This window comes from Megascapheus bottae, chromosome 25, assembly GCF_031878675.1.
Source record: "Megascapheus bottae isolate mThoBot1 chromosome 25, mThoBot2.hap1, whole genome shotgun sequence".
NCBI classification, from domain to species: Eukaryota; Metazoa; Chordata; class Mammalia; order Rodentia; family Geomyidae; genus Megascapheus; species Megascapheus bottae.
In genome coordinates, this window is record NC_143533.1 from 3,571,812 (window position 1) to 4,128,218 (window position 556,407).

At 51.0% G+C, this 556,407-nt stretch overlaps 14 protein-coding genes across 23 annotated transcripts; 6 read left to right on the forward strand and 8 right to left on the reverse strand.

Moving 5' to 3' along the window:
• The first annotated feature begins 22,041 nt into the window (after window positions 1-22,041).
• On the forward strand, window positions 22,042-27,990 carry C25H16orf82 (chromosome 25 C16orf82 homolog). The gene is made up of 3 exons (XM_090318673.1): window positions 22,042-22,240; window positions 26,078-26,153; window positions 26,271-27,990. Exons 1-3 carry the CDS (start codon window positions 22,042-22,044, stop codon window positions 26,836-26,838), a joined length of 843 nt encoding a protein of 280 aa, XP_090174799.1. The 3' UTR covers window positions 26,839-27,990.
• A 21,457-nt stretch (window positions 27,991-49,447) lies between these two features.
• On the forward strand, window positions 49,448-54,800 carry Kdm8 (lysine demethylase 8 (putative)). The gene is made up of 8 exons (XM_090357874.1): window positions 49,448-49,575; window positions 50,729-51,244; window positions 51,668-51,828; window positions 52,471-52,603; window positions 53,415-53,459; window positions 53,880-54,029; window positions 54,230-54,322; window positions 54,410-54,800. Exons 2-8 carry the CDS (start codon window positions 50,741-50,743, stop codon window positions 54,572-54,574), a joined length of 1,251 nt encoding a protein of 416 aa, XP_090214000.1. The 5' UTR covers window positions 49,448-49,575; window positions 50,729-50,740; the 3' UTR covers window positions 54,575-54,800.
• A 1,095-nt stretch (window positions 54,801-55,895) lies between these two features.
• On the reverse strand, window positions 55,896-67,719 carry Nsmce1 (NSE1 component of SMC5/6 complex). 2 transcript variants are annotated; one of them, XM_090357876.1, is made up of 10 exons: window positions 67,652-67,719; window positions 65,148-65,222; window positions 64,503-64,548; window positions 64,190-64,360; window positions 58,450-58,571; window positions 58,228-58,305; window positions 57,989-58,135; window positions 56,796-56,912; window positions 56,058-56,178; window positions 55,896-55,980 (listed from the first exon to the last, which is right to left on the reverse strand). In XM_090357876.1, exons 2-10 carry the CDS (start codon window positions 65,217-65,219, stop codon window positions 55,901-55,903), a joined length of 954 nt encoding a protein of 317 aa, XP_090214002.1. In that variant the 5' UTR covers window positions 65,220-65,222; window positions 67,652-67,719; the 3' UTR covers window positions 55,896-55,900. The 2 variants fall into 2 exon arrangements, with proteins under 2 accessions (XP_090214002.1, XP_090214001.1); XM_090357875.1 differs by having other exon boundaries at window positions 58,414-58,571.
• A 14,879-nt stretch (window positions 67,720-82,598) lies between these two features.
• Il4r (interleukin 4 receptor) lies at window positions 82,599-95,048 on the forward strand. The gene is made up of 11 exons (XM_090357877.1): window positions 82,599-82,688; window positions 86,878-87,233; window positions 87,830-87,905; window positions 88,092-88,230; window positions 88,463-88,614; window positions 89,349-89,497; window positions 90,025-90,181; window positions 91,717-91,816; window positions 92,142-92,220; window positions 92,950-92,999; window positions 93,398-95,048. The coding sequence occupies exons 3-11, from the start codon at window positions 87,848-87,850 to the stop codon at window positions 94,629-94,631; spliced, it is 2,118 nt and encodes a 705-aa protein (XP_090214003.1). The 5' UTR covers window positions 82,599-82,688; window positions 86,878-87,233; window positions 87,830-87,847; the 3' UTR covers window positions 94,632-95,048.
• A 7,577-nt stretch (window positions 95,049-102,625) lies between these two features.
• On the forward strand, window positions 102,626-117,921 carry Il21r (interleukin 21 receptor). 2 transcript variants are annotated; one of them, XM_090357879.1, is made up of 9 exons: window positions 102,626-103,042; window positions 107,386-107,447; window positions 110,072-110,174; window positions 111,632-111,834; window positions 112,200-112,360; window positions 113,108-113,282; window positions 113,818-113,914; window positions 114,864-114,948; window positions 115,776-117,921. In XM_090357879.1, the coding sequence occupies exons 2-9, from the start codon at window positions 107,399-107,401 to the stop codon at window positions 116,424-116,426; spliced, it is 1,524 nt and encodes a 507-aa protein (XP_090214005.1). In that variant the 5' UTR covers window positions 102,626-103,042; window positions 107,386-107,398; the 3' UTR covers window positions 116,427-117,921. The 2 variants fall into 2 exon arrangements, with proteins under 2 accessions (XP_090214005.1, XP_090214004.1); XM_090357878.1 differs by lacking the exons at window positions 102,626-103,042; window positions 107,386-107,447 and having other exon boundaries at window positions 109,930-110,174.
• Window positions 117,922-120,023: 2,102 nt separating this feature from the next.
• Window positions 120,024-163,836, reverse strand: Gtf3c1 (general transcription factor IIIC subunit 1). Its single transcript, XM_090357880.1, has 37 exons — window positions 163,536-163,836; window positions 158,973-159,182; window positions 154,928-155,104; window positions 154,536-154,679; window positions 153,437-153,533; window positions 150,670-150,793; window positions 143,879-144,040; window positions 141,699-141,814; window positions 141,012-141,315; window positions 140,553-140,740; window positions 139,358-139,494; window positions 138,899-139,052; window positions 137,063-137,166; window positions 136,281-136,465; window positions 135,124-135,381; window positions 134,822-134,967; window positions 134,113-134,210; window positions 133,702-133,798; window positions 133,419-133,596; window positions 132,969-133,107; window positions 131,828-131,963; window positions 131,611-131,692; window positions 131,325-131,513; window positions 130,458-130,615; window positions 129,837-129,979; window positions 128,855-128,936; window positions 127,802-127,914; window positions 126,164-126,226; window positions 125,661-125,754; window positions 124,655-124,827; window positions 123,743-124,030; window positions 123,159-123,418; window positions 122,105-122,385; window positions 121,312-121,738; window positions 120,923-120,974; window positions 120,556-120,748; window positions 120,024-120,479 (listed from the first exon to the last, which is right to left on the reverse strand). The coding sequence occupies exons 1-37, from the start codon at window positions 163,829-163,831 to the stop codon at window positions 120,276-120,278; spliced, it is 6,252 nt and encodes a 2,083-aa protein (XP_090214006.1). The 5' UTR covers window positions 163,832-163,836; the 3' UTR covers window positions 120,024-120,275.
• A 139-nt stretch (window positions 163,837-163,975) lies between these two features.
• On the forward strand, window positions 163,976-263,214 carry Katnip (katanin interacting protein). Its single transcript, XM_090357881.1, has 27 exons — window positions 163,976-164,042; window positions 185,323-185,378; window positions 201,548-201,624; window positions 207,961-208,130; window positions 210,547-210,644; window positions 214,175-214,306; window positions 223,487-223,754; window positions 225,269-225,400; window positions 231,036-231,208; window positions 231,841-231,947; window positions 233,158-233,260; window positions 236,730-236,945; window positions 238,258-238,392; window positions 243,267-244,116; window positions 248,863-249,597; window positions 249,990-250,201; window positions 251,150-251,228; window positions 253,266-253,443; window positions 256,927-257,092; window positions 257,973-258,130; window positions 258,406-258,470; window positions 259,266-259,376; window positions 259,894-260,033; window positions 261,117-261,218; window positions 261,740-261,897; window positions 261,991-262,079; window positions 262,164-263,214. The coding sequence occupies exons 1-27, from the start codon at window positions 164,036-164,038 to the stop codon at window positions 262,220-262,222; spliced, it is 4,776 nt and encodes a 1,591-aa protein (XP_090214007.1). The 5' UTR covers window positions 163,976-164,035; the 3' UTR covers window positions 262,223-263,214.
• Window positions 263,215-267,289: 4,075 nt separating this feature from the next.
• Window positions 267,290-344,547, reverse strand: Gsg1l (GSG1 like). The gene is made up of 8 exons (XM_090357704.1): window positions 344,114-344,547; window positions 309,580-309,627; window positions 296,774-296,926; window positions 281,399-281,510; window positions 276,102-276,269; window positions 273,676-273,765; window positions 271,820-271,890; window positions 267,290-267,731 (listed from the first exon to the last, which is right to left on the reverse strand). Exons 1-8 carry the CDS (start codon window positions 344,439-344,441, stop codon window positions 267,631-267,633), a joined length of 1,071 nt encoding a protein of 356 aa, XP_090213830.1. The 5' UTR covers window positions 344,442-344,547; the 3' UTR covers window positions 267,290-267,630.
• Window positions 344,548-356,657: 12,110 nt separating this feature from the next.
• Window positions 356,658-431,451, reverse strand: Xpo6 (exportin 6). Of its 2 annotated transcripts, none has more exons than XM_090357883.1 (24): window positions 431,402-431,451; window positions 409,478-409,568; window positions 407,045-407,157; window positions 405,913-406,110; window positions 403,994-404,153; window positions 401,601-401,678; window positions 395,099-395,552; window positions 390,409-390,535; window positions 388,602-388,711; window positions 382,053-382,161; window positions 381,110-381,199; window positions 379,202-379,271; window positions 375,028-375,187; window positions 372,977-373,069; window positions 372,026-372,170; window positions 369,422-369,568; window positions 368,468-368,657; window positions 364,648-364,803; window positions 363,550-363,664; window positions 363,214-363,385; window positions 361,313-361,474; window positions 359,850-359,948; window positions 359,446-359,676; window positions 356,658-357,293 (listed from the first exon to the last, which is right to left on the reverse strand). In XM_090357883.1, exons 1-24 carry the CDS (start codon window positions 431,402-431,404, stop codon window positions 357,192-357,194), a joined length of 3,375 nt encoding a protein of 1,124 aa, XP_090214009.1. In that variant the 5' UTR covers window positions 431,405-431,451; the 3' UTR covers window positions 356,658-357,191. The 2 variants fall into 2 exon arrangements, with proteins under 2 accessions (XP_090214009.1, XP_090214008.1); XM_090357882.1 differs by having other exon boundaries at window positions 381,110-381,202.
• A 22,338-nt stretch (window positions 431,452-453,789) lies between these two features.
• Window positions 453,790-488,212, forward strand: Sbk1 (SH3 domain binding kinase 1). Of its 2 annotated transcripts, none has more exons than XM_090357884.1 (4): window positions 453,790-454,432; window positions 485,464-485,696; window positions 486,466-486,668; window positions 487,187-488,212. In XM_090357884.1, exons 2-4 carry the CDS (start codon window positions 485,471-485,473, stop codon window positions 488,003-488,005), a joined length of 1,248 nt encoding a protein of 415 aa, XP_090214010.1. In that variant the 5' UTR covers window positions 453,790-454,432; window positions 485,464-485,470; the 3' UTR covers window positions 488,006-488,212. The 2 variants fall into 2 exon arrangements, with proteins under 2 accessions (XP_090214010.1, XP_090214011.1); XM_090357885.1 differs by lacking the exon at window positions 453,790-454,432 and adding an exon at window positions 471,466-472,036.
• A 17,073-nt stretch (window positions 488,213-505,285) lies between these two features.
• Lat (linker for activation of T cells) lies at window positions 505,286-510,688 on the reverse strand. 4 transcript variants are annotated; one of them, XM_090357707.1, is made up of 10 exons: window positions 510,329-510,688; window positions 510,210-510,237; window positions 510,085-510,119; window positions 509,761-509,848; window positions 509,606-509,670; window positions 509,491-509,508; window positions 509,343-509,406; window positions 509,174-509,268; window positions 505,971-506,033; window positions 505,286-505,857 (listed from the first exon to the last, which is right to left on the reverse strand). In XM_090357707.1, exons 1-10 carry the CDS (start codon window positions 510,429-510,431, stop codon window positions 505,643-505,645), a joined length of 774 nt encoding a protein of 257 aa, XP_090213833.1. In that variant the 5' UTR covers window positions 510,432-510,688; the 3' UTR covers window positions 505,286-505,642. The 4 variants fall into 4 exon arrangements, with proteins under 4 accessions (XP_090213833.1, XP_090213834.1, XP_090213831.1 ...); XM_090357708.1 differs by having other exon boundaries at window positions 505,286-505,700; window positions 505,795-505,857; window positions 509,343-509,508; XM_090357705.1 differs by having other exon boundaries at window positions 509,343-509,508.
• Window positions 510,689-511,145: 457 nt separating this feature from the next.
• On the reverse strand, window positions 511,146-519,099 carry Spns1 (SPNS lysolipid transporter 1, lysophospholipid). The gene is made up of 12 exons (XM_090357886.1): window positions 518,532-519,099; window positions 518,367-518,432; window positions 516,086-516,222; window positions 514,866-515,017; window positions 514,701-514,767; window positions 513,901-514,046; window positions 513,532-513,687; window positions 513,101-513,290; window positions 512,414-512,479; window positions 512,084-512,182; window positions 511,692-511,863; window positions 511,146-511,485 (listed from the first exon to the last, which is right to left on the reverse strand). Exons 1-12 carry the CDS (start codon window positions 518,770-518,772, stop codon window positions 511,391-511,393), a joined length of 1,587 nt encoding a protein of 528 aa, XP_090214012.1. The 5' UTR covers window positions 518,773-519,099; the 3' UTR covers window positions 511,146-511,390.
• Window positions 519,100-523,196: 4,097 nt separating this feature from the next.
• Window positions 523,197-537,045, reverse strand: Nfatc2ip (nuclear factor of activated T cells 2 interacting protein). The gene is made up of 8 exons (XM_090357887.1): window positions 536,650-537,045; window positions 534,735-534,807; window positions 527,982-528,102; window positions 527,187-527,267; window positions 526,922-527,108; window positions 525,276-525,420; window positions 525,025-525,134; window positions 523,197-524,834 (listed from the first exon to the last, which is right to left on the reverse strand). The coding sequence occupies exons 1-8, from the start codon at window positions 537,016-537,018 to the stop codon at window positions 524,676-524,678; spliced, it is 1,245 nt and encodes a 414-aa protein (XP_090214013.1). The 5' UTR covers window positions 537,019-537,045; the 3' UTR covers window positions 523,197-524,675.
• An 11,787-nt stretch (window positions 537,046-548,832) lies between these two features.
• Cd19 (CD19 molecule) lies at window positions 548,833-554,188 on the reverse strand. 3 transcript variants are annotated; one of them, XM_090357711.1, is made up of 15 exons: window positions 554,087-554,188; window positions 553,598-553,864; window positions 553,140-553,331; window positions 552,733-553,011; window positions 552,193-552,303; window positions 551,891-551,939; window positions 551,521-551,609; window positions 551,107-551,202; window positions 550,903-551,001; window positions 550,721-550,789; window positions 550,556-550,609; window positions 550,424-550,480; window positions 549,382-549,471; window positions 549,167-549,281; window positions 548,833-549,009 (listed from the first exon to the last, which is right to left on the reverse strand). In XM_090357711.1, the coding sequence occupies exons 1-14, from the start codon at window positions 554,172-554,174 to the stop codon at window positions 549,187-549,189; spliced, it is 1,635 nt and encodes a 544-aa protein (XP_090213837.1). In that variant the 5' UTR covers window positions 554,175-554,188; the 3' UTR covers window positions 548,833-549,009; window positions 549,167-549,186. The 3 variants fall into 3 exon arrangements, with proteins under 3 accessions (XP_090213837.1, XP_090213836.1, XP_090213835.1); XM_090357710.1 differs by having other exon boundaries at window positions 549,382-549,468; window positions 550,556-550,612; XM_090357709.1 differs by having other exon boundaries at window positions 550,556-550,612.
• Window positions 554,189-556,407: the final 2,219 nt, after the last annotated feature.

Here is a 556,407-nt window from a genome sequence, read left to right on the forward strand (position 1 = left end):
GCAGATGGGAAGGAGAAGACGGGGAAAGGCGTGGAACCCCACATGCAGGGAAAACAGATAGGTGACTCAGTGGTCTTGCCCGTCCCTTGCCCATTCTTCCCACGGGGAGTGGCTCACAGCCATTCTTCTCCGCTTGTACAAGCTGCCACTGGGCCCTCGACAGATAATTCAACCACAGACTCCACTCACTGCCAATCGCTGCTCACAGGAAATACGCAGCGAGTGTTAATGGGGTTAGAGAAAGATTAATAGAGCTTTCAGGACATTCAGGCTGGGAGTTCTCCTACAGAAAAGCCTGGCAACCCAGGGAAATGGAATGATGACACGTAACCCATTAGGACAACCACCACACAACTTCCTCCCACCTCACCATCTTCAGCTTTATCAAAAGCTTAGTCAGGTGATGGGCAGAGCCTATTCAGAAACATTTCCTATCGCCTGGGTTGTTCCTGCCATCCCAGCACTGCAGAGGCAAAGGTAAAGGCCTGGGCTACATTATTTCAAAAAAGGAAGGGAGGAAGGAAGGAAGGAAGGAAGGGAGGAAGGAAGGAAGGAAGGAAGGAAGGAAGGAAGGAAGGAAGGAAGGAAGGAAGGAAGGAAGGAAGGAAGAAGGGAAGGGAAGGGAAGGGAAGGGAAGGGAAGGTGGCATGAGCCTCGCCATATGTGAAAGAGAATCCTTCAGACAGGAATGACAGAGCTGGATGCTGGGGACTCACTCCTCTGATCCTGTGACTGAGATCAGAGGGAAATGGAGAAAAGCCCATGAGACCAATGGTCTCCAATTAATCAGCCAAGAACTGGAGGTGGAGCTGTGGCTCAAGTGGTAGAACACCAGCCTTGAAGGAAAAAAAAAAAAAACCCAAGGAAGAGCACGGATCCCTCGGTTCAAACACCAGCGCCAGCACCAAAAAAATAAATAAATAAACAAAAGGACAGGAAGGCAAAACCAGACGCTGCTGCGGGAGTGTGGAAGGGCGAAAGAAGAAAGGGGAACGTGAAAATGATGAAAACATGGCCTTCCTGTGTGTGAAACATGGAGAGTGTGATTTCAGTACATCCCATGACAAGGGTAGAAATACCCGTGTGTGCTCAGGGTATGGCTGGGGGAAGTACAAGATGGCCCTGCATGGCCCAGGGGTGGGCACGGGGGATGGGGGACGGCAGGGGGAGGGGAGGATGGCTGAGCCCCGCAATCTCTGTAAGAGTCCCCAGTCACACCTCCCCAGGACACATTTCTTGTGCCACCCTCCGTCTCCCCTCTCTGAGTTGCTGCACTTGCTCCTCAGAGGCCTGAGGAAAAGACCGGTGGCCCATCTGGAAAATTCATTGCTCTCTAAGAAACTGGTATGGCCCTATTTATCCTCCAGTCCAGAATCACCCTGTGGGCAGCTATGTAAACTCCAAGGGAAATGAGTTTATCGATTTGCAATCTCTGACAGAGAGAGAGAGAGAGAGAGAGAGAGAGAGAGAGAGAGAGAGAGAGAGAGAGAGAGAGAGAGAGAGAGAGAGAGAGAGAGAGCCTCCTTCCCACCACTACTTTCCAACATCTTTGTCACCAATTCTTTCCTTTCTCCCTCTGATCCTCAGGCCCTTGGGCGTCAATCGTGGTCACTTAAAGAGGATCCCAGGCCCATAGAAAGTAGGGCTTGAGACAAGACTCCAATCAGCATAGTCCCCTACCCACCCCCGAAAGTGAGAAACCCAAACACTGCCACAGAAGGCCAGCGGATGGTTTGGATGGGTTGGTTGGTTTTTCATAGAAGGCAATCCACACACACCCACTCAAGGTGAATTGCTGGAATCAAAGCTGAATGAAAAAGAAATTACCCTTGCAACCCAACGCCAGTGGGTCACATGCCTCCCATCCTACTTATACCAGGAGGCTGAGATCTGAGGATGGTGATTTGAAATCAGCCTGGGTGGAGAAATCTGTGAGACTTCACCACCAGAAAAACCAGAAGTGGAGCTGTGACTCAACGTGGTAGAACTGACTGCCTTGAGCTGAATCGCTCAGGGACCGTGCCCACACCCCTGATTTAAAAAGAGAGGAGAGGTCTACTATTATTGAGTCTAGCTGGAATGTTGTGACCAGCCAGATCCCTAAGACTTAGCACCATCTGTGTTCCATAAAAGCAAGTGTTTTAAGACATACTGGCCACTGGACTTTTAACTAAACCAGAGTCACTAAGAAAACAGAAAGATAAATAGCTTTCTAACTCCTGCACTTCCGAGTTCTTGGGTCTGTGCATCATTCTGGCTACAGAACCTCCCATACTTCTGCAAGCAGTAAAATAGATAAGAATGCCCTTTGATTTGCGGGGCCCCCATCCAGCCCACAGCCCCCAGCTCCTGCAGACAGAGGGTAGCTCCAATTCCCCACTCACTCACCCTTCCTGTCTCTTGCATCACACAGCCAGTCTGTCAGCAAGTTCTTCCAGCTCGAGCTTCCACACACACCCAGTTGCTGTATGTGATGTCTGAGGATGGTTGAACATGGATTATGCCCTGGGGAAATCCACTCAGGGGCTGAGAGAGAAAACCACCCAGAATGGGGCTGGAAGTTGTCGATTCCACAAGGGAAGCAATCCATCGTGGGGTTAGATTTGGGGGGTTCTGAGGAGATGAATGTCTAGCTGGTGTTACTGCACAGATGCGTGCCCACATTCCTTGTGAGAAGAAGAAAAAAAAAAAAGAGTTTTTCTGACACCATCAGGCGCCTGTGAGCGCATGCTTGAGTCAGGACCCTGGCAGGGAACTGTTCGCCTGTGAGTGCTGAAATTACCCTGCCCCAGGGAGGGGGTGGGAGCATGGGCAAGAAAGAAGCATTCCCATCATGGCCTATCCCGGGGCTGCAGGCTGGCTGGCTGACACACAGCTCTGGTGACTATACCCCAAACTCCAGCCCTAACTTCCTGCTTTTCTCCTCACCCCCTACATTTCCACCATGACTCCATTGTTTTGTTTGTTTGTTTGGTCCAGTTCTGGGGCTTGAACTCAGTTGGACTCAAGGGCCTGGGGGCTGTCGTTGAGCTTTATTTTTCTAGTTGGTCCTGGGGCTTGAACTCACTTTGAGTTCAAACCACAGTTTTGTTTTTTTTTTTCCTGGCCACTCCTTCCCAATCTCCAACAAGTCTTCCTTTCCCATCCTTGGACCCCAGGTTCACAGCCCCCACTCTCTGAAACCCAGTGTTTACTGACTGTTGAAGTGTTTGCAATCTGTCTACCCCCCTCCCATAGAAAAAAGGAGGGATGGCCTCGCAGGTTTCACTGTCCTTGTCCCTGAGTTTCTTTTGCTCAGGCTAGGGCTCTGCTGCTCCACGCCTGGCTTTTTCTGAGTAGTTTATTGGAGATTAAGAGTCTCCTGGACTTTTAAACCACAATCCTCAGACCTCAGCCTCCTGAGTAGCTGGGATTGCAGGTGTGAGCCACACACACCAGGCTTCATCCAGCAGTCTTATTCCCAGCCCTGCCAGGGCACCTTTGCTGGCACACCTACTCCTCTCTGCCTCCCACATGAACTCATCAATACCACCCCCAGGGGAACCGTTTCTCCTACTGATGCTGTTGAAATTCCTTCCCTGAGAGGAGAACATAAAGATTAACTAGGTGAGGAAATTTTCACCCCCCTGGCTCAAAAGCTTGGGCCATTTGTCTAAGCCAACCCATATTCTCTGTGAGACAGGCTAAATTAAAATACTAATGGACTGCTGTATTTAAAATATATTTACCAATGATTAACAGCTCGGTAGGTAATGTATGTTTCAATCATTTATTCCAACGTGAGGAAAGCTCGATAAATATTCTCACGGTAATTAGCGCGTGTTTATTTAACATTTGGCTGTGTTTTCCTATACGCCCTGAAGGGTGTCAGAAGCACAACTTGGGTTTCCATCGTGTGCAGGGAGGGACCCAGTCCCCAACCCTGCAGCCCACATCACAGCAGAAATGAGAGCCCGGCGCTTCTGCAGATGTTTAAGCTTCTGCATTGCTGGCATTTAAAGCAGGAGATTGCACCTGAAGTTTAGACTTGCAGCCAGTCAGTAATTCACACCTTAATCCCAGCTACTCAGGAGGCTAAACTATGAAGATCATGGTTCAAAGCCCAGCCCTGGGAGCAAAGCCCATGAGACTCTTATCACCCATGAGCCACAAAAATCCAGAAGTAGGCCTGTGGTTCAAGTGATAGAAGGCCAACATTAAGGGCAGTGGGGAAAACTCAAGGACAGTGCTTAGGCCCGAAGTTCAAGCCCCAGGACTGACTGACTGAGGGAAAAAAAAGGGACTTGCAGCTTTTCTTGACAGTCTGAAAGTCTAGAATTATCACATTTCTTTGGTACCCCTAGACTAGGACAAGGGTACACAGGCCTCTTGTCCGCCTGTTATTAAACCTTCAACATTATCTCTACTTAAAGATAATAACTATATAATTCTTTAAAAAAAAAAAAACAGGCTGAAGGCATAGCTCAGGTGGAGAGTGCTTCCCTAGCAAATGTGAGACCCTGAGTTCAAACTTCAGTGCTGCTATCAAAAAAGAAAAAGCTAGGTGCCAGCGGCTTACACCTGTAATCCTAGTTACTCGGGAGGCTCAGATCTGCAGGTTGTGGTTCAAAGCCACCTAAGACAGGAAAACCCACGAGACTCTAGTCTCCAATTCACTTCCAAAAAGCTGGAAGTGGAGCTGTGGCTCAAGTAGTAAAGAGCACTAGACTTGAACAAAAAAGAAAGAAAGAAAGAAAGAAAGAAAGAAAGAAAGAAAGAAAGAAAGAAAGAAAGAAAGAGAGAGAGAAAAGAAAAGAAAAGAAAGTTCAAGGACAATGCCATAGGCCAAGTTCAATCCTCAGAACTGGTAGGAAAGAGGAAAAGGAAGATAGGAGAAAAAAGAAAACAAGGATGAAAGAAAGAAAGAAAGAAAGAAAGAAAGAAAGAAAGAAAGAAAGAAAGAAAGAAAGAAAGAAAGAAAGAAAGAAAGGAGGGAAGGAAGGAAGGAAGGAAGGAAGGAAGGAAGGAAGGAAGGAAGGAAGGAAGGAGACAGGAAGGGAAAGAGAAAGGGAGGGGAGAGAGGGAAGGAGGGAGGAAGAAGGAAAGAGGGAAGAGAAGGAAGGAGGGAAGGAAAGAGAGTGACAGAGTCATTGGTTGCATGTTGGGGGTGTTGACTTGTGGTGACAATTGGGGCAACAGTGCTAGGATAATGTGACATTTTGTCCACAGTAATGGTTCTCCTCCCCAAGGTTTCCTGGGCTACAGCGTGACTAAGGGGCTGCAGGTGCCATGTCTAGTCAGGAAATTGGGGAAGATGGAAAAGCACAGGGGGAGGCAGGGGAGGAGCCCTCATTTTGTCAAGCAATTACTTTGCCTTGTGGGAGGATTGAGAGTTCATGGCCCTGCATGCTGTGTGTGTGTGTGTGTGTGTGTGTGTGTGTGTGTGTGTGTGTGTGTGTGTGTGCACGCACAACATGCATGAGATTGGGGACCCAGCAGTGGCCCCAACTTCCTCACCCCATCCTCCTCCAAACCCCACAGGAAACTTAAGCCCCTACCATGCTTTGAATTTCCTGACATATTACAAAACTAACAATCACGCAAGAGTCACGGCGTGCCCACACATCTCAAGTGAACAGGTTAACGTTTTAACACCTTGAAGGGGAAAAGGCAAAGCAATATGATTATGCTTCTCATAAGATAATGGTGGGAATTCTAAAGTATTATCAATTTCGTGTTCCCTGTGGGCAGCGAGGCGGAGGAACGGGACATAAATTTAAAGTTTTTAGAACAAATGGCTTCTTTCAAACCGACCAGTGGATCTCTGGACATGCTGATGTGTAAATCTTAGTTGGAGTCAGTGTCAAAAGTCTAAATTACGTTTCTCCAATGAGAAGATGTATGTGTAACCGGATGCCAGTGTGTCTCATGCCTGATAATCTCCCGCCACTCTAAAGGCAGACATAAAGAGGATCGTGGGGCTGGGAAAGTAGCTTAGTGGTAGAGTCCTTGCCTAGAATCCATGAAGCCCTGGGTTCGATTCCTCAGTACATGAACACAGAAAAAACCTGGAAGTGCGGCTGTGCCCACGCCGAGTTCAAGCCTTGGGACTGGCAAAGTAAAATAAAATGGAATAAAAGTAAGCCTCCGAGTCTTGCAAGTCTAAAAGTCTTCTGCTTCCCTTCCCACCCCCTACCCCCCCTGCTTATACCCCGAAGGTGGAGGAGAGAGGGGGTGCTAAGCCCTCTGTGCCCTTCAGCAGACTCAGAGCATGGAGGATGGCCTCATAATGTATGACATTCCCAGAGAATGTGGTGTATCAACGTGGCAGACAGCAGCTCCTCCGCCATGACACACACCGAGGGTTTTATGTTTCCCAGCCCAGAAGAAGATGAAGACAGTTCCCACGTCGCCTGGGGCCAGCATAAAGCTGCGACCTGCAGAGGTTACATTTCTCTCTAGAGAGAGCCAGCCACAGCCTTCTCCTATCCAGCATGGACCACCAGTGCCACACAAGGACACAGACTCTCCAGCGCCCCCCTTCCAGGCCCCCCCAGACCTAACTCCTTCCAATGACTTCCCTAGAGGTGACAGCCTCTTAATAGTGGGAGGGACCCCTGGGAGATTAAGATTGGGTGGTCTCTGGTCTTTTGCTAATAGATCTTACCCTAGGCCTTTCTTTCTTCATGTACCAAAGTTCACTGAGCTCCAGCTCAGCCCTGAATGCCAACACTAGACAGTGTCTGATCCCCCAGACACCACCCCATCCCTTAGAGAATATTCCAGAGACAAGGGGCCCAGCACAAGATTTTTTGTATCATTTTCAGAATAGGAAATTTAAGAGTAGCTGGGGTCCCCTGGTGGCTCACGCCTGTAATCCTAGCTAATCAGAAGGCTGCGATTTAGAGATGGAGGTTCAAAACCAACCTGGGCAGAAACATCTGTGAGATTCTTCACTTCTCATTAACGAGAAAAAAAAAAAGTCAGAAGTGATGATATGGTTCCAGTAGTGGAGTGCTAGCCTTGAGCAAAAAAGGCTCAGGGAGTGACCAGAGCCTGAGTATCAGTACCCGAAGGGGGAAAAGAATTAGTAGCGGTGCAAAGAAAAGAGGAGAAAGAAGAAGAAGAACAAGAGGAAGAAGAGGAGAAGGAGAAGGAGGAGGGGGGAGGAGGGGGAGGAAGAATGCTCAGTTTGCATGACAGAAAATGTCTTTTAAAAAATAAATCTCGGGCTGGGAATTTGGCCTAGTGGTAAAGTGCTTGCCTAGCATGCACGAAGACTCAGGTTCAATTCCTCGGTACCACATACATAGAAAAAAGGTGGAAGTGGTGCTGAGGCTCAAGTGGTAGAGTTCTGGCCTTGAGAAAGTCCAAGGACAGTGCTTCAGGCCCTGAGCTCAAGCCCAGGACTGGCAAAAATAAAATAAAATAAAAATAAATCTTAGGTATGAGGGGACAGAATACACAGGAAGGAGAAACTGGAGCTTAATTTGAGTCTTGGTGCTGGGGAAATATTTATGGAGAGAAGGTCTGGCAGGAGGAGGCAGAGAAGGGGGAGGAAGGCTGAATTTCCAAGGTCATCTCGCTCCTCTGCTGAAAGAGACTGGGAGGCTGGCAGCTTTGTTGTTCAAACGTTTCCTATGGATTTTGAATAAAAATAAATAAATTGGATTCAGTTAAAAGAAAAAAAAAACAATCCTGAAAGCCAATGAGCCAACAGTGAATCCAGCAAGGCCACCTGGCTACCTTTCCTGGCTGTGGGGACTGCTCATAGGAGCCAACCAGGGCTTGGAGGAGCCCCAGAAAGGGTCCAGATGGGCGTCCAGGCACCAGGAGACCTAGGTCTGGCTTTATCAACCTAGGGAAAGGCAAGGCTGCTCTAGGAGACTGCATCGGCCCCAAGAAACAGCGGGGACTAGAAAGGGACAATCCAGAAATCAGCCTGGGTTCTTCCACTAGGGAAAGAAACCCAACTCCAAAGTGATTTAATCCCCTTCAGGGGGGGAAATGATTGGCATATGTAACTTGCTAGCTAGTTTTGTATATGACAAAACCAAAAACTTGTGTCCGCAACCTGAGTCTCCAAGTGGCTCTTTCCCCATTCGATATGACAGGCAGCATCTTTAGACCCTCTACCTGTTCCACCACCTCCCAGGGAAAGAGGGTCTCCTCTCCAGCAGGCCCAGCTGATGTCTCAGTGCTCATTCTCATTGGATCTCATGCCCATCTCTGAACCAATCACTGTACATGGGATGGGGGGACGTGTCTAATTGGTCTAGCAAAGGCCAGTCTTCACCTCTGCAGAGTAGCTGGTACTGACAGCCTTGGTGAGGCAGGAAGATTGAAGTAAGAGAAGAGATTCCTGGAAGGAACAGACAAATTCTCCTCCAAAGACAATAAGATGGTGGCTGGGCATCAGAGAGGAGTTAGCCCAGCCCTGTGTCACCCACTGCCAAATCCTGATGGGAAGGATCCAAGTATTCCCAGCCATTTCCCAACCCAGAGGTGGAAATAGGAATGTGGACCATCTTTCCTTCCCACGTCCCCTCCCACAATCCCTCATAGCTGGCGGGGGAGGTATAAATTTCATTCAGTGGATGTTGTCCCTCCCCTCGTACTTATCATATGGGGTGCTCCAATTGCCTCCCTGCTCAAGTCTGGAATTATATTTCTCTGAAGGATTTGCATCTTTGACTGCTTCTGATTCCTGCTTATTCTTGGGCTTGGTATTCCCTGAATCATCTCACACTCTGGCACTAAGCCACTCTATGACACACGTGTGTGTGTGTGTGTGTGTGTGTGTGTGTGTGTGTGTGTGTGTATTGTGTCCCCATCCTGGAACCTGGCCATTGACCCTGCGCTTTTTATGCTTGAGGCTGCTACTCTATCCCCTGAGCCACAGTTCCACTTTCCAGCTTTTTGCTGGTTGACTGGAGATAAGAGTTTCCTGGACTTTCCTGCCAGGGGCTGGCTTTGAACCATGATCCTCAGCTCTCAGCCTCCTGAGTAGCTGGGATTACAGGCGTGAGCTATTAGTATCCAATCCATCCAGGCATCACTAGGTTCTACCCTAGCTTTAGGGTATCCACTTGACATGTCCCCAGAAGTAAATAAATAAACAAGCCCTAAGCCGGGAGTTTGGCCTAGTGGTAGAGTGCTTGCCTAGCATGCATGAAGACCCAGGTTCGATTCCTCGGTACCACCTACATAGCAAAAAGCCAGAAATGGTGCTGTGGCTCAAGTGGTAGAGCCCTAGCCTTGAGAAAATCCAGGGACAGTGCTCAGGCCCTGAGCCCAAGCCCAGGACTGGCAAAATAAAAAAATAAATAAACGAATGAACAAGCCCTACCTCTTTACACTAGTGTTAGAGTTTTTGTTCACTACTGGACGAGACTGTAATTTATAAATGGTAAAACTGGGCAGTAGCCACTCTCTTGCCAAGATGGCAATCCAGAGTGAACACCCCAGGAACTGGGATAGGCCAGGCCATGTCTGAGCTGTGTAGGGCACCAAAGAATTGTTTCCTGTGCTTTCCCTTCCTCGTGTACCTTCCCCACCCCTCCTAGCCCATCCAAGAGCATGCTGCCATTGCCGGACCCAGGAGTTGACAGAAGGCAGGACCTTCCCCGGGGATATTCCTCTCTGAGCCCTCAGTTCCTTCAAGTTCATTTCCAGAAAGCCACTTCGCTTCTCCTTTGCTCATTGAAACTCAGTCACGTCAACGCAGCCCACAGGATCTGAATGCAATTTTCTCCCTGAATTATGCTAAATCCTTCAGGGAAGAAGGAGAAATTATTTAAAACCTATAAAAACTAAAGCAACATTTCTGGCTCTATATTTTAACTTTTCTGATCATTATTTAGAGTTAACCTTTTCTGCCGCTAAATCACAAACTCATTTTGCTGTATTTCAGGCAGCATGGGCCATAAGGCAAGAAGAGAAAACACATCTCAGAAAAGAGAGACCTGAGGATTGGTCCTTAGACTCAGGCAGATAATAGAAATCGAGGTGGCATTTTTGCTCTTGGAGATAAAAAAAAATAAAATAAAAATAAAAACCTCTCAGGAGGTGATTCATTGAGGCAGAAAATAAAATAAATTAGTTGTAGCTGCATTGTTATAAATATTAGAGGGATAGATAAAACAAGGGCTCTCTCTCAGGCTCTCTCTCTCTGGCTCTCTCTCTCTCTCTCTCTCTCTCTCTCTCTCTCTCTCTCTCTCTCTCTCTCTCTCTCTCTGTCTCTCCTTCTCCCTCCCTCCTCCCTCCCTCTCCCTCTCCCTCTCCCTCTCCCTCTCCCTCTCCCTCTCCCTCTCTCTTAAGCCCAGCGCTTCTCTCTTAAGCCCAGCGCTTGGTTGAATAAAAATTCATGGCACATGACAGGGACCAGCAACCCACACCTGTCACCTAGCTACTCAGGAGGCTGAGATCTGAGGATTGAGGTTCAAAGTCATCCCAGGCAGGAAAATACAGGAGATTCTCACTGCCAATTAAGCACCAAAAGCGCTGGAGTGAAGTTGTGGCTCAAAAGGTAGAGTGGTAGTCTTGGGCACAAAAACTCAGGGGCAGCTCTCAGACCTTGAGTTCAAACCCTAGAGCCAGCACACACACAGATACACACACGCACGCACGCACACGCACGCACGCCCAACTAAAAGCAAAGCACACCAGATGTTTGGGGAAAATTATTTGTTTCCTCCGAGATACCATTTCACCATACATAAAATAGGGGGAAAATTTTGTTTAAGTCATTCAATTAGAAGGTACAGGTGATCCTCACTTTGGAACTAAAGAAAAGAGGAGAAATTCTGGAGAAGGAGAAGGAGAAATTTGGAACTGAAGAAGAAATTCTGTAAGCCAGGCCTGCAATCAGAAGTGAGGAAAATCCATTTCTGGTCCGTGGCCTGTAACCTCAGATACAGGGCTGCCCTCACATAAATCAGTAAGCTAAGAAAGTGAAGGGTTTCCCACAGTGGTTGGCATACAGCAGGTGCAGAAACTGTCCCTCGTTTGCAGGTCCCCAGGGTATGTAGCTCAGTCTCAAGCAATAACTTTTCTCTCAGGATGTCACTTAGATAAAGTTCGGTGAGATGTGGTGAGTGATAAATGACTTTCTCCTCCTATTCCACACAGAGGGACCAGCTGTCACCTCCAATCACCCCCATGTGATTTAAGATTTGTAGGCAGGCACTGGTGGCTCACACCTGTAATCCTAGCTACTCGGGAGGCTGAGTTCTGAAGATTGTGGTTCAAAGCCAGCCTTTAAGACTGTGATCTCCAATTAACTACCCCCACACACACACACAAAAGCTGGAAATGGAGCTGTGATTCAGGTGGTAGACCACTGGCCTTGAGTACAATAGCTCAGGGACAGAGTCCAGGCCCTGAGTTCAGGCCTGACACACACAAAAAAAGAGTTTATCCTGAAGTAAGGTCTGGCAGCCTGCTGTCACCAATTTTTGCTTGTTTGTCATGTGGTAGTGAGATGGGCTCTCCCATTCCTACCCAGTCAGGGTGTGAGCTGTAGAAAGTTTCTTTTCTTCTATGTGGCTTCTCTGTCTGTATGGTTGTTTTCAAATGTTCTGTCACCTCCTCTTCCTCTCTGTCTCTCTTTGCAGTGTCATCTCTCCTTTATTACCCTTTCTTCTTCCCATTCATGGACACACAAAGAATGAGTTCTCAGCATGCCATCCTTTTCCTTTTCTTTTTTATCTTCTTTATTTGGTAGAACTGGGACCTCCACTTTGTTCTCTGTCCCTTCCACCACACTTCTGCTTGTTGTTGTTGTTGTTGTTGCTTGTTATTTTGGAGAGGGAGTCGCACAGATTTTCCCTCCTGCCCAGACTGGCTTCAAACTACAATCCTCCAACTCTTGAGTAGTTAAGATGACAAGTAGGCACACCAGGCACAACTCTGCCCGCTTCCTCTGGCCTGCTAGGAAAGGTTAGGTTTAAAGGGTAGAGGAGATATAATCAGAAAGGACCTAAAAGGCAGGTGACTGAGGGATAAGGACATAAAAGAGCAGGACAAAACAGAACCATCGTTCCTCTCCACATTGATGGACAAATACCAAATCTGAGACACAGCTCACCATCGGAGAATGTTGAAATGCTGGTGAGCTAGAAGTTACTAGAAATGTCTAGAAATGACTGCAACAATAGAGTTTCTGGAGACCAAAGAGCAGCCATGGAACAGAAGCCACCATCTTTCAAGCTTGAATCCCAATAACAAAAGGGCTGGCCTTGGCAATATAAATTGAATTGGTTGAGGGAAAAATCCCAGACTGAAGTCAAGCTATGTGCCTTCAATGAAAGGACGTTTCCATTCAAGAAAGAGATTAAACTATCAAAACCATGTAGTAGATAGATTTTGTCCTTGGGAAGACATAGTAGACAACCTCTGGCACCCACCCACCCACTCTATTACATCAGATCTATGCAGACTACTTGACTCAGGCAGGACAATCCATCTGTGCCTGGCCATCCAGGCCGTTGTGGGCCTAATGGAAAGTCCCCACCTCCCCCAGCCTTACCCATAACCTTTAATAGCCTTTCCCATCCGTCATGGACAAAACAAAAGCATTAAGAGATGCCTGATCTCTCTAGCCAATAGACCAGAATCAGAGCAGCCACGCAAGACCGAAGGCACATGGTTAATGTTCATACTATTACGGCCAAATACAACAGGTTACATGAGCATGGCCCCAGCGCTACCCACATAGGCAAATAAGAGGAGGAGAGGCCACAAATGTGTATTTGAGCCTCTGAGGACGATCACAAAGGGTGTTCGAGTTTCCACTCACCACCATACCATCCTTACTCATCTCCTCCTGCAGTTAGCTGCTACTGAGCAATCCAGATGTTTCCAGCAGGATCTGGGCCATCTCCAGAGCTGTCAGTTGACAGCTAGTAGATGACAGAGCTCCATTCCCACACGGAGAGGGTGTCAGTAAAGGCTAGGCTATCTGGTGAGGGCCATCTCCTTGCCTGAACCACATTCTAAAGCTGAGTAAGACTTAAGGAAAAGCCAACGTCACTCACAGCTTAATACAAACATCCAGGATTCAACAGAAAACCATTCATCATCCCAAGAGCCAGGATAAATCTCTGACCGCATGGAGAGAAGACGATCGATAGACGCCAACACGAAGAAGATGAAAATGAAAGAACTCTCTGACAAGGATGAAGGCATAATAAAAAAAAAAATGTCTCCGTGAGCAATCACACATGCAAAGAACAGATGAAAAGTTAGAAAGTGACACAAAGAAACAGGAGCTTTTGAGGGGATTAAATGGAATTTCTTCTGAATTGTTCTGGGGTATGGGGGGGAGGGTTTGAAACAGGATCTCATTATGTAGTCCATACTGGCCTTGAACTTACTGACCAGACCCATCTGACCTGGAATTCATGATTCAGTGCCTCGGTGGATGTACAAGTAGTGTATGTGACGCATGGTGTGTCACGCCATGCAAGTGAGTGCAGTGGGTGTGAATACGTGCCGCCATTTCCCAAGTGCTAAGATATACAGCTCTGTTCCACCGTTCCTGGCCTTGGATGTATTTTTTTGTCACTCAGCCTTCTTACTCATGGCTGGGGCCCTACCAGTTAAGCCATACCTCCAAGTCCAGCTTCTTATTGGTGGTTAATTGAAAATAGTCTCAGGAACTTGTCTACCTGAGCTGGCTTTGAACTGTGATCCTGTGGGTCTCACAGCTACAGTTCCAGGTGTGAGCCAGTGCCTGGCTGAAATTGAATTCTTGAACTGAAAAAAATGAAAGGCCCATCATTAAAAATGTACTCGATATACTCAATCGCAAATTAGAAAGGATGAGGAAAGAACGGATGAACTAGATGACTGAAGAACAGAGCTTACCAACCCATCCAATGAAGAGAAAATGGCTCACAAGGCCTTGAGAGATGACTCCAAAAGGCCTCATGCTGACATCAGAGCCCAAAGGAGACCAAGATTGGAGGTGGGAGAAAACAAACTACATGAAGGCATAAAGACTGAAAACTTAGCAAAATTGCCCAGAAGGAAAAAAAAATGGTAAAGTTACATATTCAAGAATCTGGGTGAAAGCCAGGTACTGGTGGCTCACACCTGTAGTCCCAGCTACTCAGAAGGCTGAGATCTGAGAGGCTCATGGTTCAAAGTGAGCCCAGGCAGAAAAGTCCACTCGTCTCTTGTTTCCATTTAACTACCAGAAAAGCCAGAAGTGGCACAGTGGCTCAAAATGGTAGACTGCCAGCCTTGAACAACAACAAAAAAAAAAAAACTCAGAGACAGTGCCCAGGCCCTACGTTCAAGCCCCAGGACTGGAATAAAAGGAAGAAGGAAGGAAGAAATGGAGGGAGGGAGGGAAGAAGGAAGGGAGGGAGGGAAATGAGAAGGAGGAAGAGAAGGAGGAGGAGGAGAAAAAGAAGAGGGAGAAGAAGAAGGAGAAGGGGTTTTGGATAAACCCCCAAATTTTTGTGAAGGTACAACAAAATTAAGCTTCTAAAAATCTAAAACAGAAAAACAGACTCGACGCAGAAGGAGAAGAACATCTCACCAAATAGAGGACAGGAGATTTCTCCTGAAAAGAGCTGAAAAAAAGGAAAGGAACGACCGCTGTGAATCCCATACCCAGAGAAAACATATGCAAGAATGAAGAAAAGACCTTTTGTCGATGAGAAAAGAAGAATGTGTTCATAGCAGACACACCTGCACTGAATGGCTAGAGAGGAAGAGATGGCAGAAAGCTCTGCCACGAGGGAACATCCATCAACCATTCTCCATAGCTCACCCTGACTTTTCCCAGACACGGACACCCCCCTCCAGCTTCCTTGCAAAACACCAATGAGGAAAAGTCATCCAGTGTTAATTAGAGCCTTTGAATAGCCCTCCATCTATTAAGGAAGCTGAAGTCATAATTTTAACTTCCCCTCAGAAAGACATCTCTAGGTCCACATGGCCACACTGACAAATTCTGTCAAATATTTAAAAGAAAATGAATATCAATTCTGTACCATCAGTCCCCAGAATTCAGAAAGAAGCTAATATTATCTTGAAATCAAAGCTAGACAAAGACAGGACCAAAAAAAAAGTTCAAGATAATATCATGGCTATAGACAGAAAAATATTCCACAAAATATTATGAGATAGAAATCAGCAATAAATGTATTATGTGTATGTGTATCTATAATGCAAATTATGCATCTATACATTATATATGTATGGAGATATATTTATATTAAAGACAATATATATTATATGGTATGTCTATATTATACATATGCATTATATATGGAAATATGTAACATATTTTAGAAACCTGAGTACATGCGTGTATATGCAAGATGAACAGCAAAGTTTTGGAAACAATGACATTTATAATCAGTTAAAAAGAAACATTGGGCTGGGAGTTTGGCCTAGTGGTAGAGTGCTTGCCTTGCATGTACAAAGACCCAGGTTCGATTCCTCAGTACCATATACATAGAAAGAAGCCGGAAGTGGTGCTGTGGCTCAAGTGGTAGAGCTCTAACCTTGAGAAAGTCCAAGGACAGTGCTCAGGCCCTGAACCCAAGCCAAAGACTGGCAAAAAAAAAAAAGGAAGAAACATTTAGGTGTCAATTTAACAAAATGTGTACAGGAACAGGTGCTGGAAACAGCATAACACAAAAGAAAGAAGGCAAAGAAAATCTAAACGTAGGTAAGATAAAGCATGAAGAGCTAAGCTGTGTTTTATTTACTAACTGGAAGACTGACATCCAAAAAGCTTATCCGCCAGGAAATCTTCCAGAACCCTTTACACCCAAACCACACAACCACAGACAACTAAAAGCTGCTTTTGCTGGGGCCTGTGAACTTACTAAAAGCTCCCCCCATCCCTGAGTTTGGACCTCTACCATTGATCCAAGCTATTCTTTGCCAAGGTCAACTCTGCAATCGCCATGAGCTCCACAGAGGACCGGATTCTCAGAAAACCATCCTGTGACGTGGCATTGTGTGAATACTGCAGACCTTTCTCACCCTGCCCCCCAAAGTCTCCTCATGGAACCTGAAGCCAATCCCTGCACCCCTAAACATGGCTGAGGATGTGCTGAGATCCCATCTTCACACCACTGCCATGGAATCCATCTCCTTTCTCCGCCCTTCACCGTGTCTCTTGATTTGACATGGGAGTGTGAGTAACTGGACCTAACCTGGGATTCCTGAACTTTGGGCCTGGGGTTTAAAAAGCTGATTTCATTAATATCTGGTATTTGTGTTTGTGTTAAAACAGCAATCATTGAAGCAAACGTCATCCCCCTGGTGGCTGAAAGACGCAAAGACAGTCCTGCAGAGAGGGAGGGAAATGGCCCAGGGGCCAGGTGGGCACTGTTGAGTGACACACAGAGTGGCTCAGGGGAAGGTGAGGTGGGCCCAGAGCCATCTCCCTGAGGATGGAAGCCATGGAGAAAGCCGAGCTCAACGATGACAACCCATGGAAGTTTGCTATGGCAGGAGATCCGGTGCAAGTCAAGGCTAAAGTGACTTCTTGTCTTTTCTGTTACTCGTGCTGACAAACCCCCTGGTCGTCTAAGCCACTGTGGCCCATTCTGTCATTTGCTGCCAAGAGAGTGCTAAGAATAGGGTTCCTGCCACTGTAGGGGGTACGTGACCAGAGATGAGGGCTTCTGAGAAACAGAGGGGAGGGGAGGCCGGGGGAGGGAAGGAGGAGGGAACTGCACCAGGAGGTGGCTGGCTGGCCCTGGAAAGGAAGCTGGACATCAGATCTCCGCTAAACTGTGATCTTGCCACTTGAAATAACCCTTCCAAGAACTTCCCTGTGCAGTTTTAGGGCTACTCAGCTGCGTGGTTAGGGGAAGAGAATCCAAATGTCAGGAAGGATAAACCAAGCCCACAATGACTTGCCGGGCAGATTAAGATCCCGTGGCTCACATCCTAGTGACTCAGGAGGTGGAGATCTGAGGATCGCTGTTCAAAGCCAGCCTGGGAAGGAAAGTCCACGAGACTCTTACCTCCAATGAGCCTGAAAAAGGAAAAAAAAAAAAAAGCCCGACGTGGAACTGTAGCTCAAGTGGAAGAGCATTGCCTTGACTACAAAAACTCAGGGAAAACACCCAGGCCCTGAGTTCAAGACCCGGGACTGGCACCTCCCCAGATAGATAGATAGATAGATAGATAGATAGATAGATAGATAGATAGATAGATAGACAGACAGACAGAGATGCTATGTGATGTCCTGCCTATGGCTTTCCAGTTCCCATCCAACCTTTCACAGCTCATCTCTCTACCCTCTCCCACTCATGTCCTCTTCTCTACCTCTAGAGTCAGGGGCTGCTCTGTGCTCATTCATTAACTCCACTGATTCCCCAGGGTCCTGCGAGGTGGGTGTCATAGCTATGCTGATATTCAGAAGAGACAACCGAGGTAGGAGGAGACTTGCCCGGGTCTCAGGAGTGGCTCAGGAGTCTGTGGCTGCTCAGTCTTTGTCCTTTAGCCTCCAATCATAGAGCTCAGCCCACAGCCTACAGCTCAGCCGTCCCCTCTATTCCAAACCTTTGATCTCTCGTCGGGAAAGGGGGATAAAGGTAGGCTAACAGAACTTGTCCTCTATCTTTTCTCTGTGGTTCCAAAAGGTCAGAGTCATTCAAGGATGCAAGGGCATGACCTTGAGCTGGCCGAGTGGGTTCGGTGGGCTGGTCCTTCATGGGGTACTGGCTGGTGAGAACCCAGATCCTGGGGATAAAAACAGACAAGCCAGGTACGGTGGCTCACACTAGTCATCCTAGCTACTCAGGAGGCTGAGATCTGAGGATCATGGTTCAAAGCCAGCCCAGGTCCTAACGACCATGAGACTCTCAGTCTTTAACTACTCCTAACACCCAGCACCCAGCCTTCTTTGCAAGGTACCCGCAGAATGCTAGAAGCTTCTTTGCTTGTGCATATGAAAACCAGATGTGATCAGACAGCCACATGGCACCTTCAAATCCCCCGGCACATTTTTCTCAACATTGGGGACACACCATGAGATGGGTCACCCACCCCAGCTGCTCCTGGACTCCCCTGGGAGACAGTCCAGGTGTGGTTCTCTGTGAAAACTGGGCTGACCTCATCCCCCTTCTCAATCGGTTCCCCTTTCTCTTCTCTGGCTCCTACCATCCGTCCTCTATCGATTTTCCCTGGGAATGTCCTCTAATAAAAATAAAAATAAAAATAAATCCTCCATACAACATTTCACCTGAGGGACTGATTGAGCATGAGATGTTAAGAGAAGTTGACCGGGCCATGCAGGCTAAGTCCCGCCCCCTTCCCACCCCAGTTTGTCCACGTCCTTTGCTAAACTCACTCTGTGATTTCAAGACATGTAGGCCAAGGACATTTAGGGTCCATCCCAGGCCATAAAAATGCATCCACCGACCCCTTGTAGATCTGTCACTTTTTCCACATTCTCTCTCTCTCTCTCTCTCTCTCTCTCTCTCTCTCTCTCTCTCTCTCTCTCTCTCTCTCTCTCTCTCTCTCTCTCTCTGTTTAAACTTGGACAACAGTGTTCAAGGACTCCCTGGGATGCGTCTTGGACTGACATGTTTATGGGGCCATCTCCGCTGCTGATTCGTGCATCCCCAGCTAGGGAAGTCTTTCTATACTGTGTGTGTGTGTGTCCCCATAAAAATGATTGGTTTTAAGTTGTTATTCTAATATTGCTGTGATTGTAACATTGGAGCCGACAGTCTCCCACTGGAGATGGGGAGGGAAGGGTGATGGATAGAAGTGGGGAGGCTCTGTGGGGGCAGGAAGGGAAGTCTGGGAGCCCCTGTTCGCTGCTGGGTTCACGGCTCAAAGCTCACTGTCATTATATTGTTAGGTCATTATGTTATAATAAACATAAAGGTTGCTGGAGGCTCCCATCCACTTCAGGGGGCTGAGACCCAAGGATGGAGGTTCAAAACCAGTCCAGATAGAAAAGTCTATGAAACTCTTATCTCCCATTAAGTACCCAAAAAAAAACTAGACATGGAGCTGTGGCTCACATGGTAAAGTACCAGCCTCGAGCAAAAATCTCAGGGACAGCATTCAGGCCCTGAGTTCAAGCCCCAGGACTCACAAACACATACAAAAAGAATGTGATTGAGCCCAGGATACCTGCCACTGCCACTGTTTTCCAAAGCCTTTCTGGGTGTGATCCAGTGTAGACAGAACCACCAGGGTGGATGGACGGGACGCACGCACGCACGCACGCACACACACACACACACACACAGCTCATCTCTGCTCAGAATCCACTCCACATATGTGGTTTAAATATCAGGGGTTCCCAGCGGGGTACAGAGCACCGAGCCAGCTCATTTATTCATTAATTTGCTTTTTCCATATTTCCAAACAGAAAGCAGCCGTTCCGGGTGAGGCGAATCAATATTGCGCTGGATGATTCATCTTGGTGGGGCCTCATTTCTGCCCAGTCCTCTCTGCCCTGCCCAGCCTCCTCTGAATGCATTTCCCTGTGCTGACCAATCCACTTCTCCCCATGGGCCACGCCACCTTAGCAGATTAAATCAGTCATCGCTGCCTGGCTCCTTCGGCTGAGCCTTCCCCTCCCCTGACCTCCGATCCCCACCACACACACACTTAGTGGTACAGGATGGACAAGACGGGGGGCCCAGCTGCCACTTCTCAAAGGCAATGGGCTTCCAGAGCCCAGATATTGATCTCGAACTTGCATTTGTTAAAATCATGTGTATTGCCCCGGGCTGCAGGAATGATGGGTTCAGGGGATGAATTCCAACGAGCTGCTTGCATCTCCTCCATTGCCCTGGGGATTTCTTGTCTCTTTAAGAACGTGGACTCATCTTCCAGTCGGGGGTTTCAGATTGATCGCTTCCCAAGGGCACCTGTGTTCTCTCCTATGTGAAAGTGGAGGTCTAAATTATAAACGTATATGAAGCCATGTTCAGAGGCCATGTGTCTATCCACACAAGCGTAGTAACAAAAGTATGGTATGGGCACAGGCGGATTCCAGGGGTGTAACTCTTTAAAACAACTCACTTACAGCTGAACTAATGAATATCAGACAGTGAGGGGGGGTGCCAAGGATAAGGGGGTTAACAAAGTGAATATCAAGAAGCTGGAACACGTGGGGGTAGGGAAGGCAGACAAGTTGTAGAGAGGGAGGGAGGGCAAGTGTCATCATCTATTCAATGACCACGTGTGGAAATAGAGCCAGGGAACTGGAGGGTGGGTCTGGGAGAGATGGGGGAGAATGATGGAAGGGGGGAGATATGAGTTGAGATGCCCTGAGCCCACAAACTGAGCTGTTGAACTGAAACCCCTCTGAACAACTACTTAAAAAAAAAGAAGAAGAAATACTAGGCATGCTCACCTAGCATTCATGAAGCCCTGGGTTCGATTCCCTGGAACCACCTACACAGAAAAAGCCAGAAGTGGTGCTGTGGCTCAAGTGGCAGAGTGCTGGCTTTGAGCAAAAATACTATATTAGAAACAATAAAATTAAGTAAACTCCAGGAAATAAAAACAAGGGCTTTCTTTCTTTTTCTTTCTGCAGAGCTCACAGGATGGAGTTATGACTCAAGCAACAGAGTGACTTCTCCGCAGATGAAAAGCACTGAGTTCAAACCCCAGTATTGCCAATAAAACTTCTGCCCCTATTGTGTGAATGAATGAATGAATGAATGACCTTCATTCCTCTTTGGCCATAATCACAGGCACTTCATCTTTTCCCTTCCCAACCCACCTCCATGGAGTTGATGGCAGTGCATGTACTAGGTGCTCAATAAATGCTCGGGGATGCATGAATGTACACCAGACCCAAAGATCCTCATTACAGGGAGCTCTGGGGAGCAGAGACAAATCAAACTGAACTTCCCACCGTTTTACTAAAATGGAATTTGCCAAAGACGTCCTTAAAAAAAATGGATTTAATTAGCCCCATTAATAGGGGAAGTCGTTGGTGGCGGAGATTTAGAGTTGAGGTGGCAGGGAAAGGTATCGATAATTTTCCCCGTTCTAAATTATACAGCAGGTTATTTCTCACTCTTGCCTTAATTATAAGAATGCATCTTGGGGAAACTTGGGTAGTGGAAGGAAATAAGTAGAGGTAGACAAGGCGGGGGGGAGCAGGGGGGGAGAGGAATACGCAGGTTTTCTTGCAATGGACTGTGGGAAGGCCTGGCCCAGTTGTAAGTCCCTGGAGATCCAGATGTGGCATTACTACAGGGTCAGGGTCTCCTTATCACCGCCACTCCCAGGGCTCTCCATTGTCAAGAGGCAGACAGAAGGCAATTCATTCCACCAGGTTCTGGACCTCCTCTGCTCTCCCACTAGGCAGCTCTGAAGACTGGAGTTCTAACCCAGAAAGGGGCCCACCTTCCTTCTTTTAGTTCACCAACGCTCAGCTGCCAGCCCCCCAACATCATGCAAGTAAAATCAGCTCAGTGAGGGCTTCTCACTTCCTCCAGAGATAAGAAGCCTTACTCTCCCCACCCACCACCAGGGAGTCAGTCCCTCTACTCGGGGACCCTGGAGGGGAGGTTTTTCTTTTTTTCTTTTGCCAGTCCTGGGGTTTGAACTCAGGACCTGGGCACTGTCCAGGAAGGAAGGAAGGAAGGAAGGAAGGAAGGAAGGAAGGAAGGAAGGAAGGAAGGAAGGAAGGGAGAGGTGGAGTGGAGTGTTACAGAGATGAATCCTCAGGGAAGGAAGCATGCACACCTCTCTCCTTCATTTCCCCAGCCAGGAACTTCTCACTGGTATGGAGAAGACACTGGACCTTCAGGGCCAGCCCTAGACAAAGCCCAGTTCCATGCCCACTTGTGTGATAGGTTGGTTCAAACCCTTTGCTCTCCTGACTTTGTGTGCCTACACTGTGGGATTCAACCAACATAAAATAATAACCCAGAACAGACACCCACACCCAATCCCAGAAGCCCCGGGCCCACGTCATAGCCTTGGCAATCCATTGAGCTGGGCGCTGCTGCCATAGCAGAAAGCTGAGGCGAGATTACACAGCCTCCCCCACCTTCTCATACCAGGATATGGGGAAGGGAGAGCCACAGCTTCCTAGCCGCAATGTTCCACGCCTGCCCCTACATGACCTTGACCGTGACCTTGAGCCCATCTCTGCATCTCCCCTATGCCTTCCTGATGCCACCAGAAACCTGTGCCCTGCTCCCTCTGTCCCTAGCCAGGGACCCTCAGTGCCAACCTCCAACAGTGACAGTGGCTGCTGTTTTCCCAACAGTCCATACCACGGACCCCAGAGACAAGAGTGCGGCTCTCACTCCATGGGAGAAAGAATGAATTCATTTTCGTTCTTTAATACCTAATAGCACCTTATTCTCTGCTATATTTCTGCAGCCCTTCTCTGGAACTTTCCATGGAAGAGGGCAGAGAGAGAAAACAATGTGCCATCGTGACAGAAGACCCTGCCTGGACCCAAAGCACTGGAAACCTGGCGGTGGCCAGGCCAGTAATAAGTCCAAATGAAAGATATCATGTCACCTCATTTGAATTAAACAGATGAACCGTAGTCTTGGGCTATTTTATAAACGAGCCAGTCTCTTGGCATCTTTCCAAACATTCCCTTCCTGACACCTCCAAAGGAAAAAAAAAAAAAAAAAGGTGCCAGGCAGGGGTTTTATAGCCTCATTTAGTGCCAATAATTCCTCCTCTCCACAAATGTGGAAAGATAATTTGATGAAAAGGCCACTCGTGGGGGTGGGGGAGGGGACCTACCAGGGCCAGCCCAGCCCAGAGCCATAGAGCTGGTAGCCAGAGGGCCTGGGGAAAACTGAGCAGCAAAGCTTCTCTGCACCCAGCGTTACCTCTGGGTCCCTCATGTAGCCCCTTCCCATCCCCCACTGCCCGTCTCCCTGTGAGCCCCCAGTTTCTGACATGATTCAAGTAGTCTCTTCTGCAAACTCTGCCACCCAAAACTGCTTGGGGCTCCACTACTACCTGGTTCCAGCCTGGGACCCAGGAAGGAAATAAAGTAAGAACAAAGGAAGAAAGGACAGAAGGAAGGAAGGAAGGAAGGAAGGAAGGAAGGAAGGAAGGAAGGACCAAGTAGAGTGTTATGGAGGTCCTGCCACTGCCTCAGGGTGTGCACACAAAGACAGGGTCCTGACATGTGGCATTTACTCCCGCAAGGCCTTACTTCAACCACCGCTGCTGCCATGTATAGAAGACCCTGCTGAAGCCTCAAGTGCAGACAGTCGAGACCTAATTCCGTTCATGGCTTCTCCCTCACCATTCCCTGAGCCTCACCCAAGCAGGCCTGGGAGAAACAGGAAGTGATGTAGAAATGAGCAGGAGATCCATGAGGAGTTGGAAGTACCAGCAACACCGGAAGCTCTGGAGACCTCAGCAGGGCTGGAGATGGGGGAGTGCTGGATAAGGCAAAAGCACAGGAAGCGAGGGAGACCCCAGAAGTGAGGCAAGACCAGAATTGCAAAGGTCTCAATAGCTGTAGAAGCCAGGATTCAAGTGTCTAAGCCTCTGAGTTAAGGGCCTGCTCACTCTATCAGAGGCCCTGGGGCTGAACTCTGGGACTGGGGGTACCGTCCTGCCTCTCTTTCCTTCCCATCTCACTGCTCAGGGCCATCTGGGGATCTTGAGAATCATCTGTCACATGAACGACTAGTGCCAACTCTGCCTCCAGTTCTTATGGAGGGAAGGAAGCAGGGGCTAGGGCAAGGGAGGGGTGGCACTGAGGATCGAACCCACGGCCTCAGATGTGCTTCTAAGCTCAGCACCACTTATGGCCACACACCCCTCCACTTTCTGTCTGCAGGTTTGGTCACTGAGCTAGTCGGCTCAGTAACAGGGGCCGGGTTCACCAGGCACATGCAAAGTCTTCCTTGCCTCCTGAGTAGCTGGGATTATAGGCGTGCACAATTACCTTCTGGTTCTGCTTCAGATTTGGGGGTTATTGTTTTTTTGAGAGAACCCAAACTGAGACAGAAAGGTCAGGAAACACCCAGGATCCACATTGATAGCAGGGGCGGGGGTGGGGACAGGATCCATGACCTTATAACATTTGGAAAAGGCAGACTGGCATGGAGTGAGATGAGTACCCTGTGTATCTTTGGCTCCAGCCTTATGGGCTGGGAGGCACTGTGCCAGAGGCATCTGGGAGGATATGGGAGTGGTGCCTGGATCGGCAGCTGGGGCCTTCTACACAGCACAGACCACTGAGGCAGGGCCAAGGCGAGGATAGCATAGCCTCTCAGATAACAGGTGGAAAGGAAGAGGCGGGAACATCCAAACCGGAATTGACGTGCAGCCACTTCCTGAGACTGCCAGAGTAACCAGAAGGGTGAGACCGGGGAGTTCCGCTCAGCCCTGGCAACTCCTGTGACAAGAACTCATCTCCACAGACCTCCATCTGGCAGTCCACCACCTCTGCCACATGTTCTGGACCAGCCCCGGGTGTTGAGTCTCCAGGCTCAGAAGGCAGTAGCCTGGGGTCGGTGGAGGAGGGGAAGGGACACATGTCCTCAGTCCCCAGCCTGGAGGCCTCTGCCCTGCTGTGTACACATTGAGGCTTTTCCTTCGCCTCAACTTCCTATCTGGTTCCCCCCAAATCTCCCCGGCATCTTTTGGATCAGTTCCACAAAGGCTCTCGTCGTGTTGGGTATCATGTCATTCCTGACTTTGGACGTCACCACTGAGCCATGGGTGTCTCTCAGAAGCCAATTGGGCAATAGAGATTAGATGTCAGGTGGCCGTGAAACACCCTTCCTCACCACACCCCACACCCTTCTGGATAAAACGGGAGGCCTCTCAGTACAGGGGGCTTGGCCCCCTGGCCGTGGGAAAGGAATTTGCAAAAGAAATGACATGGGGAGATGGGCACTAGTGCCTGTCATCGTGGCTTCTCAGAAGGCTGAGATCTGAGGACGGTGATTCAAAACCAGCCTGGCCATGACAGTCCAGGAGACATCTCCAGTGAAGCACCAGATAACCAGAAATGGAGCAGTGGTTCAAACAGTAGAGTACTAACCTTGAACATAAAAGCCAAGAGCCAGCACCCGGGTCCTGAATTCAAGCCCCAGGATGGGGAGACACACACACACACACACACACACACACACACACACACACACACACACGGATTCTGTAGGAGAGAGGCTTGCTGTAGCAACCCCTAAAGGTCAAAATGTAGCCAGCCTGGGGTCAGGCAGTGTTAAGAATTGTTGCTGCTCTGCCGCCAGCATTTTCCCTAGGGGACTGTGGTGAAGCCAGAAGCCCTGGCCACGGCTAACTGCTACTGTAACTTGTATGGGTATGCCAGTCCTGTGGCTTGAATTCACTGTCTGGGTGGTATCTCTGAGCTTTTCTGCTCAAGACGAACACTCTACCACTTGAGCCATAGGTTTTTGGGGTGGTTCGTTGGAGAGAAGGCTTAGGCTGGCTTTGAACCATGATCCTCAGGTCTCAGTCTCCTGAGTAGCTAGAGTGACAGGTGTGAGCCACCAGCTCACTTATATATACACACATACACACACACACACACACACACACACACACACATATACATATATACTAATGTGTGTATACATATATATATATGTATATATATATTTGGTGGCGCTGGGGCTTGAACTCAGGGCTTCATGCTGCCACTTTGATTTGTTCCTTACAGCTGGCACTCAATCACCCGGGTCACACCTCTGGCATGAGCTCAGCTTTTGGCTGCTTAATTGGAGATGATGTCTCATGAACTTCTCCGGCTGTCTGGCTGTGAACCGTGATCTTACCCTCCTGCTTAGCTAGGATGGCAGCCACTAGTGTCACATCCTCCCATATCGTCACCTCTTCTGCAAATTCCTTTCCCAAGGCCTACGACTAGCTAGCCCCCCTCCTCTCTCTTCCCTCCCTCCTCTCCCCCTCCCTCCCTCCCTCTCCTTCCCGCTCTCTCCCCCTTCATCTCCCCCTCTCCCCCTCCCTCTGCCTTCCCTTCCCCCTCCCCCTCCCCCTCCTTCCTGGCCACCATGAGGGGAGCAGCTCTTCTCTGCCACACCTTTCCTCCATTCCATGACAGACTGAAATGGTGGAAACCACAGCCCCAAATAAACAGACCCGCCCCTTGGATCACCCCCAGCACACTCGCACTGTGAGCCCTCTCTCCCACCCAGCCCCTCCCACAAGGCCTCTGATGTCACTAACTGCACTATTAGGTAATTAGTACCAGAACTAGCCAGCATTGTCTGGCTTCCTCCCTCCCTCCCCCACCTCACAGCCCCCCCAATCACCATGGGAACCAAACCAACCAATCAGAACCTTCTGTGAAGAAGGAAAAAAAAAAAAGCCCTAGAAACTGTATCACTTCTCCCTTCCCCACCCCACCCCCAACTAAGGCAGCACCCTTCAGAGGCCTCCCAGGACCCCTTCCTGGAGAAATCAATCCCTCTGTCCCCCGCTTGCCTAGAGGCAGGAAAGGGGGTTCTCTCCATCCAGGACGCGCAGAGGCAAGAACCAAGCCTGTTGGGACTCAGTTTACAGCTCCAGCCTCACCTCCGGCCACGCCATGGCGCAGCCCCCGAGGAGGCCGTGAGCTCTTCTCAAAGCACCCTGGGACCCCCTCAGAGCAGCAGGAGCCTGGGGCCCAGCTCAGAGCACCCCACGCCCAAGGAATGCAGTAACACCAGCCTGCTGAGCAGCGGCTACTCAGGCGATGAGGAGAGCAGCCAGGAGGGCTTGAGGAGCAGAGGTCGAGTACGCCTCCCCCTCACTCGGAGGCTCAGAGCCCAGGTGAGCAGAGACCGGAGCAGCCAGGTGGGCGTCCCCAGCTCCCCTCCATCCAGGAGACGCCAGCTGCATGGCCAAGACCACGGCCTCAGGCAGGCTGGAGAACCAAAGTGAACCCAGCCTGTCCCCCAGCAATGTCACCAGCCTGAGCAGCACGGGCTTCCTGAGCCCCGGCAGCAGTTTCCTGACCTATCAGGTAAGCAGCGGGCTGCTCGGCTCCACCAACAGCCCCTGCCCCAGCCAGACCAACAGCAGCCAGAGCATCCACCCCAAGAGCAAAGAGCCCACCATGCCCAACAGCAACACCAACCTTCAGCCAGACAAGAAGGGGGACAAGATGAAAAGCAGCAGCCAGGTCACCCAGGGGGAGCCGCCTGCCAATGTGCATGTGCCTTGATGAGAAGAGACGCCAGCTTCTACACACACACCGTGAGCCCATCGCACGCCCATCAAGAAGCCAGCGAAGACCCATCCACCTAGATCCAGACCCCCCCCCCAATCAAGCATCACCTCCACCCTCACCCGAACCCACGTACTGTGACCCTGGAGGTAAGCCATCTCTAACGTGCTATGGAGACCATCTGTAGACTAAACTTACTCAAGCTCATCCATTAGGGGTGCCATCCCTTAGGAACGACTTCAGTCTTAAGAACTGTCGGAAATTGGAACCTTCCCTACCCACCACTACAGAGGACACCGCTCAGAGCAAAAGCAATTTGTGGGGGGGAGGCTCCCCCAGCACCCCCAGGATGGCACAGCCAGAAGGGCCACCCACTCAGAGAGTGGCACTGGAGAGGAGCATTTCTGAGGACCCAGCCACGGGACTCCATCATTCCCAGAGGTTCTCGCCTTATTATTGCCAGCACTTGCTGAGAAGCTGCAGCTCAGAATCTATCCCAGAAGCAAAGGCCACCTGATGCCCCATGTAGATGACAGAAAGACAGCGACAAGAGGCCTGGGGCCATCTTGAAGTTCTATGGTTGGAGCACAGCTTCCTGACCCCCCCAGGACAAAGCACCATGAGAAACGATTCTCAGAGACAGTGGCATAAACCTGCCCAGCCCAGCCAGGAATGGTGGAGTTGGAGGATACAGGCCTGGGGTGGGGGAGGGGGGCCGGGGAGGAGGGATGACCTCACAGGCCCAGAAAGACAAGGGGTGGACAAGGGGACCTGGCTGAGTCATAAAGTCCACCACTGGAGCAGAGGGAAAGGAGAAGGGGCACCAGAGATAATAAACAGTGTCTGGAGAGGCCGCCTGCATGGGGCTCTGTGTGTGTGTGCGCGTGTGTGAGTGTGTGTGTGCGCGTGTGTGAGTGTGTGTGTGCGCGCACGTGTGTGTGTGTGTGTGCGTGTGCGCGCGCGCAGCGTCACTAAGAAGAACTCCCAAATTCACTCCAGAAGCATCGCTGTGAAGCCAGTCACCCCTGGGGGTAACAGACAAAACTCAGAGCAGAGCCTCTACTTTTCTGTATAATGGGCACAGTGCCCTGCCTTTGCCTGCTATAAAATGGGCACAGTGGTTTCACCTGGTGAGGAGGAGGAGAAGGACTTTGACCATCTTCACCAACCACAACAACCAACCCTCTATGCCCCCCCCAAAAAAAAATACCAAGATGGGGCCTTAGCACCTGCTGAGAGAAATGTCAGCAGGGAGAAGGCTCCACCTGTGTGACTCAGGTGAGGTTTCATGAATTCAAATGCCTCTTGGTTATGGCAACCATCTCAATCTCTCTCTTTCTCTCTCTCTCTCTCTCTCTCTCTCTCTCTCTCTCTCTCTCTCTCTCTCTCTCTCATATGTCACAGGCAGTTGAATGTCAGACTCTGAGAACTCCTCAGCCCTCCCCCTTTATCTGGGATCACTTCCGGCCTCTTCCTCAGGCTCACCAGGGCCACAGGCCACACCCATGTGTGACACGTGACTGCCACCCTGCAGGGAGGGCCAGCGTGACCCCTCTCTAGTCTCCATGCCCATTCCATGGTTGCCTCTACAGCATCTGTTATCCATGCATGCAAGAATGAATGAATGAATGAATGATGCCTGACCAAACCCAAAAATAAGCATCCACTGTCCCAAAGCAAATGTGTCTCATGATCCAAAATTCAACTAGTACTCCACGCTCACCACGCCCCTGCCCCACTCCACATCCTCGGACTCCTCCTTCCCCACTGGCGGAGGGGGCCCCAAGCCCAGCCCTCCCCCACCTCAGCTCCAGAGACCCAGTGAGCAGATGAAAGGAGGTCTGTTTGCTCAGGAGGCTGGGTGATTTTTTTTTTCCCCTTCCTGCCCACGAGCCAGGCATTCGGCAGGTTGGAATGATGGCTGGGCTGCAAGCATCGGCTGCTGAATTATTCACTGGCTTGAAGAGAGAGCTGCTTACGACTGCCGTCTGACCAGCCCACCGGGATTTCAAATGGGCCTGGAGTAAGAAGGCAGGGAGGCAGGAAGACCTGCTCTCAGGAGAGGGGCCCCCAGAGGTGCTTCCCGAGGAGCTGTGAGTCTGACTTCCTGAAGGCCAGGAAGTGAAGAGGACACCCCGGCTCAGGTGGGGAGACAGAAAGCATGAGAAGAAGAGCAGCGAGGGGTACTGAGTGAGGAAGGGAGGGATGGGATGAGGGACAAATGGAGTAACGATATGACCTGCTCCTGCCTTCCAGGAGCTCTGCATTCTTGTGCCTTGTACAGCTGCTCTCAACTTCAGCAGCATTGTAGTGAACACAGTGGGATCCAGAATCCAGCTCCTTCCAGCTCTTTCTGGCTCCTTCCAGCTCTTTCTGGTTCCTTCCAGCTCCTTCTGGAACTTTCCAGCTCCTTCCAGCTCCTCCCAGCTTTCCAGGACTTTGTTACACACATGGGACCCTTTGACTAAGCCCCGCCTCTCCCACGCATGTCTAGACGAAGGCCTGTGTGTAGTTTGCTCGTGTGTGTGCCCCCAAGACTACCAGCCATGCCTGCAATTATCACCTGCCCACCAACCAGTGGGTGCATCCAGTTGGGTGCCCAGTGAACATTCTGGAAGGAAGGAGCTGAACTTGATTGTCGTGCGGGTCACCCCTGAATTCTCATTAAGCTGCTGCCATTGTCATAGCACTACGGAAAATTCAGACTGGAACGGCTGTGTCCCTAGTTCTTACCAATTCCGCAGATGGCCCTATCCCTATCCAAGGGTCAGGACAAAGGGGACAGGACCAGTGATGGCACAAGAAAGACCAGGCCCCTTCAGCGTCTGCTCTTCTAGGTCTCGTGAATTATTCATCAGAGAATTGGGCTACAGGAGGTGTCTTAGTCTTAATTTTCAATTCCCCGAATGCTGGCCAGTTCTCTGCTGAGAAAACTTCTCAATTATTCATGCTGTTAAACCAGTATTTGTTTTCTCAGCATCTCCCACCCAACCCACACTGCTTTCCCGGCTGTCGATCTTGCCCTGGGATTGGCAAAGAGAAGCCAGGCTTGTGGAGAAGGAGGTTTTGCACTGGTCAGGGTAAGAGAGGCTCAGGGTTAAACCCACACGTGGATAAGGGACTTTGGGGTCCCCCACTGCCCAGTGCACCCCCGGGAGGGTGAAAGAAGCAATCGTCTTAGCAAAGCAAAGACCTCAGCCTGGACTGTCAGGTGTCAAGCAGGAGGCTAAAGACTTCATATTCACTGGTTTACCGCTTACAAAAACTTCTCTGGGTACAGCTTCTCAGCTCCACTTTCCAACTGGCCAAAGTGAGATTCAGAGACACATGATCACTGGTCAGAGCTCCCCAGAGCGTCAGGGACAGACTGTGAGGAACCCACAATCGGGGGCAGCCCAATGTCCACTACCGCTGGCCAGATCTAGCTGGGATTTTGGTTATCTCCCCAGAGACAGGAAGTTGAAACTGTATAGAACTTTCTAGAAGCATTTTTTAACTGCTCTCAATATCTTGAGCCAGGCATCAGTGGCTCACGCCTGTCATCCTAGCAGAGAGCTGAGGATCAGGGTTCAAGGCCCTAAAACTATCACCAATTAATCACCAAAAAGCCCAAAGTGGAGCTGTGGCTCAAGTAGTAGAGTTGTAGCCTTGGGAAAATAAGCTCAAGGCCAGCAGCTAGGTCCTGAGTTCCAGCCCCAGGACTGCCACAAAACAAAGAACTCTGGAAGCAAGGCAGAGCAGGAAGGGAAAGGTCACTGACACAGGACTCTGGACATAGACGGTGGAGTCCAGCACCAGGGCAGGGCTGTCTAATCCCTAAGGCCTCCCAGTCCCCCTGCCAGTCCTCCCTGCAAGTGACTCTCGCTCTGTCGGTGGTCAAGACCCACTGCAGGCTCACAGGTTTTCAAGTCCTTAGCCAAGTGCTCTACAATGTAAATAGCCACATTCTGAAGTCTTATTGGCTCAGCCTGCTGTCAGGAACAGATCTCTTAGCCAATCAAACGAAGCTACAGGTGAGTCACTGAGTAGAAACATGGTGGCCAGGTTTACACCAGGAGAAAGGTACTACCCACTTCAGCTCCACCGACCCACCACAGTCTCCTTTGCTTCCTGAGGGTCCCTCCTGTCCTCTGGGACCCTCTTCCCCCTGGAATGTAGGCTGGGCCGAAGGACAGACTCCAAGCAACAGAACATAGGCTAAGTACGGGTGGCTCACCCCTGTACTCCTAGCTACTCAGGAGGCTGAGATCTGAGAATGACAGTTCAAAGCCAGCCTGGGCAGGAAAGTCTGTGAGACTCCTCTCTCCAACAAACTAGAAAAAAGCCAGGAGTGGAGCTGTGGCTCAAGTGGTAGAGTGTGAACCTTGAGCAAACAAAGCTCAAGAATAACACAGAGGCCTCGAGTTCAAGCCCCAGGATGGATAGACACACACACACACACACACACACACACACACACACACACACACACACACACACACACACACGCAGCCTGTCTAGTCCTCTTCCCTCTTCTGGCCTCATCTGACAGACACCAGCTTCTTTGTTTGAGCATCCTGTGACAGGCCCTTGGGCTTCCCGGTCACAGGGTTATGTTGGCATGTTGAGGGGGCCTTGGGGAAGTTTAGATCTCATCATACCCAGAGGAAGATGCCCCCACACTGTTGTCTTCTGCCTCCCAAAACAGCTTTGAATACTGTCCCTAGACCTCAACCAACACAGCAGCTAAGGCCACAGCCCTGGGGCCAGTGAATAACCGCTTGAAATCCCCAGCCAGGGGATTTCAAAAGCCACAGGAAACAGGCCCAAGAGACAGAGGAGGAAACCAGACATGAACCTCATACATCACACTTAGGGGACTGCAAGGAGCTCAAAATCATGATACACATTTTAATGCAGGGTTGGTGTTCTTTGGGGTTTTTTTTTTAACAATATAAAATTAATTCAAAAAAAGACCACACTGAATAAAATGAACACATTTCACATAGTGACAGGATCGGGACCAGGTTTGGAACAAGACACTCAGGAACACTAGAGGTTGGGAGATGGGAAAAGAAATCAATCAAACTGGCCCTGCCTTTGATTTAAATATGCATATTGTGTTCACCTCTGGGTTTCTTCCTTTTTTTTACATTCCTTTGATTTAAAACAAATAGTACATTAAAATGTTTATCGATTTGTGTTCCAGGAAGATGAAGTAGATTTTTCCTTCTCACAAAGACCAACTGAAATCCTTGGGCCATTATGGATATGATAGTCCCAGAAGCCAGAACCAGTGACTCACACCTGTTATCCCAGGAAGCTGAGATCTAAGGATCCCAGTTCAAAGCCAACCCCAGAAACGTAAGTCCATGAGACTCTTATCTCCAGAAAACCGTAGTGGCACTGTGGCTCAAAGTGGTAGAGTGCTTGCCTTAGCAAAAGAATCTCAGAGACAGCACCCAGGCCCTCAGTTCAAGCCCCATGACTGACAGAAAATGTAAATAGCCTATGTTTATCAATTAAATACAGAGATGGTGACCTCTAGCTGGACTCTGCAAGAAATTCCCATCGAAGATAACAACACAGGTAGGTAGAAAGCCAAAGGATGGAAAGAGAAGATATAATCCTGTGAGCATTATGAACCCAAGAAAGCAAGCTGTAGCAATCAAACGAGGTAGACCTTTAAAGCCAATGTAATTAACAAGAGACAGAGCCAGAAACTAGTAATATAGAAGCAGAAATAGGCAGTTATACAACCAGAGTTAAAAGGGGAAACACACACACACATACACACACAAACAACTCGGCAGCTTGAGACACTTAGACAGAAAACTAGGGAAGGTGCATAATAACCCTACAGCACTGTCGAATGACAGGATGTCCACCAGAGATAGTCTTCAGGCTTGCATAAAACACTTATCCAAAAGGACCATTTCCTGAATCATAAAATCAACCCCACTACAAAGAAAACAAACAAAAAACATGTAGACTGTGTTCAAAGACTACAGTCAAAGAAACCTAGAAATCAATGAGGCACCAGGAAATTTCCCATATATTTGGAGAGGAAATCACACACTTGTAAAAAAAAAAAAAAAAAGAAAGAAAGAAAGAAAAAAAAATCCATGAGTCAAAGAGCAAGACTCAAGGGAAATTTTAAAATTCAGTGAGCTGAATGAAAATGCAAATACAATATGACAAAATTTGCAGACACAGCTACTGCGATGAAAGATAGTTACAGCTAAAACCAGAGACTAAATGTTTATGCAAATAAGTAATAAAAGGATCCCCTAATAAGCTGAGCTATCATCTTGAGAACCTAGAAGGAAAAAAATAAATAAATAAACCCTAAGGAAAATAAGGAGTCAATAACATTGTAAAATAGTAAAATAATAGAGGAAACAGGTTAAATTGGCTCATACCTGTAGTCCTAGCTACTCAGGAGACTGAGATCTGAGGTTCAAACCTGTTCCTGGTTCAAACCCAGGCTGGGCAAGAAAGTCTATGAGAAAGTCTTCCCTCCAATGATCAGTCTCCAGTTCAATCCCCATGACTGCCCAAAAAAAAAAAGGAAGAAAACACTTATTCTTCAATAGGATGAGTAAACATACAAACATTTGAGAGAATCACAAGACCTAAAAGAGAAAAGGCACAAACTGCCAACCTCAGGAATGAAACCAAGGCATCACTACAGATCCTGCAGTCATCAAAAGCAGTAGGAGATACAGCTACTTCAAGATAATGAAAATATGGTTCTAATTTTTCAAAGCATTAGAAGCCAGAAAACAACAGCACACATCTCCACATACAAATTTGACAGAGTAACACATTCTATAACAAGTGGAAGCTACCCAAACTGGCATAATCTGAGGTAGATCATTTGAATGTCCCCTATAACTTCTTACAAAATTGAATTTATAATTTTTTATGCCAGTACAAGGGCTTGAACTCAGGAATCAGGTGTTCTCCCTAGCTTTTTCACTTAAGACTAGCGCTCTACCACCTGAGCCACAGCTCCTCTTCTGGCTTTTTTGATGGTTACTTGGAGACAAGAGAATCATAGATATTTCTATCATGACGGGCTTCCTGAGTAGCTAGGATTACAGGCATGAGCCACTAGTGCCGGTTGAATTTGCATTTCTTTGTAGAACTCTCTCCAAAACTCTTCAGGCCCCAAGGGTTTCAATGTAAAATGCTATAAAACATACAAAGAAGAATTAATAAACAAGTGTACATAATTTCTTCCAAAGAACAGAAGCAGAAGGGACTTTCAAATTCATTTTATGAAGCCAGTGTATTGCTAAGGCTAATATCAGACAGAAAAAAAAAGTCAAAGAAAAAGAAAAGCACAGCTCATTGTCTCTCATGAATATAGATGCAGACATTCGCAAGGAGACAGAAGCAAGTAAAATCCAGCATCATGCAGAAAACAATATGCCATGACCAGATGGAGTTTATTCCAAGGATTTATAGTAATCATATTCAAAAGTCAATCAATGCCATCTACCCTTTTATAGGGTAAAAGAGAAGCATCATATGTCATATCAGTTGATAATGAAAAGACATTGCAGGGGCCGGGAGTTTGGCCTAGTGGTTAAAGTGCTTGCCTAGCATGCATGAAGACCCGGGTTCGATTCCTTGGTACCACATACATAGAAAAAAGTTGGAAGTGGTGCTGAGGCTCAAGTGGTAGAGCTCTAGCCTTGAGGAAATCCCAAGGACAGTGCTCAGGCCCCGAGTTCAGTCCCCAGGAATGGCAAAAAAAAAAAAAATAAGAGCTCAAGGACAGGGCTCAGGCCCTGCCATCAAGACCTATGACCACCACCCCCCTCCAAAAAGAAAATGAAAAGAAAACAACAACTACTCAGGTATTGTCCCTTGGGCCTCACCAGAGCTGTGATTGACAGACCTCAGGCTCTCATGTTTTCTGCAGAAAAGGGGTCAGAAGAGCCTCTGGGGAGGGGAAGAAAATCCCCCCCCTACTCTTCTAGATCAACCCAAGGCTTGCTCGTAAACCGCAAGCTGGTTGCTGGTGTACGAGAAGTGTGTGAAGAGTTATGGGTGCGTTTGGCACTTTTCATTGCTATTTCATCTGAACACATTACAAGCAGTCTCTCTTCCAGAAAAGCAAGGCAAGATCCCCAACTAAAGCAGGTGAGTGGAGATACATTCTCACTGCTGACGGTCCCCTCTCCGGGGGCCTGCACCCTGACACATTATCATTTCTTTCTGATAGCTAAACGTTCTCTGCTGTTATTCAAGCTGACTCCTTTGAAACCACTGCCAATGACCCAATTAAACTGTTAGCGAAACCTATTAACCATGCGTTGCTGTACATTCAGCCCTAATGAAGGTTACAAGAAATGCTTTGCCCAGGCCACAAAAAAAAAAAAAAAAAGATTCTGAAGGTACAAATTGCTGGTGGTTCAGCCCAACTTGGCCACAGTTGCTGGAAAAGAGCCAGCAGCTAAAATGGGGATGCCAGAACTCCAAGGGCCACGCAGTTGAAAACTGCCTCAATTTCCCCCAAGTAGAACAAATCAGCCTCAGACTGCCCTGATCGGTTGGCTGAAACAACAGGGTTTATTTTCTAAACTGTAAGGGAGGCTCGGAGTTCAAGATCTAGAAGTCAAAAGAATCCCATTGAAAGTTTTCTTTGGATTCCTGGGTTTCAAGATTTTCCATCTATGGCTTGGCACCATGATGGCTGGTGCCTGTAAACCTAGCTACTCAGAAAGCAGAGATCTGAGAACTGCAGTTCGGAGCCAGCTTGGACAGCAAAGTCCATGAGACTCTAACCACCAAAAAGCTGGAAGTGGAGTGCAAACAGTTGCAGCGGGGGCAAAGCCTAGCAATGAAGGTTGCAAAGGTAGGTCTTGAAAAGGGGGTACAGCTAGGGACAGCCACACAATTATTGTGAGATCAGAGAGGGAGATTTGTTCAGGAATATTCTGTTTCTTCACTTTTTGAGTTATGTAGTTGCACATAGGGGTGTGTGTGTGTGTGTGTGTGTGTGTGTGTGTGTGTGTGTGTGTGTGTGTGTCCTGCAGCTGGAACTCAGGGCCTGGTTTGCTGTCTCTTAGCTTCTTTGCTCAAGTCTGGTGCTCTGCCACCTGAGCCACAGCTCCAATTCCAGTTCTTCGTTAGTTTATTGGAGTCTCACGAACTTTTCCTGCCCTGGCTGGCTTCAAACTTGCAGTCCTCACATCTCAGCTTCCTGGGTAGTAAGGATGGCAGGCATAACCCTCCATCCAGCCCCCAGCTTACATTTTCTTTTACATTGGTTGTGGCACATGACTTGGGCTCTGGTTGGGATAGGCAAGCAACAATAGCATGAATCATTTCTAAGTGGGGAAAAATGTGCCCAGCTGGCATGAGCCCCATCCACTGAGGTCCTTGAATGAGGAAGAACTGGATGGGACCCACACCAAAGCAGTGAGCAACAGGAAGCTTGGGTGAGAAGGGAATACATGGCATTCAGAGGCCATAGTTTGTTACTGCAGCATGACAAAGTCTTCCCCTGACTAATAGAGTCAGGAATGGAGGTGAGAGACAGAGGCGTGCAAAGGCCCTGGGCTCTATCCCAGCACTGGCAATAATTAATAATAATCACAACAACAACACTTCAAATCTTCTTCTCTTTCAATTCTACCTGCACCTGTAGTCAGCAAATCCCTGATGCTAAGAAAGACAGACAGGAAAAAGACGGCTGCCGTCTTCATCTTCATTCGAGACATTTCCCTTGATTTCCCTGCAAGGGACCAGGGGAGCTCTCTCCCTCTTTTCTCTTTATTACATCTAGAGGATTCCTCATTCTCTCTGTGGAAACTGCATTTATCCTGAGCAGTGTCAGCTGAACAGTCATAAAGCAGAAGCTGTTGGGAGAGAATTTGTGCAGAGGGAAAAAGTCAAGGTGCCTGAGTACAGGAAAGATGGGGCCTGGGGGAGCAGAGCTCTGGGATGGGGCCAGTGCCTCACTCAGCCATTGCTTCCCCAGAGGAGGGGACCCCACGCCCCAGCTGAAAGTAATGGGTGCTGGCAAAATCCCACCGGGGTCGTTCAGAAAATGTAAGATGCAGTGGATCGCAAGGTGTCTCTTTATGAACCACTAAGGGAAAAAAAAAACACTGCCAATTAAACCAACATAATGCTTTATTGATGCCTGGTAATTTTATTTTATATATCTATATTGGCAAGACTTTCTTAGAGTGGCTTGGAGTTGAATTTTTGTTGTACTTCAGTGCTGTGCATATTTTTTAAAAAAATGGAGACTGCCAGGCACCAGTGGCTCATGTCTTATAATCCGAACTACTCCGGAGGCTGAGATTGGAGGATCGCAGTTCAAAGTCAGCCTAGATAGAAAAGTCCATGAGGCTTCCATTAATGACCAAGAAAGGCCAGGCATGGAGCTGTGGCTCAAGGGGTAGAGGACTTAACTAGCCTTGGGCTAAAAGAAGCTCAAGGTCTGCAGCCAGGCCCTGAGCTCAAAACCCACAACTAACTGGCCTGGCTTGGTTTGTTCAAAAGCAAATCTCCAGCCTGGTGCCAGTGGCTGTAATCCTAGCTATTCAGAGGCTGAGGAGGAGGGAAGGAGGGAAGGAAGGAGGGAGGGAGGGGGTGTTGAAGTAATGAAGGACCTGTGCATTAATGATGTCAGGGCTCTGGAAGCGGGATGCAGAGAGGAGGAGGCTCCCGCTGCTGCTATGGACCAGCCTCAAGGAGGGCGACCTCCTCCCTGCACCTGGATCTTGGCTGCAGTGGAGACTGGGGCGACCCGGGGGCCATCGCATCCCTAAGCCTGCGGGACTCCGCCCGCATCCGCGGAGCCCTGCTGCCCCCTGGCGGCGATGCGCGGTCCTGCGCTGGCGCTGCTGGTCCTTCCCCGGGCCAAGGGAGCATCACCTGGTTCCCTAGCAACCCGCCCTAGCAACCGGCCCTAGCAACCGCGTCTGGGCCTATGATGCTAACTTTCCAGAGGCCTGGAGTTCGCTGGAGTGGAGCCAGGAGGAGGGGATGGGGAAGAAGGGGAGGCGGGAGAAAAGCTTTCTGTGGCTTTTTTCCCCCCCTGAAAAGTTCTCTTCCCTCCTCCGTTTAAAAAGGATAAGTCGATGGGGGTAGGGAAGAAAATGGTTTTAATTTAAATTGTGTCCTCTGCAGGCAACAATCCAAGAAAGTATTTTTTTCTCTTTTTTTTTTAACAGAGTCGCCTTGGAAGCATGGAAGAAAAGGTCTGTGCTGCGGCCCAGTGGCCACTCAGAGTCTGGCAAAACCAGAGAAGTCCCAAGAGGTGTCACACCGACAACGTTGACCCTCTTCTCCCACAGATCCAGACGCGGGGTGGGGGGGCCAGAGATGCGTGTTTCAGGCCCCTCGGGTTGACTTTGGAACGCGCTTCCAGGGGTTTCAGTCAGCCCTTGGTTGCTGGCCATGGTCACTTCTGAAAGAAGAGAAAGCATGTGCCAGGCAGTCCCTTATGTCTGCCCCGTGTGCAAACTGAGCTGTGTCTTCACCTTCCCCTCAACCTCTGGCTTTTGGGTGAGTTTGACCAATAGGAGGGAGATGCTTGTGGAGACCAGGAGGTAGAAAATGGGCAGGACATTCTTCCTGGCTGCCCACCTACTTGGCCCTGAGTGGCAGAAGCCCCTCCCTAGCCTGAGGCCACACCCTCAGAGTGACAGGAACCCTGATTTGAGGTTTTCCCCAGGCAGAAAGCTATTCAGTTTCAGTTATGAACTGAATGAATAAAGACGAATTCTTCCTGCCTCGTTGGTTCATTGCCAGGGCCTCCTCCAGGCAGGGACCAGGCCCTCTGCAGAGCTGGCCAAGGAGGGCAAGCAGTGCTGCAGGAGTCTGGGGGAGGAGAAGGAATGGAATGCCAGCAGCCACGAGAATGAATCACCCGCCGTGTAGTTCAGTGGTAGAGCACTGATTTACCACTGGGATGAGTTTGAGTCCCAGCATGAGGGAGGAGAAAGAGGAGGAAGAGGAGGAGGAGGAGGAGGAGGAGGAGGAGGAGGAGGAGGAGGAGGAGGAGGAGGAGGAGGAGAAAGAAATAAAGAAAGAAAGAGAATGAATAGGAAAAACAGGAGGAAAGGAGGGGCAAGAGAAAGAAGGTGAAAGAAGGGGAGAAAGAGAAGAGAAAATGAGAGGAAGAAAAAGAAAAGAAAGATGAAAGAGAAGAAAAGAGAGATTAAGGAATGGAGGGAGGGAAAGCTCCTAGATGGAACTGTCCAGAGAGGGACTCGAACATTTAGAGGAGCGAGTTCCCTGTCCCTGAGGCTGAAGAACTGACTTCTGCCTGAGGAGTTGACCTGACTGGAACAAAGTCTTTAGTGGAATAAGAGATTCCAGGTCCTCAAGTAAACACGCATCCCCACCCAGTGATGGTGGGTATGCAAAGTCAGGACTGTGAGGAAGAGTCAGGTGCAGGAATGGGAGAGGAGGTGAGGCCATTGGGATTTGGCTTACGGGAGACACTGAGATTTCTCCCCCTCCCTCCCTGCCTCCCTCTCCCTCTCTCCCTCTGTATCCTGGTCACCACCCTGAGTGGATAACTTCCTAGACTTCTGCTATACCTCACTCCACGGATATCAAAGCCACAGAGCCAACCCCCCATGGACAGAAGCCTCTAGAACAGTGCCCCCGGCCTCCTCTTCTTATGTATATAATGCCAGATGTCTTCTCAGCACAGTTGGAAGCTGGCTGGCTGCCACTCCTGGTACATGGATGCAGTCGCCAGTGTTGAAAGGGAGATGCTCCACCTTGGGGCGTTCTGATCTAAGGGAATCTTCAAAGCAGCATGTGTAATTGAGGTGTGTGTTCAGCTCTTTGGCCACAAGAACCTCACTCTCTTTTCTGCCCAGACTGGTTTCGAACCACGATCCTCAGATCTCAGCCTCCCGAGAAGCTGGGATTATAGGTGGGAGCCACCAGCTCCTAGCTTGTTTATTATTTTACTGACCAAAAAAAAACACAAAAAATGTGTATTCAACTTATAAAATGTGATGTGTGATGATACGAATTATATAGATTTCATTGCCGTGGCAAATACCTGAGAGAGATGGCTGGATATAGGGAAGGCTTCTTTTGCTTCTGATTCTCAGTACAGGGCAGGGCCAGGGACAAGATGGTGACAGCAGCCATCCCCAAGGGAATAAACTCAAGCCTGGTACCAGGAGCTCACACCTATCATCTGAGCTACTCAGGAGGCTGAGATCTGAGGATCACCATTCGAAGCCAGCCTGGACAGGAAAGACCCTGAGCCTCTTATCTCCAATGAACCACCAGAAACCAGAAGTAGTACCATGGCTCAAAGTGGTAGAACGCTAGCCTTGAGCTGAAGAGCTCAGGGACAGCATCCAGGCCCCAAGTTCAAGCCCCAGGACTGGTACCAGAGAGAAAGAGAGAGAGAGAGAGAGAGAGAGAGAGAGAGAGAGAGAGAGAGAGAGAGAGAGAGAGAGAGAGAGAGAGAGAGAGAGAGGGCCTGGCTCTTACTCCTACAACCAAGCCCATTTGTCCCTAATGCCCAAGCAAGATGTAATTCCCCAAGAATTCAAATGTAATTGAAAGTTATTTTCCAATATCTAATTTGCCTTTTATTTATTTAGGGTAATATTTCAAGCAGAAGCCTCTCAGCCAACGTGTCAAGGTTTGTTTACAATGCCAGGCCCAGCCTCAGCGGGGAACTGCCCACCCCAGACACAGACATTACCGATTAAAAAAGTAATTATAGCACTGAACGCGGCCTTAAATTACAGCCAAAATGCAGCCGATGGGAGGAAAAGCAAAAATATAAATTGAGAACAATGGTGGGGGGGGTTTTCCCCAGACACTTTATAATATTTGCAGTCTGCTGGTACAGGCACACCCTTGAATGATTAGAAAAGCCAAGAGCCGGGCAAAGAGGAATGAGTGGTCTTATTATAGGCTTTTCTGCTCGTACTGGAGGCTCACACCTGTAATCCCAGCTACTCAGGAGGCTGGGATCTGAGGAGCATAGTTCAAAGCCAGCCTGGGCACAAAGTCCATGAGACTCTTATCTCCAGTAAACCACTAGAAAACTGGACATGGTGCTGTGACTCTAGTGGTAGAGTGCTAGCCTTGAGCTGAAGAGCTAGGGACAGCACCCAGGCCCAGAGTTCAAGCCCCCACGAGCTCATTTGTCCCTGAGACATGACAGAACCATTGAGGAGCCTTCCCTGTGGAAGCGGGATTTGACTTGACATCTGTGGCTTGTCCTGGGGGTGGCTGGCAGTGTGTCACCATGGGTCATCTGGGATGAGGCTGGGGGCCCGTAGGGTGGGGTGGGGCCAGTGAAGTGGGAATGGGGGTTGGTTGTCCACCACCAGGCAGCAGAGACACCCTCTTCTCGGGGTGTCTTCACATTGGTTCTTCCCACGGAGAAGAACCCCAGCACCAACACAACACCGCTGCTCAGCTGCTGGGGTGGGAAGGACCCCCAGCACTGCTCTGCCCTTCTGGGGGAGGGGGGCCTGTGAGGCTCAGGGCAGAGCGGGGAGGACAGGAAGGGGACACTTAAGTCAGCAGGAGTGGGTGGTAGATTCCAGGCAGAGGGGAAGGGAGGTGGGAGGGAGAGGAAAGAGAGGAGGGAGGGGAAGGAGAGGAGGGAGAAAAGGGAGGGGAAGAAGAAGAGGAAGAGGAAGGAGAGAAGGAGGGAAGGGAGGGGAGATGCTAGAAGCCCAGCTGGCTCTCCAGGGGAAAGAGCATAACCTGCCCAGGGTAGAAAAAGAGAATGGGGTTGAGATGGTGTGATTGTGGCCATGGCTGCCAGCATGCCAGAGCTGAAGGTGGGAGCGGTGATAATGCTGGTGTTGATGATGATAATGATGATGATGGTGATGGTGATGGTGATGATGGTGATGATGATGATGATGATGGTGATGGTGATGATGATGATGGTGATGGTGGTGATGGTGGTAGTGGTAGCCATGGATATCATGGGTACAGCAAAGGCACAGTGGTCATTAAACCAGATGATGTACTAATAAAGATGGCGGTGGTGGCAGTCGTGACGACTGGTGGAACAGAGTGATCACATGGCAGCTTCACCAGGAGGCCTGGTGCAGAGGATCATGGCACCACAGTGTCCCAGACAGCCACGGGGAGAGCCTGTGATGGGAAGTCCTTCTGCCCCCTCACCACTCCACCAGCCTGGCCTCCCAGATCCCCCTGACTGAGAAACACCGAAGCCAGCGGGTTCCCCCTCCCAGCCAGGAACACCCATTATGTACCCATAAAACTATTTTAAAGGTTATTAACATGTAAACTGTGATTCATTAAATCCACCAAATACTGTTTCCAATGCATGAAAATGAGCCGGTTCCTGCTGGGCGAGAAGGCATTCCCTCCTTCCTGGGGAAAAGTTGCTCCAAAACTTAGGGGAGGGGCATGGATACAGAACACTCAGATTATATTCTTCCACATGGCAAGATAAAGCTCAAACCAGGCATGGTGGCAGACACCTGTAATCCCCGCACTCAAGAGGCTGAGACAAGAGGATCAGGCATTTGAGGCCAGCCTGGATTCTTCCACATTCAACCTTCTAGGCAAATACTTCCAATAGCATCTGGAAGATGGTTTCCCTGCTTGGAAGTATAATAGCCTCCTGAACCCCAAGGGGTCCTGAACTTCCTGAGGGGGTGGAGGGGAGAAAAATGAGGCATCTTTTCCTTTCCTCTGACCTTAGTAGGTCTTGGCCTCAGTAGGCCAAGAAGGAGCCAGAACTCACCCCAGAACTTACACCAGGTCCTTCCCAGGTCTCTCGGGAGTGTCACCTTAACTTTTCACAGGGATAAGAAAGAAGGACCAAAAAAATAAGGAATGTGGATTGCACAACCACAAGAAGCTGACCCCAAATATGTGGCCAGAAGAAAGGAGCAAAGGAGGACTGGGAGTTTGGCCTAGTGGTAGAGTGCTTGCCTAGCACGCACAAAGACCCAGGTTCAATTCCTCCGTACCACATACATAGAAAAAAGCCAGAAATGGTGCTTAGGCTCAAGTGGTAGAGCTCTAGCCTTGAGAAAACCCAAGGACCGTGCTCATTCCCTGAGCTCAACAATAATAATAGGCCAGGAGTGTGGCTTAGTGGTAGAATACTTGCCTGGCATGCAAGTTCGATTTCTCGGTACCACACACACAGAAAAAAAGAACCTGGAAGTGGAGCTGTGAGTCAAGTGGTAGAGCTCTAGGCTTGAGCAAAAGAAGCTCAGGGATAGTGCCCAGGCTCTGAGTTCAAGCCCCAGGATTAGAAAATTAAAAAAAGAAAAAGGAAAGGATGGTGACCACAGGTGCCCACACGGGTGGTGATCAATGGGTCTAGGATGGAACCCCAACCATGAAGTCTCTGCTTGCCTAACCAGGCTGATTGAAAAGGGATTTCCACTCCTGTCTAGAGAAGATAAAGATGAATAAAGCCATTTCCCATGCAGCCCTCCACCCTGCAGCCCTTACAGCATTAAAGCTCTGTCTGAAATCCATACATCTACTGCATCATCAAATTCCTGCCCCCAGGCCTGGAGAGACCATTGATCAGGGTCAGCACACACACTCCTGTCACCAGTCCCACACCCACTGCAGACATTATTAATCAATCATGGCATGTTCTCCCCCGGAGCCTGGAGGAGAATCTCAATGCAGGGCCCCAGGCAGACATCACCAATCAATCACGGAGAGTGCATAATGTTAAACCTATTTGCCAATCCAAACTTCCTTGATTTTTTTTTTCTCCTTGCTATTAAAATTTTTTTTAAAGTCCAGTTCCTTTGGAGTTTATTTAAACTAGGAGCAAAAGGTCATAATATTTTAACACATTGGACACTTGAGCCTAAATAAAAGTAAGACGAGTGGAAAAAAAAAAGAATTAATTTAAAAGAGAAGTCTTGCACTTTTGGTCCACGCACAGCACCAACATCGGGGGTTGTGCCTCCCTTTCCAAATTATCCTAGCAGCCGCTTTATAAAAGCATGCTTTTTTTTTTAAAGTGGACTTAGGAATGCAGTTTAGGAAAGAAAGCAGTTAAACCGGAAACCACTAAGTTTCCTTAAAACTCACTGAGCAATGGGGTCAGGAGTTTGGCCTAGTGGTTAAAGTGCTTGCCTAGCATTCACGAAGACCCAGGTTCAATTCCTTGGTGCCACATACATAGAAAAAAGCTGGAAGTGGTGCTGAGGCTCAAGTGGTAGAGCTCTAGCCTTGAGAAAGTCCAAGGACAGTGCTCAGGCCCTGAGCTCAAGCCCAGGACTGGCAAAAAAAAAAAAGAAAGAGTAAAAAAAAACTCACTGAGCAAGAAATGCCACGCTAAGCCTCAGCACTGATTTGACACCACTTCTACACTGCTCTGTGACACCAACCCTACAGCAAAAGTCATCACTCTTCTATTTAGGGTCAACAACTATGCGCTAAACACACAACTTTTTCCCTTTTACCAAAGAGTGGTTTTCTTTTTTAACCATCTTCTTATAAAAGAAGGCAAAGCACTCTGCCTCATGCTGAGATGTCAGCTACCTGGGAGGTATAGATAAAAGGATCGTGGTCTGAAGCCAGCCTTAGCCTCCTTCCTTCCCCCCCCCCCAAAAAAGTCAGGTCATATCTGAAAGATTACTAAAGCAAAAAACAAAGTTGGGGGCATGGCTCCAGTGGTAGAGAACCTAGCCAAGCAGGGAAGGGGAAGGGGAAAAGGAGAGGGGAGAGAAGAGGCAAGAGGAGAGAGAACCCATCTCAAGTATGGGGGGACACTCTGTACATCGCTGCCTCCCCTTAACCCAGCACTATCCCCTAATGAAGCTGAAAGGTGAGATTTGGGGGACAAGCCCAAGCCCAGACCCAGACAGGTCTCTGAGCTCAGTGGAACCCAGATCTTGGCAAGTTCTGTTTCCATGGCCAGGGAGGGAATAGGGGTGCCAGCTGACACCTGTACCCCAGCATCCAGGGTGCCTGTGCCATCCCAAGCTCCTGCCACCATCGGGCGGCGTGACACATGGTGCCAGGCGAAGTATAATTGTGCTGGTGAGATTACTTACAGCCATTACATTAAGTTTTTAAATGTTCCCTTCAAATTGAACAATGTTTTTTTTTTCAAAGTCAACAGCTGGTTCACAGCTTGAATGCAAGCATAGAGGATAAATTAAATAAAAAGGGTAATAAAATCACAGCCCAAATTTAATTTCTGAAGAGTGCATAGGCTCCAAAAACGAAAGAGAGAGAGAGAGAGAGAGAGAGAGAACAAGACATTTAAAAATGCTTTTAAAAGCATTAAAGTTTGGCTTGCCTAGCATTCACAATGTCCTGGATTTGTTTGATTCCCTGGTACCACATACACAGAAAAAGCCAGAATGGTGCTATGGCTCAAGTGGTAGAGTGCTAGTCTTGAGAAAGCCCAAGGACAGTGTCCAAGACCTGAATTCAAACCTCAGGACTGGAGGTGGCGGGGGGAGGGGGTAAGACAACCAGAAAAAAAAAAAGCAGAAACTCATTTCATGATTATGTCAGCTAATGGAGATAATCACCCAGTTTACCACATAATCACCCTGGTGGAGGCAAAGGCCTGGGCTTGCTGCCCCAGGAGATGTATCTTCATGTCTCAGATCCTGTTTCAGGACAGGGACTGCTGGACAGACAGCAAACAGGCTGGGGAAAAGACCCCTGTCCCACAAACCACAATGACACGGGAGGTGACCCAGGCTGATGGCTCCCCCATAAGACTGTCCCATGTCTCCCTTGGGAAGGGAGGCGGTGTGGCAGAGGCCATGAGGCCTCTCGTGTGGGCCACAACCCTCTACTCCTGAAACCAGGCGCTGATGGCTCATATCTGTCATCCCAGCAACTCAGGAAGCTGGAGATGGAGCTTGAGGATCGAGCTCCAGTGCTCTACACAAACACACACACACACACACACACACACACACACACACACACACACACACACACACTGATCAACCCTCACTACCTCTGGTTCCCATTTCAAATTTGGAGAACCACAACCAGAACCCTGGATTTTTTTTTCAGTCTTGTCTGGAACCCCCAAAAAACATACCTTCTTTTTAATATGAATTTGCATTACGTGAATCGGACGATGTCAAAGTATTTTTAAAAAGCCTCGCTGTATGCTCAGATTTGAAACAATACAGATCCTTGCTTTACATTTATCCCTCTGGAATATTTTGTCTTGAATTATGCATAGCTCCAGGAATGAATCCTTTGCGTCAAACTGGTCAGCATCGATCGGCTCAGTGGGGAGGGAGGCAGGGGCTCGGTTAACACTGTCTTCCCCACTGAGGCCTAGGTCTCTCACGGGAACCTGGATATGGTGTAGGGTCTGTGGTTGTTTGGTTGTTTGGTTTTGTGTCAGTATTGAGACTTGAACTCGGGACCTCACACTCCGCCTTCGCTCCTCTACACTTCCAATCCTCCATAGAGACGGGGTGTCTGACACCCCTAGAAGCACAGCCATAGCACCTAGCACCTCTCAGTACGGACCTGGACTTTTACCCTGTGTGACCCTGGCAGATCGCACCCTGGCCTCCCTCTCTAGAACAGCTGTCTCCCGCTCGCTCGGCTCCTCCACGCCTGTCACAAGGGAAGCATTAGACATACATGTGCACGGCAAACAGATGCTGTCCTTTAACACATGGATTCATTCAAGAAAAAAAAAGCCCCACTCAGGACTCAAGTGCCACGCATGCATCTTTGTGGTGTCTGTAATGGAATCAGGCAAAAGACAGCTGTGAGGTCTCATGGCAGAGAGCAGATAAGCGGCGAGGCTTCTACCTTGTAGCTGCCATACTGGGGTCCCCCCCCTTCATCCTCCTGTATCTGCCCTATCTGTCTTCTGATGTCAGACCCCCTCTGTTCCTTCTTTGTTTCAGGAGCAGCGGAGGCAGTGTTATCTGCGGGTTCTAGAAGCTTCCATTCAGGATGAGGAGCTCTGTGCTGTAGGACAGAGGGTAGGACTTGTGCAGAAGAACAGCCCAGGACAATGCCCAGGCTCAGGGGTAGGTAGGGCAGCAGCCTTTAGCTGAAGAGCTCAGGGACAGCGCCCAGAGTTCAAACCCTATGACTGACAAAAAAAAAAAAGGAGTCTCATTGATTTTAATGCCTGGACTGGCTTTGAACCCCGATCTTCAGATCTCAGCCTCCTGAGCAGCTAGGATTACAGGCCTGAGCCATCAGTACTGGGCTAATAATTCTTATTCATTTTCCTTCATTTGTCTTAATCCCCTTATTCTGCATTCATTGATTCTTTATTTCTTCTTCATCCGTTCACTCCATTCATTCTCTGTTATTCTTACTCATTCTTCACTCGTGTGCATTCATTTCTTACTTCCTGATTCATTTTTTCCCTTCATCCATTCATTATTTTTTTTTGCCAGTCCTGGGCTTGAGCTCAGGGCCTGAGCACTGTCCTGGACTTTCTCAAGGCTAGAGCTCTACCACTTGAGCCTCAGCACCACTTCTGGCTTTTTTCTATGTATGTCGTACCAAGGAATCAAACCCGGGTCTTCGTGCATACGAGGCAAGCACTCAACCACTAGGCCAAACTCCTGGCCCCTCATTATTCTTTTCCATTCTTTTATGGAGTTTTTTTTTCTTGTTTGTTTCTTAAGTCTGAGATCTGAACTCAGACTCAGTATCGGACACTTGCACTTATCGGCTGGTACTCTACCCACTGAGCCACGCATCCATCCCCTTCTTCATTCTGTATTCATTTCTTTCACTCATGTTTCTATGTTATTCTCTCAAGCATTCTCTAGTCTCCACACTCACAATAAAAGCCGCATCCAATCGTCTCCTTCAGATAGTGCAGCAGCCTGAAGAAGAGAGCGGGGTGGAGTCCATTCTTCAGATGGAAAAACTAAGGTTCCAAACCATGAGTTGGCCTGCTGGAAGGCTGTTTGCCGACCCCAGCTTCCACTTGCTGTGTACCTCAAGTCACTTGAGGCACTTGGTGTCACCACACCTCACAAAGCTCAATAGCGTGGTCCTTCCTCTTTACAGATGAGGAAGGCCTGGGAAGATCCCCCTCACCCCTCCCTCCCTGCTCCCAAGAGGGAAGACGGGAAGTGGAGGACAGGAAGAATGGGGCTTTGAATAAATGCAAGAGATAAGAGTTGGAGCTAGGAAATAAGTATTACCTCTCCTTCCTGTCTCAGCAAAAAGCCCCTATGGATAAACATCAATGATCCAGATAGCTTTCAACCTCAAAATGGCAGCTCACTGTAAATCAAGTGAAAGATCACACACACACACACACACACACACACACACACACACACACACACACTCCATAAAGGTTAAATCCATTATCTGAAAATAAAACATATGGACACCCGAATCTGCATTCATTACGTGTAATTGGAAGTGACAATCAAGTACATGCCAAGATCCGATTGTTGCCCTGGGGAGGGAGGAAGGAGAGGGAAGGCCCATGATCAGTTTTGGTGAGGGTCTGGTATACTGGGTTGGAAAGACCTGGCTCTCCCTCCTCTCGGGGGTTGCAATGTTGGGGTGACCTCTCTCCTGGAAGCATCTCATTTGCTGCTGCCGGTAAAGGGCATCTCATAAACAGGGAGGTGTGGAAAGCACTTCTAACCAGGCTGTTGCCATTGACTGGGGTCTGGGGAAACAACAGGCAAACGACGGGATCTCAAATGAAATAGAAAATCACAGGGTATTTTCACCCGAAAGATTCCACCAAAAGAACTCTGATAAACACACCTGGCAACACAGCGGGATGGACAATCGACTCCCTCCCCCTGCAAATCAATGCTTTTCTATAAACTGACAGTGGGCAGGCTGAAGAAGAAATTGGAAAAAAAACAATTCCATTCACAATAGCTTTGGAAAAACAATAACAGACTCCGTTGTACACTTAACCAAGGAAAGATTGACATCAGTGAAAACTATAAAAACCCTGAAGAAAAAACAAGAACAAGCAAACAGAAGCCAGCCTGGGCAGGAAAGTCCATGAGACTAATCTCCACTTAAACTCCATAACAAGCCAGAAGCAGAGCTATGGCTGTGGTCCAGGGCTAGCCTTGAGCAAAAATCAAAATTAAAGCTCAGCCCTGAGTTCAAATCCCAGGACCAATACATACACACACACACACTTCTCAGTACGTGGTTTTCTGCATTTATTTCACCCTCCTCCATTGCAGTTGCAGAGACTGGAGAAAAAGGTGTACCTAAGATTGCTTTAATGTACAGACTGAAACCAGGAGCAACAGCCCAGCCCTGATTGGCCCGTCCTCCTGCCTATTAAAGGAGGGCGGGGCCACGGCATCGATCGAGCGATCGGCGCTCTCCTAGGCAAATCCGACATGACCAGACGATCTGCGAGTGATCCATTCTCCTTCCGCATTGACCTCCGCAGGGGAGAAACTCGGAGTGTTCAGACCCAGCCGAACCAGCCTGCGCCAGCTCCGGGGTGAATCCACACCGTCCACACGGAAGAGAAGGTTTGAGAAACTCAGGAGCGTGCGTGGAGCTCGGACTCCTTACAAAACGGTAGCGCAATGAAGGGACATGGGCGCATGTGCGCCGTAAGCCTCGGTCTCGCGCGTGCGCGGGGTGGTGGCGTTGAGTGGAGATCCGAGCATGCGCTGTAGCTCGCGGCGCTCGGGCTCAGCGCCCCTGCGTTAGGCAGTGCATCCTGCGCGTGCGTGAAGCCAGTCCTGCGGGGTGGGGGGGGGAGCGGGGCCGCTGAGCCGTCGTGCGCGTGCGCAGTGCTCGGCGCCGGCTCCGTGGGCCTCCAGCGCGCCTGCGCGAGCCGTCTGCTAGCTTTTCGGCCCGGGTGCCACGCTCCCTGGAGGTAGAGCCACGGGACACACGTGCTGCATTGGCCCCGAGACGGGATCCACGAGTCCGGGAGTCCGAGCTCGCTGGGGAGGGGGCGTGCGTGCAGGAGATCTCAGCAAGTGACATGGCTGCCCTACACTGAGGAAACTTCCAGCCCTGGAGGCCCTGGGGACAGAGCCCAGCAGAGCCTGTCAGGGGTGGCAGTGAGGATTAGCGCCGGCCTGGCCTCCCTGCTGCACCCGGCAGCACCAGCCAGGAAGGCCTTCCAGCTGAGATGATCCTGCCTTTCCAGGCCCCTTCTGTGCTAGTGGTTTTCCATTACTGTAACAGATACCTGAGGCGGATCCAGTTGCAAAGAAGAAGTGTTTTTTTTTTTGGGGGGGGGGAGGAACTCATGATTTGCCAAGATTGCAGGCTTGGCAGAAGGTCCCAATATCCACTTCTGGGGCTTGGCAGAAGGTCATGACCCCCTGGCCTCACTCCCACCTCCTGTAATTGCCACAGGCCCTTGATCGAGTCTTCTTTAACCCAGGGCCTTTGGGGGTGACATGTCCTGAGAAGCTGAGACGGGAGTGGGGGCCACTGCTTCAGCCACTAGGGAAACAGAGGCCTTACCTGGAGGAGCTCCAAGTCTCACCCTGGAGAAGAGATAGATATGTGGGTGCATATTTGGTCTGTGGGAACACAGAACCCTGTTGGGAATGACCTGGCAGTGTCCACAGCGGGGACATCTTTTCTGATGGGCCTGGGCGGATGAGTAGGAGTTGACCAGGCAGAGGACAGCGTGCTGACTCCTGTCTCCCCCTTGGGCAGCGGCGTGACCACATGGCAGAGAAGGACGGTGAGGGTCCTGCAGACCCCCCGGCCTGCACCGATGCTCTCTGGGGAGCCCTCAGGGCCCTGCTGCCCCACACTAAGGAAGAGCTGAGCTTGGAGCTGGGCACGCAGGTGGACGGGAGCGTGGCAGCGCTTCTGCGGCAAGCGGTGGGGCTGTTCTACGAGGGCCGGCGGGACGAGTGCCTGCAGGCCTGCGAGGCCGTCCTGGACTACACCTGGGAAAAGCTCAACACTGGACCCTGGCAGGATGTGGAGAAGGCCTGGCGGCAGCTCTACTCCCTCAGCTGCCTCTTCAAGGCCCTGTGCCTGTGCCAGGAGCCCCGGGAGGCAACCGCCGTGGCCGAGGCCCTGCGCGTGTGTGACATGGGCCTGCTGATGGGTGCCGCCGTCCTTGGGGACATTCTAATCAAAGTGGTGGCCGTCCTCCAGGCTCACCTGCCGTCCAGAAAACGGTCCGCTCACAGCCTCCGCCAGGACCAGCTCCGCACAAAGGTACAGCAAGGGGACGCAGCCCCGAGGGAGGGGCTCTCCAGAGGGCAAATAGGAGGATCGGGGTCTGAGGCTGAAATCAGCCGAACAGGGAGCGAGGCCTCATCTCAACTGAGACCCAATTGGTGGCAGTAGCAGAAACCAAAGGAAATATTATCTCTTGCCAGGCAGGGCAGCATCTGCCTGTAATCCCGGCCCTGGAGAGGCTGGGGCTGGAGGCCCTCAGGTCTGAGGTCAGCCGAGGGTGGGAGGGGAAGGCCCCACGGCAACCAGCGTTAGAGCTACTCGTCTAGCAGGAGGAAGTTCCTGAGTTCAATCCCCAGCACTGCAGAAGGAGCGAGGACAGTGCCCTGTCCCCGCCCCTCCATGGCCTCCAGCTTTGTCCTTCCTGGGCAGTGCCGTTCTGCTCTGTTCCACTGTCCACAGAAAGCCAGGGGCAGTCCAGTTCCCACGGTGCCCTCGGAGACGGCCGTGCCCCGCCTCCACCGCCCGACCCTGCAGCACTTCCGCACTCACTTTCTGCTGCCCAGGAGACCGGTGGTCCTGGAGGGAGTGGCCGACCACTGGCCCTGCATGAAGAAGTGGAGGTGGGTCCCACAGAGCCGGGCTGGCCTCACCCCTCCCAGGCATCCCCACCAAGGGCCAACTTAACAAGTAAGCACCTTACACAAACAAAAAAACAGGATGCCCTCAGGATCCGGCCATCTGTCAGGCATTTTTGCCTTAGGAGTCTTAGGAATTCATCAGCATAGCTGGGTGCCCAGTGGTTCACACCTGACATCCTGGCTACTCAGGAGGATCTCGGCTCCAAGCCAGCGCGGGCAGGAAAGTCTGTGAGACTCCAATGAACTTCTAGAAAACCACAAGTGGCGCTGTGGCTCAAAATGGTAGAGTGCTATCCTCGTGCAAAAACAAAAACAGGGACGGTGCCCAGGCCCAGAGTTCAAGCCCTGTGACCAATCCCTTTCCTCTCCTCCCTCTCCCCACCCCCAACAAAAAGCAATTCCTCATTCGGCCTTCTCAGGGCCTGAGGCTGCGTTGGAACTAGCCCAGGGTCTCTCAGTAAAGATGCTGTGCTTAGGTTTGGGGGACCCTGCCCTCCCTGTCCACAGTCCCGGCCAACAACAAAAGAATTAGAGGCTTGCCACCAGGGGACAGTGCTGGGCTCAGCCCCTGCCCTATCGGTGGCCGGGCTGTGACAGCTGTGCCCATGCCTGGGTATTGGACAGTCTGCAGTACATCCGGGAGGTGGCTGGCGGCCGCACTGTGCCAGTGGAGCTGGGCTCGCGGTACACAGACGAGGACTGGTCACAGACCCTCATGACAGTGGACGACTTCATCACCACGTACGTGGAGAGTGAGGTATGCCAGGCCCCTCGGGCAGCAGGTGGTCAGAGCCAGGAAGGACTTGGTCCAGCACCTTTCCCTCTCTCTTGACTGGATACAATTCAGTGGGCTTTAGTATGCTCGTAAGATCGTACAGTCATCATCATGACCTAATTCTAGAATGTTCTCCTCGCCCCTCGCTTTAAAGAGTCGCACTTCTTGGTGTGGACAATGCCGCCTGAACCCCCCACTTCTGTGTGTGGGGTTGCGGGTCTGGGGGTGGGCTGGCGGTTGGCTCAGGCATAAGCCTTTGCCTTACCCCGTGTTTTTGTTTTTCATTGAAGAAAATAAGACACCATCTGAGCCCAGAGATGGGGGGTTGAAGGGGGGCTGGTAAAGGCTAATGCAGTGCTGCTGGGGGCCGGGGTGGCAGCTTCAAGTTTGGAATATGGGAAACTGGCAGGACAGTGCTCTGGCTGAAAGTTCTTTATGCCACTGAACTTGAAAGGATTGTTAGAAAGGTAGGTTTTTCAGGTGACAGTGGCTCACGCCTGTCATCCCAGCTACTCTGGAGGCTGAGATCTGAGGGTCAATGTGAAGCCAGCAGGAAAGTCCAGGAGATTGCTCTTCCGTTGATCACCAGAAAGCTGGTGCTATGGCTCAGGGCCCAGTCCTGAGCCCCTGGCCTTCCAGCCCCAGACCAGGCACAGCAGCTCAGTAGCACAGCGTGGAGCGCAACATGGTGGCGGAGGGGCTGGGACTAGGACACAGACCCACCAGATGACAGCTAGTGGGGGGCCTTGACCACCAGCCGGCTTCCTGACACCCGCTTTTCTCTCCGGGTCAGACAGAGAACATCGGCTACCTGGCTCAGCACCAGCTCTTCGAGCAGGTGAGTGGCTCAGATTCCTTCACCTCTGCCCTCCCTCCAACCCCTCTCCACACAGCCTCTGGCCTCAGCCCGGCAACAGCAGGATCACACCATGTCACTCAGCCAGTGTGTAGGTTCTCAAGGAGAACTATTGTGGAACAGGCCAGCTGTGAAACCTCAGGCTTCGTGAATCTGTGTCCCAGGGTTTCCTGGGTTCTCTGCCCACAGGAAACTCAAGTTCCCTCCACACTGAGACCCAAGAACCTGTCGGTGATTGTCCCTGAGCCTAGGTCCTGTGGAGCACTGGCCTGAAGCACAAAAGCTTAAGAGACTGCACCCAGGCCCTGAGTTCAAGTCCCCAGTGTCCACACACACGCACAAAAGCAAAGCCTGATACAGGAATGTAGGCTAGGGCCCTCCCCGTTGCTCTGACGCCCGCAGGTCCCCGAGCTGAAGCAGGACATCGGCATTCCAGATTACTGCTGCCTGGGCGACAGGGACGAGGAGGAGATCACCATCAATGCCTGGTTTGGCCCCCCGGGAACCGTGTCGCCCCTGCACCAGGACCCCCAGCAGAACTTCCTCACACAGGTGGGGGTGCCGCTGGAGCACTGCTCTCCACCTGCCTGGCCAGAGGCCTGCCACACGGTCCACCTCCCAACGCCAAGGGCCTTCAACCCCAGACTGTGATCCCAGGCTCCCCCGCCGGGCCTGTCTCCCTTTGTCCATTGGGGGGTGAAGATGTGGCCGGGTAAAACGGCACCAGGCCCCTGACGAAGCGCCCCCTGCAGGTGATGGGGAGGAAGTACATCCGGCTGTATTCCCCCCAGCAGTCGGAGGCGCTGTACCCCCACGAGACACACCTTCTTCACAACACCAGCCAGGTGGGTATGGCACCGGGTGACACACCTCCCAGGGTGACACACGCCCCGGGTGCTGGCCAGACAGGTAACTCCCCATGCATTCCACAGGTGGACGTGGAAAACCCAGACCTGGAGAGGTTCCCCAAGTTCGCCGAGGCCCCCTTCCTGTCCTGCATCCTGTCTCCTGGGGAGACCCTCTTCATCCCCGAAAAGCACTGGCACTACGTGCGTGCGCTAGATTTGAGCTTCTCGGTCAGCTTCTGGTGGTCCTAGCCACACAAGCCAGCAGCTGGACCGGCAGGAGGGAGCCTGCGCCCTAGGGGAGCCCCAGCTCTAGGCACCAGGGTTGCACAACCGGCTCACTTGGGCATGGGCAGCCGAGGCCTGGCATAGCTGGCAACAGCCTGTACGTGCAGGGCCCTGCCGCTGGACTCTAACACAACCCGTGGCTGAACACTAGAGTCCAGGAGGTGTGGCTGCAGGGTACCCTGAGGGAAGCCTAGATGTATCTCTTTGCCTCCTACTTCTTGTCTATTTGTTGAATCTCAATAATGTAAAAGTAAACAGAAAGGATGCGATTTAAAACTTGTTTCACCATCCGGACAGATGCCACTTAAGAGCCAGGGCCAGGCTTGGGAACCAGAGGAGGCCAACGAGAGTGTGGGCAGGCCTGAAGGCTGCCACCTGCACTGTAGGCTGGGAAGCTGGCAGGATGAGCCAGGCGTCCCCTGCACACAGCCAGGAGCTGAGGCTTCCAGGGAGGGAGGGAGGGAGCTGCTGCTTTCATGAACTATCTAAGCTGCAGTTCATGCCTTGCCCAGCAGGGGGCACACCCGGCCCTTTCCCGGCTGAAGGAAATGCAGCAGGCCCAGAGCCTGCTGAGGTGCCCAAAGCCTGCTCCACACCATCACCCCGTGCTGGCCACCGGGCAGGACACCAAGTCAAGTGGCAAGACAGGAGATGGCACTGGATGGGTTGGTGGAGACAAAGCCCTAGAGGCTACCACAGGAGACGGGTGGGGACAGGAAGGGGTAGCCTGGTCTCATGTGCCTAGGATCCCCACGGGGGCCCAGGTAAGCCAGGAGGGCAGTGGATGAGGAGGCACTGGCTGGGACGGGTGCCAGGCTGGAGCTAGCACTGTGCAGATGCCCTTGGGTCACATTGGCAGGAAGACCGGGAGTTGGCATAGGTCTGGCACCTGCATGGAACTTCCTGGTGGCAGCTGTGGTGGTGAGTGGCAGGCAGGCTGGGTGGGGCTGAGGGGTGGGGTACCATGAGTGACAACAGGCAGAACAGGCATGGGCAGTGGCAGCCAGTGAACATGCTTCCACATGGAGGGGACAAAATGGGTCTGGGGGAAGAACAGGCCAGGTCAGGGCCTTTTTCTTTTTTGGAAAATAATGTGGGATTTGAACTCGGGGCCTTGAGTTCAAGGCCTCGCCTCCAGCCCCCAGCCTGGCCAGGTGGAGACAGGCAGTCTGCAGGCTTCACCCAGCCCATCCCGGGCGAGGCCTCCACAGTGGCAGCGCAGGGCGGCTTTATTCCAAACAGGTCAACAGGACACAAGGGAGGAAGGGGGAGTGTGCGGGGCGGGGAGGCCTAGTGCTGCCGGGCCCGCAGGGACTTTCTGCTCTGCCTGGGCACGCCAGCGTCCCTCTCCTTCTCCGGGTCGAAGACTTCTGCAAGGGAAGAAGGGCGCGGTGTGAGGCCCGGGCTCGGCGTGTCTCCCGGCCCCGCCCGACGCCCGGCCGCGCACCTGGTATCTCGTGGGGCCAGTAGTCGTTGCAGTGCGGGCAGCGCGGCTCGGCCGCTGACCGGAAGTACTTGGCCACGCACGGCAGGTGCATCCGGATGCCGCACGTCTCGCAGCTTTGGCCCTGAAACGAGAGGCCGACGCGGGCCGTCACCACCAGGAAGGGCTGACTGTAAATGCGATGCCCAGCCCCAGCTCGATGCCTGTGATGCCCTCAAAGCATGGCAGGGCGAAGGGACAGCAAAACCAGAGGACCCCCGAGGGCAGCAGGACCAGGCCCCGCCCGTGCTCTGCCTCCCGCAGGCAGGAGGAGGAGGCCCGCCCGCTCTCCCACCTGGATGAGGAGGCCCCGCCCCCTCCCCACCCCACCTGGATGAGGAGGCCCCGCCCCCTCCCCACCCCACCTGGATGAGGAGGCCCCTCCCCCCACACACACACAGCTGGATGAGGAGGCCCCGCCCCCTCCACACACACCTGGATGAGGCCCCGCCCCCTCCCCCCCACACACACCTGGATGAGGAGGTCCCGCCCCCCCCACACACACCTGGATGAGGAGGCCCCGCCCCCTCCTCCCCACACACACACCTGGATGAGGAGGCCCCGCCCCCTCCACACACACAGCTGGATGAGGAGGCCCCGCCCCCTCCCCCACACACACACCTGGATGAGGCCCCACCCCCTCCTCCCCACACACACCTGGATGAGGAGGCCCCGCCCCCTCCTCCCCACACACACACACACCTGGATGAGGAGGCCCCGGCAGATGTTGCAGGTCTTCACGGCGTCCGGGTGCGTCTCGCGGATGTACTGCTCCATCTCCAGGATGGCGCGGCTGTGCAGGGTGAACTCGCCTTCCTTCTGCGGGCGCAGAGCCGGCCATGCCCGGCGCTCAGCCAGCGCCACGCTTCCGCTCGTCCCCAGCCCCGAGCTCAAAGCGCGAGGGTGCGCGTTCCACCACAGCCCCAGACAACGGCCCTCATGGCAGCGCCTCCCACCAGGGAAACTGAGGAGGAGACGTAGAAGACAGCACCCCCACCCCCATCCCCGCCCGCGCCCTCTGTTGTGGAGTTCCGTGTGCACGCAAGGAGGGGAGGAGCCCCACGACAAGCTCTGGGCCCAGGCCTGCTGCCAGCACCCAGCGCGCTCAGAAAGCCGCCTGGAGCTGCGAAAGACCCACCCAGGCCGGTGGAGAAGAGGCCACAAGGAGGGGGGACAGGCCGCGATGTGGGGCCTCCTGACTCCCACCTCTGGCCAGTCCCCACGGCATGGCCTGAGGGCGCTGGCCAAGGCAGGGCTGTGTGGTCAGCTTTTCAGCTGAGCAGCAGGGACACCTGGCAGGCCCGGCTCTGGCGCTGGGTAGGCTCTGCAAATCCTTTGGCCTCAGTTGGTCTGATCCCATCCAGAGTCAGGGGTGGTGGCAATACACACTAACTGGGTCAGCATGCGGGAGCAGAGGCCAGGAAAAAAGAAGCCTGTCCCACTGCCCAGGCACTCCCTCCACTTAGGGGAGGTAGGCTGTGCCTCCATCTTGCAAGCAGGAATTTGTTTTCAGTGCTGGGAAAGGACCAAAAGCCTCTTCCATCCTGGGCAGGGGCTCTCCCCCCAGCCAGGCCCCTCCCTCCCACCCAGTGGCCCTTATGCCACCACCACGGGAGCTGGAGATTGCAGGCTCTGTTCCAAAGTAGAAGCCAGTCCTGGCCCGGGGCTGGGAGACCCCAGGAGCTGGAGCCTCTCTTCTCCCCCTCCTCCCTCTCACCTCCTGGCATGTGGCCAGTAAAGTGTGGCTCACAGGAGAGCTGCCAGCTGAGCCACCACAACCCAAGGCCCCCTCGCGGGGCCCCTGAGGGCATCCCAGTGGGCATGGGGCCAGCTCCCAGACATGAGCAGATAACCGGGGAGAGGGTTGTGAATGAGCCAGGCTCGAGGACACGCACCTCAATCAGCCACTTGTTCTGCACGAACTTCTGCAGCACCTGCTCCGCCTCCTTCTTCCTCATCTTCTTACCCTTCAGTTGATCCACCAGGTTCAAAATGTTGGTGGAAGAAGCAAAGCCACTTTCGGAGTCAATGATCAACTCCAACTGGAAGATGCGTGGCAGGGGCGTGGATTAAGGCACAGGGCCGCCACACACCTCCGCACCCCGCAGTGGGTAAGGGGGGCTCTTCCACTTACAGCCTTCCTGAAGAGATCCAGCTCATTCTCAGCAAAATCGGTGGCCATTTTGGAAATGGAAGATGTAGCGAGATTGACCTAAAAGTGAAGTGGTCACAGTGCTCAGGGTGGGCCTCCCTCACACCCTGGAGGGGAGGGTCAGGCCAGAAGCACAAGCAGCAGCATCCAGGAGATGAGCTGTGGCGCCTGAGCACACCACTGGAGGGCGCTGCCTCCCATTACCAGGGCATAAATGGGTCTCCCGTCATCTTCCGTGACTCCTTTCTTGATCTCTATGTACAAGGACTCCAGGACACTGTTGATGGTGTGGATGAAGTCCTCCAGCTTCTCCACGGGAGCACTGCCTGGAAATAAACAGGCACAGGGGTGGGCCTCAGCACCAAGGCCAGGCTGCCTCCTGCCATCCATCCCATGGCTGCCCAGCCACAAGGGCCCTGGGCCACCCTGCTGGGCAGTCAGAAACAAGCTGAGGCCTGCCAAGGGTGGAGGGCGCAGAAAGCCCAGGGGACCCCTGAACGGGTCCAGGACCAGGGAGGTTTTCACGTGGGCCAGGGACCAACCACCTGTGGCAACTCCATCACCAGGCCTCGGCTCCACACCACACTCCCCCAGGAGAGCCCCCATCCGCATCCTCCTCCACGTCCACTGGGAATGACTCTTCCCTGCCCCGCTGGCTTCCCAACAGTGGCCACAGGGCTCTAGGCAAGGCTGCCCTCACCTGGGTGACCTTGGATGAAGTCCCCCCTTCTCGAGAGCCACCCAGCCTGCTCACCTCCAGCCTATCGTGTCCCAGCCTCCTGTCCACACTGCTCCAGCCCCACCCCCTCATGCACAAAGACCACAGCTGTGCTCCTGGGGGACGATTCCAGTCCTGGAAACCCCAGAGAGGCCACGCCAGCCCTGCTCCCCTCTCAGCAGCCCCAGCCAGCTGAGAAAGGCAAGCTTCGACCAAAACAGCCCAGCTGTTGCAGGCAGGGCTGGATCAGAGCAATTTCTTGCAGCCAGCAAAGGGAGTCCAACCATAGGGAGAGCCAGGTCCTGACCCCCAGCCCTGCACGCTGGGGGAGCAGGGTGCCCTCACCAGGACGGTCGGCGCCTGTCTAGCCTGCGCTGGTGACGTCGATGGTGTGCGTGGGCGCCGTGCTGGCCTGGTAACAGGGCGTCTGTCCTCACGGGCCATGGGTGGGCAAGGGCGGCTGTGGCTCCCCACTCACTGGCTGGCTGCACTCCATCATGACAACGTCCTCCGCAAGTTGAGTTATTACCGTCCTCTCTATACACAACAGGCGCAGGGAGATTAAATAACTTGCTTGGAGTTTCCCTAACTTGGACACAAAGCTTGGGCCTGCCTGACTCCAGATCCCCAGTCCCAGGCCGGAGGGCCAGCAGGCATGGAGCCACACGTTGTCCTGCAGAGCAAACCTGATCTCATCCCAGACACCAGATCCCAGTACCACCACCCCTGCACCTGGCCTGCAGCCTGACGCCAGCAAGCACTGCCAGAAGCAGGGGGCAGTAGACACGCTGCTACCCGGGAGCGCTCAGACCTTCAGGCCAGGGAGCCAGCGCCTGGCCTGGACCTGCACCACGGGACCTGGCCCCTGTGGAGTGGATCAGCTCCCAAGGAACCCCATGGGGAAGCATGCAAGGGATGGGCGGATGGACAGATGGGGAGTTCATGGCGGGCCTCAGCCAGGACTCTCCTCCAGTTCACTTCAACAAACGGGTTTTTCTGCTGAGGGTGGAGTTTCTCATTTTCTCTTAAATAATACTTAATCTTGCCACACCAGAGGCCCCTACACCCTGACGCTGCCCAGAGCCCGGCTCACTGCACACAGGAGCAGCTGGCATTCAATCAGGAAGTCTGCTACCTGGGTGCTGCCCAACAAACAGTTTTGTTCTAAAGTGCTCACCAAAGATGGAAAGTACTGTTTTCAGGCACAAAATGAGAGCAAAAATAAGCCCCAGGGGCCCACTGCCATAGGCTAACGGGGAAGAGGACGCTGAGGTGGGGAGAGGAAGGACGTGCTCAAGATCACAGGACTGCTGAGGGACAGAGTCCTGGCCAGGAGCTGGCATGTGACCCTGAGCTGGGAGCAGTGATACTGAGGCCTCCCGAGGACACGCCGCATGTTTGAGAAGTGGGCAGGGTGGCGTGGTGAGGGGGCGCCCACAGCAGCACTGGCAAGGATCCCCTCGACCATCTTCTCTCTTCTAGACAGTGACTGGCCAGCTGGACCAGCGGGAGGTGGGGGACAGGGAGGAGGGAAGGGAGCACCAAAAGTGGGCTCAGGCAGGGAGGACAAGCCTCTCCACAGATGCACTTGGAGCAGCACTGCTGGAGAGGAGGGGGGGTCATAGGAACCCAGAGGGTGCTGCCCCGGCCCGAGGCCTGTGGTCCAGCCTCGCCCATCACCGTCCTGCTGACACTGGCTCCAGAATCCTAGATCCCTGAACCACCACTCCCAGCAGAAATCGGCTGCTGGCTCAGCTGCTCCGCACTGCCCTTTGATTGGGTCCACACCCCAACCTCTCGAGGGGCTCTGTGACCCCCAACCACCCCTCCTGGAGCTAACGAGGGCTGTGCAAGGGAGAGCAAGGCAGCTGGCACTTTGAGTGAGCAAAGTCTCCTGGACAGAACACAGGTACTGCCCGCCGCAGCTATGGGACCCCTGCCTGGCACCGCTCGGTGGAAACCTTGCTGCCCATCAAAGGCCTGGCCACGTCCATAGGGCTCCACAGGGGGTTGTAAAGCAACCTCTCTTAGTGCTCTGTTTATTCCGGCAATAATTAATTTGTAGCAATAGGAACCACTATAGGACAAAGTGGGCTTGGCAGTGTGGAGCAATCCCAGTGCTGGGGCAGCCAGAGGGCAGAGAGGCTGTCTGGCCCCCTGATCACCACACGGGCTGCCGTGGGCCTCTCAGGCCAGACACAGAGCAGCTGAAAGCGGATGACCACGCTCATCCTGCCGAGACTGAGCCCAGGGACACATGGAGTCCAGTTAGTACGTACACAAAACGAACCTCAACCCAATCTACAGCCGTCGGCCCCATCACCAGCAAGGCTCCCGCAGCGCCACAGCCAGAGAGGCTGGCTTCCTACCCCAGACCACAACGAAGGCTGCCCGCAGCCCTAGCAAACTCAGCCCAGATACCATCAGCCAGCCTCTCCTGTGATGACGCTCGCAAACAGCGGCAGGCAGGCTGCCCTGCTGTCATTTGGGGCTTCACAGAGGTAGCACAACCCCCTCCACCCAGTGCCAGGGGTGCTGACTCCTAACCCAGCCTGCACTTCTGCCCAGACACTAGGGCAAGGCTGGTGCCCAGTCCTATGCCCCTCTCCTGTCAGAGTTCAGTCCAGCTGACCACACCTGACTGCCAGTGGCCCCAGTTCTCTTCTGAACCCACACCACCTTGCACGCTAAGTGTGAGCTGGACTGCCAGGCTCTGGGCCCATCCCACCCCTCCACTTCCCTGCTCATTTGCCTTGCCTTAACACTGGGAAGATTCTCACTGCTTGTGTGCAACCTGCAAAACTTGCTGGAATTACCTCTTCAAATCTCCTGCCTTTTTTTTTAAATCAGGTTGTATGTTTTCTTACTGTTATGTGTTAAGGGTTCTCTGTGTTTGGATATTCATCATTTTATCAGGGACAAGATTTACAAATACTTCCCCCAGCATCTTGCCTCCTCCTTTTCATTTTTAAGTGTTTTCTTGGTGTTGTTGTTGTTGTTGATTTGTATGTGTGTGCTTGCTTGTTATGGGGCTTGAATTCAGGGCCTCTAACTCTTGTGGGGTTTTGTTTGTTTGTTTGCTCAAGGATGGTGCTTTACTACTACTTGAGCCACAGCTCCACTTCCAGCTTTTTGCTAGTTAACTGGAGGTAGTCTCACAGACTTCCAATCTAGGTTGATTTGGAGCTTTGACCCTCAGCTCAGCCTTGTGAGTATCCAGGACAACAGTCTTGAGCCTGTAATTTCCTTTCTTTAAAAGAGAAAGGATCGGGGCTGGGAGTTTGGCCTAGTGGTAGATTGCTTGCCTAGCATGCATGAAAACCCAGGTTCCATTCTTCGGTACCACATACATAAAAAAAAGCTGGAAGTGGTGCTGAGGTTCAAGTGGTAGAACTCTAACCTTGAGAAAGTCCAAGGACAGTGCTCAGGCCCTGAGCTGAAGCCCAGGACTGGCAAAAATAAATAAATAAATAAGAAAGGATCTTGGCTGGACACTGGTGGCTCACACCAATAATCCTAGATACTCAGGAGGCTGAGATCTGAGGTTCACACTTCAAAGCCAGCCTGGGCAGGAAAGTCTGTGAGATTCTTGTCTCCAATGAACCATCAGAAAATAAAGTGGAGCTGTGTCTCAAAGTAATGAGTGCTAGCTTTGAGCAAAAGAGCTCAGGGACAGCGCCTAGGCCCTGAATTCAAGACCCACAACTGAACAAAGAGGGGGGGGAAAAGGATCTTGCTAGGTTGTTCAGGCTGGCCCTAGGCTCAAACAGTTTGCTTCAGCCTGCAGGCACATAGCCAGAACTCCAGGCACGCAGCAGCACCACTTCTGGTTTATAACAGCTTCTGGCGTGTATCACTGTGCTTCCCAGAGTTTAACATGTCTTAATTCAATGTGTGAGACTCCGCTGTGTCTGGCTATGGGTTCCCATGATCCATCAGTGAGTGGCAGTGCATTGCAGCCCCACTCGAGTCCAGGAGCACACACTCCCCACACATCTGTCACCACCTGGCATCACTGGCAGGTGGGTACAGCAGCCTCAGGAAGACACAGTGGCTACTGGGACCAGGGGCTATCTGGAATTGCTGGTCCTCACGGCAGCCTCGAACCATCCCAGCAAGGAATGCTCCTGCAACACAGTTCCTAGACACAGTCCACAGGACTTTCCTAAACAAGATCATAACAGCTTCAAAGGTCAAAGAGAGGCGAAAACACTTTCATTCTGACTCTTGGCATGAACCGTAAAACTTCCCCATCAACCATGGAAGCCCAAGTTCAGAATTTACAAGAAGACGAACTAAAAGGAAGGTGGTGATCCCACTGTGCAGATAACCCAGAACCTAGATAAGAGTCTCGCCCCACAGCAGGAGGCCACAGAGGGGCTCTTGAAGGGCAAGAGAAGCAAGGTGGACAGGAGTCATGCTCCCACTCAGAACAAAGATGCCTGGCCTCCACAGCTCAGTTGTCTACAGCCAGCCACAGCTCTGCCAGGCCACATCAATTACATCACATCCTGTGTTCAAATCTCAGCAGCCTACGCAGTGTGTGGACAGGGCTCCCCTCTCCCCCAGTCGTCACCGCAGGAAGGTCCAGACACGTACAGCAGGGCCCACGGCCTCCTTGCCTCAGGACACGTGAACCCCTGACCTGGTCCTGACCATGGCGTACACACAGGACTTCCATGGGTCTGAGTGCACAGTGCACTTGGACCCTTGGTCATCATCAAGGAACTTCCACCTCTGGCTCCAGACAGCCCTCCCTCTCACTCGCCTCGGCCCTCAGCCCTCCTCTGCTTCACCTCCTGTCCTGCATACTCCCTAGACTCCAAGACCACCTTCCTCACGACTGTCCAGAAAGTACAAGGAGAAACAACTACAAAACAAGAACCGACCACTTCTGCTGCCCTGAATCAGAAGTAGCAAAGATGACCCTTACAAGGCCATGCTTGCATGTGGACACCCCCACGCCACTCTGAGAGCAGGCTCGGGGCGGCCCGTCTTCCAGGCCCTTTCCTGCTCCCACTCCCAGGTGTGATTAGAGCAGGGCAAGTCGCCCGGACCTAACACGAGGGCCTCTCACCAGAGGAACACCAACTTCCGGTTGCATTCACAAGCCCGCCCACAGACCCGCGGCCCTGACCAATCAGTGGCGGCCCCGCCCCCCGCCGGTTCCCAGGGTCTGGTCCGCGGAGTCGGGGTCGGGGCCGGGGCGGGGTGGGCGTCACTCACGGTCGTGGACCTGGTAGCAGTGCCTCTGCAGGCGCTGCACGTCCCACTCCTCCAGCACGCCGTGGGTCATCAGCAGCTGCAGGAAGCGCCGGTGGACGTCCGTCATGACGCTGTCGCCCTCGATGCCGGCCAGGCCCGCGCGCCGCGCGCCGCCCTGCATGGCCGGAGGAGCTGAAAGACAGGGGCAGCCTCACCATCTCCACAGGGCCGGGGTTGGGGGCTCCCCGCACCCAGGTCCCCCGCGGAGACACAAGTGCGTGGGGGGAGGGGGTGGACGCACGCTGCCACCGCTGGAGTCCCCTCCCTCACTTACCCGGGCTGTGGCCTTGGGCGAACTGTGCTGGGGCCTCGTGTCCTCCCTATAAAATCACAATAGCACTCGGTGCTTAGCACACACTGAATGTCGCCTTTCTTCTCCCCCAAAGCGCTAATAAATCACAGGAAGACGGTGAACTTGTTCGTTATAGTGTCTGCTCTCTAATAAAACATTATCTCTCCGCAGACCACAGAGATCGGGGCTGATAAAGTGCAGGGCAAGCTCTGATCCAAACACCTGGCCCTCCACAGAAAGTGCCTGCGGGGTGAAGCTACCAGCCACGTGGTGCTGCCAGACCGGGGACTTGCCAAACCTGCCTGCTCTTAGTGGTTACCTAAGGGGCACGTTAAAAACAGGGATCCAGGTGCCCTTGACTCATGCCCGCACCCCAGCTACACAGGAGGCTGAGATGTGAGGATCAAGTTCAAAACCGGCCAGGGTAGGGAAGTCTGTGAGACTCTTATCTCCAATTAACCACCAAAAAATAATTTAAAAAAATAAATAAAAAGTGAAGCCGGAAGTGGAGCTGTGGCTCAAGTGGTACTAGGAAGTTCAGAGATAGTAGTCCCCAAGCCCTGAGTTCAAACCCTAGGCACCAAAAAAAAAAAAAAAAAAAAAAGGATCCCTAGGCCCCCCCAGCACCTTTGGAGGAGCTTCTGGCTGCAGTGGGGCGGGGGAGGCTGAGGTGCTAAGCTTCACTTCAGGAGACTCCATGATCTGAAAGGCAATTTGTTAGTGACCTGAAGCATAGTACAGGAAGACAGAGCAGGAAGCTCAGAGGAGAGAGCTGAAGTGGAGACAAGGATAACGGCTTGCCAGGCCCCAGCAGGTGCATCAGACACAGGAAAGTGCCCACCTCTGCCCCCCCATGCCCACCCCCTACAAGTGGTGATCACCTCTGCCCCCCCAATGCCCACTATACAGTTCCAGGACAAAAATACAAACCCTGGGTGAGACTCGCCCTCTCCTCCCAGCACCCTTCACCCTCCTGCCTCCACTTCTCTTTGTGGCCCGCAGTGCGGTCCTGGCCACAGTCACTGAACCACACCGGTGCAGCACATCAAGCCTTCTCCTCCTCCTCCTCCTCCTCCCCAAGTGCAGCAACACAGCAGTGGGATCCTGTCAAATGGTCAAGGCCCTGGCTGTACTGTGCACCCATTATACCCGGCACTGGACATGGCACAGCACATGCCTGAGGTCTGACCACAGGCAAATTGAGAACCATGGCAGTCATGGTTCCCTTCAGGTCTCAAGCAGGAGAAACTTAAAGCTATCCATCAAGGTCATGGAAAAGGACAGAGCCCCAAAGACAACCAGCACAAAGAGATGGGGCCACTTTCACAGGAAACAGCTAGCACTGGGCACTGGCTGGTTGTCCTAGCTACTCAGGAGGCTGAGATCTGAGGATGGTGGTTGGAAGCCAGCCCAGGCAGGATACTCCAGGTAACTATCTCCAGCTAACCACTGAAGAATTACAGTTCAAGTGGTAGAGCACTATCTTTGAGCAAAAATGTTCAGGGACAGTGCCCAGGCCCTGAGTTTATTAAGCCCCAGGACTAGCACCAAAAAATTAACTTAAAAATAATAAGGATGGAGAGTTTGGCCCAAGTTTGGCCTTGCCTAGCATGCACAAAGACCCGAGTTCCATTCCTCAGCACCATATATACAGAAAAAGCCAGAAGTGGTGCTGTGGCTCAAGTGGTAAGAGCTCTAACCTTGAGAAAGTCCAAGAACAGTGCTCAGGCCCTGGGCTTAAGCCCTAGGACTGGCAAAAATAATAATCATAAAATAAAAGTAATGATAATAATGTGACAGAATGTGATGGTGGCTCATACTTGTAATCCCAGCTACTCCAGAAGCTGGGATTGTGAGTTCTAGACCACCCTGGACAAAATGTTCATAAGATCTCTAGCTCCACAGATGAAAAGCTAGGCATGGAAGCACACAAGCCTGTCATCCTATCTACAGAGGAAGTGCAAATACGAGGTTCAAATTCCAGTCAGCTGAGAGAAAACAAACCAAACAAACAAAAATAAACAGATTCTACTTGAAAAATAAAAGAAGGGCTAGAGGCATGATTCAAGTAGTAGAGTTCTTACCTAGTAAACAGAAAGCCCTGATTTCAAACCCCACTATCACCTAAGTAAGTAAACACGAGATAAAGATGGAAAGAGGTGAAAACAGTCAGCTAGCACAAATGTTAGGGGGTGGAGAATGTAGACGGGTTGCAGTGTAGCGCTTTCGGTGGGAAGCAAGAGAGAGAAAGCAAGAGTGCACAAATCTAGAGAAGTCTCCTGAAGACAGTGACTGCCAAGAGGGTCCCCCACAGGTATCTTTTACCTACTCAACTAACTCAGCCGCACTCCTCACACATGCCTGTGCCTATGCTTGCAGAGCCAGTCACCTCACTGAACGTGACAAGGAAGGATACACGGACCTCATTTTACAAAGGGAGGTGGAGGGTGGGGGGGGGAGGGAATCTGAGGGCCCAAAGGGTGGAGTGTGGGCACAGAGTCAATGATGGAGCATGCCGAGGTCACACGGTGCCACCAACCCGGGGACAGCAGGAAGAAAAAAAAAAAAAGAAAGAAAAACCAAAGAGCGATCACCCCCTCGCCTCCCACCGCAGACACCGCCCTCCACGAGGGCAGAAATCCACAAGTAAAGTGTCCACTTGGAAGCCTGGCCTGAGCTTTGGAGATCCAGGTGGGAAACTTGGGGCTCTATTTTTTTTCTGGGGTGGGGGGGGACACATGTATTTCACGGTGACCGTGGGCGGTGGTGGCCCCAGGAAGAGGCGGGAGGGGACCCCGAGCCCCGCGCGTGTTCCCAGGACTGGGGGAAGAGGTCTGTGGGGTTCCAGACCAGCCAGGACCCCCACGAGGAGACCCTGACTCCAAAACCACGACCACGCGGGCGCCGAGGTCCAGGCCGCGGCCTCCGGGAGGGGGGGAGGGGGGACTCAGTTTCCCCACCAGCGTGGAGAAGCCCCGACAATCCGCAGGCTCCACAGGACACCACAGCCGTCGGGGCGACCGCCAAGGCCGGTCTCGCCCACCCCGTTGTCCTCTCCGGTGGACTCGTTCCGTCCCCGCCCACCGCATCCCCCCCTCATCCCCCCCGGCCCCCGAACCGGCGCCCGTTACCCTCCACGGAGCCGGGAAGCCCCCGGACAAGCGCAGGCGGTTGTGACCGGAAGTCGCCCTTGGCCCCTCCTTCGAGGCGGGGCGAATGTACACACGGGGCATCGAATTGGTCAACGTTAGGCAGAGGTTCCCCCGCCCCCTGCATGACGCAGTTCCGTTTCCCACCCGCCCGCGCCGTTGTCGTGGCGACGCGGGGGCGGAGCCGCCCGGAGCGCCGTTTCCCGCGCGTTTCGCCCGGGATGGGAAACCGGGGAACCAGAGTCGTCCCCGGGCCCGTGAGGGGGGTGAGGCTGGGGGCCCGGGAACGGGAGGCCCCCAGGGATGCGGTCCGGGCCCCCTGCGCTCGGAGCGCTCACGGGAGCCTTGTCCCCGGGTGCCGGGCCGCGCGCTGACCGCCCCCAGGTCTGTGCGCCCAGACGGGGGCGGTGCGGACCAGGGAGGCCCAGCCCTGCTCGGCTGCAGGGCCCCGAGGGCAGAGAGGGGGGGAAGCTCCACCATGACAGCCGTCTTGATCACGCGTTCTCGGAGGAACCAGCGGAACGGAGGGGCTTCGAAGGAAGCGCAGACCACATTCGTGAACCACCGTGAAAAAGAAGAAAAAACAACCAACAACCCCAACACCTGAGACCCTGAAGGGCTGCCGGGACACACCTGCAGTGACAATCCGCCCTGCGGCTGGGGGACAGCGCCGGAAGGGCGCAGCTTCCTGCCTCGTTGATTTTAACACCTATGTGAAAAAGTTAATAAAACCCAAACCGACAGGAGAAATCCACGAGGAGAGGCTGAGCCAGAGGCTGCGCGAGACATTTGAAGACCTAAAGAAATAACCTTTCTGTAGTTGGAAATTTAAAAACGAAAAGAAAAGCTGCATGCAGGTGACTCACGCCTATCACCCTAGCTACTCAAGAGGATGAGACCTGAGGATGGTGGTTCAAAGCTAGTGTGGGCAGAATAATCTGTGAGACTCTTATCTCCAAAGAGCCAGCCCCCCCCACCCCCCCCCCCAAAAAAAAAAGCCAGAGGAAGAGCTGTGGCTCAAGTGGTACAATACTAATCTGGAACATAGAAGCTCGAGGACAACACCCAGTGACGGAGTTCAAGCCCCAGAGCCATTAAAAAAAAAAAAAAATAGAGGAAGTATCAACCAACCCTCCACCCCCCCCCCCAAAAAAAAAGAAATTATTGCTGTAAGGTGAGAAAAGTTCCACATTCTGATGTGTGTGTGTGTGTGTGTTGTAGCCACCCTGATGGATGAGCTGATGTTTCTGAACTTGAGACATCCCATGTAGCAATTTCATTTCTAGGAATCTATCTGGAGGAAGTCTCTCTTGTATGTCAGAGACGTTCTGCAATCATGCCAGTCTCTGAAGGGGAGGGGGAAAAAAAAGACAGCCAACTTGTAGTTTTAAATTAAAACCACAAAATCACATTGCATGTGATATTTGTGTAAATTTGTGTGTGTGTGTGTGCGTGTGTGTGTGTGTGTGCTGATTCTAGGCCTGAGCACTGTCCCTTAGGGGCTTTTGGGGTTTTTGGGGGGTTTTTTTCTCAAGGCTAACACTCTACCACTTCTGGCCTTTTTGGTGATTCACTGGAGATAAGAGCCTCATGGATTTTCCTATCTGGGCTGACTTTAAATATCTATTCTCTAGATATCAGCTTCCTGAGAGGCTAGGATTACAGATAGGAGTTGCCAGGCTCATACAATGAAACACACAGAGCTGAACTGAACCTATTGGTGAGTGTTGACAAAATACCTTCACCCATGCAAAGCAAATCCTATCAAAATATAGAACACTGACCCCCCTTTCCCTCACAGGGACCCCTCATGGGTGTTTTGTTTTTCTGGGTGTGGATTTATTTTTAGCAAATGCATGTGTCCATGTAACCATGGCCCAAATCAAGACACAGAATATTTCCATCCCCTAAATAGTTTTCTTTCAGTTCTTTTTTTTCATATATTTTTAATTGTAATTAATAGAAGGGTTACATTATATTCGCCAGATAGAAGGTGCATTAATTCACATACATTGATACCCTTTCTCATGTCTTGGTCCCCATTTCCCTCCCCCCTCTTTCAGTTCTTTTTTATTATTTTCCAGTCCTGGGCTTGAACTCAAGGCCTGAGCACTGTCCTTGGACTTTCTCAAGGCTAGAGTGCTACCACTTGAGCCACAGCACCACTTCCAGTTTTTTCTATGTATGTGGTACTGAGGATTCGAACCCAGTCTTCATGCATGCTAGGCAAGCACTCTACCGCTAGGCCAAACTCCCAGCCCCATTACAATTTTTTATGCTGGTCTTGGGGCTTAGGCCTGGGCACTGTCGCTGAACCTTTTTTTTTTTTCTCAAGGCTGGCTGGCACTCTACCATTTGAGCCACAGCACACTTCTGGTTTTGTTTGTTTGTTTCTACTGGTTCATTGGTGATAAGAGTTTCCCAATTTTCCTGTCTTCAGGGCCAACTTCAAACATCTATGCTGTAGGTCTCAGCCTCCTGAGAAGCTAGGATTACAGGTAGAAGTCACCAGGCTCTTTCTTATATTTCTTCACTTTCCTTCAAGATCAGAAGAAATTATGACAATGATGATTCAAGATATAAGAAAATGGATCTCTATATATTATATAATATATAATGCATATACATGCACACACAAGCTGGATGCTATCCTAGCTACTCAGAAGGCTGAGATCTGAGGATCACAGTTTGAAGCTAGCCTGGGCATGAGACTCTTTTTGTTTTCTTTGCCAGTCCTGGGGCTTGAACTCAGGGCCTGGGCTCTATCCTGAGCCTCTTTGTGTTCAAGGTTAGCACTCTACCGCTTGAGTCACAGCACCAGTTCTAGCAGTCAAAAGTGGAACCGTGGCTCAAGTAGTACAGCCTTGAGTATAGAAACTCAAGGACAGCACTCAGGCCCTGAGTTCAAGCCCTAGAACCAACACACACACACACACACACACACACACACACACACACACACACACACACACGGGTCAGGCGCTGGTGGCTCACTCTTGTAACCCTAGCTACTCAGAAGGCTGAAATCTTGGAATGGTGGTTCAAAGCCAGCCCCAGGCACTAAAGTCTGTGAGATTTATCTCCAATTAACCACCATAAGTGGCACTGTGGCTCAAGTGGTAGAGCATTAACCTTGAGCTGAAGAGCTCAGAAACAACACCAGAGTTCAAGCCCCACAACCAACCAAAAGAAAAAAGAAAAGAAAAGTGACTGGAGAGGTAAGAAAAGGCAAAGGCGTCAGGATTAAATAGGTGTGTGCATGTGTGCATGCACAGGCATGCATACGCATGTAGTAGGACTTGAACTCAAGACCTGAGTACTGTTTTTTTTTGTTGTTTTTTTTGTTTTGTTTTTTGTTTGTTTTTTTTTCTTTTTCTTTTTTTTTTTTTTTTTCCAGTCCTGGGCTTAAGCTCAGGGCCTGAGCACTGTCCTTGGCTTTTTTTCTCAAGGCTAGAGCTCTACCACTTGAGCCTCAGCACCACTTCTGGCTTTTTTCTAAGTATGTGGTACCAAGGAATCGAACCCGGGTCTTCATGCATGCTAGGCAAGCACTCTTCCACTAGGCCAAACTCCCGGCCCTGTCCCTTAACTTTTTCGCTCAGTCCTGGTGGTGTACCTCGTGAACCACAGCCCCACTTCTGGTTTTCCAGTGATTAATTGGAGCTACACGCATGTCAGAGACTTTTCTGCCCGTGCTAGCTGTGAGCTGCAATTCCCACATTTCAGCCTCCTGAGTAGCTAGGATGACAGGAGTGAGCCAAAGCAACACACCCCTCCCTTTTTAGCTCATTTTGACCCCCAGACCTGAAAGTACAAAGCACTGCATGAAGGTACAGAGGGACCATGCCAGGTACTCCGGAGACCGGTGGTTATCGTGGTTAAAACTACACCACACAATGGTCTTTCCCACGAAATGTTTTGTAGCCCACAGAATTAACCAGAAACAGGAGACGCAAAGCCCATCCTCCATCTCTTTTCTCAGTAGCACACAGAGCTAGTGTCTCCAGCACAAGACAGCTCATCAAAACCAGGTGAGCAATGCTGATGAATAACTGGCTAGGAATAGGGTTTCCTCTGCCAGCTGATAGCAGACCAGAACCAAAGAGGTCACGTTACCCTGTTACCCACAGGTGCCCAGGAGTTAATGAGCCAGGCTATGGGGACAGACTGAATGAAAAGAGCCTGAGAATTGCAGGCTCTTCATTTCTGTCTCTTTCCTCTGCCTTTTGTACATTTTGGGTTTTTATAGCAATGTTTGCAACTGCTGGATAGGAAACGCAAGGCCTCACATCCCCTAGGATAGCATTCTCCCACTGAGTTACACCTCCAGCCTGGTGCTTGCTTGCTCTTCTTTCTTTCTTCCTTTTCTCCTTCTTTCCTTCCTTCCCTCCTTCCTTCCATTCTCCCTTCCTTACTGTCCTCCCGCCCTCCCTCCTTTCCTTCTTTCCTGTTTGTTTGCTCACTTGAACTCCAGGCCTTGTCGCTGTCCCTGTGCTCTTCTGCTCAAGGCTAGCACTCTACTACTTTGAACCACAGCTCCGCTTCTGTGTTTTCTGGTAATTAACTGGAGATAAGAGTCTCATGGACTTTCCTGCCTGTGCTGGCTTTGAACTGCAATCCTCAGATCTCAGCCTCCTGAGTAGCTAGGTTGACAGTCATGAGCCACCAGCATTCAGCTCTGGGGCTTTCTTTTACCAGTGTTTACCTTCTTTTCTATCAGTCAACAGCAGTATTTTCCCAGGCCAAGGTGTGTTGCCATCTTTGGCCTCGTGGACAGCCAGCTGACCTGCTAATGCAGTCTGGATGGAAAGTAGAAACTGGGAGGCAAACAGGGTTCACTGAGAGCCCTCTTACCTGGCTATCTGGACCTCAAGAGACTAAGATTCTATCTCGGCCCTATTGCTTTCTACAGTTTCTGACTGAAGGTTTTCACAATATTCTACACCGGTGAATACTTACAGTGCTGAAACCAGAATATTCCATTAAATATTAAATATCTTATTAAACATTAAGTTAATAATCATTAAATATTCCCTACAGCCTTCACAGGAGCCAGTGGCTCATGCCTATAATCCCAGCTACTCAGGAGGCTGAGACCTGGGAATCATGAGGCTATCCTTGGCAAGAGTCTGAGAGACTCCATCTTCCAATACAGGCAGCCAAGAAACAGGGCTGGATGTGTGGCTCACATGGTAGAGCATTAGCCATAAGCAGACAAGCGGAACAAGTTGTTAGGCCTTGAGTTTATGACTCCGCGTGCACACACACACACACACACACACACACAGTCTTCATCATCCAAATCACTCCATGTCTAATTTAACACCTTGTTCCCAGATAAGGGACTCCAGGGAGGGTCAGGGCAGAACCTGAACAACAATGTCACAAAGGCCCCTCTCCAGCTTTCTTTAGGCTGAATTCCAACTGCAAGGCGGGTGCCACAGCTCCAAGTCTCCTCCTTTCCTGACTGTGTCCAACACCTCTCTTTCTATTGCTCCTTCTAGGCGAGAGGAAAATCTTTCCCAGAAGTTTCCTGTACCCTCCTTTCCAAGATCCCATTCACCCAAGACTAGGTCACACTGCCAGGCTTTCTCTCCAAAGAAGGCTGAGAAGGGGCGCCATCTCGCCATTGTGTTCCCCGCAGGAGCTGAGACAGCTGCACAAACCACCTGACAGACACCAAATGGAGAAAATGGGGAGAGCTGGGCTGCGTTGGGTGTCTGCGTGTGTGTGTGTGTGCACACGGGCTGGCCAGACGCAGTCGCTGGACGGTGGAGGGGCGCTTTGTGCGCGCGCGCATGCGTGCTGCTTTTTTTTTTTTTTTGGCACAGGCGCTTCGTGGTGCGCATGTGCAAAGTTGAGGGGGTGCGAGCTGTGCGCGCATGCGCAGTGCTGGCTTTCGGGGGGCGCATGCACTGCGTGCGCGTGGTGCACATGCGCAGTGTGGTGTGAACGTGTGGTCTGCGCGCTCTGGCTCCGTGCAGTGCTTGTGCGCGTGTCTGCGTACACAACGATGCCATTGTTCTCCAGGAGCAGGTTCTCATCTTGTAGGCCAGGAAACCGAGGCACAGACAAGTGCCCTTGACACACACCCCCCACACTTAGAAAGGGCCCAGACTTGGGTGGTGGTGTGGAGGTCAAGGTCCACGAAGCCAGCGCTCCTTGACCTCAAAGGACCGGGAGTTCAGAGGAAAGCCCAGGGGGGAGATGAGGCAACCAGGCCAGTGAGGTAAGCGCTAATCCCCCAGCAGCAGGGTGTGGGCCACAGGCCTCCCCCCCACCCCCCCGGACCCTGCCCAGGGCCAATCAAACTGCTGGGAAAAGCAACCTGGCGAGGAGCCACTCAAAACAGCGTCTGGAAGAGGCATCCCGAGGGGAGGGTCTCTCTCTCCCCCACAAAGTGAGAGGATGCCTACTGGACCAGAGAACATCCCCCACCACCCCCATCAACCGCTCAGGCTGACCCCCCTGGAAGCCCCAGGCAGCCAGGTTCCAGGGAACCACTGCCTTGCAGGCGTGTGTTCCACTCTGGGACAGTTGTAAATTGCTTGGCCTCAGACTTCACTTGATAATGAGATGAGAAATTCTTACCACACGTGGTGCATTTCTGGAGAAATCCAGCCCTCCTTTATGGTTGCAGGTGCAGGTTGGGGGAACTGCAGAGAATGGAACGACTGTCTGTGTCCCCCCCAAAGAAGAAATTCAGGAAAGGCTCCCATAAGGGCAAGGGGGTCCTCAGAAAAGGACAATGAAGGATGAATAGAGTTCACCTGGCAAAGAATGATGCCGGCCAGCTTTTCTCCTTTCCTTGGAGCTGAATTTAGAGCATGAGGGAGTTAGCTCAGAGGTTCTGGGAAAGGAAAGGATAGCTTCAACCTGGGGTAAGGAAGACCACAGTTTTGCAAAGAAGAACCCCGGACTTCCATGGTCAGTAAGCCTAGCTATGCAGGAGGCTATGATCCGGCTATGATCGTGGTTCAAAGCCAGGCCTGGGAAGGAAAGTCTATGAGACTAATCTTTAACCACCAGTAAACTAGAAGTAGAGCCGTGGCTTAAAATGGTAGAGTGCAATCCTTGACAGTGCCCAGGCCCTGAGTTCAAGCCCCACAATCAACAAATAAAAATGAAAATAAAATAGCAATAGTATCCCCAACCAATTTCCTTTTTCTCTTTGCAATACTTCCTTCACTGTATTATTATTTAACATTGATCACGTGTGTGTGTGTGTACACTAGGGCTTAAACTCAAGGCCAGGACACTGTCCATGAGCTTTTGTGCTTAAGGCTAGTGCTCACTGCTTGAGCTGGCTGTTTTGTTGGTTAACTGGAGAAAAGTCTCATGGATTTTCCTCCCCAGACTGACTCTGAATCATGATCCTCAGATCGCAGCCTCCTAAGTAGCTAGGATTAAAGTCATGAGCCACCAGCTCCTAGAAACTTATTTATCAGCCACTCAACATCTTTTTATTATTTCCCCCCAACAGCTGATCATAAACTTCTTCCAACATACCAAAAAACTGGAAGAATTAGATGACAAATATCATTGCTTTTCTTCTCTTTTTCTTTATTTTTTTGTCAGTCATGGGGCTTGAACTCTGGGCCTGGACACTGTCCCTGAGCTCTTCTGCTCAAGGCTACCACCCTACCCCTTGAGCTACAGCCCCACTTCCCATTTTCTAGTGGTTAATTGGAGATAAGAATCTCATGGTCTTTAGGGCCCGCTGGCTTTGAACCACCATCCTCAGATCTCAGTCTTGTGGTTTTGGAGGTGCTGGGGATGAAAGCTAGGGCTTTTTCCACTCTAGGTAAGCAACACCCCAGCTGTTAGTCTTCAGTTCTAGGGCAGGAATAGGGTGCTAGCACGCAACGTTAAGTAGCCAGTACACCCAGCAATACAGAATATTCAGTCCCAAACTTCTCCCATGCCCTTTGCCACAGACCTTTCTTCTCACCCTTAACCTTTGGCAACCACTGGTGTATTTCCCTATACTTCGTCATATAAATAGATTTATATTACTTTGCATTTGGAGCCTGGCTCATTCTATCATGAATAATGCTGAAAGCATTTCAGACACAGGCGTGATGCATCTAGGCTATGAGAGTCTTCCCTCCAATGCTGAGGAGCCTTCCCTTGTAAGGATACATCATGTGTTGCTAGCCAACAGACCTCAGCAATGTTTCCATCTGTTTGGGATTATGAAGAAGAAAATTGAACCTATTTGCAGAAAGATGTAGGGCTGTGAATATAATTTTTCACTTCTCTAGGATTAATACACTTCTGAGTAGGAAGAGTGCATATTTGACTACATATATATATATATCATGCATACATGCATATACATATATGTATAGACTTAGAGTAACTGGGCACAATAGATAGGAAAGAGACTTGACAAATGAGATTACATCCAAATTAAAAGTTTCTTAGGGCTGGGAATGTAGCTTAGTGGTAGAGTGCTTGCCTAGCATCTGCACAGAAAAAGTCAGAAATGGCACTGTGGCTCAAGTGGTAGATCACTACCCTTGAACAAAAAGCTCAGGGACAGTGCCCAGACCCTGAGTTCAAGCCCCAAGACTGGCAAAAACAAAAATGTTTCTGCACAGCAAAGGACATAGCTTCTAAACTAGACTAGGAGAAGCTCTTTACCAGCAATACATTCAACAAAAGCCTAATATTCAAACTGTACAAGGAGCTCAAGAAATGAACTGCCTCTCAAAGCTAATCAACCAGTTAGTAAATGGCCAAAAGAGCTGAGGAGAAACTTCTCAGAAGAAGAGGTAAAAATGGCAGAGAAACTTCTGAGGAAATATTCATCCTCTCTGACCATCAAGGAAATGCAAATCAAAACTACTCTGAGGGGAGCCGAAAGTTTGGCCTAGTGGTAGAGTGCTTGCCTAGCATGCACGAAGACCAAGGTTCGAGTCCTCAGTACCACATACATAGAAAAAAGCCGGAAGTGGTGCTGAGGCTCAAGCGGTAGAGCTCTAGCCTTGAGAAAGTCCAAGGACAGTGCTCAGGCCCTGAGCTTAAGCCCAGGACTGGCAAAAAAAAAAAAAAAAAAAAAAAAAACCTCTGAGATTCTATCTCACCCCAGTTAGATTGACCACCACCATTGTGAATTCAAACAACAATACATATTGGTGAGAATGTGGGGGTGGGGGAGGAATCCTACTGCACGGTTGGTGGGAAAGTAGAATGTACAATCACTCTGGACAGCTGTGCTGAGGGATGGAGGACCGGAAGAAAAGAAGGAAGAGAAAAAAAAAATCCACATTTACCAGACAGCTATGTCATTTTGCATTCCTGGAAATGGCGTGCAGGAATCCCAGTTATTCTAGACTTAGTCATTACCTGCTTTTGTCTGTAGCTTTAAAAGAAATTTTTTTTTTTTTTTGCCAGTCCTTGGTTTTAAACTCAGGCCTGAGCACTGGCTTCATCCCTGAGCTTCTTTTGCTCAAAGCTAGCACTCTATCACTTGAGCCACAGCGCCACGTCTAGCCTTTTCTGTGTATGTGGTACTGAGGAATGGGACCCAGGGCTTGATGCATGCTAGGCAAGCACTCTACCACTAAGCCACCTTCCCAGCTCCTGTTAGTAGTTTTTCATTGCAGTCATACTAACTATGTCATTGGCTTTTGGTCTGCTTTTGTTTTGTTTGTTTGTTTATTTTTGCAGGTCCTGGGCTTGAATTCTCTGAGGTTTTTGTTCCGGGCAAACACTCTACTAGTTGACTGAAGTGAAGGCTCTCAAAGACTTTCCTAACCTGTTTTGGCTTCAAACTGCCATCCTCATATCTCAGCCTCCTGAATAGCTAGGATTATAGGCAAGAGCTGTTATACCCGAATTTCTAGAACCCCAGAAAGACCACCAGAGACCACAGCCAAAGCTAAAAAGCAGGGGTTCGTTTATTTTCGAGTCCGGACTCGGGCCTCTGCATACCAACAGCCAGCAACGCTGAAAGGCCCTGAGCAAGAACTTTACACCGCTTTTAAAAGAGAATCACAATTAACCACTGGTCGAATTAGAACTCAGATGTCTAACCGCTGAGTACCAAGCTGTTACCACCTGGGGTTCAAGTACATGGGCCTTAAACAAGGGGGAGGGGGTCATTCCCAGAAGTTGAAACAATCTTGGCACAACAGAGCCATTGTGCCCAGGTTTTCTTTTTCTTTTCATAGAAAAATTTACATACAATGAGACACACAGATCCGAACTGTACCTTTTGATGAGTGTTGACAAAAATCCCTTCACCTGTGCAATGCAAATTCAATCAAGATATAGAACACCAACAACCCCCCCCAAAGGACCCCCCCCAAAGGGCATTTATTTTGGTGCATTTATTTTTGACAAATGCATGTGCCCATGTAACCACGGCCCAAATCAAGATACAGAACATTTCCTCTCCTAAAGTTTTCTTTCCGTGTGTGTGTGTGTGTGTGTGTGTGTGTGTGTGTGTGTGTGTGTGTGTGAACTCAGGGCCTGGGCACTGTCCCTGATCACCTTTAGTGCAAGGCTAGCCTTCTACCACTTCTGGCTTCTTGGTGGATCACTGGAGGTAAGAGTCTCACCAGCGTTTCTGCTTGGGCTGGCTGTGAACCTTCGTCCTCACATCTCAGCCTCCCAAGTAGCTAGGGTTATGAACGGAAGCCACCAGCGCCCAGCTGTTCTTCTAGTTCCCGAAGCCAGCATTTGTCAGTCCTGTCCACACCCAGCAGGCTCCCTTCCTTTCCTGTCAGTGCGTTTTGCCCATTGTGGAGTTTTATATAAATGAAATCATGTGACATTGCACAATTTCCTGACCAGCCTGTTCCACGTCTGGCCAGCACTTTTTGGATAGAAAAGAGCAGAATCATATACATGAGCAGCCTAATTAATGCAGACTGAATGATTGCCTTGAAGATGTTAGTCTCTGGTATGCAAGTGTGAGATGATGATGATGATGATGATGATGATGTGTACACCGGTGCCAAACAGAGAGGATGATGACCTGTGCCAAAATGTGAATATAAAGTGTATTTTTTTCCAGTCCCAGGGCTTGAACTCAGGGCTTGGGCACTGTCCTTGTAGTAATCAACCACTTGAGCCATAGCACTATTTCTGGCTGTTTCTGTGTATGTGGTACTAAGGAATCGAACCCAGGGCTTCCTGCATGCTAGGTAAGCACTCTATCACTAGGCCAAACTCCCAGCCATAAAGTGTATTTCTTTTTATGTGTGTGTACTGGAACTCAAAGCTTCATGCTCTTGCGTGGCTTTTTCTGCTCAAGGCCAATGCTCTACCACTTGAGCCACAGCTCTACTTCTGACATTTTGTCAGTTCACTAGAAATAAGAGTCTCTCAGATTTCTCTAACTAGACTGGCTTTTGCTTGTTTGTTGGTCAGTCCTGAGCCTTGAGCTCAGGGCCTGGACACTGTGCTCAAGGATAGTGCTGAATCTCTTGAGCCACAGCACTTCTGGGATTTTGTTTCTGTTTTTTCTTTTTTGAGTGGTTAACTGGAGAAAGAAGTCTCACAGGGACTTTTCTGCCCAGGCTGGCTTTGGACCCCAATCTCAGCTTCCTGAATAGCTAAGATTACAGGCGTGAGCTTCCAGCAAGGTGGGGACCTGGTTTTTAACAACATATGAATTTTTCTGAAATAAATTTGTGATAAAACAGCTCTCTCTGTGGGGTGGAGAAGCAGATAGTTTTTGAAGGGACAGACATAGAAGCAAGAGAAGGGTAGAATAAGAGGGCTTAGATATATCAGGGCTCTGATCTGCATTTCAACTATGTGGATCCTCAGTGTTTTTCTTCAGGAGTTAAACAAGCACATTCATTTCCAATATCCATCTCTGTGCTGTTTAGGATGAGAAAAAAAAAAAAAGAGGGGAAAGAACCTCAGTACCGGGAAGAGGTTGTTGAAACACCCATTGTGTTAGTCAACTACTTCAACAGAAATGCCAGAGACAAGCATCTTATAGACAAAACTAGGCAGGGTGCCAATGACTCATACCTGTCATCTTACCTACTCAGGAGGATGAGATCTGAGGAGCACAGTAGGAAGGTCCATGAGACTCTTATCTCCAATAAACTACTCAGGAAAAGCAGAAGTGGCATTGTGGCGCAAGTAGTAGAGCACCAGCCTTGAGCCAAGACAAAAAAATAAGCTAAGGGACAGCATCCAGGCTGTGGGTTCAAGTCCTAGGACCAGTATATAAGCAGGGGCTTTTTTTCTCCCTCCTATGATGTGAGAGCTACACCTTCTCACCTCTCCATCAGCTGCTCAGAGACATGTGGGCTTTGGTTTCTAGAAAGTTCTATCCCCATGACAAGAGTTCTAGGTCTGCCGGGTGTGGTGGTTTATGCCTGTAATCCTAGCTACTCAGGAGACTGAGATCTAAGGATCTCGGTTCAAAGCCAGCCCAGGCACTACAAAACTGAGAGACTCTCATCTCCAATTAATCATTAGAAAACGGCAAGTGGGATTATGGCCCAAGGGTAAGGTGGTAGTCTTGAGCTGAAGAGCTCAGGGACAGCGCCCAGGCCCAGAGTTCAAGCCCTGGACCCACAAAAAAAAAAAAAAAAAGGAGTTCTAGATCCTTGTTTCCAGTTGTGTCACTTTGACAGAGCTGGGTCCCCAGCCATCCTTGTCACTTGGGAGCCTGAGATCTCTGGGATGGGGTTGTCATGACTGTCTCAAGTGTTGCCAAGGAAGACTATGGGTATGAATATTATGGGTATTCTAGTCATTCAACACACAGCACACATGTAACACACACACACACACACCCCAAACACGATGCTATTGATATTGCTGGTGGATGGAGCCGGCTTGTCTGTAATCCTGTCTCTACTCTAGATGGCGCCTGGAGGCGGAGGGGGGGGTAGTGGGGAGAGCAACAGGGCCAGGGCCATTCATTTTGCTGATCATTTGGCAATGTGGCCAGAGTTTAATGGGCTCCATCCATCTTCATGCCCTAGGCTGTCAACACCGGTGACCGGGAGCTGAGGGCCAGAGCCACCCAAAAGCGCCCTGTGCCTGGGCCTACTGTTCTCCCCAACAACTGGGGCTCAGCCATCCCTCCCTCTCTCCCTCCCCTTCCACTGAATAGAAGCAATCTCCTTTCCAACTCAGCCCTAGAAGCTAAGCCATGATTTTTTTTTCCTGCCATATTCTGTTCTTTAGAAGAGAAGTCCCTTGAGGTTTGCCATGGCTGCAGACCCAGATGTGAAAGAGTGCAGAATGGAGAAAACTGGCTGTGAAGGATCTCTCTCTCTCTTTCCTCAAATCGTCACTCTTCCTCTTCCCTCTTCCCTCCTCTCTTCTCCCACCAAAAAGCCAGAAACAGAGTGAAAAAGCTCAAGCAAGAGGGCAAGGCCCAGCCGTGCCTTGTGTAATCCCAGCTAGTCAGGAAGCTGAGATCTGAGGATCAAAATTCGAAACCAGCCTGGGCAGGAAAGTCTGTGAGACTCCTATCTCCAGTAAACCAAGAAAAAACCAGAAATGGAACTGTGGCTCAAAGTGGAAGAGCACTAGCTTTGGAGAGAAAAGCTCTGGGACAACCCCCAGGTCCTGAGTCTAAGCCCCACAACTGACAAAAACAAAACAAAACAGCAACAACAACAAAAAAAAATCCTGCAAGGCCCTGGGTTCAGCATACACCAAAAGCAAAAGAAAAAAAAGTTCTGGGGTTTCACATCCAACCCATTACACTTCCTTATGCTCAGCTTGTCTATTAAGCTGGGGCTATTCCCAAAGCCCCAGTCTTTTTTTTTTGCGTACTCAAGAGACTGAGATCTGAGGATCATGGTTCAAAGCCATCCCAGGAAGAAACATCCCTGTAAGATTCCTATCTTCAATTGACCACCAGATAACTGGAAGTGGTGTTGTGGCTCAAATGGTAGAGCACTAGCCTTGAGCAGAAAATGCTCAGGGACAACACCCAGGCCGCATCACTGCCACGGCCACCACCACCACCACCACCAAAAACCAAGGCTGTGCTTTAATGTGGCTGAGCTTATCATATATTGACCCCTGGATAAAAGATAGAGATTTGGGGACCTCTTGCAACGGCTGGCGGAGTTCACCACCAATGAGGGCTGGCCCACTGAGCAATACACTTCCAGTACCTCGCCTGTTGTGGGACCACAGGCCCTGTGTGCTCTCCCGTCGATTCTGACCTAACCTCAGACTTACAGGAATGTTACACAAAGCACACTAAGAATTCCTGTAACTCCTGCCTGCCCTCCTTCCCACCCTTCCCAGATCCTGTCCTGTCACTGCTGAACTCATCCTGCTTTCACAACCAAGCAAACGGGGTTCAGATTTTCATCCCCTTTCACTTGGCTAACATTTCAGGGTTGAACTGTTCAGATCTCCACGGTGTGTTTCTTCCAAAACTCTTCCCTGGTGTCTATGGAGCCTCGGTTCCGACCTCAGCTCCGTCCCTTATACCTGATGCATGATTCTGAGCGCCTGCCTCAGTTTCCCCACGTGTAACTCTCCGCAAGGCCAAGGGGCGCCCTGGGAACCCCAAGGCTGTGAGCAATGGCGTTTTGAGCGTGTGGGGAAGAGGGCCGGATGGCTGGGACCCCCTCTGTGAAAGTGGTGTGTGTGTGTGTGTGTGTGCGCGTGAGTCACCCTGGACGAAGACCATTTCTCCATCACTCAGATCACAGCTGAGCCAGCTCAGCGCCAGGTGGTCGGGAGGGGCGGAGGGATGCATGCAAATGAGGGGGCGGGGCCTCGAGCTCGACCGTGGAGACGAGGGCGGGGTATGCAAATCAAAGCCACCAGGGCGGGGCCTGTGGGAAAAGGGAAAGAGATAGCGCATGCAAAGAGGCTGGCGCCCGCGTGGCTCGAGGAAGTGAGCGGGCGGGGGAGGAGGGGGGGCGGGGCCCGCGGCGGTGGGCGGGGCCCGCGGCGGTGGGCGGGGCCCGCGGCGGTGGGCGGGGCCCCGAGGCAGGAAAGCCCCGGCACGGTCGGCGGCCGGGTCCCCTCCGGGTCCGTCGCCGGCGGATGGGGCCGGATCCCGCAGGTAGGGTCCGCGGGCCGGGTCGGGTCGTGGTGGGCTCGTCGTCCTGGATGGTGGCTGGAGGCGGGCGGGGGTCCGGGGTCCGCAGGCCGAGGGCGGGGTCACGGGCAGCGCCGGGCCCCGTGCGGGCCGCGGGGCTCCGGATCCGGGTTTTCGGGGTGCGGGGGTCCGGCCGAGGCTGTGTCCCCGCGGCCGCGGAGGGCGGTGCGGCGGGGTTGGGGGGGCGGATCGAGGCCGGGGCGGCGCAGGGGCTGCGCCCGGGACCCCCGGTGTCCGGTCCGGCTCGGCCTGTGCGCCCCGGGAGCGTGGCCGCCCCCCTCGTGTTCGCGGGGGCCGCCCGGACCCCCGAGTTCTCCCCGGGAATTTCCGAAAATGGAGCCGCCCAGGCTCCTTCCCGGCGTTCACAGGCGGGGAAACCAGGAACCCTGCATTCCGATTCGAAAAACAAAATCAACCCCCGCGTCCAGGAGAGCCGGGCCGGCCGGGGGGCCCCGCCGTCCTGCCGGGGTTCAGCCCGGGCCCCCGACGGGCCCCCCGCCCCGCCCCTCCTCCGGGAACCCCAGAATTCCTGGGCTCACCCCTCCCCATCCTACATTCTCACGGGGAAACGGAGGCTGGGGCTTACGTCCAGCCACGGTGGCCCACAGAGGAAGGAGATTCTAGAGCCTTCCCAAGGCCTTGGGGACTTGGGCACAAGATCTGGAAACTGAGGCACGGACGGGAAGCGGCAGCTTGGGCTGAGAAGCCAGGATGGGTTCTGGGGAGCCTTTCTGGACGGTGTCACCCCAAAACTCCCCGCCCCGCTGCTGCCCCCAGCCATGGGGACCCAAGGCCACACTTGCCCTCCCAGTCCACGCCCGGTGGAGGAGGGAGGAAGGGAGGAAAGCCCCCACCGGAGGCCCAGTGCCACACCAGTCCTCAGGAGGACGCAGTGACAGTGACTCACTGACCGGCAGGTCTTGAGCGCTGCTCTTCCTGGGCTGCGGCATCTGCAGTGTCCACAGGGGCCCCTGGCACCGTCCCCTCGCTGGCCTTGCCTGCTTCCAGAAGACAGAGCCCCAGAGGCCTCCGTGGCTTGCATTTCCAAAATGGAATGTGGAATAATTTTTTCTTTTTTAAGTTAGTCATCGGTCGGTTTGTTGTGACAGTCAGTGGTGAACTCAGAACCTCACACTTGCTAGACAGATGCCCTGGCCCTGGAGCCACACCTTTAGGCCGCACTCTGCTTTCCTTCTTTTTCAGTTAGTGCCTCCTGACCGTTGTCCAAGCTGGCCTTGCGTTGTGATTGTCCTGTCTCTGCCTTCCACCCGGCGGGGAGGTAAGACTCGCTGCACCCAGCCGGGTTGGTTGGTTGAGAGGGAGTCACTTTTCTTTTTGTAAATAAAGGTCAATCTCCTGCCTTCTCAGTTTGCCCCTGGCTCAGGGTAAGGAGCCTGAGGCCTTCTCCTTCATGGGCAGCCCCGATTGCATCCAAGGGGGTTCACAGCTCTGAGCCGTGGCCTCTGGTCCTGCAATGCTTGTTTGGGTATCTGTAGCCCAAGGATCTTTCTGCTAGCTTCATGATAGTTGTCTCCCTCTCACCCCAGGCAGGTTAGGGGGTGGCCCAAGGGGAAACTGAGGCTGAGGGGTGGTGGAGATTGGAGAGACTCCTTTCTGTCCAGGGCTGTGAATCTTGTACATTCACTAGTTCCGAGCTCTTGGCTTGGGGAGGAAAGCTTACCAAAACGGTAACCTCTTGATTGGAGAACTTGAGGTGGCCTGAGGTTTTCCTGGAGTCACCAGGATGTGCATATGTGTATGTGCATGTGTGTGTGTGCGCGCGTGTGCACACACATACACACACACGCGTGTATCCTGCCTCTTTCAGAAGAGGAAATGAAACTTCTCTGGGGAGAAAAGACAGTGGGGTGCTGGGCTGGGCACTCTTTCAGTGATCCAAGTGTAGGCCTCCACTTCCTCCCATATGGCTTCCTGGGGCAGCTCCAGAAGTGTCCAGAAGCTGCTCTGGCTCCGCTGAACACCTCTAGGGAGGATGAACGTCCCCGAGGTTGAGCTGAAATAGCATTCCTGAACTTCTGTTTTCTGTCTCTTGGAGGGAGCGGCCATCTCTCTCCACCTCTCTCAAAGGTTTCCCAACTCTGTTCATACAGTTATACTTGGGGGTGGGGGCGGGTGGCAATGTTCGTATTTCTGTTCATACAGTCAGACTGTGTCAGCAAAATCATGAAACAGAAGCAAACTGCAGGTGTGGGGAGCGGCAGGAAAGAGAGGGCCTTCCGTGCTGAGATTTCTGATTCTAGGCTCACACATGTTTCAGTCTTGTTTGTTTTGCAATACACGGACTTAGGGGAAAATGGCTGTGATTTTTCCTTTTGGATACTGCTTTGGCTCCTACCCCATGGGGAAGAGTTGCAATCATTCACTGCCAGATAAATCATTTGTAATTTTCCGTTGGTTTCTCAAGAGTTGTTGAAAGAGTGTTGGGGTGTTATATAAACATTTCACAGTGAATATAACTTATTAAGGTGATGAAGTCTTTTTTTGTCGTGTGCGAGCTGCTCCGTTGGTCTTAGGAACCAAAAGCTTGGTGCAAATCCAAATAAAAGTAACAAATCTAATAGTGTTCTCTATAATATCCCTAGGGTTTGAACTCAGAGGCTGAACACTGTCCTTTAGCTTTTTTTTTTTTTTTTTTTTCCCCTCAATGCTGGCTCTCTGTCAGTTATGGATGTTGAACTCGGGGGCTGGGAGTTGTCCCTGAGCTCTCTTCTACTCACTTTGCTACCACTTTGAGCCACAGTAGCACCACTTCCAGTTTTCTGGTGGTCAAGTGGAGCTAAAGATCCTGCAGACTTTGCTGCCCCAGCTGGCTTTGAACCTTCATCCTCACATCTCAGCCACCTGAGTAGCTAGGATGACAGGCGTGATCCACCAGTTTTCCTGAGGAGACTGGGGTGACTGCCACCTCCCCTCAGGTCTAGGGAAGGAGGGGACCTCGGGACTGGAAGGACTTCTGGCACCTTCTGTGGCTCGGCAGCTTGGGGGCAGGTGGTGAGGGCCTGCCTTCTGTTCTTCTCATCACCATGGCAACCAGGGTGGGTCAGCATGCTGTGAGCGGGACAACAGGAGTGGCCGAGGTCACCTGTCAGGGGTGGGCCAGAGGCTGCCCCCATCCTCCTGTGAGAGAGAGCCCCCGGGGTTCTGAGTGGACTCCAGCTGGCTCGCAGGGGTGGGGGGGGGCTCCCAGCTGGAGCCCTCCTCCCCCAGCTATCTCCCCACCCCCTGCAGACAGGGCAGGGTCTGGCACTTTAACTTTGCCCGCTCACTCCCTCACTCGCTCACCGGCCTGCTGCTGGCTCTGGTGCCAGGGGCCAAAGTCCAAGGCAGGCAGCCACAGAGCTGGCTTCCTGCTCCCCCTGTGCTAGCTTTGGGGCCAACGGCCCCAGCCAGAGACCTGAGTTTGAATTCCCACCATGTCCATGCCTGGCTGTACACCCGCAGGCAGCTTTCTGAACCTCTCTGGACCTCGGTGTCGCCATCCCTGAAACGAGGGTGATGCAGGCTGTGTCTATGAGATTCCCCTCCCCCAAAAAGCTCCACACACCCTGGGTAAACGGAGGCCAGGGGGCCACACAAGGGCCACAGGAGATTTTGGCCACAGGGAGCCACTGTGATTAGAACCCAGATCTAATCAGTGACCAGGCTTGGTCCCAGCCAGGACCTGGATCCAGGCCAGTGTTTCCCCAGTGGCAGGTGGTAGAACATTCCAGGCGGAGGCCTGAGTGCCCCCCCACCAATCTCAGCCTTCCTCAGGCATCCACACACAGCAGGCCAGCTGTAACTCCCCCGGGGGACCCCACTGCACGCTGGCCACAGGGATAGGGCAGGGAGTCCAGCTGGGATTCTGGACAATAAATAGATGTCATCTGGCTCTAGAATCTTCTAGAGATGGGTTCTGCTTCTGGGGTCCTGGAGGAGCTGGTCAAATGGCTCTTCCAGACCTTGGTGCTAACCCCCATACCCGTTCCTCGGCCTTAAACAGCCTTCCTTCCAGCCCTGCGGTGAGCCCCAGGGCTGGCCAGCATCCTGCAGTAGCCTTTTCTGTGTCTGGTGATACTAGGATTTGAACTCAGGGCCTTGTGGTTGCCAGTCAGGGGTGCTCTAAGCCCTTTCTGCTTTCATTCTTTTTCAGAGAGGCCCCACCTCGGCCTGAGGTCCTCCTGCCTCCTGAGCAGCTGGGGTCACCAGCCGGGTTGGTCAGGGGTGAGCAGACAAGACTGGGTTTCTAGCTGGCTACACCAAGCAGCCATTTCTGGGAAACGCAACTGGGAGCAGTGTTTTTCTGGACTCCTGCCAGCCCAGTCTAGCTGTCCTGTAGGAGTGCAAGAGGAAGAGCAGTACATTATGAAGACTGGACAGATGCTATGTAGCCTGGCACAGCTCTAAACCCGAGCCTTCGCTACCCTGCAGCTTTCAAATTCTCCATTCACCTCCCGCCCCCTGGAAGAAACCAGGGAAAGACACGATCCTATCTGGATGTGACCGAGGGTGAATGGCCTTCCTCTGTAAAGAGAGCCTACAGAGCAGTGACACCGTAATGCAGTTGCCTGCTTCCATCACTCCCTCTCTCTAGCCTTCTGTTTACCTCTATCCAATGAAGCCATAATCCTCACATCCCACTCCATCCCAGGAGCTCAGTCTGCATTTGCTCCTCCTCCTCCTCCTCCTCCTCCTCCTCCTCCTCCTCCTGCTCCTCCTCCTCCTCCTCCTCTCCACTTCCAGCTTCTTGGTGGTTCACTGGAGATAAGAGTCTCCCAGACCTTGCTACCCGGGCTGGCTTTGAATCCTCACATCAGAGTAGCTGGGATTACACGTGTGAGCCACCGGCCCAGGTGTCTCTGCCCTTGGATGTGGAGAAGTTGGAAAGGTGTGTGCCTTCAGGACTTTCTGTCTTTGCTGTCTGTACCCCAGGGTCAAGTTGACCCACTGATGCTCCAGCTTACTTGCTGATGTTGGAGACAAGAGAAGCAACCTACAGAATTGATCCCCAAGATTCGAACCCCAGGCACTCTGAGGGGATGCATAACCTAGCTGCAGCTAGCAAGAGCCAGGGTGGACTTGAACCTGCCCCTTTCTCTCTACAGGCACCTTCCAGTCTCCCCATGGGGCAGCCGCTGCTCTTAGTGAGCTGCCTTGTTCTGATGTGGGCCGCGGGCACTGGTAAGTCACCACCTGCCAGTCACTCGGTTACTGACCACCGATGCCATGCCAGGATCCTGGGGGTGATCGGTGAATCAAACCGAAGTCCTCAGCATGGCTGCTGCTCCCCTCTAGGCTGGCTTGCCCGGGTGGGTGCTTGCCCGGGCTGTCCAGGCCACAGCTCAGGCCTCACGCTGTTCCCCACAGGGTGCATCCAGGTCCTGGGCCCGCCCGCCTGCTTCTCCGATTACCTGAGCGTCTCCACCTGCGAGTGGAGGCTGGCTCGTCCTCTCAACTGCAGTGCCCAGCTACGCCTGGACTACTGGCTCCCCTTCGAGTTTTTTGAGTAAGTGTGCCCACGGATCTCCCTGGCACGCCTGGACCCCGTGGCACACTGCCCGTGGCTCGCGCGTGGCTTGCAAGCCACATGGGGTATGGGCAGGGTGCGGTGATAATGGGCTCTGAGGCTCAGGGAGCCACACTGGATGAACACAGATAGGAGTGTGCAAAAAGAACAAGCACATCAGAGCAAATCGGGGAGCAGCAGAGCCCCTCCTCACACCCCCCTGTGTCTGCAGGAACCAGACCTGTATCCCCGAAAACGTGGCCGACGCCGTGTGCTCATGCCATATGCACACAGACCAGCCGTTGTTCGGTGATACCTTCCGGCTGGACCTGTGGGCTGGACAGCAGCTGCTGTGGGCTGGCTCCTTTACCCCCAGCGACTACGGTGAGTTCCAGGCCGGGCAGGCCCACCAGCTAACGTTTACTCATCATTGTTCTTGGCAGTTGTGGGAGTTGAACCCAGGACCTGGTGCTGGCTGGGGCGGGGGCTGCACCCTTGGAACCAGACCCCCAACTTACCTGGGGTGGTCCGAGTGGTAGTGCAAGGCCGACCACTGAGCCCAGAGATGGCTGGCAACCGGCCTTAGGTCACACAGCAATAGAGCCCCAGAGACAGAGAGGAAGGGAAGAAGGTTAAAAAAAAAAAAAAAAAAGACTTCCCTTTGCGCACTGATTTTTAACAGACTTGCTATGCTGACATTTCCCAAAATGTAGACAAGTCTAGCCATGCACCTGTGGCTCGAACCTATCATCCCAGCTACTCAGGAGGCTGAGAGCTGAGAGGATCACAGTTCAAAGCCAGCCCAGGCACTAAAATCTGTGAGACTCTTTATCTCTAATTGAGAATCAAAAAGTGGCAGTGTGGCTCAAGTGGTTGAGCACTGGCCTTGAGCCCCGAGTTTAAACCCCAGGACACACACACACACACACACACACACACACACACACACACACACACACACACACGGTCCCCTCCCAGCACAGGGTGGTGGTATTCTGTCGTGGCTCTGGGCCTTTATGTTTCATGGAGATCACACAGAACATTCTGGAAGGCCTGTAGATCTCAGGCAGGGCCGGATGCGGGGTCCACTCCACTGGGGTGACAGCTCCTCCCCACAGTGAAACCCAGGGCTCCAGAGGACGTCACGGTTCACGCCAATGTCTCCCACACATGGGTGGTGAAATGGAGAAATCCCTACCCTCCTGAAAACTTACTGCAGAATCTCTTCTACCTGGTCAATGTCTCTGAATTGGACGACCCAGCGCAGGTAAGCAGGGCAGGGATTCGGGCTGCCCAGGAACTGGGGAATGGAGACCTATCCCGGGGAAGTCCCGCTTGTCCGTGGCTGTGACAGAATGCCTGGCACTAACAGTGTGGGGGAAGAGATTTATGCTGGCTCCCTGCCCTGGAAGGTTGTTTATCTCACGTTAGAGACCCCATCTCACCCCACCAGCTAGGCCTGTGCCTGACATTCCAGCTGAACAGGATACCTAGACACGAGCAGGTCCCTCTGTGGCCAAACCTTAAAGACCCTCTCCACACACATCTAAAGCAAAACAACCAAGGAGCTGGGTGCAGGGGTAAAGTGTCTGCTTGGCAAGTGTGAGGCTCTGAGTTCAAGCTCCGGTGCCACCAGAAAAATAAGGAAGAGAGAGAAAGAGAGGAGAGAGAGTGCAGGCCAGGCAGTCCCACCCCGCTGTGAAAGACCCCATTGGTTATCTAGGGGCAGTGGTCTGCAGAGCCTGGGCCTGGCTCCCTGAGACTGGCATACGGACACCCCCTGTCTCCCACCAGTTTGCAATCTACAATGTGACCTACACGAATCTCGAGCTTCGCCTGTCAGCCAGCAATCTGAAGCCCGAGCTGTCCTACAGGGCACGGGTGAGATCCCTGTCCACCAGCTTACAGGGCACCTGGAGTGAGTGGAGCCCCAGTGTCACGTGGAAAAGTAGTAAGTACTGGAGCCGGGGCGGGGGGGACTCCACACCCCCGCAGTCTCTGCACCCCACTCTTCCTGTATAGCCAGAAGCTACCCCTGGCCGCATCTCTGAGTTTTTACCTCCCTCTCAGGTGAGTGGGAGAATTCCCCGTGGACCTGGCGTGGTAGCACATACTTGTAATCCCTGCACTTCTGGAGCGCAGTGACAGACAGACACAGGGTCAGGCTTGACCAGATGTGACATGCCAGGCGCCCCATGGTTGCTTGGATGAGTGTTTTGAGTGGCTCTAATGTGACTGGCACTTTGCGGGAGCTGGACACTGGGGAGCCAGTGGTGAGGAGAGCTGATGTTCTGAATGACAGAGATGGAAGCGGGGAAGGAATCGGGTAGATTCCGATCGGGAGGAGGAAATAAAATGGGAGGGGGAGGGGGGAGAGAATGATGGTACACGCCTGTAATCTCAACCCACCTTGGGAGGCATAAGAGGATCGAAGTCTCTGAGGGAAAAATAGAGAACCCTGTCCTAAAAAAGGGGGGACCGGGGATGTGGCTCAAGTGGTAGAGTCTGCCTTGCAAGTCTGAGGCCCTGAGCTCAAACCCCTATACCACAAAGAGTAAAAGTGAAAACGTTAGCTGGGCGCTGGAGGCTTTCACGCCTGTCACCCTGGCTACTCAGGAGACTGAGATCCGAGGATCGCAGCTGGAATGCAGCCAGGCACGAAAGGCCATGAGACTCTCATCTCCAATAAACAGCCAGAAAACCAGAAAGTGATGCTGTGGCACAAAGTGGTAGAGTGCTATCCTTGAGCTGAAGAGCTCAGGGACAGCGCCCAGGCCCTGAGTTCAAGACCCAGGATCTCCCCCCACCCACCCCCACCAGACAGAACTAGAGGCATGTCCCATGTCCCAAATGGTAGAGCCCCAGCCTTGGGTGTGACCTCTAAGAGTGTTGACCAGGCTGTGAGCTCAAGTTCCAGAGTAATAACCTGTCATGATATATTTAACTGAGGCACAGATACAGTCTCCCAGATATATATATCTATATAATCTCCCAGCTCCCCCAGCACCCAGACATCTGCATAGGGTGAGGCCTTTTCCCCTCCTCTATATGGTTTTTTTTTCCCTCTATTTTCCCTGTGATTCTTGCTTACCTTCCCCATTTTACTGGATTGTTCCGTCAGGCCCCGCCCCCAGCGGTGACATAATCAAGAGGCAAGATTTTTCCAATTCCTTTGGTTATCACACCAGGGGTGGCATGCAAGGGGTAGAGGGGACAGGATGGCGTCGTGGCAGAGGGGACGCCATGGTGCACAGTCTGTGGGTAAGGTCACGCGACCCATGCCCGCCCGGGAGACACAGCATTCACAGCCCCAAGACACAGCTGAGGTCTCCGGGCTTGTCTTGGGTGGCTCGGCTGGGCAGGCTGTCTCACCCTTGACCTCTGAGCTCCAGCCGTGCTGTGAGGTGGGCTTCATGGAGAGGGGGAGACCTGGCCGGCGGGTTGTGGGCACCCAGGGGTCGCTGAGGCTTCTCCTTTCCCTTGCAGAGTCCCTGTTGTCCCTGGAGCAGCAGCTGTCCCGGGGTGTGGGCATAGCCTGCCTTCTCATCCTGCTCATAGCCCTGGTCGGCTACCTCAGTGTCGTCCGGTGAGAATCCTGGCTGGGCCCCTGAACCTCAATGTGCATTAACTGAGCAGCCACTACACACCAGCATGGTCTGGGCCTGGGGGGAAATAGGACCCCATGCGGGGCCCCCGGGTCACTGGAATGCTTGGAGGTGGGGATTCAGGCTCAGTACCCTGGTGCAGGGTGCTGTGCTGAGTACCCCCCCCCAGTGCAGGGGACCAATGTTTCAAGGCACTGCAGTTGCCCCTCATTGGGCACTGGCTGTGGCTGTGCTTACAGCAGCGAGCAGGGCTCTGGCCTGCCCTGGCCTCCTCTGGCTGATGCAGCCCCTTTTCTGACCGTGCAGGATTAAGAATCTGTGGTGGGACCAGATCCCCAACCCCGCCCACAGCAACCTTCTGGCTGTCATCATCCAGGATTCTCAGGTAGGCTCCCTCGGCTGTGCAGGGCCACCGACAGGTGCATTCCAGCTGTCCCGGCTGGGAGAAGGCCTCCTAGCTCCTGCCAAGTTCCCTCCAGCACTGGGTCACCCCTGGGTGGCTCTCAACTCCGCCATGTCCATGTCACCCCTGGGGTGGGGGTGGCCAATGCGTTGTGCTAATGTCTCCCCATTGTTTTGCACTTATGTATCAGTTAGCTGTTGCTGTGTAACAAATAGGCGGGGTTCAAGTACCCATCATTCCTGAGGCCTGGCGGTGGGAGGGGCCAGGGGAGGGGCCTCACTCACCCAAGGATCCAGCCCTGGGCCAGCTCCCTGGGACCAGGGAAGTGACAGAGCCCAGCCCGGCCCAGTCCATGACCCCTAGCCAGCCCCAAAGCTGAGTTAGGTTAAGACTGGGAGAAAAGTCAGACACTGGGGGCTCACACCTATCATCCTAGCTCCTCAGGAGGCTGAGATCTGAGGATCACAGTTCAAAGCCAGCCTGGACAGGAAAGTCTGTGGGACTCTTCTCTCCATTTAACTGCCAGAAAACCAGGAGAGCTGCGGCTCCACATGGTAGAGTGCTAGCCTGGAGCTGAAGAGCTCAGGGACAGTGCCCAGGCTCTGAGTTCAAGACCCACGACCAACAATAACAACAAAAAGGAGCAGGAGGAGCTCAGAGTCCTGAGCCGCTGTGCTGGCGCCCATAAGTCTCTCCACTGTCTCTGTTTAGGTGTCGCTGTGGGAGAAGCCGAGGACAGCCCAGGAAAGACCCGAGGGCCCGTAAGTATCCAGGCCCCAGGGGGGCTCCCCACCCTGACAGGTTGCGGGGAGGGACATGCTGGGCAGGTCTGGATACAGCCCAGAGACAGTGCCCAGACCCCTGAGTTCAAGCCCCAAGCCCAGCAAAACAACAACAACCCCCCCCCACTATCCCGAGAAGGGCGCCCTGTGTAGTGAAGTAGATCTGTACTGTTTGTGGGGACCTAGCTCCAAGAACCCCAAAGATAGAGGTTCTGCGCCCCCCCATGGGGCTTCCCAGTCGCAAACAGCCTTCCTGATTACCAGTTATAAATACGGAAGGTGGATCTGCCATGTGGAGCCATCAGTGCAGGGTGATTCCAAGCTGGGTTCTGAAGAATGAGTAGGAGTCTGATTCTTCACTGATGTTGCTTTCGCAGCCGCTGGAAGACTTGTCTGGCCAAGCTCCTGCCGTGCCTGCTGCTGGAGCATGGCGTGGAGAAGAATCAGAATCTCCCCAAGGCTTCCAGACATGAGCCCTGCCCTGGCCCCACCAGGCTGACCTGGTACCCCACGGAGGTGCATAAGATAGTTCTGAAGCATCAGCGCGAAAGCATCAGCGAGGTGCAGTGCGTGGAGCTGTGCCAGGCCCCAGCGGTGGCCGAGAGAGAAGGGGAGGAAGAAGAGGAGGAAGAAGAAGAGGAGGCAAGGGACGAGTGCGTGCCAGCCAAGGAGGACATCGAGGGAGTCTTCCAGCAGGACGTCGTGGACCGGCTGGCTGAGAGTCTGTTCCTGAACCTCCTGGAGGCTCCAGACAGCATGGCCACTCCAGGCCCAGAGGGGCCTCCTGCTTCCCGGGCCAGCCAGGCCTTCAACCCAGGGCCCGCGGTGGTGGCAGACAACCCCGCCTACCGCAGCTTTAGTGACTGTTGCCTGCAATCGGGGGTGCAGGAGGCCCCGGGCCTGGAGCCAAGGGACCCTGCTGTCCCCCAGGCCGAGCTGGAGAGCTGGGAGCAGATTCTCCGGCAGCAAGTTCTGCAGATCGGGGCCATCCCGGCCAGCGGCTACCGGGACTTCTCACAGGCAGTGGAGCAGGGGGTGCAGGCCCCAGCCGGGTACAAGGCCCTCTCGGGGGTCCCAACCAGCAATGTCTCCTGGATGCCTGGGTTCCACAGCGGGGGCGGGGACTACAAGCCCTGCCCCAGCCCAAGGCCTGGCTGTGCCTTGGAACCCCTGCTCACCTTCGAGTCCCCTCAGGCCACCCAGGATGAAAGTGACCCCCATGACTTCCCAGCCTGCCTTGGCCTGGAACCTGGGGGCCAGAGAGAGGACGGGCAGAAGCCCCACGCGGCGCCTGAGTCCCCCCTGGACGACCTGGCCAGCGGCATCGTGTACTCAGCCCTCACCTGCCACCAGTGTGGCCGCCTGAAGCAGCGCCACAGCCTGGCAGAGCGTGGTCAGGGCCCTGGGGTGGCCAAGCCCTGCTGTGACTGCTGCTCTGGGGCTGGGGTGTCACCTCCGGGGAGCCCCTCCCCAGTCCCCTTGGGCGTGTCTCAGGAGGGGAAGGCTTCTCTGGCCTGCCGGCCTGCCCCTAACAGTACCCTGAGTTCAGGTGAGCCCCCCCGGGTGGCAGGCCTGGCCTGTGGGGGCACGCCATGCGTGGAGGTGGCCTAGCCCCCAGTCCATGGTGCTCAGGCCAGGACGGGCCTTTGCCAGGCCCTGAGGGTCCAGAGGTTGCACCCCTTCCCCAGCCTTGCCTGGCACAACAAGTCCAAGGAAAGGGGGGTCCTGATTGCCCTTTGATCAATGGCCTTCCCCAGAGGAAAAGGCAGAGGCAGGAGCTGGGCTGGCCCACTGCCCCCCGGGGCAGCACAGGAAGCCAGGGAAATGAGTGAGGTCAGTAGGGCCAGCTGTCCTGGATGAGGGTGGCAGGCAGGCAGCAGATGGCAGACACCACCGCTGGAGCCAGGGCCTGGTGGAACAAGGTCTGTGTGTGGCCGTCTCCACCAAGCTGTTGGTGTCTGTTTTCTGGGGAGGGTGGAGGCAGGACTGGGCAGAAGTCTATATCAATAAATGTTCTTTATCAATTTCCCCTTCTGATTACACAAGTCACCAAAGCTCCCCTAAAGAGGAGCCAGGACACAGGGGCGCTGTCTGCCAGCTGTGGTCTCACCAGTGAACATTCAAGGACAGGTGCCAGTAGCTCACGCCTGTCATCCTAGTTACAGAGGACACGGAGATCCAGAGGGTCGCAGTTTAAAGCCAACCCTGGGCACAGTAGTCTGTGAAAGTCCATCCTCGATGAACCAGGAGAACTTGGGTTGACAGGATGGCTGACGTTGGTAGAGCATAGCCCAGCAAGCCATTCGAGTAAGGAGAGGCCCTGGTACTGCCAGAGGAAGCAGACTGAAGGAAGCAGACTGAGCGCAGACGGGAAGCCTTTGCTAATGTTTAATGTCTGTCACCACACATTTCCTGTTTGGCAACTTCAAGCCAGATCCTGCCAAGGGGAGGAACTGGGCATCTGTCTCCTGTGACTCTCTCCAGGGTGTCAGCCCCGCCCAGGCTTCTGGGGAGAATGGCATTCAGGCTGTGGTTGGGGTGTCGGGGTGGGGGTGGGGGCTACTGGACATTGAGGCACACAAGACGGCCTGCCACATCTTACTGGGGTCCAGGATAGAGTAATGCAGACAGTGGATTTGATCAGCGTGCATTTATATGTTTGCACGCAAACAGTATCATGAGATCCCCGCTGAATGATTCATTTTAGGCTAATAAAGTTAAAAACAATTTAGTAGCTTGCCCAACAATCCACACACATCCCAGTAAGGCCAGCCGCAGCCCCTCACGTGAGGCCAGAAGCCGCTGAGTTTGTACAATGTTGGGGTCAGAACCGGTTTAGACGTCTTATCAGCTGTCTCAGCTGAGAGGGGGAGGAAAAAATACCTGGGGAGTGAGAAGGAGAGAGGAGCTCATGGGAGCTGGCTTGCCCTCCCCAGGAGGGGGGGGGGAGAGCGGCGGGCACGTGGCCTCGGCCGGCCCCGCCCCCGGGGACCACGACGCCGGGAGATGCTGCGGGTGGGAGTTTCCCAGCAGCCCCCGCGGTGGCGCTGGACCACACAAGCCCACAGCAGGATGGGGGCCGGGAGCCTCCAGCGAGCCTCGGCTCGGGCGTCCTCGGGAAGGGCCCGGGGCTGTGGGGGGCGCTGCAGGGGGGGCTCTGGGCCCCCCTCCAGCGTTGACTCTGAGGTTCCTCTCCCCCCAAAGCCCTAGGCCTCTCAGGGCGGGTTGGGGGTGGGGGGAGCGGTGGATGCTCGCCTTGCTTCAACTTTCCGGGTACCCACGTGTGCCGCCGCGCGGGGGTGCAGCAGGAGCTGGGGAGGGGCCGGGGAGGAAATCGAGCCTGCTCTTTCCCGGAACTCTTCCCCCACTCCTCCTCCCCCGCGCCCGGAGCCCTTCGTGGGCGGTTCCCGAGCGGGTTCCTCCGTGCACATCCGCCTGCAGAGCCCTTCGGACGGCCGTTCCCACGAAAGCTGTTCATTCAGAGCGCCAGGGAGCAAAACAACCCCCGCCCGCGGGGTGCAGTCCGCCCCGGGCCCCTAACCCAGCCGCCCGCGATCGGAGCGCAGCCCAGGCCCGTTCCCCGGCGCCCGCCGCCCCCCTGGTGGCCCCTGCCGGCCTCACGCCGGCCTCTTCCCCGGGGGCTCCAGGTCCAGCCCAGAACCCTGGGCCAGGACCCCCCTCCCCCACCCGCCACGCCCACTCTCCATCACCCCTGCTCTCTCACAGACCCCCAGCCACAGGCGTCGGCATTGCTCTGGGTCTGGCTGTGTGGTGTCTGGCCAGCCCGCTACCTCCCTGTGCTGGGCAGCTGTGAAGCTGAGGGGAGAATCAAGGGTGAATGCACTGGGCGTCTACTAACCTCCTTCTTCATGGATCCCGGCCTGGTGTCTGGACCAGGGGCTTAGGGAGGGGATAAATCCTGCCTCAACAAACAAATGGCATCCCCAAGTGGACAGCTGGTTGTGTTGTTCAAAGGACAGATCTGGGGCCGGGAGTTTGGCCTGCGGGTAGAGTGCTGGCCTAGCATGCACGAAGACCTGGATTCCATTGCTCAGTACCACATCTACAGAAAAAAATAAAAGAAGTGGTGCCGTGGCTCAAGTGGTAGAGCGCTAGTCTTGAGAAAGTCCAAGGACAGTGCTCAGGCCCCGAGCTCAAGCCACAGGACTGGCAAAAAAAGAAAAAAAGAAATGCAAGACAGAAAGTCTCCCAGTGGCCTCATCCAACATTTTCTTCTGCATAGTTACATGCAAAATATTTGCTAATTTTTTTTCACTACTAGGGCTAGATCCCGGGACCTTTGCACATGCCAGGTGAGTGGGCTACCACTGTGCTGCACCCCTGGTTCCCCTACAGCTCTCATCACTCCTAGTTGATCGTCAGCCTCTGAGAGCTCCCACACCTCAACAGGTAATCAGAACCACAAATATTCAAGTCCCTTCTATAGCCCACTATATTTGCAAAGAACTTGGTTCTGTGGAAGCAAACCATCTCCAACGACTTAGGATGCCCAATACAATGAAAAGCAGGGTCATGCAGAATGACAAGAAAGAATACGCTTAAGGGTTCAATACTACAGATGCAATGGTGTGTGTGTGTGTGTGTCTTGAACTCAGAGCCTGGGCACTGACTCTCAGCTTCATTTTTTTTGCTTCATCCTACAACACCAGCTACAGCTCTACTTCTGACTCCTCTGGCTGGCTGATTGGATGAGAGTCTCATAAACTCTTCTACCCGCGTCAAAGCACAAGCTCAGCTTCCTGGGTAGCTAGGATTACAGGCTGTGAACCACCAGTGCCTACGGATATAATGCTGTTGTTGGTTTAATGTCCTTTGATCAGCAGTCAGTGGTGCGTGTGGAACCCACAGACCCTGAGCACACGCATTCACACGTGTCAGTGCTCACTGCCATGCCCCTTTCTCATCTCCCTTGAGACTCCTGTCCAGTAGGGCTTAGCTCCCCATACACCCCATCCGTCAAGCTGAGCTTGGGTGCCACGTCCAGGCCTATCTCCCGGAAGCTGGTTCCCCTTTGGGTCTGCAGGTCAGTGGTGGGTGGACTGTGGCCGGCCAATGACCATTGGTTTTGGTTTCACTGGGTGCTTTCAGGTTCCCTCTCAGTTATGGTAAAGGACACTTGGCTTTTCAGTTGTGATGGGGACAGCCTTGCCTTCGAAAACAATTATAGTTAAATAAAATTATAATTAAATAATAGAGCTAGGGAGGCAGGAGTGGCAGCACCACCATGTCCATGGGAAATGCCAGCTGTGCATTAGGAGACAGCTGTCCCCAGACACCACGACCCGGGGCCTCCCCTGGACACCAGGACCTGCCCCCTTTCCCAGGGCTATCCTGCTTGCTCCCCCACTTCTCCAGGCTTCCCGTCCTCCCCACAGGGCCCTCTCCCCTCCCCTCCTCCTGAGGACAGCTCCTTTGTCCCTAGGGATCATGGGGTGGGATGGGGAGGGACAGGGCACCTGGCTTTGGTTGAAGGGATCTCATTCTCAGTTCTCCAGGGCATTGGACTCAGGCTCAGCCAATCAGAGCGCACCTTCCCCAGCCTGCCCACTGATTGGTTCAAAGGTGGTTGTGAGACTAAAACTGACCAATAACAGCTCTTCATTGTACCATTGTGGGATCCTTGGAATGAGCTTGAGGCTCGCCCTGCCTACTGGAAACCAACCTAGAAGCCTGCAGACCTCAAAAGTGGAGCCTTTCCACCTGAAGGAACCATGTGGCATCTTGTTTTGTTCATGCCTAAAACTTCCTAATTAAAAAATAAAAAAGACACTGGTGAGTCACACCTGTAATCCTAGCTGCTCTTTGGAAGCTGACGTCTGAAGATCACCCTTCGAGCCATCCCGGAGCAGGGAAATCTGGGAGAATCTTACCTGGAATAAACTTGCAGAAAGTTAGAAGTGATGCTGTGGTTCAAGGGGTAGAGCACTCATCTTGAGCAAAATGCTCAGGCCCTGGGTGCTGTGTCTGAGAGAATTTTTCACTCCAGGCTAAAGCTGGAGCCACAACTCCACCTCTCGGTTTTGTTATTTTTAACAAGGGAGCGTTTTCAAAGCCACAGGAAATCACTACGAGGGTGTATCTACTACAACTAGACTTTGCTGAAGTTGGGACTGAGGTTTCTCCTTCCTTCTTGTCCAAACCAAATGTTCAATAGGACAAAAACCAAACAGAAAGTAGGCAAGGGCTCCCTCCAGCCTCTCAACCCTGGGCCCCATCAAGACAGCAAGATCCTGACTTGCTTGTGTACTGACTGCCTCACGCCCACGGTGGATAGTCCTGACCAGGTGTGAAAGGCCACGGAGGGGTGGTGAAGGAGGGGGTAGCCGCTCCCATAGGCTGACATTTCATCCAACCCATAGCTAAGCCCACGTGTGCACGTCATAGATGGCTACCGCTTGAATTTCCCCTTAGTGGTAGTGTGGACCGGAGGGGATTGGGGGGAGGGGGCATCTGGCCCTCAGTTGGCCTCTTTGTGGGGTGGGGGCCTGATGAGTGTGTATAGGAGATGATCGTAGTTCCTCGGGGGAGAAGAAGAGGAGGAGGAGGAGGAGGAGGAGGAGGAGGAGGAGGAGGAGGAGGAGGAGGAGGAAGAAGAAGAAAAAGAAGAAGAAGAAGAAGAAGAAGAAGAAGAAGAAGAAGAAGAAGAAGAAGAAGAGGAAAAGAAGAAGAAGAAGAAGAAGAAGAAGAAGAGGAAAAGAAGAAGAAGAAGAAGAAGAAGAAGAAGAAGAAGAAGAAGAAGAAGAAGAAGAAGAAGAAGAAGAAGAAGAAGAAGAGGAGAAGAAGAAGAGGAAAAGAAGAAGAAGAAAAGAAGAAGAAGAAGAAGAAGAAGAAGAAGAAGAAGAAGAAGAAGAAGAAGAAGAAGAAGAAGAAGAAGAAGAAGAAGAGGAAGAGGAGGAGGAGGAGGAGAAGGAGGGAGGAGGAGGAGGAGGAGGAGGAGGAGGAGGAGGAGGAGGAGGAGGAGAAGAAGAAGAAGAAGAAGAAGAAGAAGAAGAGAAGAAGAAGAAGAAGAAGAAGAAGAAGAAGAAGAAGAAGGAGGAGGAGGAGGAGGAGGAGGAGGAGGAGGAGGAGGAGGAGGAGGAGGAGGAGGAGGAGGAGGAGGACGAGGAGGAGGAGGAGGAGGAGGAGGGAGGAATGACTCAGGCAGGGGAAGGGAGGAGGGGGGAAGGAAGGGAAAAAAAGAAAGAAACCTGCCTGGAGGGCTCACCAGGGTGAAGCCAGCCTGTGGGCTATGCCATTTCCTAAGAAGCTCCATCCTGGCGTTCTAGCACTGATGGCACCCCCTCCTGAGATCCTCTGCCCCTGGGTTACTGCCTCTCTGTGGGGTCCCCTCTTAGGCGTGACATTTTGTGGAACACAGCCTGGCTGGTAGCTCCCTCTCCCACAGTGTGAACTGTCGGTAAATGCCTGATGATTGCGTGCGCGCACGCGTGCGTGTGTGTGTGTGTGTGTGTGTGTGTGTAAATATTTTGCTGAGAATTTGACCTTTCTGAATACGGAGAAACCCCAGCAGCCTTGGCTGACTCTTTGAGGAAGAGAGTCTTGGCGGGGACGTTCAGCTGCCAGGAAGCCAGGTCCTTGTGGCTAGCTCTCCTCAGTGTGCCACCATGAGTGCAAGAGGAGGATGTAGGCAGAGGGAAAGGAGGGGGCTGGAAGACCCAGGGATGGGGATTGGGGAGCAAGGAGGTCCTGCAGGCAGCAGGCAGGCTTCACATTCCAGCTCCAGGAGCACCCATGGGTGGGACCACCTGTCCAGAAATGCACATGGGAGCTATCCCTTGTATGGTGATCTCAGGGGACCAACAGCAGCCCAGGGTCCTCAGTCTCAGCGTGGCGGGGTGATAGAGGAAGGAGATATGGGGCCTGAGGGCAGCAGAGGAGGAACGGAGCAGGGGGGTGAGCCTGGAAGGCACCTGATTGTGGTGCTTATCCACACATGCGTGTGTGCATATGTGTATGCCTGTGCCAGTCCTGGGGCTTGAACTCAGGGCCTGGGTGCTGTCCCTGAGCTCCATTTTTGCTCAAGGCTTTTGCTCTACTACTTGAGCCACAGTGCCACTTCTGGGATTATTTAGAGATAGGAGTCTCAGGGTGATTCTGTCCTTGCAGAATTGGTGCTCTAAGCCAGGTGCAGTGCTCACGCCTGTCATCCCAGCTACTCAGGAGGCTGAGATCTGAGGATCAAAGTTCAAAGCCAGCCTGGGCACAAAAGGATCTGAGACTCTTATCTCCAATGAACCTCTAGAAAATGGGAAGTGGGGCTTGGCTCAAGAGCTCAGGGACAACACCCAGGCCCAGGGGTAAGGTGGGAGCCGTGAGCTGAAGAGCTCAGGGACAGCGCCGAGGCCAAGTTCAAGCCCCATGACCCACCAAAAAAAAAAATGGTGCTCTACCACTTGAGCCACAGCTCCATTTTAGATTTTCCCCCGCAGTGGTTAGTTGGAGATAAGAGCCTCACAGACATTGGTTGCCCATTGTTGCTGATTTAGAATTCGTGTCTCCAGCGCTGGATCTCCTGAGTGGCTGGGATTATAGGGGTGAATGGAGGGAGAGGGAGGAGAGAACCCGCCCCCCTCACAGCCGCTGTGTGTGTGGTGGAGGGCAGGTGTCTTCCCGTCAACCAGGGGCAGAATCTGCACCTGGAACACAGGAAACCGAGGACAGGAAAGGCACGGCGGAGACTTTCTCTTTTCTTCCAGTTGTTTACCAAGTGAGCCAGGGGGGCGGGCCAGGCTGTGTGAGCGTCCCTGAAACCCCGGCGGCAGAAAAGACACCCCCATCCCACCCCACCCTGCTCGTACCCCTTTCTCCAGGCAGGTCTGCCCTTACAGTCCAGATACAGGTGTGTTTGAACCCTCCCAAGCGCGGTCTTTCCTTGTGTGCACTCATCTGTACCCCAGGAGTTTGGCATAAAATGGGTTGTCAGTGTTTGCCCCCGCCCCCCACAACCACTTGGTGTGTGTCTCCTGGTTTTCTAACTGTCTGACATCGGATCCTTCGTGTACCCCAGGATGAAATGCTCTTGAGAATGTCTTCACCTCCATCCTGAGCTCCCCCGGGAGTGGGGAGTGGGGAGAATCCCCAGTTCCTGTCCCCCACTTTCCAGATTGCCAAAGCGAGGCACCTTGGAGAGGGGACCTGTGACACACCTCGGGGCTCTGGCCCTGTCCTCTGCAGACCCCGACCCGGAGGCTGTACCCAAGGGTCTGGGGGTGGAGGGGGGCTGGGGCTGCCCCCACGAGGTCCCCTTGGCCCCCTCTGTCTCTGAACCGACAGGAGAGGGGGGCTGGACCCCGAGGCCTCCTGTTCCAACACTTTACCACTGCTCAGAGCCTCAGTTTCCGCATCCGGTCACCCTGCTGGCGTCATGGGTCCTTTCTCTGAGGTCTGTGGGTGACAGGTGTCGCCCCAGGGGTCCTAAATGTCACATGGAGGTGACCTTCTGCTAGAGGCTTTCTCACTCACCCCAGAGAAGCTGTGCCCTGGTGGGGCGGAGCGAGGCGGGGCCTGCTCACCACATCCTCCTCCTCCTCCTCCCCTTTCTTCGCCTCCTCCCCCTCTCTCCGTCCCTCCCCCTGCAACTGCCCTCCTAGTGCAGAATGGCAGCAGCTGCTCCGGCAGGCTGTCGGATGTCCCTGCGCCCAGCTGGCTGCCTGCTTCTCCCAGCTCGAGACTGACAGCCACACACGTGCGCGCAGTCTGTCTGTCTGTCTGTCTGTCTGTCTGTGTCTGGTGGGACTGATTTGTTCCTTCCCAGAGCTTCCTGTCTGTCTGTCTTGTGTCTGGCTGTCTATCCGTCTGTCTGTCTGGTCCCCTGTGGCCCCCTGTGTGGGAGCCACCTGCCCAGAAGTACACCCGCCACCCCCTCCTGCTGTGGGTGAGTGTGGTTCCGTGGCTCAGGGGCAGACAGTCCACACTGGCTTCTGTGTTTCCCGGCGAACCCCGCTGAACCCCAGAAGGCCCCCAGATTGCAACAAGCTCTGGAATGGATTCCTGATCAGCAGGTAAAGCCCCCTCCTCGGGGACAGGAGACATGACATCTGGGGACATGGCACGAGGATGCTGAGCCGTCTGTGGCCAGCTCACAGCTGGGGACACTGAGACACAGGAGGCCCGTGGTCACGGCTGGAACGCCTGTGGTGTCTGGCACTGAGTGCCAGCCTCTCCTGTACGTCTGCAGAGTTTGGGGAGCCTGGAGGCCAAAGCGTGGCTTGGATGGGTGGAGGGCAGCAACACGCTTCTGGATGCTTCTGTGTGTGTGCCAGTCCCGGGACTTGAACTCAGGGCCTGGACGCTGTCCCTGAGCTTCTACTCAAGGCTGGCACTCTGCCACTTGAGCCCCAGCCCCGCTTCTGGCTTTATGGTGGGCGGTTCACTGGTGATAAGAATCTCAGGAGCTTAGCAGGGCGCCCTGGCTCACACCTGTAGTCCTAGCTACTCAGGAGGCTGAGATCTGAGGACCAAGGTTCAAAGCCAGCCCGGGCACACAAGAACCTGAGATTCTTATCTCTGAGTAACCTCTAGAAAACGGGGACGTGGGGCTTGGCTGTAGGGTAGGGTGGTAGCCTTGAGCTGAAGAGCCCAGGGACAGCGTCCAGGCTGAGATCAAGTCCCATAAAGTCCCCCCCCCCCTAAAAAAAGAATCTCACGGACTTTCCTGCCCAGACTGGCTTTGAACCTTGACCCTCCGGTCTCAGACTCCTGGGTAGCTGGGACAGCAGGTGTGAGCCACTGGATCTTAGTTTCTCTGTATTGTTTCAAAGATACTGAAGAAGAAGGGTGCTGGGAGAAGGGTGACTTCTCTTAAGAGACCCAAGCAGGGTGCGACAGGGTTGGGGGCCAGCAGGTGACCCCACCATGTGTCGGCTTCCCACAGAGTCGGACAATAAGAGGCAGAGCATGGAGGAGAGGAGGAGGAGGGGAGTGAGCGGAGGACAGAGAAGGGAAAACAGTACACGGGGTGGAGGGGTGCCTTGTTCAAGCCAGTGTTGGGGGGCGTTGGGCAACCCGAGGTGGCAAGGGTCTCTGAGCACATGGAAAGCAGAAGCAGAAGCTTTGCCACCCTAGGCTTCCTTGATTTGCCAAGCCGTAAAATGGGTAGACCCGTGAGCAGGGCGCTGGTAGCACCTTTTTTTTTTTTCCTTTCTCTTTTCTTTTTGTGGTGCCAGTCCTGGGGGCTTGAGCTCAGGACATGGGCTCTCTCCTTGAGGCCCCCCCCCTTTTTTTGGTGCTCTGTCACTTGAACCACAGCTCCACTTTCAGCTTTTTGGTGGTTCATTGGAGCGAAGAGTTCTCTACAGCTTGCAAAACAGCTAGGAAGAGTCCAGGGTCCCTCCAACCCCTCTCCCCCCAAGACACAAATGTCAACTTCCTGCTCTCATGCCAGGGGGACCTCCCGCTGGTCAGACTGAGTTAATTGGGCACCTACTATAGGCCCTGCTCTCCTAAAGCCCTGGGACTCCGCGTGCTCAGACAGCAGAGCTTCTGGAACAAGACCATTTCCCAAGAAGGTGCACTGCTCTGAGGACCTGATGGGAAACTGAGGCTCACCGAGGGTCATGGAGGAGCTTGTGTCTGGGTACCCCACAGTCTCCCTTCCCTCCCTCTTCTCACACACTTCTCCGGGGGCCTAAGAAACCCCCAGGTGCCAGGGCCCCGGGGAAAGGGGACTTTACACCACAGCTCAAATGAGAGCTCTGAGTCAATGTGAAACGCCCTGAGAACAGGCCTGGGGTGTGGGGCCTTGCAGTCCCCCACATACACCCCGGACCACGTGTCCCCCAGATCCAGCCCACCCTGCAGTGCCCCCCCCCCGACCCCCGAAGCGGATCTGATACCCAGCCTGCCCCCAGGGAGGCGAGGCAAAACCTCGTCTCTTGCACGTTGCAGGCTGGTGCCTTCCTGGTTGAAGGACCAAGACAAGGCTCCTGACCTCGCTAAGCCTCTCTGCTTTTTATTTTTGTTGGCTGTGGGACTTGAACTCAGGGCCTGGGCGCTGTCCCTGAGCTCTTCAGCTCAAGGCTCTGGCTCTCTACCGCTTTGAGCCACAGCGCCACTTGTGATTTTCTGGTACTAGATGAGAGTCTCAGCAAGTTCCCTGGCAAAGGCTGGTTTTGAACACCAGTCCTCAGAACCTAGGATTAGGGGTGTAAGCAACCAGGCCCAGCTTGTTTTTTTTTTTTTTCTTCTGATATCCAGTGGGATTGGGGGCAGAGCCGGCCCTGGGCCCCTCCACTGTGCCTGCTGGGAATGGAGGGGTGACCTGGCAGCTGGCCGGTTTGGCCCCTTCTCCCAACCTCAGGGCTTGAGCAGCTGGGATTCAGAGTTTTACCAGCAGCCCTGGGGAGGGGCCCCTGGGGCAGGGACTCCCGGGCCTCTGCCTTCCTGTCCCAGCCAGGCCAATGCTGGCCCCATGACAGAAGCAGCAGCAGAGACAGCAGGGCTGGGCGGGCCCTCTGAGTGACCCAGCACCACCAGCCCCCCCCAACCCCCACCGTACCCCCAGCCCAGAGCCTGCCCAGCTGCCAGACCAGCAATGGGGGACCATTCTCCCTGATCTGAAGGTCCCCCGTCAATCAGGCTCCCTGCCAAGGGCGGGAGAACTTCCTGGAGGCAGGCGGTGATTGACAGGCCAGGCTTGGTGCTCCTGTGGCCCCACTCACTCACTCATTCCCTTACTCACCCATTCATTCACTCATTCATTCATTCATTTACGTACTTATTCACTTATTCATTCACCCACTCGTTTACTTACCCATTTACTTATTCACTGATGTACTCATTTATTCATTTAGTCATCCATCTAGTCATTCACTCATTCACTCCCTCACTCATTCATTCATTCACTTATTCTTTCATGTACTTGCTTGTTCACCCATTCATTTACTCACTCATTTACTTTTTCACTCATTCATCTGGTCATTCATTCACTCCCTCTCTCATTCATTCATTCATTCATTCACTTATTCTTTCATGTACTTGCTCAGTCACCCATTCATTTACTCACGCATTTACTTTTTCACTCATTCATTCATTTACTCATTCATGTAGTCATTCACTCATTCACTGACTCCCTCATTCATTCCCTCCACTTGCTCATTTATTCACTTCCTCATTCATTCACTTCCTCATTCATTCATTCACTCATCCATTCATCTCTCATTCTTCTTCGGTGAAGTGTTGAATACACAGCACACTCTGGACCCAGTTCTGTGCTCTAGTAACAGAACAGGTGAACAGTGCTCTCCAGTATCTGGAACTCATACTCTAGGACAGAGACAGGCAACATGCACAGAGTAGCCCTTGTAGTGAGTGCAGTTGCTATTGAAGAGCTGACCTGCGAGGACCTCAGAGGAGACCACTCACTCCAGACAGAGGATGATGTCTTTGAGAGCCCAGCATGGAGGCTGAAATCTGAGGACGAGAAGGCAAAGAAGCTGAGGAAGGAGATTACAGACAGAAGGAAGGGAATGTGCAAAGGTCCTGTGGTAGGGAAAAGAGATGGAACACGGAACCTTTCATTCTCTCCAACTATATAACTAAAGCCCTCACTGCACTGGGTAGAAGAAAGAAGACGAAGGTTTAGGCTCAGGGTGCCCAGCCACTTGGTGCTTCATCACGCAGGTCATCTCTACAAATAATTAGTGGAGAGTAGCTTCCCTCTCATTTAGTCACTGATGCAACTGTGTTTTGAGTTTCTGAGAAGCTCTGGCCACCCCCCACCCTGCTCTGTGGCAGAGGAGGGACTGACTCAGGCTTTCTGGAGAGGTCAAACATTGACAGACAAGAGGGGATATTTGGACTGGGTTTTGAAGGTTAAGTAGGAGTCTGACAGCCCAGGCCAAGTGGAGAGAGTAGAGGGGTTCAAGCCAGGTGAGCAGGTGTGTGGGACAGCTGCCTGCACCACGGGGAGCCTGGGGTCTCACAGGGCCAGGGAGAGTGATGGGAGGGTGCAGGCTGGGCGGGGGGGGGGTGCAGCTGGGAAGAATAGGAGGAACCAGAGCCCTTGACAAAGGGTTCCCTTTTGGGAAGTCCCAAAATCTTGACAGTTCTTCTGCTGGCGACCCCCGTGGAGAGGGGATGTTTTGTGTCTCCTGACCTTTCACTTTCAACCCCATGTGTCCCCCAGGGTCCCCCCATTCCCAGTGTTGTGTGTGTGCGGGCAGAGAGGCCTCGCTGCCCTTCCTCTTCATACAGCTTGGGGTCTGATTTCTTGGGGTTCACCCCCCTCCACCCCCAGCTCTTGACAGACTGAGGATGTGCTGGGGGGAGGGAGGAGGTCCTCAGGGTGAGGCCGGCAGGCTCACCTCCTTCCCTCCCCCTCCCCCCTCCCCTGCCCCCTCCTCAGGTCTGGATGCAGCATGCCTCCGGGCTGGGGGGTCCCCTTACTCCTGCTGATGCTGCAGAGTGGTGAGTAGCTGTCCCCCTCTTCCCTCCTGCCCCCCCCCAAAGCTGAGCCAGGACTGGGCCAGCTGTGTGGGTCTGGACAGGGCAGCGCCACGCCACACCCAGTGGATTCTGTGGCTTTGTCCTCTGGCCCCGGGGACAGCTCAGTGCTCAGATTTCCTCCACCAGCCACCCATGGCTTCCCGTGCTCCTGGGCTTTGGCCTCTGCCTCCTGGTTCTGAGGAAGTTCTCCCTTTGGTCTGACCTCTCTTCTTCATTATATCCTGTGTTCCTGGAGGATTTTCCACAGCCACTGGGCGGCAGGCAGGCTGGGTCCCCCAGGCCCTCCTGGGAAAGTGGGGAGGAGGCGGGCAGACCCTTGCAGGGCCCAAGATGGCTGCGACAGGGGCTTGCAAGTCCCGGGCAGCGTCCAGGAGGCCCCACTGCAGGCCAGGGCACCCCAGTTGTCCCCAGGGAACTGGGCCCTGCCTTGCTGACTCGGTGCCACCAAGACACTAGAGCTCCACACGTTTCCCTCAGGAGACACGCGGCGCTCCTGGTTTATTTTTCCCTTTCCAAGAGCCAGTGGCACCAGCAGGCTCTCATCTCCCCCACCATGCCGGGGACCCAAACACAGACAGGAGCCACAGACATCCCCCCCCTCCCCCCCGCCCCGAATCCTGACCATGCAGACACTGAGATCTGCAGAGTCCACAGCCAAAAGCAGCCAGGGCAGAAAACTCTGCAAGGATGCTGAACTCCAGTTCACCAGCAAAAAGCCAGGCGCGAGGCGTGGAGAGCCAAGTGAAGGAGAAGAAGAAGGAGGAGGAGGAGGGGGGGGGGGAGGGGGAGGGGGAGGAGGAGAGAAGAAGAAGAAGAAGAAGAAGAAGAAGAAGAAGATGAAGAAGAAAGAGGAGGAGGAGAAGAGGAGGGGGAGAAGAAGAGGAGGAGGAGGAGGAGAAGAAGAGGAGGAGGAGGAGGAGGAGGAGAAGGAGAAGGAGAAGGAGAAGGAGAAGAAGAAGAAGAAGAAGAAGAAGAAGAAGAAGAAGAAGAAGAGAAGGAGGAGGAGGAGGAGGAAGAGGAGGAGGAGGAGGAGGAGAAGAGGAGGAGGAGAAGAAGAGGAGGAGGAGGAGGAGAAGAAGAGGAGGAGGAGGAGGAGGAGGAGAGAAGGAGAAGGAGAAGGAGAAGGAGAAGAAGAAGAAGAAGAAGAAGAAGAAGAAGAAGAAGAAGAAGAAGAAGAAGAAGAAGAGGAGGGAGGAGGAAGAGGAGGAGGAGGAGGAGGAGAAGAGGAGGAGGAGAAGAAGAGGAGGAGGAGGAGGAGAAGAAGAGGAGGAGGAGGAGGAGGAGAAGGAGAAGGAGAAGGAGAAGAAGAAGAAGAAGAAGAAGAAGAAGAAGAAGAAGAAGAAGAAGAAGAAGAAGAAGAAGAAGCAGCAGCAGCAGCAGCAGCAGCAGCAGCCGCCCACTCTGGTATCTCCTCACTGCCTCTCTGACCTTTGGAGACAGGCTCTGCCCATGGCCTTGGGTCTGGTCCCTCCTCCCCCCCAACCTGTCTCATGAGGGGCGGCAGTGAGGACACAGGCCAGCCCTTTGTTCCCCACAAGTGCCTGCTGCCCTCATCTGGCTGCCAGCGGCCTGCCAGGCCCCTCCTGAGCAGACTCACACCCAGCCATGCAAACTGCGGGGGAGCTGAGTGGAGGGGGAAGCCACGATGGCATCAGGGAGAGGGTGCTCTGCCATCCACTAGCAATGTCTGCCACAGCCCCACAGGAGGCCTGGCCAGTGCAGGAATTTCCTGAGAGCCGTGGTCTGTGTCCCTTGATGGCCTCATATTGGGGCTGGCGAGCTGTTGAAACTGAAGACAAAGCCACTGAAAGCGAATCCACTGGAGAAAAAAGGGAACCCGTTTCTAGTAAATGGTGTGTGGGGGAGGTGCTAGCTACATGTGACCCTCACAGAGCCTGCCATGCCAGCCTGGGTCCCCTGTCCTTCACACGACTCTTTATGGGGACCCCTCACGAGTAGGGTTCTGCTGGTGTGGTGAGGGAGGGGGACCTGGAGGCCACATTCAGGGACCCGGGGGTGGGGTACTTGTGTGGGGACAACCTAATTCCTACCGTTTCACAGTAGGAATGACCCCAGGACCTTAATACAAGCAACTCTTGGTGACAAGCCGGGTAACCAGCTGGCTCACGCCTGTCAGCCTAGCTAACTCAGGAGGAGGAGAGCTGAGGACCGTGGTTCAAAGTTAGCCTGGGCAGGAAAGTCCATGAGACTGTCTTCAATTATCCACCCAAAATCAGAAGCGGTGCTGTGGCTCAAAGTGGTAGAGTGCTAGCCTTGAGCTGAAGAGCTCAAGCACAGTGCCCAGGGCCTGAGTTCAAGCTCCAGTACAAGGAAGAAAGAAAGAAAGAAAGAAAGAAAGAAAGAAAGAAAGAAAGAAAGAAAGAAAGAAAGAAAGAAAGAAAGAAAGAAAGAAAGGAAAGAAAGAAAGAAAAGAAAGAAAGAAAAAGAGACCAGAGGCAGCGGTCATGGCTCAACAGCCTCCCTGTAAAGGGCCCCAAATTCACACCAGTCCTGGGACATGACTCCCCCCCCCCAGTCATCCCAGCAACTCCCACCAAAGCCTTTCTCTCCCCACATACCCCCAGGCTGGAGCTGCCCAGATCTTTCCTGCTACACTGACTACCTGTGGACAATCACCTGTGTCCTGGAGACGTGGACCCCCCACCCCCACACTCTCACCCTCACCTGGTAGGTGATCAGGGGCCCCCAAGTCCCTGCCTCACCCTCGGGGGGTGGGGGAGAGTCTGGGGAGCTGGGGAGAGGCTGAGCCGGGCCTCCTGTGCGCTTAGCAGGGGGGTTAGTGAGGTTAAAGTCAGCAGTGTCTGAGCTACTCAGGAGGCTGTGAGAACAGCAGTTGGAAACCAGCCGGGAACTCTTAGCTCCAGTTACCCACGCAAAACCAGAAGTGGAGCTGTGGCTCAAAGTGGTAGAGCGCTAGCCTCGAGCAAAAGAGATCAGGGACAGAGCCCAGGCCCTGAGTTCAAGCTCCAGTACAAGAAAGAAAGAAAGGAAGGAAGAAAGGAAGAAAGAAAGAAAGAAAGGAAGGAAGGAAGGAAGGAAGGAAGCAAAGAAGCAAACAAGCAAGCAGAGGCAGGGGTCATGGCTGAACAGCCCCCTCCTGGGTGGACAGACCTTGCACAGCTCACGCAGCCGGGACAGAGATGCTGATTTCGCCATGTGGGAATGAGAAAAGGAGGTGACAGGGAGGCCTTAAAATCCCAGGCTGTGGCCCGGGTACGGCGTGTTCAGGTGGTGATTAGCACAGCGCAGGCTGGAAGTCAAAACAAAAATGTATTTATTCAGCATTCGTTTCTTTTCCCCCCCTTCTTTGTGAGAAGCTTGAACTGTGTCCCTAAGTGTTTGTGCTCAACGCTAGGTGCTCTACCATTGGAGTCACAGCTCCACTTTGGGCTGCGTGTGTGTGTGTGTGTGTGTGTGTGTGTGTGTGTGTGTGTGTGTGTGTGTAAGTGAAGATGAAAATCTCACAGACTTCCCCTGCCCAGGCTTCTGACTTCCAACCTCAGATCTCAGCCTCCTGGGTAGCTAGGATTCTAGACGTGAGCCCCCAGTGCCAGGCTGTCAGTAGAAATTTCCATTCCAGTAAATGTGGCAGGGAACTGAGGTCCCCTTTCCATGCCCCCACCCCCATCCATCCATCCATCCATCCAGATCCCAAGAGTGGCTAAATACCTGGTAAATTCCTGCCCATACCTCCAAGCCCCTTGCTTCTGCCCAACCTCAGTTTGAAAAGTCATTTGTCGCCAACCCCATCCTACCAGCTTCCCTGCTGTGTCCTGGACCCTCAGTTCTCCTGGGAATTCAGCACTGGACAGGATGGGGAAGGGGACGGGGGAGGCCTGTCCTCCTGTCTTGTGGATTTCTTAGAACCACAGGCTTGGACTAGACAAGAATGGCCCAACTGTGAATGCTGAGAGGCTGAGAGACGCTTTGAGGGGGGAAGGAGAGGCAGGGAGGTGCTGGTCCCCGTATGCAAGAAGCGTTTGGCAGTAGTAGGCCCCCCATGACCCAGTGCTGCAGGGGTGGGGGTGCCATCCCAGGAAAGGGTGCATCCGGGCCCATCACTTCCTCCAGCCCCCCTCCCCCCACCCCACGCCTCCACCAGTGACTGTCACTCCCTCTCCAAGGCAAGATCAGTATGGAGAGCTGGAGGACGAGGGTGAAGCCACCTCCTGCAACCTCCACAGGACCAGCCACAACTCCACACACGCCTGGTACACCTGCCACATGAATACCTACCGCCTCCTGGGTGACGACATCTTTAGTGTCAATGTGACTGACCCGTCAGGCAGCTCGCAGGAGTGTGGCAGCTTTGTCCTGGCTGAGAGCAGTGAGTACCCTGCACCCCACGGGCTGAGAGGAGCCAGGTGCCCCCCCTTCCCAGTCCTTAATGATCTGAGTGTGTGTGTGTGTGTGTGTGTGTGCACTACTTCTTACTCAAGTGTGAAGTGTTGCTACTGGATTTGGACACAGAGGGTGGAAATGCCCGTGTGAGGCCCTGACTTGCAGGGATGGATTTTGAGGCTTGGGCTCCTGGGAATTTTAGGCCCTTATGACAGCTGACAGCCGGGGTGACCTGGGGCAGGGAGGCCTGGACCCAAGGTCACTTCATGGGTGGCCGGGGGGGGGGGGGGGGGGGGGGGGGGTTGGAGGAGGAGGGGCGCTGCTTCAGGTCACCAGCCACTCTCACCACAGTCAAGCCGGCCCCCCCTTACAACGTGACGGTGGCTGTGGCCCCCTCGGGACTCTGCAACGTCTCCTGGAGCTCGGATTACGACGACTCGGCCTTCCACCCGCTGCGGCACCGCCTGCAGTACCAGCTGCAGTACCAAGAGCAAGCCGGCCCCTGGGCCCTGGTGAGGGGACACGGGGCGTGGCTATCCGTGGGGGCGTGGCCGGGCAGTAGGCGGGGCCCAGGTGGTAGTGGGCGTGGCTCACACAGCAGGGCGTGGCGCTGGTGTCGGTGGGCGTGGCCCACGAGGGAGGGGCGTGGCTCACCGCGTAGGGCTTATGCTGTAGGGGCCTGGTACAGGCGGTTGTGGGCGTGTCCTACATGGCAGGGGCGGGGCTCCAGCACGAGGGGCGTGGCTCACGAGGTACGGGGCGTGGCTCCAGTGATCATTGTGCTTGCCTGCCTAGTGAGTGGGAGAACCTAAGTTCAACTCTAGGAAAAACAAAACCGCGTAGGTTCGGGGTTATTTCAAATATGGAGAAAAAGGACTGTGTCCTTGGTGTGAGGGTCCAGGCTGGAAGGTTCCAGGGTGCCCCACTGTGTGGAAGGCCCAAGGGAAGGTGACTTCCGTGTTGAGATGCTTCCCAGGAAGGGGAGGCTCAGAGGTCGCCTTGGAAAACGTCCACCATTAAGGCCGGAAACGTGCAGGGCCACAGATGGCAGTGTGTCCGTGGACACTGTCCTCAGCTGTGGCAGAATCCTCATGTCCACTGCCGAGGGTGTGATCAGTCCCCACCCGGGCGGGGAGTGGACAAGCTGTGTCTAAGAAAGCCAGGCAGAGCCCGGAGAAGGCAGTGGAGGCTGCAGAGGGATGCCCAGTGGTGATCTGGGTGGCCTCTGACCAGGGCGTCCCCTCCATCTGTGCTGGCAGAGTCCGGTGACCAGGCTAATCTCTGTGGACTCACGCAGCGTGTCCTTGCTTCCCGGGGATTTCCGCAGAGGCTCAAGCTACCAGCTACAGGTGCGGGCGGCACCCCAGCCTGGCCTCTTCCAGGGCACCTGGAGTGAGTGGAGCCACCCAGTCATCTTCGAGACCCCATCTGAAGGTAGGTGTGAAGCCAAAGAGGGTGGCCCCCAAACTTCCAGCACCCTGCACCCCCAAGATCTCCAGGTGTATCTGGTCGTCATTTCTGGTGCCTGGCTCCCCAGGACATCTCACCTGAGTGCCTGCTCTGCCTGGTGCTGGCACAAACACCACCACTGCCTCTACTTTGTAGAGGAACTGAGAGAGGATGCCACTGGCCTGGGACAGTCAGAGTCCCCTAACTGGGACAAAATACCCAGGAACAGCCAACTTAATGAAGGAGAGGTTTATCTTGGCTTGTGGTTTCCATCTGTGGACGCTGGGCCCTGTAAGCTTTGGGGCCTGTGGCAGCCCAGGACCTCTTGGGGGAACACAGGGCAGAGTCTGTTGCTCACAGGGTGGACAGGATGAAAGAGAAAGAAGCAGGGTGTCCACATCCCCTCTGAGGACACGCCCCCTCCCAAAGGCCTCACCTCCTCCCGCCAAGCCCCGCCTCCTAGAGACTCCACCAATAGCGTCACAGGCTAGGACCAGCAGACCCACCGTGTTTCTTGCAGGGTCTGAGGCAGCCTGGGAACCTTTGCTGCTGCTGTTCCTGGTGGTCTTGGCCCCCGGCTTTGTCTTCCTGGGCCTGAAGACCCACCTGCTGTGGAGGTAAGGCTGCGGCCCAGCGGGGAGCCCAGGGGGTCTGGGGGGGCCTAGCAGCCAGGCCCCAGCCAGGGTAGTGATGGCGGCGGAACTTGCAAACCCCAGGCACAGAGTAGTCAAGGAACTTACCCAAAAGTCACAGTGGCAACGTGCAGCCCAAAACTCATGCTCTTTACACCCATCCCATCAGCTAGGGCTGGCCAGTGAATCTGAGCACTGCCAGGTGGGGTGGGATGATGCAATTGTCCCCTTCCTATTACACCTTGCTGTAATCAGAGGGCTGGCATGTATGGGGTTTCCTCACCATTGAAAGGACACAAATTAGAAATACAGGGAGCTGGGAGTTTGGCCTAGTGGTAGAGTGTTTGCCTAGCATGCATGAAGCCCTGGGTTCGATTCCTCGGTACCACATACACAGAAAAAGCCAGAAGTGGTGCTATGGCTCAAGTGGTAGAGTGCTAGCCTGCAAAAGCTCAAGGACAGTGCCCAGGCCCTGAGTTCAAGCCCCAGGACTGGTTAAAAACAAAACAACAAAAAGAAATTCAGAGTGCCCACCCTGGCTGAGGTTGCCAAGCTTGAGTGCTACACTGGGCACTTACCATTCCTCCCACTCCTCACCACTGCCAAGGCAGATGGGCAGAGCGCCTGAGGATTGCCAGGCACAGGTGCCCAGGTAGAGTCTGTGCAGGTGCAGGTACAGGTGCTAGGTGCTAAGTCCTTACCCCCAACCCACTCACATGGGACAGCCAGCTCTGCCCACTCCTCCTGTGGTCAAGGAAATGGAGGCTCAGAAGGAGCAGTGTTTGCCGGGACTTCACGAGCGGCTCCCATTTAACAGATGTGGAAACTGAGGCCCAGGGAGGGAGAGGAGGCATTGAGTGTCCTTCCGGACAAAGGTGGGAAGTGCCAGGCTGCCCCGTGGGGCTCCCCTGACCTCTGTCCTCTGTCCCCTCAGGCTGTGGAAGAGACTGTGGGCGCCGGTACCCAGCCCTAAGTACTTCTTCCAGCCCCTGTATGATGGCCACAGCGGGGACTTCAAGGTGAGCCCACACCCCCCGTCAGCCCTCGGTATCTTTAGTCCCCTTGGGGAATCCTGTCCCTTCCCACCCCCAAAGTTCCACTTCTGCTTTGTGAGCCCAGCCCAGCCTCAGTTTCCCCAGATGCAGAGTGAGTTGTTTGTGATATGGGGACTTGGCCAGACATTTCCTCCCCCTCCACCCCCCTCCCCTGCCCCCAGTGCACGTGCAGCTCCCGCCCACAGCTGCCCGCCCGCCAGGGGCCCCGGGGGAGGATGTGGTGAGGATGTGTAGAGCTCTAGGTCCTGCCTGCCACTTCTCAGGATTGCATGGGGCACTGCACCCCTCCCTCCGCCCCCCCCCACCACCCTGGGGTAGCCTAGGCTTAGGGAAGGGCATTCATCTCATAGACACAGAGGGCTGGGAGCCAACGCAAGGCCACACGGCTAAGGTGTGAGTTCAAATCAGGAGTAGTGTCCCACACGTGGTCGAAAGTTTTCCAGTGCAGGTTGGCCCAGCGCGGGGAGGGACTGTTCTTTGGAGTGCTAGGTGGAACCCCAAGTGAGGGAGCTCACAGCTCAGTGTCACCCCAAGTCTGCTGTGGGTCGCTCAGTTCTCAGTTCATAGACATTAATTGTGCACTTACTGTTTGCTGGGCTCGGGGGAACAACAGCTAGGCCTTGGCTATGTGGCATTGATCCTAAGCTTGGCTTTCCTGCCCAGGCTGGCTTTGAACCTCCATGCTCAGATCCCATTCTCTTGAGTTCTGCCTTGCTCCTTCTCTCTGGCTGCCTCTGTGTCCCTGTGTCCCCATCCATGTCCGTGACTCTATCTTCGTTTCTCCCTTCCAGAAATGGGTTGGGGCCTCCTTCACTGCCTCCAGCCTGGAGCTGGGGTCGGGGGGCCCAGCGGCCCCCTCGGTGCTGCAGGTTCAGGACAGAGGCCTGTCCCAGAGTCCCACCAAGACGCTGCTGCCAGGAATGGCTGAGCTGCTGGAGTGTGACGGGTGCCCGGAGGTGGGCATGGCTGGCAGTCCAGGGGGCGAGAATGTGGAGCGGCCGTATGGCCTGGTGTCCATCGACACGGTGACGGTGATGGATGTGGACGGCCCACACCCCTGGCCTTGTGGGGAAGATGAGGGCTACCCGGCTCTGAACCTGGACGCCGGGCCTGGCCCACAGGACCTGCTCCTGGGCAGGGGGGCCACGTCCCTGCCCTGTGGCCCTGGGTTGGGCGACCTGTGTGGGCTGAAAGCGTCCCTCCGAGAGGAGGGCTGGGCCACGGGGCCCTGGCCAGCCGGGGCCTCCGACAGCGAGGCGGGGTCCCCCCCGGCCGGCCTGGACATGGATACCTTCGACAGTGGCTTCGCAGGTTCTGACTGCGGCAGCCCCGTGGAGTGTGACTTCGTGGGTGTCCGGGATGAAGCGCCCCCCAGGTGCTACCTCCGCCAATGGGTGATCGGGGAACCCCCACCGGCAGGCCTGGAGCCCCAGGCCACCTAGCCACGCTGTCCTCAAGAGCTGGCCATGTCACCAGGCCACCGCTGGTGTGTCTGTGTGTGCACACGCATGTGCGCATGTGACCAGGGGACCCCAGGAGCAGGGACGGGTCCTCTGCCACCCTGTGTCTGCCTGTAAGCACCAAATGTATTCTGGGGACCAGACCACAGGTCCTTTGCATGTCCCAGCTGTGAGGCTGGGGCAGACTGTTGTCTACAGGGCATGCCCTGGACGGGTGCCCAGCCCAGCTCCCTAAGTTCTACCCCAGGGAGGGATGGGGGAGTAGAAGCCCACAGTGACAGTTTAGGAGACTGGGAGACATAGGTCTAATACCAGCTCTGAGGCCTTCTGACTGTGCATGCCTGGACTAAGTCATTTACCTTCTCAGTGCTGTCATTTGAACACGGGGTGGGGGGGGGGCTCATAGCCAGCCCTGGGGAATTTGGGGAGCTCCCACCGCCTGCACAGTGGTCCACAGCTGGCCCTTCAGGGGTCTCAACTTCCGGCCCGTCTGAGATTTGCTAAGATGGTGCCCAGGTTTGAGGAAGCCGCCCCCACAGTCTGGGCACCTGTGGGAGCTCTGGGGGGGTTCCCATCTTACAGTCACTCAGCCTCCCCTCCCAGGGCTCCCCCACACCCCAGCCATTCAAAAATCTCCTTGAGGACCACGAGTGTGCACCAGTGGTAGAGGGCTTGCTTAGCATGCATGAAGCCCTGAGTTCGATTCCTTGGTACCACATACACAGAAGAAGCTGGAAGTGGTGCTGTGGCTCAAGTGGTAGAGTGCTAGCCTTAAGCAAAAAGTATCCAAGGGCCAAGCCCGGTGGCTTAGATCTGTAATCCTAGCTACTCAGGAGGCTGAGATCCGAGGATCACAGTTCAAAACCAGCCTGGGCACTAAAGACTGTGAGACTCTTATTAACCACTAGAAAACCAGAAGTGGGGCTGTGGTTCCTCAGGGACAGCACCTACAACTAGAGTTCCAACTCCACGACTGAGGGGGGGGACAGTGCCTAAGCCTCGAGCTCAAACCCCAGGATCGGAACCCCGCCCCCAAATCCCCTTGGGCACCAAGAACGAGCTGCCGGCACAGGGGAGATGGTTTGTCACATGGAGGAGTGGGAGCACTGAGGATAAGGGTGTCTGTCCCTCCTGTACTGGCGGGCAGAGGTGGGATTTTAAGCCCTTCTCCACGCTTGGAGGCCCCTGGCAGACGTTTGGTGCAGATACTCTGCCAGCTCCTCCCTTGCCTCGTCATGCTGGTGCTGGGACTTGAACCTGGGGGCCTCACACACTCTCATTTGCCCGATTTCCCCTGAAGGCTCTACCTGAGCCGCAGCTCCACTTGTGGCTTTGGGGGATGGCAGACAAGGCTCGCGGATTTTCCTGTCCAGGCTGGCTCCAGGTTTCCTTCGTCAGATGTCAGCCTCCTGAGTAGCTAGGGTGCCGGGTGGGAGGCACTGGTACCAGGTTTATCTTAAAATGTTATTGTTGCTGCGGGGCTTGAACTGTTTGACTCTTTCTGGGACTTTGTTCTTTTGGGGACTTGAACTGGGAGCCTGGGCGTTATCTCTGAGCTCATAAGCTCAAGGCTGACTTTCCTGCCTAGCCTAGCTTTGAACCACCGTCCTCAGAGCTCAGCCTCCTGAGGGCCTGAGGTGACAGGTATCAGCCACCCCCGCCACCTGTTTTCGCTTTCATTTTTAACAAAAGCACGAGGCCCAACTTTAGGTGCAGCTTGGCTTTTCCCACGAGGAGCGGGGCGGGGCGGGGGTGGGGGCGGGCTGGTGGGGAAGTCCCTGGAAGTGGGAGCAGGGGTAGTATGGGAGCCACCGTAGGGTTTGGAATGTTCTAGAACACTGGTGGTTTTCACAGGGGGTGCAGGTATTCATGGGAAGCTCAGCTACCCTCCCCCACCCCGGGGCAGGTGTGCTGTGGTTTTCATCCAGTCACCCTCACCACTGGAGTGCACTCTCCAGGGAACCCACCTGCCTGTGCAGGGCTCAGCGTGGCCCGGGGGCCTGGTAAAGGGTACAGAGACCAAGGCTGAGCCGGGCTGGAGGAGAGGAGGGGCAGGCTGGGAGAAGGCGTGCAGGAAGGGGACTTGAGGGAGGCAGGGATGGGGGGATGGATGGAGGCTGTTGGTGGTTCATGAGGCCTGGGGCAGAGGAGCAGCTTTGCCATGACAGCTTTGCCTACAGCCTGGCACCTAGTAGGCCCTCAATAAAGCCTAGTTTGTAGCCTTGGCTCACATCTGCTGCATCTATTTCTTCCAAGGATAGCTTCTGTCAACTTAATGAGCCCCGACCTGCCAAGGGAGCTGAGTACATAGTGGGGCCCAGCTTTGCTTGCACCCTAATTCCCAACTGCAGCACCCTCCAGGGTCCCTCTGCTCTTCCTCAAAGACTGACTACACTCCATGATACCTGCGGTGATGTCTGTGCCTGTCCTGGTGGAACAGCCAAGCACCCGGCAGCAAGGGCGCTGTGCTGCCCCCTGCTGCCCAGCCCGGGGACTGCAGGCAGGGAGCAGCTGGGCTGGCGGGAGGCTGCGTTTGGGCTCTCACGTGGTGGGCTGCCACTTCCTGCCAGTGGGCACTGGGGCCGCCCACTCAGGGTAGTTCCGGGCCCCAGGGTCACCTGGAGAAGTGGGAAGCTGGGCCGGTGGGGAGGCGCAGCAGACAGGACAGGACCAGGGGCTCCCGGAGGGCACTCCCTTCCACGAGGGGTACCCCTGGGTGGGGGTCAGCTGGGGCTGGAAGTTGGGAGGGAAGTGAGGGGGCCCCAAGCCCGTGAGAGACGAAGGGATGCTCTGTGGAGTGCTGGAGCCGGCTCCACCGATGGGGCATTTGGGGGATCTGTGTCCGGAGGGCCAGCAGCGAGTAGAGGGGAAGGCTCACCCACAGTGGTATCTCAGCTGGGCACAGGTGGCCCACGCCTGCAGTCCCAGCCACTCAGGAGGCTGAGGATCTGGGTTCAACGGCAGCCTGGGCGGGCAGACCCTCACCCAAAAGCCAGAAATGGAGCTGGGGCTCGAGTGGCAGGGCCTCGAGTGAAAAAGCTAGGGAGCAGCAGCGCCAGGCCCTGGTGCAGGCACGTACACACACGGGTGCGTGCACACATGTGTACACACACACGTACACACGTGCACGGGGCCCGTGGTCAGGAGAGGAGCCCTCTGTCCAGAGGGCAAGTCCCCTGTTACTAGAACTTTCCACTTTTCAAAAGAGAGGAATCTGATTTCTTTTTCAAAATGTAAAAACTCTTTTAACATGTTGGTAATGAACTAAAAACTTAACATGAGCAGAAGAGAACCCCAGGAGAACAAGGGGTCCGCAGGCCTGGAGGCAGCGTGCCTGGGCTGGCGGTGGCGGTGGGGGAGTGGGGGTTGGTCGGGTGCTGTGTCCACCACTGTGACACGGAGGCACCCACCCCAGGCAGTGCCCTCCAGACCCGTGGGGGCCAACGATGGCCAGGAAATACACTAAATGTCTTTGACTTCACTTGAATTAAAAATAAATACAAACATGCTAGGGGACTAATCTCTAAACAAGGAAGGGACAAACTAAGCCAAATACACCCCGGTCCATCCAAGCTTCCCCCCTGGTCGCAGGGGGAGGGCAGCTGCCCCGCGGGCCCCATCACGACCCGTCCCCACGAGGCCCTTCCTCTTGGTGGCCCGGGGGCAGCAGGCCGTGGGGGCTGGAGTCCGTGCGCTGGGCACACTCTGCAGCCGGTGGGTTGGCAGCGGGGGCCGTCACCCCGTGCTCAGGGCCCCCACCGGGGCTCCCACGCTCACCCAAGCCGGGGCGTCCGAGCACCGTGTGGCCCGTTCCGGAGCTGTCTCACGGTCCTAAAAGTGGCTCCACTTGTTCCAGTTGATGTCGTGGGGGAACACGCGGCCCAGCCGGAGGGTGCAGTCCACCGTGGGCTCATAGAAGGCCATGCAGCCGTCCCCCGGCCCAGGGGCCGCCTCCGCTGCCGGCCGCGAGAAGAGGGACACGGGCGGCGGCTTTCTCAGCACCCGCTTGCGCACGCAGCCCAGGGCCTCCAGGCTCTGGAGGAGAGGACGGGTCAGCCCGGCTCCGCGTGGGGCCCCCTCCCCCCCCGCATCTCCCCGCCCGGGCGCCCACCTGCAGCAGCTCCAGCACGGCGACGGGCTGCAGCACGCCCTCGTAGTACTCCAGGAGGCCGCTCTCGGCGATGCCCGGCCGGCTCATGACGTGGTACAGCATGGCCTCCATCATGCCCTTACACACGGGCACGTTCAGGTGGCCGTCCACGCTGCGCCACGGGCGGCTGACGAAACAGATGTTCTCGTGCCTCCTGCGGGACAGGGGGGCTCGGGGAGGCTCTCGCTAAGCCTGGGGCAGTGGAGGCCCAGGGGTGCCCCCCACCACGAGGGCTCTGCGTGGGAGAGGGTGAGGACGAGCCCTCTGCGTGGTGCGCATGCGCCCAGGGACCCCCTGACCGCGGGCCCCTGAAGGAGTCCCCACCTACCTTTCCTGGGTGGCTGGGGAGGGGCCCGCGGCCATGCAGCTCTTGGTGGGCCCTGAGGGGAGGAAGGGTGGGAGCGGTAAGAGGGCGGAAGGCTGTCCATTGCCGTCCACCTCTGCTGGAGAAGCAGCCACCCGAAGGGCCCTGCACTCCAGCAGCCCAGCCCAGGGCAGTGCCAGGGCACATGCGGTGGGCAGGGGGGGGGGCTCCACCCCACGGCCCTTCTACCAGGGGGATGTGAACCCTCATCTGCCACCCAGAAGCTGGGCCACAAGGCAGAGGTGAGACGTGTCCAGGGAAAAGAGTGGCTTCTCTGGTGGGGACGTAACAGGGAAGTCCTGGCTGCCAGGTGTTGAGTGGGGCCGGGGCCAGTGGGGTGCCCTGGTCAGTACCTCTGGGGTCTGCAGCATCCTCTGGAGAGTGGACCTGACAGCTCAGCTGCTCAGGGCCTGGGACGCAGGGGGTGCCGGCAGCTTCCTGGCCCTCCTGCCCGGGGCCCCCCACTCCCGTGTTTTCAGGAGTTGAGGCCAGTCGCACGTCCTGGAGCGTGGGCCGCTTGGCAGGGGGGCTCAGGCTGTCTTCAGCACCAGGGTCACTGCTCTGGCTGGCCAACTGGGCACGCCGCTTGCCACTCAGGGGGCTGAGCGCGGGGTCTGGGCCTTCGGGGCACCGGGGTGGGGTGTGCTTCCTCGGCGTGGCTGGCTCCTCCTCCATTCTGGGTCGCACGGAGTGCAGCAGCCAGGGGTCAGCGTGGGCCGTGGCCACCAGGCGGACTGTGTTCCCGCCTACCTCCAGCACCTGCTGCTGCTCCAGGAGCTCCTAGGAGAGCAGGACGTGGAGGTGTGTATGCGTGCGGGGGGGTCACTGGCAGGACCCACGCGTCTCCCCCCATGGGACCTACCCCAAACACCATGCCCCTCTGGACCTAGCACTGGTTATGCTCTGTCCAGGAGCTGCTGGACGTGGCGGGGGAGGAGAGGGACAGGCCAGCCCAGGTCCAGGGACCACATGCTTGGCCATTCTTTGGGCTCTAGGGTCACTGGGATGGAGGAGCAGGTGGTGAGGCGGTATCCAGCAGGTGGGGGCTGGGGGGGCGGGCCGGGTAGCAGTGGGGCTCTAGGGAAAGCTGGCACGTGGGGGAGACACTCTCCTTTTTCTACCAGGCTCACCTGCAGCACGGCCTACCTGGACGTAGTCTGAGAACGTCTTGGTGCGCTGGCCACCGGTCCTCTCCAAGGCTGCGAAGCTCCGGCTCAGCTTCTCCCTGTCCACCCCAAAGGCGCCCGCGGCGGCCACCGAGCTGCGGACCTCCAGGGCGGCGCACACGTCTTCCGAGCTGTACCCCGCCAGTGCCATCTGGTGGGCAAAGTCCTCCACGCTGGAGGCCTGGTCGGGCGGGCAGGCCAGCCGGGTGAAGGTGTCGGGGAGGCAGGAGATGCCCTCGGGGAGCTCTTCCAGAGGAGTGCCTGCCAGGGCATTCACAGGGAGGATAAGGGAACCAGCCTGGGGAGCCCTCGCTTCCCAGCCCAGCCATGCCCGCACACGGGGTGCACTGGACCCCTTGCTCCTCACACCTCTGCAGGGCAGAGGCTGGCACGGGGATCGTCAGGCTCTGCTCTGAACGGGAGACCCGGACAATTCCTATCACATTTTTGCTGGGTCCAAACTCCAGACAATGCATAGAATTTTTTTTTTGGTCAGTCGTGGGGCTTGAACTCAGGACAGGAGTGCTGTCCTTGAGTGTATTTGATCAAGGCTAGTGCCACTTCTGGTTTTCTGGTGGTTATCTGGAGGCGAGAGTCTCTTGGGACTTCCCTGCCTGGGCTGGCTGTGAACTGAGATCCTCAGACCTCAGCCTCCTGAGTAGCCAGGACTCCAGCAAATGCAGAATTCTGATTTCGGGAGCACATGCTCAGCCTGCATCACACAGGCATGAGCGCCGGCCAGCCAGGGGGAAGGATGAGCAGGGGAAAGGAGTGGGGACAGGCCTCAAACAGGGTTAAATAAGCAGTGTTTCCAGGGCAACCCGAGCTGAGTGTAAAGGAGGGAGGGAGGTTGTGAACGTGCGGTGCTTTCATCCCTCAGCCAGGCGCCCAGGACCAGTGCCAGCCAAACTAGGAAAGCGTCAAACTAAGGGTTTGGAGGAGACCCCCCGCCCCCAAGCTAAAGTGGGCCCAGTACTGCCCCCCGAGGGAGCTGGGGCTGTGTGTGGCTGGCCTGTGGGCTGGAGGTGACTCACCGAGGGGCCCGAGGTGGCTGGGAGCTGGGGAGCTGCGGAGCTGCATCTTCACCTGGCATGAGTTGACCACCACGCTGTCGTTGGGGTTGAGGTTGCGTGTGCTGACGTTGCCGGGCGCGCAGTAGCCCCGCATCAGCAGGTACTTGGTGTGCGAGGCCTGCTGGGCCTTCACCTCCACGCCCTGGCGCTTGGCTCCCGAGCCTTCGTCTAAGTCTTCCTCTTCATCCTCATCTTCATCCAAGCCCCCGTCCTTCCCCAGGCTGGCAGAGGAGGAGGAGAGCTTGCTGGCTGGACTCAGGGGTCCCCTCCCTGCCCTTCCCATGGCCCCGGCCTGGCTTTCTAGGTGGCCTTCGAGGGCCTGTCAGCCCTGTACTCCTAGTTCTTCCAAGGGGCCCCCAGCTCCTTCAGCACAGACCCAGATGCCAAGCAGTAAAACCTGGCATGTGTGCAGAATGAAGAACGGCTGCTGGAGGGGTGAACAGCACAGCAACGAGAGGAAAGGAACAAAGCTAGGGTGCCGGGTCACAGGACCGGGTCATAGGACCCAAACTCAAACGCAGTGGCCACGCCGGGCCCCGGCTCACCTCTTCATGTCCTCGCTCTCCGTCATGGAGCTATCCACCACCACGATCTGCTCCGGGATCCGGACATCCACAGAAATGAGGCCCAGGGAGAAGAGGATAAGGGTTGTCACGCAGTGGCCTCCGGGGCCGTCCAGAGCGAAGGGCACCACGTGGTGGACGGAGTCACTGCTGTCCTGGTCTCTGAAGGCAAAGTAGTCAGGCTGGTCCAGCTTGCCGGCAGCCAGGATCCGGCGGAAGAAATGGAAGGACTCGGTGCACAGTGTGCCGGGGAAGCGCCACGTGAAGAGCCTGCAGGGGGACAGGAGGACGGTGGGCAGGCTCTCCTCTTCCTCTGGTCACAAGCATCCCCCACTGTGGCCATTCAAGGGCGCACCCCACCCTCTGACCTCGGCCCAGGAGGAACTTTGGCCCAAAGCCCAGAAATGGGCTCGAGGTCAGACAGCCCTGCTGCACTTGATCTTGTGTCTGACTCTTTACCCACGACTATTTCCAGGAAGGCAAATAGGCCAGGAGGCTGGACAGAGCCAAGGGGAGGGGGAGGGACTGCCCGCCAGTGCTTGCGTGCGGCTGGGCCGGCCCGAGGCTGGTGGGACTCGTGGGGGGGGGGGCAGCCCGTTCCTTTGTTCCAGGGAGTTTGGAGGGCCCTGCTCTGGGTGGCCGAGGATGACAAGGACAGCCAGGACACCTGCTGCTGCCCCCATGGGCCACGGCACGAGCGTCCTCAGAAAGGAGCTCGGAGCTCAACCCCAGCCCTGCGAGGGCCGGGCCAGGCAACAACGCGCCCCGACCTGGAGGGGCTCCCCTACTTTCAGAGAAGTCTGGAACCAACTTTACCCCACGGAGCCAGAGGAAGACAAACATAGTTCGGCCACACCTGAACTCAAAGCCCTGCCGGGCCCGGCGGAAGCGCACCTGTAGTAGGACTGGGACAGCTGGTAGGACATGGGCACAAAGGGCAGGGCCCGGTTCTTCTTGGGGCCCAGGAGGTGGTTGACGCGGCGCCGGTTGACCAGGCCCTTCTTCTGGCAGTCCACGAAGGCCTTGACGAGCACCGGCTCCCGGTACTTGCGGTAGAGGTGGAACGTCTGCAACATAGCACCCGACGACGACAGGTGAGGGAGGCGCCGGGCCCAGGGACAGACAGGTCATGGATGGGGACACCTAGAGGAGGCCGGCTGGCGATGGCGCTTCTCCCATGTCCCACCTACAGGTGTCTACCAGGTGGGAAAGGGGGGCAGCAGACATCAAAGCCTATCTTTTCTGTGTGTGTCGGTGCTGGGCTTGTACTCAAGGCCTCGGGCTAGCTTTTTCCACTCAAGGTTGGAGCCCTACCACTTGAGTCACACCTCTACTTCTGGCTTTTTTTTTTTTGCTGGCTGACTGGAGTCTCTCAGAGACAGGCACTATTCAGGAGGCAGAGATCTGAGGGTCACTGTGTGAAGCCAACCTGGCTTCAAGAAAGTCTGTGAGACTCATGTCCAGCGAATCATCAGGAAGTAGTAGAGAGCTAGCCTGGAGCAAAAAAAGCTCACATACAGAGCCCAGGCCCTGAGTTCAAATCCCATAATTGACTTTTAAAATAAAAGGTCTCCAATTTGTCTGCCCAGGCTGGCTTAGAATCCTGATCCTCCGATCTCAGCCTCCTGAGAAGCCAGGATTACAGGCGTGCGCCAGCAGCACCTGCTCCAAGTCTCTTTAGGCAGAGACTCCAGGAACTAGCACAGGGCGATGTCTGGCGTTACCTCTGTGCTCAAGCCCCAGCACAGACTTGGACACAGCTCTGTGGTAAGAACATTGACCTAGTGTGTACAAGCCCCGCAAATACACAAAAATAAGCGAACAAAGCCTCTGACAAAGATGGCAGACGCTAGGGCCGGAGCCTCCAGAGCCCAGCGGCACAGGAACAGCGGGCACCCACCTGGAAGGACTGGCAGGACTTCATCTGGCTGTTGGACAGGGACAGTGTGCTCTGGATCAGGTTCTGCAGCACCAGTGAATGGATGTCGTCCACGCTGAAGAGGTGGCACAGCATGAGAAGGGGTGGGGACAGGCGGGGCCGGAGGGGGCCGGAGGGGACCGGAGGGGGCTCTGCCTCTCCTCACGTTTGACTCGGGTCCCTGCCCATTCGCCTGATGGCCTTCACGTGAGCACCAAAGCCAGTCACAATGCAGAGCCAAACACAACCCCAACAGGTGCTGTTAGGACTTACAAGTTTCCAAGGAGGGCTGGGGCGGGGGGCAAGGGTTTGCCCAGTGGCAATGGATGCCATGGCTAGAACTAGTTACAGGACAGCTGGCTAAGGTAGTCTGTGGCAGCAGACTGGGCACTGTCTTACCCTCTTATTCTGCCCCTGGGAGCAGACAGGTGAACCAAGCAGCAGAGGAGAGAGGGAAAGGTGGTGGCTCCCGTGAGTGTCCTCACCTGTGAAGGGCGTCCTCTTTCCGGATGCGATCCTTCTCATCCCCGATGGCCAATACGCGGTACCTGCGGGGGGACAGGAGAGCACAGCAGTGATGGCTGAGCTGGTGCTGGCTTGAGATGGCCGCTTGCTGCTGACAAGTGGGACGGGATGCCACACTCACCCAAAGCCGAACACTACATACTGAATTCAACCACACTGTACCATGTTGTGCCCATCAAGTGAAGCTGTCTTAAGCAGGACAGGTGGAGAGGATGGACTGACTGGGACCCAGGGCCTAGCTACTAGAGTAGGATGCAGAACTAGGCTCACTATGATTAGAAAACAAGACACCAGAAGAGCCTGGAAGATTCTACAAGGAATCTGAAAAGAATGATCTCGAGAAACCAGGTAGAAGGCAGCTGGAACCGAGAAAGGGATAAAAGAACAAAGTCTCAGGTTTCAGTGATCATATACTACCCAGTGACTAGTTAACGGTTAACACACCACACATCACGAACACAGGCTATGGAAACACACACAAGGAAGTTGGATGTGGTGGCCCACGCCAGTAACTCCAGGGAGAGGGAGATTCTGAGCTGAAGGACAGCCTGGACTACAGAGTAAGACCCTGCCTCAAACAACTAAGGGCTAGGGAGGTATGCCTCAGCAGGATAGAAAGAACATCTCAGGTTCCAGCTCCAATACTGGATGGATGGATGGATGGATGGATGGATGGATGGATGGATGAATGAATGAATGAGAGAATTGTTGCCTTTGATGGTAGAATGATGACGACTTCTCTATCTCTTCTGTGAGTCTCATCCCAAGCAAAAAAGTATAAAGAGTGACCATTTTAAGAACATAGACATTTGTAAGACATGTCCTCCTGAAATACAGTGCCAAGCAAAAGCCCCTTTTCAGAGAAGTGCATCAACTACTTTCAGCCAAGCGGGAAAAGTACAGAACTCTTTTCCATTCTGCCTGGCCTGTAGAGGGCTCTGGGTCAAGGCCAGTGTTAAACCACTACGAGTGCCACGAGCTCGGTCCCCACTATGGATCCCGAGCTCTGCTGTTAGAGGCTCTTCCAGAAGTTGACTCCTGCTTTACTGCAAATGTGGGGACATAAATCACAAGCAGGTCAACAGGCCAGAGATGTATTTAAAACTGAACATGTGCCATGTGGGATTCTAGAAACAGTTTACTGCAGAAGTAAAGCCAAGCCCAGCAAAGGGCTAAAGGCAGCCAAGCCCAGGATCACTACCTGGGCCTAGTGCCAGGGCCATGGCTGGATGGAAAAGTGACAGCCAATGGGCACTCAGCGAGAGAAGGAGCTGCCAATGAGCGCTCTGTCCAGCAGTGGGGACAAAGGGTTCACACTGCCACCACCAGCCTATAGGCCTGGACTGCACATTTTTAGAGGGTTCTGTGTTGGAAGGCCAGTGAGCTCTTAAGCTGAGTGGCTGGGCTGGAGAGAGCAGGGCTCTGGCATGGAGCCGCCCAGGGTCAACCCTGGCTGTGTGCTGCTGTGTGTAGCTGAGTGCTGGCTCCTCCCTGTGTCTGTGGCTTCAGCGGTGGCTCAAGCTGTCACCAAGCTCTCCTCACTCACGTCACCACGTGTCACCTGCGAAGCCTCACTGACTGTCCCTCCTGGAGCTCACCTGGAGAACAGCTCCTGCAGCGTGTCAGGGATCTCCAGGTTTGTGTTCTTCAGAGCCGAGCTGAACTTCTCCTTCAGCTTCTCCACAAATTCCTTGAACTCATCGGCACACACCTTTGACGTGAGTGGGGAGAGGTGAGCCCTGCCCCTCCATGGAGAGGCATCAAGCCACGTCTTGTGACCAACTCCTTCCCCGCATCCACAGAGGGAGGCGGCAGACCTTCCCACCCCAGGAGCCTCTGGGGCATGCGTGCTCCCTGCCTCCCTTTCAGCCACGGACTTTCCTGCCCAGGCTGGCTTTGAACCATGATCTTCAGCTCTCAGCGTACTGGGTAGTCAGGATTACAGGCGTGAGCCACCAGCGCTTGACTCTATCTTTTCTTAAATATTGGAGCCTGCCCTGTGTGTGTTTGGGAGTCAGAACAGTCACCACTCACGCCACTCAGCCTAGACTGGACAGCTGGGGCCCAGCTGAGGGGCTCAGGCCCCTGGGGTTCTGGGGCAGCTCTGGTAAGGTGGGGGGGAGGCTGAGCTCTAGTGGTCACCTGCAGCCTTCAGTGACTGGTAGACAGGAAGGTGACCCCCCCCCCCCAGTATGGAGAGGTGCCCTCTGCTGGTCTATACAGCCTGGGTGAACATGGCACTGCCACCGCCAGACGGCTTGCCCAGGAGGCTGCACTGGTCTGTCACTTGCATCCCCATGACCCCAGCAGCCTGGCAGCCTGTGCCTCCTCTCCATAGGGGCTTACTGCCCTCCTGGCCTCTTAGGTACTGGACAGGCGCCTGGGGCAGGGCTGGGACAGCTCGGCAAGTGAACACAAGCAGACTCCTCACCCACCACCATCAACACACGGAAAGCAGCACCCTGGGAAGGCTGGGTGGCTCCATTTCTGAAGAGCTGCCCCACGTTGGGAGTTCAAGGCTGAAGGACTGAACACTAGTTTCCCAAAGGAGCAGGAAACGGATCCCATTTGTGGGCCTGGCAGAGGCACCATTGGGGGACCAGGCCAGCACTTGCTACCAGGCTTAAAGCAGGCTGGGCCCTGAGGCCTACCTTTGGGTCTTCGTAGTCAGACCGTCGGTTCATGAAGTCTCCAACGAGAGCTTTATCTTGGTACACCTCAGCTAGGCAGACCCTGTGCCAAGGCAAGGGAGAATGAAGTCTGGAGCTGTACCTGTGTCCACGTGCTGGCCAGCAGGGTGCTTCTCTACTCCACGGTCCTTTAAGTACACACCCTCTGCCCCTGTGACGCTGGTCCTGGCCATGTGGCTGTCACTCCACAACCTGGGCCAGGCAGCCCAGATCCAGCGCTCACTGCACGGCCACTATCTGTGACACCTCTCTACCCAGACCTGCTTCTCTTTCTGAACGAGGTCAGGGTGGAGGGTCATCCAGGGAGGACTCCAGAGGGGAAGGAGCCACGGGGAAAGGCCTGATCCTGATTTTGCTCCTGAGGGTGGGGCTGTCTAGCTGTCACACTGGCATCTGGTATGCAGAGGGCAAGGTGACAGCCCCAGTGCAGTCCCAGAGTCAACAGTGTCAGGACTGCCCACTCACAGTGTGGCCAACTGCAGGCAGCCGAGGGCCTGGCCCAGGGCATCAAGCACCCACCCCTCTCCCTGGCCCCTCTCACTCCTGTGGAGGGATGAGCTTGCTGCTAACAGCCCAGCCAGAGGCAGAGGCTGTGACTCCCGGGTCACGGCACTGTGGGGATGGAGCTGAGTGTGTTCTGTCCCATGATCTCAGGTCCTGATTTCTTGTGAGTGAGCTACAAGATGGGCTGCTCCCAGCGAGCAAAGCTGAAGGTGAACTGGCCTCCACCCCTGCCCATGGACTCCAAGACCACTCAGTGGATGGCAGAATGGAAAAGCACACACGGCAGGGCGCTTGCCCAGACCATGCCAGGCCCCAGGAAAACCAAGGGCAACCAGCAGGCAGACTCTACATAGGACAGGCTCCACCTGCATCCCCCGCTGGAGAGGTAGGCAAGGCTGGAGGAGAGAATGGCCTAGAAGTCTAAGGATTGTCTGCTTACTTGTAGTTCAGATAGGCTTGAGGGTTTTTGACTATGTAGCGGGCTCTCCGGCCAACTGAGTGAGAAGTTTTATCCAAGGACTCTTCAAAGGTGGAGTGCAGAATGTCCCGCACCACCTGCCATGTGACAAACGGGCCCTTCACCTGCACCCAAGAGCAGAAACGGAAATTCAGTGCCTGTAGGGTCTGAGGAGTGACCGGGGACTGGGGATCCTAACTGGCTTCTGTGGCCGACAGGTCACCACCGCCTCTGAGGGCACACTGCATGTGTGGTGCTGTGAAGCACAAATGTTCATGCCTTCTACAGACAGGATGGCCCCGAGCTGAAGGGCACAGGAGCTGGTGAGGAGCCTTAGCGGTGGTGGTGGGGTGGGGAGAGTTGGGGCACGCTTTGGCTCCAGCACCATTACAAAAGAAGGGTTTGCTACACAGGCAGGGAGTGGAGACACTCAAGGAGCTGGGCCATGCAGTGTCACCAGCCCCAAGGATGTGAGGCACTTGGGACAGGAGAGGCTCCATGAGTACTGGCCTCAGAGTCAGGCCACGCCAGTGGCAATGGGCTGGGGGCGGGGCCTGAAAGGGGCGGGGCGGGCTGGGGGCGGGGCTAGGGCCGGCGGGGCACCTTGGCATTGAGGACATTGCTGGCGATGCGGCAGAGCATGAGCAGCCCGTCCTCCTGCGTGGACCAGGACACGCGCAGCCGTGTCATCCTCTGCAGGGCGCTCTGGTCCGCCTCGTCGTGGTAGCGCAGCCGTTTGTCTGCAGGTTCCGGGAGCTCACCTGAACCACAGGGAGAGGAGAGGGCGCCTCAGGTGGCCGGCACGGAGCTGCCACTCCAGAGACTCCACCTTCTCAGGGCGCCCGCAGGAGACTTGGCCCTCCTGTTACGCCATTCCCCTTCCTCTGGCTAAGTTTCCGGGTGCCAGGCCGGGCAGCCCCAGGGCAGCCCACTGTTGTTTGTCTGCTGATCTTGGCTCGTGCTTGCTCCCCTTGGATGCCACGTCCTCTGAGGGGGGCTTACCCTTCCAGATTCCCACAATCAGCCAAACTGAGAGGGCCCCCAACCACGGAGCACCCACTGAACAAGCCACTGAAGGCAGGCTCCTGCCTCAATGCTGTTGTATAACACATGGGGACCACCCTGGTGACATGCAAGTGGATCTAAAAGCTGACACTTGCTGTCTCATGGAGGACCCCAAATAAGACTGGACGAGGACCCAAGGGATGTGTGGAGGGGGCTCCAGTGCTCCTCCACATCCAGACAACCCAAGACAGACAGAAGAGGCAAAGCAAAGCTGAACAGGGCTCAGTGGGGGATGAGGACATTCTGGAGGAGCTGAGGGAAAGGCATGCAGGGCACGAGGTGGGGGGCACGCGGGGAGCCTGTGCACGGCCCTCTGGGTGTGGGGCCAAGCCCAGCAACCCGCGTCTCCTGCACAGCCCTGGCACCCAATCACGAAGCCCAGAAGAGGCAAGGACCCTGCAGAACCTTTCTTACTCCTCTTCATCCTCTTCCCAGGGTCCTTCTTCAGCCGCCTCCGCTTCTGGCTCCTGCCGCCTTGCACTCGGTGGTTGCGGCCCAGCAGCGACTCCTGGTCCAGCTGCAACAGCTCCTCCCGCTCCGCGTACACGTCCATGTTTGTTTTCGCTTCTCCCCAGACCGGCAGCCGGCCTGTGCCTGGAAAGCACGTTAAGACACAGTGGCCTCAGCTGGGGCTGCCAGGCCCAGCATGCCCCGTGGCCTCCATGGCGGGCAGGCGGGGCTCGGCACACACCTCCGGCAGCCAGCGGTATGGGGCGCCGGGACAGGAAGGTCTGCAGCCTCACAGTGAACCCGCTCTCGGCGACAATGTTCTCCTGAAAGACAAGCACTGCACTGAAGTCACGGGGTCCAGGCAGCCCCTCCGACCAGGCTAGGGCTTCATCTGTGGCTTGCCTATTCAGGCGCAGTGGGGACCTCTCCCCCCCTCCCCGCATCCAGAACCCACCCACCTTTCTGGCTTTGTTGATGATGTAACTGGTCCAGATCCAGTTGCGCTTGAGGTGGGCATAGAAACTAGAATCAAGCCCGGCAGCTCCCAGCCCATCTCCAGGTACCACACCTTCATCCACAACCTCGCGGCTCCCCCTGAGAAAGAAACAGAAGAGGAAACCAAGAGACTACAGTGTGTATGGGCGGGAGGGGTGCCCTTTGAGTGTGACCAGAGTTCACCTCCCCGGAAAAGCACCAACAGGAACGGGCAAAGAGCTTGGGAGATGGCCACCTTCCCATCAAAGACAAAAGATGAGCTGTGGGGCAAATGAAAACTAGCCCTGAGAGCAAGAGGCCCCGAGTTCAAGCCCCAGTACCAGCACCACAAAAAAAAAAAAAAAAGAAGGCAGATGGTTACATAGGATTAAACTTCCAACTTCCAATAGATGGAATTAAGACACAGTATGTGAGGCTGGGAATGTGGCTTAGTGGTGGGTACTTGCCTAGCATGCACAAGGCCCTGGGTTCAGTCCACAGTACCACACAAATAAATTAAAATAAAAAGTATGTGAGCTGGATGCTGGTGGCTCACGTCTGTAACCCTAGCTACTCAGGAGGCTGAGATCTGAAGTCTAGGCAGGAAAAGTCCTACAGACTTATCTCTAACTATTAGCAAAAATCCATAGCGGTGGTTCAAGTGGTGAAGCACCAACCTCGATCAGTGAAAGCTTAGGAACAATGCCCAGGACTTGGGTTCCAGCGTGCATGTCAACTCAGAAACAATATGTAGGCTAGGGCTGGGAGGGTGGCCTAGTAACAGACTGCTTACCCAGCATGCACAAAGTCTTGGGTTTGATTCCTCGGAATCCACATACACAGAAAAGGCCAAAAGTGGTACTGTGGCTCAAGTGGTAGAGTGCTAGTCTTGAGAAAACCCAGACAGTGCCCAGGCCCTGAGTTTAAGCCCCAGGACTGGTTTAAAAAAAAGAAAAACAATATGTAGGTTAAATAAGTGATCGATGCTACATGTGTTCACAGACTACCAACTGCTGCTTCTGCAGGGCTCTGGGCCTCAGGGCCCCATGGCATCAGCAGGGCTGAGGCCCCTGACATGGCAGAGCTGCCAGGGATTGAGGACAGCACAGAGGAAGGGGGACGCACGTGGTGTACTCCAGCATGGCACACTTGCGCTCCAGGTTGTGCTTGTCGATGGCACTCTCCTGCTCCTTCTGCAGGCTGCCCTCCTGTTCCTCGCCCTGCCCCTGGCTGCTCTTCTGGACACATGGGCAGCGCACCACGCCTGGAAGAACAAAGACGACCTCAGTGGCCTCAGCCTTACAGGGGTGCTTGACACCACTGCCCCAGGTGTGAGGACCTGGCGCTGGGAAAGGCAGGGCGGGGTCAGAGGAAAGGAAACCTAAAACAGGGAGTTTGCCCAGCAGTCTATATGGGACAGCGGGGCAGGCAGCACAGCCACCACTTTTAGTTCCTGCACATAAGCTAGGATTAAACCCATGGAGGGGGGGACGCAACACTGTCACTTCCAAGCTAGCCACTGGAGCTCTGAGGGCTGGTTACAGAGGGAGGCCGTGGCCAGTGAGACGACAGTACCCAGTGGGGTGTTGAGGCAGACGCATTGCAGGTCAAACCAGTAACTCTCCACGTCCTGCATGGATTCGAGCACGTACAGACGCCGCTCGAAGGGCCGAGTGCTGTGGGCTATGTTGTAGTGGGGGTCACAGATGGTGGTGTCAATGATCACTGCGTTCTTCTTCAGGTACACGAAGACCTGCAGGGGAGCCCCACGGGAGAGAGGTGTGGGGAGGGGGTGGTCAGTGTTCCGGCTGCTTTGGTGGTCAGGATCCTGGGGCTGGTTGGGGGCGGGGGGGATTACCTGGTCTTTGTCCTGGAACTTCTCTGTGGGGCCAAACTGCAGAAGCCCCATGTAACACAGTCTCTGAAGGTTCTCCACAACCGAGAAGATATACCGCCTGCAACACAGAGGGGAGCTGATGCCCACAACATGGGGTAGCCGCAGGCAGGGGGCGGGTTCTCCGCAGGCACATGGGCGCTTCTTTTTTCTAGCTGGGCTGCCTCCAGCTGGCACTGGGAGAGGCCCAGAGCTGCCCTTCCTACCCCCGAGCAGGGGTAGAAAGAAGGCCGGCCCACACCTGGGCTTGATTTGGAGAGCAAATGCGACAGAAGGAATCAAAACTTGAGGCTTTCTGGCCATGAGGGTGGCGCCTCTTCAAGGGCCCCGCCCCCCTGGCCTAGTAGGGACGTGAGCTGGGGTCTAGGCCCTCACCTCTTGTATAGGAGCTGCTGCCGGATGGACCTGGGGAGGCACCGGATGAGGGTATGTTTCTTCAGAGGGTCGTTCAGAAACTCCTCGAGTTTGTCTACCTACAGAAGCCATCTGCAAGTTGAGCCCAGTCCGAGGCCAGGGACAACCACTAGACTTGGGGAAGGGACCCCCCTCTCCCCATCCCTGCTGTCTGCCTCTCTGCTCTCCCAGCCACCGAGTCATGTTGCTGGGGCGACAGACATCATACACAGCACAGTAAAAAAGACTAAAAGAAAAAGTACCAAAACCATGAGCAGTGATTCCTTCTGGGAGTGATATACAGCTAGTTTCTATTTTACCTAATTTCTAAAGCCATGTTTTGTTGTACCATAATTATCTTTCTGCCTATCCAAATGAAAGATCTAGCTAGAAAAACAAGTCTTTAGTATATGCCATCCATCCATCCACCCATCCATCCATCCACCCATTTATTTATCCACCAGTCCACTCACCCATCATCCATACATCCATCCCTCTCTCCACCCATGATTCATCCATCTACCTACCCATACCATCCATTCACCAATCCACCTACTGGTCATCCATCTATCCATCTATCCATGCACCCCCCCATTCATTCATTCATTCATTCATCCATCCACCCATCCATCTTTGTAGCTCCAGGCACTTTTCCTCACCAGGTGTATGCACCCCATGTTGTCACCAGTACCTTGTAGCTGACTTGCACAATCTGGATGAAGATGGAGAGGGGCAGGCAGAGGAGAATGTCACTGACGAGAGCCCAGCCAAAGCCAAAGTCTCTGTGGATTGGGATGGGAGGGACGTAGCGCATCCATGACGCGTCGTCCACGTACACTATGAAGGAAAGCAGAGGGAATCACTCTTGGTGGAGGTGATCCACTCTTGATGGCGAGGCTGTCTCAGTTATCAGACAGAAGAGTGGGACAGGGGGCCGGGGTCAGGAAGCACTCTGGGAGCACCAGGGGACGGGGACATGGTGGGCCCTCCCACCTGTCTCTGGGGTGGGCTCCACTTCAGTCTCCTGGGCAATGCCCTCAAGGAGATCCTTGGCGTCGGAGGCTGCCCAGTCACTTCCCAGGGAGGAGCGCGGGGCCCCTGCCTTGCCCGACCTCCTCTCACTACTGAAGCTCGTCTTCTCCACCGTGTGGCTGGCCGGGTGCCCATAGATCAGGTACCACAGGAACGTGTGGATCACCCGCAGCCGAGGCATTTTGGGCAAAAACCCAAGGGAACGCCCAAGTCCAGGAACTGAAGGAGAGAGGGGAGGGTGGTGCTTGAGAAACTGAAGCTTAAAATTCAGCTCAATGTACCTCAAATGACTGCCCAGGAGATGCCAAGCTTGCTTGGTCCTCCCTCCCTGGTGGGAAATAGGCACATCAGATGGACACGGCCAGCAGAGAAATACTGAGGGGAAGGAGGCGGCCTGACAGGCATGGTCGGAGGCCTGAGCCTCCTTTTTCTGTTGCTCTAGATGGGCTCTGACTTGCTCGCAGTGGAGCTGGGTACCACACAGGAGCAGGCATGGTGGCTGACCCCACCCACTACAGGGCAGGCCACGTGGCTGGGGATCCACGCTCAGTCCAGCCTGTGTCGGGGCAGTGCCATGCAAGGGGCACCCTTGGAGGGAAACCAGGCAAACTGCCTCTGCGGCTTCCATGCCCCAGGCTAGACACTGCTGGTGGCGAGGCTGGGGCCCTGCGATGCCAAGGCAGCCCTCCTTCTCCAGTAGTACCCTGACCACAGAGCACTGAGCACCTGCTGGAGCAGACTGGTAGGGAAGAGGGAAGAGCTGGCGCGGTTAGAACCAGGAAAACCACATGGGCATTTAGTGATGGGGGAATGGCCTGTGGCTAATGGAATGTTTCAGCTAAGTGTACTGAGTAAAAGCACTGGTGCTGAGAGCAAAGTCCTTGGGCTGGGCTTGGGCATCAGCTCAGGCCACCCATCAGCCTGGTCCAGTCCACCAGACAAGAACGGTATCCACCTTGCAGTGAGGGACCTGGGATAGCAGCGATGATGAACGCTCTCTTGGGGCCTAGCTGGTGAGTGAGACCTGACAGAGCTGAGTGGAGAACGCTGAAGGCCCTCACACCCGAGTGCAGAAGAAGCAAAATCCAACCAATCACACACCAGGCACGGCTCTTTACCTACAACTGGCTTGTAATTTTTAAGGGGAGGCACGCCCATTTTCTCTTCTGTCTTCTTGGCCCGAGTGTTGTCGGACTTGGAGGGGCTGGTTAGGTACGTGTCTCCTGGGGCGCTCTGGGCCTCGGTTTCATGACTTTCTTCTTCCACCTCCTCTTGGGGTGCTGGGGGCTGGGGAATCTTCACCCTGCACATGGGTCATGAGGCAACTCAAGGGCTGGGAGAATGGTGGGTCTGTCTGTGGCGATCAAACCAAGCCTGTGGCGCCTGGCATTCATACTCACTCCCCATGGCTCAAATGATGTGCACTAATGCTATCTGCCTCGGTGACCAAGGCATGGGGATGGGGGTCCCCAGAGGCACATACCTGCCTATACGGCTACTGCTGCCACCCAAGGACGGAGCCCAGAGTCCTGGGCCTCCGCCATTACACACGACAGCAAGCAGGACATGGTGGCAGAGCATGCCATACATTCGAGTTTGCAGTCAGGGTGAGCTGGGCCACTAGAGGCCACCTCTGGACTCCTGAGAATTTCCCTCAGCCTGTATAGATGCCCAAAGCTCAGAAAGGAGAGCCACTCAGTGCCACGACGAGACTGGGCAGCTGGCCCCGCAGACGACAGAGGCTGAGGGCAAAGGCGGCAGGCAACCTGGAGCCTGAGGGACCCCTTGGGCTGGGAGGACCATGCTACTTGCTCAAATGAGAGAGTGCTGATGTTGGGGAGGGGGGAAGCAGGGCCTAGGTGGCCCTGAGGAGTGACTCCTGGGTGTGGCAGACACTTGCCTGTTGGCGGTGCTTGAGTTGGAGATGCGGAAGCGAACCTGCTCAATGGCGCTTCTGACCAGAGGGTCGTTCTGATCCATGGATGGGTGCACGACCAGGTCCACCTGCAGAAAGGGCGGAACTGAGGGAGGGCGGGCCAAAGAAGCCACAATGTGTCTAGAGCAAGTTCCAGTACAACAGCGCTGCGTGGGTCTAACCGATCCAGAAGGCAATTCCAAGAAGCAAACCAGACCTGTGCTTATGACAATCTGCTGTTCAGATCCAACTGCGGTGCCCTGGCTAAGCCCTCATCACAGCCTGCAGGGCTCCCAGGCTGCCTGGAGCTGTGCCCTATACCTGCTCTGCTAAATCCTGTACCTGCCTCTCCCGTGCCACAAGTGTCAAGGCTTCCATCTGGTGGAAAGGCAGGTGGCTGCCTGTCTCTGAGCTCTCCCTCTGAATGGCCAGGATAGGGTGTAGGATTGCTTTTGATTTGCCTTCCAAGGCTATGGGATGGTAGCAAATGGGTGTCTCTGGGGAGCTAGCGCCACTGCTACCTTCTCCCTGCCTCTCTTGCCACATTAAAAAAAAAAAAAATCTGTCAGGATATTTTTATATTACTCTGATGTAGAAATAATGGAGCCAGAAATTAAGGCAAAATAAAAATTTCTCTTTAAAATAGCCATTGCGCGGAGGTCATGCCTGTAGTCCTAACTATTCAGGAAGCTGAGATCCGAGGATCATGGTCCAAAGTCAGCTATGGTTCAAAGTGGTAGAATGCTAGCCTAGAGCTTAAAAGCTCAGGGACAGGGACCGGGAATTTGGCCTAGTGGTTAAAGTGCTTGCCTAGCATGCATGAATACCCGGGTTCGATTCCTCGGTACCACATACATAGAAAAAAGCTGGAAGTGGTGCTGAGGCTCAAGTGGTAGAGCTCTAGCCTTGAGAAAGTCCAAGGACAGGGCTCAGGCCCTGAGCTCAAGCCCAGGACTGGCAAAAAAGAAAAAAAAAAAGCTCAGGGACAGTGCCCAGGCCCCAAGTTCAAGCCCCATAACCACCACCACCAAAAAAAAAAAAAACAAAAAACAAAACAATGTTGATCCAGGCACTGGGGGCCAATGCCTGTCATTCTAGCTACTCAGGAAGCTGAGATCTGAAGATCAGAGTCAGAGCCAGTCTGGGCAGGAAAGTCCATGAGAATCTCATCTGCCATGAACCACCAGAAACCAGAAGTAGAGCTGTAGCTCAAAGTGGTAAATCGCTAGCCTTGAGTGAAAAAAGAGCTCAGGGACAGTACCCAAGCCCAGAGTTCAAGCTCCACAGCTGACCAAAAAAAAAAAAAAAAAGAAGCCATTGCAAAGTGGGTGACAGCAATCAAAGGGGTAACAGTGACCAAGATGCAGTGTACTTATAACCTGGCTTCTGGAATTGGGGCCCCTTTACATGAGTGCTTAGAAATATTTAACAAATAGACATTCCATTATTTTGGGGAAGTAAACTGTTTTCTGTCAACAGAATATTGACACAACCATATAACAAGTAATTTAACACGATGTAATTAAAGGTGACATTTACCGTTTTAAGTGATAAAAGCTGAACTTTTTTTCTCTCCAAGGTTGAGAGTGTAATAGCTTCAGTCAGCTAGCATCATATTAAAGCCTATGTTTTCTGTGACTCTTTCAGCGCATACTTATAATTGCTATACCCCCTGGAAAAATCTAGAGTAATTTAAATAGAAAATTAATAGGAAACTTAGAAAAGAAAAAAAAAAGCCCTAGTAGAATAAAAGAGATGTCACTCCAAGATTCGTGGGCAGCAGTAACAGGTTAAGTAGAAAACGAGGGCAAGAGCCGCTACCTTCTTCTTGATGCCGTCCTGGACCACTGTGGTCCGGTAGAGCCTCAGGAGCCCCTCTTCAGACAGGTTCCGCACCAAGCGGACGATGGACTTCTTACAGCACTTGGTGGCCACGCCCTCCTGCTTCTCCTGGTCCATAATCATCTTCTGGATCCTGCCACACAACAAAATAAGCAGGTCATCTTCCCCACTGCCACGTGGAAGGCCACGGAGTCCCGTGCAGATGCACACTGGAGAGGAATCACAGGGGCTTCCCACACCGGGCAGATGTCCTGGAATGTCCAGCAAGCGCTCTTCAGGGGAAGGCAAAGCAAAAGCAATCCTTCGTCCTCTCCCAGCCATTCAGAGGGAGGGCTCTGGGACGGGCAGGCTCATGTGAAGAGGGGACAGACAGGGGACAGGAAGGGGACGAGCTCCCATGAAGAGGGGACGGACGGGATGGGCGGGGGATGGGCTCACGTGAAGAGGCTCTCGATGAGGCGCAGGTTGGTGACGGCCTCGATGATCAGGTTTCTGCGCTTCAGCAGGCGGTAGGTTTTGTGGGAGTTGTCCTGGCCCCCGCTGTGCCTTCCACTCTTCTGGGAACCACTGCTCTCCTGGAGGAGCCAGAGGCAGGGGCTCAGCGAGGCTGGGGACAGCCCACCTGAGGGGTGTGCACCCCTCTTGCTCAAAACACAAGGTCGGCGGCAGTGGACAGGATCCCATCCCCCTAGCCCCATTCCCGGCTCTCAGGTGAGGCGGGGCCAGCAACCCGGCACCGTTCCATGGTTCTGCCAGTCTCTGTGGATGGGAGACCACTGTCCTCAAGCTTCCCGATTCTGTTCTCAGCTCACAGCAGAAGCCTGGCCTTGCTGGCCAAGGTGACTGGGGGGGGGGGGGGGGGGTTCACAAGGCAGCAGCTCAGCAAGGATATTAGGACATGTGACCAACGTCTCCTTCCTGTCCTCAGGAGCTCAACCCTGGGCCATCTATCCGCAGTGAACCCGAATGAGGACAGCACAGTCGCTTGGGGCCACTTCCGCCCATAGGAGGCACCCTCAGGAAATGGCAGCTCACCCCAGGCCGGGCCCTTAGCTCTCTTTTGTGGCTGTGGGGCCTCCACACAGGGTCCTTACAGCAGAAGCCGAGCTCTATGCTCATAGGGCACCTGGAGACACGGCGGCGGCACAGGCTAACTGAACCTGTGCTAGGAAAGGCTTTGTGTGCTCATTCCTCCCCAGGTGGTGGTTGAGGGGTGCCTTGAATTACCATGTCTTTAGAACAGTGTCTGAACACAATGAACTGCTTCCTAATTAGATGTTTACAATGTAACTGGCCTTGCCCTTGAAGCAGGTTTCCAACCCTGCAGAGCTGACATCCTGAGCCAAATGGCTCACCAAGGGGAGAAGTTTACCACGTGCTTTAAACCTGAGACCCTGCCTTAAACACCCTTCTGTGTCCCTGCACTCTTGTAGAATCCTCCCCTCCGTAGCGACCATCAAAATCAGAGGGGCATGCTAGTGATGTATGCGGCCACTCTAGGAAAGGAGTGTGTGAACGAGATGTGGCTGTTAGAGACTGATCCATGCGGGGTTCAACAGCGCAGGGGATGCTCGAGGCCGTCCACTGCCCGGCCTCTTATGAGCCCTCACATCTGCTCCCCAACACTACTGACCTTATCTAGCCGGACCTCCTCGATCACGGCGATGTCCCCGTTATTGTTCTCCACGCAGTGAGAGCCGTAGGCTGCGAGGTCGGAGGAGCTGCTGGTGTCCCCGTCTCTGACCCCCAAGCCCTTCTCCTCAGCGGCCCCCAGGGAAGCAGATGGCAGGGCCTTCATCGGGTTTCCGGCCTTCCAGCCACCTGTGAGGAGGGCAAATTGGAGGATGCGCGGAGGCTAGGAGGGCTCACTGCAGGTCGTGGTGGGACACCGCCACGCCACCTGGCCCCAACCCACAATTCCTAGACGCAAACCCTGGGGTAGATCATCGTGGGGCCAGAGCATGTGCCATGGAGGATGCAGATCGCGGGGCCAGGCCCTCCCCAGCAACCACTACGGGACGCGGGGCACGCCCTGGGGTCCCACTCAGGCCAGCCCTCGGGGTGCACAGCTCGCAGCCCCTGTGCGCCCTACCTTTGCCTGGCGTAGAGTGGTGGGGCTGAGCGCCGGGCCCTGCGTCCTTCTGGCCCTGGTGTGCGCGGCCCTTGCGCTTGGGGGCGCGGCCCTCCTCCTCGCTGTCCGACTCGGAGAGGAAGGCGTCTTCTCCTTCGGGCTCGGGCAGCAGGGCGTCCTCCAGCACGGAGGCCAGGCTGACGGTGGTGAGCAGCTCACCGCGGGCCTTCTCCCGCGCGTACTGGCGGCTCAGGTCGCTCTCCTCGGCGAAGGCACATGTGATGTACTTGGTGGTCCGCTGCCGGCCTTCATCTTCCATGAAGCCCTGGGGAGGGGGGGAGGTGCACACGCTCAGCACACTCCAGAGACTGGGGCCCCCTTCCGGCCTAGCACCCTTGTCTGTCCTCCCCCAAAGGCCCCAGCCTGCTGGGACGCTTTCCTTAACTGTGACCTCGAGGCCGTGTGTGGAGGCCGCCAGAACCTTGAGGGTCTCACAGACTTTCCTGCCAGGATTGGCTTTGAACTGCCGGCCTCAGAGCTCAGCCTCCTAGGATTACAGACATAGCCCCCAGCTCCTAGCACTCCTTTACTTTTCAGAAAAGCAAACACAAACGAGAGCCTCACTGAGTGGAGACAGCCCAAGCAGTGGGCCTGCGAATGGCCTCCCGGCTAGACGGGGCGGGGGAGGGGGGGCGGGCAGGACGTTACCTTGACAACCTTGAACCGCTGAAGAAGCCGACACAGCATTCGGGCCTCCAGCTTCCCCACGTTCATGGCCACGCGGATCTCAGCTTGAGAAATGCCTTTCGTGCCTCTGCGTTCAACTGGGAGAAACAGCACACTTGAGCCCCACCAGCCCGGCCTGGCCCCTGGCTACCTTCCTGCCAGGCCTCTCACCTTCTCCTAGGGATGCTGCCCCAGACGCAACAGTAACTCCCCTTCCTCCAGGGGTGCTCCTCATCTGACCTCCATAGCCAGCACCTCACCCCACGTCGGAAGGTGGCTTTCCCACCTCAGTATTTTCCACACACATCAAGGTGACTCCTTCCTTCCTTTTGTCATTCGTGGGGCTCCACAGCTCCACTTCAGGTTTTGGGGTGGGGAATTGGAGATGAGAGGGGCTGGAAATGTGGTTTAGTGGTACAGTGCTTACCTAACACCCATGAAGCCCTGGGTTTGATTCCTGAGAAGCACATACACAGAAAAGGCCACAAGTGGCGCTGTGGCTCAAGTGGCAGAATGCTAGCTTTGAGCAAAAGAAGCTCAGGGACAGTGCCCAGGCCCTGAGTTCAAGCCCCAGAACTAAGTGGGGGGGGGGGGGAGGGAGAGAGAGGGAAGAAGAGAGAGGGAGAGGGAGGAGGAAAAAGAATTGGGGATAAGATTTTCATTGACTTTCTTGCCTGGACTGGCTTTGAACCATGACCCTCAGATCCCAGCATCCTTAGTAGCTAGGATTATAGGAGCGAGCAACTGACACCGTTTTAAAAAGAACCAGAGTTATTGTTAACTCAGAAACTTTTGTTCTGGAGATTGTGGATCCTATTGCCTTAGCCTCACCTATACAAGTGTGCACTCTTCACCTTCCTGTTTCCACACACAGGCACTGGGGCACCAGACACTTCCCCGTCCCGTGGGCAGGGGAAGGATCAAGTCAGCTTCTGGAAAGAAGGACTGGCCGGTGCCTCACTGCTCTCTGCTTTTGTGTGGCCTGGCCCAAGCATTTCTCCCTGCTGCTGTCCCATCTATCTCTAAGGGACAAAGCCATTCATACCTCACCTGGAAGGAACTTTAGGGGACAGTAGATGGCTCCCCAGTAAGGCTTCATTCTTGATGTAGGGCTGTTAGAAGGCGTCTGGGATAAGGGTGGAGTTCTTACTTTCAGGGACAGGATTAGTTACCTTGAGAGCTGGTTTTTCTAGACACAAGGATACCCTTTGTGTTGTGTCTCTTTTACGTTGGCTGCCTTCCTGCTTTTCTTCTACAACGTGGCACAAGACAATGCCCTTACCAGAGCCAATGCCAGCACCTAACCTAAGCCTCCAGACTGCTAAGTCAATACAAAGTTGCTGCTAGGGGTCAGTGGTTCATATCTATAATACCAGGTACTCCGGAGGCTGCAATCTGAGGATCACAGTCCGAAGTCAGCTGGGGTAAAAAAAAAAAATCCACGAGACCTATCTTCAAGTAACGACTAAAAAGACAGAAGTGAACCTATGGCTCAGTGGTAGTGTACTAGCCTTGAACACAACAGCTCAGGGACAGTGTCTCGGCCCTGAGGTTCAAGTCCCCAGAACAGCACAAACACACAGCCTCTTTTCTTTATAAACTGTTCAGTTTCAGGCACTTCATTATAGTACCAGGAAATGGGGTGAGACCAACAGCGAGTCTTCTGGGAGCTTTCTGCACGCCAGGCGCTGCCCTGGACCTTTTAGACTCCTATCGTTTGTGTTCACACTGAGCTAGTGTGGCTAACTTTAGATGTACACTTGGGCGAATTAGGGACGGCTGGTCAAGCGTTATTTCTCTCCTGGATCTGGGAGACCTTTTCCATCCCGGGCCTCCACCTGCTGGGCTTGCACCATGGCTCAGTAGGCTATGGGGTGGGGGGGACATAAAACAATTCCCCTACTAAACCGCTTCACACGGGCACCTCTCCAGATGCTAACGCTTCTACTTGTCTAAGAACCTCTGGGAATACACCCACCTTACAGAGGCCAGGCCTTGCTGCTCACCCAGCGAGGTGGCCATCGGCTGATCTCAAAGCCCAAGCGCCTGGAAGGCAATGGCCTTGAGAGCTGCACTGTGGCACGGTGGCACACTTCCCGGTGTGGCATGGCACCACAGCAGAGCCCCGATCCCCTGCCTGGCCCCAGTGGCTCGGGACTCACTGAGCTCGTAGGTCTGCGTGAGCATGTCCCGCTCGAACACGATGTCCACCGGGGGCACGCCCTTGGAGATGACTTCCTCGTCATCGTCATCATCATGGTCATCGTCCACCTTGCGCTTGAACTCCTTCCGCAGCCTGAGACACCGCACCATGACGTCCGTCCCTGGGGACAGCACATGGGTCATGGCGTATACAAACCCATCCACGCGCTTGAGTAAACGAGCAGGGCGCTGGTGGCTCACACCTATAATCCTAGACACTCAGGAGGCTAACACCGGAGGATTGGGACTTGAAGCCAGGCCAGGCAGGGAAGTCCATGAGACTTATCTTCAATGAATCAGCAGAAAGTGAAGAGTGGAGGTGTGGCTCAAGTGGTAGAACATTATCCTAAAGGCACCAGTCCCTCCTCACTTCTCTCTCCCAGCCGGCAGGGGGCGCTCAAGAGCTATACTGGCAGCACTTGCTGACTCCCCCGCAAGGGTTAGGGGGAGCAGCACAACCCCTTCCGCCAGCCTTTCTGGTACATTTGGGGATCCCATGAAAACACAACTAAGAAAGGCAAAGGCCACCAGGGCTGAGCATGAGAAACCCCCAACGGCGCTTTCATTGCAGAAGCTCGATGAACTGGGTGGTGGCACTTTCCCAGCTCAGGAGTGGTAGGGCAGGGCCGTCCCAGGCAGCGTGGGAAGCAGAGAAATGCCCTCCATGCCCCAGCAGCGACCACCCTATCTTAGGTGACAAAAGGGATCGTGCAGGCGTGCAGTTAGGGTTTGTGGGTCCTGTCCCATGCAGGACTGTGGAATAAGGAGAGGATTCCGGCTGGCCAGGGTGGGACCATGAAGCAGCAGAGTCCTCCTAAGACTCAGAGCCCGGGAGACACATTCCAGCCTGAAGCTAGAGGAGAAACAGAACCACAGCTGAGGGAGGTAGACGGCCTCCAGAATCAGGAAGAGGCCAGGGGACCCCTACCCAACCCCCGGTCAGGGCCTTGGGCCAGGCACTATGCCACAGACATGACACTAATGAACCCAGAAAACCTCACACCCTGAGGCAGGCAGGTCCCCACAAGCCTCACTCCACTTGTGGGTGCCAAAGCACAGACTTGCTTAGGCTTGGGGGCTTGTTTAGAGTGATGAAGCTACCCAGACGCAGAGCCAGCACTGACCCAGTGCTGAACTTAGGACCTTGAATTCCCTCAGCTTGCTTGCTCCAACCCAAGCACTTTCTAGTTAGTTAGAGATGGGAGTCTTTTTCTGCCTAGGATGGCTTTAAAATGCAATCCTCTACGTCGCACGCTCCTGGGTAGCTAGGATTACAGGAGTGAGCTACCAGCCCTGGCCTACAGGGAGGCATCAGAGGCACCATGACATCTGTTAGCCAGCTGCTCACCACTGGCGGTGCTGGGGCTAGACTGCTCCTGGGCCTAGTGAGGCAGCGCTGCCTTCAGTGGACAGAGGAACGTAGCCAGGGGTCGGGTGGTGTCAGGAGCTGTGTACTTCTGCCTGTGGCGCACAGCATTTCTCTGTCATGCACCCAGCAAACGCTCTTTCTTGTGCCCCAGGAGAAACAAAGTAAGAACAAGCTTGGGTGATTTCTGATGAGGAGGAGTGTGGGCTCTGGAGTCCACTATCTACCCCTGGCTGGGTGACATGTTCTCTCGGTGCCTCAGTTTCCTCCCACCTGCCTCAGAGATCACTTAGTCTGCCGTGTAACAATGGTCAGTTAACACTTGCTACTGGATTTATCCTCACTATCAGTCCCATGACAACCTAGAAAAACACAGATGAGGATCAAATATCAAACCCTGTCAACGGAGGCTGAAAATGTCACCAGACTGCTTGGGGACTCCAGATCCATTTGATTCCACAAACATTTATTCTGTATTTCAGAAAGCTGCCGGGCGGAGCCAGGAGAAACTGGCAGGGCCATGGGTTTAGCTGTCATGCCAGCCTGGGTTTGAGCTCTGGTTCCACCAAAGGGAGCCTCAGTCTTGGCACTGATAATACAACATCAGCCTCTGCCCTGAGAGACACCAAGAGCTCTGTGCACATCCACAGTGCCAAACATGCCACAGCTCTACTCCCAGCGTGCACTGGGCTTGAGAAGGCGCTGCGGCCTCACCCAAGCTGGTGCTGGGAGGTGAAGGGGAATGGTGTGTGCCTGGAGGGGCAAGGACACACAGGAGGCACATTAGGAGGAAGAGGGCAGGCATGCCAGGCACAGCACACAAAGGGACAGGTCCTGGAGAAGGGAAGCAGAATGCAGGTCTGTCCAGGCAGAGTACACTGTAGGTTGATTTGGGGTAAAGTGTCAAAGTGACAAGGCAACCAGGCGAGGTAGCTCATGCTTGTAATCCTAGCCGTTCAGGAGGCTGACATCTGAGGATCAAGGTTCAAAGCCAGCCGGAGCACTAAAGGAGAGTGAGACTCTTAGCTCCAATTAACCACTAGAAAACGGGAAGTGGCGCTGTGGTTTAGGGGGTAGGATGGTAGTCTTGAGCTGAAGAACTCAGGGACGACACCCAAGCCCAGAGTTCAAGCCCCACCATCCACCAAAAAAAAAAAAAAAAAAAAAAAAAAAAAACCCAAACTAAAAAACCAACCAACCAACCAACCAGGAACAAAGCAGTGAATATGGAAAAACCAGTTACAAAGCAGTGAATATGGAAAATGGCTAGGAAGAAGGGATGCTGGCACTTCAGGAGCTGCCTTTCTCTCCTGGCCCTCGCTCAGGCTCCAGGTGCTAGCAACCACCTTTTCACCCAGCCTCCCAGTTGGCCCAGATAGCAGTCTACAGCGGGGACTCAGATTCCTAAACCACATGACCCGCTCTGCAACCTTAGAAGTGACTGGAGGCCCAGTCTCCTTGCAGCCAAATGCAAAGAGGTGGTGTGGGGAGGGGGTGGGGGAATGCTTTTACAGGGCTCCTCCCCCAAGGCTGGCCACAAGAGGGATAATAACAGTGTGTCGGCTTGCCTGGTTCTTGCCTCTTTCAATGCCTTAGGACAAGCCCAGGGGGTAGGAGGCAGAGACTCACGCATGGCACAGGTTAGGAAATCTTTGTGTGGTGTTCCTGGCCTAGAGTGCAGATGGCAGCCACTACACCATGCCCACACCTGGCGGGCTGAAAGGAAGCCTCCTGCCTCATCTGCCCCAAGTGGTGTCAGCCCCAAGCTGAGCTCCCAGAAGCCCTCACCCCTCACCCCCCCCACACACACACCCACTCAGCCCAAGTGCTCTCTTCTACAGCCCTGCTTGCATGGACATGATTCCTGAGGGAGGTGGATAGGGCACTGCTTAAGGGGAAGTGGTACAGAGGTAAAATAATTGTTCTAGAAAATGCAGAAGCCTCCTCTAGCGTGGCCCCTGCCCCTGTAAACTTGTAAACGCTCCTGTACGCTTGACGCCCTTCTGAGTCCTCCTAAATTCTGCTCTAGCAATCTCCCTATATGAAAATGCCTTGCTTCTTCCACATAATGTGTTTTAGCTATTAACAATTGTGATTGCTCTTTCTTTTTACCAGGTGCCTTTTAATCAGTTTTGCTTACTTTTATCTGTTCTAACAACTTTTCTCATGCTGGTAATTTTCAACACTATTAAAATTTCTGACAACCTTGTGCTAGTCTATGTTCACGCTCACTCTTTAACTTTTGCTTCCCTGGTTTCTTTTTTTTTTTTTAATTCCAGTTTCTTGGTTCTGAAGCTGACACAGCTATATTGATTTTATTGCACATGGCCATTCTTAATATGGCTCATTTCTCTTTGCACATAGGTTTTATACTTTCATCTGGCTGTAACATATTAAATATCCCCTTTTGCCATTTTAATGATCATAATTTAGTTCGCTGCGCCCTGTTTTGTATCCTGGTTTTTATTTTTATTTAAAAATTTAGCAGCTTTGAGATTTAATTAACCTATTACACAATTCATCCAGTTGGTGTGTGCGGGTCAGTAGTCTTATTATGTTCACACGCCTGTAGGCCCAACACCAGGTGATTTTTGGAATATTCTCAGCCAGCCTGATTCCCCACACCCCCTGCCTAGCATTGGCAACTCAGCCTGGATTTTTTTTCTTTAGCCAGGATTGGCCTTCTGGGCTTTCAGTGAGCAATGGTGCACGAGTTTGTTCTGGCCTTCAGTTCTGCCCTGGGTCAGTGCTCTTGTGTGCTCTCCTCTGTACTTTTCTCAGGATTGTTTTGGCACCATGGCTCCCTGGCATTTCCTTCCAATTTTAGAACTGGTGTCAATTTACACCAAGTCAGCTGGAAATCAGACATGACTGTGTGAAATCAGATTAGTCTGTGGAAGAGTATTATCTTAATAATGTTAAGTCTCTCAATCCAGGCATATGTGATGCTCTTCCATTCATTTAATTGAAAATCTCTGGTGCAGGGGTTTATAGTTTCCTGCATTCGGTTTGCACTTCTTTTGTTAAATATATTTCCAAGTTATTGTGAATAGAAATGCTTTCTTAATTTGCTCTTCAGATTATTATCAATATATAGAAATTCAGGTTGGTTGTTGTTTTTCTCTCTCTTCTCTCCTTCCCTCTGCTCCCTCCTTCCATCCTTCTTTCCTTCCTTCCCCTGCCCACACTCTCTGCCAGTCCTAGGGATTGAACTCATGACCTAGGCATTTATTCAAGATTAGCATTCTATCACCTAAGCCGTACCTCCACTTCCAGCTTTTTTCTGTGATTAACTGGAGATAAGAACCTCAAGGACTTCCCTGCCCGGCTGGTTTCAAAACAGCGATCCTCAGATCTCCTGAGTAGTTAGGATTACAGGTATGAGCCACCAGCAACAGGCTGTCCCTTAGGTTTTTAGCTCAAGGTCGGTGCTCTACCAGTCAAGCCACATCTCCACTTCGAGCTTTCTGCAGGTTACCTGGAGATAAGACCTCAATGAAATGTTCTGCCTGGGCTGGTTTCAAACCTCAATCCTAGATCTCAGCCTCCTAAGTAGCTAGGATTTTAGGCAGCCAGCTTGTGTATCTCTTAAGAGCAGCTGGATAGGGAAGGGGTCCCTCACTCTCTGCCCATCCACACACTGTTTAATGAGGAATACGCCCAGACGCTGAATCCACAAACTCCCATTGACACACTTTGGCAGTGGAAGAGTTGGGAGAGACTAACAGTTCACCTCCCATCTCTTCACTCTTTGTCTCCCAACAATTCAATCAACACAGGATGGTTGGTAAACACTGAGGGAAAAAAAAAAAAAAAAGAAAAACCACTCACATTTGTAAACAGCGCATGCCAGGTATTTTGCCTTTTGCTAACCAGTTCACTGTGGCTCTCTGTGTAGTGAGACATGCATGTAAACACACCTAAATACAAACCGGGATTCCTACACACCCAGGTACACCTGTAAATTTACACAAAGGCATCCACGCTATTAACTAAGCCCTCTGGTTCATAGCACCTTGGCTTAGAGGGAAGAAGTTAACATTAGTTTTGCAAAGGTAAAGAAATCATAGCACCCCTAGTCTTACATGAGGAAGGAACCAAAGTGGCCTGGGTTAAGTGGATTCACTAAACAGGTACTTAGTCCCCACTCAGTTATAAGCACTAAGACTATCACACCAGGAGGCATGGCCACTGCTCAAGGGGCTTCTGACATAGGTCTTGGTGCATGATTGAGCCAGTGGACCTCAGGACAAGAGGGAAGGGCTAGGAGCCCTTGGTCTGAGCCTGAAAAAGGTAGAGGGGTGTGTGTGTGCGTGTGTGTGTGCGTGTGTGTGTTATGGCAGGAAGAGATGCGATGGGATTCTTATGACCAAGCTTGGGGGCTTAGCATGCACAGGTATGAGACAACTTAAATGCCGGCCTTTCCACCCCACATAGGAGCCAAAGCCACTCTTCTCTGACCCTTCTTCCAGGAAGTCCCACTTGCCCAGCCCCAGGCAAGGGGCCCTGATGGATATCTGCCCAGACGGCTGCCACTCAAGGACACAGGGAGAAAGTCAGATGTGAGTGAAAATGACTGATTTTTTTTTTTCAAGTGCCAGCAAAGAATTCAACATCGCCCATGCTGTGAGCCAAAGGAACCAAAGTTAGACCTAGACCACACAGTCTGGTTTATGGCTGCTCAGCACCCAGTAGTCCAGGAGGTAGAGGTCCCACGCTCCACACCTGCTTCCCCCTCCCTCCCCAACCCCCCCCCCTCCACTGCTTGCTGCCTCCCGCCTCTCCTGAGTCCTGGAAAGTGATGGCACTAGAATTCTGGCTGCCCATCAAGATTTTGGTGACTATGGGTACAGACACAGGGGTGCTGTCATAGGCTCTTAGAGAGACACAAACACCCTGTGTTGGGGTACCCCATCCTGGGGCACTACAGCACATTTCTCCTGTATCTCCAACACAGTGCACAAACACTCGATCATGGCAAGCAATAAGTTACTGGTTGATGTACCTACTGTACATTTCTATGCTGACTTCAGAGGCCGTACCTTTTAGGTACCTAAAGTGTGCTGTAACCAGTGACAGAGCGCTGGTGTTTACAGCATCCCTGACTGTACCACAAGGTCACGTTGGTGACCAACTTTCACTATGGAGATATGTGTGGTGGCCGCACCTCTGTGTCTGTGATACACTGATGTGCTGACCAAGGCTGATGGTGGCTGAAATGCTGGGGAGCGGGGGCACAACCAAGGATGTCGGCAGGTGAATGGGGAAGGCCCCTAGCTAGGCCCCACGTGTGGAGACAAAAGAGAGTGTGCAAAGCCTAGCCTGATGGAGGAGACAAGGGGAAAATCACCAGCCGGGGCCCAGAGCCTGAGGCTCTACCTTTACCTTTCTTGGTCTTGCATGGTCCACATTCAGGGTGAATCTCCTGTAAGGGAAGGGATATCACCTTGGCCAGCCCGGCGTTCAACATATACTGGTAGAGACGTTTAAATGTCCTTTCACAGAGCCCCTGTGGAGACACAAGGGAACAGCTACCATCAAGCAGGCTGGGAAACTGAAAGCCAGGGCGGCATAGGCGCAGGTCCTGAATTTATTGAGGAAACACGAGGTGTAGTGAGCACAGATGGCCACGCTGTGTTGTCAGGGACACAGAACAAGATCCAGGCCAAGCCAGGCACCGGTGGCTCACACCAGTAACCCTAACAACTCAGGAGGCTGAGATCTGAAGACCACCGTTCAATGCCAGCCTGGCAGGAAAGTCTGTGAGTTTTGTTTTTGTTTTTTTTTAGCTCCAATAAACCATCACCAGAAGACCACAGTGGAGCTGTGATTCAAAGTGGCAGAGGATTAGCTTTGAGTGAGAGAGCTCAGGGACAGTGCCCAGGCCCTGAGTTCAAGTTCTACCACACACACACACACACACACACACACACACACACACCAGACTAGCACAGAAATAACCCTACCTTTTTCTTTTCATGGTATTAAAATTTGAACTCAGGGCCTGGCACTTGAGTAGGCTAGTGCTCTACCACTTGAGCCATAGCTCCAACCATTTTTGGTTATTTTTCAGATAGGGTGCAAAGTTTTTGCTTGGACTATGATCATCCTTCTTATGCTTCCTACATAGCCCATACTACCAGTCAACTTGTTGAGATGGGATCTCATCAACTTTTTGCCTGAGCTGGCCTCTAACCACAATCCATTCACCGTCTCACTCATGAGTTAGCCAGAATTACAGGCATGAGCCACCGTACCCAAATGGAATAATCCTAGCTATTGATTATAGGAGGGGGAAAGAAGATGCAAGGAGGGGTTGAGGAAGGTAAGAGAGCAAGAGCATGTTTCACCTGACACTTATAAGTACATCCGCACACGCACACGCACACACACACGCAGTGCATAGTAAACAGTTTTACAATCATTGGTAAAACTGTCTAGAATGTGATTCAGAAGGACTGAGTGTCATCAATCCACTTCTGCGAGGCTGATGTGACCAAGGCCCCTGGGGATGTACTTGCTGCACAGGAGGCCTTTCTTTCTAAAGGAACTTGCTCACCGGGCACCAGGCATCAGACAGAAGACCATGTCCCTCAGTGGGGAGGGGGATATCAACCTAGGTGCCCAGTGCTCCAAGCTTCCTGCCATACCCCTGGCTACAGAGCTGCAGGAAGTTGCAGGCCTGGTTCTGGCCCCTTGTCTGGTCCTCACTTGAGTAAGTCCTTACACTGCGGGGGAGGAGGGAAGCTAGGCAGCCAGTGGCTCTAGGCTGCTGCTGGCACCCATCTGTGATCCTCGCTCAGATGGGCTGGCACTCTAGCTGCTGGGCAGCAGAACATATGGATATCCAAAAATACAGACAAGTCCCAGATGGCTCATTGGAACCATCGGCTTGCACATGGCACCTACAGTTAATCTAGCTATGCCCCCAGCATGGGGAAAGCCCTGTGGACACCCATCTATCACACCCACCCCTAAGCAGATGGTACCCGGCCTGGCCCATCACAGGCACCTGTAGCTTCTCTGGGCAGCGCTGAGACAACCATCCCGAGGCTCCAGTTCTAGCTCCTCAGCCTGGCCCCGTCTTCCTTCCCAGCCACACTTCCACTGCTGCTCTCGGATCGCTGCAAATATCCCCACTGCTGTCAGCCCACCATCTCTGCTATGCCAGGGAGAGGCCTGCCTGACTGTCGCTTGCTCTGTGGCTCTTCCTGGTTCCCTGGGTACATAGCTGTTTGCTGTTGTGTTCACAGGCTGCCCCTGTCAGAAGGTCTGTGATGGTGACTGTGGGACCTGCCCTTCCCGCATTCCCAATTTTGTCACCTTTCCGCAGAACACAGTTCTGACTTAATCTGAGGCCCTGGAGTGTACACGGTCCACACGGCTGATCTGATCACAAGGCACGCTGGCCCCGACCCCAGGGGACTTTGCAGACGGATCAGAGGCCCAGTCTCCAAAATCCACAGGGGCCACACACGGCACAGACATGCTAAAGGGGCCACAAGTTTCTGGGTTTTGCCTCCGGACAGAGGCTTTCTCAGGTTACCTTCCATTTTCGACACTGAATAGAGACTGAGAGATGCACTCTCCTACCCAAACAGCAGAGAGGACACAGGGACAACCAGGGCACTGACTCTGCTCAGGGTCTGAGATGAGACAGGAAGTGGGAGCCGAGGGGCTGCTCAGGCTACAAGGAATACAGCTACCTGCCATCATGGGCGACTGCAGGCCCAGGTGTGGTGCCTCTGACTTCCAGGGCAGCCAAGAGTCCACATGTCTGTAGGCCATCTCAGTATAGGAAGTGTCTGAACAGGCCAGGCCAGGAAGAGGTCTGACCGCCCCACACCCCCTCCCCGAAACTGGGAAGATGGAAATCAGCGCCCCACCTGCATGGCACAGGTGACACCCGAGGACTAGGTTCACAGACCACGTCCCTTTGGGGAGCAATTACAAGCACCCAGAAAACCTGCCTTCTGATTTTAAGTGCTATGGCTAGCCTACAGGTCTTAGGAGCACGGAGAACTGTCAGAGCAGCGCTGTTTCCACACATTTTGCTGCTTCTCTCTTCACTGCTGAGCATGCAGCAACGCACACACGCCCAGCCAGTGCGCAGGAGGGGCTGGGGGAGCAGCAGGGAGGGGAGGGGGCTCACCAGCTCCTCCCGCAGCTTGCCCAGCGTCTCCATCTGGTTACTGCGCGCGTTCAGCATCATGGACAGCTTCTCCATGAGAATGTCGTATTTGCTCCTCCTGTAATGAACCAGCCCGGTCAGGGTTCAGATGGCCACTGAAGAACAGGTGTGTGGAGGTGGGCGCTATCCCCAGTTCTTTTGGCTCAAGGCTAGTGCTCTATCACTTTGTGCCACAGTAACACCTCTTGTTTTCTGATGGTGAATTAAAGGTAAGAGTTTCGCAGACTTTCTTACCACGATCCTCAGACTTCAGCCACCTGAGTAGCTCAGATGATCAGTGTGATCAATTAAGGAAGCCTTACTGTTAAAAACAGAAATAGGGGTGAGGCACACTGGGGGCTCACACCTGTCGTCCTAGCTACTCAGGAGGCTGAGATCTGAGGATCGGTTCAAAGCCAGCCCAGGCACTAAAGTCTGTGAGACTCTTATCTTCTATTAACCAATTAAAGTGGTACTGTGACTCAAGTGGTAGAGTTGGCCTTGAGCTTTTAGCTCGGGGACAGCATTCAGGCCCTGAGTTCAAGCCCTAGGATAGCATAAGCACCAAAAAAAAAAAAAAAAAAGATGGATCAGAGCCTGCTGTGGTGGCTCACGCCTGTAATCCTAGCTACTCAGGAGGATGAGATCTGAGGGTCAAGGTTCAAAGCCAGCCCAGGCACTAAAGTCCGTGAGACTCTTGTCTCCAATTAATCACTAGAAAACAGGGAGTGGTGCTGTGGCTCCAGGGGTAGGGCTGTACCCTTGAGCTGAAGAGCTTAGGAACAAGGCACAGCCCCAGAGTTCAAGCCTCATGATCCACAAAAGAAAAAAAAAGATGGATTAGAAACTTAGGACACTCAAAGTGGTAGAGCTAAGCCTTGAGCATAGAGAGGCTCGGGTACAGTGCCCAGACCCCAAGTTTAAGCCCCAATGTGGGGGTGGAGGGTGAGAAAGGGAATCCAGTGACTTTTTAAAAAAGCTATGGTCATTTTCTAACTTAGCCTTGCCTTTAAGGCAATATGCAGTGCGCAGCTGCAATGGGAAAACAGCCCGGTGCTCTGAGCTCTACGCCTGCCCCTACCTGTCCACGTGGAACCGGTTCAGAAGGAGGAGGATCGAGTGCTGCTGGGCTCCCGTGGGTAATCGGATCACATGGGACTGCATGGTGATAAGTCCATTTTTGTTGAGAATTTTCCGGTGATAATGAAGCTTCCCAGCGTCCACCCTGAAGGAAAAAGAGTGGTCAGGTCATCATTCCGTGCAGTTGCTCGTTTTTCTTCCAACAAGGACAAGGCCTCTCACTTGGACATAAGCCAGAGCCACACGCCTCCAACCCAGCCAGGCTGAGAACCGTCACTGGGAGATGACACTCTTGGAGCACAATGCCATGCTCCGAGAAGACAAGGCGGCTGGCCCCTGGACATGAGGAACAGGGCCTGCCTTGGATTAGAAGAGTCCCCCCCCCCCACTTACTTAAAAGCAGAGGTGTGAAGGTCTCGCTGTAGCTCGCCTTGCCACCTGGATCGGCCTAACCGCTCCAAAATGCAGTAGGAGAAGTCGGGGAGCTTGAGGTCGGGGTCCCCCTCCATGCCTATCAGAGCCCTGTAGCGCAAGTCCTGGGAGGCGACAATGATCAGCTTCTTGCCCCATCTGGAAGTCAAGAACAGCCACCAGCAGAAATAAGTTCAAAAGAGCCCTGCAACTCTGGCTGCTCAGGAGGCGGAGGAGACCTGGATAGACAGGAGGCTGGACAGACAAAGCTGAGACACTATCTCCAGCTAACCAGCAAAATGCCACAAGTGGAGGTGTGGCTTAAGTGGGAGAATGCCAGCCTTGAAAGGAATAGCTAAACAAGAGCACAAGGCCCTGAACTAACCACCTCCCCCTTCTCAACTGAGTACCAGCAAACGAAAACACGGGTCATTTCCTCTTGCTTCTGAGAGGTTCACAATTCCCCCCAAATTACCTAAGCAAAATTTCAGTGTCAGAACCAGGCCAGGCATGCCCCCTGGCCAGCGAGCCCACCCCAGATCAGGCTCTCTCTGCCTCACCCGCCAAAACCCCAGCCTACAGGGCTCTCTTCTTTCTAAACGAAGTCCAGAGCCTTGGGGCTGCTCTCCGGCTCTCTGCCAGCTGCTTTCCTCCTGGACCTTCCAAGAATGTTCCTTATCTTTCTTTCAGGTCATAGCTCAGCAGCCAACCGGGTTGGCCTTCCAGAAAACCACTAACCAGAGCTCTAACAGCTCCCACCTCATCACTTACTTAGCACTCCTGGAAACAGATCTTTTTTCTGTTTGTTTTTTGGACACTTCTCTGTCCCCTCAATCAAACATGCCAGTGTATGAGCAGGCAAACACCTTCAGTGCCCAGATCCATATGTGTTTTGTGAGTAAGCTAAGCTGGTTTCTATCAAAAACCAACCTCAGGGTCTGAAACACTGAACCGGATGGAGCCGGTGGCATCAGCAATAATAATAATACTAGCAAGCCGGGAAGAACATGCTCAAGGCTGGCCTTAGCCCAGAAGTTCAGGAGATGCTCTTCTGCGTAGTGAGAGGTGCTTACTACTTTAAATTCCACAGTAAGCTGAGATCAGGCAGAAAGTCCTCTAGACTCCATCTCCACAGAGGAAGCTGGGCTGGCTGGCATACACTTACCACCCCAAGCAACAACAGGAGGCCTATATTAGGTGGCTCAAGGTCCAGATATGTGCTGGACAAGAAGCTAGACTCTATCTCAAAAAATGACCAACAAGGGCTGGGATTGTGAGTTAGTTGTGCAGCATGAAGCATGCTAGCATGCATGAAGCATGAAGCCCTGGATTCAATTCCCATTATCACATAAGCAGAAAAAGCTGCAAGTAGTATTGTGGCTCAAGGGGTAGAGAGCTAGCTAGCCTTGAGCAAAAGAAGCTTAGGGAGCTGAGTTCAAGCCTAGGACTGAAAACAAGACCAACAAAAAGCAAAGCTGAAACATGGCTTAGTGGTATGGTGCTCGTTTAAACTTCAGTGTTACAAACAAAACAAAACACACACACACACACCAAAAAAAATCCCAATGCACACTGAACTGTGGTCATTGGTGAACATGAAGTCTAATTTTTGCTGAACTGATGACAGACTAGGCTTTGTGCAAGCCATTAGTTCTAAGTCCTTCAGGCAGTGTTAGCAGAAATCATGCCTCAAAGAGGCCCAGAGCACTTCCTGGCTAGGTGCTTCAAACTGCCACAGTTCTGTTCTGTGGTGAGTCTCCCAGGCCCCTGCCCTGGCTTCCCCAGCTTCCGGCTGCAGGCCACCGCGGCCTGCAGATTAAATTGCCATCTGTCACACACACAGCCTGCTCCTTGTGCAGCCTGGGAGGAGAGGGTGCAGAAGGTAAACACTTGAAAGCATTCTCCTGCCAACCAACACTGCCTGCCAGGTCTAACTGTACAGCACATAGGTCTGAAGGTACTGAGACGCTCTCCTGAGCAGAGTACAGAGGGGAGGCTGGTGCCTTGGTGGCAGTGATGCCGGGTGGGCAGTCAAGTTGAAGCTGGGAGGGGGGAGGGAGAGGAAGAAGAGGAATAGGAGGAGAAGGTGGTGGTGGTGCGAGGGTGGTGGTTGTGACTGGGCATTCTGAGCAGAAAGAAAAGCACCCCACAAAGGCCTCTATCCTCAGAAACAAGGAGGTGCCACTGAGGCACGGTAAGGAGCAGGGGAACACAGGGAGCAGACACAATCAGAAGCTTAGATGTCCAGCTCAGACTCCATCTGCAGAGGACTCTGGCCCACAGTGCCTAGGGAAAGGAGGCCCAAGAGAGGGGACACTGGCTGGAATACACCGTGTATCTACATGCCAGGGTCACAATGAAATCAACACTTACATAGGTTAAGTATGCTAAGAAAGAATAAGCCATCCTAGTGTAGCTATTCTTGCTATTTGGAAGAGAAACCAGATCTCCATGTATCTAAGTACTAGCAATGAAACAAAATTAAAATCAAACAAAGGGCTGGGTGCCTGTAAATCCTTAGGTAGCTGAGATCTGAGGATCAGGGTGTGAGGCCAGCCCAGGCAGGTAAAGTCTGTGAGACTCTTATCTCTAACTAACCACCGGAAACCTGGAAATGGAGCTGTGGCTCAAACTGGTAGAGTGCTAGTCTTGAGCAAATGAGCTCAGGGATGGTGCCCAAGCCCTGAATTCAAGCCCCATGACTGATTTAAAAAAAGGCAAACCCAACCACACACGGGGCAGACAAGGCTTGTCTGCAGACAGGTGTGGCCTGGCCTGCTCTGCCCCAGGGTCAGAGCCCCATCTTGGGCACACCTCCAGGAGGGCAGAACCAGGCACACAGGAGTGCCCCTGGTTGACCTTTAGCAGAGAGAGAAAAGGAAGGGAGGCAGGTCTGGGTTGAAGCACACTGAGGGTCACACTGTGGGCAAGGGGTGGATTATGGGGGAGAAGCCATCCTGAGAACAACCAGGAGGTAGGGGTTAAAGGGCGACCAGAGTCCTTAAAGAGCCAAGGAACAACAGCAGGAAGCAGCAAGCAAGAGCTTCAAGAGGCCCTAGTCTCTGTAGGGGATCAAAGGGCAACTGAGAAGAGATAAGGAAGGAAGGAAGGAAGGCTACAGCAGGCAGGGGAGGGGAGGAAAAAGGCATGCTACAGAAGGACAGAGGCACTGGCCACACAGGACACGCTGCCAAGGGAGGGGGGCTGTTTGGAGTGAGTGAGCCCAGGTCAGCGTGATGGGCAGAGAACACAAGGACAGGGCAAGTGCAAAACCAGGGGAAAGAGGAGCAAAACTCTTAACTGACTTAACCTCTTCCTGTATCACCTTTATAATAACAATTATAATTAAAAAAGGAGGTGGCTCGCGCCTATAATCCCAGCCACTTGGGAGGCTGAGGCAGAGATCTGAGGGTGGCAGTGCCCGGGCACAAAAGGACCTGAGACTCTTATCTCCAGTCAATCTCTAGAAAACAGGAAGTGGGGCTTGGCTCACGGGTAGGGTGGTAGCCTTGAGTTGAAGAGCTCAGGGACTCGGCCTAGGCCTAGTTCAAGCCCCATTATCCACAAATAAATAAGAGGAATAAAGGTCAGAAGTGAGAAATAGCATGGGGTACAGAGAGCTGGGCTTGGGGAAAAGGGAATGGAAGCATCTAGAGGGACCACCATGTCTTGTCTCCTGAGAAGGAAGGGGGGGTAAGGAACTAAGGACAAAGGGTTGCTGCAGGGGTTCACACTGGCAGCTTCTCAGCGTCCGTCCTGTAAAGCAGGAAGAGAGGCACAATGGGGCTGGGAGGAAGGACAGGGTCAGAGAGCTCACAGAACAGCTGGGGATCAGCGGGCCTGGCTACAGAGAGAGCTTAAGGCGCTGTGCAAATGCCACCTGGCCACCATCCCCACTGTGCTGGACTGCAGGCAAGAGCTTCAGTGAGCCCACAGGGGCGGAGAGAGTGAAGGAGACCCAGGACCCCGCCCTCCCCCAGCCCGACTTCCTCAGGGCCTTTCTGAGGGCGCCGCTCCATTCCGTTACCTGTCAAAGGCTTCAGCCATGGTGCATCGAGGCTGCAAGGTCTTGGTCCTGATGCTGCTGGTGATGTTCTTCCTCTCCTTGAAGTAGCGGCAAGAGCCCTGGATGCCGTCCTTGTTTTCTAGGATCATGTGGATGGGGTAGATGTCCTGAAGAGGCACAGGGTCCCGCCTGGACTCCAGAATCCCAGTCTCCAGATCAATTTCTTCATACCTAGGGGAAGGGGCACAAGTGTGAGGCCCACCCTGCTCCAGAAATAGTGCAGACCCCAGGGAAGAGGCTAGGCCGCTCCGTCTTCACAGTCCTCTAGTGCAGTGTGGACAAGTGGGTCCCTGCCCTTCTCATAATCCTCCAAAACACCCGGAGAACTGGATGCGGGGCTCCAAATTACATGACTGGCTTGGGCCACATGACCTTTTTGGTTTCCCTCCACATGTAAAAGGTCCAGGCTCCAGATGTTCAACTTTGGGTGGAACTTGAACTGTCAAGACTTTCTCCCTCTTAGCTGACATCTTTCCATCTCTGCATAGGTAGCTTGCTAGCACCCACATGCACTTGAATGCGTCCCTTATATCCTGCATATACCACTCTCGCTTTAGAGTTCTCAGTCTTTGTTTGTTCTCCTAAACGCCAGACAGAAGGCAGGCCCTGGTGGCTCATGCCAGTAATCCTAGCCACTTTAGAAGGCTGAGATCTGGGGACCAAGGTTAGAAGCTAGAAGCTGGTCCAGACAGGAAAGTGGGTGAGACTCTTGTTTCCAGTCAACTGGCAAAATTCTAGACATAGAGGTGTGGGTGAAGTGGTAAAGTAACAGCCCTAAGCAGGAAAATCTAGGTGGCCTGAATACTAGCATGCATGCCCAAATACAGATGTAATGTGCATGTGGGTACACACACACACTCACAAAAGAAATGATGCCCCTCCCTCCATACACCATCCTTGAGCTTGTGATTCTCCTCATTGCCAGGCTCGCCATTACACACCATCCATACAACGGCCTATCTGAAACACTTTCTAACCTTTCTCTCCAGTATTTCTGGGACCTCTATACTATTTATCCCTCCATTCACATCATGGAAGAGCTGCCTGGCTCTTTTGTTTGTTTTTGGTCAGTTCTGGGCCTTGAACTCAGGGCCTGGGCACTGTCCCTGAGTTTCTTTTGCTCAAGGCTAGCACTGTTATCACATGAGCCACGGAAAATTGAACCCAGGGTTTCATGCATGCTAGGCAAGCACTCCATCGCGAAGCCACCTTCCCAGCCCTGTCAGGGCTCTCCAATAGTGGTTTGAAGACTCAGCCTCCTCTCTCTAGCCTGGAAATGCAGGTGCTGTTGCCCGGGGAGGAGTCTGAAGCTCTCCAATCACAAAGCACTCTCTCCCAGGGAGGATCAAGGCCAACAGCTTTAATGACCAAGTTCACTGGATGACTCAGAGAGGTCTAGCTCAGTCTCTCCCTCTGGTAGCTTCCCTCCCAGGAAGCTAGATGTTTACTAAACAATCTCAACTTGGCCAACCTAAAAGAACCTCAGTGGGTCTCAAAGGTCTTTTAGCAAATCCCCCAGCTCCAGGAAGCTCCAGTGTTCTCAGTCTCAGGGAACTAGTACTCACCTGCAGCCCAACCCATAAGCACCAGAGGCACTAGTCTAGATCCCTACCTGTCCCCACACCTCCCATTCAACCAGGTACCAATGCTTGTTGTTGGCTATCTTACCCAATGCCTCCATCCCTTCTCATTTCCACATTCAGTCTCAAACTAACTGGGCTGGATTCCCACAAATCTCCCAACACCTTCCAGTCCCACTCCAGGGGCTTTATAATAAAAGAACAAGCACCACAAGTGGATAAAAAAAAAGTGGATTCTGGACGTAGACTGCTTAAATTCAAATTCTGGAATCCATTCTTTTTTTTTTTTTTTTTTTGCCAGTCCTGGGCTTGAGCTCAGGGCCTGAGCACTGTCCTTGGACTTTCTCAAGGCTAGAGCTCTACCACTTGAGCCTCAGCACCACTTCCAACTTTTTTCTGTATGTGGTACCGAGGAATCGAACCCAGGTCTTCATGCATGCTAGGCAAGCACTTTAACCACTACGCCAAACTCCCGGCCTGGAATCCATTCTTGCTAGTTGATGGCCTCTGTATGTCACCTGAACCTCCTCACCCTGGAGATAATAATGACTCACGCCTGTAATCCTAGCTACTCAGAAGGTTGAGATCTAACTGAGGATCTCAGTTCAAAGCCATCCTGGGAACTAATTATCTCTAATTAATCACCAGAAATCCAGAAGTGATGCTGTAGTTCAAGAGGCACGGTGGTAGCCTTGAGCTGAAGAGCTCTGGGACAAGCCCAGGCCCAGAGTTCAAGCCCTCAACCAACTCCCCCAAAAAAGGAGATAATACCCCTCTCCAGAGGCTGTTGTGAAAAAACAAAACAAAAAAAAAAAAACAAAAAAAAACCTTGCTCCATTCAGATACAGAGGTTTGTTTCAGTGGCAACTAACACTCCTCATTCTCTACTTCCAATTTGACATGACAGAGCCAAATTTAACTGATTTTTTTGCTTTTACATAGTTGTTGTTCTTTGTTCGGAATAATCTTTGCTAACTGGCAGCCAAATCCAACTTTTCAATCTTTTCTTGGATAGTATCATCTCAGGGAACCTCCCCTGAGACCTTCATAAGATGGCTTAGGAACACTTGCTCTGAGTGTAGGGCATGCCTGTAATTCCTGCTACTCAGGAAGCTGAAGCAGGAGGATTTGGCTCCAGTCCAGTCTTATCCACATAACGAGACTGCCTCAAAATAAAACATTCTGTCAGGTGTCAGTGTCTTACATCTTTTTTTTTTAATTTTGCCAGTCCCAGGGTTGAACTCAGGGCCTGAGCACTGTCCTTGGACTTTCTCAAGGCTAGAGCTCTACCACTTGAGCCACAGCACCACTTCTGGCTTTTTCTATGTATGTAGTTCCTAGGAATAGAACCTGGATCTTCCTGCATACTAGGCAAACACTAGCACTAGGTCAAATTCCTGGCTCAGGAAATTCTTACCTAATTAACCACCAAAAAGCTGGAAGTGAAGAGCCGTTAACCCTGAGCAAAAGGGCTCAGGAACAGAGCCTAGGACCTGAGTTCAAGCTCCAAGACCTGAACACATCATTTTTTTTTAAATGCTGGGAAACAGTGGCTCATGACTATAATCCTAGATAATCAGGAGGCTGAGATCTGAGAATTGTAGTCCCAAGTTGTAGTCCCAGGTGAGACTCTTATCTCAACTAAACCACCAGAAAACCAGAAGTAGCTGTGGATCAAAGCAGTAGACTGCTAGCCTTGAGCAAAAAAAAGTTCAGGGAGCCAGGCGTGGTGGCTCACTCCTGTAATCCTAGCTACTCAGGTGGCTGAGATCTGAGGATTGCGGTTCAAAGCCAGCCCGGGCACTAAAGACAGTGAGACTTATCTCCAATTAACCTCTAGAAAACGGGAAGTGGGGCTTGGCTCAAGGGGTAGGGCAGTAGTCTTGAGCTGAAGAGCTCAGTAGCAGAGCTCAGACCAAAGTTCAAGCCCCACAACAGAACAACGACAAGAACAACAACAAAAAAAAAAAAACCCAACAACAACACTCAGGGACAGTGCCCAGATCCTGAGTTCAAGCCCCAGAGCTGACTGCACCCACCCCCCTCAAAAAAAAAAAGTGGGGGGGGGGAGGAGGGCGTTGACAGCTCATGCCTATAAATCATAACTACTTTACAAGGCTGGGATCTGAGGATGGAGATTCAAAGCAATTCCTGGCGGGGAAAAGTCCATGAGATTCTTATCCGTAATATGTGGTAAAAAAAAAAAAAAAAAAGCCAGAAGTGGAGTTGTGGTTCAAATGGTGCAGCACTACTAATCTTGAGTAAGAAAAGCTATGGGACAGTGCTGAACAGAAACACACACACACACACACACACACACACACACACACACGGATTTTTTTTTTTAAGGGTTAAGGGATGTAGGTCAAGTGGTACAGAGTTCACTTAGCTCAAGCCCAGTACCATGCACATAAAGAAAGGAATGAAAAAGAGAATACTATCAGAAACTCGGCCAGGTTACTCTCAGGCTCTCCCGGTGGCCTTAATTCCTCCCCCTGCATTTTTATTTATTTATTTTTTTCAGCTGTAAGCGTCACGGTGCGGATCAGGTGAGCGCCATGGTCAGCACCGCCCTGCAGCCCGGCTAAGACCCGAGGCGCCGGGCTGTACAACCTGCCAGCCGTGCAGACGGCGCCGCCCCGGCTTCCCTTCACCCCGGAGGTCTCACAAAGCTCCGCGGCATCGCAACCGCCTTCCTGCTTCGGGCTCCAGACGAATCCCCACTCCCGCCCCCCCCACCGCCCGCCCCGCCCAGGCCCCCCCCCACCCCGCGCCCTGCCCCGTCCCGAGCCCCCCACGACACCCGGGCCCCGACCCGCGCTGATTCCCGGGCCTGCCGGACCCGGGCGGCCTCGGCAGCCCCCGGCCCGTCCTCCCCGCCGCCCGCCCGCCCCCCAGGCCCCGGCTCCCCCCCCACACCCCCCCCTCGGGCCTGGCGGCTGACCGGTCCTGGAGCTGCAGGTCGGGTCGCTCGCGAGGTTCCTCGTAGAAGCTGATGCCCGGGTGCGTGGCCAGGGCCCGCCACAGGAACTCCTGCGTGTACGGCTCGAGAATGAGAGGGAAAGGGGGCACCCGGGTCTCCAGACGACTCCACAGGGCGGGCAGGCATAAGCCATCGAGTCCCTCCAGGGCCACCTCGTCCAACAACGACTCCAGCGCGTCCATGGCTGCCTCGGTTGGCAGAGCCCCGGGGCGCATGCGCGCCTCACCGCCGCCCAGGACTCCCCTCTCCCGACTCATTACGCCTGCGCAGAACCGCTGTAAGCGCGAGGAGGCGGGTCGGAGGCGTTCCAGCGCGCCGGAGTGACGCCACGCGCAAAAGGGGCGGGATTAGGGGGGTGGAGCTCTGCCGCCATTGGTGTAGAATCCCCCTGTAACCAGGGGAACTGCAAACATTGTAGAGGCCGCTTCCGGTCCGGGCACCCGGAACCGCCGCCTCTAGGGATGGACGGTGAGTATCCGCGGGCCCCACCGGGAGGGCTGGCGGTTATCCACCTCTCACCGGTCTGCAGTCGTCCCAAGGCCGAAGGCTGACGGCCGTAGACCCCGCGGTCGACCATCTTGTAACCCTGGACGGTCTCCAGTCTCGAGGGCGTCTAGGACCGGGCGGGGCGGCGTGGAGAGGCGGTCGCGGACCGGCCGCGGCGGGGCCGGGGCGGGGTCGCGTGGGAACCCGGCTCGGGACGCGCGTGCAGCGAGGAGCTCTGCGGTGCAGGCCGGGGTCCGGAGGAGAGGCTGGGCGGCCCGGGCTGTGTTTGGGGTGGTGGTGGGGTGGGACTCGATCACCCACCCCGGAGAGTCCGGTTCCCTGCCGGGAACTCGGAGCGCGGCCGGCCCACCGCCAAGTGTCCTGAGCACTCCAAGGGCCCCGTTACATTGTTTTCATGTGGAAGGAAACGTTGTCCCCAAAGTCCCTCGCACACAGCTTCCCCCAGGTGACGACACGCACGGTGCAGGGGAGCCCTTCCTTCCAGAACCGGCCAATGTGCTCCGTCCACAGGGCGGGGTGGGGAGGTGCAGGGGCGGGGGGATCGGGTCTAAGGAGGCCGCCAGGGAAGGTCAGGCCCCACACCATCCGAAAGAGGATCCTGCTCCCTTTGTCAAGTTCCAGCCAACCCGTCTTCCTCGGACCGTGTCTCGAACGTATCAAGGCAGCCAAGCAATCTGCAGCCGAAGTGGTAGTCTTGGGCCCCCCATTGAGCCCCCCCCCTCCCCTTCCCAAATAGAACACGGCATTGATGATCCGCAAGAGCCATCTGGAAATGGCTTCTGATAGATCTCCCGTTGCAAATGGGAAGTCTAATGTCCAGAGACTGCTATAGTAGAATCCAGACCCGAATTACACTTTGGCTGTTCCTTCTGTTACCTACAAAGGGGGGGGGGGGCAGGCGGGAATGGGTTTCTTTTGGGAGGTACTGGGGTTTGAACTCTTACTTTCTAGGCAAGAGCTCTACCACTTCAGCAACTCGGTCATTTTGTTGTTGTTGTTCTAGTGTCTCTCTGCCCCTCCCTCCCTTTTTCTCTCTTTCCCACTCCCTCCCTCCCCCCCACCCCCGTCCCCTTTTCTTTCCTTTTGATGGGGTCTTAGTGACTCTGTCTTGGATCTCTCCCCTTCTTCCTCTTCCCTCCACTTCCGGGAGTAGCTGGAAGTATAGGCCCCTCCGTGTTGTTTTTTGTTGTTGTTTTTGTTGTTTATGGGTCATGGGGCTTGAACTCTGGGCCTGGGCGTTGCCCCCTGAACACTTCAGCTCTAGGCTGCTGCCCTACCCTTTGAGCTTCGGCCCCACTTCCTGTTTTCTAGAGATTAATTGGAGACTCACATTCTTTAGCACTGGCTGACTTTGAATTGTGGTCCTCAGATCTCAGCCTCCTGAGTAGCTGATGTTACAGACAAAGAGCCGTGGCACCCAGCACCCCAAGTGTTTTTTAGCTGAACATTCTGTCTCGTGTTTAAAAGGCATCTTTGCCCTCAGTACTTCGAGAGATACTATACAAATGGCTTCTGGCATTTTACCTTGTGGAAAAGTCTATGTAAAGTCTCTATCAAACTACAGTTCTTAAACCTTTTAGGCCTGCAGTCACCTTTATGCTTTCCAAGCTCAAAAGAGTTTTAGTGGGCTGGGGCATGACTTTAGTGATAAACCACTTGAATCAAGCTTCCAAGTACACACACACACAATACTAACAACTCCAGAGGCTTAGATCCAGAAGATTGAAGTTTGAAGCCAATAGGGAAGAAGAGTCTATAAGATTGCCTTTAAAATAACCAGTAAAGCCGGGCGTGGTGCCTCATGTCTGTATTTCTAGCTACTCAGGAGACTGAGATCTGAGGATAGAGGTTCAAGGCCAGCTGGGGCACTAAAGAATGTAAGACTCCAATTAATCACTAGGAAACAAGAAGTAGGCTATGGCACTGGGGCAGGGTAGTAGCCTTGAGTTGAAGAGCTCGGGGACAATGCCTAGGCCAAGAGGTAGGGCGATAGCCTTGAGCTAGAGAGCTTAGGGATAGCACGCAGGTCCAGAGTTCAAGCTCCATGACCCACCAATAATAATAATAATAACCAGTAAAGACAAAAACAAGCAACAACAACAAAACAACTTGGAGCTTGGAATGTGGCATAGTGGTAGGGTGCTTGTCTAGCATGTATGAAGCCCTGGGTCTGACTTCTCAGTACCACATACACAGAGCCAGAAGTGGTGCTGTGATTCAAGTGGTAGAGCTCTAACCTTGAACACAGAGAAGCTCAGAGGCCAGAGCCCAAGCCCTGAGTTCAAGCCCAGGACTGGCAAAACAAGTGGAGGTGTGGCTCAAGTGGTAGAGAGATAGCAGCCAGCAAGCCTTAGTGATAGAGTGATTGCCTAGCATGAATGAAACCCTGGGTTGGATTCCTCAGTACCACATAAATAGAAACAAATGGAAGTGGCGCTGTGGCTCAAGTGGTAGAGTGCTAATCTTGAGCAAAAAAGAAGCTCGGGGGTAATGCCCATGCCCTGGGTTCAAGCCCCAGGACTGGCAGAAAATAATATTTTTAAGGGAAACCAGCTATATTTCCCACTGTAAGTGTGGTATTGATTTCTTAAATCTCTTCCATGTTTGTCATAATAGAAAACAGCTTGAATCTCAGTTTAGCATGCCAACTTTTCATGATAAACAAATGTTGCTATTTGAGCTCATAGGTTATGAAGATCTGATCTCACACAGACTCTATTACATGGAATTCCTTTGGTGTCTCTTGCCTTTTGACTGGCTATATCAGCAGCCATTGGTCAACTGGAAAATGTAAAATCAATAAGTTATACAAATCCATCAATAATTGCCACTGGAAGGATCATTACCCAATATTAATGACACACTTAACATCATCACCTATTTGAGTTTTTAAAGAGAATTTCAATATGAGGAAACTATTAAAGTAATAGAAACACATTTTCCACTTATTTTTTTCTTGAAAAAAGGTATTAATCATTAGCAACAAATACCATCAGTACTGTCAGAATTTCCTTTGAAGCAATAGGGTCTCTTCATTTGAGAAAACATCCACCAAATTCCTAACTCTGAATATCCATCACTTTTCACTTGTAGTTTATGCAGATAAAAATATTTTTAAAGCCAGGCATGTTGGCTCACGCCTGTAATGTAGCTACTCTGGAGGCTGAGATTTGAGGATCAGGGTTCAAAGCCAGCCTAGACACTAGGCATGAGACTCTTATCTCCACTTAATCACTAGAAAATGGGAAGTGGGGCTGTGGCTCAAGGGTAGGTGGTAGCCTTGAGCTCAAGAGCTCAGGGACAATGCCCAAGCCCAGGGTAGGGTGGTAGCCTTGAGCTGAACAGCTCAGGGATCGCCCAGTCCCAGAGTTCAAGCCCCATGACATAGTTATGGGTTGATATTTTTCAAAAATGTCAGTGCTTAAGTCTGGGTGCCATTGGCTCACAACTGTAATCTTAACTACTTAGATGGCTAAATCTGAGAGACTGTCTCCAATTAACCAGCAAAACACCCTCAGAAATCTGGCTGCAGACCACCTTCAGGAAGCCCGTGTTGTCATCCCATCCAGTGCTTACCATGGCTGTACTGAAGGCATTGTACAGCCCCATGAAGGAATCTCTTTGCTTTCAGATTGGTTACAAAAGAAGGCCATTCAGGAGGCTGATTGATATCTAAGGACCTCAGTCAGGAAAGCCCAGGAGACTTATCCCCAATTAACCACCAACTAGCGGAAGAGTCGCAAGTGGGACAGCATCAGCCTTTAGCAAGGAAGCCAAGAGAGAGCCTGAGGTTTTGAACTCAGTGCCAGGGTGCTATCTCTGAACTCTTGCTTAAGACTGGTGCTTTAGCACTCTGAGCCACAGCCCTACTTCTGTTTCTAGTGATTTATTGGAGATTTAGAACTTGTTGAACTTATAGATGTGAGCCACCAGTGCCCTGCTACCATTGCTTTTTTTTTTTTTTTTTTTTTTGCCAGTCCTGGGGCTTGAACTCAAGGGCCTGGACTCTGTCCCGGAGCCTCTCTGCTCAAGGCTAGCACTCTACCACTTGGATGCCATTTCTAGCTTTTGCTGTTTACGTGGTACTGAGGAGTCGAACCCAGGGCTTCATGCATGCCAGGCAAACACTCTACTGCTAAACCGAATTCCCAGCCCCTACCATTCTAAAATTTAAAACCATGATATACCTCAAATATTTATAGAGACATATCTGTTGTTTAGAGCAAAATGTGCCTTAATGAATTTTGATTATAGTCAACTAGACAAGGCAAGGCTGGCCTTGCCTTGGGTATTGGCTCATTTCCTAATCTCACAGAAGCATACATGTGGGAACAAGTGACCCCCAAACTGGACAAACTGGTTTCTTCTGCAAACACTAGGATAGCCTTTCTCTCGGTTTTGACTTGGGGCCCATCCTGGCAGTCTCTGAACTAGCATGTTTAATGCTTCTCTGTTGGGAGAGGGGCTGTAGATTGGAATTTTTTAAAGGTTCATCTGTGAGCCTCAGTTTTCCTGTCAGTAAAAGATGGTGAAGCTTGCTTTGTTGAAATCATGTCTGAAAGTGTTTAGTACACAATCTGGCAAGCAAGACGTAGCCAAGGAATGGGTACCTGTAAACCTGCAGGCTTCTCTCAAGCTGCTAGTGGAACAGGGAGACACTTCAGATGAAGCTCTAGGCGATTGCGTGTGTGTGTGTGTGTGTGTGTAGTGAAGATTGAACTTGGGGCCTTGGGATCTTGCTTTTTTTCACTCACGGGTGATGCTTTACAACTTGAGCCACAGCTTCACTTCTGGCTTTTTTTTTTTTTTTTTTGCCAGTCCTGGGCTTGAGCTCAGGGCCTGAGCACTGTCCTTGGACTTTCTCAAGGCTAGAGCTCTACCACCTGAGCCTCAGCACCACTCCCGGCTTTTTTTCTATGTATGTGGTACCGAGGAATTGAACCCGGGTCTTCATGCATGCTAGGCAAGCACTTTAACCACTAGGCCAAACTCCCGGCCCCACTTCTGGCTTTTTGATGATTGATTGGAGGTAAGAGTCTCACTTTCCTGCTTGGGCTGGATTTGAACTGTGATCTTAGATTCCTAAGTAGTTAAGATTATACCTGAGAGCCACTAGCACGGTGATCTTTGCTGTCATCCCCTCTTAATTTAGGATAAAGCCCACATCTGCCTTTTTTATTTCCAGGCAAGTACCTGAGAGAGTGAGTGCCCACTGTCCCCGAAATGTTCACTCTTGCATTAAAGTCAAGTTCCCTCTAGGGTTTAGAAAGGCAATTCCACTCAGGTTAGGGGGAACATAATAATTAGACAAAAGTTCAGCCCATCCGTATAATTAGAAGGGATTTAAAAATTGTTCACTTGCTTTTGCTGCCCCCAGAGCAAATATTCAACACTTCCCATTTCTGTTATTCATTTGCTTAGCAAACTTTCTGGAAGAATTAATAATGACAAGATGAAATTTAGCCTGGCTTGTCCAAATAACTCCAAACTGCAAAATAGACCATAGTGGAATCCAGTGGGCTTTGATGTGTCAGGTTTCTTTTGCCCTTGTATGCTGTTTGCCTGGGCTCTGGGTCACCTGTCTCTTTTACTGTGAAAAATCACCAAGCATTCAGCAAGCAAAGAAAACCTGGGGACCACTGCTTCTCTTTGTTGGCCTACTCTCTTTCTGTTTCCCCTTCCCTTCCCTTCTTTTCCTTCCCTTCCCTTCCTCTCTTCCCAGCTCCCTTCCCCTCCTTTTATCTGTTTCCTCCCTCCCTTTCTCTTCCCTTTCTTCCTCATGTCCTCCAGTCCCTCCCTCCCTCCCAGCTGGTTTATTTCTGCATTCACAGTCACCTTAGTATACAGAAACTTGGTACACTGAGCTGTGCTTGTTTTTCCTTATGGATTTTATTCAGAGAAGCCACACAATTTCCATGTATTTTGTGAATTGGGATCTAGAGATACCAAAAGAAGAAGGATCAAATCCAGGTGAAGTTATGTGGAGATTTGTCATACTATTTTCAGAACCTTTTTGAGACTGGGAAGCTTGCATATCTTTGCCCAGCACATGCAAGATTCTGGGTTTAATCCCTAGCACATCCACCCATCTTCCCCTATTAAACAAACAAGACTTTTCATGTGAAGTTTATTTAAAAAAAAAAGAAAAAGAAAAAGAAAAAAGTTAGCCAGGTGCAGTGGCTCACACCTGTAATCCTAACTACTCTGGAGACTGAGACCTAAGGATCAAGGTTCAAAGCCAGCCTGGGCACAAAAGGACTGGAGACACTTTATCTCCAATTAATCTCTTAAAAACAGGGGCTTGGCTCAAGGGTAGGGCTTGGTTCCACGGTAGGGCGGTAACCTTGAGTTGAAGAGGACAAGGCTCAGGCCCCCGAGTAGGTAGTAGCTTTGAGCTGAAGAGCTCAGGGACAGCGCTCAGGCCAAGTTCAAGCCACATCTCACACACACAAACACACACACAATGTTTAAAAAAAAAATCAGCCCTAAGTTCGTCTGCAAATGCCAAAGAAAAAGAAAAATAACAAAAGAAAAAAGAGGGCCGGGAGTTTGGCCTAGTGGTTAAGGTGCTTGCCTAGCATGCATGAGAACCCGGGTTCGATTCCTCGGTACCACATACATAGAAAAAAGCTGGAAGTGGTGCTGAGGCTCAAGTGGTAGAGCTCTAGCCTTGAGAAAGTCCAAGGACAGTGCTCAGGCCCTGAGCTCAAGCCCAGGACTGGCAAAAAAAAAAAAGAAAAAAGATTCTGTGCTATTTGAGATATTCTTTAAGTTATACCTTTAAAATAATTCTAAGTTTATTTATCATCTAAGTTGCCTTAGTTTTGAAAATATGTAATTTTGCTATTTTTGAAATATATTTCAAATAAGCTAGAAAAAAATATTCAGGGCTGGAAATGGTGGCTCACACCTATAATCCTCCCTCCCTAGTTGAGAGGCTATTACGAGGGTTGTACTTCAAGGCAAATCACAAGAAAATGTGTACGAGACCCTATCTCATCCAATGGAAAGCTGGACATGGGGATATGTGTCTGTCATGCCAGCAAAAAACGAAACTAAAAAGGGCTGGGATCATGTATGGTTCACATGGTAAGAGCACTTGTCTTCCTGGTGTGGTGCCTCACACCTATAACCTTAGCTACTCAGGAGGCTGAGATCTGAGGATCACAGTTCAAAGCCAGCTGGGTCACTAAAAGACAGTGAGACTCTTACCTCCATTTAACCACTAGAAAACTGGAAGTGGCACTGTAGCTCAAGCAGTAGGGCAGTAGCCTTGAGCTGAAGAGCTCAGGGACAACGCCCAGGCCCAGAGTTCAAGCCCCGTGACAGACAGACAGACAGACAGACACACACACACACACACACACACACACACACAACACCACCACCACCACACACAAGAGTACTTGTCTAACAAGCTCAGGATTTTAAGTTCAAACCCCAGTACTGAAAAAGTAAAATCTGAAAAATAGATGTAACAGCAAATGTAAGAAGATGAATTCTTCACATGAGAGGTTGTAAGCAAAACAACAACTTTCTGGCCAAATCAGCCTGTAGACAATGCTTATTTGGATCATAACATCAGTTATGAAACAGTGGCAGATTTCTCCTAAATATTTGATTGTGCTGTTTTCTGGAAAATATCAATAAAGTCTGGTATCTGGTACCATAGGACCAGGATTCATTGTGGGAATGATTCCTCACCTCTGGGACAGAAGGGAAGAAGCCTGGTTTAGAGAGGTGATGTCTCTCTAGCTCCCCTCAAAGCCAGCTTCCGTCTGTGTCTGACATTTATTCGAATCCCGCTTTAGTATTAACTTGCTCCTATAGACTGGATTTTGTTCTTCCCTGTCTGAAAGAGTAGCCTACAGAAGAACGTCCACAGTCTAGTAATAAGACCAGACCATGAAGATAAATGTCTATAACCCATTATGGCAGTACCTAGAAGAAGACATTGGTAGGCCAGGGGCTCGTGGCACATCTGTAATCCTCGATACTCAGGAGCCTGAGGTCTCAAAATTGCTGCCTGAAGCCAGCCTGGGCAAAACACTCAAGAGACACGTTTCACCAAGTAAGCACGTGAAACTGTGGCTTAAGTGGCACAGCGCCAGCCCTGAGTGGAAAAAACTGCGACATCATCCAGGCCCAGAGTTCAAGCCTTGGTACCAGCACATACACACACAAAAAAGAGAAAGAACCCATTTGTCAAAAGCCATTCCTTTCTCAAAGCACTCTGACCCACTGCTTTCCTTAGTAAATAAAGTTTTATTGTGACATAGCTATGCCCATTCACATCCCTGTAGTGTATGGCTGCTCTCGTGCCTTGGCAAAAACCCCGTGGCCTACAAAGCTGTGTTGGTCCTTTTAATGAGTCAATTTGCCAACTGCTGCCATGGGACTGCATTGTAATCCTGGAGAACTCAGTGGCACGATCATGGTGATAATTTTACCCAGCACAGCTCAAAGGCAGCAGAGCCAGGACTCAACCCTGTGCCCATGCTCAGGGTGAGCCTAAAGCCAGGCCTTCCCATTTTCTTTAGAATAAGAGGTCAAAGGCCCCCAGATGGAACTAATGAGCCCCCACCCCAGAGCTCCTGCTTGGGCTCCCAAGGCTAAAGCCCTGTGCTTGCTTCTGTTCCTTATAGGAGAGAGAACTGGGGTAGGGTGGAGGGGGGAGTGGGGGGATGGAGCTGGAAGGAGCTAGCTGGAAGGAGCTTGGGGATGTTTGCTGAGCTCCTTACAAGAGTAGAAAAGTCTTGCCAGACCTGGTGGCTCACACCGGTCATCTTAGCTTCTCAGGAGGCTGAGATGTGAGGATCACAGTTCACAGACAGCCAGAGCAGGAAGATCTGTGAGACTCTTATCTCCAGTTAACCACCAGACAACAAGAAGTGGAGCTGTAGTTCAAAGTGGTAGAGTGCTAGCCTTTAGCAAAAAGACCTCAGGGACAGTGCCCAGGGCCTGCCACACACTTCCAAATTCTAAAAGCTTGTGAGTACCCTGTCTTTTCCCCCAGTAAAACCAGAGGCCAGGTGACCCATGCCTGTAATCCTAGCTACTCAGGAGGCTGAGATCTGAAGATAGAGGACTGAAGCCAGTTCAAGCAGTAAAGTCCATGAGACTTATCCTTAGTTAACTAGCAAGAAGCCAGAAGTGCAGGTGTAGCTCAAGTGTTAGAGTACTAGCCCTGAGAAAGGAAGGAAAGAAGGCGGGAAGGGGGAAAGGAAAAAAAGAAACCAGAGACCCAACCTACTTGGATACTTTTGCAGATCCACCTCCAGTCACAGGTTAGAGCTGGTGGCCCTTGCCAGATCTAGGCCCTGATCCCTGTTTTGGGGACCCTTAGGTACCTGAGCCCCTTGAGGATACACATGCAGGAGGAAGCCTGCTGGGCCAGGTAACAATGTTTTAGGCTAAGATTGTTTTAGGTTTTGTGCCCTTCAACATCCACATGCACACAGGAATATTCTTCAACTTCATCAATTTCAGAAAGAAGTCTATTGATTGTCAATTTTGTTCTTTTGTTATTCAAAGGGCCTGAACTCAGGGTCTGGGTACTGTCCCTGAGCTCTTTTGCTAAAGTCTAGTGTTCTTCCACTTGAGCCACAGCACCACTTCGGTTTTTTCTGTATGCGTGGTACCAAGGAAACCAACCCAGGGCTTCGTAAATGCTAGCGAGCACTCTACCACTAGGCCACACTCCGAGCCCACCCTCCTGTAGCTATAGAACTGTCAAGTGTAGTAGTTCAAACCTGTAATCCCATCTTGGAGACTGAGACAGAAGAATCTAGAGTTCTAGGCCAGTTTGGGCAAGATTTAATTTCCAAAACATACTAGATGATAATTTTACCTACTTGGGTGGTGGTGAGAATTAGATGCTGAAAGCCCTCAGGCCAGGATCTGGCATTCAAGTGAAGTGTTTGCTGTTTGTGGTGGTGGTGATGATGATGATGATGATGGAGACTGCTCTGCTCCCAGCTGGACACCTGAACCTTCACTCATTTTTGCTATAGGGAGAAACTTCTTTGACTGCTGTTCGCTGTCTGGACTTGACCTCACGCCCTTGGGAGAGGTGAACAGTATGACTGATGCTTCTGCCATCCAGCCAGCTGTTTCCCTCAGTGTTTTTTTTTAATGTGGCCAGGCTCTACATTGCCTCATTTGCAAGAATCCAGATTTCTGGATTGTAAGAATAAAACCTCTTGCCCACTGTCAGTGGCTCACACTTGTAATCCTAGCTACTTTGAAGGCTGAGATCTGAGGTTTGAGGTTCAAAGCCAGCCAGGCCAGGAAAGTCCAGGTGACTCTGATCTCCAATTAACCAGCAAAAAGTCAGAAGAGAAGCTGTGGCTCAAAAGATAGAGTACCAGCCTTGAGCACAAACACTAAGGGACAGTACCCAGGCCCTGACTTCAAGCCCTAGGACTGGCAGGTGTACACACCAAGGTTCAAGACTGTCCTTTCCTCCTGTTCCTTGTGGCTCAGCTCACCAACCTACCCACTTCCTGATTCTGTACATGGAGCCAGAGGACGGAAGTGGGGGGGGGGCGCAGAACCTAGGTTTTGCTATTCAAGAGCCACACCCCTGCCCTTTTGTTTGTACTTCTAGTTTAGAAACAGCCTTTTTTGGTGTTGTTTGTTTCCTTCTGGTTCTGGGGCTTGAACTCTGGGCCTAGTCATTGACCTTGAGCTCCTTCACTTAAGGCTAGTATTCTACCCACTTGAGTCACAGTGTTACCACTTCTGGCTTTTTTTCTGTGATTAATTAGAGATAAGAGTCTCAGGAGCTTTCCTGCTAGGCTGGATTTGAACTATAATCCTCACATCTCAGCGTCCTGAGTAGTTGGGATTGCAGGTGTGAGCCACTAGCACCTGGCTTAGAGACAGTCTTAACTCCTCAGGCTGGCCTAGAGCTTTCATCTTCCTGCCTGTGTTCTCTGAGTTGCCGGAATTATAGACATGTGTTAACATGACCGGTTTTCAAATTCTGCCTTGTTTTCCTTTATGGTGGTGGTACTGGGGCTTGAACTCAGCATCTTACACCTGCCAAGCAGCACTCTCCCACTTGTTCTGCTCCACCAGCCCCCAAATCTGACTCCTTTTTGTGTGTTTTACCGGGGCTTTAACTCGGGGACTGGGTGCTGTCCTTGACCATTTTTTCTCAAGGCGAGTGCTCTATCACATGAGCCACTGCTGCTCCACTTCTGTTTTGTTTTGTTTTTCTGTGATTAATTGGAAATATGAGTCTCACAGACTTTCTTGCCCAGGCTGGCTTCAAACCTGGATCCTCAGATTTAGCCTTCTGAGTAGCTAGGATTATAAGTGTGAGCTATTTGCTGCCTTGGCTGTTTGCTTTGTTCTGTCCCCCCCCCACCCCCCCCCCCGTCTCTCTCTCGCTTTCTTCCTCCCTTCTTCCCTCCCTCCCCCTTTTTTTTTTGCAGGGGGGCGGAGGGAGGTCAGTCATAAGCTTGAACTCACGGCCTGGACACTATCGCTAAGCTTTGTTTTTGTTTGCTCAAGGCTAACACTCTACCACTTGAGTCACAGCACCACTTCTGGCTTTTTCTATGTATGTGGTACTGAGGAATCGAACCCAGGGCTTCATGGGTGCCAAGCAAACACTCTACCAACTAAGCCACATTCCCAGCCGGTTTTGCTTTTTTGTGTGTCTTGGGCTCTTCAGCCCAAGACTATCACCCTACCCTTGAGCCAAGCCCCACTTCCTGTTTTCTAGAGGTTAATTGGAGATAAGAGTCTCCAATCCTTTTGTGCCTGGGCTGGCTTTGAACTTGGATTCTCAGATCTCAGCCTCCTGAGTTACTAGGATTACAGGCATGAGCCCAGCTGTTTTGCTTTCTCAAGGCAAGTTTTCAGCCTGCAGCCCAGGCTGGCCTCATCTCTGGAACCTCCTGCCTCATCTCGGAGTACTGGGATTCCAGACCTGCACTGCCATACCCACTCTACTTCCTTAGGATTTGGAAAGCTCTTTTATGCCACGTTCCATATATTTTTCAAGGCAGCTTAGCAGATGGTGTGTGTGTGTGTGTGTGTGTGTGTGCGTGTGTGCTCTGAAAGCATTTGGGCATGGATACTCGTGTGTTTTCACTAATGCAGTGTCCTCCAAGGGCTGTGTAGTGCCTTAGGGTGGGAGTGGAGAGGCAAGATGGGTCCTGGACCTCAGGTGATGAATGTGAATATAGACTCCCATCCATTTTGGGCTGGGAAGTGTGCTGTCACCCAGCCCACCGATTAGATTACAGAAGCGTGGCATTTACTTGGCTTTACTATTTCAAACGGAAAGGAATCAATATTTTCCAATTATCTCCAATGGAGTCCCAAACTTACTGCGTTGTATTTCCTTTCGCCATCCCAGAGAGAGCTAGGGGAAGAGTGAGGACGGTCCAATCTGCAGGAGCGGGGATGAAGTCTTTACAGCCAATCATAATCAGACCTCCATCCCTCCCTGTGCATCCATTCAGGGATGGGAGACCAGCCTGTGGTGTGGTGTATTAGAGGCTGCATTGCTGCACCTTCTGAGGTGTAAAGAAACCACACAGGAGCTAGGGGGCAGATGGGACCGAAAGACATTCCTTGGAAAATGGTCAGATTAAGGCTCTCTGCCTGTGATTCAAGTAGGGGGGCTGAGGGGAGTTCAGGAGGGGGTGGTAGGTTCCTTTAAGCAGAGAGCTGATTGAAGAGGAGTTAGGCAATTCCTGGAGGTGGGAGTCCACTGGGAAGGGGAAAATGTTCCCTGCCTAAGCCCTGGGGCAGATAGGAAACCAGAGGGGAGAAAGAGGGAGATGACAGAGGGAGTCTACACTTTGGGGGTGGATCCCAGATAATAGCGGAGCCTGAGGGCTAGGAGTCTGTTGATTTTATCAACAGGATCTTGCTGGGTAGCTCAAGTTGGATGTTCTCTTGCCTCAATACCCCCCCCCCCCAAAGTGCTGAGATTATAGACATGTTCTACCACATCAGGCTACATATGGTCTTATTTTCATTTGGCACCCATGGCTTTTGTCTGTCTATTTTCAGTGCTGAGGATGGACCCTAGGGCCTTATTCATGTTTAGGCAACGAGACCATCGGTGAGCCATATACTCAGTTCCTTAGGAAAAAACCTTAGGCGGCTGCAGTATTGGCCTGGTGATTGCCCAGATAGGCAGGCAGGCAGGCAGAAAGTTTTGCTGCAGATAATTCAGTTGTAAATATGGCACCAGGAGTTGGATTTCTGTGGCCAGTGCTAAGGGAGAGTGACAGGGATGTTTGCTGTTCCAGGCTTTCCAAGGCAGAAGGAACTTACAGGCCCTGACCGGCCTGGAGACACCTCTGGGGAATGCTGGGAGCTGAGTTGCTGAGCCAACCCCTCCCTAGCTTTCCAACCTGCTGTGTCTAGTGAACTTCTGTGATTTTTGATGGGAGGCCCTTAACGAAGTCTACTGAAAAGGGCGTCCATGTTGTCAAGATAAACAGTTGCTGGGCACTGTTTAACACTTGTCCCATCATCCTAGCTGGTCAGGAGGCTGAGCTGAGATCATAGTCGAAAGCCAGCTGGAGCAGAAGAGACTGTGAGAGTCTTCAGCCAGCCAACGGAAAAGCAGTGACTCAAGTGGCAGAGCACTGGCCTTGAGAACAAATCTCAGGGACAGAGTCCAGGCCCTTAAGTTCAAGCTCCAGGATCCACACAAAAGAAAACATGCAAGTTACCCCTTAGGCTAGGCAGGAGCCCTGCAGCCTGCCCCGCCCCCACCCTGCCACCCCACTTGTTCTGCCTGTTTACAAACACTACCGGTGGGTTTTGGGGTACTTGTGTTCATGGGCCTGAAGAGGCAGGCAGGCGGGCAATGGTTAAAGCACCCTGAGAGAATGGGCCTGGAGTTTGGCGTAGTGGTAGAGTGCTTGCCTAGCATGCATGAAGACCTGAGTTCGATTCCTTGGTACTACACACGTACAAAAAGCTGGAAGTGGTGCTGTGGCTCAAGTGGTAGAGCTCTGGCCTAGAGGAAAGCCCAAGGACAGTGCCCAGGCCCTGAGTTCAAGTCCTGGGACTGGCAAAAAAAAAAAACTACCCTGAGTATGGGGCTAGCAGCCATGTTAAGTCCAGTCCTTCCCCTCCGGGCTGTGCAGCCTCAAGTAATTGCTTTTTCTCTGAGCCAGTGTAGAACAGTTGAAAATGGGAGATGGTATCACCAGAGAATTGGCCTGAGGCTGATAGGCTATCTTCACTAGTGTCAGTACAGTTGCCTCTCCCAGCTTTGCTTCTTTCCCCCTTTCTCCCTAGCCTGCCTTATCTTATCTAGACATTTCTTAAAACCTTCACCCTCTAGTAACATCCCAGGTCACCCGCAGGCTACTTTCTGTCCTACCTAAGAAATGATTGTTTCAACTTCCAGAAACTCTGTGTGTGTGTGTGTGTGTGTGTGTGTGTGTGTGTGTGTGTGTGTGTGTGTATTTTTTTCTTTTTTGCCAGTCCTGGGGCAACTCTACAGGTTATGAAGGTCTCTGTCACTGGTTAACAGAGTCTTGTGTCCCTTCTGGGTCTGGGAAGGGAAAGTTTATTGCATTTCTTCTCATCTTCCCAGGTTGTTTTGTTGTTGTTGTTATTGTTTGTTCTGATAGTACTAGAGCTTGAACTCAGGGCCTGGGCATTGTCCCTTAGCTTTTTCTTCACAAGGCTGGGATTACCACTTGAGCCATACTTCCAGCCCAGCTTTTTACTGGTTACTTGGAGATGGAGTCTCACCTTTTCTTTTTCTTGCCCAGCCTGCCTTTGGAATATCATCTTCAGATCTTAGCTCCTAAGCAGTGAGGATTACCAATGGTCTAAGCCACTGGTACCCAGCTGCCTGAACTGTTAATAATGTTCATTTGGGGTTTGTGAATAAAAAGTAGATCCAAGGGGCTGGGAATGTGGCTAGTGGAGAAGTGCTTGCCTAGCATGCCTGGGTTCCATTCCTCAGTACCACATACACAGAAAAAGCCAGAAGTGGTGCTGTGGCTCAAGTGTAGAGCGCTAACCTTGAGAAAGCCCAAGGACAGTGCCCAGACCCTGAGTTCAAACCCCAGGACTGGGGGAAAGAAAAGAAATAGATATCCATATTGAAAACGATCTAGGAATGGGTTGTAGCTCAGTGGCAAAGCACTTACCTGGCAAGTGCAAACATCTGGGTTTAATCCCCAGTACCAAAAAAGAAAATACAAAACAAAACACAGCTTAAAAAATGGAAACAATACGCAGTGTAGTATTTGAAGAGAGATTGGGGTTAGTGGCTGAGGCCAGGCAGGTCGGGCCTGCCAGTGCAGGTGACCGGTGACTCCTTTGGGCTTCTAAGAGTTCTGTTTGTGGAGTTGTTCTTGCCCAGTGACTCCCAGCGGTGACATTGGCAGCTGTCTCGTCCCAGTTCCTCTGCGGAGCTGCCGCAGACCTCAGCCAGTGGCCACTGCAGGTGAGACGCCTGCCGTGGAAATGACATTACTTTGCAGAGGTAGAAAAAGCAGGTGTCCGAGGATCCCTCACACTGAGACATCAGAAAACAGCTGCTGCCACACGGGGGACCAGGACATCCTCTGATCCTCACTTGTGGGACAAGGGCCAGGGCAGGTTTCACCAGGCCACCCGTGGGCTCCAAAGCCTGGTGAGAGGGAGGGTCAAGTCTGCCTCTCCTAACATTTAATGACCTTTTCCACTCCACGTCTGCTAGGCAGGCCTCACCTGCCCAGGGGAAGCGTGTCCTCTAATCTCCTTATCCATGGCTTGGAGCCCACAGCTCAGTGCAAGATACGAGTTCTGAAAAGAAGAGGCCAACCATACCTCTATCCCATGGCTGTACTGGAGCTTGAACTCAGGGCCTCCAGCTCACCCTTAGCTCGCCCTTCCCTTCCCTTATTCTTTCTTTTTTTTTTTTTTTTTTTCCAGTCCTGGGCTTGAGCTCAGGGCCTGAGCACTGTCCTTGGACTTTCTCAAGGCTAGAGCTCTACCACTTGAGCCTCAGCACCACTTCTGGCTTTTTTTCTATATGTGGTACCGAGGAATCGAACCCAGGTCTTCATGCATGCTAGGCAAGCACTTTAACCACTAGGCCAAACTCCCGGCCCACTTTCTTTCTTTCTCTCTTCCTTTCTTCCTTTCTTTCTTTCTTTCTTTCTTTCTTTCTTTCTTTCTTTCTTTCTTTCTTTCTTTCTTTCTTTCTGTCATGGGCCTTGAACTCAGGACCTGGGCACTGTCCCTAAGCTGCTTTGCTCAAGGCTAGTGCTCCCTGAGCCCTGCCACTTCCAAGGAACATTTTTGTGACCTGGAACATGCAATTGCTCACCCTTAATTTATTTGTTTCTCATCTCTTTTGTTTGTTCTCCACCGATGAGAACTATACTATTCATCTCAAGCAAGACGATTTCATTTTTAGCACTAAGAGCAAAATAAATTAAAAAGCAAGAGTGGCTTTCATCTGGCCTGCACACCTACTGCTTCTCCTACCCATCAAGGGGAATGTGCGGGGGTATATTATGTGAATTTCCCGGGAAGTCTGAGGGGCCCTGGGCACTGGGGTCCATACCCACAGCGGCCCAAAGAGGCTCAAAGGAGCCCAATGTGAATGTGAAAAGGAGTTCTCGAGGCCGGGAGTTTGGCCTAGTGGTAGAGTGCTTGCCTAGCATGAACAAAGTTCCTTGGTACCACATACATAGGAAAAAAGGAGGAAGTGGTGCCGTTGCTCAAGTGGTAGAGCACTAGGGCTTGAGAAAGCCCAAGGACAGTACTCAGGCCCTGAGTTCAAGCCCCAGGATTAGCAAAAAAAAAAAAAAATGGGGGGGGTTCTAATAGGGGACACTACATAGTACTGCACACTGCCTGGTCCGTATCACTGCCAAACCTTCCTTTTATGTGGCTCTAGGTCCACATCAGCAAAAAGGACTCCAGCGCCACCTAAGGCCAGAAGAGCAGCAACTACAGGCCTCAAAGGATACTGAGCCTGGGGCCCTGTCCATGTGAGCTCAGCCCCCGTCCTTGCTCTGACCTTGGCAGACACTATTCCACCATAGGACCGAGGGCTTGTGCTGTAGGTAGATGGATGAGAGTTCCTCTGGCTAGGAGTCACTGGACTCGGAGTTACAGTTTTTAGCACCCTAGTTACAGTGTGAATAATTAAGAACCCCCCCTGGAAATGGTATTTTGCATGTTTTTTTTTTTTTTTTGTATGGGTGTGTCAGGAATGGGCTTGAACTCAGGGTCTCCTACTCTTGCTTAGATTTTTGCTCAAGTGCTAGTGCTCTACCACTTGAGCTGTTCCTCTTCTTCTTCTTCTTTTTTTTTGCTATTTTATTGGAGATAAGGGTATCACAGACTGTGTGTGTGTGTGTGTGTGTGTGTTTGTGTGTGTGTGTGTGTGTGTGTGTGTGTGTGTGTGTGTGTGTATGTGCCAGTACTAGGGCTTGAACTCAGAGCCTGGGGGCTATCCCTGAGCTCTTGAGTTTCTGCTTTGTTAGGAGTCTCATGGGCTTTCCTGCCTGGGCTGGCTTTGAACTGTGATCCTCATACCTCAGCCTCCTGAGCAGGGAGGATTACAGGCATGAGCAACTCGTGCCTACTTCATACGCATTTTTTCTTTTTTCTTTTTGGTTGTGGGGCTTGAACTCTGGGCCTGGGCTTTGTCCCTGAACTCTTCAGCTCAAGGCTACCGCCCTACCCCTCGAGCCACAGCCCTACTTCCCGTTTTTCTAGTGATTAATTGGAGACAAGAGTCTGGGTTTGAACCGCCATCCTCAGATCTCGCCTCCTGAGTGGCTAGGATTACAGGCATGAGCCACCACACCTGGCTACAGAAGCATTTTTATCACCAAGTCTGTATTTGCATTTGCGCAGGATTTGAGGCCACCCATTAGTCTATGTACACGTGTCATGTGCTATATTTGGTGGCCTCCTTGTCAAGGGTGGTTTTGACATGGATTCCCCCTTGCCTCTTGGCTTCAAAAATGACGTCCATGTCTTCTTTCCTTCAAAATGGTAGCAAGCCTTGTGATCACCAGTGGAAGAACAGTATTGTTTACAGAACCCTCACACATCCTCTTGTCTTTTCCCCCTCCCAGACACACATCTATTCTCCAGAGCAGATAGGCCAGGAGCGTGCCTATCACGCCTATTTACAGCCTCAGAGCTCAGGCAAGCGCAGGTCACCTTGTGAAATGCAGGGGAAACGGCATGTATCGATATGAATGTCAGCTTCTTCCCCTCGCCTGGCTGAGATGCGGTGAGGATAAATGAGAGGCAGGGAGGAAGAGATGCGGAGGCCAAGGGCAGTCACCGGGCACGTGTCTGCCCTTGGCAGGAAGCAGCCGTCTGCATGAGCCATCTGCAGGAGGCGGAGGCTCCAGGGTGTGAAGCTGGGGCCAGGCAGCCTCCTAGGGAGGTAAGGTAACAAATGCTCATAATTAGAGCGAATTATCTTCCTTGGAAAATAAGCAAATTATTTCCCAATTTAATGAATAAAGACCCTTCTAATTAGCTCCAGTAGAGAGATCTGCTTTCAAATTTCACTAGTGTAAGCTCTGTGTGCTGTGTATTAAGATTTTGTTTTTATGTTCCACCTTCCTGGTTTACTTTACTGTCTTCGAGTGGTGGAATTTTAGGAGATGAGATACAAACACTGCGGTGATTCAAATAAGGATTGAGGCTCTCACTGAGATCCTCAGTGTTGTCCCTCAGCTTTTTTGGTTTAAGTCTAGTGCTGTGTCACTTGAAGCCACAGCTCCACTTGTGGGGTGGGGTGTGGTTGTGTGTGTGTGTGTGTGTGTGTGTGTGTGTGTGTGTGTGTGTGTGTGTGTGTGTGTGTGTGGTTAATTGGAGATTAGAGTCTCACAGACTTTTCTGCATCGGTTGGCTTTGAACCTGGACCCTCAGATCTTAGCCTCCTGAGTAGCTAGGGTTATAGGCGTATAGGTGTAAATCGCCAGTGTCTAGCTACATGCTTAAATGAAACATCTGGGATAACTAGCCCAGAGAGATCCTGTGCCTTACTCATGGGACAAAGCTGCTCTGCTCTGCCAACCCCTGGAACTCAATCCCTAGCTGTTGGGATGACCGACAGAAGGGGCCTGGCCAGATTGGTGCCACCACTTGGACTGGCTCTGCCCACCCTCCTGCAGCTCAGGCCCTGCCATCTCTTACCTGCCCCAGTGCTGTTCCTGGCCTAGCTCCTCTCAGTCCCTTCTACTTAGTGTGGGGACTATGGATGTGTCATCATCTCTAACCAGCCTTTGTGTCCACTCTGCCTCCTCAGGCGGACAGCTAGAGTGGGGGTGACTGAGATGGGAGAGCCATTGTCTAGTTCTTGCTCCAGAGCATCAGGAATCCCAAGGGCTTGATCAACCAGATCTCCTGATCCCTAGGCCTTTCCTGTGTTGGTTGTTTTGTTTGTGTGTTTAAATTAATAAGCTTTCACATTAGAGCAGTTTTAAACTTACAGCAGTACTAAGCAGACAGCTCCCATATATCTCCATCCATAACCCACACCCCGCCATCGATACCCCATATCATAGGGGCATATTGGCTTGGGCTCTTTCTCACCCCTAAACTCTAGGCTCTTGGTGTTTTGTGCTTGTATGTGTTGGTATTGGGGTTTGAACTCAGGGCCTTGTGCTGTTGCTTAGCTTTTTTTTTTTTTTTTTTTTTTTGCTCAGAGTTGACACTCAATTGCTTGAACAAGTAAACCTCTAATTCCTCTTTTTCATTTTTAATTTTTTGGTACCAGCAGGGACATAAACTCAGGGGCCCTGGATCCTTGGATTTTTTTTTTTTTAAAACTCAAGACTGATGTTCTACCACTTGAACCACAGCTTAGCTTCCCATTCTGTGTCTTCAGGTTTGAAAGAGCACACACACACATACAGAGGCATGTGCACACCCACCCACACATTCTTGTACAGTTGTAAGTGGTTTGTAAGTGGTTGCCTCTGGGCCCTATGAAGTCAATTTCACATCCAGTCCTTCCGTCCTGGCATCCAGCCCGCTCTGTGAGTCTACCCCCAAGGCAGGTGGTCCTGACTACCCAGCCAGGATTAGCCTGCCTGCCCTCTCCCCACTCTGTGTCTCAGAACCCATCCTAAGTTCCTGGGGTCTGCCATTCTGATTGGGTGGTGTTAAGTCGGGAGGAGGAAGTCTGTCTCCCGCTGAGCATATGGAGAGCTCAGATACTTACCTGACATGGGAGGTTCAGTCTCCACTGCCTGTCTCTCAAGCCTTTTAGCTACTGTCTCCAAACGCTCTTTGCTCATGGGACACATGATGTGGCATTGTCACAAATGGCCACCTGAGAGTGCCATTGGGCAGCTTAGAAGAGACAGTGACAGTGCAGTGACTCAGTCTTACATTGTGTGTGTGTCTGTGTGTGTCTGTGACTGGCTGTGTGTGCTGGTACTGGGGTTTGAACTCAGGGTCTGAGCATTGTCCCTTAGCTTTTTCCACTGAAGGTCGGTGCTCTACCATTTGAGGCACACCTCCACTTCCAGTATTTCTGATGCTAAGAGATAAGGGTTGCTTGGATTTGTCTTCCCAGGCTGGCTTCAAACCATCAACCTCAAACCTCAGCCTCAGTTAGCACTGAAGGCATGAGCCAACTGGCACCTGACTTCAATGCTTGTTCGATTCCTCCCTGACAGTGACTTTAAACAACATGAAGTCTCTCTGCAAAATCAAGGTCTCCCTTCAAATGCTAGTGTTCAGGTTTGCCAAAAAAAGCAACAATTCTCTCTAAAATTGCCCATTTTCTGGAACACGGGTGATTGCTGCTAGTTCACATCTGTGGCATCAACTATGTAGGGAGTTTGGGGGTTCCATGCCCCCCCACCTTAGTTTGGCACCCATCAAAGTTTATGTATATGCAACACAGTGGAAGGCATTTTTGTGGAAAGCATTTTTGTCTAATTCCAAACAATTTAATAGAAATGTAATTCAACTGGGAGAATCGCGGTCTGTCGGCCTTTTCACAGTGCAGATAATGTTGCAGATTAAAAGCCAAAGCTGTGTTCATTATAGTCAAATAACATGAGTGTGTGAATTACCATTTTCTTTGCCGATGGTCTATTTCAAAAGCGGGCCATTTTTCCCATTATAATAATAGGCTACATTTTCTTAAAATTATTTGATTATGATTGGTCCTGTCTATTCAGTTTGCAAATAAAAAGCTTTTGCAGTACTAAACTCCCTGTTCCCAAACAGCCTGAAGCTCTGATTCTGTTTTGAACTGCTACAGGTCAGACCCTGAAGAAGCTGGAGAGAATCCGATCCTGCTCTCAGGAAAAAAAGGAGGTAACAGGCTTGGGGGGGGGCGGGGAGGCGGGTCTGTTTGAAAGGACTTGAGGGGTTCCGCCTGATGAATAGGCATTCATGACCTCCCTTTTTTCCCTCTTGGGCCAAAGGAGAGCTGGCAGCAGGACCTGCCATCCAATCTCCTACAGAGTTGATCGGTTAGCTTTGTGTCCCTGTGTTTTCAACCAGCATTCCAGCATTCAAACACTGGCTTTCCGGAGCCAGAGCCTTTAGGCTTCCTGGGGCTTCTGCCTATGGATGGGCCAAGGCCAAGGGCTCCGAGCTGGGCTCCTTGTCACATCTGCAGTCCACTGCTGTGTCACCTGGGGCTGGTGGGGTGTTAGCCAGGGCGCCTGGCTTCTCCTCCATGGGTGTGTTTGGCCTCCAGCAGGAGAGGCAGCTTTGCCCATGCTGTGTTCTAGGAACCAAGGGTAGGAGACATCCAGTCGCAGGCCCCTAACTGTCCCAGTGTCCTTCCTGCCTCAAGTGAAGGAACATTTGTCAAACGAGGGCCTGGAGCCTCCATGCAAGCCATCATCAAGCCAGGCCATGCTCAGGGGATGGAAAGAAGTTAACAATTTAAAAAAAGAAAGAAAGAAAAGGACAGAAAACAACCGGTGGAGGTGGAGGGCTGCAGGCAGGCCTTCCTTTGAAGAAAGCTTTTTGTTTCTTTGTTATTTTGGGGTTTTGTGGCACTAGGGACGTACAGGCAAGGCTGGCCTTGAACTTGCAGTCCTCTTGCCTCTGCCTCCTGCCGGCTGGGGATGGCAGGTATGTGCCAGCCACTATGCCCTGCACAAGACCTCCCTCACTTTTTACTAGGGCTTGAATTTAGATCTTGGTCTCTGTCCCTTAACTCTTTTTTCACTCAAGGTTGGATGCTGCTACCACTTGAGTCACAGCTCCATTCCAGCTTTTTGCTGGATAATTGGAGATAAAAGAGTCTCACAGACTTTCCTGCCTGGGCTGGCTTTGAACCTCAATCCTCAAACCTCAGCTTCCTGAGTAGGTAGGCTGACAGGTGTGACCCAGTAGCACCTGGCTGGCCTCACTTCAAGAGAAGGTTGAGAACAGCTTCAAAATCCTATGGCCATTCTTGAAACCCACTGCATGGTACACACAGCTCTGTGCTGAGCACCGAGGGAGGAGCAAGGCCAGGAGCTGTAGGTACTGCGGGGCTGGGAGAGTGCTCGGTATCCTGGATCAGTAGTATAGCAGGAGAAGTGCCAGTATCAAGAGTTGCTTTGCAAGCTGGGTGCATGGTGGTACACGCCTGTAATCCCAGAAATCAGGAGATTGAGGTAAGATATTATAGTAAGTTTGAAGCCAACCTGGGCTACGTAGTGAGACAGTCTAAAACAAAGAAAGGAAGGGAAAGAGGGAAGGGAGAGGGAGGAAAGAAGGAAGGTAAAATAGGAAGGAGGGGGCTGGGAATGTGACTTAATGGTAGAGTGTTTGCCTAGCATGCATGAAGCTCTGGGTTCAATTCCTTAGTACCACATATACAGAAGAAGCTGGCAATGGCTCAAGTGGTAGAGTACTAGCCTGGAGCAAAAGAAACTCAAGGACAGTGCCCTGAGTTCAAGCCCTAGGCCTGGCAAAAACAAACCAAAACAAAACCAGTAGCCAAAGGGCATTTCTCAGGCCAGGCTGGGTCTGGGAGCACCAAAATGGTTTGCTCGCGCCCCCCCCCTCTCTCATATCCCTCGGCTCCTTTCCCTGGAGGCCCATCTGCAGTGGGGCTCATAATACTGGGTGTGTTCTGCTGGATCTGAGTGCTGAGCTGTGACGGTCACCCTGTCATCTTGTTGCCTTTCTCAGCTGGACAGATAGCCCGTTTGAATTTCCATTCATCCCCCTAGGATGAGGGTTGGCATGCTGTGGCCTGCTTGGTTCCGGTGGCTCCAGGGGCAACCTAGATGGAAATGGTAGTTCTTTCTAGAAGGGAGTTTCATGGAGGCAAGGGCAGGGGGATAGCTTCCTGTACAGAGGTAGATAAACTGGGGTAGGGGTGAGCCCAGGCCTTTTTCCTGGGGTAAGGGCCAAGGGCAGAGAATAGCCTCTGAGCCAGGAATGAGTGGTGACCAGCTAAGATATACAGCATCCCACCTATCCATGTTAAAAAATTTAACTTGATGGGGGCCAGGAGTTTGGCCTAGTAGTAGAGTGCTTGCCTAGCATGCATGAAGACCCAGGTTCAATTCCTTGGTACCACATACATAGAAAAAGCTGGAAGTGGTGCTGTGGCTCAAGTGGCAGAATGCTATCCTTGAGAAAAGCCCAAGGACAGTGCTCAGGCCCTGAGTTTAAGCGCTACGACTAGAAAAAAAAAAATAACTTGAAAATAAGAAAAATTCACCAGTCACTGGTGTTGGCTTGCGCCTATAATTCTTGCTACTTAGGGGGCTGAGATCTGAAGAATTGTGGTTTGAAGCCAGCCCAGGCAGAAAAATCCGTGAGATTCCATCTCCAAAACAACCAGCAAAACAAACAAGCAAGCACTGGGTTGGAGGCATGGCTCAAGTGATAGAGTACCAGCTATGAACAAGCAATTTGAGCAAATGCACATCCTAAATTTGAACCCTCATAATGGAACACAAAAAAGAAAGAAAGAAAAACGAAGAAAGGAAAGAAAACAATAAACCATAAAGCAAGGTTATAAGGAAGGAGTTAAGCTCTTTCGCTCCCTCCCTCTCCCTCTCCCTCACTCTCCTTTCTCTTTTCCTTGACAACAGGACTTCTAATTTCCACATTGCCAGCTACTCCCCGAGTGCCAGTTGCCTGAGAGCATTTCAGATCATTCCTCTTCTAAAAAGTGCTTGGAGCAGGAAAACAAAGGGCAGAGGTGTTTATCTCCATACCCAGGGTTAATCCTGAAAGATGTTTAAGATGGCTGCGGGCCCTCTGAGACAGACTCTCCCTACAGGCTTTGGTTTGGTTAGAAAAACAAAAGAAGTGTGTGTGGGGGGGGGGTGGCAAGCTGCCAGGATCTCTTCTCCCCACTTCTGTTTCTCCCTGCCTCCCCACTGCTTCTCTTCCTCCCCCTCTGTCTGTCCTCATTCCCCTTACCTGTTGAAATCTCCCTGGCTGGCACTGTGCAATTTACATAGGGTGTCAGGTGCAGACCAGGCTGTGTCACCACGAAAGGCGGGGGACAGACTGGCTGTCTGGGTCCAGAGCTGACTAAACCAAGGTGGGGACCTACATCCTACTCCTTTTCCGTGTTGAGATTGTGCACACTGCTTACTCTGCCCTGGGAGGCTGGGAGGTGGGGGGTGGAGGGGGAGGAGGCCTGCTGCGCTCCATGAGCTTGCTTGGGGACATTAAGTTACGGGTCTTCAACTGTCTGCACATTATGGGGTTTCTGGCTTCTTTCTGGGGCTGTCTCCTTTAGAGGGGACACCCCAGTTTGCTCTCCCCTCCCCTCTTTGTTTCCCACCTGCCTGATAGTAGCCTCTCCCCACTGGGTTATGCTTCTGGGATCCTTTAGCTCTCCTAACAGCTCAAGCTGCCCAAACCACTGATGTCAGAGCAGGGGTGGGGCCAGACACCAGGGTGCTGTGTGTTATAGGTCTAGCTTCCTGGGTGCTGAGTGCTTGACCTATAATCTGGAAGCTGAGAGCTGAGGATTCTGATTCAAAGCCAGCCTGGGCAGACAAATCCATGTGACTCTTATTTCCAATTAACTATCCCCTCACCCCCCCCCCCAAAAAAAAAGCGGGAAGTGGAGCATTGTCTCAAGTGGTGGAGTATTTGCTTTAAGCAAAAAAACAAAACAAAACAAAACAAAAAAACCTCAGACCTGGAGTTCAAGCCTTAGGACCTACACAGCAATAAACTGATAAGTAAATAAGTAGATAAGACTCACTCAACTGGGCATCTGTGCCTTATGCCTGTAAGCCTAGAGACTCAGGTGGCTAAGATCTGAGGATATGAAGTTTGAAGCCAACTGAGGCAGGAAAGTCCATGAGACTATTCTCCTATTAACTACCAAAAAGCCTGAAAAGGAGCTGTAGCTCTAGTGGTAGAGTGCCAGCCTTGGATGTAAAAAGGGACAGTGCCCAGGCCCAAAGTTCAAACCCCAATACCCATATAGATAGATAGAGAGTAGAGACAGACAGACAGACAGACAGACAGATAGATCTACTAGTGACCACCCTGCCCAACCCCAGAGCTCCCTCCTCCCCCACCCTAGACCCCCAGATCAAGCCCCAAAGGATGCCTGAGGAAGGAGAGGACTTCCTGGAAGAGGTGGCTTCGACTGGCATGGGAAGGGTTAACAGTTAGTTCCGGAAAAAATAGAACTGTGCTGGTCTCAGCTGGAAGTCAGTAAATACTTTCAGTTCAGCTGGTAAAAATATTCTCAGGTCGTCTCTAACAAGTATTCATGGTTCCTGCCTGTAGAGATTATATAGTGTTTATGGCCCCTGGTCATGAATTATTAATGACGTTTGAAATTGTGGTCATTGTAGTTTACTCAAAAATCATTAGAAGGTAAATTTATCATACCATGCTTTTTTTTAAAAAAAAAAAAAAAAAGGAAAATGGTAGAGAATTCATCCAGCATAACGTCCTCAGTGTCCAGCACCAGTGATCAGGACCCCCGGCGCTCAGAGACACAGGACTCCCTGAGCTCTCCATTTCCCTGTGCCTTGAGTATTTCCAGCCCCTCTATAGTCCTAACCAGGTACCCAGGACCCACCCTTGCCCTCCTGGTGGGCTCCATGGTGCCCCTTTGGAAGAAGTGATGTATTACAGTGCCTGGAACAGTGCTAGATTCCAGTGAGTATCCCCCCTTGACTGGGCCTGGGATTCAGTGTGGTGGTGGGGGGGAGTGGGGAGAAGGCCGAGCCAACTCACTGGATCCTGGAGGGCCCTGGACCTTAGTGAGCTCCAACAGTCTTGATCCTGGCTAAGTGGTCCTAGGTGGGCTGGGCGAGCCTGCATGGTAATGGGTTTTGTCTTTTGCAGAACATTGGAGGTTTGAACAGTCACACTCTTGAGAGTGTGCTTGTCTGAAGAGCTCACTTTGTAGAGAATGGCAGAAGCATTTAACTTCCTCCTAGAAAATGCCTTTAAACCACACACACACACACACATACACACACACACACTGCACAGCTTCTGTTACTTGTAGAGATTTTGGGTGCAAGCCTACAGGCTTCCTTCAGTTTTTCTCAGGCAGGGGAGACAGGGTTCTCAAGAGCTGACGCAGACAGGGTGCCTCTAGAGAGAGGGTTATCTAGATAAGCACCCCCATCATCCAGTAGCCCTCCCCCAGTGCCCCTCCACTACTTTGGCCTGTTACATTCTACTAGGTTTTCCTTGGTCCATCTCTAGTTTGTCAAGGTGGTTCTGAACCCAGATTCCATCACCAATTTGTGTGTGTCTGTCTGTCTGTGTGTCCCATATCTGTCATTCACAGACAGCATCAAAACCTCTTGACAGAATTATGGCCTGAGATGGGGCCTAGACAAACCCTGTAGCATACCAACTCACCCAGAGAAGGGAGGGGGGTGGTGAGGTGTTAATGTTGTCCTGTGGCTTGACTGTAAGTATTAGCCACTATTGCTGGCTGTTATTTACCATGGGCCAGGCACTGTGGTAAGCATTTTTTCACATTTTTTTTTTATAGCATGACTGCACAGATTAGGACTTGGCTAAAAAACTACATAAACTCAGCAGCAGAGGGTGACTCTGTCACTTCAGCTCAAGGCCCTGAACAGGGAAGGGGACTGCTGCTCAGAAACCAAGAGCCAGAATACACTCAGGGCCGAGAACAAATGAAGGGGCGGGTGTGGTAATCCCAGTACTTGGAAGGCTGAGGCAGGAGGATCGTGAGTTCCAGGCCCATCCGAGCCACACAGCAAGACTGTGTCAAAACCCAGCCAAGAACTGGATGAAGTTTCTCTCCCGTCTCTCTGTCACAAAAGCTTCCTGCCTCTGTAGAGTTCTCGCATACTCACCAGCCAACTACGCTCCATTCTCTGCCCGCTGGCAGAATGCACTCCCCCAGACTAAGGTCCTGGCTTTCAAGAATGTCGCCAGGCCTGCCATCTCAGCCTTGGGAAGTAGAGACAGAAGTATCTGGAGTGCTAGGTGGCCTAGATTCAACGTGAAACATTGTGTGTGTGTGTGTGGGGGGGGGAGCAGAGATGAGGGAGAGGGGGAGGGGGAGGGGGAGAGGGGGCTTTGTGTGGGCTCCTGTTTCCTCGGCAACTCTGGATGCCTGGAGTTTGCTGACTCCTGCCTCATAGCTTCATTCTAAATCGTGGGGTCCACTCCAGCCTGCCTCAGTGTCCTTAACTGGAAAACGGGAACAGTGACAAACGTCTCCTTCCCTAGCTTGTTGAGATGGCATGCAAATAGAGGCCAGCCCAGAGCCCCTGATAGACAGCTGTGCAGGATCAAGGGGAGGGGAAGGAGCCAGGGGACAGGGACAGGAGTGGGGGAGGGGGCTGGACGCAGGAGCCGGTGACACAGAAGCCTGGCCAGGGTAGTCCTGGGTGAGGGCTCAGTAGAGAAGAGAAGTCACCATGAGCACTCGTGGGTGAGAAGGGCCTGTGGGCGTGGCTGGCTGCAGTCACTCACTGGGGTTGTCCCCTACCTGTTGTGTGCCTGCCTCTGGTCCCCACCACAGACTGACAGGCTGGAAGCCACCCCCGTGGAGTGTGGGTGCTTGTGGTTGAGGCCAGCAGGGGTGGCAGAGTGTGGGATCCTCAGGAAGACCCCTGGATGTGTAAGAAGCAGCATGGATCTCTGGGAGGTGACCCAGGACCAAGGAGCCCAGGCCAGGCTGGATGAGCCTGGGGCCATTCCTAAGAGCTTGGGTACTTCCCTTCAAGAGAGGGGAAGTGGGGAGAAAGGCATGTGGTTTAGCTGGCATACCTATAGTCCTAGCTGTCCAGGAAGCTGAGAGCCTCACAGTTTGAAATCAGCCTTGGCAGGAAAGTAAGGCCCTTATCTCCAATAAACTTCCAAAAAAAAAAAAAGTCAGAAGTGGAGCTGTGGAATCAAGTGGTAAAGCCTTAGCCTTGAGTAAACATGGGCTAAGGTTCAGCGCCCAGGCTCTTGAGTTCAAGTTTCAGTAGCAGCGCATGCACACACAGACTAAAAGAAGAAAACCACGCATGTATTTTGTGATGAGAGCAGGCCAGGGGTGAGGGTGGAAGCAGGCAGGTGGCATTGTAGACTCTGGCAGAGGTGATAGGCCGGGTTTGAGGGGGGCCAGTGAGGTGCTACGAAGGGGTTTTGTAGCTGGGTTGGATATTGGACATGAGTGGGAGAGAGGGGGACCAAGAAGGGGAGGGAAGGTTTGAAGCTGAGTGTGGGGAACATGCTAGAAGCTTGTGAAGACCCTGTGGGCAGCTGATGTGGGGCCTGCAGTCACATGGGGGTGCCAGGGAAAGCCCGGTGCGTGTGGAACCAGGAACCATAGCGCTTTCCACCTCTCTGAAGGAGGGAGAGTGATTAGCTATGCAGCCATCCAGGAAAGCCACTTCCTTACAAATTAAAAACTATTTTTAGCCTTCTAGATAAGGCTAAACCTTTTCACTAAGCCTCTCCCTCCCCGAATCCCCGAATCCCCAGCGTGGCTTCCTGGAGTAACTTCATGCTGCAGAAACACGGCCACACCTTCCCAGACCTTTCCTTACTCCATCTCCTCCTCCCCCTCTACCTCTTCCTTACCCTTCCCCTCTCCTCTTCTCTCACCTCCTCCCAGTCCTCTTCCTACTTCCCCTCAGTCTCTTCTTTTCTTTTACTCTTTTGGCAGTACAGGGTTTTGAACTTAGAACCTTTCACTTACTAGGTAGAAGCTTTACCACTTGAGCCACTCCCCAGCCCTTTTGGCTCTGGTTATTTATTCCTTTTTGGTGCCAATCTTGAGGCTTGAACTCAAGAGCCTGAGTGCTGAACGTGAGCTTTTATCTTAAGCCACAGCTCCACCCTCACGCTCAACCTCTTGAGAGGCTAGGATTACAGGAAGGAACAACGGCTCTTGACATCTGTTGTAGACATACATTTGGAGAGGACACGGACTGAAGAGAGCCCCTCACCCCCCAGGCCCTCCCTCCCTCCTGCAGACAGAGCAGCCCAAAGACCACTGCTTCTCAGACCCCCGGTATTTGTCCCAAGCTCACCATCTTGAAGTCATTCCCAGTTTGACCTAAGACCACTGTTTGGACCACAGTGAACCACTGGGCCCTTGTTCCCCACCGACCCAGAACCTACCTCTCCCACCGCTACCATTCTTTGCCTGTCTCCCTCGAACGTGCTTTTCAGGGGTTGGTGCACAATGCAAGTTGTGATTGTCTCCAGCCGGCTGTCTGTTCTAAGAGTGTGAAAGCAGACTGACGGAATCCAACACCAGCTGTTCTCCCTGGAGACAGACCAGCTCAGCCACTCCTCCTCTTCTTTTCCCCCCAGTAGGGAAAGGAAACCTGACAGCCTTGAAATCAGTCATGGGCTAGGGATATGGTTCTAGAGTCTGGGCCCATGCCCAGACCTATATGTGCCAGGCCCGGGAAAAGAAAAAGTTAGGCCATCTTTCTCCTGCCTAGATTTCAGGGGGGCTTTAGCTGTGTGATGACTTCTGGCTTAGTTCAGGGAGCTGGGGTCGGCTCTGAATGCAAATTCCAACAGCAACATGTCTCTGTGAGCATCAAATGGCCACTAACCTTTACAGAGCATGTATTACTACATACCAGCCTTCCACACCTTTTATATTTATGTAGTGCTTGCTTTTTATCATCATATATCTTACAGCATTTTTACTGAGATAGAATTCATGTAGCACAAAATTTGCTGCAGTGTGTTCCCGGCTGTCAAATCGGCCCTGTGCTCCCTCCAGCTTCTCTGGCCAGCCCAGGGTTCTTCTGCTGCAAGCCACACAGCCGACAATCTCAGCCCCCTCCTTGTCTCCCTTCACCCCACCCAGCCCAGCCCTCTCCACTGAGACAGTTCACTCTCTGCTTAGGTTCCATCTCAGGGCCTGGACACTGTTCCTGAGCTTTTTTTGCTCAAGGCTGTTCCATTTGAGCCACAGCTCCACTTCTGGCTTTTTGGTGGCTCATTGGAAATTAGACTCTCATGGACTTTCCTGCCTAGGTTGGCTTTGAACTGTGATCTTCAGATCTCAGCTTCCTGCCTAGCTAGGATTATGGGCATGAGCTATCAGCACCCAGCTTTAAAGATTTAACAAAGACATATATTTGCCATCCTAGAAGATCATTTATAATGCATATGGCACTTTGACAAGAAGACTTTTCTGAGAATGAAAGACAATCCTAATTTTTTCTAATGAGGCTTGGCTTGAAAGATCCAAGGATGTTCATAAACATACATCATGCAGTGCCTGGAGTCCAAGAGAAAACACAGTTTGCAAACCCTGAAACAAAGTGTGGTCCAGGGTTGCAAGGTTGGCCCTAAAAGCTTCAGACTTTTAGGAAATAATCCACGTCACTCATCTCATCCCCTGGTATGTGTCCATACTAATGCTTGCTTTTGGGCTTGTCCAGAACCCAGGGTGGGAGAACCTCAGATGCTCCTGCAGCAGCTGTTGTATGTCGCTTGGGCTTTAGGGGGCAGTCTCACCATTGCATTAGGCCCTGCATTGCTGGGCTTCCGTTTGCAATATGTGCACTTTGAATCTAGTGTTGGTCGTTTGTCTTTTGAAGATGAGAGTCTGTCTGGGACGTTAGCAAGTGCGTGGGAAGTTGGCTCTGAGCTGTCTTTCTGCCCTCAACCCATATGCACAAAGGACTTAGCACCTAGCATGGGAATGCACAGAATCACTGCACAAATAGCTCGGTTTTGAAGGGAGAATAGGGGTTCGTTACTGTAAGATATGGTAGGTTGTCTTTCTTATGGGCATAAAAACATTTATTTGGGGGGCTTTAGGTGTATGGATCAGATGATAAGAGAGCCTGTCTAAACTCAAAGCACAAGGCCCTGAGCTCAAACCCCAGTACTGCCAAAAGATAAGAGAAGAGAAGGAAGAGAATGGCTATTTGATCTGGGAGCTGGTGGCTCACGCCTGTCATCCTAACTACTCGGGCAGCTGAGATCTGAGGATCACGGTTCAAAGCCAGCTCAGGCATTGAAGTCCATGAGACTTATCTCTAACTGACCATCAGAAAACCAGAAGTGGAGCTGTGGCTCAAAGTGGTAGACCCTTAGCCTTGAGCAAAAGAGGTCAGGGACAGTGCCCACTATCGACAATAAATAAATAAATAAATAAAAATAAAAAGAATATTCATTTGGGGCTTGGATATAGCTTTGTACATTTGCCTGGTTGTGCCAGGACTTGATTTTGATTTTTGGCATCACCACATAACACACACACACACACACACACACACACACACACACACACACTATTGAAGGATCACTTAATTCTCTACTGCTTGTCTGAGCCTTTGGACATAGAAGACTTTGGATTCAAACACAGCTGAGCATTAGCACTTTTCTAAGTTATCTCCAACTTAGCTGGAAACTGCACACACCCAGAATTCAGATTGGCTCAGTAGATACAGGTGTATTAGCCCATGTGATTGAACAATGCAAGATGAAACGGATTTCAGGCAAGGCTGGCTCCCATGAATTACTGTTAAAGGGTCTGGCTTCTATCTGGTCCACCCATCACTGCTTCTACCTGTATCTGTGCCACCGTCGGGCAGAATCTTACATGTGACCTGTGAGGACACTCACAAGCCATGAACCCAGTAAGTTGACGAGTTGTGTGAAGAATTGACATCTTTGTTTCTTCTCTGGTAGCTCATGGAAATTCAGGGGAGGAGGAGCAGGGACTTTTTGAGGAAATGCAGTCAATCCTCATTGGTCTAGTTCAGATATCTTTCCAGCTCTGGGCCAGCATGGTCCTATGCCTGTCCAGCAATGTAGAAAAATACCCTCCCTCCCTTCCTCCCTTCCTCTCTCCCTTTCTTCCTCCCTCCCTCCCTTCCTTCTTTTCTCAATGGTATTGAACTCAGTGTCTTTCACTTGCTAAGTGGATCCATTTGAGCCATGTCTCTGTCCTTTTGATTTTAGCCACCCCCCCGCCCCCAATTAGAGCCTCTGATTTTGTCTAGGCTTATTCTCAGATTGTGTTCTTGTCGCTCCCCACCTTCCGAGTTTACAGACATGGGACTACAGGCCTGCATCGTCACACCCACAACACATGGATGGATTTCATAGCCAGAATGATAGAGCTAGGCCGTGAGCTGACAGAGCAAGGGGTGTCCCCTGTCTGTCCATATCCCTCCAGGTTTTGTGGTTCTCAGGCAGTTTGCTTCCACTTGGACTGTCTTGGTTTCCTCCTCAGAAGATGGAACAATTGTTCCAGAAGCTGGGGTTACTGTGGAAATTTAAATAAGTGCCCACAGAGAACAAGACACACAGGGTCCCTGTGACCCAGAACAAGCATTTACTTGACACTCATAAATTGTCCCTGGATCTGAGGCATGATGATGGGAGCGTGGCAGGGGGGCGTGGGGGGGTTGAGTGTCAGCGTTTGTGGATTCTGCCTTGACCACTGACAGCCTCAGCCACCAGACTGACAGTGCTTTGCTTTATTTATTTACTTTTTTTTGGGGGGGTGGGGGTGTGGGTCATGGGGCTTATACTCGGCCTGGGCACTGTCCCCAAACTCTTCAGCTCAAGGCTACTGCCCCTACCCCTGGGCCTGGACTTTGTCCCTGAGCTCTTCAGCCCCAGGCTACCACCCTACCCTTGAGCCAAGCCCCACTTCCTGTTTTCTAGAGGTTCATTGGAGATGAGAGTCTCAGGTCCTTTTGTGCCCGGGCTGGCTTTGAACCTTGATCCTCAGATCTCAGCCTCCTGAGTAGCTAGGTTCCAGGCATGAGCCACTGCGCTCGGGTTGCCAGTGCTTTTTAACTAATTAATTTTTGTGCCAGTACTGGGGCATGGGCACTGTCCCCAACCTTTTTTGCTTAAGGCTGGCACTCTACCACTGAAGCATACAGCTCTCCGTCTGGCTTTTTGAAGAAAAGACTCCCATGGACTTTCCCATCCAGACTGGCTTTGAGCCCTAATCCTCATGTCTCAGCCTCCCTCCCGACTACCTAGGATTACAGGCAAGCCACTGTGCCAGAGTAAGGCAGCCGCTGAGCAGGTCCAGGCTAGCGGGCTGGGCAGGGGAATGACCTGGCACCCAGATGGTGCTCCACCCACCTTAGCAAGTGCCGTCACAGGGCTGGATGGCAGAGCAGCCACGCCAGCACCAGAAACCCCAGTGGGAACCCCAGGTCTTGCGCTTCTCTCCTGGCTGCTCATCTGCCCTCTGGGAATTTGCAGTCAGTCTAAGGAAGCAAGATCAGAGAAAGGATCCCCAATTACCTTCTTAACCTTTCCTTTTCACAGATGGGGAAACTGAGGCCCACAGGAGCTAAACAGAGTTCAGGGGTTCATCCCCCCACTTCCAAGTCTCCCAATACCCAGCTAATTAGTGAGCCCTAACTATGTAGTTAAATGCTAACAACATAGCCCCTAATGATAGCCTGGAGCACACTGTGGCATATATAATTTAATACTAATTGCAGGCTTTCCGGAATGAAACTCTGCTGCGAAGGGGTGGGGGGGGGTGCGGGTAAGAGAAGGCTGTGTGGAGTCTGGAGCTCAGCTCCAGCCTCAGGGATGTAAGTGAGGCTAGAGCGAGAGGGGCTGGATGCCTTGCAGAGGGAGGAACGAGGTCCCTACGGCAGGTTGCATGCCAGTGCAAGGTGGAGGCAGGATGGGGAGGTTTGGTTAAGGACTTCTATAGTTAGTGTTCTGCTACGTCCCTCCCCCCTCCTCCTTTCTGTGTCCCCTCTACATTTAAGCCTGCCTTGCTTTTGTCTGGTTCCTATGACTGTAGCAGAATGCCTGAGCCTGAGTAATTTATCAATTAAAAAAAAAAAGTTGCTTCTTAGGCTCATGGGACTGGGGGCCCCGAAAGTCCAAGTGCAGGCAAGGAGCGTCATGAGTAACATTTTGGGAAGAGGAAGGGCAGTGGAGCATATAGGTAGAGACCAAACCTGGCCCAGGATGGCTGTAATTAGCCCAGCCCAGTGTCATCTACCATCATTCCTGTCTGTAAGAATCCCAGTCCCTCGAGAGCAAAATGGTCCCCTCATGCCAAGATGAATTTTGCAGATGACAAGCCACTTTCATACCAAAGTGCATGGACCAGCAGTCAGTCCACCTTGGAGGTAAACGAAGAGTCTGGGGAGTGGCTTGGATTCAGCTCAGGTTCCTAGCTCAGGCTCAAGGGGTTTGTGGCTGGTTGCTGAGGTTTTGGGCCCTTGGGGAAGGGCCCTGCCATTTAAACAATGTCCACAGTCCCCAGCCAGGATCTGGTTGAGATGCACACCAGGCCTTCTGGTCCTGTGGGATTCAAGCCCACAGCTCACCATAGCTTTAATTGTTGCTGTTGTCATTGTTGGTAATTGTGGGACTTGAACTCGTGGGCCTGGACGCTGTCCCTGAGCTGTTTTGCTCAAAGTTCAAACTCTACCACTTTTTTTTTTTTAAACTGTCAGGATAATGTATAGAGGCGGTTACAGTTACATTCACCAGATAGTAGGTACATTACTTCTCACACATTGATACCCCATTTCCCTCCCTCCACCCCCTCCATAGCTCTACCACTTTTGAACCACAGCTGCACGTCTGGCTTTTTGGTGGTTTATTAGAGATTAAAGTTTCATTGGATATTTGTGTCTGGGCTGGCATTGAACCACGTTCCCCAGATCTCAGCTTCTTGAGTAGCTGGGGTTACAGGCGTGCACCACCCCAGTTTCTGGATGATTTGTGTGCAGATTACATTGCAATCTAAGGAGCTGTGAGTCTCTAGGCTGCCTTGTGACCTTGCTCTGGTCTCCCTGACGGTGCTGTCTCCCTGTGGAGTGACGCATTCTCCCGAGGATAGGAGGTGACAGCTCAGCACAGCCCCACACAAACTTCAATTTCTTTGAAGTCCATATTTCTTCTGAAAGTGCCATGAAATGTTTCATTCCGTAGCATAATATATCAACGGTCACCTTAATATTTCAAAATAGTTATGTAAATCGCCGTGGAGCCCAGGAGAAGATACCTGGGCTGCATTTCCTTGTATCTTAAATGGGATAATAATCACCAGCCCACGAGCTGCTGTGGAGATCAAAAGCGAATAATGTATATGGAAATGCTACAGAAACTCCTGGCAGGTCCCTGGGTGATTGCCCTGGAGAAATGGAGGATGTTCCTAGCCTGTAAGCCAGCCCTCTCCCAAGGGCTGCTGACTCCCATGTTTTTATCCTGTACTGGGCGAGGCAGGCTTCGAGGGAGGCAGGCTTTGGTCCCTTGTCCCCAGGGAACTAATGAGCTCTGTGCGATGATCAAGGAGCTGGAGAAATAAGAGCGTAGGACTAACCATTGTCAAAGTCTGTTTTAATTTTTTTTTTCCAGTCCTGGGGCTTGAACTTAGGGCCTGGGCACTATCCTTGGGCTTTCTCAAAGCTAGAACTTCTACCACTTGAGCCACAGCACCACTTCCAGCTTTTTTCTATGTGATACCGAGGAATCGAACCCAGGTCTTTGTGCATGCTAGGCAAGCACTCTACCACTAGGCCAAACTCCCAGCCCCACTTCTGGCTTTTTCTATGTATGGTACCGAGGAATCGGACCCAAGGCTTCATTCATGCTAGGCAGGCACTCTACCACTAGGCCAAACTCCCTGCCCCAATGGAGAATAGTCTTCTTCTTTTTTTCCCATGGGGGTTGTTCAGACTCTTAATCAAGTTTCCGTTTCAGGTGTCCTTGCCACTTAAACATCTGATCTTTAACTTGATGTGATTTGTGCCCCAGGACCAAGGCGCTATGTATCTCTGATCTATTCCTTCACAAAACGAGTTCTTCAACACACAGTAAATTGCAAAGCATGGAGTCAGTTTGTTTTGTTGCTGTGCTGGGATTTGAACCCACAACCTTGGATTTGCTCAGCTGGCTCTCTACTATAGGAATCCCACCTCAAGCCAGATTTTTGCTAGATGTTTAAAGATGGAATCTCATGGACTTTTCTGCCAGCGATGGCTTCAGACTCCAATCCTCTGCATCTCACGTCTCCTGAGTAGCTAGTATTATGAGTGTGAGCCAGTGGCTACCAGCTTCTGTTTTTATGTGAGGAGTGTGTTCGTGTGTGTTGTAAAGAGGGGAGATGTGCCCTGAGGATTATGTGGGGCTGCAGTTATTGTTTTCCTGGTCTGTGCATATGCCACTTGAAACGTGTGCAGTTATTAGACATTCATTCGGCCTCAGTGAAACCAGTCACTTGTAATAGGCCTTGTCTCTGGTGGTCAGGTTATTCATTTGGCTAAAGAGGCCAGAGGCTCAGTGAAGATTTCTAAAAGGAACCACTCCATTGTCTGGACTGTGCAAGCACAGGGAGGGATTCAGGCTCAGGGGGATCCAGCAAGTTCAGTGGTGGCTAGGAGCCCGTTCTCCCCATCTTGGAACAGCTGTCTCATGCCAGGCAGTTTCAAGCCACATTTCCTCTGCTCAGCACCCACGGGGAAAGAACAGCTCTTTCCCCAGAGAATGCGCAAAATCCAGGGCTCTCCTGAGTCTCCTTTACCCTCCCCCGTTCCCCCCAATCCATCACTTGGCGTCAGAAAAATACTATGTAAACCGGGTTTCCAGGCTGGGTTTCCCCATCCTCCGCCGCAAGGAGCACGAGGGACTCACCAGGCAGCCAAGGAGCTGCTCTTTGGGGCAATGCAGCCCCAGAGGCAGTGCAGAGCTCTGTAGAGAAGAGGAGGTGCAGAACCTCCTCTGCAGCATCGCCCCCCTCCCGCTCCCCGGGGGCCTGAGCTCCGGGGATCATGTGATCTGCAAGGACCAGGTTAGGTATAGCCAACCTGTGCCCTGGAGTCTGCTTTAGAACAGCCGGCTCGGGCGCCTGTTTCTTCACCTGCCAGGACTCGACCTCTTATAGAGTAGTAAAGCCCAATGTGTCCAAACCCCAGTGGGCCACTGACAGTCTCTAGGGCACTGGGTCACCAGAGGGACACATCCGGGGAGCCGGGCCTTCGTCAAGATCGGCCTCTGCCTCCTGCGTCAGTGGGGCGGGCAACTGGCTCTTGGAGAGGCCTTCCTGAAATCGGCGGTCACACCACTCTGTTTCTTCGTTGCAGGCATACTCTAAGGACATGGTGACAGACTTTGATGAGAAACATGATGAGTATTTAATATTGCTTCAACAGAGAAACCGGTAAGAGGAAGTCACCTCCCCCTACCTCGCCACAGCAGCCCTTGTTATTAGTGAAATAAATATCTGCTTGCATTTATTAACAGCATGCAGGCTTTGATTCACAGAGGGATGGTGAGTCTTTCCTGCTGGCTCCACTCCACCCACTGGTGAAATTGGATCTTGTTTATTTCCTTTTTGTGTCAGTACTGGGAACTGGGGTACTGTTTCCTGAGCTTTCTCACTCAAGGCTGGTGCTCTACCATTTGAGCCACAGCTCCACTTCTAGCTTTTTTGTGTGTGTGGTTCATGGGCGAGAAGAATCTCATGGACTGGTTTGGAATTGTGATCCTCAGATCTCAGCCTCCTGAGTTGCTGGGATTACAGGTGTGAGTCACCATCACCCAGAGAAATGGATCTTTTGGTGGAGGGTAGCCCTGTGTGGGTACCACACCCCCCCTTCTGCCTAGGAGGAGGTAGGACTCTCAGGGAAAGGAATGAGTTTGGGGTAACAGGTTTTGATGGGTCCCTGAAACCCTGAGCCCTCCTGCTGGGGGTTGCCCAGGGAATTCCCTTTACACTTGGGTGGGCATCACAGAAGATTCAGCAGAGCCGCTTCTGCCTCTGGAGAGCTGCGGTCGGGCAGTGTGGGGCCGTCGGTGTGATCTGTGAGGGACCGGCTTTGAGTCCGGGTTGGATTCCTCTGCCTATTCCATCGTGTTTTGTTTTTGTTTTTTGTATTTCTGGCTGGAACCTTGCACTAAGCTGCATTTGCAAACTCGGGCCTGGAGGGGCCCCAGCAGTGAGAGAACAGTGGGTGGTGGTGGTGGTGGTGATGGGTACCTGGAATTTTTCCATTCTCCTAGTTTTTGTTTGTGGAGATCCCCCCCCCCTTTTCCCCCACCTGCCCCGTCCCCATCCCCAAGGTCCAACTTGCAGAGAAGCTAGAGAGATCTGGATTTGTGCTGGGAATTCTTCTGAGTTTGAAAATGTTGGTAATGAATTCAAATCCAAGCCCAAGGCAAACAGAAGGCTGCCGCTCTGCAAAGCAAGCATGCCGTGCTGGGGAGAGGGCAGGGCTTTAGTTTTTTGGTCCTGTCTTCCATCTGTGGGCATGGGGGCTTGCTGGCCACCCAGGGGAAGGTCACCTTGACCTTGGCTGGTGCACACACTGGGAGGGGGGGGAGGAGAGAAAGGGGGAGGGATGGGGGGCAGGTCCTGGTGGCTGGTTTTCAAGCACCCCTATGGGAGTGGCTTCTCTTTCAGTGGGGAGCCCTGGGGTCCCTCTCCAGGACCAGCCAGAAGCACCAGGCTGGGCCCCCTCCTCAGTGCTCAGCTTCCCAGGCGTGCCTGGCTCCTGACCAGCAAACTAGCCATCACAGAAAGCTTCAGTCCATTAGACCCAGTGCGAGCTTTTACCCTCATTAATGTGGGGCGGCAGGGGGGGCGGGAGGAGGAGAAGACATGGGATGTTTTTATTTGATTACTGGCAAGCTGAAGGCGCCATGGAACACCTGGGTGATTGTTTAATATCTCCATGAGTCTTGTCAGAGGACAGAGCGTCAAGGCTTCTTAGGAGCAAATTGTTTCTCATTAATCGGGCGATCGATAAGGGTGCGATTCAAGAGGTACTGGCTGATGGCACAGATGAGGATTTCCAGAGACAAGGTTATCTAGCACCAAGGCGATTAAAAATATATCAAAACTGAGTCGCCATCCATTGTGGCGGTGAGGGAGGGAGAGAGGTGCTGTACTGAGCTGGAGCCACTGGATGGTGGGAAACAAGAAGGGAGAGCCACAGAGAAATTCCTTACCAGGAGGGAGGCCTGTGAAAAACGGGGGTGTTAAGCCGGGCATCGTGGTTCACGCCTATCATCCTAGCTACTCAGGAGGCTGAGATCGGAGGATCACGGTTCAAAACCAACCCAGGCACTCAAGTCCGTGAGACTCTTTATCTCCAACGAACCACTAGAAAACCGGGAGTGGTGCCGTGGCTCAAGGGGTAGGGTGGCAGCCTTGAGCTAAAGAGCTCAAGGATAATGCCCAGGTCCAGAGTTCAAATCCCATGATGGACCAAAAAAAAAAAAGACTGGGGATATGGCTGTGCCCTGTGTTGGACGAGTTGGGTCTTTTGCAGAGTCCCAGCCAGGTACAGCGGCATAAAATATTTGTGGGTATGTGTGTTTGTATGTCAGCCCTGGGGCTTGAACTCAAGGCCTAGGTACAGCCTCATAGCTGTTTTTTTGCTTAAGGATGTTGCTCTCTACCACTTGAGCCACTGTTTCACGTGGGTCTGTTTGGTGGTTCATTGGAGATCAGAGTCTCAAGAATGACTCTCCTGCCCAGCTGACTTAGAACCATGATTCTTCAATCTCAGCCTCCTGAGTGACATTTGTTACCTTTAACATGCGGGGAAATACTGCAGTGGGGGAAACCTGGGTGATTACTTAGTGTTCTTTTGGTTGTAAGGGACAGAAACCCTAAGTGAAGTTGGCTTAATGGGACATCTACCAGCTCCTGAACTTCCCAAATCACGCTTGGGCTCCGGGAGGTGGCTCAGCAGTAGAGTGCTTGCCTAGCGTTCAAGAGGCTCCGGGAACCATGGCCAGTCTCACAAGAGAAAGACCGAAAAGAAAGAAACCCAACATGATACTGTGGCTTCAGGCATGGCTGGATCTAGGTGCTGAAGTTATATCACTAAAAATCAGTGATTCTCCATCTCTTTCCCCTGTTTTCCCCGAGAGAGTTGATCTGGGGTGTGTAGATCCCATCATGGCTGAGACAGTCAAGGGAAGTCCCTCCTTCCATCTTTCCTCAGTGGAGGAGCCCAGTAACTTCTGAATGCCAGCCCAAGGGCAGAGATGGATTATCATATCCCTTCCTGCGCTGTGTCCCCCTTTCTGAGCCAGCCCCTCCCGTGGTCTAATGACTTGACAGACCGCTGTGCCCTACAAAGTGAGAGCTGGAGTCAATCCTCCAAGTGGCACTGGTCCCGGGGATCCCCATGACCCCTGCAACTGTGTTTGGAGTCCCTGGAGATGGCAGACTGAGATTGAGGCCCCCATAGCTGTGGCAGACGAGGCAGAGGGCTGCCTTGTGCTCCGAGTGGAGGAGGCACTGTGGAGCTTAGCAGCCCTGCCTCATCCTGCCAGACTCTTAGTGATTCTGGTCACTGGGCCCACGCAAGATGTAATCACTTCCAAGGGGTGATTAGAGGTACGGGCGACCTGGCCAGACTGGAGAGAGACGGGGGCCCTCGCCTCCTAGAGCAGCTGTGTGATTGGGGGCGGGGGGGGTGGACACAAATTGCTACCACATTATCATTCAGTCCTTGAGAAAGGGCGTTGGAGGAATATCCTCTCAGAGGGGAGGGAGACCTGCCACCCCACGAGGAGATGGAGGGCGGAAGGGAGAGAGGGAGAGTGGGCAGAAGGAAGAAAGGAGGGATGGAGAGAAGGAAGACAGGCCAGGGCCATATTTTGCCCAGTGCCATGTTTTGTCCAGTGCAGGCAACCCCAGACTCCTTTCACCAAAGAAGAAACAGGTGTGCTAGGGCTTCAAGGACCTGCCAGAATTACATGAGCTGGGGAAATGGTGGCGTCCCCGGTACCCAGTTTCCCTCCACCCAACACTACCCCAGGCTGAGCAGTTATTCTTCTGGGGTGACAACCGAGAAGACAGCACCCTGCAGGCTTGCACTTGTCCCCACTAGGCAGGCCTAGGCCTACGAGTGCCTCTCCTTCGGTCAGCTCGGCCTCTCCCCAGGCCCTTGACACCTCACCACTAAAGGACAGCCAGCAAGAGAAGGAATATAGGCCCAGGGCTGTAAGTTGGCAGCGCTCAATGTTAGGTAGCATTGGAACTAAACGGAGGCCTTGCCAGACCCCTGTGGGAGGGAAGTTCCTCTCTCAGTCTGAATAATTACCACCTAGATTATCACTTGCATAAATCCATGCATGCATTCACCATCCTCTTATGTAGAGGCTAGGCACAATGCCAGTCCTGCATCTTACACATCTGGAGACTGGGTGATCTCGGAGGGGAAGTCGAGGCAGCCTGGCTGCCCAGGTGAACAGGTTTCCCCAGCAGGTGTCTCTCCTCACAGTGATCTCTGGTACCCAGAGCATCCCCTGAGCACAGCTCTTCCCCTGCCTGAAAATGGTCTCTTAGTTACTTGTGTTTTCTGTTGTTGTTCAACAATCCCGGCATCTCACAGGCTTTCCAGCGCTGGCAAAGAGATAAGCCATGTGTATAATAAATGTTCCTGCCACAATTGTGCAAAAGATGGATGTCTCAACCACAAAGAAAGCATTCAAAAATAAATGAAGAAACTCAGCCAGAGCAGCCCCATCCACAACTGATTTCCTTTCTTCCTTTGTTGCTTTCTACTCTGGGCCCACACACATGCACACTTATGGTAACTTCGCATTTCCACCCCTACCAGCTAAGTGCTCACAAGCAATCCTCCTTCTGCAGCGTCTCTTTAATCATGACTGTCTTCTGATGTCTTGCCTTCCACTTCCCTGGCCAGGGGCCCCTAGCTTCCTTTCTGTGTGTTGTGATGTCTGATCATCCACCTTTTTTTTTTTTGCTTGAACTCTGGGCCTGGGCGCTGTCCCCGAGCTCTTCAGCTCAAGGCTAGCACTCTACCACTTTGAGCCACAACACGGCTTCTGGTCTTCTGGTGGTTCATTGAAGATAAGAGTCTCATGAATCTTCCTACCGGGGTGGCTCTGCACCTCAACCCTCAGATCTCAGCCTCCTGAGTAGCTGGGATGACAGGTGAGAGCCACCGCACCTGCTCCCATCTGCTTTCTCAATGACAGCGGTTGTGACTGTGATGAGACAGAATGAATCTCAGTAACCACGCAGTGTTGATGTGCATTTCCTTATGGCTGGGGATGGTGAGCATTTCTTCGTGTACTTAACTGGCCTTTTGTTCTCCTCCTTTTGTGAACTGTCTGTTTAATTTGCTTGTCCGTTTAATTACTGGGTTATTTGTTCTTCTGGTGTTTAATTTTTAGAGCACTATCCTCTGGATATGAATCCATAGTCAGATAAATGGTGAGCAATGACTTTCTTCCATTGGTGGATTGTCTCTTGAGTCTGGAAATTGTCTCTTTTGCTATACAGGTGGCTTTTAATTTGATACAAGCCCATATAGCAACTTTTGCTGTTATATCCTAAGCATGTAGTCTTTTGTTTGTCAGTCCTGGGGCTTGAACTCAGGGCCTGGGGACTGTCCCTGAGCTTCTTTTGCTCAAGGCAAGTAGTCTACTGCTTGAGCCACAGCACCACTTCTAGCTTTTTCTGTTTATGTGGCACATCAGGAATTGAACCCAGGGCTTCATGCATACATGCATGCATGTTAGGCAGGCACTCTCCTACTAGGCCACATTTCCAGCCTCTAGAGTGTGTGTGTGTGTGTGTGTGTGTGTGTGTGTGTGTGTGTGTGTGTGTGTGTGTACACACAGTTTGTGTAGTTTGAACTCAGTGCCTGGGCACTGTCCCTGATCTTTTGTGTTCAAGGCTATCACTCTGTCACTTGAGCCTCAGCTCCATTTCTGGCTTTTTGCTGATGGATTGGAGATAGGGATCTCAAAAGTGGCCTGGCACGGTGGCTCAGGCCTGTAATCCTAGCTACTCAGGAGGCTGAGATCTGAGGCTCGAACCAGCCCTGGCACAAAAAGACTGGAGACTCTTATTTCCAGTTAACTTCTAGCGAATGGGACGTGGGGCTTGGCTCAAGGGTGGGGCTATAGCCTTGAGTTGAAGAGCTTAGGAGCAGTACCCAGGCTGAGTTCAAGCCCCACGACCCACCAAAAACAAAAATAGAGTCTCACAAATGGACTTCCCTGCCTGGGCTGGCTTTGAACTTTGATCCTCAGAGCTCAGCCCCCTGAGTAGCTAGGATGACAGATGTGAGCCACCATGCTGGGATATGGCTGTGTGGTTGCATTATTTTAAAAAATCTCTCCCACAAAGCTTTGACCACTTTCTGATGTGTTTCAAAGTATCACTGTTCACACAGAGGAAGATTGCATAAAATTGGGATCATGCCACAAAACCCAGGCTGTGAGACACCAGCCGCAGCACCCCGGCCTCCTTTCTGCCTCAGCTACCACGGGGCCAGGAGCTGTGTGGGCTCGGTGCTGCTCACAGCCCTTGAGCAGGAGTGACCCGCCCTGCCCCCTCACCCCCAGCTTCTCTGTGAATGTCCTGGGCATGTCTGCACAAACAGCTGGGCATGCAGCACCCGGACTCTGATTGGAGATGCTCCACCATCACCAAAGTGGTTCAGGGTGGGCTGGGGCCTGGGGGAAGGTGGGGGGGGGGCTCAGCTGTTCCCTTATCCTCCAGGATATTAAAACACTTGAAAGCCAAGGACCCTGTGCAGAGGAGGCTGGAGCACCTGGAGCAGGGCTTCTCTGTCTACGTCAACGGGGCCAATTCTGAGCCCAGGACGTCCCCACGTAAAGCTGTGCACGCAGACTTTTCCAGGAGCGCCTCGCAGGCGGAGGGCACACACGGTGAGTTTGGGCCCCCGACCCGGCCTGCCTCTGTTCTTAAAGAAAGGACTGGGGGTGGGGCGCAGTGACAGAGTGTGTGTCCAGCAGAGCCATCCCCGCACCCTAGGAAGGAGAAAGCCAGAACTGTGGTTGTGTCTGCCTACATATGTGAACTTATAGGAACTGGTGAGGGGCTGGGAAGGTGGCCTAGTGGTAGAGTGCTCGCCTAGCATGCATGAAGCCCTGGGTTCGATTCCTCAGTACCACATACACAGAAAAAGCTGAAAGTGGTGCTGTGGCTCAAGTGGTAGAGTGCTAGCCTTGAGCCAAAGGAGCTTAAGGACAGTGTCCCGGCCCTGAATTCAAGCCCCAGGACTGGCCAGAAAAGAAACAAGTAACTAGTTAATGTAATAGGTTAATAACTATATCTACTTGGCCAGAAAGAGGTCATAAAAGGAGAAAAAGAAATCATTTGTTATTTTTTTCCTTCTAATGTCAGTTCTAGGACTTGAACCCAGGGCCTGTGCACTGTCCTTGGGCGTTTCCTCTCAAGGCTAGCACTCTCCCGCTTTTGAGCCACACCTCCATTTCTAGATTTCTGGGTAGTTAATTGACAATAAGAGGCTCATAGACTTTCTTGACCAGGATGGCTTTGAACCTCGATCCTCAGATCTCAGCCTCCTGAGAAGCCAGGATCATAGATGTGAGCACCAGTGCTCAGCTTTTAAACTATTATTATTTTTTCTTTCTTAACCATACGAGGGATGGGAGATAGGGATGGAACTAGACAAATGCTCTGCCATACAGCTGCACCCCAATCTGAGATGTCCCTCTTAAAAAACAATTCATTTTATTTGTTATTTATATGGTACTGAGGGAGGGATTGAACCCAGGGCCTCAGGTGAGCACTAAGCCATATCTCCAGCCCTTGCTTCCTTTTTAAACTGGTTTTGGCCTTCGTGCCATCAAACAAAGCCACCAGAGTAGTAAATTCCAGATTGACCTTTCCTGGAGCTTGAGCACAAGGGATGGAGAGTTTTTGTAGATAATACCCCAGAGTCACTGCTGCCGCCATCATTTTAGTACCTAACCCCTGCGCCATCCCTCAGCTGCCATTCATTGTGTCATTTTGAACACTCACATCCCTCCCTCTCTCATGGCATCACAGGACCCCTTCCCCCAAGAGTGTAACAGACCCCATGTAGCCCAGGAGAGCTGCCAGGTGTGACCTCAGGTTGTGCGGGAAGAAGACAGGGTGCATGGAGTCAGACCCCAGTTTGCTGTTCATAGGGGGGAAGCTTTTTGGCCCCTCTGGGCCTCCATCTTCTCTTCTTTAACATGAAATCAGCAAGGGTGCTTGTCTGCGGGGGGCCAGAGGACCCCCTCCTCAGCATGGAAAGAGACAGGGGTGCATTTCACCGAACCCCGTTCTGCCTCTGTCTGGCTTTGAGATCTCAGGCCACTGGGGACATCTCTGATCCTTGCGTTCCTTTTCTGTAAAACAACTGGCAGGCCAAGGAGGATTAAACAGGTGTGGCTCACATCTGTCGTCCTAGGAGGTTGAGATCTGTTGATCAAAGTTTGAGTCCAATTCCAGGCAGGAAAGTTGATTAGCTACCAAAAAGTCAAAAGAGGAGCTCTGGCTCAAGTGTTAGAATGTCAGTATTGGGGGGTGGAGGGGCTAAGGAACAGTACCCAGGCCCTGAGTTCAGGCCTCAGGACTGACACAAAGAAGGGTGAGGTGGGGGAAGGGGAGGAGAAAGGGAAATGTCACATGTCTACAGAAATGTTGCAAGGCCTCCAGAGTCCTTGATTGGTGTTATTCTAACACACTGTGTCACAGCCATGGTAGAAGTCAGCACAACAGCTTGGCATGAGAGGAGAAAGCCAGGCCTGAATGTTCCCCTAGGAGAGTTAAGACACAGAGCTTCCCAGGAGCTTCCCAGTAGGCAGAGCAAAAAGAGAAACAAAACACACAACTTCCCTCCCTCTCAATGTGGCAAGGCTGCTATTTGGGACTCCCCAAACACATCCCCCCCGCCCTGCCTCTACCACACAGTTAGACTGTTGGATGAACTTCCCCAGACCCCATCTATTTCTGGAGGTGATTCCTGGTTCCCTCAGGCCTGCCCCACTTAACTTCTCGGCTTTTTGCTGGGCATTTGTTTCCTCCTCTCCCTTCTTCCCTTCTTTTCTTTCCTCTCACTAAGTTAACGCAGGCTGACCTGGAACTGGTGGTCCTTCTGCCCCAAACACCCAAGGCCTGGCATTACAGGTGTGCGCTGCCAGGCTCAGCTCTGGTAGTTTTCTGACGTATTGCTGCTACGGGCCGTGCTGTGAGCCCGTGGGCACGCCAGCCTCGTGGCAGGTGCAGGTTTCAGAGGAGCTGTCGGTGTGACCTGACACCTGTGCCTCACCAGCTGCCTTCTGCCTGTAGATTATGGACGAAGACCCTTGTTTGGAGACATGGAAGAGATGTTAGGACGCAGTTCGAGGACGGCTCCCAGCAAGGTCCAGCGCCGAGGATGGCACCAGGTCTGGAAACTCAGGACCCTGGACTCTGGACTCAGAGTCTAGAACACTAGCCCGGGTGGGTTGGGGTGGAAGGTGGTGGCGTGTCCTTGGACTCCCCTGTCTGTACAGCTGCTCAGGGGACCTAGAGCCAGCCTGACCCCACTGGAGAGTCACCCGGGGCAGACTCCCCCCTCCAGCAACTGTTCCCTGAGCACCTACTGTGTGCCAGCCCTAGTTCCAGCTGCCAAGACCTTTTTTCTGAAGCTGAGGGCGCTGCCCCTCCTTCCCCTCAGGGTAGAGGAGGGGTCCAGTGCCAGCTGACTTTTTAGCGAAAAGGAGATGATTGTTGCCAGGGGGGGCAGCTCAGACTGGACCCCCATCTTCTGCTCCGAGTCCCACATTCTTGTCCGCACAGCGCCCCCTCTGCCTGAGGGAGTCTCACTGTGCATTCAGATTTCCCAGAGCTGGTTTCAGAAGTGAGCTTAGGTTTGTAGCTCTGGCCAGGAATTGTTTCTGACCATGGTTACTGAAGTCCTGGCTGGCAGGATGAGAAGCTGGCTCCGTCACCCTGGCCCAGGCCTTAGCTGGTGTGTCTGATTGGCCCGGGTAGGAACCCAGGGATTCCTATGCCTCATTGTGTTGCTGGAGAAGTTGAGGCCACAGTAGCAGAAAGCAGGGGAGGCTGGGATTTGAACTGGGGCTGGCGGCTGCAAGTCCCCAGCCTTGCACTCAGGGGTGTCTGTGGCTATGAGATCCCAGGGCATGGTGAAGAACAGAGGGAGAGCACGGCCCTGCAGCTGCTTCTCTCATTCACCAGGCCTTTCTCCCCAGCTCATGCAGACACATCTCTGGGTTGTTTGGATGCTATCTGTGATCAAGAATTACATTTCTGTCTTTGCCTTTGAATTAGCGGCAGATCTCGGGTCCATACAACTTAAGACACTCGGCCTAAGATTAATTAGCATCCTGCCCTGTCTCTCCAGAGGCTCCACACTTTCCAGGGCCTAATCAGGTCTAATTTCCTGGCTTCCCAAAGCCACAAGGGCTCATTGTCCTTCTGTACTCCTGTCAGTCAGGGGTCACTCGGTGCCTAACAACAGGAGACCACTCGGACTAATTCTGATCAGAGAGTGGCTGACAGTAAGGCACAAGCACAGAGCTGGGCGTCCAGGTACACTGTTCAAAAAGCAAGGGCAATTGGCTGTGGCTGCCGGGAGGGCCACTGCCCAGGACAGCTGGGAATGATGGAGCTCAGGCATTCCAAGAAAGACCCTGTCCCGTGAGCTAGCCCCCATGGGACATCTTGAAAAGCTTAACACCTTCCCTCCCCCTCCTCCCCAGCATTGTCCTGGATTTCCTCCCTCACTGTGGCTGGGATGCATGTCTTAGGCAGAGCCCAATTTGCACCCAGAGCCTGAGCCTCAGATCTCAGCCTCCTGAGCAGCTAGGATGACAGACCTGAGCCGCCCGTGCCTGTGTCTCCTAAGCCAAAATGGGGAGAAGGGCAAGATGGCGTCTTTGACCCCAAAGCAGTAGAATTAAGTCCTAAGTCCACTGAGACAGACCTCTGGCTCCCTGGGATACAGAGGAAGAAAGTCTTGTCCTCATCCTTCTCCCTGCCACCTCCCACCCCTTGCATCTTACCCTCCCCACCCCACTTTCCCCCTGCCACCGTCTTTTCTCAAAAACCCCTTGAGTGACACATTCATGTCTTCTGACCCCACACAATCCATCTGCCAGTTCACGTGCGAGTCACAGCCCTTCATCCTGCCCAGCAAGTGGGCAGAACTTGGGGGGCACAGGCTTCCCCAGTGCAATGGGAAGAGGCAGCCAAGGCACATAGGTTGGAAGGTCCTTCAGCCAGAACGTCACAGAGCCACCTGCTCATGGGTGACAGATGCTGTGTACCCCCAGAAGGGGTCTAAACCGTCTGTCTGGGGGTCTGGTAGCGGTTGGCAGTGGATACCGGGGGCCATTGCCACCACCCTGGCTGTGGGGCAGGTTGCTGGCGATAGACATAGGGCATCTGTTCCTACTGTCCTCCCCCCACTCCCACACACTTCTGGGCCTTAGATCTTTCTGCCGCCATCAGTGGATTAAGATTTATGGCTTCCCTGGCCTTGTAATACTTGGGTGGACAGCGGCCTAATCAACAGAGCCGCCGTTTACCAAAATGCTGTCAGATTTGATGAACATCACGGGCTCTCAGCATTAAATTGGTGGTGAAGGGATTGGCCTGCCCGCAGTTAACCGGGGGGCTGGGCCACCCCCCAAAGATCCCCCTGCAGGTTCATTGCCTATGAAAGCCAAGACTCAGCTCCCCCTTCACCCCACAGCTGCTTCCTGGGGGCGGGAGAAGGCTTGGGCAGTGGACCTGTAAAGTTGGGTGGGGGGGGCTTCCTCTCCACGACCTCCTTGTAAATCCAGGGAGAATGGAGCAGGAAGGGGAGGCTGCTCCCCCACCTCTAGAGGGAGCCAGCAGCCCAGCGCACCCCCGCCCCGCCAGCCAGGGCGGCCCGTGCATGCAGTTCGCACTTGACAAACTGCTCCGAGGCATGCTCGTAGACACAAATAACCCTGGCCGTGTGCATGGATGGGGCGGAGTGTGGGCTGCCGATGAAGTCAGCCAGCCGAGGGCTTGGCAACGCGGGGTTGAAACTCATCTCTGGGTACTGCAGAGGGCTTCCCAGGTCTGGGCATGGAAAGAGCACTGCTTTGGGACACCCACTCCTGGTAAAGGAAAACCAGAGCTGAGCAAGAGGCAGCCCGACTCCAGTCACCCTCCCGTGCAAGGGCGGGCAGGTGGGAGGCAGGGAGCATGCGTGCCAGGCTGTGCCTGGGCTGGGGGCTGGGCCGGAGCCTGCCAGCCTTGGTGTGGGCAGGGCTGCTCTCATCTCCTCCAAGCGCGGGCAGTGGAGGCTCCCTGGGCCTGGGGGTGGGAGAGCAGGCCAGATGGAGGGCCTATTTATTCCCCCTCTTGGGCGGGTGGACACCCACTCAGCATTATGAGCACTGTGGTACCCCGTGGCTTCATGGTCTTCCTCTGTGGGCGCCGTGGGAACGAGGAGACAGGACTGGCCTGGAGCCAGTTCTTGGGAAGGCCTTGCTTGACCCAGGAAGAGGCCCTGTGTTTGCATCTTGGAGGTCTTGGTGAGATGGGCATTGTGCCACCACCTCAGGCTGCAGGAGAGAGCTGTACCTGGGCTCCCCTGGGCCCACTGAGAGCCCTTCGGATGTGCTGAGATGCAATGCAAAGGCTAGCAGAGCCCCTGCATTCCAGTCCTCCCCAAAGCTTGTTCTATGCTGCGTTGGATTGAGGATATCCAGTGTGAGTATATACAGGCGAGGGTTGCCCAGATCTGGGGTCTAGGCATTTTGGAGGCCATGTTTACCACCTGTAGGAATTCTGGTGATGGGTGCAAGTCATGTGAGTCCAAGGAGAGAAAGTAAAGTCATATGAGCCACTGGCGACATGCCTGTGGCAGCCTGGACCACAGAGCTGTGGTCAGGCAGGAAGGCCTGACACCCCCCAATCTCTCTCCTGTGTGCAGAAATCAGTGCAGATCAGAACAGAAGCCGGCTCACGCCTCCACATCGAACCTCCGCTGGACTACTCGGAAGATTTTGAGTCCTGTGAGGACGAGGCTGGCCAAACCATCGAGGCTTCAGGGGACCATCCACAGGTAGGACTGGCTACAAGGACCGTGGCCCTTGCAGCGGCCCATACTGTCCCTCGCCCACCCTTCACTCTTCATCTCTCCCTCAGAGATCAGAGCCTGTGCCAGGCACCTCGTGTCCTAGACAGAGAGGCCTCTCCATGTGATGCATGCATGGAAGCCTGAGGGACAAGAAGGGCCATTGTGGGAAGGTTAGATGGGAAGGGCATCCCAGGGACAGGGGAACAGCCAGTGTAGCTTGGATCTCAGCCTCCTGAGCAGTGAGGATGACAGCGGTAAGCCACCATACCAGCTAAGCTAAGCCAAATTGACACCTAGCTAAGCCTAATTATCTTTCTTTCTTTTTCTTTTTCTTTCTTTCTTTTTTTTGTGGTCATGGGGCTTGAACTCTGCCTGGGTGCTGTCCCTGAGCTACTGCCCTACCCTTGAGCTAATTGGAGATAAGAGTCTCAGGTCCTTTTGTGCCCAGGCTGGCTTTGAACCTTGATCCTCAGATCTCAACCTCCCGAGTAGCTACGATTACAGGTGTGAGCCACCCTGCCCGGCTACGCTAAGCCAAATTCTTGAGAGGTAACCAGTCAAGGCCCCGTTCTTCCCTTTCTGGGGCACATTTTACTCAGAAGTGGGGGGAAGGTAGGAACAAGGAGGCCCATGTCTCGGGTACTGGTCAATGTATCTGCCAGTGTGCACTGGTAATGCATCCTTTTCAGTGACCCACGCCCCATCCACACAAGAGAATGAACACGGACAAAATGGTAGGTCTTATTGCATTTGCTTGTTTATTGGTTTGTTGTTGAGTCAGAATCTCTCCATGGAACAGGCTCACAGTCCTCCCAAGTCTCCATCACTGGAATCACTGAGATTGCAGGCGTGTACTACCATGCCACTCATTTGCTTTGGAGTCTGCTAAGGATTCCTCTGCTGGAGCTGTCATTACCAAACAAGCCCTCCCTTTCTTTTAGCTGGATTTCAGCCATGCTCAGTCCCTCCATCGTGTCTCAGTGTGTGAGAGTGCCCTTCAAGTCAGGGGCTCTGCTAGTTTGCCTTTGATCAGGCGCCTGGCACGTCATTAATTCTTCCTGCCCAGGCTACCCAGCAGCTCCAGCACCAGGCATCCATGTCCCTCACAAGCTTTTAAGAGCCATTAGCTTCTCTGTCCGTGCCCAGGGCTGGCGTGGCTGCTGCTGCTGCTGCTCCAGAGGGGTTCATTTCCTCCGCGGCAAGCTCCTGATTGTTTTTCTGTCTCTCCTGTCTCTCCCCGTCTTGAGGGGCTCTCCCCAAGGCTTCACACTCAATTTCCCCCTCGAATTATTTTCTTACAAAAGGAGAGAGGGAAATGGCGATGCCAGCTTTCCTGCAAAAGCAGTCACATTACCAGACGGGATCTGAACAAGCAAAGAATAGAGAAAAGGCGCCTTGGTAAACACGCTCAGCCCGCACACTGCCTGCAGGATGGCGACTTTGAACCTGACCTTCAATGCTGATACTGACTGGCCTCTGCCTTCCCCTATATCCCCAGTGAACTGAAATCCTCTGGTTGCTCTGAGTTCACAGAACACAGGTTACAGGCACAGGGCTCTGAAAAGGTGTGAATTGCAGGCTGGTATTTAGCCAATCAGGATGTCTGTGTGAACAGCTTGAATCGCCCTAGCCAATCAGGATATCCGTGTGACCATCTGAATCACCTTAGCCAATCAGGATGTCTGTGTGACCATCTGATTCACCTTAGCCAATCAGGATGTCCGTGTGACCTTCTGATTCACCTTAGCCAATAAGGATGTCCGTGTGACCATCTGAATCACCTTAGCCGATCAGAATGTCCCTGTAACCATCTGAATTGGGGATGGAAGATTCTTTTAAGCTCTGGTCCTGGCACTTCAACTCCGGGCCTGGGCACCTTCCCTTAGCTTTTTTTTCACTCAAGGCCAGTACCCCAGAGCTCTGCTTTGGCATTTTGCGGGATAATTGGAGATAAGACTTTGATAGACTTTTCTGCCTGAGTTGGCTTTGAACTGGGATCTTTAGATCTCAGCCTCCTGAGTGGCTAAGCTTACAGGTATGAGGTCCTAGCTAGAGGATCATCTTTTTACAGGACCACTGCTCTCTCCATGGACAGGTGTGTTCCATGGGCCATAGTCGTATGGTCCACACCTCAGAACCAGACGCTGAAGATAAAGCGTGAGATCGTATATACCTTGTGGGAACTGATAGGGCTTCTGGAACCTGCAGAGAAAGAGGGTCTGGGGCTGCTATTTCTCATGGGCTTTCCCCTTGCAGAGGCCACAGTTAAGTATGAGGGAAGGAGAAAGCCACATGGAGCAGAGTGCCCTAGACAAAGGGAACTGCAGCAAATGCAAAGGCCCTGGGGTGAGGAGGCGAGGAGGAGGAAGAGGTGGGAAGTCAAGATTGCATAGCAGTTGGGACCATCATAAATATGAGGGATTTTCCTTGGGGGAAACCCTAAGGTTCTGAGCAGTTTTACAACTCTGGTGGACAGAGGGAACCTCTTTTCAGAGAATTCCACCAATGGGTCCTGTCGCAGTCATAGCTGCTGTCCTCGGGGCATGTGCTGTGTGCTGCAGTGAGAGCAATGGCACCATTTATATCGTCTTATCTATCCTCTCCCCCCCCTCTGTCTCAACTGTCTTTCTGTTTGTATGACACAGGGTCTCACCACTTAGTGAACTGACCTTAAACTTAAGATCCTCTTGCTTCAGCCTCTCCAGTATCGGGATTATAGGCATGTGCCACCATACCTGGCCTCACTGAAGTTTCAGAAGCAAAAACCTTTGTAAGGAGGGGGGTGACTCAGTTGTAAAGGAGCAAGCCCTCTCGGACAAAAGAGATGGGGATAAATTAAAGGGTGCACAGAAGGGGCAGGGACACAGACATTCTTAGGGAGTTAAAGACAACATTATGCATCTGGGGGCGGGGGGAGAGGGGTCGCAGGAGATGCTTACACTGACTGCACAAGGTGCAGCTCCTTGGCAGAGCACACACTTGGTGTGCACAAGGCCCAGGGTTCAATCCCCAGCCCCGAAAATAGAGAAAGAAGTCGATCTATGTCTAAATATATAGAGAGAGTTAGTTTATCATAGAAAGGGATTTTTACAAAGGAGGTAAAATTTTGAGAGACAGAAATTGGATTTGTGTTGTGCTGTATAAAGACATTGCTATGTAAATGCAAATATATAAACCCATTTAGATTTGGTTTTTCCCGCTGGGTCAAATTTGAGAGGAAAAAAAAACCCCCAAAACTTGATAAGATAGAGGTAGGCAGGAAAGGCTTTCATGTTAGGAGATGAAAATCCAGGCTGCGTGTTGTGGAGGGCGTGGGAGGAGCGTGGTTTCGGAGCTATCCACAATGACCTTGGCCTTGACCGTGGCAATGGCTCCGCTGCATCCAGCCTCCTCTGCTCCGCTCACCTTATCCTCACTCTGCCTCATTCTGAGTAGGAAACTGCTTTTGTCCACGGTGGTCGGAAGAGCGACCGAGAACCCACAAAGCCAGGATCCCGGTAGGCTGGACCTTCCCATAAGCAACCGGGGGTTGGGGAGCTCCATCACCAGCCTTTAGAGCCTATTTCTTCATCCTGCAAGAAAAGGGGAGCTGGCTGGTGCTGGCCTGTAATCCTAGCTTCTCAGGAGGCTGAGAGCCGAGGATGGAGTTTCAGAGGCAGCCTGGGCAGGAAAGCTGGTTAACCACTAAAAAGCCAAAAGTGGAGCTGTGGTTCAGTAATCCAGCACTAGCCTTGATCGAGAGAGCCAAGTGAGAGTACAAGGCCCGAGTTCTAGCCCCATTACTAGCAACCCCCTCCCCAAAAGAGGGAATATTCAGTATGTTCTATTCCTACTGAGTACACTTAATAGAAAACCCTGTTCCTCTAGTACACACACCATAGTTAGGCCTGCATAACTGATGAGGGAGCCATCATCCCCAAACTTTGTATATGTCATTGGGCTGCCAGGGCCAAACCTTTCTCCTCACCCCCTGTAATCCAAGTAAAGGAATAATGTCTGGATTCCATGAATGAGGGAGGTAGGGGTGGGTGGGCTGCTGGGGGGTGGGGAAGGATCTGGGAGACTGGGGTGCTGAGGCAGGCTTGTGGGTACCCTGGGGGCAGGGCAGGCTAAGAGGTAGCCAAGGCCCCTGGCCATCCACACAAGCCACCTTCAGCCAGCACGGGCACTAAGTTATAATTTGTGGAGCCAGTGTTTTCCCAACCATGAGCCAGATGTATAAGCCAACAGTTTTTGAGCACTTGCACACAATGGCTATGATACCAGAGTTTCTGGCAGTCAGTGTTTATTTTGAAGAATATTGGCATCCCGGGCATTAAAGACCATGGGACTCTTATCTCCAATTAACAACAAGAAAATGAGAAGTGGTGCTGTGGCTCAGGGGTAGGGCGGTAACCTTGAGCTGAAGAACTCAGGGATAGCACCCAGGCCCAGAGTTCAAGCTCCATAACCAACCAAAAAAAAAAAATGTATACATATAATAGACTTTGTCTAGGCTGGCTTTTTTTTTTTTTTTGCCAGTCCTGAGCTTGAGCTCAGGGTCTAAGCACTGTCCTTGGGCTTTCCTCAAGGCTGAGCCACTGCACCACTTCTGGCTTTTTTCTATGTATGTGGTACCAAGGAATCGAACCTGGGTCTTCGTGCATGCTGGGCAGGCACTCTTACCACTAGGCCAAACTCCCGGCCTAGGCTGGCTTTGAACCTTGATCCTCAGATCCCAGCCTCCAGAGTTGCTAGGATTACAGGTACATACCACCAGGCCTAGCTTATGGAGAGAAGTGACTCTCACCAACAACTTTTTGTTTGAGCTCTTCTGGAACTATGAACCTTTCCAGCTTTCCTTCCCACACAGCTGGAATTACAGCTGTGATTCATCATGCTCGGCTTTAACTTGTTAAATCTGTATCCAAATCATCTGTTCTGCATATTAAATGTGCAAATTCTACTGTGCACCAGTGACTCACACCTGTAGTCCTAGCTCCTTAGGGGGCTGACATCTGAGGATCGTAGTTTGAGGCTAGCCTGGACAGGAAAGTCTGTAATATTCTTATCTCCAATTAAACACCAAAAAAGCCACAAGTGGAGATGTGGCTCAGAGGCAGAGTGCTAGCTTTGAGCACAGAAACTCAGGAACAGTGCCAAGACTCAGCATTCAAGCCCCCCCCCCCCAAAGTACACATTTTCATATCATACTCTAAGGTGCAGAATTAGGTCTGGAGGAAGCAGGAAGGACTTTTGTATTTATTCCCCTCCCCAGTCCCCTCCATTACTAGGGTTTGAACTCAGGGCCTCCAGCTCACTTGACTTACTTGCTCACAGCCTGGCTTCTTGTTGGTTCTTTTTGGACATGTAGTTTTCTAGAATTTTCTGCCTGAGTTAGCTTCATACTTTGATCCTCTGGATCACAGCCTCTGGAGTAGCTAGGATTATAGACATAATCCTGCCAGAGTTTGGCAGGATTTGCATTTTGAATAAGTCTGGCTTGGAAATGCTCATTAGTAAACTTTGGGAATAGGCCTGTACTTCTTTCCCTTTTCTCTTCTTCTTCTTCTTCTTCTTCTTCTTCTTCTTCTTCTTCTTCTTCTTCTTCTTCTTCCTCCTCCTCCTCTTCCTCTTCCTCCTCCTCCTCCTCCTCCTCCTCCTCCTCCTCCTCCTCCTCCTCCTCCTCCTCCTCCTCTTCCTCTTTGTTCTGTCTTATCAGATTCATTTCTTGGAACTCCCATTTCCCTTTGATTTTTCTAGCTTTGCTTTGTGTTTCTTAAATTTCCATCATTCTGTGCATAGGAGCAACATGATGCTTTTTTATAGTGGTTTTACCTATATGAATATGTCATTCTCACTATGTTTATTCCAATTTAAAAATAGTGGCAGCACACAACTGTAATCCCAGTGCTCAGAAGGCTGAGGTAGGGGAATTTTAAGTTCAAGGCCATCCATGGCTACATAGCTAGTTTAGGGCCACTCAGGGTTCCATAGCAAAGCTGTATCTCCCAACCAAACAGAAAAAGAGATAAAAGAATAGGTGAGCCTTGGGTGGGGTTGGGGGAGGGAAATGGGGACCAAGACATGAGAAAGGGTATCAATGTATGTGAATTAATGCACCCTCTATCTGGCGAATATCATGTAACCCTTCTATTAATTACAATAAAAAATATATGAAAGAAAAAAAAAAGAAATGCTAAAAAAAAAAAAAGAATAGGTGAGCCTTTTCAGTCTTTTGAGTCTTTCTTTAGCCCTGGAAACTTTTCATACTAGTTGATGTTCTCATTTCTGTGTATCCTTCTATTATGCAGGAGCTTGTCTTTATATCTTTTAGCTTTTTCTTAAAACTTTTTGTCTTAAAATTGTGTGTGTATATGGGGAGGGAACCAGGAGTTTGGCCTAGCGGTAGCGTGCTTGCCTAGCATGCACGAAGACCCAGCTTTCATTCCTTGGCACCACATACATAGAAAAAAGCCAGAAGTGGTGCTGAGGCTCAAGTGGTAGAACTCTGGCCTTGAGAAAGCCCAAGGACAGTGCTCAGGCCCTGAGCTCAAGCCCTGAAACTGACAAAAAAAAATTTTTTTGTACTCTGTTCTTATTAAAATCCGTTTGCATCCCCTCTGGCACTCTCTGCTACTTAATTTATTTCTGTACAAATGTTCATGCCACATAGTTTCCCTGTTCCTTTTTCACGGGTCATAGACCCCTTTCATGCCTCCCCAGGGTATTCATTGTCTCTGTGCTTGAGTTGCCTTCTATTAAACTCCCTGGCATTGGGGATTAGTTGTCTTTTAATTAAATTAGTTAAATTTGGCGCCTACATTTCAGGGTGATTGTTTCCTGGGGTGTTCGGTCATTCTTGGGTACCCGCTTGACTCTTCATGAAGTGGATCCCACAGCCTGCACAGGGGAGCATGGGGGTGGGGGCTCAGAATCTCCTCTGGAGGAGGGGGCTTCCAGCTAACTGTGGGACAGTGTCTCCATGCCCCAGTGCCAACGTGGCTGCTTCAGTCTGGTGGAGTGGGCTCAAGTGGTAGAGCGCCCGCCTGGCAAGTCCAGTCCCCAGTATGGCAAGAGAAAGGAAGGAAGGAAGAGAGGGAAGGAGGGAGGGAGGGAGGGAGAGAGGGAGGAAGCAAAGAAGGAAGGAAGGAAGGAAGGAAGGAAGGAAGGAAGGAAGGAAGGAAGGGCCATTGGCCCAAATCCTGGCTTTGTCACTGTTAATGCCACGACCCCAGGCTCGTCCTCCAGCTCTAGGCCCACTGCCCCAGTGTGGTGGCAAAGGCTGACACTTGGTGGCCGTCTCAGAATCGATGACATCGCTGTGGTCCCCGTGATCGCAAACACCCATTTTGCTGATTACCCATTCTGGGCTTTCCTTGGCCCAGCAGCAAGACAGATGACACGTAGATGGCACATATCCATCCAGCTTCAGCTAAGGCTGCTTCTCAGAAGCAGTTCTTCAGCAATTTCTTGAAGCTTCCTTTCCCTCTCCTGGCAGAGACTGAGGTGTGGACAGGTGTCATCTCAGCCAGCCACCAGCCTGGCCCCCTTGCACAGGGCTTTCTGTGGAGACAACGTGAACTTAGCGTTTGAAACACTGACACAACGTAGAATAAGGTTTCAAAGAAAAGCTTCTGAAGTCACTGTTCACAGAGGAATTTCTGGAAGATGACATCCCAGCACCCGGTGGGTCCCACAGTGTGGGACCCCTTTGAAGTGGGGGCAAACTGGCTTCAAAGCCACTAACTCCAGGTCCTTTTCTTTGCAGACAGAACTCTGTCGGACTCTCTTTCTCTCTCTCTCTCTCTCTCTCTCTCTCTCTCTCTCTCTCTCTCTCTCTCTCTCTCCCTCTCTCTCTCTTTCTGTGTGTGTGTGTGTGTGTGTGTGTGTGTGTGTGTGTGTGTGTCTCATTGCTTTTTAGCCCAGCTCTCCTCTGCCCTTGGAACAGATGGCTTTCTGTCACGTGACCATCTCCTGGGCCTCTGTTTCCGAAGTTTCACCCACCTTGTGTGAGCCAATATAATATTTTCCTTTGTAAAAAGACAAGACATATGGAACCTAGGCTTGCTGTTCGTTTTTTTTTAATATGTATTTTGTAAATACAATTATAACCTCTAAATTTGCATTAATTTAATAGAAGCAAAAGAAATAAAGTTGAGACAGAAGGAATTATGGAAATTGAAATTTCCTTTTCATGAGGAGTAGTCTTTGTGAAAATACTCAGCAGCTTAACAAATTATGAATTAATGGGAAGAGGTAGGAATTATTTTTGTCTCTCTTTTGCATCTGTGCCAGTCGTGGGGCTTGAACTCACAGCCTGGGAGCTGTCCCTGAGCTTTTTTGTTCAAGGAGCCATAGCTCCTTTTGGTGCCATCTTTTGGCGGTTAATTTAAAATAAGAGATCCTTGAACTTTTCTGAGTGGGCTGGCTTTGAACTGCAATTTTTAGTTCTTAGTCTCTTGGGTAGCTAGGATTACAAGCGTGAGCCACTGGTGTCTGACTTCTCTAGGATTACATATTCAAAGTGGGGTTTCAGGGCCTGACCAGTTCTTCGTACTAGAAATGCAAACTCAAGGCTGTCTCAGGTTTACTCAGTCAGAAAATCTTGGCAGGCGACTCCCGTGTCCGTGTTCACAGCCCAAGAGCCAGACGTCTCTCTCATACACACATACAGATACTCACATATATGCACACATACAGATACTCACATATATGCACACATTCACACATATACACACACAGCATATATGCATAACTCACACATGTGTACACACATGTGTGCATGTACCCAAAAATGTACATATATGCCCATATGTGTGTGTGTGCACATTTGCATGCTTATAACCACAGGTACCAACATGCAAAGCATCCATACCCGTGCACGCGCACACACACACACACGCACACGCACACGCACACGCACTCACATCTTGAGGGACACAAACATACTTATTACATCACCACCGCTCCCCCAGAAAGCTGAGCCCGTTACCCTGCCCTGCCCTGCCTTTTTCTCATCTTCAAGGAGACGACAAAGCATGGGGTTGAGCTGGTTTTTTTATTTTTATCATTAAATATTCCTTTAGTTTGGAAATGGGTTTTCGGTTCATGTACTTTCAAATCAATTTTTTTTTTCACCAAGCATCATATGCTAGGCTTCATCTCTCTTCTTGGCTTTGGCAGGAGCTGAGGAAAAGCCTGGAAGCCCGCATCCACCCACCCGAGCAGTGTGAGGATTGTTGCAGTGATGAAGATGACTCCATTGAAGAAGATGTCCTTTCTTCAGAGCCAGAGCCCGAGGACGCAGCACCCATGGCCCAGCCTGAAGGTGACCCCCCTCTGTCCAGTGGGGACCCTACACCCGAGGTCCATCTGGAGGACCAGGAGCCAGAAGGACGGCCTCCCCGGGCTGAGACGCTGGTGGTACTGGAATCGAACCCGCCCTCTGCAAGTGAGCTTCTTCTGTGTGGTGATAACTGTTGGGGGAGGGGGGGTGTTTTTCCGTGTCAGCTCTGGACAGGGCCAGAGCTCGGCCAGGTGACTGGTATCACAAGGTCCAGAGGCTCCCCACCACCCCCTGAGATTCCGGTTGGTGATCCTGTGCCAGGCCCTGCAGGTCTGCCCATTGCTGCCTCTGCCGCCAGTTGGCAGACGCAGGGTGGTTGATGCTACAAGGGCTGTTGATCGGCTTTGGTAACTGACAAGTCTAGACTCCCCTCCCCTCCTCGTCGCCTCCCCGCCTCCCCGCCTTCCCTCTCCCCCACTCGCCCCCTCCTGCCTCTCCCCCTCCTTACCTCTTCCTTTCCCACTCACTATCTCTGCTTTCCTTGGCACGGGACCCATTCTTGGGCAGGTTTTCCAACACCCAGAGGCGCAGTTGCCTGGATGGGAGGTGGTAGCCCTGCGACCACATCACAGAGGGACTTTCTGTCCCCTCCCCACCCACCAAGTTCCAGCCAAAGCCCCGGGCCTGGCTCTCAAGACCGCAGCGGGCCCGGACAATGGTGTCACCCTGGTGGGGCCCGGTGCTTGCTCAGAAGGTGCTCTGCCACCTGAGTCATGTCCCCCTGGGCACAAAAGTGCTCTGGAGCATAATCCTCCTGTTTGCAGCTCCCAGGTGCTAGAGATGACTGGCACACCCCGCCGTGCCCAGCTTTGTACTGGCTGAGATGAGGCCTTGTGAGCTTTTATGCCTGGGCTGGCCTTGAGTCAGTGTTCTCGCACAGCTGGGCTGGGAGCGCTGTCTGACTGTGCTCTGTGTCTGCAGATGCCCTGGGTTACCCTGCTTCTCAGAGTGTCCCCCTGCTCCCCCGCAATTAACCCACCAGATTGTACCTCGCCAATTCTAATACTTGCCCCTGCTTGGAATATATAGTGTGTGTGTGAATGCTTCCGTGCATTCTACACAATACCATTCATTTGGTTTATTAATTTTTGTGCTGGCACTAGGACTTGAACTCAGGGCCTTGCATTCTTACTTTGCTTTTTCATTCCAACCTGGCACTCTACCACTTGAACCACATGTCCACTTCCATGTGGCATTTACTTTTTTTTTTTTTTTTGTGGGCCGTGGGGCTTGTTCTAGGCCTGGGGGCTGTCCCTGAGCTCTTCAGCTCAAGGCTACCACCCTACCCTTGAGCCAAGTCCCACTTCCCGTTTTCTAGAGGTTGATTGGAGATAAGAGTCTCAGGTCCTTTTGTGCCCAAGTTGGCTTTGAACCTTGATTCTCAGATTTCAGCCTCCTGAGTAGCTAGGATTACAGGCGTGAGCCACTACGCCTGGCTGGCATTTACTTTTATTTACTCTTGCACAGGGCACAGCCAGCAAACCTGCCCTCCTGTCTTCCATTTCCTCCTAAGTCAGATTGCAGGCTCCCTGGGCAGGAGTAGGTCAGTAAGTGTTTGTTGAATGAATGACTGAACGAACAGTAGAGGGGTTGACATTTAAACAATTGTTCCCCCACAGGTAATAAAAGGGAAAGGAATTTGTCTGCTAAGCGGAAAGACAATGCTGAGGTCTTCGTTCCAAGCAAACCTGAGCCCAGCCTGAATGCCCAGGCACCAACTGCATTCTCTGACCAGGAGAGGCTGAGCTCTAGTAAGAACTGGGGGAGCCCTGATCTGGGACTGGGGACTCCCAGTGGGGTGCTGCAATAGAAGGCCTCACTTCCTGGGCCTGGCTTTCCTTTCCAGAGAAACAAAAGTAAGCGTGGGGATGGGTTTGTATAAGGAGGAGATTGCGAAGAAGGCCTTTCAGGTACAGTTGGATTCGGGTGATCATAGACAGGTCCTGAGTCTGTTGCTAATCGAGGGCACAGGAAGGCAACCAGGTCCTGGAGGTGGGATCTCTGCAAGGACAGGGCTTGTGAGTTCAGTCCCTGCGAACCAGAGAGGAGCTGGTGCCCAGTGGGGCAGCAGGCTGGTACCTGGACACTTCCAGGAGGGAGTGGCTCCAGGTCATGGCCTTGGTGGGTACAGGGATGTGGACATGGACGGGAGTCTCAGATCCCCAGGCTGAGAGTGGATCAGAAGCTGCATCAAGGTGCGGGGGGGGGGGGGGGGGGGGGGGAGGAAGGAAAGGACCAGTGTCTCTGAGCACACTGTAAGAGAGCCAGGAGGTCCCGAGAGGAATAGTAAATACCTATTGGTTGTTTTTATTTGTTGATTTTGTTTTCCTATTCCAGTCCTCGGACTTTGAACTCAGTGCCGGAGCTGGATCCCTGCCTGAGCTTTTTCTCTCAGAGCCACAGCTCCACTTCCAGCTTTTAGATGGTTCACTGGAGATGAGTCTTGTGGACTTTATGGAAGGCTTGGCAGGGGTAGCATCTCCATAGGCTAAAGGTGTCCTTGTCCCCTCCGGGGTGGAGCTCAGGTGGTGGCTGGGTTCCTGGTGGAATGTTTGCACTGTGCGTCTGGGGGTCTGGCTTGGAGGGAAGGGTGAGCGGAAGGGAGAACACCATGCAGGGAGGGAGCTAAGGTATTCCAGGGACTGGAGGGGCGGGACCCTGAGGTGTCTGAGAACAGCTCCGCCCACAGAATTAGACCTTTCGAATGATACCTCCCTTTTCCCATACATGTAGTCTACCTGTGCTGCATAATGGCTTCCACCTTAGTCCTCTTTGAGGCAAGCCACCCAGCTTTGCTTAGTACTGCTTCTGTCCAGGCATCTTCACACACACCCCCCCACCCCCTGTCTTTTCCCTTTCACATAAGGTGAAATCCTCATCCCTCTCTGTGAAGGCTTGTCACTGTGTGAGTAGCGCCTAATGGCTTTTATTTTTCTCCTCTGACAATCTGTGTGTCTTCTGAGGGAGCATTTAGTCCATTTACATTTAGTGTAATTGCTTATCTCTCCGCGTTTACATCCACCGCCTTCCTGCCTGCTTTTCATTTGTCCCGCCTGGTTTCTTTCCCTCTGGCTCTCCTCTCTCCTTCTGCACCCATGGCACTTTGGATTTGTTCTTGTTATTATTGGATTAGTTCTTTTATTATTCTTTTAGTCGTTACCAGAGATGACAACATTCCTGTCGAGCTTACTGGATTCAACTTTGGATTAGCAAATTTACCACTTCCAGAGCAGCTCCCAAGTTGGACCCATTGCTGGGCGTTTTAATTCCCTCGTTATCATTGTTGTCGTCGTCGTCGTCATGATCATGATTGTCATCATCATCATCATTGTCGGTCATGGGGCTTGAACTCTGGGCCTGGGCGCTGTCCCTAAGCCCTGAGCTCTTGTGTTCAAGGCTAGTATTCTACCACTTGAAGCCTACAGCACCACTCGTGGGCTTTCCTGCTGGGGTTGGCTTCAAACCACAATCTTCAGGTCTCAGCGTCCTTGAGTAGCTAGGATGACAAGTGTGAGCCATGGGTGCCCGGCCTAGTTCCTTTTTAAAATCTTGCTACCAGAGTTCTGTTGTGTTTGGTTTAGGTTTTCTTCTTGAGCTCCAAAGAAGGATTTGTATGAATTAGTCCATCTGCCATTCCACAAGTGTCACCTGTCACCTGCATATTCCAAAGAGTTCTCCCCCCCCCGCACCCCCTTTCCTCTGCAGTTCCATTAGTGTCTGGGAAGTGTTTGTGACCTCCATAGTTGCACCATCTCTTCTCCCCCATCTCCCTGTGGTCACTGTCCAGGGCTCAGGTTCGTTGTCTCAGTCCAGTCAAAGGGAGGGACACGAAAGACAGGGTGAGAAGCCCAGAGCTTCATGACAGGAGCCAAAGTGGGGGTGAGACAGTCGCCAACTCCTCCGAAAGCCAGACTCCTGCTCCAGAGGGGAGTTCTACCCAATGGAGAAGACCGAGACAGGAAGAGTGGGAGGAGAGGGGAGGCCAGGGGAAACTGAGGAAAAGCCTCTTAGCTATTGGCCGGTTGGTGTAACCCCCCAACCTGGAACTCCTGGCTGGGAGAGCTACTTTGTGCCTCCTGTTTTCCAGGAGGAAGAGGAGGGGAAGGAGGAGAGGGCAACAGGGTGGAGGAAGGGGAGGAGGAGGAAGGGAAGAAAACAGAGCAGTGTCCATGTGACAGAGGCCAGCCCCTACTGTTCCTCCTAGGCTTGGTTCCATAGCTCAGGGTTACAGGCACCTGCACAAAGACCCCTAATGTGGGTAAGCCAGGTGTGCCAGCCCATCCTTCCCCTGCTCAGCCAGTGCAGCGCCACCCCACAGCCCACGGTGACAGTTTTGTAGTGAGCTGGCCTGAAAACTCTTCATACTGCCTCAGCCTTCCTAGCGCTGGGATTCCAGGCATATACTACCCTGCTCAGCTTCATGCAGCTTTTCAGGAGATGCCAGGAACATCCTTTTATACCAATTTCCAGGTGGATTTCTTTCTTTCTTTCTTTCTTTCTTTCTTTCTTTCTTTCTTTCTTTCTTTCTTTCTTTCTTTCTTTCTTTCTTTTTGTTTTTGTTTTTCCAGTCCTGGGCTTGAGCTCAAGGCCTGAGCACTGTCCTTGGACTTTCTCAAGGCCAGAGCTCTACCACTTGAGCCTCAGCACCACTTCCGGCTTTTTTCTATGTATGTGGTACTGAGGAGTCGAACCCAGGTCTTCGTGTATGCTAGGCAAGCACTCTACCACTAGGCCAAACTCCCAGCCCCTTCATTTTTTTTTTTTTAAAGCTTGGGGCCAATATGAGGCTGTGAGTTCAAACCCCAGTAAAGCTCTGCTCCCTCCACTCCCCCCACCTGCTGACAAAAAAGAAAAGAAGAAAAGTCACACAACAGGCAGTCTCTCCTAGCACTCAGATTTCACATTGACCATTTTGACCTCCGGGGCCCTGGCATGTGGTAAGGGATAATTTTGCCGGGACTCTGAATGAGAGTTTTGGCAATCATAGCTGGTGAGAGGGTCGGCTCACCCCCACGGGCTTGTGACCTCATCTTCTTAGTGACCCGTGTTGCATTCATGGTAAATGCTCCCAATCGATCGGCCTGTTGTTTTCCTGCAAGACAGGAGAAAGACGAGCACCAGGAAAGCAAAGCACAGTGCAGTTATGAGAAGAGGAATGGTGCACAACCAGAAAAGAGCAGTTGGGGATAAATTAAAACGTGCAATTTGGCGGTGGCTGGTGGCTCAAATTCACTGCGTGCATAAATCCTCCATTCTGCCCATCTACGGGCACCATCAATCTACCTTGCATGTCGAGGGGGGCCAGCACTCGCCAGAGTGAGGGACGACAGAGTCAGGAAGAGTTAACAGGCTGCTCTGCAGGAACGCATGCCATTGGGTGGTGGGGGGGGGAGGGGAGGACATGGTTGCACGGGGTGGACCGTCTGCAAAGGAGTTTCCAGGAATCTGGGAGTGGGGACAGTGCGGGGCCTGAGCTGCAGAGCTGACCTTCACTCTGAGAAAGGGTGATTTCATTTGGAAGCACATCATCTTAGCATATTATAACTCTACACACGCAGTCCCCGGCGCTGCTGCCTGCCTGGCGGAAGATGCCGCACCCCCCCCCCCCAAAGATGCTTACAGTGGAGATGGCTTGCTTGTGGTGCTTTCCAAGAAGGGCTGAGTGCAGGGCCAGCGGCCAGGGATACAGAGTGCCCCCCCGCCTTGAGGCCCTGGGCTTCCCCAGTCATCTCAGCTGTGGACCCTTGGTGTCCCCAGGGGAAAGGTCCCTTTAAAGACCAGGATCAGCTCATCTCTGGGGAAGCTGGTTCTGTACGCAGATACACATGGGAAATAGAGAGGAGCTCATGAATGTCAGACCCTGCTCATCCTGGTGCCACCGCTGAGTCTCCTCCCCTCCTCCCTCTCCTCCCCTCCCTCTCCCCCATTAGAACAATGCCCTGGGTGCCACGCACCTGCTGTGTTCTGTGGAGGTCGCCCCTGCTCCCGTTCCATCGTCCCACCGTGCCCGGGTGCCACCGCTGCCGGCAGATGGGTATTCCCCCCGCTGGTGAGCGGTCACGGGTCCAGGTCTGGCATGGAAGTCACCTCCCATCTTCCCATTGGGCAGAAATGCTGATGACAAGTGGAGGCATGGGACAGTAAGCTGTGCGTGCGATTCATGATGGCATGGAGGCCTTGGGCCTCCCCCGCCCTGCCCCCGGCTCCGGGCTCCAGGAAGTGCCCTACCCTCATGGCTGGCCATTCTCTTCCCTTGTACCCCATGCCCCATTTCAATCCTGTTCACCCCAGGACCTTGGCACCTACTGTCCCACGGCCCAGAGTAGCAGATATTCACAGGGCTCTAAGTGGGCCTTCACTCCCATATCCTCTTCTCCAATAATGGCTGTGTCTGCCCGACCCCCGCTCCCCCATCACCCCCTGAACTTGGCCATGTGCTTGTGCCTGGCACCCTTATCTGTCTCTGCCTATGACTGTGAAATCAATGGGTGCTAGGGCTTGGCCTAGCCCTGTGCTCAGAGCAACATCACTCAGTCATTTTCTCCGCCCCCCTGCCCCCCCAGCACCCCAGGGTGTCGTGCTGTGTTTGATGAACTCGGCGCCATCCCAGCAGTACTCAGGCCCTCACCCTCAGCTCCCATCCCTCCCTCTACCAGCCAGTCCTGGGGCAGGGCAGGAGGATGCCAGCACAGGGGCTTGAACTCACACCTAGGCACCATCCCTGAGCTCTTTTGCTCAAGGCTGGCGCTCTCCTACTTGAGACTTTCTGCTGGTTTATCAAGGGTAGAGCACCACCGTCCTCAGATCTCAGCCTCCTGAGTAGCCACCAGTGCGGTTCCCACACCACAATTCTAAGACGAGCTCGGTGCAGCTCTGGCTTCCCTGGGAATCTGTCGCCACAGTTGGCAGCTTCCTAAGCAGGCACTCTAGGATGCCAGCCACGCCCCTGATGTGTAGGCCCTGCACCTACCACACCAGTCACATCCCAGCCCCCGTTTTGCCTTCATTGGTTATTTTCAAAATGCCCCCCTGGCAGCTTGGACTCCTATCACTGGAGATAACAGCTGCCCACAGGGAAGCCATCCGTGTCCGTTGAACCTTGATCCCTCAATCCCTGCCCCTCAAGTAGCTAGACCCTAGGTCTGAATCCCCACCCCCACCCCCGATAGGCTCTTTTTTTTTTTTTTTTTAACAGCTCAGGGGCAGCAGCCAGTTCATCCACTGTTCAGCTTGCAGGCCCATGGCTCTCCTTCCATCCAGAACAATCCTTTAGGATGGCTTTCTCTCCGGGTACTGATTGTATCCTGTCCGAGGGCGCTGCATCCTTGTGTACAGTCGTGGGCTAGAACACTACCCACAGGAAAGTCCTTCTATTTGCTCCCTCAGGGCCCAGCAGCCGGTGGGAGAGGCCCCTGTCAGCAACCCGCAAAGCCGTGTGCACGGCCCAGGACTGCCAGGAGGAGGCGTCGGCCGTGGTGAGAGCCATCCAGGTGGAGAACGCCGCCCTGCAGCAGGCCTTCCTGGGCAAGAAGGCCGAGCCCCCCAGCACCCCTCTGCAGGTCTGTGCACCTGGGCCAGAAGAGCCAGGAGGCCCCGGCTGGGGCCTTCATGTCAGGCGGGGCAGCGCAGGGCTCGTGGCCCTCGCCGTAGTCTCATCTTCCTGTCCCCATCACATCTGCCATGTTCTTCCCCGCACTCCCAGGCCCTGGCCCGCTTTCCTGGTTCCTGGCCAGGATACCAGAGGCCATCAGCAAATGAGATGACCCAAAGTCCTGTGCCACGTGACGTGCTCAGTCCCCAAGTTCATCCCTTCATGCGGTCCCAGTGGGTCCTCTGGCCTCTGTGTTTCTGGATCCTTCTGCCCCTTTCCCAGGCAGGGAGACCAGGGCTCGAGGGCTTTGTCCAAGGTTACAAGCTTGTTTTATGTGTCTTTGTGACTGTCACAGTCCTGGGGTTTGAACTCAGAACCTCTCACTCTCCCAGGCTTTTCTGCTCAAAACTGGTGCTCTACCCCTTGAGCCATGCCTCCAGCTCTTTTTGCTTGCTTTATTTATTCATTTACAGAGAGGGGCTCACATTATATGTATGGCCTGGTAGTCTGGACTCAACAATCTTCTAAGTAGTTGGGACTGTAGCATGTATTGAAATACCCGGCCTCTGACCTGGGTTTCACAGGCTTTCTCCTCCTCAGCTGTCTCGTTCCACCCTGGTATCCACAGCTCAGGAGCCGGCCAGGGCAGCTGCAAGTGCCCAAGCCACCAGCCACAGTGATGCCATCAGCCTTCTGGGAGGAAGCAGGTACCCAAAGAGGCAGCAGCGCAGGGCAGTGTCTGGGGTTTCCTTTGCTTTGCTTTCCTTATCCACTTGAAATGCCCTCCCTGGCCTACTCAAGCCCCCAAACGGTAGTGTGTTTGATCTCCATTAAAGCAAGTGGCTCTTCATTTTGGTCTCACCCGGGTAGACCCCAACCCATTCCAGGCTTCCATGGAAGGGTTGTCTAGTGGCTCCCCAGTGGACCTGGGGCACAGTGGCCCCGAATGGCTCTTTGAACTCATTTTTCTCTAGTGTAGTGTGGTCAGATGTAACACCTGTGCATCTTTGCACAGAGGCACACTGCCAGGTCTGCCATGCTCTGTGAAGCAGGTGGAGTACTGTGCAATGTACCTGACAAGAGGGAAAGCCGGGAGGGGGCGCTGAAGGGCAGCCAGCACGCTGGGCTGCCTTCGTCTAGAAAGTTGGGGGGGGGAGGCTGCTCTTCCCTCAGCACAAAGGAGGAATTTACTATCCCACAGGGGAGCCCTCCAGGCCTGTGTCCTCCCCAGGGGAAACTCCTGTTTACAACATGTCAAAAACTTAAATAGGCAAGAGGCCGAACCAGCCATGCCCACAGACCCCAAGTGGAAATGGCACTTACTGTGTGTGCGTGGCTGCTGACATAAATAAGGACTCCTGATCCCCAGGCCCTGGGTAGATTTAACAGCCTGTAAAGAAAATGTAAACTCTGTCCTTAGCCAGCAGATCGTACAAAACAGGCCACGGGCTTGGTCTGGCTTGCAGGCCTCAGTTTTGTTATCCCCTGCTCCAGCTGTGTTCTCATCGCTAATCATGCAGCTGTTTGTTTTTTGTTTTGTTTTGTTTTGTTTTTTTGGGGGGTGGGGTTTGATCCCAGGACATGGATGCTGTTCCTGGGCTTTTGCTCAAGGTTAACTCAAGGTTAGCACTCTGCCATTTGAGCTACAGCTCCACTTTTGGTATTTGGGTGGTTCGCTGGAGATAAGAGATGCAGACTTTCCTCAGAGCTCAGCCTCCTGAGTGGCTTAGGATACTAGGCAAGAGACACCAATACGCCAAACCAAGGGGCCAGGCGTCTCCCCTCTCTGAGTAGTGTGCAGGGCACAGACTCCCCTAGTCACCAGCACTTGGGTCAGCCAGGCACCTCGGAAGGTGATGGTCAGTCCTTTGTGGGTTGTTTGATGCTGCCTTTTGCCAAAGCCAAATCTCATTCCAGGCAACCACAGAAGCTTCTGGAAGTCCTGCAGACTGTTGACAGTGACTCTGCCCCTCTGTCCAGAGCTGTGGCAGTGACAGACAAGCAAGTGTTGGTTGCACAGGTAAGGGCCAATCCCAGGGACGCCTGGGCATAGCACAGAAAGTGAGGGTCCCCGGGTGCCATCTCCCTGCCTCCTCGCTTGGTATGGGAGTAGGAGTGGAAAAAGCAACCTGCACGCCAGGAGTTTCTACAGTGTCAACCTGTATGAGCAAGAGGAAGCATAAATAATGTGTACCTGTTACCTTCCCCACCCCCACCCCGGAAAAATCCAACGCTACTCACTTTCAAGAAATGCAAGTTATTGGGGCCCAGAGTTTGGCCTAGTGGTAGAGTGCTTACTTAACATACACAAAGACCAGGGTTTCATTCCTTGGTACCAGCTATATAGAACAAGCTGAAAGTGGTGCTGTGGCTCAGATGGTAGAGCTGTAGCCTTGAGAAAGCCCAAGGACAGTGCTCAGGCCCTGAGCTCAAGCCCAGGAATGGAAAAAAAAAAAAAAAAAAAACCAAGGAAGAGAAAAAGAAAGAAATGCAAATTATGGGTGAATGGGGCCAGTGGTGCAGCCTGGGAAGTGGAAATCAAGAGGATCGTGGCCGGGCCAGGAGTTTGGCCTAGTAGTTAAAGTGCTTGCCTCGCATGCATGAAGACCCGGGTTCACCACATATAGAAAAAAGCCGGAAGTGGTGCTGAGGCTCAAGTGGTAGAGCTCTAGCCTTGAGAAAGTCCAAGGACAGTGCTCAGGCCCTGAGCTCAAGTCCAGGCCTGGCAAAAAAAAAAAAGAGGATCGTGGCCCAAGATCAGCCCAGGCAAAAAAATAAAAATAAATAAAACCCCTGTGTCAACAAATAAGCAGGCATAGGGATACAGATGTGTAGTTCAAGCTACTTGGGGGGCAAAGCGTAGTGGAATGATCACTGTCTTAAGGGCAGCTCAGACAAATATCAAGAGACCCTGTCTAGAAAATAACTAAAGGAAAAAGGGTTAGGGGCATGGCTTGGGGTACAGCACCGACCTACTAACAAGTACAAGACTTTGAATTCAAACCTTAGAACCACTGAGGAAGTAGAGAAGGAGGGAGGGAGGGAGGGAGGGGAAGGAAGGAAGGAAGGAAGGAAAGAGGCACACCAGCTGGAGGCCACAGAGCAGGACTTTGCCCTTAGACAGACGCAGGTGTCCCAGGTTGGCAGTCCCCTGCCCCGGCCTCCGATTCTCCTCACAGTTGTGGATATGGCGACGCCCCGGGCAGACCGGTTCCACGGAGGGAATGTGGGAGTGGTGGAAATAGCCTGAAAGTCTCCAGATGACCCAGCTGGTGTGCTAACAGGGTGCCTCCACCACACACTAGCTGGAAGACAGGAATCGAGCGCTCAGAGGATTACACAGATAGGAAATACAAAGCAAATAAAGCTAACTGCAAGTAGTAGGGTTCAGTATGATTGCCAGGGCTAAGTGAGCATGCGCCTGGAGCTGAGACATGAACCACGGGCCAGGTATGGTAGCTCATGCCTGTACTCCTGCCTACTTGACAGGTCGCAGCACGGGGGTGTATCATGGGTTAAAGCTTAACCTAGGCACGTCGGCCCGTGCACCCTATTCCAAGCTGAGGTGCATACCCCACTCTGAGCTACCCCGTCTGGGTGGCTGAAGAAAGAAAAGGGATGGGCAGCTTGCTGGGAAAATGGCCAGGTGGTCTCGGTCAGGGAGGGCCAGCACCAGGGTTCCATCACACTCAGAGGGCAGCAGCATGCTAAGGCACCATCCTGCTGTGGCATTCCAGGCGATGGGGGCAGGGCATTCCCAGACTTGTTCCATGGAGACACTCCCTCTGGAGTCTGCACAGCCAGGGTGGCCCAGCCAGGGCCCACCAACCCTCTGCAGGCCATCTCCCTCCCCCACCAGCTGACCAACAGTGGCCACTCTCAGTTCCCCAGCAGCCTAGCCTGTATGCTGGGGACATTTGTCATTGTCCTGCAAGCCTGGCTCCACTCAGGGCAGTGAAAGAGGGCAGCCAAAGGAGGAGGGAGCCGTGAGGATCTGAAAAGATGCAGTTCTCCTTCTGGGAGCACCATAGAACTGCTGTGCTCCCCACCTGCCATCCCTCCCCTCACGCAGTGCCCCCCCCCAACACCCCATGGGGCCATCACAGCTTCTGCATACAGATCCATGCCCGTGCCCAGGCAGACCCACGCCGGGAGCCATCACACGTCCCGCTGGCTATTAATTAAAAACCTAAGTGGGGAACAGTTGCTGTTCATTTTCTGGGCTCCCTGCTCACAAACCATCGCAGCTTTTCAATGCTAATTAACAGAGGCCCGTCACTCAGGGACGGGGGCCTCAGAATGATTTCTGGTGACCTGCGCCCGCAGCCCAGAGTGCCTGCAGGGAACCAGCGGGCCCACTGCCCCGATGGCACCTATACAGCCATCCCAGAGCAGCTGGCACACCCGGGGAAGAGAGACACCATCAAAACCAGCCAGGGAAGCCTGGCGCCAGTAGCTCACGCCTGTAATCCTAGCCACTCAGAAAGCTGAGACGATGGTTCAAAGCCAGCTCAGACAGCAAATTCCAAGAGACTCTTATTTCTAGTTACCGGGAGAAAAAAAAAAGGTAGAAGTGGAGGTGTCACACACACACACTCACTCAGATTTAAGAGAGAACGTGGGGATGGAACAGACCCCTTGGAGTGGACAAGGAACTGACCTCTTGCTCAGGTGGGAATTGTGCCGGATAGGACAGCCCGATTTGTTAACAGATTTTTTAAGTCCAGGGTATTGGCAGAGCTCCTGTCTGCCGCCGGCAGATGGGTGATGCCTCTCCTCAGCCCTCTTGTGGGTCCTGGGCTTGCGCCCTGCTGGGCATCCCTGGATGCAGTTGCTTATAGAGAGCCCAGTCAGACTGGACTGGAGCCCACTCCCAGAGCCTCATTTTCATTCTGTCACCCCATTAAAAGCCCTGCCCCTCCCCCAACACAGTTCCATATGTTTCATACATTCAGGCTTCACTGTGTGAGATGGGGAGACACAGCACAGCCTGTAACCCCCACAGCTGTGGGACGGGCAGCTACAAATGCAAAACCATCTGGCCCATCAGATCTGAGGCACCTCAGCTCGTGCTCTGCCACTGGGGCCACAGCACCACTTCTGTGGAATCGAATCCAGGGCTTCATGCAGGCTAGATGAGCACTCTACCATTAGGCTATGCTCCCGGCCTTGATCTTAGTTATTTTTTTTTTTTAAGATAATGTCTCCTGGTTTTTGATCTGGGAGTTTGATCCTCCTATGTCTGCCTCCCACATAGCTGGGCGTGATAATGCATGCTACACACATCCAGCTTTATCACCAGCCTCACACCGTACTCCTAACTAATCTCCATCTCCCACCTAGCAGGGATTACAAGCAGGAGCTACCACGCTCAGTGGCAGGTGCAGTTGGGAAAACCCAGGGAATAAGCTGGTGGAGGGCCTCGGGCAGTGGTGGAGCTGACCCTGGGCCCGTCTCTTCTTCATCCTGTGTTGCGTTTTCCTCCCCAGGACACGGGGATTGTGAGTAGAGAGGACACGAAGGACGCCATCCACGTGAGCCTGGAGATCCTGTCCACCTGGGGCAGCACGTCGCAGGTGGGGCTCACGGAGGTCGAGTTCTTTGACCTGAGCCACACAAAGCTGTATGTGTCCCCTCGGGACGTGGACATTCGGACCCCGGTGTCACCCGGCGAGCTGGGCTGCCTGGTCAACAAGAACTCATCTGTGAGTACAAGGCTCCCCATTGAGCCCATTGGAATTCTGGGACAGCATTCTCTGCCCACATGGAGTTCGTTCTGGGGTGTGGTGCAGGGAGGGGAGGGGCCTCTGATGCACCCCAAAGTTCCTCCCCAGACTCCGGCCTGCCTTTGATCCAGCTGCCTTTCACCATCACACACACACACACACACACACACACACACACACACACACACACACACACACACACACACACACACACACACACACACACACACACACACACACACACACACACACACACACACACACACACACACACACACTGGTCCTCATGGCCAGTGCCCTCATTCTGAGGATAAACAGGGGCATGGGCGTGGTCAAGGCCGAAGGCTGGGCATGAGATGTATGCCCAGAGGAACTTGCTGTCTGCCCTTTCCAGACCTGAGGGGGACCCATCCTGGGGCTTCAATTCAGGGCCTTATGTTCTCACTTGGCCTTTTTGCTCAAGACTGGTGCTCTACCACTTGAGCCACCCCTCCACATCTGGCTTTTTAGTTGTTTAATCGGAAAAACGAGCCTCACAGACTTTTCCTACCCTGGCTAGTTTTGAACCACAACCCTCAGATCTTAGCCTCCTGAGTAGCTGGGATTCCAGTTCCCCACTTGAGTTTTGTTCTGCAGGGTTCTAGAAGTATTCAAGGGGAGAAGACTGGAGGTCATCTGAGCCAAGATGTCTCTGGTGTGGCTTGATGCTCTCGCTTCCAGTAAACGTGGCAGCAGAGCTCCCTCCCTGCCCTTGGCTCCCAGTGGTGGCACTGGTAAAACCCCCAGGCAGCTCCCGTCCTGGGCAGGAAGCTGCGATCCTGTGTCTCCACACTTTGAAATCCTGAAAGGAATGAGACAGATCCCACGGCTGAGTGCCGTGGCCCTGATCCTAGCCAAAGCCTGAGCCAGGTTTTTTGTTTTTTTCCTGTTCTACAATTTAAAAATTCAACAGGAGTTGACAAAAGGAAATCCAACGCTCTTCTTGCCAGGTTAATCCAAGCTCTCCCTCTCCCCCTCCATCTCATCAGCTCCTCAATGCTGAATAAGTTGATTAAAATAAAGCCCACTGCATTTTGAATTCCAATGGGTTGGCAGATCACCCTGTGGGACAGCGTTAGGCAAGGACACAAAGAGCTATCCAGACCGGGAGAGGCCATCTAGACGTGGGGGAGGGGATATTCTGGGGAGACTGGAGCCCTCCTCTGCCCTGGAGACCCCGACAGGAGTCCCTGCAGATTGTCTGTGGAAAGAACAGTGAATCTGAGGGCTCCCCTCTCTCCTGGCCTTTCAGAGCAAGGAGCCTGCTTCGTGGACCTGCCCCTTCCATCCACCACTCCAGCTCGGGTTCCTCATCCGCAACCCACGGCAGCTGCCTGATTTTGGGCTGGCAGAGATGAAGATCTGGAATTACTGGACAGCGGATGGGGTGGGTTGCCAGCTTGGATGGATGGATTGATTGGTTGATTTTCTTTTTCTTCTCTTTCCTGTTTTCTTTTTGGTACCAGTCATGAGGCTTGATCTCAGGGCCCTACAACTCTGCCCTAGTCTTTTCACCTCAAGCAGGTGCTCTGCCACGTGAGCCACAGCTCCACTTCTGACTTTTCCTGTGTTCCTTGGGGATAACAGTCTCCTAGACCTTCCTGCGCGAGCTGGCTTTGAACTGAGAGCCTCAGACCTCAGCCTCTGGAGTAGCTAGGATTCCAGGCATGAGCCACAACACCCAGAGTACTAAGCAGTTTCTAAGAGCCCCACTCCCTGAGTTCATAAGATACTCTGCCTGCATCCCGCAGACATGGTGGGGCGGGACTGGTTTTACAGATAAGGAAACCAACGCAGAGAAAGAAGACATATGTCTCCAAGCCAAGGAAAGCAGAAGCTGGCCCTGGTTGTGCCTCCATGGCACAGAAAAGGAGCTGAAAGTCCCACGGGGAGCCTCAGGCGTGGCCACGCCACGTGGGCAGCCCACGGGGAGAGGGTGCCCACAGCACCCAGGCCCAAATGTGGAGGATGCCCAAGCCCGCTAGGCTGCTGCTTATGTAAGGCACAGCCATCTGTTGGCAGAATTTACCGGGGGCAGAAAAGCGCAAGCAAATACAGCTGTAGGTTGATTTGATTTAATATTCTCCAGAGAACGTTATTACTTGTGTGTTTTGGAGGAGATAAAATGTTGAGTTTATAGGAAATATAGCTCAGCTCGGTAGACGAGGCTTGTTAATACGGTGTTTTGTGAATGGGAATCTGAGGAAGGAAAAGTTAAATGGGAAAGATAATCCAACCAAGTCTTCTCTAAGTGGGGAGGAAAAGAAGGAACTAGAAAAGCTGAAGGCTTTTGGGTTGGGAATGGGTTGCCAATTAAATCTTTGGGTTGGCATTTCTGAGCCTCTTTCCCCCTCATTAGGTGGCTAGGTGATTGTGAGGTGGCCCTGGGGTCAGGGACCTGGGGAGGCGGGGTAAGGATAGGAGGCCACACCTGGGCTATCTCTGCAGGTGACTCCTGCAGACCAGGCCTGTGCGAGCCCCCGTGGGAGAAGGTAACAGAGGAAAACATCTCATCCTCCCCGCCCCAAATCCCACTAGGGATACCCAGACCTGGAGTGCTGGCCCCAGATGGTTCTGGAACCCTCCTCCTAGGTCATCCAGGCTCACTGTGATTGGCCAACAGTGGCTGGGTCTAGATCCAGAGGAGGAGGCGGCATAAAGATCAGAACCTTTTAGGTTCCCCCATGAAGCAGCCAGAGGGTGGGGTCTATGGGAATAGTGTACCTACCCTCTCCTGACAAGACTGGGACCAGTCAGGCCCATGTACCAGTGGCCATTTGACCCTAAGACAGCCAATTGTGTGACAGGGAAGGCACAGGCTTACTTTTTAATTTAATTTAAAATTGCTGGTCCTGGAGCTTGAACTCAGCGCCTGGGGTCTGTCTCTGAGGCCTTTTGTGTTCAAGGCTATCACTTTACCACTTGAACCACAGTGCCACATCCTGGCTTTTTCTGAGTAGTTTATCAGAGCTGAGATTTGCATGGACTCTCCTGCCGGGGCTGGTTTCAAACCAGGATCCTCATATCTCAGCTTCCTGAGTAGCTGGGATTATAGGCTCGAGCCACTAGTGCCTGGCTCAGGTTTAATATTTACCTTATATCATGTATGGGGCCATGCATTCTTTTATTTTTTGAACTTGGATCTCCAGAGACATGGCAAATATGTGTTCCTTACCACGTAACCCTCCTCTGGTAACCTTCAGGCCAAATCTCCCCATAGGCGGGGTGTGGTAGAAATATCTAAGGTCTCAGTGGTGCCAGGTAGGGCAAGAATCTCCCCTTGCCCTCCTCCACTCCCCTGCTTCTGCTCCAAACCCCAGCCCTCTCCTAGCCAGACTTCCAGGGGAGCACAGGGCAGCTGGAGGCCAGATGAGGGAGGCCAGCTGGTCATGGAAGGGAAGCAGACATGTTTTGGAGGCCAGATGTCTTATTGGGAAGCTAGACACACACACCTCACAAGTAGGCTGGAAAGGCATTCCCCGCCCCCTACCTCTTTAAATGAGTGCCTCTGCCTCGCCAGGTGTTTTGGGGGTGGTGGTTTTGCAGTAGTCGTTGACAGCTGCCTGTGCTGGCCTTGAATAGTTATTTCCTGATGAATTCCCAGCACATGCTCACCCTGTGCAGAGCATGCACACACACACACACACACACACACACACACACACACACACACACACAGGCCTGGCCCCCAGCAAATAGTAGCCTGCCATGCTGCAATTGGAAGATTGAAGCTGGGTTGCTGTGCTAGTGTCAGGCTTGGCAGCTCTCAGGCTGAGTTCTGCATGTCTCATAACACTCCGGCACTCGAGAGGTTTAGTTAGCGTGTACTCACCTTTGTGCAGGAGGGTTGGGGGAGGGGCAGGTACAAGGATGCAGACATCTGGGGGTCTCACATCCCCAGGCTGAGAGTGGATCAGAAGCCACAGCACAGTGGGGGGTGACTTGGGGTGAAGGGACAGACCAGTCACTGTCTTTCTGACCACAGTGGGAGAGAGACAAGAGGCCCTGGGAGAAAAATGTGGCACTTATTTTTCTTTCTGTTCCTGTATTAGGGCTTTTTAACTTAGGGCCTAGTGCTAGTTGGTCAAGTCTGGTGCTCTACCACTTGAGCCAGAGCTCTACTTGTGGATTTTTGGTGGTTTGTTGGTGATAACATCTCAGGAACTTGTTGCCTTTGAACTGTGATCCTCAGACCTCAGCCTCTGGAGTAGGGCGGATTATAGGAATGAGTGAACAACCTAGCAAAATTGTTTTTTTGTTTCTTTTTTTTTTTTTAAAGACTTTGGCTGCTATGGAGAAAATAAGAGGTCAAGGGTGGGGAGTGGAAACACAGAGGCCGGTTTAGACCTAGGAAGCAGAAGGGACCATGCAGCACCACATCTGGAGCAAGCCCAGGGACATGGTTGACTGCGTGGCTTGAGAGAGGGGGTCTTGACATCCGGAGCAGACCAGACCTGAGGAAAGTGCAGAACAATTCCATCTGGGCCAGGTTCCAGTGGCTCACACCTGTCATCCCAGCTACTCAGGAGACTGAGATCTGAGGATCACAGCTCAAAGCCTACCCAGGCAGGAAAGTCCATGAGACTCTTAGCTCCCATGAACCACCAGAAAACCAGAAGTGGAGCATGAGTTATCAAGAGGAGAAGTCAGGCTGTGTCTGGGGCTGGACATTCAGGTGTCCTGTGTGCATGCGCCATCGGTGACAGCCCAAGCCCCAGTGGATAAGAGAGCAGAAGAGCTAGGACCAGCCAGGGAGCCCAGGCCTGGGGCAGCCAGCAAGCCGACACTGAGAACAGGAGCCTGGAGAGGGAGGAGGAGAGGCCGACTCCTCAGATCCTGCCTGACTGCTGCGCAGCCTGACAACTGAGCATCTCCCGCAGGCTGTGGCTCCCTGACAGACTCTGTCATTTATTGTCCCCATCAGGACACATGTGCGAGCGAGTTGAGGGCTCTGTTAGTGATTCTGCCAGACAGCAGGATTAATCAGACTCAGCTCCAACAAACAGGGCCCTCCATCACCTTGGCTCCTGGTCCCCTGGTCAGGCGGCCCTGGTCCCAGTAGGGGACTCTCCACGTTTTATTGTAGGGGTGATAGGCGACTCATGGAGCACCCCCTATAAAATCAACTGCTCCTCAACAATACAAAGGAAGACAGCTTGGTTCCTAGCACACTCTCCAGGATCCCTTTCTATCTAAAACTTCTAGAAAATGCACCCTGTCTGTGATTTCGACCATCGGGGTTGACCCAGTATATGAGGATGTCCAGTGGAGGGGGGACCAAGCTGGAAAAGAAGGGGCTGGTGAGGGTGACAGGAAGATTTGGGTGAACTGGGCTGGAGTTTGGACTGGTTGTATGGGTGTGGCTCACGTGCCAACATTTCTCTGTGTGTATTGCTTATGATACAGTTTATTGCGTCTGATATTCCTTGATAAAGCTGGAAGATAAAGCTCTGCCTTAGACAGAAGGAGACAGGTACCACAGAAGAGGCTTGGTCTGGTTTCACCTGAGCTGTGACTGTAGAAAATGAAGAATAATGGGACCCAGGCCTGTGGGGGTGGGGGAAACGGGAAAGGGTGGAGGCTGAGGGGGCTTTGGTGGAGGTCACACTACGGGCCTGCATTCTCCATCTTCCCATGTGATGGAATCTTCTGGCAAATCTAGAAGCCACTGAACAATGGCCTCGATTTCTTCCACCTCCCTCTGGCTCTTCCCCTATGGCAGAGACCAGGGAGGTGGGACAGTCCCCACGTAGGGTGGGGAGATGGGGAGAAGGACGGTGCCCGAGGGCCTGTCCCCAGCCTTTGGAGGGCTGTGGTGAGGTGCCTGAAGGGGCCTCAGGGTGCCCACGGCAGTGGCCAGCATTTGAGGACGTGGCTCTTACAGCCATATCTCTTCTGCCCCGTGGCCTGCACCATACCCTTGTCTCAGACTCCAGCTTTCTTTCTTCCTTTTTTTCTGCTCAGCTGTGGGGCTTGAATTCAAGGCCTGGATGCCGTCTCTGAACTTTTGCACACTACCCCTTTGAGCCACAGTGCCACTTTCAATTTTTTTGGTGGTTAATGGATTTTCCTACCCACCACGATCCCCTGTCTCAGCCTCCTGGGTAGCTGGATGACAGATAGGAGCCACCAGCGCCTGGCTTGAAACCCACCTCTCCAGCACCTCCCCTTCCTTTTGGGACTCTTTTACCCCCACACTCAGCCTGCCAGGCCGCTGCCCTGTAGAGGTTCCCCCATTCAGTTCCATTTTTGTGTTTTCAGGACCTTAACATCGGGGCCAAGCACGTGAGGGTTTACGTCGACCAAAAGTGCATCTTCGATGGCATGTTAGACAAAGGCGGGGGAGGGGCCCCCACTGGCCTCACCATTGCTGCTCACCTGCACAGCGAGGAGAGAGCCCCCGAGACCCCGTGCACTGGCTGGGAAGGAAGCATGCCAGTGCCTGCAGCCACCAGGGATAAGGAGCCAGGTCCCTGTGGCTCACAGCCCACGGAAGCTCTGGCTGTTGAGATCTCCTCCCAAGCCAGTTCCCTTGATGACAAGGTGAATGCCACTGACTGCACAAAAGACAGTTTCTCCAACTTAGAGGAAGGTGGAACACAGCGGAGACCCCCTCCTTCAGTGGACAGTGAGCCCCAAGCCCCTATCTCCTCCCCGCCTGCGAGCCAGCACCCCCTGGAGGAGGAACCCTCTTTGGCCCAACAGCTGGAAACCCTCACAGGCAGGAAGATCCCCGAGTCACCGGAGAACCCCCCATGCTGGTTACAGACTTCTGCAGACAAGGGCAGGAAAGCAGGGAGTAAGAAATCCAAGCCCCCACCCTCGTGGCTTAGCCCCCGGAAGCCGCTGGATGGGAACGGCCTGCTCCCTTCAGCTGAGGTTGTGGACCAGGGTCCTGGAGAGACCACCGAGGGCAAAGGCCCCCGGAGGACGAGCAGCTGGAACTCCATCGCCGGGGAGCGTCCCCACAGAGCCACCCCCAAGGTCTGTAGTGATGATTTAGACATCTTTAGCCAACCTCCCAACAGGGAGCGCCCTGCCAGTGGGAGGAGGGGGCCGAAGAAGGATGCTCTCCTCTGTCGTCATGGTGACAGCCAGCCAGCCAGCAGAGGTAAGCAGCCTGGGCTGGGTACCACTGCCCGGGTGCTTTCAATGTGTGCAACTCTTTAGCAACCTGGGCTATTCAAGTCACTCACAACTCTGTGTGTGTGTGTGTGTGTGTGTGTGTGTGTGTGTGTGTGTCTGTGTGTGTCTGTGTGTGTGTGTGTGTCTGTGTGTGCATGTGCACACAAGTGCCAGTTCTAGGGCTTGAGCTCAGGGCTTGGGCGCTGTCCCTGACCTTTTCTGCGCAGGGCTAGTGCTCTACCACTTGAGCCATGGCTCTACTCCTGGCTTTTTGGTGGCTTATTGGAGATAAGAGTCTCATGGATTTTCCTGCCCAAGCTGGCATTGAACTATGATCTTCAGATCTTAGCCTCCTAAGGAGCTAGGGTTACTGACGTGAGCCATGGACCCCTGGCCTTTTCTTCCTTTCCTTTTTCTTATTTCTCCCCTGCCTTCTTCTTACCACCCTCCTCCCCCTCCCCTCACCCCCCCTTCCCTGTCCCTCCTCTTCCTCCCCTTCCTCCTTTTTTTTTTTGCCAGTCCTGATCTCAGGGCCTGGGCACTGTCCCTGAGCTTCTTTTGCTCAAGGCTTGCCCTATACCACTTGAGCCACAGCTCCACTTAGGGTTTTTTCTGCTTATGTGGTACTGAGGAATTGAACCCAGGGCTTCATACATGCTAAGCAAGCACTCTACCACTAGGCCACCTTCCCAGCCCTTCCTCCTTTTTTTTTTTTTTTTTTGCCAGTCCTGGGCTTGAGCTCAGGGCCTGAGCACTGTCCTTGGACTTTCTCAAGGCTAGAGCTCTACCACTTGAGCCTCAGCACCACTTCCGGCTTTTTCTAAGTATGTGGTACTGAGGAATCGAACCCTGGTCTTCGTGCATGCTAGGCAAGCACTCTACCACTAGGCCAAACTCCCGGCCCTTTTTTTTTTTAAATCTCCATTTCCTCACTATCTTCCTCCTCCTCTCCCCTTCTCCTCAAAGAGCATGTCCCTCTGGCTCTGAGCGCCTTCTGCCCTCCTCCTCCAAAGACTCAGCATGACGTGTGGGGCCCAATGAGGGGTCTGCATGCTGGGGTCAGGGAGGACAATGGGCAGAGCAGCCATGGTGGCTGGGCTTGTGGTCTGCAGGCCCTTGGTCAAGCTCTGTCCCAAAAAGAGCCTGGTGGGTGACACTTTGCCTGGTGACATCAAAGCCTGGTGCCGCCCCCCCCTCCCTGTACAGAGAGAGAGACAAAAGGTGAGGTTGAGGTGACTGTCCCAGTGCCACATAGACACCACACACAGGACTCCCTGGGGGAGGCCTGTCACCTGTCACCTGCTCGCAGAGAGCCAGGCAGCCCCGAGCCTCCCTGTGAATGAATAGGGGAAGCCTCGGCGTCCTCCCAACCCGCCCAAGTTCAAAGACTTCGTCTCGCTTTAATTTCTTTCCAGACGTTTTGCTGCTTGGCTCGATGACACATTAAGAACGGAGCCCTCGAGATTTAATGCTTGTTAAGCCAGTCATGCTAAAAAGGAAAGTTGCTTAGAAAATTCAAATTACTCACTCCCGGAAGGCAAATCCCACAGCCTCAGCCTTTAAGAAATATGTAGTGCGATTCTCCTTGCCTCCCCCCCCCCACCACACACACTGATGGCTACATGGGTACATCAACTATGAACTGGGGGACAGTGCTTGAGTTCCATGCCGGGGTCTCACTGTGCTGCGACCAAGAGAACCTGAGGATCCCTGTCCATGCAGACCATTCCAGAAGTGTCCACACATGGCCGGAGTAGCAGCCCAGCGGGGAGCCTAGTGGGGTGATAGGTGCAGATGACCTCTAAGGATGGAGACCACCCCCGCTAGTAATCCTCGTTACTAAAATAAAATGAGGGGCCAGGAGTTTGGCCTAGTGGTTGAGTGCTTGCCTAGCATGCATGAAGACCCGGGTTCGATTCCTCGGTACTGCATACACAGAAAAGCCAGAAGTGGCACTGTGGCTCAAGTGGTAGAGCTCTAGCCTAAGAAAGCCCAAGGACAGTGCTCAGGCTCTGAGTTCAAGCCCCAGGACCGGCAAAAAATAAAATAAAGCAGAGGGAATAATGCGAGGTTTCCATGTCTTGTTCATGTTCCTGTGCTGGCTCTGTTCTCCAGAAGGTTCTCCCTGGAGCTTAGCAAAGTGACCCCAGGCAACTCCACTCCGAATCTCCCCCCTCCTTCCCCTTTGGTGCTGTCGTACTGGGGCTCAAACCCAGGGCCTAGGCACTATCCCTTAGATTTTCCTTTCAACATTAACATTCTACCATTGCTCCACTTGGGGCTCTTTTGGCTGGTTCATGGGAGGTAACAGTCTCATGGATCTTCCTTCTTTGGGCTGGTTTTAAACTGCAGTTCTCGGGTCTCAGCTTCCTTAGGTACTGGCTTGGATTACAGGTGGGAGCTGCTGGTACCAGCATAGCGGGCAGTTTAAAGAGAGCCACTCTGCGCTCCACCAGGATGGTTATGTCTGCAGTCACCTTCCAAGGCTGGCCTGAACAAGCAGGGATGCCCACAGGATGTCAAGAAGGGAAGCCAAGTGGTGTGTGGGGGGGGGTTGTGGGCAAATGAATCTCTTCCTGGGAGAGTAGGGAGGGTGGGGAGGGGTGAGGGTGCATCCCCAAATTCCCTAGAGTTGTCCTGGGACCACAACAGCTTCCCTTTTCCTCCTCCTCCTCCTTCCCCCCCACCCCCCTGCTTCTGGGCAGGAGAGATTTATGCCTGTCTGCAGGCAGAGCAAGGGGAGGCATGGGGGAAAGAGAGAGAGATGATGGATGGAGCCAGGCCCTGAGGAGACAGGCAGAAAACGGAGTGCAGGGCACCGGTGTGTGATGACAAAACTGAGCGTCGGGGGCACCGGCTGTTGTTTTTCCAGACTGACATTATGAGATGGTGGTTGACCATCACTCAGCCACTGGCTTTGTTTCCCATCTCCACTTTTAGAGTCTCGGAGCACAGGGCCAGAGGGGCTTTTCTGTACCCTCAGTGTGCTCAGGATGCAAGAAGCAGGCAGAACAATCTGCCCGTACTACAGTACATGCTGGCTTGCTCTTTGTTTTTTACCCTCCCTCCCTCCCTCCTTCCTTCCTTCTTCCTTCCTTCCTAGATCTATCTATGTAGTCCAGGTTAACCTTGAACTCAATCTCCCTGCCTTGTTTGCTCTTTTACTAACATTCTCCCCCAGCCCGATTATAAAAGTAATAATCTGGGAGCCAATAGTTGTTCAAGGCTGAGATCTCAGTTCATAGCCAGCTTGGGCAAGAGAGTCTGTGAGATTCTATTCTCTAATTAACCATCACAACACTGGATGAGAGCTATGGCTCAAGTGGTAGAACATCAGGCAAGCAAGCAAGCCAAGTGAGGACGAGGCCCTGAGTTGAAGGAACATAGGAGATAGAACTACTGAGAAGGAAAAAAAGAAAGTCCTTCTTCCGTGAATCACTATTAATACACACAAATGTCACCTGTGCTAGGATGTGCTACATTGTCTGGCTTTCCCCCCTTTAACGTGTGTGTGTGTGTGTGTGTGTGTGTGTGTGTGTGTGTGTGTGTGTGTGTGTTTCTAGTGGTGGAACCGAGAGCCTTGGCACATGTTAGGCAAGTGTTCTACTATTGAACTATATTGCCAGCCCTTAGCCTTTTGAGAGAAGTTCTTGCTATGTAGCCCAGACTAGCCTCAAATTGTCAGTCCTCCTGCCTCAGCCAACAGAGTGTTGGGGTTAGAGTAGCAGCAGCTCTACCAGTCTTTTTGTGAGCCTTTTCCTACCATGGAGGTCTTTGGGTTATCGGGTACTCTGGGCGGCCTGAGCACAGCCGCTCATGTGACCGACTTGTCCCTTACCTGGACATGGGAATTCCTAAATGGAACAATTTTTAGCCAAATCTCTAACCTAGCCAAAAATAGGCTTCCCACGGCAGCTTTCCGTCACCATGGCTGAAGACCCAAGGTAAGTGACATAAAAGGAAGGACGGTTGCTCTGAGCCTGTAGCAAGTCAGCAGGGCATGGTGATACTGTGCCATGGAGGAAGCTGCCAGGCCGAGGCCCAGAGAGAGGATGGGCCTGGGTCACTGTCTCGGGGTTCCCTTCCAAGGGCCCCCACAGTCCAGCTTCACCCTAGCCCTTGCCTCCTAAGAGCTCCCAGTGAATTGCTGCGCGGGAGAGCCGGCCTTGCTTCGGGGAACATTCCAAATCCACACCTCACCATGCCTCCTGATTTGCAAGACGGTTGCCTTCTTAGAAAGTTCTTAGAAAGATCTGAAGGTTGTGGTTGGAAAGCCAGCCAGAAAACCAGAAGTGGAACGTGGCTCAAAATGGTAGATTGTGATCCTTGAGCAAAAGAGAGCCGAGGGGCAGTGCCCAGGCCCCGAGTTCAAGCCTCACAACAGAAAGTCTGAAGTTTAGCTGTGTGCCTGTGGCTGACACCTGAAGTCTTAGCTACTCAGACACTGAGATCTGAGGATCGCTGTTCGAAGCCAGCCCGGGGCAGGAAAGCCTGTGGTGCAATGTGCGTGTCCAGTGGTATAGTCATAAGCTGTGGGCACCAGGGAGCTGCTGTGCGTGGGGACTGTCCCAGGCAAAGCCAGCCACCGTCACCCCCAGCCCTGCCGGTCCCTCAGGTGCCAGGAGGGGCCCCTTTGAGACGCCACCCCGGTTGAAGATCTGTAAAGATCCCCACTTGTGTGTGCATGTGCCACTAACAGGCCATTCCTCCTGCCCCCACTTCCTCCCTCCAGAAGACCCCCGGGCGATGGGGACGCCACCCCGCCCACGATGGCGGGGGGAGCAGGAGCACCACCTGCGAGAGTCCTGGGACTCGCTCACTGCCTTTGACCACTTCCACCTGGGGCGGATCCCCCGGCCGGAACAGCAGGGCGACATCCTGGATGAATTCCTCCAGCTGCAGAGGGGGGCCGGGGGGCGGCAGGGTCAGCCGCCCCCACGGAGGGAGGGGGAGCCCCAGCCCGGCAGAGGCCAGGGCGACTGCTCCCCAGAGAGCGAAGGCAGCCAGGACGGTGACTTCAAAATCCCTGTCCTGCCTTATGGCCAGCACCTGGTCATCCACATCGCCTCCACGTGGGGGGACAGACACTACGTGGGCCTGAACGGGGTGGAGATATTCAGCTCCCAGGGGGAGCCGGTGCAGATCTCCGACATCTGCGCGGACCCCCCCGACATCAACGTCCTGCCGGCATACGGGAAGGACCCCCGTGTGGTCACCAACCTGGTGGACGGGGTGAACAGGACCCAGGATGACATGCACGTGTGGCTGGCGCCCTTCACGCCGGGCCGCTCCCACTCCATCTCCATCGACTTTGCCCACCCATGCCAAGTGGCCATGATCAGGGTCTGGAACTACAATAAATCCCGGATCCACTCGTTCCGAGGCGTGAAGGACATCACCATGCTGCTAGACGGGCAGTGCATCTTCGAAGGGGAGATCGCCAAGGCCTCGGGGACCCTGACCGGAGGTACAGTGTGTGCGTCCCTTCCCCTCTCCCGTCTTCCCCTCCCCCATCCTGCAGGAGATGGCTCAGAGCCGACCTCACCCTGTTCCCTTTGCTGCTTGCCTGACTTTGTGGGGTGCTAGACCCTGAGTCTGAGAGCAACTTTACTCTTGAGTCCCCCGCGTGGGTCACCAACCCAGACGGACGGGATGGACAGAACCCAGGACCACATGCGTGGGTGGCCAGCCTACTATCGCACTGGGCCCATCCCACTCCATTTCCAGCAACTTTCCCCACCCAGGCCAAGTGTCTGTCTGAGGGGGACTCTTACAAGAAGCCCGGGCCTGGCCCCGGAGGCTCAGATGTGGGGACCTGGGGCCAGCGGGTGACCCTCCTGTCTCTCCCGTAACGCCCAGCCCCAGAGCACTTTGGAGACACCATCTTATTCACGACCGACGAGGATATCCTGGAGGCCATCTTCTGTTCTGACAACACATTCGACGTGGATGTGGACACGGACAGCCTGTGTGGCCTACAGCTGGGGCAGCCGCCAAGGAGACCCAGCACAGCTGACAGTGAGGGCCACGAGCGGCCTTTCACCCAGGCGGGCTCCAGCACTGACGACCAGGTGAGTAAGATGGGAGCTGGGAGGTGTGGGGGGGTGGGGGAGGGGGAATTCCCATTTCTCTACTTCATTTTTGGACCCATATGTCATATTTCAATCTCTTTATTATTTCTCTTAAATCATAAGTGTAGAAAGTATTCAAATTTTAATCAAAGCCAAGCAAAATCAACTTTGTACCTCACCTGTATGATTTAGAGGTTGGATTTTTTTTTTGGGGGGGGGCTTGGGGATGGATTTGGATCATTCATTGTCATTTGATGAAAAAAACTAAAGATACCTTTAATGCCCAAGGCCCATCGCCATGACTCATACCTGTAACCCCAGCTACTTGAGAGGCAGAAATTAGAAGGTTTATAGTCTGGGCAAAAACTGGAGACCCTGCCTGAAAATGATATCAAAAAGGGCTGGGAGTGAAGGCACAGTACTGAGTTTGAACCCCAATACTGCCAAACAGGGAGGTTGGGAGGGAAGGAAGATAAACCAAAGCAAACCTCAGCCAGACCACAGTTTCTGGATGCTTGTGACCCAAGAGAAGTGTCACTGCTGGTTTCCAGAGAAGGAGGGGAATGTAAAAGGGACGAGGAGGGTAGGAGAAGAGGGCAGGGTCCTGGGAAGGTCAGGGAAGCGGGAAGGAGGATGCCAGTTGCCAGGCTGTGTCTTCCTGTGTCCAGACACTGGTGGCTCACGCCTATAATCCTAACCGCTCAGGCGATCTGAGGTCATGGTTTGAAGCCAGCCTGGCCATAAAAGTGTGTTTCTTATCTCCAATTAGTGGAGCTGTGGCTCCTGTGGTAGGAGTGCCAGCCTTGAGCAATAAAAACACCAAAAAGCTCAAGGGCAGTTCCTAAGCCCTGAGTTCAAGCCCTAGTATTGACACTCCCCACCCCCACAAATAAATAAATACATAAATACACCTCTACCTTTTCTTCTGCTTCTCCCCACTCCCTCCAGATCCTGGGCCTGGAGCTTCCCCCCAGCCCCTCCAGCCCCAATGTCACCACGCCGGAGCCTGGCATCTACCATGGCATCTGTGAGTTCCCTCGGGGAGTTGGGATCGCCTAGTGGGAAGACAGTTTCTGCAGGCTGAGGGGTGTGTGAACACAGGAATGAGGCCCTGCCCAGGCCTCAGGCTGTGAGGAGGGTCAGCCTCTGCTCGGCTTACCTGCCAGGGAGAAGGGGGCTTGGGGAATGCTGATCTTCATTCGAATGTCTTTCACCAAAATGGCTCCTCATCTTTCTCCAAGTGGGTTCTGTATTGCCTTGGAGATTTTCACTGGGCAGAGCGAGAAGAGTCCCTTCCAAACCTCTCATCATAGACAGGCATCTCCACCCAGCTCCCTCTTCCTATATTCTGTCTGTGTTGCCAGTAATGGATTTGAACTCAGAGCCTGGGTGCTTTCCCTTGGCTTTTTTTTTTTTCTTTTCTCAAGGCTAGTGCTCTGCCATTTAAGCTAAGCTCCACTTCCATAATTTTGATGGTTAATTGGAGATAAGAATCTCACAGATTTAGCCAGGCACAGTGGCTCACACCTGTAGTCCTAGCTACTCAGGAGGCTGAGATCTGAGGGTCTCAGTTCAAAGTCAGCCCGGGCACTAAAGTCCATGAGGTTCTTATCTCCAATTAAGCTCTAGAAAAGGGGAAGTAGGGCTGTGGCTCAAGGGGTAGGGCAGTAGCCTTGAGCTGAAGAGCTCAGAGACAGCACCCAGGCCCAGAGTTCAAACCCCACAACTGACCAAAAAAAAAAAAAAGAATTTTACAGACTTTTCCTGCCTGGGCTGGCTTTGAACTTCAGTCCTCAGGGTTACAGCCTCCTGAGTAGAGCTAGAATTACAGGAGTGAATGAGCTCCCGGCACCCAGCCACTCTATGCATTTTAAGGCCTGAGATTTCTGCAGCTCTCCTCTCTGAACTTTTGCCTCCCTCCCTCTGCACCCCACATTTTTCACCTCCTTCTCTAGCCTGTGCAGTCGGACAGAGTTTCATGTGGAGCCAGGGGGCAGGGCACACCGGGTAGGAAAGATGCCAAGCCTGATTGTGCTTTGAAGGGAATCTATGACTTGCTAATTTGCAGATGACTCTAATTTTGGAAGTTTGCAAATATCAGCCGTGATGAATAGGGAAAGAGCTGAGGGGGTTGAAACATGGGAGAGAAATAACAAAATTAATTTCCATTTGTATAAATACTAATTGATACCCGAGGAAAATGAATATGGAATGAGGACTCAGCTCCAAAAGGAAAAGAATCGCCTTCCGACACAAAAGCAGATTAGTTGGAGGTATGCGCTATGCCAGGAAGGAGAGGCTGGTCTTCCATGGTGCTTGTAAGTCAGCAGTCTCCTTCTGGCCTGAAGTTTGCTCCTGGCCTGTTCACTAAGGCTGGCCCATGGCCTAGAGATACTCAGAGTGATGTCGGCAGCATGGTGGGTAGAGGGCAGAGCCACGAATAGCATGCTGGGAAAGATCAGGCATGCCCAGTTGCCACTGGGCTGTGTGTGGCAGGATTGGCATTTGAACAGAAAGATCTAGGTGGAGAACCAGGCGCTGGTACTTCACGCCTTTAATCCTAGCTACTCAGGGAGCTGAGATCTGAGGATTGCCGTTCAAAACCAGTCCAGGCAGGAAAGTGTCCATAAAAATCTGACCTCCAAATAACTGCCCAAAAGCCAGAAGTGGATCTGTGGCTCAAGTGGTAGAGTGCCAGCCTTGAGCACAAAAGCTCGGGGACAGAGCCCAGGCTTTGAGTTCAAGCTCTAGCATGGGCACGATCTGGGTGGAACTGGGAGTTCCTGGTGCCTCCTTGGGAAAGAAGCCAGATGAAGCCTGTTGGCCATATGGCGTGGGAGCCACATACAGTGTTAAAGGGGGCAGGGACCCTGTGACCCTTGACCCCTGGGCCACCCACAAGCAGTTTCAGTAGCACGGGTCCATTTGATCTGTGGCACATCCTGAGCCTTGGCCGTGAGCAAGCCTCGGTTCCCAGTGGGAGAATGGAGAAGCCAGGCCTCCCAGCCTCCACCCTGCTCTGCTCCCCGGAGCCTCTGACTGGGCCCTCTGCTTCCCGTCACAGGCCTTCAGCTCAATTTCACGGCCTCCTGGGGGGACCTGCACTACCTGGGGCTCACTGGCCTGGAAGTGGTGGGCAGGGATGGCCAGGCTCTGCCCATCCACCTGCACCAGCTGTCCGCCTCCCCCAGAGACCTCAACGACCTTCCCGAGTACACAGACGACTCCCGGACCCTGGACAAGTAAGTGTGCGTCAGAGCCGAACTCCAGCACAGGACCCCGTGCATGAGGTCAGGGGGACCCAGGCAAGCCAGGCCCGGGCCACACAGCTGGAAGGATGGGCAGGCTGCCACACTGGGCGCTGGCTGACCTCTCCCCAGGGTTCCACAGAGCGCTGGCCTCACGGCTGCCTCTTGCACAGCTCCTCCGTGGATGCACCTGTGGTTGCCTTTGAGCCCTCTGGGTCTCTCCCCTCCACGGGCACCAGTTCGATCACCAATGAGGGCTCCAGCAGCGGCCATGGCTATACTGCCTCTGCTTTTGCCATGTTCCACAAACCAAGGCTGGGCCAGGTTCCATGAGGGACAAGTCTGGGCCACAGCATCCATGCACAGGGACCTGACACCCATAGACTGAGGCTTAGCCCCTAGGGCTCGGACCAAAGGGCTGGGAGTTCAGATCCTGTCTGTCCTCTTGCCCCCTATTTGTTTGTTTGTGTGTGTGTGTGTGTGTGTGTGTGTGTGTGTGTGTGTGTATGTGTGTGTGTGTGTGTATGTGTGTGTGTACACACATACTGATTCTGGAGCTGTCCCTGAGTTCTCTTTCCCATCACGAGGGCCATGGCTTTACTTCTGGCTTTTGGGTGGTGAATTTGAGATAAGAGTCTTACCGACTTTTCTTCCTGGGCTGACTTTGAATCACAATCCTCAGATCTCAGGTCCCAGCTCCGCCATTCACTCACCCAGGGCTGTGAACTGGTGGGGGTGGGAGGTGGTACTGGTTGCTCCCTCATTCTTCATTTGGAGAATTTGCTCAAGAGAGCACAGTGGGGTAGGCCCCATCTGTAACTTCCTTTCTCTGTGTCCAAGTCAAACAAGTGGGCTGTGGCAATGTGTAATTATTTCCCAGCTTTCTCCTGCTTCAAAGCAGTGAACTGTTTCTCTAAAACCTTGAAAGCTCTGCAGGATCACTGAGAACTTACGGACGTAAGCACGTTAATCAAGCTATCACCGTTTTGCTTTGTGACACTTACATTGTCCAAAGTCTTGGACACTGGAATCTCTCAAACATTTCCATTATTATTATTGCTGTTGTTACTAATGCCAGGGATTAAACCCAGGGCCCTGCACTTGCTGGGCTGAAGTTCTACCCCTGAGCCCACCCAGCCCTTTTGAGTCTTTTAGAAACGGACCTGTCTGGTTGGATGCTGGTGGCTCACAACTGTAATTTCCACTGCTCAGGAGGCTGAGGTCTGAGGATTGCAATCCAAAGCCAGCCTAGGCAGGAAAAGTTTACGAGACTCCTATCTCCATTAAGCCACCAAAAAGTCAGAAGTAGAGCTATGGCTCAAATGGTAGAATGCCAGCCTTGAGAGAATAAAGTCAGTGAGAGCCTGAGACCCTGAATTCAAGCCCTTCTTCTAAGCACCAAAAGCAGGAGGAGGAGGAAGAGGAGGAAGAGGAGGAAGAGGAAAAAAAGGAGGAGGAGGAGTGGGGGAAGAAGAAGAAGAGACACTTATCCTGACAGCTTTGCCAGCTGTGATGGGGGAAGGTACTCCAGGCGTGCCAGGTCTGTTTCCTGGCTCAGGCCTGGACATAGTCTCTTTGCTGCCCCTGGAGCGAGCTTGGATTGGCTCTCGCTCCTCAGACTGTTGGAAGAAAGGGCCTGGAGGTCACTGGGGTATCCTGGCAGGTCAACAGGGCTGAGAGACGGCGACAGTTGTACTGAGGACGGGTGGCCCGTCCCCAGGACAGGACGGTAATGGCTTTTGTCCTCAGTCAGCTAGCTCAGCGCCACCAACATCCAGCACCGTTTTTAAGATGCCAGCAATTGTGAGACACACCATCCATCAATTTAATAACAGCCTTTTAGAGAGAGAGAGAGGAGAGAGAAGAAAAAAAAATTACCTCCTTGGATGAACACTTAGATTGTAAGATTTATTTCAAGCCCCAAACTTGAAGATGTAAAAGAACCAGAAAGTTGATTTTTCAGATCTAGGAAGCATGGTAGCTTCCTGAGCCTGAGTCTTTCCCAATGTGGCTGCCTCAAGGTGGCCAAGATTTTTTTTGGGGGGGGCGGGGATGCACACACTTGAGGACACCCCTCAGATCTGGCCAGTTACAACCATGGCTGCCCTCTTCCTGTACCCATCCCCAGCCCAGAGCCCCCATGCTCCTCTGGTACCCCTATTCCACCAGGAGAAAGAAGCCAGGCACCTGTCTCAATGCAGGCCCACATCAGGCCTGCAGTCCTGTGGCAGATAGGAAATCAGAGTCTCTGCCTCCCAGCCCCTGGCACCCAATCTCCTCTGGTGCTGCCACCCCAACCCCAGCTGTGGGACCTTGCCCCTGCTGTCTGTGCCTGCATTGCCCTGTCAGCCACATATTTCCTTCCCTAATTAGTTCCACTGAAGTCTTTCAGCTTTTCATTCTGTGAAATGGTTTTTTTTTCCATGAATTTTTTTATGGTCATTATAAAGTTGATATACAGAGGGTTACAATTACGTAAGTTGGGTAGTGAGTACATCCCTTTTTGGATAGTGTTGCCCCTTCCCCTGTTCTGTTTTTCCCTTCCTGTCCTCACCCACAAGTTGTTTAGTTTATTTTTTCACATAGGGTCTGGTGAGTACTAGTGCTGTATCCGTTCACCTTTGTCCCTCCATTTCTTTTTTTTTTTTTTTTGCCAGTCCTGGGCTTGAGCTCAGGGCCTGAACACTGTCCTTGGATTTTCTCAAGGCTAGAGCTCTACCACTTGAGCCTCAGCACCACTTCCGGCTTTTTTTCTATGTATGTGGTACCGAGGAATCGAACCCGGGTCTTCATGCATGCTAGGCAAGCACTTTAACCACTAGGCCAAACTCCCGGCCCCTTGTCCCTCCATTTCTGTATCTCCTCCCTTTCCCCTCCCAAAGACAAGTAAACGAACAAACAAGACAAAAAGGAACAGAACGCCACAACAACAAAAAATGCACAGGTCTCTAGGCATTCACACACAGTGAGACCAAAGGACACTGTTCTTAGGAGCACAAAAAGCACGATGCCTGTGTGCCTCTCATCATTTAAAAATAACCTTTATTCAAGAAATGAACTCCAGAAAATGGAAACGAGGTGTTTTGTTTTGTTTTTTTTTCTCCCTTTCGTTGCTGTTTTTGTTTTCTTTTCCTCATGAGTCTGTTTGTTGTAGTATAAACAGTTCTGTAATCAGTATCTTCTTACAGGGAGCCTTACCCAATGGATGGGGTGGATTTTCCTTAGGAGAAACAGAGCACTCAAGAATGGGGGTCATTTTTCTGGCAGATGCCTTCAACAGGGAAGGCTGCTTCTCACCCTGGTTTGTCCCTGCTGTCTGAGCCCTCCAGTGTCACAGAGGTGGGCCCTGATCACCTGCCCTCCATGGGCGTGGGCCAGCACGGCCAGGCAGGGCCCTGGGGAAGGTGCCGTCCCATCTGGCTCAGCCCCACCTCGCGCCCTGTCCCATCTCACCGGCCACGCCCCCTCCACCTGCAGGCTGATCGATGGGGTCAACGTCACCACCGAGGATGAGCACATGTGGCTGGTCCCCTTCTCGCCAGGCCTGGACCACATGATCACGATCCGCTTCGACAGAGCCGAAAGCATCGCTGGTGTGCGTTTCTGGAACTACAATAAATCTCCCGAGGACACCTATCGAGGGGTGAGCAGGGGACAGGGGTAGCACCCTGTAAGGAATGGCTGGCAGCCCTGTGGAGAGGAACAGGAACCTTCCAGAACATTCCATGAGGAGCTGGGGTATCATCCTGGGAGGGAGGGAGGGATCGAGCAGCCTTCTCCTTCTGAGATAGACCAGAGGTCCCCAGGACAGCCAGAGGAGGGCAGAGCCCCACTCCTGCTCCAGCTGGGGCTTGGGCAGGCCCATCTCCAACTGGAGAGGTTGGCCAGGGTCCCCTCTGCCCATTCCCCCTCCCACATGGACCACCTGCCACAGGCCTTTGATATTTGCTGGCCATGCTGCCGGAAATGGTGGCTTAGAAGAGAGGCCTTTGTCAGTCAAAGGCCCCTGAGCCCAGCAATCTCACAGAAGCCGGGATAGCTTCTGCCATCAGGAGAGCCCCAAAACTCTGAGGGCACTGTGAGAAGGGCTTGCTGGATCCCCCAGGGAGGGAGATGAGGACAGATTCTAGGTTTGAGCAGGGTGCCGAGGCAGGCAGGACAGGTGGCTCAGGCCAGCGCACACAGGGGCAGAGGGCCAGGAGGAGGAGGCAGAGTCAAGCGTGTACAACCTCCCAGGGAGGGGGAATGCATGCTCACATCTGTCCTTGGTCACCATGCGGGGCAGCCACAGGCCACCGCAGCTGGTGACGTGGCGTGGTCTTGACCAAGCCACTGGCCATTCCGACATGCGGCACAGGTGCCTCACCCACCTTCCCTCTGCCCCCTGCCTGACACGGGGTAGGACTGTTGGTGTGGGAGGGAGGTTGAGCCTCCCCTGTTCTCCCTCTTGGGGCTCCTCAGATTACCGTCCCCCCCCTCCTGCCATTCCGTGGCTCAGGCAGCCTGGGTCTGTCATCTGGCAGGCCAAGATTACTCACGTGTCTCTGGATGGCCTGTGCGTCTCCCCGCCAGAAGGGTTTCTTATCCGGAAAGGGCCAGGCAACTGCCACTTCGATTTCGCTCAAGAAATCCTCTTCGTGGACCACCTGCAGGCCCCGCTGCCGCCCCCACCCGCCCGGAGGTGAGCTGGCCCCTGCGGGGTGTGGAAAAGACCATCAGATGCGAGGCCACGTGAGGCTGCCTGCCCCCCTCCCCACTGAGAAGCCACCCAGGTGTGACATTGCCCTTGGTGTGGAAGAGACCGGGGGCATGGGCGGCCTCGCTGGAGCCTTGGCCGTGACCACCTCCCAGGTGCTGGGCCACCATGCTGAACTGGAGTGGGAGGAGAGCTCATTTCTTCAGTGCCCTCCCCTGAGACTCCAGGAGTCTTTTTCCCATGCCCATTTGTCTTTCCAGGCTGGACTGGAAAAGCCTAGAACGTTCCAGCATGGACTACGAGGCCCCGCTTATGCCCTGTGGCTGTATCCTCTCTCGGGCTGACCAGTCCCACAGGGAAACCAAGGCAGAGGCAGACAAGCTCGGGGTTCCGAGACACCCCCCCTCACACACACACCCAGGATGAGGGCTGTGCCCTCTGCCCTCCGAGAGTGCACCGGGAACCCCAACCTGTGTGTCCATCCCTGGCATAGCTGAGGCCATGGCATAGCCCAGCACTCAGAGCACAGAGCCAGGAGCACCAAGAGTCCCAGGCCAGCCTGGGCTACTTAGCCAGTGTCAAAAAGAAGGTAGGGGTGGGGGGAGGGAGGAGAGACAGGAAAGAAGGCAGGTGGAGGCACAGAGGCCGTGTGTCTTGTCCCCGGAGCAGGCCAGACTAGAGAGTCCCCCCCTGCCCTCCAGCTGCTGCTCTGCAAAGGACTTGGCCTGCCTGTGACCAAGCCTGGTGACTGTCCCATGGCCTCCTCTGCTGGCATGGCCTCTTGTGGCCTCCCCTACACTGTCCTCCAGAGGGGGAGAAAAAGCTGTCATTGCACAGCCAGGGAAACTGAGGCACAAGTCGGAGTGGCGCCCCAGCACCACACAGCCACCTCAGCTCATGGATCTCTTCCTGTCCCAAGCCCTGGGACCTGAGGAAGGTTTGGGATTGGCCAGTTCCGATGAAAGAGAAGTGGACATCGTGCATATTTAATGGACCTAGGTCCTGGGGAAAGCAAAGCACCCACTGTTCCTCTTTCATGTAAGCTGACCAAGGGGTGGGAATCCCTGTTATCTTTGTCCTGGTTCTGTTCCCCCCTCTTCTTCTTTAACCCCATGGCCAGTCATCTTCCAGTTTCGGCTTCTGACCAGCTGGGGGGACCCCTACTACATCGGCCTCACGGGGCTGGAGCTGTACAACGAGCGAGGAGACAAAATCCCCCTGTCAGAAAACAGTATCCTTTACAGACAGGGCATGGGGCGAGCCCAGAGGGAGCCTGGGCCACAGGGAAGGGCCCCCAGGATCCAGGACCCATCGCTGACCCCAGCCAGGCAGCACTAGCCTGGCCTCTGCAGCCCAGAGTCTCTGGTGGAGAGGGGAGGGAGAACCAGGCACTGTGGAGTTGTAAAGGCTCTGACAAGGTCTGCAGGGGAGACCTGTCGTTCCACACAGCATGCTCTGAATTGATGACGCTGGAACGCTTTGCCTCCACTTCTGGGCATCCTGATCCCAGGGTGGGTTCTCGAATTATTTTCCAAACTAGTCACGAGCCACTTCAAGTGATGCTTCCTATCCAGCTTCTCCTGGAAGCTATCCAGTGGCTACCACTGGGCCAAGCTGCCCCTTGCCCTGGGTCTTGCCCTGGCCCTCACCTGCCAGGCTGAGCTGTAGTCATGTCCTCTGCACTCCCCCTTCACCCGTGGCGGTGACCCCAGCTCCCTGCTCTGCAGTGTCCCCTTAGCTCCCCTCAGACATCGCCGCCTTCCCGGACAGCGTGAACGTACTGGAGGCCGTGCGTGGGGACGTGCGCACGCCAGACAAGCTCATCGACGGCGTGAACGACACCAGCGACGGCAGGCACATGTGGCTGGCACCCATCCTGCCCGGCCTGGTGGGTGCCCGGCCCCCTTCCCACCGGCCTGGGGTGCACAGGCCATTTTCCTGCTCACAGTCTCCTCCTCTCCTTCTTGCCCTCTACCTCCTGGAGGTCTCCTGGCCCTTTCTGCCCCTCCCTATGCCTCAGGCCCTCAGCTCCCACATGGAAGCCCTGCCCTCCCCCAGGCCCCACGTCTGTCTGGTCAGTCAGGCCAACCGCCGACTCAGTTTCCCTGCTCCCTGCACTCTCTGCTGTGGCCCCAAGAACGCCCCTGTTTGCTGAGAGATGAACTCTACCACCAGGCCGACTCACCCCAGAGGGGATGGAGGAGGGAGGTCTGGATGGGTACAGGTGGCCAGCTGGCGTCCTTCCAGCGCCTGCGTGTGCACACAGCAGGGCTACCCCATGGAGCCTTGTGGGGAGCTCGTGTTCCCTTGGCTGGGGTCAGCGATTAGCTCCAGCCTCAGCTCTGCACGGTGGGGGCCAGGCATTCCCCATCTGCCTTCACCAGACCTCTCACGTGACCAGGAGCCTCAGACCCCCTCCCCACAGCATCCCTCCTCCCACCCTTTCCCCTCCCCCAGCCTCCAGGGCCCCAAGGAAGCCACAGGCCAGGACCGTGGTCCCTGCCAACACCCAGTGCTGCTTTCGCCTTCCCAGGGCCTCCTCATCTGTCAGGGGTCACCGTGCAGGGTGGGGAGAAGGGTCAGTGGGGGGGCTGTTGGGATCTGCACTGGTCAGCAGCCCCGCCCACTGGGGTGACAATTAGGACCCAGGCCTTGCTTCTCCTCGGATTCAGCCAGGGGACAAAAAGGGGTCAGGGCACTGCAGACTCCTGACTGGCACTGGGGACCCCATGAAGCCCACAGCTGTACTTGCCTGGAGTCCCCAGCTCCCTGACAGCCCAAGGAAACAGCCTCAGCCAGAGCCAGCTCAGCGATCTGCTGCAAAGGCAGCCACACGTGACCCGACTCTCGATGGGCTTGGGAGATGAAAGGCCCAGGGGCTCCCGGCCTCCCCTGCCCGGTGGATGCAGCACAGCAGCGCTGCAGGCCCCCCGGGCTCTCCCCACCCCCGACACCAGCGCTGTCCCCACAGGTGAACCGGGTCTATGTCATCTTTGACCTGCCCACCACCGTGTCCATGGTCAAGCTGTGGAACTACGCAAAAACCCCCCTCCGAGGGGTGAAGGAGTTTGGTGTAAGTCCTCACCAACCAGAGGCGATAGGAGCTGACCGCGGGGACAACGCCCCCCCCCAACCCTGAATTTGGCTTTCCTTGCCAGTCCCTCTGGCTCCAGGAGGTGACTGCACCTGGGGACAGAGACCCAGGTTTGCCCCCAGCCTCAGTTTCTTCTTTGTGGCCCTGGCTAAGAATAATGTACCTCTTCCCTTTAGTCATGAAAACCTGGGATCATTGTGCAAGCCGGGCACACAGTCGTTGGGTCCTTGCTAGAGTCATCCTGCCTGCCAGGCACACAGTAGGTCTGTACTTGCTTGGGATCAGCACGCAGACAGGCACACAGTAGGGTCACCTTTGCTGGAATCCTTGTGCAGGTCGGCACACAGTAGGTCGACGTGCCAGCTGACACACAGTAGGGTCCCATACTTGCTGCCCACACTGACTTCACAGGAGAAAGTTTGACTTAGAGCAGCCAGGGCTCCACCGTGCCCCGGGGTCGAGGGTGGACATGGGATCTGGAACCTTCCGTGTCCGTCCAGCTGCTGGTGGACGACTTGCTGGTGTACAATGGTGTCCTGGCCATGGTGAACCACCTGGTGGGGGGCATCCTGCCCACCTGTGAGCCCACAGTGCCCCACCACACCATCCTCTTCACCGAGGACGCCGACGCCGCTGGCCAGAAGCACCCCATCCCCAGGTGTGCCCCCTGGCCTGCCCGAGGGAGGAGGGAAGCAGGGACCCTGGGTGCACCCCGGGCCTTAGGGTCTCTCCTGTCCCCTCCTCCTCACAGCAACTGGGGCGAGGACCAGGACGTCCAGATGATGAACGAAAACCAGGTCATCACCAACACCAGAAGGAAGGCGAGCATCGCAGACCCAGGTGGGCGGCCGCCCCGTGGTGTGTGGGGGGTGTCCCCCCAGGGTACAGTTACGGCTGGGTGACCGTGCCCTCTCCGTTCCGCAGCTCTGCGCCCCAAGACCTGCATCAGCGAGAAGGAGCCGGCCAGGCCGCGGCGATGCTGAGGGTGCTATGTGATGCCAGCCTGGCCCTGCTCCGCCCTGGTGACTCTGGGCGTCCACCAGCCAGGACCCCAGAGGCTGGAGGACTTGGCATAGAGGGACAGGGACATGGAGGGAGGGGAGTGACAGCTCCGGGAGCCACAGGAGTCACATGGAGGGCGTGGCCAGCTGCAGGAGCTGGGGACACTGGGCCCTGGACCTCTCCTGGGTCCAGGCAGAGAGCTCTGGTCCAGCATCTGAGGCCCTGAGCAGGCCCGGTAGGGTGGGGCCAGGCTGTACTCACACCCGACAGCTGGGCCCTCATTGGTCCAGGCGGAGGTGGCCACGCCCCTGATGGCTGCCAGGCCTCTGGGCCTCAGCTCTGGACTGCTTGGGCACTCTGGCCTGTCTGTAGCCCTGCCCAGGGGGGCCGGGGCCTCTGCCCTCTTGCAAAGCTCAAGACCAGATTGACCAAGAGTGTGTGATCTGAGCAAAGGAAGTAAACTTAGGTGGGGGCTCCAGCTCCCCTACCCCTCCATCCTGGTCTGCCGGACAGTCACCTCGCATCACTCCGCACTCCTTCCTCTTTCCTTTCCCTTGTGTGCTCTGGGTGAGGTTCGGCCCCTCCCTCTCCCCTTCCAGCCTCCTCCAGGTGAGCAGGAAATGTGCCCGTACCCCGCCCCCCAGCCGAGGGGAGCCCAGGACACCTCCCTGTCCTTCTGTGTCACAAGCTTAGAGCAGGGACCTAACTGATTTCCCAGTGGTGGGTCATTTCTTGTTCCAAACACCAATCGGTTGTTTGGCTGCTACTGGCCCAGGAGTTCATTTCCATGCAACCCAGAGCCCACAGACAATTTACCAGCCCTGAGCCCTGCTCAGCTATGCAAATAGGCTTTGCATCTGGAAGGCAAGGCCGGTGTGCAGAGAGGGGTTGTGTTTTGGGGAGATGGTTCATCCCCCCCAGGCCCTCCACTCAGCTCTGGGGAGCCCTGGGGCCAGGGTCCTCGCTCCAGGCTGGACTCGTGTGTGTGTGTGTGGGGGGGGGAGCCACCAGGATTCACACACTCGCATCCAGAATCCTGTGGGTGTGTCTAATAATTCTGGTACCATAGAATCTAGGAGGAAGAAAGGGAACTATACAGGTACAACTTTGTCATAAATTTCTATATTTTTCTCTTGCAAATCAATAAAAGATGTTATTAAGAATAGCAGCCAGATGCCGGCAGTGCACCCCTGTCTTCCCAGTTCCTCAGAAGGCTTGAAAGCCAGCGTGGGAAGCAAAAATCTGTGAGATTCTTCTCTCCAATTGACCACCCCAAAAGTTGGAGCTTTGACTCAACTGGTAGAGCACCAGTCTTGAGGGGAAAAACAAACACAGAAGCTCAGGGACGGCGCCCAGGCCTTGGGGTCAAGTCCAGTGCCAGCCCCCAAGATAAAGGTGCAGCAGAGCCGTCGGTGAGGGGCACGACTGCAGTCAGCCATCCCGTGCCAGGACTGAGAGGCCTCTGAGGGTCCAAGCTGTCGAGGACTGTGGTCCCAGGGCAGGCAGGCCCTCCAGGAGCCACTGGAGCACGCCCCAGTGACCCCCACCACAGCCCACATGTGCCAGACACCCAGGCAGTCCACTTGTCAGTGTTAAGCAAACACAACAGGATCCGTGTGCCACCTTCATCCTGCCATGGCTCCCAGGCACTGCCAGGGCTTCCCTGAGGTGCCCAGAGGTGGGAGGAGAGGTCAGCCCTGCCCCTCAGCCCACCCTCTGCTGTTGTGGGAAAATGGGACTTCTGCACCCCCAGAGCATCCGTGAACCTCAGGCTGTTGCCGGGTTGTTGGGGACCTGCCCAAGGCTGCCAGATGCCTGGGGAGGAGCGGGCAGAGCTCCGGGAGGCCTCCTGTAGTTGCAGTCCACACCATTGCGATCTTGTCCCGTTTCCAGCTCACCGCCCGGGGGTGCAGAAGGCAAGGGTGGGAGATGCCCGCCCATGCTGGGTGGTGGTGAGCAGTGGTCCTGAGGTTGGCAGGCGTCAGCTCAAGTACAGACTCCATCACTACCTGGCCTTGTGACCCTGAACAGGAACCTGGCCTGGGCTTCCTTGTCCAGGCAGCAGGGGTGTCCTGGAAGCATGGCATGGGCTCTACCCAGCCCTCAGAGATGCACAGCCTCCCCTGCCCAGTCTCAAGATCGCCCTTGTTTCAAGGGGGCACCCGCAGAGGCAGCAGGAGAAGGGATCTGAGGACTGGAAGTGACGCTGGCTCTGTCCAGAGCAAATAGTCTCCGCCCCTTCCCACTCCCTCCCATTTCCAGGGTGTTTCTGGCCTCGGGCTGACTGGTTCACTGCAAGCCCCTCCTTCCACCTCCTCGTGGCACACACTGTCTCCACTGCTCCCTGGACCCTCGCCATCCAGTCAGATGGCCACTCCCCTGCCCAGCCACAGCCATTGGCCAGGCCAGGGTCAGGGCCATGAAATGTGTCTCTGGGGATTGGACACTGGGGCTGGACACCCCTCTCCCCCACGCTGCTTCTCCCTGTGCGGTGTGGAGGAGATGGGCTTTCCCCCATGACCAGTGGTTTTGCTCTTGTCCTCTGCCCTCCAGGGCCCCCACCCTCACTCTGCACATCTCCCACACCGGTCATCTACTCAGGCAGTCCCACAAAGCCTCCATGGCCCCCAGCGTCCTCTCCAGATGCCCTCACCACAGCTGGTAGGGACCCACAGAAGCCTTCCTGTCCTCCACAGGGCTCTAAGCACATTCTCTTGCCATAGTACTGCCTGGTCCACGTCGAGCCTTGGCACATGCCTTTGCCTCCACACACCTTACCCCACACCTTACGCCCCCCACTGGCCTCGTCTTCCGGCCTGGCTGGCTGTTGCCCATGAATCACACTGACGTTTCCATTACCCGGACCAGCGTGTGGCTGGGATGGGATGGCAGGGCTGGGTGCCATGGGGTGACCACTCATGACAGCCACCAGCCGGGGTGGGGGACATCAACCATGTTTCCTAAGAGGCCTGGGCGAGGACCTTGGCCCCAAGGTGCCTGGGCACCCAGGTGTGTCATGGTGCCAGCTGAGTACCACAGGGCAGGCCTGGCCATGCACCCGTGAAGTGACACAGCCAGGGACCAGACGGGCGCCGGCTCCTGTGGTGACCACCCACTGGGCCTTCCTCAGCTGGACGCAGGGGCCATGGCAGGGTGGAAGAAGGGGCTGCCTCGCTCGCAGCGGCCCTGCCATGGGCAGACAGACAGCCGCGCTCAGGATGGGCGCCTCTTGGTCTAACCAGCAGCCTTCTTGCTGTGCTCCTTCTGGAAAGAGGACAAAGCCATTTCCGCCTGGGCCCTGGGCCCCTTCCCAGGCTCATCCCAGCCCTGCACGGGAGGCCCTCAGCCCTACGGAGCCAGCGCAAGATGATGGCCACATCGCTGTCTGCAATCTGAATGGGTGGAGGAGTACGCCCCTCCTCCAGGTGTCCCCGAAATGCTCACTTTCCATCCCTCCTCCCTGGTCAGTCTCCCCCAAGCCCCATTCCTTGCCCTCCCTCCTGGCTGCTGAGTCTGGTGCCACCCCCAGGACCACCAGTGTAAGCCACACCCTTCTCCCCTTCATGAGGAGGACAGGAAAGAGGTGCATCTCCCACATCTGCCCCTGCCTAGACTGTGGGGGTCTTCTAGAATGCACCCCACAAGTATCCACACATCTTCAGGACCAGCCACCCCATAACACGGCTTCCAGCTCCCAGGCCAGGTATCTGCATCTGGGTTGCTCTCATTCCTTTGGTCCTCCCCCTCCACACACCCCCACCAGCCTTTCAGCCGGCACAAAGCAGGGCAGCAGGGTGAATGACTTCAGTGGACACACAGATGCCAGGTGAAGAATGGATGGATGGATGGATGGATGAGCAGTGACTAGATAATAGATGGATGGGTGGTAGATGGGTGGGTAAATGGATGAGCAGATTGATGGATGGATGGATGGATGGATGGGTGGGTGGATGGGTGGATGGATGGATGGATGGGTGGTTGGGTGGGTGGATGGGTGGGTGGACAGATGGATGAATGATGGGTGATGAATAAATGGGTGGGCAGGTGAATGGATGACAGATGAGTGGATGAGTGGATGGATGAAAGGATGGTTGATGGGTAGATGGGTGGGTGGGTGGATGGATGGATAGACGGGAGGATGGATGGATAGATGGGTGGATGGATAAACGGATGGGTGGATGGATGGGTGGATAATAGGTAGATGGGTGGGTGGGTGGATGGAAGGGTGGATGGATAAATGGATGGGTGGATGGATGGGTGGATAATAGGTAGATGGGTGGGTGGGTGGATGGAATGGTGGATGAGTGGTAGGTAGGTGGATAGATGGATGATGGACAGTAAAGGGTATGTGGATGGGTGGGTGGGTGGGTGGGTGGTGGTAGATGAGGGTTGGATAGGTGGGTGGATGAGTGGATGGATGGATGGTAAGTAGGTAGGTAGATAGATGGATGATGGACAGTAGAGGGTACGTGGATGGGCGGGTGAGGGAGAAGAATATGCTCTGCCTGAGTCGACATCCTTCTAAGAAGGGGTGGGGCACCCTGGATCCTGGACTTGGAGAGTGGAGTCCTGGTTCAGTGGCTTTGCCCATGGCAACCTGCACTCCTCACAGATTTCTCGGCCCCTGTTGCCCTCCGCTGTGCCATCCTACAACAGAAATCACATTCCCAGGGTGTCTAGGTGGCCCTAGGCCCAGAGTGGATGGCAGGACAAATGTGGTTCTCTCCTCTCTCCTCTCAGGACCCATCTAGCACCCAACATCTGGGATCAGTCAGCCTTATCCATCCCGCTCTGGGTCACATGACCCATCACCCCCACCCTCCCAACCATCTACCCTTGACCTTGAACTCTGGGCCCTCACCCATGGACTCCATAGGAAGCTGTGGGAGCAACAGGGCTGAACACAGTATGAAAACAGGTTCAACAAGCATTTATTGAGCCCCTACTGTGTGCCTGCTGTGTGACCCCCCCCTCCCCGCAGTGCCAGCTGCTGCCCCTCCTTCAGGAAGGCCCCTGTCCCCACAGGGTCCTGCCCCCTGGGCCCCCCATCAGCCCCCTGGCCGGTGGTGGGTACCCAGCATCTGGTGGCCAGTGGCCAGGTCTCTTTCCTAGCATCCAGGTGGTACCCACAGAGCTCTGCCATGGTGGCAGGATTTCCGGCCGTGGTGCCCAGGTCCTTGTGCGCCTGCGTGTCCCCTTGGCTCTGCTAGTGCAGCTCAGGGCCCTGGGACCCAGGCATTTGGCAGGTGGTGACAGGCTGAGCCTGGCTTATCCTCGGCCACAGGCTGAGTCCACAGGACCTGGCCAAGGGGTCCAGAGTCCTGGATGAGCGGCATGGTAGGGAGGGTGGTAGCAGCCACGACGGTGGGCACAGGGCCCGGCCGGATCCTCACACCCAGTGGCCCAGCACCCAACACTGACGGCTTAGCTCTGGTGCCTCCTGAGAGGAGCTCCGGGGCCAGGAGTCAGCCATGTGTGAGGCTTGGTGTCCTGCAAGAGACGAGGGCCAGGGCTGAAACTCCCCCTCCACCACCTCCCCAGCCCACCTGTGTGCCCATCCTCCCGTCTGTGTTCCTACCACCCTGCCACACCCACCCCATTCACCCGCTGTCCTCCTGGCAGTCCACCTTTGTGTCTGTCTACCTGCCCACAACCTCTGAGCCACAGAAGCCTAACAGAGTTGAGGTCTTGTCTGAGTACCTCTAAGGACGGAGAGCTCACGGCTCCCCCTTCACCCCCAAATAGCTGGGTCAGGAACAGTGGAGAGGTGGGAGGATGGAGATGGTCGTGTGTGTGTGTGTGTGTGTGTGTGTGTGTGTGTGTGTGTGTGTGTGTGTGTTGGTCAATGCTCTGCCACTTGTAGCCATAGCACCACTTAGGTTTTCTGGTGGTTACTTCTGATGGAGCCAGACGCTGGCTCCATGAGGCTCTTATCTCCACGTCTCATGGGCTGGCTTTGAACCCGAATCCTCAGATCTCAGCCTCCTGAGTAGCTGGGATTATTGGTGTGAACCACCGATGCCAGGCTTCTCCCACCCCCACCTGTTTTTTTTGTTGTTGTTTTTTTTGTTTTTGTTTTTTGTTGTTTTTAAATAAAGGAACACTTTGCAAAAGTTCTAAAATTAATCTGGCCTTGAAAAGAAATGTTGCTTTTGGCCTTAGAGACTAAAACAGTTGTCATTTAGAAGTGTCGCTGCTAAGATAAAGGTGTTTGGATTGGTATGTTTGTTGGTTTTTTCCAAATACAGAAGCAAATATTTGGTGCTCGGAAAAGGTTTGCTTGGCTTCTCAGTGAGTATTTAGAGGTGGTCACACACAGTTTTCCTGGCTATCTGAACCCTGGTCTCCATATGGGAACTGGGTAAGTAAATGTGGTTAAATTTTGGGGGTGTACCAGGACTGGAGCTTGCCCTCCTTAGATTTACTCTTTCAAGGCTGGCACTCTACCACTTGAGCCACAGCTTTTTTTTTTTTTTTTTTTTTTTTTGGTGGGTAATTGGAGAGAAAACTTTCGGCTGACTTTCAACCACAATGTTCAGAGCTTAGCCTCTTGAATAACTAGGATTATGGGTGTCTGTGTGTCTGTGGGAGTGTGCCTGCCCGCGTGTATGTGCTGGGTCAGATCTCCCAAAATATTCAGAGAAGCTGAGAATGCACATTTCAAAATAAAATCTCTCCAAAATGACGACAAAAAGTTAAAAAAGAATCTTTTGAATCCTTTGCAAACCAAGCAGTGTCTTCTTGCCTGCTGGCAGGCCTGGACCCACCAAAAAACCATTTCCACCTTTGGCAAAGTCAACAAGAAGGAAAGAATGACAAGGGGAGCGTGAGAGAGGGCTGGCCCGTGGCTGAGGTGGTAGAACACCTATATATTAAGTGTAAGTAAGGCCCTGGGTTCAGAATCTTTTTGGGCACCCCATACCACCCCCCCTCAGTGCCAGGCTGCCTTTCTGGACTGTGCAGCACTGGCTAACCCCCAACATGCCCCATGGCACATGCCCCACGGCGGGAGGGAAGACACCATCCCTGGCAGAAACAGACTATTGGCTAGCCCGTGAAGGTTTTAAGAGCTATGGAAAGCCCAGCGAGCTGTGCTGGAAAGATGAGCCACGAAGACAAGTGGAAAGCAGAGGGCGCTGGGCTGGAGGCAGAGCCTGGGGCTACATCCCTGTGCTGGGTGCTGAGTTCTGGGTGCTGAGTGCAGAGGCAGCCAGACTCACCTGCACCCCCGTGGTTTCTTCTATCCCCAGCCCATCCCACACGGAGGGTGGGTGACCCTCCCAGCCTCACACAAACAACCCCCCCCCCAAAATCCCCGCCACCACCAGCCCAGTGCCTGGGTCCCCCCGCCTGCACTCCCAGAACACCGCCATTGATATCTGATATTTATTTCATAAACACAGCCTGTTTCCATGTTAATAAAGGAGGAGACTTGAGGCGCCCCTGATTGCATTTGATTTCGATCTAATAAAAATGCCAAGTTGCTGTGGGCTCAGCCTTGAAATTCCCTCTGCTGTGACCAGGGCCGCCGCGGCTGGGGCCTGTCTAGACGGAAGTTCCCAGAAGCCTGAACTTCCAGGCACAGCCTGGAAACAGTGACAGCCGTGATCTAGTGCAGATCCCAGCCACCCCGGACACAGAGGGACAGCCCTGCTCCATCGCCTTCCATGTCACCTTCCATGTGTCCCCAGCTAGCGGGTGGCACCACAATGTCCCCAAGGAAGCCTTCAGTAGCCAACTCATTCTTCAAAGAGAACAAGGCGAGGCTGAGTTCAAGCCAGGGAAGCCCAGAGTTAGAAGCATTGATGCCACCGCTTATGTAGACATAGTGGCTGGGATGGGAGGCAGGGGTGAGTCACACAAGTAACGCACTCATACTGTGTGCCACGCTGTCCCCAAGATACAGGCGACAGCTGACCAGACAGGAGGTGGACATGAAATACGGAAGCGAGTCTCCAAGAGGGGCAAAGCTAGGAAGAAGAGAATGTGTAAGCTGGGTGAGGTGAGTGGATCATGCTTCTAATCCAGACACTCAGGAGATAGAAATTAAGGTCAAGGTTCAAGGCCAGGCCAGTCAATTGGTTATCAAGACCTCATCTCAATAAAGAAGTGAGACATGACAGCTCGTGACTGCAATCCTGGATAGAAAGGAGGCATACGAAGAAGGAGGGTAAAGGGGGAGGAAAGGAGGGAGAAAGGAGAGAGGGAGGAAGGAAGAATGAGCAGGTGTTGGATAAGCAGACCGGTGTAAGTTAGAGATGACTCCTCAGGGGAAGGGGCCTTTTCAGATGAAATTTAACAAGGGGACAAAAACAAGCCATGCACTGAGAGACTGAGCGGCCCAGCGTGGGGGCAGAGCAGAGAGCAGGTGCACGGCCCCCGGAAGGGTGGGCTTCGGGTCCCAGCTGTCAGAGGGGACGTGGGAAGGGATGAATCAGGGCCCGGAGTGGGTGGTAAGATGTGAACATCGCCCAGTGGGGTAAGCGATCTCAGCAAAGCGGATGGCGTTCAGAGCCTCAGTTTCCCCGGCTGCAGGAAAAAGCCAGCCCTCGTTCTCCAGGCTGGATGCACCCTCCCCTGAGCAAGCCCGTGCTCAGCCTTCTGCCAGCTGCTCCAGGCAGAAGCATTGTGAAACTCTGCTGGGCTTGAACTCAGGGCTTGGGCACTATAACTCCTGAGGCTTTTGACCCAAAGGCTAGCAGTCTATCATTAGGGCCACAATTCCATGTCTGGATTTTTCTGGGGGGAGACGGTGGGTGGGGAAGGTGGCAAATTGGAGATCAGAGTCTCACAGGCTTTCCCACCTAGGCTGGATTCGAACCAGGATCCTCAGATCTCCTGAGTAGCTAGGATGACAGGCGTGAGCCACCAGTGCTGTTCTGTGGAGTGGGAACCAGCCAGAGCCTCTGTGTTCTCCGGTGACACGAGAACAAGCACTGGGCACACGGGTGGAGGTGGAGCAGGGCTGGTACTTAGGAATCGGGGGTACACAGCTCCCAGGAGACACCAGGAGAGGACCCCGCGCATGCTCAGGACGCAGAATTCACAACGCATTGAAAGGCTTGGCTTGTGGGTCCACCACAAGGCCAGTGTCCTGCCGCCCATCCGTCCCCGCAGCTCGGCTTCCCAGCAGCTCTTCCTCTTCCCTTTGCTTCTTGAACCTCATTTACTCGTGTGTGTGTGTGTGTGTGTGTGTGTGTGTGTGTGTGTGTACTGATTTAGGGTCTGGAGCACCCTTGACTTGGTGAAGTCCTCTCTCTCTCTCTCTCTCTCTCTCTCTCTCTCTCTCTCTCTCTCTCTCTCTCTCTCTCTCTCTCTCTCTCTCTTTCTCCTTTCCTGAGCCAGATCAGAACCATGACTGTCCACAGGTCTTTACTGTTTTCCTGGTCTGCCTCTGCCTCTGCACCGAGCCTGATGTGACAGCTGCAGCTTGGGGACACAGGTCTGTATGCGGAGAGCCCAGCCTCAGTGTCTCCAGACAGAGGTGTGTGGGGAGGGCCCTGAAGATTGGTGGCAAGCAGAGGTGCTGGGGGGGGGGGGTTGGAGAGGATCCTGAGGATTGGCCGCCAGGTACTTACGAGTCGAATATCCCTGGTGGCGACAATCTAAGCGGAAGTCCTCCTCTTGGCTTCCATCACCCTTCTCCATCCTGGGAAGAAAGAGAAAGGAAGGAAGGAAGGAAGGAAGGAAGGAAGGAAGGAAGGAGAGAGGGAGAAAAAAAGGAAGAAAGGGGGAGATGGGGGTTTGGAATACAGTGTAAACTAGAAATACAACGATGAAATCCCCACTGTATGACTAATACAAACCAATAAAAACAAAAATCCTTCCAGGCACCGCTGGCTCACGCCTGTCATCCTAGCTACACAGGAGGCTGAGATCTGAGGATTTAAGTTTGAAGTTGGCCCAGGCAGGGAAGCCTGCAGGACTCTTAACTCCAGAGCTCACCAAAAAAGCTGGAAGTAACCCTGCGGCTCAAATGATAGAGCACTAGCCTTGAGCAAAAGAAGCCCCAGGACAGTGCCTGGAGCTCTGAGTTCAAACCTCAGGACTGGCGCACACACAGACACACAGACACACACACACACACACACACGCACGCACACACACACACACACACACACACACACGCACACTTCAAGCTCAGCCTGTCTGGCTGCGCTGACAGAAAGTGGAGCCTTTGTTTTAGGGAGAAATCTTACAAAGGTTGCTTGTACCTCCTGCGGTGAGGATTTTTTTTTTTTTTTTTACCAACACCTTGAAGGATAGGCCTTAATAGTTTGATCTGTTCCTCGGGGAAACTGAGGCAGAATAGATGGCAAGCCCAGTGTTCTCACAGAACGAAGATCCTAATTGCCAGCAAATAATCGTGTGGCTCACCAACTACGTACGTTACAGAACTCAGCTTGTTTTTGCCTAAGTCCACTCGGACACGCGCCCTGATGTTTAGAAAGATAGAGGGGCAAAAGTTAATGCGGATTATTCAATCTGACAAAAGGTAAGGAATCCGGTCTGGAGGCTTCTTTATACATAACCTTATTTTCTGATTTGGGGGGTGATAGGCCAGCTGTGTAATATTTCTTTTTTGGGGGGGTGGTTCGGACTCTCAGCTTGGCTTTTTCCTTCAAGGCTGGGGCTCTACCATTTGAAGGAGAGCCTTTGGCTGGTTAACTGGCGATGAGAATCTCATGGACTTGTCTACCCGGCTGACTTCTAATCCTGAGCCTCCGACCTCAGCCGCCTCCATGGATAGCTAAGATGACAATATGATATTTCTAAAGTCCGTCTAACCATGTCCCACATATGATTCTATGTGTGAATAAAGCTGCGATCTTCTCTTTCTGACCCCGGAGCTCTTTTCCACCTACTGCAACAATTTGGGGAAGGGGGCCGTTCTTTTGTGGTGTTGGGGACCAACCGGAGCCTGCTGGGCCAGCGCTCTCCACCCCTGAGTCTCAGCCCCAGCCTGTTGGCTGTGTGGGATGGAGTCTCCTGTGGCATCCTGAGACTCCCGTGGCCCCCACTGAGTGGGGTGGTAGAGTGGGGGAATCCTCACTGCACAGGAGGCAGCAGAGTAGGGCCTCTGCCCATTCCCGAGGGCTCCAAACCTGGACCCTTACGGGACCCGCTGGCCACTGGCCTGAGCAATGCATCAGCCTCTCTTCTGGCATTTATTCCTAACCCACGTAAAATCCCAGGCCCCGCCCCCCGGGGGCATCACGCTCCCTGCCACACAACCTCCCATCCGTGCCCTAGAGGAAAATCGAGGCCAGCCAGGCGCTAAGGAGCATCCTGGAATCTTCCCTGGCTCCTCCTTCCTCTCCACCTGCTTTGCCAAGGCCTGAGACCCCAGGCTCTTTCCTCCAGTCTCACTTCTAACCCCACCCCCTGCTCGCCCGGGACTCTCACTTTCACCTCACCCTCCCTGCCCTCTCACCTTTCTCTCACCCAGGATATCAAAGTCCTGTCCACAGAAGAGCCCTGTTCCCGGCCCTTCCCATCCATCTCCCTCCTAGGCCAGCTGTCCCTGTAGAAGAAGGGGAGGACAGGGAAAGAAAGGGGAGAGGAGGGGAGGGGAGGGGGAAGGAAGAGTAGTTTGTGTCAACTGTAGGGCATAGGCTGACCGCATAGGCTCTGCCCTCCAGCCTCCAGCCTCCAGCCTCCAGCCTCCAGCCTCCCTTAGAAATGGCCAGCGTTAAGGGCACAGGTGTGGTTGAGCGCACACTTAGCAAGATCAGCGTGCCGAGTCCCCAGAACACTGCCAAAAATAAATCAACTAAAATTAAATGGAGGGAGGGCGGGAGGGAGGGAGGGAGAGAGAGGGAGGCAGGGAGGGAGGGAGGGAGGGAGAGAGAGAAGGAAGGAAGGAAGGAAGGAGGAAGAAAGGAAGAGTGGACGAAGGAAAGGAGAAAGGAAGGAGAGGGAGGAAGACAAAGAAAGAGAGGGAGGGAGGGGGAGGGAAGGGAGAGGACAGGGAGGGAGGGAAAGAAGAAAGAAGGGAGGGAGGGAGGAGGAGGAGGAGCTAGGCCCCTTGAGGGACTTATGGCCACTTGGACAGACAAGAGGAGCCAGCAAAGGGGTTAAAGGGACCCCAGAATCCAGGGAGCTGTGTCCAGTGACAGAGTTGATCAGGAAAGAGCCATGGGGGGGGGAGAGTATGAACAGCACAGTGGGTGTTGCCACGTGGGAGTGGGTGGGTGTGTGGTGGAGGGGAGGAGGGGGCGCCCCTACCGCAGCAGGCTGGGGGGGTGTTGGTACACCCTTCTGCCTGGGGTGCCCCCCCAGGAGACCCTGTCCCTGCACCCCACCAGTCTTGGGAGCTCTCTGTGCTGTGCTGGGGCTGGGGCTGTTGACAGGGCGCCCCCCCCCTCACCGCCACTGCTGTTGGCATAGGAACCCGGGGCCTGATGGGCCCCAAGTCTGTGCTTTGCCACGACAAACCAAAACATCTTATAATTCAAACAAGCAAACAAAAAACATGAAATCGCCTGATTTCAAAGCAATTTTCAAACCACTCTAGGGGCCCAAAAGAAAACCCAAAGAAAAAGAACGCCCATTTTTTTTCTGCAAGGTACCCCAGGGCCTGCTCCTCAGGAGGGGGGGGGTGGGCAGGGGTCTTCCGCAGGCAGGAAGTCAGGGGGGGTGGAAGGGTGGACACTGAGGATCCCAGGGGGTGGACGGTGAGTGGGGGGTCCTGGCTTCCGGTCAGCAATGGAATGTCATTCCCTCACACCGGGTGCCACCACTCCAGGGCTGGACACAGCTGAAAGCCAGCAGGGCCGGGGAGGGGGTGGAAGGAGCGAGCAAGCACCAGGCTGGCCAGGGACCCACAGGGCGGGATGCCATTGGCGCATGTGCACAGCAGCCTTCCCACTTTGGGGGGGGGTGGTTGGGACGCAGGGTCCCCACTGATGGGAGCAGAGGAAAGCAGGGCGTTTCCTCAGAGCCCCCTGCCTTCCCCCTACTGTCCAACTCAACGCGTCTCACCTTCCTCCACCAGTCGCGAGCATGAAGTATTCCGGAGAGGCCTTCCAGCACCCTCAGGGGGGCGGAGGGGATGCTGGGAGCATTTAATTCCAGATGTTTCCCAAGCTGAAATAGCCAGACACCCCCCCCCGCCCGGGGACACAGCTGCCCGGCCTGGGACATCTACGCTGGGCACCTCACACTCTCTCCTGGAGCACTAGATGGGGTTTGGGGACCCCGGGCCCACTGCATGGCAGGGAGGAAACTGACCCAGCACTGGACCTGCCCATCCATCATCAAAGAGGCCCTGTGAGATGCTCAGCAGGATTCTAGGGGCTTCAGAAAACACAGGGACACAGGACAGGACAGAGGCCCTTGATTAGGGAGCTCACCCCGCTGCAGGCGAGCCGGCAAAGGCAGGAACACCAGATTGAGCAAAGTATGACCAGGAAAAGAGTCATGGGGCACCGTACATGCAAAGGCCCTGAGGCAGAGTCATGCTTGGTGGCCTTGGAGGGACAGGAAGGAGGCCTAGGTTTAGAGCGACCACACTGAGACAGCCGAAGAGGGGTCTGGGGCTTGTCCCAGCATGGCCCCACCATTTTCTTCCTCCGATTAAACTCTCCCAGGTGTCCTCCAGAAGGGCAAGCAGCTCCTCCACTCTGCCCAGCCTGGAAGCCTTCCTTTCCCCTCTGTCCCAACTCAGACTCTGAGGCTAAAGAACTGGAGGACAGGTAGTTCATTTGGGAGGTGGTCTCAGGAAGACTGAGAAAAGAAAGGGAGGGTCCATGTCTGCGGACTCGTTTGGGAATGCTCTCCCCATCCCCCGTGGCCAGTGAGGCCACATTTGGAGCTCCATCCTCCTGGCAGGGGGTGGGGGTGCACAGAGGCACTGACCTCTCCCGGAAGTACTTGATGGCTTCGGGGTCCATGAAGGTGGGCTCTTCCCGGTAGCCTTGCTCAAAGACCTTGCGCTTTTGCCGGAACTCGATGACGGTCTTGGTGTAGGAGTTGAGTGTGGTGACTGAGGCTGCCATGCAGCAGGTGAAGGAACCCCAGGCCAGGCTGTGCAGAGAGAGGGGGGGGCTTGGTGAGTGACTGGCCATGCGCCCAGGGACACCAGGCCACGGGCCCTGCCTCTTCTGTGCCAGACCCTCCACAGGACCTGCGGGAGGCAGGGAGGCCTAGTTCTGGAGGCTGAGATGATTGCCTAGGAAAGAATGATGCCAGGCAGGGCTCCCAGGAGAAGGGAATGGAGCATACAAAGCCAAGGAGATTCAAGGGAGCAGGCGGTGGGGACTCTGGGGAGCCATGGATGGAGTTGATGAAGGATTGGGAGAGAGGCCAGCTCATGTGTCACGTGATGTTCATGGGTTAAACATCCAACCTCTAGCAGCCACGAAGAGGTCAGCTGGGACCCTCAGCAAGCCAGGCTTCTGTTCTACAAGTGATCACTCTGAGCAGGATGGCACACACTGGTCTTGAGTGCCAGGAGTAAGGTAGCTTCAGGCCAGGACTTGGGGCCTGGATAGGGAGTCCCTGGTTTTAGGTTTGTCTTTTCTGATGTGTTCTGTTTTGTGTTTTTCTTGGTGTAGGTCCTGGGGCCTAAACTTAGGGCCTGAGCTGCTATTTGCTCAAGGCTGGCATCCTTCCACTCTGAACCACAGCTCCATCTCCAGCTTTTTGGGGTGGTTGACTGCAGATAAGAATCTCCCCGACTCTTCTGCAGGGCCTGCTTTCAAACTGCAAGCCTCAGATCTCAGCCTGCCTGACCCAGCTCCATGGATGTTTCTACATTGCATTACCAAGCTGAGTTTATTTCCTTTTTCATGCTTTATTGCATTATGGAGAATGTTTCAATGTTGAAGACTAAATGCCCAGTCTGTCCATGTGACGGCACTGTGCCAGCCACAGGAGACTCTTACCAACTCTTCACAGAGTTGGGGCAGCGAGCTCAGACTCACTAAGCCTTTTCTGTCATGTGGAGACGCCTAATCATGCCAAGCGTTTTTTCCTGGATCGCTCAAGCATCTGACTTCCCCTCTGTCTGTTGATACGGGGAGTGGACTGTGACTGGTTTTCAAAATACAGAACGAGCCTTCAGCCCTGGAGCCAGCTCCACTGGCTTGGGGAGTGGAGGGAATTGATTTTTCTATATCGACGGTTCCTACTCTCTATTATTTCGAATCGTGAGTGATTTCCCTTGTAACTGTGATGGTTGGGGCATTGTGTTTGAAAAATGAGACTATGGACCTGGCTTTAAACCTTAGGGATCCGCCGCCCTCCTTTGTTAACTTGCACTGTGTGCAGGGTTCCTGGTGAGTTCTGGGCAGGGGTGTGAGTTCTGACTCTCCACTGGGCCTCTACTGACAGGGTCCTGGCTGACCCAGTAGGGGGTCTACCCTACTGGCACCATAGGGATGCTTTTGACACCATTAGGCACTGACATCAGGTGCCTAGCTGGGAGCCAGGTACCAGTGTAAGCTGAATATCACCATTCAGAGCCAATCCTGGGGGCACAAAAGTCTGTGAGACGCTTATCTCCAATCAAGCAGCAAAAGCAACCCCAAGAGGAGCTCGAGGATGGCTCGAGGGACATCGTGCTAACCTTGAACACAAAATAAAATAAAATGAAATGAAATAGCTCAGAGACAGCACCCAGATCCCGAGTTCCATCCTGATCCTTCTAAGGCAGGAGAAACTGACTTTTGCCAGCTTTTTTCCCCCTCCTCCTCCTCCTCCTCCTCCTCCTCCTCCTCCTCCTCCTCCTCCTCCTCCAGTCTGTAGTTTTGACATTTCTGAGTGGCCAGCTGCTTCAAATCCAAGCCCGAATCTATGACCCTCGGCTATGGGCTTCTCCTGTCAGAGTCCTGTCCACACCCCAGGATCTGACTGGACTTCTCACTATGTAGAAGGAAGAGGGGGGGTTCTGCACCCCCTTCCCCGGTTCCTGGACACGTGTCCATTCTGACTGCCTTATCTCTGCCTGGCACCAGAAGGTCAGCGTGGTGAGCCCACGAGCTGGCGTGGCTCACCTACACTGGGGCCTCACACATAGTAAGTGCTCAAGAAAGAGGTGCAGCCTCACGCAGGCCTAGCTCCCCTCTGCGATCCTAGCGGCTACTCAGGGAGGCTGAGAGCTGAGGTTCCCAGGAAAGGCCACCAGCCCAGCCCAGCCCAGCCACCAAATCACAGAGCAGATGAAGGGCTACTTTAAGATGTACAGTTTGGGAGGAAAGTCCCTACTTTACTGTGAGGACACTGAAATGAAAATGCAGTGAGTGGCTTGGCTAGCGTCCATTGCTGGCCATGGTTGGGGTCGGGGTCCAAACCTGAGCTGACCACAGAGGTTATGCCCTCTCCTGCCTGCCCAATGGGGTCCAGCAGGGTGTTTGGGGGTGAGGCCAGACCCAGCCTCCAGCCTCCTGCAGCACAGAGCTCCTGGATTTCTTATGAAGGCTCCCTTTCAGAAACTGACGATAAATAGACCCCCCCAGACTCCCCTGAATCCCTAAGAGGCCCCCCCAACCTGCCGAGCCTGGAGACGAGCAGTCTCTCTTCCCACAGAGCAGGCCTCCTCTCCACGCCTGGGTGGTCCAGAGGGGCTCTGGGGTGACAATTGTGACAGATGGCCTCACGTTATATTAAACAAGAAAGATGACAAGGCCCAGCCCTGGCAATGTCCCAAATGTGAGGGATGGGAAATGGGGCCCATCCATCTTGTGAGTCTCAGCGACGGGGAGAGAGGAGCAGCTGCCATCTCCCGGCCTTTAGTAAATGATGGAGTTAGGGGTCTGCTTGGGAGGCAGAGGGGAGCAAAGAGACAGGGCAGGAGGCCTCGGCTGCCAGGAAAGAGAAAGGTCCTCGGCAGAGCACAGCAGCCTCAGAGCGGAGAGCCGGGGGCTGTGGAAACAGAGAATTGGAGTGCTGCCATGTCGGGCTGTACGGCCCAGCGCGAATGACCCAATCTCTCTGAGACTGGACAGGTCCACAGTGGATTAGAACTCCCATCAGCAACAGCAAGGTAAGAAGAGCTGGCGTTTGTGTCCAAGAGCCGCAGGCCAGGCTGCACTACCTGGGTTCATAGTCAACCTCTGACACTGTTCGTAGGTCATCGTCCCTTTAAGGAAATCCCACTGTCTTGAGGGGGGTGGAGAGCCAAGAGGAAGGAGGAAGGACCAAAGTATTGAAGGCTAGTGGATCCAGCCATTGAGAGACTGGATCCTGAGGTCTCCAGCCTAATCCAGAGATGAGTCCCTTCAAAGACTGGTTTTGGGGAGGTAGAGGATGAAGGTGCCTGGTGTGTGCCTGGAGTGGTCTTCCTGATCCCACCGCTTCCTGTCTCTCTCGGCTTCCTGGCTGCAGGAGGTGAGCAGCTCTCCTCAACTGGGCCTTCTGCCATGCTGCTCTGCCTCACCCTAAAGCAAAGAACCTGATGACCACAGACTGAAATAGTGAGCCCAGTGGCTGCGAGTGTGGCCTCGTGGTAGACTGCCTGACTAGCATGCACAAAGCCCTGAGTTCAATTCCTCGGTACCACATACATAGAAAAAAATCAGAGCCGGGCACGGTAGCTCATGCCTATAATCCTACCTACTCAGGAGGCTGAGATCTGAGGATCACAGTTCAAAGTCAGTCCAGGTGCTAAAGACCCTGAGACTCTTATCTCCAATTAATCTCTAGAAAAGGGGAAGTGGGGCTGTGGCTCAAGGGGTAGGGTGGTAGCCTTGAGCTGAAGAGCTCAGGGACAGCGCCCAGGCACAGAGTTCAAGCCCCATGATCAACAAAAGAAGGAAAGAAAGAAGGAAAGAGAGAAAGAAAGAAAGAAAGAAAGAAAGAAAGAAAGAAAGAAAAGGAAAAAGCCAGAAGTGGTGCTGAGGCTCAAGTGGTAGAGTGCTAGCCTTGAGAAAACCCAAGGACAGTGCTCAGGCCCGAGTTCAAGCCTCAGGACTGGCAAAAAAGAAAAAAAAGAAAAAAGAAAAGAAATACTGAGCCCAAATCAACCCTTCCTGTCTCAAGCAGTGCTTCCCCCAGGTGTTTGTCACAGCGACCAGGAAACTGATTGACTCCCCGTATTCCAGGCAGGGTAGCTTCTACCCCCTTTCTGTGCAACTACACAGGCGGGGCCACAGAATGGCCAGCCTGGAAGCTCTGCCCTGTCGCCAGGTCGAAGGACGGGTAGACAAACAATGGCCAATCACAGGGCCAGGCGGCAGATGGACCTCTGTGACTGTGGTCTTCACTCACTCTTTTGTGTGATAATAGCCCCCCACCGCCTCCACCCGTGTCCACGGAGGAGCTCCTTCTCTCTGTATTCAAGTTGGAGGTGATCTGAGCCAATAGAAGAGGAAAGCCAGTTGCACTGTCTTTTTAAGAGGCAAGCCTAGAAAGGTACACAGTGGCTGTCCTTGCTACCACTGGGGTGGGTGGTGGGGAGCTGCCTCAGAATAAAGCCATCACAGACAGAACAGAAGCCGGAAAGAGAGAGAATGGATGGCTGATCTCCTGGATCCAGCCGGCAGTCCTTATATGAGCTTGCCCAGCAGGGCTCCCTGTTTGAGAACTGTTGTCTGATTCCTGGCTTTGGATGGTAGCCTGGCTGAGAGCTAAGTCGGGAAGTTCCCACTAGTGTCTAGCTGCAGTGAGTGTTTTGTGCACGGATGGAGATAAACCCTGGGTGCTCTGGACGTGGAGCTGCAGCCTCTGGGGTATTTTCTTGCCAGCTGGAAGGTAGATGTGCTCAGGTCACAGAAGCCCAGGAAGAAGGAGGTCAGACCTGATGACCCCAGCACTCACCACGGCTGCCATTTCCAGAGCCAGGAGCCCACGGGCCAAGGCAGGTGACATTTTCTGGCCTGGATTCTCAGCTACATTAACAAACCAACGCCCAAATTCCCAATTCTGACTTTGCCCTTTCCTGGGCATGCTTCACCCCGAGGTGCTGCAATCTACTTCCAGCGTCCCAGGCTGGAGGGTGGGATGGTCCTCTACTTTACTTCCAGAACCTTCCAGAACCTTCCACTGGGGACCCAGTCTGCCATCCCTGGCCTAGGGCAGGGGGTGGGAGGGATCCTCAAAGCACACTTGGACTAGAAGCTGTCCCCTCACACCCGGGTTGGACACTGGTGTCCCAGCATGCCGTGGGGCTCCAGCACCTGCAGGTGCTTCTGCCCCGTGGGTGAGAGGTCACTCACCAGAAGGACCAACCGTAGTCCCAGGAATGGGGTCTCCAGTCTTCAGGGCCGAGACTCACGGTGACCTGGAATACTTGCGTGTACATCATGTGAGCCACCATTCCCAGCAGGCCTGCGGAGCGGGGAGCAGAGCGGGCGTCACGGGGAGAGGCCCTCACCCAGGGCCCACCCCCCCCATCCAATCTCCTGCTGGCCCACTGGTTAGGTCCAGGAGAGAAAGTGGACCCCAAGGGTCCCTGTCTCAGGAATTAGGGAAGTGTCCCCCCCCCCCAGAGGCTGGCAGCTCACGCCTGTCATCTCAGCTACTCAGGAGGTTGAGGTCTTGAGGATCCTTGTTCGAAGCCAGCCTTGGATAGAGAAGTCGGTGAGGCTCTTATCTCCAATGTACCCACCAAAACGCTGGAAATGGAGCTGTGGCTTAAGTGATAAGAGTGCCAACCTTACAGCGTCCAGGCACTGAGTTCAAGTCCCAGAACTGGCACATGTGTGCGCACACACACACACACACACACACTCACACAATTCAAGTACATTAAAAGTAGTCTATATAAGCCAGGCACGGTGGCCTGTAATCCTAGCTACTCAGGAGGCTGAGATCTGAGGATGGAGGTTCAAAGCCAGCCCCAGCACTAAAGTCCGTGAGACTCTTGTTTTCAATTAACCACTAAAAAACGGGACGTGGTGCTGTGGCTCCAGGGGTAGGGTGGTAGCCTTGAGATGAAGAGCTCAGGGACAGTGTCCAGGCTCAGAGTTCAAGCCCCATGACGGGGAAAAAACAAGTCTATAAAATTACCTCCAAGACGTATTACCTCCAAGAGAATGGATTTCATGTTTAGCCTTAGGACATCTCTTCCTTTCTTTTAGCCAATACTGGCATTTGAACTCAGGGCCTCACATTCCCACCAGATCTTTTCTGCCCAGGACTGATGCTCTAGGGCTGAGGCCCCAGCTCCACTTCTTGTTTCTGGCTGATTTGCTGGAGATGAGAGTCTCGAAGTCTTCCCTGCCCGAGCTGGTTTGGAACTGTGATCTTCAGATCTCAGCCTCTGGAGCAGTTAAGATGACAGACAGGAGCTGCAAGTGCCCAGTGCAACTTGTTTTACCTTCTCCCTCACCAGCTCCTCTTGGTGCCTCAGTTTCCCCTTTACAAAATGAGGACGGGGGAACGGGAAGTTGCAGTGCACTCCGCCCCAAACAGCACGGACCCTCTGCCAACATGGGGAGGTAAAAGCCGGGCACTGTAACACTAAACTCTCAGCTATGCCCCGAAGCTACATGCGGCCTGCTGGCAGAATAATTAATTTCCCCAAGTCTTAGTTTAGAAAAGCATTGATTTCTAGATTGAATTCCATTTATCCCCCAAGTAGGAAAGACTGTGTTTGAAGAAAACTCAATAAATGAAAATTACCCTTCACTGAGATACCTCAGTGAGCCTTTTGTGATTGCATTTGAAACATTCAGTTTCAAAAATTGGACCCTGGGGCTGGAGGCGTGGCTCAAGCAGTAGAGCACCTGCCCAGCAAGCAGGAGGCCCGGAGTTCAACCCACAGTTACTACCAAAAGATGAAAAGAAAAGAAAAATAAATAAATAAAACCTCAGCAGGGCACCTTGTCTTAAGCCTGTAATCTTCTAAGTGACTTGGCAGGTGGGAATGGAGGATTGTGGTTTGAGGCCAACACAGACTTGACAATTTGGGAGCCTCCATCTTAACCCACGGGTTGGGGGCTGTGGCGGGTGCCTGCTGCTCAGCTAAGGGTAAGGAAATGGGTTGGATGGCAGGGTATGCACCTGTTATTTCCAGCAGCATGGGAAAGCAGAAGTGGGAAGATTGCAGCCTGAACTTTCTCAAGCATAAAGCAAGAGCCCATCTTGAAAATAACCAACTCAAAGCCTATATGTAACCCTAGCTACTCGAAGGGCTGAGATCTGAGAATCAAGGTTTGACACTCTTATCTCTACTTAGCCAGGAGGAAAAAAAAAAAGCCAGAAGTAGAGCGGGAGCTTAAGGGGCAGATTACCAGCCTTGAATGGAAAAAAAAAAAAATCACAGGATCAGTGCCTATGCCCTGAGTTCAAGGCCCAGGACCAGCCTTACCCCCCTCCCAAAATAACCAATGTAAAAGGGGGCTGGAAGAATGGCAAAAAAAAAGTTGGACTTGGGTCACATTTTTTTTTCTTTGCCAGTCCTGGGTTTGAGCTCAGGGCCTGAGCACTGTCCTTGGGTTTTCTCAAGGCTAGAGCTCTACCACTTGAGCCTCAGCACCATTTCCAGCTTTTTTCTATGTATGTGGTACCAAGGAATCGAACCTGGGCCTTCGTGCATGCTAGGCAAGCACTTTAACCACTAGGCCAAACTCCCGGTCCCTCGGGTCACATTTTTGAGAAGTGTAATCCAGAGGCTGGTGGAAGCCAGAAGGGGGTGTATTTATATGGTAGGTTTATTATATTTTGTTATTGTTGTTCGAGTTGCAGCAGAGGGAGAGTGGAATCCAGGGCCTCAAGCCTGGTAAGCAGATTTAAGTCTTATTTTCTTTCATTTTTGTATTAGCAGAGTTTAAACTCAGGGCATCGGAGCCTGTGTTCAGCTCAGCTTGGCTGGCTGGCTAATGCTCTATCACTTGAGCCACACCTCCAGCCTTGGTTTTTGTTTTTGTCTTGTTTTTTACTGGTTACTTTGGAGATGGAGTTTCAAGGACTTGTCTGTCTAGGCTGACTTTGAACTGTGATCTTCCAGATCTCAGCCTCTGGGAATAGCTAGGGTGATGAGCACGACCCCCTAGCATCTGTCTAACGTTTTGTGTGGCGTTGGTTGGTTCTGGTGGGGGGACGGGATTCCAGGTGAGAGGACAGACCAAGAGCCAGGCTGTGAAGATGGCACCAATTCCTATCTGGATCTGAGGCCTTGGGGAGGCACTTGGGTCGGATGAGACCAGGAGGCTGGGGCCACAGAATGGCCCACTGATGTGGCTTTTGAAACCGAGACACAGAGCCCTGAGCTGGGAGGTTTGGCTACCCCCCCTCCTCGACCAAGCTACAAACCAAGCACTGAGCTCCTCATTGTCACCAGCTACTGAGCAGATGCTGGACGCTGTGTTTCTGTCTCCAAACTCCAATCAACCTCTATTCTTTACAAATGATCCGCTCTCCAGCATTTTTGTAGCAGCATCTGAGGACGGAGGACAAGTGGATGGAGGTGAGGAAGCCCAAGAGCAGAAGGAGGAAGGGGGAAGGGACAAAGCTGTCTCCGTGGGGGGAGGAGGTGAAGCGTGGAGGGAGGGAGACGGCTGGGGACTGCCACTCAGAGCACCCCAAGTCGTTTCTGTTCCATCGATGAGAGCAGGGGGCATTCTGTGCCCCTGGTGACACCCGCCCCCCAGGGCACCCTCTCCTGTCTAGACATGTCACATGGAAGGGGACCTGGTCCGCCTGTGTGGCGTCACACACTTAAGTTTGTTACGAAGATGCCAGCAGGCACTTGTGATCCTAGCTACTCCGGAGGCTGAGAGAGGCAGATTGAAGTTCAAGGCCAGCCCAGGAGCAGAGAACTCTGTATGACGCCATCTCCAGTAACCAGCAAAAAGTCAGACTGGAGGTGTGGCTCAAGTGGGAGAGCGCCAACTGTATGTAAGTGAAAAGGCCAGGCAAAGATACAAAGCCCTGAGTTCAAGCCCCAGCATTAGCGTGTGTATGTGTGTGTATGTGTGTGTATGTGTGTGTGTGTGTGTGTGTGTGTGTGTGTGTGTGTGTACGTGTGCACGTGAAGATGGTGTCTAAGTTATTACAGAGAACACCTGGGGCATATTGGTGTCTGAATAAATATTCAGCTACGTGCTGGACTCTGAGCTAAATGTCAACATTTCTTGTGTGTCCTCAGGAAGGAGAGGCGTGCAGATGTAGGAAATGTGGCACATGGGAAGGGGCAGCGTGGCCGCTGGGGTACGAGTACTGGGGCTGTCCTCCCATGTTGCTGTCACCAAGCTAGTTCTACTCTGAGCTCTTTCTTTCCTTCCTCCCTTCCTCCTCCCTGTCCTCCTCCCCGTCCTGTTCCTCTTCCATCTCCTCCTCCTCCCCTCCTCCTCCTCCTCCATCTCCTCCTTCCCCCCATCCTTCTCCTCCTCTTCCTCCTCCTCCCCCTCCTCTTGCTTCCAGTGTGAGATAGCAAGTTCCCTTTGTTCCTTGGGGCATGGAGAAATGATGGAGCCTGGATCATGGACTAAGTCACCTATGGACTGAACCAACCTAATGGTTCATTGAGGAATGACCCAGCTGTCAATCATCTGCAGGTGGAGCGACGGACATTTTCCAGTGGTCCTTTCGCTCCTCTCCACTCGAGGCCTTTGAGCTTCTGCTCAGCATGGCTGATGAGAGACTTACTGATCACTACGTGGATCCGTCTCCACCTCGGTTGCTTTTGTTCAGAACAACAGGATTGATCTCCCCCACACCTCCTCCTCTCACTGCTGGACAGGGGTGAGACTCAGCCTGGCCCATCTAGTGCATGCTCCCCACCAGCCAGGTGTCTGGATCTGCTCACCCCCTCGCTGGGGTGGAGCCAGGCAGAGGGCAGGGGAGACTGATGGTCATTCTTCCTGTGGCTAAGACACAAGGCCACTGAACTCTCATGGTGACTTCGAGTGAGCTACCAAGCTGGGTGCCTGGCTTTTCCTCCAGCCTGGGGATTGGGGGACTGGGTGGGGGGGGGGACTGGCCTCCCTAGCAGGAAAGAAAAGAAACAGCCAACAACTGGGCTAACCTCTAAGCCAGGGTAACTCGCAGGGCAAATTCAGGGCTCTGTGGAGTGGGGAGGGCAGAAGACGCTACTGGAAGATGGAAGGGACATCCTAACTGAGCCATGGCAGAAGGGGCCCCTGCTACCTGCCTAGGCAAAGAGGAGGTGGCCGGACCAGGGGACAAAGAAGCAGGGTGGCCGATGGCTGCACAGGTGGCATGGGCCAGAAATCGCTGAGACAATTAACCCTGGTGGGGGCGGGAGAGAAACCCTAGTAACTGGAAAATGAGGATGTTTGAGGAACACCTCCAAACCACCTCTTCCAGAAAAGAACACCTTGCGAATCTCCAAGCTGCCATGTCAGACACAGGGAAGAGTCATGGACAAGATGGGAAAATCAATCTACGGGCAAATCTCCAGGTGTTAGTCCCGGGGGAAATACAGGCCGGACTGTCGCTTGCACCTGTTGGCCTGGCCCGGAGGATGGGGCAGCTGGTGTGTGTGTGTGTGTGGGTACAGTGGGGTACAGGGCCAGGCTTGTCTGTACCCACCCCTCCCCCAGCTGCTGAGCGGGGTGCTGTGTTTTAAAAGCCGCCAGCCCTATTTTTAAAGAACAAGCTATTTTTAGCCAGCCTCTCCAGAGAAGCCGCCGCAGCCTCTCCTGCTAGCATATTTTAGACTCTTTTCCAAAAGTTCCCCTTACACATAACCTCAATCTTTCCAGCGCCAATTGAAGCTAATTTCTCCACTCTGCCCTCTGAGGACAAGGAGGGAGGCCGTGTGTGGTGGTGGGGGGGTGTGGGCGTGGGCAGGCATTTGCTTACAAGGAGTGCTTGGGGAGCAAAATAATTACTGCAAAGGGGGTGGAAATGGCACCCCTGTACCTCATCATCACCCCACCAGGATATTCTGATCTCTCTGCCCTTTCGCCAAAAGGTCTTTTGTCAGACCACTTGAATCATTAGTGTCACTCCCGTCTGGATCCTGCCTTCTAAATGTGCCCTTGGCCCAAAGTGGCGGTGGCATTTAGAAGGCCTTGCTATTGCCAGTCATAGATTTCCTCAGTGCCCTGGCCTTGTCTGCCCCAGCCCTGAGCAATGAAGGAGTTCAGAACCCCCACAGGTAGGGGTGTGTGTGTGTGTGTGTGTGTGTGTGTGTGTGTGTGTGTGTGTTCCAAGCCTATCCCAAAGGCCCCCAGCCCAAGCCAGGCTGCATCAGGTGGTAGTTGAGTCTCCCTCTCCACAAGCCTTCGCTGTAACCCCAGGACCTTTCTCACTGGGGAAACCACATAGCCAACATCTATAAGCCTCAGGGCACAGCTGCAGGAGACATGAAAAAGGAAGAGGCAAATTGTGGCTTTGAGGATTTCAAAAGCCTCTACCCCAGGTGCTGGTGGAGAAAAAAAAAAAAAGATTGGGAGAATATCAAATCTGGCAAGCCCACCTCTCTTCCCCCTAACAGGGGAGGCAGCATGGGGGTAGGGGAAACAGGTCAGGGGACAGAGAAAACCAGGGATGTAGAAAGATGGACCCTAAGGGATAATGAACTGAACTACACAGACACGAGCAGGGCACCTCCAAAAAGCTCCAAGGTCAAATCTACCCAAGGTCAAATCTACCATCTCTTCCCGCCTACTCCTCAGTTTCAACTCCAGAAACACACATGGGCCAGTATCTTGACATTCTATGGCCCTGGCAGGAGACTCTATGCCCTGTCCACCCCAGAGGCTCCTGGACAGCCCTGGGCCTGCTGCTCACATGCCATCCTGTTTTGGGTCCTGTTAAGAGCCGGGCTGGGTCGGCAAGGACCGGGCAAGGTGCACAGTGGAAGACGTGAGCCGGGCTGGGCTGGGCCCTGTGGTCATGGCTTGCTTGGCTCGATCCCGCCCTCGAGTGCCAGCATAGCCCAGAGCTGAGGGAACCTAGAGTGGCAGATGGCACTACCACACACACCATCCTAGCACAAGGGGAGGGCAGAGCTGACCGTGAGGAAGGACTGATGTGCACAGGACCCCTTCCAGGTGGAGTCTGTGTCTTTCAGATCCACCATCCACCCATCATCCATCTATCCAGCATTCACCCATTCATCCACCATCCATCATCTATCCATCCAACCACCATCTATCTACTCACCCACCCACCCATCCATCCACCCAACGTCCATGCATCATCCGTCCACTATCTACTTACCCCACTCATCAATCCATCTATCCACCCACTATCCATCCACTGTCCACCCACCATCCACCCACTATCCATCCTGCCATCTCTCCACCCATCCATTCACCCACTCATCTGCCCATCTATCCACAGGGATCTCAGCTGTCTCAGAGGTATGCCAACCACCATAATTGGGTCACTTCTTAGGCAGCTTTCTAGTTGCAAGTCCTGTCTACTGCTATAGCATGCAGATTCCAGAAAGAACCAGGAGATCCTGGCTCTCAACAGCACCTTACAGCACCTATTGGCACCCAGAGCCATGACCAGGGCAGGCTTCTGGGGCTGGGCGCTGTCCTGGGTCAGCTGAGGGAGCCACACTCACAACCCAGGCCAGGCCATATCCACACCCTGCCTGAGTCTACACTCCTCCAGCCCCAGGCCCCAGCCCCTTGAAGATCTCCCCCAGCTCCCACCCCCACATACGCATGTGCGAGGGCACACATGTACACACCAAGACACACAGTTGGCTTCCGTTCCATATGCGTGTGATCGAAAGAAACACGTATTCTTCTCCAGGTGTTTATTTAGGAATGGGGAAGGGGTTTGTATAGTTCTCCATAAACTTACTGATCTAATCTTATTAGTTGTATTGTTTTGGGATCCTTTATCAGATTCTGAGCTGTGTGTGTGTGTGTGCGTGTGTGTTAAAATTCCCAAAGCCTATAGGTCAAGCGTGCCATTCATACCTGTAATCCTAGCTACTCAGATGGCTGAGGTCTGAGGATTGCAATTGGAAGCCTGCCCAGGCAGGAAAGTCCATGAGACTCTTATTTCCAATTAACACCAAAAAGCCGAAAGTAAAGTTGGAGCTCAAACACTAGAGTACTTGTCTTGAGCCAAAAAGCTCAGGAACAGCATAGAGGCCCTAAGTTTAAGCCCTAGGACTGGTGCACATGCATGTGCAAGCATGTACACACACACACACACACACACACACACACACACACACAATCTCTAACTACATGGAGTGGGGCCCAGTGGCTCCAGTAATCTTACTGCTCAAGAGGCTGAGGATTTAAATTCAAAGCCAGGCTGAGCAAGAGAGTTCGTAAGACTCTTATCTCCAAATAACCTCCAAAAGGCTGGAAGCAGAGCTGTGGCTCAAATGATCGAGTATCAGCCCTGAGCAAAAAACGTTAAGGGGCAGCACCCAGGCTCTAAGTTCAGGTCTCAGTATAGGGAAGTAATGGGGTAGGTGGGGCAGGGGGAGAAGAACAGGGAAAGACGAGCTCGTAGAAACCTGTGATGGGCTTTATGACCTGAGGACGGCGCAATCAGCCCTTCGCTGTCTGTCTCCTAAGACAGCCACGTCCCGGAGGATGTCAGCAATGTCCTTGAAATCCAAGGCCATCAATTGCATTTAATCTTCTCCAGGGTAGCTGTCGGTCCTCTCTGCCTATCCACACTAAGAAAAGTGTTGAGGGATGAAATTACATGGTGACCTTTAGAAAAATCCCTCTCTGTCTCAGAGCAACTCAGCGTCAGGCCCTTGGACCACAGGACAACTGAAACCGAGAGGGAGAAGGTTTTGACACTGAAAGGTTTTGACATTGTCTGATAACAGCCATTAGCCCTTGTGAGGACTCTCAGGGAAGCTCTGAGCCTTGCTTTACTCCATAGCTGGAAACACAGGCTGCGGGCACAGATGACAATTCTCAGGCCTGTCATTCGTTCATTTGACAGCATTCATAAAGGGTCCCACTGGCCTACTCATGGGCTCCAGAGACCCAGAGCTGAACATGGCTCCCGACACAAGGCTTGGGGACAGTTGGGCCTGAGCCCCTAGGCCTCTGTGCCAGGGGTTCAGCCATGCTTCGTGGCCACGCCCCTCCAGATGAGGCTTCATGACCACACACCCCAATGATGCTTCCAGGCCAAGACCCTTCCATGTCCAGCCTTCCCCTTGGATCCCAGGCCCCACCCAGCCCCCTTGCACACCCTCAGAAACCAGGCTCCTGAGCTCCCAGAATCCTTTGTTATATCTACTCTGAGTCAGAACCGCTGGCAGTCCCAACAATGAGATCTGATTGGATTTTACTTCCAATTTCTATTAAACTTATTAAGATTCATACTTCTTCTAGAATCTCCCTAAAGGCCAATTTCTAGCTGGGGCCAGGCACATTTGTATGGCAGGCCTGCACATTCCCCTGCCCTGACGTCCAAGAGTGTGCAAATCGTGTGCTGGAATGTAAATCATGAATGACCATTCTCTGGAGACCAGTGACAGGACATACCCTGGCCTGCAGCCTGCTTCCCAAAAGCTCCTTTTCTTCTAGAAGGGAAGACCCCTCCAGAGGCTGCTGGTGGTCTCCTCACACTTCATTCATTTTACAAACACAAGGCAGCCTCTACACACAGGATGGGGTAGACTGGGGATTCTTGGCTGTCCCCTCTCCTCTCCATCCCAGCCTCAGGGCTAATGAGGAGAATGGCATAAACTGAAGTAAAATCAATTATTACAAACACTGAAAGAGATGTCTATACAGCCACGATCGAAAACTGGCAGCCTATGGACTGAATTCAACCTGCAGATGTTGGCAAGAGCTGTAAACACGGATGGATTTTTTTTTCTTTTCTTTTACTTTTTGGAGCCAACATTTAAAGATCTGGAAGATTTCCATAAAAATATGGGAATTTTGGCTCCTCTTGTAAAAAAAAAAAATCAGAAACCCTGGCACTGGGTCCCTATTTCCCCTTGGCAACTACTGCAGCCCGAATGCACACACACACACACACACACACACAAAGATCATCTGATTCCCAGAGCAAATGGTATTGGGACATAGTAAGAGACTCTGGGGGATGTGGGCAGGACCCTCATAAGAAAAATCCCTACAAGGCTTCTTGTCCTTATACCCCTTTAGAGATGCAGCTTAGCTGGGTCCAGTGGCTCACCCTATAATCTCAGCTTCTCAGGAGGCTGAGATCTGAGGATCGAGGTTCAAAGTCAGCTTGCGCACTAAAGACCGTGAGACTCTTATCTCCAATTAACCACCAGAAAACCGGAAGTGGTGCTATGGCTCAAGGAGTAGGGCAGTAGCTTCGAGCTGAAGAGCTCAGAGACAGTGCCCAGGCCCAGAGTTCAAGGCCCACAACAGACCAAAAAAAAAAAAAAAAAAGATGCAGCTTAGAAGGGGGTTGGGGGCTCACTCCCTCACTCCTGTAATCTCAGTTATTTGGGAGGTTGGGATGAAATTTGAAGCCAGCTGGGGTAGTAAAGTCCTTGAGATTCATTTCCAGTCAACTACTAAAAAGCTTGAGTAGGCCAGATTTGAGTGAAAAGGTTAAGGGGGAGCATCCAGGCCCTGAGTTCAAGCCCTGGTACCAGCACAAGAAAGAAGGAAAGAAGGAAAGAAGGAAAGAAGGAAAGAAAGAAAGAAAGAAAGAAAGAAAGAAAGAAAGAAAAGGAGAGAAAGGAGAAAATAAAGTTTCAGATAGAAACTGTGATCTATAGACCAAGAAGCCCTCAGCAAATGCCAAATCTGTTAATGCCTTGATCTTAGACTTTGCAGTCTCTAGAAAAGTGAGTGATAATGATTCGGACAGTCTTCTCCTGGCCAGCCAGCCTGAGCTGCCCTGTCTGGCTAATGCTCTGGTCATAGGAGGTTTCTCTGTTTCCTCACAGATTGCAGAAAGCATTTGCATTTCAGCCCCCGAAAAGGCTCAGCCCATTTAATCAGACATGGAAAAGAGCAGACAGATTAACCCCTCACCTGGACCTCAAACTATGCATCTTTTTTTTTTTTCCTAGACAATTCTGGGGATTGAACTCCACCTGGGTGCTGTTTCCTCAGCTTCGCCCCCCCCCCCCCCCCGCCACTCAATGAGCTGGAGTTCTGCCATTGGAGCCACCCCTCCATTCTAGCTTTTTGCTGGTTAATTGGAGATAAGAGTCTTGTAACTGGCTTGTAACCTCGATCCTCAGATTCAGCCTCCTGAGTAGCCACACAGCTGTCAGATGCTGGCTGGTAAGGGATGTCTGGCTCTCTTAAGTTCCTGTAGCCAATCAACAGATATTTATTGAGTACCTACTACGTTTATTTTTTCCTGCTTGGAAATTGGCAAGTGCAGTTAGGAGAAAGGGAAGTGAAGGGGGCCGAAGGTGGAGGGAAGGAGAATCCATGAGGGAAGTGATTTCAGGCAGAGTCCTGAATGCTGAGGAACAAGGCCCAACATGAAGGGAGAAGTGGTCAGACAGGCAGTGGACAGGAAGGTCCTACAGATCGAACCTCCTGGACAGCCTGGGTGACAGTGACCAGAGGGCAATGAGGTGGGTGGAAAGGACGAATGGCCAAGGTCAGGTTTGGTGGTCATGGCAAGAAACGTGGCATTTGATAAATAAGAATGAGAAATGACAGACTTGCTCACAGATTGTAGGCTAAGGGGGAAGGGGCTTTTTATCAATATCTAAACCTCCACAGGCCCTTGAACTTGGTTATTTCATGGAGATAAATACCAACTTCAGCCACACAGTGGACAAATCAATCACCCCACCAGTGAGCAGGACTGGGTAGTATTTCAAGGAGCTAAAATGTAAGTTTTTTTCCTCCGTCTGGCCCCCTTTTTCTTCTCCATTTACTGGGCTCCCAGGGGTGTCACAGGAAAGAGAGGGGCATGTTCTCTTGCCAAATGTCTCTTTTTAATATGTATGTATGTATGTATGTGTCATGTATGTATGTGTCATGGGGCTCGAACTCCGGACGTAGGCACTGTCCTTAAACTCTTCAGCTCAAGGCTACTGCCCTACCCTCGGGCCCCACTTCCTATTTTCTAGTGGTTAATTGGAGAAAGGAGTCTCATGGCTTTGTATTGCCCGGGCTGGCTTTGAACTGTGATCCTCAGATCTCAGTGTCTTGAGTAGCTAGGATTACAGGTGTGAGCCACTGCGCCTGGCTCAAAAATTCTTCAACAGGAATTTCTTCTGCTTGCACAAGAAAGAGAGTGAAGGTCCAGGGTGCTGTTCTGTTGTCTGGCACAGCGGTTTAAAAAGCAGGATTGGATTAGGCACTGGTAGCTCACGGCTGTAATCCTAGATACTCAAGAGGCTGAGACCTGAAGGTCATGGTTGGAAACTAGCCTGGGCAGGAAAGCCCCTGTGAGACCCTCATCTCCAATTAAGCACTCAAACACCAGAAGTGGAACTGTGGCTGAAAGTGGTGGAGCATTAGCCTTGGGCAAAGATGAGGCCCACGAATGACACATTTTTTTTTTTAAATTTTAATTTAAGTACCTTACTGTTTGTCTGGGGCTTCTGTGGTTGGTTGAAAGTGGAGAGTAGTTTCTAGTGAGGGTGAGGTTTATTTGGGGGTAATGGAAATGCTTTAAAATGAGATGCCTATTAAAATCACCGAATTCCAGACTTTAAAATAGGAAGAGATTACGATATGCAAATGGCACCCTAATAAAGTTCTTTTAAAAAAAAATTACAAGCCAGGGTATTTTATTTATTATTTACTTCATTAGCATAGGAACTCAGGTTTGGGGGGGGGCGGCTCTTGAATACTAGTCACATTCCTTCATGGTGACAGTAGGCTGAGGATGGGGTGGGGTGTCCCCAAGTTTTTCCTGGTCCCTGCATTGCAGGATCCATAGCACGGATTGCATGGACTCTGCATGGGAGACCCTTAGCCCTAGCGGGAGACCACTGCTCTCCCTCACAGCAAAGAATCCTGGGAACATGTACTCTAAGTCCCTCCTCACTAGCTCTGGGCCTCAGTTTCCCCAGCTATAAATGGAGGGGGGGCAAGAACAGAACCTGCATGACACAGAATCCCAGGAGGTAGACATCCAGATTCGGGGAGTTTCCTGGTCAGAACCCTAGGCCCGATTTTTGCCTTTTATATGAAGTGGGTGAGCTTTCTTATGTCCTCAGGGACCCCGAGGACACTGGCTGCGCTGGTGAGATGGCCTCTGCTCCAGGAACACTGGCTCCTGTGTGGTCTCAGGACGAGGGTTCGGGTCCTCTCCCTGTGTTTCCCAATGTGCTCTCCCCACTTGGCCTTCCAGGCAGACCCCTGCAGTCCTCATCCCCCCACCGCCATGTCTCCTTGGTCCAGGTTGGGGGAAAGTGAACAGCACCCCAATTGGCAGGGCGCCATGTGGCCCAGCTAGGGGGCACAGTGGCTAACAACAATGAGAGCCAAGGAGCAGGGTGGGTAGAGGGTGGGATGTTCCTGAGAGGATTCCAGGGGACCCCAGGAGACTTTTGTCAACACCCCTAAGAGGAGCACCCTGACAATGCCACGGGAGGTGACTTGATAGGGCACCAGAATATGTGTGTGTGTGTGTATGTGTGTGTGTGTGTATACATGCATGCCGGTACTGGGACTTGAACTCAGGGCCTGGGTGCTATCCCTGAGCATTTCTGCTCAAGGCTAGCTCGCTACCACTTGAGCCACAGCCCCACCTCCTGTTTTGGGTGGTTCACTGGAGGCAAGAGTTTCATGGACTTTCCTGCCCAGACTGGCTTCAAATCATGATCCTCAGATCTCAGCCTCCTAAGTAGCTAAGATGACAGCATGAGCCCCAGTGCTTGGCTTCCAATTGCATAAAACCACAGGGTCCCTGCTAAAACTGGATAAAGAAGGTCAAGGACAGAGTCCAAGGTCAAGGCCCAGCAGGAAGACAACTCAGAAAAACCAAATTCAAGCTCTCCTAAAGGTGACCCTTTGTCCACACCAATCCAAGATAGCCATTAGGACCTTTCTATAATTACCAGTGAAGCCTAATTACCAGTTTCTGTGAGGGCTCCAGCTCTGCCTTCTCCTTGCCCCTAGAGAGAGGTGACCTTGGGCTGAGCTAGCCCAACAGATGGCAGGGCCTGATCTGCCCCCACTGGGACCCAGGGTTGGCCTGTGTCCAGTCCCCCCACCAGTCCACACCTCCCTGAATGAAAGATTGCTCCCCCTGCACCCCCAAGGTGCCAACACCAGCCCTCATGCACTCCAGGCACTCCGGTAAGCCAGTGTCCCCTGATTTTTCTGGCACATTCAGAAACACCTCCGGCTGCTTCTCTTCTAGTGTGTCTCTGGCTGTTATTTATGTACGTGACTTCCATTCTTCCTCTTTTTCCTTCCTCCCTTCTTTCCCTCCCTCCCTCCCTTCCTGTCCACACACACAGTGACATCCTGTGCAAAGTGCTTTGAAACCAGCTGAAGGTCCCGGCCACAACTGTGCCACTGTGTGATCTGGGGTCAGTCAATTAACCTCCCTGAATCCTGCATTGTTTATCTGCCTGGAATTATGGAGACGATCTTATTTACTTTAGCAGAGGGATTCCACCACCACCACTACCACCCCAGGCTGGGAAGAGCTATGGCTTTTCTGAAAAGGTGTTAATTGGGATTAGCTCCTGGAGGAAAGTGATCGATTCCCCCCAGAACAGCTGCAGGAATTCACATCAGCTGCCTTGGGCTGCCAGATGTGTTTGCTTGCCTTTCGAGATGGGCAGGAGCACGGGTCAGAGGAGGCTTAGGGACCAGGGAAGGGAGGGATTCTTTGGGATGCATGGAGGGAAAGCAAAGAAGAGAAGAAGAGGAGCCAGGGTGTACCAGCTCAAGACCCTTCAGGCTCTTCTTGGTGAGATAAAATCCAGCAAAGGGGGGGTGTCAGATTTGGGGGTTCCCCAGTCATCCGGGGAATGCGTTCGGCTTCATCGAATAAAATTCAGAGGATCACAGAGGAAAGTAGTCACAAGGAAAGATGGACTGTAAGCCACATGCGCAGGCAGAAAGAAACTGCTGGTGAGCGAGTCGTACCTCCACCCCTGGCCGTGCCATGTGGAAGAAATTCACAAATGAAAATGAAGATGTCACTGCTTCCCATCTAGGCCCACAGATTCTCAGAGTGCTGATTATTATGGCTAATATTACTAGAGGTGGTAGTAGTCGCCTGATCTTAGAGTCTGGGCACTACATCGGAGCTTCTTCTTCTTCTTTTTTTTTAACCACTTGAGCCACACCTCCACTTCCTGCTTTTTGGTGGTCCATTGGAGAGAAGAGTCTCATGGACTTTTCTGGCTGGGCGGACTTCAAATCCCGATCCTCAGATCTCAGCCTCCGGAGTAGCTGGGATTACAGGTGTGAGACCCTAGCATCTGACTAGCCAGCCCGCTTTATAACTCCATGAAAGCTCCCATTATCCCTCTCTACCTGCTGTGAAACCATCTCCCTGTCTCTCATGCCCCCAACCTATCACCAAGCCGTGCCACCCTCATCTCCAGAGCTACCCTCCCTATATACACACCCCAAGTTTCCAGCCATCACCTGGCAAAGGCTCCCTGCAGGAGCTGGGGGAACCCCATCCAGTGCCTGGCACGCCCCAGGCAGAGGGTGCTTTCTCAAGGCCAGAAGCTCAGAGAAGAACAGAGCCACGGGGTGGCAGCTCGGCAAGGCTGGCGTCACCCATGGCAGCCACAGGTGCCTTACCTGAGAGTACCGTGAAGACGGCGGCGAAGGCGTTGAGCTTCAGCCCGTCAATGACGTTGCTGGAGTGGAAGAGCTCCAGACACATGAGGCTGAAGCCCACCACCAACAGCAGGATATACAGGACTTCTGACACCACCGACAGCCACAGCACACCTGCGGAGCAGAGCAGAGTGGCCCCGCTGGGCCAGGCCAGGTGTCAGGGGCCACTTGCAGCCCTGCCAGGTCACCTACCTGTGTTGCCCAGGCCTGCCAGGGAGCAGGGAATTGAGCTGTGTCAGATCTCAGCCTCCTGAGTAGCGCAGAAAACAGGTCTGAGGGTCAGGGGGCTCAGAGAATCGCTGCAAGTCATGAGAAATCTGCAGGTGGATTGACTGACACTGCAGGAGAAAAAAACCTCCAACCTTCCCCCGCCCCCCCCATCAGTTGAAGGTGGGAGTTCCAGGATGGATGGTGGCAAGGTGTGGCCATCACTGAGACAGGCCACCAGCTGACCCAGAGCATGCTAAATCATGTAAATTCATGTAAATGAGGCCCCACGGGCTGCTGAGACGAATGGACAGACAGCCAAGCGCTTGCTTGGTGACAGATGCTCTTTGGGAAATGTCAAGATGGCAGCTCAAAGGCAGGGAGACTGGGAGGAGGAAGCCAGAGGCTTCTCCTGCAAACAGGAGCTCCTGGGTCACAGGAAGAGCTGGGAACAAAATCTGTCACGGTGAGCCTCAGTTTCCCTCTCAGGAAAGTGAGCAGCATCTCAGACAAATCCCTGGCAGGTTGAATGTAGCCTCAGAAATGTCTTCTTTGGCCCATACAATATTTGTTTTAAATATCTGAATTCATTATCAACATTTAAAAATAGGGAATTTCACATTAAATATATGTATATACTCCTATTTCTGGATTTCCTTTGCAACGCTGGTAGAGAGGCAGCGACCGTAGCCGCCCTGTCCCTGTGCAAGTGGGCAGCTGGGCCTGTTCCCAGCTCAGTGTCAGACTCACCCACCTCACCCTGTCAGCCCCCCCAGAGATCCTGCCTGGTGACACACACCTCCCCCCGCCCCGATGACAGGGCCCAAGGTCACGTCTGCCTCTGACCATGCTACAGGAATATAACACTTAGTTGAGACAGAATCCCACTAGGTAGCACAGATTGGCTTGGAATCCTGATTCTCCTATCTCAGGAACCCAAGTGCCAGGATTACCAATGGCACCACAGTGCCAGCTTATAATAAAGGCAGCATTGTTCAACTCTGAGTTATAAGGTAGACCCTGATTTTTTTTTTTTGCCAGTCCTGGGCCTTGAACTCAGGGCCTGAGCACTGTCCTTGGACTTTCTCAAGGCTAGAGCTCTACCACTTGAGCCAAGCACTATTTCCAGCTTTTTCTATGTATGTGGTACCAAGGGATCAAACCCGGGTCTTCGTGCATGCTAGGAAAGCACTCTACCACTAGGCCAAACTCCCGACCCAGACCCAAGACCTTGAGCTTAGGTGAGAGGGGCAGGGGAGGCTCGGAGCAGGATTGCGAGTGGTGCAAGGTCTTGAGCCCTGGAACACTTGTGCCCTCTAGATCAGAGCAAGAAATGAGGGACTCCCCTGGGGCATCCAGAAAGGGACACACAGGGCAAGTATCATGGGCTCATCTAGCAAGCCCAAGGTTGGGACTTCTATCCCATGGCATTGCCAAAGGGGGAAACAAATCTAGAAGAGTCCAGAAAGGACCACAGCCCTGATGACACTGGTGTTACCTTTCTGTCTCCCAATCCTTGCCTCTGGAAGGATTGGTAAGTCCCTGTAGTGAAACCATCAACATGATGTCCTCAGAGTGTCCCCCACTTTGGGAGGGGCCTGGAGATGGGGTCAGTCAGGCCTTAATCTGGAGTGTCACTGTGTTTGAATGAGATGATTTTACACACACACACACACACACACACACACACACACACACACACACACACACACATATTCCTGGCACACAGTAGGACTTCAGTAAACATGGGCAAATCTCACAGACAAGCTAGAGCAGCATATCAGCCAGGGTTCACAACTGTACACATGCATTTATCATTGGAACAGATTTCTGGCAAGACTCTGTTGCCCCCTTTCAGCTCCCTGAACCCCTCAGCCTACCCCCACCCCTCACCCCCGCCACCACTGTCAATTCAGAAGTGTTCCAGGCAGACATGCCCTTTAGAAATGGCCCTGGTGGATGGAATCCCAGACAGTCAAGAGAAGCTGAGATGAATCATACTGACCTTGACCTTCAGTGACAGACCATGGTGGGCTTTTATTTATTTATTTATCTATTTATCTTACTATTTCTTCAGGATTCAGAAACAGACTTTGAAAAATGAGCCGTGCTCCACACAAATGGGGGTGCTGAAGGGATGGGAACTTAGAAAGTCCCCTTCTCTCTGGCGATTATTCTTCAAGTCCACCATAGAAGGGAGGGCTGCAGAGTACACTGTGTGTGTGTGTGTGTGTGTGTGTGTGTGTGTGTGTGTGTGTGTGTGTGTGTGTGTGACTCTCTTTCCTTCCCTCACTTTCATTCTGTCTTTCCTCCTCCCAATCATTTGTGGTGGTTTGATTTATTCATTTATTTTTATATGGGTGCTAGAACTTGAAGGGCTTGAACTCAGGGCCTGGGTGCTGTCCCTAAGCTTTTTTACTGGTGTACTACCACTTGAGCCACAGCTCCATTGCCAGCTTCCCCCCCACCTCCCCTGGTTAAATGGAGATACGAGTCTCACAGACTTTCCTGGCTTTAGGTTTGGCTTCAAATCAGGATCCTCAGATCTCAGCTTCCTGAGAGGATGGCAGGTGGCAGTTATCAAGGCTAGCTTTGTTAGTTGGTTTTATCAAAACAAAGTTCCACCACGTGGCCCCAGGCTGGCCTTGAACCCTTGATTCTGCTGCCTCTGCCCCCCAAGTGCTGGAATTACAGGACTGTATCACCATACACTGCTTCTAAATGAGTCTCTTTCTGGCTACCCTAGCAGGTGAGAGAGGCAGACAGCACTCCGCTGGGGTGTTACCGTGCTGTCTGAATCTCTGTGAACCAGACAGCATCTTTCATCTTTCCACTTTTTCCCCTGCTCCACTTGGACCAAAGGAATCCTACTTTTATGCAGGAGAGTCTAAAAATATTCAGACTCACCAACTTCAGGGGTTGGTCGTCTCCTCTGGGAAGGACCCATGAAGCTTTTTGCCAATATAAATGGCATTTCCTTTGGTATTTTTAAAGATCACACAATCCAAAGAAATAAGCAAACTGGACTGAGGCCTTTGAAAGCATAGCTTCCAAATTCCGGTTTCAGGGTTTTTTTTTTTTTTTTTTTTTTAAAGAAGAAGAAGAAAGTTTTTTGTTTTTTGTTTTTTTTTAAAGAAAAGGAGGTATGAAAGGTTAGATTTCCAGACAGTTCACAAAAGGAACTAACCTAGTTTTTTTTTTTAAACCATATGGAAAAATAGATTGAACCTCACTGGTAATAAAATTCAGATTAGAAGTCCCGTAAGGCTTCACTAGAAGCTGGAATAGTAAACCAAGTTTGTTTGTATTTTTTCTCCCCACATTTGAATTCTTCTGGCAGAAAACAGGGAAGGCAAAGTGAATTTCCCTACAAGAAACATCTGTTTTCCTGGGGGGGGGGAGGGCGAGTGGGCATAGTTCTGGCCTCCCAGCTCTGACATCCCAACCTTCAGGTTGGAGTGTACAGAAGAACAACGAGTGATCCCTCAGGCTGGGGGACGGGGGGCGCTCTGCACCTGGCCATTCTCCCTGGAGTTTTCTCCTCTCTTATCCTGCCTATTCTTGCTCTTGGCTCCATTCAGACAAACCTCAGCCCTCAAAGAAAATGTAAGGATATCCCAGGGAATCCATCATCTATCCATCCACCCATCCAGGGGGTACCCCTCCCCTGGGGGCCTCCCCCCATCCCCACCCTAGCTACACAGCTGCTTTCTGACAGTTTTGCTCCCCTGGGTCTCCTCATCTAGGAACTGGAGCTTAGCTCAGTGGCAGACTGCTTGCCTAGCACTGGGTTCGATTCCTCAGTATCATGTACACAGAAAAGGCCCAAAGTGATGCTGTGGCTCGAGTGGTAGAGCATTAACCTTGAGAAAGCCCAAGGACAGTGTCCAGGCCTTGGCTTCAAATTAAAATTGCTGGGTACCAGTAGTCTGGAATCCTAGCTATTCGGGAGGTTGAGATCTGAAGATCGTGGGAATAAAGCCACATCAAGTAGGATAAGAGTCCATAAGACTCTTATCTCTAATTAAACATCAAAAAATAAAAATAAACAAGAGCCAGAAGTGAAGATGTGACTCACCAACCTTTAACGAAAAAGTGAATGGACAATTCCCAGGTCTTTAGTTCAAACCCCAGTACCCCATACACAAAAGTCAAAATGATTAGGTGATACACGCCTGCAATCCCAGCTACTGGGGAAAATCACTGAGACCAACCTGGGTAAAAAAGCTACCCAGGTGTCATCTCAATCAATAAGCTAGGCCTGGTGCTTTGAACCTTTTATCCTAGCAGCAGGAGGCTGTAGACAGGAGGATCGTAGTCTGAGGTTGGCTTTGGGTGAAATGCAAGTCACAGATTCTGAGTTCAAAAACAAAACCTAGCCTCCCGCCCCCCCCCAAAAAAAGGGGAAATAATTTGTGTTCATTGGGAACAAGTTTTAAAAATCCCCAAATATGAAAAGGCAAAACAATTTCCCCAGCAACACCCACAGAGGAAACAAGGGTTAATTTCCTTCCCATTGTGTAGAGGGTCAGCGCCCCGCCCCACCCCAAGCAGAGGCAGGCTGATCAGGCGGTGTTGTATCCTCTTGGTTTCACAAAGCATCGTCTCGGGCACATTTTTATGTATCACTTAATTACATTCCATTTTTTCCCATCATCAGTAACGATGCAATTAGTGTCCTTGTACACACGCGTCTTTGTTGACAACGTGAAATATTATATAGTCGTCCAAAATGAATTTGTCAAGGAAATTTTAATAATATAAAGACTCTGGCGGCTGCATCATTTATACCAGCGAAACACCCAGCGATGGTTCGGATGGGTCAGGCAGGGGAGGCAGCGTTTGTTACAGGAACTGCCATCCACGGTTGAGTAGGATAGTCTGGCTCTGGAGATTGACAGTGCTGAGGAATGAACCAGTGCTGCTTCCCCCCCCCGCCCCACTGTTTCCTCCTCTGTAGAGAGGTTGGTCCCATAGGGGTTTTTTCTAGGATTTCGTGTTTCATTTTGGCAGGTGGACTGTGTGTGTGTGTGTGCACAGGGACGAGGGCCTCCTGCCTGCTGGGCCATTGCTCGGTCCCTAGGCTGAGATGGGCCAAGCACCCAGGTTGCACTGACCCCGGGTCGCATGGGGTTACTCAATAATATGGAAATGGAAGAAGGAGGAAGACAGATCCAGCCGGGCAGTAGGTCAGACCTGGACCCCACCAGCCACAGCCGGGCTACACAAAACCATCTGGAGTCTGGAGGAGGCCCGGGGGGCTGCAGCTGTGCCCTCTCCCCTCCCCCAGGTCCCGGGGCGGCAGCCACCGGTCCGGACGCTGACCCGGGGCCCTGGGTACAGAAGAAGAGCTGCAGCCAGCCAGAGGCGCACACGGCTCTGGGAGGGCAGGTGGAGGCAGGGACGGATCAGAGCTGCAGCAGAGCCCGGGCTGGGGGCTGGGGAGGCCGGCACCCGATGAAAGGTCAGAGGAGCAGACGAGGCCCCCAGGACCCTGTGCGCTCTGTGCATAGCTGCACGGTCTGCGCATGCGCGCACACCCCCCTCCGCGCACGCATACACACACTGCGCATGCGCACATGCCTGCACGGGCGTACTTTCCATGTGTGTAAGCACACACTCCATGGGTGAGTACACACCCTGTGCATGTGCACGCTTCCGTGCCGCGTGTGCACACACACGCACTGCATGCACCACATCTGCACCTCCCCTACATGTGTGCACACTGCATGCGTGCGAGTACACTCGGTCTATACACCGTGCATGCGCACGATCCCGACGCATAGATGTATGTACGCACACTGCGCATGCGCCTTCACGTGTCCTCTGCGCATGCGTACACCTATGCGCAGTCCTGTGCACACTCTGCAGGTGTGCACCCTTCACATTGGTTTTGAAAAATCCCAGGGACCAGGGAAGGAGGAGCAGGATTGGCTCTGAGTAGCCGAGGGAATGTGGTGACTTTAGGGGATGAGTTTGTCAGACATCCCTTTGTACTTACAAAGGAAACATGGGAAAGCAGAGAAAGCCTCCCCACAGAAGGAGCCATAGAGCCCAAATAAAGGGTGAACTTGAATTGGGTGCTGGTGGTCACGCCTGTAATCCCAGCTACTCAGACCCAGACTCTTATCTCCAGTTAACTACCAAAAAACCAAAAGTTGAGCAAGAACAGGAGGCCAAGTTCAGGCCCTAGAGCTGGCAAAATAAATAAATAAATAAACAGACAAACCGATATTTATGTGTCCTGGATAACTTGTACTGGCTGTGGCCTGCACATTCTAAAAAGAACCCAGCCAGAACTCGAAAGACATACCAATTAAGCCATCTTCCCTTTGTCTACCAAATTAGATATAAAACTGACATCAAGACTCCCTTAGACCCAGGAGACAGAAAATACAACCCAAATGAGCTGTGGCAGCCAGATAATCTGTCCAGCTGGAAGTGCAGAGGAAAGATCTCAGTTTCAGGCACAGCTGAATCCAGGATTCAGCCTTTCCCTCTGTCCGTTCTGCCTTCTACCTTGGGGTTTGGGTCTCAAGCTCTACTCAGTGGTAAGAACATGGCTGAAAGCTAAGACAGCTCTCTGAGAGCAAACAGGTCCTTGGTTTAGAGCAAATCCATTTCCTACCATATTCAGATCCACTGGGCACAGCCCCTGTTTTGTGTGCTTTATGGTTCTGGTTTTAGTCTTGAAGCAGGCCTGCCTCGTCATCCCGAGCATTGGAATCACAGACATGGTTGCCATGAGGCCTGGCCACTCCCCTCCACCCGCTTTCTCTTGAAGAGACATTGCATCTCATCACCTGGTCCTGTATCCCTGTTAGCCAATCATACATTGAGAGAGGACCCGGATGCTTTGATTGTCAGAGGCCTGCCTGGTCTGAGCATCAATGACCAGGGGGAAACTAGAGCGTGGACATCATCAGAAGAAACCAAGTTCAAATGGTAGGAGAGGGTTCAAAGAAAAAAAGAAAAAGAGGAAGGAAACAACCAAAAAAAAAAAAAAAAAGCTTTTGTAAAGCAGGGAGCCCTGCTGGCTACTCTAACTGGCTGGACATTTTTATTCTTGGCTTGGTACTCAAAGCTGTTCAGCCATCAGACTTAAAGTACCACCTGGAGCTGCAGGAGATGCCTGGGGATCCTACAGCCTGGAGACAAATGCTCCCCCAGATCCATTCCTTTACCCGGGGCAGACATTGCTAATCGATCACAGCATTCCCCCCCCCCCAGAGCCCCCAGAGAGACTTCCCAATCCCTCTTCACACAGCCATCCTAGCAGGCAGTGCCAATTGAACAGAGAAAGGATGAAGTGTCAATCTGTGTTTTCTTTCGAATGATTCTAATTCCATCATCTGTCAGAACAGAAATGGACCCAGGAGGCAGGAAGCCTATTCTACGTACCGGAACAAGTTGCTGGGGGCACCAAGGATACCAGTCTTCTGACCTTCACTCACAACTTGATATCGTGTGCAGGTGTGAGTTGCAAGCACAGGTTCCAGGCTGGGGCGGGGGGAATGGAGACAGTGCTCCCTGGAGGCTGCTAGAATAAAGTGCGCATTCCCTACACAGGCCCTCGAGGCTAATCACTCACCCCTTCCTCGCCCACTATTTCTCCTGCCCCCTCACCTTCTGAGCTCAACCTGTTGCTCCAAACAACCCCAGCTCCATCCAGCATCAGAGCCTTTGCGTGATGGGCCAACAGCTCAGGTGACATCTCTCCAGCCTTGCCCGACAGCCCAGAAAAAAGGGCAAGAAGTACCACAGAGCAACCAGGCTTCCCACAACCAATGCCTAGTGCCACAGGCAGGAAGATGAAGCCCTGTGATTGGCCAGGCCTGGACCCTGTGCCCGCCCCACCCAGACAGAGGTGGAGAGGAGAGAGGGTACTAGAAGGAAGGGGTGAGCCCGGCATTGCATTCTGGGTGACACAGGAGAGACATTGATGCTGGTTTCCCTGTAGAGGCTTGAACTCAGGACCTGGATACTGCCTCTTTGCCTTCCCCCTACCCCAAAACTGGTGCTTTACCGTGTGAGCCACACCTCCACTTCCACTTTATTTTTTTTAAGTGGCTCATTAGAGATAACGTCTCATAGACTTTCCTCCCTAGGCTGGCCTTGAACTACAATCCTCACATCTCAGCCTCCTGTTTCTTCTTCCTGATGCTGCTGCTCACACTCTTCTGTCTGAGGCACACTTGCGATCCGATGTGATAGATAGTGTCTGTGGTCCATGCAGCCACTGAGATGTTAAGATGACAACATCAAGCCTCTCCAGCCATCCTGGCAAACGACGGGGGAAAAAACCATAACTCGCTGCCAGCTCTGGCGCTGGAGCTTTCGTGGAGCCCCGTGGTGAGTTAGCAAAGTCGACTGTGGGATGACTCTCCCTGTAGTATTCTGTATTTTTTTTTTCTTGGACTTTGGCACAGCTGCCTGAAGCTAAGAAGATTCCCTGCCTGAACCTGAGCTGTCAGCGCGCCAGGCTGACTTAATTAAAGTGAGCGGAATTACCGAGTCATTATTTAAAGGAGGAAAAGAGCTTCGCAGCCTCCCCACAACCTCCCCTCCCTCCCAGGGGAGCAGCTGTCCCTGCTGCCCTCCTGCTTGGTCTTCTTTCTTCTAGGATCTTCTCTGATATTGCAAAGCAGAACAACCCAAAGGAGAATGGGCCAGCCACTCATCCAGCCCCACACAGCGCTACTGCTGTTCCTCCAGGCACGCGTCTGTCACCCCCTCTCAGCCCGCAGCCCGCAGGAGCCCCGTGATGGACTGAAAGGCCCTGGAGGGAGATGTAATTAAATCCCTGAAGATTGCCAATCCTCCCACTGGTGAGAGAGAAAAAGAGCCAGGCACAGCAGGCCTGTCCAGACAGAGACAGCCTGGTATGGACAAAGGCAGCTCCGACTACAGACGACACGCAGAGACGGGGCGATGTTTAATCAGAAGGAATGACAAGGGAGGGAGGGGGGTCAGAATGGAGCAGGTGGTTTCTGACCAGACCTTGGCTGAGAAGAGATAGAAATGTTTAGATTCTAGCAGGTGGAGAGTAAAAGCCCAGCTCCCTGGTCAGGCTAAGATTCTACAGCTCCCATGATAGCATGGTACCCAGTGCACCAGGCAGATGTGGGTTCGAAGTCCACCTCTGACCATCCCGCTTCGCTGCAGCGTGAGCTGATGTTAACACGCAAGATGCTGCCATTCCACTTAAGTAGCTCCAGTCTTCACCCCTCCTTCCAGGTGCTCCTACCTGGACACCTGGGTTTTCCCAGCTAGGGCTTGGTTCAGCACCACGGCCAGCGCATCCAACTGGTTGGGTGCTTGGTGGATGGTGGATGGTGGGTGATGGATGGATGGGTAGATGGAGGATGGATACAGGCATGGATACATGGATACATGGATGGATGGTGGATGGCTAGACAGATTGGATGGTGGTGGACAAATAGATGGGCAGATGGAACATGATGGATGGTGGGTGAACAGAAGAATGGATCTGGTAGATTGGTAGACAAGTGGATGGCTGGTAGACAAATGGATGGATGGATGGACAGATGGATGGATGATGGATGGCTGGACACACAAAACACCGTGTATGTGTACCATGGAACATTATTCAGCCTTGGGAAGGGAATTCTCTTCTGGCACGTGTTGCAGCCTGGGTGAGCTCTGAAGACATTCTGGTAAGTGCCATCAATGGGTGGTGGGAAGCAGGGTGCCACCGTCTGCAGAGCGCAGGCGTGTGGTTTGCCCAAAGGCGATGTGTGCTCAGGAGGCGGCATGGAAGGACGCTGGGCTCTGCGCTCACAGCCACCAAGATGACAAATAGTATGGGGAGGTTTATTTTGCTACAATTAAAAGCAAAGAACTTCTGCTGACGGATGTCTGAGGCAGACACCGCGTGAGGGAATTCAGCAACGCACAGACACTGACCAAGGATTATGAGAACTTACAAAACTCCTATAAATCAGTGAGCGAAAGAAAACGACAGATAATCTAATGGAAACAGCCAAAAGATACAAACAGGCGTTTCGCACGAGACAGCATCCAAAGCACAGGAATATGGAAGGACTCGAGAGCTCATTACTAACTGAGAGACACAATTGAAAACCGCCTTGCGACGCCATCCCTCAGCAGCCAGGTCGGCTCCATTTATAAATCTCACTGTCAGGAAAGAGAGAGGATTCATACCCAATTAATGGAGGTATAAAGGGGCAGAACTACCGGAGATGAGGGCTCAGGCCTGTTGTCCTAGCTACTCAGGAGGCTGAGATCTGTAGATTGAAGTTCAAAGTCATCCTGGGACAACAGGGCCATCCACTGTAAACCTTTTTTCTTTCCAGGTTGCTTTCTTTACCAGGTGTTTGGGGACAGTGATGATAGTTACAACACAGGACAAAGAAAGCTTATACATTATCCACTACGATGTGGTTCAGTTATCTGTAGAGACTTTGGGGATGAATATTGTTCTCCTTTTATTGTCATCATTGAGGGGGGGGTCTGGAACTCTGGGCCTCGGTGCTCTTTCTGAGCATCTTTCACTCAAGACTTAGAGCTATACCGCTTTGAGCACAGCACCATTTTGGGTTTTCTGGTGGTTCACTGGCAATAAGAGTCTCATGGGTTTTTCTGCTCTGGCTGGCTTTGAACCATGATCCTCAGATCTCAGCTTCCTGAGTAGCTCACAGGTGTGAACCACCAGCGCCTGGTTTGTTGCCTGCTTTAAATCCTGTCTCTCTGTCTCCCTGCCCCTCTGGCTCTGTGGCTCAGAGTGGACACTGCCAAGCCCTCCCCGCCCCCTGTTTGTGCAGCCTGCACCACAAATCATCATTTCTCACAGCAGAGTGTGGCAGCCCCATGGAGCCACCGAGGATTTCTACATCTCCACTGTGCACGCCTCACCACGCAGAAACTGTTCTGGGCTCTCAAGCACCAGAACCAGTCACCGTGCAGGGTTGAGATGACGATGATGATTTTTTTTGTTGTTTTTTGTTTCGAGAGAGTGAGCATGTGAGTCTGCTGGATAGCTAATTACCTGGAAAGATAATCTCGAATAATTGGAATTAGAGCCACTAAAGCAATTATTAGACTCTGTGATCTCTGGGAGCTGGGCTTAGGAGCTTAATAAGAGTATATAATTAGAAGATCCCAGAACTTCAGAGAAAAGATAGCTGGAGGGGTCGGGGGGACCAGAACAATCACCCCAGAATTGAGGAGATAAGATGGTAGCTAGTGGCAGAGAGACCTGGCATGGCTGGGAAACAGGGAGAGGGAAATGCAGTAGGGGAGAGCAGGAAGCTGCCTTGCCCTCATCTTGCCGTGTGACCTTGAGTCAGAACTTCTGAACCATTCCTTCCTCCCATCCTACAGTCACTCTGCAAACACCCAGCCCTGAGATCCTTCAGTCTGAGGACTGTCAGGACTGGATGGGACAAGTGCGTGTCAGTTAGGAAGAGGACTGGAGCTTGGAGCTCACAGCAGGGGCTACAGGCGTAGGCAGGAGAAGCGGACAAGAATGAGATGGAGGCCAGCCAGGAGGGAACCTCACGGCCGGGGCCTCCTGCAGGCCTGGGAGCCAGGAGAGGGTTTGAAATGGAGGCCTGTTATCACTGGGTTTTCATTTCAGCCCGAGCCTTTAGAATTCAGTGTGGGAATGACTGCTCCTTCCCTTTTAATGAAGTGTAACACACACACACACACACACACACACACACACACACACACACACACACCGTGCATAAATTGGATTTCATATTTCATCAGCTGATCAGGGCACGGTTGATGAGGTGTTAAGAGCTGGCAGCCATCAAGCCCTCTCCACATCCCTTGCTCAGGGGCTGCTGGCCTGGTGATTCTGGTGCCACAGATTCCTACAAACAAGGGGTGAGGCTGGCAAGGCCCATACCACGAAGACAGCAGGCCACGTGGAGGAGGGGAAGACCTGGGCCTTGGCTCTGGACACCCCCGAGTGTGCAAGACCTGGAGGCCTCCAGGAGGAAGCCAAAGGCAAAATCTGAGGTCAGGGTCAACTTCCTGTTGACCCAGGAAGTCAACAGTGGGACTGGAACAAAGCATGTTGTCTGTTCCCCTTCTGCACCCTCCATGACATGTGTAAGGGGAAGAATCAGAAAGACATTGATTCTATGGGCAGCACATGCTTGCAATCCCAGCTATCCATACGATAGAGAGCTTGCCTAGCAGCTGATGCCCTTACTGCACACTCCACTACCACCAGAGAGAAAGAGGAAGGAGAGAGAGAGAGGCAGAAAGAAAGCACACATGTACCTGTGGCTTCTGGCTTTCTACCCAGCTACCTGGAATGCAGACACAATAGCTGTGTGTAGGGGGGGAATCAAGGGGCAGCAGGAATCTGTGGCTGTGAGCAGAAGGAGAAGGTAAGGTCCCAGAGCTGCCCCCACCTACCACCAGGGGCAGGGAGAGGCCCTCCACTCCTCTTTCCCCTTCCCATTCCCCCCTTTGTCATGCCCTGAAGAGATACCAACCCAACACCTGGCTTCTAGCCCATTGCCCAACCAGGACATCAGATTGGTCAAGGTCACACTCACCTTTCTCCGACGCTGGAGCCAAGTCAATGAAGCTGCGACAAGTCTCACCTTGGGATAGAAAAGAAGGAGTTTCAGAATGAGAGACAAAGCAAGAACAGGCAAATCTGTGCCTCAGACGTCTTCCTTTCTCCCCTCTTAGCCCAGACCCCTGCAGCAGCCTAAGGTCAGCCTGACCACACAGACCACTTCTCCTACACCACAATTCCCTGAGCCCCGGGGAGAATGGGCGCCCATCTCCACCTGCCTGCCAAAGCTGGGCAGATCCCCTGCCAGCTGCCCTGGTCATTTCAGCCCATGCCACCCAGTTGGGGAAAAGTGAAATTCCAGGGGAAACAGAAGCTGTGCCCAGGGAAGACGGGACATTCCCAGAATGTGTCTCCAGCTTCCACACAGCTCAGCTCAACTCCCCCAAGAAGGATGAATGGCCGGCCACTCCCCCACCGCTGAGCCCACAATCGGTGAGTCGGTAGATTTGATGAAGGAGATTGTTTGGGATATAAAACAAAAGATTGCCTTTTACCCCATGGAAAGACAAGGAGGAGTCCTGAAGCTCACCCCATTTAGGTGGGCTCAGGCTTGGAAATCCTTCACAGCAGGCATCTAGTTCATTTATTGGGACTAAATCTCAATAAAGATGTTTGGGTCTTGGTTATCAGCTGGGAATAAGATTTTTTTTCTTTTTTTGTGCCAGTTAGTCCTGGGCCTGAACACTGTCCTTGGACTTTCTCAAGGCTAGAGCTCTACCACTTGAGCCACAGCACCACTTCCAACTTTTTCTATGTATGTGGTACCGAGGAATCGAACCCGGGTCTTCATGCATGCTAGGCAAGCACTCTACCACTAGGCCAAACTCCTGGCCCCCCCATGTTTCTTATTGGGAAACATCCACGGGGGTCTCTCTATCCCCCTTCACCCTGCAGGAGTTTCCTCTGTGGGGGTTCAGGGTGTCTTTAGGGATGCCCTCCCTGGAAGGTCCTGTGGTATCTCCTGTCCCCTTTTGAGTCTCAAAAGGTCAAACCAAGTCCACTTGGAATCACCCTCCTGATGAGTTGGGAGTGTGGCTTACTAACTGTCAGGCCCCGAATTCAAATCTTAGTCCTGAAAAAAAAATTATGTTTACTAGCTGGGAACTAGTGACTCATACCTATAATCCTAGCTGCTAAGAGGCCGAGATCTGAAGATACAAGTTCAAAGCCAGCTTGGGTAGCAAAGTCCAGGAGACATTTGTCTCTAATGAACCACCCAAATGCCAGAAGTAGAGTGGTGGCTCAAGCCGTAGAACAATGCCAGCACAAAAGAAAGAAGGGAGGGGTGAGGAGGGAGGGAGAGATAGGGAAGAGAGAAAGAAAGAAGAAAAAAAAGAGAGGTCTGGGAAGGTGATTTAGTGGTAGAATCTCGCCTAGCATGCATGAAGCTCACATACACAGAAAAAACTCGAAGTAGTACTGTGGATCAAGTGGTAATGCTAGCCTTGAACAAAAGAAGCTCAGGAACGTTGCTAAGGTACTGAGTTCAAGCCCCAGCACTGGAAAAGAAAAAGGAAGGAGAAAGACTCTTTTTTCCAAGGAAGACCAAGAAAGACTTTTTCCAAGGGTGAGAGAGAAATTCTGGGCTCTCTCAGGAGTTCTGGAAACTTCAGGAGACCCTCCGCGGGAAGGAGGCTCAAGTTCTCACGGCTCTGCCAGTGCCCTGGGGTCTGGGGAAATGGTGTTGGGAGTGGGGAGGGAGTACTGTCCCCGCTCCCCCAGCCTCCAGAAGCTCTCCATGAGCATCTTGATCTTCCCCCCCCACCATGGGCCCAGCCTCCACTCGAGGCCACGAGGCCACGCAGTAGAAGGAGTGGCTTCCATGCCTGTGGGATGTGCAGCCCCAGGGCTGGTGCCTGTGTGGATGGAACTGAGCCGACAGTTACCATCTGGGCCAGCTGGGGCCTGACAGGAAGCAGATGGTGGCCCCCCAGGGGCTCACGGGTGGCTCTTTATAGACATGTGGATGCAGAAGAGCTGGAGCCACCAGGCCCCTACCAGGCCGATATATATGGGCAGGGCAGGGGCAGGAGGTTGCAAGTCTTGCTTGGGCTAGAATGTCTCCTTGGCCCTGGACTTCAGTAACAGGTACCTATGTAGGGCTGGAGGCTGGGTCACAGAGTCATGGCGCAAATCACATACATACCAGTGTGTTCCCCACCTCTGACCCTCTAAAAAATATCCTAGGACCCATGGCTCCTATCTGTGATCCCAGCAACTGAAAGCTGAGGATCGTAGTTCAAAGCCAGCCCAGGCAGAAACGTCCGTGAGACTCTCATCTCCAGTGAATCACCAAAAAGCCCGCAAGGAGAGCTGTGATTCCAAGTGGTAGAGTGCCAGCCTTGAGTGAAAAAGCCAGGGAGGAACACATGGCCCCCTGAGCCCCAGCCTCAGCATTGGCCAAAAAGTGCAAGCGTACAACGATCAAAACCACACCCAGTGATAAAAGTATATAAATGTGGACAGCCTTTCTTGCGTCTAAGAGGCCGCCGGCTGGCTCTGAGCCGAGCCTGGACGCCAGTGGGGAGGGACAGATCCATCGCAGGTGAGAAACATATTTTGTGACACTCACTGGTCAGCACAGCTCGCCATTTACACCTTGGGTCTTAAGTAGTTTATTTCTGGAACCTTCGGTATCGTGTGTGGATGACTTTGGCTGACCACTGACCACGGGTGAAGGGCGGGCACACACAGCCACGAGCCAAGCTGGCAAAGGATTGAAATGAGAAAGAGTTCTGCAAATGCCCTCCCCGGCTGGGCTCCTTGCCTGCACCCCAGGTGAGAGACACACACACACACACACAACCCTCTTCCAAGCCAGAATCTGGGGGAGCCATGACTCTGCAGCCTCAACCTGAGAAGGTGAAGGGGAGCTGGCTTGACTGCAGGCACCGAGGAAGGAGGTGGCTCAGGGCAGAGGCCGGGAGCTGGCACAGGGTGTGTGTGGAGCCCTGCAGGTGAGCCACGTTGCCTTTGGCATGGATGCCAAGGTATTTGGGGCTTTGTTGGCAGTAGAGCCCGGGTGGTGAGAAGAAGGGACATGGGGTGCCAGCATTGTTGGCTGAGCCCCATATCCGGGGTCTGAGGAGCATGACTTAGTGCCACGGTGGCAGCAGATGGAGATGCTGAGGCTGGGGAGGGAAAAAGGGAGGGGAGGAAGGCAGGAGACAGAGGGCAAGGTGACGCGGGCCTCTCAAAGTCAGCCAATGTCGACCTTGGCTGAGCAGCGGCCTCGGGCCCTGCCTCTCTGTGTGCCTCACAACGAACTAGCTGCTGTAACGTACCAAGTGCTGCCCTTGCCAGAAGCATTCCCATCCTACAGGCGGAGAAACTGAGGCACGGGGTGATTCCCGTCACTCATCTGCCACCACACACAGAAGCTAGTGGCAGAGGCGGGGCCTAAACCAAGATGGTGGGCATAGCTTTATTTGGGGGTACTTCTCTGTACAGCTCGTAGCAGCGTGTGTGGAAGACAGAAACCACCACCGAAGCATCCTCTCTCAGATACAGCGGCTCACATCTGTAACGCCAGCCAATGAGGAAGTGGGGATCTCGGTTTGAAGCCAGTCTAGGGGTGAGGGAATGGAGGGGGGAGACGAAAGATAGCAAAACGTCATCTCTAATAAATTAGGCCTGCTGGAAGGTGCATACTACGGAAGGCACACACTCGGGAGGTTCACCATTTGAGTCCAGTGCCAGGCAAATGCATAAAATCCTCCATGAAAAATAACGGAAACCACGTGGGTGGCAGTGTGGTTCAGTCAGTAGAGCACCTGCCTAGCAAGCACAAGGCCCTGAGTTCAAATCCCCAATACTGCCAAGTCACAAATAAAGCTTCTCTGCCTTCTAAACATGGCTGTGTTTTGAGACACCAGCCAAGGGGCTCTGGTCAGGATGGATGTGAGGCTGACTGGATCTGAGAACCAGGTCTCAGAAGGAGCCCTGTCTCTGGGCAGGCACAGGGTTAGTGTGAGCAGAGGGCAATAACAACGAGCTAGGACTGCAAAGATGACCGAGGCCCACAAATGTGGCTGACAAACAATGATTCCAACTGCTTGGCAAAGGGAGAAGGTTCACACGCCTTCACTGGCTGGTTTCGAGGAGAGCAGGGAATGGAGAAAGGAGCCCTATGCCAGGCTATCTCCCGTGAAGATCTGCTCGCAGCCCCGGCTGGCAGAGTCTTGGCAAGACCTTCTTTGGAATTCTCCAGAGGCCTCTGCCAGTTCAACTGACAGAGCGGCAGATGGCCTGCACTTATCTGCTGATGATATTTTGATTTATTTATCTCCTACAGATGGTCCCAGGCCCTGGTTTCTGGCAGAGGGCCCAGTGTGGGGGTCAACTTTGTGGGGATGAAGAGCTGATGATGTCAGAGCCGCCTGGCAGAGAGACAGGTACCTCCAGGGTCCCCACTGGGTCAAATACCCAGGTCTGGGTATTTGAAACATCATGGGTAAATCAGAGGGATGAATTTGTTCTACTAGATTTCAAAGTACAAGAGGGCTACCAGCCCAAAATGACTGTTGCAGGAGTTAACACAGAAAGAGCTTTGAATTCACAAGATCCTGAGTTCGAGTCCCAGCTGTGCCACTCACAAGCTCTGTGGCTCAGACAGGAATCTGGTTGATTGACTGCTGAAAAGGGACTTCCCTAAGCCAGGGTTGCATTTCCCAGCATGCCCTGTGTCCAGGCAGAGTTGTGGGATCGGCTCTTGCACGTGGCACTTCCTGGGACGGGATCATGCAGAAAGGAAGAGAACTTGGCTTCTCTTTCATCTTCCTCTTGCGTGCAAAGCTCCGAGGCCCTGGGCAATGGCAGAGCCCTGTTGCATAGATGTCACCTGGTCCCCAAATCACTCCATGAGGTGAGGAGACTGCCACCTGCCACTGACGCATTGCCAATGGGCCAGAAATCAAGTTCTGTCATCTGTAGACGCAGCTGGGACTGTTTGTTACAGCAGCAGACACTGGCCTGCACACCCGGGGGCAGGCTGGGGTGGGGATGGGGAAAGGTTTTCATATTCCCCACATGTTGGGTAAAGCGAAGCCAGGGCTGGGCGCTGGTGGCTTACGTCTTCTCATCCTAGCTACTCAGGAGGCTGAGCTCTGAGGACCATGGTTCAAAGCCAGCCTGGGAACTAAAGTCTATGAGACTCGTGCTCAAGCTGTGAGCCTTCAAACCATGCTTCCAGTACAGCTGGGATGAGAGGCAAGCACCAGGATGCCTGGCTTATCCCAGAGGAGGTCTGAGATGTGATCTTAATCTGAAGTTGAGATCCAGAGCCATGCCTCGAATGTGAAAGACTCAAAGGGGGACAAAAGTTCCCTATTCCTGAGCCTATAATGGCTCTCCGGCTGGGGCGCTCCCGCGTGGTAGACACTGGGAAAAGTACTGCGAGGATTCTCACAAACCTACCTTTACCCCATCTTATGGATGAAGGCTCAGGGAAGGGGAGGCCCTCACATAGGATGTGGTAGAGGGGACACCCCAAACTCAAGAGTCCCCGCCTCTCACCAAGTTCAGAGGGCTAGAACCTGTAAGAAGGCCTTGGTTCATTCTGTTTGGGGCATCTGGAGTTCCCAGCCATGAAGGAATTTGAGAAAGACTTGGGCTGGGTGTCACGGGCTCACCTTTTGTCACCCTAGCAACTCAGTTACTAGTTCCTCCATCTACAGGACTGAGGTCCAAACCCAGCCTGGGCAGAAAAGTCTATGAAATGGTTATCGCTTGGACTTTTTGACCCAACCAGCGAAAAGCCAGGCTGGAGGCTTGGCTCAAGTAACAGAGTTTCAGCTGTGAGTAAGAGAGACAAGCAAGGGTGTAAGGAGTGGAGTTCACGCGCAAGAAGAAGGAGGAGGAGGAGGAGGAGGAAGAGGAGAAAGAGGAGGAAGAGGAGGAAGAGGAAGAGAAGGAAGAGGAGGAAGAGGAGGAGGAGGAGGAGGAGGAAGAGAAGGAGGAGGAGGAGGAAAAGAAGGAGGAGGAGGAGGAGAGGAGGAGGAGGAAGAGGAGAAAGAGGAGGAAGAGGAGGAAGAGGAGGAGGAGGAGGAAGAGGAGGAGGAGGAGGAGGCGGTGGCGGCGGCAAGATATTGGGGCTGCTGGTTGGGCTGGCTACCTGCTCCCACAGTTTCCTAGGGTTCCTGAGGACTGTGGTGTTAAATCACACTGAGTGATTGTCCCCCCCAAGTTCTCTCCCAACCCCTTAGTTCTTCTCGGAGGAAATTTCTTCGTGTCTCTCAGATATGAACTGCCTGCCTTGTAAAGAAAGAAAAGGCTGGGTTCCTGCCTGTAATTCTAGCGACTCAGAGGCTGAGATCTGAGGATTGCAGTTCAAAGCCAGCCTGGGCAGAGAACTCTGGGAGATTCTTATCTCCAAGTAGCCACTGGAGGATGAGAAGTGGAACTGTAGCTCAGAGTGGTAGAGTGCTAGCCTTGAGCAAAAGAGCTCAGGGACAGCACCCCGGCCCCCAATTCAAGTCCCATGATTGGCCAGAAAGAAAGAGAGAACGAAAGAAAGAAAGAAAGAAAGAAAGAAAGAAAGAAAGAAAGAAAGAAAGAAAGAAAAAAAGAAAGGGGCAGGCACAGGAGGAGGGTACCAGGGTATAGAATGGGATACTGAGGTGGACAAAGAAGAGAGATAATAATACAAGAAGAAAGGCCATGACTCTAGCTGGCATCTGATTGGAGTTGTTTTCATTTGGTGCTTGTGTGTGTGTGTGTGTGTGTGTGTGTGTGTGTGTGTGTAAATTTCTTCTATTTTAGGCACACCATATTGGTTTTTCCAGTTCTAATTGTGATTTAAAGCTTCCTTTCCCATTCATTTATGTAAGGAAAATAGGAGCCAATCTAGAACAAGCCAGTTGCAGCAGAGGAGGCTGAGTTTATAGAAATCCTATCAAAAGCCAGGCACAGTGGCTCACGCCTGTCATCCTAGCTACTCAGGAGGCTGAGATCTGAGGATCGAGGTTCAAAGCCAGCCCCGGCATTAAAGACTGTGAGACTCTCACCTCCAATGAACCACTAGAAAATGGAAGTGACTCTGTGGCTCAAGGGGTAGGGCAGTAGCCTTGAGCTGAAGAGCTCAGAGGCAGCTCCCAGGCCCAGAGTTCAAGCCCCATGACCTACTAAAAAAAAAGAAAGAAAGAGCAAACTGAGCCACACTGCGATAGAAGAATCCTGCACAGCCCGCCCTACTCCAGGCTAAGAGCTCATAGCCACATATCAGGCCACCAGGCCACCACCATGCCTCACCCAAACCTGGAAGCCCCTTCTCTTCACGGTCCAAAGGAATGCTGTTCTCTGATCTAGTGCAGGGCGCAGCCTGTGTGAATGCACCCAGCAGCCACGGATATTTTTAGAGTCACAAATATCCCCAACATATGAGCGAAAGAGAGTTAAGCCTCTGGCCAACCGCCCTGCAATTAGCAGCCAAAGTTTTCCTCACTGGAAATGATGTTATTTGCTAATCTTCTGACAGTATGCCTGAGGCTCGGGGTCGGTGCGGGGGGGGGGCGGTCAGCCTAGGCAGCAGGGGTACCCCAACTCACCTCCAGAGCCCAGTGAGGCTGTGGGAAGGTGAGTACCAAGTTCAAGTTCAAAAGCAGAAGTTTTGGGACACCAGAGCACTCCATGGCGCAGTACCCAGGCTCTGTTCTTGTCAAAAGCTAGCTAAATGGGGGGGGGAGGTATGGGGGGAGATCACAGCCCTCAGAGGGTAAAGACCCCAGAGGGCGAGGTCTCTACAGAAACCCCACCACACAGGAATGTGGGGACACAGGGACAGTCACATAAACTGGAGAACCAACAGACACACGTCACTAACAGCTCAGAGGTGCTGACACGGTCTTCGTTAAAGTCCGTAACAGCCAGGGATGGTGGCTCACGCCTGTCTTCTACCTACTCGAGAGGCTGAGGGCTGTGCATCCAGATTCAAAGCCAGCTCATGGCAGGAAAATCTGTGAGACTATCTCCAATGAGCCACCAGAAAGCCAAAAGTGGAGTTGGGGCTAAAGTAGTAGAGCGTGAGAGCCTTGGAAAAAAAAAAAAAAAGCAAAGGATAGCACCCAGACCCTGAGTTCAAACTCCAGTACCAACCACACACACACGCACACACACACACACACACACACACACACACACACACACACACACACAGAAATCTGCTCACAATCACCCATGCCCCTGCCCTGCCATCCACACACAGGCTCCTGGTCTCTACCTCTGCTCTGGCCTCCCTGCCCCCGGACCACCCGGTCCCTTAAGTAGAACCCAGGCTAGCATTCAGTCCAGAAGCCTCCACCTGTCCCAACCACCACACCCACCAAGGCTTGCATTTACACTCAGGCTCCTTGGGCGCCACTTGGCAAGGATGTGGACTCTGCGGGTTCATCTGACCTGGGGACACAGCAGCATGTCAGCATCACCCCAATTCCCTGACTACATTGCAAAACACCCGACTCGGCCATTCGCCAAGGAGGACGCAGGATGTGCTCAATGGGCACATCCACTAATACTAAGCCACACGCCGAATGCCGATGTCACCTGCCCACCTTCTCCAGAAAGTCCAAGCCATGTCACCCACTCGTCCCACCCAGCACAGGCTCCAATTCCCTGAGCAGGCTGCACGGAGTCCTCACTGCTGCTGTTACAAAATGCCACAGTCGCCATGGCTTCCTCAGGCTGGGAATCCTACAGGTGTGAAGGTCCTGTCTTGCTTTCCCGCTGTGTGTATGTGTGTGTGTGTGTGTGTGTGTGTGTGTGTGTGTTTAATCTGTCTTTGGGGGTACACAGAAATGGAGGGGCACAGGTGTGAACACATGCAGCAGTGGTATTCACTGGGCATTATGTTGAAAGTGAACTTTACAATTCGTGGTGAGTGGGGACAGGAAGGAAAAACTGGAAGAGAATGAAGGAAGGAGTGATACTGTCCAAAAAGAAATGTATTTATTACCCAACTTTTGTGACTTAACCCTTCTGTACAGTGCTTTTCTAATAACAAGCTTAAAAATAATACATATGTATATATATATACTTCTATATATGACTCAATCTCTCTATATATATTGATTTCTGTCTCTCTCTCTGTCTCTGTCTCTGTGTCTATCTCTCTCTCTCCCTCTCTCTCTGGCAGACTCTACTCTCATGGAAGACTCTACACTTCAGACTCACATGATTAGGTGGAGGTGATTCTATAATTACGATAGCCCAACATGATCTCATCTCAAAGCCTTTAGTGCAACTAAATCAAAATGTACCCTTCTCACCCACCTTTGCCCACCGCCAACAAAGTGCCTATCAACACTGGACCTCAGCTTCACACATGCTCTTTCTCATCCAATTCCTACTCAGTCCTGGCACAGGATGCGAGTTCCCTACATATCTGTGAGCCCCACATCTGGCATTTGTGGAGCCACCCCCGTGTGCCGGGCCCTTTGCTGGGCTCTTCCACGCTCTACTCCCTCCTTTAATCTTTCCCCAGGACTCACAGGGGAGGACCTCTGGCACTGGTTACAAACACCGCTGGCCTCTCAGGGTCCCCCGGGGCTCCCTGTCCAGCTGGATCCTCATCCACCCAGTGAAGTGAAGCCCAGCCCTTCTATGCTCACCGCATTGACCGGATCAGTCACATGACCAACCTAGCTGCAAGGGAGGCAGGAAAGATGTGGGGGAGGGGAGGGGCCACTGATGAGCTCCTGGCTCTTAAGATGTCTGACCATCAAAGCAGTCATTACCATCTCCCTCATCTTACAGGGATCCTAAGAAACAGAGGCTTTGCCTGAGGGGTGTGTGTGTGTGTGTGTGTGTGTGTGTGTGTGTGTGTCCCTTTGCAAACCAAGGTCCTCACAGAGCAAAATCAGGGACCAGCTGTGTGGCAGGAAGGACGCAGCCTTCTGCCATCAGCGCCTCCATAAGCAACCAAATAATGACAGAAGGCAGACGCCCTGTGCTAATTCTCTTCTCCAGACTACTGCAAGAGGGGAAACTAAATCTACTTTTCTTCCTTTTATTTTTTTTTCCCAAAGCAAGCATCAGATGAAGCTTGAACAAAACCAATAACTTTCAGGGCCAGCAGCTCCCTAAGCTTCCCACGGCCGCTCTCGGAGTGTCATTTCTGGGGTTTATTTCACAGTTGTTTACTGTCTGGAAAGAAATATTGCTTCTGCCAGCCTTCCTTCTTCCCTCCTCCCTGAAACCTTCCCTCAACGTTGGTCCTTTTGCCCTTTGCCTTGTCGTGCAGGATACACCTGCCCCTGCTGTCTCCCGGCCCCGGGGGTCCTGCCCTGCACACACCCTCCCCCTCCCAGCCCTCCACCAGCCTCCCTTCTCAGCCCTGCTGCAAAGGCAGCACCACTGATGGTGACTTCTCCGTTCTCCAGGGCTGTTGTTCAGGCTTATCCGGGGCTCTCTGCTTCCCCTCCCTCCGTGGACTTCCCGCTTCTCATCGCCTCTTCACCAGCAGGTTAGAAAGGAAGTTTGCAAAACTCTAATTCCTCACAGCCCAGTTCTTTCTCTTCTCTCACCACAGAAAGAGCTTGGGACTTGGGCTTCCTCTGTGTCCTTACTACACACACACACACACACACACACACACACACACACACACACACACGCAGAGTCAGTCTACAGCTAAGTTCAAGTTAGCATGTATTTTCCAAGGAGGAGGAGACACCATAAATGTCAACCTGAGTTTTCCTCTCCAGGGCAGGCTGCCCCCACCACCTGCAATGTCAGCAGGCTGAGGCACAGTGTGCCTACCCACGTGGGAGTGCACACACGCACATGCACGCGTGTGTGCACATGAGATGCCCGGGGCTTGTCAGCTACCAGCATTCAGCCTGATAGCAGGAGCTGTCTTTTGACAGCCTCAGCCACGTCAAGGAACTACTACCGTGAATTCATACACGGGGTGTTCAGGCGTACAGCAGAGAGGGGCAGAGATGAAAGACAACTCCAGCCGCCCAGAAACCTCTCCTTTTCCACTTTGCCAAGACAAGAAGCCCTTCTCCCAGCCGGAGCCCCGCGTGGGGGAATCTAAACCAAAGCATTATTCTCCTGATGGACCATAGGACAAAGGAGAATTTCCTGAAGGTCCCCCCGGATCCCCCCAAAAGAAGACACAGGCACCAGCCTTGTGGATGGCATGTGTATCAGCCTAGCTGAGGCCCAAAGGAGATCCTGGCAGACCTGGGTCACCTCTTCTCCATTGCCCAACCTCCTGTGGCCTGGCAGTCTCGGCTCCACCTGTCACTGGCCACCTTCAGATCTGTCCTCACGGCCACGCAGGCTCACAGCAGCTATGAGCAACAGCAGGAGCCCTAGCTGACTCTGCACCCCCCACCCCACCCTGCAGCCTTTCTTCAGGTCTGGATGCCACCCAACCACAAGTAATAAGCACCTACTAAGTGTCAGGTTCTATCAGAGGACTGTAAACCCAGTGATGAAGAAGATATAACTTTATCGAAGCACAGATAACAAATAAGTAAGTATCTGATGGTAATATACATATATGGATAAATCAAACAGAGTTGTGGGGGTGTGGTGGAGTCAGGGGCCTCTACCACAGGCCAATCAGGGCTCTTTTCTTCTCTGGAACACTCCAGCCAAACCTGAAGAGGACTGACCAGCCATGGAGAGGTCAAAAGGAAGAGTTTCCTAGACAGAACTCTTGTCACATCCCAAGGTCCTGGGGGTGGCGAAGGAGAGGAATAGTTTAAAGGTGCAATCCAAGCCAAGCACAGGAGCTTTACCATCCATTTGCATTTGGAAGATTTCTCAGTGGAGGCTGGGTGTTTGCAAAAGACTGAGCTCAATCTGAGCGAGGGAGGGAGGTGGCTGAGAGAGGCGCAAGAGAACCTCTCTCTAAATCCTACAGCGGGAGCTGCAGGGAGAGGGGACCACCTGGAGCCAGGCTGCCTCTCCTGCCCCTGCCCCAGCTCCGAGACCCCTCTTCTCAACCCCTCTGAGCACAGCCTCTCCAGCCCCCCGCCCTGTTCCTAGCCCCCATGGAGTCCTGCCAGGCTCTCCAAGTTCTCCCAAGTCCCAGGGCATGGAAGCGGATTGGCCCAGTACATGTCACATGTCCAGGTCCAGTGGCCAATCAGCGTTGCTGGAAAACATGGCAACCTGGAAAAACATGGCTGCCATGATGTCTACAACTGGAGAAGCCCTCAAAGAAGGTCTGGGCTGAGGGAGCCCCCCAACACACACCTGTCACCCCTCAGCTGCTCCCCAGAGGCCCCAATGGCAGTCTTGTTGACTTCCACCATTCCTGGCTGCATCTCCATCCCCTCCACCCAACTGAGTGCAGGGCCTGGCCAGGTATTGAAGATCCTGGGGAGACGCCTGTTTGGGGGCAAACAGGCACCCCAAAGGGAGATAATAGAGGGGAAAGATGGAGCCTGGGCCTGGGGCCTCCTGTAGAGACCTGCTTGGTTTGAGGATGATGTTGAGGGAAATTCAGAAGCTGAAGAAGACACCAGCAAGCAGACAGCAGCATTCATCCCAGAGAAGCAAACTCCACCGACACAGGGCACGGGAACGACTGTCTGCGCAGCCTCCAGGAAGGCGGGGAGGCAGGCAGCCAACCCCTCCAACTAGGGGCAGGACTTCCACCCGCAGATCTGTGAGAGCTGAGCTCCATGTGGCTTTAAGCCACCGGTTTGCAGTCACTTGTTCCCCCTCCACTGTGAAATGCGGTGAGATGGGAGTGGGTTGAGTTGGGGACCGGGGCGGCAGGCCACGCAGAGGGGTGCACAGCAGAGGACGTGGGAACAGGAATGGGACCCACACCTTTGATATGGATGCTGGCCCAGCATCTGAAGTGAGAGAGGAGACTCCAAAGGGAATTTATGTCCAGTTAGGGTCACCCAAGGGCCCCAGGGAAACGAAGGGGCCTCAGGCCACCCACCACAGACCCTACTTCTCCAGACTGTGGAAGAGTAGATCACACACACACACACACACACACACACACACACACACACACACACACAGGCCTGTGACCTCACAATGGTGAAAAGCAGGTCCTGAGTGGTCTTGGATGCTTCAGGTGGGTCTCACTGAGTCACCAGAGCCCTTCCAGAAAGTGGGGTTGGGGGATCACAGCCAATCATGAAAGGAGAGGAGGCAGAGGAGGGGGCATAGAAACAGGAGGGGAGAAAGGGGGAACAGGAGGAGGGAGGGGACAAAAGGAGGAGAAGACAAGAGAGGCGAGGAGAGGAGAGGAGGAGAGGGAGGGAGAAAAGGGAGGAAGAGGAGAAGGAGGAAGAGGAGGACAGGAAGGGGGCAAGGAGGAGGAAGAGGAAAGCAGGAAGAGGAGGATAGGGGACCAAGAAGGAGGAAGGAAGCGGGGAGAGAGAGGAAGAGAAGGAGGAAGGGAAGGGGAACAGGATGAAGAGGAGAATCCAGAGAGGACCAGTCACCTGCTTCCTCCTCTCCTGTCAGCCCCTCCCTGCCCCACTGGAGGTGGAATGTTCCAGAGAGGTGAATCTGTTCCCATCACCTCCCTTCCTGGCTGAGAGGCTCTGTTAGTGCTCAACAAGGAGGTCAGGTGCAGGGAGCAGTGTCCAGGCAAGGGGCGGGGGTCCTGGGTTCAGATTTCTCCGTGTGGCAATACCGGCATAGAACCTGGGCTTCACGCCCTGCCAGGACTCTCACCATCCCCTGCTGCCAAGTTCAGCATCAAGAAATATCTCTTTGGGCCAAAATATCCATCTAACTCCTTTCTGCTTTGGGGCTAAGCAGTGGAAATGGGCGTCTTGGACGGAGGCCCTAAGGGGCTTCGGGGTGGTGCGGAGAGGAGAGGTGAGAGAAGGCTGGGGGCTCACTGAAGCCTGTGAAGTGGGGTGCGTGACATTGCACTTGGACATACACGCGAATGCACGCAGTTGAACACAGATTCCACTTGAAGACACAAAGGGAGCCCTGACATCTGTACCGGCCAGCCAAGCAGTCACCTGCAGCCCCTGACACAGGGAGATGGTCTTAATGGAACCTTCTAGATCTAGCCATTCCTCCAGCTTTGCCAATCTCACTCAGTGCAGCCTGGAGGCAGGGGATCCCGGGTCTGTCCTGGCTTGGCTCCCATCTGTCATATGCACTCACACGCAGCCACCATAGCTACTCTCAGCCGCCCTGGGTTTCTGAGCCTCCTCCAGGCAGCCATCTTCCACCTCTCCACCCCTCCAGGCTGAGTCAGACACCCTTCCTCTGCCTCCCACCACCCCTGAAACAGACCCTATTAATACCTGCCACGTGGTACTCGAGCAATGGGAGGCTCTGAAAGCCAGAGAAGCTCTGGGATGCTGTCAGGCTGAACAGTGGTGGCCAAACTCGTGCTGTGTGACCTGAGGCCAACTGTTCAACCTCTCCCATTAAACACCGGGCAGGTACCAGGCCGAGCTCAGCTTTCTGCTAGGTGGTGTTGAGCAGAAAATACACACCTGGCGTGGAGGAACTGGTTCTGAAAAAGCTCAGGTTGAAGAGCTTGTGCAAGGGCGGCCTGAGCTAGTCTAGAGACGGGGAGTGGTTAGAGAAGGTTCCTCTGAGTTGGTAAATCGGTGAAGCGATGTAAAGTAGGAGTAGACAGGCAGATGAGGAGAGGAGAGATATGGAGATCAGGAGCAGAAAGAGCATGTGCAAAGATCCCAAGGCAGGAAGAGAAATACGTCTTCCAGAAGCCCAGATGCTACACTAGAACAGAACCAGCATGTCTCTGGGTCTTCAGGGCCCAGCAACAATTTTTGTTCAGTTATCAAAAACTAGACTATGAGGCCCCTCTGTCTTAACTCTCCACAAGCGTGAACCCAAATAAACCTTTTCTCTTCGTAAGTTAATTCAGTCAGGTATCTCATTACAGTACCAGCACGCTAACACAACCAGGAAACACAAAGCAATGCAGACCCCTCCATTCCCCGCCTCAAACACTAGGCATCAAGGTCTGTGGTAGAATATTTGCACCCCCTTCCTCTATACGGGGCCACCCAGTCTCCCCGGCAGGATGCCTGACCTTGCAAAGTTCTTGCCAATAACTTGGCTGTGACCCAGTCTGGGCTAAGGCTCTGAAGCTAAAGACAAAAGCCAAAAAAACTGGGGGCATGGTTCACTGGGTAGAACACCCACCTCGCAAGCACAAGGCCCTGAATTGCTGGAAATGGGCTCAGGACAGGGGATAAGGTGGTAGGACTTGGAAAGAGGAGGGGTCTCTGGGAGGTCATGTGGTCACCGGGAGGGATTAACCACTCTCCCAGGGCCAATGGTACAGTGCTTGCCTAACATGTATGAAGCCCTGGGTCCAATTCCTCAGTACCACATACACAGAAAAGGCCGCAAGTGGTGCTGTGGCTCAAGTGGTAGAGCGCTAACCTTGAACAAAAGAAGCTCAGGGACAGTACCCAGGCCCTGAGTTCAAGTCCCAAGGCTGGCAAAGAGTGGGTTGTCTTCAGTGATGGGGGCCAGCTCCTTCCACGGCCCCCAGCTCCGCGTCTCAATTGGTCGTGTCCTCTCTGCCTCGTAGAGCCACCTCAGAGGGGCAGCTTCCAAATTCTTGAGCTAAATACACTCCATTCACCAATTACCCGGCCTCGGTTTTCTTGTTACTGCAGCTGACGGCTGACAAATAGAGCTAACGAATTTGCATTTGCTGTTACTCAGGGGGCCTTTTTGTACAGTGGCACAGGCACAGCATCCTGACTGATACAGGACCAGGGAGGCGGCCAGGGATATAAGGAAGAACCATTTGCATAATTCTAGAATGGGTGCCAGGAACCTTCTTCTGGAAGAGATCCTTCTCTTGATGGCTTGTTAATCACCTGGCAAAGCTAACACTAAAGCAAGAATTCAGTCTGCAGGGACAAAACTAACAAGCAACAACGTGCTCCAATAAAACTTTATTTACAAGAACCAGAAGTGGACAAAATGATGGTGATACACTCATCCCCAACAAACTACACAGTGATGGCAAAGATGTTCAATTTTACTGGGATTTGAACTCGAGGACTTATACTTGCTTGGGCTTGCATGCTTGACTGGCGCTCTACCTGGAGTCATGCCTCCATCCCAGCTTTTTGCTGGTTAATGGCAAATAAATAGAGTCTTATGAACTCTTTCTGCCTGGATTGGCTTCCATCTACAATCCTCAGATCTCAGGCCTCCTGAATAGCCAGGGTTACGTAACGGGGAGCCATCAGCATGTGGTTTTGACCAGCATGTGTTTGATTCCAGGGCTTCCCTTGTGTGTGGGGGGGGGGGCTACCTGGAATTACACTTTGGTCTGACAATGGCAATTAGCCTAGACAGCTCTCTGCCCTGCCATGCCAGTGGGCAGGATGAGATGGATGCATGCCACACCCCTACTGTGTGTCTTTCTCGAAGTGGACATTGCATTCTGACAGAAGAGGAAACTGAGGCGGGGAGACGAGTCATCCATGGCCCACAATCAGAGCCGATCTTTATCTGGTGACACTTCCCCACCAAAAGCCACAGTACCCCCATCTTCTTGTAGAGTGCCAAGCTTGAGAATCCTGGAATGATCCCCACTTTCCCTGGCTGATTAGTCAAAACCTTTATTCAGAATGCATAGACAGCGAGAAAGAAGCCGGGGAGAGAAATTCAATGCTTGACCTTCAAGAAAACTTCTCCCTTTCCGCGGGCAAATTGAATCAAGTGTAATTTCGATGACTGAGAATATCAAATTAGGTGGGTTTTTTTTCTCCCCCTCTTATTAGAAACTCTAAAATCAATAGAACCTGAAGAGAAAGGCCAGGGGTGAAACAGTGGTCAAGCTTCCAGGCTTACCGCCACTCCCGTGCGATCCTTTAAAGAAATCTGTTACGCTGTCATCAGACAGAAGAAAGTGAGCTGAGGGCCATCAAAGGCTGGAGGTCTGAATCACAGGGACCCACAGCATTCACACCAGAACACGACCAGGAACAGACGTCGCGGAAGATATGAACCCAGCCAGTGTTGGCAGGAGTAGGAACTCTGTAGCCATTTTAGAAGTCTGTCTGGTGCCCTCAGTAGCCCCTCATTTGAGCAGCCCCCAGCCAGAGGCCTGAGCCCCACAATAACCTGTGCCCAAGACAGGACATACACAAGGATGTGGTTTGCTGGCTGGCCAGCAGAGGCCAAAGCACTGAGTTGACCAGGACAGCAGTCATCCACGGAATAAGTCCATAATCCACACACGAAGCTTCCAGGGGAAAGCTGTGCAGGAGCTGTATCCTCTGGCTCATACCTGTCATTTCACTGCTTCGGGGGGAGGGGAGGTCTGAGACCTAGAAGATCCTGGCTCAAAGCTGGTGCAAGGCAGAAAGGCCTGAGAGATTCCCTCTCCAATCTGGAGCAAAATGCCCGACTGGAATGGGAGACACCAGCCAAGCAAGCAAGTCAAGCAAGTTTGAATCCTCAAGTTTAAGCCCTGATACCACCACCACACACACACACACATACACACACACACACACGCACACACCTACACCACCCCTCCTACCCCACAGTCAGTACCTGTTATCACCTGTTATCTTTTTGCTGACTGGCACATTCTTTTTCCTCCTCCTCCTCCTCCTCCTCCTCCTCCTCCTCCTCCTCCTCCTCCTCCTCCTCCTCCTTCTCCTCCTCCTTCTCCTCCTCCTCCCTCTTCCTTTTTGTCTATTGTGAGGCTTGAACTCTGGGCCTAGGCACTGTCCCTGAGCTCTTCAGCTCCAGGCTACTGCCCTATCCTTTGAGCCACAGCCCCACTTCCCATTTTCCAGTGGTTAACTAGAGATAAGAGTCTCAGGGTCTTTAGTACCCAGGCTGGTTTTAAACCATGATCCTCAGATTCCAGCCTCTTGAGTAACCGGGATTACAGGCATGAACCCCCCAGCCCATCTTACTACAACATATTCTAACCACTGGATATTTCACGATTTACTGAGCCGTAGCTGTCACTGCTGAACTTTTTGTACCTCCCTCCCCAGCTCTGAAGAACACTCTGGTGTTTCTCTGAGTGTGTGAGCTGAGTTAAAACCGCAGAGCTGGTGGATGTCAGCCACGACAAGCTGAAATCAACATTACCAGGCTGTTGCCTGCCATGGCTGTAGCCAGGCCCGGGGGGTCTAGCTTGGTGTCTCTCAGTGGTCTACATGTAGAAGAATGCATCCTCAGCCTTTGACATGCTCTGGGAAAGCGGTGGAACCTTTTAAGAGGTGTAGCCTAGCAGGAGGAAGTGAGGTCACTGGGGGCGGGACTTGACAGAGATGCTGGGATGGCTTCCTGTCCTCTTTGTCTCTGCTTCCTGGCCACCATGAGGTGACTTGAGTCTGCTGTATGCTCCCACCATGATTTTCTGTCTGCCACAGGCCCAGGGCCACAATGGACTGAATCCATGGGTCAAAGTTAACCTTCCTCCTTTCTTTTCTTTTCTTTTCTTCTTCTTATTTTTTTTTGTAGTTGTGTGGGATTTGAACTCAGGGCGCTGTCTCTGAGCTTCATCACTCAAGGGTATCACATTACCACTTTGCGCCACAGTGCCAGTTCTAGTTTTCTGGTGGTTCACTGGGAATGAGAGTCTTACAGACTTTGCTACCCGGGCTGGCTTTGAACCTCTATCTACAGATCTCAGCCTGCTGAGTAGCTAGGATGACAGACACCCCATTTCTTTTCTCCTTTTTAAGGCCAATCAGCTCAGGCATCTCATCGCTGCCACAAAGAGCACAGGAACCAGTACCCACGCCTCCTAACACTCTTGCCTACCACAATGCTTGTCTATTTATTTATTTATTTATTTATTAATTACCACCTGGAGGAAGGAAAACCATCACAGGATCCTCCACCTCCACGTAAAGAGACAGGGAGACTCCAAGAGCAAACACCACAGAGCAAGAAGCCCGAGGCCAGAGGATCGAGTCCAGGACTGCTGCTCCGAGCACCAGAATCTTGCAACGATACAGTTCCTTCATGTCCAGGTGCTGAGGCAACCTCCCATTCGCTGGCTTCACTCCCTGACAAGGCGATGGCAGCCTGGCTCTGGGGCTGGTGGGCATGCGGGCATCCGGGGAAAAAGAGTAGATATGCTCAACAAGGAACAGATTAGCCAAATGGGACGGACAGGAGGCCACTGCCACAGCCACAGGTGACTATGATAGTAAATTAGACGAGCTTGCCCCTGACACATGAAAGAAGCAGGGATCAGCAGCTTCCAAACCACCAGCCACGGAGCCACCACCAAGGGCCAAGAATCAGGCAAAGCCCTGCAGGTACAAGATGCAATAATGGATGACGACAGGCCCCGGAACACCAGAGGCAGATTACCAGAAAATCAGCTAAGAGCCCAGGAGGAAAGAAGAGGGGGGGGGGAGGAGCAGAGGGAAGAGGGAGGAATAAAGCAAGGAGGGAGGCACCTGCCACCACCCATGGCTGAGAGATAAGAGTTTGCCGGCCAGGAGGCCAGGTATGAAGGATCTCTGTGCTTGCTTGGCTGAGTGACACAGAATAGCACCTGCAAGCCACGTCAACGCAACAGTGGGGACAGGAAAGAGGAAAGAAGAGGAAGAGAGGAAATCGTTGGGCCAGCTGGTGGAGTCTTCCCCACCGACAAACGCGCAACAGGGTCTGTGATGTCTCCAAGCAGACAAGACAGAGGAGACTGTGGGCCCCTCTGTCTGCCCATCCTCCATACCTCCCTGCCTCCTCATCCCCTTCTCCAGACACCCCTGGCACTGACCACACCTTACCCCAACCCCTGACTCTGCCCCTAACCCCGCACAGAGAAACATCATTGGCTCTCAGGATACGCCTGGCAACCAATGAATAAAGAGCGCACTTGGGGTCTGTCTGCCCGACTCCCAGAAAGGGCAGGGCCTCCACCCCCTGCCTCTCCTTGTATAATTGGGAATGGCAGGGTCTGAATTGTGGGGACACAAAGGGCTGACAGCTGGGGGTGACACTCCTGTCATCCTGACAGTCCCCACGGGACTGTGACAGGAGTAAGAGGTGACTGGAAACCAAGGGAGAGAAATGCCATGGCAGGCACTGGGCGGAGGATAATGAGCTTGAGAACAGTGTTTCCTGCAGCACAAAGAAGATTCTGGTGCCCTTTGGCCCTCTGGAGGATTGTGGGGCCAGCCCGGGGACACAGTGATGGAATCTAATCAGACAAGCGCAGGGCTTCTTGTCCCAGGCCAGTCAGTGTTGAGCCGTGCTGGGCTCCCAGGTGAAGCTGGGTCTGCCAGGGTGTGGGTTCCGTGGCATAATAATCACCAGTGGACAGGGCCTCTCCATACCAACTGCTGCACCTATGTCACCTTTCTTCAGTGGGTATACCAATATTGGGTCTGAACTCAGGGCCTCAGGCTCTTGCTTGACTTCTTGCCCCCCACCCCGGCCCGCCTCAAGGCTAGCATTCTCCCACTTGAGCCACAGCTCTACTTCTGGCTTTTTGATCCGTGATTGGAGATAAGAACCTCACATACCTTCCTACTCCAGATGGCTTTGAACCACGATCCTCAGAACTCTGCTCCCTGAGTAGCTAGGCTTCCAGGCAGGAACCACAGGCACCTGTCTACATCACCCACCTTTGAAGAGTCAAAACAATGGACTTGGCTGGGGTAGAAGCTCAGGACTCTGAGCAATGGTAAGAGGGGGTACATACAGTCAGCCTGTCCCCGAATTCTACATCATGGATTCAATCAAACTTGGATCGAAAATATTCAAGTGGTGGGGGAGGGGGCAGGGCAGAGGAGGACAAAAAACACATCAGAAAACATTGCTCTGAACTAAACATGCACAGAATGTTTTCTTGTCATTATCCCCTTAAACGGCACAGTATGACGACTGTTTGCATTGAATTTACATCCTATTAAGCACACCAAACAATCTGGAGCTGATTTGCGGCATCCGGGAGGGTGAGTGTAAAGTTGTGTGAACACCTCATCTCTTGGTGCTCTCAGGTTCTGGTACCTGGGAGGGATGGTGAAACACAGTCCTGACTGGATCCCAGGGACAGCTGGGACAGCTGGGGTTCCTTCTGGGGTCTCGTGTGAACTTGATTTGATTCCCCCTTAACTTTCATCCCAGCGTGGCAGCTGCCTATGGCTAGAGGCAGTGGTGCAGTTCACAGGATGGAGAGAGACTGGGAGACATCACAGGGTTTTGTGACTGTTGAGATTCCCCTGTCCAAGAGAACTAAACACCGCCATGCCTGGGTCACAAATCCAAGCCCACACGTGTGTCTCCCTGGCTTAAGCTAGTATGGATTTGCATCTGAGGAGTGGGCACAACCCTCAGTGCTGAATGTGCAGGTGGCACTGGGGAGTCAGCCTCTACCCCAGGTTCGAATCCCACTTGTACTCAGTACTGGCTATGGAGACCACAGGTTGCCTCTGTTCCCTCACCTGTCCAGAGCTGTGGGGATGAAAGTCTCTCCTCTCCAGAACTGCCAGCAGGTGTGGTTTGGGGGAGCTGTCTTGTTAGAGGGTGCTTGGGGATAGAAGCTCACCCTCATGTCTCCCCACCGTGGAAGTCACGTGACGTTCCTGCACTTGTTTCTAGAACTCTATACCAGGCATGTCTTAAACATGTCCTTGCGTTATCTTTTCAAAATTTATTATTTATTTATTTGCCAGTCCTGGGCTTGAGCTCAGGGCCTGAGCTTGGACTTTCTCAAGGCTAGAGCTCTACCACTTGAGCCTCAGCACCACTTCTGGCTTTTTTCTACGTATGTGGTGCCGAGGAATCGAACCCAGGCCTTCCTGTATGCTAGGCAAGCACTCCACCACTAGGCCAAACTCCCAGCCCTAAAATCATTTTTTTTTCACCCTGCCTCTAATGGAACAAGTGTACAAAGCGACAAAGGTGAACTAGGGGTGGAGGGAGAGGGGCGGTTTACAATGCTAGGACAGAGTATAGACCTGGGGTTTTAAGGTGTTGGCTGTGAGCACATTAATTCTGTGTGTAGCTTTTAAGCGCTGTCCCTGGAAATGATAAGAGAAATCTTAATAAAAATTAGTAACACACTGGGTAGCCAAGCAATTGAGATCTCAGGCCGTTTTGCTTCAAAGCCCAAGCTTTTTAACTTGGAGAGGAAGAAAATCTGTTCCCTTTTTTTATTATTATGATGATGATGATTTTTTTTTTAATGATCCTCAAGCTTCCGTTACTACACAGCCGAAAAATCCCAATGCTAGGATGTGTTTTCTGAACCTCTGCAGCCAGCTCTGCAGCCCTGGGGGGCAGGGCGGGGGAAGAGTTTGAACACCCAGCATTGAATGGCTGTGCTCCACATCCAGAACAACCTCACTTGCTGGAGAGAGCTGAGGTTCCCCCTGGTCAAAAGCCTGGGTGGAGCGATGTCCCCAGAGCCTGCTCTGCTGGTGGCATTGGTGACACTGAAGAATGGTGAGAAAACAGCAGCGTGTCCACACACGCACAAGTGCCATGGAAAAGATCCCACAGGAGCCAGTGGCTCACGGCACGCCTGTCGTCCTAACTACTCAGGAGGCTGAGATCTGAGGAGCACAGTTCAAAGCCCGACCACACAGGAAAACCCATGACACTCATCTCCAGTAACTACCGAAAAGCCACAAGTGATACAGCACTAGCCTTGAGTATGAAGGCTCAAGGACAATGCCTGGGTCATGAGTTTAAGCCCCAGTGCCAGTATACAGAGAAAGGAAGGGAGCGAGGGAGGGAGGGAGGGGAGAGGAGAAGAAAGAGAGGAAGAAAGAGGGAAAAAGGGTAAAGAAGGAGGAGAGGGAAGGGGGAGGAGGGGGAGGGAGGAGGAAGAGAAGGAAGAAGAACAAGAAGGATAAGAAGGAAAGAGGAGGAGGAGGAGGAGGCGGAGGAGGAGGAAGAGGAGGACTGGGAATGTGGCTTAGTGGTAGAGTGCTTGCCTAGCATGCATGAAGCCTTGGGTTTGATTCCTCAGTACCACATACACAGAACAGCCAGAATGGCCCTGTGGTTCAGATGACAGAGTGCTGGCCTTGAGCAAAAGAAGCTCAGGGAAAGTGCCCAGGCTTTGCGTTCAAGTCCCAGGACCCATGGAGGAGGAGGTGAGGAGGGGGAGGAGGGGAAGGAAAAGAGGAGGAGGGGGAGGAGGAAGCAGCAGCAGGGCTGGGGTGAAGATCCATGGTAGAGCACTGGCCTAGCGGTTAGGTCCTGAGTTCTTCCCCAACCAGGAACAAAATGTTCCACGGATGGGAACCGTGGCTGTGCTGGTGACCTGAGGGGATGCGATTTATTGTAGGTGGATCAACCCACCGTGGGGGACACGGAGGCCCGGGCTCCCTGCGGGTGGTCTTGTCCTTCTTCATGGTACTGAGCTCGCAGGACCACAGTGGGCCTTCCCCTGTGGGCGGCTCACAGCCGAGGCCATGTCGAGCCTGGCGGGACCTCCACCGGTGCCTGTGCCATGGGTGGGCACTGGAGGGGTGGTGGATGCCTGCACCAGGGAGGAGAGGGAAGTGTGATGGTGGATTTGGGGGTGAAGAGTGAAGAAAGGATGAAGGATGGATGGACACGTGGAGGGGGAGATACGGTGAGTGCGTGTGTGTGTGTGCGTGTGTGTGTGTGCATGTGCGTGTCTGCCTGTGTATCTATATCAGAGAGGGAGAGAGAGCGCCAGAATTCATCTCAGCCAGATTGCAAACACAGCTGTGCGTCCCCTGGGTGTGGAGGAGATGCTCCCAGTCTTTGCTAGAACGTTCCTCTCCAGTGAGCACCTCTGACTCCAGGAGGCAGACATGGCCGCTGATGCGTGGACAGCACGGTGGGAAGCGGCTGGTTTCCCTGCTCCGTTTGGCTGTCGGTCAGACCCAGACTCTCACCTGGGCTGAGGCAGACCCACCCACTGAAACACGTGACACAGCCACACGCCAAACCCACGCAGCCCCCATGGCCCTGAGGCCCACAGTTGCTTTAGAAAGTTGGGAAAAAAAATCACCAAAGTCCTATCATTACTTCAGGGGAGTCCCGTATGTGGGACAGACAGACAGACAGACAGATGTGTGTAACCCAGCCCTGTGACCCTTAAGGTCTCCCCACACCCCGCAGAAGCAAGCAAAAGCCAGTTCCTTCCTCGGTCTTCTTGGTCTCCATAATACACACAATTTACACCCAAAACCCACTTACCGTGTGTGTCACCCCATCTCAACGTGTCAGCCGACCTCTGTGCTGGTGGTGACTTTAAACTCCATCCTAAACCCCTCCAGTTCCCTCCATCTCCCAGCAAGGCCAGGCAGGACCATGGGTCAAGCTTCCAGTTTCCGCCTCATCCATATCCTGCCCCCTTCAACCACAGCTCTCGGGTCCATTGTGTGTGTCCTATCACCATCCTGCTGAAAAACCCTCAGAAAACCCCTTCCAGCCAAACCCTCAGCCTGTGAACCCCGGTCCAGGCGGGAGAGAGGCTGGCACCTGGTTTATGGCCCCTAGGGAGTGGTGCCATCCCTGGGAATCTTTGTCACTTTCTCTGCTGTTGTTTTGCTGGGATGAGGACTTGAACTCAGGGATCCGGGCGCTAGCCCTGAGGGCATTCTCACTCAGGACTGGGGGCTCTACCACTTGAGCCACTTGAGCTCCTCTTCAGACTCTTTTTGTCTGGGTGGTTAATTGGAGATCAGAGTCTCACAGACTCACAGACTTTACTATCCAGATTGGCTTCGAGCTGCCATCCTCAGATGGCAGCCTCCTGAGCAGCTAGGATGACAGGCGTGGGCTGCCCACGCCAGCTTCTATGCCCCACCGGCTTCTTTCCCCAGTGGGATGAGGACGTCTCGGGTTGTTTCCTGTCTTCCTTGTTGTTTTTGTTTCTGTTTTCGCAGGGAGGCAAGTCAGGCCATGTTCTAGATCACTGGGGATCCCCCCCACAACCCCCCCCCACCCTGCTCAGGGCACATGGTCCCCTCTTGACTCCCTAGAAGTCAGCCATCCATCTTCTGCTCACAGATGAGGAAACCGAGGCTCCCCAAGGCAGAGTGAGCCACTGAGCCACGCACTCAGATCAAGGCAGAGGCGGGACTTGAACCCAGATTTCGCACTGCTTCTCCCACACCCCCAGGTCGCCCCCAGGCTCTGGTTTGCCCCATTGTTGGGAAGAAGTAGCATGCACATCCACACAGGCGTGGGAATCGGCTCCCGGGGAGGGGGGGGAGGTCTGTCTCCATGGTTACCACGAAGCCTGAACAAAGCAGCACTGATTCCCGTAGCCTTGCACACAGCCGCTGCTCCTCCTAAGCAGCCGGCCCTCAGCCAGCCGCCTCTGAGCACCGCCTTCCACACGATTCCCAGGACGAAGCCCGGCCCCTCAGGAGACTTAATGCTGTGTGGGTCACCCTGCCGCACCCCGAACAGTGAACCCACCCTCACTCCCGGAATCTCCTGCCCACCTCCAGAACAACACCAGGGGAGTTCCCAGACAAGTCCTGCAGCTTCCCACCTGCGGCTCCAGCCAGGAACATCTGGGGACACTGAGGCACAGACGATGAACACCACTGTCTGCAAAAAGACAAAACCTGCTGGGTGCCAGTGGCTCACGCCTGTCATCCTAGCTACTCGGGAGGCTGAGATCTGAGGATCCGAGTTCAAAGCCAGCCAGGGCAACAAAGTCCGTGAGACTCTTATCTCCAGTGAACCACCAAAAAAGCTAGAACTCTGGCTCAAGTGGTAGAGCAACGGCCTTCAACAACAACAACAACAACAAAAAGGCTGAGCAAGAGTACAAGGCCCTGAGTTCAAGCCCCAGTACCAGCACATGCAATAATAATACCAACAGTAAGAATGAATAATCATACAATCCACTCATTACCTATTCTGTGATGGGATCTCTTTTTGGAGGCATAAGGGAGGATTCACCGACAGGGAAGGTGCACACTTGCGTGCCCCTCTCCGGGCCTGGCAGCCAGTGGGAGGTGTGGTCTAGGGGAGAAGGCTGGCAGGTGCACGTGCCCTCTGAGGCAGACTCTGCCAGTCCCCACCTGGGCACCTGCCCTGAACGAGATCTAGGGCTGCTTCTCAACTCCAGAGGTGACACGGGCTCACATTCACACGTGCATGCACACCTGCACACACAAGGATGGGTCCCCACAAGCCGGGGCGTTGATGCCTGGCTCCCAGCAGGTGGCGCTCGTGAAAGGCCATTGGACCCTCGCTGGAGGTGCTCATGGGGCATAATTGGTGTCCAGAAGGCGGTGCTAGTGAGTGGTGGTAGAGTCCTACCGGGTAGCCCTAGTGAGTCTATTGGTGACCACCAGGTGGCGCTGGTGAGAGACAACTGGACTCCAGCAATGGTGCTGGCGAGAGGTGACAGGATACTGAGGACACTGCACAAGCTGTCCCTTTAGGAATCCCCGCTGTTATATCCACATGCTGGATGGCTCCAGATGCTTCCTCTCCTGGGCCCCGTTGTCAGCCACCAGCGGTGTTGGCACACAGGCTGCAGGGGGCGCCAGCTTGCACCGCTCTGATCTTACCCAGCTGTGACCACTGAAAAGGAGGAAGGAGTGATTTTTGGCTCTTGGTCTCAGAGGCTTCAGTCCTGTGGCTGGCTCTGTCACTGTGGGCATGTGGTGACGCGTGCCTCAGGCAGCAGGAGCTGGCAGAGAAGGCAGCCAGGGGGAGGTTGTGTCCAGGGACAAGCCACATACCACAAGGGACCACTTCTCCTGCCCCTACCTGCTGACACCATTATTAGAGAACAATGGAGACACACGCAAGTGCTAGAAGAGAATACACAGCTGAGCGACAATGTCTCACCTCACGATTCTAGCTACACAGGAGGCTGCAATCTGACGATCACGGTTCAAAGCCAGCCTGCTCAGGAAAGCACATGAGACGCTTATCGCCAATTAATCAGCAAAAAGTCAGAAGTAAAGCTGTGGTTCAAGTTGTGGAGTATCAGCCTCGAGTGAAAAAGCACAAGGACAGTGCTCAAGCCCCTGAGTTCAAGCCCCAGTAGTGGAATACACACAAAAAAGTCAAAAGTTAATCTATATAGTGAAAGAGAGAAAGAAAGAAAGAAAGAAAGAAAGAAAGAAAGAAAGAAAGAAAGAAAGAAAGAAAGAAAGAAAGATTGAACAAATTCAATTGTTATTTAGTGAAGACCCCTAGTGTTAAACCAAAAGAAAGGAAACAAATGTAACTACTCTTAGCAGATTCGTGCCTAAGAAAAAGGCATGAAAAAAATTAAAATGGAAAGGCTTATAAAGCTAGAGCAAGGAGATTCAAACCGAAGAATGCAGGGACCGCAACATTAAGATAGATAAAACAGAATTCAAAGCAAAAAGCATTCACTTAGGGACACAGCCATTTCATCCTGACAAAAGATAAAATCCACAATTCTGCAATGAAAACACAACTGTCATGAATGTCTTTGTGGTGACTAACATAGACTCCAACTGTATAAAAACAAAAAGTGTCACAAATACAAAGAGAAGTGGAAAGAATCCAGTTGAAGAGAGTGCTGCCTACTTTCTGCAGCTTTTGAAAGATCCATGGAGTAAAGATAAATAAGCAACAAGATAAAGTTTTAAAATAGTGGCCCATGCCCGTAAATCCTAGCTACTTTGGAAGGCTGAGACCTGAGGATTAAAGCTCAAGGCCAATTCAAGTAGAAAAGTCCATCAGACTCTTATCTCCAATTAACCACCAAAGAGCCAGACATGGAGCTGTGATTCAAGTGATACAGCAACAGCAGAAAATGATAAGGGACAGCCAAGGCCCTGTGTTCAAACCCCAGCACACGAGTGTACCACACACACACACACACACACACACACACACACACACACACACACACGGGAAAAGCTGTTTCCAACTAAACTCAGCTGATGTATCCAGCTTTGCTGTCTTTTCTTCAGTTCTGAGGCTGGAACCCAAGGTTCTGGACATGCCAAGCAAGCACTCTTACACGTAAGCCTCAGACCCTTTTATTTTGAGTTTTGTTTTCAGGTAAGGTCTCACACTTTTGCCTAGGCAGACCATGGGCCCAAAGCTTCCTATCTACACCTCCCCTAGAACTACAGACAGGGGCCACCTCACTCAATTTATTTTTGAGATGGAATCTCATTAATGTTTTATACAGGATCAAACTTCAATCGTCGTCTCCTGAGGAGCAGGGATTACAGACGTGCACAACACACTCCCCCACCCCCCAACTATGCCTGTTTGTTTTGAATAAGACATTTGACAAAAATGTTTGGGTACAGTTGAAATTTGTTCTGGTAACCTTTTCTAACATTCTGTTACTTAAAAATTTATGACAGCAATGAATGATCACAAGCAACTAAGAAGAACTCCATGGAATTTTTTAATGGCCTGCTAAATTACACTTAGATCGAAGGAAGGAAACTTTTAGAACTAAAACGGTAATGGTAGAACTTTTAGAAAAGCATTACAAGCCAGATGCCAGTGGCTCACACCTGGAACCCTCACTACTCAGGAGGCTAAGGTCTGAGGATCATGGTTCGAAGCCAGCCCAGATAGGAAAATTGTCTCAAATTAACTACCAAAAACCAGAAATAGAGGCATGGCTCAAGTGGCAGAGCCCCAGCCTGGGATAAGACCCAGGCCCTGAGTTCAAGCCCTAGCAATGGCCCACACATGGAAGGAAGGAAGGATTTCAAAAAACATAGGGTATGGCCAAAGTAGTGCTCAGAGGCAAACTCATAGTATTAAATGCATTCATTCTTTTTAAGTATGAAAGCAAAACATGTAAACATTCAAGAAGGAAGGTCAAAAGAAAGCAAGCATGTACTAGCAAATATAATGAAACAGAACTGATAAATGAAAGACTGCTGAATCTTTAGGTTGGAGGGAGGATTAAGGGAACCAGGAAACAACCCAGATGTTGACCATCTGGACTGAAAAGCGGGGAGAGAAGATGAAGCTGTCCGAGCGTGGGGCCTGGTATCCCAAACAGATCTCATTGACTGAGTATGGTGGTTCATGCTTATCAACTCAGCCACTTGTGAAGCCGGGACCAAGAATGAAGGTTCAAGGTCAGCTTGAACAAAAAGTTAACAAGACCCAATGTCAGCAAAGGAGCCAGTGTGGCGGTATGAGCCTGTAATTCCAGCTATGCAAGAGGCCAGAGATAGGAATATCCTCAGGGCAGGCCAGGTCCAGTAAAAAATGTAAGACCTTAATTAAAATATAACCTAAAAGGGGCCGGGAGTTTGGCCTAGTGGTTAAAGTGCTTGCCTAGCATGCACGAAGACCCGGGTTCGATTCCTCGGTACCACATGCATAGAAAAAAGCTGGAAGTGGTGCTGAGGCTCAAGTGGTTGAGCTCTAGCCTTGACAGTGTCCAAGGACAGTGCTCAGGCCCTGAGCTCAAGCCCAGGACTGGCAAAAAAATTAAAAAATAAAAAAATATATATATATAACCTAAAAGCAAAAAGGACACACACACACACACACACACACACACACACACACACACACACACACACGATAGTCTGCTCTCTCTAGAAAGCATTCTTCCCAGAGCCCTGTCACATCTTCCCCCAGCAGACCTGAGCACGGTGAAGCAGGAACAATAGTAAGGAAACATAAGGTACAAGATGAGGGAAGGACGAAAAACTCTAAAATACTATGTTAAATATTATGCAAATACATTTGAAACTCTTAAGGGAAATTTGGCTTTCTATAAAACATAAATCACTGAAAAGTGACTCAAGAAGCGGTGCCTGGAAACTGGCTATGGTGGTGAAATCCCAACTCTCGAGACACAGGAGGATGGTGAGTTACAGACTGACCTCGGCTATACAGCAAAACTGTGAGTCAGAAGAAAGAAAGGGAAGAGAAACAAGAGGAAGAAGAAGGGGGAAGAGGAGGAGGAGGAGGAGGAGGAGAAGGAGGAGGAGGAGGAGGAGGAGGAGGAGGAGGAGGAGGAGGAGGAAGGCAAGCATCAAAGCTACATTTCCTCTGCTTTTCAAAAGCACCTCCTCCTCCCCTCGGATGTCAGAACGATGCCCCTTTCTGGTCGTTTAGGTCTTGATTCCAATGCCAGCCATCACAAACATCTCCCCAGCTGTCCTACCTCAAGCTCCACCCTCCAGAGCTTCCCTTCCTTTCCTAGCACTGAAGTTTAGAGGAAATTACTGGTTTATCTGTTTCCATACTTAGTCCTTCTCTCTACTGGAGGTAAACTCCCGCAGACAGGGGCCTGGTATATCTAGTTAACTGATCGTTGCTAATAAACACAAGAAAAAAGAAAGAAAGGAAGAAAGAAAGAAAGAAAGAAAGAAAGAAAGAAAGAAAGAAAGAAAGAAAGAAAGGAAGGAAGGAAGGAAGGAAGGGAGGAAGGAAGGAGAAAGAGAGAGAGCGAGAGCGAGAGCAAGAGCAAGAGCGAGAGAGTCCAGAAAATCTGCCCAAATCCTCTTACTACAAGGGAGGATGAAGTCTTTGCAGATGGAAAGAACTAGAACATCACTCAGTGCCCAGATGGGCAGGGAGGGCGGGTCTGCCTCTCACCACCGTGCATGCCAAGGGCATAGACTCCCTCTGAAGCCCGGGTGCCTGGAATGGCTCTGAATTCAGCAGCATCTGGGGCCGTGGGGACAGGGTCACTGAATGCCACCTCTGACCCCCCCCCCGTCCCCATCCAGGGTCAGCTCTAGAAGGCGGTGGCCTTCGTGGGGGTCATCAGCCTCTGATTCCCATCTTCCCTCTCTCTGGTCCTTGTCAGGAAAGCAGGGTTAAACCAGGGCACTGGGCTCCAGCCCCAGCTCTGGAATGGCCGAGGGGTGATTTTTAAAGCCGCTTTCCCAGCTAGGCACTGGCCAGGTTGCACACCTGCGACCCTAGCAGCTCAGGAAGCTGAAATGGGAGGATCATAGTCCAGAGCCAGCCGGGACCAGAAAGTCCAAGAGACTCTTATTTCCATTGAACCAGCAACAACGCCGCAAGCGGAGTTGTGGGTCAAGTGGTAGAGCCTCAAACAAACACAAGGCAAGCAAGAGCCTGAGGTTGTGGGTTCGAGCCCCAACCCTGGCACAAGAAGAAGGGGAAGGGGGAGGAGGGGAAGGAGGGGGAAGAGGAGGAGGAGGAAGAGCAGCAACTCAGGGCAAGAGTACCAACAGTCCCAAGCCACCGTCTTCTTGTGTCCTTACTCGCATGCTGGCCTTGTCAGCACTGGGGAACCAACTGCCAACAACACAGATGAAAACCAACCTGCCCCACCCCAGAAATGGTGGGCATCAAACACCGAATGAGTGAATGAATGAATGAATGAATGGTGAATGGCATTGCTGAAAGGTACAGGTGGCAGCCAAGGCTTCAGATCAAAGCCCAGCAAAGGCCCCTAGGCCGGAGGGGCAGGACATCTGGGGGGGTTGCTGGGGGGGCCGCTGACCGTGTGGGGATCTGAGGGCACCTCAGAACCACCTGGGGCAGAAGGAGGACGGAGGCAGAGGCAGAGAGGATGAGGCTGGAGTCCCTCCACACACAGCAGGAACACTGGGCAAGAGGCCGGGCCCAGCCTGGCACTCCACACACACCCCCATGGGAAATGGTACCTCACACCCCAGCACTGCCCCTTCCCGGAGTCTCTGGGGTAGTGGTGAAGCCCCACTGTGCCCGGCCCACGGGGATCCCATGTTGGTCTTTTGACTTCACTACTGATTCCCCAACCAGGACCCACCCTGGACTCCTCTTTCCCTCCACTCAGCCTCACAAGCCCCCCAAGACCCTGATCCCCCCCTACACACACACACACACACACACACACACGCCATCCTTCCAAGCCAGGCATTTCCCGAACCCACACACACAACCACACCCCATCCTGCCTTCCCCCCAGGCCTCAGCTCAGCTCCCCCTCTCTCCACACCCCCAGAGAGCCCACCTCACCACCACCCCTCCCCACTGGGACGCTGCCACGCCCCTAAAGCCCGCAGAGAAATCCACTCTGCAGGGAGGGTTTCGTGACAGAGGTTTCTTTGTGCCAGGGGCTGGGGACAGAACAGGGCTGCTCAGGACAGAGACAGGGCTTCCTCCTCCCCGTGTGGGAGAGGGGCTTTAGGAGGATTTTCCTGCAACCCTGAGACTCAGAGAGGGGAGAAGCACACTTCTGAGGGGAGGGGGAAGGTGTCACAAATTGGGGGTGCAATTAAATCCCGAAAAAGGAGAGCAAGCAGGATTCCCGGTCCATGTTGTTGGGATGTTGTTGTTGTTGATTATTTTTTTTTTCTCCTTCCCTTTGGAGGAAAAAGAATAAAATGGTCACAGAACCCAGAAGACAGGTTGTCATGGTAACAAAAGTTTGAGGCCAGGTACTTTCTGACACCCTTTCGGAGACTCGGTGGTGTAGACAGGATTCTGGGGTGTGGTGCAGTCAGCCATGCGAAACGCCCACGCTGCCTCAGACCTCCCCAAATTTCTTAGCAGCCACGACAGCCTGATAACTAGTCTCCAGACTCCAAGGAAGAGAATTGAGATTGTGTGTGTGTGTGTGTGTGTGTGTGTGTGTGTGTGTGTGTGTGTGTGTTTCTCAGAAGGATCATTTCCAGCCAACAGTGACCAAAAGATCTTGAGGGAAGGGGTGCCAGGCACGCCATGTTTGGGCCTCTTGAGGCCTGGGGGGGGGGGTTGGTCCTCTCTGCTCAGCAACCTCTTCCCCCCACCCCAAATATCCTCTTCTCCAGTCCCCAGCTCCCAGATCTGTTTCCCAGCATGTCTCTTTGATTCCTTTCCATCCCCCTAAAAGACACTTTAGGCTCCCTTGTCTAAATAAATAAATACCCTCAATTTCCTCACCTGAAAAAGGGGGGCTCCCCACATGTGGGTACTGGCCTGAGTTTAACAAGATGAGGCAGATGCCATGGTGACTCAAACCTGTCACCCAGCTACTTGAATAGCAGGAGCTGGGGGTAATGTGTGACGCCAGCCTGGGTATGAAAGAAGCTGCTGAGACTCCTTCTCAAGGCAAGGCTCTTGTGGTGGCCACAGCCTTTAATCCCAGCTTACAGGGAAAGAAAGCACCGTGGGGGGGTGCAGTGGCCTGGGTCTGTCATCCTGTAGCACAAGACAGCACAAGGAGGATGTCAAGGGAGACTACCTCAAAATCAACCAGTACGCGAAGGGGCTGGAGGGACGGAGCAAGTGGTAGAACACCTACCTGCCTCGCAAGCAAAGGACCCGAGTTCAAGCCCCCAGTGTCCTCCACACACACAAAAGAAAAGACTCTTTCCAAGTGAGAGGTTCAGGATCTGGGGCTTGGAAGGAGATGAATACGGATGTTAGCCTACATGGTTCTTAACGACACGTCCACGGACTGTTTAAAATCCAGTGCCTAGGCTTGAGCATTGGCCCAGCTGTAAATGTCCAGAGGCTGGGGGAGTGGGGGGGGGGGGCTCAGGTGGCAGCCTGGGCTGGAGGGGGGAGGGGAGGAGGGAGGGCAGGACAGCTGACACTGGTGCAAGGGGCCTGGTCTCTTGAAGCCTGGCGCTGGGGGAGAGGGGGTACAGCTGTACCATAGCAGAGTGTGGGAAAAGGAGGTAGGCTGTGTTTTAACCAAAAAGGCAGTAACTTTCTTTTCCCCAGATGCGAGTTTGATTGGGGGGGGGAGAATCGATGGAGGCGGGAGCTGTTTCAACACCTGTGCTTTAGACCAACAGCCCATGTGGCTAAGAGAAAGAAAGTCACGGGAAAGTTGGGGTAGGAGGGAGGCAGAGCCGGTGCCACCCCAAGGCCCCATTTCTCATCCGCATACTGGCATTCTTGTACTACAAATATGGACTGAAGACCTACTAGGTGGCAGGCGCTATCCAGAAGTGAGTGGAGTGGGGGGCGAAGCAGCGACGCTGCCCCACTCAGCCACCATGGGGGTGGCACCACACACGGGGGGGGGGGACAGGCTGTGCCAGCCATGGTGAGACAGCCCAGGGGTGAGATCTGAGGATAGGGAGACCTCACCTCCAAAAGAGAGGAGTGGGGGCACAGACCCTCCCCAGCCGGGTCGGAGGCTGACTGCACAGGCACCCACTCCTTTCACCCCAATGCCTAAGTGGGCTGAGGTGCCATGCGCAGCCCGTACCCGGTGAGGCCAGGGGCGCAGGCAGGCAGGGGGCCCCCGCGCGGCCGCGGAGCCCCGGAGGCAGGCCGGCACCCCAGCCCTTCCTGCCCGGCCCGGGGAGCGGAGCAGGCAGGGGAAGGCGTGAGCTCTGCTTGCGGGAGAGGCCACCCCTCCCCGCGTCCCCATTTTTTCTCCCCCGCCGCGCGCCTGGGTCCCCAGGCTCTCCCGGGTGAGGGTCCCGGAACGCGGGGCTGCCGGGTTTCAGGGGTGCACCCCGGGGTTCCCAGAGCCGGGATGGAGATGCGGGGCGGGGAGGGGGGGATGCAGGGCGGACGGTGGAGAGGCCCGACGGGGCGGAGGGCGCCCGACGGGGAGAGGGGCGCACGGACTTCCGCGGGCCGCCGGGGCGGGGGCGGCTCGGGGGCGCGGAGTCCCCGGCGGGGGGCCCCCCACCCCATACACACACCCCCCGCCGCCGTCCCAGCCAGGACCCTCCCGGGGACGCCGCCGCCGCACTCACCGAGCCCGCCCGGCTCCTCCTCGCACGAGAACCAGATGCCGGCGTGGAAGCGGCGGAGCAGGAAGCGGTCGTCGCCCGTCTCCCAGCTGTACGGCGCCCCCGGGGGCCCGGGGCCCGCGGCCTCGGCGGGCGCGGCGGTGCCGTTGGCCGTGGCGTTGGCGCCCGGGTCGGGGCAGCGGGCGCCGCCGCCCTGGCCGCAGCCCGGCTTGGGCACCCGGCGCGCGCCCTGGCACCAGTGCGTGGTGAGGAAGGCGGTGGAGGCGAAGAGCAGCGCCAGCAGGTTCAGGGCCACGGCCAGGAGCGCCCGGCCGCGGCGGCTCGTCCTCATGCCGCCCGCCCGGCAGGGGCTCCGGGCGCGCGAAGTTGGCGGCCGGCGCCCGCCGCACCCCCGCGGGGCTCCTCGGGAGGGGGGCGCCCCGGGCGATCGGCGGGCTCGGCGCGGCTCCCCGCCCCCTCCCTGGGCCCCGGCGCGGGGGGCGCACGGCGGCGGCGGCGGCGGCGGCCGAGGGGACCCCGCGCGCCCGGAGCCCCGAGCCGGCGAGCGAGCCGGCGAGCGCGAGTGCGCCTGGCCGCGGCGGGGAGACGCGCGCCCCGCGGCGGGGAGACACCTGCCGGCGGCCCGCGACACCGCGGCGCCCGCCCGCCCGCCCGCACGGGGAGAGGGGGCCGCCCCACGCCGGCGCGGGCGGCGGGGGCCCCGGGGGGACCGACGCCCCCAGGGACAGACGGGGACGCACGCACGGGAAGAACCCGGGGCAGCCCCCACACACACCCGCCCAGGATCCCAGAGCCAGGGACACAGCCGGACCCAGCCGCCCCAGGCCCCGGCCCACGGGACCTTGGACCTGGGACCTCTAGGTCACTTCCAGCCTCCCCCCTCCCTCAAAAAGCATGAAACGGTCATCCGAGCGCCCTAGGAGAGCTTGAGAGAGCAAGGAGGACAGCAAAGGGTGGGGGGCGCCCAGACAGGGTGGTATGCACAGGCTGACCCCACCCCTGAAATCCTGAACAGCAGGACCCAAGGAGGTCCAGAACAGGAGGGGCAGGTGAGCCCCCAACAGAGCATGCCAGCCTGGAATCTGTAAGGAGAAGGAGAGGGCAAAGAGGGTGACTGAGAAGGTCAGGAAAATGTGGGGGTTCCACTAGCTAGGTCTGGGGAAGTCACTTACTGTCTCAGAGATCATATATGTTAAAAAACGAAAAGGGGAGGTAGAAAGGCCCACGTGACTTAGCTCTATTCACCATGCTTGTCCAAAACATTTGGCATACAGTAGGTGCTCAATAAGCACCAAGCCACTAGTGTTAACACTTGGACCATGTCGTGGAAGCCACTCAAAGCCAACCTCTTCAAGATATCTTGGTGCAAACCAAGGGTTGCCCACCTTCGGGCATCCACCCTCGTCCCCACCTCCTTCCTCTGAGCTCACAGGCCCAGGGTGTGTGTAACGATTAATTGCACGTTGATTGCAAGAGCTAATTTGAATTCTGCCCAAGCTTGAGCACAGTCTCCAGCTACCCCCAGCTCGCCGCGTGGTAGGTTTTTGCAGAATTCAAGGTTAACAGACTCCGAACTGCCTTCCTCCTGTGGGGGTGCTGGAAGCCCTGTTAGCTGCTGCCGCTTGCCTGGGGGTAGGAGAGAGGGAGGTATTATGGGCTGGAGCTAGCATGAAGGATGGTCAGGGGTCCCCACACTTGCTTATTAGAGGAGCCCTTTGCTGGCTCCCAGCAACAGCTGTCCAACTATTTCGAGGAGGTTCTGTCTCGTGATGGTGGCATCCGAGGATACCGGTTGACAGAGGAGATCTATCATGGCCAAAGAGCTACAAGGAAGCCACCAGCGCTTTTCACAAGCATGCAATATTTATCCTTCCAGTGTCTGGGCACATTGCAAACCAGTTGGTCCCTTGGAAGTGGGTTTCATGTTGCTCTTTTCAGACTCTGAGGCTGTGACTGGCATAGCATGGCGCAGAAATCAGAGCCCTTTGAGCCTCGGAACTCTTGTCCAGAGGGTTCAAAGCCAGGACCACCCAAGCAAAACAGGTCTCACAGGGCACACAGGCCCAGAGGGCCTGACATCTAAAGAGCCCAAGCGTTCTCTGAGCAGCCACTGTGTTGAACCCAAAATAAAACACAAACTACTGACATCTATGCCAGGCAGAGCTGGGTTGCTAGAGACTCCCGCCTGTAATCCTCATTACTGAGGAGGCTAAGATCTGAAGATTGAGGTTCGAATCCAGCCTGGGCAGGAAACTCCAGGAGACTCTTATCTCCAAATAACCACCAAAAAAAAAAAAAAAAAAAAAAAAAAGCCCAAAATGGAGCTGTGGCTCAAGTGGTAGAGTACTCACACTGAGCACAAATGCTGAGTGACAGCACCCTGTCCCTGAGTTCAAGCTCCAGGACTAGCACATGCATGCACAGAAAAGAATAGAGTAAAACGTGCAAGGGCTAGGAGTAAAAGAAAGCAGGATGGGACTGGGAAGGTAGCTTAGTGGTGGAGTGCTTACCTAGCCTGTGTGGCCCGCTGTGGGAAAAACAAAGCCACGGTGTGAGCCAGGGCCAGAGCCTAAGCCATCAGAGATGTGATGGAGAAGAGATACAAATTAGAAGCCACTGCAGGGTCTCTGGTACTTACTGAGAAAAGCAGGAGCCTGCAGAGGGTCTGGGCAGAAGGAAGCCACGTCTACCTGAGTGTAGAAGAGGTGATGCTTACTTGAATGGCTGCAAGATCTACAGGGTGGGGAAGAAATTCAAACTCAGATTTTGTGCCTGACCCTAGAGCAGAGGGGTGAAGATGCCACCACTAGGGGATGCCACGTTTTTTTGTTTTTGTTTTTTCAGTCAGTGCTTGAAATGCATGCAAACCCACCAGCGAGAGCATTTGCCTAGGGTATGGGTGCTTTTATCCTGGGTGATCAGGGTTGTAGTGACCTTGGGTACCAGGTTGACCTTGACCCTGGGACTGATGGGAACAAATGAGATTTGTTTCCAAAACAGGAAATTAGGGCTCAAGGTCCCGCCTCCACTGCCATTGACCAAGGAGAATGCCGAAGGCTTCTTTAACCACACTGCTAGTCCTGATTTTCTCCATCCGGATCCCTGGCCTGCTTCTGCTGATGGACAGGCCAGCCCAGCTCGCCTCTGCCCAATCACCTGTTAAATTTTCATGAGACGCCGACATTCAACGATCATGAGATTAGACATAAGAATCTTGACATCAGTTTCTCTTACAAGATCAAATTTCTGCCAAGCCCTGGGCCTGCGTTTTTACAGATTGACAGATAGCACCAATAACCACGGTGCCACCAGCCCCTTCCGATATTAAGGACAATTGTCAGGTTACTGGAGGGGGTTTGAAATTCAGAACTTGGAGCCAAGGCCTCAGATACTTTCCATAAAAGCAATCTAGGGTCCTAGCCAGGCATCAGTGAGTGGCTCACACCTGTAATCTTGGGAAGCAGAGATTCGATGGAGGGTCCAGGCCATTCAGACACAAACTGAGAGACCCCAAAACAACACACAAAATAACAAAACCACACCATCTTTGGTGCTAAAAAGCAAGTCCGTCTCAGTGTCAGAAGAGTAGCTGGAGAGACCTTAAGGGGGACTTTTCGGGGGGCTATTCACCCAGGTGTGTTCAGTTCATGGAATCTATTAGAACTATACAGTTAGTGCACCTTTTTTTTTTTTTTGGACATTCCACAAGTTTGCCAGAAAAAAAAAAACTGTTGCTATTAATAATGGCATTGGTGCTTTCCAGGAAATACGAACAGGCTTCCCCGGGACTGGTCCCCAGTGTATTTCACGTTCCATTTCTCCACAAAGTCGGCCCCACAAAGACATCCCCTGCTTTCTGCCCGCCCCCTCCCCAATCACTTCCTGCTACGTGAAGCTTCCAACCGGAGTCTCCCCAGCCCTCGGGCTTCCTAATGATAGGAAGAGATTAGCAATTTCCAGTTTATCGAGGAGGCTTTTTAAACAACGGCTCCCATGGTAGCTAAGCTTCATGCTTATTTCCCTTCTTTGCTTAAATCTCACTTTCTGGGGACTAGGGGAGGTGGCAGGAATAGTGGGGGGAATCTCTGAGCAATTAATGTTGTCCTGAGTTGGGGGTGGTGGGGGGCTGCAGCTCTGGGGAAGAGAAGCAGTTTTGGCAGACAGTGAGCAACTGGAACTTTCCAGCCTCTCTGCTTGTTGGAGTCCTGGCCAGAGCCCAGAGTCTAGTGCATGCCAGGCAGATGCTCTGCCACCAAGCTGTACCTTGTAACCAGGTGAACCCCTGACCTGTGCCAGAGTGTCGTGGACAAGCCAGGCCAGGCCACACCTTCATGGGTTTCTGTTCTACTGGGAAGATGGTAATAAATGCGGTGATAGGGAAGAAATACCATTCTTATAGATGAGATATATGGGGGGGGGTGTGCAGGAGGGAACGAGGAGAGACACTGGAACTGGGAGGAAGTAGAGGATGCCCCAAGGTCAAGAGTAAAAGTACCAGTCCTCGCTGAGCTCACACCTGTAACCCTAGCTACTCAGGAGGCTGAGATCTGAGCATGGACAAGAAAGTCCATGAGACTCTCATCTCTGATGAACCACTCAAAAGCCAAAAGTGGTGGTGTGGCTCAAGTGGTAGAGCATGAGCCTTGAGATTAAAAAAAAAAAAAAACCCAAAGGATAGCACTCAGGCCCTGAGTTCCATCCCCACTATCGGCTCACAAGAATGAGTATCAGGCCTGCCTCCCCCAAATGTGGCTACTCCTCTGGATGAATCTATTTCTCCTTCTCTGTCTCTGTTTTTCCATCTATAAAATAGGCACAGGGAAAGGGGTGAGGACACACACTGAGATTTCCACACACTGCCCCATTCTATCACGTGTGGTCCTCCAGGGTTTACGGGGAAATGAGGAAACAAGGCTGGTGACAGCAGGACTGTCGGACAGAAGGATGGGTCCCGTGAAGAGACACGGCTGGGAGTGAGAGCCTCGGAACCAGGCCACAGGGCTTTGGATTGACTCAGAAGGCTACGGGGAGCCAGTGACCTGCCAGGCGGGTCTGAGGAGGAATTCAGAGACGCATGCCCAGGCCACAGCCAAGGACTTAGGGAAGAGAAAGAACCTCAGCCTCCAGACACAGCTGACTTCAGAGAAAACAGTCTAGCGACACGTGTGCAACTGCACAGCTGCTGAGACTGCCTCAGTGGCCTGGATCGTGTGGATGTTGGAGGCAGAAGGAGGGGAGGTGGGGACTGGGATGGAGGAGGGAGGGGTCTGGGATAGAGGGAGGGGAGACTGGGATGAGAGGCAGGGTCTGGAATGGATGTCGATTTGGCACTGCCTGCCTGTGAATCAGGCACAGAGGCCAGAAAAGGTGGATCTGAACATCCAGTCTTCCGAGGTCTGCTAAGGAAACCGAAGCTCCAGGAGAAGCCAAGGCAAAGGTCAGAGCCCAGGGTCATCCTCAGTCCCCTTGACCTTCTATGACCCATTTCTGGCAGGTTAGCCACAGAGTTAAGGCTAAAATCCCACTGTTGAACATGGTCTTTGGGGGTCACAGGGGTTTTGCTCCTTGTCCCCCCTTAATCAGTAGGGCTTTCCTTAGTCCTCGGGATCTTTAGGTGCTTTGTTTTGCCCTTGTGCTGGGAAGGCCGAGGAGGCTTGATTTTGGTGACAAAGGACGCCCCTTCCTCCCCCCATTTCTGGTAGTTTGCAAAGCTCTGGTTTGTTTCCCTCTGCTGCCCCCTAGAGGCCAAGAGCGGAGGCGCCCGCTTCTGGCAACAGCCTTCAAAGGCAGGGGCGACAGAGGAAAGGAAACTGAGGCTGCAGCTCCAGGACTACGACTTCAATCTCAGCAGCCTGGAAGCCTTGACCTCGCCGCCATCCTCGAGAAGGGTCCTGTGAGGGATCAGCCTCAGGTGTGTCTTTATGACATGGAAAGAAATTTGCTCGCTAGCCTTGAGCACAAGGAGGTTCAGGGACAATGCCCAGGCCCTGAGTTTAAGCCTGGCAAAAACTAAACCAATAAATAAAGGCAGGTAGTGGGTGTTCCCTGGCTGGTGGGCTGACCTTGGGGTCTCCCTCTATAAGTGGAAAAGCTGTGGCTTTACGCAGATCCACCCAGTTTGAATCCTGGTTCTTCTCTTGGTAACCATTTCCTCTCTCTCAGCCTTGATTTGGCAGTTTGGTCAATGGGATAATAGTTTCCTTTGCTTCACGGGGCTGTTGGGAAGCTTGTAGGAACTGCTTTCAACCAGCCCTAAGACTCCATGAGTGTTGCTTAGGGATTTACACAAAAGGTGGGGAGGCTCAGAACACAGCTATGGGCTTCTTACTTCCTGTGTGTTTATCACCTACTGCTGCGTGACAAACATTTCAAATGCCGTAGTTGAAAACAGCAACTTTCCTGGTCATGAGTTTGGGCCTAGCAGAGAGTTTCTGGCTCAGAATCTCTCCTGGTGGGGCTTGAAGGGCTGGAGGGTCTTCTTCCCAGGGAGCTGTCACTGGTATCCTTCTATTGTGCTGTCTTGGACTGGGTCCTTACAGTCCGATTGTTGGAGTTGACTGCAAACAATCCCCAGAGGTAAGCAGGGTCAATGTGTCCAGCCAGGCCGCTGGACCGTGTGCCACTCTGGGTGGCTGCGTGAAGCTCCTAAAGCCAGCGTTTTATATTCCTGGGCCCAGTGCTCAGGGGCCAGCAATGAGAGGGTGCCAGGCAGGGTTAGGATGGCATTGCTACCCCCTGACTAAATTGAATCATGAAATTTTTATTAAGGGATAAAGTTTCCAACACAACAAGACAATGTGATTCTGAGCATCTCATTAAGAGCAAATCCCACTCATCAGAGCTGTGGATTGTGATAGCAGGATGAGACAGGAAGGACGCAGGACCTGGGGGAGGGCCTGTCCAGGTCCCCGAGGACACAGTGCTGGGCCAGCCCAGCCCCCACAGCCTCATCACTGCACTGCGGGCTCCTCCACCATCCCCCCCGTTGCACCCACTTCTGTCAGACACGAGCGCAGGCGCCCAGCCACCCCTGTGGGAGGAAGCTGTGTGGCTTTGTTCCTTCAGGAAACTCAAATGTCACCTTCTTGTGCCTTGTGGCTGAAGGTGACAGGATCTTCTGGTCTCCTTGAGAGGGCCAATGTGGCTGGACCAGATGTGGCATGGTCTTGGTCTGGCAGTTGGAGACAACGCTGAGGTTCTTTGGGTGTGGGGTGTTATTTACATCGTCACCAGAATCATCCTGATGATGTCATCCTAATGATGTCACAATCAGTTGCAAAGGAGAGTCCTGGATGAATGCTGTAGATTAGATCATTTGAACTGTCCCCTAGAAACTCACTTCTTTTTTCCTTTGGACCAGTCCTGGGGCTTGAACTCAGGGCCTGGGCACTGTCCTTGGGCTTTCTCAAGATTAGAGCTCTAGCACTCGAGGCACAGCACCACTTCTGGCTTTTTCTATGTATGTGGTATTGAGGAATTGAACTTTATTTTGTGTTTCTTTTTTCTTTTGTGCTGAAAATTTAGCTCACTAATTATAATATAGGGTTGGGATTTGTTTTTGTAGGAATGGAATCTGAGTTCTGGGTAGATACCTGCCACGGAGCTATCTTGCTGATTCAAAATACTTATTATTCTACTTCCCAATATTAATGAAAAGATGATTTACTGAGCTGTGATTGCAGATGGAGCTCTAATCTTTTTCAAGGGCTTTGGGCTTTGTTGACCCTGCTGTGTTGTAAAGTGACTTGAAATTCTCTTGCAGTCATAGTGCAAGGCACCACACTGATAGGTAATCAGACATTTGCGTTTTCTTGTTGTTGTTTTTTATCTTATCAAACTTTGCATTTTATGGGTTTTGATATTAAATTGGTTTAGGATTGTTTTAGTAGGCTAGATGCAATGCAGCTTTCACTTAACTCTTCTTAACCTCTGCTTCACATTTTTATTCCTCTACTTAAAAAAAAAACAACAGTTGATAAACATCTCAACAGAATAAATGGCTCCATTGTTTACCATCACTAAGATATGGCGTCAACCCAGATGACCCTCGGTGGACAAATGGATCAAAAAAATGTGATACATAAGCACAATACAACTCTGCTTCCATCAGAAAGAATGGCATCACTCCATTTGTAAGGAAATGGAAAGACTCGAGGAAATATATATATATATATATATATATATATGCAAAGTAACCCAGACCCAAAGAAACATAGGCTGCATGGATTCTCTCACTTGTAATAATTAGAATGTGCCTACAAAACTACAAGTAAACCCAATGGATAGTAAAAGACAAATAATTACACCTGGACACGATCAGTAAACAGCAATCTAAACATTCACGCAATGAAAATAAAGGAAGATGTTCTTAGGAGGGGATGGTAAGGGCTCAATAACTATGTTCATATAGTCATATGAAATGGTGCTTATCAAAATGAATTCCAAACATGGGAACAACAGGGTTTTATTTAGTTATTTTTATTGCCCTGTGTAGTTTTTCCCCCTTTGGTTTATTCCCTTTTTTTTTTTTAATAATTTCTGTACCCTTTGTCTTGTATATAAGTTTATCTGATTTTCAAGGGGAAGGGGAAGCACAGTAACAGTGAACCAATTCAGCAGTCAGACTCACTGCACACTATGTTGGAAGGAAGTAGAGCTGGGAAGGGAAAACTTGGGAGAAAATGAGGGAGGAGGTGATGCTGTTCACAAGAAACAGTACTCATGACCTGACTGGTGTAACTGTAACCCCTCTGTGCATCACCTTCACAATTAAAAACTAATGAAAGGGGAAGAGTAAGTGCTGTTTAACGAGGAAAAAAAATTTAAGGCAAACTTTCTCTTAGCATCAACTTTGTAGAGATATAGAAACAGGTATACTTGGGGCTGTGTATGGTGGCTCACACCTGTATTCCCAGCTATCTGGAGGTGAAGAGCTAAAGGATCATGGTTCAACCAATAAGCCTGCCTGGTTTACCTCTGTAATCTAAGCTATGTAAGAGACATTGTAGGATCATGGCTGAAGCCTGGCCTCCAGGGAAAAACTGTGAGATCCTACCCTAAAAATTACAACAAAAAGGACTGGAGGTGTGGCTCCACGAGAGTACCTGCCGAGTGAATGTGAGGCCCTGAGTTCAAACCCTAGTGAACAGGTATGGCTTATGCATAGGAGTCAAGGCAGAGTCTCTGTTTAATTAGTTCTCCCCACCCCCCCCTCACACATACACACACACACACACACACACACACACACACACACACACACACACACACAATTATTGCCATGCAAAGCACCTGGCAGCTCTGTAATCTTTGTTTTCTCTTGAGGGCAAGGACTGTGTGTTGACTGCCCGTGCCAAGCATTTTGTGTATGTGCCGATACTAGGACTTGAACTCAAGACCTGGGTACAATCCTTTAGCTTTTCACTCAAGGCTAGCACTTAACCGCACCTCCCCTTCCAACTTTTTGGTCAGTAATTGAGTTTAAGATTCTCCTGGACTTCCTGCCCAGCTGGCTTCAAACCTCAGTCCTCCAGGTCTGAGTCTCCTGTGTAACCAGCATTTTACAGGCGTGTGCCAACAGCATCCGTCCTGTTGATCTTCGGTCCCCAAATCAGGAAGCATGTGTTTTGCAGGGCAGGAATCCCTGCTTGATTGGGAAGGGGGCCTGTAGAAAGCAAGCCTGAGCTGGCCTTCTGTGATCAGGAAGATGCGGCTGTTTTGGGAAATGTCACAGTAAAGATTTTTAATGGGCTCTTAGAAACTGTTTGGTAAAACACACAGCCCAGCTGGGCCCAAGTAACTAATGGCAGGCAAGAAGCCTGGCGTCCCTGCCTCTGTCTCTGAGTCTCTCTCCTGCAGTCACCTCAGACTTCATGACTGCTAACAGTTCATGACAAGGGACTCAAGCCATCTCCAAAGAAGGAACAGCCAGGCCCCAGGACTGATCACCCATACTCACATAAAATGAGGGCAGTTACCTACAGAAGGCTGCAGCCTGCGGCAAAGGGAATCTCAGCTCCAAGAATCACATTGCTCCCCCTCCAGGGTTGACAGCCCTAACAACTTCCCCAGAATGCCTTGCAGAACCACAGCTGAGCTAATGACCAGCCAGGCCATGCTGTGGTCCAGATTGATGAATAACTCTGCACACCCGGCTCTAGTCCTTCCTCTTTAATTAGACCTACTTACTAAACTTGGCTCACATCTGTACTTGAAAGATGGGCTAACATGCAGACCTGCAGTGCACCCATGCTGGGTTAATAAACCCTCACCCTCTGTCCTCCATCACCTCCTCTGCTTGGGAGTTAAAAGCAGGATGATCAGGCAGGTCTGATAATCTTGTGTCACCCGGGGTTGGGCCTCTGGCCTAGGACTCTGGTGACAAAGTTCCAGGGCACCTCAGCAGGCCTTGGCCAGGTGGGCCAGAGAAGTCTAAGAGCCTCCAAGCACCGGGTGTTCCCTCCAGCAGCCACCAGATGTTGTAGGAACCGCTATAGACATGACATGACCACAGGAGGCCAGAGGCATTGAGGGTACGTGCTGGAAGGCTCACAAACCCACCCACTGAAACCCAGCACTCGGGAGGCAGAGACAGAAGGATCCTCTGGCTATGAAGACCCTGTCTCGAAAGAAAAGGGAAAAAAAAGGCTTAGCAGATACTTATTTTTCTCTGTTTTATTTACCTACAAAAGCACATATATTACTTCCATGCTAAAGATAAAGGAGATAAAAAAAATGAAGCTTTGTGTGTGTTTCTCCATTTCCAACTTCTTGGTGGTCGATTAGAGATGGGTCTCATGGTCTTTCCTGCTCAGGCTGGCCTTGTAGCTCAAGCCTCAGATAAGAGTCTTGGGGGATTTTTCTTGGGGGTTGGCTTTGAACAGTGATCCTCAGATCTCAGCTCCCGAGTACCTAGTTATGGTAACAGGCACCAGCCAGTGGCACTTGGTGTGAGCTTATTCTTAAAAAGAAAATCTGGCCACCTATGTCAGGCACCAGTTTTGTTAAATTATGAATTTTCTTAACTTTTCCCCACCTAAGCTGCTGTCACCCTTCAGTCCTCTAGGGAGTTCGAGGCCGACTCTGGTCACCTTGGAGACTTAGAGGTGCTGCTGTGTGCCCTGGCAGCCAGCCAGATCCAAAGACCAGAACTAATTAATTACCAAGGCTTTTAAAAGATATTCCAAATGATTCCGGTGCAGGAGTGGAGAAGGGAGCCCTGAGCTAAAGCAGCCCTTGTCTGAAGAGTCTGCTTTGCAAGGGCTCTCCCTGCAGAGCCCTGAGAAGGGGCCAAGGGACAGGCCGCAGGGACCAATGCCACCATGGGTGGGAAGATCTTTTGCCCAGCAGGACTCCACGTGGCTTCCAACAGGGAAACCCCGCCTGGGCCCATCTGCCAAGTCATCAGTTAACGTTTGGTGGGCACTGTCCCCAGCCATGACATACACCAAACGTGGAGAACAAGCCCTGCCCTCATCACCCCCTCGGGCTGGAGCCATGGTGCCAGTGACAAGAGGTGCCACCTCTGAGATGCGGGGAGTGAAAAGGGATGCTGAGGTGGCCGTCTCCATGACACTGAGCCACACACGGCCCCTGATCAGCCACTGTCCCAGTATTATTGCTGAGGATGTTCTGTGTTCAGCACATGCTGGGATCCTCTGAACCCACAAAGCTTCCTGTTTCTCCTCAGGCACCAGGGACTGGCCCAGATGAATGTCACTTGTGGGAGGCCTTCCCTCGTCCTCAGTGCCACTGGCTGAGGTTGCACCTGTTTTGGAACAAACCCCTCCATGTAGCCTTCCTCACCACAGCCTTTCCCCCACCAGTCCAAGCCCACCTCCAGTTCCACAAGCTGGAGAGACAAGCTCTCGAGGCACGCCACACCCCTCACCCACACATGCGCACATGCCTCCCTGGCAGGCTCCTTTCAACAACAGAGCCCTTGGGGTATTCTATTTCCTGCTTTCTCAACTGAAGGAGGATAGTTGCAGCTAAGAGCCATGCACGCGTGTGCATGCCACCCATCCGGTCTGTGGGACCCATAAAGAACAGGCTTCTTTTCCTGGAAAATGTGAGGAGGGAGTGCTACTTGCACACATGGATAGCTAGAGAAGGCTGAACTTCAGACACGCCAGAGTGCCCGAGTCACGTCCACTCCCAGCCCACACACAGCTCCCTTCTCTCCTGCCACCTGCGCCAACCTGCCCTCCTGCTGTCTTGTCAGGACAAACCTTGGCTAGGCACTTGGGGGGCCAGGGGAGTGAGACCCCAGTAGCCCACCCAGAGGAGCAAGGCCAGCTATGTGCAAAGCAGGATGGAGATCATGGAGGAAGGGGACCCCGCTTCGTCACATGGCTTAAAGGAGCTGTTCCCTAGAAGGTGGGACAGAGGCGCCACACCACCAGCCTCCTCTGAGGTAGGTGCTTTCCCAGGGCACAAGGTGCCCCCCAGCACCCGCCACTGCCACCCTCACTGCACCAGGCTCCCTGCTGGACGAGGGCCTGAACGAGGCTTTTTTCCTAACCCACACGCCTACAAAACCCATGTGTCTATAACAACATAAGCACTTTATTTTTCCATTAGGCCTCTTAGTTTCTTAGTATCACAATGGAATGATGAGAAAACAACAACAACAAAACACGAGTCTTTGCGAGTCTCTGGCAGAGCAGAGGCTTCAAGGCATTTGGAGGGGTGGGAGGCTCGACAGAGACAGTTCATTCTGGTCTGTCTGTCTCTCCTCGGCTGGCTGGGCCGAGGCGGGACGGCAGAGGTGGAATGGTGAGAAGGTGGCACTGTCACAAGCTGTCCTTGGCGGTTTTGCCCCATGACTGATATGCACATGATCTGCACGGACTATCCACGGGGTCTCCTGGTGCCGCCTGGGCCCTTGGCACGTAGACCTCGGCCTGCTCCAAACACCCCAGGGCTCCACCAGTGCTAACATGGAGGTGAACCAGCTCTGCTGGCGGCAGGAGGGTGGAGGCTGGCCGCACTGCTCAGGGCACAGACTCCAAGGAGTGGCGAGACTTGTCTGGGGCTCCGTGCTGGGGTGGGTGTGGTGTGGCGGGCAGCGCGGGTAAGCCTAGAGCTTCACGGTGCCCGGTGGCAGGCTGTCATTGCAGAGCCGGTAGTAGCGCAGGTCGTTGACCAGCCTGTGCACGTTCTGGGTGAATGAAGGCAGGTCCTGCAAGGCAAGGGCACAGCTACAGCCCAGCCCGAGGCCCACCCTGCCGCCAGCACCCCAGATCCCCACCTGCCAGACCCCACCAGCTGCTTCCACACCCAAGCCTGGAGAGCACTTTACACAACACTCAGTTAAGCAATCCAAGTACCGTGGGGAAATGAGGCATGGCAAACAGCCCTCTAGGGCCTCGTGGCCAGGCACTGTGGCAAGGACTTCCAGGCATCAGCTGCCTGGGCTACGTCAGTGCCCTGGACACAGCTTCACTCAGCCTGGCTGCTCCCCTCCCCGCCACCAGCCACTGGAGGTACTGGCATCCATAGCTGGCAAACAGACACAGTGTTAGACAGCCTCAGTCCTTCAGTTCTCCCCCAAGACACTTCTCCCACCATCTCTGCTCCCCTTCCAGATCAGGCTCAGTGCCCTCTGGTCCTGCCCTGGCAGCCAGGTGGGTGCTTGGGCTCACACTGCCACTCCACAGCCACAGCTCAGCTCCTGCCCCTGGCTCTGCACTTCCGGGTCTGTACTGCTGACCACCTGCTGCCTCCTGAGCCTAGGAAGAGAGCAGCAGTGACTGGGGCTTAACTGGCCCAGGCAGGAAAAGTGCCTGGCACAGGGTGGCCCAAAGGGGGCACTGTGCTGCTGGCCCCAAACTCCAGGGTAGTATCAGGTAATGGACTGAGAGGCAGCTGGCAGTTAGCCACACATATACAGGGACAGACCGGGGGGGGGGGGGGGGGGGAGGGGGCAAGAGGAGGGAACATACGTATACAAACATGAGAGGGAGGAGGAAGATAAGAGAGAAAGGGAGGCAGGGAGAAAAGGGAAAGTGGAAAGTGCCACCCTTCATACATCCTAAAGAAAACCAAGTATGGAATGTCCTTTAAAATCAGTGGCTCTTGGGGGGGGGGCCAAGAATGTGGTCTAGTGGTGGAGTGCTTGCCTCGCATACATGAAGCCCCAGCTTCGATTCCTCAATACCACATGCACAGAAAACGCTGGAAGTGGTGCTGTGGCTCAAGTGGTAGAGCTCTAGCCTTGAGAAAAACCCAAAGACCATGCGTGGGCCCTGAGTTCAAGCCCCAGGACTGGGGGAAAAAAGTGGCTCTCAAATGCCAAGGCATAATTTTCTTGGTGAAACACAGTAATTCTCCACTATTTTCTTCACTTTTAACACATTCTTGGGGGGCTTCTGAAGAATAACAAGAGAATGGGGCAGACTGATAAAGAAAGGAAGATTCTGAGGCCAAGGACAATAAGACCCGAGTCTGAGACCAACTTCCTGGCACTGAATCATAAGGCAGAAGCAGAAGGACCTGGCACAGCAGTGGGAGGCCAGAGCTCTCGAGTGCAACCAGAGATGGGGTGCTCAAGGGTAGAAGTCAAGACGTGTGGGTGCACAGGGGAGAGTGTAGACCCTTAGCATCTCACCACTGAGGGATGGAAGAAGTTACTTAGCCTGTGAAAAGAGTTCTAAGGAGGAACCCCAAAACAGACGCCTGGGGTAGGAAGAAAGGCAGCAAGCTCAAGAAAGAGCTAAGCCAGTCCAGGAAAAACTGGGTGGGCGTTACGGGAGCAGACATCAGCAGCGATGCTTCATGAGTCTTCAGAGCCATCAGTACCCTAGCCCCACCTGAGGTGCTGTGGAGGGAGAGCCAGGCACTCAGCCCCCTGGGAGGCAAGAGTGGCACAGGAATGTATGCTCCACCTCCTCCTGGTACAGCTCAGCCGACGTGGTGGGGTGGCTGTGAAGAGCGCCCCGGCACCCATCCTCTCAAAACTTGTCTTGGGGTATTGGCTTCTGTTACCCTGTGGAGGCTCACTGCCCACTGGGCACCTCTCCCCCTAGAGGAGGCGTGCGCTAGTGGGGTGGGTGTGTACAGAGATGCCAAGGCTTACAGATGGTCTGCTGGGGCCAGGGCTCGAGCCTCAAGGGCTGAGACTCAGACATGGCTACAGACCCCCAAGGTTGGGAAAGTATGCTCAACCCAATCACAGCACTGAGTCATCCTGGCATTAAACGAACTGCCCCCAAGCTACCAACCATGCCAGAGGCTGTGCTGTGCCCATGTGGCAGCTGCCTGCCTCAAAGAACAAGTGCCAGGCTTGAGAGCGCCCCCTGCCTCCTTCTACCCTGGCCTCCCTTGCTCCTCACCCGATCCATCTTAAAATTCCGTCCCAGCACATTTTTCTGGTTGGCATCCACACCATCACAGCTAGTCAGAAACTCTGGAAGGAAGGCTGCAAAGAAGCCATCAAAGTCAACGGAGGCCATGTTGTAAATGGCAATGGCAATCTCCTCTTGCAGAAGGTCATGGGACTTGTGGACCAGGACCTGAAGCAGCACGTTCACAAACTGGAACAGCATGGTTGTTCGGAAGATCTTCTGCAAGGAGAGGTGTGGGCAATGTTGGCTGTGAGGCTCACTAGGGTCCTTTGGGGCTGCCCCAGTGCCACCTCATCCCCACTCATGCTCTCCCACCCAAGGGGGTCAGGAGTTCAGGGCTCAGCCAGGTCGCCAGGATTCAGAATCGTTTCAAGAGACAAATGGACGATTACCTTGTGGTACAGCTTCTGCTTTGTGTTGAGGGTCTCCAAGTAGAAGAGATTTTGCTTAAAAAGATGGATATCAGGCTGGAGAAAGGACTGGCCAAAAGCCTGAGAAATAAGACACTGTTTTGTAAGCAGCATTTAAGCTCCCTCATTTAAGTTCACTCAGCCCTTTTAAGCCCACACTAGCGAGAACAGGCTTTCTCAGTTCTCCTGATTTGTCTGCTCAGGACTCTGCAATCTGTTCTCCACTGGGCCCACTATTTCTGGTCTTACCTTGCACCTTTTCTGGGAAATCTCTTAAGTGTCCCTTCATGAAATCGCCTCTTGAAAAAGTTCGTAAGACTAGTCAATTCCCTCTACAATCTTAGCCTGCCTAACACACTGACCAATCCCTCTAGAAGCTGTCACACCTCTCAGCAGCCTGATCTCAGGGGTCTCATACCCTCAGACTCGCTCAACTCATCACCTCTGCCTTATAATCTCTGTGTATAAGTTATTAATTCAGGACAAAAGCAATCCTCCTTGCGCCTGGCTTCAGTAGACTTAGGGGGCCAGAGTCCTGCAAGAATCCTCCCTAGAGAGGCACCCAGCTACAGCTTTGGGCTGCAGAGATACGGAAAAGGATCTTTTTCCTGCAGCCACAGTATCAGCCACTGTGCCCTGCTCTAGCGACCATGACTCAATTTCTGATCCCCAAATTCCGCCTTTCCCATGATGGCACACAACAGAATGGAATCAGATTACAAAGCCTTTTAGACCTAGCAATGTTCTAAAATCCATCCCTGTTTGTACTGATGGGTCCCTTACTTCTGAATAGTGATCTATTGTATGCCCATAGCAGCCGATGAGTCCATTCACCCGACTGATGGGACACAGGGTTGTTTCCAGTTTGAAACAATTATGAAATTGCCACTGTAACCATCTGTATAGAAGTTGTCAAAACATGTTTCATTTTTCCTCAGTGAAATACTTCAAGGTGAGATTACTAGCTCATATACATGCCTAACTATATATTTCACATTATAATGAAGAACCTTGTACTTGGGACCAGGGTTTAGAATAAAACCCTTATCTGACAGTGAGCACTGTCTATAGGCAGCCTCTCTCCCAGCTCAAAACTGGGACCCTCAGATGCAACTGGTGTCTCCTCCCCTCGCTTCCTCCTTTCCTCTCTTTCCTCCTCCTCTCCCCTGAAATAAGGTCTGTGTGACCAGGAGAGTGTTCCTGAGTGCTGAGATTACACGCGTACAGCTCCATGCTAGGCAGAGCTGGTCTCTACAATGCCGCAGGGTAGAGAGAAGTGGCATGTGTGACACACTCAATGAGAACCTGTGACTTTGGAGCTGGTACTTGCTGTGGTGACCAGCCTGGAGGAAGCAGGATCCTTTGCCAGACAAGGAGGCACTCAGGATAAAGACCACCCTTTCTGGGGTCATGCTGCAGCTGCACCAGCCAGCCTTCCACTTCACCTGCATGATGGCGCTGAACTGGGGCTCATTCTCCATCTGTTCTTCAGCAACTCCCCTCTGTACACTGGCCAGGACCGTGGACTTGAAGAAGTACCGCCAGTTGTGATGGAGAGTACGGAAGAGGAGCTCAAATAATTCTGCCTTCACATCAGGAGAAGGGCGCTGAGGAGATACACCAGAGGTCAACCATCCTCATTTTTGCACGTGGTACTAGGGACTGAACCAAGCAAGCTAAGTCTGTGGCCCACCTCAGAGTGGGGTAGGGAGAGTATTTTGCTTTTTAGATACGAGGCTTGCTACTTTTGCCCCAAGCGGCCCTAAACTCATGCTCCTCTTGTCTCCACCTCCCAAGTGCTGGGATCACAGGCATGGAGCACTGCGCCTGGCTGCTCTCATTCTCTTCATGCAGCTCTCAACTTGAGCCCAGGGCAACACAGAAACATGAAATGGCCAGGGACACCCCACAGTGTCTGTGCCACCTCTACGTCTATCGCTTTCTGTACAGAAGGCAGCAAGTCTTGTGGAGTGATGACCTCATGCAGATGTGCTTCAGCAGAAACAAGCCTGCACCTGAGCCAGGTGCACACAAGTCAGTGCCAAAGGGTCCTTTTCCTCTGCTGGGAAAAAGAACTACTTGTGGGGGAACAATCAGAATATGGATTTTTTTTTTCTGTCAGAAAATGGCTGGCTTGTGTCCTATCTTCCTTGCTGTGCCATCTCCCTTTGTCCTGGATAACCTGCTGGCCTCGTGCTAACTCCAAGGATGAATGAAGACAAGATGCCTTCGAAGCAGCTCCGCTGTCAACAGACAAGGTGAGTGTGAGGGCAGCCAGGAAGCACAAAGAGAACTGCTAATGAGGACCCTGGAGGTCACAAGCTGGGCTGACTGCCACCTGGGCCTCCCTGGTCTTCAGTGCAGCCAGGATTGTTTGAGAAGCAGGGCTGCACAGAGCACAAGTCTCTAGCTCCACCAAAATCTCAAGTCTCTAAAGAGCATGCAGGTCTCATTATTCCAGTGGTCTCTGCAGAATTCAAAATTAAATGGCCACAGAACTTTAATCCAGCTTTGATTAAAATTCAACCGGCGCCTGGGTTGACAGGCTTCTCAGCATAATCTATACAGGGCTCACAGGTGTCTCTGGGGCAAAGCATCTGGACTCACTTTTGTTCTGTCAGCTAAGGAGTTCAGCTCTTATATAACTACTATTATAAATCCAAGTTACATCCTTACTTATCCTGGATCTTGTCATGACAGGTACCTGACTGTTTTCAAAGAACAAAGACCTTCCTATGACAGTGAAGGGTTTGAACAGGTCCAAAAACTTGCCCTCGGCCAGGAGTTTGGCCTAGTCATAGAGTGCTTGCCTGGCATGCACGAAGACCCAGGTTCGATTCCTTGGTACCACATATACATAGAAAAAGCCAGAAATGGTGCTGTGGCTCAAGTGGTAGAGCTTTAGCCTTGAGAAAGCCCAAGAACAGTGCTCAGGCCCTGAGTTCAAGGCCCAGGACTGGCAGAAAAAGAAAACAAACAAACTTGCCCTGCATGCTTTGAGACTGTGGATGCTCTTGGTAGGAAAGCAGACTGATGATACTGTTGGCATGCACTTCACATTATAAACAGACATGGGAGATTAGGCTTATCACCCAATCTCTTGATTACCCTGTTATGCTTACATTAGACTAGTTCCAATTAACCTGATCAACTTAACACGACTACCAGACTGGGGTGGGAGGAGAACGGGGGGGGGGGGGGGGGAGGCAGACCATTTTACATGAATATCAAGTCACAGATACAACTTTAGATCACAGTATGCTTTACCTTTATGCTTCATCCCCATCTCCACCCCCCCCCCCAGCAGCAAGCGGGGCAGTGTGAGGGACTGCTAGGTGCCACCTGCCTCAGCGATGATGGGGTACACCTGCTCCATGCACAGGGCGATGATGCTGGGGAGGAAGGGCTTGAACACCTGGCCAGGTTCCTGCACCACCACCTGCAGGATCTTCAGGAATTTCTCCACCACTCGGCAGCCAGTGCTGCCTTCATGGAGGATGCTCTCGGCCAGCTGCTCTCTGTGGACAAGAGAGAAAACACACAGTAACACAGGAGCTGCTTCTCTGGGGGACCCCAGCACCTGCGATAAGTGAAGTCAAGGTGCACCAAGTCCTGGGCTCTGAAGCCAGGCCTTCTGACACATCTCCTGGCTGACACACCCAGGCATCAGGCATGCGGTTACCTGGTAAACATATTGAGAAAGGTCTGTATGATCTGTTCGGTGAAAGGCACACCCATCTGGACTCTAAGGCCTCGGAATAGAGTGAGGAAGAAGCTCAGCATCTCATCAGTCACATCTGAGAAAAGGACAAATGGTCAGAGCTGTGTACCAGGGACCTGCGAAGCCTCAGCTCCTACACTGACTGCACTGGTGCTGTTCTCTCTCTAAGGCCTCCTGCTAGAAGAAATTTCTCCAACCCCATTAGCCAATGATGGAAAGTGGGACATGATTAAAGACCTGCTGAGCGAACAGCTCTGTCCACTAAAGCACTGCTACATGGCCTACCAGTAAAAATGGAGGTAGTCTCAGAGCCTCCCTCACAGCCCAGCATCCAGCAATGGTCAGTTTTTTACTGTAAATGGGTTACATTGTGCTCACATTGACAAAACTACTCAATTGGGTCAACACCCAAGGGCCTTAGCTTCTCTTTATGACCAACAATCCCTGCAGTCAGGTCAGGGTAAGTGACTGCAAGTGGATAATGAAGGTGCACTCTGGCGGCACAGCTCAGGTCCAGCAAATGGACCGATTGCAGAAAAAATTGGTTCCAGCTAGTGTGGCTTCACTAACAAATCTCAAAGATCATCTTTGCCCATTATATTTTGGCCTTTACTGCACACAATTCATTCATACAAGGTGACTGACAAGTCTACTCTAAATGTTTTCAGAAGAGCCTGACAAGCTCACCCACAGAGCTGGAGCACACCATCAGTGACAGCAGCAGTGACAGTGTGGCTGGGGGGAACATTTCAGTCAAACTTGCCTTGCCATGGAAGCAAGCACACTGATGGGAACAAGGTGCCCTACCTCTCTGTGTGAGGCCTGCCACTGGTTTCAGCCTCCCTCTTCAGGGAAGGAGAGGGCTTCAAAAGGAAGACTCAGCAGGAGGTGGCAAGTGACTCAGGGGCTCCTGACATGTGCCAGGGCCCCCACTGAGAGCTCAGCATACTTTTCCATGAAGCCTCAGCCCAGCAGCCCAAAAGAAGCAGAGCCCTGTCGCTGCCTTCAGTTTCCCTCTACTGAGCAAGTGCAGACACATGGCTCTTAGCAGGCTCCTACCTGACTGATGGATGAAAGCTGGAAAGAGGGCCAGCGAGACCTGAACAGATTCCTGCAGCGACTGGTAGCAGATCTGCCGAGACTTTGTGGACTCCCCAGAGATGTTCTCCACAATATCTTCCAAGACACTAAGTGTCTGGTGGATGATCACTTTGGCTGCAAATCAAGATTAAGTTGCAGGTTATGAGCTGCCTGAGGATACACTGCAATAAGAGGGAACACGAGAGGGAGAGAAACCTGTCTGCTAAGAGAACACATTCTCTCTTAATTCTGTTAAATATTTCCCTCCCTCCCTCTGTCCCTCTCCACCTCCTTATTTTTTACTGCCAAAACTCTAGTTGTCTGTCTGCCCACTCACTTCAGTCTTTGCCTCTGTTTTCCTTATCCACCAGCCACAAGTCCACAGAAAAGGTAAACTGAGCTATAATCCCAGGCTGTGTGTAGTGGTCTTGACCTTAACTAGAACCTCCAGATGATGAATACACTGGTGAGAGATCTGGCAGTGGTGGCTAATTACCACAGGCAAGAATGAACACATTTGGATCAGCCTTCTCACTTCCACCACAACTAATCCACCTGAAGCACGCCATGTAGCCTGGTGATGGAACCAGGAATAAATTGCCTGATCAACCCACTGGGCCTATCATGTCTGTGTTCTGTGAATACATATTGTCCTTATCAGAGATTAGACACTTCGGTAATATATCTAATTCTAGCAAAATGCTGACACATGACTTCATGTTATGATTCCATACAGTACACAGGGGAAATAGAGGCAGCTACAGCCAACAGAGAAGGGCAGGGAGCCCTTGATATGAACTACAGGGTTGGCAGCTGGCCAGATGCTTTGGGCAGGATCCTTGCTAGTACCCTGGGGCAGGCTTGCTGTGAGGATTAGAGGCCAGGCTCAAAAACAATCCTAGCAGGGTATCTAGCACAGAAGGTACAGAACAGCATGGATGGAGACCCCACATCTCAGCTAAACCCAGCTGGAAGAGCAGTCTACCACCTGGCAGTAAGCTCAGTCCTGTCTGAAATCCTATGGCTCACCAGCCACTCTACAGGCTAAGGCAACTTCCAAGGGAGAGTATGGGCCCATAGATAATATCGCCATTTACACAAGACCAATGGGAAGAAGACACGAGACCACAACAGGCCAAGTCACAGTGACCTGGAAGGTAAGTGAAACCACACTTAGCTATTGACCAGTAATTACCCCAAACTACTGCAAGCACATGAACATTTACCAAGTCAGAAACACACACAGCACAGACATTTTTCTAAGAGCATATAGGCCCTCTGGAGAAGCTGCATAGGGGGAAAACCAAACGGAAGTCCAGAGATCAAACTCTGACCTCCGTCATGTAGGAAATTAAAAGAGAACCTAGTATGTTTATAGAAATGGAAACATAAAGCCTTGAATGCATTGTAAGCAGGAATAACAGAACAGGCCATTTAGCTGCTCCACAGGAACGGTGTATTTATTATACAACCGTGGTGGGGCGGAATTCCTAGCTTTCTCAGCCCCTGAGAGCAGAGGAGGGAGGATCTGGAGGCAAAGATACTTTCCAAGTGATCGGCTGTCAGAAACTAGCTGGAAAACAAGACAAGCACAAGTGTCGGAGCACACACACAAAAAAGGAGGAATGGAAGTCAGTAGTATCTTGCCAGGCTAACAAGTGTGAAATTCAAGTTCAAATCCCAACCTGTCTGCACTCAAAAAATGCCAAGTAGGACATTTGGGGAATGACTAGGGAACTCTTAAATGTAGCTTAAATGTTAAAGGAAAGTATTATTAAAGCATTTAACATCTTGTGAGTTCATCTGGTCTTGTTATATAAAGGTCAGGAATTCAGGTGTGGAATGTCCATGTCTGCAATTTAAAATGTCTGGGTTTGTATCTTTTTTAAGTGTACTGGAGGAAGAACTTCAGACCAGTGTGGCTCCAGTGAAGGCAGGTAAAAGATAAGCAGTTCTTCCTTATTCTTTCAACCTCTCTATAGGCTTGAGATGTTTTTGAAATATAAAGCAACCTCTGGGGAATGAGGAGATAAGGGCCTAACAGAGTCACAGAGTCTGTACGCATCTAAGTTCTCAAGCCAGTGTCCACTGTGCATAGTAACCTCAAATATGACCACAAGTGTTAACATGTTTGCCAGGGAAACTGTAACTGCTACTCAGCAAATATTTCCAGCATGTGGTGCCTGCCCCATCCCTTTTTGGGGGTTACAACTATGCAGCTTGTTCTGGTCAAAGTGTTATGTGTCAAGTCTGGGTGAGAGCTTTAACGATCCTCCACCAGTTACCATGTGCCCGCCCTTCATGCTGAGGCTGGAAGGGATCTCCCTATTTCTGTATCCAGGACTGGACAGGAAACATGGGCAAGTCTGAATTTTTCTTCCAGCCGAAGCTGACTGATACGACTACCAGATAGTTAGAAACGGGGACCAGTGTACCTTAAAAAATGTAATTTCACAAGAGCTCATGTAATCCCCTGGGCAAACAAGTCAACCTTCCCATGCCTTAGTTTCCTCACATATAAAATCAGGACAATTAACAGTCCCTAACTCATATAGCCAATGTTATAAAGCTAATGTGAGAATTAAAATCAATTATAGAACTTCGAAAATACTTAGAACCAGGATCAGGCAAACAGCAAACTTTGAAGAGTGAGGCTGGGTAATGTCAGAAGTTTTAGGATGCATCTAGTCAGTGAACTGTAGTATACCTTAAGATACCAGTGACTTCCCTCTAACCATGTTAACTACAAATCTACATTAAACAGAAAAAGGAAAACAAAAAAGAAAAATACCAGTACATCACCCCTATAGTAACAATAAAAAATGTTCAGAAAAATTGATGATTCAGGAGTTTCTTTTTCTTCTAATATTTTCTATACAAAGAGTTCATGTTAATCTTCTGACTATAAAAATGTTTCCAGGGACTGGAGGTTTGGCCTAGTGGTAGAGTGCTTGCCTAGCATGCACGAAGACCAGGGTTTGATTCCTAAATTGTATTTCACAAAACAGCTCTAATAGCACTGTACAAATGATACTGTCTAATGTTCATTTTTACTGTGCAAATAGGCTGTACTTTTTAAAGATTCCTATAATATTAGATTTTCCAGAATTTTTTTCAGACATATAATACCTAGAACTATAGTTCTCCTGGTTCACTTCTTTCTCTCTCTTAAATATAAATGAACTTGGCTGGGAGTTTGGCCTAGTGGTAGAGTGCTTGCCTGACATGCACAAAGACCAGGGTTTGATTCCTCAGTATCACATAAATAGAAAAAAGCCAGAAGTGCTGTTGAGGCTCAAGTGGTAAAGCTCTAGCCTTGAGAAAGTCCAAGACAGTGCTCAGGCCCTGAGCTCAAGCCCCTCCCCCCCCCCAAAATGAACTTCAAGTGCCATTTTTGAAGATACCAAAACTTCTGACATATTTGCATTTGGAAAAAGGACGGAACCAACGTCACAAAACAGCTTCACATTGGTTTTCCTAGTGCAGAAGAGAAGAGACCAGCGGTCACGGAAACTGTCCTCTCAGTGCACACTGTCCACAGCACCTCCCAGGGCCATTTCCATTGTAGTACTTCCTACATTTTTGCTTAACACTGGGTATATATATCCTGCCCATGTGCTAACCGAATTTCATGGGCAAGTGGAATTCTACCTACTGCACCCGAGTTTCCCCCTTAGCATCCATGGGAACTAACAACTGGATTCACCTCCCGAACTAAAGATACAATTCCCTGTCATAAAGGAAGAGCCATGTCAACCCTACCAGCATTCTGGGCTGCCCCTGACCAGCAGCCACTTACTGTCATCCAGGGGCATCTTTCTCTGTGGGGTGACAGCGCTGGGCTTCAGGTTGCGATAGTCCTGAGACAGGGCAGAGATGAGGCTGGTGTGACTGATGGAGCGCACAGGCCACTGCTGCTCACTCTCGGGGAGATTTGGCCACGGGAGCAGCAAGATGTTAGAGAGCGCCCGGCACACCAACACCTGAGCCTAGGAGAGACCCAGAGGCATCCATCAGAGTCAAAACAGACAGAGAGCTGTCGGCTGCTGGCCTTTGACTTCAATGCATACCTAGAGCTCAAGTCCCAGGCTCCTTTCTTACAGCCCAGGCAGGGCCTGTGCTGATCTAAGTTGGCCCATTCCTAAGGAGTCTCATGGTTTAGAAGCCTGAGTCAGGCAGGGCCAGGCCTGGCCTCCACAGGCCTCTCGGACATTCACACTGCCCTCTAGTCCATAGCTGAGTTATTACAGAGGTGAAACCCCACTGTAGACATTCAATATATCATGGTCCTGAGGAGCTGCGTTCTGCTGGCTCAGGGAGCCACTCAGAACAGGGCTGAGAGAACACCATTTTCACACCCTGGTGCTCTAAAGAAGTGCTTCTGTTCCCCTCCTGTTTTCACCCACCCCTCCCCATTGTCTAGCCTGAGTCTCCCAGAAAGCTTCTCAGAACACACACTTGCCTAGTGCTTCTCCAACCTCAAAAAACCAAGTGTGCAACCAGAGAAACCAGACTTTGGTGAACCAAGGGAAATGCAAGGACTCTCACAACACTGGCCAAATGATGCTTCTATCTAAACAGCCCAATCTCTGCTCACGTGCACATGCGTGAGAACCCTAGCAGGGACAGCACCCTGCCTGTGCACCTAAGCAAGGAAGCATTCACAGCATGAGTGCAGTGGGCTGTATCATCAGGCCCGCGACTCCACTAATCCCATGGTGTGGCCACACGTGGTACAAAACAAACCTCTCACCTTATCAGCAAGCCGCTGGGTAGAGGCATCGGTGATCCTGTTGAACACCTTCTGCACTGCAGGGATGCTGATCAGAAAGACAGGCCGCACGGTGGTGGCCAGTGAGACCAGTAAGTGGCACGCAGATAACAGCAATTTGTCCTGGACCTAGAAACAGAAGAGGACATGCTGGCTCAGTATATCCCCATGTGGCTGAAACTAGAGACACTGCAGAGGTGGTCGTCACAAGCTTACATGTAGTTTTTGGCTGCTGTATCATACTACCCAAGATCCACCTGCAGAGTCTTGTCTATGATGACTGTCGACCACCAGGTCGATGCTCCTATCATCTCCACAGCATCTGTTTTCACACCACTACCATTTCCTTTTCCCTTTTCCCAAACACTGGCACTTTTGAACTTAATCACGTCTCTGCTCAAGCACGCATAGTGGCATTCTTGAGCCACTTGACACATGTGACACACCATCTGAGTCCCCCTTGAAACAATGAGAATTTTATTTTTTCCAGTTTGGGCAGGGAAGAGAGAGGTTTGAATGCAGTACTTTGTGCTCTTATTCAGCTTGTCTGCTCATGAGTGATGCTCCACCACTTGAGTTCTGAATCTAGCCCAGCTTTTTTCTAATTAGAAATGGAGTCTCAAGGACTATTCTGCACAGGCTGGCTTCAAACTGCAATCCTCCAGGTCTCAGCCTCCTAAGTAAGTAGATTATAGGAAGGTCACCATTCCCTGGCAGACAATAAAAGATTCTTTGTTCCACTCTTCTGACTCCTACCAAGGCAAGCTCGAACTCAGCTCTTCCTTTCTACAATGTATCCACATCACACCAGTGCCTCTTGCTTCTCTCACCTCAGCACACCTAACAAATCTTAAAAGTATGAATGCAAAAGAGAAAACACTTCAGGGAAGATGAGAATTAGGGATTAAACCCAGGGCTTTGTGAAGGTTGAGAATACTGTACCTTTGAGCCATATCATCTGCCTCAAGAAAACTTTTTTTTTTTTTGCCAGTCCCAGGCTTGAACTCAGGGCCTGAGCACTGTCCTTGGGTTTTCTCAAGGCTAGAACTCTACCACTTGAGCCTCAGCACCACTTCTGGCTTTCTTCTATGTATATGGTACCGAGGAATCGAACCCGGGTATTCGTGCATGCTAGGCAAGCACTCTACCACTAGGCCAAACTCAAGGCCCCAAGAAAGCTTTTTATAGATAAGACCTAACACTAGCAAGACACACCAAAGTCAGGGTGTGCAGATTATTTAGGAAAGAAATATCATTATAATTTCTAAGAACCACAGGCTTGTAACCCTAGCTACTTAGGAAGTTGTGATCTGAGAATCATAGTTCAAAGCTAGCCTGTGCAGGAAAGTCCATGAGACTCCTATCTCCAATAACCACCAGAAAACCAGAGCTGTGGCTTTGAGTTATGGCTCAAAATGATAGGGCACTAGCCTTGAGCAAAAGAACTCAGGCACAGCACCCAAACCCTGAGTTCAAGCTCCACAATATCAGAAGAAAGAAAGAAAGAGAGAAAGAGAGAAAGAGACAGAGAGAGAGAGGGAGGGAGAGAGGGAGGGAGGGAGGGAGAGAGAGGAGAGAGGGAGAGAGAGGGAGAGAGGAAGAGAGGGAGAGATGGAGAGAGGGAGAGAGGGGGAGAGAGGGAGAGAGGGAGAGAGAGGGAATGAGAGGGAGAGGGAGGGAGAGGGAGAGAGAGGGAGAGAGAGAGAAGAGGGGAAAAAAATCCAAGAGCTATAAAATGTTCCTCATCTCTACTTACTCTAAACTGTTTCATTTGTAAGTACATGCATTTCAGAAGGATTCCCAATAACTTTAATGAGGGAAGCCTAAAAAGTCAGCAACAGCTTGGTAAATTTATGGAATGGACACCTTAAGGAATAACACAACTTTTTACAAAGTAACTTTATAGTTATACTTTGTCTTTATAGATAATATACATTTATGGAAAACAATATATTGTTCTTATGAAAACAACACATTGACAAAAATGTTAAACAATACTAGATTTGGTTAAAACTATGAAAAAATATGAGAAGTAAACATGATTTAGGAACATCAACTGGTAGTCTTTTTGGAGGACAACTTAGTATTGCTTACATACAGGATACATAAAGGATATAACCTTTACTGGGAACTCCACTTGAGGGAAGCCACACTACAGGACCCCTAAAACGTGTATACAAGATGCACATAAAGGTCACACACTCCCTTCAATGAAAAATCACATGAACGAAATTACCTGGGCAACAGAAAAAATGGAAGCTGCTCATATGGAAAAGCAACTGAAAAAGCAATGTCTGCATAGTTCTGACACATGTAAATAATAGGAAAGGTCTAGAAAAACATGAAACCAACTGCTGACAGGGCTTGTCCTGTTCAGGGGGAGGGATTCAAGACAGCAACTCCTTTTAGTCTACATACTTAAACAATACTTAAGTTTTTCATAGTGAGCATGTATTCATGTGGGACTTTAGAAGCCTAAAATGAAATGAAACACAAAACACTCGAGTCACGGTGTTACATTTTGGATATTTAGACAGAAGGATAGGCAAAGTCGGGTACAAAGTGGGGCATTCACTGTCTCAAGACCTTGTTGTTGATCAGGGGTGTGATTGCATCCATGGTGGTGGAGATGAGTGTCACGAACTGCTGTGTGTTCTGCCGATGGGCTTCACTGCAGTACTGTGCTAGCCAGTGAGAGTAGGCCTGGAGAGCAGCTAGCGACTGAGCATGCCTGTGAAAAGGAGGGGCTATGTGATCCACAGAGTCAGGAGACAGTCGGCTAGCATGATGCTTGTTTTCACAGGACTTGGGAAGTCCACCCACTGTGCTAGCGGTTCTACAACATGGAAATCACTGACCTGCCTGCCCATATAGGACCTGAAAACTCAACTACTCATCACCTGCATGTGGCCACCTAGAACACAGAGGTAGTAGTCAATGGATATCTATCAGATCTTATGCAATCTTTCTGTAATATACAAGTTCACCTGAGAAGAGGTAAAATGATAAGACAAGAATCAACAAAGTCAAGTGATAAGGTATTGACTCTGGAACTAGTAAAAATCTATAGCTGCAAACCCAGATGCAGGTATCAGTACCAGTATTACAGCTTTGTAAACTGGGTTTTAACACTCTAAAGTTGCTTCCCTTCACCATCAGTCTGGCTAGAGGTGGCACAGACTATGCTTCCTTTCTACCAGGGTCCCACTGCCTTAATGTGTAGTAAGACAGATGTCCAAGATGCCCAACGATAAATCAGCAGTCCTGGTAGACCTTGCAGCCTCTGCTCCCTAACTATACGGCTTTCTTCCACCTGCAGAGTTCTATCTGCCTTCAATACCTGGTCCACAGAACCTCCTTCTCTCCTGGGTCTGTTATCCAACAAATTCAACTCTCTCCAGTGTACTGTCTCAGAAAACTCTCTCTAGAACATTCTCTCACTAAAATATTCATTCTATACTTTACGAGTTTAAGATAAATTGTTTGAAGGCAAGGATGTGGTCTTTCCTGAGGAAGCACAAATACCAATCTACTCACACATCAATGAGGTCAGGTTTCAACACTGATGGCACAGCTGTTTCAATGTTGTACAGTTTTATCTGAGATCCATACAGAGTGACTTTAACCAACCTGTTGGCAAAGAAACAATTTAAAAAAAGACTTTAAGCATAAGGACAACAAGGAACAAAACTGACAAGGTATCAAAAACAAAAAAAGGCCCAACCACAGACTTCTCCATAACAAAAGAATCCACACTAGACCTTTAATTTTATCCCAAGAAAATAACCTAAGATGGGCATCAAGACTTCTATACAAAGGCATGTACACTGTTACAATGTCTTAAAATGGATATAATGGAATATATTACACTTAATTTTTAAAAAAAACATGCTTAGAATACTTAATGACATTGTCCAAGTATATGAAATACAAAAGGGCTAACAAATGCGTATGTACGTGTGACATATATACATACATATACATCACAACCACATGGACTAGGTCATGGAACCATAGGAAGAGCTTTCTCTCACACTGTAGTCCAAATGCACACAAACAACAAGCATTGCTCAGTACTGACATGCAAACCTTAGTAGTGCAGAAAGAGGCAAACATAAGACTTACAAGATAATGACAAGGAATCTCTGATACTCTCTTACCACAAAGTTACAACAACTGACACATGAGTGCTGCTCGAGAGTAAACTAAAACAAGGAATATCCAATCCAGGGATTCCATATCCTACCCCAGCTAAACATAAGCGCAAATGAAGACAAACTGGAATTAAGACATGCTGTTGTTTAATAAGACCCTCGTATTTGGACTCACAAAGAAGCTAGTTAAATCCTATGCACTTTTCTTTCTCACAAACCGTGTTAACTAGACAAGGTATACTAACTACCTCTAAGCCACAAATGACTCAGAAGTACAATGGCAATAAAATTACTCTATATACAATAAAATTAACTAAAATGTGCAAACCTGCTTTTAATAATTTCCCACTACTGGCCAGGAGTTGGGCCAAGTGGTAGAGTGCTTGCCTAGCATGCACAAAGACCCAGGTTCAATTCCTTAGTACCACATAAATAGAAAAAGCTGGAAGTGGTACTGTGGCTCAAGTGGTAGAGCTTAAGCCTTGAGAAAGCCCAAGGACAGTGTTCAGGCACTGAGTTTAAGCCCAGGACTGGCAAAAAGAAAACGAAAAAAAATTTCCTGGGTGAGGGGAGGGAAATGGGGACAAAAACATGAGAAGGGGTATCAATGTTTGTGAAGTAATGCACCTTCTATCTGGTGAACATAATGTAACCCTTCTATTAATTACAATTTTTAAAAGAATATAAAAATATAAATTCAGCAATACCTACCTGAAAAAAAAAATTCCTACTATTGGCCAGCATCAAGCCTATTACACCACTGAAAGAGTAAGGGCTCTGGATCTTCAACCTGGACTAACACATACACAATTTTGATCTCATCAAAGACCTTAAAATGGTCTGACTCTCTTATGGTTTACATGTAACTTTTAGTGTACAAGTATAGGAAAGGACTGTGTAAAAGAAAACCTTCCCTGACAAATGCAGCTACATTTCATGCAAAGACCCAAAGGATAACGGGTATGAAAGGAGCCAGGCTGGACTCAACTCTCAAGCCAGGCTCCACTTCCACTTTGAGGATCCTGAAGGCATTAGACAGATCACAAACCCTACAATTCTGGCAACCAGCTGCCTACTTGATTTTCCTCATGCTGTTTTTAATCATGTGAAGAACGACTGGACCCTCACCGCAACTGGCTTTTTCCAGCCCAACACAGTTTTTATATCCGAAGGCAAGATCATCAGTGAAATAAAAGTGTTCACTGCTCTGTTATATGCTAGGCCTGTGCTTGGCACCTTTTTAATTCTCAGGATAAACCCATGAGAAGCTGCTTCCCCTCCATTTTCCCAATGAAGCAGAGTTCAGAGAAGCTAACAGTGAAGCCCATCTTTCTCTGTCAGAGTCTGTGCCAGACGCAGCAATGTACATACAATGGCTGTCTCCCACAGAAGGGTAAGTTCTGAAGAAGGTGAGTACTAAGGCGGCCTACCTACCTCTCTACGACTGTGAGGGCATCATTAAAGCGAGCAGCAAACACGTCTCCAATGAAGTACTCTGCCAAGCGGCCCACAGCCTGCAGGAGGGAGCTCAAGTCTCGCAAGGAGCAGTGCAGGCGCCGGCAGTCGTTTTCCGCAGTGATGTTCAGCCTGTGTCCTGGAACATAACACCAGTCACTTTAGTAATCATAGACTGCCATTCCTTCAGACCAGTGCCAGGGACAAAAATCAATTCACCAAACCTAGCCACCTACAGATTGCTCTCCAGGACCAAGCAGGAAAGCTGAGCACAGTTCCACCCAAAACTACATCCACACGTATTGCTGCAAGAGGGCCCAAGTGGAGGGGAAGGAACAGGGGGCTGGGATGAACTAATACAGAGGAAACCCATCCTGATACCTCTAGAGATGGTAAGGTATTGATACCAGCAAAACTCCATATACAAGAAAGCACACCCAGGAAGGCCTTGTCAGTAATGTGCCTAACATGGTTCTATTTCCCCAGAGCAGAGATACTGCTCTAAGCTCTATGCCAAACTAATGTCTCAGAATAAATACCTGAGAGATCTGCCCTTGCTAAATGGCAAAGCTGTGCTGCCTTACACTTTACCACTCTCATGGCAAAATTGGAGTGCATAAAAAAAAAAAACCCCACAGTTCTGGGCCCCTTCCAATTCCCTTTACTCTCCTAGGAATCCTTGCTATCTCTTCTAAACTTGCCCTAACTCATCTAGCAAAGCACAGTACCTAGAATGGAAAGTAGATTGGTAATGCTATGCATTTTAAATTACTAGTCTGAAGTATATGAAGTTGCTGACCACTGAGAGCTGACCACATCAGCCTGCACAAAGCTGAAAGTCTGTATGGTTCACTTTAACATATATGTGCCATGAAAGGACTGTGTTGATCTGGCAAGTGGTTCCTTTCTGTTCTGTCGGAAAGGCAAATAGACACAGAGCTAGAGATACCCCAAATCTTGTCTGCCTCCAGTTTAAAAACCTATCTGTCCTGCCACAAAATAATACAAGGTACCAACGGGGGGGGGGGGGGGGGGGGGCGTGGCATAGAGCTGTTCATACTGACTTACACTTTCTTCCATTCTGGCTAAGGCTTATATTTCCCCACCAAACACAGACCATCTATAAAACAGAATCTTAAGTGAGACCATGTTATATGGAGAGCAACTTCTCAAGTGTCCTCAAAGTCATCCTGCAGCCAACTAAGTGTGCTCTGAGCTATATACAAAGAACAGCTCCTCTGCAAATCAATGCCCAGGGAGGGGCACCTTAATGGAAAGCATGGTTTAAGTTTTCTTGTTTGGGGGACACGAGGGAAGGTGAAAGCATGAAAATTAGTGCTTAAGGTATAAGAGAACCAACAAGTCGTAAATGAACCCAAGCAGAGCTAGGGATTTATGTCTAAATGTTTATATATTGTAGAGAAAATTTCTTGTCGTGCAAGCAGGGCAGCTTGCATCGCTGAGCAAAATAGTTAAAGGGATTACTTAAAGCTGAGGGAAGCTGTCAGTGATGAGTGGCACAGCTACACATAAAATGGATACAAGAACACCAAAGAGAGTCTCTTAATCCACTAACAGCAGGACAGACAGGCAGTGAGAGTCAAGGGTGGCCTGCAAGGAGCACAAGAGCCACGCAACAACTGCCAGGGAAATGCCATGCCACACAGATGTACTTGCCTGGTCTTTAAGGAGGACTTGGAAACAAGATGGGTTGTGGTGAGGTAAACAGTAAGTACACCCAACTCTCCTAAATATGAATATACCAGCAAAACCAGGTAAGGCAGAGCTCTGAGCTGAGGAATAGCTCTACAGGTTTCACTGGTCAAATACACCCAATCATCATCAATGATCATAGCAGCAGAAAAGGTGTGCTTGACTCTCACTGTCACACATTCCAGATGAGACTCCAGAATCCAGAGGCTGAAGAGTCAGAGGTATCGCTCAAGAGTGCTTGCCTACCAAGTGCAGGGCCTTGGGTTCAATCCCCAGCACTAAAAGTAGGTTTGGAAGAAGAAAGAGGAGAGGGAGGAGGAGGGGGGGGAGAAGGGGGAGAAGGGGGAGGAGGGAGGGGAGGAGGAAGAAGAGGGGGAGGAGGAAAAGAAGCAAGCAGCAGCAGCAGCAAGGCTAAAAGGTCAATGCAAACCAGAGGAGAAAGAGAAAAGATAACATGCTTTCTGTTGAGAGGCAGAAAGGCAGACCAATATAGCAGGGAAGTTATTTGGAGGGGCAAATGGCCGTGGGAACCAGGAACAAATTGTACTCAGCAATTTCAAAAATTTTTAAATAGCTTTTTGCATTGGAAACTAGGCTTCTGAGCCACTAAGGCATGGGGGAATGCTTTGTCATGGAGAAGAAAGCTCATTTTAAAACAGGAAATAAGCATTTCACTGGCCTGTGAGGTTTTGCCATGTGGTATGCACCACAGATCAGTGCTAGGAATCGATTTATAAATGATCTAGAAGAACCAAGTGCTCGGTGAAACTGCCAGTAAATGGATTTCAATGAGGACAGGTATGTGATACTTGATTTAGCAAAAATGTATTATCTGTCTAGAATGTGAATCTCTAAGTTATCAGTCGTCTAGGATTAAATACCCACTGCAGATTTTACCTAGAAAGATAATGACAAATAGGATACCTAGGATCAACTGTGGTGGGGGAATTAACATTTTTATTATAGATCAAGAATAATGGCATACAGACTCATGCCTATAATCCTAGCAACTCAGGAAGCTGAGATCTGGAGGATCATGGTTCAAGGCCAGTCAGGACAGCAAAGTTTATTTGATTCCATCTCCAAAATAACCAGCAAGAGGCTGGGTTAGATGCATAGGCTTGGGTGGCAGAATGACAGAGGGAAGGCGGAAGGAAACATAGGAGAACAGCAAGAAAAGTATGGTGTTGTACTCCTGTAATCTGTAATGATCTGCGGCCATACTGTTTCAATACAAACCTACAAACATACATACCATAATGTTCTTTGAGTATGGAGTACATTCTAATTTGGGTTATAACGGCCCTGAGGTAGAGGACCACCTGTGCACAATTACTCCTAAGGATGGGTTCTGGAAATGTTTACCATTTGTACATTCAAGTGATTGTTCATTAGTGATGACAGGCACATTGCAGACATCTTCCTTTTGAAAACTGCTGTTTTTAAGTTTGTGTAAGCCACTGAAAGCCAGAACCAGTACCTGCCAAGTCCCAACAGCCTCCTAGGGCTCACTGGGTTGTTTTCAAAGCTAACAGTCATGGAAACAAACCCTCTGGGGCCACCAAGAAGGGCAGCCAGAGAAGGAGCAGAAAGAGGCTCAATGGAGGCACTGCCAGGACTGACAGCCAGGAAGAAGCTGTCCTCTGGGCAGCTTGGTGCCAGTACACCTCCCGCCAGGCAATACCACAAGGAAAAGTGAGTGAATTTGCAGAGGGTAGAGAGCAAGCAGGGAGGTCACCTGAGACTCAAGTTGCAAGTGTTTTCACCTAGCAGAAAATGTATGTCAGTTATGCTCTCTTTTTATCATTCTCATCCTAAGACTAGCATTAACCAGCCATGTAACAGTGGGTCTTGGAACATCAGTGTCCTCTTCATAAAACTGGAGCGTGAGTAGCAGTGCTTATAGGTTACAGGCCAGTGGAGAGAATGAAACCACAGGGAAATACCACAATGCCTGGGATATAATGAGTGTTCCACAAACAGAGGCTATTTTCGGTATTATCAACAGGGCGGTCTGTAAAGCACAGCCCAAAGGTCTAAGGGTCTGCAGCTTGCTAGAGGAAGCACCTCCCACAGGCCATTCGGGATAGTGAACCATCCAAGCCGGGTGCTGCACTGACTGTGCCTGTGCAGAGTTCTTCCTCTGTTGTAATGTTACCAACCAGAGAAAGAGCACATGGCAAGACAGTGCAAGGCCTTTTCCTTTCCAGTATTTGAAAGGGCATAAAGAAATATTCTGGGGTTTTAGTAAGGGCTATTTTGCCCCAATTAGCTTCTTTCCAAACTCTTCTTTGGAAATCAATGTCACACCCCTATAGATTCTCTGTATCAGAATGATTTAAACTTATGTTTAGAAGTGAGAATTGTGCGGGAGATCATGTTATCAGTCCATTCTTTTTAAAACTACTATGTTAAATTTGAAAATAAAAAACCAATTTACCTGACCCTGAAGTAACTACAAACTGTTGTAATCCCAAATAAACTTCTAAGTTGTCCTGAAGAACTGGGAACTGAAAACAGAAAGATTTTTAAAATCAATATTGCAAGTTAACAGTTTTTGGTTTTGTTTTTTTTTTGTTTGTTTTGTTTTTTTACCAGTCCTGGGCTTGAGCTCAGGGCCTGAGCACTGTCCTTGGACTTCCTCAAGGCTAGAGCTCTACCACTTGAGCCTCAGCACCGCTTCTGGCTTTTTTCTATGTAGGTGGTACAGAGGAGTTGATCCCGGGTCTTTGTGCATGCTAGGCAAGCACTCTACCACTAGGCCAAACTCTGGGCCCCTTTTAACAGTTTTTTTTACATTAAAACATCAAGAACCTATGGAGAGAAGGTCAAAATCCAGAATTATTTTCCAAGAACATTTACAAACAGCTAGGAAGAAGAGGCTCCTTTTTGCTGTCCTCCCAACCCAGTTTTTACAGTTGAAACTATTAACAAAGTAAGAAAAGAAACAACATAGTATCAATTTTTTAAGCATAGCCAAGGATGTTGGGATATGACTATCACTATCCTAGCAGGTACATCAGCACCAAAATGACCTAACCTTTAAGAGCCTCATGCCCAAGAGAACTCTTTGCCCTTGGGAGGAAAAAAAAATCAAATATGCCTTTTTAATGTGCATGGCAAAGTAAAAAGACAAGCCAGGTAATTGGGAAGTTGGTTTTCGTTGTTTACATACCAACGAAGACTTCACAACTAGAGCTGGCTCTTTCTGAAGCTGCCACAAATACCAAAAATGAAAATAACACATACATGTGCCCTTATACACAGGCAGCAAGACCAAGAGGCATTTTCCACAGAACACCAGGCAGTTGGGTCATATGTACACAAGCTGACCCCAGTAAGCTATCTTTCCTTGAGGAAGACATTTATTTAATGAAATCACTAGCATTATAAATACTCATTTAATCGGGCACTGGTAGCTCATGCTGCAGTCCTAGCTACTTTAGGAAGCTGAGATCTGAGGCCAGTCCAGGCAGAAAAAAGTCCCTGTGAGACTTTTATCTCAAATTAACCATCAAAGGACTGGGAGTTTAGCTTAGTGGTAGAGTGTTTGCCTAGCATGCATTAAGGCCCAAGTTCGTTCCTCAGTACCACATACATAGGAAAAAAGCCAGAAATGGTGCTGTGGTTCAAGTGGTAGAACTCTAGCCTTGAGAAAACACAAAGACAATGCTCAGGCCCTGAGTCCAAGCCCAGAACTGGCAAAACATACATACACACATATACACACATACACACACACACATATACATACATACACACACACACAGAAAACTGGAAGTGGAGCTCTGGCTTAAAGTGGAAGAGCACTAGTCTTGAGCGAAAGAACTAAGCGACAGCCACCAAGCCCTGAGTTCAAGCTCTATGTCCAAAAATCAATCAATCAATACTCACATAATGAAATCAACATTATGACTAATGAGTCCACCTCAAAAACACAGGCAGAGGACTAGCAATGTGCCACAGGGAGTTTGACAGAGGCCAATTTCACAACTGTGTGGTCTAGCCACCTTTACTCTACTGATGGAAGGCATTAAGGCATTTGTAAAATCATTATTATCTTCAAGATCATATTGGGCTTCTAAAAGTTTGCAAGAATGTTAACATCAATAAATTAGAGGTCTTTTCTGTTTAATAAGTAATAATTAGGGTCAGAAGGATAGCCAAGTGGTAAAGTACTTGTCTAGCATTCCATGAGGCCCTGGAGTCCATCTCCCACACAGAAGAGGGCTAAACAATACACAGATACACACAGAAAGAGAAGGAGAGACAAAGAAGTATATGCCATACATGCTACATGGACAAGGAACCAATCAGATTCTTCCTTCCCCTTCAAATGATGAATTACCAGAGTGGAGAAGGCGTGCGTGGGAAGAAGCTCCATGACCTTGGCCACCACCTCCAGGCTCTGGCGTAAGTACCGCTGCCACTCTGTCTGCTGCTGTGGGAAAACAAAGGCATCAACTGGATCCTGTCTTCTTCCTTGCTACTTTCTCTTTGTCTCATGTCTGTACTCACACACAAAATTTTGACAAAGTAGAAAATGATAGAACTAGGTTATGTGACACTTTGAAAAGCAAAGCTAGAATTATTTTTTAACCCAACAAACTGATTTCATAACAAACTATTTCCTCAGAAAGCCATGGTCTGCAGAGAAGAACCCGTTTTTTCTCTTGTGGGCTTAACAGTACAGAAATTGCCATCTGTGAAAGGTTTGGAAATCTTTACCTTGTCTCACCCATCAACATTACTGTCCCCTTTCCACAACAGTCTAAGGCTAAGTCTGTGTATCCACGCCAAACAACATCAGTGCTCTTATGATGTAGCCCCACAGGCATGTGACAACCTAACTTAGAGGACTTTCAGCAATTTGAACTCTGGCCCCCAAACTAGATCATTCAGCTAAAATCTGTTTTAACATGCTGTTCCAAAAGAGATGTCTTCCCATTCTGGTCTTATCATTTAAATACCTCTTTAATTTTCATCAGTGCCCAGCTAGGTATTCTTTTATGCTCAGGTAAAGAATGGAGTTAGACGTGCAAGACAGAGGAAATGAAAGGACAAAGTTTTCAGTAAACCACCTCTCCCACTGTACATCTGGTCTTCTAGTCCACATAGGTGTAAATGCCTATGAAACATTTTTTACCGTCAGAGACAAAACAGAGCAATAAGGTAAGAATTTCAAGTATACAACTCAAGCTGAGAGCAGAGAGTCACAGGATGCAAGCCTCCAGTCTGGATGCTATCACAAGGGAACACTGCTTTAGGGTGAGTTGGGGTATGTCGCTTACATCATCATCCAGAGTCTCGTCATCCAACTCCTCCAGCTGGGCCTGGTTGTATCTGAATTGGATACGATTCAACACTTCTGTGAGCAAGAGGATCAGAGCATCTTCGTACCTGTGTGAAGCAGAGACCTGACCTCAGTAAAAAGAGGCCTTTATTTAGCCTACCAGGGAACAGAGCCATGGTGAAAGAAGAAACAAGAAACAGCTAGAGTCCATGGAATGGCAAGGGTGTGAGCAAATGGAGCAGGAGCACTGGTATTTTTCTACTTAACTGCTCGTTCTGGAGACCAAATGATTTTAATACACTGATGTTTTACTATTGTAAGAATGGCCTTGCTGGGCCATTCCTAGCTACTCAGGTGTCTAAGATATGACGATCATGGTTCCAAGCAAGCCAGACCAGGAAAACCCATAAAATTCATCTCCAACTAAACACCAGAAACCCTGAAGTGGAGCTGTGGCTCCAAGTGGGAAAACACCAGACTTGAGCTTAGAGACAGTGCCCAGGCCCTGAGTTCAACCCTTGGCAATCAATCTGTCAATCAGTAAGAATGGTTCCCCCAACCACCACCCCAGGGAAAATTTTTGTCTTCAAGTCTAATTTGGTTTTAGTATTTTTTGTCCACACCTCTCTTGGTAAATTCTTTGCATGGAATACATTTTTCATTCCCTTTTTCTTCTTCACAGTGCTGGAAATTGAACCCAGGGCTCTGTGTATCCCAGACAAGTGTTCTATGCTTGAGCCAACACCCTCAGCCATTTGTTTTCATTTTGGTCTTGAGATTGGGGCACACTGCTACTTTTACCAAGACTGGCCTTAACCTTAAACTGTCTATCCTCCTGCCTCGTAGACATATGCCACTGGTGTGTGATTCTAAGTCCCTGAAATCATACAGATCTTAATAAAATTAACTAGAAAACAGTAAAAGAAGGATTATAAAAATCCCCTATGTTGGGGCTGGGAGTTTGGCCTAGTGGTAGAGCGTTTGCCTAGCATGCACGAAGACCCAGGTTCAATTCCTCAGTACCACATGCATAGAAAAAAAAAGCTGGAAGTGGTGCTGAAGCTCAAGTGGTAGAGCGCTAGCCTTGACAGGGCTCAGGCCCTGAGCGCAAGCCCAGGACTGGCAAAAAAAAAAAAAAAAAAAAAAAAAAAATTGTAATTAAAAAAAAAAATCCCCTATGTTTAGAAGTGAAACAACAAAGAGATTGCAAGAGAAATTAGAAAAAAAAGCCACTTTTTCAACTTATAAGATAACTACTTGGATACAAACTGAGGCATAATGTTCTTCTAGTAGGAGCTAGAAGGCTACTAGACCTCTACTCTAAACCTAATTAACACTTTTTTATTAACATCAAATGTCAATTGTAACAACAGCCCTTCTTCCTCTTAAACAGCAATGTTCTCATATCCACTCACGTTTGTTTACAGTCTAATCTCCTGTTTCCTAGGATCCCTTTGTTGGTGTGTGGCCAGCACTTGCCAGTATTCATGTGACAAGGAGGTTCACAGGGTCTGACTCAACGCTAGGTTGCTTCATCAATCACACTTCCTCATCTTCCTGTAAAAATAAGTTCCTACACAGATGACTTCACATTGAGGAACATGAAGAGAAGTGGGTGACAGTTAACATTCATCTAATGAGCGCCTACTCTCAGCCACTCTACACACACTGACTAGCTCTATTTTCTCAATAGCTGTGAGAAAGGCAACTTCCATGTACAAGTGAGGAAAAGGATGCTGCACCTTTTCTACCTTTCCTGTTACCATCTCAACTGCAATCAGCAGCTTTGTCAGCAAGGCATGTCCCAGAACACTTAGCCTACTAACACAGGCCAGTCTCACTAGCTCTGATCAAGATTCTCAAGTACTCTCACTGAGGAAGGAACATGCACACTCTGAATTTCTAAGCTCCTAGGACCAAAATAAATCTGTGTACATTTATGCTTCAAAATTTGTAGCTCACAATGAATGCCTGGCACTTTGTTGGCGAGGAATGATGCAAAACCTTTTAACCACAGCGACAGGAACTGAGTACTGCTGACTTAACCACATTCACATTTCTAATCGCAGATACCAAGTAAACACTGTTGACTACTTCCTGGAAGATCTGCAGCTTCTGAAAGTGACTCGCACCACAACTGTGATTATAAAAGCAATGGCATATAGTTTCATCTGTTGAAAAACTCTGATCAGTTAGGAGCGCTCAGTTAAAATAAACATGGTAATCACCAGTAGCCAATGCTATCAGTTGCTCCTACAAAACATCATGTCTCTGATACAGAGGCTCTTATAGAGCAAACTTGAACTTAAAACAAGGGCTGGAAGCTTGGTCTAGTGGTAGAGTGCTGGCCTAGCATGCACAAAGACCCAGGGTTCAATGCTTTGTTACCACACAGAAAAAGCCAGAAGTGGTGCTATGGCTCAAGTGACAGAGCACTAGCCTTGAGAAAGCTCAAGGACAGTTCTTAGGCCCTGAGCTCAAACCCAGGACTTTCCAAAAATAAATTAACTAATTAAAAGTTTCCTAAACATACACTGTGTAAATGCATGAGGGGGCTGCACAAACCAAAGTTTACCCTGATCCACTCTTTACTCTACAGGCTCAGACCACTAGGGGGTGCCTGTGGGACAAGCAGCAGCCACAGTTACTAATTAACATCACATATTCAACACTGGCTTTGAGAGATTTTGCTCTTTCATTTTCTTTTCTTATATTTTTTAAAGTAAGCTGCATGGTATACCTCAGTAGTAGCGCTTGCCTCGCAAGAAAAGGCCCTGTCCTATCTCTAGAATGGCAGAAAATAGTATACATCATTAGATGTGAAAAACAGAATGTAAATCATGAAATACATACAACTCAGTACTATTTGAAATGGTCAGAACGACTACAGAGATGACTGTGATATCATGCTCACACAGGCAAATCAGCTAAAAGACACTGATAACTGTGCCACCCTCCTGGATAGACAAGTAAAAGTAATAAACTTGGCTACCATGCTAAATATATGATTCCCTAAATCCTAACTGTCCTGAAAAAGAATCAGCACAGGAGGAAAGGTAGTAGCACAAAACCTGACCAAAAGAAACATTGCCATCACAGAGCAGGAAAGGAGATGTTCCATCTGTTTGCACAAATAGCCTGTGCAGAGCAGTAATAACGTGCCTGTTCAATATGAGTTACGTGCTAGTGTGTGCATCTTTAGTGGAACCATACCCTTTGCACCTTCCTCCCATTTGGACTATGCTTTAGCACATTTTCATATTAATCATTTTTTTCAGTTCATTCTCTCAAACAGCCTGAGAGATACAATGAAAAGCCACTCACTAAAAACCAGTATCTACTACCGTGTGTCCTAAGTTCCTGATGAACTATACAGAACATGTGGCCTGCTACCACTGCAACTTAAAAGCTGTTCTACAATCCCCAAAATAGTGCTTGCAAATAGAACAAATGCTTCAACTTGGAATGCCAATACTCTATTTAGAATTTTAGCAACCCCAAACCCTAGCCGTGTAAAAGGTTTTTATAGAAACAACCCAACTTCTCTTTCCAGGTGGAGCTTTTCTCTTACTCCCTCCCCACCTGGCCCATTTGGGGAGAAAGTGTGCCACTAACTTCACCACTGTTGAAGCTTGGCTGCAAAGGGCTCCTCAAAGACACATAGGGGAGCTCCATGCTGTGAAGCCTAGCCTTGTTCAGAAGCAGGGCCTCAGAGGCAACTGAATCACAAAGGCACTAACCCAAGCAGTGGATTCATCCACTGATGTGTTCATAGCTAATCTGGTTATTAGGAGGGCAGGGCCTGGTAGAAGGCAGTAGGTCACTGTGGGCTTGGAGATCTTATCTCCAGTCCTTTCCTTCCCTACATCCTCCCTATTCCACAGTCAGGTGATCAGCTGTGCTCTCCACATACACCCCACTATGATGCTCTGCTTCACCACACCCAAAAGCAACAGAGCCAAGTAACCATGGCCTGAAACCTCCAAAACATAAGCCAAGAAAGCCTTTCTTCCTTTAAGGTGTTTTTCTCAGTTGTATTTTCTCAGTAATAAAAGGCTGACCAACACCATCTCCATTCTCCAGTGTCATTTATAGATCATTTACAATGTGTCAAGAATTCTAAATACGTTAGTTCATTTACTGTCTAAATAACTGCAATCACCATCTCTATTTTACAAATGAGGAAACAAGCCTCTATAAGGTAGATAATTTACCCAAGTACATACAAGTAGAAACTATAAAAACAGAAATCAAATTTAGGAATATCTCATGCTCAGTCTTGGGGTCCACATTGTAGAACCTTGCTCATCCACTGGACAGTTTTCACAAGTAGTAACCTCCTCATCTGAGCAGTACAATGCAAGAATCAAATTTAATAACCAAACTGAGTACTGCCTAAGATCCTTTGTACTTATGCTGGGTCACTTGTAATCCTACCTCTCATAAACCTTGTGTCTACACAACAGAAAACTGATGTACTAGGAAACTATTCTAATACTACATGTATAACAGAATTCTTGCTTCCTTTCAGCCTGAAATACAGCCACATACTGAGAATAGTAGGTTTCTCTATTTATGGATGTTGCCATTCTTTTCCTAACACAATGAATCCCCAGCTTCTCTCCTCTCCCACTCAGCAGCACTAACACTGTACTAGAATAGAAGTGTGATTTCTATTTTCTATATAGCAAGGATATATGGCCTGGGAAAAAGGGAAGAAAACAAACCTCTATCCAGGTGTCAGTGCTTCACACCTATAATCATAGCTACTCAACAGAAGGCTAGGATCTAAGAATCATGGTTCAGAGCCAATCCCAGCAGAAAAGTCCATGAGACTCTTATCTTCAACTAGCCACTAAAAGCTGGAAGTGGAGCTAAGGCTCAAGTGGTAGAGTGCTAGTCTTAAGAGAAAAAAAGAGAACTCCATGACAATACCCAGCCACTGAGTTCAAGCTCCAGGACTGGCAAAAAAAAATTTTAAGCAATTATTTCTGTAATATAGGATTATGGATAACTTTTCTTCCTTAAATTCTTCCACATATTCTCCTAGTTTTTAAAACAGGGGCCAGGAGCATGGCCTAGTGGTGGAATGCTACCCTAGCCCTGGGTTCAATTCCTAGATACCACATACACAGAAGAAGTGGTACTGTGGCTCACGTGGTAAGAGTACTAGCCTTGAGAAAGCCCAAGGACAATGGCTAGGCCCTGAGTCCAAGTCCCAGGACTGACAAAAAATAAAAAACAAAAAACATGTGCTTATATATATAATATATATTTATATATTAAATTTTTGGACACATATAAATAGGAAAAAGAACATAATAAACCCCAATTCCCACCAACTAACTTCAGCATCAATTATCAACACATGGACAACCCTCTGCCTCTGTCTCCCTGCCCCCACCTGTCAGTCATGGACTTGAATTCTGAGCCTGGGCCGCTGTCCCTGTGCTCTTTAGCTCAAGGCTACTGCCCTACCCCATGAGCCACAGCATCACTTCCTGTTTTCTGGTTGTTAACTGGAGGTAAGTCTCATGGACTTGAGTGCCAGGCTGGCTTAGAACCATGATCCTTCGATCTCAGCCTCCTGAGTAGCTAGGATTACAGGCATGAGCCACCAGTGCCCTCCTGCAACCATCTCTTTTTTTTTTTTTTAATTTTTTTTTTTTTATCATTTTTTTTTTGCCAGTCTTGGGCTTGGGCTCAGGGCCTGAGCACTGTCCTTGGACTTTCTCAAGGCTAGAGCTCTGCCACTTGACCCTCAGCACCACTTCTGGCTTTTTTTCTGCATATGTGGTACCGAGGAATCGAACCCAAGTATTCGCTCATGCTAGGCAAGCACTCTACCACTAGGCCAAACTCCCGGCCCCCCATCTCTTTTATATACTAAACTACTTCCTTCTTATCCCCAGTGAGATACTGAAAGCAAATCACAGGTGTCATGTCAATTTATTCAACAAATATCTGTTTGTATGTCTACAATGAGAGCCTTATAAAATACACACACAAAGTAGGCCCAGTGGGTCGAACCAGTAATCCTAGCTACTCAGGAGGCTGAGATAAAGAGGCTAAGATCTGGCCAGTGCCCAGGCCCACAGTTCAAGCCTCATGACCCACCAAAAAAAAAAAAATACACACACATTGGAAGTGGCGCTATGGCTTAAGTGGTACAGCAGTAGAACTGAGCTGAAGATCTCAGAGACAGCGCCCAGGCCCAGAGTTCAAGCCCCACAACCAATCAAAAAAAACAAAAACAAGAATAAAATACATACACACACATACATACACATACACACACACACAAAATCATTATCACACCTAAGGATATATATACAACTCCAATAACTATATATAATGTACTAAATATTTTAATAACAACATATTGTTTAATCATAAAAGATGAAGAAGCTCAACTATTAAAAGAGAAATGCTAATGTTTAGTGGCATGACTGCCTGTTTCACTGAGCAGATCCAGCTGTTCTGCTATCTCTCCATAACAGGAATAACTGGCAAAATGACTACTTCTATCAGTGTTTGTGACGTTTACCTGTTAAGAACTGCTTCCTTGTCTCCGAGACGACTTTTTATTTTACTTGTCAGATAGTCCAAAAAGAGTGTCCAGATGTCCAAACAAGAGAAGTAACCTTCATGAGTAGGCTATGGTTTCAAAAAAAAACAAAAAAAAAACACCTGTTAATGAAATCACTTAATGTAAGTATTGCTCAGAAACATACATACACAAGTGTTTATTTCCACCAGAATGGCAAAACTATATGTCTAGAGTTCTCTGCTTTCTTGGTAATCACCATTGGGAGCTTTCAGTTTTTACCATTGAGCCCTATGGAACCTAACAAGACATAGGTGTTATGGAATACATCATGAGATAAGGCAAGACAGGGCAAGCTGGTTAAAATAACCTATCTTAACATCAGAGACTGTGTGGAAAAGGCTCATTCAATTCAAATCTACTTTGGAGAAAGGAATCACAGTCCAGAGATACAGTGTTCAGTCACAGACAGAAGTAGGTTCCTTTATCGTCCTCCTCCTCTGCTCTTTCCACTACAAACCAAAAGTTAACCACAGTGGCTTCAAATATAGTGGCTTCCGTTTTCCAATAAAGACTGAAAAAAGCTGTCAAGTACCTTTCAGGGTACCATGCAAAAGAGAGCTGTCAAGCAGGTTAACAGCAATCTCAAAGTAGGAACTAACAAGAATAAATGGTTAGGGTCAGGAGTGTGGCCTAGTGGTAGAGTGCTTGCCTAGCATATACAAAGCCTTGGGTTCCATTCCTTGGTATCACACACACAGAAAAAGCTAGAGGTAGTGCTGTGGTTCAAATGATAGAACACTGGCCTTGAGAAAGCTCAAAGAGTGTCCAGGCCCTGAATTCAAGCCCCAGGACAGGGAAAAAAAAGAAAACAAAAAAAAAGGATAAATGGTTAGTTAGAAAAACAAGTTTCTGCAAGGTCCTAGAGCCCAGACTGTTGTACTTTTCTTAAGGGCTTTGAGGTTCTATTTCATGTAAAATCCAGGCAACCATATTCTCCACTCTCCCTCTCCTGAACCTAATCCTTACTATAAAACATCCACTCAGGGGCTGGGAATTTGGCCTATGGGTAGAGTGCTTGCCTAATATGCATAAAGACCAGGATTCGATTGCTCGGTCCACATACATAGAAAAAGCCGGAAGTGGTGCTGTGGCTGAAGTGATAGAGCATCAGACTTGAGAAAGCTCAAAGACAATGCTCAATCCCTGAGTTCAAGCCCCAGGACCAGCAAAAAAAAAAAAAAAAAAAAGCTGGGTGTGGTGGCTCTTGCCTGTAACAAGGATCAAGGTTAAATGCCAAGCCCAGGACACAAAAGGACCTGAGACTCTTTTTTTTTTTTTTTTTTTTTTTTTGGCCAGTCCTGGGCTTGAGCTCAGGGCCTGAGCACTGTCCTTGGACTTTCTCAAGGCTAGAGCTCTACCACTTGAGCCTCAGCACCACTTCTGGCTTTTTTCTATGTATGTGGTACCGAGGAATCGAACCCAGGTCTTCATGCATGCTAGGCAAGCACTTTAACCACTAGGCCAAACTCCTGGCCAGGACCTGAGACTCTTTATCTCCAACTAACCTCTAGAAAATGGGAAGTGGGGCTTGGCACAAGGGTAGGGTGGTAGCCTTGAGCTGAAGAGCTCAGGGACAATGCCTGAGTTAAAGCCCCATGACCCACCAAAAAAAGAGAGAGAGAGAGAGAAAATCCACTCAAACTATAGCTACTCATTTTGCATATGATTACCTCACTGAACCCCATGTTTGAGACCAGGGCTGGGACTGGGACGGGGATAAGGATGGGAGGCTATAGTACTTTACCTGATGAAATGTGTACTTAAAAAGCAGCGTCAGAAACTCCAGCACAGGGAATTGGGAATAAGACTCAATTCTCCTTAGGTGAACACTCACAAAGAGCCGCAGAAAGTCAGTAAACTTCTCAATATAGCTAAATGAGACAAGACAACAAGAGATATAAGAAACACAGCCAGCTCCTTAGAAGAAATTCAAATTTCTTTCAGTGCAGAAGTATATAAAAATGGGTATTTTTTTCAGTTAAAAATATAAAGGCCTACAACAATTACCTACAGGACAGGCAACCCTTCATTCCATTACCACCTGAAACATAGCAGAAAAGCAGCTTTAATCCTCAGATACTCCCGCCAAGGCTTGTTACCAACTAGTGCTCACTCACCTACGTCTAACTCATTCACTGTACAACCCAACCCAAGTAAAAGGGATAGTACAGGAAGCTGATGGGCAGATGGCAATGTCACTTCATGTGGCAAATCTTGACGCTGGTTTTCTTTGCTGGAAGGCCAACATTAGAATGGTGTGTTTGGACCAAGACTAAGGTGATACAAGGGCCTGACATCCAAGTATACAGACTCGGACTCACACCCTTGGGCACATTTATCCTTCTCTTGCCCTGAGTCAGTACATTTAGTCCACGTTAGAGGAATTTTCTAATACGGGGGGCGGAGGGTGGGTGTTTAAAACTGGATGGGCCTCGGGGACAACTTAGTCTAATGCTCCCATTTTGCAAATGAGACCCAAAAAGGCAATGCACCTAGCTGCCCGTAGCTCAGCCAGCTGGTGGCATAGGAAGCTGTCATCCATTTCCAGCCCAATGTTCCCCATGCATCTGCTCACTAAGTCATTCCTCAGGACAGTGAGGGCCAGGCCAGAGCACTTTCTACTAAGCACACAACACATCATCACACCTATGTCAGAACTCTCATTTTAAGCCCCTAATACCAAAAGGTAATTAGAAAATGAAATGGACACACCTACAAAAGTTACATTTCAGACACCAACAAAATGGTAAAATCAAAGCTGGGCACCAGTGGCTCACGCCTGAAATCCTAGCTACTCAGGAGGCTGAGATTTGAGGATTGTGGCTCAAAAGCCAGCTCAAGTAGGAAAGTCCGTGAGACTCTTATCTCCAATTAACCACCAAAAAAAAAAAAAAAAAAACCAGAAGTAGTGGTAAAGCACTAGCATTGAGCAAAAAAGCTCACAGATACTGCCCAGGCCCTCAGTGCAGGCCCATGAACAATAAAGAAATTAAAAAGTCATGCTAGGCCTTAGCTGAAAATTAGGTGAAGTCTAAAAGCCAATTCTGAAACTCCTAACTGCAAAAGGCTATGTTTCAAAGCAGAAATAAGTGAAATTAAAAAAAAAAAACAAAACAAAAAAAAAAAAAAACAGGCAAGTGGCTCATGCCTATAATCCTAGCTACTCAGAGGATCACACTTCAAAGCCAGCCCGGGCTCTAAAGTCTGTGAGACTTTTATCTCCAATTAACCACCATAATACCGGAAATGGTACTGTGGCTCAAGGGGTAGGATAGTATCCTGGAGCTGAAGAACACAAGGACAACACCCATGCCCAGAGTTCAAGTCCCATAACCAACTAAAATAAATAAATAAACAAGACAATTGTACCTCAGAGAAACAAAACTGGCCCCAAAAGAAAAATGCCCCCTATTGTTACTGGAACCTGTCCCCAAGGGCAGCCAACTTCTCCCTACTCATACATGGGCTCTCTAAAAATTAAATTCATTTGTCTCATAAGGATTAGGTCTTGGATCAAATACTGGAAAAAAAATAAGGAAATTAAGATCAATATGGTTGTTCTTGTTTTTTGTTCCTGTCCTGGGGATTGAACGTATTAGTACCTGGGCTCTGTTGCTGACTTTCTCACGCCAGGCTAACAATCTACCACTTGAGCCTTAGTGCCACTTCCACTTCATTGGTAGTTAACTGGAGACAAGAGTCTTACAAGCTTTCCTTTCCTTGAATTGGGATCCTGAGATCTCAGCCTCCTGAGCAGCTAGTATTACAGGCATGAACCACTGACACTCAGTTTTGAGAAAAGTACAGAGGGCTTCTCTTTGGTTCTCCAACCACTAAGAGAGCATTACTCAACCACTTCTCAAGAGCAGCGAATGCTGCTCAGTCTTTGGTTGGTGTATTGCATTGTATTTTTCACGTGGACCTTCAAGGACAGCAGCAAGCTTACTGCTCCTTAGGAAGCTGTACTCACTGCCCACAAAATGAACAAAGAGAAACCATAAACTATCCAACAAAATCAATCTTATCTTAAAATTCAACCCAATTTTAAAAATACAGGGTTAGGCTATACTCAGTGCTAGAACATGTACCTAGCATGTGCAAAGCCATGGGTTCGATCTCTAGCACATGAAAACAAACAAAAAAAATAGACAAAAAAAGAAGAGCTGGGAAAATGGTAGAGTGCTTGCCTAGCATGTATAAAACACTGGGTTTGATTCCTCAGTACCACATACACAGAAAAAGCAGGAAATGGCACTGTGGCTTAAGTAGTAGAGTGCCAGCCTTGAGCAAAAGAAGCTCAAAGACAATGCACAGACCCTGAGTTCAAGCCTTTGGTGTGCCAAAGAAAAAAAGTGGGGGGGGGGGGGGGCAGAGAAGAGGATATTCAATACAGATTTGATTTCACCTCATTTTCTTTCCCTTGTCTACCTTCTGGTATAGTTGCTAATGAACAATAAAGTTAGAAAAAAAAAGGCAGAAGAGAAGAAAAGCCAAGGTCTTCGTTAAGTAGCTCACAAACAGAATGGACAGAGCTGTTCAGAATTAGTAGTGAGACCCACAAGCCAGGAAACAAGCACACAATATTATTTATGTCACCTTTCTGCTTCCAGGGCAATAGGAAACACGGGGTTAAGTAGAAAAGCAAAAGCACACAAGTTTACACAGAACAAAGTCAGCATACAGATAATCTATGATGACAGTTCTCTATGCCAATAAAATAACAGTTTGGAGGCCATACCAGGCTTCAAGGAAAAAAGTCAAAATAACTAATAAGTCACTGGCTGCTATGGGTAGCTCAATTTTTAATTAACACGTGAAGGCAAGCCAACCCTTCTTCAAACAAAGCTAGAAAGGACGGGGAACTGTGGGACTACGTAAGCACTTGAATTCATATAAAAAGCATTGCAGGGCGCTGGTGGCTCACATCTGTAAATCTAGCAACTCATGAGGCTGAGATCTGAGAATTGCAATTCAAAGCCAGGCAGGAAAGTCCAAGAAATTGAAAGAATTAAAAAATAAAGCGCTAAAATTTTCTTGATTTTGGACAGTTGACATTCTATTTTTATATTTTGAGAGAAAGGAAATAAATAACCTTAACTCTATAGAGCTTAATAAAGACAGGGAAGTAGCCAGGCCCTATGGCTCACACCTGTTACTCAGTAGGTTGAGATCTGAGGATCATGGTTCAAAGCCAGCCCGGGCACTAACATCTTTGAGACTTATCTCAAAATGGGAAGTGGGGCTGAGGCTCCAGAGTTAGGGCAGTAGCTTTGAGCTGAAGCGCTCAGGGACAGTGCCCAAGCCAAGAATTCAAGCCCCACAACTGACAAAAGAAAAAGAAGTTAAAAAAAAAAAAAGGCGGGGGATGGGGGGCGTGCAGGAATTTGTCTTAGTGGTAGAGTGCTTGCCTAGCATGCATGAAGCCCTGGATTCCTCAGTGTCATATAAATAGAAAAAAGCTGGAAGTGGTGCTGAGGCTCAAGTGATAAGAGTTCTAGCCTTGAGAAAGTACAAGGGCAGTCCTCAGGCCCTGAGCTTAAGCCCAAGACTGGCAAAAAATAAAAAAGGCAGGGAAAGGAAAATTAATTGAAATAGTAACAATTTTCTGCCAGTCAATGTAAACATTTAGTAATCCAATATAATGTATCTACTTGAATGCTTCTCAACAGTCCTCATGGCAGGTTTTGACTGCCTTTATCTATACAGCAGTAGCATCTGGTTAGTCAGTCATAAGGTTCATAAATGACATCATCTACACAAGAAATAAATAATGCAACCCTATCTCAAACTATTACAATGAAATCATCTCCTAAAGGACTTTAGGGAAACAGGCCTGAAGAATTTCAGACTCTATTAAATATGAAGCAGCAAAGCAATACAGGTGTGTGCCACACTGACTATACTATACCCTCATGAATATCTACCCTGTCTTTGGGCAAGCAGGCATCATTTCTGTAAAACTCACGATTTTAACAACACTCCTCTATACTACAAGATGCCCACTGGGAAACAGCTGGATGGTGAAAACAAGCAGCATCCTGTGAGGAAGAGCAACAGAACCCCTGTACCTCCGTGAGCCTCTTCTGTCCTCACCTACGTAGGCAGGGGCCATGCTCTTGGTTCCTGCACACCTCAGACCTGCAGGCAGATAGTGAGGAAGGGGACAGAGGTGTGGACAGGAGGACGGGAGATCAACGGACAGGGAAGAGAAACAACAGGCCTACACAAGCCACCATCATTTTCTACACTCAACTCACTTCCCTTAACCACCCTAGCCCTTCTAGCTCAGCCTGGACTTGCTATACATACCCACCTACCTTTCTGTTCCTTACCAGGAGGCCCATATTCTGAAATCAAACAGGTTACAGACAGCACGTGGCATGGAGTAACAAACAAGCCCTGTCTGGAGCATAGCCACTCGGCCTTTGCATTACCTCTCGTCAAGCTCTTCTAGCCTGCTCTTCACCGTGTGGGCATTGTTATCCCGGGTGATCTTCTGCAGGAGGTAGAAAGTCTGCTGGAACATACGCAGCAAATACTCCTCAAACTCCATAGGCACACAGTTTTTGGACATGAGTTCATTGATGCAGGACATGGCCAGCACACCAAGCCGGCCACGCTCCTGTCCCGAGACACAGTTCTGGCTGCTGCCATTCACTGATGCCATCTTTCTGGCCCGGACATCACAGCCAAAGCGTGCAAAGTGGAAGATGGTGGTGAGGAGGGATGGGGTGATGCTGGCAGACAGAGGAATCCAACTGAAGAGATGGGCCAGACACTCCAAGGCCAGAGAACAGATATACTCACTCTCCGCATCAAGGATGGGGATAGGCTGATTCAATAATTTGGCTGAGCTAGGACTCTGCAACAGGTTACTTAGTAAGTCACCTAGAAATTTAAAAGAAACTTTTACAATACCCAGTATCGACAAACCCCTCTAAGTAATTCTTCTTCCTCCAGAAAAGGCTTAGTTGCCTATGAAATAAAAAATACAACCAATATGTTCAGAGTTAAACACCAATTACTGGGGCTGGGGTCAGTGCTAGAGCACACGCTTAGCAGCTTAGTACACACAAGCCTGGGTCTGATCCCTGGTCTGTGTGTGAGTATGAGTGCACACACACACTCACATAACAAAAATTTAATAGCATAGCAAAACACAAAACACAATATTTACTTCTGATTTTTTTTTTAAATCACTACCACACCTAGCCAACTACTTTTGATTCTTGAGAGGGAAAAAATTTGGCTATAGTCTTCAGTGTTCTGACCTAAATGGGGTTTCAATAAGATTTGTAGAACAGCAGATTCCCAGGAAACAGAATAGTAATATTACTACTACCCAAGTTTCCTTTTCTTCTGTTTCCTAAATCATAACCATATTTTTAGAAAAAAAATCATTAAATAAAAGCCCTTAACACCATAAAGTTAGATACTAATGAGTTAAAGACTGAAACATAGGGAAATGACTTATTAAAACAACCACAACACAAATTTTCAAGAAAAAAACTTAATGAAACACATTACCAAATAATTTCTTTTCTAAGTAAGGAACATGAGCAAGCAGAGTAGATTGCAGGCAGGTAGCACTCAGGATGTTCTCTATTAGAGGCCCCATCTTTAAAAAATAAAACATAAAAGCTTACACTTACAATTCTATTTGGGAGGCTGGTATTGGAAGGACCATGGTTCTAGACCAGCCTGGGCAGAAAAGTCCTTAAGACACCATCAATGGAAGAAGCTGGCTAGATGTGGTAATATGCACCTGTCATCCCAGCTACAATGAGAAACTTAAAATAGGTTGAACTGTAGTCTAGGACTATAACCAGGTAGGAAGTAAGACCCTACTTCAAAAATAACCAGCCAGGTGTGCTGGCTCACACCTATAATCCTTGCCAGTCAAGACATTAAAGTCCGCGAGACTCTTATCTCCAATTAACCACTAGAAAACCGAAAGTAGCACTGTGGCTCCAAGGGTAAGGCGGTAGCCTTGAGCTGAAGAGCTCAGGGACAGTGCCCAGGCCCAGAGTTCAAGTCCTATGACGGATGACAAAAACAAAACAAAACAAAACAAAAAAACCTGAAGGTGAAAAAAGAGGGAGGCTGCTGGAGGTAAGGTTCAGGGGTAGATTACCTCCCTAGCAGGCTCAGGGCCCAGAGTTCAAACCTCAGGACTGACAAAAAGAAATCCATGGATAGAGTACAGTACATTTACTAACTTAGAGGCTGCCTGAGGTGGCTGTCACAAATCTAAGAAACTCTCCTACAAAATCCTATCACTCAAGGCTGGGAGTTTGGCTTAGTGGTAGAGTGCCTGCCTAGCATGCACAAAGCCCTGGGTTTGATTCCTCAGTACCACATACACAGAAAAAGCCAGAAGTGGTGCTGTGGCTCAAGTGGTAGAGTACTAGCCTTGAGAAAGCCCAACAATAGCACTCAGGCCCTGAGTTCAAGCCCCAGGACAAGCCAAAAAAAAAAAAAAAATCCTATCACTCTTCCTTTTGGCTTTTTTCTTTCAACTACTAAAATTTCATGTTTTCTGCATCAGCGTTTCTCAACCTCAGCACTGTCAAAAGCCTTGGTATGCTTTATACTGTAGAGTAGCAGCCTCCCAGCCTCTAGTAGCTGCAGGACAGAAGCTGTGCTAACCACAACCTCCCTCCAGACATTACACTACAGGGCACAGCACCCCAACTGACAACCAATGGTCCACCCATAGCTTAACTTAGCAAAATGAGAGGAAACTACCTCCCAGGAACTCTTGGGAGAAGGAAATGAGATCACAGGCAGTATACTGATCCTCTGAGAGTCTTTCTATAGGTTATAATGGATCCACGAAAAGATGTGCAAATGCACAAAGATACATACTTGGGCAGAGTTTGGGAAAGTAGAAAGATGTGAATTATTCTCAACTCAAGCTTCTACAAACTTCATCAGTGTGTGTGCAAACCTACCCCGGAAACTGCACACCAATACAGTCTCTTCATTTTTAATGTAAAACAATAATCAAAGCTAACTCAGAACTGCAACACCAAACTCATTTCATTTTGTATACTTTTTTCCCCCAAGTGACCAAGCAGAAAGTACAGACTAAGAGGAGACCAAGAGACAGAAGCTGTACCTGAGTGACAAACAGCAGCAGCCAGAACAAGGTGTTCTGTTCACACCTTCCCTAGTGGCTATTCTCTTAAAGCTAGCAACATCAAGGTCAGAGGGTGAAAGGACTCATTCAAGGTCATATCATATATCCATTAAGGGGTAAGGCTGGTACACAAAGCCTGGAGAAGGACTTGATCAGAAGTGGTGACAGTGACCAGGTTAGTAGAGAAAACATGTGCTCCTGAGTGGGTGTTGGGTTCCTATATCTGCTCTCTCCCTCTGGCGATGAGGGCTCTGGCAGTTGCTGGCAGGTACTTGCCCTTTGCAGGAAGACTTCAGTGCAATGATGTGAGTGTTTCTCACTGCCTGGGGTTAGAAGACGAAGCAACAATCTGAGGAACTATTCTGAGAAATACTGCATACCCACTGTACCCCACCCCTTCAAATTGTTCCCACATCAAATGTGTGTGTTACAGATGATGCAAGGAGCAGTCCCTGATCTTTCTTCTTAGAAGGGAATAGATGAAGGAAGCTGAATACTCTGGAGATAGACTATTAGTGACTCTGAAAATGAAACAATGAAATTATTCCATTTAAAACTGCTTTGAGAAGAGGGAAAAACAGATAAGTGAATGGAATACATTGTAAACATAAGTGAACATACCAATGAAATCCCCACATACACCACTATAATTAACTGTAAGCTTAAAAAGAAAGTGAGGAGACCATAACTACGGAACTAGTTTGGTTTATTCACTGAAACTTGTACTTTCTCAGAATGAATTTCCTCTACAAAACTACACTTGTGAGGTCAAGAAATTTTTCTGCAAACTTAACTTGACTGTGCTGTAAGACAACTGAGCAAAGGCCACAGAATGTATGCTGATTAGGTCACCAGCACTGTCCACACAATGGGGCAAGATCTGATGACTTTGCTTACAATTACCAAAAACAGAAAAATGTAACCAATGAGCATACAGTTTCTATTTTTGAAAGAGGAAGCATATTTAGCTTATGAACTTATTTACCTCACTAGGCTCCCGGCTCCCTCCCCCCTTCCCAAAGCCTTAATTTATTTCACTTTTTTTCAAAAACCAAAATTCAAGACTTAAGAAAACTGTAGCTGGGCAATGGTGGCTCATGCCTGTAATCCTACCTACAAAGGATGCTAAGATTTAAGGATTATGGTTTGAAACTAGCCAGTCAAAGGCAGGAAAGTCTGTGAGACACTTATCTCCAATAAACCACTCAGAAAAAGCCAGAAGCAGTACTGTGGCTCAAGTGGTAGAGTGCTAGTCTAATAAAACAAGCAGAGACAGCCCTCAGACTCTGAGCTCAATCCCAGAACCAGCCAAAATGAAGAAAAAAAATTGTAATAATATGTAAGCATTACTCACTGAGTGGACATCAGATATTTAAAAGCAAAAAAAAAGCTTATTTTTTTGTGTGTATGATCTGATATTCCCCAATTGATGCCAAGGAAAATAAAGTAGCTAAGAACATACCTGATGAGGTCAACTAAAAAATATAGCTTTTGATCCAGGCATGATGGCTCATGCCTGTAATCCTACCTACTCAGGAGGCTGAGATCTGAGGATTGAGGTTCAAAGCCAGCCTAGGCACAAAAGTCCACAAGTCTATGAGACTCTTATCTCCAATTAGTCACCAGAAACCAGAAGTGGCACTGTGGCTCGAGGGGTAGGGTAGTAGCCTTGAGTTTAAGAGCTCAGGGACAGAGTCCATACCCAGCGTTCAAGTCCCATGACTGACTCACCAAAAAAAAAAAAAAAAGAATGATTTGGGGGCCAGGAGTATATCGTAGTAGTAGAGTGCTTGCCTAGCATGCATGAAGCCCTGGGTTCTATTCCTCAGTACCACATACACAGAAAAAGCTGGAAGTGGTGCTGTGGTTCAAATGATAGAATGCTTGGGCACAGAGAGGTTCAGGGACAGTGCCCAGGTCCTGAGTTGAAGCCCCAGGACTGGCAAAAAAAAAAAAAAAAAAAAAAGGAATGATGATTAGGGCCAGACACCTGTAATCTTGGCTACTTGGAAGCTATGATCTGAGGATTATGGTTCAAAGCCAGATGGGGCAAGAAAGTTCATGAGATTCTTATCTTCAACTAACTACCAAAAAAGCTAGAAGTGGAGCGGTGGCCTAGGCCTAGGCGGTAGAATGTTAGCCTTGAGCACAAAAGCCCAAGGACAACACTCAGGACCCTGCACTGGCGCCACAAAAAATAAATAAATAAATAATGAAAGAAAGAAAGAAAGAAAGGAAGGAAGGAAGGATAGATACATAGATACATAGATAGATAGATAAATGGAACCTGGTATTATTATTTGGGTACTGCGAGCAGCCCTCAGAACTCATGACATATTTTCTATTTTATAGTAACTGAAAGAATTTCAACTTCCACATATTTATGACAGGGTACACGAGACAGTTTGGGCTTAAGGATGTCTGATTGCAACAGCCTATTTCCTTGGGGTAGAAGAAGAGAAAGATGTGGCAATTATTTTTCATTAGTCACATCAGCCTTTAGCAAAGAGGTAGAAATTTGTGCCAATTCACAGGATGTCCTCTACTTAAAAGCATCTGTGAAAACAGATGTAAACAGAAGCATTTAGAAACTAAAAATTCCTACTCAGTCACAATGTCATCTTTCCTTGAATCCATGACAGCTGATAATACTCTCTCTTGTTTACATTACAATGCAAATTCAATGCTGACAGAGTAGTCTCCCATGTGCCCTGAACAATATGGCTCTCGCCACATTCCAGTGGGGAAGAAGGTTTTCTTCAACCTAATGCCCTATCCTTCAGGTCACTGCCATTGTAACCCTGCAGAATAGCAAAAAGACCTGTCAAGCCCCAGCTTATGCCAACTTCATTATAAGGAGCATAGCCACAAAGTTTGAGGAAAAAAAAAATTAAAGAGGCCACAAACTAGAAGGGACAGCAATAAATTAAAAGAGAAATGAGGGTCAGGAGTTTGGCAAGCCTTGTGCTTGCCTAGCATGCACGAAGACCAGGGTTTGGTTCCTCGGTACCACATACATAGAAAAAAGCTGGAAGTGGTACTGAGGCTCAAGTGGTAGAGCTCTTGCCTTGAGAAAGTCCAAGGACAGTGCTCAGGCCCTGAGCTCAAGCCCAGGACTGGCAAAAAAAATAATAATAATAAAATAAAAGAGAAATGATACAAAATCAAAGGTACCACCATCATAATGAATAGAGAAGAAAATAAGAAGTAGTGGTACACATTTTGTAATTCTAACTATTAAGGAAGATGAAATAAATCCTGAGGATATTTAAGCCTAAAAAGAAGTGCGACCTGGGGTAGGGAACATGGCCTTAGTGGTAGAGTGCTGGCCTAGCATGCATGAAGGTCTGGGTTTGATTCCCTGGTACCACATGCACAGAAAAAAAGCTACAAGTGGTACTGTGGCTCAAGTGCTAACCTTGAGAAAGCCCAAGGACAGTGCTCAGGCCCTGAGTTCAAGTCCCAGGACTGGAAAAAAAAAAAAAGTGAGATCTCATGTCAATCAATAAGCCAATCCTGGTTCCAAGACCCAGTTGGAAAAATAAGACAAAAACAGCTGGGGAAATGGCTCAAGTAAAAGAACATTTGACTAGCAAGTTTGAGGCCTTGAGTGTAAACCCTACACACACACTCTCTCTGGCTCAGAAAGCTAATTATTCAGAAAACATGGACGAAGGGCCAAAATGGACTAACATGAAGGCAATATCTGTACCATGTAGATAAAACTTGTTAAGCCCCACTGAAACCCCCAACTGCACTTAATCAGAAATGCCACAGGTGGCAACAGACCATACCACTTTCTCCTGAAGTTGGGGATGGTGGTGGGGTGGCAGCAGTAACACTGTGTTTGTCCCAAACAGTCTCCAAGATACCTACCAAGAAAGGAGAAATTGAGTTTAGTGAAATATAAGGTCTAGCATGTAAGAAGTACATAAGAATCAAATTTTAGAATGATTTATTAAGCCAGGTTCCAGTGGCTCACAACTGAATCCTGGCTACTTGGAAGGGTAAGATCTGAGTGTTGATGTTCAAAGGCAGCCCAGACAGAAAGTCTAAAGGACTATAGCTTCAATTAGCCAGAAAAATGCCAGACTGGACACACATGACAGAAGGCTGTCCATGAGCAATAAACTGAGTGAGCATTTAAGGCTCTGAGTGCAAACTGAAATACTGTCACTGTCACACACACACACACACACACACACACACACACACACACACACACACTAATACCTTTGATCAAAGGTCAGTATTTAATCGTCCCTCCTCAACTGTACTGTCCCTCTCTAGCTATCAGCTTGCTCACTGCTTCACTCTCAGTTATCTTTCAAAGTCCTGTCCAATTCAGGACTGCATCACCCTGAGGTACTTTGTCATGTGGTTTCTCCCCACTACTCTTCTAATACTAATCTTCACCAGTCACCTAGTGTCCACTGAACCCTTAACCTCCTTGACATAACATGGCACTCCACACACTCTAGATTATGCCTATACTTCTCTCTGACCCTATGTTGCCATTCTTTCCTAGATCTGCTCTGGTTTCTGGAGCACCACTGCTTCTTTTCACTACCACACCCTTTACCATTCAGCACTTAAATGCTGCCTTCCCCAGGTCCTGTGATAGACTCTCCCTCACCATCTCTGCTGGAGCAACTCCTGCCATGGTTTCAAACAAGCATCTTCAAGTCTCCCCAACTCTCACTATCTCTAGGCTCAAACTCATTCTGATTGTGGTCCAGCTCTCCTGTCACCTAAAAGGCATGCACTCACAGACCTGCACCGCAGCTGCTCCCTGGAGCTCATCACTTGGCCCACAGACCACAGACCTCACCAGGTAAGCGGCAACATCCCACATTGTAGAACCTAACCTCACCTATCTCAGCCTTCAATCTACCCCACACCCAAGGCTTCAACTTGCCAAATGAACAATCCACTGTGCCTTCAACACAAGACCTTCTTTCTCAATCTCTACCCTGCATTCTTCCCCCAACCTGACTTTTTCCTCTGACTTCCTGCTGTTTGTTCCTACGCTTCCCATCTCCTCTACAATATCTGCCTCCTGTTCAGCTCTGCCTGCCCAGGAAACATGCCACACATGAATGGCAAGTATGATTCCATTTTCTGCTGAGGCAAATCTAGACACATACTCTAGCTGGTGACTGTCAGGAACTAAGGGAAGAGGAGAACAGGAAATGCCCTCTAACCGAGTTTCTTTCTGGGGTGATGCAAATGCTCTAGATTTACATAGTTTCATAGAGCTACATAATCTTGTTATGTTTTAAAGTGTAAATTTAGCGAGCTGTTGGTGGCTCATAGCTGTAATCTTAGCTACTCAGGAGGTTGAGATCTGAGAATCAAGGTTCAAAGTCAGGGTAGGTTGGAAAGCATAGTAAGAATGTTGATCAAGACATGTTGTATTCATAAACTGCTTTTCTTCCCTTTTTTTGTCAGTTGTTTGGTAAAACCACTAGCCTTGAGTGATAAAAGTTAAGGGAGAGAGCTCAGGCCCTGATTTCAAGCTTTAGTATATCAACATAAAAAATGAATGAATTCTAAAGTTGATGGCATATGAGTAGGACACAGAAGTTAACAACATGGACTAGTGCTCTACCATCTGAACCATGCCTCCACCCCTTGTTTTACATCTTGCTATTCCTCCAACTTCTTCTGTCCTTAAATTCAAATGATCTTAAATAAAGAGCTTAGCTGGGTGCCTGTGGCTCACGCCTATAATCCTAGATACTCAGGAAGCTGAGATCTGAGGATTGAAGTTCAAAGCCAGCCTGGGCACCAAAGTCTGCAAGACTCTTATCGCCAATTAACTACCAGAAAACCAGAAGTGGCACTATGGCTCAAGGGGTAGAGCCTTGATCTGAAGAGCTCAGAGACACCACCCAATCCCAGAGTCCCACGACTGATAAAAAAAATAAAATAAAATAAAAGGCTTACCATGCACCTACTTAGATTCTGGTACAAGCATGTTAATCATAACTAGTCATAGTTACAGGCAGGACTAGGTAAGAAAGGACTACAAGGAAATTGACTTACAACTTTACTTTGAAGGTCAACTGTTCGCTAGACAGTAGGCTACAGCTACAGGAAAGACAGAACCAAACTTCCATTTTACACTTGGACTTGGCAATAGCCCAGGGGCCTGTGTGAGCTCTAAACACACCAAGCTGCTCACCTGTGAGGAGGCCGAGCACAGTCTGCACCTGGTCCAGCAGCAGTTTCCGCAGCTCCTCCTTGCGAGCCACACTGAGGTCCTCACGGGGACAGGCTAGTTCTTCTGAGGTGGTCTTCAGCATGATCAGCCCAAGGGGGGTCGTCAGAGGGGTTTGAATCAACTGCCAGGAAAGAAAAGGTTCTAAGCAGTGTCAGACTGATAAGGTACAGAGAGGAGTCAGCAGCATTAAACCTGTGAAGAATCTCTGTATGTTTAACCTTACAGGAACAGGCTGCAATAGTCAATACCAGAAACAGGACTTTTCTAACCACTCAGAGAAACATAATCTCACCTTACTCTGAGAACAAATTTTAGGGCTGGAAACATGGATCAAATGTTAGCCTTGAGTTCAAACTCCAGTACCACCAAAAAATAATAAATTTTAATGTATTAACTTAAACAAAGAAAACAATGCACTTTTGTATCTAACATGACAACTGCTACTTTAGTCCAGATTCCCAGCAGCGTTTTGCCTAGTTAGCAGATTATTTTGCCTGGTAATCAAGTTTTACTTACAACACGCACGCGCACGCACACGCACACGCACACACACACACACACACACATGCGTGCACAAACACAAACAGGCTCTTACTATATAGCATTTCTGTAAAAGACAGACCATATACATTAGGAATGTGTATTAGTGATTAAGATATGTACATATGCATTTGTATTATCTTTTCAACATTCAAGTTGTTAAAGTCAACTTTATAATTCTCAGGTTTACATTTCTAAACTTCATGCTTTAAGAAAGTTCAGCGGCAGGTGGCTCACACCTATAATCCTAGCTACTCAGGAGGCTGAGATCTGAGAATCATGGAATCATGGTTCAAAGTAGCCTCGGCACTGAAGTCCATGAGACTCTTATCTCCAATTAACTACCAGAAAACCAGAAATGGCAGGGACAGCACTCAGACCCAGAAGTTCAAGCCCCATAACCAACAAAAAATAAAAGCTGGTACCGGTGGCTCACACCTATAATCCTAGCTACTCAAAAGTCTGAGATCTGATGAGTAAGGGTTGTGGTTCAAAGCCAACCTACGCAGAAAAGTTCCCATGAGACTCTTATCTCTAATCAACCTCTCAAAAAACCCGAAGTGGAATTGTGGCTCAAGTGTTAGAAAGCTAGCCTGAGTACAAAGAGGCTCAGGGACAGTGCCAGGCCCTGAGTTCAAGCCCCACAACTGAGCAAAAAAAAAAAAAAGCACTCTACCACTTGAGACATACTTCCAATTCACCTTATTGTGGATTTTTTTTGGAATGCAGTCTCATGGACTTGCAGGCTGGCTTCGAACCATGATTCTCTAGATCTCAGCCTCCTGAACTGCTAGAATTACAGGTGTGAGTCACAGGTTGGAGCCACAGGTACTCAGCTTCATAGGTCATACTTCAAAAGTGAAGGATTTCTTTGCTTCAGGAAAGGATGTTTCCCTGAAAAACATCCTTCCCATCACAGACCAAGGAAGCATCATTTCTGAACAAGGATAAAGAGGAAAGTCCAGGGACCAAGCAAAACCAATCTCCACTAATGTCCCTAAGTGCTATACTCTGCCTATACTACCACAGCAGTTAAGTCTCCTGGCAATGGCTAATTACTGTTTTAGAGCTACTTTCTGACCAAATTCTGAAACTACTGAAGCCCTCCATCCTTACGAAAGCACTGGTGCAGCATTAAACAGGTTTACAAAGACTTGCTGAATGGAACTAAGTAAGAAGCTAACAAAGAAGTGGGGTTTCCTCACCCTCCTGCATTGCAGAGCACAACTTGCCATCTACCCTGCCATAACATTGCTATGGCAGGTCCAAAACCTGCTCAAGACTCAGAAGTAATCACTTCTATAGTTTACAAGATAAAGTTTCCTCAGGGAGATCCTTACCTGTAAAATGTTAGTAAAAAAGTCATGGTAGAACATGGGCCAATCTTGACGTCCAATATCAACAATAACTTTGCAAAGTTTATTCCGGATAAAGTAAGGTAAGGTTTTGTGGTGAGCCAAAAGGAGTTTGGGCAGACAGCCACGGATTTCCATCTTATCCTGAGATGGGACCCCGAGCCACATTTTATTTATCAGATTCTGTAAAACAAACATGTATCTTTTAAATTAACCACCTATAAGAAAAACCTTTTTTACTCCCACGGCAGTGGCAAAAAAAGTACTTGGCTAGTAAGCTTGCGGGACTGAGGCAACTGATATAAGACTAGGTCTTGCTAGACTGTCTGGCTCTAGCTCTGTCTCTGTCTCTGTCACACACTCACACACACACACACACACACACACGCACGCACGCACACTAGGGTCAAGTATGGTGGAACAGGCCTATGATCCCAACAGGTAGAGGATGAGGAGGAGGGAGAATCACAGTTGCAGGCCAGCTCAAGCAAAAAAGCAAGATTTCTACCTCCTCAAACGAGCCAGACAAGGTAGCACACACCTATAATCTCAGATGCATAGGAAGCATAGGAAGGAGAATCATAGTTCAAAGCCAGCTCCAGACAAAGGACAGAAAACCTTATCTGAAAAACAGCTAAATTTGACCAAGGGTTCATGGAGTAGCCTAAGTGCTGCCCAGCAAGCATTAGGCTGAGTTCAAACTCCAGAAACACCCCAGAAGACATGGGGAAAGTGACCTAATTAAACTACTAGAAGTGCTTACACCTTAGAGTGAAAACAGTGTTAACAAACATTTGAGGATGAGGTATTATTGCAGGTACCACTCCTTCTCCCAAAACATTTTTTTTTCTTTAGTTATCTTTCCCTTTTAAATGGTAACATGGAGGAAAAAGCATCTGTCATCACCCAAGTTGATTACTTAACCAGACTCAACCATCCCACCTGCTATTCTTTCTGGAATTAAGAGTCAAGGATGGATAGCATCTAACCTAACAGAGGCAGCACCTAGGATGAAGACCTACCCTGAGTTCCCAATGCTTGCCAGGCATCTACACATTTAATGTGGCAACTTGCCTACAAAGGACTTGCAAGAGTATAAAATTATCTGACAACTTACCTCAAAAACCGTTAAACTGTACATCATTACATAGTCATTCCTAGTGCTGGAGAGAAAGTACAGGCAGAATCTCCAGGCTCCTACTTGCTGGGCAAAATTATTAAGAAGCTCTTCTGTAAAAGTGAAACAGCAATGAAAGAAGGTGATAAGACATATGAAGTTAAACCAAGGCTGAGTAGTCTCATGAGCATTGTATGTTTATTTTTGTCAGTTGTGGGGCTTGAACTCAGGACCTTGGCACTGTCCCTGAGCATCTTTGTACTTAAGACTAGAGCTCTACCACTATAAGCCACAATGCCACTTCTGGTTTTTGGATATAAGAGTCTCATGGGGACTTTTCTGCGTGGGCTGAATTCGAACCATGAACCTCAGACCTCAGCCTCCTGAGCAGTAGCTAGGATTACAGGCGTCAGCCATCAGCACCCGTATAATGCAAACTTTCATTACCAACTAGCAAAGCCAGCCACTGCTAGAAGGAAGAGATCACACACTAGAGCTCCTACTCAGGTGAGCACCAATGCACAGCTAAAGCCAGGAGCTTACTTTTCCTGAGAAGAGACTTTGGCACTGTTAAAGTCTTAAGATTATCATTCCACCTTCCTGGCTCTTTGGGTTCCTCAGGTTTGAGCCTCACCACTCTTCTACATTTCAGTGAAGCCTACAGTGCTAACTCCAGAGAAGTAGATGAAAAAGGCCTCACAAAGAAAGGATAGGAAAAAAAAATCACAAGATAATTCAAGTTGGCTAACCTACACACATTTAGGTCAGCTTTAAAATATCACTAAAACTTAAAAGAAAAAAAAAAAAAGTAGGGCTGGGAGTTTGGCCTAGTGGTTAAAGTGCTTGCCTAGCATGCATGAAGACCCGGGTTCAATTCCTCGGCACCACATACATAGAAAAAAGCCGGAAGTGGTGCTGAGGCTCAAGTGGTAGAGCTCTAGCCTTGAGAAAGTCCAAGGACAGTGCTCAGGCCCTGGGCTCAAGCCCAAGACTGGCAAAGAAAAAAAAAGTATCCTGAAGGCTCCTGGGAATAGCACCTCCCATATCAAAATGGTTTTTTCCTTCTCCAGAGGCTACTGACAGCACCAGCTCAAATCCTCAGGACTACAGGTATCAGAAGCCCATTGCCATGTCTCTGGAGCTGCTACACTAGCCATGACATATAACCCAACGCAGCAAAAAACAAAAAAAAAAAAAAAAAGACAACAGCCCTGAGAGATTCTACAAGTCTGTGCAGAAAAACCCATACAGGAGAGGTTTCCACCAATCCTCAAGTTGCTGCTCAGTGATGTTTCCTAGAATTTAAGCTAAATACCATATGAGATAGTCTTATTAAAAATTCCATGAGAATATGATGGCTTGTGCAGCCACCTATGCAACCCAGAGGTGAAATCAAAACAAAAAGTGAGAGGGGGTTGGAGCAGAGGCCCTCTGGGCTCTGGGCTCTTCTCAGCCACTATTCACTGTGCTGATCTCAGCAAGCCATTGCTCCTCCTGATACTTCCCCTTCCTTCACTGGCAAAGTGGCCAGATGGTTGCCTGAGGTCCTGGCCAAGCATTCTATCAGGATCTAGAGTAGTACTGACTGGCTTCTGCTGAAGATGTGTGGAGCTCTTTCAAAACCAGGTCTCTTTTCTCCCACCCCCTAAGGAAAACCTTGATTGTGTCCTAAGACCACAAAAAAGAAGGAAGAAGTAGGCCCTGCCCCATATAATAATACAATAAAGATTAGCTACAAAGAGAACTCAGAGGAGACAAGCCCATTTTGATGAATCAGTCCTCCAGCTTCTCCTTTGCATTTCAGTTAGGTATTTGAGAATCTGATTATTTAAATCTACTCTAAAATCAGCTTCAAGCCAGACACATAATCCTAGCTACTCCAGAGGCTGAGATCTGAGAATTGAGGTTCAAAGCAAACCCAGGTAAGAAAGTCCGTGAGACTCTTATCTCCAATAATCACCAAAAAGCCAGAAGTGGAACTGTGGCTCAAGTAACAGAACGCTATCTTTAAGGAAAAAGCTCAGGGACAGAGCCCAGGTCCTGAGTTCAAGCCCCATGATCAGCATCCAAAAAAAAAAGGGGGGCGGTTGGGGAACCTAAGAGATTTAGCCCAGACAGACAGCTGCATACCACAACCATTCATTTCTATGAGCTTTCCTTTTTAAAAATACAAAGTCATAGGTTTCTCATAAAAGTTCAACAGTGCTGAAATTAAGAACAAAGTATATGTATATCTGGAAAAGAAGTTCACACTTGTTCAAAAGAAAGAAAACCTGCAAATCTGCCCTTGAGCCAGCTCTGTATTCAGCAGCAGCAAAGACAGAGTCAGCACCTCAGGGAATTCCTGCAGGGGTGACCAGCCTTGACCAGCTAACAGTACCAGTTCTTTCCTTCCTGCCTGCTATAAATGATTCTTCATATAGTCATACTCACCTATCTCACGTTTTCTTTCATTGGTGGTACAATCATGGAAAAATTCTGTCATCAGACTCTCCAATGCCCTGAGGGAGGCTTCTTCTGATGCCTGACAAAGGAATTGGAAAAAAAAAAAAAATCATAAACTGCATCTCTAGTTCAGTTCCTCAGTTCCTTCCAGGGCACACCAAGGCAAGAGCAGTTAACTCTCTCAAACACCTGGGATTCTACATTCTTCAACTACATAACAAAGCCACACACACACACACCCAACACCAAAAAGGGTACCAGGAGTTTGGCCTAGTGGTACAGTGCTTGCCTAACATGCACAAAAACCTCAATTCCTTGATACCACATACATAGGGGGAAAAAAAAAGGCAGAAGTGGTGCTGTGGCTCAAGTGGTAGAGCTCTGGCCTTGAAAAAAAAAGGAACAAATAATCCAGAATACAATTTTGGAAAGGTGATACAGGGAAGCCCACATTCTCTGTCTGATTTTTTGGATGTCTGGTCATCAGCCATGTTTTGATTGAGGTCCATCACTTCCCCTGCCTGCTGTGTGGATTCATGGGATCTAGGAAGGCATTGCGGGAGTCATGTCACTTTCAATCTTACATGGTCAGCCAAAAGAGAAGAAAGTGCAGCTGAAAGTCATGCTGAGCAGGCTCACTCTAACAGCAAGGAACCAGACTCTCAGCAGAGCTACTGGGAAGGGGTAAAAGAGAAGAAGAAGCCCCATGCTCATCCTTTCCCTCTTTCTTTTCATTCAGTAAAGTAGGGAAGCTACAGCAATGAGCTTGAGCCAAAACTTCACACACAATTGGGTACAATGGAATATGCCTGTAATCCTACTGGCTCAGGAGGCTGAGGTGAGAGGATTCCCAAGTTTCAGGCAGCCTAGAATCTATAGTGAGACCCTGTCTCAAAAGAAAAATGAAAGAAAGAAAGAGAGAGAGAGAGAGAGAGAGAGAGAGAGAGAGAGAGGGAGGGAGGGAGGGAGGGAGGGAGGGAGGGAGGGAGGGAGGGAAAAAGGCAAGAAAGAAAACCTCCAACCAAGACATGTGAAAGGGTATCAATGTATGTGAATTAATGCACCTTCTATCTGGCAAATATCATGTAACCCTTTTACTAATTACAATAAAAAAAAAAAAAAGAAAACCTCCATTAAGGTGAGCTCTTCCAGACAGTGTGGGAATGACAGCTACCAGGCTACCTATCATGCAAGCTCCTGGCACTCAGCTCACAGAGAAGCAATGAAGCTGGTGGGAGGTCCTGGCTTCTGACCCCAAGTCCACCCATGGCTCCCATTTTCACAGGGACTTTTGGCAATACTTGCTTGTTTGTCTGTTTCGGTTGGTTGTAGGACTTGAAGCTGGCCTGGGCACTATCTCAGCTCAAGTGCTCTACCACTTTGAGTCCTAGCACCACTTCTGATTTTCTGGTGGTTAACGGAGATAAGAGTCTCATGGACTTTCCTACCCAGGCTGGCTTTGAACTGTGATCCTCAGATCTCAGCCTCCTAAGTAGCTAGGATTACAGGTATGAGGCAGCATTAAATCCATACAACAGATAAGATCCAACAGATTCTTGACTTTTTCCGTGCACTCCAACCTCCGTATCAATTCTTTCACTTCCGGAGCAAGCCAAAGTGAGTTCCTTCAAATCACACTTTCCATCACAACTCATGTGAAGACATCTTAAAGCAGATTCTGAAAAGGCCCTGAGGTCATGACACCCAGGTAATCAACTATCAAAGTGTATTTCCCTTTCAGTCCTCAGGCAGAGATCTGAGGACTTCATGATTCCTGGCAAGTTTTAACAGTCTCCCAGAGGACTCTGCTCCCTGCCTACATTCAAGAAACTAAGGTCCATCTCAAGAACTTGCGAAATGTACACAGCCACACAAAAAATCACAGGTAGATGCTCCCATCCAGGGCTGGCTACAGGAGCTCTGGAGTCTGATCCTCTGGCTTCCCCAGTTGTTCCTCAACAAGCACAGGCAAGCGCGATGTTTGCATGCTTAATCACCTCTCTAATTCCAACAATACCTGCCTCCCAGGGTGTTAGCAGGATCAAATGAGGTGATCCATGTAAAACTGCTACATAAACTGTAAGGCATTATCTAACTAGTAGTTATGCTGCCCTAATTTTCACTTGGTCTTAGACACTACATGAAAACAGGCCAAGGCAAGCAAGAACAATGCAAAAAAGAAGTGGTCAGGCCTACTCTAAAATCAGAGATATCCACCCTTGGGGCTTTACCACAAACATATCTACTGGGGTTTTTCAGACTCATTTTCAAAATAAAGCTATTTACATTCTGCAGAGGACTCAAAAAGGAGATTGAGAACTATGCCAAAGTCAGATAATCAGAAAAGACAAAAAAAAAAAAAAGGATGTGTTCAAAACCTGCAAAAGGTTAAAGGATCCTGGAAGATTCTCTCACTTCCCTGTCAGGAAGGCCACTAGAACCTCTGCCACTGTTTCAACAGAGTGGCAAAGCCCAAATCCAGACTGTGATGTAAAGAAGTGGTAGTATTCCACTCAAGACTACACTTTCAAGCAATAAAACACATAGAATAAGAAAACAAAAACCAACTGACACTACAGGCTAGGGATAAGCAATGTGTGACAATTCTCAAAGGGGATTCAGCCTTCATCTCCTTGAGTGTTCTAGAACACTCAAGATTCATATACTGCCTCCTATCTTGTTGAAATTTACACCTCCAGATCTGAAAAACCTAGGAAGATCAGTTTAAAACTAAGTAATATCCTGGTTTAATGGTTAAAGTGTGCAACTGGACTTAGCCTGAAATTTGTAAGATTACAGTTTCTTTTATTCTAGAAACTACTGTCACTTTCAGCACAGTGAGTTTGCACAGACATAAGTCTCCTGAATGGGATTTCCCATTGAGTAGTCAGTTCATAGAATATAACTAATCTCCCTCTTCCAAACAGGATTTTCCTAAATCCAGCTCAAGACACTCATGATTCTGTATCTACAGGGAGATACAAAATCATACACATTCTCCTTGGTGTCTTTGTACACATTCTAACAGGCAATCCTTGACCTAAAATAATTTTATTGTTTCCCAGACGAGAAAAAGCAGTTGATGGAAATCAATGTACAAATCACAAGGATATACTGATGACTCCACAGCTTAGGTTTTATTAAGGCAAATATGTTAAATAGAAATGTTATTGATATCTCAAGGTATCTAGCAAAATTACATAAAAGGTATCTCAAACTATCCAAAGCAATCATGCATTGAGTTTTCTTTCCATTACAGAGCCAAGATGGACAGGTGTTGATAAGTCAGCCAACCTTCTGATCAGGACTAAGCTTCAGTGCTACTGCTTCTCTCTGTTTAACCGGTAACCATAAACTTATATTGTGCTCTTCCTTTGGCAATAAATGTAGAGAGATTTACACTATATGGGAGTTTATTTTTTTAGGCAATAAATGTAGAGAGGCATATACTACACAGGAATTTGTTTTTTTAGGAAGTACAGTAAATAACATACTTCTTTCACAGTGTAATATAGGGGGAAGAGGCTATACAAATGCAATGTGTATTCTTGCTGAAATGTAGGGCAGTAATTAAGTTTGCAGTAGGATTGTGTATGTGTACATGCACAAAGTTCCCTTATTCACAATTTTGGCATTAGCCCATGCTGAAAAAGCTATGTTACTGGTAGACAGACTATATGATATAAATAACATGAGTTATTAAAATTTGTAATTCCGAATGTACCATTTGGAGGCCATGTAAATTTCATTAAAATAAGTCAATTAATTTTAAAAATTAAACCTAAGTGAGACAGCACACACACCAAGGAATCGATTACATATAAAGTGTGAAAAAAATACAACAAAGTCTCTATAGAATAATGTCATAATCTTGAGATCCTGATATTTTTTTTCTACCTCAAAACCAGACAAAAAGAACTAAGCAGGAGGGCCGGGAGTTTGGCCTAGTGGTTAAAATGCTTGCCTAGCATGCACGAAGACCCGGGTTCGATTCCTCGGTACCACATACATAGAAAAAAGCCAGAAGTGGTGCTGAGGCTCAAGTGGTAGAGCTCTAGCCTTGAGAAAGTCCAAGGACAGTGCTCAGGCCCTGAGCTCAAGCCCAGGACTGGCAAAAAAAAAAAAAAAAAGAACTAAGCAGGAAAGAAAGGTGACAAACTGGAACATTCATCAGATAACGCAATGTGTGTGTGTGTATTAAAAAAGCCACAGAACAGGAGATAATATGGTAAATGATCAAGAACTGATTATCACAATATAAAGTAACTTAAACAAATCAAGGGGAAGACAAATGACCTTTAGACAGGTGAAGATATTGGAGAGATCTGTAAGTAAAGTGCCCAACTTCATCAGTCCTCAGTAACTTATTAGATTCTCTGTCTCTTCCATGAACAGAAGCAAGATGACTTCCCAGATTTTGGGCCACCACAGAGCTCAGCCAGTCCCACTGTGGGAGTGATATGGTCAACCCAGCATGTCACATTTCCATGGGGACCAAATAAAGGAAACATCTCTGCAGACAGGAGAGTCAGTTTCATGCTGGGAAAACCTCTCCATGTACTCCTGGACGATATAACAGCTACTAATTAGCTCCAATGCATAAGAATACTGGTCTCAAGCCGGGCACAGTGACTCACATCTGTAATCCTAGCTACTCAGGAGGCTGAGCTCATCTGAGGATTGCAGTTCAAAGCCATCCCAAATACTAAAGAATGAAAAGACTCCTATCTTCAATTAATCACTAGAAAACAGAAAGTGGGGCTGTGGCTCAAAGGTCTGGCAGTAGCCTTAAGCTGAAGAGCTCAGGGACAATGCCCAGGCCCAGGGGTAGGATGGTAGCCTCGAGTTGAAGAGCTCAGGGACAGTGTCCAGGCCCAGAGTTCAAGCCCCCTGACCCAGGGGGGAAAAAATAATAATACTGCCCTCAAAAATTCAGAATAACAATTCTGAACACTAATGAGGCTCTAAGTTTAAATGTTAGTACTACAAAAAAAATTAATAATAAGCTATAAAGATCAAAACTGAGCAACTGACAAAACTGGAATACAGATGGCAGATGAAGCTGGGTGCCAGCGGCTCCCTGCTGAAATCCTACTCAAAAATATGAGCTCTAAGGATCAAGGTTGAAAGCCAGCCTAGGCAGGAACGTCTTTAAGACTCTTATCTCCAATTAACCAAGGAAAAGTTAGAAGTGGTAAAACACCAGCCTTGAGCAAAAAGGCCAAATGAGAGCACAAAGCCCTGACGCAACTTAAATTAATTGAAACTAGTAAGTATAACATGGTTATGTAAGAGAATATCCCTACTAAAAATCATACCAAATACAGGTAGTGGGCTACAATAGGTATAAGTCCAAATTTAACAAGGACAACTCATTATCTACGATCTCTGTCCATCTGAAATGATTTCCAAATAGAGCACTTTTTAAATTTCATCTGGTGGACTGGTATCCCACCCCCACCCCCCCACCTTGCTCCTCACTGCTCTAAGCTGGCTTGGCAGAGGCAAAGAGGAAGGAAAAGAGTGGTACAGAGGGGAGGGAAGACACTAATTTGTTCTCTCAGATGCCAGGCTTATTTTCACCCACTCTTTTTGAAATGCTACATAGGCTAAACACTAAAAACTGGGCAACAACCATATGCACTAGCAGCTTCAGCATATGTATTTTATATTTTTATTTATATACTAGAGGCTTTAGTTAGACAGCCAAAAGAGTATTATAAAAATAGTTTTTCTGCAAGAAAGTGTCCAAAATAAATGTGTAATCACCCAAGAATAGGCACTCCCTTCACCAAGCCATCTGCTTCTTATTCCCAGGTACACATCCCAGAGAATGAATGTTTTTATCTGCTAGCTTAGTCAGTTAAACTACAAGCACAGTGACTGAGCACATGAACACAAGGTATGCTACCAAGAAACTCTAAAAACAGGGGCCGGAGTTTGGCCTAGTGGTAGAGAGCTAGCCCAGCATGCATGAAGTCCCGGGTTCAATTCCTCAGTACCACATACATAGAAAAATGTTGGAAGTGGTGCTGTTGCTCAAGTGGTAGAGCTCTAGCCATGGGGGAAAAAAAAGTCCAAGAACAGTACCCAAGCCCTGAGTTCAAGCCCCACAATTGGCATAAAAAAAAATTTTTTTTAATTTTTTAAAGACAGAAGTGGCTCTGTGGCTAAAGTGGTAGAACTCTAGCCTTGGAAAGCCCAAGGATCTCAGCTCAGGACCTGAGATCAAGCCCTAGGACTGGCAAAAAAAAAAAAAAAAGAAAAGAAAAGAAAAGAAACGAAACGAATTCTAAAAACAGGTCCATAGACTCTTCAGCCAGAAACAACCCAAAGAATAGCAAGTCCAACTTCACAACAGCAATGCTAAAGCTCAGGTGACATACAGGCATGACACTGACAGACCACACTGTAAGAGCATGCTGCAAATTTAAAACTGCTCCTATGTAATTTCATTTCAGTTGCTATTACCAGCTGCCCTGTTTAACAGCCAGACTTTCTTGTAAAACCGATTCCACCCTCATCCTGAATGACACTGCACTGATCCAGAAATTAACAGTTCTGTGATTTTAGCCAAAGCTCCAGACTGTGTTCTAAACAGACTACTGGGATGGGGAACAGATAATTACTTCCTTCCCTCCCAGGATCTAGGCAGTGGCTCTTAAGTCTCAAGAACCCAAGCACGGTTCAAGTCCAGTGACTTCCTGGTGATTGGCAACACTGCCTGGTCCACTTCTCACTCTGAACTGGTTTTACCACTTGCCCCCTACAAGGTGGTGTGGGAGAGTTAACAGCAGAGGACAGGTTTCCTTGAGGGTAAGCAGGTGCAACAGTTTAGCATGAAGTTAGGCAGTTTTCTTTCTTAGCATTAATTACTTGTGCAGGAAGATTCCATTTTAACATGCCCATTTTTGTAACTAATACATTTTTTTCCTGCCAGTCCTGAGGCTTCAACTCAGGTCCTGAGCATTGTCCTTGAGCATTCTCAAGGCTAGTGCTCTACCACTTGAGCCCCAGTACCACTTCCAGCCTTTTCCATTTATGTGATACCAAGGAATGGAACCCAGTGCTAGACAAGCACTCTACCACTAGGCCACACTCCCAGCCCTCCAATACATCTTGATCATAACCATTCCCTCCATCATTCTCCCTTCTTCTTCTCTCTCCCTTTCTTTCCTTCCCAAGCCAGACTCATCAAGTTTCCTTGTTCCACTTCCACACATGTACATATTTTGACTATTTTTACCCTCCTTCACCCTTCACATTCATCTGGCCCTACTCCCATTAATCCCTATACCTTTACTACTCCTAACATACTTCAACTTTCCAATATTTTTTGTTAATGTGGATCTTAATTGTTCAAAGGGGTTTCACCAGGGTCTCAAGCATGTATGTATATACATTCATTATACACACACACATATACAATCCTGTGTTTACATTTATATTTTAGGCCTAACATTCACATATGAGAGAAGCCATGCAATGGTTCCAGATCCATGTAGGCAGTGTTCTGATACACAAATAACATTCTACCTGGCAGATGAGGAGTGCCACATGGTGCAGCCATCAGGGAACTGACAACTAGAGAAAGGAAGTAACAGGAAGGCCCAAGAGAATACACTCTAGCCAGGTGCTCATGGCTCAAGCCTGTAATCCACAGTATCACAGTTCAAAGCCAGCCCATGCAGAAAGTCTGAGACTCTTTTCTCCAAGTAGCCACCCAAAAACTGTAAATGGAGCTGTGGCTCAAAGTGGCAGAGTGCTAACCTTGACCCAAAAATTTCAGAGACAGTGCCCTGGCCGAGTTCAAGCTCTATGACTGACAAAAGAGAGAGACAGAATATATTCTAATGCTGTTTCTACTTGTGGGACAGATATCCATCTCTGAATATAGGTCAAAGCCAGAATGAGGCTACACAGAAAAGGGGGCTGTCTATACAATCCACAAGAAAGTGCAGGCTTCATTTCATGGGCATCAGTGCATACACAGCAGCAAAGAATGACACGTGGAGCCACTCCTGGCAAACTTGGAAAGCTCCTGGAGCATCTCTGGTATAAAATGCCATCCACCTTATACATACTATGCAAGTGCTCTACAACTGAAACCTAAATCCCCAGCCCACACAAACCCCCTAAGTTATCAGTTAAGCTGTGTGAATGCACTCAGCACAACTCTAATACTATCATTTTAACTGCTGTTCTGTCACATTTGTGAAAGCTCTCATTGGGCCAGTGGCCCAATAGGACCTCATACTCTCCACAATAGAGAATGAGGCCATAGGAGCAGCTGTTGGAGGGACTTTTGAATGGACTCCCATTCTGCAGGAAGTGAGAGGTGCTGTGCAAGTGTTTTGTAGGAAGTGCCTCTTCCTGGCTAGGACTTCTGTGAGCTCCTCCCATCACACAGATGGCCACAGTACAAAGGGTAAGAAGTCTGTATAACAACCCTAACTTGGGGCTCACATGGCTCTGGGCTCTCTGCAGAACGCTAGGCAGGAGATTCAGTCCATTTCAACTATGACTGTGTGTGTGTGTACCTGTGTGTATGAGAGGGCGCCAGTTCTGGGCTTGAGCTCAGGGCCTGAGCACTGTTCTTGGACTTTCTCAAGGCTAGAGCTCTACCACCTGAGCTGTACCATTTCTGGCTTTTTTCTATGTATGTGGTACTGAGGAATCAGACCTGGGTCTTTGTGCATGCCAGGCAAGCACTCTACCACTAGGTCAAACTCCCGGCCCCTCCAACTATGACTTTTTAAAGGTTGTAACTAGCACAATTTAGGAAGCCATGTTGGAACACTGATATACCACTACCAAATCAGCGCAGGGCCATCAGCAATCAGCAGGAAAGCAGATGACAACTTTGGGTCCACAGAGGAAAGAAAACAAGCTTAGCTGCTGCCCAGTTACCCAGCCCTGCCAGCACCTTTGGCCTTGCTCACATCCTGAACACAATGAGGGATAAGCCCAAATACAGTTAAGTTTCCCTGTCAGTCTCTGCCCACCAGAATGTGAGGAAAAAGAGAAACAGAAAAGAATAAAGTCCTCCTCTGAATTCAGCCCACATCCCAGTTTTGTTCCTTCACTGTGGCACCTGCACAAATCCCTCGGCATTCCACCTGGGTCCTTCCATTCCTGTAGATGTGTGGATTCTGTTGCTATGCAAATAACTAGATTTCAACTGAACAGTGAGGGCTCAGGAGTCAGCTACAATTTCGCTTAAGTAACTACACCTCTTTCTTATCTCCATGACCGTGAGTAAATTACTGAACTTCTCTGAGCCTCAACTTTCTTGCTAGCTTGCAAAACAAACTTTGAACAGTAATCTACTCTGCAGGTAGTTGTGAGAATTAGTTGACATAATGTTATGCAAATTCCTTAGCACCCACACCATAAATGAGCAAAACTATTTCACTACATATTTCACTGGTGAGTCAATAAGCATTTTAAAAAGGAAGAAACTAAACAAAAACCCAACATAAGCCAACTAAATCCTTTTTTAAAAATCTACAGAAAGCCAAATGCCATCACTTTCATTTTTATATGGGTCACCTACCATTACCAGGAAAGCAAATAAAGAATGTGAGTGACTCACAGCCCTGTAGGCCTCCATCTGGATTCAGACGATTGCTGATTCTACAGCAAGAGCTGTTTGCTGATTCACTACAGAGATACTGACAGAACCCATCATGTAAAACAAACTCGGATACACTCTGCTTAGTTAAGCAAGGTGGAGAGATGAAGCCCCAAAGTGCCTGTACTCCCCAACCTATCAACCTCGGCAGGCCAGGAAATCCTGTAACCAGTAAAACACAGAAGAGCCTCACAACAGCTTTAATCCCCTAGGGTGGGGGTGGGGGAAACTTAAATAGAAGATCTCTGTACTAAAAGCCCCCACAGCTTTATGACTCAAGTCCTGTCAGGTATGTTTCCTTCAGCTAATAAATGGGCATTGTAAAGCATCTCTTGGCTGCTACCACCACCGCCCCTGCCCCCAGACCTCTCCTGTCTGGACCAGCAGGAGCCATGGCATCACTTCATCTTCACTATATCCCTGACTGTCCTCTCCAGACTCCATCTACTGCTGGCTGCAGCTAGCAGCCACCTAACTGCTTCTAGTATGGCCCTGACTCCTTAAAACAGACCTCCAACCCAGAGATGTCTCAAGTAGTAGTCTCCAGCTCTGTTTGCTCCAAGCCTTCCTATCATTACACTAACTAAACACGATGAACTGAAATGACCTTCCACTCTCATACAATGCTGGAAGTAGGGTATGCTAATTTTGATGCCATCTCAATGGAAGACAACTATTAAAATTTAAAAGCACAATTTCACCAAGTAATCATATCTTGGGTGATTTTTCCCCCCTTCCAACATTTAAGTGTAAAAGAACTTCATGACAATACTGTTTGCTTAAAAAAAAAAAAGGGATAGAAAACAACCTAAACTTCCATCAAAGCCGAGGTGGTTACATGAGGTTCATCCATACACTGAAATACTATACTACTATGAAAAAAGCTCCATACATTCCTTCCAATAAGGATACCATAAATTTACAGAAGTTTGAGTCCTTTTTAAAAAAAGTGCCATATTGTCAAGTGTCCCACACAGTTGCAAATAACCTACATATATACTGCAGCATATTTTAAATTCTCTCCAGGTTACCTAAAATCATTTAAATGCTATGCAAATAGTTGCATAGTATTATTTGGGGAACAATGATAAGAAAAATAAAATCAGTACATTCTTGGTATAGAGGCCAAATACCCTGCTGTTATGCCTCATGCCCCAAATTCCAGCTTTCAAACCTTCCCCTATACAATCCAGTCATCTCCTATTTAGCCAGACTGGACTTGAGCCTTCACTGGTCTTAAATGCTCTATCCCCGGGATTACTGGGGTGCATTACAATACACAACAAAAAATTTGGCCAGGAGTTTGGCCTAGTGGTAGAGTGCTTGCCTAGCATACACAAAGACCAGGGTTCCATTCCTCGGTACCACATACTAAGAAAAAAGCTGGAAGCAGTGCTGCGGCTCAAGAAAGGCCAAGGACAGTGCCGAGGCTCCGAGTTCTAGGCCCAGGACTGCCCCCCACAAAAAAAAAAGAAAGAAAGAAAAGAAATTATAAACTTTCATAACTTCTGCTTACCCTTTCTACCCTTACAATCATAGCTTATTGCAAGGGATTCTCTAAATGCACCTGTACTTTCAGCTGTTGACTTTACATTTTAGAAAAGAATTGCAAATTTCACACATTACAGTGCAGATTCGGGCCACCAAGTTAAATGTCTTTCCAATTCTCTCTAAATAAGCATCAATTTTTACAGAAGCCAAGCACACACACACCCTTAAGAACTGCTTTTAAATGGGCTCCCCCACCAACCCACTAAACCATGTACTCCAGACAACTTCCTACACCAACAATTGTTTACCCAAGGCTTTCAAGTATTAAATGCCAGAGGTCTCCTGAGTATCCTAACCAAAACTGTTAACCCCCAGACTCTCATTTTCACTGTTGAAGCCTAAAAGGGGAGTTCCTGCTGGGTGCTGATGGCTCATGCCTATAATCCTGGCTACTCAGGAGGCTGAGATCTGAGGATCACAGTTCAAAGCCAGGAAAGTCCATGGGACTCATCTCCTATTAACCACCAGAAAACCTGAAGTGGCCCTGAGCTAGGGTATATCACAAAGGGCACAAGTTCAAGTCACTGACAAAGTGTGGGTTGCGGGGGGGTGGGGAGGGGGTCCTTACTTCCTTAGAATAGTTTTCAGAGACGGCTCTAAGGTCTTTTCAAATGTTTTCCAATGACTTTTTCTTTTTTTTTTTTTTTTTGCCAGTCCTGGGCTTGAGCTCAGGGCCTGAGCACTGTCCTTGGACTTTCTCAAGGCTAGCACTCTTCCACTTGAGCCTCAGCACCACTTCCGGCTTGTTTCTATGTATGTGGTACCGAGGAATCGAACCTGGGTCTTCATGCATGCTAGGCAAGCACTTTAACCACTAGGCCAAACTCCCGGCTGACTTTTTCTTCATAAGAAGCACGTACACACCTTTTTATTTCCAGCACCTCTCAGCATAATACAATGTCCATAAACTAACCCTGTTTGTCCCCATGGAATCAAAGAAATAAAGGGCTCTGTGCTCCGAAGAGGGGGAAGGGGGGCAGGAGAGAGAGAACGTGCAAGAGAGCAAGCGCATACAAGCAGGCATGCAGGTACTAGCAAGCTGCTAGACAAGTAAAAAGAACCTACCTACAATCTCCTGTGCAGTCCAAGCTGACCTGGAACTTCCTCTCTTCCTGCCTCCTCAGCCTTGTGAGTGCCAAGACTTATATTTTTCCCCCAGTGCTAGGGATGGAAACCAGGGCCTTGCACAAGCTAGACAGATACTTACCGCTAGGTACAATCGCCCTCCCCTAACTTATTTTTACCCAATAAATGTTTAAGATATGGCCCAAGACTTTAAGAAATTTTAGGTTTACAGAGAGCAACTATGACCTATACTCCTGAGATAGGGGCCTTCAAACCAGAATGGGCTGTCTGAGCCCTGAGGCTCTGCATGACTGGCAGAGCCTTACCTAGAGCTGCTTCACAGGAGTACTCTAAATCTGGTTCTCAACTAACACCCAACTAACCAAACCAGGCAAAAATAACCAGTAATCACTTCACCAAAGACACTGCACAACTTTCTGGAAATCAAAGTTCTCACCTACATGAAGCCTGGACTTCTAACAGGTTCCTCAATTACCTTGTGACAGCTAAACTTGAAGCCAAGCAGAAAGGAATCTGGATCAGCAAACTGAAAGTGTACAGTGGCTTAGCAAACTATCAGATTCTTAGACTCATCCCAACTACCATTCATACAATGTGAGTACATGTGAAATGTTATTGCTTTTTCTTCTAATTTTTCTTCCATTCTCATTATACAGCCCAGGCTAGCATGAATCTGGCAATCTCCCTGCTAAGGCACAGAGCTCTTGTGTGCAGGGACTATAAATGTACACTGTCTCAACCAGCACACTAGTGCTAGTGCTCTTATCCTGACAAAAACCAGCAGGATGCGATTCATCCTGAAATTGCTAAAAGCCATTCGAAATTTGAGCAATCTGTCAACATTCTAAATTTATCCTACTAAATTACATTTTCTAAAATGTTGGCTGACCCAAAAGGTACAAAGATCAGAAGATCAAGAATGGCCAGATGATGTAGGAAATCGACATATGGTAATAAAGTACCACAGATGCTCTGCTTCACTCACAAGCATGTGTGCACCCTGAGGTGTGACTTTCCCATTGGACATAAGGAGTTTCAATGGTGTTAGCTACAAAATAGGAAACAATATGCCATGAGTTCCCGTGTAGAAGGATACCATCTATTTAGAGACTACCTAGCTGTTTGCTCCGTATCTCCACCTCTACAAATGTATTTTACAAACTCACAAAGTATGCAAAGATAGATGCAATCTTTAGTCGGGAGTGCTGAGGGCAGTTGGCAGAAACCCTGGAAATGCACACTAACCAACGTCAAAGAAGTAGGTACATTCATGAATGCAGGCACACTGTGTTCTGGGGCAAACTGATAAAAAAGTGATCTTCATGGAAAAGCGTTTCATGCTACAGAACTCCAACATGGCTTTCCCCTAAGCCAGGCAGAAGCTAGGGTAATATGGAAGAACATTTTCACATACCATCCTTCCCTGGCAGAAAACAATAAAGAAACTTCTATATAACGATGAGAAAGAAGAATGTATGACCCATGAACACTGTACCAGGCAAGGCTACCATTTATGGAGAAGGACAACACACATTTTTTAAACATGAAATAATTCAGGAAATATAACAATTTGAACTTTTTTGCAAAAAAAAGACCTACCCAGCTAATCAATGATAAACAAATAAAAAGGTTAATAGAACACTTAGTTCTAGATGGTAGAAAGTCTACAATACAAAACCAGAGGCAGAGAGAATGAAACCCAAGAATGCTCTCTCTGCCTAGCCAAGATGTTCTTCAAAATACATATTTTGAATTCACCACCTAAGGCCCTCTTTATAACAATAAAACCTAGCCATAAGGAAATGAATCACAAAATTCAATGTGGACAAGCCAAAGTAAGAAAGAGCCTGCAGGGAGCTAGATTACATGCCTGTAATCCCAGCAGTTAAAATGCAGAGGCAAGAGGAGAGCCTCGATCTGGATCCTCTTTCAAAAAACGAGAGAGAGAAAAAGAGAGGCAGAGGGAGAGACAGATTGATTTTAAAAACTAATGGGAACACTGAATCCTTTAAAATATACAATGCTGAGCTAAATTAGAACACAAACTATAAATGCATTGACACTAACTTAACAAAAATGAGGAAGGAATGGGTATAACTTAACCATGAAGTACATATTTATGAAAAGGAAATGCCATCTTAACACTTTTCAGAATCTTCCTTACCCTACCACAACTTTATTAATTGAAGCAAAGACTTAACTGAACCAATAGTCCCTTTCTATTTTTTTTTCTGTTATTAAATTCAAGTAAAATCATCAGGCCTCAAGGTCTCCCACTCAGTGGGGAAAAATCTGTTTCAAAAGGCTATGCTGGTTGAGGCCGGGAGTTTGACCTAATGGTAAGAGTGCTTGCCTAGCATACACGAAGACCCAGGTTCGATTCCTCAGTACCACATACAAAGAAAAAAAGCCAGAAGTGGTGCTGTGGCTCAAGTGGTAGGGCACTAGCCTTGAGAAAAACCCAAGGACAGTGCTCAATCCCTGAGTCTAAGCCCAGCACTGGTTAAAAAAAAGACCAGGAGAAGTCTATGCTGGGACTGGAGTTTGGTGGCCTAGTGGTAGAGTGCTTGCGTAGCATGCACTAGACCCAGGTCCAATTCCTTGGTACGACATACATAGAAAAGCTAAAAGTGATGCTGTGGTTCAAGTGGGAGAGTACTAGCCTTGAGTAAAGCCCAAGGACAGTGCTCAGGCCCAGAGTTCAGGCCCCAGGACTGGGGGGGGAGGGGGAGGCTATGCTCTGCAGATTGCATTTACCTATCATTCTCAAAATGACACAAGTACTGAATAGAGAAATGCTAGAAAGGGACTGTGATTACAAAGCGGGGGGGGCTTAAGAAGGAGTCCTCATGCTGGCTGTTCTGAACCTTGACTGTGGTGTTAGTACATGAATCAACATGTGGAATAAACTGCAAAGAACCATAAACACACAAATGAATGAATTCAGGTTTAAAACTCTGGAAGCTCTGTAGTGTAGTCAATAATTGACATGTACCAATGTCAATTTCCTGGTTTGGATACTGCACATAGATACATAAATGCCACCATTTTGGCAAACTCTCTCTGATTACACAATTACTTCAAAATATAGTTTTTAATGCAAGTGACAGTGACTTGACTTTTACTTTAAAACTAATGTAACAAAAAATTAGCACTCTTAACTTTATCTCAGTCTTTAACTATCATCCTTATTTTTCCATACACAAATATATAGCTATAGACAGCCAGATATAAAGGTATATGAGTATATGAAATACATTAATTAGTGTAGGCTAGTAAATCTGGAGTGATTCCTTTTTCTGCCATGTTCTTTGTACCTTTTCCTATAGCTCAGTGTAGCCTGTAGCTCAGTGATGGATGGGGGGCCGGGGGGGGGGGAGAAGGGGGGAGAAGGACTGAAAGAGATCCTGGGTTTTATCCCAGCATAGCAAAAAAAAAAAAAAAAAAAAAAATGGTTCAAACTGTTAACCTCTGGGGGCGTGGGGGCAGGGAACATGGCCTAGTGGGTGGTAGAGTGCTTGCCTAGCATGCATGAAGACCCAGGTTCCATTCCTTGGTACCACATATACACAGAAAAAGCCAGAAGTGGCGCTGTGGCTCAAGTGGCAGAGCTCTAGCCTTGAGAAAGCCCAAGGACAGTGCTGCTCAGGCCCTGAGTTCAAGCCCAGGACTCCCCTGCCCCCCCAAAGAAAGAATGGTTCAGAGGCGCACACCTGTAATCCTAGCTACTCAGGAGGCTGAGATCTAAGGATCTTGGTTCAAAGCCAGCCAGGACAAGAATGTCCATGAGACTCTTCATCAATTAACCACCAAAAATCTGGAAGTAGAGTTGTGGCTCAAATGGTAGAGAGCTAGCCTTGAGCAAAAAGAGCTCAAACACAGCACCCAGGTCCTGAGTACAAGCCCCATGACTGATCTGAAAAGGAGAAGGGGAGAAAAGAGAAGGGAAGAGGAAGAAAAGAAGACAGACACACTAGGTATAAACCACTCTTAAAGAGTTTTATTTAAAGGAGGGGGAGAAATAGGGCAATAAATATCAAGAAAAAGTAGAAGTAAAGGTTTTCTAAGATGAGAAAAATAGCTTGTTTATAATTCTACCAACTTGGGAGGTGAGGATCAAAGACTGAGGTCAACCAGGGCAAAAAGTTAACAAGACCGCATCTCAACAAACAAACCCGAAACAGTGGAGTGAACTTGTTATTCTAGCTATGTGAGAGACATAAGCAGGAGAATCACAAAGTCAGCTCCAGGCAAAGTAAGACCATATCAGAAACTAAAGCAAATAAAAAGCTAAGGGTGTGGCTCAAGTGGCAAAGCACCTGCCTAGCCAGTTCCAGGCCCTAACTTCAAACCCCAATAACTGCCCTCTTCCCCCTCTCCAAGAAGTCTGTGTGATGCATGTAGATGCATATGCCTAGAAAGTCCAATGCCCCAACAAATGTGTATGCTTTTCCTCACTCTCCCTGACATCCATTATTTTCCATTATCTTTATTGATATATATATATATATCTGCTCTTTAGAACCATGGGCAAACTTTGTGCCTTGCTGTCAAACTCTTATCTTCCAAGATGTAAGTATGCCTCTCGAGAAGCCTCACTTGGCACTCAGCTGCTTCTTAGTGCATTCTTCCTAACAAGGTGCTTAGCAGCCATGTGTTTGTACTATCACCCTTGTTAGTCTCTTGCACTTATCAGAATTATGTCTTATCTTCACCATTATGCTCCCTCCTCTAGGGCAGGCAGATAGTACTCTGAAAGTATAACTGATATAACTGCTAAGAGCAACCATTTTTCATACTGCTGGGGTTGGAAGGCTGGCCCTCAAGTATGCTAAGCAAGTTCTACATATGACTGGCACCCCAACTCTACAACTCTGGAGACTGCCTGGATTTTTCATCCCAATCTCATTCTGAGATGGCAGTATGACCTTGGGAAGTTCCCTAGTTTCTCAGTGCCTTAAATGTCATTATCTATCAAATGGAAAATAAAAACAGCCTATGCTAGATACAGTGGCTCATGCCTGTAATCCTAGCTACTCAAGAGGCTAAGATGTGAGGATCTAAGTTCATAGCCAGTTCATAGCCAGCCCTGGCACTAAAGTCTGTGAGACTCTTTATCTCCAATTAACCACCAGAAAACCAGAAGTGGTGCTGTGGTTCCAGGGGTAGGGCAGTAGCCTTAAGCTGAAGAGCTCAGGAACAGTGTCCAGGCCCAGAGTTCCATGACTGGAAGAAAAAAAAAAAACAGCCACTCTTCCCTGACATTTTTTAGAGGAGTATATGGGTAAAATGCATGGCATATACTAAGCTTTCTATGCAATCACATTGTGCTAATCACAGCAGCTGGAATTTTAACCTTGAAAGTAGGACTTCAATTATTACTTTGTGAATAAATAGATACTAAAAAGCTTGGCTTAATGTAGAGACTGACATGTGTACATCACATTAATTGGGGGTTTTGTTCACCAGGTAATTTCATCATTTCAAAATATATCATGAACTAATTTCTTCAGGTCCAAGAATGGGACTTGAACACAATACCTGACACTTTCACTAACTAGCTAGCATTCTATAAACTAGGCCATGTCTCCAATCCTAAATTTTTTCAAAAGCTGTCAAAATCATTTGTTTTGGGGTTTTTGTTTGGTTTTGAGATCTCTCTCAAGAGAGGTCAGGCTGGCTTCTAACTCCCCATCCTTCTGTCTGAGCCTCCCCAGTGCTGGGATCACTAGCGTATGTCACCAGTACACTTTAGCTACATACAACTAGCTAGGTTTCCAATATTGTGACCAAAACACAGAACCTCTGGATACTGCTAAACCCTCCCTTACTATCCCTGGCTTCTCCAGGCCTTCTGCTGACAAGCACACAGTGCAACACTGCAGATGCACAAACTGAAGGTACACTATGAAAGTGGCCAGACTTGATGTCTGATTTATAACCAATGAAATCTTTAAGGAACTAAAAAGAAATGTTAATTTGAACAGGGCCTCAATGTTGCCCATTCCATTTCAAGGAGTAGATCATTGAATATTAATAACTTTCAAAGCAGCAGTGAAATTCTCTAATGTGTTACACAGCTCCTAAACTCCTAGAAAATCAATGTAAAATGATTATTTAACCATTTTATTTAATCATTTTAAATGGAGTTGCTTTTAGTAATCATGTACTGCAACGACAAATCGCTTTTTAAGAGGAAATGTGCGAACCAGGTTCCCTCCTGCTACAGGGACAATTTAAAGATTACCATACTCCTCAAACCCTGCTACTCTGAGAACCAAAGCAGTTTGAGGACACTTCTGATCTTTCTTCCCATGAGGTGGATAATGCATAACAAAAAGCACAGGCTTTGGAGAAGAGCATCCTAGGTCAAAACGCCAGCTCCAAACCTCAATAAGTATCCTAGTCTGTTACCTCCCTTTTGCACCCTGTAGTAAGAGCAGAAAGTAACCTGGTTAACTGATACTGAAGAAGGTCATAAATGAAAAATAGCAATATCAGAGATGCTTAATAAACAGTAAGGGATTTGAGTTTTGTTTTGTTGCGAGTCCTGGGGATTGAACGCAGAGTCTGAGCACTGGCCTTGAGCCCCACTTCTGGCTCTGTGTATGTCATACCAAGGAATCAAACCCAGGGCTTTGTGCATGCTAGGCAAGCACTCTACTATTAGGCCACACTCCTGGCCTGAGTTTTTTTGGGTTTGGGAGTTTTTTCTGGGTCAGCTGTGGGATTTGAACTCTGGGCCTGGGCACTGTCCCTGACCTGATTTTCAGCTCAAGGCTAGTGTTCTACCACTTTGAGCCACAGCACCACTTCCAGTTTTCTGGTGGTTAACTGGAGATAAGAGTCTCACAGTCTTTTGTGCCCAAGCTGGCTTTGAACCTTGATCCTCAAACCTCAGCCTCCAGAGTAGTTAGTATTACAGGCCTGAGCCACTGGCGCCCAACTGATGTTATGGAGACTTTAATCACAATTTTTAAAGTTTAAATTTAAAAATAAAAGAAGGAGTACTACTTTCAGTAATGAATATTAAATGTACCTTCCTGGAAATTCCTATCTCCATATTGTATTGAATTGAGTTTAACTGCTCTGCCACGTGTGTCTGTACAACACACACACTAAGTAGTATATGTATTACAATTATGCCATGCTGCTCAGCACCGGGGGTGTCTTTAACCCAGCTGGTTGTTAAGCCCATGAAAACAAGGTCAGTGCCTTACTTCCTCTTTCTATAACCAGGATGGTACCCACCATCTTCTGGCCCTTTCAAAATTGGACAATCCCTCCTGAACATACCATTTATTGAACATACCATTGCCAGAAGTAAACAGAGGGCCTGGAGATGCTCAAACACTGTACCATCAACCACTCACTATGGGTTCACAGCATGCCAGAGTTGACCAGTAAAGAATCTTGGGGCCGGGAGTTTGACCCAGTGGCAGTGGTAGAGTGCTTGCCTAACATGCATAAAGACCCAGGTTCGATTTCTCAGTACCACATACACAGAAACAGCCAGAAGTGGCACTGTGACTCAAGTGGTAGAGTTCTAGCCTTGAGAAAGCCTAAAGACAGTGCTCAGGCCCTGAACTAAGCCCAGGACTGGCAAAAAAAAAAAAAAAAGATCTGACAGGGGGCTGAGTTGCCTACCAAGTGCAACATCCTGGATTCAATCCCTAATACCAAAAAAGGAGAATTAAAAAAAAAAAAAAAAAAAACAGGAGCCAGGAGTTTGGCCTAGTGGTAGAGTGCTTGCTTAGCATGCACAAAGAACCAGTTCGATTACTCGGTACCCCACATACATAGCAAAAAGCCGGAAGTGGTGCTGAGGCTCAAGTGGTAGAGCTCTGGCCTTGAGAAAGCCCAAGGACAGTCATCAAGCCCTGAGCTCAAGCCCAGGACTGGCAAAAAAAAAAAAAAAAAAGAAAAGCCGGAAGTTGTGCTGTGGCTCAAGTGGCAGAGCATTACCCCTGAGGAAAAGGCCCAAGGACAGTGCTCAGGCCCTGAGTTCAAGCTCCAGGATTGGCCAAAAAAAAAAAAGAAAGAACCTGACAATTCACCTTGAGGGAGCTCAGTGTGTTTTGGATGCCATAGGCTTAAAGACCATTACAATGGTAAAAGGAAGCCAAGCACGGGTGGCTCACTTCTGTAACCCTAGCTACTCAGGAGGCTTTGACCTGAGGATTGTGATTTGAATCCAACAAAGGCAGATAAATTCAACAGTCATATCTCCAATTATCCAGCAAAAAAAAAAAAAAGAAATGGAGGCATGGCTCAAGTGGTAAAGCACCAGCCTTGGGCAAAAAAAAAACACAGCAAGTGTCTAAGTTCAACCCTGAGTTCAAGCCCTAGTACTGGAACACACACACACACCCTACTCCCCCCCCCCCAAAAAAAAAACAAGAAAGAAAAAGCAAGTGCTCTACAAATTAAGAGATGAACATCTAAATCTTAGGAAGTGCCACTGAGTGTCGACAGGTCTGGACAGGAGGACAGCCTCTTCCCCCAGAAGATGCTTCTTAGCCCTGCCTCAGCAGCTCTCTCCTGTAATCCTAACTATTCAGAAGGCTGAGATTTGAGGATCGAGGTTCAAAACCAGCCTGGGAAGACTAAATCTGAGAGACTCTTACCACCAATTAACCCGTGCAAAGGTGGAAATGTGGAGGTGTGATTCAAGTGATAGAATCCCTGGGTTTAAAAAGAAAAGAAAGAGGGCCGGGAGTTTGGCCTAGTGGTCGAGTGCTCGCCTGGCATGCACGAAGACCCAGGTTCAATTCCTTAGTACCACATATATATATATAAAAAAAACCCAGAACTGGTACTATGGCTCAAGTGGCAGAACATTAGCCTTGAGGAAAGCCCAAGGACAGTGCTCAGGCCCTGAGTTCAGTCCCCAGCAATGGCAAAAAAAACAAAAACAAAAGGAAATGAAAAAAAGCTCCAGAAGAGAATCTAAAAGGATGAACACCCGCAGGAAAAGGTCACATCATGGAGCAGGAAAGAACCACCACCTCAAGTCCAGAGAACCCCACGGACGACCCCCACCCTGGTCTACGGGGCAGTGAGCTCTCCAAGTCCTGCTCTCCGTTTCCCCTCAATACCATTAACACCTACAGCTGGTGGAGATGCTGTCTAAGAACCTCCCCAGCCTTTTATTATTACCAGGGGCTTCCGGGTCAGCCTTCCTAGGTTTAAAAATAAATAAATAAATAAATCATGCCACCGTCCCAGGTGAGTCCGCCTGGCCTTGAGCTGAGTAAATTAACTGCTCTGTGCCTCAGTCTCGCCAGGTCCGATCCAAGAGGGGGGTAGGGGGGGGGTTGTCACTGTGATCAGTTCACACGCGGCTATCCCTGGAACACGGGGGCCTGGCACACAATCCGTGGTAGTGATTAGGAGAGAAGGGAAGGGAAGAGAAGGGAAGCAGGGTTGTGCTCCCAGGGCCCTTCCAGGCCTGAACCAGCCCGGGCGGGCGGGGGGGGGGGGGGGGGGAATGGGAAACGTACGCTCCTCTACGCATGTGTCACCGGCCCGGGCTCCACGCGTTCCTCCTCCCGCCCCGAGGCCGACCCCCTCCCCACCTCCGCGGTCGTGGGAAAGGCCTGCGGGATCCCCCCACACACCCCCTTCCCCAACACACTTACCATGCTGGCTGGGGGTGGGGCGGCTCAGGTGAGCTGGCACCGAGGCTTCCGAAGCGTCCTGCTCCGACCGTTCAGGTCATGGTCCCCAGCAGGCTCGGGAAGTCCCCCCACGCTCCCCGCCCAAGTAGAAGATTTTTTAAAAAAAAATGTATATATATAAATAAATAAAAACCCTTCCCGACCCGGGCCCGCGGGGACCCTCTAAAAACACCCCGGGCCCCCGGGCCGCCTCCTCCTCGGAGCCCCCGCGAGACAATTCATGCAGCCCCACCGGCCCTTCCCCACGGTGGGGTGGGGAGGAAGCAGGAAACGGGATCCTGGAGGCCAGCCACCACAACGGCGGCTCCAGGCCCCCACCCGGGCCCGACCCCCACGCGGGGTGGCTGCGGGCCCAGGCAGGGGCTCCCCGGCCTCGGGAGACAGGAGGTGACGGCGGGCCCCGGCCGAGGCCGAAAGGGGGGCCTTCGGGCAGTACAGGCCCACAGGCCCGAGCTGTCCTCACCGCCTCAGCCCGCTCGGCGGCCGCCGCTGCCGCCTCCCCCCTCAGAGCATCCCGGCGCGCGCGCGCGCACCCGCGCGACCGCCCCGGAGCCGCCCGCTCGCTCACACCGCGCGGCCACCAGCGACCAACAGCTCCAACGCGCCGGAAGTGGAAAAACGCCGGGGGGCCCCTACAGCCGGGCGGCCGAGCTGCGGCCGCTGGAACCGGACCAATCCGGAATCGAGGAGAGGCGGGGGGGGGGGGGGAGTGGGTGGAGCCTCACCTGACGGCACCCGCTGGCCGCGCCCCTTCCCCGGCCCCGCCCCTTCCCCGGCCCCGCCCCCTTTCCCCGGCCTCTCGTGCGGCTGCGCGCCCGCCATCTTGGTAAAGGGAGTGGAGGCTGCCATGTGAGTAAAGGGGCGCTGTGTCTTTCGTTTTCCTTTGGCCCCTTCGTTCTGCAGATCTCCTCCCGGGCTCAACGCGGTTCGGCAAGGCCTGGAAGTGGCGGCGGGCTCTGCCGGGGATGCTGCTGCCATCTGGAAGCGACGGAGGACAAGAGTTGCAAACAGTGTCACTTGGCCATCTTCCCGGGCTTCCCTCCCTGGTCTGGAATCCAGGGACTCTGCATTCCAGAAGACACAGAAAGGGACGAAGCCAAAGTGTCACCGTTGCGACGAGAACCGTGGAAAAGTGGCTGGTTCACATCAGGTTACAAGGAGGCCGGTGGGACTGCATTGGCTGGCCAACAAAAACTGGCCTGTGAGGAGAAATCTGGCTTCTTCCCTCCCCCCTTCCTTTTTAATATCTGTTTTTATTGTGATGAATAGAAGGGTTCCATTATAGTCACCAGAGAGGGTGCATTCCTTCACCTACTTGATACCCTTTCTCATGTCTTGGTCCCCATTTCCCTCCCACCACCACCCCCATCTTTTTATTTCTATTATAGGGTTAGAGATAGGTTACAGTTAGGTATACATTTCTTTATTTTTTTTCTTTTCCTTTTTTTTTTTTCCAGTCCTGGGCTTGAGCTCAGGGCCTGAGCACTGTCCTTGGACTTTCTCAAGGCTAGAGCTCTACCCCTTGAGCCTCAGCGCCACGTCCAGCTTTTTTCTATGTATGTGGTACTGAGAAATCGAACCCAGGTCTTCTTGCATGTTAGGCGAGCACTCCACCACTAGGCCAAACTCATGCCCCCTCTTTTTCTTTCCTATTTTTTTTTTTTTTGGAGGGGGAGCACTATCCTAGGGCTTGAACTCAGGGCCTCTGCATTATCCTTGAGCTTTCTAGTGCTCTCCCTGTTGAGCTACAGCGCCTCTTCTGGGTCTTCCTGTGTATGTGGTACCCAGGAATCTAACTCAGGGCTTCGTGTATCCAAGGCAAGCACTTTACCACTAGGCCACACTTCCAGCCCAAGAATACATTTCTTTTTTGCACAGTGTCACCCCTTCACTCCCACTGTCCTAGTTCTTTTTTCCTTCCTTTCTTTCTTGATGCTGGACCTGGGGCTTAAACTTGGATCCTGGATGCTGTTTGTTTTACTTTTTTTTCCCTCAAACACAGTAATTACCACGTGAGCCACAGCTCTAATTCTGGCCTTCTTGGTGGTTAATTGAAAATAAGAATCCCACAGTATTTGGAGTGATATTCAGCCTGCCATTCAGGGTAGATGCACCATTCATCCAGGAGCCATGGCCCAGTTCCTCTGCAACCTCATGGAGAAGGACCTGACACTGGTGAACGCTGCTGTGACTTACTCCAAACCTCCATTGGCCACATCCATTTTGGCACTACACCAGGATTGAGCTGGTTTCTCCAACCCCTGCTGAGATCCCCAGGGCTATTCAGAGCCTGAAAAAAAAAAAAATCCACAGAGCTCAGACTTGGTAGCTTCAAACAGCTCACAGTTGGGCTGGGAGTTTGGCCTAGTGGTAGAGTGCTCGCCTAACATGCAAGAAGACCTGGGTTCGATTTCTCAGTACCACATACATAGAAAAAAAGCTGGAAGTGGTGCTGAGGCTCAAGTGGTAGAGCTCTAGCCTTGAGAAAGTCCAAGGACAGTGCTCAGGCTCTGAGCTCAAGCCCAGGACTGGCAAAAAAAAAAAAAAAAAACACCAATGCCTAGAGAGCTTTAATCTGTATAATCCTGAATTTTTACAGATTTTACATTGAAGAGGTGAAGCCTCTATTTTTATTATCTCATCTACTGGAATCTAGTACAGGAGTATAGAATGAAACAGTTTCCTGTACTTTGCATTTAAAATAGGTAAATAAAATCTGTAGGGCTGGGAATGTGGTTTTGTGATAGAGTGCTTGCCTATCATTCACTAAGCCCTGGGTTTGATTCCTCAGTACTACATAAACAGAAAAGGCTGGAAGTGGCACTGTGGCTCAAGTGGTAGAGTGCTAGCCTTGTGCAAAAGAAGCTCAGAGATAGTGCCCAGGCCCTGAGTTCAAGCCCTAGATTAGCCAAAAAAATTAATAATAATAATAAAGTATGTTTTGGAGTCCCAGAACTCCCATACCTGGACTCCCAGAGTTAGGTGACATTCATCTGGGTATAGTATAGAAATCTATTCCACTAAGGTTTTCTTGGCTCTACTCTCTTCCATGTTCTTGGCTTGGAACCCGTTTCATATGCAGCAAGGGAGCACTTTATACCTTTTTCTCATAATGCTTACCCTGCTTGTCTCTGACTGGCTTGGGTCTGACTGGCTCATCCCTGCCAGTAAAGGAGAACAGACCTGCTATGATTAAAGAATGAACCCCTGGAGAGCTTTCAATGCCTCAGAACAAACCAGATCTAATAGGGTCTCCACATGTCCACTCCATATCAGCTCCAAACTAGGTGAAGACTTAATCTGACCTATATAAGATACCTTATAAGAAGTCATGCAATAGGGGCTGGGAGTTTGGCCTAGTGGTAGAGTGCTTCTTGCCTCGCATGCACAAAGACACAGTCCCAAGACTAGCAAAAACATAAAAATAGTCATGCAATAAATGGCAGCGGTTATTAATTTCACCTCAGGGAATGTTGTCCAAGTCAACTAAATAAGTTTGTTATTAATATTAATCTCGAATATGTTCCAAAAAATGATTTAAGGCTGCTGCTAGTTTTTGTTGGCACTGCAAGGGCAGCCCCCATTCCATTTCCTCCCACCTGCTGCACTTGGTTATTGAGCTAGTCTTGTTCATTTTGTTATTCATTCAACAGACATTCAGAGTTGGAGGTCCTCTCAAGCTCTTTGTTAAAAACTAAGAATTCCCAAATAAATTTCAAACAAATGTCCAATGTTAGCAATAGCCAGACAATTGTAGTACACTTGGAGGGGTACTCTATAATAAAGGTGTGGACAGATTTTTCTGAGCACAAAGAAGTGGGGGTGAGCGATGAGCTATTTGGGGAGGGGTTAGTTGGAATGCTAAACTAAGATACCCTTTGAGTTGGGTTTTGGTGGGTGAATAGAAGTGTGCTAGGTCAATACAGACACTGCTACTGCTCCCTCTCATTCTGTAAACAGCCTTCCACTGTATTAAGATTCTTCCCAGTGCAAGTGACACTGTTGGGACTGTAGCATTGGGACTGTGTCCTAACAGAAAAGGGGAATCTATAATCTTACTCAAGAATTACCCATAGGTCAGGAGCCTGTGGGTAGAGCGGTAAAGTGTTTATGTAGCATGCATGAAGCTCTGCATTCCTCAGTATCCTTTACACAGAAAAGGCCAGAAGTGGTGCTGTGGCTCAAGTGGTAGAGCACTAGCCTTGAGAAAGCCCAAGAACAGTGCCCCAGCCCTGAGTTCAAGCCACAGGACTGGCAAAAAAAAAAAAAAAAAAAAAGCTGAGTAAAATAGCTCAGGGATAGTTAGTGTCCAGACCTGAATTCAAATCTCAAGACCAGAACAGGAGAACAAAAAGATTTACCCAAGGAATTGGTGGGGATTTGGACATAATAGATTCAGTGTCTGAAACAATAATTCATAACTCAGTTCTTCCAGGCTTGCTGTTACTGCTTGCTTGATTGGGGATCTTTATCTATATAGCAGCTCCTGGCATGGACAGCTTTTGTCTTCTTCCAGCATGCAGTTTAGTAACAGAGAGCCCACTGCCTGCTTGTCCTAGGAAGGCACCATGCCTGGGCTTTGGGCCAAACTCTAACTCCTGAACGCATCCCAGCAGCCAGGGCACACTCCACCCTCCAAAGTATCTTATTCATTGGTCAAGATCTCAGTCTCACCCTGGCTCTCTAAGCCTATCAACTCCTGGGGAATTCCTCCATCTTACAGATGAGGGAGCACACTAACTTCTCAGCAGGTATAAGAATAAGAGTCAACTCAATACGGATACAGTGAGAGAGGAAAGGAAGGTGGAGGCTCTGGCTCACATAGTAACACAGTAGGTGATCAGAGTCAGCTTAGTCTGGGACGCAGGGCCTTTGAAACTGTACAGCCAGCTAGGACTACCATTTCTTTCTTTTCTTCCTTTCCTTCCTTCCTTCCTTCTTTCTTTCCTTTTTAAATGCTGGTACTGGGACTGGAACTCAGGGGCTGGGCATTCTCTCTTGGGTTTCTGGTTCAAGGATAGCTCTCCACCACTAGAGCCACATCACTAACTGCTGGATTTTTGGTAGTTTATTGAAGATAAAAGTCTCATGAACTTTTCTTTTTTGCCAGTCCTGGGTCTTGAACTCAGGGCCTGAGCACTGTTCTTGGAGTTTCTCAGGGCTAGAGCTCTACCACTTGAGCCACAGCACCACTTCCAGTTTTTTTTCTATATATGTGGTACCAAGGAATTGAACCTGTGCATGCTAGGCAAGCACTCTACCACTAGGCCAAACTCCTGGCCCTGTCATGAACTTTTGATATTGCTGTGAACTTCCATTCACAGGATCTTTAGACACCAGAGAGGGTTCTTGAATGGAGTTGTGGATTGGGGATCCCCAGTCTTTTTGTTCTTTTCCTCTGCTTCTCCTTTTTCTCCGGTCCTGGGGCTTGAATTCAGGGCCTGGGCGCTGTCCTTGAGTTTCTTTTTGCTCAAGGCTAGCGCTGTACCATTTGAGCCCCCACTTCTGGCTTTTTCTGTGTGTGTGGTAACAAAAACTTGAGCCTAGGGCTTCGTGCGAGGCAAGCACTCTGCCACTAGGCCACACTCCCGGCCCCTTACCTTAACTTTTTTTTTTTTTTCTTCTGTCAGTTTCAGGGCTTGAATTCAGAGCCTGGGCACTGTCCCTGAACCACCAGCGCCTGGCTCCACCTTCACTTTTAGCTAGCTGAAGAGCTCACGGTCAGTGCCCAGGCCAAGTTCAAGCCCCATCACACACACACACACACACACAAAAGTGGAAATGGTCAGTCAAGACCCTGAGCTGAAGCCCCCAGCATGCTAGTCCTTCCTCCCTCTCCCTCCTTCCCCTCCTCCCTCTCTCTCTCTGTCTCTGCCATAGAGACTGGAATAAAAATTACATGTTAGCCAAGGGCCTATGGCTCCCCCATGTAATCCTAGCTAGTTGAGAGATTCCTTCATTTATTCAGTGCTATGTTTAAACTGAGAATCTCATGTGCACTAGCCAGGTATTCCTTAGACTGACCCAAGCCTTGAGCACTACAACGTTTGGTTTTTGCTAAACTGTCCTTGCGATTTGTGTGTGTGTGTGTATGTGTGTGTACAGTTTGTGTCCTTTTTATGTACTTTGTACTTCTTTCTATTGAACTCTTTAGCTCTTGTATCTAAGTTTCTAGAAGTTATTTCTTTAACAGAGGGATTAACTATTTGTGATATCACCTGAAAACATATTTCTTTCTTTTTTAACTTTTTTTTTTTGCCGGTCAGGGCCTAGGTACTGTCTTGAGCTTTCTCAAGGCTCTATCACTTGAGCCACAGCACTACTTCCTGCTTTTTCTTTGTAGGTGGTACCAAGGAATTGAACTAGGGCTTTATGCATGCTAGGCAAGCACTCACTCTACCACTAGGCCATGCTCCCTGCCCCAATAAATGAGCTCATTTATCTCTTGACTGAGTTTATTTTCTGAAAGCTCTTTTAAATTTATTTTGTCTTTATTATGTCATTTTCTTTTTCTTTTGGTCATACTGGTGTTTGAACTCAAGGTCTTTCACTTGCTATGGAGGCTTGAGTCATGAACTTAGCCCTAAATTTATTTTTGTATATGAATCGATCAATCTTGAATGGCTTTTGGGCTTTGAGTCATGATTAGAAAGGAGGTTCCTATGCCAAAGTAATAAAGGAATTTGCTTATGATTTCTTCAGCCAATTTTTTTGTGTGTGCTAGGCCTGGGCCTGAACTTAGAGCCTGGGCATTGTTTTTTTTTTCCCCCTCAAGGTTTGTTCTCTACCACTTGATTCACAGCTCCATGATCTACTTCTGTTTTCTGCTGGTTAATTGAAGATAAGACTCCTATGGACTTTCCTGCCTGGGTTGACTTCAAACTGTTATCCTCAGATCTCAGCCTCCTGAGGAGCTACAGTTACAGGCGAGAGCCACCAGTACCTAAGCTTCAGCCACTTTTTTTTCCTTTCAGAGATGAGGAAGGAACTCAGAGCCTTGTACTTGCCAGGCTGAGCTCATCTCCAACCCCAACCATACATATATATATATATATATATATATATATATATATATATATATATATTTATATATATACACATATATAGATGTATACATATATATACACATATACATTTATACACACACACACACACACACACACACACACACATATATATATGGGTCTGGGAGTTTGGTCTAGTGGTAGATTGCTTGCCTAGCATGCACAAAGACCTGGGATTAATTTCTTGGTACCACATACATAGAAAAAGCCAGAAGTGATGCTATGGCTCAAGTGATAGAACACTAGCTTTGAGAAAACCCAGGGACAGTGCTCAGGCCCTGAGTTCAGGCCTAGGACTGGCCAAAACAAAAACAACAATAACAACAACAACAAAAAAAAAACAAAAAAGAAACAGGTAAGCCATTGACTTTCTTGAAGTATGTTTTGGTTTCATGTAAGGTATATACTGGAACTGTTGTTTTGAGACAGGAAAAGAGAAAAAACAGGGACAGAATAAAGTGATTTTGTTCCCAGTTCAGGCCAGACCTAATGGCCAGCCCCTGATGCAATGGGTATCAAGGGCTGGCCAAGTATAGATACCAGGACATCAGGAGGCTAGCACTATGTCCCAGCAGAACAACCAGAGGAGACAACCAGAGAGACAACCAGATAAGAAGCTTGAGATCCCAGCCATCCAGTGGACAAGGAGGTAAGAGAATACCCTGGAAGCCTGTTTACTAGTCCAGAGAAATAATGCCTAATGGCCTGACCAACTACTGGGAAATTCTGTAGCTTTAGACTTCCTTAAGGTCACCATGACTAACCTGATATCGTCAGGTAGACAGGGAATAGTAAATACCTTCCGAAAGATCTTCTTAAGAGTCACGTGTGTCACAGCCCAGGAGTTTGGCCTAGTGGTAGAGTGCTTGCCTAGCATGCATGAAGACCCTGATTCAATTCCTCAGTACCACATACACAGAAAAAAGCCAGAAGTGGTGCTGAGGTTCAAGTGGTGGAGCTCTAGCCTTGAGAAAGTCCAAGAACGGTGCTCAGGCCCTGAGCTCAAGCCCAGGACTGGCAAAATAATAATAATAATAATAATAATAATAATAATAATAATAAAATAAATATTTTTTTAAAAACAAGCCAGGCTCTGATGACTCATGCCTATAATCCTAAATACTCAGGAGGCTGAGATCTGAGGACCACAGTTCAAAGCCAGCCCAGGCAGGAAAGTCTGTGAGACTCTTATCTCCAATTCACCACCAGAAAACTAGAAATGGCACTACAGCTCAAAGTGGTAGAGCACTGGTCTTGAGCATAAGGGCTGAGGGATAGCACCTAGGCTCTGAGTTCAAGCCCCACAACCAACGACAACAACAAAAATCAAAACAAGTGTCTGCATATTTATGAGTTCTGATCCTTCCTATGTGTTTTCTAGTTCTCTTTACACAGACTTTATGCATTTCTTATTCAGTCTATTCTTAGGTCTTTTACCTTTCCTGTCACTATTGTAAATGGGGTCACTTTATCCTTTAAGTGGCTGGGGTTGATATTAATGGAGAAGCTATTGATTTCTTTTTAAAATTTTTGGATCCAGCTAAGGGAAGATTTTGTTTGCTTTGCAACAGATACTCTTGGGGTTTTCCAAGTCTAAACTAATTATACTTGAAAGTTCATTTTACCTTCCCAGTTCTATTTTCTAGAAATCACCCAAGAGCCAGTGCTTCACCCCTGCATGTTCAGTAAGGAGGAAAAAGAGATAATTTTGTACATTATTTATAGAATTACATACATTCTTCCACTTGGCATCCCTTTCTTTTTATAGTATACCCCATCATGTTCCAGCCTCAGCTCAAATGTCATTTTCTCTGGAAGCTTTCCTTGATTTCTTAGCTCAAGCAAGTCTGTTCTTCTTCATCATGGACCACTCTGCCCCTCCTCATGCACATATTACATTATTTTCATGGGCCTCCCCAGAGCTCTAAGAAGGAACACTCTGCTCCACCTCTATCTCCCTCTTTGATTTCCTCCTTTTATTTAATATGATTAGAAGACCAGACTCAAGCCTGTCATCCTACCTATTTAGAAGGCTGAGATTTAATGATCAAAGTTCAAAGCCTGCCCAGGTAGAAAAGTCCATGAGACCCTTATCTCCAATTAACTACCAGAAAGCTAGAAGTGGCACTGTGGCTCAAAGAGGTAGAGCACTGGTCTTGAGAAAAAGAGCACAGGGATCAAGCCTAGAATGGAGTTCACGTCCCATGACCAAAACATACAAACAAACAAAAAACTATGAAGACTGAGTGCAGGGCACCACTGGTACCTGTAATCCTACCTACTTAGGAGGCTGAAATCTAAGGGTCACTGTGTGAAGCTAGTCAGGGCAGGAAAGTCCAGGAGACTCTTCAATTAATCAGCAAAAAGCCAGAAGTGGAGCTGTGGCTCAAGTGGTAGAGCACCAGCTTTGAATGAGAAAAGCCAAAAGAGAGCTCTAGGCCCCAAGAGAGAGGGAGAGATAGAAAGACATGGATGGGATGAAGGGAGACAGACAGATAGACAGACAGAAAGAGACAGAGAGAAGGACTCTTCCCAAACTACTCTGCCAATTCAATCCCCTCAGGCCGTTTATAGCTCTTAGTCTTGTGTAATTTGGAGGAGCCTGTGGCAGATTCCTTGCTACCTAGAGGAAGAAGAGGCTCCAGGAAGGACAGAAGGATAATTCCTCAGTGATGAGAAGTGAATATCTTTCCCACAGATGTTTTAGTTATTTCCATTTCTTTATTTGGAGCTGCGTTGAGCCTTCACCTGGTCTGTTGTCTTCCCTGCTGGGTTTGTGGTTCTTGTCTTTCTGATTCCTCAGAGCTAATTTTATATTACAGACATTACCCTTGATCTGCCCTTTGTATTGCATGCTTTAAAAATAGTTTGCAACGTGTCTTTATCTTGTTTGTAGACACTTATGCTGTGCAAGTCACTTTTTAATTTTTTATAATCAAAATGTATGATTCCCAAACCTGGTTATTCACCTGGAAGGGCCTTTCCCATTTATATTATTTTTTAATCATTCACATTTTATTCTAATTCTTTGTGGGTTTTATTTTTAGCATTGAAATCTTTGATCCCTCTATTGTACTCTGGGCTTTAAGCTTTATAGTTTCCCAAAGAAGCCCCTCTCTGGTCATTAATTTGCAATGTCCTTCTGTCAGGTATTAAGCTCAATACTCACAAATAGCCACCAGCCATGAGCCACATATGAAGAGAATCTAATTGGACCATATCACAAGGTCTCTAAGAGGAATATATATATATATATATATATATATAATGAGAAGAGAAATATTTTAATGCAAACTCCCCTTACCTGGGTTCTGGTGGCTCATGCCTGTAATCCTAGCTACTAAGGAGGCTGAGATCTGAGGATCATGATTCAAAGCTAGCCCAGGCAGAACAGTCTGTGAGACTCTACAATTCAAAAGGACAGAAGTAGAGCTACAGCTCAAATGGTAGAGTACCAGCTTTGAGTAAAAATATTCAGGGACAGCACCCAGGCCCTGAGTTCAAGCCTCAAGACCTGCAAAACAAACACAAAAAGCCAACTTCCTGACTCATAGGTGACCTCAGTCCTGTATACCAGACCTAGGAATAGAAGTGTTTCAGAGACATCTCAATATGTACTTACGCCCCAAAGACCTGTGCCATTGTTCAAATGCTAGGGACAACCCACTCTCAGGCCATTGAAAGGGTTTTTGTAACAGGTTCTTAAACTGTCTTTACCTGGCATCTTGTTTCCATTTTATATTTGTCAGCTTTCTCAACAGTCACTTTGCAATCACCTTGGGTTCCAGGAAAGGCAGAACAGCAGATCTTTGTAAGCCACACCACCCCCCAAATTACCGGATGGTTACCTACTATGACAAGCAGGATGAAAGTCACAGGAACTAGTTTAGCCTCGAGGGTTGACAGAAGTGACTAAGATAATGACCAGCGGGCCACACCTGAAACTGAGACTCTTCAAACTATCTGTCCCTTATTCTTCCTTTACTTAAACCTAATGCTCATCTGTATGCCCCCCGAAGATGTCTGAAGATGACTGGGAAAGTGCCAAATAACTATCACCTTTCTTTGTCTCTACTCCTATTTACCGTGCAGGCTGAGATCTGAGGACCGGAGTTTATGGAAGCCAACCAACAAATCTGAGGGACTCCTGTCTCCAGTAATCAGCAAAAATCCAGAAGTGGAAATGTGGCTTAAGTGGTAGGACACAGCCTTAAGTTAAAAACTGAGAGACATGATTTGGTGGTAGAGTGCTTGCCTAGCATAGACTCAGGTTCTATTCCTCAGAAGAGATACAGAACAACAGGAAAAAAAAAAAAAAAGAACAGCTAAGAAAGAGCAAGCTGCTGAATTCAAGTCCCCATACCAGCACGCCTGCGCACGCGCGCGCGCGCGCACACACACACACACACACACACACACACACACACCTCCTTTATTGGACACAGCTCTTTCCTGATTAACTGCCCTTTCTCTGTGTTTGGACCGGCTGGCTTTGAGAAGCAGAAGGTGTGGCTGGGGCATCAGTTCTGTCACAGACTCTGTCCACAAGAGGTGTCAGAGGAAGCTGTGAGGACAGAGGAGGGAGACCAGTCCTTCACATTCGTGTGCCCTGGGGTAGTGGTGATGTCACAGGCTTTGGGACTTCCTCCTCTCCTGCCCTGACTCAGCCTACAGAAACATATTCTAAAACACGGGGCTGGCTCTCCAACACTGTCTCAGAACCCATCCCTGGCATCCTCTTCCTCTCCCAGTCATATTGTTACTCTAGAGTCTCCAGAATGCTCAGATTGTGCAGGGCTCAGGAGAAAGGGCTCAATCAAACCTCAGAGGGCTGCCCAGCCCCCAATCCACACACACCTCCATCAACCTTCTCACTGAATCCATCCAAGGGTGCCATCCAGAGTGGATACCCAGCCCCTCCCACTTTCTTAACCAGCCATGGTGACAGAGTTCCCTGACTATCAAGTGGCAGAGGGTAGATCTCTTGTTGGCAATTCGTGGGAAAGGGGTTCTGCTTGTTGGCATAGGTCCCCAGGGGCAGACTTACAGCCAAGACAAGAAGATAGATTCCTGCAGCGGCCATGAGAGGTAGTGAGTTCACTGTAACTGGCTTTAATTCTCCTATAAGTACATACTACTTCAGGTCACTTTGTCAGTCAAATCATTGACAACAAGTTCATCTAAAACTCCAAACCTGGGGGTTGGGAGTTTGGCCTAGTGGTAGAGTGCTTGCCTAGCATGCATGAAGACCCAGGTTCGATTCCTCGGTACCACCTACGTAGCAAAAAGCCGGAAGTGGTGCTGAGGTTCAAGTGGTAGAGTGCTAGCCTTGAGAAAGTCCAAGGACAGTGCTCAGGCCCTGAGCCCAAGTCCAGGACTGGCAAAAAACAACAACAACAACAACAAAAAAAAACCCTCCAAATCTGCCAGACTGCACTGACTCACATCTGTAATCCTAGCTACTCTAGAAGCTGAGATCTGAGGATGGTGGTTCAAAGTCAACCCCAAGCTGGAAAGTCCCAAGACTCCTTTGTCCAATTAACTACCAGAAAAAGGAGGAAATAGGGGTGTGGTTCAAGTGATAGAGAGCCAGCTTTGAGCAAAAAAAAAAAGTACAAGAACAGCATCCAGGCCCACAGTTCAAGCCTCAGTATAGATACAATAGTAATAATAATAATAATAACAATAATACAAAATAAAATTACAAACCTCCTACCCTTTACTCTTCCTTGCTCCACATCTTTACTTCTTTGTATTTTATTGTATTTTGTGCTGGTCCTACGGCTTGAACTCAGGACCTGGGTGCTGTCACTGAAGTTTTTTTTTTTTTTCTCTAGGCAGGTGCTCTACCACTTGAGCCACAGCTCTAATTCTAATTTGGTGGTCAATAGATTTTTCCTTCCTAAGCTGGCTTTGAACCATGATTCTCAGATCTCAGCCTCCTGAATAGCTAGGATTACTTCTCAGATTTTTATATTAATTTATGTATTTGTTTTATCCATTTATTATTTTTTTGCCAGTCCTGGGCTTGGGTGTTCTAAAGGCTAGAGCTCTACCACCTGAGCATTAGCACCACTTCTGGCTTTTTTCTATGAATGTGATAGTGAGGAATTGAACCCTGGTCTTCGTGCATGCTAGGCAAGCACTCTACCACTAGGCCAAACTCCCAGCCGCTATCTTATTTATTAGCTATCTTTAACCTCCAGATTTTAAGCTCCCCAGGGGCAAGACTTGACTCTGTTTTGCCCATTCCTGAATGTGCCCAGGAGAGTGGCACTGTGAGCATCACTTTCACTTCATTTTCAAGCTATAAAAATGGAAATTCACAGATCAAATAATAGGCTTTAGAAGCAGCCCTAGGTTTCCAAGCTTAGGCATTTTGTACCCTTAGTCTACATTGTGGTTACAAAATGCTTATTGCAGCATCCCATGTTACAGAAGAAGGCTGGAAACAACCTGATTTCCCATCAGTAGAGGAGTAGTTAAATAAATTTCAATTCTAGGCATTCTGTAATAGCCTATAAAAGCATCCTACAAGTGAATTAAGTGGATCTATATGTGCTTATATGGAATCATCTCCAAGATTGGTAAGTGAAAATTGAAGATGCCAAAAGAGACGTTGGTAGAGTGATCTTATTGATGAAGGTAAATAGACAGTGACTGTTTGCTCAAAGGTTGGATTGCAGAGGACTGTTGTAGAAGGAGACCCTAGAATCTAGTGACAGGGTAAAGGGGAGCCTGGATCTTTAAGTAGGAAGAGAGAGACCTTTGTATCCCATTTAGAATTATAAAGTGCAACAGAAACCTCCATAATTTAAAACTTACACCAGGTATCACTGTAATCCTAGTTTCTTGGGAGGCTGAAATCTTGAGATCTGGAGAATTGAGATGTGAAGCCAGCCTGGGCAGGAAAGTCTCCAAGACTTTGTTTTCCAAAATAACCAGCAAAAAGCTGGACTGGATATATGGCTCAAGTGGTAGGGTGCCAGCTTGAGCAAGCAAGCTGAATGAAACAAAAAGGCTTGATTGAGTTCAAGCCTTAATCCCAGAACACACACTCACACACACGTTCTAGGGTGTGATTCAGCAAGTCTGGAGAAACTTTCAGGATTCTGCTTGTCTAACAAGCTGTCCTGTGATGCTGATGCAGCTGATCTAAGTTTTTGTTTGTTTGTTTGTTTTGTTTTGTTTTTGAATGTTTTTGAATATTTGTTTTGTTTTTCTGACCGCTAATACAGCTATTTGTGGTTAGCTTTCTAAAAATTGTACTTCATACTCTAGATCTCTTCAATCTTTGCCCCTTTCCCATATACATGCATCCTGTCCTTATGCTTTCAGTATGCTAATATATCCTTTTTGAACTTATATATTTAGAATAATATTTAGAATTTATATTCTTACATCTCTGTTGATAACATTCACAACACAGCCACATAGTGTACAAGTTTCCTTTCTCTTGTAACTGTTTTTCCTGGAGTTAATTATGGCTTTCTGGTTTGTTTGTTTGCATTTCCTGTCCTGGGGCTTGAAGTCAGGATTTGGGCTCTATGTGCTCAAAGCTAGCAATCTAGTGCTTGAGCCACAGCTCCACTTCCAGCCTTTTCTGTTCATGTGGTACTGAGGAATTGAACCCGGGGCTTCATGCATGTTAGGTTAGAATTCTACCATTATGCCACATTCCCAGCCTTGAACTCTGGGCCTGGGTGTTGTCCCTGAACTCTTCAGAGCAAGGCTAGTACTCTTCCACTTTGAGCTACAACACTACTTCCAGTTTTCTCATGTTTAATCAGAGATGAGTTTCATGGACTTTTGTGCCCGGGCACAAAATCAGCTCTCAGTTTCCTGAGTAGCTAGGACTACAGGTGTGAGCCACAAGTTCCCAGTGTCAAAGTGGTCTTAAGTTGGCACTCTTCCTGCCTCCACTTGAAACTTTATGGCATGAAGCAAAAAAGGAGAGTTCAGAGCCTCAGTCATGAATGAGGCTCTCAGGATGGTTAATTGTATTCGATTCTTCCTTCTTCCTTTTAATAATATTCCAACTCTGCCCTAGTTTTTTTTTTTTTTTTTTTTTTGCAGTGTTCACAATTGTGCAAGTAGACTTAGAATTTCTCCGTCTCTTTTTAGCTAGGAACTAACGATTGCAGACAGAAAACAAGTGAAATGAGGGGTTCATCTTCAGGGTCACCCTATGTTTCCTGTTTCTTTATGACTAAGTTATCAATAAGACCCGTGGAAGCCAGCTTCAAACAACAGACCATCACTGCAGCTGGGTGGCCACCAGTGATAAAGAAAACTTAGACCAAAACTGATTCAGAATGGATGTAACTGGGTTTCCGTGGAGTATAATTTTACAAGTTCTCTCTGGAAAGACTTTGGCTTGTTGCACAAGATGCTTTAGCCACATGCTGATAAACCTTAGGTCAAGTAAGAACTCTTCAAGAAAACTGGCCTTGTATCCACTTAGCAGTCCACTGGGGCTCTAATAACCTATCTAGAATTAGACTTCCTTTTTCTTTCTTTTTTTTTTTCTCCAGTTGTGGTGTTTGAACTCTGGACCTGGGTGCTATCCCTGAGCTCTTCAGCTAAAAGCTAGTGCTCTACCACTTTGAGCCACGGGGCCACTTCTGGTTTTCTGGTGGTTAATTGGAGATCAGAGTCTCACAGACTTTCCTGCTAGCTTTGAACTGTGGTCCTGGCTTTGAGCTGATCCTTTGAACTGTGGTCTCAGCCTCCTGGTAGCTAGGATTACAACATGAGCCACCTATGCCCAGCTTCTAAAATCAGAATTTCTTATGCCTGGTTAAACAAAGAGTCTCCAAATGCTGTCTTATCAATGGGGAAGGAGCCGAGCATGGTGTAATCCTAGTTATTCAGGAGGCTGAGATCTGAGGATCACGATTCAAAAGCAGCCCAGGCACTAAAGATCATGAGATTCTTATCTCCGAAAATTAAATTTAAAAAAGTTAAATAAAAAAAAAAACAAATAAATGAGGAAGGAGAGCTGGGCACGGTGGTACTCACCTTTAAGCCCAGTGATTCAGGAAGCCGAGGAAGGAGGTTTCGAGTTTAAGGACAGTCAAGGCTGCTTAGCAAGATCCTATATGAAAATGTAAAGCCTAAGTCTCGGAGACTAGCGGCACTGCTTAAACGGTAGAGTGTTTGCCTCGAGTAAGCAAGGTCCAGGATTTGATCCCTACAATAGAAAAAAGGAAAAATAAAGGAAAGGACTCTTCTGTTCCCATTTTTCATTTATCTATTTATTTCGGTCTTACTGGCATTTGTACTCAGAGCCTTCCTTACACTTTCACGTCACCGTTTGAGCCAGATCCTAGTTCTTTTGTGCTGCAGTTGTCTTTTGAATTAGGTCTCCAATGATCCTCCTTCCTGTCTTTCAATACCGGGAGTCACAGATGTACCCACAACAGCCAGCTTCTGGTGGAGACAAAAGTTTACACTAACTTTTTGCCTGGACTGGCCTCCAAATGGGATCCTCAGAACCCCTGCCACCTGAATAGGTTATAGACTAGAAATAGGAGCCAATATTTTTCAGCCTGGGAAAGGACTCTGACCCAGCTTGGGTTTGAAGTCTGTTACCTGAAATAAAATCTTGCCATGTGCTTCTGATCATTTGTTAGAAGCCTTGTTGGAGCCACTACAATGTAAGACCTCTGTAGTACAACAGTTTAAGCTGTGCCAAATGAATGAATCCTCTAATTATTAGAGAAAGAAATATCAGGCTGGGAATGTGGCTTAGTGGTAGAATGCTTGCCTAGCATGAATGAAGCCCTGGATTTGATTCCTCAGTGCCACATGCACAGAAAAAGCTAGAAGTGGTGTTGTGGCTCCAGTGGTAGAGCACAGTTTTCAGGTCCTGAGTTTAAGCCCCAGGACTGGCAAAAAGAAGAGAAAAGAAAGAAATCTGGTCTTTCATCCTCCACATTGGGCAGAGAATGCCACGTAGGTGGAGCCTCATGGGCCTCTTTCTTCTCTACACTTATCTGGGCTTCACCATCACTATCCATTACCTGACTCAGCCTGGAATGCACAGTCAGTGCTGGTTGAATTTAAACTTGGAATGAGACCAAGGGCTGAGGGTATGGTTCAGAGGCAAAACACTTGTCCAGCATGTACAGGGTTTCATGCCAGCACAGGAAAGAAAGAAGAGAGAGAGAGAAAGAGAGAGAGAGAGAGAAGAAAGAAAGTGTGGGGGGAGAGAATAGAGGAATGGGAAGGAGAGAATGGAGGGAAGAAAAAGGAAATAGCTAGTTGAGGCAGATTGTAATTCTATTCTTCCTTCCTCCTTTTAGTAATATTCCACTTGCAACTTTGCACTTTCCCTTCAACTATGATCAAGTTAGATTCTGTCCCAGGGGGGAGGACCAGTTGTTAGGAAATGGAAGCGAAAGAAAGGAAACAGGCCAGATTTGATCTTCCACAGGCAAGGACTGTTTATTGAGACAGAGCAGTGAGGGACACAACCTTCCTGGGGGCTTAGAGACTGTGTGTGTAAGAGCTGGGACAGGAGCTGGGTTTTATGAGGTCTGAGCAAGGAGGCAGAGGTTAATGCCACTAGGTCAAGGGAGGTGGGGGCTCTTTGGCTGGGCCCCCAATGGAATGTTCACAGCCAGACTTAGGTAGATTGCCCTACTGGAGTCAGGTAGTCTGTACTAAGGGCCTGCCTGGTACCTATATATATACACCTAGGAAAACAGGGAGGAGGGGGTCAATCCTTCACCAGTCCCTTGGTAAAAGACTGTGAAGAACATTAACTTGGGTGTGGTCAGGAGGAAAAACCCCCAGCATGGCTCAGGGGTGGGGGGAAGAAAGCACCCAACAATAATGGCTCCTCCAGCCAGCTGATCATCACGGTGATGACCAGACACAGAGTGATGTGTGCAAGATGTGTGTTCTGACTCATATGAGTCTCTCAAAGATTATGCAAGATGGGGATTTACAAGAAACCTCAGTAGCCTTTTGCCCACACATAGGGAGAAGGGAATCGGAAGTGAATGGAAAGAAACCAGAGGAGGCAAAGCATCATGGTGGAGCCAAACTCTCACCTCCTGGAGGCCAGGAGACAGAAGGAGAGACAGGAGGGGAAAGGAAACAAGGGCTATGTTCCAAAGACATGTCCCCAGTAGCTTTTTCCTGCCACCAGGCCTCACTTTCTAATTTCCACCACCTGTGATAAAAGCACTTCCCCAAAGCCCCACCTCCCAACACGGCTGCACTGGGGACCAGAAGGCTCTGGGGGAACATATTTTTGGGGGGAGGGGGACATTTCATATCCTAACAGCAATAAGGTCTGAAAGTTAACATTCTCCCCATGCAGGTCCTGAATGATCAGGAAACAGAAGGGCCCTCTCCAACAGAAAGACACCCCAGGCTGCTCTTGTTTTGTTTGTTTGTTTGTTTGTTGTTGTTTTTTCGAGGTTTATATTTAGGAAACATGGAGAGATACCAAAAATGGCATTATCAAGATCACTGTGTTATCTTTGGCATTTATGCTTGTCTAATTAATGCTACACAGACACACACACCCCACTGTGTTGCGGCTGTTCCATGTACAGGCTTATTACAGGAATCATGACGACACCCAAGGAGAGGATGCGGTTTGAGAGGAGACTCTCAATCTTACAGACTTGTCAGGCCCCACTGTGGGGCTGCCCACAGAATAATCTCAAAAATCTACGTTTAAGGCTCTGCAGAAATTGGGATCCCCTAGAGCATAGGAGGCTGACCAGGTGATCTAGAAGGGGCCCCCAGGCCCCCCAAGATTCCAGAGCCAAGTGTGCGTGCCTGACTCATAGGTCTTGCACAGGGGCTAGGAGCCACTGTGACTGACAGCTGAGATGTTGAGGTCTAGAAATACGGACCTGCAAACTAGGGTGAGCCTGTACCCCACCTTCCCCAGCCAAAGAGCCATGTCTTGCTACCCCAGCAAGAGACAGACAGAGCCTTACAGCCACTAAGAATTAAAACCTATTGATTTTTCCCATTAGCTGGAGAACGCAATCAGAGTGCATTAAACCAAGCAAAGCCCAGCATCATGAATAGTTAATGTCCACAAATGACAACCCCATGGGGCCTGGGGGAGGGGGTGCCTAGGAGCCAGGGCCACTCTGACCCCTTCTGACCCCACCCCAGGGAGCCACAGACTGGACTCCTCCATCTTTCCTCTTGTTCCCTTCCAGTCCCCATCCTCCTCTTGAAGAAATAGCAAGTCCCTGTCACTAAGGACTTACCCAGACACAGGGTGGAGGGAGGGGAGCACGGACACGGGGCTACCAACCCTGCCATGTGTCACGGTGGCTCCTCCAGCGAGCTGCCACCTCTATCTGAACTCATGCGTAGGGATTAGATCAGCTGTCCCCTAGCTAAATCTCTGTGTTGGAGAAAGGGACAGACTGGTCTACGTCACATGGCCAACCCACAGCAGAGTCTATCTTAGCACCTATAGCCCCAACTCCATCTTTGCAGTCCTTTGAACCAGGCAGAAAACAAGCAAACCCTTTGGGTACACAAATTGCCAGCAGGCCCTCTGGACAGACCAATGACATCTCTCCAGGAGGATCAACTGGAAAAAGGGATTCTCCTTGGCTGCCAAGGGCTCGTGCCTTATAATCCTAACTATTCATGGCTGAAATCTGAGGACCACAGTTTGAAGCCAATCTGGGCAGAAAGGTCTGGGAGATTCTTATATTCAGTTAACAGCCAAAAGTGGAGCTGTGGCTCAAATAGGAAAGCATCAGCCTTGAGTAGAAAAAGCTAAGAAACTGCTGTCCCAAGTTTGGAGTGAATGTCCTAATACCATAACAAGAGAGAGAAGGAAAGAAAGAAAGAAAGAAAGAAAGGGGGGGAAAAAGAAAGAAAGAAGTGAGGGAGGGATGGAGAGAGGAAGGGAGAGTAGAGAGGAGGGAGGAAGGATAGAAGAGGGAAAGAAAGAAGGGAGGGAGGGAAGGAGGGAAGGAAAGGAAGGGGGAAGGAGGGAAGGAAGGTAAAGGAAGAGGGAGAGAGGGAGAATGGAAGAAGGAAGGAAAATAGAAAGGAAGAAAAAGAAAGAAAGAAAGAAAGAAAGAAAGAAAGAAAGAAAGAAAGAAAGAAAGAAAGAAAGAGGAGGAAGAGGCAGAAGAGGAGAAGGAAAGGCAGGCAGGCAGGCAGGCAGGAGGAAGGAAGGAAGGAAGGAAGGAAGGAAGGAAGGAAGGAAGGAAGGAAGGAAAAAAAGAGGCATCTTTCACCCCAACCAGTAAGAAAAAGGCATCCTTTGGGAGGGACCAATTAGAAAAAAAGGCAAACCTGTCACTGTGCAAAAGTACCAACCTTTACCCAGGGCTGGATCTCGGCCTCCACCTGCATCTGCCAGGGCATCTTTCCTTGTATACTGTGGGTGACCCGGACAGCCGTGAAGGGCAATGCCGTTTGCAGCGCCCTCTTTGCCAGAGGTCTGCAGGGAACTCAGGGAAACACACAGAGGTGGATTTTTTTCCCCCAGCTCACTGCTCCCCCACCTCCAGACACCTTAGCCTCTCAGCTCTGACCCAGGTTCCCAATTGGAGCTGAGCTGGGGTCCTTCTGGAACCACTGGCTGCTAGACCTCTGCTTTGCTGTGGTCTTCTCTTTTGCCTGACCCCTGGGGCATCATCCATCCCTGTTTTGCATTTGCTCTCCCAGCTCTGCTGTCCCACCTCTTGAGCCTTCTAGAAAACTTCACTCTGTCTTCAAAGCCCAGCTTCTAGACCTCTCCCAATTCTTAACTCTGGGCTTTGCACCTGCTGATCCCTCTTTCTGAATATTTTCCCTCCAGACCCGCTGCCTGGATCCTGCTTCTTAGAACACCCTCATTTCCTGCCGTGGGTCCAAACTCACATCTCCCTGATTTATTTCCCTCTGTCCCGGGGTTCCTGAAGCAGCTGTGCAATGGTTGTGAATTGTGGCATCGTTGAGTAAGGTTGAAACCCAGCCCAGAGCTGGTACTCTGGGCCTCCTGCCTTCAAAGATCACTTTCTTTTCTTTCTTCTTTGTCTTTTTCTCTTTCTGTCTTTCTTCCTCTGCTTCTTCTCCATCATCAATCACCTTCTTCTTTTGTTTTGGTTTTGCTTTTGTTTCTTGAGACAGTGTCTCAAACCCGTGTTCTTCCTGCCTCAGCCTCCTGAGAGTTGAGATTACAGGCATGTGCTACCATACCCGGCTGGGAATAACTTTATCTAAGGCACATAGTGGCATTGTATAGAAGAGCTGCAGCCCCGTGGGTTTGGGGGGGGGGGTTGGTTGTTATTGTTGTTGTTGTTTTGTGCAAAAATCCATAGATGAAGGAAGAGCCTCTGCCACCTTTGTCACTGTGGGCCCCAGGTTTAGCACAGCACCTGGTACAGTTAGGGACTCAATAAGTATTTGTTAAACAAACAAGTTCCACACTCCATCACCTTCCACTTGGAGGTGCCTGTTTCAGAACTAGACCCAGCCTTGCTCATGGTGACTATTCAAGGCAGGCAGAAGATCTCAGGGAATTGAGGGGTACTGGTATGAATTTGGGGTGACTGAGGGTACTCCCTAAAGCCCAAGCCCTGCTTAGCCTAAGGCAGCTGCACTGAGCCCAAGTTCTACCTGTTTTGTTGTTGTTGTCATTGTCACTGGGGCTTGAACACAGAACCTAGGCACTGTTCCTGAGTTTTAGGGGTTTTTTTGTGTGTGGGGGGGTCAGTCCTGGGACTTGAACTCAGGACCTGAGCACTGTCCTTGGGCTTTCTCAAGGCTAGAACTCTACCGCTTGAGCCACAGTGCCATTTCCAGTATTCTGGTGGTTCATTGGAGATAAAAGACTTTCCTACCTGGACTGGCTTTGAACTGTGATCCTCAGATCTCAGCTTCTTGAGGGGCTAGGATGACAGGCGTGAGCCACTAGCACCTGGTTTCTTAACAGTTCCCATGGCAGCCCAAGTGGCTAGGGATGTCTGAGTAAGATATGGAGTCTCTGTGCTGCCCAGAGACCTCCAGGCAGGAGGTGGCTGGGTTGGGGGAGACCTGCTAGGATGATCTATCAGGGAGACACAGCCAGAACCAAGTTGCCATCCTTGCCTGGCACGCTGTAGCCTCCCGGCTTTGGCAGGGAAGGAGTTAACCTTGCAGCTCCTCAGTGTGGAGCTATTAATACCCACAGCCCAGCCGGCCCTGAGCTGCCAGCGGAGCGAGGAGGGATCTGAGAGAGGAAAGAGAAGCAGCCGCAACCCAGTGGGGACCCCAGGGTCAGAACTTGCCCAGGAACGGCGTGAACGTCAACAGCGTCAACAGCGTAGACACAGCACCCACCTCACCTACCCCTGCTCTGCCATCACCTTCAGGTCTCAGCCTCCTTCCCTGAAGGCCACCCGTGCCACCCAGCCCAGCGGAGGACAGCAAACTTTCTTGGCAAAGTAAGTGGATTAGAGCAGACAGCTGGACAGACTGATGGACAGAAGGACAGGTCACCTCCAGGATCATCTTGTCTGTCCTGCCTCTGACTGATTAGCAGCGGTGTGGTCAATCAGGAGAGCCACAGGCAGGGACGGGACCTCTGTCCACCTGCTGTCACCTTTGAGTCCCCGCAGCTGGTCGCTGCTAGACCTGAACTCTTGAGAGAGAGAGAGAGAGCCTCGGGCTCTTCCCCCACCGAGGCGACGGGCAACCGCTGTGGAAAGGCACAGGTGGCAGGGGGACAGGAGCAGGGTCCTGAGGCCGACAGGCTGCTGACTCTGGAACGCAATGGCTCAGGGACCCCTGCCCTGGAGAGGGACGATGTGGCTGGAGTTCCCAGTGGTCAGACCTGCCCTGTCCTGGAACTCCCTCCAGCCTGGCCACTGAGCTGTGGAGTTGAAGATGTTCCAGCCTTCTGCTTGGTCTGTTTCCACCGGGACGAGGAAAAGGAGCTGCTGGAGGAAGTCCCACTGCAGAGGTCAGTGCTGTGTCCAGGGTGGCAGGGGTGAGGACTGGGCACCGGCTCAGCCCTCTGTCTGCCTGTCTATCCAGTCTGCCCTCCACACCCACCTCTCTGCTGGGACTCAGACCTCTCACCTGGGGAGTGGGGAACCACACAGCCTTCTCACCATCCTTCCCTCTCTGATCCCTCAGTGACCTTCCATTATGGGAACCTTCCATCGTCCCTGGCTCCCCCAGGATGGATGAATCAACACACTTAAGGCCCTGTGTCATCCAGGCTGACACTCCCCCAGCTCCTTGCACTTGATTTCCCTGTCTTCGCTCCCAGAGAGGTGTCCACCATACTTCCCATTGCCTGGCTCCCTTCACCTAATCCCAACAGTAATGCCTCCTCTTCCAGGAAGCCCTCTGGAAATCCCGGCTCTCCCATACCCAAACCCAAGAACACCTTCCATTCCTGAGGTGCTCAGTCTTTGGTTAATTGTAAAAGTGAGAGAGAGAGAGAGAGAGAGAGAGAGAGAGAGAGAGAGAGAGAGAGAGAGAGAGAGAGTCAGAAGAAAGAAACAAGGAAGGTGCAATCATGGGCAAAGGCTTGGGCCCCACCTGGCAGAAGGGGCTTCACACTCTGAACTTGCTTATCTTTTTTGCTAGCTCTCTCAGCCTCCATTGGCAGGGAAACCCAGCTCTAGCCAAGTGCATTACCCAGGCTATGGGCACAGGTTTGTCAAGCAACAAACAGTATGACGGGGTCACCTCTGCTCCAGCCCTGCCTTGTCAGTGCTATGTTGGGGGGTGGGGTGACGCACACGGGGCCTCTCTAGGCCCCTGAAGAACGGTGTGTGGGCACCTGTAGTTTGGACCAGATTCTGTTGGTCCCTGGGCCTTTGGTTTCCCACCATCTTCCTCTGTCTGTCACCAAGTGATGCAGAGTGACACTCCAGGAACTCCCAGGTTCTATGATGTCACTGCACATGATTGAATGCCCAGAGTGCCTGCCTCGGGGGTCCCCGCTGCAGGCAGACACAAGGACAGACACAAATGAGATACTGGATAATGCTGGAGTACTGGGAGAGGTTGATTGTGCTTGGGGGAATGTGGAACTAGATCCCCTCTGCCTGCAGGAGCCAAAGGAGGCCCCAACAGGTCTGTGTGACAGAGCTCTGCCTCTTGAGGGGTACAAGGGGTTCAACACATGGGTTTTACAGGCAATGAGATGCACACATGCCCAAGAAATGGAGGCCAGGTTCTGGTGGTTCATGCCTGTAATCTTCGTCACTCAGGAGGCTGAGATGTGAGGATTGTGGTTTGACTCCAGCTTGGACAGGAAAGTCTGGGAGACTCCACTAATCACCACCAAGAAGCCAGTAGTGGAGCTGTGACTCAAGGGGTAGAGTGTCAGCCTTCAGCATGAAAGAACTATAGGACAGCGCCTGGGCCCTGAGTTCACGCCACAGGGCACACTCGCACACACACACACACACACACACACACACACACACACTCACACACACATGAAACTGGGTGGGATGATGAAAGACAGCAGGGAGCTGGGCTACTGGCCTGAACTGCTGGATTGAGGGTTTGATCCACAAGCTACAGAGCAAGCAGGGTCAGTTTGTTTGAAGCCAACAGGGCAGACGCGATGATTCAGTGAGGTTAGACAAGAGAAGCCCTTCAGCTTCAAAGCAATGATCTCACGCGATGTCACGATTCTTATAGTGGGGGCTTACAATGTTGAAGGAAGGAAGATAGGAAAGAAGGAAAGGAGGAAGGGAACGAAGGAAAGAAGGAAGGGAGGGAGGGAGGAGGAGGGGAGGGGAGAAAAGGTTACAGAGAAGCACTAGCCTCATGAGAACTGTTAAAATGCACATTCCCAGGCACTGCCTTGAATCTGTGAGGTCTCAGGTTTCAGAGGGGACAAAAGTGTGCAAGTAGTCTCCCCCAAACCCCAGCATGAAGGACTGAGACAAGCCCAGCATTTGGGAAGACCGAAAATGCCCCAGAGCCAAGCGTGAAGAAAATTCTGGTCCTTTGTGGCTCTCTTCCCTCTACCTCCAATCTCCAGCTTTGGGGACCCCTCTGTAGGGAGGACCCCCCCAGACTCCTGTCCTAGGGGATGATGGTCTGATCTCTATTCTAGCTGGTGGGCTCTGGCCCTTTAAGGTCTAGGGAGGGGGCACAGCCAGACTGGGCAAAGACAGTGACCACAGGTGCCAGGTGGTAAGGCTAAAAATACTGGATGATGTGGACAGCCAGGCTGCAGGAGCCAGGCGGCGCTGGCTGAGGTGGAAGAGAATGCTCGTGGTTCTCTGCTGCTGAGAGCCTTAGGCGGGGGGCTAAATGACTATATCTTGGGGGGCTGTGTGGAGTCTATGGCTGTCCTCAGAATCCCCTACCCACCTCTCCATCCTTTCCCTAGCCCTATTGTTCTTTAGATGGACACTTGGACTGCCCAGGCAGGCCTGATTCTGTAACACTCTGGGGACTTCGAGGAAGTCATTTTCTCCTCTCTGGACCCTTGTGAAATTACTGCTAGAAGCCAGTGACTCTTGCCTGTTCATCCTAGCTACTCAGGAGGCTGAGATCTGAGGATCACCATTTGAAGCTAGTCCAGGCAGGAAAGTTCTTGAGACTCTCTTCTCAAAAAAGCTAGAAGTAGCCGGGCGTGGTGGCTCATGCCTGTAATCCTAGCTACTCAGGAGGCTGAGATCTGAGGTTCAAAGCCAGCCTGAGCACTAAAGGTTGTGACGCTCTTATCTCCAGTTAACCACCAGAAAGCAGGAAGTGGATCTGTGGCTCAAGTATTAAGGCGGTAGCCTTGGGCTAAAGCTCAGGGACAAAGCCCAGGCTGAGTTCAAGACCCATGACACCCCCCCACACACACACAAAAGCTCAGGGACAGTGCCCAGGCCAAGGGATAGGACAGTAGCCTTGAGCTGAAGAACTCAGGAACAGCACCCAGGCCCAGAGTTCAAGTCCCATTACCAGAAAAAAAAAAGTGAAGCTGTGGCTCAAGTGGTAGAACACTAGCTTTGAATGAAAAAGCCAAGCAAGAGGTCCTGAGTTCAAGCTCCAACACACACACACACACACACACACACACACACACACACACACACACACGAGAGAGAGAGAGAGAGAGAGAGAGAGAGAGAGAGAGAGAGAGAGAGAGAGAGAGAGAGAGAAGAGAGGCTGATTCTCTAGCAACATTGGTCAAGTGAAGGTTCAGTGGCCAGTTCACATTTGTGGATTGAATGAGGTTTTCCAGAAGTCTCTGGGCCTGGGTACTGAAGCCCCAGAGCTTGAGAGGCTGATGTAGCTCTAGAGAGCCTCACAGCTTTGTGGGGGCTGGCAAGCTGCTCTCAGGGGCACAGGTTAGGGCAGGAGATAGCCAAGCACATCTGCCCATTTGTTGCTGGTGTGTCTTGGCAAGTCTCATCCACACAGCTGTCCACCAGCGACCCGTGCAGGATATAGAGATGCATTCATTCAGGTGACATGAGCTGAGGTAGCCATGAGGCTGGAATCTACAGAGCACATCCTTGTGTCCAACCCTGTCAAGTATGGAGGATGGAGGGGGTGGGGGAAGAGGGCTCTCTGCTCCATGCAGGCTCTTCCCATCTTGTGGCTATGTCATCCCTCAGAGTCTCAGAATTCCCCTGCCACCCACCCCCCCATCTCCCTCCGATTACAAAGAAGAAAGAGGGGAGGTCACGGTTTGTTTACAAGCCAAAGCTAGCAATTACCGTTGGCCAGAACAGCTCCTTGCGGTTGCAGGGGAAGTTGGGAAATGTAGTCCAGTGTGAAAGCCTTCTGGGGTTGTCAGGGAAAATAAGATACTTGTGAACGTATGAAGGCACCTGGCTCAGCCAGGATATTACATGCCCTTATGCTCTCGTAGCTCACGCCTGTAATTCTAGCTACTCAGGAACCTGAGATCTGAGGATTGTGGTTCGAAGCCAGCTTGGTCAGGAAAGTCTGTGAGACTGATCACCAAAGAACCAGAAAGCCAGAAGAGTGGGGGTGTGGCTCAAGTGGTAGAGCACTAGCCTTAAGGAAAAACAAAAACAAAAAAAAAAACAAAAAAAACCACAAAAGCTCTGATTTGAAGTCCTAGTACCAGCACCAAAAAGAAAAGAAAAAAACGAGAACAAAAACCACTATTAAGGGAGCGTGCTGGGATGTGCAGACATACACTTGGCTTGTATAAAGAGGGATTTCATGAAACCTGGACACTGCAAGGGAGCTGGCTGTGAGAAAGGAAAGACATCCAGGCAAAGAAGACCAAAAAAAAAGAAACCCAAAGGCCCAAGGGCCAGAGGCAGAGGGTAGCTAGAGGTGAGCAAGTGGGAAAAGTAGCAGATCGATAAAACCAGGCTAGAGCAAAGTCTGGGGACAATGATGCAGGGTGAGGCCAGAATGGGCTGGATCACTTAGGCCTGGACCTTGAGGCTAAGGAGAATGGATTTTGTTCTAGGTGGGGCTGGAAAGCCTAGAAGAGTCTAATTGGCATTTTTAAATCATTCCTCCAGGGAGGATCGATGGCTGCTAGACCAGCATGGATATAAGACACCAGTGTCGCAGTCACGGTGTGGCAGGGCACAGGGACTGCCTGGGAACAAGAGAAGAGGCCTGCTGCTGTGCTGGAGTACTGTTTGTGCCTGTGAGCTTGTGCAAGAGTAGAAGGAGGGGAAATTAGCCAGGTGCCAGTGGCTCCCACGTGTAATCCTAGATACTTAGGAGGTTGAGATCTGACGATCAAAGTTCAAAGCCAGCTAGGACAGGAAAGTCTGTGAGAATATTATCTCTAATTAACAACCCAAAAGTCCAAGGGGCTCAAGTGGTAGAAAACCAGCCTTGAGAGGACAAAAAGACCCAAGACAGTGGCCTGGCCCCAAATTCAAACCCTAGGATCAGTACACTCTCTCTCTCTCTCTCTCTCTCTCTCTCTCTCTCTCTCTCTCTCTCTCTCTCTCTCACACACACACACACACACAGTGAAAATTTGCTGGGAGTTCTGGTAGGCTCACACCTGTAATCATAGTCACTCAGGAGGATTGAGATTCTAAAGAGGATTGAGATGGAAACATTCTTGATATTCCATCTCTGAAATAACTGGAAGCCAGCTGGGCTGGAGGTGTGGCTTAAATGGGAGGGTGGCCAGGCAAGCAAGCAGAGCAAGTACAGAGCTTTGAGTTCTAATCCCTAGAACTGGCAATTGAAAAAAAAAAAAAAAGGAAGGAATGTTAGAAATACTCAACCATAGGGTTTACAGGTGGGACTTTTAAGGATTAATTAGACTGGCTAACAAGATGCTAAACCCCACAGGACCACAAGAAATGAGGTTTAGTGACATTGAAATGGAAAGTCACCTGGAGAAGACCAAATAGAAGTTGGAGTGGTGACATCTAGTTAAAGATGGCAGAGTGACCACACACATCTAACTACTGTGTCTTCAAGTCCTATTAAAAGGACGTGGGTGACCAGATCTGGTGACCCACCTCTGTAATCCCAGATGAGCAGGAGACAGACATAAGAGAATTGTGATTGGCTAGCCCCAGGCAAAAGCTTGAGATTCCCTTGAGAAATAGCTAAAGCAAAAATAAATAAATAAATGAAAGCGTGAGGGATGTGGGCTCAAGTACTAGAGTACCTTCCCAGCAAGCCTGAGGAACTGAATTCAAATCCTACTACCAAAAGAAAAGACAGAAGGAAAGGAAAGGGGAAACATGAGTACATTTTTAAAGTAGATAGGTCCATTTTTAGGGGTGGTCATGGGGCTTGAACTCTGGGCCTGGGCACTGTTCCTGAGCTCTTCAGCTCAAAGCTACTGCCCTAGCCTTGAGCCACAGCCCAATTTCCCATTTTCTAGTGGTTAATTGGAGATAAGAGTCTATGGACTTCAGTGCCCAGGCTAGCTTTGAACCATGATCCTCAGATCTCAGTCTTCTGACTAGGGTTACAGGCATGAGCCACCCGTGCTTACCCCATAGGTTCATTTTTTTAAGGTGTGTGTGTTAGCTTTCTGACACTAGGACAAGTAACAAAGATCACCAAGTTATAAACAGGGGAGTTTTATTCAGAGTGTTCTAGTCCTTGATCACTTGACCCCAAAGCCTTGGCCTGTGGTGAATTAGCACATCATTGTCTCACTTTTTGCTCGTGTCATCACCAGAAAGCTAAAGAGAGGAAGGCAGGGCTGGGGGTGTAGCCCAGTGGGGTACGGGCTTAACATCTGCAAGTTCTAGCACTGGGGAGCGAAAGAGACAGACAAAGGGAAATCCTGCTGTCCACTTAGAGGGATTACCCCAATGACCTAAAGACCTCCCGCCAGCCCCAGCTCTTAAAGGCTGACCACCACCTCCCAAGTGTACTGCCATACAGACAGCACACGAGCAACATTCGAGACCCAAACCGTAGCAGTACATATAGCAGTCTTTTTTTTTTTCTGCCAGTCCTGGGGCTTGAACTCATGGCCTGAGCACTGTCCCTAGGCTTTCTCAAGGCTAGAACCCTGCCACTTGAGCCACAGCACCATTTCTGGCTTTTTCTATGGATGAGGTACTGAGGAATCGAACCCCAGGTCTTTGTGCATGCTAGGCAAGCACTCTACCACTAGACCAAACTCCCAACCCCTGTATAGCAGTCTTTAATTACAACACATCCCTGGAACAAGGTTATTGCCTCATGGTTCTGTCTATCAGAACATACTAATCTAAATCAAAATGCTGACAGTATGGTCCAGAATGTTCTTGGAAGCGTTTTCCGGAAGCTATAGGGGAGAAATCATTTCCTTGACTTTTCCACCTTTCCCAAAAGTCCCATCGTCTCTTGGTCCCTGGCCTCTTCTGACCACACCTTGGAAAGCAACCATGCTGGTTCATGGGATGAAGTAATGCCTTCGCTCATTTGCTGTAGCTCTAACCACATACCTGAGGCTGATTTGATTTATATAAGAAAGAGAGAGACAGAGACAGAGACAGTCAGAGGCAGAGAGAGGCAGAAATGGGGAGAAAGGAAAGAAGGAAGGAAGGGAAGAAGGAAGGAAAGGAGGGAGGGAGGGAAAGTTTATTTGGCTCCTAGTTCTGGAGGCTAGAAAGGCCCAGTGTGGGTGGGCACCACATTTGCTCAGTTTCTGGTAGCAGAAAGGAGGTGGCTTGTGTGGAAGAAGCAAAACCATCACCTGCTCTCCACTCCTCCATCCACGACTCGAGTCCTTAGGCTCCGCCCCCTGGCCCAGGCTCCTCCCACTCAGCTGTACCTCCCAATAGGGCCCACACTGAGGAATTAAAGTGCCAATACATGGATTTGGGAGAGAGTCCTTCAGAGTACAAGGATTGAGCTCACGTGAATAATCCAGAATAAGATCCTTCACCTCAATCACATTGACTTCAGTGAGGTAAAATATTTTCAGGGGGAATTATTTAGGGGATTATGACAGGGACATTTTTGATGTTTGTTTTGTGCATGTGACAGTCTCACACACCAGTTCCAGGAGAGCATGATAAGAGCATCTTGAAATCTATAACATTCAGGTTTAACAGCCTGTGGAAACTGTCCCTTGGGAGAGGACCAAGGCCAGGAATGCCACAGTGTACCCCACAAATCTGCAAAGGCGCCATATTAATGGGAACCAGGGTAAAAACTGGTGCTAAAACCAGGATTGATTTAAGAAGGGCTTTCATCCTGAAATGCCCATTCCCAGGCCTCACAGCTGGGCATCAGCCGCCACCCACCAGAACTGGAGGTCCAGCCAGACAGGACTAAACAAAGGGCCCGAACTGGAGGTGCTCCACTTCCCCTTTTCTAGTGATTAATTGGAGATAAGAATCTCTTGTTCTTTAGTGCCCGGGATGGCTTTGAACTCTGATCCTCAGATCTCAGCCTCCTGAGTAGGTAGGATTACAAACATGAGCCACAGCACCTGGCTCAAATTGTCTTCTTTCTGTCCTTCTTGGAAGACTGTGATAAAAACCAGGGCCTCATGCATGCTAAGTGTGCAAACCCTCGCTCTGCTCTGTGTGTGTGTGTGTGTGTGTTTGCCTATGTGCTGGTACAGGGGCTTGAACCTGAGTTCAAGCCTGGGCACTGTCCTTGGGCTTTTCAAGGCTAGTGCTCTACCACTTGAGCCACAGTATCACTTCCAGCTTTTTCTGTGTATGTGGTACCAAGGAATGGAACCCAGGTCTTTCTTTGTGCATGCTAGGCAAGCATTCTACCACTAGGCCAAACTCCAGGGAGCAGAAAGTGCAAATCTCCTCAAGCTGCAGATGGTGAACCAGGCGCGGCCTGCACTGCGGCGTCACGGCCGCGAGAGGGCGCGCTGCGCTCACCACACGCGGGCTCGTTTGCAGCCACATCACCCAGGGCAGGCTTGGCCACCGCCTCTGTCCAGCTCTGCTCCTCCTGCAGCCAGTCTGCCTGGGTTCCTCAATATTTAGGGGCCAGGGCATAGCTCATTTTATGCACCTAGAAGAGGTGAAGTGCTTTGTCCACAGGAATGGTTAGTGTGAATTTTTTTTTTCAGTACTGGGGTTTAAAGTCGGGGCCTCACCCTGGGCCTGCTAGGCAGGCACTCAACCATTTAACCACATTCCCAACAACACCCATCCGCCCCTCCCTCTTTTTTTTGTTGTTTTAGTTATTTTACTTCTTCTTCTTTTTTTTTTTTCTTTTGCCAGTCCTGGGGTGTGAACTCAAGGCCTGAGCACTGTCCTTAGGCTTTCTCATGGCTAGTGCTCTACCACTTGAGCCACAGAACCACTTCTGGCTTTTTCTGTGTATGTGAAAAGGAATCGAACCCAGGGCGTCACACATGCTGGGCAAGCATTCTACCTCTAGTCCATGTTCCCAGCCCTGCTTTAATTATTGTTTTGGGTAATGTCAAATATTTGTTTCCCAGAGTCAACCTCATCCTGGTCCTCCTACTTATGCCCGGCCCTTGTAGCTGGCTCACACCCTCAAAAGTTCACAGGGGTCACAGTTTCACCCCCCTAAGGGATGGGTCATGAGACCCAGTGGTGACAAAAGGCCCAGGAGTCTCTGTGGTGGCCTCAGAGCCCAGTGCCAGCTGCAGATGCCAGTCCAGATAGTCAGACACTGGAGCTAGTGGCACATGGGAAGCATCTGGCATCTTCTCTCCCTCCATCCTGGCTGGAACCCCCCCACTTCCCCCCCCCCCCACCGCCATCTCTCAGCAGCCAGTGCGATCCAAGCCAATCTTGGGCATAGACTAAATTAGCTGAGTTTGTTCCCTCCCAAGAGGAGCGGCATCTCCTCCCTTACTAATTAACTCACTTAATTAGGGCTTGCAAGCCGGCTCCACCCAGCCCTCCCTTTGCCCCTGCCCTGCCCACCTTCTCCTCTGCTCCCTTCCCCCAGGCATCCAAGCCCCATAGATGGGAATGGAGTGGGATATCCTGGCCTCCTCCACATCCAAACCTCCACTCCATCCCTTCCCCCAGGCCCAGCAGACATAAGAGCAAAGTGCCCGGCTGGGGCAGGGGCGGGGGGGGGGGGGGGGAGGGGAGGATAACCAGATCAAATAGAACAAATGAGCCAGAGAGACTGAATAGCATGCGTTCGAGTCCCTGGCATACATGAACCCCCCTGGAGGAACTTTGAGCAGTAGAAAAAAGCTCACACTTTTCATCCCAGCTGCTCAGGAGACTGAGTTCTGAGGTTTGAAGTTCCGTGGTTTGAAGACAGAGACGTCTGTGAGACTCTTAGCTTCAAATTTGCCACCAAAAAGCTGGAAGTGGCGCAAAGTGGTGGAGCTCTAGCCTTATGCAAAAAGAGCTCAGGAACAGCACCCGGGTTCTGAGTTCAAGCCCCGGGACCGATACCAAGAAAACAAAAAGAGCCTGGCACCAATCTGTGCTCATTAGTAAGTGGGTGACGTGAGCAAGGGGTTCTGGAGTGAGAGCAGAGGAGAGAGAGGAAAGCCAGCAGGGCTGGGTATCTGTGAACTGGAGGCTGCGGCTTGGGAGGAGGAGGGGCCGGGGGCTTGGGAGAAGCCAAAGGATAATAAGCAGGCAGGAAAGACTCCGCATGGCATCCCTGCCATTCCCACTGTGAGGGCTAGAAGAGGCTTGTTAACGCAGGGCCTCCCCTGCTGAAAATAGCTAGGGTTCCTAGATACCTAATCGAAATCCAGGCTCATCTTGGGCAGAAAAAACAGTTGGAGAGAGGGAGGGAGGCGCTCCACAGCCTTTTGCTTCCTCAGGAGCCCAAGCAAAGCAATCAGACTGAGGAGGCAGCAGGCTGGATGCAGGCTAGACACTGAGCACGGCTTACTAGAATGGAAGACTGGAAGAATGGTTACATTTGAACTGTTGGAACTGGGCTTAGATGGGCAGGGGGAACCAATCAGCACTGGCGGGGGAAGAGGCCAGGAGGAAACCTGAGACCCCAGAGGGCCTTGCTTATGAGGCCCTCAATATCGCAGTCCCTTCAGGAAGCTTGGCCTTTGTTTCTCCTTTATACCCTGGCCACAGGCAGCATTTTATATTCATTGCTTTGATTCATGTAAGGTGCCCCCCCACACACAGATAAATCTCTGATTTATCTAGAAATTCCCAAAATGCCAGGACTGAGATGTTGGTCCCAACACCTGTTCATCTTGTGGGTGTGAATAAATGAATGATTAATTCATGCATGAAGGCACATATGAATGAATGAATGAATGCATGCATGCATGCCTTGGCCTGCAAATCCGTCTATCTCCTCACAAAACCCTAATAATAACATCTATAGGGGCAGGAGCTCTGGTTCCCCTCTCAGGCTGAGGGCCTTGTGAGACACATTTGCAGGGAAGAGTCAACAAAGAAATAGTTGATTCTGCACAGCAGGTGGCAGGGAGCATAACTCATTCTACATTTTTACATACTAGAAATCCACATTAACACTAAGACAGGGAGCTGTGGGCTGTGAGTGACAGAATCCAAGGGACTCTTCTTTCTGAGTCAAGTTCAGTGAGGCTTCAGGCATGGCTAGATCAAGGGATTTAAAGAAAGAACAAGGCTTCTGTTCTCTTAGCCCTGCTGCCGGCTTCATTGGCTTCATCCTCCATTGGTTCTCCCTGGTGGTTGGCAATGCCAGGTTCACCCTCTCTGTGTTCTGGTGCAGTGGAGAGATTCTAGGGATGGGGGAGGGGCATTCATCATCAGGGGACAGAAGTTCCCAAGGGAAAGCCAGGCATGCATGTAAATTGTTCCCCTTGGGACTCTGGGCCACTGCCAGCCTGTGACATCTCAAGTGGCAGAGGTATTTGTGGCTGATCCTGCCAGCGTCCATCCCAGAACTTCTCGGACCTCTGAAGGAGAGTGAGGGGACCCAGCTGGCTACCCACTGGTCCCAGCAATTCCCATGAATCACCAACCCTGGGTGAGGGTCACCCCAACAAGAACGTGCCCGGTAGAGGAGGCCAAGTGACTGTGCCCCCTTCCCGCAGTGGTGATTGGCAGCGGATGCCCCCGGCCACTGTCTTTCTGTCTTGCCTCTCTGTACTCTCCTACCTGGAGTCATCTACCAGATGAGCGCCTGGCACTATAAACTAGGACGTCACTGAAGCCAGCCCCCTGGAAAGCTGTGCTAGACAGTGCCGTTCCCAGCCACGGGTCTGTGGTTCCTAGGTCACCCCTAGGGGATCCCCCTGCACCCCAGGAGCTGGCAATGAGTCTTTGACGCCTTTTGGAAGGTTCTAGAGTAACTGGGCAGGGTCAAGACCTATTCAGTGCTCATTTCCTGGTTTCCCCAGGAGACAGCTGTCTCGCAGTCCTGGGGAGCAACTGGTGATGGGATGAGAGGCTAACGCTGCCACACATTTGCCCATTCCCCTGCTTCTAGAAGGTGGCAGCCAGCCCTGGCCACTCGAAGTAGCTCTTGGATATGGCTTTAGAAAACACAAACTTAACTGGGTACTGGTGGCTCACGCCTGTAATCCTGAACCATTCAGGAGGCTGAGATCTGAGGATCACGTAGTTCGAAGCCAGCCTAGGTAGGAAAGTTCAAGAGGTCTCTTGTCTCCAGTTAATTATCAAAACAAAATCAGAAGGAGCTGGACACTGGCGGCTCACACCTGTAATCCTAGCTGTGCAGGAGGCTGAGATCTGAAGATCTCAGTTTGAAGCCAACCCAGGCAGGAAGATCCATGAGACTCTTGCCTCCATCAGCAAACTGGAAGTGGCACTGCGGCTCAACATGGCAGAGTATTAGTCCCGAGCTAAAGAACTCAGAGACAGTGCTCAGGCCTTCAGTTCAAACACCATGACCACCATCAACAACAAAGCCAGAAGAGGAGGTAGGACTCAAGTGATGAAGCTTGAGTGAAAAAGCTAAGGGACAGCTCCCAGTCCCTGAGTTCAAGTCCCCCCCCCATACACACACACACACACACACACACACACACACACACACACACGCACTGAAGAAAATTACAGACAAGTGTAAAACGATGCCGACCCGCTGCTAGAATCAATGTTAACATTTAAAAAACAATCTTATTTGCATCCAATCATTTTACTAAAAATGACAAAACATGACAGGATCAAGATGAATTCCCAGCACACCCCCTCCTCGTCCCGCGTCCTGGATTCCATCCCCAGAAACAACGGATCTATGATTTTTGGAGAGCTTTCTCCTGCACCTTGGCTCTTTTCCAACCACAAGGAACAGAGTCCCATGCTCAAAGCCACTCCACACGCAGCCCCGCAGCTCGGCCGGCCGTGCCTGCCTCAGAGAGCAAGGCTTTGTTCACACCTGCAGCACAAAAGAACTTCCCAGCTGCATTGACGTCCTGCTGTCCCCCCACCTCCCCGAGGTGGCAGAGTTGTATCTGCCAGGAAAGGGGAAGGAACGGGGATTGAAATCGGGGCTCCTGAGAACACCTTGCCTTTACACTTCCCAGGACATCTTCCAAAACCAGATTCTAAGTCCCAGTGATACCACACATCAGAAATCAGGCTTCTCTCTGACTCTCCTGGCTTCCTGATGGGACCTCCTGCTCCTGGCTGCTTCCTCGCTTTCATTGTCAGTACTGGACTTTTCCCCGGGGCTGGCTTTGAACCACCATCCTCAGATTTCAGCCTCTTGAGTCCCTAGGATTACAGGCGTGAACCTGTGCATAAGGAAGGAAGCATTGTTAGCGCTCTACCACTTGAGCCACAGGATCAGTTCTGGCTTTTTCTTATGTAACATGGCACTGAGGAATTGAACCCAGGGCTTCATGGATGCTAGGCAAGCAGTCTACCACCAGGCCACACTGCCAGTCTTTAGTTCCTGTCTTCAAAAGCACATTTGTTGTCTCAGTCCTCAGAGATGCAGGCTGAGGTAGAGTCAGATGGACGAGCAATTTATCGGAGAGGAAACATTTGGGAAGGAGGGAAAAAGGGGGGGAAAAAGGGGGAGTGGGGAGGAGGAGCCAGAGAGGCTGGGAGATACATCAGATGGCAGCAGAAGGAGAGAAGGAAGAGCAATGAGCTCAGTGCAGGCACATTCTCACCAAGCCAAGGGCGCATCATACTGCCTTGGAAAGCAAAGCCAAGGCAACTCTAGATGGGTCACTGCTTTGGCGCTTGGTGAATAACTTTCTCCGTAGGGACAGGTGAGTGGCCTAAGTGTACAACCCTGCAAAGCAATTCCTTGCATCTTGCAAGTCTCTGTAAGGGGACACTTTGAAGATAAGGGTTGGGAACATGGCTCGGGGGTAGAGTACTTGCCTAGCATGCATGAACCCCTGGGATCAATTCCTCAATACATGGATCTGTGGTAAAGCAGAACATCATGACAGGAGCAGACAAAGCTGCTTACCACATAGCCAGGAGTGAGGAGAGAGGAAACTGGTAACCCAGAATTCCCTTCTCCCCCAACGACCTAAAACATTCCATTAGATCCCATCTCCTAGTGGTTTTTTTTTTCTTTTGGTTGCTCATGGTGCTTGAACTCAGGGCCTGAGCACTGTCTCTGAGCTTTCCCTCCCACCCCCCTTTCAAGACTAGTGCTCTTTGAGCCATAGCCTTCCAGTTTTCTGGTGGCTGATTAGAGAGAAGAGTCTCATGGACTTTCCTGCCCAGGCGGGCTTTGAACCATGATCCTCAGATCTCAGCCTTTTGAGTAACTAGGATGACACATGAGCCACCAGTGCCTGGGCCTCTTAACACTGTTACACTTAGGATCAAGTCTTTGACACATGGGCCTCTGAGGAACATTCTAGATCCAAACCACAGCTATCACCCTGGCTGGGAGTGTGTCAAGGCCTGCCTCTCTCTAGGCCTCCATTTCCTGCCGTGGAGAAGAAAGTAACAGGATGTTCTGGGACTCAGTTGAAAGAGAGGTACATCCCCTCCCTCTCCTTCTCTAGCCCTTCTCTATCGTGTACTCAATTCAAATCTTACCATTTGGTTTGTGTGGGGACACAAATACCTCCTGTGGAGAGGATCAGAACAAAGTTAATGTAGGGTAAGGAGGTCTGAATTTATAATCTCAAGTTTGTTCAAGCACTCCACTGCTTGAGCCATAACCTCCAACCTGGCTTTTTGCTGGTAATTTAGGAGATGAAATCTCCTGCTTGGGCTGGTTTCAACTGATAAATCCTCCAGATCTCAGCCTCCTTTGTAGCTAGGATTACAGGAATGAGCCCCAGGCACCTAGCAGAATTTGAGTCTTGACATTGGTAGGACAAGGAGGTGTGAAGGAGGAGGTAGATACAGGGAACTGTTTTGAGAGTAACTTATTCAGAAAGTGGGAATTACATTCTCTACAGAGAGAACTAAAGGTACAACAGCTTGAAGGGCTAAGAAGACAGATGGCCCATAAGGGCCCAAGGTCAAGGCCAAAGGGAGGAGAAAGGGTCTCAGTTGCTAACAACGTATTTTATCAGCAGAAAGCAGGGAGTCCTTAGCAATCTCTTGTAGATGAACAATGGAATCCAATCTCTGAATGGGGAATTTGGTCCGTACATCTAAAAGTTGGACGATTTTATGTTCACCTTTGTAATTTGCATTAGATTTCCTGATTTTCTTGAAATTCCAACACAGTCTATGATGCTTCATCTGTCTCTACCAGAAAGATTAGGAGAAAGAGGGGATGTGCCTGGTATGTTAGGGGTTTCTTCATTTATGAGGACTGATGATGATGATGACAACGACAACAATGGTGACTACTACCAGTACTGGGGCTTGGACTCAGGGTCTGGGTGCTGTCCCTGAGTTCTTTTGCTCAAGGCTAGCACTCTACCACTTGAGTCACATTTCTACTTCTGGCCTTTTAATGGTTAATTGGAGCTTGGAGTCTCACAGATTTTCCTGTCCAGGCTGGCTTTGATCTGTGATCCTCAGATTTCAGCCTCCTGAGTAGCTAGGATTACAAGCGTGAGCCACTGGTCCCTGGCTTTTTTTAAAAAAAAAAATATTATTTTTAGGAGAATATTGCCAGAGGGGTGAGGGGCAGAGAAAGAAGTGCTGTTCTCTTTGTATCTCACCCTCCTGTCTCATCCCCCACCAATTTCTGGTTATCAAACAAAGCTCCTTCATGCCCAAGATGGATTGGTATGTGTTGTTATCTGCGCCAGGAATTCCATTTCTTCCTCTTTGGTTTACCAGGGTTTCATCTCTTTTCAGCAGAGGTCATACACTCCACCAACCCCTTCCCGTAGCAAACTGGTAGTTATCTGAGGTCTCACTGGAAATGGCATGGATGGACGGATGGATGGATGGATGGCAGCATGGATGGGTGGGCCAATGGATGGAAGGATGGATGGGTGGATGGATGGATGGAAGGATGGTTGGATGGATGGATGGATGGGTGGGCCGATGGATGGAAGGATGGATGGGTGGATGGATGGGTGGATGTGTGGGTGGATGGATGGGAGGATGGATGGGTGGATGGATGGATGGATGGATGGAAGGATGGATGGGTGGGCGGATGGATAGGAGGATGAATTGGATGGATGGATGGATGGATGGATGGATGGATGGAAGGAAGGATGGATGGGTGGATGGATGGATGGATGGGTGGGCGGATGGATGGATGGGTGGGCGGATGGATGGATGGATGGATGGGTGGATGGATGGATGGATGGGTGGATGGATGAATGGATGGATGAATGGATGGATGGATGGAAGGATGGATGGGTGGGTGGGTGGATGGAAGGATGGATGGATGGATGGGTGGGTGGGCGGATGGATGGATGGATGGAGGAATGGATGGGTGGATGGATGAATGGATGGATAGATGGAAGGATGGATGGGTGGGCGGATGGATGGATGGATGGATGGATGGATGGATGGATGGAAGGATGGATGGGTGGATGAATGGATGGGTGGGTGGATGGATGGATAGATGGATGGATGGGAGGATGAATGGATGGATGGATGGATGGATGGATGGAAAGATGGATGGGTGGGCGGATGGATGGATGGATGGACAGACGGGCTGGAAGTGAAGTGGATGCCTATGGAGCTGGAGAGCTGGGATGTGTCTTTGCTCCTTGAAACAGACCCAAGTTTCGCCCTACAAAGCCCTTGGCAGGAGCAGTCTGGGGCAGCCGGTCTCGGAGGGCCAGGCAGCTGGACCAGGTGACCCTCGGAAGCTCCCCCGGGTCCCGCCTGACCTCGTTCTCGCCCCCCTCGGGGGCTCTGACCTAGAAAAGGCGGGCGTAGGGGTGAGGGTGGAGAGGGAACCCACGGGCGCTAGGACCCAGCGCGGCCGGAAGGCGGGTGCGGGTGCCGCGCGGCCTCCACGGCTCCAGGACCGCGAGCGCCCACAGCGCGCGGCTGGGCAGGGGGGGGGGGGGGGCGCGGCGCGGGGTGGAGGGAGGCGGTGCGGAGAGCGCGCATGCGCCGGGGGGGGGGGAGGCCGCGCCGCCCGGGCAGTGCGCGTGCGCAGGGGCGCGCGAGCGCCGCGCGGGGTGGACAAAGGGGTGGGCGAGTGCGCGCGCGCGCGGGGACCGGGGCGGGGGGCGGGCGGGGAGGGGGGGAGGCGGGGCCGCGGGCCGGGCGAGCAGGTGCGCGCCGGCGGGAGGGCGGAGCCGCGGTGCCGCGATGGAGCGCAGCCCGGGCGGGCGCCGGCGCTGGGGCCCCGGCACCGGGCGGAGCGCGAGGCGGATCTGCAGCCGGAGCCCGCGCCAGGCTGGAGCTCGGCACCGCAGGGCCGGGCTGGTCGTAGCGGCGGCCACGGAGCCCCCCAGCGGCTGAGGGGGCTGCGGGCCCAGCCTCAGCCGGGGGGGTCCGGGGCGCGGCGGGGACCCCTGGACCCGGCGCCGAGCGAGCTGCTCGCGGGCGGGGGCCGGCGGACCCTGGGCGCACGCGGCACCCCGCTGACCCCGGACGCTGCCCGCGTGCAGCCGGGGCCCCCCGCCACCCCGGGAGCCTGGCCGTCACGACTGCACACCTCCAGCTCCAACACCCCGCTCGGAAGCTCGGGGAGCCCTCCCGGCCCTCTGCAAAGCAAGAACCCCCGGGACACCCCCGGAGCCCGGCACGCGGGCCGCTTGAGCCCCTCGCAACGCCCTTCGCACCCGGGTCCATGATTGCGGTGCCCTGAGCCCCCTCGGGCCGGGCCAACCAAGACCCGCGACGGCGCCCAGACCCCCTGCCGCGGCGTCCCCGCGCCCCCAGCCCAGGTAAGCCGGGCCCAGGTGAGGGGCGGCGGGTGAGCGGCCCCCAGGTCCCGGGAGCCCCGCAGGTGGGGAGGGAAGTGCTGGGTGCGCCCCCCCTTTCCCCAGCGTCGCCATGGAGCCCGGCTGAAGGACGTCTCTTTGTGTCTCGCTTGGAGGAGCCGCCCCCTCCTCCTCTCCCTTCCCCCACCCCCACGGGAGACCCAAGGTTTGGGCGCAGCTCCCCCGCGCTCCCACTCCGGACGAGCTGGTGGTGGAAACCCTTGGACCGAGGAGAGGGAGGCGAGGTTGAGAATTCCCCTCTCCTCTCCCCGCAAAACGAGCCTGGAGTGTTGGGCATTCTCCCCCCCACCCCACAGTCCCTGGGCTCAACACACCCCCTCCTCCAAGCGAAGTTCTCCTCCCCAGGAAGGAGAGTATTTGGGGGTGTCCACAGGTGAAGGGCCCACAGTGGGTGGTTCTGGTGAGGTTTTGGGTGTGTGCCTTTGTCTGAGAAGCAGGGAAGGGGTGTGTGAGAGGAAATGGGGAAGCTCTTATTTTCTTTGTGACTCCACTATCCACACCCAGGTCGCAGACTCTACTTTGTGCTCCCTGCAGGACAGGGAGGGGGGCGAGCCCTCCCAAAAATAAGGTGGTAGTTTCTGGAAGGGGGAGGAAGCCATTTCAGGGCAAAGCACCTTTCTGTACCTCTGTGTCCCAGGGACAGCAAACCCCAAACCCTAGCCTGTCTCCTCGCCGCCCCAACTTCTGACCTTCCGAACACTCAGGGCCAGCTTAGGGTTGGGCCAGTGTGTCCCCAAGAACCAAGGACTGGAATTTCAATCCAGAGTCTTGCATTAGCTTTCCCAGTGGTCCTTAGGCATCTTTTCCACGAGGTCCCCCTCTCCATGAGATCCTGAAGTCCAGGTCTTGTAGCTGATGGAAAAACGAGGCTGCCCCAGGGGATACTGTACCCTAGACTCCTGAGAAGGGGCTGCCGGGATCCCCCCAGTTTTCTCTGAACCGGCTGCAGACAGGCATTGTTTCTGAATCCTGTTGCTAGGTGAGCACACAGGCTCGGGAAGGCAGCATCCAGCAGAAAGGGAGTCCACCAGGCGGTGCTTTGTTCTTTGCACTCATTCAAGCCTCTGGCTCATGTTGTTCTGATGTGCTGCACAGTGGAGTCAGAGCTCTTTTTCCATTTCATCCTGACCTCCTGACCCCTGTGCTGCTTGATCCTTGGTTGGGCCTGCTAGGGTGGACCTAGGAAAGTCTAGCTGTCCAGCTCTTGACCCCCACTTATGAGCCACCTGATCCCTATGCTGGACTTGAGGGTCCTGAATCCCACAGCCCCCATGCTCCTTCTCCCATGCTTCCTAACCCTACAGTGGCCTCCCCACCTGCTCTATCATTGACTAAGGGTGGGGTTGAGGTCAGCTGGAGAGGGGAGGGTGCTTCAGGTCAGATGGCTCTTAGCCTGTCCTGCAAAGCCAAGGATAGTTGAGGTAGACTGGGCTGCTGGAGAGCCAGCTGCCCCTAAAGACTGGGTGACCTTGGGAAGTGCATGTGGCGTTTCCCAGAGAGAATTACAGAGCCAGCTGCTCTGTCAGAGCCAGCAGGGTGGAAGTAGATTTGAGTTGAATGGAGAGAGAGAGCCATCCAGGTGGGCCTTGAGTGGGCCCATCTCAGAAGGAATTCCTTTCCCCAGTGGGTGGGAACCTAAGACCTGTCACAAACCCACAGGCAAAGGAATAAAATCAAACTGAAGAGCAAAGGTGGGAGTTACTGTTACCCCAGAAAATCATTCAGAAGCCAGAGGGGAACTGGGAGGAAGACCTCTCTTCCTGTCTAACCTGCAGTGGCTCCCCACAGAATCCAGACTAAAGTATCTCCACCGCCCTGTCCTGTCCCCTCCAGATCTTCTAACAACCCTGACCTACTCTAGGCTTGCTTAGGAGCAGCCCTTACCTCCACCTACCTCCCCTTTTGACTTGATCTAGGCTGGCACCTAGTCAAGAGCTAGATGTGATTGGTCAGCCGATAGGTGGCTTGGGGACAGTGGCATGTGTCTCCACGAGCTCTGAAAGTTTGTCTGCATATCTATAGACTCTGCATTTCAGGAGACCAGGGCTATCCTGTTCTAGCCACATGGGAGTTGCTAAATCTAGCACCCAGCATCTTATGTAGCCCAGAGATGCATTTTATGGATCCAGGATCTCACCTGTCCACTTTTGTTAATTAGGAGTGTTCATATTCAAATACTGATTTAGAAGTTCTTTTCTAAAAAACAGAAATCAGAGGATGTGGCAAACCTGGGCCAGAGGCAAAGAATGTCCACCTTGTTTAGACAAGTCCCTCCCTGCCTGTTCACTTACTAATGTGACCTCCTGGCCTCCGCTGCTGGCCTCCACATAGGCACTGGTGTAGAAGCTAGAAAACTGTTTGCTCAATGAGCAATCTTCATCTGTGTTTGTTCCCTGCCTCCCACAAGACCAGGGGAGAATGTAAACAGATCCGTGTGCATCCGGCTGTCCAGGGCTGGGCAATGATACAAACCTGGCCCTGATTTTCCCTCTTGGCCCATTTTACACCTTACCCTGTGCCAAAGGTATTCAGCCACCAAAGGCCTGTTCACTCTGCCAGCACATTGTCTCAGGGTCTCAGCCCAGGTTTTAGTGAGGACTGTTGAAGGAAGAGAGTTATCTGGGTCTCAGAGAAACATTAGATTACAAACTACCTTGAATGTAAGCTTGTTGTGACTTTCTAGGACTTAGTTCTATAGGCTGGTCTACCAGGAGTCAGCTAACATGCAAAAATACTGACATCGGGGTGTGACTTGATGTACAGCTTGCTTAGTCTGGGCAAGGCCTTGGGTTTCACCTTAGCACTGTCAAAACAAACAAACAAACAACAACAACAACAAAAGATTTTCCCTAAACATTAATGCAGTTCACAGCTGCTGCCAAGTAGATGGGCTGGGGCCAGAAGCCAGCACTGGACTCACAGTTGTGTCTCCCTTCTGGATAAAGGTCTATGGAAGCCTGGGTTCAAAAGAGGTGGCAGAGTCCTGGAGTTAAGAGCACAGGTTCTCTGGATTCTGCCTGGGTTTGAACTTCACTTCGCTGCTGTGTGACCATCAACAAGGCTCTTAGTCTTTCTGAGGCTCAAATTAGCTATCTGTAAAACCAGGATAATGAGATGGAGATGTGCAAAGAACCTGGGACAAGATCTCCCAAAAGAAAGAGAGCATGAAGAGAGAGAGAGAGAGTAGGAGGGAGGGAGGGAGGGAAGGAAGGAAAACAAGAAAGGGCAAGGGTCTTTGAGTTCATAGTACGTAAAAGCACAGAGCTTGCCCTACTGAGGGGTTTGAAGCTGAGTTCTCACCTTGTCTTAGAACTCTGTCCAAGGTGGTCCCCCTGGCCCAGTCCTAGTCCTGTCCCCTGGGAGAAAGCCCTCTCCACTCTCAGCTAGGCTGTTCAAGTTAGGCCTAGACTTAGCGATGACCTCCTGGCCTGGGCTCCCAACCCTCTGAACGCAACACCAGGCAGCCCTGAACCTGTGAGTGCAATGAAATCCCCTGTCCCTTCTTCAATCCCATGGTCACAGAAGAGTGAAGACAGCTTTCTTTATTTTTGTCCAAGACTAGGACTCGACCTCACTATCTAACACTTGCACTCATTAGCTGGTGGTCTACCATCTGAACCACGTCTCCATCTCTCTGATTGAGCTTTCCACTTGAACCCCCATTTATAGGAAACCACACCAGTCAGAGTTCATGCAGTAGACCTCATCTTATGTAGCCCCTAGGATGACTTTACATTAAGCCTAGAGCAGGAAGTATAGGTGACTCTGGCATCTACCCATGTGGGTTTGAATCCCACTTCCACCACTCCCTACCATGACCTTGGACTAGTCAGTAAAGTGGGTCTGGTGGGGGGAGGGGCTCCTTGCATCCTAAGGTGGGTGGCCAGATGCCGTGAGCAAGTACCACCCCTGCCAACAGTACCACTACCAGAGAAGCCTGGCTTCCTTCCTGCTCCCCCCTTCCACCGCAAATGAACTGCCCCAGGCCAGGGCACCTGCCGTGACTTCCCACTGCATAGCTTTCCTTCTCCTAGGCTTTAGCCATCACCTGAGAGGCAGAGAATGTTCCAGCTGCCTCTGTGTGCAGGGATGCTGCTGAGGGGCTGGGATACAGGACAGGTAGGCTAGAAAGGACAGGGAAGCCTCATCCTTCTCCTGATCAGACCCCAGAGAGGTCCCGGGCAACTTTCTGATTCTAGCAAGAAGGGCCAGCTGGGAGGAGCAGGAGCTGCAGTTCATATCCCAGGTAGGAAAGCCCTGTGCACCCTCCTGTCAGGAAGGGGGTCCTTCACCTGTCTCTGGTTCTGACCTGTGGGAGGTGATTCTAGCACCGGCCTTATAGGGTTGCCGATGCAGCTGGCTCAGTCAGTGAGTGTTTGCTAAATGACTGTCTGTGAATGCATTGTGTCCACCGAAAGTTCAATATCTACCCTCGAAGGATCAAAAAAGGGAATGCAGTCTCACGTGTAGAGATGGGGGCTCATTGGAAGGCTTTCCGGAGCCTTCTGGGAGCACGGTGCAGAGAGGGCATAGACAGCAGCAGCACCCCCAGGGCTTCCTGGTCTCCAGGAACCAGGCCCAGGATAGAGCCATGTGTTGCTTCCCCTGTGAGGGCCTAGAAGCACACATGTCGCCTTCAGGAAGGGTTTGCTCAGGCCTAGGGTCTGTTGTGCATTTCACTGAGACAGAAATCCAGGTCCTTGAGGCCCTACAGGACAGTGACCCTCTATCATCTCTTCTACCCTGGGGCTTGCCCACCACCCCTCAGCAGAGCTCTTTGCTGCCTGGAGTTGCCTTGGACCCAGGACCCTCCACTATGCAGAGGGTGAGGCCCGGGGCTTTGCCTGCTCCCAGAGGCCCGGCAGCCTGTTCCACTCTGGGCCCCAGCTGCGAACCGGCCACAGCACAGACTATTAATAAGCAGCAGGATGTGCCCTGGGGAAGCGGTGGGGCGCAGCAGCCAGGAGTGGGGGCCAGAGCTGAACAGACACGGAGCCACACACCCAGCACAAAGGAGCTCAAGCAGCTCTGTGGGGGTGTGGTGAGGAGGAAGGGGCTTCCAGCTTCCATAGCTTTCTTCCTCATCTGGGAGATGGGTGTTGGATTAGGCGAGCACAGCCCCTCTGGCTTGAGTGGGGTCAGGGGAGAGGTTTAGCCTTTATGGATGGCATTAAAAAACCCAGATCTCTCAAAGTCCCCAAGATCCAGGGCCCAGGCCCCTCAGCCAGCCAAGAAACTCCTAAGCAGATGCCCTGTGCCAGGCACTTCAGGAAGTGCCCGTTTCATTCTCCCTGTAAGCCTGCCCTACAAGGTGGGCATTCTCAGCAAGACTCCTAGGGACAGTGGCAGAGGCCAGAGCCCCTCAAAGCACTTCTCCAGTCTTGATCTGGGGCCCACAGGCCTGGCTTGGCCCCTTCCTCTTGGCAGTAACCAGGAGTGTTCTGCAGTGGGAATCCAGTGAAGAGAGCAGGGACGCCCTTCTGAGGATGTGTGAGGCAGCAGAGGCAGGGGATCAGGCTGGGTCATCTATCTTGGGGACCCAGGGAGGGCCCAACTTCCTGAGCACAGGCTGACCCTCTGTGAAAGGTCAGGGCAGCCACTGGGCCCCAGTTCTCTGGCTCCCTCCGGTAGAGCCTTCATGCAGGGTTGGCAGGTGGGCTGGTCTGACTTCTGGCACTTTCCTGTGATAGCACTGCTTCCCTGCTATGCCTAGTTCCTTCTGCTTCTGTGACGTCTCCCCCCACCATTTCTGTTCTCTCAGTCTCCCCTTCTCTCCCCTGAGACACAGCTGTTCATTCGCCCTACAGATATTTACTAAGTGCTGGTCTGTGCCAGGCCTTGTGTAGTTCTGGGGAGGCACAGCTGGGAAAGAGCCCCTGCCCTCTGGGGGCCTGAGATCTAGCAGGAGGGGGCAGTTGTCCTCGGGAGCTTATGTAATACCTAGAAGGTGATCTACACTGCTGGGGAAATAGAGCAGGGAACAAGGAAGAGAGGGAGGACATGCCGGGGGGGGGGGGGCTGCGGGAGACAGGGGAAGGCGTTATCTGAGCAGAACGCCACCAAGAAACCATACCAAGTAGATGTGGAGGGAAGAGCTGTTCAGGGTCCCGGCAGAGGAACTGAAAGCTCAGGAACCTGCAGGGAGGCTGGGGTGTTGAGTAGGGCAGTGGAGGGGGAGAAGAAAGGTACTGGAAGGCCTGGGGAAGGATTTTGCAAAAAGGTGGGAGCCTGGGGGATTGGGGGGAAGCTAAGCCCCCAGGCAATGGGTTACTGAATCAAGAATAGGCTTTGGGAACTGAGCATGGTCGTATACACCTGTAATCTCAGCATTTGGGAAGCTAAGATAGGAAGATCATGAGTTACAAGCTAGCCTGGGCTCCATAGTAAGACACTCTCTCCGAAGGAAGAGAAGAAGGGAAGAAGGAAAGTAAGAAGTGGTTGTAGGGCCCTTTAAGAAGTTACTGTGATAGCTGAGAGGGGAGTGGGTAGAAGGTGACTACAGTTGGCTCTGGGCACCCTTCAGATACCTTGGCTAACATCTGCTCTGACCTCATCTGGAAGTGATATGGAGACCCAGAGGGGCTGTGGGAGCTGGTGGCAGCTGCTATGCCCCATCCAGAAGCAGCACTCACCTACACAGCCAGGGCTGGCACAGCTCCAGGGTACACTGGGTATCCTGCAGAGATTCCATATTCACCTGCCCTTGAACCCAGCAGCCTGCTTCTAGAGCTTACCATATAACTGCACCTCTACCCTCTGCAAAATAACTTCTGAGCATGACCAAGTACCCATCAGTAGGAACTTGGTTAAATAAATGTCCATAGGGACCCAGAGTCCAGCCCCCAGCAGTCACCCCCCCCCCACACACACACACTTGGCACTGGAGCTGTCTGGGTGCTGTCCACTCCTGTGGTGCTGAAGACAGAGTATTAGACAGCAGGGAGGCAGTTGAGACTCAGTTCCTAGCTCTGCTGCTCACGGGCTGAGGGACTTCTGGCAAGTTGCTAGGCAACTCTTAAGTCTCATCTGTAAAGAGGGGTCAACTGCAAGGGTGACACATACGTGGCTTAAATGTACATGGCTGAAGCAGTCACAGAAGTGGTCACTCCAGCTATATTGTTTTAGAGACAGGAACGTGCAAGAATTAAGTTCTTCAAGGCCCAAGTACTACTGCGTGGTGTGATGGCACACACTTGTAATCCCAGGTCCTGGGGCAGCTGAGGCAGGAGGATGGTGAGGCTGGAGGCTACTTTGGGCTACAGAGTGAGATCCTGTGTCAAAATAAACTAGATAAGCACTCTGTGGCTTGGTTTTCTCATCTGTAAGCTGGAATCTGTAATAGTCTTCACATTCTGGAGGATTCCATGACAGGACAGTCCCTTTCCTTTGTTGTCTTGTGGCCCCTCCAATCTCTCTCAGTGCTACTCCTGGCTGCTCACATCTGTGCCGTCCCAGGGACTGGGAATATGTGGGGGGTGACTGCACCCCCATCCTGCAGATGCCCTGACTGCTGGCTCAGCCCACAATGGATTCTGTGCACCTGAACCAATCATCCTTCATCAAACTGGGGCTGGTGACGTGGCATGCAGCCCCTGGGGGACAGCGAGGTACCCACAAGGTCAAATGCTTGAAAGCCAAGTTATAAAAAGTTACAACTTCCCAAACACGTAAGGAATTATTCACTGGCACTTGTCGCCCTGGCTCAGTGCTGGGAATAGCAGTGTGATTAAGGCAGGGGCTGCCTGCCTTTCAAGGAGCTCCTGACTTCCTTGCTGGGTTGTGGGTACACTGGAGTCTTTAGATCGGGAGTTACATAAACTCAACTCAACCAGCTTCCTTCAGCCAAAAACGAAATATACTGATTCATGAAATAAGATGGTTTTCGGCATGCTAGAATTCCGTCTCAAAGTCACCGAAACTCGTCATCTCCCAGCCCTGCTCCTCATTGTGGCTTCCTTGGCAGGCAGGCCTCCCCACTGGTGGTGACAGAGACAAGTGCTCTAGGCTGTGGACCTGCCCCCCAGCTCGGTGGCCCAGGCTGAGGGACTTCTTTCCGATGGCTCTGGCTGCATGCCGTTAGGTCATCTTTGGTCAAATCTCTGGCTAATGGGATGGACACAGGAGTTGACCAGGCTGGAACAACGTTGCCTTTGAAGTCCTGGGTGGACCCAGGCAAAGGAACCACACCTAAAGAGAACAGGAACCATGCCTGTCAGGATAAAACACATAGCTGTCCCAAGAACTGCCACATGTGTGATGGATGAGCAGGGCAGGGACAGAGTGACCTGGGGCCTGAAGGCAGTTTATCTGCTTGCCTATCAAAAGAGGGCAGAGTGTGGGACCTGAAGGCTGGTGAGACAGTACAACAAAGGTCACCATGCAAGCTCGAGGCGTTCAACTCACAGGGAAGCTGGTGGGAGGTCCTGGCTCATGACCTCATGTCCATCTCACAGCTCCCATCTTCACAGGGACTTAGCAATACTAATGCAAATAAGGGAGCATGATCCAGCCAGTGTGTTTGCACATGATGAAGACATAGCATAGGCCCCATAGAGCCAGAGGCTTAGGCATGGAGGCAGAATTGTTGGGTCCTAGGAGGAGGAGGGGAGAGGCCTGACTGCCCTCCCTTGATCCGGCCTCTTCCTCCACAGAAATGACAGCAGATTGGCTCCCAGCTTCCCATTCTTCGTCCCCTCAACGGACGGGGGACACACTTCCTCTCCATCATGTCACGTGGGGTGTTACAGTCTGCCTACATCTGCTACTGGGGGCCTGAGAGAACACTATAGACACCAGAAGCCTGAGACAGGAAGTCTTGCCTGAGTTCAAACCCCAGCCTTGCCAATCATGAGCTTTGAACAAGTCACGCAGCCCATCTGTACTTCACAGCTGCCTTTGTCTGTTCATCCAGTGCCTTGGTGAGACAGAGCTGCAGCCTGGGTGGTTCCGAATGAAGAGAGATTTGTGTCTCGAGGTTCTGGAAGCTGAGAAGTCCAAGGTCAAGGTGCTGGCACTGTGCTGTGTCAGCATATGGTGGAAGATGGGATGGCGAAAGAGAGGCCAAAAGGGAGTTGGGTCTGCCAGGAACCCACTCATGGTAGTGGCATTAGCCCATTCACAAAAGCAGAGCTCTCATGACCTGGTTTCAGCAACACTACCTCTTCATGGTGTTAAAACAACTCCATCTCCACAGGGGCTGTGGAGGGGCTTTAACCCCCTGTGTAAAACAGGTGCAAGCATGTATTCAGCAGGGTGGTTGTGATTGTCACCTGATTTAAATTTAACCCATGGTGGTTAGCAAAGCACCAGGCATAAGGTAATATTTTCCCAGAGCAGGCCCTCCTTCCACACGACCTGTCGTCTCCATCACCTCTTTTATTTCTCTTATCTCTTGGTCTCTGTGTCATCACCATCCTGTGTAACCTCTGGTGGTATTCCAGATAGTTGAACATGCTGAGGTTCAAATCTCAGCCCTTGCTAGTCAACTCAGATTCAGACTAGGACTAGTTACTGGAACAAACAAACCCATGTCAGAACAGTATAGAGAGGTAATTCTCTCACCAGCAGGGAGCCTTCCACATCCTGCTTTCAGGACCCAGGTCCCTTCTTCCTTGGGCTGCCACAATGTTTTAGGGCCTGAGGATCCTCTACTTCAGGCTGGCATCCAGAAGAAGAGAGAATGGAGGAGTGTCTCACATTTCTGAGCAGCAGCGGCTTGACAATGACACCTGCCACATCTCTCCAGATCCCAGTGGAGAAAGCAAGCTTCATGGCCACACCTCGTGAAAGAAGGCCAAGCACTGAATGTGGTGCCTGCTGGGCCACTGAGACTTGTGTGTACAGAAAAGGAGACCTGTGCTTGGTGATCAGACGGCAGTCTCTGCTACAGCCATAGCAGAACCCCAGCATCTCGGACCCCTCTTCTAATCTGTAAAAAGTGGACAGCATCCGTCAGGTGTGGTGATAGCTGTCCAACTCTGCACTTAACAAAGTCGTCCAACTCTGCACTTAACAAAGTCATCCCGTTGTGCACTCACACTGAATGAGCATTGTACAGATCAGTTAGACCTCGATCCTGCTGTTTTTGTGAAATCTAGGAAGTTTCTCACCCCTTTTTTAGGGTTCTCCATCAGGACTCATCAAGGGAAATTTCCTGCCAAGCTGGCAGCACTCTGTGTGTGTGTGTGTGTGTGTGTGTGTGTGTGTACACCTGTGTGTGTGTGTACATTTGTGCATGTACTTGCTCTGTGTTAGTAGGTATACACACACTAGGGAATGGGAATTTCAGAACTCCCTGCATTGGGTGCTGTGCTGGATGTAGCATGTAGCTTCACAGAGTGGCACCCAGCCCAAGCTGCCCGCCAACAGGAAGTGGTAGGTGGTTCCATCTTGCTTCTGACTTGGAAAGCCCTCCTCCATCATCATGGCCCTCCCAAAAAGAGCTATGACTGTTGCCATGGAGACTAAGGTCCCCTACCTGCCCTTAGCCACATACATGGAAGGTAGCAGGTCTCCCCCGGAGTCAGCAGGGGCACTCTTGGGGTGCAGGGCCTGAGGATTCCGTGGGATAGCCATCAGCCTGAATGGGTGGACTGGTGCCAACCATACCACATGGAAGGAGCAGAGGTCAGTGAAGCTGCCAGCAACACCCAGTCCACAGCTGACTCCAAGTGGGTGGGGTGACAGTGACGATGGAGTTCCCCCAGAGGACCACAATACCCTCATGGCAGACATGTGTGCCTACACGCTTCCAGCCATCTTCGAGGCAGATGGGTCATACTTCCCTAGGGCCTGGCACCTCAGCAGGGCTTGGCAGCATCCATGAAGATAGCACAGCCTCCTTGCCAAGGCTTTACTCTCTTCTGAGTCTCAGTTTGCCACCAGTTCTGGGTGAGATGCCCTAACCACTTGGGAAAGGCACAGTCCCAGTCATTTCATCTGTGTCCTCTCATCCTAAGGTAATGGTATATGAAGGTGGCTGAGGGGTCCTCAGGGCGGGCCTGGCAGTAAGTGTGCATTTAGTACAGGCATCTTCATTCTCATCTCCCATAAAAGCGTGAGCTGAGGCCCAGGGAAATGGCAGGACTCAATCAAGGTCACCCACTGAAAAGTGGCACACGTTAGGATGAAGGCCAAGGCCACTCAGCCTCAGGCCTGTGCAGTCTGTTGCTCCCCACCCTGGCTCTGAGGTCACACGCGTCGTAAGTGGGTCAGAAGCATCTGCGTACCTGGGAGATGAGGTGACGGCGGGATGGGGTGTGGCTTGATTTCCTTATCTGCTTTCACCTTGAGAACAGGCCTGGGTTGTGGGATGAGAGAGGATGAAACCCACAGCTGGGGTAGTTTGTTCTTGTGCATACCCATGCTTACACACACAAGTGCTCTCCGTCTCTGCCAAGTGGGGTTAAGGCAAAGAAGGCTGTGCATTCATTCAGACCCCTAGAGGACAGCCCCCACTGCTCATCGAAGGCCCAAGACGCAGAAGTGTCCCTTCCAGCTGACATTGAGCTGACCCCCTGCTTTCCTATCGAATTGCTAGGTGAACATCCAACAGGATTTGAAAGAACTGAGCCCTGGCTACCCTAAATCTGAAGCGAGACTGCTGTGAGGAGAGAGGCCCCTGTTGTAGCCCAGTTACCCCACTGTAGTCCAGCCATGGCTTCCACAGAGGCTCCGTGCCACCCAGCCTGAGTCTGGGACTCCATGGAGTCATAGTGACAGGAACAGCGGGTGAGGCTGGACACAGGAGGGCCTGGTGTCCCTCCTCCCTCCAGGGGTCAGTGAGAGCCACCAGGCGGCAGACTAGGAGTCCCTGGCACATGCTGTGATCAGAATAAACTTGGAAAGAGAAGGCCGCAGCTGGGGGCGGGAGAACTGCTTCATGAATGGGGATGGCAAGATCCTGGGGGAACAGAAGGATGGAAGCCAAGGCGGGTGGGGGGGGGGCACCGCACCCCAGCCAGCTGAGAGGACTGAAGATGGAACTGTGCCGTGGTTGGGTGGGAGGCCAGGAAGTTCCCTCCTGATGTTCCTCCTCTCCCTGTGAAGTGGGAGGCTGGGTCGTGCCGCCGAGGAGATGGGGAAGAAACAGGAAGCCTTTTGGAGAAGCCCCTGGAGGTTCTTGTCCTGCAGCCAGGCCTAGCAGAGTGGACGCTGGCAGGAGGCCGTGGTCACCACACCAGAGATGACACATGGAACACCTATGATAGACCAAGTGCCCCCCCCCCCCCCGTGCTTACTTAATCCACGTCACAACTACCGGGAGGAAACACTGTCCCTTCTGTAGATGGGAAGCTGAGGCACAGAGACATGAAGTCCACTGTGCAGGGACATCCAAATGGCAAGTGACTAGGGTTAGCATTCAGACTGGGCTGGCTGGCTCTGAATCCGTGTTTTCTCTCAGATCCTTTGGTGAGTGGAGGCTTGAGAGTCTCATACCCCCCACTTTACAGATGGTTGCTTGGAAGATAAGGCGACAAGGAAGTTTGTTATCTTGGCTCTCCTGCTCAAGGCTGCAAGTGTCCCATCTCCAGCCCTACACCCAACTTCCCAATGGCCTCAGGCAGCTTCAGAAACCCCAGGCCACTTGAGACAAGCAGCAGCCATGACAGCCTGTCCGGGAAGATATCCAGTATGTGTGGTGCCAAAGGGGACAGGCAGAGCCTCTGTGGCACAGGCACTGTGTCTAAGGGCAGGGACAAAATGGGTCCCCAGCTGCACTGTGTGTATCTATAAGGGAAATCCTCTCCTTGGGAGCGCATGCTGTAACTGCACAGCTGAGATATTTGTGCAACCTTGCCTTACTACCTGCCTTCTTTCCAGATGGCCTGTGTCACCTCTGAGTATCATATATAAGTTGTCTGTTTATCACTGCTTATCACCTATCTTCCTTGGGACGGCCGGTCCTTGAGGGCAGGCATTTGTGTGTTATCAGTTCAGTCCTGGTCCCCAGGGCATCGCTGCACATCTAGAGACCAGCAGGTGTGTGGTGTGTACTCGTGAGTGGGCTGAGGTATGACTCAGGGAGAAGAGCCTGTGCTTAGTGTGTGTGAGGTCCTGGGATGGATCCCAGGGTGTAAACTCAATAGGTGTCCATGTTGTAGTGTGACATAACAGGTGCCTTGCCTGGCACTGTAGGTGACAGCATGAGACACAGCCATCAGTGGTATACAAGTGCTGAGAGGGGTTAAAAAGCTTGGGGAAAGGCGACAGGACAAAGTTGCCTGTCTCCTCCTCCTTCTCTGTGGCATCTCATGTCTGGCACAGGGACCAGCGTGGGGGAGAGCCTGGGTGCTGGGGAGGCAGGAGGTAGGTAGGAAAGAAGCCCCTGGCCTGATTGTCTCTCTCTCCATGCTACACTCTCACGACAGGGATAAGATGAGTGTGGGCTGCCCAGAGCCTGAGCCGCCCCACTCCCTGCCCTGCTGCGGGCCGGGGGCCGCCCCTACGCCGGGCACAGGCGTGCCCCTTCTCACCGAGGACATGCAGGCGTTGACCCTCCGCACACTGGCCGCCAGTGATGTCACCAAGCACTATGAGCTTGTTCGGGAGCTGGGCAAGGGCACCTATGGAAAGGTGGACCTGGTGGCCTACAAGGGCACAGGTGAGTGCAGGGCGGCAGATCCGTGGGGCTGGAGTGGGGGCAGCTGGCGCACACTGGAGGATGATCTGCTCTGGGCCTTTGGGTCAGCCGTGGGGGGTCTGCGCCAGGGCCCTCTTGATGAACCACTGGGCTTGATGCCTCCCCACAGCCTAAGCCCCCCTGGGGCGCATGGAAACAGCAGCTGCAGGAGCTCACACAGCTGCACACAGCTGGGGCAAGGCCTCTTGTCAATTAAGGGTAGCAGGAAGAAGACTAGACCAGGGATCACCTGGTTGGTTGCTGCTTGCAAGAGCCTGCTTCATGGGGTCGCCATGGAGCGTGACCTGTGAATGTGAAACACTAAAGACGGGGATCTATGCCGTCCCCAGCCATACGCCAAGGTAGAGACACACCAGCCCATCGGAAACCTTTACAGTGTCTTGTTCCTTCCTCATTCATCCACTCAAACATTTGCAGAGCACCTGCTGTATGCTGGACTCCAGACAGATACACTGGAGACACTCATGGTGTAAGACTTGAAGCTATGGCGCTCAGGGAGCCGTTCCAGTCCCGTTCCATCAGGGTCGAGGCCCGGTGTAGGCTCAGGTCCGCTCTGCTGTGTGATCTGTGTGCAGTCGTCTCTCCTCTCTGATTTGTTTCCTGTCTGTAAGTCCAGGCTAGTCCTGGCCCCTGGAAATGAGCTAGACAGACGCTGCAGGAAGGAAGGTGTAGACAGCTGTGATGGCTGGGAAGGGAGGAGTCTCACTGCTGCTGCTGTGGCCCCTGGCAGGCACCAAGATGGCACTGAAGTTTGTGAACAAGAGCAAAACGAAGCTGAAGAACTTCCTGCGGGAGGTGAGCGTCACCAACAGCCTGTCCTCCAGCCCCTTCATCATCAAGGTCTTTGACGTGGTCTTCGAGACCGAGGACTGCTACGTCTTCGCCCAGGAGTACGCACCTGCCGGCGACCTGTTCGACATCATCCCTCCCCAGGTACTTCGGGGGGCACGGTGGCATGGGGACAGGAGGTGATTCTCCGGGGTCCCCAGAGTGAGAGACGACTTCATCAACAAGGATTGAACCCAAGGCTCTTTAGGACACTAGAGAAGAGCCAGGCCTACTCCCAGGAGGGAGAGGGAGGGGAGGACAAGCAGCAAGCACCGTGATCTGCCTGATGGTGATGACAGTTTTCCCTGTGACAAGCACCCTGGGAGGAGTGGTGGGACCCAGTCCAGAAAGAAGCCTCTCAGGAGGGGCACAGGGAGGGGACCCAGGCTGTCACCCGCCATGTGCTGGGCCAGGTGGATGATGATGGTGTTGGGGGGAGGGAAGGGGGCAGGATGGAGGTCTGGGTGCAGGAGAGGTGGCTGGGGGCGGGGTGCAGGACAGGGTGCGGGGGAGGGGGGTGTCCCCACCCCCCACTCCCACCCCTCCTGAGCGTGTCCCGCCCCCCTCCTGAGCGTGTCCCGCCCCCTCCTGAGCGTGTCCCGCCCCCCCACCCCCCGTGGCAGGTGGGGCTCCCCGAGGACACGGTGAAGCGCTGCGTGCAGCAGCTGGGCCTGGCGCTGGACTTCATGCACGGGCGGCAGCTGGTGCACCGGGACATCAAGCCGGAGAACGTGCTGCTGTTCGACCGCGAGTGCCGGCGCGTGAAGCTGGCGGACTTCGGCATGACGCGGCGCGTGGGCTGCCGCGTGAAGCGCGTGAGCGGCACCATCCCGTACACGGCGCCCGAGGTGTGCCAGGCGGGCCGCGCCGACGGGCTGGCGGTGGACACGGGCGTGGACGTGTGGGCCTTCGGCGTGCTCATCTTCTGCGTGCTCACCGGCAACTTCCCGTGGGAGGCGGCGTCGGGCGCCGACGCCTTCTTCGAGGAGTTCGTGCGCTGGCAGCGCGGCCGGCTCCCCGGGCTGCCGTCGCAGTGGCGCCGCTTCACCGAGCCCGCCCTGCGCATGTTCCAGCGCCTGCTGGCCCTGGAGCCCGAGCGCCGCGGCCCCGCCAAGGAGGTCTTCCGCTTCCTCAAGCACGAGCTCACCTCCGAGCTGCGCCGCCGCCCGTCCCACCGCGCGCGCAGGCCGCCCGGGGACCGCGCGCCCGCCGCGGGGCCGCTGCGCCTCGAGGCGCCCGGGCCGCTCAAGCGCACGGTGCTGACGGAGGCCGGCGGGGGCCCGGCCCGGCCCGCGCCCCCCGCCGCGGGCCCCGGCCCCGTGCCCGTCCCGGCCCCCGAGGCCGGCCTGGCCCCCCCGGGCCCCCCCGGCAGGACCGATGGCCGCCCCGATAAGGGCAAAGGGCAGGTGGTGCTGGCCACGGCCATCGAGATCTGCGTCTGAGCCGCCCGCCCGCCCCCACCGGCCACTCACCGCCGCCACCCCCCGGGGGGCCCCGCGGGCCCCCGCCCGGGACCCCCCCCCACCCCGCGGGCCGCGCCGCGGGGGCCTCCCGTGGGAGCCCCGGAACCCCAGCCTGGCACCCTCGCACCCCCTGGCAGGGCACCCCCACCTCACCCCGGGCGCAGAGCTGGGCAGAAGAAGCCCTCCCCCCCCCCCACTTCCCCCTGGCACTGGCTGGGGGAGGGGCGAGGAGCCAGGCCCCTGGGAAAACGTAGAAAATGTAGCAAATGTCCGCATATCACCTAAGTGTTTTCCAGGCGCAGCCCCCCCCCAGAACCTAGGGCCCCCCACCCCCCCCTAGCGAAAGGAGGACAACGAGCACAGGAGGGCGGGCAGCCGCCTCAGCCCGCCCCCCCCACCCGTGTCCATTCCAATTCAGGGATAGGGCGCTCCTGGCAGGGTCTCAGCTGCCCCCCCACCACCTGAGGGTGAAGTGAGGGCAGACCCCCCCCCCCCGTGGGCGCCTTCCCCAGGGCCCCTCTGGACCCGCGGCTCCCACCCTGACCGTCCCTGAGCTCCCGTGGCTGTGAGATGGTCACAGACATTGCTTCTGGGTCTCCTATTGGGGTGCAGTGTGTCCCCCACCCCTGGGAGTGAGGCAGACCTGTGCCACATCCCCCGAGCCTGGTGTGGAGAAGGCAGGCGTGGGTAGGGTGGAAGGGCTGGGAGCGTGGCTGCTGTGCCCCGTGTTGAGAACAGGACTGCAGGCTGTGTGCCACCCACTTCGCCCTGTCCTGCCCACTGGGGGCGCCCACTACACAGCCTGGCTAGATGTGCAGTCCACACACCCCTCAGGGAACTCACAAGAAGGCACCTACCATTAGCCGCAGCTGTTAAGACAGAGCCTGCCCGCCTCACCCTGCACCCCCTCCGGCCCCCTGTGCTCTGCAGAGGCCTTTGAGGGAGCCCTGCAATAACCTCAAGTGGGGTGAGGCCGCCCCTCCGCCTGGCAATGCCCTGCCCACCAGGACTGCTTCCACCTGGGGCCTTCTTGGGCTTCATGGGTATTTAAGGGGCTCCTTGTGTGGACCACCCACCCTCCAGTCTGGAGTCCCCACTTCTCCACCCATCCCACCCTTCCCACAATTGCCCCTAAGTCCCACCACACAAAAGGGCTATAGGTCTCCCCTGCCCTGCCCGGGTCCAGTTTACAGTGTGTGGTCGCCCCAGGGCCTGGCCCCGCTCTTCTTTGTATGCCCCCATCCTGGACACCCCACATCCCAGGGGGGCATGGGCCCAATGTGCCAGGTAAGTAGCAAACCCCTCCTTCCACCAAGGGCCGAGTCTCACATTGGAGAAAGGCCCCATCACTGTCCTAGCCCACCTGGGGCCAGCAGACCCTCCCCCTTCCAGCCGCGATTTCTCCTTTTGCCTTAGGCCACTAAACATCCTGACTCCTGCAATAACAAGGAAGTGAGATTCCACAGTAGATGTCCTGCACCTAGCTCTCTCTCTCTCCTCCCTCCTCCCTCCTCCCTCCTCCCTCCCCCGTGTGGAGTCATCTCCCTCTTTGTAGTAATAGGGTGTTAGAGCTGGGGAGGGATTGTAGGTATGTAGTCCAGCCTTCTCGTGGCAGAGGCGGCCACCAGCTCGACCCTGCAGCAGGCTCGAATCCAGGCCCTGGCCCCTGAGCTCCTGTGGCCACCACTGCAGCCGCTGTCTCTGTTGGTGGCGTTTGGGACCCCTTTTGCCCTTTAGGAGAGGTGTTGGTCACAGATGTTTACCTCAGTTTATGTCACTGTCAAAGAAATAAAAACAATAATAATAATAATGCCGTAGACATGGAGACTTAGAAGACAAAGTACAAAAGAACCCTTCCCCTTGCCATCCTGTGAAGGTACAGTATGTGCACACGCGTGTGCGTGTCTCCCCACCCACACCACCCCTGTCCTTCGGTGCTTCCTAGAGGCTCCTTTGAGCTGGCCTGTGGGGGATGTGGGGAGCCCCTTGGATGGGAGATCATCTCGAAGGTCTCCCCACCAGGCCTACTGAGCTACCAGATGCTCCCTAAACCCACCTTGTGGCTGGTGGGTGAGGCCTGGGAACCGGCATTAGTGTCTGGGCCTGGGGCAGGGTCCTGGGTGGAATCCCAGCCCCAGATCCATGTCTTGCCACCCCCCCCATCCCCACCGTACGTGTTTGTAAATACTCTGCCATCCTTTGGCCCTGAGGTTTTTAAATGTGTTATTTACTTCTCTAATCATGACTATTGCTATAAAATAAAAGTTTAGAAAAACGACCACGTTGATTCCGAAGTTGGATGGGAGAGGCACGGGGTGTCTGGCATCTACAAAAGATGTTAGGATAACACGTGCTGGGTGGCATCTCAGCACTGAGGGCCAAACCTTCTTGCTGCCACTCGGCCAATATTTCTGAGCACCTTTGGTGCAATACAGCTGGGATTGGGGCTTTGCCTCTGGCAGTGTTCGTCCAGGCAGGTGCCCGGGAGCACTTGAGCCACGCCCCCTGCTCAGTAGCAGACAGCACATGATGGAAACACAGAAGGTGAGGCTCAGAGCCAGCTGTGGTGGCTCCAGCCTGAAATCCTAGCTACTCAGGAGACAGATCAAGAGGACACACCCCCACCCATGCTCTCTTTCTAAGAAGGAAAGCATTCAATCGGTTACATAATTATCTATGAAATGGGGAAGAAGAGAAAAAGAAAGAAAGGGGCAAAGCTGGCTAGAGTTGAGCAAGTGGACTTCCGCTGGATTTAGGAGCTGGGGCTCAAGCCGTAAGAGTACCAGCTTAGCAAGCCCAAGGCAGAGTTTAAACTCCAGTACCCCTCCTCCTAAACACAAACAACTAGATCTAGGAAGGCTACGGTAAGGAAAAGCTGCCATTTAAATTGTCTCTCACTTCACCAAACTGTGGGGGATCATTTGTCACTTTTTTTCTTTTTCTTTTGGCCCATTTGTGGGGCTTACACTCAGGGCCTGGGTGCCGTCCCTGAGCTCTTTTGCTCAAGGCTAGCCCTCTGCCGCTTTGAAGCACAGCGCCAATTCCAGTTGTTGAGTGGGGGATTGGAGATGAGTTTCATGGAGACTTTTCTTCCTGGGCTGGCTTTGAATCTCAATCCCCAGATCTCAGCTTCCTGAGTAGCTAGGATTACGGTGAGAGCCACCAGCACTTCTCTCTCCCCCTCTCTCCTTCTCTCTCCTCCTACTCTCCTACCACCAGTCCTAGGGCCTGGGTGCTGTCCTAAAGCCTCTTTTGTTCAAGGCTAATGCTTTACCACTGGAGCCATAGCACCACTTCCAGCTTTTTCTGAGTAGTTTGTTGGAGATAAGGGCCTCATGGACATTCCTGCCTGGTCTGGCTTTGAAACAAAATCTTCAGATCTCAGCCTCCTGAGTAGTTAGGATTACAGGCATGAGCCACCGGTGTCAGTTTGTATTTTATTTATTTATTTTTTTGCCAGACCTGGGCTTGAGCTCAGGGCCTGAGCACTGTCCTTGGACTTTCTCAAGGCTAGAGCTCTACCCCTTGAGCCTCAGCACCACTTCTAGCGCTTTTTTTTTTTTTTATGTATGTGGTACTAAGGAATTGAACCCGGGTATTCATGCATGCTAGGCAAGCACTTTACCACTAGGCCAAACTCCCAGCCCCTGTATTTTATTTTATTTTATTTTATTTTTTATTTTTTTTTGCCAGTCCTGGGCTTGAGCTCAGGGCCTGAGCACTGTCCTTGGACTTTCTCAAGGCTAGAGCTCTACCACTTGAGCCTCAGCACCACTTCTGGCTTTTTCCTATGTATGTGGTACCGAGGAATCGAACCCGGGTCTTCGTGCATGCTAGGCAAGCACTTTAACCACTAGGCCAAACTCCCGGTCCTGTATTTTATTGTTTGAGGCAGGATCTGGATGCGTGTATGTATTCATGCTGGCACAGAACCTGAGATCTCCAGGAATCCTATCTACTTCTCTGGGATGAATCTACTAAATGCCTGGATTAATACAAATACGAACTACATCAGAGACTGCCGGCCCTTGCCACTAGGGGGTGCTAACTTTCCACTACTGGAGAATCTGGTGCATCGAGTGCCTGGGGGCTTAAACCATCCCGTTTGCCATACCAGTAACTTGACAAAGAGTTTTCCAGCCTCCTTACATACTTGTTGGTGGTTATGCTAGAAGTGTGTGCGTGTGTGTGTGTGTGTGTGTGTGTGTCACAAGGGGTCCAGAATGCTACCTGAAATGTTTGGTGGTTAATTAGAGACGGTTTCAAGGACTTTCCTGTCCATGCCTTCAGACCCTTAGAGCTCAACCTCCTGAGTAGCTAGGATTACAAGCATGAACCGCTGGTGTCTGGCCCCCATTACTTCCTAAACAGTCCTTGCAGCCTTTAATTTAGTCTGAGTTCCCTCCTCTAGATTATGGCAAGTTCACTCTTGAGAGAGCTTAGTGTTCTTTCCTGTCTATCCTCAGTCTAGACTTAATTTAGTCATCAAAAGTTCCAATTAATGTAGAACTTCAGAAGGAAAGAAGATTGAGTCTTGATTCCTTTTTTCCCCCAAGATGCTCTTTAAGCCCTATGCAAATTTCCCCAACTCATCACCAGTGACTACGAAGCATGTCAAGGAATGTGGGCAGCAGAAACTTTGGAGGTCCTGGGGTGTGCCTTGCTCAGAATAGCAGGTGCCTCTCCAACTTACATTTACACCACGAGAGGGAGTGTACCCCCCACGTGTGTGTGTGCGAAAGAGAGAGAGAGACAGACAGACAGACAGAGAGGGTGGGAGGAGAAAGATGTCAGGACCATCTAGGGCCTGGTTTAGGATGGAAATGTGGGTACAAGAGAAGTAATTTAGAGGTGCTTACTGGCAACTGATGAGCATAACTGCTCACACTCCATTTGGAGCAATGAAAGAAACCAGGAGGTTCCATTCGGAACCAGCAAAGGGTAGAAACGGAACAGTGGCTCCCAGGACTAAGAACATGGAGGAATCCAAGCAATAGACTGGGTACAATCTGACTGGAAGACTATGAACCTCTCTCATCTCTAGAGAGACCATAGAGGAGCGTGATTTCCCTTTGTAAGGGAGGTCAAGTCATTTATTTCAATATTAATAGAAGATTGGCCTTAGTGGCTCATGCCTGCAATCCTAACTGCTCAGAAGGCTGAGACTAGCTGGTCAAGGTTCAGAGCAAAGCAAAGGTAGGAAAGTCCGTGAAACTCTTACCTCTAATTAACCACCATGAAGCCCAAAGGGGAGATGTGGCTCAAGTGGTAGAGTGCCAGTCTTAGCAGAAAAAGCCAAGCAAGAGCACAAGGCCCTAAGAGTTGGCACACAAATACACATTCATTCTCTCTCTCTCTCTCTCTCTCTCTCTCTCTCTCTCTCTCTCTCTCTCTCTCTCTCTCTCTCTCTCTCTCTCACACACACACACACACACACACACACACACACACAATGACAGACTCAGATGCAGATATACAAGTTGGGATTTCCTTTTTCTACAGTTATTGGTGGTGGGGGTGATCTCAGTACAGATAGGCTTGTCACTTAGACAAGTCTGTTCCCCCCCCCCTCATTCTTAGGGCTTGAACTTAGGGCCTGGGCACTGTCTGAGCTTCTTTTGCTCAAGGCTGGCACTCTACCACTTGAACCACAGTGCCATTTATGGCTTTTTTCTTTTTTGAGTAGTTAATTGAGGTAAGAGTCTCACAGACTTTCTGCCTAAGCTGACTTCCAGCCAAGATTCATCAGATCTCAGTCTCCTGAGTAGCTAGGATGACAGGTGTAGACCACCAGCAGTTTAAATGACTGAAAACCCAATCCAGCTGGCTTATTTGACCCCCCTTCCTATTTTTTTTTTGCTAGTCCCAGGGCTTGAACTCAGGGGCCTGAGCACTATCTTTGGACTTTCTCAAGGCTAGAGCTCTACCACTTGAGCCTCAGCACCACTTCCGGCTTTTTTCTATGTATGTGGTACCAAGGAATCGAACCCGGGTCTTCATGCATGCTAGGCAAGCACTTTAACCACTAGGCCAAACTCCCGGCCCAAAGCACTATTCTTGAGCTGAAGAGTTCAGGGACAGCACCCAGGACCAGGACCAGGACCATGACTGACAAGACAAAAAAAAAAAAAAAATCTATCTCTGTCATCCTAGCTACCCACGACACTGAGATCTGAGGATCACCGTTCAAAGCCAGCCCAGAAAAGAAAATCTGTGAGACTCCAATTTCCAATAAATTACTCAGAAAAAGCCAGAAGCGGTTCTGTGGGTCAAGTGGTAGACCATTAACTTGGAGCCAAAAGGAGCTCAGAAACAGTGCTCAGGCCCTGAATTCAAGCCCTGGACTAGGCAGGGGGAAAAAAAAAGGTATCTAACATAAAACACAGGAAACACAGGATGAACATCCAGCAGCCATGTTTTTGTTTATTTCTCTGTTTGTTTTGGTTGGTCATGGGGGCTTGAACACTGGGCCTGCACTCTTCAGCTCAAGGATAATGCTTTACCATGTTGAGTCACAGCACCATTTCACCAACAGCCATAGTAAGGTGCATTTATATTTTCTTTTTGGCCAGTCCTGGGCTTGAGTTCAGGGCCTGAGCACTGTCCTTGGACTTTCTCAAGGCTAGAACTCTACCACTTGAGCCTCAGCACCACTTCCGGCTTTTTTCCATGCATGTGGTCCTGAGGAATCGAACCCGGGTCTTCGTGCATGCTAGGCAAGCACTTTAACCACTAGGCCAAACTCCTGGCCTAAGGTGCGTTTATGACATACCTATGAGTCACCAGGGCTGGGGGAGAGAGCCACTCCCACGGCCTTTTCTATTGCTGAGATCTGGAGGCAATGCAGGCGCTTAGGCAGGCCTGTAGGTGACTTTCAAGGAGGTGTGACCCTGCACTGAAACTTGTGGCTTTTTCCCCTTTGTTCTTTTCTTCTCAACAAAACCCACGTTTATACAGCGCTACTTTATTGCTCCAGTGATACCACATAGGCAGCAGGGACCCATTGTGGGGGCAGAAACAGAGACGAAACCACTTGTGTGCACGTGCTAGTACTGGGAATTGAACTTGAAAACTGTCTCTAATTCTTTTTGCTTAAGGCTGGCATTCTGCCTCCCACTCGAGCCACACCTCCACTTCCGGCTTTTTCCATGATTCATTAGAGAGAAGAGGCTCACCGATTTTCTTGCCAAGTTTGGCTTTCAACCATGATTCTAAGATCTCGGCCTCCTGAGTAGCTAGGATTACAGGCTAATCTGCCATAGCCAGACCCGCTGCAAGATAAACAAGAACCTAAAATAGGGATGATGTGAAGAGAGAGAGACAGAGACAGAGACAGAGACAGAGAGACTGAGAGAAAGAGAGACAGAGACAAAAAGAGAGTGAAAGAGTGAGGAGAGAAAGAAAAAGGAAGGAAGGAAGGAAGGAAGGAAGGAAGGAAGGAAGGGAGGGAGGAAGGAAGGAAGGACAGGCAATCTCAGAAGTCAAAGCAGGAAAACCAAGCTGGGTACTGGTGGCTCATGCCTGTAATCCTAGCTACTCAGGAGGCTAAGGTCTGAGGATCATGGTTCAAATTCAGCCTTGGCACTGAAGTCCTTGAGACTCTTATCTCCACTGGAAAACTAGAAGTGGCACTGTGGCTCAAATGGTAGAGTACTAGCGTTGAGCTGAAGAACTTAGAGCCAGCACCCAGGCCCAGAGGTCAAGCCCTATGACAAAAAAAAAACAACCAGGAAAACCAGAAAAGACTCCATCTCTAGGCCCAAGTCTCCTAGTTCCTCTCCTGGTCAATTTTTGTTTTTCTTCTCCTGGTCAGTTTTTATTATCCAGCATGATATAGTAGGAAAGGCAGTAAACATTATATAGAACTAATGATAAGTAAATAAACTTCTCCAATACAGCACAGGCATCTTCTGGTAGAAAAGTAACCCTGAGCTAAACAAGCTCTTAGGCTAACAGGATGGGTCAGGATGGGGCCAGGGCCTCTGCTCTGTGCCTGCCTCTGCCCTCTGCCTCAATGACCCTTGCCATTTTGCCATATGCTCATAGCCAAGAGCCTTCAGCCTCGTGTAGGGAGGGTAGTGGTCCCTGATGTCCCTCCAGTCATGAGGCTGGTCCATCTAGACTGTCGGGGGGCCCTCGCCAGTCCTCTGCTGCCCCTGGCACCACCATTCCCTGGGAATGACTGCACCACCCCCCGGTCCCTGCACCAGCACCTTCTGCCTGCCTGTCTGTGAGTCACTGTGGCTCTGGGGGAGGCCTCCACCAGAACACTCTTCGGTTCCCGGTTCCCGTCTTACTCACGCTCGCTCGTCGTTCCCACCCCTCCCCCAGGGCCAGAATACCGCTCCACCTTTCACACCTGTGCCCCTCCGGCCCTAGGGTGCAGGGTTGTGCACAAAACCAGAGGCCTGATGCAGAAGATGGCAGAGAACTTGCTGGACTCCCCCTAACCGCCTCCCCGGTAAAAACTGCACCCACGAATAACGGCCTTGTACTAGCTGCTCACCACCAGGCCCTGCTCTGAGCGCCACCATCCTGAAAGATGGCTGTCCTTAGAAAAGCCATGGAGCTGATTCACTTCCTGCTGAGCAGCGGAGGACTAGAGGGAGGGGAAGTCACTAACCCAAGGTTCAGATGGCGTGTGAACGCCCAGGCCTGCCATCCAGCCTGGCACAGCTTGATCAGGCTGGCCCCTGCTGAGTCCGATCCTTCCTGCTTAGTGGAGGACCCCCTGGGGAAGGGAGGGGGACGCCAGCTCCTCTCCACACAACTGGACTCTAGGCCACCACGCCAACTCCAGCCCAAGAGCTGCTCAAGCCGCCTACCTGACCCCTTCCAAGCCTCTTGTCTCTTGGAACACCTTCCTCCTCTCCCCACTGTTGTACAATCCTGTTGTACAGTGGGGACCCATCCCCTCCGAGAGCCCTCGGCGGTGTCCACACACAGAGGTCTGTATCCCACGTCAGCCTCTTACTTGCTATGCCCATGTAAGCAGTTTGTTCATCTCCAACATGAGACCAATGAGTTGGGCTTCTTTCTATAACCCTAGCTACTCAAGAGGCTGAAGACTGTGGTTCAAAAACAGCCTGGGCAAGAAAGTCTGTGAGATGCTTATTTCCAACGAACTACCAAAAAGCAGAAAGTGGAGCTGTGGATCAAATGGTGGAGCAGCAGACTTGAGTGAAAAGCTAAGAACAGCAGCCAGGCCCTTGAATGGAACCCCAAGGGGCTGGGAAGGTGGCCTAGTGGCAGAGTGCTTGCCAAGTATAAATGAAGCCCTGGGTTCAATTCCTTAGTACCACGTACACAGAGAAAAAGCCAGAAGCAGTGCTGTAGCTCAAGTGGTAGAGCTTTAGCCTTGAGAAAGCCCAAGAACAGTGCCCAGGCCCTGAGTTCAATCCCCAAGACTGGCAAAAAAAAAGAAAAAAGCCCCAGTACTGGCACAAACAGGAAGAAAGAATGAAAGGGAGAGGGAGGGAGAGATGGGGGAGAAAGGAAGGAAGGGGGAGAGAAAGAGAGAGAGAGAGAGAGAGAGAGAGGAAGAAGAAGAAGAAGAAGAAGAAGAAGAAGAAGAAGAAGAAGAAGAAGAGGAGGAGGAGGAGGAGGAGGAGGAGGAGGAGGAGGGGGGGGGGAAGAGAGAAAGAAAGAGAAAAAAGAAAAGAAAAGTCACACTAGCTGCTAATTTTATCTGTCTCTCCTTTGGGCCAAACACTGCCTGCTTGATTTCCATGCAGTTCCCAGAGCCCTGATATGCCCGCCCCAGAGGGCATCTTAGCACACGTTCTGTTTATGGACGTGCTGTATCTGCCTGCGAGGCCTTAACGACAGCTGAACAAGGAAACCACGGGGACCAATAGATGGGAGGTTGGGAGGATGCTGTGGCTCAAGCAGGCACTGCCTGATGATCACCATGGCAACAGCATCTGGTCCCTACTCAGTGGCCAGGCTGGGCCGAGTCTCGCTCTGGATTGGATGAGTGGCCTTGGGCAAGTCACTCAACCCCTGCAGCCCAGGGCTCTTGCTTGACACTGGGAAAAACACAGTCTACCTCCAAGGGCCAGGAAGGAAGGACCTGATCATCCTTAATGAGTTTTGTGGGGGCCAGGAGCGTGGCCTAGTGGTAGAGTGCTCGCCTAGCATGCATGAAGCCCTGGGGTTGATTCTTCAGTACCACATACACAGAAAAAGTCGGAAGTGGCACTGTGGCTCAAGTGGCAGACCAATAGCCTTGAGCAAAAAGTGCTCAAGGACAGTGCCCCCAAGTCCTGAGTTCAAGCCCCAGGACTGGCAGAAGAAGAAGAGGAGGAGGAGGGGAAGGGGGAGGAGGAGGAGGAGGAGGGGGGGGAGAAGAAGAAGCAGTAGCTGTGGCTGGCTGCTGGTGGCTCACACCTGTCATCCTAGCTACTCAGGAGACGGAGATCTGAAGATTGTGGTTCAAAGCCAGTCAGGGAAGGAAAGTCTGTGAGAATCTTATCTCCAAAAAATCTAGAAGTTGGGCTGGGAGTTTGGCCTAGTGGTAGAGTGCTTGCCTAGCATGCATGAAGACCCGGGTTCGATTCCTCGGTACCACATACATAGGAAAAAGCCGGAAGTGGTGCTGAGGCTCAGGTGGTAGAGCTCTAGCCTTGAGAAAGTCCAAGGACAGTGCTCAGGCCCTGAGCTCAAGCCCAGGACTGGCAAAAAAAAAAAAAAAAAGCCCTGAGTTCAGGCCCCAGGACTGGAGAAAAGAGAGAGAGGGTGGAAGGGAGGGAGGGTGAGAGAGAGACAGACAGACAGAAGGGGGGTGCAATGGGAGATTGGAGACATGGCTCAAATGGCAGCATGTCTGTAAAACAAGCACAAAGCCTGAATCCAAACCCTAATACAAAAACTTTTTTTAGAAAGCAAACACCCGAGCCAGTGTCATGGCTCACGCCTGTAATCCTAGCTATTCAGGAGGCTGAGGTCTGAGGATCACAGTTCAAAGCCATCCCAGGCACAAAAGTTTGTAAGGGTCTTATCTCCAATTAACCACCAGAAAACAGGAAGAGGCAGCTTAAAGTGGCAAAGGGCTAGCCTTGAGCTGAAGACCTTACATACAATGCCCAGGCCCAGAGTTCAAGCCCCACTTGACTGAGATACACACACACACACTCACACATACACACACAAAACAACAATGATAAAAACCATTGATCTGCCCTGACTCTTACATGACCTGGCAGTGGCTGGGTGTTCTGATGCTTTCCCCTGATCCCCACTACCCCTCCTCAGGACTCTGGCATCTAACATTTGTCATCAGTTGGTTTCTACAACTCCCACCTGGAGCTCTAGGGAGCAGGAGGGACTTCCAAACCCAGAGTCACCCCGCAGCCCCGTTAATGTCTAACCCCACCCTGGCTTGTTCCTGACTGGCCATGTGGCTTTGGGCAGGACATTGTGTGGCCTCTGCTGGGTGGTACTGAGTTGTAGCAGAGCCAGAAAAGGCCTCTGGGTTTCCTAAAACTCTGTCCTGAGTGGTAAAGTACTGCTTAGCATGGCTACATACCTATTTAGTCCCCAGCACTTAATTTACCCACCGCCCTTCTATCCATCTACTCACCCAACCAACCATCCATCCATCCATCCATCCATCCATCCATTGACCAATCCATCCACTCATCCACCAGTCCAACATCCACCCACCTTATGTATCCACCACACCGACTCACTCATTCATTCATCCATCTACCCATCCATCCATCCCTCATCCACCTATCCATCCATTCACTCATGCACCCACCCACTCATTCATCCATTAATCCATCCATCCACCTACACATCCATCCACAAACCACTCACCCATTCATCTGCCCATCCATCCACTCATCCACCCGACTCCCTCCCTCCATCCATCTACCCATCCTCCCATCCATCTTCCTCCCCATCCACCCACCCATCCACCCATATCCATTCTTGCATTCATCCAATCCTTCTGATTCCTCAGTAATGGTTATTCTTACTGTAACTGCCTGTACTGGAGTCTCTTAATTGTTTTTTTGAAAATGACTTCCTTTTTAAATTTAAACTCACTTAAAAGACAGCACCTGTCACACCCTTAGATGAAAAACCAATGTTACTTGCCCTAAATAAAAAAAGAAAACTCCATACAACAAAGCAAAATTACAGTAAATTCTTCAGTTGCTCAGAAAGAACAGATATACTTGTCCTCCTTTGCGTAGAAAGGAGATTAGTTAGTGGTGGGGCTGAGCGAGGAGAACATAAAGAACCTTACTCAGAGCTGGGAAGTAACTGTTTTTTCTCCTCCATATTTACACAGAATATTTAAAACAGACACACAGGGAGGCATTAGTGGTTCACATCAATAATCCAGCTATACATGAGGCTGAGATCTGAGGATAACAGGTCTTAGCCACCATGATAGAAAAGTCTGTGAGACACTTACCTCCAATTAGCCACCAAAAAGCTGCAAGTGGTGCTGTAGTTTAAGTAGTATAGCATCATCCTTGAGTGAAAAAACTAAGGGACAGCACCTTGGCCTTGAGTTGAAAGCCCCAGCAGAGGCATCAAAAATAGATTGACAGATAGCCTAGTGGTTGAGTGCCTGCCTAGCATGCACAAAGACCTGGGTTTGATTCCTCGGTACCACATACATAGAAAAAAGCCAGAAGTGGTGCTGAGGCTCAAGTGGTAGAGCTCTAGCCTTGAGAAAGCCCAAGGCCAGTACCCAGGCCCTGAGTTCAAGGCCCAGGACTGGCAAAAAAAAAATAGATTGATAGCTAGGTAGGTAGGTAGGTAGATAAATAGTTTGATAGACAGACAGACAGACAGACAGATGACAAAAAAATAAAATGGATATGCAAGCCCAGTGTGATGGTTCTCCCTTGTCCCAGCAGTCATGAGAGTAAAGCAAGAGGATCTCAAATTCAAGTCCAGCCATGGCTACATGCACATGGCTAAATAAAATATAAAATAATGAAATGAAATAGACATGATACAGCCAGTAATCATCAGACTCCTGTCAGGTCAAGTATTCCGGCTGTGTGACCTTGGGCAGGTCACTCGACCTCCCTGGGCCACCCCGGGGATTGAAGTGAACCCCAGGGTTGATGGTGTCAGAGCAAGTATGACTGAATGAATGTAGTTAGCTTGCCAGGGTAGGCATGGGCAGGGAGAGACTGGGAAGATGTGGAGGCCTGCACTTTTCCGACCCCAGGACTCAGGTCCCCCAGGGTCAGATACCTGTGGTGGTGTCCCTCCCTTACCTCCCCGCCCCCATCACACAGCAGAGAGGGTGGTGGGCTGGGAGGTGGCAGGTGGCAGGGCTGCCTTCTTGCAGTGGGGACGCCAGGCCCCGCCCCTCCCGCACCCCACCCCCAGCACATTATCTCTAGGCAGAGGCCCCAGCTGAGCCTCCCTGTATCTCTCTGATCCCCCAAATTTCCGGTTCCCCCAAGACAACTCAGGATGTGGGGAGGGAGGGGCAGGGAGAGGAGGAGGAGGAGAAGGAGGAGGAGGAGGAAGGAGAGCTGAGCAAGAGAAAGATTACAGAGACAGAGACAGGGACAGATGGGACAGACAGAGTGAGAAACAGAGACAGGGGGCAGACAAAGGAAGCCAGAGGAACACAGATAAGAAGCAAGGGACAGAGCCAGGAGATGAGGTGATGCCTAGATGGGCAGATACAAGGGGAAACTGAGGCAGAGGCTCCGAGACTGAGAATGAGGCAGAAAGAACAGCAAACAGTGGAAGGCCAAGGATTCTAGGGTGTGGGGTACAGCGCCAGGTTGGGGCACTGATGAGTTCTACCAGACCCCAACACAAGAAGCACACAGGAAAGCCTGCCGGCCCAGGAGGGCCCAGAGGTCCAGTGTCCCCTCATCCTAAGGCTCTCAGGGACCCAGCAAACCCCCACTGCATCCTCCACATTAGGTTCACATAAGCCTATGTCCCAATGAGAGGGTTCCAGGAGGGACACACTCAGAGCTCTCTCTGCTGCCCTCAGTCAGGGGCAGAGATGGAGAGAAAGACATGAAAGAACACGGTGGAGTAAAAGCTGGGCTAGTCCTGAACCCATCTAGAAGGGAGAACTGAGCCAAGCCCTGGCTAATGGCTCATGCCTGTAATTGTAGCTACTCAAGACGCTGAGATCTAAGGAGAGCGGGTCAAAGTCAGTCCAGGGAAGAAAGCCCAGGAGATTGGATCTCCAGTGAATTACAAAAAGGCAAAGGCTGAAAGTGGAGCTGGGGCTCAAGCTATAAAACACTAGCTTTGAGTGAAAAAAAAAAAAAAGTTAAAGAACAGTGATCTGAGTTAAAACCCTAATACAGGCACACACACCCAGAAGGAAGGAAGGAAGGAAGGAAGGAAGGAAGGAAGGAAGGAAGGAAGGAAGGAAGGAAAGAAGGTAGGTGACCTACCCTGGCCAGGTCCAGCCATCTATTCTGAGTTTCTCTTTGCAAAATGGTATCAACAAGAACCTACACAAGAATCCCAGTAGTGGCAGAATGTCATAAAGTGTATGGCCCTGTGCCTGGCATATGGTAGGTGCCTGGAGATGGGGGCCCTGGGTGATAAAGTTGATGCTCCCACAGCATCCTGTCTCTGAGTCAAGACTCTTTCATTTGCAAACGACAGAAACCCAGCTAAAGCTGAACTATGCCAAATAAGGGTGTTTACTAACCCCAGGATGGTTTCAGGAATGGGTGGATCCAGGACCTCTGTGCTCTCAGGAACTTGCCTCCTACCCCTCTCAACACTGTTCCGACCCTGTGACTTTATCTGGTGTCTACCCGCCTCACGGTCAATCCTACAGTGGCAGGTCTACATCTGCTCTATGAAGGGGCCCAGCAGAAAAAGATAAATCTCATTCCTGCAAGATTATAGGTATCTCCCCAGCCAACCTACACAACCGAATTTCTCAGGGCACCTCTCATCTAAAGCTGGAATAGAACCTATAACAGGGATGAATCTACCAGCTCAAGGCAGAGTTCTCCTGGCTGGTGATTTGCTCAGGGAAATCCCAGGCTCATCCAATCAGAGTCACATCATGGCTTTGGCTGGCGATGCTGGGACATTTTGTCTTACTTCTTCCATGAGAACCTAGCAAGATGTGAGGCCCAGAACTTCCAGAACCATCTCAAGGTGAGGCTATGTGAGATGGTGCTTCAGGAGGGATGGAGCCGGTGTGGTATTAAGTAAAGCATATGATGGAGAGAGAGGTGACTGCTGTAGATAGACCTGGGTTGAGCTGTGACATGGAAAGATGGAGGAAGGTGTTCGTCCAGAGATGCAGAGCAGTCTGGAACTTTTTCACATTGACCACCACAGACTCATCACCAATGACCTGTCTGATGGGGAGTTGGTGACAAGAACATTAGCTAGGCTACCGTTTAAGAATGTTTTTGCTGTAAGTTATAGAAAGTCTGGCTACCTTGTCTGGTTCATCAGTGTTGCTCAGGTCACTGGATCCGGGTTGTGTTTTCACTCGTCCACTGGCACATTAAACTGCCATGGAGCCTGTGTTGTCACTCAAGAAAGCAACCAGGCTTTGGTCCCATTTCCTCAGCAGACAAAGAGCATCTTTTCTCCCAAGTCTCAAGGAGGGATCTGATTGGTCCGACATGGGTCATGTGCTATTATGTCAACCAATCGCTTCATCCAGGCAATGGGATATGATAATTGGTCAGTCCTGAGTCTCATGTACATCTCAGAAATCAATACCACCAAAGCCACCTAACAGCACTGTTAGGTGGTGTGACTGCAACGAGAAGGAAATGTAGGAAGGCAAGAACAAAAGACATCCTCTTTAGATGTCCCAGGGTGGTCTAAGAAATAGCAATATGTTTGTAAAGGTTCTGGCATCTAATAAAACTGGGAAATAGAAAAGAGAGACAAAGATGTGATAGATGATGAGGTTTCTTGGAGCCATCACCTTATGAATATGAATTTTTGGTTTATGAATAGGTATTTTGCAGCTGCAAGGGGGTGTTAAAAAGGCTATATTGCTTGGCACCGGTGGCTCATACCTATGATCCTAGCTACTCAGGAGGCTGAGATCTGAGGATCACAGTTCGAAGCCAGCTCAGGCAGGAAAATTGTGACATTCCAAGAAACTATTCAGAAAAAGCTAAAAGTAGTGCTGTGGCTCAAGTGGTAGAGCACTAGCCTTGAGCAAAAGAAACTCAGGGACACAGGCCAGGTCCTGAGTTCAAGTCCTAAGACTGGCCAAAAAAAAAAAAGCCTGTATTGCACAATCATTTCTGACTGCTAAAAGATCTCTCTTTTCTTCGTTTTCTTCATTTTCATATGTGTGTGCGTGTGTGTCTGTGTGTCTGTGTGTGCTGGAGCTTTGAACTCTGGGCTTGAGTCCTGTCCTTTAGCTTTTTCATTCAAGGCTTGCAATCTACCACCTGAACCACAGCTCCACTTCCAGATTTTTGCTGGTTATTTGGAGATAAGACACTCACAAACGTTTTTTGATGTTCAGGCTAGCTTTGAACCACAACCTTCAGTTTTCAATCTTCTGAGAAGCTAGGATTACAGGTATGAATCACCTCAACCAGCTTCCAAACCCTTCTGAGTGTTGACAAGTGGAAAATTCTACATATGACCTCATCCAAATGCAGATGTTCTAAATATATTCCATTGAATTTCCTTCAGGCTATGCCTAAAGTCTCTATAAACAGAAGTGAATTTTATGTTTACATTATACACCAATATACCTCATATAGGCATGCAAATATGCAAAAATCCCAACAAGCTGGGCGTTGGTGGCTCACGCCTGTAATCCTAGCTACTCAGGAGGCTGAGATCTGAGGATCATGGTTCAAAGCCAGTCCAGGCAGGAAAGTCGTTGAGACTCTTATCTCCAACAAACCAGCAAAAAGCCAGAAGTGGAGCTGTGGCTCAAATGGTATAACACTGGCCTTGAGCAAAACAGCCAAGTGAGAGTATGAAGCCCTGAGTTCAAACTCCAGTATGAACACCAACAAAAGAAAAAGCCAGTGTCCCCGGGTTTCAGCCACCATCTGTACCAGACCAGTGCTATCAGGGACCCTGAGGAAGGATGCAGGCCACCCTCCCCCCCCCACTCAGACACACACATGTGCGTGCATGCGCACACACACACACACACAAATCATATGCATGTGTATTCACACTCACAGTATACACTTCCCCCACACTCATACACACTCACATGCACTCAGAGAGGCACAGGCCTTGGAGTTGAACTCCCCTCGCCCCCCTTCCGCTCCTGGGACATCACAGCCAAAGAACTCAGACCTCGGGATCCTTTATTCCATTCCATGACACAAAGTGGGGGCTGGGGTAGGGAATTTCCTTCTCAGGCAGTGTCAGAAGGTGTGGAGTATCAGGGTCACAGACGAGATCCCCGAAAAAGTGACAATAAGTTAGGGGTTCTCTGGTCACCTGCTCAACCCACCCAGAGCTACTTCCGGGATGTCTCAGCTGCAACCCACTGGTGGAATCCAGGAGGCCGGGGGAACAGAGGGCCCACCAGAACCAGGGGGCACAGGCGTAGGTATTGGGGTGATCAGGAAATAAGTCCTCAGGGAGGGCCAGGGCCGAAAGCCAGGCCACTCACCAGGTCCTGGGTTCAGTTTCTACACATTCTCATAATCGGGAGCCTCGCCTTCTTCCTCTTCCTCCACCTCCGGAGGGCTCAGGGCAGCTGTGAGGGGAACAGGGTAGGGCAGGTTGGTGTCCAGCCTGAAGGTCACCTGGCTGGGCAGCAGCGGCACCCCACTTCTGCCCCACATACATACCAGGCTCCGTCCTGGGCTCTGGCTGCAGATCCTCAGACACGTTCACGTACTCCCGGCTGCCATCTGTGGAGATGGCCACAACCCATGGGGCAAGCCACGTGGAGTGGGAGTGGGCAGGATTCCCGAGAACAAGGAAGGCGTGGGGGGTACCTAGGGGGCGGGCAGGGGTCACTCACCCAGGGATGCTTCGGCACTCTCCTCGCTCTCGGGGACATTCACATAGTCCTCACCAGACTCCACTGTATAAAAGGCATCAGAACACACCCCACTGTCACTCCAGACCCACGGCCACCATTCCCAGAGGCCCAAACACAGCCGTCCAGGGTCTAAGGGCGGACACCCTGAGACTCCATCACAAGCCTCTCTGGCTAATTTCACAGGGTGCAGAGAGAATGTTCTAGCAAGTCAGGACAGTGACCTGGACATGAGTGGATGGAGGAGAACCCCTGGGACTAGTACCATTAGAAGGAGCAGGACAAGCCAGGTGCCGGGGGTTCATGCCTACCATCCTGCTTGAGAGGCTGAGACCTGAGAATGGCAGTTCAAAACCAGCCCAGGCAGCAAAGTCTTTGAGACGCTTATCTCCAACTAGCTATCCGAAAACTGGAAGTGGCACTGCGGCTCAAAGTGGTGGAGAGCTAACCTTGGAAAAGTTCAAGGACAGCACCCAGGCCCTGAGTTCAAGTCCCATGACAATCAAAAACAAAATAAAAAATAAAGAAGGAACAGGACAGCCATAGCACAGGAGGGCCCCAGCGACCGGAGCAGCTCACAGTGGGGGGACTTTAGCAGCACGTATGGCCCCACTGACTCCCCATCTTCCTCAGGCCTGGCTCCCCAATACTGCCTGTGCCACTGCTTCTCAGGTTCTGCTTGGCCTCAGGAGTTCTGGCTCTTCATCGAGGAGTTATGTAGACAAGGTAGTCTTGGGAACCAGAGAGCCCAGCTCAAATCCACTTCCAGGAATTATGCAACCTCAAGCAAGTTACCTAGTATCTCAGTGCCTCAGTTTCCCCATCCGTAAATTGGTAAGAGAAGCCATCTCACAGGAATTTTGCCAGCTACAGTGAATGGTTAAATAGGGCCTGCAATACAGTCAAGGCCACCAAATGTCTATTATATAAGTCAATCCTGAGTCAGCACAGTGGTGCGTGCGTGTAGTCCCAGCCACTCAGGGGGGTGAAGTAGGATCACTTAGCCCAGAAGTTCAAAGCCAGGCTGGGTAACACATCAAAAATGTCTCCAACTGAGGAGGCAGAAATCTGAGGATCGTGATTCAAAACCAGCCCAGGTAGAAAAGTCCCCATGAGACTCTTATCTCCAGTAAATTAGTCAAAAAAAAAATCAGAAGTGGTGCTGTGGCTCACATGGTAGAACACTAGCTTTGAGCACAAAGATGCTCAGACCCTGAGTTCAAGCCCCAGGACTGGCAAGGAAAAAAAAAGTCTCCAAATAAATACATTAATTAAAATAAATAACTTCACTATAGTGGAGACTAGAATACTGGGAACTTTGAGCTTTATTGAACCTCATACATACCATCTAACAGGCCCACAACTAAGAGTAGCTCATTTTACAAACCCATTCTGCTGTAGGGACTAATTAAGCCCCAACAGCAGCCAAGCAGACACACTAGTAAACAATGAGTGAATGAATGAATGCGTAGATGAAAAGAGCCACCTGGATAGACAGTCTGGCACTCGGTTGAGAGGTGATAAATTGGAAATCTGTATGACAAATGGAGCCAGAGGGAGGAAGGCATAAAACCCAGATATATTACAGGCTGACCATCCTTAATCCAAACATCCAAAATCTGAACCATTTCCAAAATCCAAAAGCTGAATGTCTAATGAGATGCCACAAGTAATCTAGCCTGAAAGCTAATTTCATGCACAGAATTATTTAAAACATTGCAGATTATCCAGCCTCAAGGTATGTGTATCAGATGTACATAGAACATATGTGAATTTTATGTTGAGATCCAGGTCTTTTCCCCCAAGGTACCCCATTATGCATATGCAAATATTCCCAAATCCCAAATCCTCTTGGTGCTTGGCTCAGGAAAGAGATGCCCAAGCTATAAGATAAGGAGCGAACAGGAAATGGAGGCTCACAGCGGTTCACGCCTATAATCCTAGCTACTCAGGAGGCTGAGATCTAAGGATCATGGTCTGAATCCAGCGTGGACAGAAAAATCTGTGAGACTCTCATCTCTAATTAAACTCCAAAAATTAGCCAGAAGTGGAGCTGTGGTTCAAGTCAGGGACAGCGCCCAGGGCACTAAATTCAAGCCCCAGGATTGAAAAAGAAGCCGGGGCATAGTGGCTCATGTCTGTAATCCTAGCTACTCAGGAGGCTGAGGTCTGAAGATCAAGGTTCAAATCCAGCCTGGGCACAAAAGGACCTGAGACTCATATCTACAATTAACCTCTAGAAAATGAGAAGTGGAGCTTGGCTCCAGGAGTAGGGCAGTAGCCTTGAGCTGAAGAGCTCAGAGACAGTGCCTGGGCCGAGTTCAAGCCCTATGACCCACAAAGAAAGAGAGAGAACGAGAGAGAGAGAGAGAGAGAGAGAGAGAGTGAGAGAGAGAGAGAGAGAGAGAGAAAGAAAGAGAAACAGACACTATACAATAAGGACATTCCAAGACCAAAAAAGAATTTTTTTTTGCCAGTCCCAGAGATTGAACTCAGGGCCTGAGCACTGTCCTTGGACCTGCTCAAGGCTAGAGCTCTACCACTTGAAACCACAGTACCATGTCCAGCTTTTTTATATGAGTGTAGTCCCAAGGAGTTGAACCTGGGTCTTCGTGCATGCTAGGCAAGCAATCTACCACTAGGCTAAACTCCTGCCCACCCCCCAAAAAGAACTTTTGGATAGGAGACATAAAATCTTCAGCCAGGTGGGGGTGCAGTGGCTCACGCCTGTAATCCTAGCTACTCAGGAGGCTGAGATCTGAAGATCAAGGTTCAAACCCAGCCAGGCACAAAAGGACAGGAAACTTATCTCCAATTAACCTCTAGAAAATGGGAAGTGGGTAGGGCTGTAGCCTTGAGCTGAAGAGCTCAGGGACAGTGCCCAGGCCCAGGGGTAGGGCGGTAGCTTTGAGCTGAAGATCTCAAGGACAATGCCCAGGACGAGTTCAAGCCCCATGACCCACACACACAAAAAATCTCTGTCAGAAAGTTCATGAAATCTCCCAGACAATAGACAAAAAGAATGAATGATGTAGGAAAGAGGAGAGAAAAACATAAGACCAGAGCAGGAAGTTGGACAGCTGAAGGGGACATGGAAGGAGAGCAATCATTAAATGAAAGGGAAGAAAGGCAGGGCTGCTGGCACGTGGGAGAGGGGAATGGACAGAAAGCCCAACCCAACTCACTAGAGAAGGCGCTGTCTCTTAGGCCAGGATTGCTGGGCACAGGAGCCGAGGGGATGGCAGGGCTGGTAGCTGGGGGGCTGTCTGGTAGGACTTCCCTAGGAAGAACAACAGAGAGGTTGAGCGCGGGTTCTCGGCCTGAGTCTTGGCCCCGCGGACACGGGTCACTCACAGGTAACCCTCATTGGGGTAATCCTCCTCCTCTTCATCTTCCTCCTCATCCTCGCACACTGGCTCTGGGGTAACGACACAGGAGTGAGCATAGCCCAGGACAGGCTTCAGCTTCCTACCCAGCTGACTCCCGGGAATCCTGGACGTACCCTGGTTCTCATAGCTGCCTTCGGAGACAGAACAAGGGGGACACTGTGTCAGCTCAGGCTGGACCTCTCTTCTGTCCAGCCTCTGCCTCCTCAAGCCCTGAGCCTCCCTTCTTACCAGCATCCGAGTCCTGTTGGGAAGATGGCAGCCGATGGGAACCCCCGAGGGGCTGTGGGGATCTCCTGGGAATCAAAGGTCAGGTATCAGATGGGGAGGAGGGTGTTGAAGGGTTCCCACAGCGAAAGAGAACCTGGAGGAATGGGGGTACTCACGGGATAGGGAGCAGGTCTGGTCGGGTTAAGGGCGGGTAGGAGGTCACAGGTGGGTAGGAGGTCATGGGCGGCCGGTGGGCAGGCACGTCTGAGGACAGAGCCAAGCTTGAGTGGAAGACTCCAGGCAGCATGGCAGCTACTCTCATCAAGGCTTCTAATGACAGCATTTGTCCCCAGAAACCTAGGCCCTGGATAGGCCTGAGGGCTCCCCCCTGCCCCAGACCCCAGCCATGTGGCTGTCCTGCAGGGAAGGAGGTCTGGACGCTGTCATACGCCAGAACCCCCTCCCCCATGTGAGACAGGCAGATGACCGTCAGTACTTACGAGGTGGTTTGATCAGGATGCTCTGGGGGTACAAGCTGGCAGGAGAGAGACAGGTCAAGCCCAGGTTGAGCGAGATCCAGGCCCAACCCCAGCCCAGATCAGCACAGCGGGCCCGGCAGACTCACCTGTCTACAGAATCCATGTCGTTGGAAACTGTGGGAAAAGAGGGCCGGTGACCCCGGGATGGAGACTTCAGGAGGGACCCACCCCCATGGAACCCTGTGTATGACAGCTCCCCACTCACCGGGCAGCTCTCGGCAGCGAGCACACAGTGCAGCCAGCAGCGTGGTCAGGACGGGCAGCAGCAGCAGGCCCAGCGCAAAGGGAGTCAGGCTGCTGGTCTCCATCTGCGGGAGACCCTACGCCAGGCCCAGCTGCACGGAGGCCTGGGGGCCCAGTGGCCCAGCCTGGGGCCTGGTGGAGGCAGGGGCGTCTTCAAAGCTGGTTCCCTAGCTGGGCCGAGCAGGGTCAGCAGTGGTTTAGGATGAGCCCGGTCCCAGGGTGATCAGGCCAGGGCTGGAGCTGGCTCTCGAGCACTACCCACCCCTGCAAGTCCCATCCCTGTCTCTCACTGGAGCCCTCTCCTCCGCGCAGCCCGCCCGCCCATCTGTGGCAGGAAGCTGTGGCGAGGCAGGGTGAGGGCAGGAAATCATCGCTCCTCAGCTGGCTGCGCCGCCCCTGCCCACCCCCCACCCCAGCTATAGGAAAGGGGGTGGCGGGGAGGCAGCTCTCAGGAAGGGTCCACAGCTGCAGAAATGGAGGCCTGCTGGGATGAGGGGGAGTGCCCAGCCAGGGACTGGGGGATCCTGAGATGGGCAGTGCCCACGCCACCTTGCCAGGCCTATCTGCAGGGAGGGGCAGGCTCCTGAGGTGCACGGGTGAGTCAGGGTCACAATGATCCAGCTCACTCGGAGAGCCGTCCTTCCTCCGTTCAGCTGGCCCAGCGGACAGGACATTGCTCACAGGGGCAACCCTGAGACGGGAGACGGGGTGTCCCCTTCCACCCACTCACAGGTCGGAAGCCACAGGCATGTGGAGACAGAGAAGCAAGCACTGTGTGACTGGCTACAAATTTTATTCCATTACAAATAGCACCGAGCCCGTGGGGCTGTACCGGTGAGAAGAGGATCCCCTCCTGGCCCCTCAGTCCTCCCTAGGCTGTCCGTGTAGTGTCTGGGAGCTAGACAGGAGGGCAGGGCCAGGCTTCCTCTTGAAGCTGGGCAGGCCGAGAGTTTCAGCCAGACAGAGTGGGCTGGTGGCCCAGGGCCAGCGGCAGCACAAGTGCAGGCAGGTGAGCGGTGGCATCTCAGACGAGCACACTGGACACAGGGACCCGGGTGGAGCGGCCTCGCTGGGGCACCACAATGCGGTCATCCGTGGACCCCGCCTCACGTAACACACCTGTGGAGAAGGGTCAAAACTGAGGACTGAGGGGGCAGGGTGAGCAGCTACAGAAGACAGATGGGTACTGGGACATGGGTGACACCAGAGCTGTGGACATGCTAGACAGACAGCCCCAAAGCTGAGTGAGGGGAAGCCAGACACAGGTCTGGACAGGACAGATGGACAGACAGGCAGGCAGGGCTGGGACAGGGGCCCTGACTGACCCTGCACATGAAGTTGGGCCCGCCGGCGGTCACCCTCGATGAAGATGGCCGTGCCCAGGAAGGCTGCGCCACCCAGAGCCCCAACGAAGGCGCAGAGCATGAGTGAGAACTGCAGGGCCCGGAACTCAGACAGAAAAGACGGGGGCCAGCTCCGGCGTAGGCAGTCAGAGATCTGTAGGGGACAACAAACGACAGCCAGGAGAGTCAGAGACACAGGCAGGGGCCAAGAATGGGGAGGCCTGATGCCAGAAGGGAAAGGGGTGACAGGTGATGACCAGAGAACATTCATCCATCAGCGCAGTACTTGGCTGAAGAGCACCAGGTACAGAGAGTGAGGACAGCCAGCGGGGGGGCCAGCCCCCAGCCCCAGCCCCGCCCAGTGCAGGGCTCACCAGGCCAATGAGGTAGGGGCTCCCAGCATCACCCAGTAGGTGGGACAGCACGATCTGGAAGGCCTCGGCGGTGGAGCGACGAGTAGGGATCACCACATACTGGAGAAATAGGGGTTCAGTGAGAATCCAAAGGGGCAGGGGGCAGGGGGCAGGAACTGGGCCAAGGCTGGCTTACACCCGGAGAGGCAAATGAGATCAAGCTCTTGAGGTCCATCAAGACCACAGGATCCCCTGGGCCTGAACTCCTAACCTTGCAAATAACGCCTCCTGCTGCCCAGCCTCTGCTCCCAGCAGCCTCTAGGCTAAGCCTGGATCTGCCCCACCACTCACCAGGAGAATGTCGGCCACGACAGCCCAGTTCATAGACAGCAGAGTCTCTCCAATGAAGATGAAAATCTGGAAAGCGGGAGGGGGGAAGGTTCAAGAATGCAGATGTGTGAGGCTCACCCACAACTTCCGAACCAGCCATGCAGAGGCACAGGCGGCTTCTGTCTGTAATCCTGGCTACTGGGGAGACTGAGATCTGAGGATCACAGTTCAAAGCCAGCCCAGGCAGGAAAAGTCCATGAGACTCTCATCTCCAACTAGCAAGTAAAAAGCAAAAATGGAGCTATTGTTCAAGTGGTAGAGTACTAGCACTGAGCATAAAAATCTAGGGGAAGAAAATCCAAGGACAGTGCTCAGGCCCTGAGCTCAAGCCCAGGACTGACAAAAAAAAAAAAAAAAAAATCTAGGGGAGAAGGGCCAGGAGTTTGGCTTAATGGTAGAGTGCTTGCCGTTAAAATAATAATAATAATAATAAAATAAAAAAAGCTAAGGGAGAGTGCACAGGCCCCAAGTTCAGTGCTGGCACGTGCGCATGCGTGCACGCGCACACACGCGCGCACACCCAGAGCCCATTCAGAACCAGCATTCAACCTCGAGAGGACTGAACCACTCAGCCCACTGACATCAGTCCTGCCCTCTACATGGTTCCCCCTGGCCTCAGAGCAGCCTCAGTCCCTGCTGGCTACTCACATAGGTGGCCACGATGCTTCCACGGGCACAGGCAAGGGACAGGAAGAGGAAGGGCGCAGAGCCCAGCAGGCCGGCGGCACAGACCAGCGGGTCAGCCCGGGGGTTGGAGTGACGGAGGCGGCGGCTGATTTCCACACCCAGGCCCACACCCAGGACCCCGGTCAGGCAGGTGATGAGCCCAAAGATGAGACTAGAGGAATGGGGGGACACAGGAGCAAGGCCCTGTGCTCAGGAGGCCCCAGCATGGACCCCCTGGCCAGGAGCACAGGATGCCTGCATTTACCCACAACAGCAGCCATGGCTGAGCTGCCCCTTCGAGGACTTCTGAGATCTGGAAACGGAAGGCTCCGAGCACAAGCAGCAGGTGCTCAAGTCTCACTCAGACCCCACCCTGCCACCTGCAAGCCCCCAGCCCAGCCCCACTTGGGTACCTGTCAGAGGAAGAGCAGGAATCTCCGGGCAGGCAGGGTGGGGTCTCCCCCAGGACCACCCGGGCACGCAGCAGGAATGCAGGGGCCCACAGCGCCAGGGAGCCCGTGACAAAGGCCACGGCAGTGAAGCCCAGGGATGACAGGATGAAACTCGAACTGTGAACAGTTGGAAGGGAGTCAGACCCCACAGAGACACCTGTCTTTTCCCTCAACCTAGCAGTGGGTATAAAGGCTTGGGCAGACCCCAAGATCTGGGCTTGTAATTCAAGCAGCAGCCACAAGGGGGCAGCACTGTGCAATTTCCTAGACTATCAGACCAGGCCTCCCACAGGGCAGCAGGGCCAGGGATTAGGAAAGAATTCAACTCACTTTTTTGCTAAAGCCCTCAGATCTGCCCACCATGAGGTGGGACTCAGGGGCGGTGAATCTGAGTGGCGTTCCACAGCTCCCCGGGGTGGTTCCCGTACTACCAGGAACAGCAGCAGAACGGCCACGATTCCCAGACCTGGTGTCACCTAGGGGAAGAAGGTGTTTGGGCATGAGAGGGGACACACAGCCTCTGGGGGCTGGAGAAGGACCTCAGGCTCCAGGACTTCAAACACCTCTTTATACCTGCTCAAACAAGCTGAACCTGTGACTCGAAAGTGGAAGTTGCCACCCGATTTTTGCAAGCCTGACTTGACTCTTTGGTAAAAGAACACCTGATTTTTCTTTCAGGAAACCACTCCCCGACATTTCACTCAACCCGCTGTCCAAATGGGATCCCAGGTTTGGTGACTGAGCTCATGAGAAGCATGTGACCTTTCCTAATCAGACAGTACCCTATGACCACTGCCCAAAGAGGCCAAGTTTCTTAATCGAAAGTCTATCACTTGGGGCTTTCATGTACTTGAGAATGGAGCCAACAGAGGAGTAAAGCTGAGAATGGCTGAGGTCTGCTGACAGTGTGGGAGCCAGCCCTGGAGCCAGTGTTCCCTGAAGCTCACCCTGGGGCCTTCCACTGGGAAAGCTCACACTGTCCCCTTTGGGGCTTACAGTTTTACAATGGGCTCTGGGCACCTGTGAGCAGGCGCCGTGTCTGATCAGCACTGCCACACAAAGGGGGCCATGAAGGTCAGAAAGGGGGACAGGTAAGGAACTGGCCTTCACCACACCGCAACCAGACTCACCCTCAGAGCCCAGTGCCAGTCCCCAGCCACATCCTTCACTTTGGAGCCTGCTATGTAACCTAGACCACTGCATGGAGGCAGAGGAGAAAGAGAGGGGACTTCAGGTCAGTCGAGTGCTCTGCCCAGGCCCTCTGCCCCCCAACCTGGCCCCGTGGGGCTGCTCACCTGCCCACTGGGATGGCAAAGTAGAAGACGCTGAGCATTCGGCTCCTTTGGTCTGCCACGAAGAGGTCGGCGATCAGGGTGGGCGCAATGGTGGAGTAACTGGCCTCCCCGACCCCCACCAGGCCCCGGGTCAGGAGAAGCAGCCAGAAATGCTGGGGAAGGAGACACGGGGGGAGGTGGCACCCCACCCTGGAGCCAGCCTCCAGCCAGCCTCACCAGCTGGTGCCAGACAGGCAGCAGGGACAGCAGGAGAGACCTCTGGGTTTGGAATCAAAACAGACCTGGCTGGAATCTTGGCTCCACTACTTACTAGCTGTGAAATTGAGAAAGTAACTTAACCTCTCTGAGCCTCAGTTTCCTCATCTGAAAAAAGGGGAATAACAACAAACTTGTTCACAAAGCTATCAGGAGGCTTATATAGTAAACTGTCTGTTCGTTACCCTGCACTCAACCTTCATTTTTACCTTTCCCTCTCCACCCAAGACAGCCTAATGGTGAATAATGATTGGGAGGGGGGGCGTTATGTGTCTATCAAAGTCACCTGCAACTATGGTTTGGGTTAGCTTACCCAGGGGGTCTACATAGGACCTGAGTGGAGGACAGAGCTAAGGGCACAATGAAAGCAAATGGAGATTTCAAAGGAGCGAAGGAGCAGCCAGGAGGGGAAGCAGCGGTGGTGGCCTTGCTGAGTTAGAAGAGCATTTTGAGGAGAAACAAGCAGTGGGCCAGAGGGTCCCGGGTCATGCACCAAGGGCAGGCCGAGAAGCACTAAAGCAGGAGTTGCCTTGGGCAATCAGGACGGCACTGTTGACTTTGGCAAGAGCAGGTCAGACAGAACGGCGAGGGCAGAAGTCAAGACCGCACTTAGTGGTAGGTATTGCTGAGGAAGTGCAGGCCAAGTGGGGGCTGGGCCCGTGCCAGCGCTGGGTTCCAGGGACCACTCAGGAAGCCTGAGCAGGAATCGGGAGCAATCCAGGTGGGGTTTTACATGGGTGAGAAACGTGGGTATTGAGGAATGAAGTGGAAGGAGCTGGGGAGAGGAGAAGCTGGACAGAAGGAGGTTCTGGAAGAGGATTCATGGGTATTTTAACTCAAGCAAAAAGACAGGAAAAAGTAGCATGGACCAAGGGAACTGCAAGAAATTCCCCAGGTGCAGTCAGAAAGGACCCCAAGGAAAAGCAACAGAGACCGAGGGGGGAGGGGGTGGGGAGCGGCCTCACCTCTCTGGGGATGAAGGATGACCCCAGTGTCACCAAGGACCAGAAGGCAATGCCCCCGCACATGAGATACTTCCGATTGTACCTGTCACCCAGGTAGCCGAACACAGGTGCCAAGACCATGTAACTGGAGATGAACACTGAGGGGAAGCAGAGAATCACAGCCAGCCCAGGACCCCTGGCCCCTAGCCCACCCCAGCTGTGGGGGTCAGAGCACAGAGATTCTAATAGTTCTCAGTGTCTCCTTACCACCCCTCAGCCCCCCCTTCAATCCCCCTCTACACACACACAGCTTCCAGGGGGGAAAGCCCAGCCCCATCACCAGCAGCTTCGCAAACTTCCCTTTGTAGCAGACATGTAGCTGCTTCCAACCCACCCAGAACAAAATGTACACCATGGGCCATGATGCCACATCTGGTCGAGCCCCAAGATAGGGTTAAACCCTACCCTTGAGCCAAGCCCCACTTCCCGTTTTCTAGAAGTTAATTGGAGACAAGAGTCTCAGGTCCTTTTGTGCCTGGGCTGGCTTTGAACCTTGATCCTCAGATCTCAGCCTCCTGAGTAGCTAGGATTACAGACGTGAGCCACCGCGCCCAGATTACTCTGTTTTCTTTTATATAACATCCCTACAGAAAGTCAAGTCAAGGCTGGCACCAGTGACTCACACCTGTCATCCTAGTGACTCAGAATGCTGAGATCTGAGAATCGTGGTTCAAAGCTAGCCTGGACACAAAAGGACCTGAGACTCTCCAATAAATTACTCAGTTAAAGGCAGAAGTGGTGCTGTGGCTCAAGTGGTAGAATGTTGGCCTTCAGGGACAGAGGCTCAGGGACAGAGTCCAGGCCCTGAGTTCAAGCCCAGGACAAGGAAGGAAAGAGAGAAAGAGAAAAAGAGAGAATGGAAGGAAGGAACGAACGAACAAACGAAGGAAGGAAATCTGGGGAGTCTTATCTCCATTCAACTACCAAAAAGTTGGAAGTGGATATGTGGCTCAAGTGGTAGAGTATCAGCCTTGAATAAAAAAAGCCAAGCGAGAGTATAAGGGCTCTGAGTTCAAGCCCCAGTACTGCCACAGATGCACACACAGCCACTTCATTTTGACTGATAGGTTTACTGACCCCTCCTGCTCAGGAGAATGTTAGTGCCCACAAAGCCCGTATTGGTCATAACCTCAATATCCCAACTCGGTCTAGTTCAAAATAGGGGCTCCATTAACATGCTTGAATGAAGAGAAAATAAATGGGATATGGAGAAAGGGCTGCTGCTTCTGTAACCCAACAACTCTTTAGAGCTTTGCAATCTTGACCTATGCTCCCATTTTCCTTTCTTCAGAATTAAAAGCCTCCAGTTCCTCACTGGCCTGAAGTACACAACAGGTATTGCAAGACTTGACTTCAAATTCCTCTTCTCCTTCTGACTGGGTGTGTGGCCCTGGACAAACCAATTCTCTGAGCCTCGAGTTCTTTAGAAAACCTAAGTATTGTAACATCTGTTCCTCAGTGGAAAGACCAAGACAACGATGTCATAACCAGGAAGATACTGGCTCAGACCAGTAACTCTAGCTACTCAAAAGGCTGAGATCACCCCACGAGACTCTCCTCTCCGATTAACTACCAAAAAGCCAGAAAAGCTCAGAAATGGAGTTGTGGCTCAAATGGTAGCCTGAGCTGAAAAGCTAAGAGACATTGCCTAGGCCTTGAGTTCAAGTTCTAATAAACACTCACAAAAAGATAATCATGTCTTACTCAAGTTCTATAGTTATCAACACTTCCTCCAGAGCCTGGCACATCGTAGGTGCTAAGAAACATTTGAGAAATGAAGGAGAAAAGGAAAGAAAAGGGAGATGTGGCTCTGGCTTTGTGTCCTCCACAACCCCCAAATTCTGAACTAGGGCATCTGAACTATCCTTCAGATATCCTCTCTTGCTATCATTTACTGAGTACCCTACCATGTGCCAAATATTCTATGACATACTTCATAGGCATGCTTTCATTTGGTCCTCACACCAGCCTGAAGATGTGTTACTAGCTCCATCTTACAAACTAAGAAAAGGAGGCTTGGGGTGGGGGGTAGGTAGGGGGTGGAAGAGCTGAGATTTAAACCAAAGCTTGTGCTAACCACTTTCTCTAAACTGAACTCATCTTTACATTTGGACCTGGACAGCACCAGAGCAGAGTCAGTACCCGCCCTGCCTTCTGGGCACCAGACCCTCATTCAATGAGGCCCCAGGCAGGCCTCACACGTAGACCAGAGCTGCTGTGTGACAGGGGGCCTCCCTCTCACCAGTCTGGATGAGGCCCGAGCTGCTGTCTCCAATGCTGAAGAAGTGTTCGATGTCTGGAAGGACGCCTACGGGGAGAGCACTCAAGATGAGTCTGGCGATCCTGGCCCCCCGGAGCCCCGCTCTCCCCCTCCCTGCCGTCTCCCATCCCCATCCTTCGCGCCTACCTGCCACGGTGAAGCGGTCCATGTAGTTCAGGAGGTTGATGTAACACAGCACCGCCACTATGAGTGCGGAACGGCCGGGAGACAAGCCCGTGATGCGCTGCAGCTTCTCCCGATCCAGGACCTGGGGCTCCCCGGGCTCCGGGATGCCCGCGGATCCCGGCAATCCTGAGGCGCCGGACCCCGGCCCGTCGTCCGGATCGTCTGCCTGGCTGAGGAACGGCGCCGTGTCGGAGCCGGCCATGGCCTCGGGCGGGAGGGGGAGGCGCACCCTGCCGCGCTCCGGGCCCACCGACGATCCCACCTGCGAGAAAGGAGGGTGAGGCTGCAGGGATGGCAGGCGAGGCCAGTGCGCCCGGAGCGGGTTAGGCGCTGGCACGGCTGGGGCGGGCCCTGCGCCCCGTCATTCCCGCCCGTTCCACCGCGCCGAGGGGACGTGCGGGCTGCCGGGGATGCCGGGGACGGGAGCTGCTCCAGGGGAGTCGTGGGTCCGCTCCACGGAAGGCGCGCGCGGCACTGGCTGTCACTCAACCCCGGCGGCCGCCATGGTACCCGCGAGCGGGTCATGTGATACCGGAGTCGTCCGGCGTCGGGAAGCCCTCGTCACGTGACCTGCGCGGCGCTACGGAAGCCCAAAGGCGCCCGCGCGACGGGGCCGAGGGGAGAGAGAGAGAGCGCGCACGCGCGCAACCTCGGCGTCACGTGACCGACGGCTGGTCGCCGTGGCAACCCCGCAGCGCCAGCGAGGGCCCGGGGCCCCGCGGCTTCTCCCGCAGCCGGCGTGGTGACGAGTCGCGGGGACCAGACGAGATCGTGGGATCCGCAGAGATCTGGTGGTTGGGTTGGGTTTTGTTAAGTGTGTCTCTAGCACGGCCGGCGCCCGGCTCGCTCCCCCGCTCCGCGCCCGGGATCCGCTTCCACCCCGGACCCCACCCCCGGCTACTCCAAGGCTTCCGATCCGCCTCAGAGTCCAGATTCAAAGTCCGTGGGACTCTTCCCTCCAGCCGCCCACCCCAAAGGCCGGAAACGGAGCTGTGGCCCGAGTGGTGGAGCACAGAAAGCTTGAGGGGGGGCGCTCGGGCCCTGACTTCACCCCCCCCAAAATCTCGGAGGTTTTCCCCCATAGCAGCGTAAGCATCAGTAACAGCTAAAATCACACGTCCAATGGCCCTCCCTGGAGAAAGGTTCCCCACTGCTGAAGGGTTTTCTTTGGGGGCTGCGGGGATAAAAACCCTGTTCGCGCTACAGGAGGAAACCCCGGAAGAGGCGGCACCAGGGGTGCCTCGAGGGGTTGGAGGCTCTGTTGGACGCACAGCCTGGAGTAGGAAGGGATGAGAGGGGTCAGAGATGGGAAGTTTCAAAGGTAGAAAGGCTTTCTACTCCAATTGCAGTGGGCACGGTGGCTTGTTAGAAAGGGGGCATCACCCCTGCCCCATCCATGAGTTTGAGAGGCCCGGTGCCTGTTTTTATGTATGTGTGCTTGAACTGGGGCTTGAACTTGTGCCTCACACCTTTTTTTTTTTTTGCCAGTCCTGGGGCTTGAACTCAGGGCCTGAGCGCTGTCCTTGGGCTTTCTCAAGGCTAGAGCTCTTCCGCTTGAGCCACAGTACCATTTCAAGCTTTTTCTATGTATGTGGTACCAAGGAAGCAAATCCCAGTTTCCATGCATGCTAGGCAAGCACTCTTACCACTGGGCCAAACTCCTTTTCTTTTTTTCTTGTCTGTCATACAGCTTGAACTCTGGGCCAAGCATTGGACTGCTCTAGTGTAGTGCTTCACCACTTTGAGCCACAGCTCCACTTCCATTTTTCTGGTACTTGGAGATGAGATTCACACTTTGCTGTTCCAACTGGCTTCCAACTGCCATCTTCAGAACTCAGCCTTCTAAGTAGCTAGGATTACAGATGTGAGCCATAGTGTCCAGCAAGTGCCTGCATTTTAACAGAACCCTGGATGACTCTGCATCCTGAAGGGTGAGAATCTTTTGTTTCAAAAGTTGAGTCCTGCATCAGGCCCCCTCGTGTTTATCTCTGGCTCTGCAACTGGCAGCTGGGTGGGGAGAGATTAATCTGGGAAAAAACACTTAAGAGTTGCTGAGGGGGGCCGGGAGTTTGGCCTAGTGGTTAAAGTGCTTGCCTAGCATGCATGAAGACCCAGGTTCAATTCCTCGGTACCACATACATAGAAAAAAAGCCAGAAGTGGTGCTGAGCTCAAGTGGTAGAGCTCTAGCCTTGAGAAAATCCAAGGACAGTGCTCAGGCCCTGAGCTCAAGCCCAGGACTGGCAAAAAAAAAAAAAAAAAAAAAAAAAAAAAAAGAGTTGCTGAGGATGAAGGTATGATTAAAAATTTTTAAAAGCCAAGTTGGGTATGCGGCACCGAGTAAATATTCATTGAAGTATTTTTGTTTTGTTTTGTTCTGTGCTAGAACTGGAGCCTGGACTTGGTTCTAGGTACTCTCCATCTTAGCCTTTGGCTCAAAGCTGATGTTCTACCACTTGAGCCATGTCTAGCTTTTTTCACTTCTGAATTTCTGCTGGTTAATGGGGAGTTTAGTCTCACAACTTTCATGTTCAGGTTCGCTTCAAACCATGACCCTGAGATCTGTCTCCTAATTAACTAGGATTACAGGTATGAGCCACCTGTGCCCAGCTCATCAAAGCTTTGAAGGGCTTTCATCAAGAGAGCTTTACAAAGTCGATGTCTCAAAAGCATTAAGACATGGAGATGGAGAATAATCTCTTTTGTCATAGAAGAAACAAAGTCTTTTACAATGAGCCACTCCCATTCCCTCTGCAGATTGCTAGGGAAGACAGATGGAACCTGGAACATTCTAGCATTTGCTAGAAGAGTAATGGTGTTTTGAAGAAGTGTAGCCAAATGGTGAAGCTGGATAGATGCATATTTTATTACTAGTGGGAGGATTCCATTCCTATATATAAACCCCTGAGGAAACTGACAGGTACACATCATGAGTCTTGGCAATACAGAGCCCACAATGGCCATATGCCGCGGTCTGAACTGAGTTTGATTAAAGTGACAAAAATCCTAAAAAGTAATAGTGAACAAAGCAAAGTTCCTCTTTGTACCCCAAGATGGGGTACAATGCTCTGTGGAGGCTGACACCGGGGCTGTCCTTCCATTAGTAGGATGACTCCACTTCCTACTTTAGCAGCAAGAAGCAAAGGACAGAGCCATAGATAGTGCCATTGGAAGACTTCCTGGACATGGCATCCCTCTGTCACTTATACCCTAGAAGCTGCATTGGCATTTGGCCACACCTACCTCCATTATTTCTGATTCTTTTATATGCTACAAGTGTAAGTAGGAATACTATATTTTTCAGGCAACAATAACAAAGTCTATACAGGTTCAGCATAGATGTAATTTTTTTTCTTTCATTAGACAGGGTCTCACTATGTAACACAGGTTGCTCTAAAACTCACCATCCTCCAGTCTCCGCTTCCCATGTACTGGAATCCCAGGCACGTGTAACGGTATCTGTTCTCTCTAATATTTTCACTGCATGGCTGGTTGAATCTGCAAGTTCAACTTTGTGAACCCCGGGAATAACTATATTGTTTTTAGTCTGAATACCTCTCTCTATATTTTGCTAAAAGCTATGGGTCTACTAAACTGAAGAAGGAAAAATGGGGGTGATAGAGTAACTAATCTGTTGGTCACAGGACTTTTATTGGAACCTCATGAGGACTATAAAGACAGCACTCCTCAAGTACACACATGGTGAATACATTCCAATTTATTTTGTTGAGACTGCATACATAATTCTTACTATTCTCATATTTATTGATGAGCACAAAATCTGAAAAAAAAGTAGTTACACACCATATTGATTCTTTAAGGGCCATAAAATTCAAAGGAATGCTACATTGCCGCAAAATAATTTTTTAAAGTAGTTGACATCTGTTTGTGAACATTATACCTACCACATATCAGTGGGTGATTAATAGCTCTTTTAGTAGACAAAACAGGAAAACTGGCACATTATATAAAAGATTAATAATAAAAAATGTCGTCTCCCACATAAAGGTGCATTTTAAATCATTTTGAAGAAAAAATACTTAGCAACTAGCAGAGCCTGGCATGAACCAAAACAGAGCCTGTGTCTGCCATGCAGAACAGCTTTTGAGTCAGTGTGATCAACTGAACTTTAGCCCCACTTAGGGCTCATAATGAGAGGGAAAACCAGCCTATTAACAGTAAAAAATGAAAATATCTCTCCTAGTTTTAAATAAAAAGTTTTCAAAAAGCAACCAACTTTTAAAGAAGAGTCAATTTGTTTACTTTTAAACTAAGAATGTTCAGTGAAGGATCCTGTTAGCTATAAGAATGTTATTTCCAATTACCCAAGATCTTAAGATCAACTCCTCAGGATAAAGAAAAGAACAAGTTCACAATCACAGAAACTGAAACGGTGAGCAAGTATATAAAAATCCCCAGACCAGGGGCTGGGAGTTTGGCCAAGTGGTAGAGTGCTTGCCTAGCATGCGTGAAGATCCAGGTTCGATTCCTCAGTACCACATACATAGAAAAAAGCTGGAAGTGGTGCTGTGGCTCAAGTGGTAGAGCTCTAGCCTTGAGAAAGTCCAAGAACAGTGCTCAGGCCCTGAGTGAAGCCCAGGTCTGGCAAAAAAAAAAAAAAAAAAAAAAAAAAATCCCCAGACCAGGGCCAGGAATGTGGCCTAGTGGTAGGAGTGCTTGCCTAGCATGCATGAAGCCCTGGGTTCAATTCCTCAGTACCACATACACAGAAAAAGCCAGAAGTGGGGCTGTGGCTCAAGTGGCAGAGCACTAGCCTTGAGCAAAAAGTGTCCAAGGACAGTGCCCAGACCCTGAGTTCAAGCCTCAGGACTGGCAAAGGAAAAAAAAATCCCCAGAGACCAGCCACGACCAGATGAATGTCCATTAAAATTTAGCAGCATTTTAAACCTGATAGACTGGCAAAAGCAAAACATCAGATCATACCAAGTGCTGGTGGGAAAGGAAAGCCCCAAGTGGAAGGCCAAGCCACACTCAGATGAAAAATTTGAAAAGCCAGAGAAATGAACTGTAGGGCCCATAATCCCATCGTAGGTATACATACTAGAGAAGGGTCGACTCAGGCACAGAAAAGGCCATAGAAAAGGATGTTTGTTGTGGCCTTGAATTCAGTGCAGCGGAGATGGAGGTACCAGGTGCCCCCACTTAAAGCAACATGCAAATAAAAGCCTCCCGGTGTCACTGGGTCAGCAGGTCAGAGTACCCATCTAGGAGCCAAGATGTAGGGGCTACATTTTCATACACACAGCCAGGCCAGTTAAATCCAATGCACAATACCACGGAAACACAGTAAAAAAAAAAAAAAAAGTCACTGGGAAAACATTTATGAAAGTATACTCAAAGGTGCATAATAAACACATGAAATCAGGATACTGACAGGAGAGACAGCATGAAGAAAGAAGAAAAACCCGTAAAAGCAGAGAACCCTTTGCACGGGACTGTAATTCTCAAGAGCCAAAACGAAAACAGCTGAGTGGCAGCTGTGGTTCCAGTGTGTGCACCAGGAAGTGTGATCCAGAGGGGAGGGGCCATAAAGGCACCTGGGGGCGGGGCAGGACTGACACTGTACTACCTTTACCCCTTTTCACTCTTGAACCTCGACCTGTGTGAGCTTGCTCGTGTTCTCTCTCTGCAGGCCACCCTCCTACCCAAGCAAACAGCACTTGGGGCCCCAGTCACATTGGTGCTGCATGTTATGTAGACCCCAGGCCCTCATTTATTCTAACTCCCTCTCCAACTATAAAGGAAGGATCCCAGAACGACATTTTGCCACAGCAGAAGGGGAGGATGAGGTGAAGGACTAGGGGGTAGGGGGAGACACCTCCTCTCCATTCTGGGACTGCAAAGCTCAGCACGTGTCCATGGAGCCACAGGTCACCCTGGCAGCCACAACCACCTTACCTTCCAAGTTAGGTGGCTAATGGCGTGGGGATCAGGGTGAACAGGAGACAGGGCCAAAGTCACTGGGTTTGTTTCGGTTTAAAGATAAGTTCTATTTTAATTGCTGCTAGCCCTTACGAGACCAAACAAAAAAGTTGGAGACATTCTCCCCTCAAGTCCAGCAAGGTCTCTAAACATGGAGGAGGACTTCAGCCCCAAACCTCAATGAGGTCCCCAGATTCCATGCCCAGATCAGTCGGTAGCTCCTTGCCTGAAAGCTTCGTTCCATCATAGAAGAAGGAGAGCTTGTGTCCAGAGAGTCCCATGGCCTCCTCATAGTGTGACATGAGGGTCTGGAGAGGAGAATTCTAGAAGGAGAAAACCAGATGAAAACTGGGGAAGAGGCTGGGGGGATTCTGTCTTGATGGAATTGATGGCTGCAGACCTTGGGAAAGGAGCTGAGCAATTCAGTATTAGGAGGACTCAGTTCTGTTCAAAGCTAAGACACAACAATGGGAGGAAAAGGGACAGCAGAGGATAGCCATTTCTCCCACTCACTTGAGCCAGCGAGATCTCTAGCTTCTGATGTTTCTCCTTCCCCTGCACTCGGAGCTGGAGCTCTTGGGATGTCTCTGTGGCCTCCAAAGAATTTGCCAGGACTACACAGTCTGTGGAAGGTCAGATTGGGGGGGAGAGGACTAAGTAAGCACCTGGAATTGGGGCCCTCCCTGGAACTTGCCCCATACTCCCCAATCCCTGTGGAAAAAGCCTTCCTTTTCAAGGCTTCTCTTCTCCGTCTTCTCACTCACCAATGATATCAGCCACTCCAAGCTTTAGGGTCCTGGGGGTGGCAGTTGGGGATAATTCTGTCTCTCCAAAGAGCAAGAGGATCCTGCTTGGGGACACCCTGAGATGAGCAGCCATGTGGTCCACCACACTCTGAAGGGGCTCCGACTAGGGAGGAGGACAAGGAGAAAAGGACACACTTTCCCTCCTAGAAATCCACCCCCCCCAAGCCAGGCACAGTAGCTCATGCCTATCATCCTTAGCTATTACTCAGGAGACTAAGATCAGAGGATCACAGTTCAAAGCCAGCCTGGGCACTGAAGAACATGAGACTCTTATCTCCAATTAATCACTAGAAAAATGGGAAGTGGGGCTGTGGCTCAAGGGGTAGGGTGGCAGCCTTGAGCTGAAGAGCTCAGGGACAGCGCCCAGGCCTAGAGTTCAAGCCCCATGACTGATCAAAAAAAAAAAAAAGAAAAGAAATTCCCCACCCACCCACACCCAGCAGAACCCCAAACACACAAGTTTCTGGCCTAGACTACTTGCTAAACTCCTCAGCTCCAAGTTTCATCATATTTACCTGGAAAGTAGAGAGAAAACCACTGAGTAAAGGGCCCAGGTGAGAGGTACAAAGAAGCTGCCTGGGCCAGGAGGCAGCAGGAAGGTGTAAAGCCTAGCAGCTGGGTCACAGAGCCCAGCTCAGCAGGCCTCCCACACTCCAGGGCACTGGTGCCAATGGGGAAGAGAACGGGGAAGAGGGCTCTGCCACATCTTTCTATTTTTCAGACATGTAGGCTTTTGTCTGACATCATCCATTGCAAAGTTGGATATAAACTGGAACTCAGGGCCTCGCATATGCTAGGCAAGTTCTCCACCATTCCAGTCACTCACATATGCCTGGAGCTCTCTACAACACAGCAAAGAAAGCAGGTGCCAGCTTGGGCATAGCTGCTTGAGCCACGCATGATGCTTACTGAGGGCTCATTCCTCTGAGCCTCATGTATTTATCAAGAAAGGGGGTAAGGGGGAGACTCAGGCAGATTGAGTGGCACCTACCATTCCCATGTCATGACAGCCGGCACAAGAGGGAAATACAAGGTCCCGGGAGGAAGGAGAGAGGGGTGGAGGGAGGGAGAGAGAGAGACTATCTGGGAAAATACTCCCCCCCACCAAAATGCTTGGTAGAAGACTTGCAACCTAAGTAGAGCCTTGAAGAATAGGTAGAGCCAGGTTTGTGATCTAAGGATTGGGGTTTGAAGGTCACCCAGGCAGGAAAGTCTGTGAGACTCTCATCTCCGACAAACTACCAAAATAGCCACAAGTGGAGCTGTGGTTCAAATGGTGGAGCACTAGCCTTGAGCAAAAGCAGCTCAGGGATCATGCCCAACTGTAATCTTGGCTACACAGGCAGCTGAGATCTGATGATCACAGTTCAAAGCAAGCTTGAGCAGAAAAGTCCAAGACATATCTTCAACTAACTAGGAAGAAAGCCAAGGCTCAAGTAGTAGAGCACTAACCTTGAGTGAAAAAGCCAAGTAAGAACACAAGGCAGAGTTCAAAACTCACTTCTGGAACATCAACGGGGAAGAAGAAAGGAAGGAAGAAAGAGGAAAGTAGTCTCTCCAAAGCCAGCTCCTGGGCCTTCTCCTGTCAGTTCCTAGGCACTCACCATTCTAATGGGCAATCTGATGACATCAGCCCGGCAGCGGATTTTGAGTGGGAAGAGCCTGGGGTTTTCCGGCAGGACAGGCCCCTCCACCAAGACCACTTCATCTTCTTGGGTCAGGTGGTCTTGGCCCTGGGGATGCTTGGGGCTCAGGCAGGACTGGAGATCTCGGAGGCGCTTGTTCACCTCCCTGGGGGGCAGGCAGGACACTGGGTCAGCTGAGGTTGCTCACCCATCCCACCCACCCTGCTTCTTCCCATACTGGCACCTTAACTTCTGGAGTGCCCGAGTATGCTTTCGGCTCTTGTTCCTTGGTGGAGGTGGGGGTGAAGGAGATGTGTCCTGAGCCCTGGCAAGAGTAGAGAAGGGGCAGGATGGAGACAAAGGACAGACAGGTTGGGAGCAAGAGTCAACAGGGAGGCCTTGCCAGTAACATCTACTATACTGGAAGATGGGTAGATCTTAGATCGGGACAGGGCAATACTAGGACATTTTTATAGTTATAAGACCCAAATCTGAGGGAAGGAAAATGCCTCTCAGGTAAATGTCCAATTCCGTTTAGCACAGTCTGCTCTCTAACTAGCCATTTATAGATCAATTCTCGAAACTATCCCCCAGATATGGACAAAGAAGGGAGATAGTGGCCTGCTGGCTCCCTTAAACCCATGCACTGTCCTGCCTCAGACTCTTTCACACACAGTCTCATGTCATATACTTCTTCTCCCAGTAGGGTCATTCAAGAAGGAATCTTGGCCAGAAGTTTGGCCTACCAGTAGAGTGCTTGCCTAGCACATACGAAGACCCAGGTTCAATTCCTCAGTACCACATACATAGAAAAAGTCGGGGGTGGTACTGTGGTTCAAGTAGTAGAGTTCTAGTCTTGAAAAAAGCCCAAGGACAGTGCTCAGACCGTGAGTTCAGTCCCCAGGACTGGCAAAAAAGGAATCTCAAGTCTCCTCCTTAGCCCTTCTGCTTTCAGGCGCAGCCAAGGGTCCTGCCTGCCTCAGCTTAACTTGCCACCTCCCTCCTGCTCCCAGGATCCATGTGTCCCAGGCTTACTCACAGAACCATCTTTGCTGCCTTCTCTTCTTTCTCATCCTTATTCCTCAGCTTACTCTTCCAAGGAGAGCTTGGAACTGGAGGATCCTCAGAATGATGACTGGTAAAATCTGCCATATCTGATTCTGGGAATAAAGAAAAAGAAAATGGAAAGAATTAATCAAGTGGGGGGGGCTGAAAAGCAAGTCAGATGGTGAGACTCTTATCTCCAATTAACCACTTAAAAAGGGGAAGTGGGGCTGTGGCTCGAGGGGTAGAGTGGTAGCCTAGAGCTGAAGAGCTCAGGCACAGTGCAGGTCCAAAGTTCCAGACCCATGACCCATTAAAAAAAAAAAAAAAAAAAAGAAGGGCCTGAGGAGGCCTGGTATGGTGGCAAACTCCTGTAATCTCAGCACTCAGGAAACTGAGGCAGACTAGCCTGGGCTGTATTTAAAACTCTTGTCTTAACAAAGAAAAAAAGGCATAGAGGAGGAGGAGAAGGAAGCAAGCAGGAAACCAATGACTCACAATTGCAATACTAGCTAATCACGAGGCCAAGACCTGAAGATCACAGTCTGAAGGCCAACAAAGCTCCAAGATTTTTATCCCCAACCATCCAAAAAGCCAAAAGTTAGAGCTGTGGCTCAATTAGAATGTCAGACTTGAGTAGAAAAGGCATAGGGATAGTATCCAAATCCTGAGTTCAAGTTCCAATACTGGCATAAAAAAATAAAAAAAAAAAATAAGCTGAGTGCCAGTGGCTCACACTTGTAATCAGGAGACTGAGATCTGAGGATCATGGTTCAAAGCAACCTGAGCAGAAAAGTCCCTGAGACTCTTATCTCCAATTAACCACCAGAAAACTGCAAGTGGTGCTATGGCCCATAGTGGTAGAGCGCTAGCCTTGAAAAAAAAAAAAGCTCAGGCACAGTGTCCAGGCCCTGAGTTCAAGCCCCATGACTGACCAAAAAATAAATTTTAAAAATATTTTAAAATGGAGGAGTAACTAGGAACTCAATGAGGGCAGCTGGACGCAATGCAGCAGGACGCAGAGGTCGAGGCTCCAGCAGGGCAGCCCCACAGCTTTCAGGAGCAGCGAGGCTGGGGTGCAGTGGCCCAGGCGCAGGGGCAGAACCACCTGGGACAACTTCCAGCTGGCTCCAACGGGGTCCCGAAGCACTCCTACTGGCTGGACCTGTGGCTCTCCATACTGCTCCTCGTCTTCTTCTATCTCTTGCCCTGACTGATTTATCAATATATCTCATGAAGTCAAGTGAATTCTGAAAAATGGCAAGCTTCTTGCATGAAGAAGGATTTCATTGCAGTGAATTTCACATTCTAAAGGACGCTTTTATGTGTACTGACTCAGGACTTTTCACAGCTACCATCTTAAAATTAGACCCATTGGCCCATGTTCAAAAACTTCCAATATCTGATGGCTTTCCAAGGCACTAAATTTTAAAATATTTGTACTTAGAGGTTTAGTATATTTATTTAAAAATAGAGTAATCTCTTTAACATTTTAAGGGTTGGTCCTTATTTAAGATGTAAATAATACAAAGTGTAATGAAAAGAGATATTGAAATATTTAAAAAATAAATTGCTAGAAAGCAAGAGAAGTATTTTTGAAAGAACAGACCAGTATTTGTAGGTTGCCTAGAAATTTATATGTAACCTCTAGCTAGCTAGCTGTATATACATAATACAAAAGCTAACAGAAAACAGAGGCCATCTTGTGTTGGCTGTATTATCTCTGACTTTGAGACTGGGAAAAAAATAGTCATTGTTGACAGAGCTATATAGTCATTAAAAAAGTAATAAGATATGCACAAGTGGAAAGCTATGGAGTGTATCCTCAGATCGCAGTCCCATCCCATCCTTCAGACTTCCTAAAAGCATTGTGTGTTTCTAACCCATTTTTCCCCCCTTTCTCTATTTTTCCTAGTCCTGGCCTTTAACTCAAGACTAGTACTCTACCATTTGAGCCATACCTCCACTTTTGGTTTTCTGTGTGTGTAGTTTTTTTTTTATTTTAAGTAGTTTATTAGTGATAAGAGTCTATTAACGGGCTAGCATGCATGAAGACCCGGGTTCGATTCCTTGGTACCACATACATTGAAAAAAGCCGGAAGTGGTGCTGAGGCTCAAGTGGTAGAGCTCTAGCCTTGAGAAAGTCCAAGGACAGTGCTCAGGCACTGAGCTCAAGCCCAGGACTGGCAAAAAAAAAAAAAAAAAAAAAAACAAAAAGAGTCTCATTAACTTTCCTGCCTGAGTTGGCTTTGAAGCACAGTCCTCAGATTTCAGCCTCCAGAGTAGCTAAGATTATAAGTGTGAGCCTCCAGGGCTTGGGCTTTATTTGTATCTTAAGTATGCTTGTAGCCAAAATATTCATACAATGCCTGGATCAAAGGTCTGTTAGCAAAATATTTGTGGTGTTTACTTATTCAGCTGATAATGGATCAACCACTTCTATCCAGACATTTTAGACACAGCACTAACAAAATAAAAATCCCTGTCTTCATTAAGTTTATTTTCTCATGAGCTATTTTCCTTTTGCAATTGACTTTTTTCTTTTAACAAGAATTTACATTCCCAGTTAATTAGCTAACATTAATCAGAAGGGCCACACTCCCAAAGAGGCTTCCATAAGTGCTTTAGAAGTGATTTCTACGGCTTTTATAATTGAAATCAATGTTTAATATATGTGAACTATAAAATATATATAAATATTTGGGAGATATTCCCTTAGGATCAGTGAATGAGATCTAATAAACTGTACATTTCCAACATATCAGAATGGCTCTCAGGAATAAAATTAGGTCTGAAATTTATATTGGAGGATTTTTTGTTTGTTTTTCTGGTGGCACTGGGATTTGAACTTGGTCTCAAGCTTGGTAGGCCAGTTCTCCACCACTTAATCAGATACCAAGGCTTTTTGCTTTTGCCTGGGCCAACATTAGATCTTGATTCTCTTCTCTACCCAGCTGGCTGGGACCATAAACACATACCATCACCACTTAAAGATCTGGTCTTTAAGTAACTTTTGCTTGGGCATCAGTGTCTTACGGGTGGCTAGCATTACAGGTATGCATCTCTGTGGTACCTGGCCCTTTTTTGAAGGATTATAATTGGCCCACTTACTATAAGCTTAATAAATATGTCTTCATAGTATAGTTGCATTTGACAACAGAAGCTTTTGTAGAAATTGTGGCTAAAGAATCTAGACTCTACAACAACTCTGAATTAGAGTGCAACAGATTGACCTGTTTCTACACTGTTTGCTGGTTATGTATTTCCTCTAATAAACTTTGAACTTACATACAGTAAAAAAAAAAAAATTAATGTTGAAGCTGTGCGTGGTGGCTCACACTTGAAATCCTAGCTACCCAGTAGGCTGAGATCTGAGGATCAAGGTTCAAAGCCATTCTGGCACAAAAGGACCTGGGACTCCTATCTTTCATTAATTTCTAGAAAATGGGAAGTGGGGCTTGGCTCAAGGGTAGGGCAGTAGCCTTGAACTGAAGAGCTCAAGGATAGTGCCCAGGCCCAGGGGTAGGGCGGTAGCCTTGAGCTGAAGAGCTCAGGGACAGCGCCCAGACCCAGAGGTAGGGTGGTAGCCTTGAGCTGAAGAGCTCAGGGACAGTGCCTAGACTGAGTTTAAGCCCCATGACTCATAATTTTTTAATGTTTAAATAAAAAAGAGGAGAAGGGCTGGGAATGTGGCTGAGTGGTAGAGTGTTTGTCTAGCATGCATGAAGCTCTGGGTTCAATTCCTCAACACCATATACACAGAAAAAGCTGGAAGTGGTGCTGTATCTGAAGTGGTATAGCACCAGCCTTTAACAAAAGAAACTCAGGGACAGCATCCAGGTCCTGAGTCCAAGACCCCAAGATCAGCATAAAAGGGAAAAAAAAAGCATTCAATCTCTAGCACCATGAGGGAAAAAAAATATAATAATATTATAAAATAAAAATAATATAATAATAATATTTCCCTCTCTAATGCTACTGTGCTTGCATGTGAAGCTGCATGCATGGGTCTTTAATCTGCAGGATGAGGTTAAAGTTGTCAAGAATAAGGCCTACTTCAAGAAATACCAAGTGAAATTAGAAGATGGTGAGAGGGTAAAACTGACTATGCCTAACATAAAGAAGCAAAAAGACCAGTTGCCAATGGCTCACTTCTGTAATCCTAGCTACTCAAGAGGCTGAGATCTGAGGATCTGGTTTAAAGCCAGCATGGATAGAAAAGTCTGTGAGGCTCTTATCTCCAAAATAAGCCAGAAGTAGCACTGTGGCTCAAGTGGTAGAACATTAGCCTTGAGCACAAAGAGGCTCAGGGACAGCTCCCAAGTCATGAGTTCAAGCCCCAGCCAAAAAAAAAAAAAAGAACATAACTCTACACAAGATAGAAGGGGTACAGGCTGCTAATGAGAGAATCTAGTCTATGAGAAAAAGTCCAAGAGAAAAGTAAAGAGGAAAAGGTGGAATCATCCTAAAATGTCCCTTGCCCAGAAGATTGGGTAGTTCAAAAGGAGGCAGACTTTGTCAGAGCTCAGGAGAAGGCTGCTGAGAGCTAAATCAAACCAATTTCTTTTCTTTTTCTGCTATTCCAGGGCCTGGGCCCTGTTCCTGAGCTCCTTTTGCTGAACCACAGCTCCACATCAGTTTTTGTGTGGTTAATTGAAGATGAAGGTCTCATGGACATTCCTGCCCAAATTGGTTATGAGAACCCCAATCCTTAGAACTCAGCCTCCTGAAAACCTGCACCTGTCCACATATTCCCCTTAAACAATTTTCACCAAAATCTTTTTTTTTGTTTTATTTATTTATTTATTTTTTTGCCAGTCCTGGGCCTGAGCACTGTCCTTGGACTTTCTCAAGGTTAGAGCTCTACCACTTGAGCATCAGCACCACTTCCAGCTTTTTTGTATGCATGTGGTACCAAGGAATTGAACCCGGGTCTTCGTGCATGCTAGGCAAGCACTTTAACCATTAGGCCAAACTCCTGGCCCACCAAAATCTTTTGACATATGTCCACTACTACAACCATCTTCCTGGCCTGGAGCTTGAAGCAATGAAAGGCTAGATAACCTGGCTAAGGTTACACTTTTCAGGGATAGAAGCAAAATTCAAATCCTGGGCACATATGTGCTTTTAACCAGACCACCATCCTCCTTCACTGTCCAAAAGACTTAACCCAAGGTCTGTATTTGCAGATTAAACCACTTTCTTATTAGGTTTGATTCCTATTCACTATTTGCTAAAGGGTTGCAAGATTCACATTTATTAGGTTTGATTCCTATTCATTATTTGCTAAAGGGTTGCAAGATTCACATGGGGGCGAGGCCCGAACAAAGGCTGAGAAGCCCAGATAAAATGCAAAGAACATCCTGCTGGTTTTGGGGTGTTCTCAAGGAAATTGCTGCTAATGTAACAAAATGCCACAGATTCTCAATGCCACCACCACCACCCCACACACAGTGGGATCACAAAATCAGAAAGGCTTAGAAAGGCTTTTACAAATTGCATCTGGTAGTAGGCTCAGTGTTTCTAAGCAGCTCCAGTGCCTTCTGGGTAACAACCTACCACTTCCTTTCAGGACTCAAGTTTGTACTTTCTTCTGTTTTGTTTTGGTCAGTCATAGGGCTTGAACTCAGGGTCTTGGTGCTGTCCCTGAGCTTTCTCACTCAAGGCTAGCACTCTATCACTTTGAACCACAGTGCCATTTCCGGTTTTCTGGTAGTTAATTGGCAATTAAAAAAAAAAATCTCGGGCCGGGAGTTTGGCCTAATGGTAGAGTGCTTGCCTTGCATGCACAAAGACCGGGGTTCGATTCCTCGGTACCACATACATAGAAAAAAAAAAAGCTGGAAGTGGTGCTGAGGCTCAAGTGGAAGAGCTCTAGCCTTGAGAAAGTCCAAGGACAGTGCTCAGGCCCTGAGCTCAAGCCCAGGACTGGCAAAAAAAAAAAAAAAAAATCTCATGGACTTTCTTGCCTGGGCTGGCTTTGAACCTTGAACCTCAGCTATTCAGTTTCCTGAATAGCTAGAATTTAAGGCATGAGCCAACAGTCCCTGGTAGGACTTCGTACTCTTGCTTGACTTTTTGTATGTGTGCCAGTCTTGAGGCCTGAACTCAAGGCCTGGGCACTAACCCTGGGTTTGTTTTGCTCAGTTAGTGCTGTACTACTTGGGCCACAGCTCCACTTTCAGCTTTTTTGGTGCCTGAGTGAAGATAAGAGTCTCATGGACTTTTCTGCTGCTGCTGGCTTTGAACCATGATACACAGATCCTCCTGAGGAGCTATGAGTACAGGCATGAGCCACCAGCAACAGCCTTTCTTGCATGACTTTTTTTCCGACACAAAAACTGGCTCTCTACCACTTCAGCTACACTCCATCATTTTGTCTGCTAGAGCTAGTTTTAAACTGTGAACCTCAGACCTCAGCCTCTCAAGTAGCTAGGATTATAAGTACAGGCTTGACAGAAGATACATCAAGCTAAGGGGTGTGACTCAGTGGTATAGAACTGCCTGCAGGGGCCAGGAACATGGCCCAATGGCAGAATGTTTGCTTAGCATCCATAAATCCCTGGGTTCTACTCCTTGGTACCACATACACAGAAAAAGCTGGAAGTGGTACTGTGGCTCAAGTGGTAGAGTGCTAGCCTTGAGAAAGTTCAAGGACAATGCCTAGGTCCTGAGCCCAAGTATCAGGACTAGGAAAAAAAAAAACAAAAACCTGCCATCAGGCAGAAGTCTCCTTAAATCTGCTTACCTTCTTCTGCCCCTGCAGGGTAGAGTTTCAGGAGAGAGGCATCATCTGGGATGAGGTTGAAACTACTTTGTACCTACAAAGAGAAAGAAGGGAGTATTATAGTCTTTTGTATATACAAAGGCTTTTTAAATTTCAATTTATAAGTATCCATTCTATATGATGATAAAAGAGTCTTGACACAGAGAATATGTCCAATGAATATTAAGTAACTTAAGTGATGGACGTACCAAACTCCACCGTACTTTTTTTTTTTTTTGGTCAGTCGAGGACTTGAACTCTGGGCCTGGGCTTTATCCCTAAGCTCTTCAGCTCAAGGCTATTGTTCTACCACTTGAGCCACATGACACTTCTGGTTTTCTGGTGGTTAATTGGAAATTAGGAGTCTAATGGAAATTAGTGCCAGGGCTGGCTTTAAATGGCAACCCTCAGATCTCAGCCTCCTCAGTAGCTAGAATTACAGGTGTGAGCCACTGGCACCTGGCTAATAATTACACTTATTTTTTTGTGGGTCATGGGGCTTGAACTCTGAGCCTGAGCTTTCAGCTGAAGACTACCACCCTACCCCCGGAGCCCTACTTCCCATTTTCTACAGGTTCATTGGAGATAAGAGGCTGACTTTGAACCACCATCCTCAGATCTCAGCCTCCTGAGTTAGATCCACCATGCCCAGCTACAATTATACTTTTTTACTTTTTTATAGGGGTGATATACAGAGTGGATATGATTATATTTTAATAATATCAAAGTGACAATTGAAATAAATCTGGACATACACCAAAAATGAGAAAAACAGTTTATTTCTAATATACATTATTTTTTCTTTTCTTTTTTTTGCCAGTCCTGGGGCTTGAACTCGGGGCCTAGACACTGTCCTTGTACACTTTTTGCTCAAGACTAGTGCTGTGCCACTTGAGCCACAGCACTACTTCCAGCTTTTTCTGTGCATGTGGTACTAGGAATCGAACCCAGGGCTTTGTGCATGCTAAGCGAGCACTCTACCACTAGGCTATGTTCCACTAGCATACACTCTAGTATACTTTTTAACCTCAAAATTATGCAATTTCAATGTAACTGGTAGGCAGGAACAGGATGGGGAAAGTGGGGAAAAGGGAAGAAGTGACATTGTCCAAAAAAGAAATGCACTCGTTACTTGACTTAGGAAATAGTAACACCTCTGTATATCACCTTAATAATAATAATAAAAAAAAATGTATTAAAAACAAATTAGGCCAGGAATGTGGCCTGGTAGTGGAGTGCTTGCCTAGCAAGCATGAAGCCCTGGGTTCCATTCCTCCATCCCACATATACAGAAAAAGCTGGAAGTGGTGTTGTGGCTCAAGTGGTAGCCCTGGGAAAGCTCAAGAACAGCGCCCAGACCCAGGAGTTCAAGGACCAGGACTAGTAAAAAACCAATATATACATATATATGTATATATATATATATATATATATATATATATATATATATATATGTCGACCTTCCCCTTCCACGCCCTTTCTGTGAGGCCCTCTCTGCGGAGTTGCTGCCATCCGTCCCTGAACCCCAGGACCTCAGGGACCCCTCTGGCTCCCCTGGACACGCCCCCCTCCCTCCACACCCCGTTCGGATCTCCGGGGAGCTCAGCTCCCTCGTCAATACCCCCCCATTCCCTGTCTTCCACATCGGAACGCTCCCAAATCCCAGCCGCACGTTCTCCCGGGTGCCTCTGCCTCCCCAGGCCGCCTGCCTGAGCCCCCAGGCTCGGCCACAGAGCCGTGTCACCTCCTACGATCACCCTACCCTGGGCCTCCCCGGCCCCGCCGCGTCCCGGCGCCCTCCGCCAGGGCCAGGCCCACAGCCCCAGGCTCAGGGCTCCCCACAGCCCGCGCCCCCGACCTCCTCGGGGTCCCCCCGGGGCGGCCCTTGCTCGCTCACCTTCCCAGAGTACACCGGAACCACCGGCGCCTCGCCGGGGTCCAGCAGCAGCCGCCGCCGCCGCCGGACCACGGTGCGAGGGCCAGGGCCCGAGCCCTCGCTGTCACTGTCGCTGTCCAGTCGGCGTGCGGCCGGCCCCGGGGGCTCCGCGGGCTCGGCGGGCTGGACGGCTACCGGGTCCGCCGAGACCCCCGCCGTCTCCTCATCGCTGTCACTGACCAGGTCCACAAACACCGGCTCCACAGTAGGCTGGACCGCAGACCGCTGCACGTCGGGATGCCGGCCTCGACCACCCCGCGTCCCCCGAGCCCTTTGACCGACCCGGCCGCCGCGGACCCGCCGGCCTCGTCTCCTCAGCGGTTCCGCCATCGCACTCCCTCAGCCGCTACACTAACTCTCCCGTCGCCCCTGGCCCCGCCCCCTCCAGCCTCTCATTGGACAGAAAGCCTACTTGGGAGCGCCTCCACCCGCTTCCACGCTCTGGGTCCGCCCCTCCACCCTGTCATTGGACAGCGTATATGCCCATCATCTACGCCCCACTGAAACAAAGGCGCCAAAGATTCCAATCCCTGCCGTACAATCAGAGGGGGTTTCGATTCGTAAAACCCACCCATTGGCTGTTTTCCTCGCTTCCACCCGCCCACTGAGGGGGGGGGACGGGGAAGACCTGACTTCCTGTTTTGTTGAGGAGCTAGGCATCCTGGGAATTGTAGTCCTTGAGTCCTATGATAGAGTGGGAATCGTTTCAGAAGGTGCCCAATTAGGCCTACTTGAGGTTTTAAGGATACCTCTCTTACTGTCCCCTCCCATGTGGGGAGTTCCACTCAGCTCAAGCTTAATGCTTATTCAAAACACTAGGAAATGGAATAGGTAGGGAGAACCAACATAGTGAAAAATGGCTAGACTGCCAAAATTGATATACAAATTCAATGCAATTCCCATCAAAATCCCAAAGACATTCTTTACTGAAATAGAAGATACAATCCAAAGGTTCATATGAAACAAGAAAAGACTTAGAATAGCCAAAACAATTCTAGGCAAAAAGAGCCATGCACATGGTATTACAATACCAGAATTCAAACTCTACTATAGAGCCATAATAACAAAAACAGCATGGTAGTGGCACAAAAATAGGCCAGAAGATCAATGGAACAGAATAGAAGATCCAGAAATAGAACCACATACCTATAGGCAACTTGTATTTGACAAAGGAGCCAAAGATATACAGTGGAATAAACACAGTCTATTCAATTATTGGTGCTGGCAAAACTGGGCAGCCACATGCAGAAAACTAAAAATTAACCCTAGCCTTTTGCCATGCACAAGCATTAACTCAAAGTGGACCAAAGACCTCAATGTCAGACCAGAAACCATGAAACTGCTACCTGATAGAGTAGGAGAGACACTGGAACTCATAGGCACAGGCAAAAGATTCCTGAACAGAATCCCAGGGTCACAACAGATTGGAGAGAGACTCGATAAATGGGACTACCTAAAAATAAAAAGTTTCTGCACAGATAGAAGCATAGCTACTAAAGTAGAAAGACAGCCAACCAACTGGGAAAAGATATTTACCAATAATACATCTGCCAAATGCTTAATATCCAGTATCTACAGGGAACTCAAGAAACTAATCCCCCCCCAAACCCAACAAACCATTCAATAAATGGGCAAGGGAACTAAAGAGAGACTTATCAAAAGAAGAGATCAAAATGGCAGAAAAGTGAGGCCGGGAGTTTGGCCTAGTGGTAGAATGCTTGCCTAGCATGCACAAAGACCGGGGTTCGATTCCTTGGTACTCCACATACCTAGCAAAAAGCCGGAAGTGGTGCTGAGGCTCAAGTGGTAGAGTGCTAGCCTTGAGAAAGTCCAAGGACAGTGCTCAAGCCCTGAGCTCAAGCCCAGGATTGGCAACAACAACAACAAAAATGGCAGAAAAGCATATGAGAAAATGTTCATCATCCATGGTCATAAAGGAAATGCAAACAAAAACAACCCTAAGATACCACCTTACCCCAACAAGAATGGCCAATTTTTTTCTATGTATATATATATATATATGTATATGTATATACACACACACACACACATGTATATATATATATACAATGGAATTCTACATAGCCAACAGACAAGATAAAATAATGGCATTTGCAGGGAAATGGATGAATCTAGAGTGAATCATGTTGAGTGAGACAAGTCAAGACCAAACGAACAAAAGGCTCATGGTATCCTTAATATGTGGCTATTAGATCCAAACAGTACAAGAGCAAAAGTTGCATACCCAATGCTATGGACATGGTATTGGAAATATAAACACAACTACATACTCATAAAAACTTATGACTCTATAGACATAATGTTTTATTACATAGATTATTATGTATCTATGACATACAAACCCTCAACCTAGTTTTGATTATGTTATAAAATCTAAGTGCCAGTGATTGTATATAGAGATTCCCTTCTTGAATACCTGTTTGTAAACACGTCATTTGAAATATGATGCAAAAATCAATGTTAATAAATTCTTTAATAAAAAAATAGAACAAGATGGATAGCATTGGGAAATACCAAGAGGAATGATGGAAATCGATCGAGATGTATTATACTTTCAAACTGATATATTGAATTAAAACCCCTTTGTACAACTAAAAAAAAACAATATACAGAAGAAAATACCCACTAGTTATGGAAAGATCTATTTGAAGAAATTCATTCTCAACATGTCCCTGGTTTAACCTAGGGAAAAAATAATGTTGTACTATTTTGCAAGAGAATTTATGTGGAGCAATATAGAGGTGAAGGACTGAAATTGACCTTACTGGTGATCAATCGATAACCTAACTAATTATTGAACATGTATCAACATAAATTATAATTGACAATGTAGACATAGTTCCGTTGGATATGGGGATTTGAAACATCAGCACCTCTATTTGTAGGACTTTTCTGTTGGTTTTGCTTGCTGGGCACTATATTGACAAGGCATCAGCAATGACTTTAGATATCATTTGCAAGTTAGATCAAATGCCCCTGCTGACATGCAAGCTCTGGAGAGATGTGAGTCATTAGCCACGTGGAAACATTCTTTCATGGTACTTCAGCTCGAGATGTTCTATGCCATTTGTGCTGTTATAACAAAATATCACCAACTCTGTAATTTATAAATGACATACAATTATTTTCCAGGGTTCAAAAAGCCGGAATGTTTGGCACCAGATTGGTGTTTGGTGAGAGTTGCTTTGTGCACCTAAGATGGCACCTTGCTGGTGTGTTCTCAAAGGGCTTGGGGGACCGGGAGACACTCACTTTCACTAGCCCTGGGATACAGGTTCACTTCAGAAGGCTTGTGTGTGTGTAGGCTCAGTAACGATATGGAGTACATTTCAATACAAAGCTTGCAGCGGGCATTGTCACTCAGACTGGTACTGAGCAATCAGATGGATTTCTCAGGACATCAGGGATGGATTTACTCCGGTTCCCTTCATCTTTGCCTCACTTCATTCATTTTTTTTATCCACTATTGAGATTGAAGCATATTTTAGCCAAATGCCCCCATGCAACTATGTCATTGTATTTTGGTACAGAGGAAGAATATCTCCTTAGAATGACTGTCATTAAATATATGAAACAGAAAAATAAAACAGTTTTCCTACTCCTAACTACTGAGGAAGCTGTCCTTGTTGTTCGGGAATTCAGTCACAAGACAAAACAAAAAACCACGTTTTGGGTGGAGAACCAAACCCAACAAAAGCACACCATATAGGGAAATACTCGGGTACAAGTAAAACCTTGTACAAGTATAGCAGAACAAGTCCAGTTGAGCAAACCAAACCATCTAGGGAGATAATAGCAAAGCTTTTCTGGAGCTAAACAGCATGGCCTCCACAATTCAAAGAATGGCCTATCACACCTCTCAGCTTTTCAGAGATGAGTGGAAAGCCCTCAGCACGCAGCAAGACACCTGGATGGCAGCTGAGGACAAGGCTTGTTACTTAGACTTAGTCTCCTTATTTCATCTCAAAGTACTGGTTCCAGGCCAGCCCTGGCAGAGAAGTTTCCAATTACCCAACAAAATGCTGAACTAAAGGCATTACTCAATGGGAGAGCACCAGCTATAAGCAAAAAAATAAAAATAAAAATAAACCAATTTACAAGAGTTGAAGACCTCACGTTCAAGCCCTCACACTAATGCACAAAAATTAAAATAAAACGTTCCTATCTCTATTGCATCTTGGGTAAGGTGTCTGGGTTGGGAGATTGTGGGTGTTAATTATATTCCAACACACCCACCCCAATAGTGTCACAATTCAACCCCACAACTGTTTTGCCTCTAGCACCCCATACTGAACTCAAGAGTTTTAGACTATGGCCCCAAACTGCTGGGGGGAGGGGGCAGAACTTACCCTTATATGACAAGTAAATAGACAGTAAAGGCAGAGACAGGAGATTTTAGTTTGTGGCTCAAGGAGCAGGAAAGAAGCAAAGGAAACGACTGAGTCCATCTCAGTCATGTTGGAAAGATGAAAATGAGCTTCAGATTTGATAGACAAAAAAAAAAAAAGGCAAAGGTTGGGAGGTGTGCCTGATAGTTCAACAGTCCTGGTCATGGGAATTTTCTGGTGGACCATCAGTTCAATTTTTATTTGGAAAATGGGCCGGGTCCTGGAGATGATATTACTACTTCTGTGAGGCCTAAATTAATTTTGAAGTTTGATGAACTTCAGTAAAAAGTTATTTTTAAACAGGCCCTGCCAGAAGGTCACTCTGAACTAACTCCAAACAAGCAGAGTGTCCAGAAGATAGACAAAAGGTGTGTTTATCTAAGACAGGACGGCACCACACATGGTGTTTATTAGGGCAGACCCCTGCAGTTAAGCATATGGCTTCCTGGGACACCCCAGGTGGCCCTAACAAATCAGTAAGAGGTTTGTCAGCCATATCAGCCCCTTTTGAAGTTCTTCTCCACTTAAGTGTTAGAGTTGTTTTTATGAATTTCCCACAGTATGTAACAATCACCAAAGTCCCCGCCTTCCTCAAGTGTATAAAAATGCTGTAAGCCTAAGCTCGGGGCTCTCAGCGTCACCAGTTGCAGCCTTATGCATGAGAGACCAGGCTTGAGCTTGCAATAAAGACTCATGCTCTTACATCTCATTTGGTTCCTTGGTGGTCTTTGGGGACCCCCAAATCTGGGCACAACAGTTGGGGGCTCATCCGGGATTCCCCAGCCCACAGGACCCCCAGACCGGAGAATCTATGATTGATCTGTGAGTCTCATTGTCTGCTTTCTTTTGTTCTGTTACTCTGTTTCTTGGGCCCAATATCTGTATATGTAAAGGTTGGCATAAGACTTAAGTGGACACGCTGGTGGGTCATCAACCGGGAGTCTTGGAAGATGTTCCAGATCCTCTGGAAGAATGTGGAATCCCCTCATTCCCTTGAAAATTCTGGCAGGATGAGACAGGTCACTCCCACAGTTATCCTTAAGGCCATCCTATTTTCTGTTTAGCCTCCAGCAGGATTCTTCTCTTTGTCTTTCTGTGTGTCTGTGTATACTTCCTTCTCTGTGACTGACGAAATGGAACAGACTCAGACTACTCCTCCTTCTCTTTTGACTGACAATTTTGAAGACGTAAGGAAAAGACACAAAACTTGAGTGTGAAGAAAGAGTAAACTAATTACACCTTGTAAAGTAGATTGGCCCTCCTTTAGGGTTGGATGGCCAGCTGAAGGAACCTTCAACCTGGCCACCATCCATAAAGTAAAGAATGTAATTTTTCTCTCCAGGAAGTAATGGCTACCCAGACCAAATTCTGTACATTCTGGTCTGGCAGGATCTGGTGAAAAACCCTCACCCTTGGTTAAAACATATTTTTTTTTGCCCTCACAGGAACAAATGCCAAGAATGATCCTGGCAGTCTGAGACCAACAAGAAAACCTCAGCTACGGTACCTTTTTTATCCTGTCCTACAGGGTCATGTAGAGGAAAACTTAACCATTGAGTGTTTTTCACCGCCTGTCAGGAGATGGGTCAAATAGGCTAACAGGCTAGGGAGCTCAAGAGTCTCCCAGGACAGTTGTATTTGTCTTTGTCTTGTAATTGTAAACCTCCAGAGCCCCTTTCCATCACTTTGTTTGCTGCCAGGCATGCCATCAAAATTTGGGGGTACTTAAAGATCTCTGCTTCTGTCTTGTTTTGTTAGGTGTTTTTTGTCTTGTCTGGTTTTGTTTTCCAAATTGGTACCAGTCCTAAATATGGATCCTTGTGATTTTTGTGTGTATGTGTCTTTGTTATTTATTTGAACAGGTCTCAGGCCTGGTACGGCCACTCCCACATGGCTGCAATTATAACAAGCCCTGGAAAAATAAATTCTAGCTAAGTTGCCTTGTAAAAAAGTTTTGTTTTGAACCTGGTTCTCACCTGCAAGAGTAAAATTGGCAAAACTCTCTTGACACAAACTTCTGGAAAATGTACGGCCAATATTAATTTTGCGTGCTTTAATATCTTTAAGTATGAATGTGTGTGTGAATGGGTGTGAATGAACATGTTCAAGGTTAAATTGTCAGCATGCTGTAAAACAATGGGTGAATTTATACTTGAAAACACAAAGGTAATTGGGTAAATCTAAGTCTAAACTTTAAGAAAATGATTAGGTTCGAATGTTTCCAATGTCTCAAAGGATTATTGCACTGTTTTAAAGAGGAACTGGTTAAAAGGATTTTTCTAAAGATTCTGAAATCTGCATTTAAAAAATCTGGTACTGTAATGCATAGAGCTGTTTACATTGTAAACATTGTATCCTGTTTAGCACAGAGGCATTAGGGAATTTGGAATTTATTTCCTTAAGTTAAAATTTGGAGATAAGTATCAGGAATTTAAATGTGAATTTGTTTATCAATGTCAGAAACTTTGCCTGTCTTTTAAAACTGTTTAGGTAATCAAATGCCAAGAGAAAGGACCGGGAAAATTTAGGATAAGTCCTGTGTGACCATCTTTGGGGGTGAGAGGTGAATTGGCAAAGGTGCAGCTCTGGGTTCCCATGGTGGAAAAGGCCCTCAGGGAGGGTCCATGCATGGTAAAAGAAGATAAGCGGGCACAAAGGCTGTTCATCTAAACTGGTCAGATGGACTGAGTGGACCATCTTTGTCCTTTTTCTTTGCAGACTGACACCGAAAATCTGATGGTAAAATGTGGGTGATGTGATTAGTATTTCTTAAACTGCCCCCTAAAATGTATTACATTGGGGAAAAGGGTTTTAAAAGGAATGTTTAAAGTTTATCTCCTTATGATTTGGTTTCATGCCATTTTGCAAAAATGGATTTTTTTAGAAAAAGAAGGAAACTAAGTCTGGACTTTTGGTGCACTGATGATGTTTGTAGTTCTTCCATTAAGAAAAAACTTATTTGAGTTTAAACTGTTATTGGAGTTCTAGGCAGTAACCTAAACTGCAGGGAAAAAAGGCCTCTTCTTAAAGGAGGCCTGGAGGCAAAAGAGAGTGCTTTGAGCCCTCAAGGGTTCTTCGAATGCAAATAAAGGCTAAAGTGTTAAGTGTTTAAGCAAACATCAGTAAAAGTTTTAAAGAAAGTTAGAAATGCCTTTCTGAACAAAATTTGGAAGTGAAGTTGTCCTAAATGTTTGTTTCAAAGAAGAGAAAAAAGGAAAATTAGGACTACCAAAATGATTGCTTAATTGCTGTTTCAGTTCAGTTTGCTATTTAAGTTTCTTTATAGCAATTTCCAGCAGGCCCATGGAGAAGGACAGCAGATCCTTATTCAGATGTAATTTTGGCCCTTACCAAGTTCCAAGTAAGATCATGCTGAGAGACTATTTCTGAGTTGACCACCTTGTTGCTTTAATTGGAATAACGTGGCCTTTTGTAGGACTCATTGATCTGAAAACTGCAGTTCTGAGCCAACCCCCAGCAAAGCCAAGTCCCTGTGAGACTGTGGTGTCTAATCTAACAGCAGACTGCTAGTGAGGCAGAGTTGCTTTGGAGCTCAAAGTGGCAGAGTGCTAGGCTTGAGCTGGAGAGCTGAGGGACAGTGCGCACGCCCTGAGTTCAAGTCCAGCAACCAACCAAATGAAATGCCAATGGGACATTTGTGAAGGGACACTCATACCCTAGACACTGCCACTGCAGGGCCACAATGAAATTTCATCCACCTTCACTCCTTCAGCTTCCCTACTGACTCAGCCCAGGTCAGGACTGAAGGCCTCCTGCTCCCAGCAGGGGGCGCGCTGTCCTCTCTTTATAACCAGGGAGCTTAAGCATTTCTTCATGTATTTATTAGCCAAGTGTACTTCTGAGCAGTGCCCGAGAACAGACACTAAGGCTGAAACAGAGGAGGCTCCAAGGACTTCCCAGCCCCAAGAGACCTACAAACCAGGGTGTTCCAAAAATACTGATGGGAGACCAATATACACCACACCCAATATAGTTCCTCATATCATGCTGCTTTAGCATATTCTGAGATGGCTATACCGAGAAATGCCGTCACAGTGACAGCTCTGGAAAGCTGACTTTCTGTAAAAGAAATTCAATCTGGGGCCGGGAGTTTGGCCTAGTGGTAGAGTGCTTGCCTAGCATGTATGAAGACCTGGCTTCGATTCCTCCATACCACATACATAGAAAAAAAAAAGCTGGAAATGCTGTTGTGGCTCAGGTTGTAGAGATCAAGCCTTGAGAAGGCCCAAGGACAGTGCTCAGGCCCTGAGTTCAAGCCCTATGACTGGCAAAAAAAAAAAACAAAAAACACACAAAAACTTCTTGGTGTTAGAAGCAAAGGAGGAAATCAAAGCTACCATGATGATTGGTGTTGGTAAATGTGAGGTTAAGCAGGTTTGGCATTTTTTTTTCTGTGTTTGTGCCAGCTCTGGGGCTTAAACTCAGGGCCTGAGTGTTATTCTTAGTGTTTTTCTTCAAAGGTAATGATCTACCATTGCTGACTTTCTGGTAGGTAGTTGGAAAGAAACATCTTACAGACTGAGCTTGGCTTCAAAAATTAGTCCTCGGGGCCTTGAGTTTGGCCTAGAGGTAGAGTGCTTGCATAGCCTGCACAAAGACCCGGGTTCGATTCCTCGGTACCACATACATAGAAAAAAAGCCAGAAGTGGTGCTGAGGCTCAAGTGGTAGAGCTCTAGCCTTGAGAAAGTCCAAGGACAGTGCTCAGGCCCTGAGCTCAAGCCCATGACTGGCAAAAAAAAAAAAAAAATTGGTCCTCATATCTCAGCCATCTGAACAACTAGGATTACAGGAGTGAGCCCCAGTGACCTGGTCAGGGGTGGGATCCATCTGGGATCAGTCAAGGCAGTGCTGGCAGTGTGATTCCTGCATAAAGCTGAGCAGAGGGGAAGGAGAGAGAGGGTGTGTGTGTGTGTGTGTGTGTGTGTGTGTGCACTCTTGTGGGGATATAATGGAGGAGAAAAAGAAATTCCCCAGACCCTGATGTACAATGTGAAAATAACTCTGGGTAGTTAGTGCATGGATGGAAAAAGCCACTACAATCAAGATCCCTGAATGCAGCCCAAATCTCTAGTGGGAAAACCTGCTCTGAGAAACTTGTGAGTAAAACCTGTGTAGCCAGTAAGAGCCAAAGGATGAGAGTGGGGACCAAAAAATTCCAAAGGGCTCTTTCAGGAAACACACAAAAGTCAAAGATATCTTTCATGATGAGACCACTAAACCAGAGAAGAATTTACCGGATTACAAAGTATAGGTATGAGGATCTGGGCCTGTCATGCTGGCACTCTGAGACTGAGACAGGAGTGTTGCAAGCTAGAGCATCACTCTGTCTCCAACACTAAACTAAACTAATCTAAAATAGAACCACGTCATGCTTCTCCCTAATGCTACTTTCTAACTGGGGAAATAGAGTCAGTAGACTTTCATTGTTAGGTAGGTGGTAGGTAGACTGCATTGAAGTAGATGTTTAACTTCTCTTTGCCTTGGCTTCAGCTGTTAGATAATTTTAGGGTACCTTCCTCCCATTTATTGTAAACATAAAATCAGATGCTGTCCATAGAAGCACTTAGAGTAAGTCCTGCAGGGACTTGGAGTGTGAGCTAGTGGTAGAGTACTTGTCCTAGTGCTCATGAAACCCTGGATTTGATCCTTCAATATCACAGAAACAGAAAAGGCTGGAAGAGGTGCTGTGGCTTAAGTGGTAGAGTGTTAGCCTTGAGAAAGCTCAAGGACAGTGTCTATGCCTTGAGTTCAAGCCCCAGGACTGGAAAAGAAAGAAAGAAAGAGAAAGAGAGAGAGAAAGAGAGAGAGAGAAAGAGAGAGAGAGAGACAGAGAGAGAGAGAGACAGAGAGAGAGAGACAGAGAGAGAAAAGAGTAAGTCCTGGTAGGGGCTGAGAATGTGGCTTAGTAGTAGAGTGCTTGAAGCCCTGGTCAATTCCTCAGTACTATATATACAGAAAGAGCCAGAAGTGGTGTTGTGGCTCATGGTTGTGTCTTCTTTTTTTTTTTTTTTTTTTTTGCTAGTCCTGGGCTTGAGCTCAGGGCCTGAGCATTGTCCTTGGACTTTCTCAAGGTTAGAGCTCTACCACTTGAGCCTCAGCACCACTTCTGGCTTTTTTCTATGTATGTGGTACTGAGGAATCGAACCCGGGTCTTCGTGCATGCTAGGCAAGCACTTTAACCACTAGACCAAACTCCCGGCCCTCATGGTTGTGTCTTGAGCAAAAGCAGTTCAGGGACAGTGACCTGAGTTCAAACCCCAAGACTGGCCAAAAAAATAAAAGAAAAAAGAAGGTGGGGGAACAAAGAAAGAAAGACACCTGTAATCCTAGCTACTCAAGAGTTTGAGGATCGAGGTTCAAAGGCAGCCCTGGCACTGAAGTCCATGAGACTCTTATCTCCAATTAACCACCAGAAACCCAGAAGTGGCGCTGTGGCTCAAGGGGTAGGGTAGTATCCTTGAGCTGAAGCACAGTGCCCAAGCCCAGAGTTCAAGTCCTACAACTGACAAAAAAAAAAAAAAGAAAGCGAAAAAGAAAAAAGAATAAGGCCTGGCATTTGCTGCTAACATCAACATAGGGAAAATAAATTTTAAATGTTCAGAGATAATGAAGTATTAGTATTTTCTAATACCAAAAAAAAAACCCTAACAGGATATATAAGATACTTAAAAAGCTAAAACTCTAAAGAATCAACAACACAATAACTGGGTAATATAGTTAAACAGACACTGTACAGAACAAGTACACACAACTTATAAATGCATGAAAAAATGCTTAACATCCTTAGCCATAAAGAAAATGAAAAAAAAAAAAAGACAAAAACCATTGAGATTCCAACTCACTCCAATAAGATTAGCCATCATCAAGAATATGAGCAAGACAGAGGCCAGGAGTTTGACCTAGTGGTAGAGTGCTTGCCTAGCATGTACAAAGACCCGGGTTCCATTCCTCAGTACCATATACATAGAAAAGGGAGAAGTGATGCAGTGGCTCAAGTGGTAGGGTTCTAGCCTTAAGGAAGCCCAAGGACTCAGGCCCTGATTTCAAGCCCCAGGAGTGTCAAAAAAAAAAAGGAAGAAAGAAAGAAAGAAAGATAAAGAAAAGAAAGAATATGAACAAGCCAAACCCTGATGTTCACAACTATAACCCTAGCTACTCAGGAGGCAGAGATCTGACCATTGAGGCTAAAGCTAGCTTGGGTAGGAAAGTCTGAGACTCATATCTCCAATTAACCATAAAAAGCCTGGAGTGGAACTGTGGCGCAAATGGTAGGGTTCTAGCCTTGAGTAGAAAAAAAGACAGTGACAAGACCTTGAGCCCTTGAGTTAGCCTAAGTACTGTCAACACACACACACACACACAGAAGCATATTTTATAGTATCACACAAATATATATGCCTTGGTAACCCTGTGAGGTTTTTGTGAAGATGGAGTTAACTGACATGAGTGCTTACTTAGCATAAATATCCTGTGATGCGAGGTGTGTTTCCGTCCTGTCCTTGGGAAATTGTCAAACATGACTGACCCACTGGGAGGTAGTCAGGGGGTGGCAGGTGGGTAAAGATACAGTGGGCCACAGGTGGGTAAAGCATTGTTTCACGTGGAACACAGCCCTCCTTCCTCCAGGGGGACTCAGAAGGAGGTCACACACAACGTCAGTCTTCCTTCCCCTCCCACACAGGGCACTGCTTCATAGGTTTAGAGGATCTCATTGAGTTTATTTGAGGAAAGCAAAAAAGGTGGCAAGAAGTTCCACTTGCTTGGGCACACACACACACACACACACACACACACACACAGAAGCACTGTGACTCAGGTGTCGACACCATCAGCTTAGGCTCTCCGGATTTCAGAGTCAGGTGTGAATCTTAAGAAATGAGGACGCCCAGGCTATGTAGAAGAAAGGGAAAAGAGGGAGGGACCTAAACTCCCTCCATCACATTCTACCAACCCTTCCTTTCTCCTCCCGCTAAAGGCCAGCATCCCAATGTCATTCCTCCTTATATCCCCACTGTTCCCTCTTTCCTCAGGGCAGTTTCCAGTTTACCTGTTCATCTGGGGTAAGGGTCACCTGATACTCCAAGACCCCATGTGACCCCCTCCTCCCCAAACTGGTTCTGGTCCGTCAGGGTTATTGTCCATGTTCTCATAAGAATCTGCATCTGGGTAGAACCCGGAACCAATAAGACAAAGGAGTTAGAAAGAAGCTGAGAGGGAGATCCAACCCAGAGGACAACAAAGGACAAAGACAGAAGCACCCACCTTCTTCATGATTGGGACCAGGCCGAAGTGAGCGGAGCTGGGGCGCTGCATACAGGATTCCTCTCATGTCCTCGTAGGATTGTGACCCTGCTTGGGCAGTGGGGATAGAGAATTGGAGACCCCAGAAGCTAGTCTGGGAACCGGGGGGAAGAGAATTGTCACCTAGCATAAGGAAAGAGTCTGAGGGTATAAGAAGGTGGAGGCTCGCCTACCAGTGCTGAACCAGAGGCGTGATTAGAGCAGCACTGAATTGGAGGTGCTGCTTAGTTGAAGAGCCAGGGCCAGATATGATTAGATCATGACCCAGATCAGACAAAGGGTCAAGAACTGAATTGGGAAGAGTCAAAGTCACAATGATGAGGTAGTTACAGAGCCAGTTAGGGTCAAGGTTCAAGTTAACCTGGGACCTGGCTTCCATGGCTCTTGTCTTGTAATCCTCACTACTCAGTTGGAAGCTGAAATCGGAGGATCAAGGTTTGAAGCCAACTCTAGCAGGAAAGTCTATGAGACTTTTATCTCCAAATAAGCACCCAAAACACCAGAAGTAGAATTGTGGCTCAAATGGTAGAAAGGCAGCTTTGAGTGAAAAGGCTCAGGGACAGCACACAGATTCTGAGCTGGAGAACCAGCACGCGTGTGCTAGAGCACACACACACACACACACACACATATGCGTGCGCGTGCGCGCGTGTGCGTGCGTCTGCACAAGGACTAGAGTCAAATGGGAGTCAAAAGGTTAGGGGTGGTATGAAGACTGTGGGTCTGGATTAATGATGGGATCAGTGTTAAGGTTACAGTGAAAATCAACTCCAGACTTCTGTCCTGGGGACACTGAGGTAAGAGAATTGTAAGTTCAAAGCCACCCTGAGCAATATAGTGAGTTCCAGGCCAGCAAGACCCTGATGCAGAACAGAAAAAAAAAAATGAAAATTTAGGGTCAAGGTCAGGCTGGAGTTTGGGATCAGAGACATCAGTTCAAGATGGGGCCTGATGTCACAGCCAAGAGAAAAAAGAATCAAGAGAGTCCCTAAGCATCACTCACCAAGGGAAGTTGCATCTCGGCTGGGGTTCCAGGCAGACCCATGGGGGCTCAGGAAATCTGGAAAAGAAAGAGGGGATTCACTATTTTTGCTGGTACCAGCGGGTCTTGCCAGGATTCTAACCTTATCCTTACCTGTCGTCCTGGTGACTGGTTGGACCAGCTCTTCTTCCGCGTTCTCGTAAGAATCTGCTATGGAGGAAGGAAGGGAGCTCTGGGAACCATTCCTGCCAGCTAGAGACCTCTCAGAGACATAGGTGTCCCTTAGGCCAGGGAGCCCCACAAAGACCCCCAAATTACCATTCGAGAATGAGTCCTCATCCTCAGGACCTAAAGGCCCACCTTCAGGGTTCTCATAGCCACTGCCATCTGGTGAGGAAAGAGGAGTGTCCAAGGGGGGGCTAGGGGGTGGGCAGGTGTAAAGACCCCTGGGAGGGAGGTGGGCAGGTATGAAGACCCCTGGGAGGGAGGGACAGCACTACCATGGGAGAGCTGGTCCTGTCCTCCGGAGTGGGAGTCGTTCTCATAGACTTCCTCACTGTCTGGCTCCTCGTAGGCTTCCCCTTCCTCTTCTTCCAACCCTGGGTTTGGAGGATGGATGGAGAAACTGAGTCACAGCCCTCTTCCAGCCCCAGTCTGCTCTTCCTACTATACACACACCCTTCAAATGATGCTCCATCATTTACCTGTTCCAGAGGCTCCTGCCTCTTGAGTGTCACTGCTGGGGTTTCCATAAGACCTGGTGGCACTCCCCAGGCTTGCAGCCCAACGGTGGACGCGTCCTGGCAAGAGCAGTGTTGGAAAGGGACGTCAGAGACGGGCAGGGATGCTCTGGGTTTGGATGCCTGGTCCTGAACCATTAGGGGATGGTCAGATTGAAATCTGGGGCCTCTGTCTCAGATTCTGTGCCCCATCTGAATCAAGGCTCTGCGTGCTGGGGGCGTGGCCACGAGGCTGATGGGCCGAGCTTGCTCTGGGGGCGGAGTCACGCCTGAGAGGGTCTCCGAGATCCAATCAGGGGATTGGTGGGATGAGCGTGGTGGGCGGAGCTCTAACGCAGGGGCGGAGCTACAGACTGGAGGCCTCAAGAAACATCTTACCTGTGCCTGTACCTGGAGTGGGGAGGGACAGCACGTTCCCATACTGATTCTGAGTCCCGTTTCCCGGGGGAGGTGTCACTTTGTAGAATCTGGCGGGAGAAAGGAAGGTGCACTGCTAGACCTAGAAGGGACGTGGGGACACATTCAAGTTTGAGTCTTGCCCCCAGAGGTTAGTCGTCAAGGTAACCAGATCTGTGATTCAAGGGCCTCCAGAGAAGAATCTGAGATCGCTCCACGGACATCTCAACAGAGAAACTTTGCACTTGGACAAGATTTCTACCATCTCCCAGACCCATTTGCCAAGGAAATTTCAAGGGCAGAGAGAGCGTCAAGGAAGGGACAGGCTGGGGTACACGGCTGCATGACCTACCTTCTGGTAGGATCAGTCATTCGTTTTCTCTTCCTTCTCTGCATCAGGACTACAGAGATTAAAGAGTGCTCAGAAGAGGTCCTTCTTGACAGGGGAAGGGTTTGAGGGGTGCTAGGAAGAGTCTTGGAACAATGAGGGAGATGGTACTTGGAATACCAGGGGCATGAGATGAACTGGGGGACAAAGTGTGGGACATATAAAGAGGGATGGGGCAGGGAGAAAAATGGTTGCCAGACTAGCATCTGTGGGCTTATCCTAAGGAAGAGAAATTGGATTAGGGCAAACTGGAGGATGTGACTCACCTCTTTGAAGATGAAGAAAAGCCACCAGAGAACCCAGGCAGATGATGAGATAAACCAAAGTCGCAACTGGGACTATCCAGCCACTCGACTTCACCAGCCAGTGCCATAACACTAAGGAGAAGGTGGCATGAGACCAGGTCTGCAGGCTGCAGGCTACTCTCCAATCTCAAGGACTCAAGGGAAGCCAGGTGCTCGTGCTCATGCTACTCAGGACGCTGAGATCTGAGACTCAAGGCTCCAAAGAAGCCTGGCAGACAAATCTCAGACTCTTGACTCCAATTAATGGAAGTGGATGGATGTGGAGCTCTAGCCATGAGCAAGAAAGCCAAGCAAGAGCAGGAGGCCCTGAGTTCAAAGTTCAGAACCAGCGAGGACAAAGAGGGGAGTGGGGAGAGACAGGAGTAAGAGGACTCAAGGCTCCAACAGTGAAGAGTCTGAGAGGAAAACCAGCAAAGCTGGCAGGAAGTAACATCCCAATGACTGGTATCCAGTTCTTCTAGTGCCCCCACACAAATGGCTCACAACAAGGACAAACTCTACCTGGCCGGGCTGTGACTTTCACATGTATCTGTATAGTCAGGCTGCCACGGAGACAATGGTAAGTACCAGCATCTTTAGCTGTGACCTGGGGTAGCAAAAGACGAGACTCCTGAAGCAATAGCTTTCTGGTGGGGGCAGGATCCCTTAGGTTTAGGCTCAGCAATGTATAGTTAGACTTCTCAGCGTATACATGGATCCAGGTGACAGAGCCTCTGGTTACAGGGGCAGGAGGAACTCCACAGGACAGCCAGGATGTAGAGCCAGCAGCCACAGTGAAGTCTGGGATAGGAAGGAAACAAGGGAAAAGGAATGCCATCTTTGGAGTGTCACCCCCCCCCCATACCTGTTTCCCATCACCATCCCTCCCTCCTTCCTGGCTTCTCCCCCACTGTCAGCTGTCACCGTACCCTGGTTGAAGCTCTGATTCCATATGCCCCTTGGTGGGTCACACACAGGCTGTGTCTTCCAGATCTTGGCACCATCTTCAGCCCACACATACAGAGAGGAGTTGATGGGTTGATCAGAAGAACGCCTGGCATCCCCTGAGGACCTGTTCTCTAGGTCACAGAAGTCTGAAGCATTCCACCGGAACAGCTTCCCTGAAAAGAGACCCAGAACCGCAAAGAGAGAAGGAAAGAGATAAGACACCCAGAAAAGCAGAGAAAAATTGAGACCAGAGACTCAAGACAGAAGAGAGAGACATAAAAAGTTGGGTCAGGAAGTTCCAGGAGTTGGCTAGTTAAGGCCAATTCCTTTTTGGCCCCTTGCCCCCTCCCACATCTCCCTCCATTTGACCATCAGTCCATGGATGGTCTTCTCCCCCCAATCAATCCCATGGCCCAGCCTAGCCCGGCCCAGCCCTCACCGCTGCCTTTCACGTTCACTGTCCAGCCAGGCTGCCAAGCATCCTGGGAGAGAGGGCCTGGCTTGCACAGGTAGAAGCCACCCATCTGCTCCGAGATATTGAAGAGGAGAAGCAGGGTGGCCATGGGCCCGATTTCAATGCCCAGGCCTGGTAACCCTAATCTCAATTCTAAGAATGGTGTAGATTGGTTCCCCCGATACCAGGCCAGCTGTTCAGAGTGGGTGTCGGAGGGATTCTGGAGACAGGGCAGCACAGCATCTTCTCCCTCTGTTGGAAGAGAAAGAAAGAGAGAGAGAGAGAGAGAGAAGCCACAGGCACCTTTCTTCTCATCCACCAAAGACCTCACAAAGAAGGAGTATATGATCCCAGAGTCCTTCCAACCCTTCCCTGAACTTTACAAATAAGAAAATGGAGGCGCCGAGACTGCAAGCTACTCAACTGAAGTCACCCAGAACCCACACTCCTTCCCCTACTGTTTTCTGGACATACCTTCCACCTCCACCTGTACTGGTTTCTGAGTCCTGATTCCTGAGAAGGTGAGGGAGAGGAGGAAGGAGAGGAGGAGAGGAGGTGGCATGGTAGCCAGGCTCCTCAGGGCAGCGGATTCACCGCGCAGGGGATGCTGGGGCAGGCAGGGAGCTTGGTGGGCAATGAACCATGGGTGTCTGTGGGGGTGGCAGGGCAGTCCCCCATCAAGGAAGGGGTGGTCACACCCAAGGCCTCCTTCTCCAGACCCACAAAACTTGCCTCCGCCCCACTAGTTTTATTTTCACACTAGCACTTATCCCTTGGGAAATATGTATGACTGCTTCCCTGTTAGCGAGGGGCCCCGGGGGTAGAGGTGACTGGCATGCCCTACTGTGGGTGGTACACAACAGTATCCACAGGGCTCTCCATAGCAAGTTTTGCTTTTTTTTTTTTTTTTTTGGTGCCAGTATTGGAGCTTGAACTCAGGATCTGGACACTGGTCCCTTCGTGGGTTTTTTGTTTTGTTTTGTTTTGCTTTCTGCTCAAGACTGGCACTCTGTCTCTTGGGCTACAGCTCCCTTTCCAGCTTGGTGGTGGTTAATTGGAATTAAGAGTTTCACAGAGGTTAGAGGCATAACTCAGGTGGTAGAGTGCCAGCCAATGAGCAAAAATGTCAGATATCAAATTTGAATTCTGGTTTCATAAGAAGGAAGAGGAGGAGGAGTTTTTGTCATCTCATAGATTTTCCTGCCACAGTTGGCTTTAAACCTTGATCATCAACCTAGGAATTGGTGGTTCACGCCTTTAATCCTACTCAGGGGACCGAGATCTGAGGATCACAGTTTGAAGCCAGCCTAAGCAGGAAAGTCTGTGAGACTCTCATTTCCAATAAACTACAGAAATGGTGCTGTGGCTCAAGTGGTAGACCACTAGCCTTGAGCAAAAAAGCTCAGGAATAGCACCCATGCCCTGAGTGCAAATCCCAGGACCAGCACCATTAGAGACATAGAGAGAAAGAGAGAGAGAGAGAAAAATCAAGAATTGAGGTCAGATATCAGTGACTCAAGCCTGTAATCCTTGCTACTCAGGAGGCTGAGACCAGGAGGTACCAAAGGAAAACTTGAGCTAGAGACCTGTCTCAAGTGGTAGAGTGCCAGCTGTGAGCAAACAAGCAAGCCAAGCATAAGGTTCTAAGTTCAAGCCCCAGTACTGGCACAAAAAGACAGATTGGGGTAGAGGGGTACAGGGATGGGAAGAGAAGGGGGAAAAATGAAAGGGAAAATGGAGCCCAATGTCACACATTCAGTTGGTGGTGCAGTGAGGCCTGGAATCAGAAGCCTATTCAAGCATGTGAACACGTATGTATACATTGACATTGTATGTACATGTGCACACATGTGTATGTGGGTGTATGTGTCCCTGTATTCACTCAGGGAAATGGTCCAGTGACCCAAGAGATTTGCTTTACTTTCTCAGTTGATTCCCAGGCCTGTCTCACTGGGCTGTGGCTTCCTGTTTGCCTTGGGGGAACCCCAGGGGACTCTACAGGTGGCAGGGCCCCATTTCCCTTCAAGAGTTGAGGGGGGCTGGGAGAAGAGTGAGGCTGGGGGATAGAAACAGCACTTTAGTAGTTGTGTCTCCATGTGCCTTTCATTCAACAGAATCTCTCCAGTTCTTTTTTTTTTTTTTTTTTTTTTTTTTTTTTTGCCAGTCCTGGGCTTGAGCTCAGGGCCTGAGCACTGTCCTTGGACTTTCTCAAGGCTAGAGCTCTACCACTTGAGCCTCAGCACCACTTCCGGCTTTTTTCTATGTATGTGGTACCGAAGAATTGAACCTGGGTCTTCATGCATGCTAGGCAAGCACTTTAACCACTAGGCCAAACTCCCAGCCCTTCCTTTTGTTCTTTCTGTCATGTAGTACTGAAGTTTGAACTCAAGATCTCCCACTAGTTACGAAAGCAGTCTACCATTTAATCCGTTTTCCTCACAACCACTCCCCACTCCTGCCCTTTTTTGGGGGGGAGGGGGGAGGATATGCCAGTACTGGGGTTTGAACTCAGGGCTCTGCTGCTTGTGCTTTTGTGCTAAAGGTTGCACTCTACCACTTAAGCTACAGCTCCACTTCTGGCTTTCTGATGCTTAATTAATGATAAGAGTTCCATGGACTTTTCTGCCCTGACTTCAAACCATGTTCATCAGATCTCAGCCTCCTACATACTTAGTTTATTTTTGTTGGTTATGGGGCTTGAACTCTGGGCCTTGGTGCTGTCCCTGAGCTCTTCAGCTGGAGGCTAGAGTTCTACTACTTTTAACCTTAGTGCCACTTTTGGTTTTCTGGCGGTT

What these genes read in the sequence shown, in the direction of transcription:
- C25H16orf82 (XM_090318673.1), top strand. Translation starts at nt 22,042, where the DNA reads ATGTTCCACGCCTGCCCCTACATGACCTTGACCGTGACCTTGAGCCCA. An exon ending in CACGGACCCCAGAGACAAGA is followed by an intron (nt 22,241 to 26,077) that starts GTGCGGCTCTCA and finishes GATCACCCCCAG; the next exon opens with CACACTCGCACTGTGAGCCC. An exon ending in GTCACTAACTGCACTATTAG is followed by an intron (nt 26,154 to 26,270) that starts GTAATTAGTACC and finishes TCTGTGAAGAAG; the next exon opens with GAAAAAAAAAAAAGCCCTAG.
- Kdm8 (XM_090357874.1), top strand. Translation starts at nt 50,741, where the DNA reads ATGGCAGAGAAGGACGGTGAGGGTCCTGCAGACCCCCCGGCCTGCACC. An exon ending in AGGACCAGCTCCGCACAAAG is followed by an intron (nt 51,245 to 51,667) that starts GTACAGCAAGGG and finishes CACTGTCCACAG; the next exon opens with AAAGCCAGGGGCAGTCCAGT. An exon ending in TTCTTCACAACACCAGCCAG is followed by an intron (nt 54,323 to 54,409) that starts GTGGGTATGGCA and finishes TGCATTCCACAG; the next exon opens with GTGGACGTGGAAAACCCAGA.
- Nsmce1 (XM_090357875.1), bottom strand. Translation starts at nt 65,219, where the DNA reads ATGGAGTCTCCTGAAGTGAAGCTTAGCACCTCAGCCTCCCCCGCCCCA. An exon ending in AGCCAGAAGCTCCTCCAAAG is followed by an intron (nt 64,549 to 65,147) that starts GTGCTGGGGGGG and finishes GTGATTTTATAG; the next exon opens with GGAGGACACGAGGCCCCAGC. An exon ending in TGGATCTCTTCAGGAAGGCT is followed by an intron (nt 58,136 to 58,227) that starts GTAAGTGGAAGA and finishes CGCATCTTCCAG; the next exon opens with TTGGAGTTGATCATTGACTC.
- Il4r (XM_090357877.1), top strand. Translation starts at nt 87,848, where the DNA reads ATGGGGCAGCCGCTGCTCTTAGTGAGCTGCCTTGTTCTGATGTGGGCC. An exon ending in CTTTACCCCCAGCGACTACG is followed by an intron (nt 88,615 to 89,348) that starts GTGAGTTCCAGG and finishes TCCTCCCCACAG; the next exon opens with TGAAACCCAGGGCTCCAGAG. An exon ending in AATTGGACGACCCAGCGCAG is followed by an intron (nt 89,498 to 90,024) that starts GTAAGCAGGGCA and finishes GTCTCCCACCAG; the next exon opens with TTTGCAATCTACAATGTGAC.
- Il21r (XM_090357878.1), top strand. Translation starts at nt 110,005, where the DNA reads ATGACTCCCCCCCCCCAGTCATCCCAGCAACTCCCACCAAAGCCTTTC. An exon ending in AAGACCCACCTGCTGTGGAG is followed by an intron (nt 113,915 to 114,863) that starts GTAAGGCTGCGG and finishes CTGTCCCCTCAG; the next exon opens with GCTGTGGAAGAGACTGTGGG. An exon ending in GCCACAGCGGGGACTTCAAG is followed by an intron (nt 114,949 to 115,775) that starts GTGAGCCCACAC and finishes TCTCCCTTCCAG; the next exon opens with AAATGGGTTGGGGCCTCCTT.
- Gtf3c1 (XM_090357880.1), bottom strand. Translation starts at nt 163,831, where the DNA reads ATGAGTCGGGAGAGGGGAGTCCTGGGCGGCGGTGAGGCGCGCATGCGC. An exon ending in GACCTGCAGCTCCAGGACCG is followed by an intron (nt 159,183 to 163,535) that starts GTCAGCCGCCAG and finishes CCCTTCCCCTAG; the next exon opens with GTATGAAGAAATTGATCTGG. An exon ending in GATGAAGAGGAGTAAGAAAG is followed by an intron (nt 130,616 to 131,324) that starts GTTCTGCAGGGT and finishes CCTGTGGTTCAG; the next exon opens with GTGAGCTCCCGGAACCTGCA.
- Katnip (XM_090357881.1), top strand. An exon ending in AGCGCCGAGGATGGCACCAG is followed by an intron (nt 210,645 to 214,174) that starts GTCTGGAAACTC and finishes TCCTGTGTGCAG; the next exon opens with AAATCAGTGCAGATCAGAAC. An exon ending in AGCCTTCTGGGAGGAAGCAG is followed by an intron (nt 231,948 to 233,157) that starts GTACCCAAAGAG and finishes ATCTCATTCCAG; the next exon opens with GCAACCACAGAAGCTTCTGG.
- Gsg1l (XM_090357704.1), bottom strand. Translation starts at nt 344,441, where the DNA reads ATGAGGACGAGCCGCCGCGGCCGGGCGCTCCTGGCCGTGGCCCTGAAC. An exon ending in GGAGGAGCCGGGCGGGCTCG is followed by an intron (nt 309,628 to 344,113) that starts GTGAGTGCGGCG and finishes TTCTATCCCAAG; the next exon opens with GTGAGACTTGTCGCAGCTTC. An exon ending in ATCAAGTACTTCCGGGAGAG is followed by an intron (nt 273,766 to 276,101) that starts GTCAGTGCCTCT and finishes CTTCTTCTACAG; the next exon opens with GGACAGCTGGCCTAGGAGGG.
- Xpo6 (XM_090357882.1), bottom strand. An exon ending in TGTACCCCATCATCGCTGAG is followed by an intron (nt 361,475 to 363,213) that starts GCAGGTGGCACC and finishes GTATCTCCTCAG; the next exon opens with CGCCCTTCTCCTGATGTGAA. An exon ending in AGTTCAGCGCCATCATGCAG is followed by an intron (nt 359,949 to 361,312) that starts GTGAAGTGGAAG and finishes CTTATTTCTCAG; the next exon opens with GCTTTTGGCCAGTCCTTTCT.
- Sbk1 (XM_090357884.1), top strand. Translation starts at nt 485,471, where the DNA reads ATGAGTGTGGGCTGCCCAGAGCCTGAGCCGCCCCACTCCCTGCCCTGC. An exon ending in GGTGGCCTACAAGGGCACAG is followed by an intron (nt 485,697 to 486,465) that starts GTGAGTGCAGGG and finishes GGCCCCTGGCAG; the next exon opens with GCACCAAGATGGCACTGAAG. An exon ending in TCGACATCATCCCTCCCCAG is followed by an intron (nt 486,669 to 487,186) that starts GTACTTCGGGGG and finishes CCCCCGTGGCAG; the next exon opens with GTGGGGCTCCCCGAGGACAC.
- Lat (XM_090357705.1), bottom strand. Translation starts at nt 510,431, where the DNA reads ATGGAGACCAGCAGCCTGACTCCCTTTGCGCTGGGCCTGCTGCTGCTG. An exon ending in TCGCTGCCGAGAGCTGCCCG is followed by an intron (nt 510,238 to 510,328) that starts GTGAGTGGGGAG and finishes CTTTTCCCACAG; the next exon opens with TTTCCAACGACATGGATTCT. An exon ending in GAGTGCCGAAGCATCCCTGG is followed by an intron (nt 505,858 to 505,970) that starts GTGAGTGACCCC and finishes CCATCTCCACAG; the next exon opens with ATGGCAGCCGGGAGTACGTG.
- Spns1 (XM_090357886.1), bottom strand. Translation starts at nt 518,772, where the DNA reads ATGGCCGGCTCCGACACGGCGCCGTTCCTCAGCCAGGCAGACGATCCG. An exon ending in ACTGGCACTGGGCTCTGAGG is followed by an intron (nt 514,047 to 514,700) that starts GTGAGTCTGGTT and finishes TTCTTCCCCTAG; the next exon opens with GTGACACCAGGTCTGGGAAT. An exon ending in CTGAGGGCTTTAGCAAAAAA is followed by an intron (nt 513,688 to 513,900) that starts GTGAGTTGAATT and finishes AACTGTTCACAG; the next exon opens with TTCGAGTTTCATCCTGTCAT.
- Nfatc2ip (XM_090357887.1), bottom strand. Translation starts at nt 537,018, where the DNA reads ATGGCGGAACCGCTGAGGAGACGAGGCCGGCGGGTCCGCGGCGGCCGG. An exon ending in TTCCGGTGTACTCTGGGAAG is followed by an intron (nt 534,808 to 536,649) that starts GTGAGCGAGCAA and finishes TTCTCTTTGTAG; the next exon opens with GTACAAAGTAGTTTCAACCT. An exon ending in CCCTGCAGGGGCAGAAGAAG is followed by an intron (nt 528,103 to 534,734) that starts GTAAGCAGATTT and finishes CTTTATTCCCAG; the next exon opens with AATCAGATATGGCAGATTTT.
- Cd19 (XM_090357709.1), bottom strand. Translation starts at nt 554,174, where the DNA reads ATGCCACCTCCTCTCCTCCTCTCCTTCCTCCTCTCCCTCACCTTCTCA. An exon ending in GAAAGTCACAGCCCGGCCAG is followed by an intron (nt 552,304 to 552,732) that starts GTAGAGTTTGTC and finishes CCTTCTCCTTAG; the next exon opens with TGTTATGGCACTGGCTGGTG. An exon ending in ACAGGACCAGCTCTCCCATG is followed by an intron (nt 550,790 to 550,902) that starts GTAGTGCTGTCC and finishes TTTCCTCACCAG; the next exon opens with ATGGCAGTGGCTATGAGAAC.